At 46.6% G+C, this 531,182-nt stretch overlaps 1 protein-coding gene across 5 annotated transcripts; it reads left to right on the top strand.

Moving 5' to 3' along the window:
* Positions 1-4,653: 4,653 nt before the first annotated feature.
* Positions 4,654-472,556, top strand: LOC143808872 (T-cell differentiation antigen CD6-like). 5 transcript variants are annotated; one of them, XM_077292011.1, is made up of 14 exons: positions 4,654-4,747; positions 5,825-6,121; positions 79,761-80,069; positions 80,159-80,452; positions 105,379-105,438; positions 132,125-132,247; positions 159,842-159,913; positions 173,653-173,712; positions 280,775-280,879; positions 322,247-322,327; positions 325,374-325,442; positions 346,223-346,297; positions 427,543-427,636; positions 472,340-472,556. In XM_077292011.1, exons 1-13 carry the CDS (start codon positions 4,675-4,677, stop codon positions 427,623-427,625), a joined length of 1,701 nt encoding a protein of 566 aa, XP_077148126.1. In that variant the 5' UTR covers positions 4,654-4,674; the 3' UTR covers positions 427,626-427,636; positions 472,340-472,556. The 5 variants fall into 5 exon arrangements, with proteins under 5 accessions (XP_077148126.1, XP_077148127.1, XP_077148128.1 ...); XM_077292014.1 differs by lacking the exon at positions 4,654-4,747 and adding an exon at positions 5,641-5,739; XM_077292012.1 differs by lacking the exon at positions 346,223-346,297.
* The last annotated feature ends 58,626 nt before the right edge of the window (positions 472,557-531,182 follow it).

Raw genomic sequence — 531,182 nt, forward strand, 5'->3', positions numbered from 1 at the left:
GAGACCACAAAATCAAAACGGGAGAAAAACAGGGACCATCGAGCCTGTCTAGGGTTCAGCCGCTTGGCCGACTCGAGGTAAATCAGATTCTTATGATCGGTCAAGACCACAACGCGGTGCTTGGCTCCCTCAAGCCAATGTCGCCACTCCTCAAATGCCCACTTCATAGCCAACAACTCCCGATTGCCAACGTCATAATTGCGCTCCGCAGGAGAAAACTTTCTGGAAAAAAAGGCACACGGTTTCATCAAAGAACCATCAGAATTCCTCTGAGACAAAACGGCCCCTGCCCCAATCTCAGAAGCGTCAACCTCAACCTGAAAAGGAAGAGAAACATCCGGCTGACGCAACACAGGGGCAGAAGTAAATCGGCGTTTAAGCTCCTGAAAGGCCTCAACAGCCGCAGAGGACCAATTCGTCACATCAGCGCCTTTCTTCGTCAAATCGGTCAGGGGCTTAACCACACTGGAAAAGTTGGCAATGAAACGGCGATAAAAATTAGCAAAGCCCAAAAATTTCTGAAGGCTCTTCACCGATGTGGGTTGAATCCAGTCATGAATGGCTTGGACCTTAACAGGATCCATTTCTATAGACGAGGGAGAAAAAATAAACTCCAAAAAAGAGACCTTCTGAACTCCAAATAGGCACTTAGACCCCTTCACAAATAAAGCATTATCACGAAGGATCTGGAATACCATCCTGACCTGCTTCACATGAGACTCCCAATCATCGGGAAAAATCAAAATATCATCCAAATACACAATCATGAATTTATCAAGATAAATGCGGAAAATATCATGCATGAAGGACTGAAATACAGAAGGAGCATTAGAAAGCCCGAAAGGCATCACAAGGTATTCAAAATGGCCTTCGGGCGTATTAAATGCAGTTTTCCATTCGTCACCCTGTTTAATACGAACAAGATTATATGCCTCTCGAAGGTCAATCTTAGTAAACCAACTAGCCCCCTTAATCCGAGCAAATAAATCAGAAAGCAAAGGTAAAGGGTATTGGAATTTGACCGTGATCTTATTAAGAAGGCGATAATCAATGCAGGGTCTCAAGGAGCCATCCTTCTTGGCAACAAAAAAGAATCCCGCTCCCAATGGTGACGAAGATGGCCGAATATGCCCCTTCTCCAAAGACTCCTTAACTTAACTCCGCATGGCGGCATGCTCTGGCACAGACAGATTGAAAAGTCGGCCCTTAGGGAACTTACTGCCAGGAATCAAGTTAATAGCACAATCACAGTCCCTATGTGGAGGAAGGGAACTGGACTTGGGCTCATCAAATACATCCTGGAAATCCGACAAAAACTCAGGGACTTCAGAAGAGGGGGAAGAGGAAATTGACATCAACGGAACGTCACAATGTACCCCTTGACAACCCCAACTAGTCACAGACATAGATTTCCAATCCAGCACCGGATTATGTTCCTGTAACCATGGAAAACCCACCTGTGCATTTGCTATTTTTTTTGGGTCCGCTGCACCCTGCTTCTGCATTTGTATTGAGGCCTATTCAGACAGGTAAGCATCTCTGCCTGTTTTTGGTGTGTTTTCTTGAATTTTTCCTTTTTTGGTGTTAACCATGGAAAACCCAGTACAACAACATCATGCAAGTTATGCAACACCAGAAAACGGCAATCTTCCTGATGTGCTGGAGCCATGCACATGTTCAGCTGAGTCCAATACTGAGGTTTATTCTTGGCCAACGGTGTAGCATCAATGCCCCTAAAAGGAATAGGGCTCTGCAAAGGCTGCAAGGAAAAACCACAGCGCCTGGCGAATTCCAAGTCCATTAAGTTCAGGGCAGCGCCTGAATCCACAAATGCCATGACAGAAAAGGACAATAATGAGCAAATCAGGGTCACAGATAAGAGAAATTTAGGCTGTACAGTACTGATGGTAACAGACCTAGCGACCCTCTTAGTATGCTTAGGGCAATCAGAAATAACATGAGCAGAATCACCACAGTAAAAACACAGCCTATTCTGATGTCAAAATCCTATCACATTGCATAGGCTCAGGACTCTGCTCAGAGGACACTGCCATATGGTGCACCTAAGGTGCCGATCATTCTGAATGGCTAGAGACATAGATTCGCTCAAACCAGCAGGCGTGGGGAACCCCACCATAACATCTTTAAGGGCTTCAGAAAGACTCTTTCTGAAAATTGCTGCCAGAGCATCCTCATTCCATTTAGTGAGCACAGACCATTTTCTAAATTTCTGGCAGTATAATTCTGCCGCTTCCTGACCCTGACATAGGGCCAACAAGGTTTTTTCTGCATGATCCACAGAATTAGGTTCGTCATACAATAATCCGAGCGCTTGAAAAAATGCGTCAACATTAAGCAGTGCCGGATCCCCTGATTCAAGGAAGAATGCCCAGTCCTGAGGGTCACCACGCAGCAGAGAGATGACAATTTTAACCTGCTGAATGGAATCACCAGAGGAACGGGGTTTCAAGGCAAAAAACAATTTGCAGTTATTTTTGAAGTTCAAAAACTTGGATCTATCCCCAAAAAACAAATCAGGAGTAGGAATTTTAGGCTCTAAAGCCGGAGTCTGGACAACATAATCTTGGATACTCTGTACTCTTGCAGCAAGTTGATCCAAACGAGAAAACAAACCCTGAACATCCATGCCAGCGCCAAAATCCTGAACCACCCAGAGATTAAGAGGAAAAAAAAGACAAAAGACTACAGAAAAAAAATGGTTCAGAACTTTTTTTTCCTTCTTTTGAGATGCATTTAATTCATTTTTGGCCAGTTGTACTGTTATGAGCTGGTGGTTTAGGAGCAACATGGGACGAGCTCTGGAGGAGGTGGTACCTGTACTAACCGCAGTTCCTGAGCTTAGCACAACACTAGAAGTAGCCGTGGGATGTTCCTGTCACTCCCTAGACACCTCGTCACAGCCGGAGGACTAACTACCCCTAAAGATGGAAACAGGAAAGCTATCTTGCCTCAGAGAAAATTCCCAAAGGATAGGCAGCCCCCCACAAATATTGACTGTGAGTGGAGAGGGAAATGACATACGCAGAATGAAACCAGGATGTAGCAAAGGAGGCCAATCTAGCTAGATAGAACAGGACAGAATACTGTGTGGTCAGTATTAAAAACTAGAAAAATCCACCACAGAGTTTACAAAAATCTCCACACCTGACTAAAGGTGTGGAGGGTAAATCTGCTACCCAGAGCTTCCAGCTTAACTGAATAAATCCATAGTGACAAGCTGGACAAGAAAAAACAGAATGTGCAGAACGATTAAGTCCACAATATGTGGACAACAAAGAACAAGCAAGGACTTATCTTTGCTGAACTGGTCAGAATATCAGGGAAAGCCAAGCAGAGATGTAAATCCAAGCAGGAACCATTGACAACTGGCACTGGCTGAAGGACAGAGCCAGGATAAATAGCCAAGCCAGAATAGACGATCAGTGGAAGCCGCTGCTGACTGCTAAATCCAAGAAGCAGCAGTTCCACTTAAATCCACCGGAGGGAGCCCAAGAGCAGAACTCACAAAAGTGTCACTTACAACCACCGGAGGGAGCCAAAGAGCGGAATTCACAACAGGATCCACACAGTCTCCTATAGCCCAGTATCAGGGGGCTGTATATATTCCTTGTACATAGGTTGTATGTGGCGTCCAATGCAATCCAGTACTACCGAGCTATAGACGTCCCTTGTATCTGAGGCTGTAATTGGGTACACAATCTTCTACTGCCGAGTACTATTGGTCACATCTGTACAAGGAATGTCCGTAGCTCCAAAGTTTTGATACTGAAGCTGCAAAATATAAAAATAAACTTGTGTCAGTATCTTTTGGTCTTAGAAAATTTTTGTCGGATGTTTCTATGATTTATGTCAGTAAACATTTCAGAACATTTCAGATCCTGACTGATGGCCACCCCTTCTTTTCTCATCAGAACCCATAGTTATCACAATTTCTGTTTGTCGCTTTTTGAGGATTGACCACAGGTTCAATACGGGACTGATGTATGGGATATTTCCAACTGTGGACCCAAAACGTCAATGTATTGTTCCTCGAGGCATTTAGTTCTCAATTTTGCCTTATGACACGATCTCCATCATGGGGGAAAAAGCATCACCGCATTATTCTGGGTGATGGGAGAATTTGTTCTCAGAGGAGGTTTGGATCCTGGTCTTTATTCAGTGGATGTGTTCTTACTCATAATTGTGAGTGAGCCCCCTCTATAGATGAGAAGCCCCCGCACATTGTGAGTGAGCCCTGACCATATTTACTGCTGGCAGACGCAGGACTCATGGCAGTGCTTTCTTCTCTGGGACATCTAGTAGAATGATTAGACTGGACAGGGGGCTTCATCACAGAAACTCCATGCGGGCTGCCGATGGCATAGCAGCTGTGCTACAGCATGTTATAGAGTGTGTGCTACTTTTTGTACCGGTTCTAATCTACAGATCAAGGTCACTATGACTTTGTAGCAATCACCTCAGATCATGGAGTGTAGATCATACAAAACACTTCTCTCCACCTACATCTTTGCTGAGACAAATGGTGCACTTCCTTTATGAAATATACCACAAAGTCATCATCCTCCTGTTACATTTATTGGCATGTGTCAGGTGCAAGTGCTTCCTGCACGGTAACCACTTAAGAAGCAGAGAGAAGGAGCTATCAGCAGAAGAATGATGGCTAAGACCTTGCGCGCATTCTGCATTTATATGCTTTGTTTCTCCTCAGCGGTCCCTGAAGATATCGGTAAGTAATATTCACATTAACGAAAGCTACAAATGAGGAGTATAACTAGAATTATTTTTTGTACTGGACACATTCTGTGTACCGCAAAACTGCCTATGTCACAGCCATATAAATCTGGCTCAATTTTTTGTTACAAAACAATTATTATACATACTTTTGTATACATTGTCCTCACTTCTATAAATTTAAAACTAATTAAACCCCCGAGACAAAAACACAAAGAGGTCTGTTTGAGGGCAGAAAGGTCTGTAGGAAATTGTAAGGATCTGTAAGAGGACAGAGGGGTCTGTAGGAGGGTGGAGGAGTTTGTAGGAGGGCACAATCATCTATAGGAGGGCAGAAGGTTCTGTAGGAGTGGAAGAAAGATGGGTTTCTAGGAAGGCAGAATGGTCTTTAGGAGGGCAGAAGGGTCTATAGTAAAACAGATGTGTCTGTAGAAGGGCAGAAGAGTCTGTAGGAGAGTGGAGGAGTTTGTAAGAGGGAAGAATAATCTATAGGAGGGCAGAAGGTTATGTAGGAGTGGAAGACAGATGGGTTTCTAGGAAGGCAGAATGGTCTTTAGGAGGGCAGAAGAGTCTGTAGGAGGGCAGAAGGTTCCATAGGAGAGTGGAGGAGTTTGTAGGAGGGCACAATGATCTATAGGAGGGCAGAAGGTTCTGTAGGAGGACAGAGGAGTCTGTAGGGAGGCATTGTTGTCTGGAGGAGAAAGAGTAATCTGTGCAGGAGAAGACTTCAGAAAAAAATAGGTTCGGAGAACAGAGAATTTGAGATAATATGGACCCCAGAGCACTAGCTCAGACTGGAAAATATTACATTTCATTGTTTTCTGAGACCCTGTAGAGTGTCTGCGCTGTGATTTGTTGGATTTTCCTACGTCAGTTCATACCCTGGAATTGGAATTTTCCATTAACATCTTACATAAATGGATTACACAGCCATTGACTAATCTCACAAGGGTAGAAATCATTGAAGCGAATGCAATGGGCATGTAGGTTAGTTTCTTAGTGATCCTTTCCAGATCCTCAGGAAGTGTCGCTGCTTGGTATCACTTTATTAATACTTTACTTGCTCCAGCAGATCCTCCGTTATTCCGTTTGGCCGGATTAAACAGCAAATGCCAGGGAGTGGTGCAAATGTGGATAGAAAAGACGTGGCATTCCTTATGTGACGCTGCTCTAAACATCGACTTATCTGTGCACATATGTAGAATGCAAAAATGTGGAAAACCAAACCTACAGGTGACTGAGCAAGAAGGGAATGCCTCATCTTCATTCCTAAATTTTACCTGTGGACTAATGGAGAATTGGAGGAACTGCAGCTTCTCTCACGTGGCAGAAGATGGATGTAGTAATGCTGCTTTCCTAAACTGCACAGGTAAGAACCTGAACATATCTCATCTTCTAAGAGTAGGGATTAAATGCATTCAGTCTTTTCTATAGGACTTCAAACAAAAGAGGAACCAGAAACAACCCAATTAATAGCACAGGATCATGAGAGCCATAATCTGCAGTGATGGGGGAAGCAGGATGCTGCTCATCTCCTCATATCCCACTCAGGATTCCATAGTCTCAGGACAGCAGCCACTCTGCTGGGGTACAGCGTGAGTTATTGCAGGAGTCAGGACGACTGAAATCTGCATCAAAGATCAATCAGTGCGGAAAGTTCAGTTCAGTGCAATAAATCACACAGAGTCCCAGCAGAGACCACAGACCTCACCATTAGGGTACTTTGCATGGTCAGGATTGGCTCAGTGTTTGCTCAGGATTTGACGCAGTTGAAATCTGCATCTGAGGTCACTGGCAGGTCACTTGTGTTTTTGAAGCATTCAAGAAATCCCATCTCCACTATGCGTTCAGAGATGCAGGCGGCAGATCTGCGTAACCGGACATGCGTCGCATCTTTCCAGACCGCAGCATGTCTATTTAGGATGCGGAGATGCTCCATCCCCGCAGCGTAAATTTCACATAGAATATCATTAGGGTATATTTCCACGTTCAGTATTTGCTGCGGATTGGATGCTGCGTACATCCGCTCCGTCCAGATGTTACAGCATAGTGGAGGAGATTTTATGAAATCCCATCTCCACTATGCGTGTACGGATGCGTCCGGCTTCCCTGCATATATGCACATGCGGCGCATCATTAAAGACACTACTCTGTCCTCCTCTTGGACCTATCCTCTGCCTTTGACACAGTGGACCATTCCCTATTATTACAGACCCTTTCATCCCTTGGTATTACAGACTTGGCCCTATCCTGGAGCTCATCATACCTAACAGACCAGACTTTCAGCGACTCCCACTTACACACCACCTCACCCCCTATCTGTCGGAGTCCCGCAAGGTTCAGTTCTAGGGCCCTGCTCTTCCCCATTTACACCTTTGGCCTGGGACAGCTCATAGAATCTCACGGTTTTCAGTATCACCTCTATGCTGATGACACACAGATCTACATCTCTGGGCCAGATATCACCACCCTACTAACCAGAATCCTTCAATGTCTGTCCGCTATTTCATCCTTCTTCTCCGCTAGATTTCTGAAACTTAGCATGGACAAAACCATACCTCACAACTTTTGAAGATGGGAAAGAGGGATAAAGAGGGCAAATTTTAGGCCACACCTCTGACCACACCCATTCATAATTAGTCACACCCATATGCACGTCCCAACCACACCCATTTAGCACTGCTGATCACACTGTTTCACATACAATAATTATAAACAAAAATATATGGCCACACAGTGCTCCATACTGTATAATGGCCACACATGATGCTCCATACTGTATAATGGCCACACATGACGCTCCATACTGTATAATGGCCACACATGATGCTCCATACTGTATACTGGCTGCACATGATGCTCCATACTGTATAATGACCGCACATGATGCTCCATACTGTATAATGACAGCACATGATGCTCCATACTGTATAATGACCGCACATGATGCTCCATACTGTATACTGGCAGCACATGATGCTCCATACTGTATAATGACAGCACATGATGCTCCATACTGTATAATGACCACACATGATGCTCCATACTGTATAATGACCGCACATGATGCTCCATACTGTATAATGACCGCACATGATGCTCAATACTGTATAATGACAGCACATGATACTATGGTACAAAGTAATGATGGCCACACATAGCTACTCCTACACACGCGGCTGCGCTCCGTACACTTTGCACACACGGCTCCGCTCCGTACACACGCGCTCCGCTCCATACACCTCGTACACATTTAGCTCCGCTCCGTACACATTTAGCTCCGCTCCATACACCTTGCACACACACGGCTCCGTACACCTCGCACACACACGGCTCCGTACACCTCGCACACACACGGCTCCGTACACCTCGTACACACACGGCTCCGTACACCTCGTACACACACGGCTCCGTACACCTTGTACACACACGGCTCCGTACACCTCGTACACACATGGCTCCGTACACATCGTACACACACGGCTCCGTACACCTCGTACACACACGGCTCCGTACACACACGGCTCCGCACACCTCGTACACACACGGCTCCGTACACCTCGTACACACACGGCTCCGTACACATCGTACACACACGGCTCCGCACACCTCGTACACACACGGCTCCGTACACCTCGTACACACACGGCTCCGTACACATCGTACACACACGGCTCCGCACACCTCGTACACACACGGCTCCGTACACATCGTACACACACGGCTCCGCACACCTCGTACACACACGGCTCCGCACACCTCGTACACACACGGCTCCGCACACATCGTACACACACGGCTCCACACACTTCGTACACACACGGCTCCGTACACATCGTACACACACGGCTCCGCACACCTCATACACACGGCTCCGCACACCTCGTACACACACGGCTCCGCACACATCGTACACACACGGCTCCGCACACTTCGTACACACACGGCTCCGTACACATCGTACACACATGGCTCCGCACACCTCGTACACACACGGCTCCGCACACATCGTACACACACGGCTCCGCACACCTCGTACACACACGGCTCCGTACACATCGTACACACACGGCTCCGCACACATCGTACACACACGGCTCCGCACACATCGTACACACACGGCTCCGCACACCTCGTACACACACGGCTCCGCACACATCGTACACACACGGCTCCGCACACATCGTACACACACGGCTCCGCACATATCGTACACACACGGCTCCGCACACCTCGTACACACACGGCTCTGCTACATCCACACTGTACACCTCCTGACCCCACACACAGCATTACTTACCTCAACCTGCAGCGGCAAGTTGGCAACCAGCACAACTTCGGAGGTCCCGACTCCCGATCATGTGACCTCTGACTCCTCCCCTCCTGTGACCTCATCACAGGCCCTGTGTGCAGAAAGCAGGTAGCCATACGGGAAGGGTAAGGGCCCGGGGCATGGCTTGAGACAAGGGGGCGTGTCGGTCCTGCTGTCTGCGGGTGCGGGATCAGCGCGTCCTGCGCTGGACAGCGGGGCACAGGCTCCAAACCAAGACAGTCCCGCACAATGCGGGACGGTTGGGAGCTATGACAAAACAGAATTCATCATCTTTCCCCCATCTCACGCGACCCCCCCCAACGAACCTATCCATTACAGTAAACGGCAGCCCACTCTCCCCAGTCCCACAAGCTCGCTGCCTCAGGGTAATCCTTGGACACTGATATCTCCTTCAAACCACATATCCAAGCCCTTTCCACTTCCTGTCGCCTTCAACTCAAGAATATTTCACGGATCCGTGCATTCCTAAACCAAGAATCTGTAAAAGCCCTCATCATCTCCCACCTCGACTACTGTAACCTCCTGCTCTGTGGCCTCCCCTCTAACACTCTCGCACCACTCCAATCTATTCTAAACTCAGCTGCCCGACTGATCCACCTGTCCCCCCGCTATTCCCCGGCCTCTCCCCTCTGTCAATCCCTTCACTGGCTCCCCATTGCCCAGAGACTCCAGTACAAAACCCTAACCATGACATACAAAGCCATCCACAGCCTGTCTCCTCCATACATCTGTGACCTCGTCTCCCAGTACTTTCCAGCACGCAACCTCCTATCCTCACAAGATCTCCTTCTCTACTCCCCTCTTATCTCCTCTTCCCACAATGGCATACAAGATTTCTCTCGCGTATCACCCCTACTCTGGAACTCTCTACCACAACATATCAGACTCTCACCTACCATCAAAACCTTCAAAAAGAGCCTGAAAAGACCCACCTCTTCTGACAAGCCTACAACCTGCAGTAACCACCGATCGACCAAACCGCTGCACGACCAGCTCTACCCTCACCTACTGTATTCTCACCCATCCCTTGTAGATTGTGAGCCTTCGCGGTCAGGGTCCTCTCTCCTCCTATACCAGTTGTGACTTGTATTGTTTAAGATTATTGTACCTGTTTTTATTATGTATACCCCTCCTCACACGTAAAGCGCCATGGAATAAATGGCGCTATAATAATAAATAATAATAATATTTATCTTGCGGAGACGCTCAGTCTCCACAAGATAAATATCACCGTCCTATGTATAGGATGTGGTGATTCCACAAGTGTTCAATGAACACATGCGGAATCACCATGCAAACAAAAGCCGACAGCGCTTTGAACGGAGCGGGTATCTGCTGTGTTCAAAGTGCTGCCATTCTGGACCGTGGAGACATACATGCGGTAAAACCGCATCTAATTATTAGTCACATGCGTATTAACTGTGGAAACGCTTACTATGCATGTGTACTAATTTACATATGTTGAATCTTGTGTCACATCCGGAAGTACGTGACAGGCTGAGGTCACAGTTGTGAATGTGATGCGAGAAACTTTCGCGAGTCTCTCGCATCAACATCTGGCATTTTGACCGGCATGTGCGGCTGCATAGAAATACATGCAACCGCACACTCCGGTCCCAAACGCCGGCGTCAGTGCCGGGTGTTGATGCAAGAGACTCGCGAGTTTCTCGCATCACACTTGCAAGTGTAACACCAGTCACACAAGAAGTTCATGAAAGCAGAGAGGTCAGTAATATGTAATGTCCTTGCCTTTTTTTTTTTTACAAAATAATTTAAAAAAAAACATAGCATGGGGTACCCCTTTATTTGTTAACCAGCCAGATTAAAGCAGATTACTGGGACTGGTATTTCAGGCTGGTAGGGATCCAATATCCATGAACCTTACCAGTCGGATAATACCAGGCGGCAGCAGTCTGTTTACCTTGGGTGGTTAGCAAAAATAGAGGGATCCCCTCCAAAAAAAATAGCGTGGGGTCCCCTGTATTTTTGTTTACCAGCCAAGAAAAAAGCAGACAGCTGTGTTCTGGTATTCTCAGACTGGCGAGGCCCATGGATTTTGGCCCTCATCAGCCTACCTAAAAATAACAGCCCACAGCCGCCCCACAATTGTGGCAATTTACCCGGCTCTTCCCACTTGCCTTGTAGCAGTGGCAAGCGGGGTAATAGTTGTGGGGTTGATGTGACCTGTGTATTGTCAGGTGACATCAAGCCCGGCTTAGTAATGGAGAAGCATCAATAAGATACCTATCCATTACTAATCCTGTAGTTGTTACAGGTTAAATAAAGACACAAAAGAGCACAGTAAGACCAAAAACACTCTGTTGCAAAACAAAATCACAGTAATAAGCAAGTGCTAGTAAAAAGATGAAAAAAACAGGGTATTTGGTTGATATGTTTTTTGCAAAAAATGTATACTAAGCTGCTCCACCAAACGTCAAGGTATACCCATATATAGCAGTGCTAACTGATGTATGCAATCCCTAACTGATGTATTTAAAAACCTGATCATCTGTATATTACCTTTATAAGCAGGGTTCAGAGAGGGAATGTCCATGTGGACACACTGAATGGAACAGCTTTTGTGAAAATGGTCCACAGGGAGTGGTACATAACTCCCCAGTCTTATAGACACAAGAGAACAATTATGGAAACAGAAACACATGGGCTACTTGCACAAGGAACAAGTCTGTAGGAACATGTTCACACACCACCAAGAAACTTGAAGACACAAAAGAGCACAGTAAGACCAAAAATCACAGTAATAAGCAAGTGCTAGTAAAAAGATGGAAAAAAAAGGGTATTTGATTGAGACGTTTTTTGCAAAAAATGTATACTAAGCTGCTCCACCAAACATCAAGGTATACCTAAATAGAGCAGTCCTAACTAGTGTTGAGCGATACCTTCCGATATCGGAAAGTATCGGTATCGGAAAGTATCGGCCGATACCGTCAAAGTATCGGATCTCGCCGATTCCGATACCCGATACCAATGCAAGTCAATGGGACGAAAATATCGGAATTAAAATAAACCCTTTCTTTCCTTGTAGGTTCATTCTACATGAAGGACAACAACTAAGAATAATGTAGGATGTATTGGGGGAGGTGGCGGAGACATTAAAGGCATAGAGGTTTAGCCCAATCAAATAGAATAGCAGGAATTTTAAAAAAAATTTAAGACGTTCGGAGTTACAAAGATATTGACTATGTTAAGATTTTTTTATTTTGTCAGATATTGATGTTTCACTACTTCCACGCCCTTCACCCTCTTTTTTACTTCTCCCACACTTTCTTCTTCATCATCATCAGCATCTTTGACATCAAGTTCTTCTTCACCTTATTCATCTTCTTCTTCATCTTCTACCTATAATTGTTTTTTGTTACATTGTTCATATTCTTTTTATTTAACTATTATTCTTCTTCATATTCAAGTTCTTCATCATATTCTTATTTGTGACAGGCATTCCCGTAATTGTTATCTATAAAAGTTTGAAGATTACACCTTCCGTTCTGCCTGTCACAAAAGAGTTACATTTGTCTGCGTTCAGTTTGGCCTGCAGCATCAGGCTTTATCCAGGGGCACCACGAGGAGGAACGGGCTCACCCCCATACACTGCTTAGTCTTCTTCTGCTTATAATTTAGATAATATCTTTTGCTCTGATATTTTGTGTTATGCTTAATGTTCTTCTGCTCTTTGTTCTGCAGCCTCTTGTTCTTCTGCTTCTCGGTCTCCCATGTCGTTGTCGTCGTCTCCAGGGTCGTCGTCTCCGGGGTCGTCGTCATCGGGGTGGTCTTCAGGGTCATCGTCTCCAGGGTCGTCGTCATCTCAGTGGTTGTCGTCTCTGGTGTCGTCGTCATCTTAGGGGTGGTCTTCCGGGTCATCGTCTTTAGGGTCTTGAACTTGGAAATGTAGCAGAAGATACTAGAAGGCTGAGAAAATTCCGAGAAACAGCTGATGGAACTGGAACTCAGATGGCTACCCGAAGGTCCAAGAGCCAATGGAACTACCGAAGACCAGCTGACGTTACTGGAACCCGGTTACTAAGCGGGAGGAACCCGTGCCTGAAAGCACTACCAAGGACCACCTGACGTTGGTGGAACTCGGATACCCAGAGGGAGGCACCTAAGCCAAAGGCTCTGCCCAGAACCAGCTGACGGTACTGGAACCAGGATGGGGAGCAGAAGGTACAAGAGCAAAAGACACTGCCGAGAACCAGCTGACGGTACTGGAACCCAGATGGGTAGCCGAAGGTCCAAGAGCCAATGGAACTACCGAGGACCAGCTGACGTTACTGGAACCCGGTTACTAAGCAGGAGGTACCCGTGCCTGAAAGCACTACCAAGGACCACCTGACGTTGGTGGAACTCGGATACCCAGAGGGAGGCACCTAAGCCAAAGGCTCTGCCCGGAACCAGCTGACGGTACTGGAACCCGGATGGGTAGCCGAAGGTCCAAGAGCCAATGGAACTACCGAGGACCAGCTGACGTTACTGGAACCCGGTTACTAAGCAGGAGGTACCCGTGCCTGAAAGCACTACCAAGGATCACCTGACGTTGGTGGAACTCGGATACCCAGAGGGAGGCACCTAAGCCAAAGGCTCTGCCCGGAACCAGCTGACGGTACCGGAACCAGGATGGGGACCTATTCAAGCTTGTCTTCTTACAGCCCCAACTAGTGGGTGTTGGAGCAAAGGGTCAGCAGGGGGAGCAGAGTGTAGGCCGAAGCCTGCACTGGAGGCATTTGGAGGTCTGTTGTGTCTGCGTGGCATTTGCAGGACACGTTGCCAGCTACACAGCAGGGGAACAGCTGGCGGTGCTGAACCCCACTGACACATTGGCGGGTGTTTTGCTCTGTGCAGCTAGCACTTCTGGTGCCAACTGGCGGTGTTAGAGCCCAGGCTCTGCAGGAGGAGCAGAGTGTAGGCCGAAGCCTAATTGAACCAATTTTAAAGGAAACCTTTAACCCCCCCTCAGGTGTTTCAAACTAGAAGAGCCACGCCTTATGCAGCAGTAGTGCTGCACAAGTCAAAGGTTGCTCTTTTAATTTTGTTCCTTGCACAAGCTGAATGAAACACGTACAACATTTTGGCCCTTATACAGTCAATCTGTCTTGGAGGCGGGAGTTCCCTTCGTAATGAGACGCAGCACAGCTGGCAAAAATACCAACTTGGTGCTTGGCGCGGCCTCCTGAGCATCGCATTTTGCTGTACAAGAGTCTGCGCTGTTGCGTTATACCTTGGCCATGCGCTGCCCGTCTTCTGACATAATTTCATGTCGGCTGGTGCAGTTCACGATGCCCATGAATCCCAGCCCAGCAGTGTCTTTACATTGTTTCACACTGCGGGGCTGGGATTCATGGCCTTGCGCAGTACATATGTTCGCCTCTCACTCGGGTCCTTACACCTGCTTCAGACTGTGCGGCGTCAGCTGATCCCTTATCGCATGCCACGGCCATGAAGCCGCACAGTCTGAAGAAGGCGGAAGGAGATAAGTGCCAGGCGAAGATAGGCACTGCTCATGCCCATCAATCACACCCTCGCAGTCAAAATAAATAAGACACCGAGGGGCGTTGTGTCAGGCAGGGCGGCCGCAGAGGCGCAGCCAGCCAAACAATGATGTCAGAAGACGGGCAGCGCTACCAAGGGGGGTGCAGCGTGTCATTACAAAGGAAAGTCACACCTCAGGGACGGTTTAATGGTCTCAGGGGACACATTTTAGACGTGTTGCGTTCGGCGTGTGCTAGGAGAATAACTTAGTGAGCTACCTTGTACAAATGCAGCATTACTGCTGTACAAGGTGGCTGTTATACATACAAACGCCTGGGGGGGGCAGGTTCCCTTTAATTTCAGTTCTTGTGTCTGCGTGGCTTTTGCATGACACGATGCCGGCTACACAGCAGGGGAACAGCTGGCGGTGCTGAACCCCACTGACACATTGGCGGGTGTTTTTCTCTGTGCAGCCAGCACTTCCGGGCACCAACTGGCATTGTTAGAGCCCAGGGTCAGCAGGAGCAGAGTGTAGGCCGAAGCCTGCACTGGCGGCAGCTTTGTGTCTGCGTGGTGTTTGCAGGACACGTTGCCAGCTACACAGCAGGGGAACAGCTGGCGGTGCTGAACCCCACTGACACATTGGCGGGTGTTTTTCTCTGTGCAGCCAGCATTTCCGGGCACCAACTGGCATTGTTAGAGCCCAGGGTCAGCAGGAGCAGAGTGTAGGACGAAGCCTAATTGAACCAATTTTAAAGGTAACCTTTAACCCCCCCTCAGGTGTTACAAACTAGAAGAGCCACACCTTATGCAGCAGCAGTGCTGCACAAGTCAAAGGTTGCTCTTTTAATTTTGTTCCTTGCACAAGCTGAATGAAACACGTACAACATTTTGGCCCTTATACAGTCAATCTGTCTTGGAGGCGGGAGTTCCCTTCGTAATGAGACACAGCACAGCTGGCAAAAATACCAACTTGGTGCTTGGCGCGGCCTCCTGAGCATCACATCTTGCTGTACAGGAGTCTGCGCTGTTGCGTTATCCCTTGGCCATGCGCTGCCCGTCTTCTGACATCATTTCATGTCAGCTGGTGCGGTTCGCGATGCCCATGAATCCCAGCCCAGCAGTGTCTTTACATTGTTTCACACTGCGGGGCTATGATTCATGGCCTTGCGCAGTACATATGTTCGCCTCTCACTCGGGTCCTTACACCTGCTTCAGACTGTGCGGCGTCAGCTGATCCCTTATCGCATGCCACGGCCATGAAGCCGCACAATCTGAAGAAGGCGGAAGGAGATGAGGGACTGGCGAAGATATGCACTGCTCATGCCCATCAATCACACCCTCGCAGTCAAAATAAATAAGACACCGAGGGGCGTTGTGTCGGGCAGGGCGGCAGCAGAGGCGCAGCCAGCCAACCAAGGATGCCAGAAGACAGGCAGCGCTACCAAGGGGGTTGCAGCGTGTCATTACAAAGGAAAGTCACACCTCAGGGACGGTTTAATGGTATCAGAGGACACATTTTAGACGTGTTTCGTTCGGCGTGTGCAAGGAGAGTAACTTAATGAGCCACGTTGTACAAATGCAGCATTACTGCTGTACAAGGTGGCTGTTATACTGTACATACAAACGCCTGGGGGGGGGGACAGGTTACCTTAAATTTCAGTTCTTGTGTCTGTGTGGCTGTTGCAGGACACGATGCCGGCTACACAGCAGGGGAACAGCTGGCGTTGCTGAACCCCACTGACACATTGGCGGGTGTTTTTCTCTGTGCAGCTAGCACTTCCGGGCGCCAACTGGCGGTGTTAGAGCCCAGGGTCAGCAGGAGGAGCAGAGTGTAGGCCGAAGCCTGCACTGGAGGCAGCTTTGTGTCTGCGTGGTTTTGCAGGACACGATGCCGGCTACACAGCAGGGGAACAGCTGGCGTTGCTGAACCCCACTGACACATTGGCGGGTGTTTTTCTCTGTGCAGCTAGCACTTCCGGGTGCCAACTGGCGGTGTTAGAGCCCAGGGTCAGCAGGAGGAGCAGAGTGTAGGCCGAAGCCTGTACTGGAGCAAGTTGAAAGGGAACCTTTAACCCCCCCCCCAAGGCGTTTGTAGCTGGAAGAGCCATCTTGTACAGCACTAATGCTGGAAAAGGTAAACTTAGCTCTTTTAATTATGGTCCTTGCAAACGCTGAACTTGACACTTATGAAATGTGTCCCCTCACACCGCTAAACCGTCCGGTAGGTGGAACTTTCATTTGTCATGTGACGCAGCACAGCCGTCATTCTTACCCCCTTGGCGCCGTGCCCCGCCTCCTCAGCGTTGTTTGAATCTGTCCAGGAGCCTGCGCTGTTAAGTTAGCCCTTGGCCATGCACACATTTTGCGCTGCCCGTCTTCTGACATCATTTGGTGTCAGGCTGGCTGCGCCTGTGCGGCCGCGCTGGCCAAGATCCCGCCTCGCTGTGTCATCTAATGTAATCACTCTGCGGACCTGTGATCCATAGGCATGAGCAGTGCATATCCTCGCCTCTCACTCCCCTCCCTACGGCTTCTTCAGACTGTGCGGCGTAACGGCCGTGGCATGCTATTAGGGATCAGCTGACGTTGCACAGTCTGAAGAAAGCGTAGGGAGATGAGTGAGAGGCGGAGGTTAAGATATGCACTGCGCATGTCCATGGATCACAGGCCCGCAGTGGGATTAAATCAGAAGACACTACGAGGCGGGATCTCGGCCAGCGCGGCCGCACAGGCGCAGCCAGCCTGACACCAAATAATGTCAGAAGACGGGCAGCGCTAAGTGTGCATGGCCAAGGGCTAACATAACAGCGCAGGCTCCGGGACAGATTCAAACAACGCTGAGGAGGCGGCGCACGGCGCCAAGGGGGTAAGAATGACGGCTGTGCTGCGTCACATGACAAATGAAAGTTCCACCTACCGGACGGTTGAACGGTGGGAGGGGACACATTTCATAAGTGTTAGGTTCAGCATGTGCAAAGAGCACCACGAAAAGAGGCACTTTTTCCTTTTGCATCATTACTGCTGCACAAGGTGGCTCTTTCAGTAACAAACGCCTGGGGGGGGACAGGTTCCCTTAAATTTAAGTTGTTGTGCCTGCGTGGAGGTCGCATGACACGTTGCCGTATACACAGCAGGGGAGCAGCAGGCATTACTGAACCCCACTAACACATTGGCGAGGTGTTTGGCTCTGTGCGGACAGCACTTCCGGACAACAACTAGCGGTGTTGGAGCCCAGGGACAGCAGGAGGAGGAGGTGGAGGAGATAGGAGGGATTGCCACACACACAGCTGGGGAACAGCTGACGTTACTGAACCCCAATAACAGAGGAGCGACTGTTGACTGTGCGGACAGCACTTCCAGGCAACAACTAGCGGTGTTGGAGCCCAGGGACAGCAGGAGGAGGTGGAGGAGATAGGAGAGATTGCCACACACACAGCTGGGGAACAGCTGACGTTACTGAACCCCAATAACAGAGGAGCGACTGTTGACTGTGCGGACAGCACTTCCAGGCAACAACTAGCGGTGTTGGAGCCCAGGGACAGCAGGAGGAGGAGGTGGAGGAGATAGGAGGGATTGCCACACACACAGCTGGGGAACAGCTGACGTTACTGAATCCCAATAACAGAGGAGCGACTGTTGACTGTGTGGACAGCACTTCCAGGCAACAACTAGCGGTGTTGGAGCCCAGGGACAGCAGGAGGAGGAGGTGGAGGAGATTGGAGGGATTGCCATACACACAGCTGGGGAACAGCTGACGTTACTGAACCCCAATAACAGAGGAGCAACTGTTGACTGTGCGGACAGCACTTCCAGGCAACAACTAGCGGTGTTGGAGCCCAGGGACAGCAGGAGGAGGAGGTGGAGGAGATAGGAGGGATTGCCACACACACAGCTGGGGAACAGCTGACGTTACTGAACCCCAATAACAGAGGAGTGACTGTTGACTGTGCGGACAGCAATTCCAGGCAACAACTAGTGGTGTTGGAGCCCAGGGACAGCAGGAGGAGGAGGTGGAGGAGATAGGAGGGATTGCCACACACACAGCTGGGGAACAGCTGACATTACTGAACCCCAGTAACAGAGGAGCGACTGTTGACTGTGCGGACAGCACTTCCAGGCAACAACTAGCGGTGTTGGAGCCCAGGGACAGCAGGAGGAGGAGGTGGAGGAGATAGGAGTGATTGCCACACACACAGCTGGGGAACAGCTGACGTTACTGAACCCCAATAACAGAGGAGCGACTGTTGACTGTGCGGACAGCACTTCCAGGCAACAACTAGCGGTGTTGGAGCCTAGGGACAGCAGGAGGAGCAGAGGAACACAGTGTAGGCCGAAGCCTGATTGGAGAAAGTCGAAAGGGAACCTTTAAACCCCCCCCAAGGCGTTTGTAGCTGAAAGAGCCAGCTTGTGCAGCACAAAGGATGCAAAAGGAAAAGGTGGCTGTTTTCATTATGCTCCTTGCAAACACAGAACTAAACACTTATAAAATGTGTCCCCTGATACCGTGAGACCGTCCCGGAGGTGGGACTTTCCTCCGTAATATGACGCAGCCCAGCCGTCATTCCTACCCCCTTGGCGCCGTGCCTCGGCTCCTCAGCGTTGTTTGATTCCGTCCCGGAGCCTGCGCTGTTATGTTATCCCTTGGCCAGGCACACTTAGCGCTGCCCATCTTCTGACATCATTTGGTGTCAGTCTGGCTGCGCCTGTGCGGCCATGCTGGCCAAGAGCCCGCCTCGCAGTGTCGTCTAATGTAATCCCACCGTGGGCCTGGGATCCGTGGCCATGCGCAGTGCATATCCTCGCATCTCACTCCCCTCCCTCCGGCTTCTTCAGACTGTGCGGTGTCACGGCCGTGGCATGCTATTAGGGATCAGCTTATGGCGCACAGTCTGAAGAAGGCGAAGGGAGATGAGTGAGAGGCGGAGGTGAAGATATGCACTGTGTAGCGCCCCCACTGCCGCAGGGCCGAGGGGTAACCGGTACCGGGCCTCTGAGTCTCTGCTCTGGGGTTGTCACGGTGGCTAGACCCGGTCCGTGACCCTGCTGAGGGGCGTACAGTGATAGATGTGGATAGTGGTGGTGGTGCGGTGCAGTAAATAACGAGGACACCAGGTTGCAGTCTCTTTACCTCTTTACTGAAGGTCTCTGGGTCCTCAGTCCGGAATACGGTTCACCAGGCTGCGCAAGTCTGGCCGGTCCGATGGCGCCTCCAGAGTTCCCTTTGCAGGTGGAAATATGTGCCTTCCTGCTAGCGCTATGTGTTGTGGTCCTCCCCTGCTGTGCTTAAGGGATAGTCCCCACAACTGTTGTGTCTGTTTCTCGTGTTCCCTCACAACTACTCGATTAGATGATGTTCTGCTAATCCTCCGTCCCTCCCGGTGTTATGGTTGGGACGCACACGTATGATGGGTAGGCTCGGAGCTCTTCTGGGACCCTAGAGTCGCCCCTCTCCACAGGTTGCCCCCTATGTCTGCATAGGTGATTTAGGTGAGACAGCCCGCCTGTGACTGACTGTCCTGCCGTTGGTTTGAAGTATTGCTTGGAGCTAGATATATGAATACTTCCTCGGCGTTCCGGCCGCCGGTTGTGCGCCTCAGTAGGATGTTGCCTCGGTCTTACAGCACGACTCCTACTGGTATTCTCCTTCTTGCTTTGATCTCGTTTCTCACTCAGCACAATATATCTCGCTTCTGATCCTTTCTTAGGGCACCGCCGCTATGCTGAGCAGGCACGGTCCCGTGACGTTCTTTCTTGTTGCCAGGCCACTGTCAGGGTCCCAAACCTGACAGGGACCCTACCAAATCTTCCCCCACAACACCCTCTGCCACCAGGTGTTGCTTGGTTCCAACCCAGTCAGCTTTCTGTCTAACTTCCTGCCTGACCCCCAGTTTACCCACATGGTGAGGAGTGGCCTAATAAATAGCACCCTTAGCTCCCCTGGAGGCCCGACTGTGAAATGTATTGGTGTATGTGATACCTGGTCAGATGAACTCCTTCAGTGCCATCAGACGTACCATAGCCCCCCTTAGAGGCGGAGCCACAGTACTGCAATGACCAGGACACTGGGGCGCTGCACACTGCGCATGCCCATGGATCCCAGGCCCGCAGTGTGATTAAATCAGAAGACACTGCGAGGCGGGATCTCAGCCAGCGAGGACACACAGACGCAGCCAGCCTGACACCAAATGATGTCAGAAGAGGGGCAGCGCTAAGTGTGCCTGGCCAAGGGATAACATAACAGCGCAGGCTTCGGGACAGAATCAAACAACGCTGAGGAGCCGGCGCACGGCGCCAAGGGGGTAAGAATGACGGCTGTGCTGCGTCACTTTACGAAGGAAAGTCCCACCTCCGGGACGGTTTTACGGTATCAGTGGACACATTTTATAAGTGTTAAGTTCTGCGTGCGCAAGGAGCTAAACAAAAATAGCTACCTTTTCCTTGTGCTGCATTACTGCTGCACAAGGTGGCTCTTTCAGTAACAAACGCCTGGGGGGGGGGACAGGTTCCCTTACATTTCAGTTGTTGTGTCAGCGTGGCGGTCGCAGGACACATTGCCGGCTACACAGCTGGGGATCAGCCGACGTTACTGACACCCAATAACACTGGGTCGTATGTTTTGACTGTGCAGACGGCACTTCTGAACCTCAACTGGCGGTGTTGGAGCCCAGGAATTAAAGTTCAGGTGGTAGAAAGATGAACACAACAGGAGACCTGGATACTGTAGACAGTGACCTAATTATTTAATCAGGAAGAGGAGTGGCAAATTCCTGCGAGATCTAGGCCTGCTTCATTTTCAGGAAAGTAAGCCGGTCAACGTTATCGGAGGATAGTCGCATGCGACGGTCAGTTAGTACACCACCTGCAGCACTAAAGACGCATTCCGATAATACACTAGCCGCAGGGCAAGCCAGCACCTCCAATGCATACTGGCTTAGCTCTGGCCATGTATCCAGCTTTGAGACCCAAAACTTGAAAGGGCAAGAGCCGTCTGGGAGTACAGCAAGAGGGCAAGACATGTAGTCTGTCACCATGTGACGGAACCGTTGCCTCCTGCTGACTGTAGCTGTCTGTGATGGTGTAGACTTTTGTGGCGGGCACACAAAACTGTGCCACAGTTGGGCCATACTGGTCTTGCCTTGGGCAGAGGCACTGCTTCTGCTCCCTCTTTATGCAGAGCCTCCTCCACTGCCTGGACGCACTGAGCTGCTTTGTAATGCACTATCAGCACTTCTCTCAGTTGGACTGGAGAAGATGATGGAATTCACCAGTGTGTCTTGGTACTCCCGCATTTTTCGCTCCCGGTTCAACGGTGTGATGAGTCTTTCTACGTTGTCCCGGTAGCGAGGATCGAGGAGGGTGAACACCCAATAATCAGACATGTTGAGAATGTGGGCGATGCGGCGGTCGTTTCTCAGGCACTGCAGCATGTAATCCACCATGTGCTGCAGACTGCCAACTGCCCAAGAAACGCTGTCCCCTGCTTGAGGCGTGATCTCTGCCCGCTCGTCATCACCCCACCCTCGCTGTACACACTGACTACTGGACAATTGTGTAACTCCCTCCTCTGGACGGATGTCTTCCTCCTCCATTGACTCCTCCTCATCCTCCTCACAAAGTGTCCCCTGCCTATGCGTTTGTGAGGAACCACGTGGCGCTGACTGTCCAGAAGATGATGGAAATGGTGAATCCTCATCCTCCACCTCTTCCACAACATCATCCCTTAGCGCTTGCAGTGATTTTTCAAGCAGGCAGATAAGGGGGACAGTCATGCTGACTAGTGCATCATCTGCACTCGCCATCCGCGTGGAATAATCGAAGGGACGCAAAACCTGGCAGACGTCCTTCATAGTGGCCCACTCTGTGGTTGTGAAGTCTGAACGGCGCGGAGTGCGACTTCTTTGCGCCTCATGCAGCTGGTACTCCATTACTGCTTGCTGCTGCTCACACAACCGCTCCAACATATGTAACGTGGAATTCCACCTGGTAGGTAGGTCACATATGATGCGATGTTCCGGAAGGCGGAATCGGCGCTGCAGAGCTGTAGTGCGCGATTTTGCCGTGCTGGAACGCCGCAAGTGAGCACACTCTAGGCGGGCCTTGTGCAGCAGTGCATCAAGATCCGGATAGTCCCTCAAAAAACTCTGCACGACCAAATTGAGCACATGTGCCAGACATGGGATGTGAGTGAGGTTGCCGAGGCCCAGAGCTGCCACCAGATTTCGGCCATTATCACACACTACCATGCCTGGCTGGAGATTCACTGCCACAAACCACACATCGCTCTCCTGCTTGATGGCATTCCAGAGCTCCTGCGCTGTGTGGCTTCGATTCCCCAAAGAAATTAATTTCAAAACGGCCTGTTGACGTTTGGCCACGGCTGTGCTCATGTCGGTCGTAACAGGTAAACGTTCACGGGTCCATGTGGAGGTGGACTGTGAGGGCTCCTGCAGCGATGATTCTGAGGAACTTGTGTAAGAGGAGGAGTCAATGCGTACAGACTGGATTCCTGCAATCCTTGGAGTGGGCAGGATACGTCCTGCACCACTCGCACGATCTGTACCCGGCTCAATAACATTAACCCAATGGGCAGTGAGGGAAAGGTATCGCCCCTGTCCATGTTGACTGGTCCATGCATCGGTGGTGAGGTGGACCTTGCTACTGACGGCGTTCAGTAGCACATGTTTTATGTGTCCCTCCACATGCTTGTGCAGGGCAGGAACGGCTTGCCTGCTGAAATAAAAGCGGCTGGGCACATTGTACTGTGGGACTGCCAATGACATCAAGTCACGGAAGCTGTCAGTCTGCACCAGCCTGAATGACAGCATTTCCAGTGACAGAAGTTTGGCAATGCCTGCAGTCAGAGCCTGTGCTCATGGGTGGTTTGCCGAGAAAGGCCGCCTTTTCTCCCATGCCTGTACTACCGATGGCTGTAGAATGGCCTGGGAGTGTGAGGATAACTGGGAACGTGGTGCTGCGGGTGGAATTACAGTGGGTCTCTGGACAACAGTGCCAGAGGTTCTTCCACGGCAATCCTGGGAGGAAGCCGAACCAGCTGTGTGTGAGCTGGAGGAAGAGGCAACACGAGCTGAAGAGTTGGTAGCTGCCGCTGTTGGTTGGCCTAGCTCTTCAGTGTGTTTTTGTAACTCCGCCGCGTGCCTGGTCCGCACATGTTTCCACATGTTGGAGGTATTGAGGTTGCTGACATTTCTCCCTCTTTTGACTTTGTGATGACACACCTTGCATTTGACATAGCAAATGTCATCTGCAACTGTGTCAAAAAAGGACCAGGCACTGCAAGTCTTGGGAGCGCCCTTTTTGGCTTTTGGAAGAGACACGCTCCTAACGGGTGCCAAAGTGGAGGCTGCAGGATCCGCAGTCTTCCCCCTCCCTCTCCCTCTTTGGCCCGTTCGGGGAATCTCTTACTCAGAGCTGCTCCCACCACCTTCCTGTCCCTCACGCCAAGATGGGTCAAGGACCTCATCATCTACACTACCCTCTGCCACCAACTGCTCCTCCTGGGTACTCTCAGCAGCAGAGCACGCACCAGAAAGTGGCACCTGAGTGTCATCAGCGGATGCGTCCTGCGATGTTGTGACCGGAGGCACTGGCCCACTCGCCTCTTCAGACTCAGAGAGAAAAAGCTGTTGGGCATCACTGCACACTGCCTCTTCTTCCATTTCTCCAATGCTGCTTGGCTGGCCCCCTGTTTCCAAGCCAAGAGATTCAGAGAACAGAAGTAGAGACAGCTCCTGTCCTGGGCTCTCTGTCTGCCTGGGCAATTTGGCAGGTGGTGAAGAGACAGATGGGTGCTCTCCAGTGCTCTGTGTCTGAGAGGATGTGGCACTAATTGAAGTCGATGCTTTAGCTGCCATCCATCCGACAACGACTCCAATTTGGTCTTCACGCAGCAGCGGTGTACGGCGCTCTACGACAAAGCTGCGCATGAAGGACTGTTCCCTGGTGAAACTGGGTGATGATGAGTCACCGGTGCCCGCAGCAGGCACAGAATCCCCACGTCCTCTCCCTGCTCTGCGCCCATGCCCACGTGCCTTACTCCCTGCCTTCTTCATCTTGGTTGACTGATAAAGATAAGCAGAAAAGTACTAACGGCTTTGTGTGCTTATTCCTGAACAGCTCCTAACAGGTATAAGAAACACTAATTTTCTAAAGTGTGGACTAGACTTTAATATGAGCTAATGTGGCCTACACAACTGTAAAGTGGTGTGTTTTGTGAACTTTATTATTTATTTATTTTGTGGGGGCTGAACTGACAACAGGGAGAGCTGCAGTCACACGGAGACCGTGCAGACAGCCGTAAACGGCGCTGCAAGGCCCAAAAACACTCCTCTACGTTATCCTATGTAGTGTTTTTCCACAATTTAGCTGGATACGGGTGGAAAGACACTAATAGGAATTTTTTGAAAAAATGTGCAGCAGCCTGCACTACTTAAAAAAAAGGAAAATGGATTTTACGATATGACGCAGTGACGCACCCTGAGCTGGATACAACCGGCTATGGCTGCTGTTGTGAACTCTGTGTTCAGGCTCCCCCTTGTGGTCACTGGTGGTATGGTGTGACTTTTGCTTTGGGCTCCCCCTGGTGGCTTTGTCTGTTATCCTGCTGGTCTCTGGCTATCAGCTGGTTCGTTATCCTCTGGGAGGTTCCTATATAGCTCTGTTTTACTTCCACTTGTTGCCGGCTGTCGATGTAATCAATGCTACTCAGATTCCTTCTGACTACCTTGCTCCCAGTCCAGCCAGGATAAGCTAAGTTTTGTTTGCTCATTTTTTGATCAGCAGTGTTTATCATGTTTTCTGTTCCAGCTTGCTAAAATGTAATTCCCTCGCTTGCTGGTTGCTCTAGTGGGCTGAGTTTCTCCCCACACACCGTTAGTTGGTGTGTGGGTTCTTGAAATCTCAGGATGGATATTTTGTAAGGGTTTTTTATTGATCGCATAGACCCCTGCTCTATTTTCTGCTTTCTAGTACTAGTGGGCCTCTTTTGCTGAGTCTGATTTCATCCCTGTGTATTTGCCTTCTTCTTACTTCACCGTTAATATTTGTTGGGGGCTTCTGTATCTTTGGGGATTATTTCTCTGGAGGCAAGCGAGGTCTATCTTTCTCTTTAGGGGTAGCTAGTTCCTCAGGCTGGCTTGAGACGTCTAGGAATTTTTTAGGCACATTCACCGGCTACCTCTAGTTGTGTTGGATAGGTTCAGATTTGCGATCAGTCCAGTTACCATCTCCCTAGAGCTTGTCCTTAGTTTAATCACTTGCTGATCTATTTGTGATCCTCAGCCACTAGGGATCATAACAGGCTGCACACAGACTACAGGGCGAGCTGCAGTCACACGGAGACCGTGCAGACAGCCGTAAATGGCGCTGCAAGGCCCCAAAAACACTCCTCTACGTTATCCTATGTAGTGTTTTTCCACAATTTAGCTGGATACAGGTGGAAAGACACTAATAGGAATTTTTTGAAAAAATGTGCAGCAGCCTGCACTACTTAAAGAAAAGGAAAATGGATTTTACGGTATGACGCAGTGACGCAGTGACGCACCCTGAGCTGGATACAACTGGCTATGGCTGCACACAGACTACAGGGCGAGCTGCAGTCACACGGAGACCGTGCAGACAGCCGTAAATGGCGCTGCAAGGCCCCAAAAACACTCCTCTACGTTATCCTATGTAGTGTTTTTCCACAATTTAGCTGGATACGGGTGGAAAGACACTAATAGGAATTTTTTGAAAAAATGTGCAGCAGCCTGCACTACATAAAGAAAAGGAAAATGGATTTTACGGTATGACGCAGTGACGCACCCTGAGCTGGATACAACCGGCTATGGCTGCACACAGACTACAGGGCGAGCTGCAGTCACACGGAGACCGTGCAGACAGCCGTAAACGGCGCTGTAAGGCCCAAAAACACTCCTCTACGTTATCCTATCTAGTGTTTTTCCACAATTTAGCTGGATATGGGTGGAAAGTCACTAATAGGAATTATTAGAAAAAATGTGCAGCAGCCTGCACTACTTGAAAAAAAAAAAAAAAAGAAAATAGAACAGTATGAGGCAGTGAACCACCCTCCCTGAACTGAATACAACCAGCTATGGCCTATGGCTGCACACAGACTAGAGAGTGGGCTGCACACACACACACACACACACACACACAGACCTTGCAGATCGCTGTGAAAACAGCGCTGCAAGGCAAAAGCAAGGTGATTAGTAGGTGAACACAGCGGTTGCTAAATTAGCCTTGGAAAAGAACAATGAAGCAAATCGCTATCTCAACTGGCCCTCAGTCAGCACACAGCGTCCTGTCACTAACTGAATTCACAGCAGAGTGAGCGCAAAATGGCGCCAGCGACTTTTAAACTGCAGCATGACATCATTTCAGCAGCCAATCACAGCCTTGCCAGTAGTTTCATGCCCACCATGCTGAACAGGATGTGCCCACACTCAGAATCATTCCTCATTGGCTGAATTCGTGCAGTTTGAATCCTGGGAACTTCCGATTCCGGTGTCCAATATGCGGCAAGTATCGGATCTCGGTATCGGAATTCCGATACCGCAAGTATCGGCTGATACCCGATACTTGAGGTATCGGAATGCTCAACACTAGTCCTAACTGATGTATGCAATCCCTAACTGATGTATTTAAAAACCTGATCATCTGACGTTTGGTGGAGCAGCTTAGTATACATTTTTTGCAAAAAAAAGTATCAACCAAATACCCTGTTTTTTCCATCTTTTTACTAGCACTTGCTTGGTCTTACTGTGCTCTTTGTGTCAAGAGTGCTTACTGTGCTCTCTTGTGTCAAGTTTCTTGGTGGTGTGTGAACATGTTCCTACAGACTTGTTCACTGTGCAAGTAGCCCATGTGTTTCTGTTTCCATAAATAAAGACACAGCCAGAATAAAGTATTTTATTGAAATATAACACAACACCGTTTCCCATCTTCGATCTCCTGTAATAAACATAAAATAATGAACCAACACAAATACTCCCTGTTCCGACATAGTCCTAGAGATAATGAGTGTCCCACGACGAGTGCAGCTCTTCTACATCTGAATGCCTGACATCCAGGCATAGCAGAGCTTGTAGAAGACCACCGGAGATAGCTCTCTGGCGGTCACCTGCACTGCAGGTCTCACGATCAGCTGATCAGCTGACTGTGAGAACTTACTTGCCTAGTGACCAGAGATAACCCCGGCAGTCACGTGCACAGCAGTTCTTGTGGTTAGCTCACTCATCGCGAGAACTGCAATGGATGCAAACTTCTGGCGGTGTCACAAGGTAAGACATTATTTAAATTAGTACACATGCGTAATAAGTTGCTACCACATCTAATGATCATTTATGGGAAATTTACACTGCAAGGACGGAGCATCTCCGCATCGTAAATAGACATGCTGCAGTCTATAAAGACGCGCCGCATGTGCGTGTACTCAGGTCTACCACCTGCATCTCTGAACGCATAGGGGAGATGGGATTTCATGAAATCCCCTCCACTATGCTGTAACATCTGGACGCTGTGGGTTTGACGCTGTAGATGAACGCAGCGTCAAACCTGCAGCGTATACTGATCGTGGAAACATACCCTTAGTGATGGGCATGCACAAAAATGCTCGGGTCGAGCATATTGGAATTCTTGGGTGCTCTATATAGAGTGACTATAAACTGCGGAAATCAATGGGAACAGTGCTCAAATGACATGGGAACAGCATGCAGCAAGCCCCTGAATGCATTTCTGACTTCACAGCTGTAAGCAATGTTGTCAGAGTTTCATGCCACTTTTACAGACTCACAATAAAACATACAAAAACTAAACCAAAATGGATTTTCCTGGGAAATATGTTAAGGAACATCCTTTCCAGAGTAATGATTTGAATATAATGCAAAATAAATAACCAAAAACAAAAATTCTCCTCCACCACTTGGGCTATGTTCACACGTAGCGTTTTTGATGCGTTTTTGAACTTTAGCATTGCTTTCAACCAAGACAAATGCATTCACTGGGAAATATCATTTTACAACCTTATCTGGCCATGTGGTGTAGGACACATCATCAGACACCTGCTTCATTTATGAAGGAGGACTCTGAAAGTCACAAAGCCTATTTTTATAGGGCGAGCAGTCAGCTCTCGCTATTCTTAGAGAGCCATCAGCCGGCTATGCTTTGTTGTTCCCTTTATTAAACAGTGGGTCTCCTATACTGTAGTTGTGTATGCAGTGAGCGGCAGGGCTGCTCAAAATTTCGACACACACCAGTACCCCTTTAAAGAAACGTACAGGAGGACCTCATGAAATCAATGTTCCCATTATTAGGAATTTGGTACTGCCATAGTGTTTCTATATGCATTGAATGCAAGGCCTGCCCTGTACCAAATTTAGACACACCCCAATAACCCTTTAAACAGACGTACAGGATGGCCACCTGAAAGCAATGATCACATTATCAGGAATTTGGTACTCCCATACTGTTTACCCATGAAGTGAATGCAAGGCCTTCCCCAAATGTGGACGCACCCCAATAAACCTTTGAACAGATATACAGGATGGCCATCTGAAAGCAATGTTCCCATTATTACAAAGTTGGTCCTCCCATACTGTTTGCCCATTAAGTGAATACAAGGCTTGCCCTGCCCCAAGTTTTAACGTACCCCAATAACCCTTTGAATAGACGTACAGGAGGGCCACCTTGAAAGCAATGTTCCCATTATTACTAAGTTGGTACTCCCATACTGTTTGCCCATTAACTGAATGCAAGGCCTGCCCCAAATGTGGACGAACCCCAATAACCCTTTGAATAGACGTACAGGAGGGCCACCTGAAAGCAATGTTCCCTTTATTATGAAGTTGGTATTCTCATACTGTTTGCCTATGCAGTGAATTGCAGTGTTGACGCTGAAGAATTGGCAGCAGAGAATTGCAGTGTTGAGGCTGAAGACCCAGCAGCGGAGAATTGCAATGTTGAAGCTGAAGAACCTGCAGTCAATTGATGTGTTGAGGCTGAAGACTCTGCAGTGAAGAATTGCAATATTGAAGCTGAAGAAGCTGCAGTGGAGAATTGCATTGTTGAAGCTGAAGAATCTACAATGGAGAAATGCAATGTTGATGCTTTTCTGAAGGTGTTTGAAAGGGTTGCCGAGAGGGCGAAACTCCAGCCAGAGCAGTGGACACAGGTAGTGGTGCCATACTTGACAGGGAACCCCAGAAAGCATTCTATGATTTAGCTTTGCAGGGCGCTAATGAGTATGGCAAGCTAAAAATGGACATTTTTGCATGCTAGGGGGTAACAATGACTCATAGTGCCTAGCGGGTTCACTGTTGGGCGTATCACCGCGACAAACCATCACACTCCCAAATGTTTGACCTGTTACACCTAGTCCAGAAGTGGCTGCAGACAGAGTCCTCTACGCTTGTGCAGATTGTAGAACGGGTGGTGATGGACCGGTTTGTGCACTCCCTGCCGAGGCCCGTACAGACTTGGGTTGCCCAGGGTGATCCCAGAATGCCGCTGAACTAGTCAGACTGGTTGAGAGATAACAGGGGATGGAAGGTTCCGTGGGAAAGCATCCCACTCCATACTGGGGGTCCCAACAGGGGGTGGAGGCCCAAAAGGGTGTGGGTCTCCCATAATGTTTGCCTATGCAGTGAAAGCTTGAGCTGGCCCAAATTTGGACGCACCCCAATATCCCTTGGAAGAGACGTGGAGGAGGGCAATGTGGCGCCCCTAGGGGTACTTGCCACAAAAATAGTTATTGACACCAAATACAAATATTAAAATAGCAAGACTGCACTACCATCTCTGGCCAGAAGGGGGAGCTCCAGAGACTCCCCTTGATCTATTCTGGTCTGAGAAAAGGACTGGCAGTTGGGTTGAGGAGTTGAAAGTGAGAGGTCGTATAACTGAACTAACAGCCCTATGACGGATTATAGGCCCGTGATACCCATAGTAGGAAAAGAGGAATAGAGAAAAAGGACATTGTGAGAACCGGGTAGCAATAACCTCTACCCAGAATAGGCGCAGAGACGGATACCGGATCCGTGGCTATATTCATTATATATAATACAGCAACCGGAAGAAAGTGAGGTGATATCAGCTTCACCAGGGTAATCCTGGAAATCCTGACAGGGTCAAAGTAATTCAGAGTTCTTAAACAGACTCCGGTGACAGTATTGGTTGCAAATCCCTTTTTGTTGAAGTAAACTGGTTAAACGTTTCAGCGCCTCAGTCTTTCATTTGGACAATAGCCATCGATCCAGGATCGGGGTCATCACAGCTGAGAGGACCTGCTGCTGATCAAGTAAGTGTCTGTTCCTTCATGATATCCCTTACATTGTGCATCGCCTGAGGCCACAGCACCGGGTCAAGCCACTAGTGACATCCCCCTCAAGAGACGGACCTCATTGATCTGGTGCTGGGTACCTCGGTCTCCCGGGCGTCTCAACTGGAGTCACGAACAGGATTGGGCCAGCCCATACACCGGGTATTGTGTGCTGTAATTGGAGTCTGAAACTGTGAAAATTTGGATGAAAAATCTTGGAGATTGACTTTGTTAAAGAAAATCCCGTTCCCCATTGAAAACTATTGAAAGTGACTTTTCTCCATTGGTTATAATGGGGTAAAAATGGCCGCCATTCCCTGATGTGATCATCTCATAACCGTTAGGCACAAAACTATTAATCGAGCTACGTCATTACCCAAGCCCCAGTCTAACTGAAAAACTTCAAAATCCACCATCACAGAGCGTTCGGCAGTTAGAGGCAGCAGGGGGCCGTGTCATTGTCATCCTGCTGCACAGAGGAACGAATCTACATTATCTAGACGGAAGCTGGGACCGGAGGGGTCTGGATTAACTAAGGGGGTACAGTATGTCGCAGCACGGAGACACCGCAGCACCCGGCGACGCTAATGCAGCTGAAAGACAGAGTGTCGATAGAGAGCCTGGCAGCGCAGCAGTGCAAGGAGTGCCCATCATGCCAGTGTTGATGCCATATACCCCGGGTGGCCCGTGGCTTCCAATGTATGAAGGTGAACCTAATACCCTTGACGGTTTCAGGGAAAAGATGCTGGCTCACTTTGATATGTTCCCCGTGGGTGAAGCTCAGCGTGTTAGTCTCCTGATGATGCAGTTAAGTGGCCATGCTAAGCGAGAAGTCACGGCATGGGCAACTGATCTAAAAGGTACTGTTGAAGGCATATTTGCTGGATTAAAAGCTACTTTTGAAACCACTGCCAGCAGCAAAGCTAAAGTGCGATTCTTTAATTGCAAACAAAAAGCTAATGAGGGCGTGAGAGATTTTGCCTTAAACCTGCAGGAAGCCCTTAAATCACTTATACTGGCTGAACCCATTTTTAACACAGGAGCCGATAAACTGCTAAGAGATCAATTTATTGAGGGACTCTACACCCCTTCTCACCGGGGGCATGTGAGCATGCTTGTTTTTAAGAACCCTGAATTGACATTTGCCCAATTAAAGGAGAGCGCTATACGTCTCCAGCTGGCAGAGGCACCTCGGGATCAGGATCTCACACAACCCATGGCAGATGCACTTCAGCAACGGGGAATGCCAGTGACATCAGCTACGTCCGGTGCCAGTGCTAAGTCCCTGGGGCCCATTACTAATGAGGCTCTTCAGCAAAAGCTTGACTCTTTAACTGATGTTGTTGCTTCAATGGCTAAAACCATGCAGGAGATGAGAGAACCCAAGATGGAGTTGGCAAACCGTAGAGAGGATGTTCTATGGATGAGGTCCCGGAGATACCCGACATGGAGAGGACGACCCAGTGACCGCTACCAACCGGATGGACAGCCCATTTGCCGCCGTTGCCAGCAGCCAGGCCACTTTGCACGAAATTGTGATTTAAACAGGAATCCCCTGGGAATGCGGGCCGCTTCGCAGGAATGAATTTTCAAGGCCCAACACCCTGGCACGACAGGTACATCGGAGGACGACCCATCATCCCTATCGTGCTGGACGGAATTCCCCTCAACGCTTTGCTGGATACAGGTTCCCAGATTTCGTCTATACCATATATCCTTTATAAGAGGTACTGGGCTGAGGTAGATATTGATAAAGGACCCTCTGATGTTGAACTAGATATATGGGCCAGTAATGGTAAGTTGGTACCGAAACTAGGATTCAGGGAGATGACCATAAAGATTGGTAAAGCAGAATTGAAGAAACAGGGTATAATTGTCATTGATGTTGACCGACAGAACTGTGAACCAACTGTATTGATAGGAATGAATGTGTTAGAGAACTGCTTTTCCGAAGTTATTTCTGTCTTACAACAAATTGCTGAAACTGCCAGATCCTGCCAGCAGAGAGTTCTCCGGAGGGAAATAAAAGTATTAATGTTAAGGCAACAGATAGAAGTTGCAGGTGGAGAAATCGGCAGTGTGAGGGTGAGTGATCCAACGTCTATTGTAATCCCACCAAAAACAGAAATGCTGGTATGGTGTAGAGCGGCCATTCGTACTAAAGGACGAGACTATCAAGCCTTAATAGAACCAGCGTACAGCGACAGCAGGCCCACTATACTCACGGCACGAGGGGTGGTCGAGGTACACCGGGGACGGGTGCCGGTACGACTTTTGAACTGTGGAGAGGAAGAGGTCACTTTGCCAAGGTACGCTACAGTGGCAAAGTTATATACTGTTGACAACAATGCCATCACAACCGTTGAGCCCTTAGAATCGACCTGTCAGGTGGAAAATAACGGCTCAGATGGAAAATTGGAGGATTGGTGCCAACAGCTAGACGTAGGTGTAGATTCAACACCTACCCATCAAAGACAAGGGGTGTATAGATTAGTGACGGAATATGAACAGGTCTTCAGTAAACACCCATTGGACTTCGGACGGATAGAAGGGGTGGAACATACAATCCCCACCGGTGACCATCCCCCGATAAAAGAAAGATATAGACCCATACCGCCCGCTCACTATCAATGCGCGAAGGACATGCTGAGAGAGATGAAACAGGCCGGGGTAATAAGATATAGTTGTAGCCCTTGGGCGGCCCCTCTGGTGATTGTCAAAAAAAAGGACGGAACCATGAGAATGTGCGTAGACTACCGGCGGATTAATAACATCACCCATAAAGACGCCTATCCCTTGCCTAGGATAGAAGAGTCCTTGACTGCTTTGAAATCTGCTAATTATTTTTCCACCTTAGACTTAACAAGCGGTTATTGGCAAGTCCCTGTGGCTGAGAGAGATAAAGAAAAAACGGCATTCACCACACCAATGGGTCTAAGTGAATTTAATCGCATGCAGTTCGGACTCTGCAACGCATCCGGTACTTTCCAGCGACTGATGGAATGTTGCCTCGGACACAAGAACTTCGAGACCGTCCTCCTGTACCTAGATGATGTGATCGTCTACTCAAAGACTTACGAACAGCACTTAACAGACCTGGCAGAGGTGTTCGAAGCCTTATCCAAGTATGGTATGAAAATCAAACCATCCAAATGTCACCTTCTCAAGACAAAGGTACAATACTTAGGGCACATCGTGAGTTCGGAGGGAGTAGCACCGGATCCTGAGAAAATAACTGCCATAAGGGATTGGCCAAGACCTACCAACGCAAAAGAAGTGAGGCAATTCTTGGGATTAGTGGGTTACTATCGTAGATTTATAAAAGGATTTACCAAATTGGCAGCGCCCTTGCAAGATGCTTTGATAGGGCAGACGAAGAAACCTTCAAACCGAAACCCTCCTTTTCAGTGGAACGACGAAAAAGAAGACTCCTTTGAACAACTAAAGAAGGCACTAACCGGAGAAGAAGTTCTGGCGTACCCGGATTACCATCAACCTTTCATCCTCTACACCGATGCCAGTAATGTGGGATTGGGAGCAGTGCTGTCACAAAAGCAAGAAGGTCGGGAGAAAGTCATCACCTTTGCAAGTAGAAAACTCCGGCCTACTGAAAGAAATTCTGAAAATTATAGCTCCTTCAAATTGGAGCTACTGGCAGTAGTTTGGGCTGTGACTGAACATTTCAAACACTATTTGACCGGTGCAGAATTTATTGTCTATACTGACAACAATCCATTGACCCACCTAGACACGGCTAAATTAGGTGCGTTAGAACAGCGATGGATAGCCCGGTTATCTAATTACAACTTCGTGATCAAGTATCGAGCAGGTCGCAAGAATGGAAATGCCGATGCCCTATCCCGGATGCCACACTTGAGAGATGTAGAAGAAGAAACGGGGGAGCTTGAAGAAATTGAACTACCAGCCTATCATCAGCCCAAGGTAAAACATCGTCAGTCAAATACCTATCAGAAACAACAAGAAGTAAATTTTAATACGTTAGCACACCATAGATGGGCTGACACCCAAGATAGCAATCCGGCTGTGAAGCTAGTGAAGGAACTATTGACTGAGCAAAGTGCATATCCCGATGAGGATGCCCCAGAAGAGACACATCAACTCTGGAAAGAGAGAGGCAAAATGTTCCTGTATCAAGGGAAACTCTGTAGAAGATACACCAATCCGAAAACACATGAATTGGTTTGGCAGATTATCGTGCCTAAACAAGATGTGAGGATGGTCCTCGAGGCTTACCACAATGGTGCTGGTCACTTTGGTTGGAAAAAGCTAGAAGTACTTCTGAGAGAAAGATTTTATTGGGTCGAGATGAGAAAATCAATCGAACAGTGGTGTAGAAACTGTGGCCCGTGCAACCTCAGAAGGAATGATCAAAAGAGCCAAAGAGCACCACTGCAGCCCATAATCACCAAACAACCACTTGAACTGGTACCCATGGACCACGTGAAGTTGACACCGAGCCGGTCCGGTTACGTCTATGCCTTGACCATCGTGGATCATTATTCACGCTTCTTGGTAGTAGTACCTGTAAAAGATCTGACTGCAAAAACAGCAGCCAAAGCGTTCCAAACGTACTTTTGTAGACCCCATGGATATCCGGAACAGGTTCTCACTGACCAGGGTACAGCCTTTGAATCAGAGATCTTCAGAGAATTCTGTAATATGTATGGTTGCAAAAAGATCCGGACGACGGCCTATCATCCGCAAACAAACGGCTTATGTGAGAAGATGAACCATATTGTGATAGACCTACTAAAGACTTTACCTGAAACGGAAAGGAATCAATGGCCAGAGAAATTGCCTGACTTGGTGGATCTGTATAATCATGTCCCGGTGAGCTCTACCAACTGCACCCCAGCTTATCTTATGCGTGCAAGACCCGGCCAATTGCCAATCGATCTAGAAATGGGAATTTTGAAACCAGACGCAGAAGTTCAAGACTCCAATTGGGATGTCGTACGGCAAAAGCAGTATCGCCAAGTGCAAGAGAGTGTGGAAAGAAGCCTCCAGCAAACCAGAGAAAGACAAGAGCGAACTTTCAACCAGAATGCTCTAGCAACTCCATTAAGACCGGGTGATCAAGTACTCAAGAGGAATCGTCGAACCAATAAACTGGATAATCAATGGGAAGCCGTACCCTACACAGTTTTACCAACAAGAATGGATAATCCTAAAATGTGTCTCATTAGCAAAAACGGAGGTTTAACATCTGTACTAGTGTCAAGAGACAATGTGAAATTATGTCCGGAAACGTTGAAAGAGCCAGAAGTTGTCCAGCCAGAATCAGAAGTTATTCAACCTATACAGGTTCAACCAGTAAAGGAAAAAGAGGAGGAAATGTATCACACCTGTATAGGAGACTTTCCCAAAACCCTACTAACATACCATGGTGCAGTAGTGGTTCCCATGGTGGCCTTTTATCCAACACCGAATCCAATATTAGAAGTCCCAAGACAGGAAGAGGTTAACCCCGTATTACAAGAGGTTCCAGGTCAGGAAGAACAGATTCCTGATCAGAGTGATCCCATTCACGGTGGACTTGACAACCCCTTAGTGGTGGAATTATCTTTAGCAGAGAAGGCAGATACTATATCCGCAGTAGACAGAAGTACACCACATAAAGAGACACCGCTATTACGTAGATCCCAGCGTAGTACCCAGGGTCAATTACCGGCCAGGTATGCGGATTACCAACTATAAGACTATAGTCATTGTTATCGTTCTGTAACGTTTAAGCCCAGTACCTACAGAGACTTACCTGTATGAACTTTTTGCATATTCTTGAACTTTTTATCAGCCCGGAAACACTAAATCAAAGCTCCGGAAAGACTGCTTTGTGAACTTTGCTTCCTAGTACCTTCAAGGATAGAGCTGTATTAATGGACGCTATTTGAAGTGACTCTTTACAGAATTCCATTTTTTTTTGTTTCTTTGAGTGGTTTTTGTAACTTTTCATTTTTAAGACTCTGTACATATCAATTGTTATTTCAAAATGTTATCATCCCACAGTCCCGGAGTACTGTTCTTAACTAAGGGGGAATGTGGCGCCCCTAGGGGTATTTGCCACAAAAATAGTTATTGACACCAAATACAAATATTAAAATAGCAAGACTGCACTACCATCTCCGGCCAGAAGGGGGAGCTCCAGAGACTCCCCTTGATCTATTCTGGTCTGAGAAAAGGACTGGCAGTTGGGTTGAGGAGTTGAAAGTGAGAGGTCATATAACTGAACTCCTAACAGCCCTATGACGGATTATAGGCCCGTGATACCCATAGTAGGAAAAGAGGAATAGAGAAAAAGGACATTGTGAGAACCGGGTAGCAATAACCTCTACCCAGAATAGGTGCAGAGACGGATACCGGATCCGTGGCTATATTCATTATATATAATACAGCAACCGGAAGAAAGTGAGGTGATATCAGCTTCACCAGGGTAAGATGCAGCAACAGACGCAGAGTTCAGCGGTACTCCCAGAGGGGGGTAAGCCGACAAAAAGGACTCGGGTTGTCCGTCGAACCAGCGCACAGAAGAGACAGATTGGGTCGGCAGCCAGTTCACAAACAGCAGCAGGGCCATACAGAAACTGCGCATAATAAGAGGTGGAAATCCTGACAGGGTCAAAGTAATTCAGAGTTCTTAAACAGACTCCGGTGACAGTATTGGTTGCAAATCCCTTTTTGTTGAAGTAAACTGGTTAAACGTTTCAGCGCCTCAGTCTTTCATTTGGACAATAGCCATCGATCCAGGATCGGGGTCATCACAGCTGAGAGGACCTGCTGCTGATCAAGTAAGTGTCTGTTCCTTCATGATATCCCTTACATTGTGCATCGCCTGAGGCCACAGCACCGGGTCAAGCCACTAGGGACATCCCCCTCAAGAGATGGACCTCATTGATCTGGTGCTGGGTACCTCGGTCTCCCGGGCGTCTCAGCCGCATAAAACAAGTTTCCCATTATTAGGAAGTGGGTCTCCCATACTGTTTGCCTATTCAGTGAATGAAAGGGCTGACGTGGATGAGGGCCTCAAAAAAAATGTTCCCATTACAAAGGAGCTGGTCCTCTATACTTGTAATTCCTATACACTTATTGTATGGGCTGACAAACATTTACCCTTGGGGGGTATACATGAACTTACGTTATAACCATTTTTTTTGGTATGGGCATCATAAACACCCTTTAAAAAAATTATGTGGGTGTTGCATCACGGACCACGGTCACTTTGGTGACCTAATGATGTAGGATAAGGATGAGGAGAAGGAGGAGAAGGACAACAGCAAATAGCCAAAATCAGGAAGCGTATACCCATGTGTGGGTGTGAAGAGTTGCATGGGAATAGACCTCCCAAAAAAGACATTGAATTTGATTTTGTTACGCTGCTATCATTCGGTGGTGTTGAGAAGTCTGGCCCAATCCAGCCCTTGTTCTTTTTTTATAAGAGTCAGCCTGTCAGCATTTTCAGTTGTCAGGCTAATCAGTTATAATTCCACCAGCGGCACTAAAAACCCACTCTGACAAAACACTAGTGGGAGGGCAGGCAAGGACCTCCAAGGCATACAGAGCCAGTTAATGCCACGTGTCCAGCTTGGATACCCAATAATTATGCGATGGGAGGGTCTGAGAAAACTCTCCCAGAACTTTGCCAGTGTTCCCCTGCCTCTGCTGGATTGGAGTTGTGTCTCTCTTGCCTGTACTCCTTGGTTGTCCAATGTACTGTGACGTCTGCCACCAGCGTTTTCAGGGAATTTTTTAATAGTTCCGCAACAAGGGCCCTCTGGTACTGCACCATTTTAGTAGACCTGTCTGCCTCTGGAATAGGAGTTACAAAGTTCAAATTCAAATTGCAAATATCAATATTTTACTGTGTAAACCTTCTACCAGATCATTAATGAATATGTTGAAGAGAACAGGCCCCAATACCGACCCCTGCGGTCCCCACTGGTCACAGCGACCCAGTTAGAGACTATACCATTTATAACCACCCTCTGCTTTCTATCACTAAGCCAGTTACTAACCCATTTACACACATTTTCCCCCAGACCCATCATTCTCATTTTGTGTACCAACCTCTTGTGTGGCACGGTATCAAACGCTTTGGAAAAATCGAGATATACCACGTCCAATGACTCACCGTGGTCCAGCCTATAGCTTACCTCTTCATAAAAACTGATTAGATTGGTTTGACAGGAGCGATTTCTCATAAACCCATGCTGATATGGAGTTAAACAGTTATTCTCATTGAGATAATCCAGAATAACATCCTTCAGAAACCCTTCAAATATTTTACCAACAGTAGAGGTTAGACTTACTGGCCTATAATTTCCAGGTTTACTTTTAGAGCCCTTTATGAATATTGGAACCACATTTGCTATGCGCCAGTCCTGCGGAACAGACCCCGTCGCTATAGAGTCCCTAAAAATAAGAAATAATGGTTTATCTATTACATTACATGGGGTTTTTTTGCCTTCCCCTGGATCAACATGTTAGGGCATGTTAGGTTAGGCTATGGGTTGAACTAGATGGACTTAAAGTCTTCCTTCAACCTTAATAACTATGTAACTATGTAATTACTTAGTTCTCTTAGTACTCGTGGGTGTATGCCATCCGGACCCGGAGATTTATCTATTTTTATCTTATTTAGCCGGTTTCGCACCTCTCCTTGGGTTAGATTGGTGACCCTTAATATAGGGTTTTCATTGTTTCTTGGGATTTCACCTAGCATTTCATTTTCCACCGTGAATACCGTGGAGAAGAAGGTGTTTAATATGTTAGCCTTTTCCTCGTCATCTACAACCATTCTTTCCTCACTATTTTTTAAGGGGCCTACATTTTCAGTTTTTATTCTTTTACTATTGATATAGTTGAAGAACAGTTTGGGATTAGTTTTACTCTCCTTAGCAATGTGCTTCTCTGTTTCCTTTTTGGCAGCTTTAATTAGTTTTTTAGATAAAGTATTTTTCTCCCTATAGTTTTTTAGAGCTTCAATGGTGCCATCCTGCTTTAGTAGTGCAAATGCTTTCTTTTTACTGTTAATTGCCTGTCTTACTTCTTTGTTTAGCCACATTGGGTTTTTACTATTTCTAGTCATTTTATTCCCACAAGGTATAAACCGCTTACAGTGCCTATTTAGGATGTTCTTAAACATTTTCCATTTATTATCTGTATTCTTATTTCTGAGGATATTGTCCCAGTCTACCAGATTATGAAATTGTGAAAGATAATTTTTCTTGGTTATTAGCAGAAACCTGTTGCCTTTATGGGTTTCACAGGTTTCTGTTTCCCAGTTAATATCCGGGTAGTTAAAGTCCCCCATAACCAGGACCTCATTATGGGTTGCAGCTTCATCTATCTGCTTTAGTAGTAGACTTTCCATGATTTCTGTTATATTTGGGGGTTTGTAACAGACCCCAATGAGAATTTTGTTACCATTTTTCCCTCCATGAATTTCGACCCATATGGACTCGACATCCTCATTCCCTTCACTAATATCCTCCCTTAAAGTGGACTTTAGACAAGACTTTACATAGAGACAAACCCCTCCTCCTCTCCGATTTTTATGATCCTTTCTAAACAGACTGTAATCCTGTAAGTTGACTGCCCAGTCATAGCTTTCATCTAACCATGTCTCGGTTATTCCCACTATGTCAAAGTTACCTGTAGATATTTCTGCTTCTAGTTCTTCCATCTTGTTTGTCAGGCTTCTGGCGTTTGCGAGCATGCAGTTTAGAGGATTTTGTTTTGTTCCAATCTCCTCGCTGTGGATTGTTTTAGAAATGTTCTTACCTCCCTTCTGAGTATGTTTTCCTGGGTCTTCTTTGTCCGAGTCTAATATTTTTCTTCCCGTCCCCTCTTCTTCTAGTTTAACGCCCTCCTGATGAGTGTAGCGAGTCTTCTGGCGAATGTGTGTTTCCCAGGTTTTTTGAGGTGTAGTCTGTCTCTGGCGAGGAGTCCATCATACAAGTAATTCACACCGTGGTCCAGGAATCCGAATCCTTGTTGTCTGCACCATCGTCTTAGCCAGTTGTTCGCATCAAGGATCCTGTTCCATCTCCTGGTGCCATGCCCGTCTACTGGAAGGATAGAAGAAAAAACTACCTGTGCATCCAGTTCCTTTACTTTCTTCCCCAGCTCTTCAAAGTCCTTGCAGATTGTCGGTAGGTCCTTCCTTGCCGTGTCATTGGTGCCAACATGAATCAGAAGAAATGGGTGGACGTCCTTGGAGCTGAAGAGCTTTAGTATCCTATCGGTCACATCCTTGATCATCGCACCTGGAAGGCAGAATACTTCTCTTGCGGTTATGTCCGGTCTGCAGATGGCTGCTTCTGTGCCTCTCAGTAGTGAGTCTCCTGTCATGATTCTCAATGGCGAGAGAACATAGCCCAGCATATATGAGAACTAGCTCTTGGAAGATGGAAACTATACTGACCATGAACTAAACCTGCCGCACAACTAGAAGTGGCCGGGTAGCATGCCTACGTTTTTTTATCCCTAGATGCCCAGCGCCAGCCGGAGAACTACCTAATCCTAGCAGAGGAAAAGACAGTCCTGGCTCACCTCTAGAGAAATTTTCCCAAAAGGCAGACAGAGGCCCCCACATATATTGGCGGTGATTTTAGATGAAATGACAAACGTAGTATGAATATAGGTTTAGCAAAATCGAGGTCCGCTTACTAGATAGCAGGAAGACAGAAAGGGCACTTTCATGGTCAGCAGAAAACCCTATCAAAACTCCATCCAGAAATTACTTTAAGACTCTAGCATTAACTCATAACACCAGAGTGGCAATTTCCGATCACAAGAGCTTTCCAGACACAGTAACGAAACAGCAGCTGTGAACAGGAACAAAATGCAAAAACACACAAGGACAAAAGTCCAACTTAGCTGGGGGTTGTCTAGTAGCAGGAACAAGCACAGAAGGCTTCTGATTACATTGTTGACCGGCATGAAACTGACAGAGGAGCAAGGTTATATAGCGACTCCCACATCCTGATAGGAGCAGGTGAACAGAGGGGATGATGCACACAAGTTCAATTCCACAAGTGGCCACCGGGGGAGCCCAGAATCCAATTTCACAACAGTACCCCCCCCTCAAGGAGGGGGCACCGAACCCTCACCAGAACCACCAGGGCGATCAGGATGAGCCCTATGAAAGGCACGGACAAGATCGGAGGCATGAACATCAGAGGCAGTGACCCAAGAATTATCCTCCTGACCGTATCCCTTCCATTTGACCAGATACTGGAGTTTCCGTCTGGAAACACGAGAGTCTAAGATCTTTTCCACAACGTACTCCAACTCACCCTCAACCAACACCGGAGCAGGAGGCTCAACGGAAGGCACAGCCGGTACCTCATACCTGCGCAACAATGACCGATGAAAAACATTATGAATCGAAAAGGATGCAGGGAGGTCCAAACGGAAGGACACAGGGTTAAGAATCTCCAATATCTTGTACGGGCCGATGAACCGAGGCTTAAATTTAGGAGAAGAAACCCTCATAGGGACAAAACGAGAAGACAACCACACCAAGTCCCCAACACAAAGCCGAGGACCAACACGACGACGGCGGTTGGCAAAAAGCTGAGTCTTCTCCTGGGACAACTTCAAATTGTCCACCACCTGCCCCCAAATCTGATGCAACCTCTCCACCACAGCATCCACTCCAGGACAATCCGAAGATTCCACTTGACCGGAGGAAAATCGAGGATGAAACCCCGAATTACAGAAAAACGGGGACACCAAGGTGGCAGAGCTGGCCCGATTATTGAGGGCGAACTCCGCCAAAGGCAAAAAAGCAACCCAATCATCCTGATCCGCAGACACAAAACACCTCAAATATGTCTCCAAGGTCTGATTAGTCCGCTCGGTCTGGCCATTAGTCTGAGGATGGAAAGCAGACGAAAAAGACAAATCTATGCCCATCCTAGCACAGAATGCCCGCCAAAATCTAGACACGAATTGGGTCCCTCTGTCAGAAATGATATTCTCCGGAATACCATGCAAACGAACAACATTTTGAAAAAACAGAGGAACCAACTCGGAAGAAGAAGGCAACTTAGGCAAGGGAACCAGATGGACCATCTTAGAGAAACGGTCACACACCACCCAGATGACAGACATCTTCTGAGAAACAGGCAGATCCGAAATAAAATCCATCGAGATGTGCGTCCAAGGCCTCTTCGGGATAGGCAAGGGTAACAACAATCCACTAGCCCGAGAGCAACAAGGCTTGGCCCGAGCACAAACGTCACAAGACTGCACAAAGCCTCGCACATCTCGTGACAGGGAAGGCCACCAGAAGGACCTTGCCACCAAATCCCTGGTACCAAAGATTCCAGGATGACCTGCCAACGCAGAAGAATGAACCTCAGAGATGACTCTACTGGTCCAATCATCAGGAACAAACAGTCTACCAGGTGGGCAACGATCAGGTCTATCCGCCTGAAACTCCTGCAAGGCCCGCCGCAGGTCTGGAGAAACGACAGACAATATCACTCCATCTTTAAGGATACCTGTGGGCTCAGAATTACCAGGGGAGTCAGGCTCAAAACTCCTAGAAAGGGCATCCGCCTTAACATTCTTAGAACCCGGTAGGTAAGACACCACAAAATTAAACCGAGAGAAAAACAACGACCAGCGCGCCTGTCTAGGATTCAGGCGCCTGGCAGACTCAAGGTAAATTAAATTTTTGTGGTCAGTCAATACCACCACCTGATGTCTGGCCCCCTCAAGCCAGTGACGCCACTCCTCAAAAGCCCACTTCATGGCCAAAAGCTCCCGATTCCCAATATCATAATTCCGCTCGGCGGGCGAAAATTTACGGGAAAAAAAAGCACAAGGTCTCATCACGGAGCAGTCGGAACTTCTCTGCGACAACACCGCCCCAGCTCCGATTTCAGAAGCGTCGACCTCAACCTGAAAAGGAAGAGCAACATCAGGCTGACGCAACACTGGGGCGGAAGAAAAGCGGCGCTTGAGCTCCCGAAAGGCCTCCACAGCATCAGGGGACCAATCAGCAACATCAGCACCCTTCTTAGTCAAATCAGTCAATGGTTTTACAACATCAGAAAAACCAGCAATAAATCGACGATAAAAGTTAGCAAAGCCCAAAAATTTCTGAAGACTCTTAAGAGAAGAGGGTTGCGTCCAATCACCAATAGCCTGAACCTTGACAGGATCCATCTCGATGGAAGAGGGGGAAAAAATGTATCCCAAGAAGGAAATCTTCTGAACCCCAAAAACACACTTAGAACCCTTCACACACAAGGAATTAGACCGCAAAACCTGAAAAACCCTCCTGACCTGCTGGACATGAGAGTCCCAGTCATCCGAAAAAATCAGAATATCATCCAGATACACAATCATAAATTTATCCAAATAATCGCGGAAAATGTCATGCATAAAGGACTGGAAGACTGAAGGGGCATTTGAAAGACCAAAAGGCATCACCAAATACTCAAAATGGCCCTCGGGCGTATTAAATGCGGTTTTCCACTCATCCCCCTGCTTGATTCGCACCAAATTATACGCCCCACGGAGATCAATCTTAGAGAACCACTTGGCCCCCTTTATACGAGCAAACAAATCAGTAAGCAGTGGTAACGGATATTGATATTTAACCGTGATTTTATTCAAAAGTCGATAATCAATACACGGCCTCAAAGAGCCGTCTTTCTTAGACACAAAGAAAAAACCGGCTCCTAAGGGAGATGACGAAGGACGAATATGTCCCTTTTCCAAGGACTCCTTTATATATTCTCGCATAGCAGCGTGTTCAGGCACAGACAGATTAAATAAACGCCCCTTAGGGTATTTACTACCCGGGATCAAGTCTATGGCACAATCGCACTCCCGGTGCGGAGGTAGTGAACCAACCTTGGGTTCTTCAAAAACGTCACGAAAGTCAGACAAGAATTCAGGAATCTCAGAGGGAATAGATGATGAAATGGAAACCAAAGGTACGTCCCCATGAGTTCCTTTACATCCCCAGCTTAACACAGACATAGCTCTCCAGCCGAGGACTGGGTTATGAGATTGCAGCCATGGCAATCCCAGCACCAAAACATCATGTAGATTATACAGCACCAGAAAGCGAATAACCTCCTGGTGATCCGGATTAACACGCATAGTCACTTGTGTCCAGTATTGTGGTTTATTACTAGCCAATGGGGTGGAGTCAATCCCTTTCAGAGGTATCGGAGCCTCCAATGGCTCCAAATCATACCCACAGCGTTTGGCAAAGGACCAATCCATAAGACTCAAAGCAGCGCCAGAGTCGACATAGGCGTCCGCGGTAATAGATGACAAAGAACAAATCAGGGTCACAGATAGAATAAACTTAGACTGTAAAGTGCTAATTGAAACAGACTTGTCAGGCTTCTTAGTACGCTTAAAGCATGCTGATATAACATGAGTTGAATCACCACAATAGAAGCACAACCCATTTTTTCGTCTAAAATTCTGCCGCTCGCTTCTGGACAGAATTCTATCACATTGCATATTTTCTGGCGTTTTCTCAGTAGACACCGCCAAATGGTGCACAGGTTTGCGCTCCCGCAGACGCCTATCGATCTGAATAGCCATCGTCATGGACTCATTCAGACTTGCAGGCACAGGGAACCCCACCATAACATCCTTAATGGCATCAGAGAGACCTTCTCTGAAAATCGCCGCCAGGGCGCACTCATTCCACTGAGTAAGCACAGACCATTTGCGGAATTTTTGGCAGTATATTTCAGCTTCATCTTGCCCCTGAGACAAGGACATCAAGGCCTTTTCCGCCTGAAGCTCTAAATGAGGTTCCTCATAAAGCAACCCCAAGGCCAGAAAAAACGCATCCACATTGAGCAACGCAGGATCCCCTGGTGCCAATGCAAAAGCCCAGTCTTGAGGGTCGCCCCGGAGCAAGGAAATTACAATCCTGACCTGCTGTGCAGGGTCTCCGGCAGAGCGAGACTTCAGGGACAAAAACAATTTGCAATTATTTTTAAAATTTTGAAAGTGAGATCTATTCCCCGAGAAGAACTCAGGCAAAGGAATTCTAGGCTCAGACATAGGTGCATGAACAACAAAATCTTGCAAATTTTGTACCTTTGTGGCGAGATTATTCAAACCTGTAGCTACACTCTGAAGATCCATTTGAAACAGGTGAACACAGAGCCATTCAAGGATTAGAAGGAGAGAAAGAGAGGAAGGCTGCAGTATAGGCAGACTAGCAAGTGATTCAATTAAGAGCACACTCAGAACTAGAGGAGAAAAAAAAAAAAAAAAAAAAAAAATTGTAGCAGACTTCTTTTTTCTCTCCTTTCTCAGCCAGTAATTTAACCCTTTTTTGGGCCGGTCAAACTGTCATGATTCTCAATGGCGAGAGAACATAGCCCAGCATATATGAGAACTAGCTCTTGGAAGATGGAAACTATACTGACCATGAACTAAACCTGCCGCACAACTAGAAGTGGCCGGGTAGCATGCCTACGTTTTTTTATCCCTAGATGCCCAGCGCCAGCCGGAGAACTACCTAATCCTAGCAGAGGAAAAGACAGTCCTGGCTCACCTCTAGAGAAATTTTCCCAAAAGGCAGACAGAGGCCCCCACATATATTGGCGGTGATTTTAGATGAAATGACAAACGTAGTATGAATATAGGTTTAGCAAAATCGAGGTCCGCTTACTAGATAGCAGGAAGACAGAAAGGGCACTTTCATGGTCAGCAGAAAACCCTATCAAAACACCATCCAGAAATTACTTTAAGACTCTAGCATTAACTCATAACACCAGAGTGGCAATTTCCGCTCACAAGAGCTTTCCAGACACAGTAACGAAACAGCAGCTGTGAACAGGAACAAAATGCAAAAACACACAAGGACAAAAGTCCAACTTAGCTGGGGGTTGTCTAGTAGCAGGAACAAGCACAGAAGGCTTCTGATTACATTGTTGACCGGCATGAAACTGACAGAGGAGCAAGGTTATATAGCGACTCCCACATCCTGATAGGAGCAGGTGAACAGAGGGGATGATGCACACAAGTTCAATTCCACAAGTGGCCACCGGGGGAGCCCAGAATCCAATTTCACAACAGTCTCCCACCACCACCACCACTCTTCGTTGCTTCTTGGCTGTACTGTTTGCTGTCACTTGTTGCTGTGTGCCCTGTTCTTTTTTGCTTGCTGGTATTGCTTCATCCTTAGGTGTGCCATCTTCATCCTCTACAAAGATTTGATATCGGTTCTTCAGTTGTGTGGTTGGTGATTTCTCCATGGTCTTCTTGCTTCTTTTGGTCACATGCTTCCACTCATCTGCTTTTGGAGGTTCTCTGACACTTTTTTCACCTTCTGTGACCAGTAGAGATGCTTCTGTTCTGTCTAGGAAGTCTTCATTCTCTTTGATGAGTTTCAAAGTTGCTATTCTTTCTTCCAGACCCCACACCTTTTCTTCTAAAAGGGCCACTAGTCTACACTTCTGACAGGTGAAATTGGATTCTTCTTCCGGTCGATCTGTGAACATGTAGCACATGCTGCAGCTCACCATGTAGGTTGTCACATCTGCCATGTTGCTCCTAGATCCTGCTGACTTGCTGTGTGTTTTCCTTCTTCTGTAATCTATCTACTCAGCCAAGCTTTCTTGCAATAATGTCCTACAGGCAAAAATTCGGTTTGGTGATGCTTTCCAAGCAGCTGGTCCCGGCTGTACCCAACGATCTTCTTGCTGAGGGAGACTCTTCGCTTTTCCCAGAAGGCACCTGGAATATGCAAATTATCCTCCTCAAGCTTGAATCCCTGGTTTGGTGATGCTTTCCAAGCAGCTGGTCCCGGCTGTACCCAACGATCTTCTTGCTGAGGGAGACTCTTCGCTTTTCCCAGAAGGCACCTGGAATATGCAAATTATCCGCCTCAAGCTAGAATCCCTGGTTTGGTGATTCTTTCCATGCAGCTGGTCCCAGCTGTACCCAACAATCTTCTTGCTGAGGGAGACTCTTCGCTTTTCCCAGAAGGCACCTGGAATATGCAAATTATCCGCCTCAAGCTTGAATCCCTGGTTTGGTGATGCTTTCCAAGCAGCTGGTCCCGGCTGTACCCAACGATCTTCTTGCTGAGGGAGACTCTTCGCTTTTCCCAGAAGGCACCTGGAATATGCAAATTATCCTCCTCAAGCTTGAATCCCTGGTTTGGTGATGCTTTCCAAGCAGCTGGTCCTGGCTGTACCCAACGATCTTCTTGCTGAGGGAGACTCTTCGCTTTTCCCAGAAGGCACCTGGAATATGCAAATTATCCTCCTCAAGCTTGAATCCCTGGTTTGGTGATGCTTTCCAAGCAGTTGGTCCCGGCTGTACCCAATGATCTTCTTGCTGAGGGAGACTCTTCGCTTTTCCCAGAAGGCACCTGGAATATGCAAATTATCCTCATCAAGCTTGAATCCCTGGTTTGGTGATGCTTTCCAAGCAGCTGGACCCGGCTGTACCCAACGATCTTCTTGCTGAGAGAGACACTTCGCTTTTCCCAGAAGGCACCTGGAATATGCAAATTATCCTCCTAAAGCTTGAATCCCTTTGTGTTCTGAAACGCTCTCTGCTCACAATCAGAGAAGCGGGATGGTGATGCTAATTATGGTGTCATGGACGCTCACAATCTTTGTGGAGTACTCAAAGTTTTGGAGGATTTTTACATATGTCTGACATCCATGTCCACTCCTGATGTCTTATGTGTGGAGTCTGAACTGAATACTGAAGGCCTTGTTGATGCTGGTAGTCAACAACTGCCCTCTTCTGCTCACAAATCCTTTCCAACATCTGCAGTGTAGAGTTCCAGCACATGAGGACATCACACAACAGTCATTGAGCCGTAAGCTGCAAATGCTGCTGAAGCACGGCAAGGGTGGCAGACTGTAGCTCACTTTCTAAAATGAACAAAAAAAGAAGAGAAAAGATATGCACACTAGTGGGATCAATCGCACATAATAATCTTTATTAGAAATAAATGTACAACAACAAGAGCAAAGTAAAGTACACAGTGTTAAAAACATTTAAAAAGGCCAAAAGGGCCATACAGAGCAACTAGGATCCCCCAGGACAGAACAGCTTAGACATAAAGCATACACATAGAAATAAGTAAACATATCTGGACACATAACACTGAGCGTGGTTAGATGTGGAGTAAGCTGACATACACAAAAATCAAAAAGTCCACATGTGTAAATAACAATAGCCTGTGCTGCCAGCTGACCTCAAAGAAATACCATCAGCCCTAAAATGAGCCAATAACGCGTTAGTGATATGTAACAATAAACAAAATATCAAAATGTCAATTAGTAAGCTAATGCACCGTTGCCTAAATTCTGCCACAACCGGATGAACCCATAATACAGTGTGGCCCACCAAACAGGCTATATCCAGAAAGGCACTATAATGTGTTTAGTCAGGTAAAAGGGTTGTCTATCAGCATTACCCTGGGCAATCACCACCCAGTAAGTGCCTGGTCCGTATTCAAGGTGCTAAACGTGCAGAGTAGAGTTGGTAACAAGTCCTGGGGGAGGAATAGAGGCCCCACGCGTATCGACGCTGCTAGAGCGTCTTCATCAGGGGAAGTCGATACAATCAGTCCCAACAATGCCCTATTATATACAAGTAGTAATACATGATATAAATCACCTGTGACTCTGTGAGAATGCCGCGGCGTGTGAAATCACCTCATGGGATGGAAAGCCGGATGGGTATCCGGCTCAAGATCAGAGAGGGTTTTGCGCCTGCGCACAAAGGTATCCAGCGTCAGCCAAGCCCGACTGCGCCGGCGCCTAGGTAACCATAGTGATGCGCTGTCTGCGCACGCGCTGAACTGTCGCTCGACCCCCTGATGTTAAAAAGATTGCTAAGTCTCCAAAACAGTGCAGCGTAATGTGCCGACACTGCAGCACTCTTAGTGCGCCTATGAACATGCCTGCCCTGCCAAAAAGGCCTGGCCTCACGTAGATACTAAAAGTCACAACAAACAAGCTGTGTATACCTCTGAAACTCTTTTATTCAATAGGCCATGATTGTAGAAAAGGATGTGCAAAGCGTAAGAACATATGTACATAAATAACCAATATCCGCTGCATCAAACTGCTCAGGCACTAAAAGTAGCCAAAGTGATGGAACTAAAAAAGTTACTGCATGTGCATGCGCCAACAAATAAAGCAGCCCCTCAACGTCAAAGTGGCTTTAAGAGAAGACTTATCCCTTTGATACAATTTTATAATTTGGCGATACGGCGCTGGTATAGATGGCAAGTATATGCCTGCACATATGAGCACCCAGAGAACTGGTCAGACCTCATTACATAAAACGCAAAAGAATTTTTATCAAATGATACGAAATACAAGTGGTTTATACGAATCTACAGTTTGCATACCCGCAAAATTGTTATAAAAGACAGTCTAGGGAGCCCAGATACTACAAATGCGCCGGTAGTCGCTATCCCAAGTGGTTTGCAGTAAAAGCTGCAATGTACTGCATGTGAGCGCACCGCGACAAACCTGTCCCAGACGCTATAGCTAAATAGATTAGGTATGCAGCTACTTTCAGTAATAGCATGCACACCAAAATGAGAGAAAGTTACACAAAATACCTAGAGGAGAATGATATGGGAGTCACAGTAAGTTCTAAGGGGTATATTGGATGCAGCCGATTCAAAAAAAAAAAAATAAAAAATATATATATATATACTAGCTATTGAACCCGTTCTACGCCCGGGTGGCGAGCATTTATATTGGTATATGGTCACCATCCTGGTATGTGCTGCTCCCATCTTGCTCTCCCATCCTGTCATGTGCTGCTCCATCCTGCGGCCCCATCCTGTCATGTGCTGCTCCATCCTGCGGCCCCATCCTGTCATGTGCTGCTCCATCCTGCGCCCCCATCCTGTCATGTGTGTGCCCCCATTCTGTCATGTGCTGCTCCCATCCTGTCATGTGCTCCCATCCTGCGCCCCATCCTGTCATGTGCTCCCATCCTGCACCCCCATCCTGTCATCTGTGTGCCCCCATTCTGTCATGTGCTGCTCCCATCGTGCGCAATCATTCTGTCATGTGCTGCTCCCATCCCGCGCCCCCATTCTGCCTGTTCCTGTTTCCATTCTGCCATATGTTGCTCCCATCTTTCTCTCTCCGGCTCTACTGCCCGAGTGCAGCTGTGCTGAGTGCGGGCGGCTGTGGTGAGTGTGGGCGGCTGTGCGTGGCTGTGGTGAGTGCGGGCGGCTGTGCGTGGCTGTGCTGAGTGCGGGCGGCTGTGCGTGGCTGTGCTGAGTGCGGGCGGCTGTGCGTGACTCTGGTGAGTGCGGGCGGCTGTGCGTGGCTCTGGTGAGTGCGGGCGGCTGTGCGTGGCTGTGCTGAGTGCGGGCGGCTGTGCGTGGCCGTGCTGAGTGCGGGCGGCTGTGCTGAGTGTGGGCGGCTGTGCGTGGCTGTGCTGAGTGCGGGTGGCTGTGCGTGGCTGTGCTGAGTGCGGGCGGCTCTGCGTGGCTCTGGTGAGTGCGGGCGGCTGTGCGTGGCTCTGGTGAGTGCGGGCGGCTGTGCGTGGCTCTGGTGAGTGCGGGCGGCTGTGCGTGGCTGTGCTGAGTGCGGGCGGCTGTGCGTGGCCGTGCTGAGTGCGGGCGGCTGTGCTGAGTGTGGGCGGCTGTGCGTGGCTCTGGTGAGTGCGGGTGGCTGTGCGTGGCTGTGCTGAGTGCGGGCGGCTCTGCGTGGCTCTGGTGAGTGCGGGCGGCTGTGCGTGGCTCTGGTGAGTGCGGGCGGCTGTGCGTGGCTCTGGTGAGTGCGGGCGGCTGTGCGTGGCTGTGCTGAGTGCGGGCGGCTGTGCGTGGCCGTGCTGAGTGCGGGCGGCTGTGCGTGGCTGTGCTGAGTGTTGGCGGCTGTGCGTGGCTGTGCTGAGTGCGGGTGGCTGTGCGTGGCTGTGCTGAGTGCGGGCGGCTGTGCATGGCTCTGCTGAGTGCGGGCGGCTGTGCGTGGCTCTGGTGAGTGCGGGCGGCTGTGCGTGACTCTGGTGAGTGCGGGCGGCTGTGCGTGGCTCTGGTGAGTGCGGACGGCTGTGCATGGCTCTGGTGAGTGCGGGCGGCTGTGCGTGGCTCTGGTGAGTGCGGGCGGCTGTGCGTGGCTCTGGTGAGTGCGGGCGGCTGTGCGTGGCTCTGGTGAGTGCGGGCGGCTGTGTGGCTCTGGTGAGTGCGGGCGGCTGTGCGTGGCTCTGGTGAGTGCGGGCGGCTGTGCGTGGCTCTGGTGAGTGCGGGCGGCTGTGCGAGGCTGTGCTGAGTGCGGGCGGCTGTGCGTGGCTGTGCTGAGTGCGGGCGGCTGTGCATGGCTCTGCTGAGTGCGGGCGGCTGTGCTGAGTGCGGGCGGCTGTGCGTGGCTGTGCTGAGTGCGGGCGGCTGTGCGTGGCTGTGCTGAGTGCGGGCGGCTGTGCGTGGCTGTGCTGAGTGTGGGCGGCTGTGCTGAGTGTGGGCGGGCGGCTGTGCGTGGCTGTGCTGGGCGCCGAGTGCTGGGGGCCTGAGCAGGCGGGGTCACCGGCGCGCTGTGGGGGTCAGGTGCCGGAGTCGCCGCTAGCTCAGGCCCCCGGCACTTGCTATATTTACCTGTCCCCCCGTTCCACTGCTGCGCGCGGCTCCATCTTCCGGGTCCTGTCCTCTGGCTGTGACTGTTCAGTCAGAGGGCGGCGCGCATTAAGCGCGTCATCGTGCCCTCTGAACTGAACGTCTCAGGCAGAGGATGTGGAGGACGGAGGCTCGCGCAGCGGTGGAACGGAGGACAGGTAAATATGCTCACCCTCCTGGCTCCGTAGCTCGTCCCTGCTTCTCCGTTGGAGATCGCGGTGTGCGTTCAGTGCTTACGCATACCACGATCTCCTGGGAGCGTCACTCTGTGGGGTCCAGACTGCGCCGGCGCTTGCGCAGTCTATAAAGGCTTCGGACAGAGTGACGCTCCCAGCGTTATATTATAGATATATATACTGTATATATATACATACATTTGTCCAAGCAATCCTCAAAAGGAAACCAGAGAAACAGCCCCGACCCAAAGGTCAAACGGTACTCGGACTCAAGGTCAAATATCTAGATCTATGACGTCTCATAAGGAGCGGGAGAGAGAACGAATAGTCCAGCTGAAGTCTGGGAATGCCTATATTTATTAAGGCACAGAAGACATGTTACCCAAAGGGGGGGGGGGGGGAAAGAATAAATTTCACCCCAGGACTTGGAAAAATGGGGGGGAGCTACCAACCGGGGCCCAATGGATATGGCACTACAGTCAAAGGGGATGTACCAATGTGCACCACAGGAGGGTATGTATGTGTCTTGACACTAAGTCAACCCGGACTCTATATAGGGGAGCATAATACAGTTATTACATTCTATAATCTTGACACAAAAATGGGTGCAGCTGGCAGCAAACAGGCAATATACAAGATGTCCTTAATGATGGTCCAGGGGGTCCAAGAGGGGTTATCCATTAATTCAAATAATGTTTCTGTAGAGGAGAGTTTGATATGGTCACGTCTAGCAGGCCTGAAAGAACAAAATGACATAAACATAGATTAAACATGCCATCATTAGATCTGCTTGTAAAAGCCCGTATAGAGGAGCTCCTCATTGATCCCTACCGGAGCCCGACTATTAAGGTTATAGATCCATTTGGATTCCATCCTTAGTAAGTCCAAGGTGATGTTACCACCCCTAATACTAGGCTTGACCCCCTCAAGGCCTATAACTCTAAGTCCCCTCACAGAACCCCCATGTACCTGTGAAAAGTGTGCTGCCACTGAGGAGATCTTCTTTCCCCTCTCCAAATCCTTCTGGGCCGTGTTGATGTTAGATACATGTTGCTGCACCCGGCGTCGCAGCTCCTGTGTAGTATAGCCTATATAGAGTTTCGGGCAATCACACACCAAGGCATATACCAAGTTTCTAGTGCGACAATTAAAGTATGCTGTTGGTTGGATCTTCCTAGCCAAATGCGGAAGGGAGATCCCCTGTTCCGAAATCGTAAATCCACAGACATTACATCCCCCACAGGGGTAAGATCCATAAATACGACTCCCGGTTCCACTCCCTGTGGCAGCCCTTTTGAAGTGGCTGGATACCAGTTCATCCTTTAAATTACGAGATCTTCTGGCTATCATCCTAGGAGTAGTAGAAAGCCAAGGCAAAAGCTTGGGTTCTGTTAATAGGATATTCCAATTTTTCTTCAGGATCTCATGGACATCCCCCCACTGATTATGGTAGGTAGTAATTAGATCAATTGATCTTGCAGAGTTCTTCAGTCTTGGTCTTAGTGTGTCCTCCCGTTCACACTGCTGGGAGTATTGGAATCATGGCCTATTGAATAAAAGAGTTTCAGAGGTATACACAGCTTGTTTGTTGTGACTTTTAGTATCTACGTGAGGCCAGGCCTTTTTGGCAGGGCAGGCATGTTCATAGGCGCACTAAGAGTGCTGCAGTGTCGGCACATTACGCTGCACTGTTTTGGAGACTTAGCAATCTTTTTAACATCAGGGGGTCGAGCGACAGTTCAGCGCGTGCGCAGACAGCGCATCACTATGGTTACCTAGGCGACGGCGCAGTCGGGCTTGGCTGACGCTGGATACCTTTGTGCGCAGGCGCATAACCCTCTCTGATCTTGAGCCGGATACCCATCCGGCTTTCCATCCCATGAGGTGATTTCACACGCCGCGGCATTCTCACAGAGTCACAGGTGATTTATATCATGTATTACTACTTGTATATAATAGGGCATTGTTGGGACTGATTGTATCTACTTCCCCTGATGAAGACGCTCTAGCAGCGTCGATACGCGTGGGGCCTCTATTCCTCCCCCAGGACTTGTTACCAACTCTACTCTGCACGTTTAGCACCTTGAATACGGACCAGGCACTTACTGGGTGGTGATTGCCCAGGGTAATGCTGATAGACAACCCTTTTACCTGACTAAACACATTATAGTGCCTTTCTGGATATAGCCTGTTTGGTGGGCCACACTGTATTATGTGTTCATCCGGTTGTGGCAGAATTTAGGCAACGGTGCATTAGTTTACTAATTGACATTTTGATATTTTGTTTATTGTTACATATCACTAACGCGTTGTTGGCTCATTTTAGGGCTGATGGTATTTCTTTGAGGTCAGCTGGCAGCACAGGCTATTGTTATTTACACATGTGGACTTTTTGATTTTTGTGTATGTCAGCTTACTCCACATCTAACCACGCTCAGTGTTATGTGTCCAGATATGTTTACTTATTTCTATGTGTATGCTTTATGTCTAAGCTGTTCTGTCCTGGGGGATCCTAGTTGCTCTGTATGGCCCTTTTGGCCTTTTTAAATGTTTTTAACACTGTGTCCTTTTCTTTGCTCTTGTTGTTGTACATTTATTTCTAATAAAGATTATTATATGCGGTTGATCCCACTAGTGTGCATATCTTTTCTCTTCTTTTTTTGTTTATGATGTTCTATATGCACGTGGTTGATCCCCTTTAAATTGATCAGCTGCGGTGCCCGCTCTTTCTGTGTTTATATGCTTTGACTTTCTAAAATGGGCACACAGGTGGCATACTTTGACAAGCAGATCTCGCAGCTCCGGGTAGGTTTTGAGAAACCGCTGAACCACGAAATTAAGCACATGGGCCAGGCATGGTACGTTTGTGAGCTTGCCTTGCCTGAGAGCCGCCACCAGGTTCTGGCCATTGTCACACACGACCAATCCTGGCTTCAGTGGTGTCAGCCACAGATCTGCCTGCTCTTTCAGAGCTGTCCACAATTCTTCAGCATTGTGCGGTTTGTCATCTAAGCATATTAGCTTCAGCACAGCTTGGTGCTGCTTGGCTGAAGCAGTGCTGCAGTGCTTCCAGCTTGTGACTGATGTGGTCATTTTGGAGCTGGAGGCTGAAGAGTTGGAAATGCAGGAGCTGTAGACTGTGTGGGCAATCCTGACTGACGTAGGGTCCGCAATCCTTGGCGTTGGGAGGACATGTTCCATGCCAAGGTCCGACTGGGTCCCGGCTTCCACTATGTTAGCCCAGTGCTCTGTCAGCGAGATGTATTGTCCCTGCCCACAAGCACTTGTCCAAGTGTCCATAGATAGGTGCACTTTCCCAGTAACTGCATTGTTGAGGGCACGGCTAATGTTGTGGGACATGTGCTTGTGTAATGGGGGGACGGCACACCGGGAGAAATAGTGGTGGCTGGGAACCGAGTATCGAGGAATGGCCGCCGCCATCAGGTTGCGGAAAGCTTCCATCTCCACAAGCCTAAAGGTACCGTTACACTTAAAGATTTACCAACGATCACGACCAGCGATACGACCTGGCCGTGATCGTTGGTAAGTCGTTGTGTGGTCGCTGGAGAGCTGTCACACAGACCGCTCTCCAGCGACCAACGATGTCGAAGTCCCCGGGTAACCATGGTAAACATCGGGTTACTAAGCGCAGGGCCGCGCTTAGTAACCCGATGTTTACCCTGGTTACCATTGTAAATGTAAAAAAAAAAACCACTACATACTTACATTCCTGTGTCTGTCACGTCCCTCGCCGTCAGCTTCCCGCACTGACTGTGTCAGCGCCGGCCGTAAAGCACAGCACAGCAGTGACGTCACCGCTGTGCTTTACGGCCGGCGCTCACAGTCAGTGCGGGAAGCTGACGGCGAGGGACGTGACAGACACAGGAATGTAAGTATGTAGTGTTTTGGTTTTTTACATTTACAATGGTAATCAGGGTAAACATCGGGTTACTAAGCGCAGCCCTGCGCTTAGTAACCCGATATTTACCCTGGTTACCAGTGAAGACATCGCTGGATCGGCGTCACACACGCCGATGCAGCGATGACAGCGGGTGATCAGCGACCAAAAAAAGGTCCTGATCATTCGCAGTGACCAACGATCTCCCAGCAGGGGCCTGATCGTTGGTCGCTGTCACGCATAACGATTTCGTTAATGATATCGTTGCTACATCACAAAAAGCAACTATATCGTTAACGAAATCATTATGTGTGACGGTACCTTAAAAGGCAACATTTTGAGCGCAAGCAGTCGAGAAATGTGTGGCCTGTAGGGGCGTTGGATGAGTATTTGCACTTGCATTACAAGGACTGGGGTATGGACAATTGAATGCTGCGCAGGGACAAAGACGTTTATGTGATTGCTGATGGTGCTAGTTGAGTGTGTGCAACAGGTGCAGGGCAGGAGGCATCTTTGCATGCACCATGAATAGGGGATTGGCTTGCATGCACAACAGCAGAAGAAGCAGTGGTGTCACCCGCAGACACTCTTACTGGACCATGAGGTTCGGCCCACAAAGTCGGGTGCTTTGCTGACGTGCCTGATCATACTGTTGGTGGTCAGGCTGGTAGTTTTGCTACCCCTGCTGATTCTGGCCTGGCATGTGGTGCAAATGGCCTTTTTGGGGTTATCAGCAGACTCTTTAAAAAACAGCCAGACTTAGGAAGACCTAACAGTTGTACTGGCAACTTCCGTCGTATTGGTGTTATGGGGAACGGTTTCCTGCCTTCTGTCTGCGGCCACCACACTGCTTCTTCCTGCCTGTTGGGGTGCTACACCTCTCTCCCCCTGTTTGCTCCTGTCCTCATTCTGCATGTCCTGCCAGGCCGGGTCAGTTATTAGATCATCCACTACCTCATCTTCCACTTCCGCACCCTGGTCCTCCTCCTGACTTTTTGGCAATAGTCTCATCATCGTCCACCTCTTGTGACACCATCCCACCGTCGCCTTCGTGTGACCGTGGCTGCTCAAATATTTGGGCATCACTACATGCAATTTCCATAAATGGAAAAGTGAACAGCTCTTCGGAGTGTCCAAGTGTGGGATCAGTTGTCTCCGGGCACTCGGCATGTTGAGAGGAAGGAGGGTCAGGGTGAGGAATATGCGTCCAGAATCACGGCTACTGAGACTTGACCGTGTGGAAGACAGTGTGGTGATGGTGGTGGCAAAGTGGCTGGAAGCATTTTCCGCTATCCAACCAACAACCATTTCACACTGCTCTGGGTTCAATAGTGGTGTGCTGTGGTCTCCTAGTAATTGGGACAGGGAGGTCGGGCAAGAAGATGTGGGTGTTTGTTGTGGCACAATTTCAGTTTGCCCACGACCTCGGCCTCTGCATGCACCATCACCATCACGTCCATTTCCTCGTCCCTTGACATGCGCCTTGCCCATTTTAAATGGAGGACAATAATTTCCACGTTCACTGCAAATGGCTGAATTTAGAGCGAACTTATATGTGATCCATGTGACGGAAAACCACTATTTTAAATAGTTACCTACAGACCAGCTATTTAAAACAGCACACTGGTGTCAATAACTTCGCTAATACACTGCAACAAAATTGAAATGGAAGGCAGAAAGGGCAGAATTTTGAGCGCAGTTATATGTGATCCGTGCGATGGACAATCCACAGTTTTAAATAGTTGGCCTGTAGGTAACTATTTTAACAGCAATCTGGTGTCAATAACTTGGCTGACACACTGCAACAAAATTGAATTGGAGGGCAGAAATGGCAGAATTTTGGACGGATAGATTTTTAGTGCTGTAATATGGAAAGGATCTGGCTGTATTCTGCAGTGCCAACAAGCAAGTAGAACAGAAAAACGGTGTTCTCTGGATTGCTTTTAATTTTTAAGCAAATAATCAGGATTAAGATAATAAAAAAAAATATTCCTGGCCCCTGATACCTGGGGCTATGTCTAGAGTATCTGTAAAAGCAGCAGCAGACGGAACTGGAATGGACCCTCTTGTTATATGCACTGCAGTCTGCCACATACACTGCGTACCTAGCACTGATATCTATGCAATATATTATACACATATCCATCTCATCTAAGTAAGAACTAAGAAAATCTCTCCCTAGCTCAGCAGCACCTCTTCCTACACTGCCTGATTCCAGAGTAGACTGTGACGAGCATGGTGGCGCCCGGTCTGATATAGACCTGATGATGCTGTGCGGCCAGCCAATCACTGTAATACCACAACCAACATGGCTGCGGCATTACAGTGTGTGGCAGACAATCCCTACAGATTTATTGGCTCTCTAAACATGCAGGGTGGGGACCCGAGCTCCCGCTGAGCAACCCCGGAAATACTCATCGAGCTCTGAGCATTTCGAGCAGTGAGATGCTCGGGCGAGTACCAAGTAATGGTGAGCATGCTCGCTCATCACTATTCAGCACTTCAGTAATATTGTTTTTCGAGAATTCTTGGATCAATTTATTGTTGTTTCGACCATGATTAAGGTACTCTGTCTGTGACCTCCTTTTTTGTTAATACAGGTCCTTCTCAAAAAATTAGCATATAGTGTTAAATTTCATTATTTACCATAATGTAATGATTACAATTAAACTTTCATATATTATGGATTCATTATCCACCAACTGAAATTTGTCAGGTCTTTTATTGTTTTAATACTGATGATTTTGGCATACAACTCCTGATAACCCAAAAAACCTGTCTCAATAAATTAGCATATTTCACCCGTCCAATCAAATAAAAGTGTTTTTTAATAACAAACAAAAAAACCATCAAATAATAATGTTCAGTTATGCACTCAATACTTTGTCGGGAATCCTTTGGCAGAAATGACTGCTTCAATGCGGCGTGGCATGGAGGCAATCAGCCTGTGACACTGCTGAGATGTTATGGAGGCCCAGGATGCTTCAATAGCGGCCTTAAGCTCATCCAGAGTGTTGGGTCTTGCGTCTCTCAACTTTCTCTTCACAATATCCCACAGATTCTCTATGGGGTTCAGGTCAGGAGAGTTGGCAGGCCAATTGAGCACAGTAATACCATGGTCAGTAAACCATTTACCAGTGGTTTTGGCACTGTGAGCAGGTGCCAGGTCGTGCTGAAAAATGAAATCTTCATCTCCATAAAGCATTTCAGCCGATGGAAGCATGAAGTGCTCCAAAATCTCCTGATAGCTAGCTGCATTGACCCTGCCCTTGATGAAACACAGTGGACCAACACCAGCAGCTGACATGGCACCCCACACCATCACTGACTGTGGGTACTTGACACTGGACTTCAGGCATTTTGGCATTTCCTTCTCCCCAGTCTTCCTCCAGACTCTGGCACCTTGATTTCCGAATGACATGCAAAATTTGCTTTCATCAGAAAAAAGTACTTGGGACCACTTAGCAACAGTCCAGTGCTGCTTCTCTGTAGCCCAGGTCAGGCGCTTCTGCCGCTGTTTATGGTTCAAAAGTGGCTTTACCTGGGGAATGCGGCACCTGTAGCCCATTTCCTGCACACGCCTGTGCACGGTGGCTCTGGATGTTTCCACACCAGACTCAGTCCACTGCTTCCTCAGGTTCCGGTCACCTCTTCTCGTTGTACAGCGTTTTCTGCCACATTGTTTCCTTCCAACAGACTTACCATTGAGGTGCCTTGATACAGCACTCTGGGAACAGCCTATTTGTTGAGAAATTTCTTTCTGGGTCTTACCCTCTTGCTTGAGGGTGTCAATGATGGCCTTCTTGACATCTGTCAGGTCGCTAGTCTTACCCATGATGGGGGTTTTGAGTAATGAACCAGGCAGGGAGTTTTTAAAAGCCTCAGGTATCTTTTGCATGTGTTTAGAGTTAATTAGTTGATTCAGAAGATTAGGGTAATAGGTCATTTAGAGAACCTTTTCTTGATATGCTAATTTATTGAGACAGGTTTTTTGGGTTATCAGGAGTTGTATGCCAAAATCATCAGTATTAAAACAATAAAAGACCTGACAAATTTCAGTTGGTGGATAATGAATCTATAGTATATGAAAGTTTAATTGTAATCATTACATTATGGTAAATAATGAAATTTAACACTATATGCTAATTTTTTGAGAAGGACCTGTAGTCTACTGGTTCTTAAACGGAGCTTTTATATGGCTTAATTAAAAGCTAAGTTGTAAATATTTTAAAAAGTGTCCTCTCTGAATTCTTCCTTTCTTTTTCTTATCTGGATATTTGTTGAAAAACTTTCTCAGGCAAAAGTACTGGGTCCAGAAAATGCTTATCTTATCTTTATGACAACTTTATCTTTCAAAAGGAAGAAAAAAGAACAAGCGGATCTGCAATTTGGACCTAATTCTTACCGACAGGAGGAAATGGTTGAGGAAGTAAAGTTGTCTTGGAATTTAGGGGGCAGCAATCATGAATTTTGGATTAGAAGAGGAGGAAGATCAGCGAGGACTCAGACTTTAAGGTTGGACTTCAGAAAAGCAGATTTTAATGGACTCAGAAAGAGGGTAGGAAAAGTCAAATGGCTGGATTTTCTAAAGGACAAAAATGTCCAAGAAGATGGTAGATTTTGCTAAATGAAATTCTCACTACACAATCTGTAACAATTGCAAAAAGAAGGAAGAATTGGAAGCATTTAAAGAGACCAGGATGGTAATGTAAACTAATCAATTGTTAAAAAGGAAAAAAGAAATGTACAATAAATGGAAAGAGGTCGGCATATCTAAAGAAGAATATAATGGTGTCTGCAGGGAATGCAGGGCAAGAGTTAGAAGTGCTAAAGCCAGTAATGAAGTGAGGCTTGCAAGTTAGACCAAAAGCAGCAAAAAAAGGATTTTGGAGGAATGTCAAAAGCAAAAGAAAAGTCAAATATGCTTTAGGATTTTTACATGATGAAAAGGGTGAAGTGGTCAATAATGATGTTGAGAAAACGAACCTTTAAATTCCTAATTTGCATCTATGTTCTCTAAGAAAGCAAATGTAACATCAACTGATCTTCACAGGGCCATCGAAGGAATAAAAGAATCCACTCTATCCAAAAATAGTGAGATGGTGAGGGAACACTTATATTCATTTAGATTAGCTAAATCACCTGGTCCAGATGAATTACATCCTAGGGTATCGCAAGAGTTAGCAGAGGAAATTGCAGAACCATTAGCCCGAATCTTTGAAAAATCCTGGAAAACAGGAGAAGTCCCAGAAGATTGGAGAAGGGCAAATGTTGTCCCTATCTTCAAAAAAGGAAGCCAGGAAATTACAGGCCAGTGAGTTTTACTTCTATACCAGGAAAGATCTGTGAACAAATTATTAAACAGCATGTATGTAAGTACTTGGATGAGAATACGGTAATTAACCAGAGCCAGCATGGGTTAGTAGCAAATAAGTCATCCCAGACTCATCTAATTTCCTTCTATGATGGAATCACTGACTGGGTGGATCAGGGAAATGCAGTAGATGTAGTATATCTTGACTTCAGCAAAGCATTTGATAAAGTATGTCATACTATCTGTAGCGCCCACATCTGTGTCTGCAGTCCCTCTCTCCCTGCAAAGAAACTAGCATACTCACCGCCGAGACTCCCGTCCTGCTCCTTCCGAGCTTGCTATTGTCCAGGGTGGGTGCACTCCTAGCAGGTCTGCAGGCACTGTGCATGCACCCTTCCTCTTTCTTAAAGGGGCCACACGTGTTCCTCTAAAGTGTCCCCAGCCAATAGCTGGAGATCTCTTACAATTTAAAGCGCCTCCAACATGGAGGTGCCTGTGCAATGTTGTGCATTTGTTCCTAAAACGCTCGTCAGTTATCAGGTCACTGTACTTGCATCTCAGCCTGCTGCACCAGCCAGTGCTCACCTCAACGGCAGCCAAGACAACTGCACCCGCCAGTGCTTACCTCAACGGCATCTGAGCCAGCTGCACCCGCCAGTGCTCATCTCAACTGCAGCCGAGCCAGCTGCACCTACCAGTGCTCACCTCAAAGGCAGCTGAGCCAGCTGGATCCCTCAGTGTTCATCTCTCCGCCAGACTGTCCTGTCATCTTCCTGCATCTGTTGGACATTCCCCGGGCCATCCCAGCTATCCTTTCCTAGGGGTCAGCAGCCATCTTCCCAAGGTCAGTCCTGGAGTAGCACCTGGATCACCTCCCTTGTCTCTCCTCTGACCGCAGTGTCATTAGCTGCTGCATGTCCGTGGTCAAATTGGGTGAGGCTCCTAGTCACGCCCCTCCATGTCTTCCTTGGGCTTTGAAACAGTGGTTCCACCACCCAGCCTATTACACAATCCTTATTGAGAAAATGACCAAGTATGGGATTGAAAACGCTACGGTTAGGTGAATTCATAACTGGCTCAGTGATCATACTCAAAGAGTGGTAATAAATGGTTGCACATCCAATTGAAAAAGTGTTTTAAGTGGGGTACCACAAGGCTCTGTCCTGGCCCCAGTGCGGTTCAACATTTTTATAAATGACTAAGGCTAGGTTCACATTGCGTTAACAGAAGCCCATTCACCACATGCGTTAACCGGCTGTTGTTAACACAAGTGCCAATTTGTCATCGCTCTAGCGCAGATAGAGCATCTGCTAGCTCTATCTGCGCTAGCAGTAACGGACCCGGAAATGCTGCAGCCCGCGTCTTAGGGTCCGTCACTCAATGACGGCACATAGCTAGCGCACACCCATTGTGGGCGTGCGCTAGCGATGCGTCTGTCATAGGAATTAATGGCGGCGTTAACGGACTACGTTCCACCAAAGTTATGCCGCGGTGTAACGTAGTCCGTCTAACGAACGCCTATAACGCAGTGTGAACCCAGCCTTAGATTAGTTTACCTTCAGTTTTATGATCTGGTGGCCTAGGAGCAGCATGGGACGTACTCTGGAGAAGGTGGTACTTGTACTGACCGCAGACCCTGAACTTAACACCGCAACTAGAAGTAGCCGTGGAATGTACCTAGCGCTCCCTGGACATCTCGACACAGCCGGAGGACTAATTACCCCTAGAGATAGAAAAGGGAAAACTATCTTGCCTCAGAGAAAATTCCCAAAGGATAGGCAGCCCCCACAAATATTGACTGTGAGAGGAGAGGGAAATAACATACGCAGACTGAAAACAGATTTTAGCAAAGGAGGCCACTTCTAGCTAAATAGAAAGGATAGGACAGAGTACTATGCGGTCAGTATAAAAAACACTAGAAAATCCACCACAGAAAATACAAAATCTCCACAGCTAACTAAAGATATGGAGGGTATATCTGCATCTCCAGAGATACCAGCTGGCTAATCAAATCCATATACAGACCAAGCTGGACAAGACAAAAACATGGAAAAGAACTGAACAATAGACCACAGCATGTGGACAGCAAAATAGGCCAGAACTTAACTTTGTTGAAAAGAACAGCAAAGCAGGAGAGACCAGGAAAGGATGTGAATCCTCCAGGAACAATGGACAACTGGCACTGACTAAAGGGTCAAGCAAGACTAAATAGCCCAGTCCGAATTGCAGAAAGTGAACACACCTGATAACTGCTGTGATTCAGAGACAGCAGCGCTACCACTTACAACCACCGGAGGGAGCCCAAGAGCAGAATTCACAACAGTACCCCCCCTTGAAGAGGGGTCACCGAACCCTCACCAGAGCCCCCAGGCCGATCCGGACGAGCCAAATGAAAGGCACGAACCAAATGCTCAGCATGAACATTGGAGGCAACAACCCAAGAATTATCCTCCTGGCCATAACCCTTCCATTTGACAAGATACTGAAGCTTCCGCCTCGAAAAACGAGAATCCAAAATCTTCTCAACCACATACCCCAACTCCCCATCAATCAACACCGGGGCAGGAGGATCAACAGAGGGAACAACGGGCACCACATATTTCCGCAACAAAAATCTATGAAAAACATTATGGATGGAAAAAGAGGCTGGAAGGGCCAAACGAAAAGACACTGGATTGATAATCTCAGAAATCCTATAAGGGCCAATAAACCGAGGCTTAAACTTAGGGCAAGAAACCTTCATAGGAACATGACGGGAAGACAACCAGACCAAATCCCCAACCCGAAGCCGGGAACCAACACACCGACGACGGTTAGCAAAACTCTGAGCCCCCTCCTGAGACAACACCAAATTGTCAACAACATGAGCCCAAATTTGCTGCAACCTATCAACCACAGAGTCCACCCCAGGACAATCAGAAGGCTCAACCTGCCCCGAAGAAAAACGAGGATGAAAACCAGAGTTACAAAAGAAGGGTGAAACCAAGGTAGCAGAACTAGCCCGATTATTAAGGGCAAACTCGGCCAATGGCAAGAAAGCCACCCAATCATCCTGATCAGCAGACACAAAGCATCTCAAATAAGTTTCCAAAGTCTGATTAGTTCGCTCGGTTTGGCCATTTGTCTGAGGATGAAATGCGGAAGAAAAAGACAAATCAATGCCCAGCCTAGCACAAAAGGCCCGCCAAAACCTAGAAACAAACTGGGAACATCTATCAGACACAATATTCTCTGGAATGCCTTGCAAACGAACCACATGCTGAAAAAACAACGGAACCAAATCGGAAGAGGAAGGCAACTTAGGCAAAGGTACCAAATGAACCATCTTAGAAAACCGGTCACAAACCACCCAGATAACTGACATCCTCTGGGAAACCGGAAGATCCGAAATAAAATCCATAGAAATATGCATCCAAGGCCTCTCAGGGACAGGCAAAGGCAAAAGCAACCCACTAGCGCGGGAACAGCAAGGCTTGGCCCGCGCACAAGTCCCACAGGACTGCACAAAAGAACGCACATCCCGTGACAAAGAAGGCCACCAAAAGGACCTACCAACCAAATCTCTGGTACCAAAAATCCCAGGATGACCAGCCAACACAGAACAATGAACCTCCGAAATCACTTTACTAGTCCATCTGTGAGGAACAAACAGTTTCCCCACTGGACAGCGGTCAGGTTTTTCAGCCTGAAATTCCTGAAGAACCCGTCGTAAATCAGGGGAGATGGCAGAAAGAATCACCTCATCCTTCAGAATACCGACCGGCTCAAGGACCCCAGGAGAATCAGGCAAAAAGCTCCTAGAGAGGGCATCAGCCTTAACATTCTAAGAACCCGGAAGATACGAGACCACAAAATCAAAACGGGAGAAAAACAGGGACCATCGGGCCTGTCTAGGATTCAGCCGTTTGGCAGACTCGAGGTAAATCAGATTCTTATGATCGGTCAAGACCACAATACAGTGCTTGGCCCCCTCAAGCCAATGTCGCCACTCCTCAAATGCCCACTTCATAGCCAACAACTCACGATTGCCAACATCATAATTGCGTTCCGCAGGGGAAAACTTTCGATAAAAGAAGGCACATGGTTTCATCAAGGAACCATCAGAATTCCTCTGAGACAAAACGGCCCCTGCCCCAATCTCAGAAGCGTCAACCTCAACCTGAAAAGGAAGAGAAACATCTGGCTGACGCAACACAGGGGCAGAAGTAAATTGGCGTTTAAGCTCCTGAAAGGCAGAAACAGCCGCAAAGGACCAATTCGTCACATCAGCGCCCTTCTTCGTCAAATCGGTCAGGGGTTTAACCACACTGGAGAAGTTGGCAATGAAACGGCGATAAAAATTAGCAAAACCCAAAAATTTCTGAAGGCTCTTCACGGATGTGGGCTGGATCCAATCATGAATGGCCTGAACCTTAACCGGATCCATCTCTATAGATGAAGGAGAGAAAATGAAGCCCAAAAAAGAAATCTTCTGTACTCCAAAGAGGCACTTAGACCCCTTCACAAACAAGGCATTATCACAAAGGATCTGAAATACCATCCTGACTTGTTTCACATGAGACTCCCAATCATCTGAAAAAATCAAAATATCATCCAAATATACAATCATGAATTTATCAAGATAATTCCGAAATATATCATGCATGAAGGACTGAAACACAGATGGAGCATTAGAGAGTCCAAATGGCATCACAAGGTATTCAAAATGGCCTTCGGGCGTATTAAACGCAGTTTTCCATTCGTCACCCTGCTTAATACGAACAAGATTATATGCCCCTCGAAGGTCAATTTTAGTAAACCAACTAGCCCCCTTAATCCTAGCAAACAAATCAGAAAGCAAAGGCAAAGGGTATTGGAATTTGACCGTGATCTTATTCAAGAGGCGATAATCAATACAGGGTCTCAAAGAGCCATCTTTTTTGGCAACAAAGAAAAAACCTGCTCCCAATGGTGAAGAAGATGGCCGAATATGCCCCTTCTCCAAGGACTCCTTAACATAGCTCTGCATGGCGGTATGTTCTGGCACAGACAGGTTGAAAAGTCGGCCTTTAGGGAACTTACAGCCTGGAATCAAGTCAATAGCACAATCACAGTCCCTATGCGGTGGAAGGGAACTGGATTTGGGCTCATTGAATACATCCTGGAAATCTGACAAAAACTCAGGAATTTCAGAAGAGGGGGAGGAGGCAATTGACATCAAGGGAACGTCACCATGAACCCCCTGACAACCCCAACTAGTCACAGACATAGATTTCCAATCCAACACCGGATTATGCACCTGTAACCATGGGAAACCCAGCACAATAGCATCATGCAAATTATGCAACACCAGAAAACGATAATCTTCCTGATGGGCTGGTGCCATGCACATGGTCAGCTGTGTCCAAAACTGAGGTTTATTTTTAGCCAACGGTGTAGCATCAATGCCCCTCAAAGGAATAGGACTCTGCAAAGGCTGCAAGGGGAAACCACAATGTCTGACAAATTCTAAGTTCATTAAGTTTAGAGCGGCGCCTGAATCCACAAATGCCATGACAGAAAATGACGATAATGAGCAGATCAGGGTCACAGATAAGAGAAATTTAGGTTGTACAGTACTGATAGTAACTGAACTAGCGATTCTCTTGGTACACTTAGGGCAATCAGAAATAACATGAGCAGAATCGCCGCAGTAAAAACACAACCTATTCTGACGTCTAAATCCTTGTCGTTCAGCTCTAGACACAATCCTATCACACTGCATAGGCTCAGGACTCCGCTCGGAAGACAATGTCATATTGTGCACAATTCTGCGCTCGCGCAAGCGCCGATCAATCTGAATAGCCTGAGACATAGAATCACTCAGACCAGCAGGCGTGGGGAACCCCACCATAACATCTTTAACGGATTCAGAAATACCCTTTCTGAAAATTGCAGCCAAGGCATCCTCATTCCATTTAGTCAGTACAGACCATTTTCTAAACCTCTGGCAATATGACTCTGCCGCTTCTTGACCTTGACACAGGGCCAACAAGGTCTTCTCAGCATGATCCACTGAATTAGGTTCGTCATACAATAACCCAAGCACCTGAAAAAAGGTGTCAACATTAAGCAACGCCGGATTCCCAGGTTCCAGGGTAAATGCCCAATCCTGGGGGTCACCACGCAGCAGAGATATAACAATTTTAACCTGCTGGATGGGATCACCAGAGGAACGGGTTTCAGAGCAAAAAACAGTTTACAGTTATTTTTAAAGCTCAAAAATTTGGACCTATCCCCAAAAAACAAATCAGGAGTTGGAATTCTAGGCTCTAAAACTGGAGTCTGAACGATATAATCGGAAATACCCTGTACTCTAGCAGCAAGTTGATCCACACGAGAAGTTAATCCCTGAACATCCATACCAGCGCCGAACTCCTGAGCCACCCAGAGGTGAAGAGGGAAGGAAAAAAAAAAAAACACAACAGACTACAGAAAAAAAATGGCTCAGCACTTTCCTTCCCTTCTTCTGAGATGCGGTTAACTCATTGTGGCCAGTTGTACTGTTATGATCTGGTGGCCTAGGAGCAGCATGGGACGTACTCTGGAGAAGGTGGTACCTGTACTGACCGCAGACCCTGAACTTAACACCGCAACTAGAAGTAGCCGTGGAATGTACCTAGCGCTCCCTAGCCATCTCGACACAGCCGGAGGACTAATTACCCCTAGAGATAGAAAAGGGAAAACTATCTTGCCTCAGAGAAAATCCCCAAAGGATAGACAGCCTCCCACAAATATTGACTGTGAGAGGAGAGGGAAATAACATACGCAGACTGAAAACAAATTTTAGCAAAGGAGGCCACTTCTAGCTAAATAGAAAGGATAGGACAGAGTACTATGCGGTCAGTATAAAAACACTAGAAAATCCACCACAGAAAATACAAAATCTCCACAGCTAACTAAAGATATGGAGGGTATATCTGCATCTCCAGAGATACCAGCTGGCTAAACAAATCCATATACAGACCAAGCTGGACAAGACAAAAACATGGAAAAGAACTGAACAATAGACCACAGCATGTGGACAGCAAAATAGGCCAGAACTTAACTTTGTTGAAAAGAACAGCACAGCAGGAGAGACCAGGAAAGGATGTGAATCCTCCAGGAACAATGGACAACTGGCACTGACTAAAGGGTCAAGCAAGACTAAATAGCCCAGTCCGAATTGCAGAAAGTGAACACACCTGATAACTGCTGTGATTCAGAGACAGCAGCGCTACCACTTACAACAACCGGAGGGAGCCCAAGAGCAGAATTCACAACACTTCAGTTCCCTTATCAAATTTGTAGATGATGCAAAGCTAGGAGGCATAGCTAACACTAGAGAATGCAGAGAGAGGATTCAGAAGGATCTAGATAAGCTTAAACAATGGCTAGTGACTAATAAATACTAGTCTAACAGGGAGAAATGCAAGATTCTACATCTGAGCAAGAAAAACAAAAATTACATTTTCAATGGAATATGCAAATTGCCTCTTCAGAGAAAAAGAGGACTTGAACTTTATAGCACCACCTGTTGGAAGTAGCGATCCTACAAGTCACAACCAACCCTTTAACGAGTCGTGCAATATGACTTAGGATAAAAAGCCAAATCAGCATCTCAATTCGCAGACACTGTGTTTCGGGCTGTTGGCCCTCATCAGTGTGAAGCATGAGAACTAATTTGGCTAGGTGAGAGGCTAGTTCTCATGCTTCGCACTGATGAGGGCCAACAGCCCGAAACACAGTGTCTGCGAATTGTCATAGAGCAGAGCACCCTGTCACAGCTGCAGCCGGCATTCATCTTGATGTGCATCATCACCAGGGTTGGCTCAAGTTTTCGTGGGCCTCGGGCGAAAGATTATTAGTGTGCCCCTTTAACACATGCCACTTGCCTTGCCATCGGCAAGGTTTCAAAGGAGCTCTGTAAGGACAAGCACAGACCTCCGGCTGTCATAGCAACCCATCAACGACCATGTTAGATATACACCAGATGATGGCTGGATAGCCAAAAGAGAGTTGTGTTTTTATAATGTTTTAAGCCTGTTTACATTTTCTAGCTATTCCATTTTTTACATCAATAGAAGATTTTCAGTCTGCCTACACCTTTTGATCCATAGTATCTTCAAGTGTGTGGATGGATGGGTGTGTGAGGATGGATAAGTGTGTGGATGTGTGAATGGATGGATGCCTGTGCGTGTGTGGATGGATGGATGTGTGTGCGTGTGGATGGATGGAAGTGTGTGCCTGTGTGGATGGATGGATGTGTGTGTGAGTATGGATGGATGCGTGTGTGGATGGATGGATGCGTGTGGATGGATGGATGCGTGTGTGGATGGATACAGGTAATACAATGATCTCTGGTGACATTATACACAGTAGCACCATATATAGTGTATGGTGTACAGGTCAATAGTGATCACCAGTGACATTATACTCAGGAGCTCTGTATGTAGTGTCCGTGTACAGGTAATACAGTGATCACCAGTGACATTATACACAGGAGATCTGTATGTAGTGTCAGTGTACAGGTAATACAGTGATCACTAGTGACATTATACTTAGGAGCTCTGTATATATTGTCAGTGTACAGGTAATACAGTGATCACCAGTGACATTATACTCAGGAGCTCTGTATGTAGTGTCCGTGTACAGGTAATACAGTGATCACCGGTGACATTATACACAGGAGATCTGTATGTAGTGTCAGTGTACAGGTAATACAGTGATCATCAGTGACATTATACTCAGGAGCTCTGTATATATTGTCAGTGTACATGTAATACAATGATCTCCAGTGACATTATACTGTACACAGTAGGTCTGTATATAGTGTATGGTGTACAGGTCAATACAGTGATCACCAGTGACATTATACACAGGAGCTCTGTATATAGTGTCAGGGTTCAGGTAATACAGTGATCATCAGTGACATTATACTCAGGAGCTCTGTATATAGTGTCAGTGTACAGGTAATACAGTGATCACCGGTGACATTATACTCAGGAGCTCTATATATAGTGTCAGGGTACAGGTAATACAGTGATCACCAGTGACAACATACACAGGAGCTCTGTACACAGTATACAATATATAGTGTAAGTGTGCAAATAATATGCAAATTGCCTCTTCAGAGAAAAAGAGGACTTAAACTCTATAGCGCCACCTGTTCGAAGTAGCGATCCTACTTCCATCTCCAATGGAAGTCTTCAAACAGAGGCTGGACAGACATCTATCTGGGATGGTTTAGTGAATCTTGGCCTGCATTGAGCAGGGGGTTGGACATGATGACCCTTGAGGTCCCTTCAAACTCATACAGACATAGAATCATAGAATGTTAGTTATAGGAAATGTGTGAGGAGGAGGAGGAGATGTATGTATGTTTAGGAGTGATAAAGATTATTATTATATTTATATAGCGCCAACATATTCCACAGCGCTCTACAATTCAACGGTTCATATAATAATAATAATAATAATAATTTTTATTTATAGAGCGCCAACATATTCCGCAGCGCTTTACAACTTATGGAGGGGACTTGTACAGACAATAGACATTACAGCATAACAGAAATCACAGTTCAAAACAGATACCAGGAGAAATGAGGGCCCTGCTGCTCGCAAGCTTACAAACTATAGGAAAAGGGGAGACACGAGAGGTGGATGGTAACAATTGCTTTAGTTATTTGGACCAGCCATAGTGTAAGGATCGAGTGTTCATGTAAAGCTGCATGAACCAGTTATCAGCCTAAGTATGTAACAGTACAGACACAGAGGGCTATTAACTGCATAAAGGGTATGAGAACATGATACGAGGAACCTGATTATGTTTTTTTTAAAACATTTTTTATGATAGGCCACACAGGGATCGTTAGGTTAATGCATTGAGGCGGTAGGCCAATCTGAACAAATGAGTTTTTAGGGCACGCTTAAAACTGTGGGGATTGGGGATTAATCGTATTAACTTAGGTAGTGCATTCCAAAGAATCGGCGCTACACGTGTAAAGTCTTGGAGACGGGAGTGGGAGGTTCTGATTATTGAGGATGCTAACCTGAGGTCATTAGCGGAGCGGAGGACACGGGTAGGGTGGTAGACTGAGACCAGAGAGGAGATGTAGGGTGGTGCTGAGCCATGGAGTGCTTTGTGGATGAGGGTAGTAGTTTTGTACTGGATTCTGGAGTGGATGGGTAGCCAGTGTAATGACTGGCACAAGGTAGAGGCATCGGTGTAACGGTTGGTGAGGAATATGATCCTGGCTGCAGCATTCAGGACAGATTGGAGCGGGGAGAGTTTGGTAAGAGGGAGGCCGATTAGTAGAGAGTTACAATAGTCCAGACGAGAATGAATAAGTGAAACAGTAAGAGTTTTTGCAGAGTCGAAAGTAAGAAAAGGGCGAATTCTAGAAATGTTTTTGAGATGCAGATAAGAGCGAGCCAGTGAACGGATGTGGGGCGTGAATGAAAGCTCGGAATCAAGGATGATCCCAAGGCAGCGGGCATGTTGCTTTGGACTAATGGTGGAACCGCACACGGAGATGGCAATGTCAGGCAAAGGTAGATTAGTAGAGGGAGAGAACACGAGGAGTTCAGTTTTTGACAGGTTCAGTTTCAGATAGAGGGAGGACATGGTGTTAGAGACAGTGGTAAGACAATCACTGGTAATTGGTAACCAATAGGGGCAGTATACAAAGAGAAGAGGAGGGGGCCTAGGACTGATCCTTGAGGAACCCCAACAGTAAGGGGAAGGTAAGAGGAGGAACCAGCAAAACATACAGTGAAGGATCGGTCAGAGAGATAGGAGGAGAACCAGGAGAGAATGGTGTCCTTGAGGCCGATGGAGCGGAGCATATTGAGGAGGAGCTGATGATCCACAGTATTGAATGCTATGGAGAGATCCAAGAGAATTAGCATGGAGTAGTGACCATTAGATTTAGCTGTTAGTAGGTCATTAGAGACTTCAGTGAGGGCAGTTTCAGTAGAGTGTAAAGAGCGGAAACCAGATTGAAGAGGGTCGGGAAGAGAGTTATCTGAGAGATAGCGGGTAAGACGGGAGTGCACCAGGCATTCGAGGAGTTTAGAGATGAAGGGAAGATTAGAGACAGGTCTATAATTAGCGGCACAGTTTTGGTCGAGGGATGGTTTTTTAAGTAATGCATGTATGATGGCATGCTTAAATGAGGAGGGAAAAATACCGGAAGTGAGAGAAAGGTTGAATATTTTTGTTAGGTGAGAGGTGACAGCTGGGGAAAGGGACTGGAGGAGATGTGACAGAATGGGGTCACTGGTGCAAGTGGTCGGGCGAGAAGATGCAAGGAGCCTGATTACTTCTTCTGTAACTGGCTCAAAGTCAGAGATTGAACTAGATGCAGTGAGGGAGGGAGGACAGTGCATGGTATGAAGAGATTGGGAGATGATTTCCTGTCGAATAAGGTCAATTTTTTCTATGAAGTAATTGGCCAGATCGTCAGCGCGGAGATCCGTGGTTGGGGCCTGCTCTCTTGGGTTGAGTAGGGACTGGAAAGTGTCAAAGAGACGTTTAGGGTTATTTGACAGTGAGGTGATCAGGGTGTTGAAATAGGTTTGCTTGGAGAGGTGAAGGGCAGAGTTGTATGTTTTAAGAATGAACTTATAATGGATGAAATCTTCAGGTAGATTAGATTTTCTCCACAGACGTTCGGCGCACCTGGAGCACCGCTGCAGGAAACGTGTTTGCAGCGTGTGCCACGGTTGTCGCCGTCTGTGCCGAGTTGTTCTATGTATAGGAGGTGCAGCTTCATCCAGGGCACTTTGCAGGGTTTCATTGTAATGCTTCAGAGCAGAATCAGGACATGAGATGGAGGAAATTGGGGCCAATGAGGACTGCAAGTTCTTCATAAGTTTCTGGGTGTTAATGGCCTGTATGTTTCTATAAGTGTGGAAAGTGGGGGTGACCTGAGAGGGATGACAGTTCTTGATAGAGAATGAAAGAAGGTTGTGGTCAGAGAGCGGGAGAGGGGAGTTTGTGAACTCGTCCATTGAGCAAAGCCGGGAGAAGACCAAGTCAAGGGAGTTTCCATCTTCATGCGTTGGAGAGTTAGTATGCTGCGAGAGGCCGAAAGAGGAGGTTAGAGATAAAAGGTGAGAAGCAGATGGGGAAAGGGGAGAAGCAATGGGGATGTTGAAATCACCCATGATAAGGGTGGGGGTGTCACAAGAGAGAAAGTGTGGAAGCCAGGTGGCAAAGTGATCCAGGAACTGATGAGAGGGGCCGGGAGGACGATACACCACCGCCACTCGCATGGAGAAGGGGACGTAGAGTCCGACAGCATGGACCTCAAAGGAAGGGAATACAAGTGAGGGTACTTGGTGGATAATTTGGAAGGTACATTTTGGTGAAAGGAGCAGACCAACGCCTCCACCTGCTCTGTTGTCTGATCTTGGGGTATGAGAAAAGTGTAGTCCACCATATGAAAGAGCAGCAGCAGCGGTGGTGTCTGACTGCTGGATCCAGGTTTCAGTAAGAGCCAGGAGATTAAGAGAGTTAGAAAGGAAGAAGTCATGAATGAAGGAGAGTTTATTACACACAGAGCGAGAATTCCAAAGGGCACAATTGAAAGAGACAGAAGGCATGCAGGGGATATTAATAAGGTTAGAGGGGTTTCTGATTGTAGCAATTGGGAGGTTTGACTGGCTATCACAAGGGGGGCTGGGGTTGGGAGAGATGTCTCCAGCAACTAGGAGAAGGAGGATAGAAAGAGTGAGCAGATGGTTAAGTGATTTTGTGTGAGCGTCTCTTTTGTTGGATGGTGGGACTGAATGGATCAGCGCTGTTAAGCAATGTGAACAGAGCATGAGTGCTATACATAGGAGAGGCAAGGACAGAGGGGCCGATATGGATGGAGTGTAGAGAGTTAGTGCAAGGGCGGTGAATGTGAGTGAATGCAGCAGCCAGGATATAGATTATACAAATACATATGGTGAGTATTTGTTCTGTTTCAAATGAATAGGGAATAGATTTAGTTTTTCTTACCTGTCTCCTGCCCTGTCTAACTGCCATGTTATAACTGCCGAGTACTTAGAAAAAAGTACTTTAAATAAATGTACACGAATAATAGTGCATGAATGCACCCCTGCACGAATGCATCCCCAAAGTATGTCTACATTTATAGAAGGCTAGCTCTTAGATCTCACTTTTTTTCCCCCTCTCGTTACCAATCAATCTAACCCAGTTGAGACAGCAGGACACAATAAATGTAGTGATCAGATAAACAAATGTCCAGGTCTACATGGATCATAAACCGCTTTGAAACAGTGATGTGATCTCTCTGCATAAAGGACAAGCAGAAGTGAGTTAAATATCTATAAACAAAAACTAAGATGGCTAACATATATAGATATATGCAGGATTCAATGCCAAAGATAGAATGACTCAGATACCATTCAGGCTGCTTGCTGTCAGGGAGTGGAGCAATAGACATACAGGATATTTCAGTTCAGAGAATGAATGATAAGTTTACCTGGATGAAGAGAAAAGAGATGCTTGTTATATTCTGCCATGTTATAACTGCCAAGTACTTAGAAAAAAGTACTTTGAATAAATGTACACGAATAATAGTGCACGAATGCACCCCTGCACGAATGCATCCCCAAAGTATGTCTACATTTATAGAAGGCTAGCTCTTAGATCTCCTTTTTTTTCTCGTTACCAATCAATCTACCTCAGTTGAGACAGCAGGACACAATAAATGTAGTGATCAGATAAACAAATGTCCAGGTCTACATGGATCATAAACCGCTTTGAAACAGTTATGTGATCTCTGCATAAGGACAAGCAGAAGTGAGTTAAATATCTATAAACAAAAACAATTGCATAATAAGATGGCTAACATATATAGATATATGCAGGATTCAATGCCGAAGATAGAATGACTCAGATACCATTCAGGCTGCTTGCTGTCAGGGAATGGAGCAATAGACATGCAGGATATTTCAGTTCAGAGAATGAATGATAAGTTTACCATTCAGGCTGCTTGCTGTCAGGGAATGGAGCAGTAGACATGAGTACAACTCATAACTAACAATGTTAAAGATAATTCAATAATTAGAGCAAAATAATGACTCTAACCCCACTAACCCTAAACCTAAGAGCTTACAATCTACAATAAGGTGGGGGAGACACAAAGTACAGGGGCTTAGTTACAATAATGGTCCGTCATTGGGGGATAGATGTATTTGTGGTGCTGTTGGCAGGGCTGCCACTAGAAATTTCGGGGCCCCATACTGGCAAAATTTTTGGGGCCCCCTTGAGACTCCGCCCAGGCTCCACCCCAGCCCCGCCTCCACGCTCCACCCCTCAAACTGTCCACAGTCCCACCGCTCTCTCTTGGAAAAACTCCACTTCTCACCAATCACACATTGAGGGTACGTGTCCACCTTCAGGATGGCCGGCGGTTGCGTCGGACGGCAAACCCGCTCTGCGCTAAGCCCCGCCCCCTACTGTGACGTGATGATGCCGGATGTGTTCATTGCACACATTCGGGATCATCGCACCCCACACATAGGGCCCTGTGTTATAGCTTGCGGCGGCGCAGCTGCCGCAAGGAACACGGACATGCTGCGATCTTAAAAGACGCGGCGCATGTCCGGAGTCGCAGAGCCGCCGGGTGCGTGTTACCACGCATAGTGGAGACGGGATTTCATAAAATCCCCTTCACTATGCTGGAACATCTGGACGCTGCGTGTTTGACGCTGTGCCCCCACGCAGCGTCAAACACGCAGCGTTTACTTAACGTGGACACATACCCTAACAGTTCCCATCACCAGATCACACATATAGCCGGCAGCTTTTGTTTTTGGCCAAAAGATTTTGTAAGCCGCCACCATAACACGGTAGACACTTTTGGCCGGGCCCTACTCTGCTGTAACCTATTAAATATTTGTTAAAATATGCAAAACAATTTACGTATATTTTTATTTATTTTTCAATTTTTAAAATGACCAATAATATCACATACAAAGAACAAATACCACCGCACCATGACCAGACCACATATTACCACCACAGTGATCGAATAATATCACATACAAGGGACAAATACCGCAACACCATGTCCAGACCACATATTACCACCACATAGTGACTGAATACTACAATTCTGATCAGTAATAAAAAAAGCACCACACTATCACCATAAGTGCCATTATACACAGGAGCTCTGTATATAGTATACAGTGTATAGTTTCAGTGTATAGGTAACACACTGACTCACCAGTGACGTCTCTAGGTGAAGTCCTTCATCTTTCATCCAGCACAGACCACCATCATGTCTTCCAGCCAGGACTCGTCTCTGCAGGAAATAACAGAGTTATCTCGAGCTCCGCTTGCAGAACACATTACTTAATTTTTCCCAACTTCTACATTACACAACATGGAGAAAAAAAGGCGACATAGTGTCACTCTACATAGTAACAGGACCACCCCCTCATTTAAAACAGTGTACTCAAAAAATAAAATAAATACATTACTGCAGTAATAATATCCCTAAATTAGTCCCTATGGTAATAATATTCCCCATCCTGGCCCCCGTGTGTCTCATTCCTGGCATCAGCCATATGTTCTCCCATCCTGCCCTCATGAGTCTCCTTTCTGCACCATATGATCTCCCCATCCTGCCCCATCAGTCTCCATCATATCCATCCAGCCCCATGATCCGATTCCTGCACGATCTGTCTCCAATCATGCCCCCATGTCGTTCATCATACCCCATATCTCCATTCTGCCCCCGTGCCCAGCATTCTGCCCCCGTGCCCAGCATACTGCCCCCTGTGTCCAGCATACTGCCCGTGTCCAGCGTTCTGCCCCTGTGTCCAGCATTCTGCCAGTGTCCAGCATACTGCCCCTGTGTCCAGCATACTGCCCCTTTGTCCAGCATACTGCCCCTTTGTCCAGCATACTGCCCCTTTGTCCAGCATACTGCCCCCTGTGTCCAGCATTCTGCCCCCTGTGTCCAGCATTCTGCCCCGTGTGCAGCATTCTGCCCCCTTTGTCCAGCATACTGCCCCCGTGCCCAGCATTCTGCCCCGTGTCCAGCATTCTGCCCCCTTTGTCCAGCATACTGCCCCCGTGCCCAGCATTCTGCCCCGTGTCCAGCATACTGCCCCCTTTGTCCAGCATACTGCCCCCGTGCCCAGCATTCTGCCTGTGTCCAGCATTCTGCCCCGTGTCCAGCATTCTGCCCCCTTTGTCCAGCATACTGCCCCCGTGCCTAGCATTCTGCCCCATGTCCAGCATTCTGCCCCGTGTCCACCATCTCTGCCCCCTGTGTCCAGCATACTGCCCCTTTGTCCAGCATTCTGCCCCCTGTGTCCAGCATTCTGCCCCCTGTGTCCAGCATTTTGCCCCCTGTGTCCAGCATTCTGCCCCCTGTGTCCAGCATTCTGCCCCCTGTGTCCAGCATTCTGCCCCCTTTGTCCAGCATTCTGCCCCGTGTCCAGCATCTCTGCCCCCTGTGTCCAGCATCTCTGCCCCGTGTCCAGCATCTCTGCCCCCTGTGTCCAGCATACTGCCCCTTTGTCCAGCATACTGCCCCTTTGTCCAGCATTCTGCCCCCGTGCCCAGCATTCTGCCCCATGTCCAGCATTCTGCCCCGTGTCCAGCATTCTGCCCCCTTTGTCCAGCATACTGCCCCCGTGCCCAGCATTCTGCCCCTGTGTCCAGCATTCTGCCCCCTTTGTCCAGCATTCTGCCCCCTTTGTCCAGCATACTGCCCCCGTGCCCAGCATACTGCCCCCGTGCCCAGCATTCTGCCCCCTTTGTCCAGCATTCTGCCCCCTTTGTCCAGCATACTGCCCCCGTGCCCAGCATTCTGCCTGTGTCCAGCATTCTGCCCCCGTGCCCAGCATTCTGCCCCCTTTGTCCAGCATACTGCCCCCGTGCCCAGCATTCTGCCCCGTGTCCAGAATTCTGCCCCATGTCCAGCATTCTGCCCCCGTGCCCAGCATTCTGCCCCCGTATCCAGCATTCTGCCCCATGTCCAGCATTCTGCCCCGTGTCCAGCATCTCTGCCCCCTGTGTCCAGCATCTCTGCCCCGTGTCCACCCCAAGAATACCATCCCTACAGTCAAGCATGGTGGTGGCAGCATCATGCTGTGGGGCTGTTTCTCAGCCAAGGGGCCTGGCCATCTGGTCCGCATCCATGGGAAGATGGATAGCACGGCCTACCTGGAGATTTTGGCCAAGAACCTCCGCTCCTCCATCAAGGATCTTAAGATGGGTCGTCATTTCATCTTCCAACAAGACAACGACCCAAAGCACACAGCCAAGAAAACCAAGGCCTGGTTCAAGAGGCAAAAAATCAAGGTGTTGCAGTGGCCTAGTCAGTCTCCTGACCTTAACCCAATTGAAAACTTGTGGAAGGAGCTCAAGATTAAAGTCCACATGAGACACCCAAAGAACCTAGATAACTTGGAGAAGATCTGCATGGAGGAGTGGGCCAAGATAACTCCAGAGACCTGTGCCGGCCTGATCAGGTCTTATAAAAGATGATTATTAGCTGTAATTGCAAACAAAGGTTATTCCACAAAATATTAAACCTAGGGGTTGATTAATAATTGACCCACACTTTTATGTTTAAAATTTATAAAATTTAACTGAGCAACAAAACTTTTTGGTTTGTAAGATTTATGCATCTGTTAATAAATCCTGCTCTTGTTTGAAGGCTCTAACTTATTTGCATCTTATTAAACCTGCTAAATCTGCAGGGGGTTGAATACTACTTGTAGGCATTGTATGTGTAAGAAACGTATCTTGTAATTCCACCAATTCCCTACATTATTATGGTCATTAGTGTTATCATCTTTGTATCGTCCACAGAACAACCTGTCTTGCGTCTCTCGGGAACCCGTGATCCATGTGCTGGCCGTGTGGAGATTTTCAAGGATGGATTCTGGGGCTCTGTGTGTCACGATGGGTGGGACGCCATGGATGCAGAGATTACATGTAAACAGATGAAGTGCGGCTCAGCTTTATCAGCACTAGGAGCATCACATTTTGGAAGTGGACACCCACAAATCCATCTAAATGAGGTGAACTGCACAGGCAGTGAGAACTCTTTATGGGAATGTCCAGCAAATGGTACACGAGAGTGTTCAACAAAAGAACATGCGGGGGTTGTCTGTTCAGGTGAGGGACCACACAAACGCGTATTGTCTTTTTTGTATTATACGTTTTGGCATTCATAACATGTCTCTTTTTTGTTTCCGATTCTGTAGAACATCGGGATGTAAGACTATCTGGAGGTGCAAACAACTGTTCAGGTCGTGTAGAAGTCTATCTCAGTGGTGTGTGGGCCACAGTGTGTGATAGTCACTGGTATACGGAAGACTCGGTAATGCTCTGCAATTATCTTGGATGTGGACCCTTCCAGCAAGAAACGAAGCATGAACACTCCCTAAGTACATACGCAGCTTTTCTGTGCCATAAAGCAAAGTCTCTCTGGAACTGCACCGTGTATAAGAAGGCTCATATGTGCCCCCAATCAAAGGCTCTTGGGCTAATATGTCAAGGTAAGGACTATCTAAGACTTCATAAAGGGGACCTCTCACTGTTCGTAGTCACCAAGCCACCAGCTCATTATTAGTTTTAGTCATAGCTTGACACTCTGGCATTAGGTAGTGAAGGATTTGTACATTACCTAGGAGTTGAGCCCTTTATCTGTGGCAGATGAGGACCACGGCAGTATACCATATATCACTGTTGATGGACTCATCTCCTGGATACAACTTACACGTGTGAGTGGTTTCGTGGCACTGAACATAGGGTTAGCTATCTAAAGAATATATTATTTCTTTCCTCAAGATATCACTAACTCATGAATTACAAGTGGTAGGACAATGGAATGAAACTGAAAGGGAGACGATACAGATTAGATATTAGAAAAAAGCTTTTTGACAATGAGGGCGATCAATGATTGGAACAGGCTGCCACAAGAGGTACCGAGTTCTCCTTCAATGGAAGTCTTCAAACAGAGACTGGACAGACATCTGTCTGAGATGGTTTAGTGAGTCCTACATTGAGCAGGGGGTTGGACACGATGACCCTTGAGGTACCTTCCAACTATAACATTCTTTGATTTCTATTTCCCCCCTTACATAAGACAGTGGTTGTTTTGGGGGTCTGTATTTTCTAAATGGGCAGAATGTGATTCTACAAGTGGAGGTTTGTTTTACATTTTTTATTTGTTAGTCACTGGGAAGATGACTCTTGTGAAGGAGCAGCATACCGGAAAGATGTGTTGTGTTTGTTGAGCTCTCCATGGGAGTTTCCATACCTGGGCTTCCCGACACACTACCTGCAGTTACCTGAGTAATTTGTCCATGACAGTGATGTATTATCCACATCAATAGGCCCTGCTATCAGGGTTATAGGTGAAGGACACCTTGCTAAAGTGAACCTGTACCAGGAAACCTTTGTTTTGCTTGCTTCCTTCGGGGCGCTGCCCTCTGTGGTGCTCCACACTGAGTTTTGCAAGTTGCCCAGCATGGCTCTGTCCTCATTGCCCTTGGATCTTATAGCCTACTGAGATACACACCTGTGTTTTAGGATTGAGATTCTAGAGTCTTGTTTTTGGTGTTGCGGACAAAGAAATGAAAAAATGTGGCACTCACCCAGTTGTTGCTGTGTAATTTCGTGATATTTATTGAAGACAAGCTTTAAAATCCATCAGGACTGCAGGTACATAGGGAGGGTGCGGTAAATGGAGTACGGACTACGGCCGTTTCGCACAACAAGTGCTTCGACGGGTCCAGATCGATTGTTTTTGGTGTGCTTCTACTTGTAAAACCTTCAGTAATCCTGCATACCTTCAGCTTCGCTGTTTACCCTCACTCTAACTTCTCTTTTTATTACTGGACTTTGTTTATATTGCATTTATCTTTGCTGGGTTTCATTTTAACTGATTTTGTTAACTGATGTGAGTCACCCACCAAGGCAATGGGGATACTCGGCACCGAGTCCGGTCACACTTAAAGGGGATGTCACGGTGGCTGCGACCCGGTCCGTGGCTCTGGGACTCAATTGAAAGGGGAAGGTCTTTTAAGGGGAATTGTAAGTAAAGTCTATTGTTCGTGACGCTACCTGTGGGGTGATGGTATGGCGGCTGGATGGTGACGCTTCCCACAGGTGAAGCGGGGTCCCCAGGGCTCCCAAGGTGTAAGGCAGGGATGTTGTGTTGCAGGTCAATAGCGCAAGACACAGGGTTGCAGTCTTTACCTGGTTTACTGGTGGTAGCAGGCCACAGTCCAGGGTACTGGTAACAGGTACAGAAGGGGTCCAGACAGCCCGGAAACACATGTAAATCCCATTGGCAGGTCAGGTTGGGAGCCTTCCACTATGCGCAGCTTTTCTGGTCCCTTGGTCCCTGAAGTTTAATGGCAAGGTACTCCTTTCTCTCCTGTCCTGGGACAGTACCTGCACGGTCGGCAGCTTTAGCCATTCTCTTGGGGTCTCAGGCATGGTGACTCCAGGCTCTGACTGCTGCTGTACCTCAGGTGTTGTACGGGCAGTTTGCATATAGTTATATGCCCTCCGGTTCTGCTGTGTGGCTTGCAGCTCCCCACAGCCTATGGCTCCCGGTGCCCGGTTTCTGTGCTCTTCCTCCTAGGAGGCCCACTCGCAGCCTCTCTGAGCTCTCAATCGCTCCTCTGCTCCTTTCCTGTCTCATGTCTCTCTCAGACTAAACTGAACTAACTCCTCCACCAGACTAGGATCTATATAGGGAAGTTCCCCTAAAACCGGGTTTTGAGCTCCCTCTCCTGGCCTGGAGTCAGAATGTGTTGTGTGTGGGATAACCTGCCAAAGGGATCCCTCTTGTTTCCAGGCATAGCACTACCCTCCCTGAGAAGAAGGCAGCACTACACTGGTACCCGAACCCCTGGGGTGCCACAGATGCACCGTGCACAGCTCCAAAGTGACATAGGTTTTTTATTTGTGGGAAGATTCCTTGGCATGGGCTGCGCCATTGTGGGAGTGCAACGACGTAATGTTCCATGCCCTACCATTCTTCCTGACTGTCCTTAGTCAAGTATTTGATGAACATGGTCACGTTCATTAAAGGAAATCTATCACCACATTTGACTTATCTAATCTACTATTATAGGCATACAGGTTATAGAATGCTGCAAAAAGTCATCCCTGTATAACTCATAAGAATAGATTTGAGCTATCTAATGTGGTGACAGATTTCCTTAAAGCTCTTAGTCCCTCATATTACGTGCGGCATGGAATTCACTCTGTGGAACATTATGCCATCCAGTTCCACACCCTATCTGATAATTTTGCCTGGAACAATGACTCTCTCCTGGCTGTCTTCTATGCCTACCTGTCTAATCAGGTCAAGGAATAACTAACTAGATTACCCAGTGGGTAACATCTTGGTTTTGTAATTACCACAAAGCTCTACTGCAACTACCTTCTCTGACACTATTGGGGGGTGTCACGATCATGGACCAGACCTCAATCACAGGACAATAAAACTCTCACACTCCTTATCTATGAACTGTTCCAATATTTACAGCCACAACTGTTTCTCCCCATCCCACATTGATAGTTCTGCTTCAAGTCACTTTTCTTCTCTATTGCATTATTCCTATGTCCTCTTGTGCATAAATATTTTGTGTTATTCTGCGCCTGATGAAGAGCCCTGAGTAGTCTCAAAAGCTTCAATTAGTTGACATCTTTTCAGTTACCTTTTAATGGCTATCAACCACTGAGAACTCTTAAGCGTTATTTAAAGAAATTTTCCGGTTCCATGGTCTTTCAGCTCCTATACTTTCTGACCATGGTGTGCAATTTGTTTCCACCTTCTGGAAGATGCTCTGCAAGAACTTAAACATTTCCATGAACTTTCCTCAGCTCGTCGCCTCCAAAAGGTAATGGGCAACCTGAAACAGTCAGTCAAGCAATAGTTACGAATATTCTCAATGCTCATTAAGATAATCGGCCAGATCTGCTTCCTTGAGCAAAATTCTCCAGTCACAATTCTTCCTCAGAATCTTGTGGAAAACCTCCATTTGTTACAATATACAGCTGAGAACCTTGTCTTCCATTCAAAATCCTATACCCTGTTGGGAAACAGTATCTCTCAAGACACCCTCCCTTATCCTCCCTTCTTTCGAGGTTCACTCTGTCCGTATCTACGCTCCCTCCAATCTCCAAATGGCTGTCATATACCGACCACCGGACTCAGCCACTCCCTTCATCGACCAATTCTCCACCTGGCTCCTTCACTTTCTCTCTGCCGACATCCCCACCATCATCATGGGCGACTTTAATATCCCTACTGACACCCACCAGCCAGCAGCCTCCAAACTACTGGCCCTTACTTCATCCTTTGGACTCACCCAGTGGTCCTCCACAGCCACCCACACAGACGGACATACACTAGACCTCATCTTCACCCGCCTCTGTTCCTTTTCTAACCTCACAACCTCTCCCTTCCCCCTATCTGACCACCATCTACTCACCTTCTCATCCTTGTCCTCCTCACCTGCCCCCCATGTCCAGCCATTACCACATCCTCGCAGAAACCTCGCACATATAGACACTCACAGACTCTCAGACTCTCTCCTACCCCTGTCCTCCATATCTTCACTGCATGACACGGACAGCGCCACCGCTTTCTATAACTCGACCCTCACATCAGCCATAGACTCAGTCGCCCCTCTCATGCATGGCACAGTGCGACAAACCAATAGGCAACCTTGGCATAACAATGTCACAAAAAAACTTCGACAATTATCCAGGGTTGCGGAGCGGCGATGGAAGAAAACACGCCTGCCAGACGACTTCACTGCCTTCAAACAAGCTACATTTCACTTCAAATCAGCCCTCACCTCTGCTAAACAGACCTATTTCACTAACCTTGTATCTTCACTATCCTACAACCCAAAACAACTGTTCTGCACATTTAACTCTCTCCTCCGCCCACCACTGCCACCTCCAACTCCCTTCATCTCTTCCGAGGACTTTGCCACCTACTTCAAAAACAAGATCGACCAAACAAGGCAAACCTTTACTTGTCCACCACCCCAACCACTCCATACACCAGACCTCTGCCCTTCCCTAATAACCTCCCTCTCCAACATCACTGAAGGAGAGCTTACTTGCCTCTTTTCCAAATCACACCTCACAACCTGTGCACTTGACCCCATGCCTTCCCACCTGCTCCCCAACCTCACTAACACGCTTATTCCAGCCCTAACCCATCTCTTCAACCTATCGCTCTCCTCTGGTACCTTCCCCTCTGCCTTCAAACATGCCACCATCACACCTATCCTCAAAAAAACTAACCTTGACCCAACTGCTATGCCCAGCTATCGCCCCATATCGCTGCTCCCATTTGCTTCAAAACTCCTTGAGCAGCATGTCCATGGTCAACTTTCCTCCCACCTCTCATCTAACTCTCTCCTTGACAACCTCCAATCTGGCTTCCGCCCCCACCACTCCACCGAAACTGCCCTGACAAAAATTACTAATGACCTAGTCACAGCCAAAGCTAACAGACAGTTCTCCATCCTCCTCCTTCTTGACCTGTCCTCTGCTTTCGACACAGTCGATCACTGCCTACTGCTACAGATTCTTTCTTCCCTTGGCATCAAAGACCTCGCCCTGTCCTGGATTGCCTCATACCTATCCAACCGCACATTTAGCGTTTCCCACTCCCACACTACCTCCTCATCCCGCCCTCTCTCTGTTGGAGTCCCTCAAGGCTCTGTCCTAGGACCCCTACTTTTTTCCATCTATACCCTTCGCCTAGGACAACTCATAAAGTCCCATGGCTTCCAGTACCATCTGTATGCAGACGACACTCAGATCTATCTCTCTGGCCCAGATGTCACCTCCCTGCTGTCCAGAATCCCAAGTGTCTGTCAGCCATATCCTCCTTCTTCACCTCTCGCTTCCTAAAACTCAATGTAGACAAAACCGAACTCGTCATCTTTCCCCCACCTCACGTATCCCACCTACCCAATCTATTTATTATGGTAAACGGCATCACGCTCTCTCCCGCTCCTGAAATCCGCTGCCTCGGGGTAACTCTTGACTCTGCCCTGTCCTTCAAACCTCACGTCCAAGCTCTTGCCACATCCTGTCGCCTCCAACTCAAAAATATTGCCAGAATCCGTCCCTTCCTCAGCCCACAATCTACCAAAACTCTTGTACATGCTCTCATCATCTCCCGCCTCGATTACTGCAACACCCTCCTCTGTGGCCTCCCCGCTAACTCTCTTGCACCACTCCAGTCTGTCCTCAACTCTGCTGCCCGCCTAATCCACCTCTCTCCTCGCTACTCCTCTGCTTCTCCCCTCTGCAAATCCCTCCACTGGCTCCCAATCCCTCAACGAATCCAGTTCAAACTACTAACACTGATCTACAAAGCCATCCACAACCTATCCCCTCCCTATATCTCTGAACTAATCTCCCAATATCTTCCTTCACGTAATCTTCGTTCATCTCAAGACCTCCTACTCTCCTCCGCACTTATTCGTTCCTCACACAACTGCCTCCAAGATTTCTCCCGAATATCCCCCATCCTCTGGAATTCCATGCCTCAACACGTCCGATTATCCACCACCCTCGGATCCTTCAGACGGAACCTGAAAACCCATCTCTTCAGGAAAGCCTACAGCCTACAATAACCGAGCCGCCGTCTCACCACCGCCAGAGCCGCCGCCGCCCACCCCTACCTTCTGTATCTTCCCCACTATCCCATTGTCATGAATCCCAATGGCTAGGGATAGCAGGGGACAAGCAAAGTAATACAAAATATCGGACGAGCTCTAGGGTGATGGAACCTGGGCTGACCGCTGCCCTACGCCTGACAAACGCAACTAGAGATAGCCAGGGAGCGTGCCTACGTTGGTTCTAGACGCCACGCACCAGCCTAAGAGCTAACTAGTACTGCAGAGAAAATAAAGACCTCACTTGCCTCCAGAGGAATGAACCCCAAAAGGTATAGTTGCCCCCCACATGTATTGACGGTGAAATGAGAGGAAGGCACACACATAGAGATGATATATATAGGTTCAGCAAATTGAGGCCCGCTGTAAACTAGAAAGCAGAACGATACAAAAGGGGTCTGAGCGGTCAGCAAAAAACCCTAATCAAAAAAACCATCCTGAGATTACAAGAACCCATGTGCCAACTCATGTCACATGGGGAGAACCTCAGTCCACTAGAGCTACCAGCTAGCATAGAGACATAATAAGCAAGCTGGACAAAAAACCAAACAACTGAAAATCAGCACTTAGCTTATCCTGAAAGATCTGGGAGCAGGTAGGCAGGAACCAAACAGAGCACATCTGAATACATTGATAGCCGGCAAGGGAATGACAGACAGGCCAGGTAAAATAGGAAACACCCAGCCTCTGATGGACAGGTGGAAACCAAAGGCCGCAACCCACCACCATAGTCACCCAGTACCAGCAGTAACCACCAGAGGGAGCCCACAAACAGAATCCACAACAGTACCCCCCCCTTGAGGAGGGGTCACCGAACCCTCACGAGAACCCCCAGGGCGATCAGGGTGAGCTCTATGGAAGGCGCGGACCAAATCAGTCGCATGAACATCGGAGGCGACCACCCAGGAATTATCCTCCTGACCATAACCCTTCCACTTAACCAAATACTGGAGTTTGCGTCTGGAAACACGAGAATCCAAGATCTTCTCAACAACATACTCCAATTCTCCCTCCACCAGCACCGGAGCAGGAGGCTCAACCGAAGGAACAACGGGCACCTCATACCTCCGCAACAACGACCGATGGAACACATTATGAATAGCAAACGATGCTGGGAGATCCAAACGAAAAGATACAGGGTTAAGAATCTCCGAGATCCTATAAGGACCGATGAACCGAGGCTTGAACTTAGGAGAAGAGACCTTCATAGGGACAAAACGAGAAGACAACCACACCAAATCCCCAACAAGAAGTCGGGGACCCACGCGGCGACGGCGATTAGCAAACTGCTGAGTCTTCTCCTGAGATAACTTCAAATTGTCCACCACCTGATTCCAAATCTGATGTAGCCTGTCCACCACCACGTCCACTCCAGGACAATCCGAAGACTCCACCTGACCAGAGGAAAAACGAGGATGAAACCCCGAATTACAAAAAAAAGGAGAGACCAACGTGGCAGAACTAGCCCGATTATTAAGAGCAAATTCGGCCAGTGGCAAAAAAGCAACCCAGTCATCTTGATCAGCAGAAACAAAACACCTCAAATAAGTTTCCAAGGTCTGATTAGTTCGCTCCGTCTGGCCATTCGTCTGAGGATGGAATGCAGACGAGAAAGACAAATCAATGCCCATCTTGGCACAAAACGTCCGCCAAAATCTAGACACAAACTGGGATCCCCTGTCAGAAACGATATTCTCCGGAATCCCATGCAAACGAACCACGTTCTGAAAAAATAAAGGGACCAACTCAGAGGAGGAAGGCAACTTAGGCAAGGGCACCAAATGAACCATCTTAGAAAAGCGGTCACACACAACCCAGATAACGGACATTTTCTGTGAAACCGGGAGATCAGAAATAAAATCCATGGAAATGTGCGTCCAAGGCCTCTTCGGGATGGGCAAGGATAACAACAACCCACTGGCCTGAGAACAGCAAGGCTTAGCTCGAGCACACACTTCACAAGACTGCACAAAGGTACGCACATCCCTAGACAAGGAAGGCCACCAAAAAGACCTGGCCACCAAGTCTCTAGTACCAAATATTCCAGGATGACCAGCCAACACAGAAGAATGGACCTCGGAGATGACTCTACTGGTCCAATCATCCGGAACAAACAGTCTTTCTGGTGGACAACGATCCGGTTTATCCACCTGAAACTCCTGCAATGCACGTCGCAAGTCTGGGGATACGGCGGACAATATTACCCCATCCCTAAGGATACCAGTAGGCCCAGAGTCTCCAGGAGAGTCAGGCACAAAACTCCTGGAAAGAGCATCTGCCTTCACATTCTTTGAACCTGGCAGGTATGAAACCACGAAATTGAAACGAGAAAAAAACAACGACCAACGAGCCTGTCTAGGATTCAAACGCCTGGCAGACTCAAGGTAAATGAGATTCTTGTGATCAGTCAAGACCACCACACGATGTTTAGCACCCTCAAGCCAATGACGCCACTCCTCAAATGCCCACTTCATGGCCAAAAGCTCCCGATTACCCACATCATAATTGCGCTCGGCGGGCGAGAATTTTCTAGAGAAGAATGCACATGGCTTCATCACCGAGCCATTAGAACTTCTCTGTGACAAAACCGCCCCCGCTCCAATCTCGGAAGCATCAACCTCAACCTGAAAAGGAAGTGAAACATCTGGTTGACACAACACAGGAGCAGAAGAAAACCGGCGCTTAAGTTCCTGAAAGGCCTCCACGGCCGCAGGAGACCAATCAGCAACATCAGCACCCTTTTTAGTCAAATCAGTCAAAGGTTTAACAATACTGGAAAAATTAGCAATGAACCGACGATAAAAATTAGCAAACCCCAAGAACTTCTGAAGGCTCTTAACAGATGTAGGTTGTGTCCAGTCACAAATCGCCTGAACCTTGACGGGATCCATCTCAATAGTAGAAGGAGAAAAAATGTACCCCAAAAAAGAAATCTTCTGGACTCCGAAGAGACACTTTGAGCCCTTCACAAACAGAGAATTGGCCCGCAGAACCTGAAACACCTTCCTGACCTGTAAAACATGAGACTCCCAGTCATCAGAAAACACCAAAATATCATCCAAATACACAATCATAAACTTATCCAGATATTCACGGAAAATATTGTGCATAAAGGACTGAAAGACTGACGGAGCATTGGAGAGTCCAAAAGGCATTACCAAATACTCAAAATGGCCCTCAGGCGTATTAAATGCGGTTTTCCACTCGTCACCCTGTTTTATCCGCACCAGATTATACGCACCGCGAAGATCTATCTTAGTGAACCACCTAGCCCCCTTAATGCGAGCAAACAAATCAGTCAATAATGGCAGTGGATACTGATATTTGACTGTAATCTTATTCAGAAGGCGATAATCTATACAAGGCCTCAGGGAACCATCTTTTTTTGCCACGAAAAAAAAACCTGCTCCCAGAGGGGACGAAGATGGACGAATATGTCCCTTTTCCAAGGACTCCTTAATATAATTCCGCATAGCAGTATGCTCTGGCAGTGACAGATTGAATAAACGACCCTTAGGGAACTTACTGCCAGGAATCAATTCTATAGCACAGTCACAATCTCTATGAGGAGGGAGCGAATTGAGCTTAGGCTCCTCAAAAACATCCCTATAGTCAGACAAAAACGCAGGGATCTCAGAAGGAGTAGATGAAGCGATTGAAATCGGAGGTGCATCATCATGAACCCCCTGACATCCCCAGCTTAACCCCTTCCCGACATGTGACGGAATAGTACGTCACATGTCGGGACCCCCGCTTTGATGTGCGCTCCGGCGGTGAGCGCACATCAAAGTCGCGACATGTCAGCTGTTTTTTACAGCTGACATGTGCGCGCAATAGCGGCGGGTGAAATCGCGATCACCCGCCGCTATTAACTAGTTAAATGCCGCTGTCAAACGCAGACAGCGGCATTTAACTACCGCATCCGGCCGTGCGGCCGGATATGAGCGCATCGCCGACCCCCGTCACATGATCGGGGGTCGGCGATGCTTGTACATTGTAACCATAGAGGTCCTGGAGACCTCTATGGTTACTGATCGCCTGTGGCTGTGAGCGCCACCCTGTGGTCGGCGCTCACAGCACACCTGCATTTTAGCTACATAACAGCGATCTGATGATCGCTGTTATGTAGCAGAGCCGATCGGGCTGTGCCTGCTTCTAGCCTCCCATGGAGGCTATAGAAGCATGGTAAAAGTTAAAAAAAAAGTAAAAAAAAATGTGAAAAAAATAAAAAAAATATAAAAGTTTAAATCACCCCCCTTTCGCCCCAATCAAAATAAATCAATAAAAAAAAACCCCAACCTACACATATTTGGTATCGCCGCGTTCAGAATCGCCCGATCTATCAATAAAAAAAAAGCATTAACGTGATCGCTAAACGGCGTAATGAGAAAAAAAATCGAAACGCCAGATTTACGTTTTTTTGGTCGCCACGACATTGCATTAAAATGCAATAACGGGCGATCAAAAGAACGTATCTGCACCAAAATGCTATCATTAAAAATGCCAGCTCGGCACGCAAAAAATAAGCCCTCACCCGACCCCAGATCACGAAAAATAGAGACGCTACGGGTATCGGAAAATGGCGCAATTTTATTTTTATTTTTTTTTGCAAAGTTTGGAATTTTTTTTCACCACTTAGATGAAAAATAACCTAGTCATGTTAGGTGTCTATGAACTCGTACTGACCTGGAGAATCATAATGGCAGGTCAGTTTTAGCATTTAGTGAACCTAGCAAAATAGGCAAGCAAAAAATAAGTGTGGGATTGCACTTTTTTTGCAATTTCACTGCACTTGGAATTTTTTTCCCGTTTTCTAGTACACGACATGGTAAAACCAATGATGTCGTTCAAAAGTACAACTCGTCCCGCAAAAAATATGCCCTCACATGGCCAAATTGACAGAAAAATAAAAAAGTTATGGCTCTGGGAAGGAGGGGAGCGAAAAACGAAAACGGAAAAACGGAAAAAGCTCCGGGGGTGAAGGGGTTAACACATACATTGTTTTCCAGTCCAGGACAGGATTATGAGTTTGTAACCATGGCAGACCAAGCACTAGTACATCATGTAAATTATACAGTACAAGGAAGCGAATCACCTCCTGATGAACGGGAGTCATGCGCATGGTCACTTGTGTCCAGTACTGCGGTTTATTCATAGCCAATGGTGTAGAGTCAATTCCCTTCAGAGGAATAGGAACTTCCAGAGGCTCCAGACTAAAACCGCAGCGTTTAGCAAATGACCAATCCATAAGACTCAGGGCAGCGCCTGAATCCACATAGGCATCGACGGAAATGGAAGACAGTGAAAAAATCAGAGTCACAGACAAAATGAACTTAGGCTGCAGAGTACCAATGGCAAAAGATTTATCAACCCCTTTTGTGCGTTTAGAGCATGCTGATATAACATGAGCTCAATCACCACAATAAAAACACAATCCATTTTTCCGCCTATAATTTTGCCGTTCACTTCTGGACTGAATTCTATCACATTGCATAGTCTCAGGTGCCTGTTCAGAAGACACCGCCAACTGGTGCACGGGTTTGCGCTCCCGTAAACGCCGATCAATCTGAATGGCCATAGCCATCGACTCATTCAGACCTGTAGGCGTAGGGAACCCCACCATAATATCCTTAATGGCCTCGGAAAGACCATTTCTGAAGTTTGCAGCCAGGGCGCACTCATTCCACTGAGTAAGCACCGACCATTTCCGAAATTTTTGACAATATATTTCCGCTTCATCATGCCCCTGAGAGAGGGCTAATAAAGCCTTTTCAGCCTGAATCTCCAGGTTGGGTTCCTCATAGAGCAATCCCAATGCCAGAAAAAACGCATCCACATTGAGCAATGCAGGATCCCCTGGTGCCAATGCAAATGCCCAATTCTGAGGGTCGCCCCGCAGGAAAGATATTACAATCTTGACCTGTTGAGCAGGGTCTCCAGAGGAGCGAGATTTTAAAGCAAGAAACAATTTACAATTGTTCCTGAAATTCAGGAAGGTAGATCTATCTCCAGAAAAGAACTCTGGAATAGGAATTCTAGGTTCAGACATGGGAGTGTGAACAACAAAATCCTGTATGTTTTGAACTTTTGCCGCGAGATTACTCAGGCTGGAAGCCAAACTCTGGACATCCATGTTAAACAGCTAATATCAGAGCCATTCAAGGGTTAAGAGGAGGTAAGAAGCAGCTAGACAGCAATTAAGGGCTAGGCAGCAAAACTCTGAAGGAAAAAAAAAAAAAAAAAAAAAATTCCCTTAAACACTTCTTTTTCTCCTGCTTCAGCCCAAACAATTAACACTTTGTGGGCCGGCTATACTGTCATGAATCCCAATGGCTAGGGATAGCAGGGGACAAGCAAAGTAATACAAAATATCGGACGAGCTCTAGGGTGATGGAACCTGGGCTGACCGCTGCCCTACGCCTGACAAACGCAACTAGAGATAGCCAGGGAGCGTGCCTACGTTGGTTCTAGACGCCACGCACCAGCCTAAGAGCTAACTAGTACTGCAGAGAAAATAAAGACCTCACTTGCCTCCAGAGGAATGAACCCCAAAAGGTATAGTTGCCCCCCACATGTATTGACGGTGAAATGAGAGGAAGGCACACACATAGAGATGATATATATAGGTTCAGCAAATTGAGGCCCGCTGTAAACTAGAAAGCAGAACGATACAAAAGGGGTCTGAGCGGTCAGCAAAAAACCCTAATCAAAAAAACCATCCTGAGATTACAAGAACCCATGTGCCAACTCATGGCACATGGGGAGAACCTCAGTCCACTAGAGCTACCAGCTAGCATAGAGACATAATAAGCAATCTGGACAAAAAACCAAACAACTGAAAATCAGCACTTAGCTTATCCTGAAAGATCTGGGAGCAGGTAGGCAGGAACCAAACAGAGCACATCTGAATACATTGATAGCCGGCAAGGGAATGACAGAAAGGCCAGGTAAAATAGGAAACACCCAGTCTCTGATGGACAGGTGGAAACCAAAGGCCGCAACCCACCACCATAGTCACCCAGTACCAGCAGTAACCACCAGAGGGAGCCCACAAACAGAATCCACAACACCCATAGAATGTAAGTCCGCAAGGACAGGGTTCTCTCCCCTCTGTACCAGTGTGTCACTGTAAACCTGTTTACTGTAAATGATGGCTATAACCCTGTATGTAACCCCTTTCTCATGTACAGCACCATGGAATTAATGGTGCTATATAAATAAATAATAATAATAATAATAATAATAATAAATAAGACACATATAACAGCTCATATGTTTCAAAGAGAAAATTTGGGTAACCAAAAAGGACATTAATGCTCCGATCTTGCTCAAGAGATTTCAAGGCAATATCGTCTTTCTTCTACCACTGACTCTTCTTGGAGGGGTCCTAAGAGGGGAGGAGTATTGTTACGCATCTGTCCTGGGTATCTCAGACGTTGTTCCCTTTCATTGGGGCTACTGCACACTGTCGTGCTCCACACCGGTTTTGCAAGTTGCCCAGCATCACTCTGACATTCTCTCCCAGGGATCTTAAGGCCTACTAAAAACACTCATCAGTGTCTTCAGGATGGACATCTAGAGTCTTGGTGTGCTCCACCATCAGTGTTTATTGTTCTCTTTACTGACAGTCTTGCAGTCTTGCTTCAGGTGACCCTCATTCTGCCTACTCTTGGATTAATTCACTGGTTGCAGGAAACAAAAATCACTGCTGGACCTTGTCCATGTTACCCTCATCCCTGCTTTATCTGCACCTTCATCTGTACTACTGACTCTTGATTCCTGATTGTCCAAGTCTTTGCTCCTCCTCATGCCCTCCAGCCAGCTGCGTCAACACCCTGGGTCTGTGTGCCCACAAATGTCTTGTTTTGAGATTGTACAGAACATGAATTAGCTACTGTGAGGGATTGGGGAGTGTGAGTATGTAATGACCAGAGGTCCGAATAAGATCCAGTGAGTCACAAACCAAGACTAAGGCAGAAATCTCCAAACGGTATTTACTCAAAGGCAAAATAATAAAGGTAATATGGAGAATATTAAAGTAGATGCACCCCAAAGATACACCAGCTCAGCATCAGCTGAAATCACTGTGCCACTCCAAGGTCTCCTGAGAACTGTATGCTACAAAAGACTAGTAAGAAATTTACCTAACAAGGAAACTAAAACAGGAACAAGTGTAAATTGATTGTAATGTTATAAAGGGAGTCCCTGGAACGGCACACTGAGTATAACTTACACAACTCTAATATTAGATACACCTCTAAAGTAACAATTAAACACTCTGCGCAGGGATACCCGGGTATCTATGACTATTGGTACCGTATCCTGAGATAGCTCTCCTCTCAGGTAAGAATCCGCACAGGCTGCAGCCCAGTCTATATCTTCAGCGCCAATAAGTTACAGCAAGCTCCTCTTGTCTGATCGGCGGATGCCGAGCCCAAACGCCGGGGACTTAGTTAGTGGCCTCACGATATTGTCTCTTCTTCTGTAGCTCCTAGGAATGCTTCCACGACAACCCGTCAGTCTCTGTATCAGCAATCGGTCAGACTTGTTTCTCCAATCAATGCACAGGGAATCACAGACTCTCAAACACGTAGTGGGTCTTTAGTCAAGTCTCAGTCTTTTTAGATAATGGATTAGCTCTTCTTCAGAATACGCTGGCAACGAAGTCTCTCAAAGGTTAACAAAAGATTGGCTCTTCTCCAGGGGAACGTTAGCAGGACTAAGTCTCTCCACAGCTTCTTTTCTCTACACACTCGCAGTAAAGTCCACACACTGACTCCTTGCAATATCACCGCAGCTTCTGTCTTCTCTTCCCGCACTTTTTCTCTCACTTCCTTGTTTCATTTTTACACAGAAGACACCAGACCCCACCCACCAGCCCAGATTGTCTCCGGGATTCTGGCAGTATCAGAATTTGTCTCTTGCTGCAGCAGGCAGAAACCACAGGGTCCTAGTGCTCTCTCAGTGTGACTACAGTTCACCCTCTTACATGCCACCCCACTAGAGGTTGGCGTCCTCAACACACCTTCCCACTCAAATTCATCCTGAGCATATCGCTGAGGCGGTATTCCTGCCGTAGATCGTGTAGTTCTCCTGAGTCCTACATCAACAGGTGCAACCCTAGAGGGAGCTAAAGTCTCTTCCATGATCGTGTTAGTGGGCGCAAGTGGAGTTGCCTCCTTCCGCGGCTCGATGTTCCGCGATACAGCGTCAGGACCAAGCAGTTGACCTGATGCGCTCTCCTCAACAGCATCCGCCACATTCTCAACATTCTCATCACACGAGGCAAGATTGGTCACAGGGGGCAAATAAGCAGGCGCAGGAATAAGCACACCATCAAACTCAAGATCATTCAGAGTTCCCGCCCCTTGGGACATGGCCTCTGGCTCTGGGGGAATAGGCGCCGAATCTTCAAACCAGCACCGTTGTAGCATGTTACGGTGCAAATTACGGGTTGGCCCCCCTGTCCCCACCGGTTCAACTTCGTACACTGGAATCTCAGGATTCACTTGTTTTTTTATCAGATACGGTATCGCCTCCCATCGGTCACTCAGCTTTCCTGACCGTCGCTTTGTCCTCACCAACACTCTGTCTCCCGGAGAGAACAATTCTGTTTGCACGGGTCGCGTGTCCCTATGAACCACCTGGCGAAGACGGTCGCCCACCACCTGATGCACCACCCTTAACCGTCGCCGATGTTCTCGTACCCACTCGGATGCAGTCCGGGGGGGAACGGAGGAGGGATCTGGCATGTTCAAATCCTCAATGTCTCGGCCAGGTCTACCAAACATCAACATGTGTGGCGAGTAACCAGTAGTACTGTGCACCCTGTTATTGTAAGCCCACATCAATTCGGGGAGATACTCAGGCCAGCATGTCTGTTGCTGACTCTCTAAGGACCGCAACATTTGCAACAAGGTCCGATTAAAACGCTCACATGCCCCGTTACCCTGAGGGTGGTAAGGCGTTGTTCTCGACTGCTCGATACCATAGAGCTGGTGCAACTCTTTCATCAGCGTCCCCTGAAAGCAGGCCCCTTGATCTGAATGTATTCTCTACGGACACCCGAACACTTGGAAGAAATGTCGGCACACTGCCTCAGCCGCCGACTTGGCCGTCTGATCTCTTGTCGGCACCGCTACAGCATACTTGGTAAAGTGATCTGTCATCACCAGGGAATAGGAGTACCCTGACGTAGAGTACCCTATCAACACGTAGTCAATCATGAGTAGCTCCAGCGGAGCTGAAGTTTTAATAGATTGTGTGGGAGCCCGCTGCTCAGGGCTTTTGTTGAGCCCACAAATTCGGCACTGCCGACACGCGTCGGCCACCATCCCTCCCAACTCAGGGCAGTAGAGGACTCGCTGCAACCACTGGAGTGTCTTTTCACTTCCAAAATGGGCCCCCTTCTCATACGCCTCACGAGCGACCACTGGACCCATCCCCACAGGGATTATCAGTTGGTACCGATGCTGCAGCTCCGATGGCAGGTACACCTTACGATACAAAAGACCTTGTTCCACACACAATTTATCCCATTGTCGAAGGAGTTTCATTCCTTCCATGGACAACTGAGCCTTGTCCTCTGCACTGGGCCAGGCCTTGTTTTGTACCCAACGGCGCACAAGTGCAACGTCCGGACACTCATCCTGGACTCTTATCCAATCTGAGCATGTTTTACCCAGGACACAGGGCATCCCGGTGGCCACCCCACTTGAGTGTACCACACTTTGGAAGATAGGTATCTGCCCCAAAACTGGAGTTTCAGTGTCCTCCAGTTGTTCGTCAACATCTTCCCCTGATGACCCAAGGGGCACTCTTGACAATGCATCTGCATTGCCGTTTTCTCGACCAGAACGAAATTTAATGCGGTAATTGAACTTGGCTAGTCTGGCGACCCACCGCTGCTCCAACGCCCCAAGTTTTGCATTCTCTAAGTGAGCTAGCGGGTTGTTATCTGTCATGACTAGCACCTCCGCTCCTGTTAGATACTCGGCGAAGCGTTCTGTCATTGCCCACACCAGGGCCAGCAATTCCAGCCGGAATGAGCTGTAGTTAGCCGGATTTCGCTCGGAGTCTCTTAAAGATCTGCTACCATAAGAAATCACTCGCTCTCGGCCGTCCTGCACCTGCGCTAGCACTGCCCCCAACCCATGAAGACTACCATCGGTATACAACAAAAAAGGGGTGTCAAACCGGGCGTAGGCCAGCAATGGGGCACTCGTTAGGGCGGTTTTCACTTCATCAAATGCCTTTTTCTGTAGGGGCCCCCATGGGATGGGACGATTTCGAGGACCCAGCGCTGTCCCTCTCAAAAGTTCATTCAAGGGACTCACCACTTGTGAGAATTTAGGCACAAACCGCCGATAGTATCCTGCTAGAACCAGGAAGGCCCGCACTTCTCGCAAGTCACAAGGAGGTGGCCACTCTTGTACCGCCTTGATCTTACTGTCTAAAGGTAGTACCCCGTCCGGGGTCACCAGATGCCCCAAATATTCAATCTGGTTTCGTAACAGTTGACATTTTTTTTGCTTTATTTTCAGGCCGTAGCTCTTGAGCCGCCGGAGAACTTGACGCAGCTTCTCCAGATGATCTTCAAATGAGGTTCCGAACACCACAATGTCGTCTAGATATATCAAGACTGATTCAAAATTTAGATCGCCCAAGCAATGTTCCATCAGGCGTTGGAAGGTTCCCGGGGCGGTAGCGAGGCCAAAGGGCATCCGGTTGAACTCGAAGAGCCCCATTGGCAAGACAAACGCCGTCTTGGCCCGATCTTTTTCAGCCATTGGGATCTGCCAGTACCCGCTTGCCAAATCCAACGTTGAGAAATACTTGGCCCGACCCAGGGCCGACAGGGATTCTTCAATACGGGGTAAAGGATATGCGTCCCGTACGGTGTGGGCGTTCAATTTTCGATAGTCCACACAAAATCGGAGTGTCCCATCCTTCTTGCGGACCAAGACTACAGGAGCCGCCCAGGGACTCCGGCTCTCTCGGATCACTTGGTTGTCCAGCATACTGGCCACCATGCTCTTCACCTCTTGATAAAGCGCTGGAGGAATTTGCCGATATCTTTCTCTAATGGGTGGAGTATCCCCCGTTGGAATCTCATGCTCAATCATCTGGGTACACCCGAAATCCTCTCCATGTCGGGAAAAGGTCTCTTGATGTTCCCACAAAACTCTCTCCAACTGCTCCAACTGCGCGGGAGTCAGCTTCTCCCGATCCACTCCCATCTGTTCCATGATCACATGACCATTCCATTCCTCCGTAGGAGGCTCAGCCCGGCCTACCTCGACCGCAAAGGTCCAGGATGACTGTTGGTCTGGTCGCAGTTCGAATCCGGCATTTTCCGGCACCTTTTCTGCCGGCACGAACAGTTCAGCCAGTATGGTTCCAGCAGGAATTGCAACAGCTTCATCTAAAACATTGATGCATCGGACCGGCACTCGTCTATTCTTCACAATCGCCAGAGACCGGGCCACATGTACCTTGGCGAATGAGGAACCCTCTCGGACGGGCTCAAGTAGCACTTCAAGCCCATTCAATCTCTGTGCAGCTCCCACAGGCAGCATTAAGAGTTCCTCTTGTCTTGGTCCCAGCAGGATTGGGGCCCTCGATGGCACTCGGACCCGGCCCACCCGGCCGCCTGGGACCGCACTTTTCAGCAAGTCGCAACTCAGCACTAGACGGTGTAGAATTCTCTGTGTGGGTCGGTGTCTTGTCGCACGGGCCCAGTATCGGGGTCCTTCACTGGCATACATCTGGTGATTCAAGTCTCGCAGCACGTTCATTCCGAGCGTCACTTCCATCCCTCTTCTAGGGGGGTGATCCACCAGTACTACCCCTTTCTGCCCCAGCTCTTGACCAAACATTTTTAGTTGCATCCACACGATTCCCTTGACTGACAGTTGACCATTATTTGCGGCGGTCAGTCGTATCACTCGGCCATCCTCTGGAATCACTAGTCGACTGAAGTATCTCTCATATATTTCTAGTGGCATTATAGTACATTCGGATCCCGTGTCAACCAAGCACCTCATCTTCCGCCCTTCAAATTCTGCTTCTATCACTGGACTACATGCAAACAAATCTTGCTCATTCCGTCGAGGGCTTTGTGTGAGTGGGGCCGCTGTTATGGTTCTCAATGGCAAGAGAACATAGCCCAGCAAACATAAGAACTAGCTCTTGGAAGGATGGAAACTAAACTGACCATGAACTACACCTGCCGCACAACTAACAGTAGCCGGGTAGCGTTGCCTGCGTTTTATCCCTAGACGCCCAGCGCCGGCCGGAGGACTAACTAATCCTGGCAGAGGAAAATACAGTCCTGGCTCACCTCTAGAGAAATTTCCCCGAAAGGCAGACAGAGGCCCCCACATATATTGGCGGTGATTTTAGATGAAATGACAAACGTAGTATGAAAATAGGTTTAGCAAAATTGAGGTCCGCTTACTAGATAGCAGGAAGACAGAAAGGGCACTTTCATGGTCAGCTGAAAACCCTATCAAAATACCATCCTGAAATTACTTTAAGAATCTAGTATTAACTCATAACATCAGAGTGGCAATTTCAGATCACAAGAGCTTTCCAGACACAGAAACGAAACTACAGCTGTGAACTGGAACAAAATGCAAAAACAAACGAGGACTAAAGTCCAACTTAGCTGGAAGTTGTCTAGCAGCAGGAACATGCACAGAAAGGCTTCTGATTACAATGTTGACCGGCATGGAAGTGACAGAGGAGCAAGGCTAAATAGCGACTCCCACATCCTGATGGGAACAGGTGAACAGAGGGGATGATGCACACCAGTTCAATTCCACCAGTGGCCACCGGGGGAGCCCAAAATCCAATTTCACAACAGGCCGCTGCTGCTTGCCCTCTCATGGCAGCGGCCGGAAGTTTAAAGCTGGCGACGGAGTTTCTGGGGCTGCAAGCGTCCGGCAGTAACGAGAGATGTGTCCCTGGCGTCCACACTTCCAGCAGGTGATTGCTCCTTGTGGACGAGGGCTTGACTCATTCTGATAGGACGACCTGGCCGTCCGTGGGGTCACCGTTCCAGGGGGTGGGGCAGGAGGCCCCCGTGAGGGGGTAGAGGCGGGATCAACTGTCAGTTGAGACAATTTCAGCCTCAACTCCTTCACCTCAGCACGCAAAGCTTGTACCACGCTCACCAGCCCCTCTCCCCCTGACCCTGATGACCCACCTTCTTCCAGCTGGGCACTGTTCACTGACCCCTCGGGCACATGGGCAGATTTCTCTTCCCTTTCCACTGCAGCTCGGTAAATCTGCCAGAAGGATAATTCTGGTGCAGCCCGGGCCATTTCCAACAGTTTGTCCCGGAGAAGTCTATTAGCTAAACCGGTGATGAATTGATCCCGGAGCAAGCGGTCTACCTCCCGGAACGCTCCCATGGCCCCCTGGTCTAGTCGCTGCATCTCATTCAGCGTCTCTTGCAAGATATTAGAGTACTGCATTAGGGACTCACACTCTCTCTGGGGGCGATTAAAGAATAGGGACCGAAGCTGGGCCACACGCGCTCGGCCCCCCAAACTCCCCTCTAACAGTTCCAAAATCTTTTCTAACGTATCCCTCTCTGATTCTGGGCGCACCATCACCATACGTCTAATATCGCCCTCCAGTGCATTTAATGCCAGCTCAGCGCGTAACGCGGGGGTCAAATTACACATGCGCAGAATACTCCGGATTCTCTCAGCCCAATCTTGCAACGCCATATTGCGCCCGTCGTATTTCGGCATGTGCTGAAGTAAAGCTCCTACAGGCACATACCCTCCCGAAATCGCCGCGGCTGCCAGGGGAACCCCAACCCCCGAGGAGGATGCGGATACAGCGGGGTCATTTCTACCCTCGCCCTCGTCCATGACAAACACTGGATCCTGCCGACTACGCCAAAAATGTAATGACCAGAGGTCCGAATAAGATCCAGTGAGTCACAAACCAAGACTAAGGCAGAAATCTCCAAACGGTATTTACTCAAAGGCAAAATAATAAAGGTAATATGGAGAATATTAAAGTAGATGCACCCCAAAGATACACCAGCTCAGCAGCAGCTGAAATCACTGTGCCACTCCAAGGTCTCCTGAGAACTGTATGCTACAAAAGACTAGTAAGAAATTTACCTAACAAGGAAACTAAAACAGGAACAAGTGTAAATTGATTGTAATGTTATAAAGGGAGTCCCTGGAACGGCACACTGAGTATAACTTACACAACTCTAATATTAGATACACCTCTAAAGTAACAATTAAACACTCTGCGCAGGGATACCCGGGTATCTATGACTATTGGTACCGTATCCTGAGATAGCTCTCCTCTCAGGTAAGAATCCGCACAGGCTGCAGCCCAGTCTATATCTTCAGTCTCCAGTCTGATCGGCGGATGCCGAGCCCAAACGCCGGGGACTTAGTTAGTGGCCTCACGATATTGTCTCTTCTTCTGTAGCTCCTAGGAATGCTTCCACGACAACCCGTCAGTCTCTGTATCAGCAATCGGTCAGACTTGTTTCTCCAATCAATGCACAGGGAATCACAGACTCTCAAACACGTAGTGGGTCTTTAGTCAAGTCTCAGTCTTTTAAGATAATGGATTAGCTCTTCTTCAGAATACGCTGGCAACGAAGTCTCTCAAAGGTTAACAAAAGATTGGCTCTTCTCCAGGGGAACGTTAGCAGGACTAAGTCTCTCCACAGCTTCTTTTCTCTACACACTCGCAGTAAAGTCCACACACTGACTCCTTGCAATATCACCGCAGCTTCTGTCTTCTCTTCCCGCACTTTTTCTCTCACTTCCTTGTTTCATTTTTACACAGAAGACACCAGACCCCACCCACCAGCCCAGATTGTCTCCGGGATTCTGGCAGTATCAGAATTTGTCCCTTGCTGCAGCAGGCAGAAACCACAGGGTCCTAGTGCTCTCTCAGTGTGACTACAGTTCACCCTCTTACAAGTATCTTTTATCTTGTTTGAGCTGGATTCCTAACCCCTAGAATATCTCAGAGCACACACTCGGGAGCAGAGGGGATTGTGCCAGCAATAAAGACAAATGACAAGTGAATGCTCTACACAGGGCAAGAATTCCTGCAAAATTTGATGGCATCACTTCTGAGGAAATGGAAGCGGAATGATCTCTGCATTGCCAGAATTTGTAATGACAGCAGAAAACCTTGTGTCACTTAGAGGCAGCCCACGTGGCCGCTATGTGGCCTGTGATTCGAAGGAAGCCTGACATCGCTCGATAGCGGGCCCCCTCCCCGTCGTCACAATTTCAGCACTACCCAGGTCCTCAGGATGTGAAGACTGATGACGAGAATGGTGGATCAGGGAGTCTGTGCATGTGAGTCCGAGACTGCAGGCGTGATAACGTCACTACATCGTGTCTGCTGTGCTGAAGCCTCAGTGCTCACACTGCGCAGAGGAAATGGGATGAGGTGTGAAGTAAGTAATTGTGGGGGCCATAATACTGAATAGGGGCTGCTAGGGGCCAGTTATACTGATTGGGGGGTTGGTAGGGGCAATTATACTGAGCCGAGGGTGCTATCATACTGAATAATGGGCCATTATACTGTATGAGGGCTATAAGGGACTGTGAGGGCCTTCATATTGAGATGGAGACTATTTGGGCCCCTATACTAAGTGGGGGCCCTCATACTGAGTGTCTTGTTAAGGGAGTCCTCAATCTGTGTGGGGTTCTCAGCCTGTGTAAGTTGCTGTGGGCGCCCTAATATTGTATGAGGAGTTGTGGGGGCAATTATACTGAGTAGGGTACAGTATAGTACCTATGTGTAGTGTGAAAGTGTGTGGGGGACTCACTGTGGTGATCCCATACTCAGTGTGTTGGGTGGGGGTTATGGCCATAAAGGGGGTAATACTGGTGTGAACACTGACGTGTTTCATTAGGAATAAATATATTTTTTTGGGGGGAGAGTTGCAGGGAACAAGTAAGACTTTTGGTATGCAGCCGTGCGACTTCTATGTAGGCAATGATTATGGCATGTTGTTTACCATAGAGGATGGAGATGCCCAAGTACCTGCAGCCGCCGTTGTTTTTGCTCCATCTGTGATGCAGATAAAATCACCCCTCTCCTACAAGAATAGGAGTCAATCTCTCGGGAAGTGAAGGAGTAACGCCAAAATGGCTGTATGTTTAGAAAACTCCACCATCCATCACAAAGTTTCCGTGGTATTGCACAGGGGGTATAATCCCGGAAGTATACAGTATATCACCTGATAGGATGGATGGCATTTATTACAGAGGTGGCCAGGCTTCTTAACTGTAAGAGCGCAGCCGATCAGTACAGAAACTGAGGATGGATGTATAACACAGGTCAACAAAAAAAATTTTTTTTTCTGGTGTCCAAAATATTTTAATGAATTTGGGGTATTTTTGGGGTGCTGATTCTGAATATGCTATCAGTTTTGCCAGATTGGCTCAAGTTTTTGAGATTTTTGGTATCTTATTTATAGCACTTGTTGGTAAATGCGACGCATCATCTCATTAATTTATTTGGATTAGTACTTGAACTGATTTTTGCACTAACTTTATGTTGTTGTCTGTTTTCCAGTGAAAAGCATGAACTCATCAAGAAGAAGTTGTCTTAACGATCCAGACTCATTCTGTTACATTTGTGGTGAATACACACTGCCAAAACATAGAAGAAACATAACAGACTTCGTAAAAAAAGTGTATTTTGCCTATTTTGGGGTTATGCTTGGGGACCAAGACAAGTTTTGGGCACCACACATAGTGTGCAAAGCATGTATCGAATTATTACGAAAATGGAGCAAAGGACAAAGAAAAAGCTTCAAATTTGGTGTTCCAATGGTGTGGAGAGAGCCAAAAAATCATCATGATGACTGTTATTTCTGTGCAGTGCAAGTGCAAGGATTCAATAAGCATAAGAAACGAAAATGGGAGTAACATGGAATCTGCAAGAAGGCCTGTCCCTCATTGTGAAGATGTGCCTGTACCTGTGTTTACCAGAAATAACAGTCATCATGATGATTTTTTGGCTCTCTCCACACCATTGGAACACCAAATTTGAAGCTTTTTCTTTGTCCTTTGCTCCATTTTCGTAATAATTCGATACATGCTTTGCACACTATGTGTGGTGCCCAAAACTTGTCTTGGTCCCCAAGCATAACCCCAAAATAGGCAAAATACACTTTTTTTACGAAGTCTGTTATGTTTCTTCTATGTTTTGGCAGTGTGTATTCACCACAAATGTAACAGAATGAGTCTGGATCGTTAAGACAACTTCTTCTTGATGAGTTCATGCTTTTCACTGGAATACAGACAACAACATAAAGTTAGTGCAAAAATCAAGCTATGAACAAACTTTTAGAACACTAATTAACACAAAACTATATTGAGAACTGCTCAGTTCAAGTACTAATCCAAAGAAATTAATGAGATGATGCGTCGCATTTACCAACAAGTGCTATAAATAAGATACCAAAAATCTCAAAAACTTGAGCCAATCTGGCAAAACTGATGACATATTCAGAATCAGCATCCCAAAAATACCCTAAATTCGATGAAATATCTTTGGCACCAAAAATGCTGTTGACCAGTGTAATCATCAGCCACAGTTCATAGATGGACACTACTGTGGAGGGGGCACTTACTTCTCGGTGCTTAGGCCCTGTAGCTCTCCTCATATGATGACTGCAGTCCTGACGCTGGCTGTTATTCTGCTGTTATCCATCTGATTATTGCTTCCTTCATATTTATCAGGTGCTGATAATGACTCCAGTGTGATCGAATCACGGACAATCACGGACAAGATGACTCCAGGTCAGTGACCAGAAGTATGGACCACACGGACAAGAGTCAAGAATGGGGGGATTGTAGGCAATGGCTGTGACTGTGGTGGTTGTGATGACGAAGGCACCTTGATGGTGATGACTGCGGTGACGACGACAGTGGTGGTGGTGATGGTTGTGATTAATCTACTGCTTTAAGAGAATCTGTCAGCAGGGTTTTACTCCCCCGTCTGAAATCACCATGATATTTAGGGCAGAGACCCTGTTTCCAGTGATGGGACACCTACTGGGCTCCTTTATGCAGTTTTGATGTAAATCTGCAGCAGATCAAACAGTGATTCTAAGTTCTCTGAATGCTGACCTGTGTATAACCCCACCCACACCACTGATTGGCAGCTCTCTGTGTACACTGTGCATAGGCAGAAAGCTGCCAATCAGTGGTGTGAGAGAGGGTATAACTAGCTCATGAATAAGGAAGATACATGGCAGCAGGTTTACTAGTCCTCTAGTAATAATCTCCACCGGATACAACTACAGAAAGCAACTCAGTAAGTGACACATCGCTGGGATCAGTATATTTGTCTCTACAGGTTTCTGTTCTCAGATTCGGGGCTAATATCCCTTTAATAATAAATTAGAAGCTCCGTTAGAGATTGGCAAGCCTGAATGGTAAAGTTTGGGCACCTAGTGTCTGTGCATGGACACTGAACATGGACTTCTCCCAGAAGTCAGTCTTAGGCTGCCGTCACACTAGCAGTATTTGGTCAGTATTTTACATCAGTATTTGTAGCCAAAACCAGGAGTGGAAGAATTAGAGGAAAAGTATAATAGAAACATATGCACCACTTCTGCATTTATCACCCCCTCCTGGCTACAAATACTGAGGTAAAATACTGACCAAATACTGCTAGAGTGACGGCAGCCTTAGGGCTCATCCCCATGTGTGAAAAAAAACGTTCTGATATCAGGACCGAAAAAATGGACGAGGGCCATGCAAGTACAATCCCATATTTAACACCTAGCATCCGATTTACATCCGAACGCAGTACGATTGCAATGTGATTTTAACATGATCTCTAACATAGAGAATCGCTCTGTCATTTACACATCGTTTTCAAAGGAAATATTCTTCAACACACACATCTAATCTATTTACATGTATAGAAATATATATACATCTACAGTATAAAAAGTGAGACTGGAGCAGCACAATGCTCACCGGTGGGTGCCTGGCCTCCTGGGTCGAGTGGTCCACTCCTCCACCCAAATGTATACAAAAAGAGCCAAAGAAGGCAGCACTCCAAATACTTTTCAAGGTGAAAAAAGTGAGGTTTATTCAGCCCACATCTCTGTGCGACGTTTCGGCTCACACTGAGCCTTTTTCAAGCAGTGAGTGGTACCAACAACTGTGATTTTATACACATAATCTACAATCATTTGCATAATTGTTCATAAAACATTATTACATACATAATTACATTGTGTGCATATATATTATCTGTGCCATCATTAAAGTGCATTGTGCTAACGTGCTAGTATAATTATATATCCTCATATCCATTTTCCTAACTCTCTTCCTTTGTACATACTTCTATATTATAGAATATAATATTATATTAATATTATTCATATTTTCTACTTATTATGCTTTCTTACCCTGCCGCCCACAGAGCACACCACATGGAGGACGCTGACCGCTATTCTCGGCGTTCCCTTGTCCCTACTGCGCATGTCTCAGCGTCATAGCATCAGCCATAACCTGTCAGCCAATCCAGAGCCTCCTGCGGAGAATATCACCTGCGCATGCGCACTTGGCCTCCATCCGTGCCGCGACACCATCTTGGATGTGGCTCATTATTAGTTCATACATGATACCTCTAAATAGCCTGTATATATACAGCAGTACTCATAATAATGAAGAATCCTCTTATATTTTAGATATCCCGCTGTGTTTTCTACTTATAGACACTGTATGGCTTAATGGCTAAACTCTGCACTCTGGCACAACGGACGGCACCTTCCTCAGGTTGTCTCCGCTTACCAATGCCCCTTCAACTAGTTTTATAGCCCATAACGGCCACAAAACATCGTAAAAGGATACCTAAAAGCGCTTTTGTACTGCCAAATGTCTATATATGTATAACAGGCTTTTTACACAACTCCACTGTATTTTATAATGCATTTTCTTTATTGTATACATAGGGCTTTGCTACTGGCCAACAGTAATGACAGAAAAAAAAGAAAGAAATATATAAAAAATAAAAATAATTTTAAACGGAACAAGAAAAAAATAATAAAAGAGAACTTGATAGAAAAAAATATAAATCTCAGCCTCCATGTGGTTATGCTCCATATGCCGCTGGGCTGACTGTACTGTATATCTTCATAGACTCGAGGATATATCTAAAAAACAATTAAAATAACATTAAAATTGGAATGACGTTTTAAGATAATGTTTCTACAACACATTCCAAATATTTAACTAGGAACCCATATACATCTAATTCCTAGGCAGGGGCTGACTGGCCCAGGTGGCAAAGAGGCAAATGCCCCCCGGGCCGCTCCCCCAGCTGCTGTTCAGGGCCGGCTGCCTGGTGGTGGCTACAGCCACACAGCAAATTGTGCGCAGCCATGTCTGCTGTACTGTGACGCGGCCGGCAGCAGACACAGCCGCATCACAGTCAGCGCACGCGTCTGCGCTGGGGCCAGGAGCTATGCTTGGCTGTCACCTTGACGGCTGCACAGCTACTGCTCCCTTCATGTTCTCTATACTTCCAGGTTAGGTGTTGGGCATGCGCGATGGCGTCCTCACGCACGCGCCGACATGACCCGGATGCTTGAAGCAGAGAGGCACTGCAGGGGAGCGACTGGTGAGGTAAGTATGAAGAACTTTTTTGTTTTCTTTATAAAATAAATTTAATGGTGGGTAACTGCAAGTGATGAAGTGGGAGGTGTAAGGAGACTGCACATGATGGAATTTGTGGAATTTGGGGGTTAAAGGAGACTGCACGTGATGGAGTGAGGGGGTAAGTGGGGCTGCACATGATGAAGGTTGAGTGGGGCTGTACATGATGGAGTGGGGCTGCACATGATAGTTTAGTGGATAAAGGAGACTGCACATGATGAAGTTGGGAGAGTGGGGCTGTATGATGGAATGGGGCTGCACATGATGATGTGGGGGTAAGGGGGATTGTGCATGATGAAGGGGGAGTGGGGCTGCACATGAAGTGGGGGGTAAGGGGGACTGCACATGATGAAGTGGGGGGTAAGGGGGACTGCACATGATGAAGTGGGGGTTAAAGGGGACTGCACATGATGAAGTGGGGGTAAGGTGATCTGCACATGAAGTGGGGGGTAATGGGGACTGCACATGATAAAGGGAGTGTAAGATGGACTGCACATGAAGTGGGGGGTAAGGGTGACTGCACATGATGAAGTGGGGGGTAAGGGGACTGCACATGATGAAGTGGGAGAACGAGACTGCAGGACTGCACATGATGAAGTGTTTGTCTGATGTGGGACTGCCCATGATGAAATGGAAGGGGGATAGGGGGCTGCAAATGATGAAGGGGCACTGCAGATGAAGTGAGGGGGTGATAGGGGACTGCAATGAATGAAGTAAGGGGACTTCAAATTAAAGTGGGGGGACTGCAAAATGATAAATTCAGTGTGAGGGACAGGGGACAGCAATTTAATTGAAGGTGGGGGTGGGGAGAGCAAATGATCAATTGAAGAGGGGGTGGGGAGAGCAAATGATGATCTAGGGGAAGAACAAATAATGAATTTTAAGGGTGGGGGAGTAAATGATGTATTAAATGTGGGGTAGAGCAGTTGATAATGAATAGAGGGTGAGAGAGAAAGACATGACAATGAATTGGGGTGGGAGGGGCATGTAACTATAATGAATCGGAGTTAGGGTTAGAGTGGTAGGTACATAGTGGGGGGCGTTGAGGATGAAGTGACTGGTAATGAATTGGGGGAAAGAGTACAGGTGCTAATAAATTTATATATTAAATGAGGAAAGTGGCTATTTAAAGTTAGTGGGTGCACAGTGGTGGATTATAATTTATATTTGGAATGGTCGGTTAATAATAATAATTATAATAATTTTATTTCTATAGTGCCAACACTTTACATTTTAGAGGGGACTTGTACAGACAATGGACATTAAGCATAACAATAAGCACATAGATCAACAGATACCAAAAAGAATGAGGGCCCTGCTCGCAAGCTTACAATCTATGAGGTTGCATAATAACCAATTATATATTGTTTGTGGGTGCAGCTCTGTATTCAGATGTCTAGTGTACACCATGTTCCAAACTATAATGCAAATTGGATTTAAGTGTCATAAAGATTTAATTGTTTTGTTTTTCAAATAAACTCGTGGATGGTATTGTGTCTCAGGGCTCAATGGATCACTAAAATCAATCTTAAACACATGTGATCATTAGTTTTCCAGGTGATTCTAATTAAAGGAAAACTACTTAAAAATGATGTTCCACATTATTAAGCAGACCACAGGTTTCAAGCAATATGGGAAATAAAAAGGATCTCTCTGCTGCTGAAAAGCATTAAATAGTGCAATGCCTTGGTCAAGGTATGAAAACATTAGATATTTCACGAAAACTTAAGAGTGATCATCATACTGTGAAGAGATTTGTGACTGAAACAGAGCACAGACAGAGTTCATGCAGATAAAGGCATAATGAGGAAGGTTTCTGCCAGACAAATTCTTTGGATAAAGAGAGCAGCTGCCAAAATACCATTACAAAGCAGCAAACAGTTATTTGAAGCTGCTGGTGCCTCTGGAGTCCCTCGAACCTCAAGGTGTAGGATCCTTCAAAGGCTTGCTGTGGTGCATAAGCCTACTATTCGGCCACCCCTAAACAGTGTTCACAAGCAGAAACGGTTGCAGTGGGCCCAGACACACATGAAGACTGATTTCCAAACAGTCTTGTTTACTGATGAGTGTCGAGCAACCCTGGGTGGTCCAGATGGATGGAGTAGTGGATGGTTGGTGGATAGCCACCATGTCCCAACAAGGCTGCAACGTCAGCAAGGAGATGGAGGAGTCATGTTTTGGGCCAGAATCATGGGGAAACAGCTTGTAGGGCCCTTTAAGGTTCCCGAAGGTGTGAAAATGACCTCGGCAAAGTATATAGAGTTTCTGACTGACAACTTTCTTCCAGGGTATAAAAATCAGAATTGTGCCTTCAGGAGCAAAATCATCTTCATGCATGTCAATGCACCATCTCATGCTGCAAAGAATATCTCTGAGTCATTGGCTGCTATGGGTATAAAAGGAGATAAACTCATGGTATTGCCACCATCTTCCCCTGACCTCAACCCTATACAGAACCTTTGGAGTATCATCAAGCAAAAGAGCTATGAGGGTGGGAGGCAGTTCACATCAAAACAGCAGCTCTGGGAGGCTATTCTGACTTCATGCAAAGAAATACAAGCAGAAACTCTCCAAATACTCACAAGTTCAATGGAGGCGAGAACTGTGAAGGTGATAACAAAGAAGGGTTCCTATGGTAACATGTGACTTGGCCTGTTAGGATGTTTTGGCGTTAAATAGCTTTTTTGTTCAGTGAATGTGACCTCCTAATGCTGCAAATTCCACAAATGAGCATTTTCAGTTCTTTAAAACAGATCAAATGTTTAGAAATTCTACTGTGCCTAATAATTTGGAACAGTGCATTTTGAGTTTTTATTCATTTTGGAGATTATACTGTTATCATTGGGAGGTTTCTTCAATAAAATTTGATGTATGATCTAACGGTGATGACTTTTATTAGACTGACTGTCATTTGCACCGACCATTTAGGAAAATCCGAGAAAAATATAATTTGCATAATAATTTGGAACATGGTGTAGAAGAAAGGGAAAAAGTGGGGAATGTGGTCTGGAGGCCTAGGTAACTGTGTTATTTTATGCAGAGATGAGTCCTGGCTGGAAGAAGTGACGGCAGTCTGTGCTGGATGAAAATGAAAAGCAAAGATGAAGGACTTCAGCTAGAGACGTCACTAGTGAGTCAGTGTATTACCTGTACACTGACACTATACACTGTATACTATATACAAAGCTCTGTGTATAATGTCACTGGCAGTGGTGATCACTGTATTACCTGTACACTGACACCTTATACAGATCTCTATCTTTACCCTGACCGTAAATACAGAGTTCCTGTATACAATGGCACTTAGTATTGTGCATTTTTAAAATTAATGATCAGTATTGTAGTATACAAGTAGTGAAAGGTGTACACTCCCTGACAGAAGTAATGTCGCTTATCCATGTTATGTAAATAAAAGCTTATAACCTGATGTTAAATTCATCCATTGGTTGTATAAATTATTCTTTTGAAAGCTGAAACCTTCCAAAATATGGTTTAGGTTAAGAAAATAAATTGACATCAATGCAGAAATATTGATTAGTTAATGGACACAGAATGGTCAGATTTTAGCAAGACAAAAGTTTTGTGGCCTGGTCATATAATGCACCCAATCCTAGTTTACATCCTCACCTGTGCTCAGTAAATGATCGGTTATTTAGTGTGTGTGTATAAAAAGAAACCCCGCTCCCCAGACCTTCACTTGAACTGCAACTTAAGCTCTGACAACATGCCAAAAATCCACCCTGCGACCAAAGCCTGGATTATCAAGAGGCTGAAGACCAGATCCACTGCAGAGGTGGCGGGCACCTTTAATGTGTCTCAGCGTCAAGTACAAAGAATTAAAAAAAAGATTTGAAGAGACTGGAGATGTGTTTGACTAGCCCAGGTCCGGCAGACCCCGCAAGACAACTGCTCAGGAGGAACGTTTGTTGGTTAGAAAATCCAAAGCAAGCTCCTCTTCCACAGCAGCAGAGCTCCAACAGGTCTGGTCACCTCAAGTCCCTGTGTCAACTAGAACAGTTTCTAGGATTCTGTCTCAAAATGGCCTCCATGGTCGAATCAGTGCCCAGAAGCCAGCACTAAACAAAAGGCAAATAAAAAACCGTGTGGCATCTACAAACTCCCACAGCCTGCTAAATAGATGGACACTGGAAAAGTGGCAGAAGGTGGATTTCTCTTCAGTAGAATTACACCACAGCTGCCACAAACACTGCAGGAGACCTACTGGAGCCCGTATGGATCCAAAATACACCCAGAAGACAGTTACATTTGGTGGTGGAAAGATCATGGTCTGGGGTTACATTCCGTATAGGGGTGTGCGAAACATTTGCAAGGTGGAAGGCAATATCAATAGCCTAAAATATCAAGAAGTATTAGCTACCTCTTATATTCCAAATCATAAAAGAGGTCATTCTGCAGCAGGATGGTGCTCCATCTCATACATCCATCTCTACAACAAAGTTCCTCCAGGCAAAAAAGATCAAGGTGTTCAAGGACTGGCCAGCCCAGTCACCAGACATGAACATCATTGAGCATGTTTGGGGTAGGATGAAAGAGGAAGCTTGGAAGACAAAACCAAAGAATCTAGAGGAGCACCACAACTTCATTCACCAATGTTATGCAACATATATTTGTATTTTAAGTTAATTATTTGTCTGTGGGCAACAAAAATTTTGTCTTGCCAAAATCTGACCATTCTGTGTCCATTAACTGATCAATATTTCTGCTTTAATAACAATTTATTTTCTTAACCTAAACCACATTTTGGAGGGTTTCAGCTTTCAAAAGAATAACTTATACAACCAATGGATGAATTTAACATCAGGTTATAAGCTTTTATTTACATAACATGAATAAGCGACATAACTTGTGTCAGGGAGTGTATGGTGTATGGCATCATTGGTCTTTGTATAGAGTGTAGTTTCATGTAGAGGTAATGGTGATATTATAATATTATGTATTCTCTGTGTAGTGGTGATAGTACTAGGCACTGTGTAGCTGTATTGTTGTGTGTATGTTTGTAAGTAAGCTCTGTTATGGCACCATATCTAAGCAGTAAGCTTGGTTCTGGTACTCTATCAATGTAGTAATCTAGATTATGGTACTGTATGTATGTCGTAATCTCAGTTCTGCTCCAGTTTCTATGTAGCAGACTTGGTTCCATGTAGTAGACATATTAAGCTCGGTTCTGCTCCCTTATCTCTGTAGTAAGCTCGGTTCTGCTCCCATATCTCTGCAGTAAGCTCGGTTCTGCTCCCATATCTCTGTATTAAGCTCAGTTCTGATCCCTTATCTCTCTAGTAAGCTCGGTTCTGCTCACTTATCTCTGTAGTATGCTAGGTTCTGCTCCCATATCTCTGTAGTAAGTTTGGTTCTGCTCCCATATCTCTGTAGTAAGCTCGATTCTGTTCCCATATCTCTGCAGCAAGCTCGGTTCTGCTCCCATTTCTCTGCACTAAGCTCGGTTCTGCTCCCATATCTCTGTAGTAAGCTTGGTTCTGCTCCCATATCTTTGCAGTAAGCTAGGTTCTGCTCCCATATCTCTGTAGTAAGCTCGGTTCTGTTCCCCTATCTCTGTAGTAAGCTTGGTTCTGCTCCCTTATCTCTGTAGTAAGCTCATTTCTGCTGCCATATCTCTGTAGTAAGCCCTGTTCTGCTCCCATATCTCTGCAGTAAGCTCGGTTCTGCTCCCATATCCTTGCAGTAAGCTCGGTTCTGCTCCCATATCTCTGTAGTAAGCTCGGTTCGGCTCCCATATCTCTGAATCTAGTAAGTTCGGTTCTGCTCCCATATCTCTATAGTAAGCTCTGTTCTGCTCCCATATCTCTGTAGTAAGCTCTGTTCTGCTCACATATCTCTGTAGTAAGCTCTGTTCTGTTCCCATATCTCTGGAGTAAGCTCGATTCTGCTCCTATATCTATGCAGCAAGCTCTGTTCAGTTTCCATATCTGTGTACCAGCTTGTTTTTAAAGCCTGTTATCTCTGCTACTTTAATGCCATGTGCACACGTTCAGTATTTTTCACGTTTTTTCTCGTTTTTTCGCTATAAAAACGTGATAAAAACGCGAAAAAAACGCTAACATATGCCTCCCATTATTTACAGTGTATTCCGCATTTTTTGTGCAAATGTTGCATTTTTTTCCGCGAAAAAATAGCATTGCGGACAAAAAAGCAACATGTTCATTAAAAATGCGGAATTGCGGGGATTCCGCACACCTAGGAGTGCATTGATCTGCTTACTTCCCGCACGGGGCTGTGCACACCATGCGGGAAGTAAGCAGATTATATGCGGTTGGTACCCAGGGTGGAGGAGAGGAGACTCTCCTCCACGGACTGGGCACCATATAATTGGTCAAAAAAAAAGAATTAAAATAAAAAATAGTCATATACTCACCTTCGATGGCCCCCGGAGTGTTCCCGCCTCTCACCGCTGCATGCTGCCGCTTTGGGTCCTATAGATGGTGTGGTTCAGGACCTGCGATGACGTCGCTGTCTTGTGATTGGTCGCGAGACCGGTCATGTGACCGCTCACGTGACCGCGACGTCATCGAAGGTCCTGAACCACACCATCTAGGAACGGACGCCGCTGAGGATATCGGCTGTCTGCAGAGGGTAAGTATAAGCATTTTTTTATTATTTTTATTATTTTTAAACATTCTATCTTTTACTATAGATGCTGCATAAGCAGCATCTATAGTAAAAAGTTGGTCACACTTGTCAAACACTATGTTTGACAAGTGTGACCAACCTGTCAGTCAGTTTTCCAAGCGATGCTACAGATCGCTTGGAAAACTTTGGCATTCTGCAAGCTAATTACGCTTGCAAAATGCTAAAAAAGACGCGAAAAAAACCGGAAAACAACGCAAAAAAAAAATGCGGATTTCTTGCAGAAAATTTCCGGTTTTCTTCAGGAAATTTCTGCAAGAAATCCTGACGTGTGCACATACCCTAATGCAGTGGCCAGATATAAGCAGGGAAAAGGAGGGCCACCGCAACTCGAGGGCCACTGCCTTGTGATTGCCCCCCAGGCTGAAAATTGCCAGCCAGCCCCTGTTCCTAGGCATACTTTAATGGGGCTAATACATATTAGGATTAATTTTAAATTCCACATTGAGTCCTTTCGGTTTTAAAGTATTCAATTCATAAATCCATCTCAGTTCTTGTTTTTTCAGGAGGGATACTCTGTCCCCCCCTCTCCTCTGTATGGGAACCTTATCTATTATTCTAAATTTGAGATTCTTCTCCATGTGGCCCAATTCCGTGAAGTGTTTTGAGACCGGGAGGTCAAGCCGCTTTTTTCTGATTGAATGTCGGTGGTTATTGATACGTACTTTTAACTCACACGGGGGGCAGCAGTGAGTGGGATTGCACTGGGAGGCAGAAAAATGTCCCTACCCGGCTTCAGGAATCAGTGCTGGGGAAACCACATTGTCGCGAACATTAAAGTGCAGTGAATATTCATTAGTTGCTTCCCCGCCCACCTGTCAGCTGAGCCAGGAGCAGCAAATGAATAGTCCTTCATAGGGACACACATGGTTTCGCCAGTGCTGGATTCCTGCAGCAGCTGGGGAGATCTGTGTGTCTGGTGGAGGAGGGGGCAGCAGCAGGGGCCGGAGGAGACAATCGCTGCATACCTGCCTTCCCGGGCTGTGCTGGGTGCAGAGTGCTCCAGCACAAGGACCTGTGTGATGTCAGGAGTGGGCGGGCTGGAGCATCACATGGCAGCACAGAGCCCTCCCTCTTCTGATGTCATCACAGGTCCTGCCGACACCACACTACAATCTGTAAGCTTCCTCCTGTGCTGTGGATAGGCAACAAGAGGGAGCGCTTTGTGGTGTCATGGGATGGGAGGCTCCAGCATTTTACCTCACCACAGCTGGCTGGCTGCCACAATTAAAAGGTTAGTCTTTACAACACACAATAAAGCACTCTGTTACTTCTGTGGTGAACTATAACTCCCAGCATGCCATAGGATCTGCAGGACATGCTGGGAGTTATAGTTCTCCCATTGGTTCTTAAAGCAGCGCTCCAGTGTTATTTTTCAGTGCTGGAGTGGTGCTTTAAATATAGGCCCTGTGCCCCCATTCTTATACTCACCCTCCAGCGTCTTCATATAGTACTTTACAGCCACCACACTGGTCCCGTAGCTTCCAACATAATAGCTATTACTATTATATATAATAACAACACATATAATAGTATGTTATTAAATATTTTACCACCTTTTTTGCTTCAAATATTTTTTTCCACCTCTAAAACCTGGGTGCGTCTTATAGTCCGAAAAATACGGTATAGCCTCGTACTGTAAAATCACAGCAGGAGCCTACAGGATAGAGGAGAAGGATTACATACAGTACATACACATAGAATAGATAGATATACAGATGCCAGTGACATATACAATTAGTACAGTGTGTTCCGCTTACTGTACATGTATTTAATAATTAAAGATTATTTTTCTGAAAAACTAGCGTGGGCTTCTGCATACATTTCTGAACCAGCAGAGGGAAAGTTGACAGCTGGGGCAGATGTTTATAGCCTGGGAAGGGGGTTGTACCCATGGAGCTTCCCAGGTGATTAATATCAGCTCACAGCTGTATACTTAACCAGTAAAGGCTATTCAAATGGGGAACCCTAAAAAAATAATGTAGGGTCCCCCTATAATTAATAACCAGCAAAGACTATGCAGACAGCTACGGGCTGATATTATTAGCCTAGGAAGGGGCCATGGATACTGGCCCCCCAGGCTAAAAACCATCAGCTCTCAGCCACCCCAGTAAAGGCGCATCTATAAGATGTGCCAATTCTGGCCTTGCTCTTCCTGCTTGTCCTGTAGTGGTGGCAAGTGGGGTGATAGTTGGGGCTTGATGTCACCTTTGTATTGTCAAGTGACATCAAGCGCACGGTTACTAATGGAGAGGCATCTATAAGACATCCATCCATTACTAATCCTATAGTTATATTGTAATTAATTACCCAGCAAGTATACAGTCTGTTATTTGAAATAAAAAAGCACAGTTTTCCATTTTAATTTCAAAATAACAAACACAGTTATACTCGCCTAACACCTAATTCCACTGAATCCCTCATCTCCTGTATTAAACCAAAAATAAAAAACAATAATATCCCTCACCTTTCCGCAGAGAAGATAATCGATTTGTCCCATGATGGGTCTAGCTCTGCTACATGTAGATGGCAGGCTGCATGGTTGCATGATGCGGCCATACAGCCTGCCATCTAGCAGAGACACTGAACAACATGTGCTATGTGTCTCCATGTGAACTCGTATTACCTCTCTGATGGCACCTCAAGCAGGAGAACTTTCTCACACTCGCGGGGCCATCAGAGAGGTCCTGACAGTTCACAGCCAACTAACTCACGTCACCTTTCTGACGTTAGCCTGAGTGCGGTGGGGAATCATTTCAATTAAAGGACTTTTCTGGGTGTCTATGCTTTTATACAATATGACTATGAGGTTAGTTATGGGGGTGTCTTATTGATGCCTCTCCATTAATAACCTCGGGGCTTGATGTCACTTGACAATACAAAGGTGACATCAACCCCCCCAACTATCACCCCACTTGCCACCATTACAGGGCAAGTAAGAAAAGTGAGGCTAAGTGCCAGAATTGGCGCTTCTTATAGGAGGCGCCTTTTCTGGGGTGGCTGAGAGCTGTGTTCTTTTTAGCCTGGGGGGCTAGTATCCATGGCCCCTTCCTAGGCTATTAATATCAGCCCTTAGCTGTCTGCATAACCTTTGCTGGTTATTAAATATAGGGGGTACTCTACATACTTTTTTGGGGGGGTCCCTCATTTTAATAGCCAGCAATGGCTAAGTACAGTTAGGTTTATATATATTTGGACAGAGACAATATTTTTCTAATTTTGGTTATAGACATTACCACAATGAATTTTAAACAAAACAATTCAGATGCAGTTGAAGTTCAGACTTTCAGCTTTCATTTGAGGGTATCCACATTAAAATTGGATGAAGGGTTTAGGAGTTTCAGCTCCTTAACATGTGCCACCCTGTTTTTAAAGGGATCAAAAGTAATTGGACAGATTCAATAATTTTAAATTAAATGTTCATTTTTAGTACTTGGTTGAAAACCCTTTGTTGGCAATGACTGCCTGAAGTCTTGAACTCATGGACATCACCAGACGCTGCGTTTCCTCCTTTTTGATGCTCTGCCAGGCCTTCACTGCGGTGGTTTTCAGTCGCTGTTTGTTTGTGGCCTTTCTGTCTGAAGTTTAGTCTTTAACAAGTGAAATGCTGCTCAATTGGGTTGAGATCAGGTGACTGACTTGGCCATTCCAGAATCTTCCACTTCTTTGCTTTAATAAACTCCTGAGTTGCTTTGGCTTTAGGTTTTGGGTCATTGTCCATCTGTAGTATGAAACGACGACCAATCAGTTTGGCTGCATTTGGCTGGATCTGAGCACACAGTATGGCGGCTCTGAAGACCTCAGAATTCATTCCTGTGTCACATCATCCATAAACACTAGTGACCCAGTGCCACTGGCAGCCATGCATGCCCAAGCCATCACACTGCCTCCGCCGTGTTTTACAGATGATGTGATATGCTTTGGTTCATGAGCTGTACCACGCCTTCGCCATACTTTTCTCTTTCCATCATTCTGGTAGAGTGTTGGTCACTTGGTTGGCTGTTGTGAAGGGGTTTCTCTTCACCATGGAGATTATTCTGCGATCATCCACCACTGTTGTCTTCCGTGGGCGCCCAGGTCTTTTTGCATTGATGAGTTCACCAGTGCTTTCTTTCTTTCTCAGGATGTACCAAACTGTAGATTTTGTCACTCCTAATATTGTAGAAATTTCTCGGATGTTTTTTTTCTGTTTTTGCAGCTTAAGGATGGCTTGTTTCACCTGCATGGAGAGCTCCTTTGACCGCATGTTTACTTCACAGCAAAACCTTCCAAATGCAAGCACCACACCTCAAATCAACTCCAGGCCTTTTATCTGCTTAATTGGGAATGACATAACGAAGGATTGCCCACACCTGTCCAAGACATAGCCTTGGAGTCAATTGTCCAATTACTTTTGGTCCCTTTAAAAACAGGGTGGCACATGTTCAGGAGCTGAAACTCCTAAACCCCTCATTCAATTTTATTGTGGATACCCTCAACTGAAAGCTGAAAGTCTGAACTTCAACTGCATCTGAATTGTTTTGTTTAAAATTCATTGTGGTAATGTCTATAACCAAAATTAGAAAAATGTTGTCTCTGTCCAAATATATTTGGACCTAACTGTATATAGCTGTGAGCTGATTTTAATAGCCTAGGAAGCTCCATGGCTATTACCCCCTTCCTAGGCTATAAACATCTACCCCCAGCCATCGGCTTTCCCTCTGCTGGTCCACAAAATTGCACGGGACTGCCAGCCTTTTTTTCAGACATTAAAAGATTATTTAATTAAATACATGTACAGTAAGCTGCACACACTGCACTAATTGTATAAGTCACTGACATCAGTATAAGTATCTATTCTATGTGTATGTACTGTATGTAATCATTCTCTTCTATCCTGTAGGCTCCTGCTGTGATTTTATTGTATGGCTGCTGAATTGCCAGCTATTATTCTATCTATACTAATACTGTACTAATTATATATATATATAAAGTTGACAGTATATCTATATTCTATTCTAACCTGTCATGCTGTGGTTTTACAGTATGCAAAATGGCTCACAAAAAACTACACCTTTAAAATGTAACCTTTAATCCTTATCCTTTAAAAAAATACCCAAAAATTAAACCTAGAAATACACCTTGCCAAGCCAAGAGGTTGGTGCTAATTAGATAAGTAGACTGCCTCACCCTATGAAGCCCTAATAAACTCCTTCCTACCAGCGGAGGTTGGCCCCTTAGCTTGGTCGCAATGTGCCGCCCCCACTCAATGAGGACTCTCCCTTATAAACCCTGCTGGCCCCTAGCTAGTTACAGACAAAATCTGGTTAAACCAGCAAAAAACAAGCCAAAAACAAGCCAGAAAAACAATACTAGAGAATTCAAGGTACAAAACCTGGGGAATAAGGTGAGAAAAAGAAGAGAAAAAGAAAAAAAAAACCTCTTTGAAGGGGGATTTATTAGAAGAATGGAGGAGATAAATTAAGTCCAAATACTGGACTCCTGTTTAAGGGTTCATCACAGTCAAAGACAATACAAAACAGTACCAACACTTTATATGACCACAGGCAACAGACAATAGCTTACTGCCACAAAAAATACAAAACCTATGGAAAACAGAGACGTCTTTTTAAAGGTTTGTCCCTGAACCCACAGTCTGCACTAACTTACCCTCCAAAACCCTACTTTGTTGTCCCTTCCATGGCACCCTAGCTTGTACGCAAAATGGTGCCCCCACTCACCGTCGGCTCACCCTCACTTTCCCTAACAACTCTCCTAATAGGAGGGCAGTGTGGAAAGACAGGAGGGGAGAGGGAGGGACAATATAATCGAGTTTCTTGGTGAACAGGAGGATAGTGCTTAAAGGGAACCTGTCACCCCCCCCCCCCCCCAGTCGTTTCAAACTAAAAAAGACAGGGTATTTCTGACAAATTATAAAACAGATTATTTCTCTAGTTACAGCACCCAGAACTAAAAGAGCCACCTTGTCAGAATGCAGCAATGCTGCTGCACAAGGTGGCTCTTTTAGCTTGAAACGACTGGGGGGGGGGGGGGGTGACAGGTTCCCTTAATATCTGCAAAGATTATCAAAGATTCATAGAAAATAAGCTTGGTGTGTCACCCTGTAAAGAGATTTTCCCAGTGGTGATAGCAGTAAAAGCTGCTAGGTGCATCTGAGAATCCAGCAGCCATAGCTCTCTGACATGTGGTACCACACTGATCACTCACAGGCCACACAGAAGTTCATTGCCACATTAAGTCCCACATCATTCAATGATCAAAGATTACACATTAGGCTGCTTTCACACTAGCGTTTTTCTGCAGATGCGTCACAAATAGTGAAAAATGGACGCAACGCATACAGTATTTCGACGGATCCGTTGTAGATCCGCTAGACGTCGAAGATCCGCTAGTTCCGTCGAAAAACTGGATCCGTTTCATCCTTTCTGTCCGTTTTTACAATCCGTTTCATCCATTTTTATGACGGATCCGTTTTCCCTGCCTAAAAATGGGAGTCTCCTTATGTGATTGGCTACTGGAAAATAGGGAAAACTATTGGAGCGCCCCCACTGCCGCAGGGCCGAGGGGTACCCGGTACCGGGCCTCTGAGTCTCTGCTCTGGGGTTGTCACGGTGGCTAGACCCGGTCCGTGACCCTGCTGAGGGGCGTCCAATGAAAAGTGGTGGTAAATGGTGGTGATGTTGCGGTGCAGTGTAGGTCGTAGTAAATAACGAGGACACCAGGTTGCAGTCTCTTTACCTCTTTACTGAAGGTTTTAGAGTCCTCACTCCAGAGCGCTGTCAACAGGGCTGTCAGAGACCGGCCGGTCCAAAGGCACATCAGGAGTTCCCTTTACAGGTGGGAATCAGTGTCTACCTTCTAGCGCTGGGTGTTGTAGTTCTTCCCTGCTGAGCTCCCGGGATAGTCCTCACAACTGATTCTGTCTGCCTCTGTTGTTCGTTCTCTCTCCGTCCCCCAGATGATATGGTAGGACGCACCCGTATGACGGGGTAGGCCTGGAGGTCTTCCGGAACTCTAGAGTCGCCCCTCTCCCACAGCTGCCTCCGTTGTCTGCTTAGGTGATTTGTGTGAGACAGCCAACCTATAATTGGCTGTCCGGCCGTGGTTTGCAGTAGTACTTAAAGTCTCTTACTTGCTCGGCGTTCCGGCCACCGACTGTTTGCGCCTCAGAAGGATGTTGCCTCGGTCTAACAGCACGACTCCTTCTGGTCCTAATTCCTCTTTACTGTATTCCCGTTGTTCACTGGTTAGTTCTGCTCTTAGGAGTCTGCCAGGATCCCATCCCTGACAGGTCCTCTCACTAGCTCTTCCCAGTTACTTCTCACTGTCTTCCTGTCCAACCCCCAGTTTTACCAGAGTGTGAGGAGTGGCCTACTAGATAGAACCACCCCCCCTGGTGGCCGGAGTGTGAAGTCTAGTGTGAGTGTTACCTGGTCAGAGAAACTCCTTTAGTGCAATCAGACGTAATATCACTCCCCTTAGTGGCAGAGTGACATTACTGCAACGACCAGGACTCTGGGGCGCTGCACTCCCCCCCAGTTAAATCCAGTACTCCCGGACTGGGAAAACAAGAACAACATTACATGTTAACAGAAAACACACAAAATTTTGAAATATCATAAACAATTAAGCATAGCAGTGCTTCCCTTTATGGGAGGTGAGGACTCTTGAATGTTGCGAAAGTTAGGTCATGCACAGTTTATGACTCTCAGTTCAGTGGTTGAAACAGCGGGGACCCCAGATAAACAAAGGGGTCCCCTTTTAGAAGTTTTTGGAGCAATTCACCGTCCATTACTCTATTGTCCATTTTAAAACCTGTAACAAAAGATATATACACAAACATTTTCAACTAAATAACAGCCCTTATTAGTATCTCTAAGTTTTGTAGCGGAGGGGAATTTGATTCTGAGTGCTGCGTGTGGACCTTCGCAGCACAGGGGTTGCTACTGGCCTAACAGGGCCCACTATACTTGCTACCCCTGGTGTAGTGTACTGCCTTCTAGCTACACTTTCAGTGAGTCTGGGTAGCACTGGCAGGCTGAAGCTCTCAGGGCTGCTGCTGTTGGCAACAGTAGGTACGGCAGGCTCACCGATAGCAGAGGGAGGATTTGCCGGTTCAACGGTTGGCATGGCATCTTCAGGTAGGGCTTGTTGAGGTTGCGGGGCCGGATGATCTGGTATCACCATTGTTTCTGGTGGGTCCGGCTGTTGAAACGTTAGAACAGGTACCACGATGGCCTGATTTATCTGAGTCCAGGACTGGGGAAAGTCACCAAGGACGGTATGGATCATCTTCTCCTTTTCCACCGGCGGGGAGATTCCTGGGGCCGTGTCCCTCTCTCTCAACTTATCGGGGCAGACCTTAAGGTGATCCCTGGATACCGCTGTCGAGGTCTCCCCTCTGTCCTTGCTGATGAGACAGACCTTCGTGTTGTCGAAATCGGATGGCAGGATGGTATACGGTTCCGCTTCCCATTGGTCATCGAGCTTGTGTAGTCTCCTCTTTCATTTAAGTACTTGCTCACCAGGTGACAGGGGAATCGCAGGAGCGTGCTGGTTGTAGTCCCTTTCTTGTTTTTGCCTAGCCTGGGCGAGACTTCTTTCCACGCACTCCTGTACTTTGCGGTACCTTCGCTGCCTTTCTGCATCCCAATCTGCATCCGGCGAGGTATCTTCGGGGACTAGGACCCCCATGTCCAGATCAACGGGTAACTGGCTAGGCCTTCCCCTCATTAGGTACGCTGGAGTACAGTTGGTGGAATTTACTGGGATGTGATTGTAGATATCCACCAAGTCAGGCAACTTTGTCGGCCACAGGTTCCGTTCCTCTAAGGGCAAGGTCTTCAATAAGTCGATCACCACCTGGTTCATCTTTTCGCACATCCCATTGGTTTGAGGATGGTACGGCGTGGTTCGGATCTTCTTACACCCGTACAGTTGGCAGAACTCTTGGAACACTTCTGCTTCGAATGCTGGTCCCTGATCAGTCAGTACCTTCTCCGGGTAGCCATGGGGCCTACAAAAGTACTGCTGGAAGGCCTTGGCGGCAGTCCTGGCCGTTAGATCCTTGACAGGTACAACCACCAGAAATCTGGAGTAGTGATCTACGATGGTAAGAGCGTAGATATAGCCGGACCGGCTAGGTGTCAACTTCACATGATCCAGCGCGACCAGTTTGAGCGGCCGTTTGGTGATGATAGGCTGCAGGGGAGCCCGTTGGCTGCCACGGTCCTTCCTGCGCAGGCTACATGGACCGCACTCCCGACACCACTTCTCAATGGCTCTCTTCATGCCAATCCAATAGAACCTCCCTCGGAGTAGCCTCTCTAGCTTCCTCCATCCGAAGTGTCCGGCTCCATCGTGGTAGGCTCCCAGAACCATGGGCGCATCTCGCCTTGGCACCACTATCTGCCACACCAATTCATGAGTACGTGGGTCGATGCTCCTCCTGCACAGCTTGCCATCATGGATAAACAGTTTGCTTCTCCCCTTCCACAGCTGTTGGGTTTCCTGTGGATCATCTGGGCCGGGATGCAACCCTGCCTGCGTCAAGAGCTCTTTCACCCGACGGACCGCGGGGTCACCATCCTGAGTTTCCGCCCATCCGTGATGGGGCAGGGGATTCAGCGTGGCATCCGGTTGGTTCCTGTGCCTGTTCTTCACATGATGAGAGTTCTGAGTGGCTTTGGGGCAATGGAATGCAGGCAGCTCCACCTCTTCAAGTGCCTCCGGGTCTTCCCCCGTTTCTGGCAAATTGGGCATTCGGGACAAGGCATCGGCATTGGCATTCTTGTGTCCTGCCCGGTACTTGATGGTGAAATCGTAGTTGGACAGCCGGGCCATCCACCGCTGTTCCAAGGCCCTGAGTTTGGCAGTATCCAGATGCGTTAGCGGATTGTTATCCGTGAAGACGGTGAATTTCGCGGAGGCCAGGTAGTGTTTGAACCTCTCTGTCACTGCCCAGACGATGGCAAGGAATTCCAGCTTAAAGGAACTGTAGTTATCAGGGTTTCTTTCCGTGGGACGGAGTTTCCTGCTGGCGTAAGCGATCACCCTTTCTTTGCCTTTCTGGACCTGGGACAGCACGGCTCCTAATCCCACATTGCTGGCATCTGTGTACAGCACAAACGGTTGGTCGTATTCGGGGTAAGCCAGTACCTCTTCTCCCGTCAGTGCCGACTTCAAACAAGTGAAGCATCCCTCCAGCTCCTCGTTCCAATCAAAGGGGGTGTTCCTCCCCTTGGTCCTCTTTGGTTGGCCCACCAACAGGTTTTGCAAGGGTGCAGCCTTCTTGGTAAAGTCCTTAATGAACCTCCGGTAATAGCCTACCAGCCCGAGGAACTGCCGGACTTCGTGAAGGTCACTGGGCTTTGGCCAGTCCCTGATCACCGTGACCTTGTCGGGGTCTGGGGCCACTCCTTCAGCGCTCACCACATGGCCCAGGTACTGCACTTTAGGTTTCAGCAGATGACACTTGGACGGTTTCACCTTTAAGTCAAAGTTGGACAGGGCTTCAAACACCTCGGCCAGGTGCTTCAGATGGTCTTCGTAGGTCTTAGAGAAGACAATGACATCATCCAAATACAGCAGCATGGTTTCGAAGTTCATGTGTCCCAGGCAGCACTCCATCATCCTCTGGAACGTCCCGGGAGCATTGCACAATCCGAAGGGCATGTAATTGAATTCGCAGAGACCCATTGGTGTCGTGAAGGCCGTCTTCTCTTTGTCCGCCTCCGCTACAGGAACCTGCCAGTACCCACTGGTGAGATCTAAGGTAGAGAAGTAGTTAGCAGATTTTAAGGCAGCCAGAGACTCCTCTATCCTGGGCAGTGGGTATGCATCCTTATGTGTAATGCGATTCAACTGCCTGTAATCAACACACATTCTCATTGTACCATCTTTCTTTTTAACAAGGACTAACGGAGCTGCCCAGGGGCTACAGCTGTCTCTCACCACCCCAGCCTCCTTCATTTCCCGCAACATGTCCTTGGCACACTGGTAATGAGCTGGGGGTACAGGGCGATATCTCTCTTTTATGGGTCGGTGATCTCCCGTGGGGATATGGTGTTGGATCCCTTTCACCTGTCCAAAATCTAAGGGGTGTTTGCTGAATACCTGCTCGTACTCGTGTACCACCCTGTAGGCCCCCTGCTTTTGATGGGATGGGGTAGAGTCAGTGCCCACATGTAATTCCCGACACCAGTCTTTCGAGTGCTCTGCAGAACCGTTGTCCTCCGCCACGTTTGACGGGACCAAGGGTTCAGGTGTCTGTATCACACTATTATTAACAGTGAACAATTTGGCAAGCGTGGCATACTTGGAGAGGTGAACCTCTTCCTCCCCACAATTGAGGACACGTACGGGCACTCTCCCCTGGCGAACGTCGACCACCCCCCGGGCTGTCAGAATAGTAGGCCTATTGTCTGAATATACGGGTTCTACCAAGGCCTGGTAGTCCTTTCCCCTGAGGCCTATGGCTGCCCGACACCATATTAACATTTCACTCCTGGGGGGTATCGCGATGGGGTTTGAATCACTCACAGTGACACGACCAATCTCACCACCAGTCAGCTCTACCTGCTGTCTCAGCATCAGAGCTCTGATTTCCTTCTGCAGGGCAAGTTGCTCACTGTGGCCAGCGGTTTCTGCCACCTGTTGCAATAAAACAATAACTTCTGCAAGACAATTTTCTAGGCTATTAATATCTGCCCTCAGTCACTGGCTTTACCACTCTGGCGGAGAAAATTGTGCGGGAGCCCACGCCAATTTTTTCCGCCATTTAACCCTTTATTTTACAAGCTAAAGGGCCCACATTTTGCACATACACACTACTAACATTACACACTACTAACACACTACTAACATTAGTAGTGTGGAATATGCAAAAAAAAAAAGGGATATGAGATGGTTTACTGTATGTAATCATGTCTCATATCCTGTCGGGTTTGGGAAGGAGAAATGAAAAGCCGGCAATTGAATTACCGGCTTTTCTATAGAACACCGCTGCGTATTTCACGCAAGTCACACTGCTGGTCCGTGTGTAATCCGTATTTTTCTCGCCCCCATAGACTTTGGCGATTTTTTTTGCGCAATATGGTGACAAACACAGCATGCTGCGATTTTGTACGGCCGTAGATAGCCGTATATTACGGATCAGTAAAATACGGCTGATAGGAGCTGGGACATAGAGAATCATTGGGCCGTGTGTTATGCGTATTTTACGGGTGTATTTTCTGCGCTCATACGTCCGTAAAACTCGCCAGTGTGACGCCGGCCTTAGGGTATGTGTCCACGTTCAGGAAACGCTGCGTTTTTGACGCAGCGTTGAGCCGCAGTGTCAAAAACGCAGTGTCCAGATGTTACAGCATAGTGGAGGGGATTTCATGAAATCCCGTCTCCACTGTGCATTAAAAAACGCATGCGGCATTCCCGCAAAAACGCACATGCGTTGCGTTTTTCAGAACGCAGCATGTTGCTACAAAGAGCAAAACACGCAGGAACACCGCAGGTGACCTGCCAGTGACCTCAGGGGCATTTTTGGTCAGGATTTTACCTGCATAAAATCCTGACCAAAGCCTGAAGCAAACCTGAACGTGGACACATAGAGCACAATAACTCAGGAGAAAGGAAGTTGTCGATTAACCCCATGAGAGCTGGATCCAGCACTGAGGATGTGCTGCTACAGCATGATAAAAGGTATTATTGCTAAAATAAACACAGTGGATGTTTTCAGTGGCACATAATAGCAAGATTTATGAAAGAAAAAAAAATTATTGTAGTGGACAACTCCTTTAAGACACCATATCATAGAAAAACTGGAAAAAGCTTCTCTGTTTCATCGGAGATGCTTATCACAGCCTCCACGCCTTTCCCTCCCATCAGTGGCTCCTGGGGGGCAGAGGGGTCCGTTGCCCCAGGCCCTGTCACATGAAGGGGCCCACTGGGAGCCAGAGCGGGGTCACTTCTCCCGCCTCCTGTGTCTGACCCGATGATGATGATGATGATGATGATGATGAAGCTTTTCCCGGCTGCAGGTCATCTTCACTCCCTGCAGTGTGCACACTGGGTCCTAGTGCCCACTGCCCACACCTTCCATTTCACTGACACTTCCTGGTCCTGCCTGCAAACTTCATCATCAGTAATGAGTGGGGATGGAACTTGTTAGGGTTACTGAATTCAGGCATGTCACTGTGTGGTGAATGTGAGGCCATTGGGGTATTGTGGGGGAGGGGAGACAGGGCACTGGGGGGTGAATGTGAGGCCATGGGTGTATTGTGGGGGAGGGGAGACAGGGCACTGGGGGGTGAATGTGAGGCCATGGGTGTATTGTGGGGGAGGGGAGACAGGGCACTGGGGGGTGAATGTGAGGCCATGGGTGTATTGTGGGGGAGGGGAGACAGGGCACTGGAGGGGGAATGTGAGGCCATGGGTGTATTGTGGGGGAGGGGAGACAGGGCACTGGGGGGTGAATGTGAGGCCATGGGTGTATTGTGGGGGAGGGGAGACAGGGCACTGGGGGGTGAATGTGAGGCCATGGGTGTATTGTGGGGGAGGGGAGACAGGGCACTGTGTGGTGAATGTGAGGCCATTGGGGTATTGTGGGGGAGGGGAGACAGGGCACTGGGGGGTGAATGTGAGGCCATGGGTGTATTGTGGGGGAGGGGAGACAGGGCACTGGGGGGTGAATGTGAGGCCATTGGGGTATTGTGGGGGAGGGGAGACAGGGCACTGGGGGGTGAATGTGAGGCCATGGGTGTATTGTGGGGGAGGGGAGACAGGGCACTGGGGGGTGAATGTGAGACCATGGGTGTATTGTGGGGGAGGGTTGACAGGGCACGGGGGGGTGAATGTGAGGCCATTGGGGTATTGTGGGGGAGGGGAGACAGGGCACTGGGGGGTGAATGTGAGACCATGGGTGTAGTGTGGGGGAGGGGGGACAGGCACTGGGGGGTGAATGTGAGACCATGGGTGTAGTGTGGGGGAGGGGGGACAGGCACTGGGGGGTGAATGTGAGACCATGGGTGTATTGTGGGGGAGGGGAGACAGGGCACTGGGGGAGGGGAGACAGGGCACTGGGGGGTGAATGTGAGACCATGGGTGTATTGTGGGGGAGGGGGGACAGGCACTGGGGGGTGAATGTGAGACCATGGGTGTATTGTGGGGGAGGGGAGACAGGGCACTGGGGGGTGAATGTGAGGCCATGGGTGTGTTGTGGGGGAGGGGAGACGGCACTGTGGGGGTGAATGTGAGACCATGGGTGTATTGTGGGGGAGGGGAGACAGGGCACTGAGGGGTGAATGTGAGACCATGGGTGTAGTGTGGGGGAGGGGAGACAGGGCACTGGGGGATGAATGTGAGGCCATGGGTGCATTGTGGGGGAGGGGAGACGGCACTGGGGGGTGAATGTGAGACCATGGGTGTATTGTGGGGGAGGGGGGAGACAGGGCACTGGGGGGGTGAATGTGAGGCCATGGGTGTATTGTGGGGGAGGGGGGAGACAGGGCACTGGGGGGTTAATGTGAGGGCATGGGTGTATTGTGGGGGAGGAGAGACAGGGCGGCACTGGGGGGGTGAATGTGAGGCCATGGGGGTGTTGTGGGGGAGGGAAGACAGGGCACTGGGGGGGGTGAATGTGAGACCATGGGGATGTTGTGGGGGTTGAAGGTGGGTGAGGTGGGACAGGGCACTAAGGGGGTGGATGTGAGATGATGGGGGTATTGTTGAGGCTGGCGGGGGGAGGGCACTGGGGGCTGAATATTATAATGTTTTGTTATGTTATTATATGTACTCCATCACATGTAACTTGCTGTCTGGGGAGGCTGGAGATGGGGGGGTTTGGGGGGGGGGGGAGGTAGGGGGCTTTTGATACGTAGGGTTAGCCTCCCCCTCCTGTGATCCTCACTGACACTGATGGATCATATCCCCCCTCCTGTAACCCTCACTGTCATTGGTGGAGCATATTATACCTAACCTGTGATCCTCACTGACATTGGTGCAGTATAATCTACCCCTTCTGTAATCCTCACTGACATTGAGGATTGCAGGAGAGGTAGGATATGCTCCACCAATGTCAGTGAGGGTTACAGGTTAGGTATAATATGCTCCACCAATGACAGCGAGGGTTACAGGAGGGGGGATATGCTCCACCAATGACAGTGAGGGTTACAGGTTAGGTATAATATGCTCCACCAATGATAGCGAGGGTTACAGGAGGGGGGATATGCTCCACCAATGTCAGTGAGGATCACAGGTTAGGTATAATATGCTCCACCAATGACAGTGAGGGTTACAGGAGGGGGGATATGCTCCACCAATGTCAGTGAGGATCACAGGTTAGGTAAAATATGCTCCACCAATGACAGTGAGGGTTACAGGAGGGGGAGGATATGCTCCACCAATGTCAGTGAGGATCACAGGTTAGGTAAAATATGCTCCACCAATGACAGTGAGAGTTACAGGAGGGGGAGGATATGCTCCACCAATATCAGTGAGGATCACAGGTTAGGTATAATATGCTCCGCCAATGACAGTGAGGGTTACAGGAGGGGGAGGATATGCTCCACCAATGATAGTGAGGATCACAGGTTAGGTATAATATGCTCCACCAATGACAGTGAGGGTTACAGGAGGGGGAGGATATGCTCCACCAATGTCAGTGAGGATCACAGGTTAGGTATAATATGCTCCGCCAATGACAGTGAGGGTTACAGGAGGGGGAGGATATGCTCCACCAATATCAGTGAGGATCACAGGTTAGGTAAAATATGCTCCGCCAATGACAGTGAGGGTTACAGGAGGGGGGATATGCTCCACCAATGTCAGTGAGGATCACAGGTTAGGTAAAATATGCTCCACCAATGACAGTGAGGGTTACAGGAGGGGGAGGATATGCTCCACCAATGTCAGTGAGGATCACAGGTTAGGTAAAATATGCTCCACCAATGACAGTGAGCGTTACAGGAGGGGGAGGATATGCTCCACCAATATCAATGAGGATCACAGGTTAGGTATAATATGCTCCGCCAATGACAGTGAGGGTTACAGGAGAGGGAGGATATGCTCCACCAATGATAGTGAGGATCACAGGTTAGGTATAATATGCTCCACCAATGACAGTGAGGGTTACAGGAGGGGGAGGATATGCTCCACCAATGTCAGTGAGGATCACAGGTTAGGTATAATATGCTCCGCCAATGACAGTGAGGGTTACAGGAGGGGGAGGATATGCTCCACCAATATCAGTGAGGATCACAGGTTAGGTAAAATATGCTCCGCCAATGACAGTGAGGGTTACAGGAGGGGGGATATGCTCCACCAATGTCAGTGAGGATCACAGGTTAGGTATAATATGCTCCGCCAATGACAGTGAGGGTTACAGGAGGGGGAGGATATGCTCCACCAATATCAGTGAGGATCACAGGTTAGGTAAAATATGCTCCGCCAATGACAGTGAGGGTTACAGGAGGGGGGATATGCTCCACCAATGTCAGTGAGGATCACAGGTTAGGTAAAATATGCTCCACCAATGACAGTGAGGGTTACAGGAGGGGGAGGATATGCTCCACCAATGTCTGTGAGGATCACAGGTTAGATATAATATGATCCACCAATGACAGTGAGGGTTACAGGAGGGGGGATATGCTCCACCAATGTCAGTGAGGATCACAGGTTAGGTATAATATGCTCCGCCAATGACAGTGAGGGTTACAGGAGGGGGGATATGCTCCACCAATGACAGTGAGGGTTTCAGGAGGGGGGATATGCTCCACCAATGACAGTGAGGGTTACAGGAGGGGGGATATGCTCCACCAATGACTGTGAGGGTTACAGGAGGGGGAGGATATGCTCCACCAATGTCAGTGAGGATCACAGGTTAGGTATAATATGCTCCACCAATGACAGTGAGGGTTACAGGAGGGGGGATATGCTCCACCAATGACCGTGAGGGTTACAGGAGGGGGAGGATATGCTCCACCAATGTCAGTGAGGATCACAGGTTAGGTATAATATGCTCCACCAATGACAGTGAGGGTTACAGGAGGGGAGGATATTTTGATATTTTTCCCCAATGTCAATGAGGATTACATGTTGGATAGGTGTTTGACGCAAAACCTTTTTTTGGAATTAACCCTTTGTTTTTTCCTTGTAGGTCTCCCCCAGGTTCATGCTGAGGTGCAGTACTTGATCGTTGCATGTGCTGTTCTCGGTGCTCTTCTCCTTGCCACCATCTTCATCTTTTCAGTGATCGTCTTGAGATTACAGAAACAAAAGAGTAAGTTTAATTGATGGGACTGGTGTATCTTGGTTTCAGTATGTACGCCATTACTATTGGGAAGGGGGATAGATTAAATATTGGTCTAAGGGGCGCAGCGGACTTGCTGGAGGGGAGACGCAAGTTAAATGTATGGATTCAGTGAAAGGTAAAATACCTTATACATCTGAGCTAATATGACAAAAATGGAAATTTCCCAATCCCAACAAGTGATCTTACCAATGATGTTTTACTAAAGAAATCTACTAAGTCAAATGATTGGATCCTGAGGAAGGAGAAATCTGGTATTCAATACATCCACATAGGTGCATCAGCTCCTCCTTACTGTAGTGATTGACTGCTGTGGTAACACAGATTCACAGCTCTTACAGTAAAGCACCCTGGTCACCCCTGGAGATTGAACCTTCCGATGGAGGTGTCCCTCACGTATATTGAACATCCACAACAGAGTTTGAGAATTCTCAGCTCCTGTAGTAATGATCTGTGGCGTAGTCACTTCAGGAACCTCACTGCTCTTATAGTAAAGAACCCTGGTCACCTCTGGAGAATGAACCTTCAGATGGAGGTGTCCCTCATGTATATTGAACATCCACAACAGAGTTTGAGAATTCTCAGCACCTGTAGTAATGATCTGTGGCGTAGTCACTTCAGGAACCTCACTGCTCTTACAGTAAAGAACCCTGGTCACCTCTGGAGAATGAACCTTCAGATGGAGGTGTCCCTCATGTATATTGAACATCCACAACAGAGTTTGAGAATTCTCAGTACCTGTAGAGATAATCTGTGGTGTAGCCACTTCAGCAGAAGCTGCCAAGGCAAACAGGATCATGGGGTGCATTAAAAGAGGTCTGGATACACATGATGAGAGCATTATACTGCCTCTGTACAAATCACTAGTTAGACCGCACATGGAGTACTGTGTCCAGTTTTGGGCACCGGTGCCCAGGAAGGATATAATGGAACTAGAGAGAGTACAAAGGAGGGCAACAAAATTAATAAAGGGGATGGGAGAACTACAATACCCAGATAGATTAGCGAAATTAGGATTATTTAGTCTAGAAAAAAGACGACTGAGGGGCGATCTAATAACCATGTATAAGTATATAAGGGGACAATACAAATATCTCGCTGAGGATCTGTTTATACCAAGGAAGGTGACGGGCACAAGGGGGCATTCTTTGCGTCTGGAGGAGAGAAGGTTTTTCCACCAACATAGAAGAGGATTCTTTACTGTTAGGGCAGTGAGAATCTGGAATTGCTTGCCTGAGGAGGTGGTGATGGCGAACTCAGTCGAGGGGTTCAAGAGAGGCCTGGATGTCTTCCTGGAGCAGAACAATATTGTATCATACACTTATTAGGTTCTGTAGAAGGACGTAGATCTGGGGATTTATTATGATGGAATATAGGCTGAACTGGATGGACAAATGTCTTTTTTTGGCCTTACTATGTTATTATGTTACCTCACAGCTCTTACAGTAAAGAACCCTGGTCACCTCTGGAGAATGAACCTTCAGATGGAGGTGTCCCTCATGTATATTGTACATCCACAACAGAGTTTGAGAATTCTCAGCACCTGTAGAGATAATCTGTGGTGTAGCCACTTCAGGTACCTCACAGCTCGTACAGTAAAGAACCCTGGTCACCTCTGGAGAATGAACCTTCAGATGGAGGTGTCCCTCATGTATATTGTACATCCACAACAGAGTTTGAGAATTCTCAGCACCTGTAGTGATAATCTGTGGAGTAGTCACTTCAGGTACCTCACAGCTCTTACAGTAAAGAACCCTGGTCACCTCTGGTGAATGAACCTTCAGATGGAGGTGTCCCTCATGTATATTGTACATCCACAACAGAGTTTGGGAATTCTCAGCACCTGTAGTGATAATCTATGGAGTAGCCACTTCAGGTACCTCACAGCTCTTACAGTAAAGAACCCTGGTCACCTCTGGTGAATGAACCTTCAGATGGAGGTGTCCCTCATGTATATTGTACATCCACAACAGAGTTTGGGAATTCTCAGCACCTGTAGTGATAATCTGTGGAGTAGCCACTTCAGGTACCTCACTGCTCTTAGAGTAATGAACCCTGGTCACCTCTGGTGAATGAACCTTCAGATGGAGGTGACCCTCATGTATATTGTACATCTACAACAGAGTTTGGGAATTCTCAGCACCTGTAGAGATAATCTGTGGCGTAGTCACTTCAGGAACCTCACTGCTCTTACAGTAAAGAACCCTGGTCACCTCTGGAGAATGAACCTTCAGATGGAGGAGTCTGAGAGATTTTCACTCCTGTAAATATGTTTCTGAAGTAACTATTCGATAGACTCAAAGCTCTTTCGGTACAGAACCTTGGTCACCACTGGAGAATGAACCTTCAGCAAGGTGGCTTGTTGTTGAAGGGAAATAGAGGAAAAAAAAATAATCTTTAAATCTTCAGCATAGCGAGTGTGAGCGAGCTGAGTGTGACCTGAGCGTAAGTGTGGACGGCGGTAAGTGTGACTTGTGACTCAGTGACTTTGGAATCAGGGAGTTTCCAAGGGAGGAATTGCTGTTCCAAGTGTTAATTAATACTTTGTATTTAATTTTTATTTAACATTTCTGTGTGGTGCAATCCCCATTAGGAAATGTGCTCCACAATTGTTAATGCCTCCAGTGCACATCTTGCCACATGTATGCAGTCCTTGACCAGCCGGTCGAGGGTGCATACTGCTGTGCGAGATGTGAGCACGTTGTGCATTTGGAAACCCAGATACTGGATCTAAATGTGCAGCTGGCAACACTGAGATCCATAGACAATATGGAGAGGAGTCTTCTGCTCACAGAGCAGACGCTCAATGGGATAGATGAGGGGGGGATGGTAGGATGGAGCTGCAGGACAGTGAAGCAGCAAGCTGGGTGACATTCAGAAAGCGGGGTAGAGGGAAGAGTGCCAGGGAGGCTAGCCCTGATCTTTCACACCCCAATAAGTTTGCTAAGTTGGCAGATGAGGGGGGTGCCAGTACAGGGGTAGCACTGCTGCAGCCAGGCATGTCCTCTGAAAGCCGGAGGAGTGACTGCTCCAGTAAGGAGGGAAATAGGAGAGCAGGGCAGGCCAGACAGGTGCTGGTAGTGGGGGACTCAATTATTAGGGGAACAGATAGGGCAATCTGTCACAAAGACAGGGATCGTCGAATGGTGTGCTGCCTACCTGACGCTCGAGTCCGACACATCGCTGATCGGGTGGACAGATTACTGGGAGGGGCTGGTGAGGACCCTGCGGTCATGGTGCACATTGGCACAAAAGTTAGAGGTAGGTGGAAGGTCCTTAAAGATGATTTCAGGGAATTAGGCTGCAAGCTGAAAGCAAGGACCTCCAACGTGGTATTTTCCGAAATACTGCCTGTACCACGTGCCACGCCAGAGAGGCAACGGGAGATTAGGGAGGTTAATAAGTGGCTCAAGAATTGGTGTAGGAAGGAGGGGTTTGGGTTCCTGCAGAACTGGGCCGACTTCTCAGTTGGCTACAGGCTCTACGCTAGGGACGGGCTGCACCTCAATGGGGAAGGTGCAGCTGTGCTGGGGGAGAAAATGGCTAGAAGGTTGGAGGAGTGTTTAAACTAGGGAATGGGGGGGAGGGTATTCATTTTATAGGAGGGGAAGATAGTGCAGATAGAGACCTGGGCACAAATAAGGAAGTTGGGGGTGGCGGTGGCATGGGGGGTGGGGTTAGAACAGTTAGTAATTTAAGAAAGAATAGAGGTACAGAGAGGAACATCAAGTGCATGTATACTAATGCCAGAAGCCTCGCCAACAAAATGGATGAATTAGAACTAATGTTGTTGGAACATAATTATGACATGGTGGGGATATCTGAGACGTGGCTGGATGAGAGCCATGACTGGGCTGTTAACTTGCAGGGCTATAGCCTGTTCAGAAATGACCGTACAGATAAGCGAGGGGGAGGGGTGTGTCTATATGTAAAATCTTCCTTAAAACCCATCCGGTGTGATAATATAGGTGAATTTAATGAAAATGTAGAGTCCCTGTGGGTGGAGATAAGGGGAGGGGGAAAAAGAATAAATTACTGATAGGGGTTTGTTATAAATCTCCAAAAATAATGGAAGCAATGGAGAATATCCTTGTAAAGCAAATAGATGAAGCTGCGACTCAAGGAGAAGTCATTATTATGGGGGACTTCAACTACCCTGAAATAGATTGGGGAACAGAAACCTGCAGTTCCAGTAAAGGTAATCAGGGTCTGACAACTATGAGAGACAATTACCTTTCACAACTGGTTCAGGACCCAACAAGGAGGGGGGCACTGCTAGACCTAATATTAACCAACAGGCCAGACCGCATAGCAAATATAAGGGTTGGGGGTCACTTGGGGAATAGTGATCACAAAATAATAAGTTTTCATGTCTCCTTTAATAAGATGTGTAGTAGAGGGGTGACAAGGACACTAAACTTCAGGAGGGCAAATTTCCAACGGATGAGAGAGGATCTTGGTGCAATTAACTGGGACGATATCCTGAGACACAAAAATACACAAAGAAAATGGGAGACATTTATTAGCCTCCTGGATAGGACCTGTGCACAGTATATACCGTATGGGAATAAACATACTAGAAATAGGAGGAAACCAATATGGCTAAATAGAGCTGTAAGGGGCGCAATAAGGGACAAAAAGAAAGCATTTAGAGAATTAAAGGAAGTAGGTAGTGAGGAGGCATTAAATAAATACAGAAAATTAAATAAATTCTGTAAAAAGCAAATCAAGGCAGCAAAAATTGAGACAGAGAGACTCGTTGCTAGAGAGAGCAAAAATAACCCCAAAATATTCTTTAACTACATAAATAGTAAGAAACTAAAAAATGAGAGTGTTGGCCCCCTTAACCCCTTCCCGACCTTTGACGCATACGCTGCGTCATGAAAGTCTGTGCCTTCCCGACCTATGACGCAGCGTATGCGTCATGGAATGATCGCATCCCTGCAGATCGGGTGAAAGGGTTAATTCCTATTTTACCCGATCTGCAGGGAGAGGGGGAGTTGTACTTCAGCCTAGGGGGGGTGGCTTTGCCCCCACGTGGCTACGTTCGCTCTGATTGGCTGTTGAAAGTGCAACAGCCAATCAGAGCAATTTGCAATATTTCACCTATGAAAATGGTGAAATATTGCAAATCCAGCCATGGCCGATGCTGCAATAGCATCTGCCATGGCTGAAAATCATGTTCTGGCCCCCCCCACCGCCCCCGATCTCCTCCCCAGTCGTCCGTTATGTGCCCCGGTCCTCTCCGTCCTCCTGTCCGCTTCCCCGTCCTCCTGCCCGCTCCCCCGTGCTCCTGTCCGCTCCCCCCGTCCTCCGATCCCCCCCCCTGTGCTCCGATCCACCCCCCCACCACCCCCTCATACTTACCGATCCTCCCGAAGTCGGTCCGTCTTCTCCCTGGGCGCCGCCATCTTCCAAAATGGCGGGCGCATGCTCAGTGCGCCCGCCGAATCTGCAGGCTGGCAGATTCGTTACAGGTACATTTTGATCGCTGTGGTAGGTTCTACCACAGCGATCAAAATAAAAAAATAATAAATAAACCCCCCCCTTTATCACCCCCATAGGTAGGGACAATAATAAAATAAAGAAAATATTTTTTTTTCTTTTTCCACTAGGGTTAGGGTTAGAACTAGGGTTAGAACTAGGGGTAGGGTTAGGGGTAGGGTTAGGGTTACGGGTAGGGTTAGGGTTAGGGGTAGGGTTATGGCATGTGCACACAGAGCGGATCGGCCGCGGATCCGCAGCGGATCGGCCGCGGATCCGCAGCGGATCGGCAGCGGATCGGCCGCGGATCGGCCGCGGATCGGCAGCGGATCCGCAGTGGATGGGCCGCGGATCCGCAGCGGATCCGCACCGGATGGGCCGCGGATCCGCAGCGGATCGGCAGCGGATCCGCAGCGGATGGGCCGCGGATCCGCAGCGGATCGCCCGCGGATGGGCCGCGGATCCGCAGCGGATCGGCCGCGGATCCGCAGCGGATCGGCAGCGGATCCACACCGGATGGGCCGCGGATCCGCAGCGGATCGGCCGCGGATCCGCAGCGGATCGGCCGCGGATCGGCAGCGGATCCGCAGCGGATGGGCCGCGGATCCGCAGCGGATCGGCCGCGGATGGGCCGCGGATCCGCAGCGGATCGGCCGCGGATGGGCCGCGGATCCGCAGCGGATCGGCCGCGGATCCGCAGCGGATCGGCAGCGGATCGGCAGCGGATGGGCCGCGGATCGGCCGCGGATCCGCAGCGGATCGGCAGCGGATCCGCAGCGGATTGGCCGCGGATCTGCAGCGGATTGGCAGCGGATTGGCCGCGGATCGGCAGCGGATCGGCAGCGGATGGGCCGCGGATTGGCCGCGGATCTGCAGCGGATTGGCAGCGGATTGGCCGCGGATCCGCAGCGGTTCGGTAGCGGATTGGCAGCGGATTGGCAGCGGATCCGCAGCGGATTGGCCGCGGATCCGCAGCGGATTGGCCGCGGATCCGCAGCAGATCGGCAGCGGATCGGCAGCGGATGGGCCGCGGATCAGCCGCGGATCCGCAGCGGATCGGCAGCGGATCCGCAGCGGATTGGCCGCGGATCTGCAGCGGATTGGCAGCGGATTGGCCGCGGATCCGCAGCGGATCCGCAGCGGATCCGCAGCGGATTGGCCGCGGATCTGCAGCGGATTGGCAGCGGATTGGCCGCGGATCCGCAGCGGTTCGGTAGCGGATTGGCAGCGGATCCGCAGCGGATTGGCCGCGGATCCGCAGCGGATTGGCCGCTGCGAATTCGAAGCAGTTTTCCATCAGGTTTACAGTACCATGTACACCTAAGGAAAACCAAATCCGCTGTGCCCATGGTGCGGAAAATTCCGTGCAGAAACGCTGCATTGTATTTTCCGCAGCATGTCAATTCTTTGTGCGGATTCCGCAGCGTTTTACACCTGTTCCTCAATAGGAATCCGCAGGTGAAATCCGCACAAAAAAACACTGGAAATCTGCTGTAAATCCGCAGGCAAAACGCAGTGCCTTTTACCTGCAGATTTTTCAAAAATCGTGCGGAAAAATCTCACACGAATCCGCAACGTGGGCACATAGCCTTAGGGTTAGGGTTGGAATTAGAGTTAGGGTTGGAATTAGGGCTAGGGTTTGAAATAGAGTTAAGATTAGGCTTGTGGTTAGGGTTACGGATAGGGTTAGGGGTGTGTTGGGGTTACAGTTGTGGTTAGGGTTGGGATTAGGGTTACGGTTGGGATTAGGGTTAGGATTAGGGTTGGAATTAGGGTTACGGTTGTGTTGCGGTTAGGGTTGTGGTTAGGGGTGTGTTGGGGTTAGGGTTGTGATTAGGGTTATGGCTACAGTTGGGATTAGGATTAGGGGTGTGTTGGGGTTAGTGTTGAAGTTAGAATTGAGGGGTTTCCACTGTTTAGGCACATCAGGGGTCTCCAAACGCAACATGGCGCCACCATTGATTCCAGCCAATCTTGCGTTCAAAAAGTCAAATAGTGCTCCCGCCCTTCCAAGCCCCGACGTGCGCCCAAACAGTGGTTTACCCCCACATTTGGGGTACCAGCGTACTCAGGACAAACTGGGCAACAACTGTTGGGGTCCAATTTCTCCTGTTACCCTTGCAAAAATAAAAAATTACTTGCTAAAACATAATTTTTGAGGAAAGAACAATTATTTTTTATTTTCACGGCTCTGCGTTGTAAACTTCTGTGAAGCACTTGGGGGTTGAACGTGCTCACCACACATCTATATAAGTTCCTTGGGGGGTCTAGTTTCCAAAATGGGGTCACTTGTGGGGTGTTTCTACTGTTTAGGCACATCAGGGGCTCTGCAAATGCAATGTGACGCCCGCAGACCATTCCATCAAAGTCTGCATTTCAAATGTCACTACTTCCCTTCTGAGCCCTGACGTGTGCCCAAACAGTGGTTTACCCCCACATATGGGGTATCAGCGTACTCACAACAAACTGGGCAACAAATATTGGGGTCCAAATTCTCCTGTTACCCTTGTGAAAATAAAAAATTGCTTGCTAAAACATCTTTTTTGAGGAAAGAAAAATGATTTTTTATTTTCACGGCTCTGCGTTGTAAACTTCTGTGAAGCACTTGGGGGTTGAACGTGCTCACCACACATCTATATAAGTTCATTGGAGGGTCTAGTTTCCAAAATGGGGTCACTTGTGGGGTGTTTCCACTGTTTAGGCACATCAGGGGCTCTGCAAATGCAATGTGACGCCCGCAGACCATTCCATCAAAGTCTGCATTCCAAAACGTCACTACTTCCCTTCCGAGCCCCGGCATGTACCCAAACAGTGGTTTACCCCCACATATGGGGTATCATCGTACTCAGGAGAAACTGGAAAACAACTTTTGGGGTCCAATTTCTCCTATTACCCTTGGGAAAATAAAAAATTGTGGGCTAAAAAATCATTTTTGAGAAAAGAAAAATTATTTTTTATTTTCATGGCTCTGCGTTATAAACGTCTGTGAAGCACTTGGGGGTTCAAAGTGCTCACCACACATCTAGATTAGTTCCTTGGGAGGTCTAGTTTCCAAAATGGGGTCACTTGTGCGGGAGCTCCAATGTTTAGGCACACAGGGGCTCTCCAAACGCGACATGGTGTCCGCTAATGATTGGAGCTAATTTTCCATTCAAAAAGCCAAATGGCGTGCCTTCCCTTCCGAGCCCTGCCGTGCGCCCAAACAGTGGTTTACCCCCACATATGGGGTATCATCGTACTCAGGACAAACTGGACAACAACATTTGGGGTCCAATTTCTCCTATTACCCTTGGGAAAATAAAAAATTCTGGGCTAAAAATCATTTTTGAGGAAAGAAAAATTATTTTTTTATTTTCACGGCTCTGCGTTATAAACTTCTGTGAAGCACCTGGGGGTTATAAGTGCTCACTATGCATCTAGATAAGTTCCTTGGGGGGTCTAGTTTCCAAAATGGGGTCACTTGTAGGGGAGCTCCAATGTTTAGGCACACAGGGGCTCTCCAAACGCGACATGGTGTCCGCTAACGATTGGAGCTAATTTTCCATTCAAAAAGTCAAATGGCACGCCTCCCCTTCCGAGCCTTGCCGTGCACCCAAACAGTGGTTTACCCCCACATATGAGGTATCGGCATACTCAGGAGAAATTGCCCAACAAATTTTAGGATCCATTTTATCCTGTTGCCCATGTGAAAATGAAAGAATTGAGGCTAAAAGAAATTTTGTGTGAAAAAAAAAGTACTTTTTCATTTTTGCGGATCAATTTGTGAAGCACCTGGGGGTTTAAAGTGCTCACTATGCCTCTAGATGAGTTCCTTGGGGGGTCTAGTTTCCAAAATGGGGTCACTTGTGGAGGAGCTCCAATGTTTAGGCACACAGGGGCTTTCCAAACGTGACATGGTGTCCGCTAACGATGGAGATAATTTTTCATTCAAAAAGTCAAATGGCGCTCCTTCCCTTCCGAGCCTTACCATGTGCCCAAACAGTGCTTTACCCTCACATGTGAGGTATTGGTGTACTCAGGAGAAATTGCCCAACAAAATTTAGGATCCATTTTATCCTGTTGCCCATGTGAAAATGAAAAAATTGAGGCTAAAATAATTTTTTTGTGAAAAAAAAAGTACTTTTTCATTTTTATGGATCAATTTGTGAAGCACCTGGGGGTTTAAAGTGCTCACTATTCTTCTAGATAAGTTCCTTGGGGGGTCTAGTTTCCAAAATGGGGTCACTTGTGGGGAAGCTCCAATGTTTAGGCACACGGGGGCTCTCCAAACGCGACATGGTGTCCGCTAAAGATTGGAGCCAATTTTTCATTGAAAAAGTCAAATGGCGCTCCTTCCCTTCCGAGCCCTGCCGTGCGCCCAAACAGTGGTTTACCCCCACATATGAGGTATCAGCGTACTCAGGACAAATTGGACAACAACGTCCGTGGTCCAGTTTCTCTTTTTACCCTTGGGAAAATAAAAAAAAATTCGCTAAAATATCATTTTTGTGACTAAAAAGTTAAATGTTCATTTTTTACTTCCATGTTGCTTCTGCTGCTGTGAAACACCTGAAGGGTTAATAAACTTCTTGAATGTGGTTTTGAGCACCTTGAGGGGTGCAGTTTTTAGAATGGTGTCACTTTTGGGTATTTTCAGCCATATAGAACCCTCAAACTGACTTCAAATGTGAGGTGGTCCCTAAAAAAAATGGTTTTGTAAATTTTGTTGTAAAAATGAGAAATCACTGGTCAAATTTTAACCCTTATAACTTCCTAGCAAAAAAAAAAATTTGTTTCCAAAATTGTGCTGATGTAAAGTAGACATGTGGGAAATGTTATTTATTAACTATTTTGTGTCACATAACTCTCTGGTTTAAGAGAATAAAAATTCAAAATGTGAAAATTGCGAAATTTTCAAAATTTTTGCCAAATTTCCGTTTTTTTCACAAATAAACTCAGAAATTATCGACCTAAATTTACCACTACCATGAAGCCCAATATGTCACGAAAAAACAATCTCAGAATCGCTAGGATCCGTTGAAGCGTTCCTGAGTTATTACCTCATAAAGGGACACTGGTCAGAATTGCAAAAAACGGCAAGGTCATTAAGGCCAAAATAGGCTGGGTCATGAAGGGGTTAAAAATAGTCTGGGTGAAATGGTGGATGAGGATGAGGATGAGGAAAAAGCCAATATGCTAAATGACTTTTTTTCATCAGTATTTACAAAAGAAAATCCCATGGCAGCCAATATGACTAGTGATAAAAATTCCCAATTAAATTTTACCTGCTTAACCCAGCAGGAAGTACAGCGGCGTCTAAAAATAACTAAAATTGACAAATCTCCGGGCCCAGATGGGATCCACCCCCGAGTACTGCAGGAACTAAGTACAGTCATTGATAGACCATTATTATTAATCTTTAAAGACTCCATAATAACAGGGTCTGTACCACAGGACTGGCGTATAGCAAATGTGGGGCCAATATTCAAAAAGGGGACAAAAACTGAACTCGGTAATTATAGGCCAGTAAGTTTAACCTCTACTGTGGGTAAAATCCTGGAGGGCATTCTAAGGGATACTATACTGGAGTATCTGAAGAGGAATAGCCTCATGACCCAGTATCAGCACGGGTTTACTAGGGACCGGTCCTGTCAGACTAATCTGATCAGCTTCTATGAAGAGGTAAGTTCCGGACTGGACCAAGGGAACCCAGTGGACGTAGTGTATATGGACTTTTCCAAAGCTTTTGATACGGTGCCACACAAAAGGTTGATACATAAAATGAGAATAATGGGGATAGGGGAAAATATGTGCAAGTGGGTTGAGAGCTGGCTCAGGGATAGGAAACAAAGGGTGGTTATTAATGGAGCACACTCGGACTGGGTTGCTGTTAGCAGTGGGGTACCACAGGGGTCAGTATTGGGCCCTCTTCTTTTTAACATTTATTAATGACCTTGTAGGGGGCATTCAGAGTAGAATTTCAATATTTGCAGATGACACTAAACTCTGCAGGGTAATCAATACAGAGGAGGACAATTTTATATTACAGGATGATTTATGTAAACTAGAAGCTTGGGCTGATAAATGGCAAATGAGCTTTAATGGGGATAAATGTAAGGTCATGCACTTGGGTAGAAGTAATAAGATGTATAACTATGTGCTTAATTCTAAAACTCTGGGCAAAACCGTCAATGAAAAAGACCTGGGTGTATGGGTGGACGACAAACTCATATTCAGTGGTCAGGGTCAGGCAGCTGCTACAAAGGCAAATAAAATAATGGGATGCATTAAAAGAGGCATAGATGCTCATGAGGAGAACATAATTTTACCTCTATACAAGTCACTAGTGCGACCACACTTAGAATACTGTGCACAGTTCTGGTCTCCGGTGTATAAGAAAGACATAGCTGAACTGGAGCGGGTGCAGAGAAGAGCGACCAAGGTTATTAGAGGACTGGGGGGTCTGCAATACCAAGATAGGTTATTACTAGGGTTGAGCGACTTTCATTTTTTTAAGATCGAGTAGGGTTTTGGGAAACCCGATTTTGTCCAGAGTCGAGTCGAGTGCAGTCGGCCGATTATCGCTAAAAATCGGGGATCGACCGAAACACGAAACCCAATGCAAGTCAATGGGGAAGCATAGTCGGCAGTGAGTGGAGGCCAGGAAAACACCTACAGTGCCCATTTTAATGCCAAAAACATCCATTCTTGTTTCTGAAGCTTGCCAATCTTAATTAACTGTATAATAATAGTTGGGCATAGGGAATTGGGGGAAAGTTGTGGGGGGAGTAGGGCTGGCTCAAGTTTTTCGTGGGCCCAGGAAATGCGGACTACGTCACGGCGGTGTTGCAGGGAAAGGTAAGTATTTAAAAGTTGCAAGTGCTGTGATCCTGAGCAAGCAGGGGGGGCCCACTCGTTCGCATTGCCACTGGCACAGGGCCCCTCAAAGTACGGCGGTGTGTTTGCATGGCGGGGGCGCCTCCCACCAGCAGCGACACTTTTGCGTACTCTGAGGGGCCCTGTGCCAGTGACGTCGCCAACGAGTATGCCCCCCCACCTGATGAAGGAACCTGCACTTTCATCTGCACCTTCCTCTTTGTCCCTGTGTAAGGTGGTATAACATGCGGGAAGGGGAACCTTACTTTCAGCAGGGACAGATTCTGGCTGTGTAGAGTACAAGGGGAATGTAGTGGTCTAGGTCAATGTACCAGCAGACTCATTTAGCAGTGGCTGGGCAATGGGCAGGATGAGGAGGAAACAGATATAGGGCCAAAGAATAAAGTAGGCTACATGCAGTTCAAAATTGGTAACAGGACTAAACAGGCGGCATTGCTTTGTTCAGTGGAGTAGCAAACCCAAGAGCAGCAGACACTGTTTCAAGGGCCTAACCACACTAGTAGGCCAAATGCAGTTTAATATCTGATAGTATAGGGCGAAAGCCAGAATGTGGAAGCTCAGCTTTGTTCAGTTGAGGACAACACCAGGGAGGGGCAGACACCTTTAGTAGGCCGGAAAAGCCTATTGCATTTTTTAAAATGGTAATTTGGAGCAGAAGGTTGAAGCTCAGCTTTATTTAGTTGAGGGCAACACCAGGGAGGGGCAGAAGCCGTTAGTAGGCCCTAACCACCATTTTTTTTTTTTTTAAAACCACTTAATGAGAGCCGGAAGGTTGAAGCTCAGCTTTATTTAGTTGAGGACAACACCAGGGAGGGGCAGAAGCCGTTAGTAGGCCCTAACCACCATTTTTTTTTTAAAACCACTTAATGAGAGCCGGAAGGTTGAAGCTCAGCTTTATTTAGTTGAGGACAACACCAGGGAGGGGCAGAAGCCGTTAGTAGGCCCTAACCACCATTTTTTTTTTTTAAACCACATAATGAGAGCCGGAAGGTTGAAGCTCAGCTTTATTTAGTTGAGGACAACACCAGGGAGGGGCAGAAGCCGTTAGTAGGCCCTAACCACCATTTTTTTTTTTTTTAAAACCACTTAATGAGAGCCGGAAGGTTGAAGCTCAGCTTTATTTAGTTGAGGACAACACCAGGGAGGGGCAGAAGCCGTTAGTAGGCCCTAACCACCATTTTTTTTTTTTTTAAAACCACTTAATGAGAGCCGGAAGGTTGAAGCTCAGCTTTATTTAGTTGAGGACAACACCAGGGAGGGGCAGAAGCCGTTAGTAGGCCCTAACCACCATTTTTTTTTTAAAACCACTTAATGAGAGCCGGAAGGTTGAAGCTCAGCTTTATTTAGTTGAGGACAACACCAGGGAGGGGCAGAAGCCGTTAGTAGGCCCTAACCACCATTTTTTTTTTTTAAACCACATAATGAGAGCCGGAAGGTTGAAGCTCAGCTTTATTTAGTTGAGGACAACACCAGGGAGGGGCAGAAGCCGTTAGTAGGCCCTAACCACCATTTTTTTTTTTTAAACCACATAATGAGAGCCGGAAGGTTGAAGCTCAGCTTTATTTAGTTGAGGACAACACCAGGGAGGGGCAGAAGCCGTTAGTAGGCCCTAACCACCATTTTTTTTTTTTTTAAAACCACTTAATGAGAGCCGGAAGGTTGAAGCTCAGCTTTATTTAGTTGAGGACAACACCAGGGAGGGGCAGAAGCCGTTAGTAGGCCCTAACCACCATTTTTTTTTTTTTTAAAACCACTTAATGAGAGCCGGAAGGTTGAAGCTCAGCTTTATTTAGTTGAGGACAACACCAGGGAGGGGCAGAAGCCGTTAGTAGGCCCTAACCACCATTTTTTTTTTAAAACCACTTAATGAGAGCCGGAAGGTTGAAGCTCAGCTTTATTTAGTTGAGGACAACACCAGGGAGGGGCAGAAGCCGTTAGTAGGCCCTAACCACCATTTTTTTTTTAAAACCACTTAATGAGAGCCGGAAGGTTGAAGCTCAGCTTTATTTAGTTGAGGACAACACCAGGGAGGGGCAGAAGCCGTTAGTAGGCCCTAACCACCATTTTTTTTTTAAAACCACTTAATGAGAGCCGGAAGGTTGAAGCTCAGCTTTATTTAGTTGAGGACAACACCAGGGAGGGGCAGAAGCCGTTAGTAGGCCCTAACCACCATTTTTTTTTTTTAAACCACATAATGAGAGCCGGAAGGTTGAAGCTCAGCTTTATTTAGTTGAGGACAACACCAGGGAGGGGCAGAAGCCGTTAGTAGGCCCTAACCACCATTTTTTTTTTTTAAACCACATAATGAGAGCCGGAAGGTTGAAGCTCAGCTTTATTTAGTTGAGGACAACACCAGGGAGGGGCAGAAGCCGTTAGTAGGCCCTAACCACCATTTTTTTTTTTTTTAAAACCACTTAATGAGAGCCGGAAGGTTGAAGCTCAGCTTTATTTAGTTGAGGACAACACCAGGGAGGGGCAGAAGCCGTTAGTAGGCCCTAACCACCATTTTTTTTTTTTTTAAAACCACTTAATGAGAGCCGGAAGGTTGAAGCTCAGCTTTATTTAGTTGAGGACAACACCAGGGAGGGGCAGAAGCCGTTAGTAGGCCCTAACCACCATTTTTTTTTTAAAACCACTTAATGAGAGCCGGAAGGTTGAAGCTCAGCTTTATTTAGTTGAGGACAACACCAGGGAGGGGCAGAAGCCGTTAGTAGGCCCTAACCAAAGTTGAAGGCCAAATGCAGTTTAATTTCTGATACTATAGGCCGAAAGCCAGAAGGTGGAAGTTCCGATTTAGACAGTGGAGGACAATTTGAATTAGGGACTGCAGACAGACTTAGTAGGCTGTCCCCTGTGGACCATGCATCCACCACATTAACCCATTGCGCCGTAATGGACACGTAATCTTCCGTGGCCATGCCTACAGGTCCATGCGTCTGTTGTCAGGTGCACCTTTGTACTCACAGATTGCCAGAGTGCATGGACAATGCGGTCTTCTACATGCTGGTGGAGGGTTGGGATGGCTTTTCTCGCAAAAGAAGTGTCGACTGGTTAGCTTGTAGCGTGGTACAGCGTAGTCCATCATGGCCTTATTAATAGTAAATAAAATATATAACTAGGCTCTATGAACTTTTAAATAGGTTCCAGGGGTACACGGGCAGCATTGGTGTGGTCAGTGGAGGAGTATTGCAAGTAGGGGCTGCAGACAGGCTATCAAAGGCCTAAAATAACAAACAGTAGGCAGTCATGGCAGTTTTACATCGGTTACATGGATACACAGGCAGGCACTCCAGGCAGCATTGTGCTCAGTGGAGGAGTATTGCAAGTAGGGGCCGCAGACAGGCTATCAAAGGCCTAAAATAACAAACAGTAGGCAGTCATGGCAGTTTTACATCGGTTACATGGATACACAGGCAGGCACTCCAGGCAGCATTGTGGTCAGTGGAGGAGTATTGCAAGTAGGGGCCGCAGACAGGCTATCAAAGGCCTAAAATAACAAACAGTAGGCAGTCATGGCAGTTTTACATCGGTTACATGGATACACGGGCAGGCAGCTGGTGATGAGTGGAGGAGTATTTAAAGTAGGGACCGCAGACAGGCTATCAAAGGCCTAAAATAACAAACAGTAGGCTCATGGCAGTTTTACAGCGGTTACATGGATACACAGGCAGCTTGGTGGTGAGTGGAGGAGTATTTAAAGTAGGGACCGCAGACAGGCTATCAAAGGCCTAAAATAACAAACAATAGGCTCATGGCAGTTTTACAGCGGTTACATGGATACACAGGCAGCTTGGTGGTGAGTGGAGGAGTATTTAAAGTAGGGACCGCAGACAGGCTATCAAAGGCCTAAAATAACAAACAATAGGCTCATGGCAGTTTTACAGCGGTTACATGGATACACAGGCAGCTTGGTGGTGAGTGGAGGAGTATTTAAAGTAGGGACCACAGACAGGCTATCAAAGGCCTAAAATAACAAACAATAGGCTCATGGCAGTTTTACAGCGGTTACATGGATACACGGGCAGGCAGCTGGTGATGAGTGGAGGAGTATTTAAAGTAGGGACCGCAGACAGGCTATCAAAGGCCTAAAATAACAAACAGTAGGCTCATGGCAGTTTTACAGCGGTTACATGGATACACAGGCAGCTTGGTGGTGAGTGGAGGAGTATTTAAAGTAGGGACCGCAGACAGGCTATCAAAGGCCTAAAATAACAAACAATAGGCTCATGGCAGTTTTACAGCGGTTACATGGATACACGGGCAGGCAGCTTGGTGGTGGTGAGTGGAGGAGTATTTAAAGTAGGGACCGCAGACAGGCTATCAAAGGCCTAACATAAAAAAACAATAGGCTCATGGCAGTTTCACAGCGGTTACATGGATACACGGGCAGGCAGCTTGGTGGTGGTGAGTGGAGGAGTATTTAAAGTAGGGACCGCAGACAGGCTATCAAAGGCCTAACATAACAAACAATAGGCTCATGGCAGTTTTACAGCGGTTACATGGATACACGGGCAGGCAGCTGGTGATGAGTGGAGGAGTATTTAAAGTAGGGACCGCAGACAGGCTATCAAAGGCCTAAAATAACAAACAATAGGCTCATGGCAGTTTTACAGCGGTTACATGGATACACAGGCAGCTTGGTGGTGAGTGGAGGAGTATTTAAAGTAGGGACCGCAGACAGGCTATCAAAGGCCTAAAATAACAAACAATAGGCTCATGGCAGTTTTACAGCGGTTACATGGATACACAGGCAGCTTGGTGGTGAGTGGAGGAGTATTTAAAGTAGGGACCGCAGACAGGCTATCAAAGGCCTAAAATAACAAACAATAGGCTCATGGCAGTTTTACAGCGGTTACATGGATACACAGGCAGCTTGGTGGTGAGTGGAGGAGTATTTAAAGTAGGGACCACAGACAGGCTATCAAAGGCCTAAAATAACAAACAATAGGCTCATGGCAGTTTTACAGCGGTTACATGGATACACGGGCAGGCAGCTGGTGATGAGTGGAGGAGTATTTAAAGTAGGGACCGCAGACAGGCTATCAAAGGCCTAAAATAACAAACAGTAGGCTCATGGCAGTTTTACAGCGGTTACATGGATACACAGGCAGCTTGGTGGTGAGTGGAGGAGTATTTAAAGTAGGGACCGCAGACAGGCTATCAAAGGCCTAAAATAACAAACAATAGGCTCATGGCAGTTTTACAGCGGTTACATGGATACACAGGCAGCTTGGTGGTGAGTGGAGGAGTATTTAAAGTAGGGACCGCAGACAGGCTATCAAAGGCCTAAAATAACAAACAATAGGCTCATGGCAGTTTTACAGCGGTTACATGGATACACAGGCAGCTTGGTGGTGAGTGGAGGAGTATTTAAAGTAGGGACCACAGACAGGCTATCAAAGGCCTAAAATAACAAACAATAGGCTCATGGCAGTTTTACAGCGGTTACATGGATACACGGGCAGGCAGCTGGTGATGAGTGGAGGAGTATTTAAAGTAGGGACCGCAGACAGGCTATCAAAGGCCTAAAATAACAAACAGTAGGCTCATGGCAGTTTTACAGCGGTTACATGGATACACAGGCAGCTTGGTGGTGAGTGGAGGAGTATTTAAAGTAGGGACCGCAGACAGGCTATCAAAGGCCTAAAATAACAAACAATAGGCTCATGGCAGTTTTACAGCGGTTACATGGATACACGGGCAGGCAGCTTGGTGGTGGTGAGTGGAGGAGTATTTAAAGTAGGGACCGCAGACAGGCTATCAAAGGCCTAACATAAAAAAACAATAGGCTCATGGCAGTTTCACAGCGGTTACATGGATACACGGGCAGGCAGCTTGGTGGTGGTGAGTGGAGGAGTATTTAAAGTAGGGACCGCAGACAGGCTATCAAAGGCCTAACATAACAAACAATAGGCTCATGGCAGTTTTACAGCGGTTACATGGATACACGGGCAGGCAGCTTGGTGGTGAGTGGAGGAGTATTTAAAGTATGGACCGCAGACAGGCTTCGAAGGCCTAACACAATAAAATGGGCTGGCTGTAGGCACTTTAAAATTGGTTCCAGGGGTACACGGGCAGCAGTGGTCTGGTCAGTGGAGGACTAGTGGAAGTATGGACCGCAGACAGGCTTCGAAGGCCTAACACAATAAAATGGGCTGGCTGTAGGCACTTTAAAATTGGTTCCAGGGGTACACGGGCAGCAGTGGTCTGGTCAGTGGAGGACTAGTGGAAGGAGGGAGCGCAGAAAGGCTTCAAAGGCCTAAAATAACAAACAATAGGCTCATGGCAGTTTTACAGCGGTTACATGGATACACGGGCAGGCAGCTTGGTGGTCAGTGGAGGAGTAGGGACCGCAGACAGGCTATCAAAGGCCTAAAATAACAAACAATAGGCTCATGGCAGTTTTACAGCGGTTACATGGATACACGGGCAGGCAGCTTGGTGCTGAGTGGAGGAGTAGTGCAAGGAGTGTCTGTCCCAGTACTCCCAAAATATAAATAGATGTTAATGTCTCGCAAAACAACCAAAACAAAAAAAAAGATGGCATACTTAGGTACAGGGGTGGGCTCATCTGCTGTGTTTCTGACATAGTAATTTGGCAGTAACTATTTAATGGTGCCAATATAGGACACAGACACAGACTACTTTAAGTTGCATCATAGATGTCTACAAATTTGTATTGTCAGTGCCAGACATTGAATGATGTCAGCGAATAGACTAAAGATTGGTGGAGCTGTGCGACATAATTTTGCACGTAGTAGAGCCCAGTTTGAGCTGGGGTAGGGGGGAACTCTCTTGAGGCCGGCGGGACCGCCCCAGGGCCACTCATGTTACAACGGTGTGTCTGACGTTGGGTGCGCACCACCACCGCCAGAGACACTACATTGTACTATGAGGGACCCAGTAGCAATGCCGTCAACCAAAAGCGAGCACACCCACCTCTTCAGACAAACAGCAGTCTCACGGGTGCTTGCGCCAAGTCGCGATACCACGGCCCCGTGTGGGGAGTTTGGCCATTTAGGGAGGTGTAAACATGTCGTATGCTGTACAATCTGCAGCAGCAAATTAGACATTAGAAAAGTAATTCACAGGCAAGAGCTTTTCATAGGAAAGCTAGGTGTCGGCCGGGCAAGGTGGGGCAAAAGATTTTGAAATCCAGTTGTGGTTCATTTTAATGAATGTTAGATCGTCAACATTTTGGGTAGCCAGACGAGTCCTTTTTTCGGTTAATATTGACCCTGCAGCACTGAATACTCTTTCTGATAGGACACTTGCTGCCGGGCAAGCAAGCTCCTGCAATGCATATTCTGCCAATTCTGGCCAGGTGTCTAATTTGGAGGCCCAGTAATCAAATGGGAATGACGGTTGAGGGAGAACATCGATAAGGGATGAAAAATAGTTAGTAACCATACTGGACAAATGTTGTCTCCTGTCACTTTCAATTGATGCAGCAGTACCTGTCCTGTCTGCGGTCATAGCAAAATCACTCCACAACCTGGTCAGAAAACCCCTCTGTCCAACGCCACTTCTGATGTGTGCACCCCTAACACTCCTAGTCTGCTGCCCCCTGGAGCTCGTGTGAGAACGATCACGTGCGCTGTGTGCTGGGAATGCCTGAAGCAAACGGTCAACAAGAGTTGATTGTTTGGTTGCTAATATTAGTTCCAAGTTCTCATGTGGCATAATATTTTGCAATTTGCCTTTATAGCGTGGATCAAGGAGGCAGGCCAACCAGTAATCGTCATCGTTCATCATTTTCGTAATGCGTGTGTCCCTTTTTAGGATACGTAAGGCATAATCCGCCATGTGGGCCAAAGTTCCAGTTGTCAAATCTCCGGTTGTGATTGGTTGAGGGGCAGTTGCAGGCAAATCTACGTCACTTGTGTCCCTCAAAAAACCAGAACCCGGCCGTGACACGCAACCAATTTCCTGTGCCCCCGTGAAAGTTTCCGCATTAAAAATATACTCATCCCCATCATCCTCCTCGTCCTCCACCTCCTCTTCGCCCGCTACCTCGTCCTGTACACTGCCCTGACCAGACAATGGCTGACTGTCATCAAGGCTTCCCTCTTCCTCTGGTGCAGACGCCTGCTCCTTTATGTGCGTCAAACTTTGCATCAGCAGACGCATTAGGGGGATGCTCATGCTTATTACGGCGTTGTCTGCACTAACCAGCCGTGTGCATTCCTCAAAACACTGAAGGACTTGACACATGTCTTGTATCTTCGACCACTGCACACCTGACAACTCCATGTCTGCCATCCTACTGCCTGCCCGTGTATCCTCCCACAAATAAATAACAGCACGCCTCTGTTCGCACAGTCTCTGAAGCATGTGCAGTGTTGAGTTCCACCTTGTTGCAACGTCTATGATTAGGCGATGCTGGGGAAGGTTCAAAGACCGCTGATAGGTTTGCATACGGCTGGCGTGTACAGGCGAACGTCGGATATGTGAGCAAAGTGCACGCACTTTGAGGAGCAGGTCGGAGAACCCAGGATAAGTTTTCAATAAGCACTGCACCACCAGGTTTAAGGTGTGAGCCAGGCAAGGAATGTGTTTCAGTTGGGAAAGGGAGATGGCAGCCATGAAATTCCTTCCGTTATCACTCACTACCTTGCCTGCCTCAAGATCTACTGTGCCCAGCCACGACTGCGTTTCTTGTTGCAAGAACTCGGACAGAACTTCCGCGGTGTGTCTGTTGTCGCCCAAACACTTCATAGCCAATACAGCCTGCTGACGCTTGGCAGTAGCTGGCCCATAATGGGACAACTGGTGTGCAACAGTGTCATCTGCCGATGGAGTGGTTGGCCGACTGCGTTCTGTGGAAGAGCTGTAGCTTCTGCAGGAGGACGAGGAGGAGGAGGAGGGGGTGCGAACGCCTACAGCCAACTGTTTCCTAGACCGTGGGCTAGGCACAACTGTCCCTAAATTGATGTCGCCTGTGGACCCTGCATCCACCACATTCACCCAGTGTGCCGTGATGGACACATAACGTCCCTGGCCATGCCTACTGGTCCATGCATCTGTAGTCAGGTGCACCTTTGTACTCACAGATTGCCTGAGTGCATGGACGATGCGCTGTTTAACATGCTGGTGCAGGGCTGGGATGGCTTTTCTGGAAAAAAAGTGTCGACTGGGTAGCTCGTATCGTGGTTCAGCGTACTCCATCAGGGCTTTGAAAGCTTCGCTTTCAACTAACCGGTAGGGCATCATCTCTAACGAGATTAGTCTAGCTATGTGGGCGTTAAAACCCTGTGTACGCGGATGCGAGGATAAGTACTTCCTTTTTCTAACCAGAGTCTCATGTAGGGTGAGCTGGACTGGAGAGCTGTAGATCGTGGAACTTTCGGGTGTGCCGGTGGACATGGCAGACTGAGAGACGGTTGGAGACGGTATTGTTTCCGCCGGTGCCCTACATGCAATATTTCCTCCTACAAAACTGGTGATTCCCTGACCCTGACTGCTTTTGGCTGGCAAAGAAACCTGCACAGATACTGCCGGTGGTGCGGAAAATGGTGGCCTTACAGTGACGGAAGGGATGTTGCGTTGCTGACTAGCTTCATTGGCCGAGGGTGCTACAACCTTGAGGGACGTTTGGTAGTTAGTCCAGGCTTGAGAATGCATGGTGGTTAAGTGTCTATGCATGCAACTAGTATTTAGACTTTTCAGATTCTGACCTCTGCTTAAGCTAGTTGAACATTTTTGACAGATGACTTTGCGCTGATCAGTTGGATGTTGTTTAAAAAAATGCCAGACTGCACTCTTCCTAGACTCTGATCCCTTTTCAGGGATTGCAGACTGAGCTTTAACCGGATGGCAACGCTGTGCTCCAACAGGTTTTGGCTTTGACACGCGTTTTGGTCCAGATACGGGCCCGGCAGATGGAACCTGTTGCGATGTTGATGCCTGCTGCGGCCCCTCCTCCACCTCCGCTTCTGAACTACTGCCGCCTGCACCCTGTTCCCCCAATGGCTGCCAATCGGGGTCAATAACTGGGTCATCTATTACCTCCTCTTCGAGCTCGTGTGCAACTTCGTCTGTGTCACTGTGTCGGTCGGTGGTATAGCGTTCGTGGCGGGGCAACATAGTCTCATCAGGGTCTGATTGTGGATCTGTACCCTGAGAGGGCAATGTGGTGGTCTGAGTCAAAGGAGCAGCATAGTACTCTGGCTGTGGCTGTGCATCAGTGCACTCCATGTCAGAATATACTTGTAATGGGCATGGCCTGTTAAATGTTTCACTTTCTAAGCCAGGGACGGTATGTGTAAAGAGCTCCATGGAGTGACCCGTTGTGTCGCCTGCTGCATCCTTCTCTCTTGTTGTAGTTTTTGCTGAGGAGGACAAGGAAGCGACTTGTCCCTGACCGTGAACATCCACAAGCGACGCGCTGCTTTTACATTTACCAGTTTCGGAAGAGGAGGCAAAAGAGCTAGAGGCTGAGTCTGCAATGTAAGCCAAAACTTGCTGTTGCTGCTCCGCCTTTAAAAGCGGTTTTCCTACTCCCAGAAAAGAGAGCGTTCGAGGCCTTGTGTAGCCTGACGACGAAACTGGCTCCACAGCTCCAGACTTAGGTGGAATATTTTTATCCCCACGACCACCTGATGCTCCACTACCACTACCATCATTACCAGCTGACAATGAACGCCCACGACGACCTCTTGCACCAGACTTCCTCATTGTTTTAAAATCTTAACCAAAGTAACTTTATTTGTTGCTATCAAACAACTTACACGGTGAGCTATAACTTCAGTATGATTTCAATATCCCTTAACAGGTTGGTGAGACCACAAGGAAAATCAGGCACAATGTTACACACTCTGTTTTCTGTGGCACAAAATCACAGAGATGACACACACGCAGGACTGTCACTCAAGCACTAATGTCAATATTAATCTCCCACCTAATTTATTTATTTTTTTTTCTCAGGGAGACTTTAGAAACCAAATAATATTAAAAAAAAAAAAAAAAAAGGCTTTCTATGGCCCACAATTAGAGAGAGAGAGGTGGCACAACCAGGAGTCAAGACTGGCGCACAAGCTGAAAGGGCAATATTACTCTCCCACTGTTTTTTATGTTTTTTTTGTTTTTTTCAGGGAGACTTTAGAAACCAAATAATATTAAAAAAACCAAAAAAAAAAAAGGCTTTCTATGGCCCACTGAATGAGAGGGAGAGAGGTGGCACACCCAGGAGTCAAGACTGGCACACAAGCTGAAAGGGCAATATTACTCTCCCACTGTTTTTTTAGGTTTTTTTTTTTTTTTCAGGGAGAATTAGAAACCAAATAATATTAAAAAAAAAAAAAATAGGCTTTCTATGGCCCACTGAATGAAAGGGAGAGAGGTGGCACACCCAGGAGTCAAGACTGGCACACAAGCTGAAAGGGCAATATTACTCTCCCACTGTTTTTTTATGTTTTTTTTGTTTTTTTCAGGGAGACTTTAGAAACCAAATAATATTAAAAAAACCAAAAAAAAAAAAGGCTTTCTATGGCCCACTGAATGAGAGGGAGAGAGGTGGCACACCCAGGAGTCAAGACTGGCACACAAGCTGAAAGGGCAATATTACTCTCCCACTGTTTTTTTAGGTTTTTTTTTTTTTTTCAGGGAGAATTAGAAACCAAATAATATTAAAAAAAAAAAAAATAGGCTTTCTATGGCCCACTGAATGAAAGGGAGAGAGGTGGCACACCCAGGAGTCAAGACTGGCACACAAGCTGAAAGGGCAATATTACTCTCCCACTGTTTTTTTATGTATTTTTTGTTTTTTCAGGGAGACTTTAGAAACCCAATAATATTTAAAAAAAAAAATAAATAGGCTTTCTATGGCCCACTGAATGAGAGGGAGAGAGGTGGCACACCCAGGAGTCAAGACTGGCACACAAGCTGAAAGGGCAATATTACTCTCCCACTGTTTTTTTAGGTTTTTTTTTTTTTTTCAGGGAGAATTAGAAACCAAATAATATTAAAAAAAAAAAAAATAGGCTTTCTATGGCCCACTGAATGAAAGGGAGAGAGGTGGCACACCCAGGAGTCAAGACTGGCACACAAGCTGAAAGGGCAATATTACTCTCCCACTGTTTTTTTATGTATTTTTTGTTTTTTCAGGGAGACTTTAGAAACCCAATAATATTTAAAAAAAAAAATAAATAGGCTTTCTATGGCCCACTGAATGAGAGGGAGAGAGGTGGCACACCCAGGAGTCAAGACTGGCACACAAGCTGAAAGGGCAATATTACTCTCCCACTGTTTTTTTAGGTTTTTTTTTTTTTTCAGGGAGACTTTAGAAACCAAATAATATTAAAAAAAAAAAAAAAAAAAAAAAAATAGGCTTGCTATAGCCCACTGAATGAGAGATAGCACACACAGCAGTGGCACACAAGCCCTGACTGAGGCCAATATTTTTCTCCCACTGATTGATGTAGTGTTTTTGTGTTGAGGTAGAATTTAGAACACAAATCACGGAAAAAATAAATAGGCTTTCTATGGCCCACTGAATGAAAGGGAGAGAGGTGGCACACCCAGGAGTCAAGACTGGCACACAAGCTGAAAGGGCAATATTACTCTCCCACTGTTTTTTTATGTATTTTTTGTTTTTTTCAGGGAGACTTTAGAAACCCAATAATATTTAAAAAAAAAAATAAATAGGCTTTCTATGGCCCACTGAATGAGAGGGAGAGAGGTGGCACACCCAGGAGTCAAGACTGGCACACAAGCTGAAAGGGCAATATTACTCTCCCACTGTTTTTTTAGGTTTTTTTTTTTTTTCAGGGAGACTTTAGAAACCAAATAATATTAAAAAAAAAAAAAAAAAAAAAAAAATAGGCTTGCTATAGCCCACTGAATGAGAGATAGCACACACAGCAGTGGCACACAAGCCCTGACTGAGGCCAATATTTTTCTCCCACTGATTGATGTAGTGTTTTTGTGTTGAGGTAGAATTTAGAACACAAATCACGGAAAAAATAAATAGGCTTTCTATGGCCCACTGAATGAAAGGGAGAGAGGTGGCACACCCAGGAGTCAAGACTGGCACACAAGCTGAAAGGGCAATATTACTCTCCCACTGTTTTTTTATGTATTTTTTGTTTTTTTCAGGGAGACTTTAGAAACCCAATAATATTTAAAAAAAAAAATAAATAGGCTTTCTATGGCCCACTGAATGAGAGGGAGAGAGGTGGCACACCCAGGAGTCAAGACTGGCACACAAGCTGAAAGGGCAATATTACTCTCCCACTGTTTTTTTAGGTTTTTTTTTTTTTTCAGGGAGACTTTTGAAACCAAATAATATTAAAAAAAAAAAAAAAAAAAAAATATAGGCTTGCTATAGCCCACTGAATGAGAGATAGCGCACACACAGCAGTGGCACACAAGCCCTGACTGAGGCCAATATTTTTCTCCCACTGATTGATGTAGTGTTTCTGTGTTGAGGTAGATTTTAGAACACAAATCACGGAAAAAATAAATAGGCTTTCTATGGCCCACTCAGTGAGAGATGGCACACACAGGGATGGCACTGTAGCAGAAATGCCAATCTTAATCTCCCACAAAAAAAAAAAAAAAAAAAAAAAAAAACTGTCCTACAATTACTATCTCCCTGCAGTAATGTAAGCCAGGTATGGCAGGCAGCAATAGGAGTGGACTGATGCACAAATTAAATAAAAAGTGTGGACAAACAAAAAAGATAGCTGTGCAGAAAGGAAGGAACAAGAGGATATGTGCTTTGAAAAAAGCAGTTGGTTTCCACAGTGGCGTACACACAGCAATACAGCTATCACGGAGCCTTCTAGGGCAGCCCAATGAGCTACAGCGCTGAGGGGAAAAAAAAAAAAAAATAGCTTCCACTGTTCCTGCACACCGAAGGTGGTGTTGGACAGTGGAAATCGCTGCAGCACAAGCGGTTTGGTGGTTAGTGGACCCTGCCTAACGCTCTCCCTGCTTCTGATGAAGCGGCAGCAACCTGTCCCTAAGCTCAGATCAGCAGCAGTAAGATGGCGGTCGGCGGGAACGCCCCTTTATAGCCCCTGTGACGCCGCAGACAGCAAGCCAATCACTGCAATGCCCTTCTCTAAGATGGTGGGGACCAGGATCTATGTCATCACGCTGCCCACACTCTGCGTTCACCTTCATTGGCTGAGAAATGGCGCTTTTCGCGTCATTGAAACGCGACTTTGGCGCGAAAGTCGCGTACCGCATGGCCGACAAGCACAGGGGTCGGATCGGGTTTCATGAGACGCCGACTTAGCCAAAAGTCGGCGACTTTTGAAAATGATCGACCCGTTTCGCTCAACCCTAGTTATTACACTTGGGGCTATTTAGTTTGGAAAAACGAAGGCTAAGGGGTATATGAGGGGACAGTACAAAGACCTTTCTGATGATCTTTTTAATCATAGACCTGAGACAGGGACAAGGGGGCATCCTCTACGTCTGGAGGAAAGAAGGTTTAAGCATAATAACAGACGCGGATTCTTTACTGTAAGAGCAGTGAGACTATGGAACTCTCTGCCGTATGATGTTGTAATGAGTGATTCATTGCTTCAATTTAAGTGGGGACTGGATACCTTTCTGGAAAAGTATAATATTACAGGGTATATATATTAGATTCTTTGATAGGGCGTTGATCCAGGGAACTAGTCTGATTGCCGTATGTGGGGTCGGGAAGGAATTTTTTTCCCCATGGTGGAGCTTATTCTTACCACATGGGTTTTTTTTGCCTTCCCCTGGATCAACATGTTAGGGCATGCTAGGTTAGGCTATGGGTTGAACTAGATGGACTTAAAGTCTTCCTTCAACCTTAATAACTATGTAACTATGTAACTATGTAATATGCTTTTGTATCCATAGTGTAAACCTTCAGGAAATATGTATCATACTTTCACAGTAATGCAATCAAAAATATAGGTAGAGCATAGGTAATTGTCAAAGCTAATGACTGCCATAAAACGTTTCCAAGTATTGAATTCCAAATTAGTTTGTTCCAATGTTTATATCTGATTGTATAAATCTGAGTTATTCCTTTGTTCCTTTCCTTTTCCTCTTTTTACCTAGTTCTTGCCATAATAAATATTTCCTTAACCCCATTCCTAATTTTTCCTTTCCCCTCTCCTTACGCATGTATATACGGATTTAAAAAAACCAGTAGAAATGATTGAAAACCATAGTGTAAACCTTAACACCATATATCACTTTTCCTGTCTTAAAATACAGAAATCTCTTTACAAATTGCGTCACTTCCCAGGAACAACAATCGCTGGATGTCAAGAGAAACCAAGACACCAGGTAAAGAAATTCACTCATCTATTCATATTTTGTAACACGTCCTTCACCAGTTGGTAGCCCACCAAAGTGCAAAAACTGCTCCACAGTGTAATAACGTGCCTGGCTCCATGGTGTAATAACGTGCCTGGCTCCATGGTGTAATAACGTGCCTGGCTCCATGGTGTAATAACGTGCCTGGCTCCATGGTGTAATAACGTGCCTGGCTCCACGGTGTAATAATGTATCTGGCTCCTTAGTGTAATAACGTATCTGGCTCCACAGTTTAATAATGTCTGGCTCCACAGTGTAATAACATGCCTGGCTCCATGGTGTAATAACGTGCCTGGATCCACGGTGTAATAACATATCTGGATCCACGGTGTAATAACGTATCTGGATCCACGGTGTAATAACGTGCCTGGCTCCATGGTGTAATAACGTGCCTGGCTCCATGGTGTAATAACGTGCCTGGCTCCATGGTGTAATAACGTGCCTGGCTCCATGGTGTAATAATGTATCTGGCTCCTTGGTGTAATAACGTATCTGGCTCCACAGTTTAATAATGTCTGGCTTCACGGTGTAATAACCTGCCAGGCTCCATGGTGTAATAACGTGCCTGGCTCCATGGTGTAATAACGTGCCTGGCTCCATGGTGTAATAACGTGCCTGGCTCCATGGTGTAATAATATATCTGGCTCCTTAGTGTAATAACGTATCTGGCTCCACAGTTTAATAATGTCTGGCTCCACAGTGTAATAACATGCCTGGCTCCATGGTGTAATAACGTGCCTGGCTCCATGGTGTAATAACGTGCCTGGATCCATGGTGTAATAACATATCTGGATCCACGGTGTAATAACGTATCTGGATCCACGGTGTAATAACGTGCCTGGCTCCATGGTGTAATAACGTGCCTGGCTCCATGGTGTAATAACGTGCCTGGCTCCATGGTGTAATAACGTGCCTGGCTCCATGGTGTAATAATGTATCTGGCTCCTTAGTGTAATAACGTATCTGGCTCCACAGTTTAATAATGTCTGGCTTCACGGTGTAATAACCTGCCAGGCTCCATGGTGTAATAACGTGCCTGGCTCCATGGTGTAATAACGTGCCTGGCTCCATGGTGTAATAACGTGCCTGGCTCCATGGTGTAATAACGTGCCTGGCTCCATGGTGTAATAACGTGCCTGGCTCCATGGTGTAATAATGTATCTGGCTCCTTAGTGTAATAACGTATCTGGCTCCACAGTTTAATAATGTCTGGCTCCACAGTGTAATAACATGCCTGGCTCCATGGTGTAATAACGTGCCTGGCTCCATGGTGTAATAACGTGCCTGGCTCCATGGTGTAATAACGTGCCTGGCTCCATGGTGTAATAATGTATCTGGCTCCTTAGTGTAATAACGTATCTGGCTCCACAGTTTAATAATGTCTGGCTCCACAGTGTAATAACATGCCTGGCTCCATGGTGTAATAACGTGCCTGGCTCCATGGTGTAATAACGTGCCTGGATCCACGGTGTAATAACATATCTGGATCCACGGTGTAACAACGTATCTGGATCCACGGTGTAATAACGTATCTGGATCCACGGTGTAATAACGTATCTGCCTCCTTAGTGTAAGAACGTCTGGCTCTACAGTGTAATAACGTATCTGGCTCCACAGTGTAATAACATCTGGCTCCACAGTGTAATAACGTACCTGGCTCTACAGTGTAATAACGTGCTGGGCTCCACAGTTTAATAACGTACCTGGCTCTACAGTGTAATAACGTGCCTGGCTCCACAGTGTAATAACGTGCCTGGCTCCACAGTGTAATAACCTGCCAGGCTCCACAGTGTAATAACGTATCTGGCTCCACAGTGTAATAACGTGCCTTGCTCCATGGTGTAATAACGTGCCTGGCTCCACAGTGTAATAACGTATCTGGCTCCACAGTGTAATAACGTGCTGGGCTCCACAGTGTAATAACGTGCCTGGCTCCATGGTGTAATAACCTATCTGGCTCCTTAGTGTAATAATGTATCTGGCTCCACAGTGTAATAACGTGCCAAGCTCCACAGTGTAATAACATATTTGGCTCCACAGTGTAATAACGTGCTGGGCTCCACAGTGTAATAATGTGCCAGGCTCCACAGTATAATAACATATTTGGCTCCACAGTGTAATAACATGCCAGGCTCCATGGTGTAATAACATATCTGGCTCCACGGTGTAATAACGTATCTGGCTCCATGGTGTAATAACATATCTGGCTCCATGGTGTAATAACATATCTGGCTCCATGGTGTAATAACGTATCTGGCTCCATGGTGTAATAACATATCTGGCTCCATGGTGTAATAACATATCTGGATCCACGGTGTAATATCGTATCTGGATCCACGGTGTAATAACGTATCTGGCTCCTTAGTGTAAGAACGTCTGGTTCTACAGTGTAATAACGTCTGGCTCCACAGTGTAATAACGTGCTGGGCTCCACAGTTTAATAACGTACCTGGCTCTACAGTGTAATAACGTGCCTGGCTCCATGGTGTAATAATGTATCTGGCTCCTTAGTGTAATAACGTATCTGGCTCCACAGTTTAATAATGTCTGGTGTCATGATTCTCAATGGCAAGAGAACGTAGTAAAGCATGCAAAAGGACTAGCTCTTGGAAGATGGGAACTCGAGCTGACCGTGAGCTAAACCTACCGCACAACTAACAGTGGCCGGGTAGCGTGCCTACGTTTTATCCCTAGACGCCCAGCGCCAGCCGGAGGACTGACTGACCCTAGCAGAGGAAAATACAGACCTGGCTTACCTCTAGAGAAATTTTCCCCAAAAGGCAGACAGTAGCCCCCACATATATTGGCGGTGATTTGAGAGGAAATTAACATACGAAGTATGAAGATAGGTTTAGCAAATTGAGGTCCGCTTACTAGATAGTAGGAAGACAGAAAAGGGAACTGCACGGTCAGCTGAAAACCCTTTCAAAATACCATCCTGAAATTACTTTAAGACTCTAATATCAACTCATGACACCAGAGTGGCAATTTCAGCTCACAAGAGCTTCCAGCCTCAGAAATATTCAATAACAGAGAACTGGAACAAAAATGCAAAACAAACTTAGGACTACAAGTCCAACTTAGCTGATAGTAGTCTAGGAGCAGGAACATGCAACAGAAAGGCTTCTGGTAACATTGTTGGCCGGCATAGAAATGACTGAGGAGCAAGGCTAAATAGAAAACTCCCACATCCTGATGGAAACAGGTGAACAGAGGAGATGAAGCACACAAGTGCAGTACCACCAGAAACCACCGGGGGAGCCCAGAAACCAAATTCACAACAGTACCCCCCCCCTCAAGGAGGGGGCACCGAACCCTCACCAGAACCACCAGGGCGATCAGGATGAGCCCTATGAAAGGCACGGACCAAATCGGAGGCATGAACATCAGAGGCAGTGTCATGATCTCAATGGCAAGAGAACATAGCATCAGCATATATAGGAACTAGCTCTTGGAAGATGGGAACTGAGCTGACCATGAACTAAACCTACCGCACAACTAGCAGTGGCCGGGTAGCATTCCTACGTTTTATCCCTAGATGCCCAGCGCCAGCCGGAGGACTAAATAATGCTAGCAGAGGAAAATATTAGTCCTAGCTCACCTCTAGAGAAATACCCCGAAAGGAGACAGAGGCCCCCCACATGTATTGGCGGTGAATTAAGATGAAATAACAAACGTAGTATGAAAATAGGTTTAGCAAATTTGAGGTCCACTTACTAAATAGCAGAAGACAGAAAGGACACTTTCATGGTCAGCTGAAAACCCTATCAAAACACCATCCAGAAATTACTTTAAGACTCTGGCATTAACTCATAACACCAGAGTGGCAATTCCTGTTCACAAGAGCTTTCCAGACACAGTAACAAAACTACAGCTGTGAACTGGAACAAAAATGCAAAAACAAACAAGGACAAGAGTCCAACTTATCTAGTAGTTGTCTAGGAGCAGGAACAAGCACAGAGAGGCTTCTGATAACATTGTTGACCGGCAAGCAACTAACAGAGAAGCAGGGTTATATAGCGACTCCCACATCTTGATGGGAACAGGTGAACAGAGAAGATGAAAACACCAGTTCAATTCCACCAGTAGCCACCGGGGGAGCCCAGAATCCAAATTCACAACAGGCAGTCACCCAAGAGTTATCCTCCTGACTGTAGCCCTTCCACTTGACCAGATACTGAAGTCTCCGTCTGGAAACACGGGAGTCCAAGATCTTCTCGACAACGTACTCCAACTCACCCTCAACCAACACCGGAGCAGGAGGCTCAACGGAAGGCACAACCGGTACCTCATACCTGCGCAACAATGACCGATGGAAGACATTATGAATAGAAAAAGATGCAGGGAGGTCCAAACGAAAGGACACAGGGTTAAGAATCTCCAATATCTTGTACGGGCCGATGAACCGAGGCTTAAACTTAGGAGAAGAAACCTTCATAGGGACAAAACGAGAAGACAACCACACCAAGTCCCCAACACAAAGACGAGGACCAACACGACGACGGCGGTTGGCAAAATGCTGAGTCTTCTCCTGGGACAACCTCAAATTGTCCACCACATGCCCCCAAATCTGATGCAACCTCTCCACCACAGCATCCACTCCAGGACAATCCGAAGACTCCATCTGACCAGAAGAGAAACGAGGATGAAACCCCGAATTACAGAAAAAAGGAGAAACCAAGGTGGCAGAACTAGCCCGATTATTGAGGGCAAACTCCGCCAAGGGCAAAAAGGCAACCCAATCATCCTGATCCGCAGACACAAAACACCTCAAATAAGTCTCCAAGGTCTGATTAGTTCGCTCGGTCTGGCCATTAGTCTGAGGATGGAAAGCAGACGAAAAAGACAAATCAATGCCCATCCTAGCACAGAACGCTCGCCAAAATCTAGACACGAATTGGGTTCCCCTGTCAGAAACGATATTCTCCGGAATACCATGCAAGCGCACCACATTTTGAAAAAACAGAGGAACCAGCTCGGATGAGGAAGGCAATTTGGGCAAGGGAACCAAATGGACCATCTTAGAGAAACGGTCACACACCACCCAGATGACAGACATCTTCTGAGAAACAGGGAGATCAGAAATAAAATCCATGGAGATGTGAGTCCAAGGCCTCTTCGGAATAGGCAAGGATAACAACAATCCACTAGCCCGAGAACAACAAGGCTTGGCCCGAGCACAAACATCACAAGACTGCACAAAACCTCGCACATCTCGCGACAGGGAAGGCCACCAGAAGGACCTAGCCACCAAATCCCTGGTACCAAAGATTCCAGGATGACCTGCTAACGCAGAAGAATGGACCTCCGAGATGACTCTACTGGTCCAATCATCAGGAACAAACATTCTACCAGGCGGGCAACGATCAGGTCTATTCGCCTGAAACTCCTGCAAGACCCGTCGCAAGTCTGGGGAAACAGCAGATAATATCACTCCATCCTTAAGGATACCTGTAGGTTCAGAATTACCAGGGGAATCAGGCTCAAAACTCCTAGAAAGGGCATCCGCCTTCACATTTTTAGAACCTGGTAGGTAAGAAACCACAAAATTAAACCGAGAGAAAAATAACGACCAGCGCGCCTGTCTAGGATTCAGGCGCCTGGCAGACTCAAGATAAATCAAATTCTTGTGGTCGGTCAATACCACCACCTGATGTCTAGCCCCCTCAAGCCAATGACGCCACTCCTCAAAAGCCCACTTCATAGCCAAGAGCTCCCGATTACCAATATCATAATTTCGCTCAGGGGGCGAAAATTTACGAGAAAAGAACGCACAAGGTCTCATCACGGAGCAGTCGGAACTTTTCTGCGACAAAACCGCCCCAGCTCCGATTTCTGAAGCGTCAACCTCAACCTGCAAAGGAAGAGTAACATCAGGCTGACGCAATACAGGGGCGGAAGAAAAGCGGCGCTTAAGCTCCCGAAAGGCCTCCACAGCAGCAGGGGACCAATCAGCAACATCAGCACCCTTCTTAGTCAAATCAGTCAACGGTTTAGCAACATCAGAAAAACCAGTTATAAATCGACGATAAAAATTAGCAAAGCCCAAAAACTTCTGAAGGCTCTTAAGAGAAGAGGGTTGCGTCCAATCACAAATAGCCTGAACCTTGACAGGGTCCATCTCAATGGAAGAGGGGGAAAAAATGTACCCCAAAAACGAAATCTTTTGAACCCCAAAAACGCACTTAGAACCCTTTACACACAAGGAATTAGAGCGCAAAACCTGAAAAACCCTCCTGACCTGTTGGACATGAGAGTCCCAGTCATCCGAAAAAATCAAAATATCATCAAGATACACAATCAAAAATTTATCCAAATAATCACGGAAAATGTCATGCATAAAGGACTGAAAGACTGAAGGGGCATTTGAAAGACCAAAAGGCATTACTAAATACTCAAAATGGCCCTCAGGCGTATTAAATGCGGTTTTCCACTCATCCCCCTGCTTAATTCGCACCAAATTATACGCCCCACGAAGATCAATCTTAGAGAACCACTTGGCCCTCTTTATTCGAGCAAACAAATCAGTAAGCAGTGGCAAAGGATACTGATATTTAACCGTGATTTTATTCAAAAGCCGATAATCAATACACGGCCTCAAAGAGCCATCTTTTTTAGATACAAAGAAAAAACCGGCTCCTAAGGGAGATGACGAAGGACGAATATGTCCCTTTTCCAAGGACTCCTTAATATATTCCCGCATAGCAGCATGTTCAGGCACAGATAGATTAAATAAACGACCCTTTGGAAACTTACTGCCCGGAATCAGATCTATAGTACAATCGCAATCTCTGTGCGGAGGTAGTGAACCAAGTTTAGGCTCCTCAAAAACGTCACGATAATCAGATAAAAATTCCGGGATCTCAGAGGGAATAGATGACGAAATGGAAACCAAAGGTACGTCCCCATGAGTCCCCTGACATCCCCAGCTTAACACAGACATTGCTTTCCAGTCGAGGACTGGGTTATGAGATTGCAGCCATGGCAATCCAAGCACCAACACATCATGTAGATTATACAACACAAGGAAGCGAATAATCTCCTGGTGATCCGGATTAATACGCATAGTTACTTGTGTCCAGTATTGTGGTTTATTACTAGCCAATGGCGTGGAGTCAATACCCTTCAGAGGTATAGGAACTTCCAGAGGCTCTAAATCAAACCCACAGCGTTTGGCAAAGGACCAATCCATAAGACTCAAAGCGGCGCCAGAGTCGACATAGGCGTCCGCGGTAATAGACGATAAAGAGCAAATCAGGGTCACAGATAGAATAAACTTAGACTGTAAAGTGCCAATTGAAACAGACTTATCAACCTTCTTAGTACGTTTAGAGCATGCTGATATAACATGAGTTGAATCACCACAATAGAAGCATAACCCATTCTTTCGCCTAAAATTCTGTCGTTCGCTTCTGGACAGAATTCTATCACATTGCATAATCTCTGGCGCCTTCTCAGTAGACACCGCCAAATGGTGCACAGGTTTGCGCTCCCGCAAACGCCGATCAATCTGAATAGCCATTGTCATGGACTCATTCAGACCTGTAGGCACAGGGAACCCCACCATAACATCTTTAATGGCATCAGAGAGACCCTCTCTGAATTTCGCTGCCAGGGCGCACTCATTCCACTGAGTAAGCACAGACCACTTACGAAATTTTTGGCAGTATATTTCAGCCTCATCTTGCCCTTGAGACAGGGCCATTAAGGCTTTTTCAGCCTGAATCTCTAAATGAGGTTCCTCATAAAGCAACCCCAAAGCCAGGAAAAACGCATCCACATTGAGCAACGCAGGATCCCCTGGTGCCAAAGCAAATGCCCAATCCTGAGGGTCGCCCCGGAGCAAGGAAATTACAATCCTGACCTGCTGTGCAGGATCTCCAGCGGAGCGAGATCTCAGAGACAAAAATAATTTACAATTATGTTTGAAATTCTGGAAGCGAGATCTATCCCCAGAGAAAAATTCAGGTAAAGGAATTCTAGGTTCAGATGTAGGAGCATGAATAACGAAATCCTGTAAGCTTTGAACCTTCATAGCGAGATTATTCAAACCTGTAGCTAAACTCTGAGGATCCATTTTAATCAGGTGAAATCAGAACCATTCAAGGATGAGAAGGAGAGAGAGACGAAGGCTGCAGTAAGCAGAGATGCTAATGAATCAACTAATGAGCAAACTCAGGAAAAAAAAAAAAATTCTCTGCAGACTTCTTTTCTCTCCTTTCTTCTGCCAATTATTTTAACCCTTGGCCGGCCAAACTGTCATGATTCTCAATGGCAAGAGAACGTAGTAAAGCATGCAAAAGGACTAGCTCTTGGAAGATGGGAACTCGAGCTGACCGTGAGCTAAACCTACCGCACAACTAACAGTGGCCGGGTAGCGTGCCTACGTTTTATCCCTAGACGCCCAGCGCCAGCCGGAGGACTGACTGACCCTAGCAGAGGAAAATACAGACCTGGCTTACCTCTAGAGAAATTTTCCCCAAAAGGCAGACAGTAGCCCCCACATATATTGGCGGTGATTTGAGAGGAAATTAACATACGAAGTATGAAGATAGGTTTAGCAAATTGAGGTCCGCTTACTAGATAGTAGGAAGACAGAAAAGGGAACTGCACGGTCAGCTGAAAACCCTTTCAAAATACCATCCTGAAATTACTTTAAGACTCTAATATCAACTCATGACACCAGAGTGGCAATTTCAGCTCACAAGAGCTTCCAGCCTCAGAAATATTCAATAACAGAGAACTGGAACAAAAATGCAAAACAAACTTAGGACTACAAGTCCAACTTAGCTGATAGTAGTCTAGGAGCAGGAACATGCAACAGAAAGGCTTCTGGTAACATTGTTGGCCGGCATAGAAATGACTGAGGAGCAAGGCTAAATAGAAAACTCCCACATCCTGATGGAAACAGGTGAACAGAGGAGATGAAGCACACAAGTGCAGTACCACCAGAAACCACCGGGGGAGCCCAGAAACCAAATTCACAACAGTCTGGCTTCACGGTGTAATAACCTGCCAGGCTCCATGGTGTAATAAAGTGCCTGGCTCCATGGTGTAATAACGTGCCTGGCTCCATGGTGTAATAACGTGCCTGGCTCCATGGTGTAATAACGTGCCTGGCTCCATGGTGTAATAACGTGCCTGGCTCCATGGTGTAATAATGTATCTGGCTCCTTGGTGTAATAACGTATCTGGCTCCACAGTTTAATAATGTCTGGCTCCACAGTGTAATAACATGCCTGGTTCCATGGTGTAATAACGTGCCTGGCTCCATGGTGTAATAACGTGCCTGGATCCACGGTGTAATAACATATCTGGATCCACGGTGTAACAACGTATCTGGATCCACGGTGTAATAACGTATCTGGATCCACGGTGTAATAACGTATCTGCCTCCTTAGTGTAAGAACGTCTGGCTCTACAGTGTAATAACGTATCTGGCTCCACAGTGTAATAACATCTGGCTCCACAGTGTAATAACGTACCTGGCTCTACAGTGTAATAACGTGCTGGGCTCCACAGTTTAATAACGTACCTGGCTCTACAGTGTAATAACGTGCCTGGCTCCACAGTGTAATAACGTGCCTGGCTCCACAGTGTAATAACCTGCCAGGCTCCACAGTGTAATAACATATCTGGCTCCACAGTGTAATAACGTGCCTTGCTCCATGGTGTAATAACTTGCCTGGCTCCACAGTGTAATAACGTATCTGGCTCCACAGTGTAATAACGTGCTGGGCTCCACAGTGTAATAACGTGCCTGGCTCCATGGTGTAATAACCTATCTGGCTCCTTAGTGTAATAATGTATCTGGCTCCACAGTGTAATAACGTGCCAGGCTCCACAGTGTAATAACATATTTGGCTCCACAGTGTAATAACGTGCTGGGCTCCACAGTGTAATAATGTGCCAGGCTCCACAGTATAATAACATATTTGGCTCCACAGTGTAATAACATGCCAGGCTCCATGGTGTAATAACATATCTGGCTCCACGGTGTAATAACGTATCTGGCTCCATGGTGTAATAACATATCTGGCTCCATGGTGTAATAACATATCTGGCTCCATGGTGTAATAACGTATCTGGCTCCATGGTGTAATAACATATCTGGCTCCATGGTGTAATAACATATCTGGATCCACGGTGTAATATCGTATCTGGATCCACAGTGTAAGAACGTCTGGTTCTACAGTGTAATAACGTCTGGCTCCACAGTGTAATAACATCTGGCTCCACAGTGTAATAACGTGCTGGGCTCCACAGTTTAATAACGTACCTGGCTCTACAGTGTAATAACGTGCCTGGCTCCATGGTGTAATAACATGCTTGACTCCACAGTGTAATAACATATCTGGCTCCACAGTGTAATAACATGCCAGGCTCCATGGTGTAATAACGTATCTGGCTCCACAGTGTAATAACCTGCCAGGCTCCACGGTGTAATAACCTATCTGGCTCCACAGTGTAATAACGTACCTGGCTCCATGGTGTAATAACATGCTTGACTCCACAGTGTAATAACATATCTGGCTCCACAGTGTAATAACATGCCAGGCTCCATGGTGTAATAACGTATCTGGCTCCACAGTGTAATAACCTGCCAGGCTCCACGGTGTAATAACCTATCTGGCTCCACAGTGTAATAACGTATCTGGCTCCACAGTGTAATAACGTACCTGGCTCCACAGTGTAATAACGTGTCTGGCTCCACAGTGTAATAACGTATCTGGCTCCACAGTGTAATAACGTGCCTTGCTCCATGGTGTAATAACGTGCCAGGCTCCACAGTGTAATAACATATCTGGCTCCACAGTTTGATAACGTACCTGGCTCCATGGTGTAATAACGTGCCTGACTCCACAGTGTAACAACGTGCCAGACTACACTGTGTAATAACGTACCTGGCTCCACAGTGTAATAGCGTGCCGGGCTCCACATAATAATAGCATGCCGGGCTCCACAGTGTAATGACGTGCCAGGCTCCACAGCGTAATAACGTACCGGGCTCCACATAATAATAGCATGCCGGGCTCCACAGTGTAATAACGTGCCTGACTCCATAGCATAATAGCGTTTGGGGCTCCGCAGTGTAAAAATGTGCCGGGCTCCACAGTGTAATAACGTGCCTGACTCCATAGCATAATAGCGTTTGGGGCTCCGCAGTGTAAAAATGTGCCAGGCTCCGCAGTATGTTGGATCCAATTTATAATTTGTCAGGTCTGGTGTATTATAAAATATCATATAAGTGTTACTCCATAATAATCAGAAATCAAAAAAATGTGTATAAACAATAAATGTTTTATGGCCGGACACAACTACACAGTAAAAATAAAAATGAAAAGTTAATAATTAAAATTAAGAAGCTTTGAAAGCAACGAGAGACACACAATAATGATATTCAGAAGACAATACAAAGGGCGGCCACCAGGAGGCAGAATTCTGCCAAGGAATGATGACAACAGGCATGGACATGCAGACATGTATATCCACAAAGATTATTACTATGTAATTCTGACAGATCTATAGAGATATGGAGCAATGTAATGCACAAAACGATATCAATGGTAAAGAGTTAAAGATGCAAAATTAGAATATGTGATCACATCGTCTCCCCTACAGACCCCGACATGCATTTCGACCCTACTTCATCTGTGGGCCAGAGGTGGAGGGCATGAGGTATCTTAAATAGTATTAAAGATGTACAGATAGGTCAAAGCAAATTGAATAATTAACTAGCAGCAGTTGTATGCCGTATCAGAGCACATGAAACGCACAAGGTCAGACGATCACACGGTCAGACGATCACACGGTCAGACGATCACACGGTCAGACGATTACACGGTCAGACGGTCACACGGTCAGACGGTCACACGGTCAGACGATCACACGGTCAGACGACCACACGGTCAGACGAACACATGGTCAGATGATCACACGGTTAGACGAACACATGGTCAGATGATCACATGGTCAGATGATAACACTGTCAGACGGTCACACTGTCAGACGATCACACAGACGACCACACGGTCAGACGGTCAGACGATCAGACGGTCAGACGACCACACGGTCAGACGAACACATGGTCAGATGATCACACGGTCAGACGAACACATGGTGAGACGAACACATGGTCAGATGATCACATGGTCAGACAGTCACACTGTCAGACGATCACACAGACGACCACACGGTCAGACGACCACACGGTCAGAAGATCATACGGTCAGACGAACACACGGTCAGACGAACACATGGTCAGATGATCACACGGTCAGACGAACACATGGTCAGATGATCACATGGCCAGATGATCACACGGTCAGACGATCACACGGTCAGACGGTCACACGGTCAGACGACCATACGGTCAGACGAACACATGGTCAGATGGGGCAGCCCCCGGGATCACTCCACACAGCGTGACGGACCGGACGTCTATGAGTGCCATATGCAGCGGCGGATACACGCCCTCCTTCTCCCTTTAAGGATCTGAGACGCTCCAGGTGCGCTTTCCATCCCGGGTTGCCTAGGCTCATATACCTCATTGTCCTATGCTTCCAGTTTTGTTAAAGATATTTCTGATGAAGGTCTTGTGATTTGACCGAAAACGTTTAAATAATCTTTGAACTGGATGCACAAATAAATGGGATGTTCACTTTTTTCATCTGAAAGAAACCATTTGAGTGCCAAGTGACTTATTATTATTGGATTGACGGGCTGGAAACCTGACTTGGGCACCACACAGGATCCTTGAGTGCCGTGTGTTTTGTCTTTATCAGATGATCACACGGTCAGACGAACACATGGTGAGACGAACACATGGTCAGATGATCACATGGTCAGACGGTCACACTGTCAGACGATCACACAGACGACCACACGGTCAGACGATCACACGGTCAGACGACCACACGGTCAGACGAACACATGGTCAGATGATCACACGGTCAGACGAACACATGGTCAGATGATCACATGGTCAGACGGTCACACTGTCAGACGATCACACAGACGACCACACGGTCAGACGATCACACGGTCAGACGATCACACGGTCAGACGGTCAGACGACCACACGGTCAGACGAACACATGGTCAGATGATCACACGGTCAGACGAACACACGGTGAGACAAACACATGGTCACATGATCACATGGTCAGACGGTCACACTGTCAGACGATCACACAGATGACCACACGGTCAGACGACCACACGGTCAGACGAACACACGGTCAGATGATCACACGGTCAGACGATCACATGGTCAGGCGATCACACGCATCAGGTGATGATGGACATCCCCACGAATTGAAGCAAGCTTTCAGGGAAGGTGCCATGCTCAAAAAGGGAAAAATGTGCATAGAAGATAGTGGATAAAGGAGAAGCAAGTAAGATGATTGGTACATATAGGAGAGGCTAGGAGGAGGCAAATAAAATGATCGAAAAAGAGGTAGAAATAAAGTTAATAATAGGAGTATAATAAGGTGGATCAGGCATATAATGTGTTGGGTACAGTACAGGGGCGGACACAGACAGCTGCACAGGCGGTATTTTCACCCCTGGTCCAGTATATATACTCTGGGACCCTATATGTTATACAGTATATTTTAATACATTGGGTCTGGTATGTTAGAGGTGACTCTGGTTTAGGATGCATCTTACATACTGTAGTAATTTTTTTAATTTGACTTTTTTTGTAGATTTTTCACTGCAGATTTCCACATTTAGCCCAAGTCCTCGACTCCAGAGCAAAGATCCAGGTGACAAAAATATTACTCTTATCCTCTTATTGCACAGATCATGGAAGGCTCCATAGTCTCCATGGAACCAGTGGGTGGAGTGCTCCATATTCTCCATGGTATCTGGGGTAGAAGAGTCCCTGGTCTCCATGGTATCGATGGGTGGTAAGTTCCATAGTTTCCATGATATCAGTGGGTGGTAAGTTCCATATTCTCCATGATATCAGTGGGTGGAGTGCTCGATATTCTCCATGCTATCTGTTGGTGGAAGGATCCATAGTCTCCATGGAATTGGTAGGTGGCAAGTTCCATAGTCTCCATGATATCAGTGGGTGGTAAGTTCCATATTCTCCATGATATCAGTGGGTGGAGTGCTCGATATTCTCCATGCTAACTGTTGGTGGAAGGTTCCATAGTCTCCATGGAATTGGTAGGTGGTAAGTTCCATAGTCTCCATGATATCAGTGGGTGGTAAGTTCCATAGTCTCCATGATATCAGTGGGTGGTAAGTTCCATATTCTCCATGATATCAGTGGGTGGAGTTCTCGATATTCTCCATGCTATCTGTTGGTGGAAGGTTCCATAGTCTCCATGGAATTGGTAGGTGGTAAGTTCCATAGTCTCCATGATATCAGTGGGTGGTAAGTTCCATAGTCTCCATGATATCAGTGGGTGGTAAGTTCCATATTCTCCATGATATCAGTGGGTGGAGTGCTCGATATTCTCCATGCTAACTGTTGGTGGAAGGTTCCATAGTCTCCATGGAATTGGTAGGTGGTAAGTTCCATAGTCTCCATGATATCAGTGGGTGGTAAGTTCCATAGTCTCCATGATATCAGTGGGTGGTAAGTTCAATATTCTCTATGATATCAGTGGGTGGAGTTCTCGATATTCTCCATGCTATCTGTTGGTGGAAGGTTCCATAGTCTCCATTGAATTGGTAGGTGGAAGGATCCATATTCTCCATGGTGTCAATGGGTGTAAGTCTCCATGGTATCAGTGGGTGGTAGCAGTGGTGTAACTAGAGTTTAATGGGCGCTGATGCAGAATTTGGACCGTCATGCCGGTCAGATGTATGGGTCCCTGTAGCATTTTAGATTTTACGAAGACATGTTCAAAATATATCAATCTCATAAAAAACTCAGCAATAATCATTTTGTAAGTAATACCAAATAACACATATCACCATATTGTTACTGAACAAGTCCCTGTACTTTAACTAATGCACCAATAATAAATCAATAAATCAAATACCACCACATAGTGCCTGAGTATAACCACCACATAGCATCACCAACATAAGGTGTCTGTGTAACCACCATCCTGTTATTGAAAAAGTCAGTTTTGCAAACACCAATAATACCACATGCAAGGGAGAAATACTGCCACACCATGACCAAACCACATATTACTGCCACATAGTAACTTAATAATACCACATACAAGGGAGAAATACCACCACACCATGACCAGACCACATATTACCACTTCATAGTGACTGAATAATACCACAAACAAAGGGTAAATACCATCACACCATTGCCAGACCACATATTACCACCATATAGTGATCGAATAATGCCACATACAAGGAACAAATATCTCCACAGTAACCAGATCACATATTACCACCACATAGTGATAAGACCATATACATAGGATGAATACCGCCATACCATGACCATACCACATATTTCCACCACATAGTGACTGAATAATACCACATACATGGCCAGGCCACATATTAACACCACAAAATGGCCAAATATTGACACATACAAGGAACAAATACCTCCACACCATGACCAGACCACATATTACCACTACACAGTGATCGAATAATACCACATACAAGGGAAAAATAAAGCCACAATAGAATCATAGTACCATAGAATGTTAAAGTTGAAAGGGACCTCCAGGGTCATTGTGACTAGTGATGAGCGAATTTGCTCGGAAAACAATTGGCAAACATTAATTCGGCACAAATATGGCACATTCGGATTCGTGATCGGAAACACGAGCAAAATTTTATAAAATCGGTAAAAATCGATAACGTTTAGTAAAACTGCGGAAAATTATTTGCGCTGGCACATACTTATTTTCATCACTTTTGCAACGATAATGATGGTGTATCATGAGCGTTTTTGCATGTGTTTGATGAGGGGAGGGGGTTTGCCGAGGCGCGGCGTTCTTGTACACAGTAATTTTTTTTCCCAAACTTTACGTATGCACATTTCCGCCACAATGGATACAATAATTGAAAGAAATGGATGGCACTCACCGGTTATAAAAACTTCTTTATTTGAATACTTTAAAACATGGGCGTTTGGAGGATGGGAGCAGGAGTGGAATGGACGACAGCGTTATCGCGCTGCAGTAGCGCTTCTACTGGTCACACAGGTGAGTGAGACTGACATCACCTCTTAGCATACGTATTGGGGCCCCCATGCTTACTTTTTTGCTATTATCTGCAAAATTACTTAAGTTAGAATTTTGAAACTCCAGGTAATCCTCAAGTATGTCGTTGTTGGTAATATCCAGTTGTTCATATAATTTTTTTCGTTGGCATTTCGGTTTAACAATGCTTTTTTGGTGAAAACCACATCTGTAAGGATTGGGGGCCTTTTAGGCCCCCATGTATTTTTTATCATGTTCTTAGTAGTGTTTGTGTCTCAAGTTACTTTATTTGTACTCAGTAATGCTGGTGGAGGGGCCAGGGTGTGTATAATAACATGTGAGGATGTCATGTGATGTTTGGAGGGACAGATAAGGCCATGACATCATCTTGGGTCCTTCTGAACACAGTAATGAGCTGTGTAGAGAGTAATGAGGACAGTATACACTGTGAGCTAATTGTGAAGGACCTGAGGTAAGATGTTGATTCAGTTTCTCTGATTCTAAGAAGCTATTGAGCTACAGATATCCAGAGAATTGTACACCACCTAAAAGAAAGTATAAAAGGTAAGAGCTGCTGAGGGTGAGAGGAGGGAGGGGGCACTTTACACTTAAGCCCCCATCACACTAAGCAAGGTCGCTAGCGAGATCGCTGCTGAGTCACAAGTTTTGTGACGCAACAACGACCTCAGTAGCGATCTCACTATGTTTGACACATAGCAGCGACCAGGCCTCTGCTGTGAGATCGCTGGTCGTGTCGGAATGGCCTGGACCTTTTCTTGATCGTTGAGGTCCCGCTGGGTAGCACACATCGCTGTGTTTGACACCTTACCAACGACCTCATTGACTACAATGTCTCACAGGACGTCCCTCATCGAGGTCTGAATCGTCATAATAGCTGCCATGTGACATCGTTGTACAGATCGCTACAGGTCGCCGCATCGCTGCTGCGTCGTTGGGAAGATCTCACTGTTTGACATCTCACCAGCGACCACATAGCGACGCAGCAACGATCCCTGACAGGTCGTATCGTTGTCGGGATCGCTTTAGCATCGCTAAGTGTGACTGGGCCTTTGCAGTGTGTCACACACAAGCAAAGAGTGGACAACCCTGATTATGTTCATTGTTTTTTCTTTTAGTTTGCTAACATCTAGTCAGCAATGGCACAGTCTTCCTCCAAGCCTCTGAGTGACCAAGAGATTGAAGCAATTGTGTTTCAAAGTGATGATGAAAGTGAACTATCTTTGTCCGATGACGAGTACCTGCCACCAGAGAATCAAACATCCTCAAGTGATTCTTCTTCTGATGATGAAGAAGTGAATCTAGTGGATCCTCAAGAAGTGATAAGCAGAACATCCAAAACGAATGTTTTTTGGGACAGTAATCCTACATTAGTCGGACGTACTGCAATCCATAATATTGTGAGACAGGCTCAAGGAGCTGTGGGAAGTCCCAGTTATTTTTCCCCTAAAGACGTATTCTGTACTTTTTTTTCTGACAATATTGCAGAAGAGGTCCTTTTATGTTCAAACCTAGAAGGAAGACGTATCGCTTCTGCAAAAAATAAGTCCTGGAAAAATATCTCAAAAGAGGAACTTTATGCATATATTGGACTTTTACTGCTGGCAGGGAGTCAAAAATCGTATGATGTTCCAATACGAGAATTATTTCTGGACCCACTTTCTGATCCACACGATAAGGCGACAATGTCAGTGGACAGATATGAGGAAATTAGAAGACACATTCGATTTGATGATAAGCGAACACGTGCATTGAGGTTTGAAACAGACAAATTAGCCCCTATCAGTTATATCTGGAACATATGTATCAAAAATTGCACCAAACTTTACAATCCTAGTACTAATGTTACTGTAGATGAGCAACTTGTACCGTTCAGAGGACGCTGCAAGTTCATACAATACATGCCCAGCAAGCCAGCCAAGTACGGAATCAAAATCTTCTGGATGTGTGATTCTGCAAATTATTATGGCATAAATGGCGTCATCTACTGTGGCAAAGAGGTTGGTACACCAGTACAGAAGGATCTGGGGTCTGAAGTTGTCAAAACTCTTGCTGTACCAATATTCAATTCAGTTAGAAACATTACCATGGACAATTATTTCACCAATGTTGAACTAGGCAATTTTCTGCTTCAAAAAACTATTACACTTGTTGGTACTATCAAGCCAAACCGACGAGAAATTCCAGAAGCACTGAAACACAATCGTCAGCGAGCACTTTATGAGAGTGTCTTTGGATTCAATAACAAAGCGACTTTGGTATCTTACAAAGCGAAGAAGGAGAAATCAGTGATTTTACTCAGTACCATGCATCACAATTGCAGAATTGACAGCAATGACAGAAAATTAAAACCAGAAATCATCCTGCATTACAAAAAAACAAAAGGAGGTGTAGACAAAATGGATGAGATGGTGGGAGAAGATCTGTGCTGAAATAATGCCAATCTTTTTTTTTTTTTTTTTCTTTTCTGCATTTACAGTAGGGCGGTGCAGGCGGTGCAGTCTCTCAGCCTATCAGCAGCGCACACACACACACACACACAGCATTGTGCATGTGATGCACACAAGCAAGGGCATGTGTCATTGGCTGTGTATGTCACATGTCCTTGCCCTATAAGAACCAGCCATTTGCCCCGTCGCCACCATTTCCTCACTGCTGCAGCTTAGTGTTAGACGGCACCGCTGCTGCTGTGGGCGCTATACAGACTAAGAGTCTTTTTTGGGAGCAAATTTTCAGAGAGATAGGTTTAGGGAGTCGGGACTAGTTGTAATATCAGCCCTTTTCAGGGTAGGTTACAGCAGTTCCTAGCACTTTTTGCCAGGCAGGTCTGTGCCAGTGCTGTGCAAGTGTTAGTCACAGCATTTGGTGTAATCTAGCTCAGCCAATCCTTTTGGGCTAGTAGCATTGTCTGATAGTCATCTGAGTACCCCGCCTGTGAAGCTAGCTACACCTCCTGTGTATCTAAATTTATACTGCATCTAACCCAGTAAATAGTTTTGGGCCTAGGAGCAGTGTCTGCACTCCTGTGTATCTAAATTTTTACTGCATCTAACCCAGTAAATCTTTTTGGGCTTAGTAGGAGTGTCTGCACATCAACAGAGTAGCCCGCCTGTGAAGCTAGCTACACCGCCTGTGTATCTAAATTTTTACTGCGTCTAACCCAGTAAATAGTTTTGGGCCTAGGAGCAGTGTCTGCATGCCTGTGTATCTAAATTTTTACTCCATCTAACCCAGTAAATAGTTTTTGGCCTAGGAGCAGTGTCTGCACGCCTGTGTATCTACATTTTTACTGCATCTAACCCAGTAAATCTTTTTTGGGCTTAGTAGCAGTGTCTACACGTCAGCGGAGTAGCCCGCCTGTGAAGCTAGCTACACCGCCTGTGTATCTAAATTTTTACTGCGTCTAACCCAGTAAATAGTTTTGGGCCTAGGAGCAGTGTCTGCAGGTCAGCGGAGTAGCCCGCCTGTGAAGCTAACTACACCGCCTGTGTATCTACATTTTTACTGCATCTAACCCAGTAAATCTTTTTTGGGCTTAGTAGCAGTGTCTGCACGTCTGCGGAGTACCCCGCCTGTGAAGCTAACTACACCTCCTGTGTATCTAAATTTTTACTGCATCTAACCCAGTAAATAGTTTTGGGCCTAGGAGCAGTGTCTGCACTCCTGTGTATCTAAATTTTTATTGCATCTAACCCAGTAAATCTTTTTTGGGCTTAGTAGCAGTGTCTGCACGTCTGCGGAGTACCCCGCCTGTGAAGCTAACTACACCTCCTGTGTATCTAAATTTATACTGCATCTAACCCAGTAAATAGTTTTGGGCCTAGGAGCAGTGTCTGCACTCCTGTGTATCTAAATTTTTATTGCATCTAACCCAGTAAATCTTTTTGGGCTTAGTAGGAGTGTCTGCACATCAACAGAGTAGCCCGCCTGTGAAGCTAGCTACACCGCCTGTGTATCTAAATTTTTACTGCGTCTAACCCAGTAAATAGTTTTGGGCCTAGGAGCAGTGTCTGCATGCCTGTGTATCTAAATTTTTACTCCATCTAACCCAGTAAATAGTTTTTGGCCTAGGAGCAGTGTCTGCACGCCTGTGTATCTACATTTTTACTGCATCTAACCCAGTAAATCTTTTTTGGGCTTAGTAGCAGTGTCTACTAGTGTTGAGCGATACTTTCCGATATCGGAAAGTATCGGTATCGGAAAGTATCGGCCGATACCGTCAAAATATCGGATCCAATCCGATACCGATACCCGATCCCAATGCAAGTCAATGGGACGAAAATATCGGAATTAAAATAAACCCTTTATAAACTTGTAGGTTCATTCTACATGAAGGAAAACAACTAAGAATAATGTAGGATGTATTGGGGGACGTGGCGGAGATATTAAAGGGACAGAGGTTTAGCCCAATGTAATAGAATAGCAGGATTTTTAATTTTTTTTTATGAAGTTCGGCGTTAGAAAGAATTTGACTATGTTATTTTTTTTTTTTTTTATGTCAGATATTGATGTTTCACTACTTCCACGCCCTTCACCTTCTTTTTTACTTCTCCCACGCTTTCTTCTTAATTATCCTCATCATCAGCTTCTTTGACATCAACTTCTTCACCTTATTCATCTTCTTCTTCATCTTCTACCTATTATTTTTTGGGTTACATTGTTCATATTCTTTTTATTTTACTATTATCTTCATCATATTCAACTTCTTCATCATATTCTTATTTGTGACAGGCATTCCCGTAGTTGTTATCTATAAAAGTTTGAAGATTACACCTTCCGTTCTGCCTGTCACAAACCAGTTACATTTGTCCGCGTTCAGTTTGGCCTGCAGCATCAGGCTTTATCCAGGGGCACCACGAGGAGGAACGGACTCACCCCCATACACTGCTTAGTCTTCTTCTGCTTATAATTTACATAATATTTTTTTGCTCTGATATTTTGTGTTATGCTTAATGTCCTTCTGCTCTTTGTTCTGCAGCCTCTTGTTCTTCTGCTTCTCGGTCTTCCAGGTCGTCGTCGTCTCCAGGGTCGTCGTCTCCGGGGTCGTCGTCATCGGGGTGGTCTCCGGGGTCGTCGTCATCGGGGTGGTCTTCAGGGTCATCGTCTCCAGGGTCGTCGTCATCACGGTGGTTGTCGTCTCTGGTGTCGTCGTCATCTTAGGGGTGTTCTTCCGGGTCATCGTGTTTAGTCTCTTGAACTTGGAAATGTAGCAGAAGGTACAAGAAGGCTGAGAAAATGCCGAGAACCAGCTGATGGAACTGGAACTCGGATGGCTACCCGAAGGTCCAAGAGCCAATGGAACTACCGAGGACCAGCTGACGTTACTGGAACCCGGTTACTAAGCAGGAGGTACCCGTGCCTGAAAGCACTACCAAGGACCACCTGACGTTGGTGGAACTCGGATACCCAGAGGGAGGCACCTAAGCCAAAGGCTCTGCCCGGAACCAGCTGACGGTACTGGAACCAGGATGGGGAGCAGAAGGTACAAGAGCAAAAGACACTGCCGAGAACCAGCTGACGGTGCTGGAACCCGGATGGGTAGCCGAAGGTCCAAGAGCCAATGGAACTACCGAGGACCAGCTGACGTTACTGGAACCCGGTTACTAAGCAGGAGGTACCCGTGCCTGAAAGCACTACCAAGGACCACCTGACGTTGGTGGAACTCGGATACCCAGAGGGAGGCACCTAAGCCAAAGGCTCTGCCCGGAACCAGCTGACGGTACTGGAACCAGGATGTGGAGCAGAAGGTACAAGAGCAAGTGTCTGCGTGGCTTTTGCAGGACACGTTGCCGGCTGCACAGCAGGGGAACAGCTGGCGGTGCTGGACCCCACTGACACATTGGCGAGGTGTTTGGCTCTGTGCAGCCAGCACTTCCGGACAGCAACGAGCGGTGTTGTAGCCCGGGCTCTGCAGGGGGAGCAGAGTGTAGGCCGAAGCCTACTTGAACCAATTTCAAAGGTAACCTTTAACCCCCCCTCAGGGGTTAGAAAGTAGAAGAGCCACAGCTTATGCAGCAGTAGTGCTGCACAAGTCAAAGGTTGCTCTTTTAATTTCGCTCCTTGCACACGCTGAATGAAACACGTATAACATTTAGCCCTTTATACAGTCAAACTGTGTTGGAGGCGCGAGTTCCCTTTGTAATGAGACGCAGCACAGATGTCAAGAATCCCACCTTGGTGCTGGGTGCAGCCTCCTGAGCGTTGTTATTTGCTGTACAGGAGTCTGCGCTGTCGTGTTATCCCCTGGCCTAGCGCTGTTAGCGCTGCCCATCTTCTGACCTCATTTAATGTTGGCCGGTGCGGTTCGCGATGCCCATGAATCACAGCCCCGCAGTGTATTGACATAGTTTAAACACTGCGGGGCTGGGATTCATGGCCTGGCGCAGTACATATGTTCGCCTCTCGCTTGGGTTCTTACACCTGCTTCAGACTATGTGGCGTCAGCTGATCCCTTATCGCATGCCACGGCCATGAAGCCGCACAGTCCGAAGAAGGCGGAAGGAGAGGAGGGACAGGCGAACTGATGCACTGATCCTGCCCATCAATCACACCCTCGCAGTCCCAATAAATAAGACACCGAGGGGCGTTGTGTGGGTCAGGGCGGCCGCAGAGGCGCAGGCAGCCAAACAATGATGCCAGAAGACGGGCAGCGCTACCAAGGGGGTTGCAGCGTGTCATTACAAAGGAAAGTCACACCACCGGGACGGTTAAATGGTCACACAGAGGACACATTGCAGACGTGTTTTCAGTTCCACATGTGCGAGGAGAATACGTTTCTGAGCCACCTTGCACACATGCAGCATTACCGCTGTACAAGGTGGCTGGATAACGTAAAAACGCCTGGGGGAGGGGGGACAGGTTCCCTTCAATTTCAGTTCTTGTGTCTGCGTGGCTTTTGCAGGACACGTTGCCGGCTGCACAGCAGGGGAACAGCTGGCGGTGCTGGACCCCACTGACACATTGGCTGGTGTTTTTCTCTGTGCAGCTAGCACATCTGGGCAAAAACTGGCGGTGTGTTAGAGCCCAGGGACAGCAGGAGGAGGAGCAGGAGGAGGAGGAGCAGGGGGAGGGGAGTGTAGGCCGAAGCCTGCACAGGCGGCAGCTTTGGGTGTGTTGTGTCTGCGTGGCTTTTGCAGGACACGTTGCCGGCTACACAGCAGGGGAACAGCTGGCGGTGCTGGACCCCACTGACACATTGGCGAGGTGTTTGGCTCTGTGCAGCCAGCACTTCCGGACAGCAACTAGCGTTGTTGGAGCCCGGGCTCTGCAGGTGGAGCAGAGTGTAGGCCGAAGCCTAATTGAACCGATTTCAAAAGTCACCTTTAACCCCCCCTCAGGGGTTACAAAGTAGAAGAGCCACAGCTTATGCAGCAGCAGTGCTGCGCAAGTCAAAGGTTGCTCTTGTAATTTTTCTCCTTGCACACGCTGAATGGAACACGTATAACATTTAGCCCTTTATACAGTCAAACTGTGTAATGGAGGCGAGAGTTCCCTTTGTAATGAGACGCAGCACAGGTGTCAAGAATCCCACCTTGGTGCTGGGTGCAGCCTCCCGAGCGTTGTTATTTGCTGTACAGGAGTCTGCGCTGTCGTGTTATCCCCTGGCCTAGCGCCGTTAGCGCTGCCCATCTTCTGGCATCATGTAATGTCGGCCGGTGCGGTTCGCGATGACCATGAATCCCAGCCCCGCAGTGTCTTAACATTGTTAAAACACTGCGGGGCTGGGATTCAGGGCCTGGCGCAGCACATATGTTCGCCTCTCACACTCGGGTCCTTACACCCGCTTCAGACTGTGCGGCGTCATCTGATCCCTTATCGCATGCCACGGCCATGAAGCCGCACAGTCCGAAGAAGGCGGAAGGAGAGGAGGGACAGGCGAACTGATGCACTGATCCTGCCCATCAATCACACCCTCGCAGTCCCAATAAATAAGACACCGAGGGGCGTTGTGTGGGTCAGGGCGGCCGCAGAGGCGCAGGCAGCCAAACAATGATGCCAGAAGACGGGCAGCGCTACCAAGGGGGTTGCAGCGTGTCATTACAAAGGAAAGTCACACCACCGGGACGGTTAAATGGTCACACAGAGGACACATTGCAGACGTGTTTTCAGTTCCACATGTGCGAGGAGAATACGTTTCTGAGCCACCTTGCACACATGCAGCATTACCGCTGTACAAGGTGGCTGGATAACGTAAAAACGCCTGGGGGAGGGGGGACAGGTTCCCTTCAATTTCAGTTCTTGTGTCTGCGTGGCTTTTGCAGGACACGTTGCCGGCTGCACAGCAGGGGAACAGCTGGCGGTGCTGGACCCCACTGACACATTGGCTGGTGTTTTTCTCTGTGCAGCTAGCACATCTGGGCAAAAACTGGCGGTGTGTTAGAGCCCAGGGACAGCAGGAGGAGGAGCAGGAGGAGGAGGAGCAGGGGGAGGGGAGTGTAGGCCGAAGCCTGCACAGGCGGCAGCTTTGGGTGTGTTGTGTCTGCGTGGCTTTTGCAGGACACGTTGCCGGCTACACAGCAGGGGAACAGCTGGCGGTGCTGGACCCCACTGACACATTGGCGAGGTGTTTGGCTCTGTGCAGCCAGCACTTCCGGACAGCAACTAGCGTTGTTGGAGCCCGGGCTCTGCAGGTGGAGCAGAGTGTAGGCCGAAGCCTAATTGAACCGATTTCAAAAGTCACCTTTAACCCCCCCTCAGGGGTTACAAAGTAGAAGAGCCACAGCTTATGCAGCAGCAGTGCTGCGCAAGTCAAAGGTTGCTCTTGTAATTTTTCTCCTTGCACACGCTGAATGGAACACGTATAACATTTAGCCCTTTATACAGTCAAACTGTGTAATGGAGGCGAGAGTTCCCTTTGTAATGAGACGCAGCACAGGTGTCAAGAATCCCACCTTGGTGCTGGGTGCAGCCTCCCGAGCGTTGTTATTTGCTGTACAGGAGTCTGCGCTGTCGTGTTATCCCCTGGCCTAGCGCCGTTAGCGCTGCCCATCTTCTGGCATCATGTAATGTCGGCCGGTGCGGTTCGCGATGACCATGAATCCCAGCCCCGCAGTGTCTTAACATTGTTAAAACACTGCGGGGCTGGGATTCAGGGCCTGGCGCAGCACATATGTTCGCCTCTCACACTCGGGTCCTTACACCCGCTTCAGACTGTGCGGCGTCATCTGATCCCTTATCGCATGCCACGGCCATGAAGCCGCACAGTCCGAAGAAGGCGGAAGGAGAGGAGGGACAGGCGAACTGATGCACTGATCCTGCCCATCAATCACACCCTCGCAGTCCCATTAAATAAGACAACGAGGGCTGTTGTGTGGGTCAGGGCGGCCGCAGAAGCGCAGCCAGCCAAACAATGATGCCAGAAGACGGGCAGCGTTACCAAGGAGCTTGTTGCGTGTGTCAATACAAAGTCAAATCACACCTGAGGGACGTTTTAATGGTCACAGAGGACACATTTTAGACGTGTTCACTTCAACATGGGCAAGGAGAATAAGTTTCTGAGCCACCTTGAACACATGCAGCATTACTGCTGTTCAAGGTAGCTGTAAAACATAGAAACACCTGGGGGAGGGGGGACAGGTTCCCTTCAATTTCAGTTCTTGTGTCTGCGTGGCGGTCGCAGGACACGTTGCCGGCTACACAGCAGGGGAACAGCTGGCGGTGCTGGACCCCACTGACACATTGGCTGGTGTTTTTCTCTGTGCAGCTAGCACATCTGGGCAAAAACTGGCGGTGTTAGAGCCCAGGGTCAGCAGGAGGAGCAGGGGGAGCGGAGTGTAGGCCGAAGCCTGCACTCGAGCAAGTTGAAAGGAAACCTTTAACCCCCCCCCCCCCCAGGCGTTTGTAGCTGAAAGAGCCATTGTGTACAGCACTAATGCTGGAAAAGGTAAACTTAGCTCTTTTAATTATGGTCCTTGTACATGCGGAACCTAACATTTATGAAATGTGTCCCCACACAGCGTTAAACCGTCCGGTAGGTGGAACTTTCCTTTGTCGTGTGACGCAGCACAGCCATCATTTTTACCCCCTTGTCGCCGTTCGCCCCCTCCTCAGCGTTGTTTGAATCTGTCCCGGAGCCTGCGCTGTTAGGTTAGCCCATGGCCATGCACACATGTTGCGCTGCCCGTCTTCTGACCTCATTTGGTGTCAGGCTGGCTGCGCCTGTGCGGGTGCGCTGGCCGAGATCCCGCCTCGCAGTGTCGTCTCATGTAATCCCACCGCGGGCCTGTGATCCGTGCCCGTGCGCAGTGCATATCCTCTCCTCTCACTCCCCTCCCTACGGCTTTTTCAGACTGTGCGGTGTCACGGCCGTGGCATGCTATTAGGGACCAGCTGACATCGCACAGTCTGAAGAAGCCATAGGGAGGGGAGTGAGAGGAGAGGATATGCACTGCGCACGGGCACGGATCACAGGCCCACGGTGGGATTACATTAGACGACACTGCGAGGCGGGATCTCGGCCAGCGCACCCGCACAGGCGCAGCCAGCCTGACACCAAATGAGGTCAGAAGACGGGCAGCGCAACATGTGTGCATGGCCAAGGGCTAACCTAACAGCGCAGGCTCCGGGACAGATTCAAACAACGCTGAGGAGGGGGCGCACGGCGCCAAGGGGGTAAAAATGATGGCTGTGCTGCGTCACACGACAAAGGAAAGTTCCACCTACCGGACGGTGTAACGCTGTGTGGGGACACATTTCATAAGTGTTTGGTTCAGCATGTGCAAGGAGCATCACGAAAAGAGGCACTTTTTCCCTTTGCATCATTACTGCTGCACAAGGTGGCTCCTTCAGTAACAAACGCCTGGGGGGGGGGGGGGTCAGGTTCCCTTACATTTAACTTGTTGTGCCTGCGTGGCGGTCGCAGTACACGTTGCCGTATACACAGCAGGGGAACAGCTGACGTTACTGAACCCCAATAACAGAGGAGGGACTGTTGACTGTGCGTACAGCACTTCTGGACGGCAACTGGCGGTGTTGGAGCCCAGGGACAGGTGGAGGAGGAGGAGGTAGGAGGAGGTAGGAGGGATTGCCACACACACAGCAGGGGAACAGCTGACGTTACTGAACCCCAATAACAGAGGAGGGACTGTTGACTGTGCGTACAGCACTTCTGGACGGCAACTGGCGGTGTTGGAGCCCAGGGACAGGTGGAGGAGGAGGAGGTTGGAGGAGGTAGGAGGAGGTAGGAGGGATTGCCACACACACAGCAGGGGAACAGCTGACGTTACTGAACCCCAATAACAGAGGAGCGACTGTTGACTGTGCGTACAGCACTTCTGGACGGCAACTGGCGGTGTTGGAGCCCAGGGACAGGTGGAGGAGGAGGAGGTTGGAGGAGGTAGGAGGAGGTAGGAGGGATTGCCACACACACAGCAGGGGAACAGCTGACGTTACTGAACCCCAATAACAGAGGAGGGACTGTTGACTGTGCGTACAGCACTTCTGGACGGCAACTGGCGGTGTTGGAGCCCAGGGACAGGTGGAGGAGGAGGAGGTAGGAGGAGGTAGGAGGGATTGCCACACACACAGCAGGGGAACAGCTGACGTTACTGAACCCCAATAACAGAGGAGGGACTGTTGACTGTGCGTACAGCACTTCTGGACGGCAACTGGCGGTGTTGGAGCCCAGGGACAGGTGGAGGAGGAGGAGGTTGGAGGAGGTAGGAGGGATTGCCACACACACAGCAGGGGAACAGCTGACGTTACTGAACCCCAATAACAGAGGAGCGACTGTTGACTGTGCGTACAGCACTTCTGGACGGCAACTGGCGGTGTTGGAGCCCAGGGACAGGTGGAGGAGGAGGAGGTTGGAGGAGGTAGGAGGGATTGCCACACACACAGCAGGGGAACAGCTGACGTTACTGAACCCCAATAACAGAGGAGCGACTGTTGACTGTGCGTACAGCACTTCTGGACGGCAACTGGCGGTGTTGGAGCCCAGGGACAGGTGGAGGAGGAGGAGGTTGGAGGAGGTAGGAGGAGGTAGGAGGGATTGCCACACACACAGCAGGGGAACAGCTGACGTTACTGAACCCCAATAACAGAGGAGGGACTGTTGACTGTGCGTACAGCACTTCTGGACGGCAACTGGCGGTGTTGGAGCCCAGGGACAGGTGGAGGAGGAGGAGGTAGGAGGAGGTAGGAGGGATTGCCACACACACAGCAGGGGAACAGCTGACGTTACTGAACCCCAATAACAGAGGAGGGACTGTTGACTGTGCGTACAGCACTTCTGGACGGCAACTGGCGGTGTTGGAGCCCAGGGACAGGTGGAGGAGGAGGAGGTTGGAGGAGGTAGGAGGGATTGCCACACACACAGCAGGGGAACAGCTGACGTTACTGAACCCCAATAACAGAGGAGCGACTGTTGACTGTGCGTACAGCACTTCTGGACGGCAACTGGCGGTGTTGGAGCCCAGGGACAGGTGGAGGAGGAGGAGGTTGGAGGAGGTAGGAGGGATTGCCACACACACAGCAGGGGAACAGCTGACGTTACTGAACCCCAATAACAGAGGAGCGACTGTTGACTGTGCGTACAGCACCTCTGGACGGCAACTGGCGGTGTTGGAGCCCAGGGACAGGTGGAGGAGGAGGAGGTTGGAGGAGGTAGGAGGGATTGCCACACACACAGCAGGGGAACAGCTGACGTTACTGAACCCCAATAACAGAGGAGCGACTGTTGGGACTGTGCGTACAGCACTACCAGGCAACAACTAGCGGTGTTGGAGCCCAGGGACAGGTGGAAAAGCAGAGGAACACAATGTAGGCCGAAGCCTGAGAAAGTCGAAAGGGAACCTTTAACCCCCCCCCAAGGCGTTTGTAGCTGAAAGAGCCAGCTTGTGCAGCACAAAAGATGCAAAAGGAAAAGGTGGCTCTTTTCATCATGCTCCTTGCAAACACAGAACTAAACACTTATAAAATGTGTCCCCTGCAACCGTAAAACCGTCCCGGAGGTGGGACTTTCCTTCGTAATGTGACGCAGCCCAGCCGTCATTCCTACCCCCCCGGCGCCGCGCACCGGCTCCTCAGCGTTGTTTTATTCCGTCCAGGAGCCTGCGCTGTTATGTTATCCCGTGGCCAGGCACACTTAGCGCTGCCCGTCTTCTGGCATCATTTGGTGTCTGGATGGCTGCGCCTGTGCGGCCGCGCTGGCAGAGAGCCCGCCTCGCAGTGTCTTCTGATTTAATCCCACTGGGGGCCTGGGATCCATGGACATGCGCAGTGCATATCTGAACCTCCACCTCTCACTCATCTCCCTATGGCTTCTTCAGACTGTGCGGTGTCACGGCCGTGGCATGCTGTTAGGGACCAGCTGACACCGAACAGTCTGAAGAAGCCATAGGGAAATGAGTGAGAGGTGGAGGTTCAGATATGCACTGCGCATGTCCATGGATCCCAGGCCCCCAGTGGGATTAAATCAGAAGACACTGCGAGGCGGGCTCTCTGCCAGCGCGGCCGCACAGGCGCAGCCATCCAGACACCAAATGATGCCAGAAGACGGGCAGCGCTAAGTGTGCCTGGCCACGGGATAACATAACAGCGCAGGCTCCTGGACGGAATAAAACAACGCTGAGGAGCCGGTGCGCGGCGCCGGGGGGGTAGGAATGACGGCTGGGCTGCGTCACATTACGAAGGAAAGTCCCACCTCCGGGACGGTTTTACGGTATCAGTGGACACATTTTATAAGTGTTAAGTTCTGCGTGTGCAAGGAGCTAAACAAAAATAGCTACCTTTTCCTTGGGCAGCATTACTGCTGCACAAGGTGGCTCTTTCAGTAACAAACGCCTTGGGGGGGGGGGGACAGATTCCCTTACATTTCAGTTGTTGTGTCAGCGTGGCGGTCGCATGACACATTGCCGGCTACACAGCTGGGGATCAGCTGACGTTACTGAAACCCAATAACACTGGGTCGTATGTTTTGACTGTGCAGACGGCACGTCTGAGCCTCAACTGGCGGTGTTGGAGCCCAGGAATTTAAGTTCAGGTGGTAGAAAGATGAACACAACAGGAGACCTGGATAACGTATACAGTGACCTAATTATTCAATCAGGAGGAGGAGTGGCAAATTCCGGCGAGATCCAGGCCTTGTTCATTTTCAGGAAAGTAAGCCGGTCAACGTTATCGGAGGATAGTCGCATGCGACGGTCAGTTAGTACACCACCTGCAGCACTAAAGACACGTTCCGATAATACACTGGCCGCAGGGCAAGACAGCACCTCCAATGCATACTGGCTTAGCTCTGGCCATGTATCCAGCTTTGAGACCCAAAACTTGAAAGGGGAAGAGCCGTCTGGGAGTACAGCAAGAGGGCAAGACATGTAGTCTGTCACCATCTGACGGAACCGTTGCCTCCTGCTGACTGGAGCCGTCTGTGATGGTGTAGACTTTTGTGGCGGGCACAGAAAACTGTGCCACAGTTCGGCCATACTGGTCTTGCCTTGGGCAGAGGCACTGCTTCTGCTCCCTCTTTGTGCAGAGCCTCCACCACGGCCTGGACGCACTGAGCTGCTTTGGAATGCACTAGCAGCACTTCTCTCAGTTGGAATGGAGAAGATGATGGAATTGACCAGTGTGTCTTGGTACTCCCGCATTTTTCGCTCCCGGTTCAACGGTGTGATGAGGCTTTCTACGTTGTCCCGGTAGCGAGGATCGAGGAGGGTGAACACCCAATAATCAGACATGTTGAGAATGTGGGCGATGCGGCGGTCGTTTCTCAGGCACTGCAGCATGTAATCCACCATGTGCTGCAGACTGCCAACTGCCCAAGAAACGCTGTCCCCTGCTGGAGGCGTGATCTCTGCCCGCTCGTCATCACCCCACCCTCGCTGTACACACTGAGTACTGGACAATTGTGTAACTCCCTCCTCTGGACGGATGTCTTCCTCCTCCATTGACTCCTCCTCATCCTCCTCACAAACGGTCCCCTGCCTACGCGTTTGTGAGGAACCACGTGGCGCTGACTGTCCAGAAGATGATGGAAATGGTGAATCCTCATCCTCCACCTCTTCCACAACATCATCCCTTAGCGCTTGCAGTGATTTTTCAAGCAGGCAGATAAGGGGGACAGTCATGCTGACTAGTGCATCATCTGCACTCGCCATCCGCGTGGAATAATCAAAGGGACGCAAAACCTGGCAGACGTCATTCATAGTGGCCCACTCTGTGGTTGTGAAGTCTGTACGGCGCTGACTGCGACTTTTTTGCGCCTGAAGCAGCTGGTACTCCATTACAGCTTGCTGCTGCTCACACAACCGCTCCAACATATGTAACGTGGAATTCCACCTGGTAGGTAGGTCACATATGATGCGATGTTCCGGCAGGCGGTGTCGGCGCTGCAGAGCCGCAATGCGCGCTTTTGCCGTGCTGGAACGCCGCAAGTGAGCACACTCTAGGCGGACCTTGTGCAGCAGTGCATCAAGATCCGGATAGTCCCTCAAAAAGCTCTGCACGACCAAATTGAGCACATGTGCCAGACATGGGATGTGAGTGAGGTTGCCGAGGCCCAGAGCTGCCACCAGATTTCGGCCATTATCACACACTACCATGCCTGGCTGGAGATTCGCTGGCACAAACCACACATCGCTCTCCTGCTTGATGGCATTCCAGAGCTCCTGCGCTGTGTGGCTACGATTCCCCAAGAAAATTAATTTCAAGACGGCCTGTTGACGTTTGGCCACGGCTGTGCTCATGTCGGTCGTAACAGGTACACGTTCATCACGGGTCCATGTGGAGGTGGACTGTGACGGCTCCTGCAGCGATGATTCTGAGGAACTGGTGTAAGAGGAGGAGTCAATGCGTACAGAATGGATTCCTGCAATCCTTGGAGTGGGCAGGACACGTCCTGCGCCACTCGCACGGTCTGTACCCGGCTCAACGACATTAACCCAATGGGCAGTGAGGGAAAGGTATCGCCCCTGTCCATGTTGACTGGTCCACGCATCGGTGGTGAGGTGGACCTTGCTACTGACGGCGTTCAGTAGCGCGTGTTTTATGTGTCCCTCCACATGCTTCTGCAGGGCAGGGACGGCTTGCCTGCTGAAGTAAAAGCGGCTGGGCACATTGTACTGTGGGACTGCCAATGACATCAAGTCACGGAAGCTGTCAGTCTCCACCAGCCTGAATGACAGCATTTCCAGTGACAGAAGTTTGGCAATGCCTGCAGTCAGAGCCTGTGCTCGTGGGTGGTTTGACGAGAAAGGCCGCCTTTTCTCCCATGCCTGTACTACCGATGGCTGTAGACTGGGCTGGGAGTGTGTGGATGACTGGGAAAGTGGCGCTGCGGGTGGAATTACAGCGGGTCTCTGGACAACAGGGGCAGAGGTTCTTCCACGGCGATCCTGGGAGGACGCCGAACCAGCTGCGTGTGAGGTAGAGGAAGAGGCAACACGAGCTGAAGAGGTGGTAGCTGCCGCTGTTGGTTGGCCTACCTCTTCAGTGTGTTTTTCTAACTCCGCCGGGTGCCTGTTGCGCACATGTTTCCACATGTTGGAGGTATTGAGGTTGCTGACATTTTTCCCTCTTTTGACTTTTTGATGACACACGTTGCATCTGACATAGCAAATGTCATCTGCAACTGTGTCAAAAAAGGACCAGGCACTGCAAGTCTTGGGAGCGCCCTTTTTGGCTTTTGGAAGAGACATGCTCCTAACGGGTGCCAAAGCGGAGGCTGCAGGATCCGCAGTCTTCCCCCTCCCTCTCCCTCTTTGGGCCGTACGGGGAATCTCTTCCTCAGAGCTGCTCCCACCACCTTCCTGTCCCTCACGCCAAGATGGGTCGAGGACCTCATCATCTACACTACCCTCTGCCCCCAACTGCTCCTCCTGGGTAGTCTCAGCAGCAGAGCACGCACCAGTAAGTGGCACCTGAGTGTCATCATCAGCTGATGCGGCCTGCGATGTGGTGACCGGAGCCACTGGCCCACCCGCCTCTTCAGAGGAAGACAGAAAAAGCTGTTGGGCATCACTGCACCCTGCCTCTTCTTCCATTTCTCCAATGCTGCTTGGCTGGCCCCCTGTTTCCAAGCCAAGAGATTCAGAGAACAGAAGTAGAGACGGCTCCTGTCCTGGGCTCTCTGTCTGCCTGGGCAATTTGGCAGGTGGTGAAGAGACAGATGGCTGCTCTCCAGTGCTCTGTGTCTGAGAGGATGTGGCACTAATGGAAGTTGATGCATTAGCTGCCATCCATCCGACAACAGCTTCAATTTGTTCTTCACGCAGCAGCGGTGTACGGCGCTCGGACACAAAGCTTCGCATGAACGACTGTTGCCTGGTGAAAGTGGGTGCTGATGAGTCACCGGTGCCCGCAACAGGCACAGAATCCCCACGTCCCCTCCCTGCTCCGCGACGGCTCCCACGCCCCCGTGCCTTACTCACTGCCTTCTTCATCTTGGTTGACTGATAAAGATAAGCAGAAAAGTACTAACGGATTTGTGTGCTTATTCCTGAGCAACTCCTCCTAACAGGTATAAGAAGCACTAATTATCTAAAGTGTGGACTAGACTTTAATATGAGCTAATGTGGCCTACAGAAATGTAAAGTGGTGTAACTGGTGTGTTTGGTGAACTTTATTATTTATTTATTTTTTGGGGGCTGAACTGACAACAGATAGAGCTGCAGTCACACGGAGACCGTGCAGACAGACGTAAACGGCGCTACAAGGCCCAAAAACCCTCCTCTACTTTATCCTATGTAGTGTTTTTCCACAAATTAGCTGGAGACGGGTGGAAAGACACTAATAGGATTTTTTTGAATAAATTAGCAGCAGACTACACTATTTGGAAAAAAAAGAAAATTGATTTGGCGGTATGACGCAGTGAAAAACCCTGAGCTGGAGACAACCAGGCTATAGCTGCTCACAGATTACAGGGCGAGCTGCAGTCACACGGAGACCGTGCAGACAGCCGTAAACGGCGCTGCAAGGCCCAAAAACCCTCCTCTACTTTATCCTATGTAGTGTTTTTCCACAAATTAGCTGGAGACGGGTGGAAAGACACTAATAGGATTTTTTTAAATTAATTAGCAGCAGACTACACTACTTTGAAAAAAAAGAAAATTGATTTGGCAGTATGACGCAGTGAAAAACCCTGAGCTGGAGACAACCAGGCTATAGCTGCTCACAGATTACAGGGCGAGCTGCAGTCACACGGAGACCGTGCAGACAGCCGTAAACGGCGCTGCAAGGCCCAAAAACCCTCCTCTACTTTATCCTATGTAGTGTTTTTCCACAAATTAGCTGGAGACGGGTGGAAAGACACTAATAGGATTTTTTTAAATTAATTAGCAGCAGACTACACTACTTTGAAAAAAAAGAAAATTGATTTGGCGGTATGACGCAGTGAAAAACCCTGAGCTGGAGACAACCAGGCTACAGCTGCTCACAGATTACAGGGCGAGCTGCAGTCACACGGAGACCGTGCAGACAGCCGTAAACGGCGCTGCAAGGCCCAAAAACCCTCCTCTACTTTATCCTATGTAGTGTTTTTCCACAAATTAGCTGGAGACGGGTGGAAAGACACTAATAGGATTTTTTTAAATTAATTAGCAGCAGACTACACTACTTTGAAAAAAAAGAAAATTGATTTGGCGGTATGACGCAGTGAAAAACCCTGAGCTGGAGACAACCAGGCTACAGCTGCTCACAGATTACAGGGCGAGCTGCAGTCACACGGACACCGTGCAGACAGCCGTAAACGGCGCTGCAAGGCCCAAAAACCCTCCTCTACTTTATCCTATGTAGTGTTTTTCCACAAATTAGCTGGAGACGGGTGGAAAGACACTAATAGGATTTTTTTGAATAAATTAGCAGCAGACTACACTACTTGGGAAAAAAAAAAAAAAAAGGAACAGTATGAGGCAATGAACCACCCTCCCTGAACTGAATACAACCAACTATGGATGGCCTATGTGGCTGCACTCAGACTGGAGACTGGGCTGCACTCACACACACACACACACAGACCCTGCAGATCGCTGTGAAAACAGCGCTACAAGGCAAAAGCAAGGTGAATAGTAGGTGAACACAGCGGTTGCTAAATTAGCCTTTGGAAAGCACAAAGAAGCAAATCGCTATCTCTAAACTGTCCCTCAGTCAGCAAACAGCGTCCTGTCACTAACTGAATTCACAGCAGAGTGATCGCAAAATGGCGCCAGCGACTTTTAAACTGCATCATGACATCATTACACCAGCCAATCACAGCCTTGCCAGTAGTTTCATGCCCTCCATGCTAAACAGGATGTGCCCACACTTGGAATCAATCTCATTGGCTGAATTTCTGCTTTTTGAATCTTAGAACTTCCGATTCCGGTATCCGATACGCGGCAAGTATCGGAATCCCGGTATCGGAATTCCGATACCGCTAGTATCGGCCGATACCCGATACTTGCGGTATCGGAATGCTCAACACTAGTGTCTACACGTCAGCGGAGTAGCCCGCCTGTGAAGCTAGCTACACCGCCTGTGTATCTAAATTTTTACTGCGTCTAACCCAGTAAATAGTTTTGGGCCTAGGAGCAGTGTCTGCAGGTCAGCGGAGTAGCCCGCCTGTGAAGCTAACTACACCGCCTGTGTATCTACATTTTTACTGCATCTAACCCAGTAAATCTTTTTTGGGCTTAGTAGCAGTGTCTACACGTCAGCGGAGTAGCCCGCCTGTGAAGCTAGCCACACCGCCTGTGTATCTAAATTTTTACTGCATCTAACCCAGTAAATAGTTTTGGGCCTAGGAGCAGTGTCTGCACGTCAGCGGAGTAGCCCGCCTGTGAAGCTAACTACACCGCCTGTGTATCTAAATTTTTACTGCATCTAACCCAGTAAATCCTTTTGGGCTTAGTACCACAGTTTGGCCACTCAGTTCTGCTCGGTTTTCATCCATCGGTTTTTGTGCCAATAACTACAGATACAGAGTTGCCAATTAGTTAAGCACCAAAATGAGTGGCAAAAGGCCTGCTGCTGGTGGAAAGGGGAATAGGCGTGTTGGAAAGGGAAAAAAAGGTTGTGTCCGTGGGGTAGGTGGTAAAGCAACAGTAACATCTGCAGAAGAAAGACCATCTTCCAGCCAAAGTAAGATGTCTACTTCTTTTCGTGGACAATCTGATATGATCCCTTTCTTACGAGCATCGCTACGAGCATCGCCAAAAATTCCAGATGAGGCACAAAAACAGCAGGTGCTTAAACAGATATCAAGTGCTCGTTCAAGTGGGCTTTCCCCCATATCAACTTCAACATCACAACTACTCCAGTCCTCAGAGTTGTCACCCCAATCGCACTTCCTTCCTCACAGCTCCCAAGTCTCCAGCCGCCTGTCTGAGCATGGGGTAACACAGATGGTTGAATCTGCAGAGCTGTTTACTCATACTATAGCCTGGCAATCAGAGGTCTGCTCCAGAGCTTCTGTGAATCCAGACGAGGAAATGATCTGCACTGATGCCCAGAATCTTTGTGAGTCGGATCCAGGCCCAGATGAAGAAGGTTCTGAGCATAATGTAGACCCTTGTTCCCAAACTGTAACTCCAGTTGGTGGAGACAATGAGGAAGATGATGATGAGACTGAGATACCTGATTGGGACGAAAACTTGACTTTTCGGTTAGGGCAGGAAGAGGTTGGCTCTGAGGACGACGGGTGCCAGAACACACAGGATGATGATGATGAGGTTGGAGACCCCACTTACTGTCAGTCCACAGTCTGCCAGTCCATGAGGTCAGCAGAGGAGGTGGAGGAGGATGCTAGTAACGAGTCTGACGATGAGGTTAGGTCGCGCCTTCCTGGACAGAGACAGAGTACTGGAAGCATGTCAACAACTGCATCCTCAACCCCAACCATGCCTCTGAGCAGAAGTCGTGGTGGCTCTTCAGGTTGCACGGGGTCTAAGCCTTGCATAGCCTGGGCATTTTTTGAGATCGCAAAGGATGACCCAACTCATGTTGTCTGTAAGATCTGTCACCAAAATCTCAGTAGAGGCCAAAGGCCAAAAAATGACTAGATTGAGTACTTCATGCATGAACCGTCACATTGATATGAGGCATAAGTTGCAGTGGGAAGCTCACTGTGCTACAATGCGGCCTAGTGGGCCGGGTCAACCACCGTCTGCCCCATCAAGTGCATCCGTGTCCTCTTCAACCTCTGTGACTGTGGGGACAGCAGTCACACATGGTTTTGGACGCAGACCTTCCACCTCTTTACCTGTAACAGCCAGTGTGATTGGCAGGTCGTTAGGACATTTGCAAGTGGAAACACCTGCTGGTGATGAGCGCTCTCCGACATAGAGACCACATTTTGATCAAGGCAACATAACATCTCCGCCTGCACCTTCCTCACAGACCAGCAGTTTGCATGGGACACCCTACTCAACTCCGTCTAAGCACGGCAGCCAGCCCTCAGTCCCTCAGATGTGGACAAGTAAAAGACCATTTCTTTCTAGCCATGACAAAGCTAAGAGGTTGAATTTCACCATCTGCAAGCTGTTAGCTACAGAAATGCTGCCTTTCTGCCTGGTGGACACAGAGGATTTTCGAGATCTTATGTCCGTCGCAGTGCCCCAGTACCAGATGCCCAGTCGACACTACTTCTCAAAGAAAGCTGTGCCTGCGCTACACCAGCATGTCGCACACAACATCACCGCTTCCTTGAGAAACTCTGTGTGTGACAGGGTGCATTTCACCACAGACACTTGGACTAGTAGACAAGGACAGGGGCGTTACATGTCAGTGACTGGGCACTGGGTAACTATGGCGACATCAGGAGAAGGGGCTGCTGTCCAAGTCTTGCCATCCCCACGAGTTGCTCGTCGATCCTCTGTATCTAGAAGTTCCTCCACTGCTTCTGCCTCCTCAACCTCTTCTCGGTCCTCCTCCTGCACCCAAAGCCTGTCTGGTAATGCCACCCACGTTCTAACTGCACAGAAGGAATCCTGCACACCTCCTTACTATGCTGTCACCAGGGCTCAACGGCATCAGGCGGTGTTTACATTGAAATGTCTGGGAAATGTGAGTCACACAGCTGAGAAGTTGTGGTCAGCTCTGGAGACCGAGTTCCATCAATGGTTGTCTCCACTCAACCTGCAGCCAGGGAAGGCCGTGTGCGACAATGCTGCAAACCTGGGTGCGGCCCTTCGCCGGGGCAATGTCACACACATGCCTTGTATGGCTCACGTTTTGAACCTGGTTGTCCAGCAATTTTTATCCAACTATCCCAGACCAGATGGGCTTCTGCAGAGGGCACAGTTGCTGTGTGCTCACTTCCGCCGTTCGCATCCCGCAGATCAACGACTTACATCTCTACTGAAGTCGTTGGGCCTGCCAGTTCACCGGCTGAAATGCGATGTGCCCACATGGTGGAATTCAACTCTGCACATGTTGCAGCGACTGTGGCAGCACCGACGAGCCCTGGTGCAATACGTTATGACGTATAACCTGGGCCAACGAGATCCAGAGGTGGGGCAAATCCCGCTGCAGGAGTGATCTCAGATCAAGGACCTATGCACCCTTCTGCACAGTTTTGAAATAGCGACAAAGATGTTTAGTGCTGACGATGCCATTATCAGCATGACTATTCCGGTGATTTACATGCTAGAGCACACCTTAAACAGTCTTCGGAGTCAGGTGGTGGAACAAGAAGAGGAGGAGGAGGAACAGGAGATGTCGTATGCGGAAGGGATAATATCTCCAAGGTCCAGACGGTCGGCAGCACCAAGGCGGCTGGCATTAGAGGCTGGGGGAGAGGGATTACCGAGGGTGCATGGTACAGCCAAACTGTTGAGGAAGGTGCAGGAGGCGAGAAAGAAGTGGAGGACGGACTGGCACTGGGCATGGAAGACTCATCAGATGAGGGAGACCTTGATCAAATTTATGTTGTGCAAGGTTGGGGGAGAGGGCAGAGGAAGGAAGCATGATTCTCACCTCGCCGACACCAAGACAATAAGGACTTGGTCCTCCTGGATGCGCAAGACACATGAGTGCCTTCTTGCTGCACTACCTGCAACATGACCCTTGGATTGTCAGAATCCGAAGTAATGCCGACTACTGGGTTGCCACACTCTTAGATCCCCTGTACAAAAGTAAATTTGGCAAAATAATTCCTGCCATAGAAAGGGATTCACGCATGCAGGAGTATCAGCAGAGACTGTTACAGAATCTTACATCTGCTTTTCCACAAAACACCAGTGGTGCACGTAGTGAATCTCTGAGTTCTAACTTGCCAACTGTGGGACTATCAAGTCATTACTCAAACCGTAACAGTAACATCGTATCTGGTGGTAACAGCAATTTTTTCCAATCGTTTCAACCTTTTTTTTAGACCATCCTTTGCAAGGCCACAGGAGACAAGAAGTCTGACGCACAGCCAACGCCTAGAGAGGATGGTACAAGAGTATCTCCAAGTTAACATCGATGCCATGACTGAGGACCTGGACCCTTGCTCATTTTGGGCTTCCAATCTTGAAAAATGGCCTGAGCTTGCCACTCACGCCTTGCAGATCTTGTCGTGCCCCACAGCCAGCGTTCTCTCTGAACGTGTGTTCAGCGCTGCTGGTGGTGTGCTGACAGATAAGCGCATGCAACTGTCCAGTGACAATGTAGACAGACTTAACGTTCATCAAGATGAACAAATCCTGGATCCGCAAGGACTTTTCTACCCCTGTGTCATCCTGGGGAGACTAAAAGCTTGATGATTTTTGAAAATCACCTCACTCACCGTTCTAAAAAACTCTGGCGAAATTGATGCCACTTAAGTGGTGTCTGTGGCCGAATTTTTGGAAAAAATGGAGACTCTTTATTGAGTCCCCTTGCTGTGTTTTACATGACATTGCCATCATCAATTCCAGGTGGGTGGGGTCGTCTGCAGAGTTGTTTACTCATACTATGGCCTGGGATTCAGAGGTCTGCTCCAAAGCTTCAGTGTCTGCTAGTCAGCAGAGTAGCCCACCCACCCATCGCCTGTTTATCTAAGTAATAATTTTTCACTGCATCTAGCCCAGGAAATCCTTTTGGGCCTAGTAGCAATTTCTGCTACTCAGCAGCGTACCCCACCCATGAAGCAAGCTACACCGCCTGTTTACCTAAGTACTATTTTTTAATGGCATCTAGCCCAGGAAATCCTTTTGAGCCTAGTAGAATTTTGTGGTAGTCAGCAGAGTACCCCACCCATGAAGCAAGCTACATTGCCTGTTGATCTAATTACTAAATTTTAACTGCATCTAGCCCAGGCAATACTTTGGGCCTAGTAGCAATTTCTGCTACTCAGCAGAGTACCCCACCCATGAAGCAAGCTACACCACCTTCTTCCTTTCTCAATCTAACCCCTCGGCTCTGGGGTGTCCACTCTCCCTCCAGCTCTCTCCTTCTCACAGGTGGACTACCTCGTGTATTCACACTGTGGCGAATCTTTTGGGCCCAGGCATAAGAAGTCGTCGAGGTAATGGATAATATGTGCCGCCTTAGAACCGTCCATGAGGACCCATTTGAGGAAGCAACTAAACGCCTCAAATAGTGAGCAGGATATGGAGCACCCCATGGGCAAACAGCGATCTATGTAGTATGCTCCTTCACAGAAGCAGCCTAATGGAAGAACACTATTCGGAGGCACAGGTAGTAACCGGAACGCCCCCTCAATGTCTGTTTTGGCCATTAGGGTGCCCCTATCCAACTTCTTGACCCGCCTGATTGCCTCGTCAAAGGAGGTACAGTACATAGTACTGTACTTGGTTCCGCGTCGATGTTGTCGTTTACTGACCTGCCCCTTGGATATGACAAATGGTGGATTAGTCTGAATGTATTGGGTTCCTTTTTTGGCACAACTCCCAACTGGGGTACCACTACGTCTTCTAATGAAAGTGTTCTGAATGGACCCTCCGCCATTCTACCTAAAGATATTTCTTTTTTATCTATTTTTTTGTCACGACGTCTGGGTGTTCGTAGGCTGATTTTAGATTTTTACTCCAGCCTTTCTTGATTTTAGAAGGGCATGACATGCCTATATCTGTGTCTCCTCCTCCTTTTACTCCTCCACCTCTTTTTTTTCCGCATGACTATATGTAGTTGTGACTTTTCCATGTGTTTGTTGTCTTCTGAGCAGTTGTCAGCTTTTGGACACCTTTTAAGGTGTTTTCTATGTTTTTGTATGTGTTTGTGTTTGCCTGCCATTGGTTTCAATGGGGTTCGATGGTGTTCGACGAACATTCGTCGAACACGCCCCAGTTCGGCGAACCGAACTCGAACACTAGGGGGGGTGGCTCAACACTACTTGTAATGCCTCACATGATACAGCAAAGCGACGTGAAAGGCTTGCTAAAGCCAACTAAAGAAGCAATGAAACAGTGTGGGGTACAGTTTCAGATTATTACAGATGATTACAGAGCCAGGAGAAAGAAAAAGAAAGCGCTGTTTCATGTGTCCAAGAAACATAGAAAGGAAAACTGAGAGATTTAGTTCAATTTGTAAGGAAAATGTCTGCAAAGCACATTTTTCCAAAAAAATTACTTGTCAAAATTGTTTGGAAGACTAATATAATAGAAAAGAAACAATACAAATGTAGCTTCAGCTAGTTTGGTATAGATTTCTATGTGTTTTTGTGCATTTTTGGTATGTTGGTGTGAAATTTTAAAAAAAAATTGGGGGGGTGTTTTCGGTGAAAAATTATAATTAAGGTTTTGTTTACTAATCATATTTTATTTAGCAGTTTTAAAATAAACTTGTAAAAGTTATATAACTTTGTATTTCCATATGATTTGCATGGGGGCCTAAAAGTCCCCCAATACGTTAATATGAAGATTTCTGATGTCACGCATACTAGGGCAGAGGGATGGCAGCTAAACCCCTCACCCCCGGCGCTTGAACACATGTACAGACAATAGAGAAACCGCGTGGTCTGTTGCACTCCATGTGCGCGGACACACTCAGGATTCCTCTTCGCATCCAGGCTTTTTTGAAAACTCTGCTGGAACCAGTTTTGACAGGATATGCATATTTCCCAGTATACTACACTATGTTCCAAATTATTATGCAAATGACATTTTTCTCAGATTTTCCTAAATGGTCGGTGCAAATGACAGTCAGTCTAATAAAAGTCATCACCCGTTAGATTATACATTGAATTTTATTGAAGAAACCTCCCAATGATAACAGTATAATCTCCAAAATGAATAAAAACTCAAAATGCACTGTTCCACAGTATTAGGCACAGTAGAATTTCTAAACATTTGATATGTTTTAAAGAACTGAAAATGCTCATTTGTGGAATTTACAGCATTAGGAGTAGGGTTGAGCGAAACGGGTCGGCCATTTTCAGAAGTCGCCGACTTTTGGCAAAGTCGGGTTTCATGTTTGGGGTCGGCCATGAGGTCGGCGATCTTCTGAATCTGGTATCGGAATCCATTCCGATACCATGTTCCGCTATGTTTGCGATATCGGAAATCGGTATCGGAATCCACATTTAAGTGTAAAATAAAGAATTAAAATAAAAAATATTGATATACTCACCTCTCCGACGCAGCCTGGACATCGCCGCTGGTAACCGGCATCTTCCGTTCCTAAGAATGGCGCTTGAAAGACCTTTCGATGACGTCACGGCTTGTGATTGGTCGTGGCCGCCCATGTGACCGCTCAGCGACCAATCACAAAGCCGTGACGTAATTTTCAGGTCCTAAATTCCTCATTCTAGGAATTTAGGACATGAGAATAACGTCACGGCTTTTGATTGGTCGCTGAGCGGTCACGTGGGCCGCCGCGACCAATCACAAGCCGTGACGTCATCGAAAGGTCCTTCACGCGCTCATTCTTAAGAAGGAAGGCTGCCGGAAAGAAGCAGGGCGCGTCCGAGGGTGAGTATATACCTAATAGGAATATACTCACCCTCGGCTTCTTTCCGGCAGCCTTCCTTCTTAAGAATGAGCGCGTGAAGGACCTTTCGATGACGTCACGGCTTGTGATTGGTCGCGGCAGCCCACGTGACCGCTCAGCGACCAATCAAAAGCCGTGACATTATTCTCATGTCCTAAATTCCTAGAATGAGGAATTTAGGACCTGAAAATTACGTCACGGCTTTGTGATTGGTCGCTGAGCGGTCACGTGGGCCGCCGCGACCAATCACAAGCTGTGACGTCATCGAAAGGTCTTTCAAGCGCCATTCTTAGGAACGGAAGATGCCGGTTACCAGCGGCGATGTCCAGGCTGCGTCGGAGAGGTGAGTATATCAATATTTTTTATTTTAATTCTTTATTTTACACTTAAATATGGATCCCAGGGCCTGAAGGAGAGTTTCCTCTCCATCAGACCCTGGGAACCATAGTATCCCATTGCACTGCATTGGGTTTCGTGTTTCGGCCGACCCCGACCCCGACTTTTTTATAGGATCGGCCGATTTCACTCGACCCGACTTTTGAGAAAGTCGGGTTTCGTGAAACCCGACCCGATCCTATAAAAATAAGTCGCTCAACCCTAATTAGGAGGTCACATTCACTGAACAAAAAAGCTATTTAACGCCAAAACATCCCAACAGGCCAAGTTACATGTTAACATAGGACCCTTCTTTGATGTCACCTTCACAATTCTTGCATCCATTGAACTTGTGAGTTTTTGGAGAGTTTCTGCTTGTATTTCTTTGCATGAAGTCGGAATAGCCTCCCAGAGCTGCTGTTTGGATGTGAACTGCCTCCCACCCTCATAGATCTTTTGCTTGATAATACTCCAAAGGTTCTCTATAGGGTTGAGGTCAGGGGAAGATGGTGGCCACACCATGAGTTTATCTCCTTTTATGCCCATAGCAGCTAATGACTCAGAGGTATTCTTTGCAGCATGAGATGGTGCATTGTCAGCATGAAGATGATTTTGCTCCTGAAGGCACGTTTCTGCTTTTTATACCATGGAGGAAAGTTGTCAGTCAGAAACTCTATATACTTTGCAGAGGTCATTTTCACATATTCAGGAACCTTAAAGGGCCCCACCAGCTGTTTCCCCATGATTCCGGCCCAAAACATGACTCCTCCACCTCCTTGCTGACGTTGCAGCCTTGTTGGAACATGGTGGCCATCCACCAACCATCCACTACTCCATCCATCTGGACCGTCCAGGGTTGCTCAACACTTATCAGTAAACAAGACTGTTTGGAAATTAGTCTTCATGTATGTGTGGGCCCAATACAACCATTTCTGCTTGTGAACACTGTTTAAGGGTGGCCGAATAGTAGGTTTATGCACCACAGCAAGCCTTTGAAGGAGCCTACACCTTGAGGTTCGAGGGACTCCAGAGGCACCAGCAGCATCAAATATCTGTTTGCTGCTTTGTAATGGCTTTTTAGCAGCTGCTCTCTTAATCCGATGAACTTGCCTGGCAGAAATCTTCCTCATTATGCCTTTATCAGCACAAACACATTTGTGCTCAGATACAGCCACAAATCTCTTAACAGTACGATGATCACGCTTAAGTTTTCGGGAAATTTCTAATGTTTTCATCCCTTCACCAAGGCATTGCACTATTTGATGCTTTTCAGCAGCAGAGAGATCCTTTTTCTTTCCCATGTTACTTGAAAACTGTGACCTGCTTAATAATGTGGAACATCATTTTTAAGTAGTTTTCCTTTAATTAGAATCACCTGGAAAACCAATTATCACATGTGTTTAAGATTGATTTCAGTGATCCATTGAGCCCTGAGACACAATACCATCCACGAGTTTATTTGAAAAGCAAAACAATTAAATCTTTATGACACTTAAATCCAATTTGCATAATAATTTGGAATACGGTGTAGTATAATTGTTCTGATGAAGGTCCGGATGTGGACCGAAAACGTTCAACTTTTATCTCTATGGATGCACATTGAATAAATAACTATCCACTATACACGCTAAAGTACTTTTTGAGTGCCAAGTTTCTCTATTGTCTGGATGCCCTACTTGAGCACCTAACTCGCATGATAGTACGAGTGCCGTGTTGTACCACTACAAATTTGAACACATATACAGCAGCTATACATAACGCTTCTACTGGTCACACAGGTGAGTGAGACTGACATCACCGCTTAAAGTGACGGCAGCTAAACCCCTCACCCCCGATGCTTGAACACATGTACAGCAGCTATACATAACAATTACAATGCATTTAGAAAACAAATGAAAAGAATACAAAAACACAATAAAATCGGCTTATTACAGGAAAATGGACGTATCCAATCGTTCATTCAAACAGCAGATTCCTGCGCTCCAGTGCGCATAATCCATATGGCCTCTCTGTAGTAGAAGCTTCTGCAGATCTCCTCCTGGCACTGGAAGAGACTCCCTTTCTAAGCCAGCAAAAGAAAGCCCCTCTGGGGTTCCTCCATGGAATTCCCTGACATGTATGATCAGATGCGGAGCCCCCTTGCCTGAACCAATGAGTTGTAATGCTCTGACCCTCACATAGAGGGGTGAATGGTCTGACCAATATAGAAGGACTTACAGCAACATAAATCCACATAAACCACATGGGTCGTTCTGCATGTGATGAAATCTTTGACAGTATGAGACACTCCGATGCATGACCGCGTATCGCCAATGAAGGATCCTTTCCGTTATAAATCCTCCTCCCAACTACCTTGCTCCCTTTCAACCATACCCATTAACTACCCAATAAATTGACACGAATACATAAATTTCTTTTGGATAATTTGGCCACAGCGGCCATTTTATTAACAAACAAATACATAAATAACAACATGTAAACATTGTAAATATAAAGACCTCGAGGGGAGGGTTCTTGGAGCTACAAAAAATCTGGCTCATAATAGGCCGAAAGCCTACCACAACATTTTTAACCCAAAAAACACGTATTTACCCTCAGCCGTAACCACCAGCTCGAGGGCACCATGTAACCCATTTCGGGCAAACCAACCACAAAGCTCCCGAGGTAAACACCCCGTCCAGAGCCCGTAACAAAAGCCAGATCAACCCTATAAGCATCATCACCAACTCCAAGAACCCCACCCCCCGCCACACACGAACAGCCCTGACCACCTCAGGCTCGTGAGTGCCCCACCACCACCAAAGCTCTTTCCACTCCTTCTTGTAGACCGAGCGCCCATAAGTCCATACCAATCTCGTTAAGATGCACTCCGTCATCCCTCCAAAAATTTCCAATCCCTGCCTCTAGTTCGAAATGCCTCACAGCAATACCCCCGTTCCGAGACACAAAGCTCGCCACCGCCCTATTCAATTTCACCCTGGCCCTATTGATCCCCTTAAGGGAACGAGCCTCCCGCCACGTCCGCCGTGGCACAATGTCTGACCACATCGTCAGTATACCAGGAAAAGAAACCCACAATCGCAACAAATCGAAACGGATGTCCCGAATGAGTTCTCTCACTGGCTTAGCCCCCAAGTCATTACCCCCCAAGTGAACCACTAAGATATCCGGGGGGCGATCCAAACGGGCGGCCCGGGAGAATTCTGACAAAAAATTACGCCACAACATACCACGACGACTGTTGTGAACTCTGTTTTCAGGCTCCCTCTTGTGGTCACTGGTGGTATGGTGTGACTTTTGCTTTGGGCTCCCCCTGGTGGCTTTGTTTGTTATCCTGCTGGTCTCTGGCTATCAGCTGGTTCGTTATCCTCTGGGAGGTTCCTATGTAGCTCTGTTTTACTTCCACTTGTTGCCGGCTGTCGATGTAATCAGTGCTACTCAGATTCCTTCTGACTACCTCGCTCCCAGTCCATCCAGGACAAGCTAAGTTTTGTTTGCTCATTTTTTGATCAGCAGTGTTTATCATGTTTTCTTGTCCAGCTTGCTAAAATGTGATTCCCTCGCTTGCTGGATGCTCTAGTGGACTGAGTTTCTCCCCACACACCATTAGTTGGTGCGTGGGTTATTGAAATCTCAGGATGGATATTTTGTAAGGGTTTTTTATTGATCGCATAGACCCCTGCGCTATTTTCTGCTTTCTAGTACTAGTGGGCCTCTTTTGCTGAATCTGATTTCATCCCTACGTATGTGCCTTCTTCTTACTTCACCGTTAATATTTGTTGGGGGCTTCTATATCTTTGGGGATTATTTCTCTGGAGGCAAGCGAGGTCTTTCTTTCTCTTTAGGGGTAGCTAGTTCCTCAGGCTGGCTCGAGACGTCTAGGAATTTTTTAGGCACGTTCACCGGCTACCTCTAGTTGTGTTTGATAGGTTCAGATTTGCGATCAGTCCAGTTACCATCTCCCTAGAGCTTGTCCTTAGTTTATTCACTTGCTGGTCTATTCGTGATCCTCAGCCACTAAGGATCATAACAGTACAGCCGGCCATAAAGTGTTAATTGCATGGCAGAAGCAGGAGAAAAGAAGCCTTGAGAATTTTTTTTTTTTTTTTTTTTGCCGTGTGTCTAGCTGCTGTGGCTAGCTTCTCTCCTCCTCTTAATCTTGGTGTGGCTCTGAGTTCAGCTGCTGACATGGATGTCCAGAGCTTGGCTTCCAGTCTGGATCATCTTGCTGCTAGGGTTCAAAGTATTCAATATTTTGTTGTTCACAGTCCTATGTCAGAGCCTAGAATACCTATTCCGGAGTTGTTTTCTGGAGATAGATTTAGGTTCCTGAATTTTAGGAACAATTGTAAGTTGTTTCTTTCGTTGAAACCTCGTTCCTCTGGTGATGCCGTTCAGCAAGTTAAGATTATCATTTCCTTTTTGCGTGGTGACCCTCAAGATTGGGCCTTCGCATTGGCGCCAGGGGATCCTGCATTGCTTAGTGTAGATGCGTTTTTTCTAGCCCTTGGATTGCTCTATGAGGAACCTAATCTTGAGAACCAGGCTGAAAAAACGTTATTGGCCCTCTCGCAGGGGCAAGATGAAGCAGAGGTGTACTGCCAGAAATTTCGGAAATGGTCGGTGCTTACTCAGTGGAATGAGTGTGCCCTGGCTGCAAATTTCAGAGAAGGTCTTTCTGAAGCCATTAAGAATGTCATGGTGGGGTTCCCTACGCCTGCAGGTCTGAATGAGTCAATGACTCTGGCCATTCAGATTGATCGGCGTTTGCGGGAGCGCAAACCTGTGCACCATTTGGTGGTGTCGTCTGAGCAGACACCTGTATCTATGCAATGTGACAGAATTCTGACCAGAAGTGAACGTCAAAATTATAGACGGCAAAATGGGTTGTGCTTTTACTGTGGTGACTCAGCTCATGTTATCTCAGCATGCTCTAAGCGCAAAAATAAGGTTGATAAATCTGTCACCATTGGTACTTTACAGCCTAAGTTCATTTTGTCTGTTACCCTGATTTGTTCCCTGTCATCTTACCCGGTTAATGCTTTTGTAGATTCAGGTGCCGCCCTGAGTCTGATGGATTGGTCATTTGCCAGGCGCTGTGGTTTTGATTTGGAGCCTTTAAAATTCCCTATTCCACTAAGGGGAATTGATTCTACACCATTGGCTACGAATAGACCTCAGTACTGGACACAAGTGACCATGTGCATGACTCCTGTTATTCAGGAGGTGATTCGCTTTCTTGTACTGCATAATTTGCATGATGTCGTCGTGTTGGGTATGCCATGGTTGCAGACTCATAATCCAGCCCTGGATTGGAAAGCTATGTCGGTGTCAAGTTGGGGTTGTCAGGGAATTCATGGTGACGCTCCTATGGTGTCAATTGCTTCGTCCACTCCTTCTGAAGTCCCTACGTTTTTGTCAGACTACCAGGATGTATTTGAGGAGCCCAAACTCAATTCTCTACCTCCTCATAGGGACTGTGATTGTGCTATAAATTTGATTCCTGGTAGTAAGTTTCCTAAGGGATGACTTTTCAATTTATCTGTGCCGGAGCATGCTGCCATGCGGAGTTATATAAAGGAGTCTTTAGAGAAGGGACATATTCGCCCGTCCTCATCCCCTCTTGGTGCAGGATTCTTTTTTGTGGCTAAAAAGGATGGTTCCCTGAGACCCTGTATTGATTATCGCCTTTTGAATAAAATCACGGTCAAATTTCAGTATCCTTTGCCATTGTTAACTGATTTGTTTGCTCGCATTAGGGGGTCTAGTTGGTTCACCAAGATAGATCTTCGTGGTGCGTATAACCTTGTGCGTATAAAACAGGGTGATGAATGGAAAACTGCATTTAATGCGCCTGAAGGCCATTTTGAGTACTTGGTGATGCCTTTTGGACTTTCTAATGCTCCTTCAGTCTTTCAGTCCTTTATGCATGACATCTTCCGTGAATATCTGGATAAGTTTATGATTGTGTATCTGGATGATATTCTGGTTTTTTCGGATGATTGGGAGTCTCATGTTAAGCAGGTCAGGATGGTCTTTCAGGTCCTGCGTGACAATGCTTTATTTGTGAAGGGCTCAAAATGTCTTTTTGGAGTCCAGAAGATTTCTTTTTTGGGTTTCATTTTTTCTCCTTCTACTCTTGAGATGGACCCAGTCAAGGTTCAGGCTATTCATGACTGGACGCAGCCTATATCTGTTAAGAGTCTTCAGAAGTTCTTGGGTTTTGCTAATTTTTACCCTCGCTTCATAGCTAATTTTTCTGGCATTGTTAAGCCTTTGACGGATTTGACCAAGAAGGGTTCTGATGTGACTAATTGGTCTTCTGCGGCTGTGGAGGCCTTTCGGGAGCTGAAGCGTCGGTTTTCTTCGGCTCCGGTCTTATGTCAGCCAGATGTCTCACTTCCCTTCCAGGTGGAGGTTGATGCTTCCGAGATTGGAGCGGGGGCTGTTTTGTCGCAGAGAAGCCCCGATGGCTCTGTGATGAAGCCATGTGCTTTCTTTTCAAGAAAGTTTTCGCCTGCCGAGCGGAATTATGATGTCGGTAATCGGGAGCTGCTGGCTATGAAGTGGACATTTGAGGAGTGGCGACATTGGCTCGAGGGAGCTAAACATCGTGTGGTGGTCTTGACTGATCACAAGAATTTGATTTATCTCGAGTCGGCCAAGCGGCTGAATCCCAGACAGGCTCGTTGGTCGTTGTTTTTCTCTCGTTTTGATTTCATGGTCTCGTACCTGCCGGGTTCGAAGAATGTGAAGGCTGATGCTCTTTCTAGGAGTTTTGTGCCTGACTCTCCTGGAGATTCAGAGCCGGCTGGTATCCTTAGAGAAGGGGTGATTTTGTCTGCCATCTCCCCAGATTTGCGACGTGTGCTGCAAGAGTTTCAGGCGGATAGACCTGACCGCTGTCCACCGGAGAGACTGTTTGTCCCGGATAGATGGACCAACAGAGTCATCTCTGAGGTTCATTCTTCGGTGTTGGCGGGCCATCCTGGAATATTTGGTACCAGAGACTTGGTGGCCAGGTCTTTTTGGTGGCCTTCCTTGTCGCGGGATGTGCGTTTCTTTGTGCAGTCTTGTGGAATTTGTGCTCGGGCTAAGCCTTGCTGTTCTCGTGCCAGTGGTTTGCTGTTACCTTTGCCTGTCCCGAAGAGGCCTTGGATGCACATTTCCATGGATTTTATTTCAGATCTCCCTGTCTCTCAGAGAATGTCTGTCATCTGGGTGGTGTGTGATCGTTTTTCTAAGATGGTCCATTTGGTGCCCTTGCCTAAGTTGCCTTCCTCCTCCGAGTTGGTTCCACTGTTTTTTCAAAATGTGGTTCGTTTGCACGGGATTCCTGAGAACATTGTTTCTGACAGAGGATCCCAGTTTGTGTCTAGATTTTGGCGGACCTTTTGTGCTAAGATGGGCATTGAATTGTCTTTTTCGTCGGCCTTCCATCCTCAGACGAATGGCCAAACCGAGCGAACTAATCAGACCTTGGAGACTTATTTAAGATGTTTTGTTTCTGCTGACCAGGACGACTGGGTTACTTTTTTGCCGTTGGCCGAGTTTGCCCTTAATAATCGGGCTAGTTCTGCTACTTTGGTTTCTCCTTTTTTTTGTAATTCGGGGTTTCATCCTCGTTTTTCCTCGGGTCAGGTGGAGCCTTCTGACTGTCCTGGAGTGGATGTTGTGGTGGATAGGTTGTATCAGATTTGGAATCATGTGGTGGACAATTTGAAGTTGTCACAAGAGAAGGCTCAGCTCTTTGCCAACCGCCGTCGCTGTGTGGGTCCCCGACTTTGTGTTGGGGACTTGGTGTGGTTGTCTTCTCGCTTCGTTCCTATGAAGGTCTCCTCTCCTAAGTTCAAGCCTCGGTTTATCGGTCCTTATAAGATTCTGGAAGTCCTTGGCCCTGTGTCATTCCGTCTGGACCTCCCGGCATCATTTGCTATTCATAATGTGTTCCATCGCTCGTTGTTGCGGAGGTATGTGGTACCTGTGGTTCCTCCGGTTGAGCCTCCTGCCCCGGTGCTGGTTGAGGGAGAATTGGAATACGTGGTGGAGAAGATCTTGGATTCTCGTGTTTCTAGACAGAGGCTCCAGTATTTGGTCAAGTGGAAGGGCTATGGTCAGGAGGATAATTCTTGGGTTGTCGCCTCTGATGTTCATGCGGCCGATTTGGTTCGTGCCTTCCATGTGGCTCATCCTGATCGCCCTGGGGGTTTTCATGAGGGTTCGGTGACCCCTCCTTAAGGGGGGGGTACTGTTGTGAACTCTGTTTTCAGGCTCCCTCTTGTGGTCACTGGTGGTATGGTGTGACTTTTGCTTTGGGCTCCCCCTGGTGGCTTTGTTTGTTATCCTGCTGGTCTCTGGCTATCACCTGGTTCGTTATCCTCTGGGAGGTTCCTATATAGCTCTGTTTTACTTCCACTTGTTGCCGGCTGTCGATGTAATCAGTGCTACTCAGATTCCTTCTGACTACCTCGCTCTCAGTCCATCCAGGACAAGCTAAGTTTTGTTTGCTCATTTTTTGATCAGCAGTGTTTATCATGTTTTCTTGTCCAGCTTGCTAAAATGTGATTCCCTCGCTTGCTGGATGCTCTAGTGGACTGAGTTTCTCCCCACACACCATTAGTTGGTGCGTGGGTTATTTAAATCTCAGGATGGATATTTTGTAAGGGTTTTTTATTGATCGCATAGACCCCTGCGCTATTTTCTGCTTTCTAGTACTAGTGGGCCTCTTTTGCTGAATCTGATTTCATCCCTACGTATGTGCCTTCTTCTTACTTCACCGTTAATATTTGTTGGGGGCTTCTATATCTTTGGGGATTATTTCTCTGGAGGCAAGCGAGGTCTTTCTTTCTCTTTAGGGGTAGCTAGTTCCTCAGGCTGGCTCGAGACGTCTAGGAATTTTTTAGGCACGTTCACCGGCTACCTCTAGTTGTGTTTGATAGGTTCAGATTTGCGATCAGTCCAGTTACCATCTCCCTAGAGCTTGTCCTTAGTTTATTCACTTGCTGGTCTATTCGTGATCCTCAGCCACTAAGGATCATAACAGACGACCCATCCAGCGAATAACCACTGCCTCCCGGCCAAAACCCAGTTGCCTACCATTCGACCTAGCGTCAGCCCGAAGGGCACCCCAGTAAACGAAAGAATGTCCAACAATCCACGCCAAAGAGGGAGGCCAACCTGAAAAACATAACCACAATTAACAAACGCCAGAAACACACACCCCAGCAACCCCGAATCAATGTCGCACGTAAGACAGGTAACGATTAGAGCTCCATCTGCCTATTTTCTTAATCACGTCCGGCCCCAAGCCCAAACCATCGGCCTCGGACGAGGCGCCAATCCTAAAAGAGTGCGAACCAAAATTATCCGAATCAACACCCAGGTAATCCAAGCCCTTCTTCAAAATAGCCACAAACTGGAAGCGAGACAAAAAGTCCCCATCTTGATGCTGTAACAAAGGGCCCGACCTAACCAGGCACAAACCCCAATATGTTGCCAAACAGTGCTGCGGGCACATCCCGCTCCCATCCACCCTTCCTAGCACTACTTTCTTCCCCCTGCCCAATTGGTCCGTCTTTGACCGCCTAATCCAAAAAGAGATACCCCCATCCCAAAAAACCACATCCTCCGCTAAAAGACCCGACCTGCCCCTGCTCGGGGAAACCAATTCTCCCAAACGCAAAGCACCAAAAAATGCTAAAGAAAAAGCCAACCGAAACAATACCGCTTCAAACTGAGAAGAGCAAACAAAAACCAAGGCCTCACCTAATCGCTGCAACATCTCAAAAGAAATGGGCCTACGCTTATCAAAAGTCACATTACCTTTGCGAAAACCTTTCAACGCCTGCCGTATTACAAAATCCTTTGTAACGTCCCTAGACCCTTGCAGCTGAAAACCGAAAACCAAACCCGCTATGAACTTATTTAACCTAGACACAGACCAACCCCATTCCACTACCTTACCAATCAGGGCCAGTAACGCCATGGTCCTATCACCATTGGACTCCGCCGGGCCACATTGAGCTAACCAACCTTCCCACATAGCCCACGATGCCGTATAATCTAACCAAGTCCTACTGGACACTGAAGCTTGAATCAGGCGGTGTCCCCTTCCGTAACAACCTGCCACAGATGCAAAGGACATGCCGCTCCTGTCTCCTCCGAATCTGGAGCCAATTCCGGGAAACGGTCCCACTGCAAACGAGACAAAGCGTCAGCTATATTGTTATGAACGCCTGGGACGTGCACCGCCGAAATCCATGCATTCAATTCTAGGCATCTCAACACCAATTCCCTGACCAGCCTGATTACCGGGGGGGAAGAAGAAGATAAGCTGTTAATCACTGACACCACGCTCAAGTTGTCGCAATGAAAACGACCCCGCCGGTCCCTGAAATTGTCGCCCCAAATGAACACTGATACCACAATTGGGAACAATTCCAACAATGTCAAGTTCTTGGTAAGCCCCTTCCTTCGCCAATCTTCAGGCCAAACCTCCACACTCCATTTTCCGCCACAATAGGCCCCATAGCCAACTCCACCCGCTGCGTCCGTGTAGATCTCGCAGTCAAAGGCATTGAGGTCCTCACGCTGAATAAGCGACCTGCCGTTATAACCGTCCAAAAAACGCTGCCAAAACCAGAAGGTCATCCTTATGTTCCCTATGCAAACGGATAAAATGATGGGCCGACCGGACTCCCGCCGTCGCCCTGGACAGTCTGCGGCAAAAAATCCTGCCCATCGGCATGATCCGGCAAGCAAAATTCAGGCGGCCCAGCAACGACTGCAACTCTTTCAGGGTTGCTTTCCACAATTTTCCGATCCTGCCCACCTCCTGCTTAAGCAACAGCAACTTATCATCCGGCAACCTACATTCCATACGCTCCGAATCAATAAGGATCCCTAAAAAACTCAAGACCGTACAAGGACCCTCCGTTTTATCCTGCGCCAGAGGAACACAAAAATGTCTGGCCACCCATTCCATGGTAGCAAGTAAAGTACCACACACCGCAGAATCCGGTGGACCCACAAACAAAAAGTCATCTAAATAGTGAATGACCGAGGGAACAGCCGAAACGTCTCTCACTACCCATTCCAGAAAGGTACTGAAAGTCTCAAACAATGCGCAAGAGATCGAACACCCCATAGGCAAACACCTATCCAAGTAAAAAAAACCCTCCCACCAACAACCTAACAAAGGAATGCTCTGCGGGTGTACGGGTAAAAGCCGAAAAGCCGATTTGATGTCTGTTTTTGCCAACAAGGCCCCAGGCCCGTACTTGCGGACCCACTGGACAGCCGCATCGAAAGAGGTATAAACAACGGAGCACAACTCTTCCGCAATCCCATCATTAACCGAGGCTCCCTTAGGATAAGACAGGTGCTGAATTAGCCGAAACTTATTCGGCTCCTTCTTAGGCACCACCCCAAGCGGGGAAACGATTACGTCAGCCATAGGGAGCGAACTAAACGGCCCCGCCATTCTACCCAATTCGACCTCCTTCGCCAATTTAGCCGAAACAACCTCTGAATGCAAACTAGCCGATCTCAAGTTCTTTGTAGAAAAGGGAACAACATGGGTCGGGTGAGGGATCTTAAACCCCTCACGAAAACCATCCCTAATAACCTCCGCCTTTTCATAATCCGGGTATCTATTTAGATAGGGGGCCATCTTTTGAAGACTCACCGGAGTCTCCCCCTTGACCGCCACCCACGGATGGCTTCCCGCGTGATTTCTTGAAACACTTAGCAGCCCCATGTGAGGCCCCACTGCAATGGGAGCACACGTGTTTAAACTTACAGGTGGCGCCATACTTACACTGGCCATCGTTAAACTGCCAGCATGTCCCCGTTCTATCTTTTGCCCCCTGTGACCCTTGTCCTGCTCCCCCTTGTCCTGATTGCTGATTGCTACCCCACCCCACCCCCTTGAAAGGACTGCCCATATTGCACTTTTGCTCCCATCTTATCTCGGGCCTCACCGCTTTGCGCTGCCTAAACTGTTCATCGTATCTCAGCCAAGCCTGGCCCCCGTAGGTGCGATGTGCTTCCCCTATTGCGTCAAAATAGCAAAACAATCCTGAGCAATTCTCCGGGAATTTCTCTCCAATAACACTCGCCAGAATGGCAAATGCCTGCTGCCAGTTAACGAACGTCTGAGGAATAAGGCGCCAACGCCTCTTTTCCTCCTCCTCCTTTTTACTATCATCTTTCTTTCCCTTGTCTAAATTAAATTTTTCTAAGGGAAGGAGAGAGAAAATCTCTACGTATTCGTCTTTCCAAATCTTATCCTCCACCTCCTTCTTCAAATGGGCCCCCAGCGGGCCCTCAAAACACACGTAAACCTCTCCTTTTGCCCTATCGTCTAGCTTAACGGTATCCCCCTTTTCCGTTTCCGTTTGCACCGACACCGACACCCCAGCTGTAGAAGACATCGGACCGCTACCAGAACTCGCCAACTCGCTCGCAACCCCCACTCCACGACCAGCCCCCGACACCCAAGCCCCAGCGGGCGACGCTCCCACACTATCCGCAACACCGCCATCCAATCTCCTCAAAATCTGCAACATACCCGCTAAAAGCTCTCTAACCCCCGGAACCTCACCACCACCCCCACTCCGCTCAACTAACCCCGAACCCCCCGGCACCGGAAAAAGACTGGACGCATACTCACGTGGCTGCGCAGGTGCTGTGTCCCCACCAGCCGTGCTTCCTGAATCCTGCCGGTCCCCGTCAGCATGATCCTCATTCCCGGAGTCGTCGCTGCCACTCGTATGCCCCAGGCCCGCGCCCCTGGCCTCCACGTCACCAGGGGGGACCGAGACTGGCGACGGCGACCGTTCCCTTGACCTCCTGCAGGACCTGGATCTGGCAGCTTGTACCGGTCCCCTGGATGCCGCAGCCGAAACGCCTCCTCTGGATGCCGCTCCTGCGGCGCGACTTGGTCCCTGCCGCCCTGAAGCCGCTGGCCTGGCTGACCCCCTGCTGGGCCGTCCCGTCCAGAGCCAGGTGCACCGTGCGGCTGAGGTCCCGGTGCACCCGCCGCAGTATTCCCCGGCTCCCGGTAGCTGCAGCTGCTGTTGCACGCCGTCCGCGCTCAGTCCCTGGTGTCACCGCCGCCGCTGGAGCAGCTCCCCGGCGGGTCTGCGCTGAAGGTATCGGTGCTGCGGCGCTCCCGCGCCCTCTGCTAGGCCGGACCGGAAGTGCGGCCATAGCATGCTGTGCAGCGCCGGAGTCCTCACGCGCCTGCACAGCTCCCGCAGCACCTCGTCGCCTCGCGCCGGCAGGGCCGCCGGGTGGATTCCTGCCGGAGGGGGGGGGCGGGCGGTGTGGCTGCGCCGCGTCCCCCAGCCCCCGCAGGGTCCCCGGAGGGGCTCCGCGGCCTGCGACTGCCGCGCGGTGTGGTATCCGGGGACAGCCTCTCAGGCGGCTCGATCTCCTGGAGCTCCTGCCCTGGCTCCCGCTGTCCTGGCTCCCGCTGCCTCCCAGCAGCCCAGTAAGCTGCTCTTCTAGCCATCCGGCCCTCCTGGATCTCGCCTGCCCGCGAAGTTGAGCTATTAATCTGTCCACGGTGGCCATGGTGAGTAGTCCGTGACAGCAGGTACACTCACTTCGCCTGTCTCTGCGTGACTGACCCCTTTCCCGCACTTTTCCCCAAGCCCCCACCTCCCATTCCCAGGAATACCCGCCCCAATTCCTATCCTACCAATCCTGAGCCCCTAGTTTAATTTTCAAAAGATTCTGCACTGCTCCCCATGGCAACGCAGTCATGTGGGGGCTTCCTTTTAGCTGCGCGCAATACAGCCCCCCCTCTTGATAATTACAAAAAGGACAATGGCCACACTTACAATTACCAGGAGGACACTTTTACAATTACCAGGAGGACACTTTTACTTCACCAATTACTTTGTTGCTTCCCCATCCGTTTTTTCACTATTATGTCACCCAGAGTGGCGCTGCATCTATTAGAAATAATGGGACCCCTCGCTGCCACCTCCGCAATATCTTTATCACGGTCTAGAATGTGCCAATTCCTGAGAATAGCCGACCATATAATACCGTCCATGGGGCCAAATCTAAAACAAAAAACAAATCTCTTATCGCGTTTGTGGGCAGAACCACAATTATTGTCTCTTGCCTGATTAACCCTATTGTTAGCCTCATTCAAGAGTTCGTTGGGATGACCCCTACAGCGGAACCTGTCACACAACTCTTCTGCCTGCTGAGTGCAGCTCTCCTGAGTATTATTAATCCTCTTCAATCTTAGTAATTGGCTATAAGGGAGGGAGCGTTTTACATGATCCGGATGGAAACTATCAAAATGTAGGACAGAAGACAGAATTCATAGCTGACGGTTTTTGAAACACTCTGGTACAGATCGCACCATCCGCAACGTTAATTTGTACGTCTAAAAAATCCAAGTCAAGGCCTCCATATCGCGATGTGAACGACATATTCATTCGATTAGACTCATTGAGATACTGGACAAAATCGTCAAACGATTCACGAGGTCCATCCCATACGATGAGAATGTCGTCCACATAGCGAACATAAAGTCTGATGTGCCTCGAAAAATTATCTCCCATATTGTACACACAATCCTCCTCCAACAAAGCCAGAAAAAGGTTAGGAAAAGTGCACGCCACCGGAGTTCCCATCGCAGTCCCAGTGCACTGCAAAAACCAGGAATCCGTAAATTTAAACGCATTGTGTCATAAAATGAAATCCATGCCCTCACACACAAAGTTGACAAAACCATCACTTCTTTTTAATGACCCCAAAATGCAGCGTGAAACGGCTGTCGTCCATTCCACCCTGCTTCCATCCTCCCGACGCCGATGTTTTAAAGTATTGGAATAAAGACGTTTTTTAACTGGTGAGCGCCATCCGTTCCTTTCAATTTTTGTATCCATTGTGGCTATTTTCTTTGGAGCGGCACCCCGGCTCACGGAGCACTTACTGCTGTATATATGCCTGCAGTATACCCCGCCTCACGGAGCACTTACTGCTGTATATATGCCTGCAGTATACCCCGGCTCACGGAGCACTTACTGCTGTATACATGCCTGCAGTATACCCCAGCTCACGGAGCACTTACTGCTGTATATATGCCTGCAGTATACCCCAGCTCACGGAGCACTTACTGCTGTATATATGCCTGCAGTATACCCCGGCTCACGGATCACTTACTGCTGTATATATGCCTGCAGTATACCCCGGCTCACGGAGCACTTACTGCTGTATACATGCCTGCAGTATACCCCGGCTCACGGAGCACTTACCGCTGTATATATGCCTGCAGTATACCCCGGCTCACGGAGCACTTACTGCTGTATACATGCCTGCAGTATACCCCGGCTCACGGAGCACTTACTGCTGTATACATGCCTGCAGTATACCCCGGCTCACGGAGCACTTACTGCTGTATATATGCCTGCAGTATACCCCGCCTCACGGAGCACTTACTGCTGTATATATGCCTGCAGTATACCCCGGCTCACGGAGCACTTACTGCTGTATACATGCCTGCAGTATACCCCAGCTCACGGAGCACTTACTGCTGTATATATGCCTGCAGTATACCCCAGCTCACGGAGCACTTACTGCTGTATATATGCCTGCAGTATACCCCGGCTCACGGATCACTTACTGCTGTATATATGCCTGCAGTATACCCCGGCTCACGGAGCACTTACTGCTGTATACATGCCTGCAGTATACCCCGGCTCACGGAGCACTTACCGCTGTATATATGCCTGCAGTATACCCCGGCTCACGGAGCACTTACTGCTGTATACATGCCTGCAGTATACCCCGCCTCACGGAGCACTTAGTGCTGTATACATGCCTGCAGTATACCCCGGCTCACGGAGCACTTACTGCTGTATATATGCCTGCAGTATACCCCGGCTCACGGAGCACTTACTGCTGTATACATGCCTGCAGTATACCCCAGCTCACGGAGCACTTACTGCTGTATATATGCCTGCAGTATACCCCAGCTCACGGAGCACTTACTGCTGTATATATGCCTGCAGTATACCCCGGCTCACGGATCACTTACTGCTGTATATATGCCTGCAGTATACCCCGGCTCACGGAGCACTTACTGCTGTATATATGCCTGCAGTATACCCCGGCTCACGGAGCACTTACTGCTGTATACATGCCTGCAGTATACCCCGGCTCACGGAGCACTTACTGCTGTATATATGCCTGCAGTATACCCCGGCTCACGGAGCACTTACTGCTGTATATATGCCTGCAGTATACCCCGGCTCACGGAGCACTTACTGCTGTATACATGCCTGCAGTATACCCCGGCTCACGGAGCACTTACTGCTGTATACATGCCTGCAGTATACCCCGGCTCACGGAGCACTTACTGCTGTATACATGCCTGCAGTATACCCCGGCTCACGGAGCACTTACTGCTGTATATATGCCTGCAGTATACCCCGGCTCACGGAGCACTTACTGCTGTATATATGCCTGCAGTATACCCCGGCTCACGGAGCACTTACTGCTGTATATATGCCTGCAGTATACCCCGGCTCACGGAGCACTTACTGCTGTATATATGCCTGCAGTATACCCCGGCTCACGGAGCACTTACTGCTGTACACATGCCTGCAGTATACCCCGGCTCACGGAGCACTTACTGCTGTATATATGCCTGCAGTATACCCCGCCTCACGGAGCACTTACTGCTGTATATATGCCTGCAGTATACCCCGGCTCACGGAGCACTTACTGCTGTATATATGCCTGCAGTATACCCCGGCTCACGGAGCACTTACTGCTGTATATATGCCTGCAGTATACCCTGGCTCACGGAGCACTTACTGCTGTATACATGCCTGCAGTATACCCCGGCTCACGGAGCACTTACTGCTGTATATATGCCTGCTGTATACCCCGGCTCACGGAGCACTTACTGCTGTATACATGCCTGCAGTATACCCCGGCTCACGGAGCACTTACTGCTGTATATATGCCTGCAGTATACCCCGGCTCACGGAGCACTTACTGCTGTATACATGCCTGCAGTATACCCCGGCTCACGGAGCACTTACTGCTGTATATATGCCTGCAGTATACCCCGGCTCACGGAGCACTTACTGCTGTATATATGCCTGCAGTATACCCCGGCTCACGGAGCACTTACTGCTGTATACATGCCTGCAGTATACCCCGGCTCACGGAGCACTTACTGCTGTATATATGCCTGCAGTATACCCCGGCTCACGGAGCACTTACTGCTGTATACATGCCTGCAGTATACCCCGGCTCACGGATCACTTACTGCTGTATACATGCCTGCAGTATACCCCGGCTCACGGAGCACTTACTGCTGTATATATGCCTGCAGTATACCCCAGCTCACGGAGCACTTACTGCTGTATATATGCCTGCAGTATACCCCGGCTCACGGATCACTTACTGCTGTATACATGCCTGCAGTATACCCCGGCTCACGGATCACTTACTGCTGTATACATGCCTGCAGTATACCCCGGCTCACGCATCACTTACTGCAGTATATATGCCTGCAGTATACCCCGGCTCACGGAGCACTTACTGCTGTATACATGCCTGCAGTATACCCCGGCTCACGGAGCACTTACTGCTGTATATATGCCTGCAGTATACCCCAGCTCACGGAGCACTTACTGCTGTATACATGCCTGCAGTATACCCCGGCTCACGGAGCACTTACTGCTGTATATATGCCTGCAGTATACCCCGGCTCACGGAGCACTTACTGCTGTATACATGCCTGCAGTATACCCCGGCTCACGGAGCACTTACTGCTGTATATATGCCTGCAGTATACCCCGCCTCACGGAGCACTTACTGCTGTATATATGCCTGCAGTATACCCCGGCTCACGGAGCACTTACTGCTGTATACATGCCTGCAGTATACCCCAGCTCACGGAGCACTTACTGCTGTATATATGCCTGCAGTATACCCCGGCTCACGGATCACTTACTGCTGTATACATGCCTGCAGTATACCCCGGCTCACGGATCACTTACTGCTGTATACATGCCTGCAGTATACCCCGGCTCACGGATCACTTACTGCAGTATATATGCCTGCAGTATACCCCGGCTCACGGAGCACTTACTGCTGTATATATGCCTGCAGTATACCCCGGCTCACGGAGCACTTACTGCTGTATACATGCCTGCAGTATACCCCGGCTCACGGAGCACTTACTGCTGTATATATGCCTGCAGTATACCCCGCCTCACGGAGCACTTACTGCTGTATATATGCCTGCAGTATACCCCGGCTCACGGAGCACTTACTGCTGTATACATGCCTGCAGTATACCCCGGCTCACGGAGCACTTACCGCTGTATACATGCCTGCAGTATACCCCGGCTCACGGAGCACTTACTGCTGTATACATGCCTGCAGTATACCCCGGCTCACGGAGCACTTACTGCTGTATACATGCCTGCAGTATACCCCGGCTCACGGAGCACTTACTGCTGTATATATGCCTGCAGTATACCCCGGCTCACGGAGCACTTACTGCTGTATATATGCCTGCAGTATACCCCGGCTCACGGAGCACTTACTGCTGTATACATGCCTGCAGTATACCCCGGCTCACGGAGCACTTACTGCTGTATATATGTCTGCAGTATACCCCGGCTCACGGATCACTTACTGCTGTATATATGCCAGCAGTATACCCCGGCTCACGGAGCACTTACTGCTGTATATATGCCTGCAGTATACCCCGGCTCACGGAGCACTTACTGCTGTATACATGCCTGCAGTATACCCCGGCTCACGGAGCACTTACTGCTGTATATATGCCTGCAGTATACCCCGGCTCACGGAGCACTTACTGCTGTATACATGCCTGCAGTATACCCCGCCTCACGGAGCACTTACTGCTGTATATATGCCTGCAGTATACCCCGGCTCACGGAGCACTTACTGCTGTATACATGCCTGCAGTATACCCCGGCTCACGGAGCACTTACTGCTGTATACATGCCTGCAGTATACCCCGGCTCACGGAGCACTTACTGCTGTATACATGCCTGCAGTATACCCCGGCTCACGGAGCACTTACTGCTGTATATATGCCTGCAGTATACCCCGGCTCACGGATCACTTACTGCTGTATATATGCCAGCAGTATACCCCGGCTCACGGAGCACTTACTGCTGTATACATGCCTGCAGTATACCCCGGCTCACGGAGCACTTACTGCTGTATATATGTCTGCAGTATACCCCGGCTCACGGATCACTTACTGCTGTATATATGCCAGCAGTATACCCCGGCTCACGGAGCACTTACTGCTGTATATATGCCTGCAGTATACCCCGGCTCACGGAGCACTTACTGCTGTATACATGCCTGCAGTATACCCCGGCTCACGGAGCACTTACTGCTGTATATATGCCTGCAGTATACCCCGGCTCACGGAGCACTTACTGCTGTATACATGCCTGCAGTATACCCCGCCTCACGGAGCACTTACTGCTGTATATATGCCTGCAGTATACCCCGGCTCACGGAGCACTTACTGCTGTATACATGCCTGCAGTATACCCCGGCTCACGGAGCACTTACTGCTGTATACATGCCTGCAGTATACCCCGGCTCACGGAGCACTTACTGCTGTATACATGCCTGCAGTATACCCCGGCTCACGGAGCACTTACTGCTGTATATATGCCTGCAGTATACCCCGGCTCACGGAGCACTTACTGCTGTATATATGCCTGCAGTATACCCCGGCTCACGGAGCACTTACTGCTGTATATATGCCTGCAGTATACCCCGGCTCACGGAGCACTTACTGCTGTATATATGCCTGCAGTATACCCCGGCTCACGGAGCACTTACTGCTGTACACATGCCTGCAGTATACCCCGGCTCACGGAGCACTTACTGCTGTATATATGCCTGCAGTATACCCCGCCTCACGGAGCACTTACTGCTGTATATATGCCTGCAGTATACCCCGGCTCACGGAGCACTTACTGCTGTATATATGCCTGCAGTATACCCCGGCTCACGGAGCACTTACTGCTGTATATATGCCTGCAGTATACCCTGGCTCACGGAGCACTTACTGCTGTATACATGCCTGCAGTATACCCCGGCTCACGGAGCACTTACTGCTGTATATATGCCTGCTGTATACCCCGGCTCACGGAGCACTTACTGCTGTATACATGCCTGCAGTATACCCCGGCTCACGGAGCACTTACTGCTGTATATATGCCTGCAGTATACCCCGGCTCACGGAGCACTTACTGCTGTATACATGCCTGCAGTATACCCCGGCTCACGGAGCACTTACTGCTGTATATATGCCTGCAGTATACCCCGGCTCACGGAGCACTTACTGCTGTATATATGCCTGCAGTATACCCCGGCTCACGGAGCACTTACTGCTGTATACATGCCTGCAGTATACCCCGGCTCACGGAGCACTTACTGCTGTATATATGCCTGCAGTATACCCCGGCTCACGGAGCACTTACTGCTGTATACATGCCTGCAGTATACCCCGGCTCACGGATCACTTACTGCTGTATACATGCCTGCAGTATACCCCGGCTCACGGAGCACTTACTGCTGTATATATGCCTGCAGTATACCCCAGCTCACGGAGCACTTACTGCTGTATATATGCCTGCAGTATACCCCGGCTCACGGATCACTTACTGCTGTATACATGCCTGCAGTATACCCCGGCTCACGGATCACTTACTGCTGTATACATGCCTGCAGTATACCCCGGCTCACGCATCACTTACTGCAGTATATATGCCTGCAGTATACCCCGGCTCACGGAGCACTTACTGCTGTATACATGCCTGCAGTATACCCCGGCTCACGGAGCACTTACTGCTGTATATATGCCTGCAGTATACCCCAGCTCACGGAGCACTTACTGCTGTATACATGCCTGCAGTATACCCCGGCTCACGGAGCACTTACTGCTGTATATATGCCTGCAGTATACCCCGGCTCACGGAGCACTTACTGCTGTATACATGCCTGCAGTATACCCCGGCTCACGGAGCACTTACTGCTGTATATATGCCTGCAGTATACCCCGCCTCACGGAGCACTTACTGCTGTATATATGCCTGCAGTATACCCCGGCTCACGGAGCACTTACTGCTGTATACATGCCTGCAGTATACCCCAGCTCACGGAGCACTTACTGCTGTATATATGCCTGCAGTATACCCCGGCTCACGGATCACTTACTGCTGTATACATGCCTGCAGTATACCCCGGCTCACGGATCACTTACTGCTGTATACATGCCTGCAGTATACCCCGGCTCACGGATCACTTACTGCAGTATATATGCCTGCAGTATACCCCGGCTCACGGAGCACTTACTGCTGTATATATGCCTGCAGTATACCCCGGCTCACGGAGCACTTACTGCTGTATACATGCCTGCAGTATACCCCGGCTCACGGAGCACTTACTGCTGTATATATGCCTGCAGTATACCCCGCCTCACGGAGCACTTACTGCTGTATATATGCCTGCAGTATACCCCGGCTCACGGAGCACTTACTGCTGTATACATGCCTGCAGTATACCCCGGCTCACGGAGCACTTACCGCTGTATACATGCCTGCAGTATACCCCGGCTCACGGAGCACTTACTGCTGTATACATGCCTGCAGTATACCCCGGCTCACGGAGCACTTACTGCTGTATACATGCCTGCAGTATACCCCGGCTCACGGAGCACTTACTGCTGTATATATGCCTGCAGTATACCCCGGCTCACGGAGCACTTACTGCTGTATATATGCCTGCAGTATACCCCGGCTCACGGAGCACTTACTGCTGTATACATGCCTGCAGTATACCCCGGCTCACGGAGCACTTACTGCTGTATATATGTCTGCAGTATACCCCGGCTCACGAATCACTTACTGCTGTATATATGCCAGCAGTATACCCCGGCTCACGGAGCACTTACTGCTGTATATATGCCTGCAGTATACCCCGGCTCACGGAGCACTTACTGCTGTATACATGCCTGCAGTATACCCCGGCTCACGGAGCACTTACTGCTGTATATATGCCTGCAGTATACCCCGGCTCACGGAGCACTTACTGCTGTATACATGCCTGCAGTATACCCCGCCTCACGGAGCACTTACTGCTGTATATATGCCTGCAGTATACCCCGGCTCACGGAGCACTTACTGCTGTATACATGCCTGCAGTATACCCCGGCTCACGGAGCACTTACTGCTGTATATATGCCTGCAGTATACCCCGGCTCACGGAGCACTTACTGCTGTATATATGCCTGCTGTATACCCCGGCTCACGGAGCACTTACTGCTGTATACATGCCTGCAGTATACCCCGGCTCACGGAGCACTTACTGCTGTATACATGCCTGCAGTATACCCCAGCTCCCGGATCACTTACTGCTGTATACATGCCTGCAGTATACCCCGGCTCACGGAGCACTTACTGCTGTATATATGCCTGCAGTATACCCCGGCTCACGGAGCACTTACTGCTGTATACATGCCTGCAGTATACCCCGGCTCACGGAGCACTTACTGCTGTATACATGCCTGCAGTATACCCCAGCTCCCGGATCACTTACTGCTGTATACATGCCTGCAGTATACCCCGGCTCACGGAGCACTTACTGCTGTATATATGCCTGCAGTATACCCCGGCTCACGGAGCACTTACTGCTGTATATATGCCTGCAGTATACCCCGGCTCACGGAGCACTTACTGCTGTATATATGCCTGCAGTATAACCCGGCTCACGGATCACTTACTGCTGTATATATGCCTGCAGTATACCCCGGCTCACGGAGCACTTACCGCTGTATACATGCCTGCAGTATACCCCGGCTCACGGAGCACTTACTGCTGTATATATGCCTGCAGTATACCCCGGCTCACGGAGCACTTACCGCTGTATACATGCCTGCTGTATACCCCGGCTCACGGAGCACTTACCGCTGTATATATGCCTGCAGCATACCCCGGCTCACGGAGCACTTACTGCTGTATACATGCCTGCAGTATACCCCGGCTCACGGAGCACTTACTGCTGTATACATGCCTGCAGTATACCCCGGCTCACGGAGCACTTACTGCTGTATACATGCCTGCTGTATACCCCGGCTCACGGAGCACTTACTGCTGTATACATGCCTGCAGTATACCCCGGCTCACGGAGCACTTACTGCTATATATATGCCTGCAGTATACCCCGGCTCACGGAGCACTTACTGCTGTATATATGCCTGCAGTATACCCCGGCTCACGGAGCACTTACTGCTGTATACATGCCTGCAGTATACCCCGGCTCACGGATCACTTACTGCTGTATACATGCCTGCAGTATACCCCGGCTCACGGAGCACTTACTGCTGTATACATGCCTGCAGTATACCCCGGCTCACGGAGCACTTACTGCTATATATATGCCTGCAGTATACCCCGGCTCACGGAGCACTTACTGCTGTATACATGCCTGCAGTATACCCCGGCTCACGGATCACTTACTGCTGTATACATGCCTGCAGTATACCCCGGCTCACGGAGCACTTACTGCTGTATACATGCCTGCAGTATACCCCGGCTCACGGATCACTTACTGCTGTATACATGCCTGCAGTATACCCCGGCTCACGGAGCACTTACTGCTGTATACATGCCTGCAGTATACCCCGGCTCACGGAGCACTTACTGCTGTATACATGCCTGCAGTATACCCCGGCTCACGGAGCACTTACTGCTGTATATATGCCTGCAGTATACCCCGGCTCACGGAGCACTTACCACTGTATATATGCCTGCAGTATACCCCGGCTCACGGAGCACTTACCGCTGTATATATGCCTGCAGTATACACCGGCTCACGGAGCACTTACTGCTGTATATATGCCTGCAGTATACCCCGGCTCACGGAGCACTTACTGCTGTATATATGCCTGCAGTATACCCCGGCTCACGGAGCACTTACTGCTGTATATATGCCTGCAGTATACCCCGGCTCACGGAGCACTTACTGCTGTATATATGCCTGTAGTATACCCCGGCTCACGGAGCACTTACTGCTGTATATATGCCTGCAGTATACCCCGGCTCACGGAGCACTTACCGCTGTATATATGCCTGCAGTATACCCCGGCTCACGGAGCACTTACTGCTGTATATATGCCTGCAGTATACCCCGGCTCACGGAGCACTTACTGCTGTATATATGCCTGCAGTATACCCCGGCTCACGGAGCACTTACTGCTGTATATATGCCTGCAGTATACCCCGGCTCACGGAGCACTTACTGCTGTATACATGCCTGCAGTATACCCCGGCTCACGGAGCACTTACTGCTGTATATATGCCTGCAGTATACCCCGGCTCACGGAGCACTTACTGCTGTATACATGCCTGCAGTATACCCCGGCTCACGGAGCACTTACCGCTGTATATATGCCTGCAGTATACCCCGGCTCACGGAGCACTTACCGCTGTATATATGCCTGCAGTATACCCCGGCTCACGGAGCACTTACTGCTGTATACATTCCTGCAGTATACCCCGGCTCACGGAGCACTTACTGCTGTATACATGCCTGCAGTATACCCCGGCTCACGGAGCACTTACTGCTGTATATATGCCTGCAGTACACCCCGGCTCACGGAGCACTTACTGCAGTATACAGTATATGCCTGCAGTATACCCCGGGTCACGGAGCACTTACTGCTGTATACATGCCTGCAGTATACCCCGGCTCACGGAGCACTTACTGCTGTATATATGCCTGCAGTATACCCCGGCTCACGGAGCACTTACTGCTGTATACATGCCTGCAGTATACCCCGGCTCACGGAGCACTTACTGCTGTATACATGCCTGCAGTATACCCCGGCTCACGGAGCACTTACTGCTGTATGCATGCCTGCAGTATACCCCGGCTCACGGAGCACTTACTGCTGTATATATGCCTGCAGTATACCCCGGCTCACGGAGCACTTACTGCTGTATATATGCCTGCAGTATACCCCGGCTCACGGATCACTTACTGCTGTATACATGCCTGCAGTATACCCCGGCTCACGGAGCAGTTACTGCTGTATATATGCCTGCAGTATACCCCGGCTCACGGAGCACTTACTGCTGTATATATGCCTGCAGTATACCCCGGCTCACGGAGCACTTACCGCTGTATACATGCCTGCTGTATACCCCGGCTCACGGAGCACTTACTGCTGTATATATGCCTGCAGTATACCCCGGCTCACGGAGCAATTACTGCTGTATACATGCCTGCAGTATACCCCGGCTCACGGAGCACTTACTGCTGTATACATGCCTGCAGTATACCCCGGCTCACGGAGCACTTACTGCTGTATACATGCCTGCAGTATACCCCGGCTCACGGAGCACTTACCGCTGTATATATGCCTGCAGTATACCCCGGCTCACGGAGCACTTACTGCTGTATATATGCCTGCAGTATACCCCGGCTCACGGAGCATTAATGCTGTATACATGCCTGCAGTATACCGCGGCTCACGGAGCACTTACTGCTGTATATATGCCTGCAGTATACCCCGGCTCACGGAGCACTTACTGCTGTATATATGCCTGCAGTATACCCCGGGTCACGGAGCACTTACCGCTGTATACATGCCTGCAGTATACCCCGGCTCACGGAGCACTTACTGCTGTATACATGCCTGCAGTATACCCCGGCTCACGGAGCACTTACTGCTGTATATATGCCTGCAGTATACCCCGGGTCACGGAGCACTTACCGCTGTATACATGCCTGCAGTATACCCCGGCTCACGGAGCACTTACTGCTGTATATATGCCAGCAGTATACCCCGGCTCACGGAGCACTTACTGCTGTATACATGCCTGCAGTATACCTCGGCTCACGGAGCACTTACTGCTGTATACATGCCTGCAGTATACCCCGGCTCACGGAGCACTTACTGCTGTATATATGCCTGCAGTATACCCCGGCTCACGGAGCACTTACTGCTGTATACATGCCTGCAGTATACCCCGGCTCACGGAGCACTTACTGCTGTATACATGCCTGCAGTATACCCCGGCTCACGGGGCACTTACTGCTGTATATATGCCTGCAGTATACCCCGGCTCACGGGGCACTTACTGCTGTATACATGCCTGCAGTATACCCCGGCTCACGGAGCACTTACTGCTGTATACATGCCTGCAGTATACCCCGGCTCACGGAGCACTTTCTGCTGTATACATGCCTGCAGTATACCCCGGCTCACGGAGCACTTACTGCTGTATATATGCCTGCAGTATACCCCGGCTCACGGAGCACTTACTGCTGTATACATGCCTGCAGTATACCCCGGCTCACGGAGCACTTACTGCTGTATATATGCCTGTAGTATACCCCGGCTCACGGAGCACTTACTGCTGTATACATGCCTGCAGTATACCCCGGCTCACGGAGCACTTACTGCTGTATATATGCCTGCAGTATACCCCGGCTCACGGAGCACTTACTGCTGTATATATGCCTGCTGTATACCCCGGCTCACGGAGCACTTACTGCTGTATATATGCCTGCAGTATACCCCGGCTCACGGAGCACTTACTGCTGTATACATGCCTGCAGTATACCTCGGCTCACGGAGCACTTACTGCTGTATACATGCCTGCAGTATACCCCGGCTCACGGAGCACTTACTGCTGTATATATGCCTGTAGTATGCCCCGGCTCACGGAGCACTTACTGCTGTATACATGCCTGCAGTATACCCCGGCTCACGGAGCAGTTACTGCTGTATACATGCCTGCAGTATACCCCGGCTCACAGATCACTTACTGCTGTATACATGCCTGCAGTATACCCCGGCTCACGGAGCACTTACTGCTGTATATATGCCTGCAGTATACCCCGGCTCACGGAGCACTTACTACTGTATATATGCCTGCAGTATACCCCGGCTCACGGAGCACTTACTGCTGTATACATGCCTGCAGTATACCCCGGCTCACGGAGCAGTTACTGCTGTATACATGCCTGCAGTATACCCCGGCTCACAGATCACTTACTGCTGTATACATGCCTGCAGTATACCCCGGCTCACGGAGCACTTACTGCTGTATATATGCCTGCAGTATACCCCGGCTCACGGAGCACTTACTGCTGTATACATGCCTGCAGTATACCCCGGCTCACGGAGCACTTACCGCTGTATACATGCCTGCAGTATACCCCGGCTCACGGAGCACTTACTGCTGTATATATGCCTGTAGTATGCCCCGGCTCACGGAGCACTTACTGCTGTATACATGCCTGCAGTATACCCCGGCTCACGGAGCAGTTACTGCTGTATACATGCCTGCAGTATACCCCGGCTCACAGATCACTTACTGCTGTATACATGCCTGCAGTATACCCCGGCTCACGGAGCACTTACTGCTGTATATATGCCTGCAGTATACCCCGGCTCACGGAGCACTTACTGCTGTATATATGCCTGCTGTATACCCCAGCTCACGGAGCACTTACTGCTGTATACATGCCTGCAGTATACCCCGGCTCACGGAGCACTTACTGCTGTATACATGCCTGCAGTATACCCCGGCTCACGGAGCACTTACTGCTGTATACATGCCTGCTGTATACCCCGGCTCACAGATCACTTACTGCTGTATACATGCCTGCAGTATACCCCGGCTCACGGAGCACTTACTGCTGTATATATGCCTGTAGTATACCCCGGCTCACGGAGCACTTACTGCTGTATACATGCCTGCAGTATACCCCGGCTCACGGAGCACTTACTGCTGTATACATGCCTGCAGTATACCCCGGCTCACGGAGCACTTACTGCTGTATACATGCCTGCAGTATACCCCGGCTCACGGAGCACTTACTGCTGTATATATGCCTGCAGTATACCCCGGCTCACGGAGCACTTACTGCTGTATATATGCCTGCAGTATACCCCGGCTCACGGAGCACTTACTGCTGTATACATGCCTGCAGTATACCCCGGCTCACAGATCACTTACTGCTGTATATATGCCTGCAGTATACCCCGGCTCACGGAGCACTTACTGCTGTATATATGCCTGCAGTATACCCCGGCTCACGGAGCACTTACTGCTGTATACATGCCTGCAGTATACCCCGGCTCACAGATCACTTACTGCTGTATATATGCCTGCAGTATACCCCGGCTCACGGAGCACTTACTGCTGTATACATGCCTGCAGTATACCCCGGCTCACGGAGCACTTACTGCTGTATACATGGCTGCAGTATACCCCGGCTCACAGATCACTTACCGCTGTATATATGCCTGCAGTATACCCCGGCTCACGGAGCACTTACTGCTGTATACATGCCTGCAGTATACCCCGGCTCACGGAGCACTTACTGCTGTATATATGCCTGCAGTATACCCTGGCTCACGGAGCACTTACTGCTGTATATATGCCTGCAGTATACCCCGGCTCACGGAGCACTTACCGCTGTATATATGCCTGCAGTATACCCCGGCTCACGGAGCACTTACTGCTGTATACATGCCTGCAGTATACCCCGGCTCACGGAGCACTTACTGCTGTATATATGCCTGCAGTATACCCCGGCTCACGGAGCACTTACTGCTGTATACATGCCTGCAGTATACCCCGGCTCACGGAGCACTTACTGCTGTATATATGCCTGCAGTATACCCCGGCTCACGGAGCACTTACTGCTGTATACATGCCTGCAGTATACCCCGGCTCACGGAGCACTTACTGCTGTATATATGCCTGCAGTATACCCCGGCTCACGGAGCACTTACTGCTGTATATATGCCAGCAGTATACTCCGGCTCACGGATCACTTACTGCTGTATACATGCCTGCAGTATACCCCGGCTCACGGAGCACTTACTGCTGTATATATGCCTGCAGTATACCCCGGCTCACGGATCACTTACTGCTGTATATATGCCTGCAGTATACCCCGGCTCACGGAGCACTTACTGCTGTATATATGCCAGCAGTACACCCCAGCTCACGGAGCACTTACTGCTGTATATATGCCTGCAGTATACCCCGGCTCATGGAGCACTTACTGCTGTATACATGCCTGCAGTATACCCCGGCTCACGGAGCACTTACTGCTGTATATATGCCTGCAGTATACCCCGGCTCACGGAGCACTTACTGCTGTATATATGTCTGCAGTATACCCCGGCTCACGGAGCACTTACTGCTGTATATATGCCTGCAGTATACCCCGGCTCACGGAGCACTTACTGCTGTATACATGCCTGCAGTATACCCCGGCTCACGGATCACTTACTGCAGTATATATGCCTGCAGTATACCCCGGCTCACGGAGCACTTACTGCTGTATATATGCCTGCAGTATACCCCGGCTCACGGAGCACTTACTGCTGTATATATGCCTGCTGTATACCCTGGCTCACGGAGCACTTACTGCTGTATACATGCCTGCAGTATACCCCGGCTCACGGAGCACTTACTGCTGTATATATGCCTGTAGTATACCCCGGCTCACGGAGCACTTACTGCTGTATATATGCCTGCAGTATACCCCGGCTCACGGAGCACTTACTGCTGTATACATGCCTGCAGTATACCCCGGCTCACAGATCACTTACCGCTGTATATATGCCTGCAGTATACCCCGGCTCACGGAGCACTTACCGCTGTATATATGCCTGCAGTATACCCCGGCCCACGGAGCACTTACTGCTGTATACATGCCTGCAGTATACCCCGGCTCACGGAGCACTTACTGCTGTATACATGCCTGCAGTATACCCCGGCTCACGGAGCACTTACCGCTGTATATATGCCTGCAGTATACCCCGGCTCACGGAGCACTTACTGCTGTATACATGCCTGCAGTATACCCCGGCTCACGGAGCACTTACTGCTGTATACATGCCTGCAGTATACCCCGGCTCACGGAGCACTTACTGCTGTATACATGCCTGCAGTATACCCCGGCTCACGGAGCACTTACTGCTGTATATATGCCTGCAGTATACCCCGGCTCACAGAGCACTTACTGCTGTATATATGCCTGCAGTACACCCCGGCTCACGGAGCACTTACTGCTGTATACATGCCTGCAGTACACCCTGGCTCACGGATCACTTACTGCAGTATATATGCCTGCAGTATACCCCGGCTCACGGAGCACTTACCGCTGTATATATGCCTGCAGTATACCCCGGCTCACGGAGCACTTACTGCTGTATACATGCCTGCAGTATACCCCGGCTCACGGAGCACTTACTGCTGTATACATGCCTGCAGTATACCCCGGCTCACGGAGCACTTACTGCTGTATATATGCCTGCAGTATACCCCGGCTCACGGAGCACTTACTGCTGTATACATGCCTGCAGTATACCCCGGCTCACGGAGCACTTACTGCTGTATATATGCCTGCAGTATACCCCGGCTCACGGAGCACTTACTGCTGTATACATGCCTGCAGTATACCCCGGCTCACGGAGCACTTACTGCTGTATATATGCCTGCAGTATACCCCGGCTCACGGAGCACTTACTGCTGTATACATGCCTGCAGTATACCCCGGCTCACGGAGCACTTACTGCTGTATATATGCCTGCAGTATACCCCGGCTCACGGAGCACTTACTGCTGTATATATGCCAGCAGTATACCCCGGCTCACGGATCACTTACTGCTGTATACATGCCTGCAGTATACCCCGGCTCACGGATCACTTACTGCTGTATATATGCCTGCAGTATACCCCGGCTCACGGAGCACTTACTGCTGTATATATGCCAGCAGTACACCCCAGCTCACGGAGCACTTACTGCTGTATATATGCCTGCAGTATACCCCGGCTCACGGAGCACTTACTGCTGTATACATGCCTGCAGTATACCCCGGCTCACGGAGCACTTACTGCTGTATATATGCCTGCAGTATACCCCGGCTCACGGAGCACTTACTGCTGTATACATGCCTGCAGTATACCCCGGCTCACGGATCACTTACTGCAGTATATATGCCTGCAGTATACCCCGGCTCACGGAGCACTTACTGCTGTATACATGCCTGCAGTATACTGTGCACTGAGTGGGCTTCCCCGCTGTGCGGATTAACACTTTGTTGGAGACATTTGGACTGTTTAACATATCCAGCACGCGTGTGGTTTGCCTGAAGCTTTGCATTTTGTAGCACTGTGCGGATAAAATATCCTGGCTGATGGAGCCAGAAGTTGCTCTGGATATAAATGTCTTAAGAGCGGGCAGGGAGGATGTGGCAGCGTATTTTAGGCCGGTTTCACACGTCAGTGGCTCCGGTACGTGTGGTGACAGTTTCCTCACGTACCGGAGACACTGACTCACGTAGACACATTAAAATCAATGTGTCTCTGCACATGTCAGCGTGTTTTCACAGACCGTGTGTCCGTTTGAAAAACACGGAGACATGTCAGTGTTCGTGGCAGCGCACGTATCACACGGACCCATTAAAGTCAATGGGTCCATGTAAAACACGTACCGAACACGGATTCTGTCCGTGTGCCGTCCGTGTGCCGTGCAGGAGACAGCGCTACAGAAAGCGCTGTCCCCCCAGCTTGTGGTGCTGAAGCCGCCATTAATTTCTTCTCTCCAGCAACGTTCGCTGGAGAGAAGATATGAAAAATATTTTTTTTTTTTTGTGTTTCAAATAAAGATCCCTGTCACCACCCCCCTCCCACCCCCTGTGCGCCCACCCGCTGGAAATAAAATACTCACCCGGCTCCCTCGCTGCTTCCTCTCAGCACCGCAGCTTGTCCTGTATGAGCGGTCACGTGGTGCCGCTCATTACAGTGATGAATATGCGGCTCCACCTCCCATAGGACTCTGTACCAGAGTGTTTTGAAAACCGTCGGCTACGAATTCTGTCCTACATTTTGATAGTTTCCATCCGGATCATGTAAAACGCTCCCTCCCTTATAGCCAATTATTAAGATTGAAGAGGATTAATAATACTCAGGAGAGCTGCACTCAGCAGGCAGAAGAGTTGTGTGACAGGTTCCGCTGTAGAGGTCATCCCAATGAACTCTTGAATGAGGCTAACAATAGGGTTAATCAGGCAAGAGACAATAATTGTGGTTCTGCCCACAAACACGATAAGAGATGTGTTTTTTGGATGGGGAAGCAGGGGGCTCCACGTCTGATTAAACATGTCAGGGAAATCCATGGAGGAACCAGAGAGGGGTTTTCTTTTGCTGGCTTAGAAAGGGAGTCTCTTCCAGTGCAAGGAGGAGATCTGCAGAAGCTTCCACTAAAAAGAGAGGCCATATGGATTATGCGCACTGGAGCGCAGAAATCCGCTGGTTTGAATGAACAATTGGATATGTCTGCAGCGCCCCAGAGTCCTGGTCGTTGCAGTACTGTGGCTCGGCCGCTAAGGGGGGCTATGGTACGTCTGATGGCACTGAAGGAGTTCATCTGACCAGGTATCACATACACCAATACATTTCAGTCGGGCCTCCAGGGGGAGCTAAGGGTGCTATTCATTAGGCCACTCCCCACCATAGTGGGTAAACTGGGGGTCAGGCAGGAAGTTAGATCAGAAAGCTGACTGGGTTGGACCAGACAACACCTGGTGGCAGAGGGTGTTGTGGGGGAAGATTCGGTAGGGTCCCTGTCAGGTTTGGGACCCTGACAGAGGCCTGGCAACAAGAAAGAACGTCACGGGACCGTGCCTGCTCAGCATAGCGGCGGTGCCCTAAGAAAGGATCAGAAGCGAGATATATTGTGCTGAGTGAGAAACGAGATCAAAGCAAGAAGGAGAAATACCAGTAGGAGTCGTGCTGTAAGACCGAGGCAACTTCCTACTGAGGCGCACAACCGGCGGCCGGAACACCGAGGAAGTATTACTATATTCAGCTTCAGGCAATACTTCAAACCAACGGCAGGACAGTCAGTCACAGGCGGGCTGTCTCACCTAAATCACCTATGCAGTCTTGGGGGGCAACTTGTGGAGAGAGGCGACTCTAGGGTCCCGGAAGAGCTCCGAGCCTACCCGTCATACGGGTGCCGTCCTAACCGTAACATCAGGGAGGGACGGAAGATTAGCAGAACATCATCTAATCGAGTTGTGAGGGAACTTAAGAAACAGACACAACAGTTGTGGGGACTTTCCGTAAGCACAGCAGGGAAGGACCACAACACATAGCGCTAGCAGGAAGGCACAGATTTCCACCTGTAAAGGGAACTCTGGAGGTGCCATTGGACCGGCCGGACTTGCGCAGCCTGGTGAACCGTATTCCGGACTGAGGACCCAGAGACCTTCAGTAAAGAGACTGCAACCTGGTGTCCTCATTATTTACTGCACCGCACCACCACCACCATCCACTACGATCATTTATTGTACGCCCCTCAGCAGGGTCACGGACCGGGCCTAGCCACCGTGACAACCCCAGAGCAGAGACTCAGAGGCCCGGTACCGGGTACCCCTCGGCCCTGCAGCAGTGGGGGCGCTACAAAACTTGGCGTCACGAACAGGATCTACTTAAGCCTGAAGAATCAGGTCATGTGTGCCTTGGAACTGTGATTTATTGTGCTTGGACTGTACTTTATTGCAAAGACTGTGTGTTGCCATTTACCGCCAAAAGTTCCCGCCAAAAGTCGCCACCATTGCAGTGTCCCAGGGAGCGCGGAGGAAGAAGAAGGGCGTGCCATGGGAGGAGACTACCAAAGCGGCGCCAGAAGTAGCGACCGCCCCCTCCGACTCCAGCTGCGAGAGGACGACTTACCCAGCAGCCGAGGAGAACCGCCCCCTGACTTGCAACGGCGGGAACGAGGTGAAGAAGGAGCCCGACCTCGGAGAAATGGCGGAGCCAGGTGCATGCGTTGCCGCCGAATGCCCGACAGCGACGATGAGCAGCAAGTGCCCGAGCAACAGCGAGGTGATCCCGGCCTGCCCCTACCCATCAGAGATGGACTCGCGTCCACCGCCGGTGAAGGACCTGAACTCCTTGGAGCCACCAGTGGAGGAGCCGAGCCTACCTATCCCAGCCACGGAACCATGGAGGGCGGAGCCGCATCAAGAGGTGACTCCGGAAGAGCCGCGGTCCGGGTTGCAGCCGATTCCAGCGTCCTCGTCAACGGACCGGAGCGACATCGGTGGAATCACATCAGGCGCAGGTATGGACGGCACCCCTACTCCCCCGGCCGATTCTGCTCTCCCGACCGATCCGGCTCCCCTGACCGATCCCGCTCCTGTGACCGCTCCTCACCCCAGCAACAATAACCGTTTCTTCTCAGTGGAGCGGGTAGTCCTCACCCCCGACGTGATGGGGAAGCTGTTACCTCCACTACCGACCAAGATGGGGGAACCCATAGATGTAGGCCCGGACGGGGTGATCCTCCGGTGGGACACCCCCTGGAACGAGCCGTATGGAGCTCCGGGGGAGAGTCTCACCCTTGCGGTACTTACCTGGGAACAGTATAAGCAATGTCTAATACAACACTGGAAAGATCGAGACGAGACCGAACAACATGATACACAATGTAGGAAGTCTGCGCACGGCAGGAAAGACGTGGTAAAGCGGGGAACTGTGCTGGCCTACCACCCGAAGAGGGGATGGGGCTCCATACAGGAACCGGGGCTACCAACTGATGTCTTTGTTACTAGTTACAATGTAAAAACTCCCTGCTGCAGTCGAGATGGTGACCCATTGCAAAGGGGGGATCAGGTGACCTACACTCGCCACCGGAACGCACAAGGATGGTGCGCTCGGAACGTCCACCGGTGTGAGCCTGAGGGAGCGTCACCTGTTGCCCCGATCATGACTGATCCAGATTTGCCAGATCTTGTTACTGTCACCACCATACGCCTTGTAGCGGCTGCTGAACTTGCAAGCAGGATTAGCCTTCAAATCCAGACACCGGCTGATCTGATGGCATCTGAGAGACCAACTACCAGTACAGGTGCTGCATCGGCCGGGAACCGGAAACCACCTTCTGCTCCACAAGAGTAAGATCTTAAAACTCTGAATATGTACATAGTTCTTCTAACTGTTTGTTTCCCGTTATGTTGCTGCTAGACCCGTCCAGGGTTAACTCTTAAAGGGATCCCTTTGTTGACCCGGGATCCCTATTGTTTCTGCTGTTTGGTTTGTTTTTCTACCTTTTGTTCCGTTACCAAGAACTGCCGCAATCATGAACAGTGCATGATACAAACTGCTTGTAAATAGTTTGCACCTTCTTAAAGGTGCTCCCTACTGGTTTTACTTAAAGAAGGACTCTTTGCGAAGATACCGCACCGGAGCCTTTGCTGAGTACGGACTGGTAGCTTGAGAAGATGTGCTACCTCATACAGACTGGATCCCCTCTTAAAGGGGATGTTCACTTGTTGCACTTAAAGAATGGTATTGCTTTAAGACAGATTGATGGCAATAATGTCTTGACAAAAAGAAAATGATGATGATGCTCACGTGTAAAAGTTATATGTATCCAACTAGTTGATTGTAAGAAATGTTCAATAATGTTAATGGAAGGATGAGGACAGGAAGTGAACCCGTAGGGTGAGTCCTCTTAGGAGCCATATAGAGATGGCTCAGTGATCTCAAACTGGAAGAAAAACATGTCCTATACTGTGTATAATAGTGGAAGGACAGAAGGCTCGGGCAGAAAGGAGCGGTCCTGTGATAGAAAGGAGAGGCAGTAGGTCTGGAGCCGTTAGGACAGGCTTTCCTGCAGATGTAAAGTAGGAGAATGTAGCACAGTTGCTCAAGCCTTATAATGTGTTATAAGAAGGTCTTTAGTGGATTTAGAGTGTACATCCTTAAAGGCAATGTTGAATTAATGTTTAAAAATTTTGCGCTTAGTAGAATACCCGGTTGGGTAAGAAGAGTTATTTATAGAAAAGTTATTTAAAAGTATGTAACCATGTTTGTAACGTTCAAGTGTCCTCACCTCCCATAAAGGGAAGCTCTGTTCAAGTATGCTTATTGTTACTGCACTCACAAAAATTGTATGTCTTTTTGCTGACATGTATTGTTGTTTTCTTCCCAGTCCCGGAGTACTGGATTTAACCGGGGGGGAGTGCAGCGCCCCAGAGTCCTGGTCATTGCAGTACTGTGGCTCCGCCGCTAAGGGGGGTGTTGTGAATTTGGATTCTGGGCTCCCCCGGTGGCCGCTTGTGGAATTGGACTTGTCATCCTCTTTCCTGTTTCACCTGATTCCATCAGTAGTGGGTGTCGCTATTTAAGCTCATTTCTCTGGTGGTTTCTTGCCGGTCAACAATGTTATCTGATGCCTCTCAGTGCTTGTTCCTGCTTCTAGACAACTACTGATAAGTTGGACTTTTGTCCATGTTTTGTTTTGCCTATTTGTTCCAGTTCGCAGCTGAAGTTTTGTTACTGTGTCTGGAAAGCTCTCGTCGATCAGGGATTGCTACTCTGGCGTTATGAGTTAATGCCAGAGTTTAAGGTAATCTCTGGATGGTGTTTTGTTAGTATTTTTCTGCTGACCATGAAAGTATACTATCTGTCTTCTGCTATCTAGTAAGCGGACCTCAAATTTGCTAAGACTATTTTCCTGCTGCGTTTGTTGTTTCATCTGAACTCACCGTCATTATATGTGGGGGGCTACTGTCTTCTTTGGAATATTTCTCTAGAGGTGAGCCAGGTCTTATATTTCCCTCTGCTAGCTATTTAGGTCTTAGGCCAGAGCTGGGCATCTAGCGATAAATAGGAAATGCTACCTGGCTATTTCTAGTTGCGCGGCAGGCTTAGTTCATGGTCAGTATAGTTCCATCTTCCGAGAGCTTGTCCCTCTATAGGCTTGCTATGATCTCTGCCTGCAGAGATCATGACAGTTTGACCGGACAATAAAGTGTTAAAGACCCAGGTTGAGAAAGGAGAGTTATAAGAAGTCTGCTGGAATTTTTTTTTTTTTCCTCCAGTCTGCCTTGCTGCAGTCTTTTTTCTCTCTCTCCTCCTAATCTCTGTATGCTCTGTGTGCACCTGACAATAATGGATCTCCAGAGTGTAACTGCGGGTTTGAATAATCTCATCACGAAAGTACAAAATTTACAAGATTTTGTGGTACATGCTCCGGTATCTGAGCCGAGAATTCCTTTGCCGGAGTTCTTCACAGGGAATAGAGCTAGCTTCCAGAATTTCCGAAATAATTGTAAGCTTTATTTGTCCCTGAAGTCTCGTTCAGCTGGAGACCCTGCTCAGCAGGTTAGGATTGTGATTTCCTTGCTCAGGGGTGACCCTCAAGATTGGGCCTTCTCATTGCCAGCAGGGGATCCTGCGTTACGCGATGTGGATGCGTTTTTTCTGGCCTTGGGCTTGCTTTATGAGGAACCTCATTTGGAACTTCAGGCAGAAAAAACTTTGATGGCACTATCTCAGGGGCAAGACGAAGCTGAAGTTTTCTGCCAAAAATTCCGTAAATGGTCTGTGCTTACTCAGTGGAATGAGTGCGCCTTGGCGGCAACTTTCAGAGAAGGTCTCTCTGATGCCGTTAAGGATGTTATGGTGGGGTTCCCTTTGCCTGCAGGTCTGAATGAGTCCATGACAATGGCTATTCAGATTGATAGGCGTCTGCGGGAGCGCAAACCGATGCACCATCTGGCGGTGTCTATGGAAAAGACGCCAGAAAGTATGCAGTGTGATAGAATTCTGTCCAGGAGCGAGCGACAGAATTTTAGACGGAAGAATGGATTGTGTTTCTATTGTGGGGATTCTACTCATGTTATATCGGCATGCTCTAGGCGTACAAAGAAGCTTGATAAGTCTGTTTCCATTGGCACCATTCAGTCTAAGTTTATTTTGTCTGTAACCCTGATTTGCTCTTTGTCATCCATTGCCACGGACGCCTATGTTGACTCTGGCGCCGCTCTGAGTCTTATGGATTGGTCCTTTGCCAATCGTTGTGGTTTTGATTTAGAGCCTTTGGAGACTCTTATTCCTCTGAAGGGGATTGACTCCACCCCATTGGCTAATAATAAACCACAATACTGGACACAAGTAACCATGCGTATCAATCCGGATCACCAGGAGATTATTCGTTTCCTGGTGCTGTATAATTTACATGACGATTTGGTACTGGGATTGCCATGGTTGCAGTCTCATAACCCAGTCTTGGACTGGAGAGCTATGTCTGTGTTGAGCTGGGGATGTAAGGGTATTCATGGGGACGTACCTTTGGTTTCTATTTCGTCGTCCATTCCCTCTGAAGTCCCTGAGTTCCTCTCTGATTATCAAGACGTCTTTGACGAACCCAAGCTTGGGTCGTTACCTCCGCACCGTGAGTGCGATTGTGCCATAGATTTGATACCGGGTTGTAAATATCCAAAGGGTCGTTTGTTTAATTTGTCTGTGCCGGAACATGCTGCTATGCGGGAATATATAAAGGAGTCTTTGGAAAAGGGACATATTCGTCCATCTTCTTCTCCCTTGGGAGCTGGGTTTTTCTTTGTCTCAAAAAAAGACGGCTCTTTGAGACCATGTATTGATTATCGGCTTCTGAATAAGATCACTGTTAAGTATCAATACCCATTGCCATTGCTTACTGATTTGTTTGCTCGTATAGAGGGTGCTAAGTGGTTCTCTAAAATTGATCTTCGTGGGGCGTATAATTTGGTGCGGATCAGGCAGGGGGATGAGTGGAAGACCGCATTTAATACGCCCGAGGGCCACTTTGAGTATTTGGTCATGCCTTTTGGTCTTTCTAATGCCCCTTCAGTTTTCCAGTCTTTTATGCATGATATTTTCCGCGATTTTCTGGATAAATTTATGATAATATATCTGGATGATATTCTGATTTTTTCTGATGACTGGGACTCTCATGTCCAGCAGGTCAGGAGAGTTTTTCAGGTTCTGCGGTCTAATTCTTTATGTGTGAAGGGGTCTAAGTGCGTTTTTGGGGTCCAGAAAATTTCCTTTTTGGGGTATATTTTTTCTCCCTCTTCCATTGAGATGGATCCCGTCAAGGTGCAAGCTATTTGTGACTGGACTCAGCCCTCCTCTCTTAAGGGTCTTCAGAGATTTTTGGGCTTTGCCAACTTTTACCGCCGATTTATTGCTGGTTTTTCGGATGTCGTTAAACCACTGACTGATTTGACCAGACAAGGCGCTGATGTTGCTAATTGGTCCCCTCATGCTGTAGAGGCCTTTCAGGAGCTTAAGCGCCGTTTTGCCTCTGCCCCTGTGTTGCGTCAGCCTGATGTGAATCTGCCTTTTCAGGTTGAGGTTGACGCTTCGGAGATCGGAGCTGGGGCAGTGTTGTCGCAGAAAGGTTCCGACTGCTCCGTCATTAGGCCTTGTGCCTTCTTTTCTCGCAAATTTTCGCCCGCAGAGCGGAATTATGATGTTGGGAATCGGGAGCTTTTGGCCATGAAGTGGGCGTTTGAGGAGTGGCGCCATTGGCTCGAGGGGGCTAGGCATCAGGTGGTGGTATTGACTGACCACAAAAATTTGATTTATCTTGAGACTGCCAGACGCCTGAATCCTAGACAGGCGCGCTGGTCTTTATTTTTTTCTCGCTTTAATTTTGTGGTGTCATACCTACCGGGTTCTAAGAATGTTAAGGCAGATGCCCTTTCTAGGAGTTTTGACCCGGACTCTCCTGGTAATTCTGAACCCACAGGTATCCTTAGGGAGGGAGTAATTTTGTCGGCCGTTTCTCCTGATCTGCGGCGGTCCTTGCAAGAGTTTCAGGCGGATAGACCGGATCGTTGTCCGCCTGATAGACTGTTTGTTCCGGATGATTGGACCAGCAGAGTCATCTCTGAGGTACATTCTTCTGCATTGGCAGGTCATCCCGGAATTTTTGGTACCAGGGATTTGGTGGCAAGATCCTTCTGGTGGCCTTCTCTGTCACGAGATGTGCGAGTCTTTGTGCAGTCATGTGACGTTTGTGCTCGGGCCAAGTCTTGTAGTTCTCGGGCTAGCGGACTGCTGTTGCCCTTGCCTATTCCTAAGAGGCCTTGGACACACATCTCGATGGATTTTATTTCAGATCTGCCTGTTTCCCAGAAGATGTCTGTCATCTGGGTGGTCTGTAACCGTTTCTCTAAAATGGTCCATTTGGTTCCTCTGCCCAAGTTGCCTTCTTCTTCTGAGTTGGTTCCTCTGTTTTTTCAGAATGTTGTCCGATTGCACGGTATTCCTGAGAATATTGTTTCTGACAGAGGTACCCAATTTGTGTCTAGATTTTGGCGGGCATTCTGTGCTAGGATGGGCATAGATTTGTCTTTTTCATCTGCTTTTCACCCTCAGACTAATGGCCAGACCGAGCGGACTAATCAGACCCTTGAGACATATCTGAGGTGTTTTGTCTCTGCTGACCAGGATGATTGGGTTGCTTTTTTGCCATTGGCAGAGTTCGCCCTCAATAATCGGGCCAGTTCTTCCACCTTGGTGTCCCCGTTTTTCTGTAATTCGGGGTTTCACCCTCGATTTTCCTCCGGTCAGGTGGAATCCTCGGATTGTCCTGGAGTGGATGCGGTGGTGGAGAGATTGCATCACATCTGGGGGCAGGTTATGGACAATTTGAAGTTGTCCCAGGAGAAGACTCAGCGTTTTGCCAACCGTCATCGTCGTGTTGGTTCTCGGCTTTGTGTTGGAGATTTAGTGTGGTTGTCTTCTCGTTTTGTCCCTATGAGGGTCTCTTCTCCTAAGTTTAAACCTCGGTTCATCGGCCCTTATAGAATATTGGAGATTCTTAATCCTGTTTCTTTCCGTTTGGACCTCCCTGCGTCCTTTTCCATTCATAACGTTTTTCATCGGTCGTTATTGCGCAGGTATGAGGTACCTGTTGTACCTTCTGTTGAGCCTCCTGCTCCGGTGTTGGTTGAGGGTGAGTTGGAGTACGTTGTGGAGAAAATTTTGGACTCTCGTGTTTCCAGACGGAAACTCCAGTATCTGGTCAACTGGAAGGGTTACGGCCAGGAGGATAATTCTTGGGTCAATGCATCTGATGTTCATGCTTCTGATCTTGTTCGTGCCTTCCATAGGGCTCATCCTGGTCGCCCTGGTGGATCTGGTGAGGGTTCGGTGCCCCCTCCTTGAGGGGGGGGTACTGTTGTGAATTTGGATTCTGGGCTCCCCCGGTGGCCGCTTGTGGAATTGGACTTGTCATCCTCTTTCCTGTTTCACCTGATTCCATCAGTAGTGGGTGTCGCTATTTAAGCTCATTTCTCTGGTGGTTTCTTGCCGGTCAACAATGTTATCTGATGCCTCTCAGTGCTTGTTCCTGCTTCTAGACAACTACTGATAAGTTGGACTTTTGTCCATGTTTTGTTTTGCCTATTTGTTCCAGTTCGCAGCTGAAGTTTTGTTACTGTGTCTGGAAAGCTCTCGTCGATCAGGGATTGCTACTCTGGCGTTATGAGTTAATGCCAGAGTTTAAGGTAATCTCTGGATGGTGTTTTGTTAGTATTTTTCTGCTGACCATGAAAGTATACTATCTGTCTTCTGCTATCTAGTAAGCGGACCTCAAATTTGCTAAGACTATTTTCCTGCTGCGTTTGTTGTTTCATCTGAACTCACCGTCATTATATGTGGGGGGCTACTGTCTTCTTTGGAATATTTCTCTAGAGGTGAGCCAGGTCTTATATTTCCCTCTGCTAGCTATTTAGGTCTTAGGCCAGAGCTGGGCATCTAGCGATAAATAGGAAATGCTACCTGGCTATTTCTAGTTGCGCGGCAGGCTTAGTTCATGGTCAGTATAGTTCCATCTTCCGAGAGCTTGTCCCTCTATAGGCTTGCTATGATCTCTGCCTGCAGAGATCATGACAGGGGGGCTATGGAACGTCTGATGGCACTGAAGGAGTTCATCTGACCAGGTATCACATACACCAATACATTTCACAGTCGGGCCTCCAGGGGGAGCTAAGGGTGCTATTTATTAGGCCACTCCTCACCACTGTGGGTAAACTGGGGGTCAGGCAGGAAGTTAGAGAGAAGCTGACTGGGTTGGACCAGACAACACCTGGTGGCAGAGGGTGTTGTGGGGGAAGATTCGATAGGGTCCCTGTCAGGTTCGGGACCCTGACAGAGGCCTGGCAACAAGAAAGAACGTCACGGGACCGTGCCTGCTCAGCATAGCGGCGGTGCCCTAAAAAAGGATCAGAAGCGAGATATATTGTGCTGAGTGAGAAACGAGATCAAAGCAAGAAGGAGAAATACCAGTAGGAGTCGTGCTGTAAGACCGAGGCAACATCCTACTGAGGCGCACAACCGGCAGCCGGAACGCCGAGGAAGTATTACTATATTCAGCTTCAGGCAATACTTCAAACCAACGGCAGGACAGTCAGTCATAGGCGGGCTGTCTCACCTAAATCACCTATGCAGTCTTGGGGGGCAACTTGTGGAGAGGGGCGACTCTAGGGTCCCGGAAGAGCTCCGAGCCTACCCGTCATACGGGTGCCGTCCTAACCGTAACATCAGGGAGGGACGGAAGATTAGCAGAACATCATCTAATCGAGTTGTGAGGGAACTTAAGAAACAGACACAACAGTTGTGGGGACTTTCCGTAAGCACAGCAGGGAAGGACCACAACACATAGCGCTAGCAGGAAGGCACAGATTTCCACCTGTAAAGGGAACTCTGGAGGTGCCATTGGACCGGCCGGACTTGCGCAGCCTGGTGAACCGTATTCCGGACTGAGGACCCAGAGACCTTCAGTAAAGAGGTAAAGAGACTGCAACCTGGTGTCCTCGTTATTTACTGCACCGCACCACCACCACCATCCACTACGATCATTTATTGTATGCCCCTCAGCAGGGTCACGGACCGGGCCTAGCCACCGTGACAACCCCAGAGCAGAGACTCAGAGGCCCGGTACCGGGTACCCCTCGGCCCTGCGGCAGTGGGGGCGCTACATGTCCATTTTCCTGTAATAAACCGATTTTATTGTGTTTTTGTATTCTTTTCATTTGTTTTCTAAATGCATTGTAATTGTTATGTATAGCTGCTGTACATGTGTTCAAGCATCGGGGGTGGGGGGTTTAGCTGCCGTCACTTTAAGAGGTGATGTCAGTCTCACTCACCTGTGTGACCAGTAGAAGCGTCACTGCAGAAAACATTGTTTTCTCGTGACATATTGTACTTCATGATAGTGGTAACATTTCTTTGATATTACCTGCGTTTATTTGTGAAAAAAATGGAAATTTGGCAAAAAAATTTAAAATTTATCAATTTTCCAACTTTGAATTTTTATACAATTAAATCACAGAGAGATGTCACACAAAATACTTAATAATTAACATTTCCCATATGTCTACTTTACATCAGCACAATTTTGGAACCAAATTATTTTTTTGTTAGGGAGTTATAAGGGTTAAAAGTTGACCAGCAATTTCTCATTTTTACAACACCATTTTTTTTAGGGACCACATCACATTTGAAGTCATTTTGAGGGGTCTATATGATAGAAAATAACCAAGTGTGACACCATTATAAAAACTACACCCCTCAAGGTGCTCAAAACCACATTTAAGAAGTTTATTAACCCTTCAGGTGTTTCACAGGAATTTTTGGAATGTTTAAATAAAAATGAACATTTAACTTTTTTACAGAAAAAATTTATTTCAGCTCCAATTTGTTTTATTTTACCAAGGATAACAGGAGAAAATGGACCACAAAAGTTGTTTTACAATTTGTCCTGAGTACGCCGATACCCCATATGTGGGGGTAAACCACTGTTTGGGCGCATGGCAGAGCTCGGAAGTGAAGGAGCACCATTTGACTTTTCAATGCAAAATTGACTGGAATTGAGATGGGACGCCATGTTGCGTTTGGAGAGCCCCTGATGTGCCTAAACATTGAAATCCCCCACAAGTGACACCATTTTGGAAAGTAGACCCCCCCCTAAGGAACTTATCTAGATGTGTGGTGAGCACTTTGACTCATTAAGTGATTCATAGAAGTTTATAATGCAGAGCCGTAAAAATAAAAAAATCATATTTTTTCACAAAAGTTATCTTTTCGCCCCCAATTTTTTATTTTCCCAAGGATAAGAGAAGAAATTGGACTCCAAACGTTGTTGTACAATTTGTCCTGAGTACGCTGATACCCCATATGTGGGGGTAAACCACTGTTTGGGCGCAAGGGAGAGCTCGGAAGGGATGGAGCGCTGTTTGACTTTTCAATGCAAAATTGACTGGAATTGAGATGGGACGTCATGTTGTATTTGGAGAGCCCCTGATGTGCCTAAACATTGAAACCCCCAACAAGTGACACCATTTTGGAAAGTAGATCCCCTAAGGAACTTATCTAGATGTGTTATGAGAGCTTTGAACCCCCAAGTGTTTCACTACAGTTTATAACGCAGAGCCGTGAAAATAAAAATTATTTTTTTCCCACAAAAATTATTGTTTAGCCCCCAGTTTTGTATTTTCCCAAGGGTAACAGGAGAAATTGGACCCCAAAAGTTGTTGTCCAATGTGTCCTGAGTACGCTGATACCCCATATGTGGGGGTAAACCACTGTTTGTGCGCACGGGAGAGCTCAGAAGGGAAGGAGCACTATTTTTCAACTCAGAATTGGCTGGAATTGAGATCGGATGCAATGTCGTGTTTGGAGAGCCCCTGATGTGCCTAAACAGTGGAAACCCCCCAATTATAACTGAAATCCTATTCCAAACACACCCCTAACCCTAATCTCAACTGTAACCCTAACCACACCCCTAACCCTAATCCCAACCCTATTCCCAACCGTAAATGTAATCCAAACCCTATCCCTAACTTTAGCCCCAACCCTAACTTTAGCCCCAACCCTAACCCTAGCCCCAACCCTAACCCTAGCCCTAACCCTAACCCTAATGGAAAAATGGAAATAAATACATTTTTTTAATTTTTTAATTTTTCGTAACTAAGGGGGTGATGAAGGGGGTTTGATTTACTATTTATAGCGCGCTTTTTAGCGGATTTTTGATTGGCAGCCCTTACACACTAAAAGCCGCTTTTTATTGCAAAAAATGTTTTTTGCGTTACCACATTTTGAGTGCTATAATTTTTCCATATTTTGGTCCACAGAGTTATGTGAGGTCTTGTTTTTTGCGGGACGAGTTGACGTTTTTATTGGTAACATTTTCGGGCACGTGACATTTTTTGATCGCTTTTTATTCCGATTTTTGTGAGGCAGTATAAACAAAAACCAGCTATTCATGAATTTCTTTTGGGGGAGGCGTTTATACCGTTCCGCGTTTGGTAAAATGGATAAAGCAGTTTTATTCTTCGGGTCAGTACGATTACAGCGATACCTCATTTATATCATTTTTTATGTTTTGGCTCTTTTATACGATAAAAACTATTTTATAGAAAAAATAATTATTTTTGCATCGCTTTATTCTGAGGACTATAACTTTTTTCTTTTTTCTTTGATGACGCTGTATGGTGGCTCGTTTTTTGCAGGACAAGATGCCGTTTTCAGCAGTACCATGGTTATTTATATCCGTCTTTTTGATCGCGTGTTATTCCACTTTTTATTTGGCGGTATGATAATAAAGCATTGTTTTTTGCCTCTTTTTTTTTTTTTTTTTTTTTTTTACTGTGTTTACTGAAGGGATTAACTAGTGGTACAGTTTTATAGGTCGGGTCGTTATGGACGCGGCGATACTAAATGTGTACTTTTATTGTTTTTTTTTTAATTTAGCTACAGGAATGTATTTATTGTAACAATATTTTTTTATTATTATTATTTATTTAGGAATTTTTATTTTTATTTTTTTTTACACATGTTAATTATTTTTTTTTTACATTTTTACTTTGCCCCTGGGGTTGGCATCACACTATATTGACAGATTGACGATCTGACACTTTGCTGTGCACTGTGTCAGATCGGCGATCTGACGTGCACAGCTCCAGGCTTCCCGGCGCCTGCTCTGAGCAGGCGCTGTGAAGCCACCTCCCTGCAGGACCTGGATGCAGCCCCGCGGCCATTTTGGATCCGGGGCTTGCAAGGAGGAGAAGCTCGGTACAAGGTGAGCACATCGCCTTGTACCGATCGTCTCAGGGAAGCACGCAGGGAGCCCCCTCCCTGCGCGATGCTTCCCTATACCGCCAGCACACTGCGATCATGTTTGATCGCAGTGTGCCTGGGGTTAATGTGCCGGGGGCGGTCCGTGGTTAATAGTGCCGGATGTCAGCTGCGATAGTCAGCTGACACTCGGCCGCGCTCCCCTCGTGAGCGTGGCTGATCACGCTGGACGTACTATTCCGTCCTTGGGAAGTAGGGCCCACCCCACATGGACAGAATAGTACGTCCAATGACAGAAAAGGGTTAAAGTATTGGAATAAAGAAGTTTTTTTAACCGGTGAGTGCCTTCCGTTTCTTTCAATTTTTGTATCCATTGTGGTTATTTTCTTTGGAGCGGCACCCCGGCTCACGGAGCACTTACTGCTGTATATATGCCTGCAGTATCGTTTCATGCAATTACCTGTGCAATGAGTGGGCTTCCCCGCTGTGCGGATTAATACTTTGTTGGAGACATTTCCACCACACCATGATCAGACAACATATTACCACCTCATAGTGACTGAATAATACCACATACAGGGGACAAATACCGCCACACCATGACAAGACCACATACAGGTACTTCTCACAAAATTAGAATCTCATCGAAAAGTAAAATTTCAGTTCTTCAATACAAATAGTAAAACTCATTTATTATATAGCGTCATTGCAAACAGAGTGATCTATTTCACGTGTTTATTTCTGCTAATGTTGATGATTATGGCTTACAGCCAATGAAAACCCCAAAGTCAATATCTCAGTAAATTAGAATACTTTATAACACCAGCTTGAAAAATTATTTTAAAATCTGAAATGTTGGCCTACTGAAATGCATGTTCAGTAAATGCACTCAATACTTGGTTGTGGCTCCTATTGCATGAATTACTGCATCAATACGGCGTGGCATGGAGGTGATCAGCCTGTGGCACTGCTGTGGGGTTATGGAAGCCCAGGTTGCTTTGATAGCAGCCTTCAGCTCATCTGCATTGTTTGTTCTGGTGTCTCTCATCTTCCTCTTGACAATACGCCATAGATTCTCTAGGGGGTTGAGGTCAGGACAGTTTGCTGGCCAATCAAGCACAGTGATACTGTTGTTTGCAAACCAGATATTGGTACTTTTGGCAGTGTGGACAGGTACCAAAACCTGCTGGAGAATGAAATTTCCATCTCCAAAAAGCTTGTCGGCAGAGGGAAGCATGAAGTGCTCTTAAATTTTCTGGTAGACGGCTGCGCTGACTTTGGTCTTGATAATACACAGTGGACCAGAATATGACATAGCTCCCCAAACCATCACTGATTGTGGAAACTTCACACTAGACATCAAATATACTACCATAGAACATTTGCGAACAAACACCCAACAAAAAATATATAATATAAATACTTTATTGAATGAAAAATACAATATGATATTAAAAGGCCAGGGAGGGAAGTAGAAAACACTCAGGTCACAATGTGCACCATGAAACGGCCAGGGGAACCAGCATGTGGACCATGTGGATAAAAATAATTCAAGTATGGGATCCAAAAAGGACTCCTAAATAAGCCATCACAGGAACAAGTATGCTAGCATATCTAAATAGCACAACAACAATGGCCGCTATTAAAAATAAGAATGTGATTACCTGCTCAGGCACGAATAACACCACGGTCCACAGCTAGAACCCACCCCAACGCGCGTTTCGGCGTGATGAGCCTTTCTCAAGGGGTAACAAGTAAGGGGAAGTAGCAGGCATAAAATAGGAAACACCCACCAATCACCGCTCAGTGCAGCAGCTGAATAGTAGGATACTAATCCGTATATGTTCAAAAGATGATGTCATACATGTGCCCTTTAGCCATGTTCCCATGGCGATGGATCACGCAAGGCGGCGCCAGCATCAGAAAATGCTAAAACAAACGCCGCACATAGTACAGGAAATCCTATAGCCGCCATTGTTCACGTGCCGTCCACCAGTGATGACGCGTACATCACCGCGGCAACCCAGGACGCCGGGCGGCGCCGGCGTCTGACGCCAGGAGGGAGGGAACAAGTCCCTCCCTCTGCAGCGAAGGAGACGCCGGAGGCCGGACAGCGGACCGAGAGCCACGGCGCGCACGCGTCAAAGTGGGGGGCACTTGACACGGTAGTAACTGCGGCAATAGATAAGATGGTATAATAAGCGTAATCCATTATAGCTGAATTATACAAATATAGGTAACCACATGAATGTGCACATAGATGTACTAAAATTTCATAATCATACACAAACAATTATACAGCAATTAGATATAATATCATATCAAAATATAGAAATAACAAAGTATACACATGATACTCGGAACTGGATTCAAATATTCCAACAGCCACATATGTTGTGCAGAGACGTTAATCAGTCCATCCAATAGTGCATAGAATGTCCAAACGGAATGGCTGGCATGCATTCACCGAACGGAAAGAAAGTGTGTCAAGGTGAAAATATATATCTTTATACTCTTTTTGTACTTTTATATCTAATACTGTGAAACAATAAGTTTTCCCCTGCTAATGCAAATGTAATTGTATTTAAAGATGGTTGCCAGTGTTCAGTTTCGTTTCAGTTTAGTGACCGAAGGGTTAAGATCCATTTCTTTGGAAATCGAAACTTAAGGAATGTGAAGAAAAGGAGGATTCACCAGAAGATGTCCAGCGAATCATGAGGAGATTGAGCACTAGACGCATACTGTTCAAACCCCGCCTAATGCACGCCTTCCCCTAATACTCAATATAGTATTGTGTATTTTAGAATAAAGCCAGTTGCTGTGACCAATACACACATGTGTGTGGATCCACGAGCATGCACTGAGATTGAACCAGCTACCTGTCTGACTCATTCTTACCCGGTACCACATGCTTATAGTTTAATTTGGAATGACTGGTGAATGAGAGTTTATTGTCGTGTACGACCCCAACAAGTGGATGTTTACTAAATAAAAATATATAAAACAAGGGTTAAAAACAAAGAAAACTCCTTTATGTGCACATGGATAGTGGAAACTTTTATAGAGATTGTTATACTGTGGGCCCGGGAGAGAGAGAAAACATACTCATCATACTCATAGGAAAGGAACAAAGCTAATTGTTTCATTTAGCCCTTTGGGCTGGACAGTGTCCAAAGCCCAGATCCACCTTGTCTCACAGCGTGCCAGTTTCTGACTCAGGTTCCCCCCACGAATCCCAGGAATGATGATATCAATTCCCCTGACCCTGAGGAGGGAACTATCACAGTCATGGTGGATTTTGAAATGGCGTGGTATGGTCCTGAGCGTGGCTACGTCCTCCTGGCCGGCCGCCGCCTCAATCCCCAAGACATGCTCACGCACCCGCACCTTTAGTTGGCGAGTGGTCATGCCGATATATATTAAATTGCAGGGACAGATCGCAAAATAAACCACATAGCGTGAATTACACGAAATGTGCTTCCAAATATCATATGTCTTAGTACCTGCAGAATTGAAAAAGGTGCAGGTACGCTCGACATTGGGGCAGGCGACGCACCGGCCACAAGGATTGCAGCCACACGCAGGACGACCCACATCCAAAAAGGTGGATTTAATTTCACCTTGGTAATGGCTGTGTACAAGGTGGTCCCGCAAATTACGTGAGCGTCTAACTGTGACACTGGGGGTAGCGGGCAACAATTGATTCAAGATGGTATCAGTCTGGAGGATCGGCCATGCTTTTTGGAGACAATTCCTCATTCGTGAGAATTGAGCGTGATAGTTCGTGATAAACCTTATTTTTTGATTAAATTTCGGGGTTTTATTTTTGTAGAGCAAAGATTGCCTGGTGGCATATCTTGCTCTATTGTATGCTCTCTTAATGGAGCGTCCACTATAACCCCTATCACGAAATCTCACGCTGAAATCTTGGGCTTTGGATTTGAAATCATCCTCATCGGAACAAATCCTGCGTAAACGCAGGAATTGTCCGATCGGAATAGAATTAATAAGAGGCTTCGGGTGAGCAGAGGAAGCGTGTAGCAACATGTTAGATGCAGTCTCTTTCCTAAAAATAGTGGTCTGCAAAGTATCCTCATGGTCCCTCCATATTTTGACATCCAGAAAGTCAATGCTATGAGCATCATGATGGTAAGTGATGTGAATGTTTTTGTCATTCAAATTGATCAACTCCATGAAAGCAGAAAGTTGTACATAGTTTCCCTGCCAGATCAGGAAAATGTCATCGATGTACCGCACCCAAAACGGCATGCGGTCCATCGAAAGACCCTGATCTGACGGGGAGGTCCCTCTCCCACAGCCCCAGGAACAAATTAGCATATGCAGGGGCAAAGGCCGCACCCATTGCAGTGCCCTGGAGCTGCAGGAAGAAGGACCCCTTAAAAACAAAAAAATTATGTGTAAGGGAGAACCGAAGGAGTTCCAATATTAGGTGGATGATCCCCATAGGTAAACTGGACATATTCAAGAAAAATTTAGTCGCGGCCAGACCATCCTCATGTTTGATGTTTGTATAAAGGGATTCTACATCACCTGTTACAAGTATGGTTTCTGGTCCAATATGGAGACCATCCACCCTCTTGAGGAACTCCCCCGTATCTAACAAAAACGAAGGGAGACTTTCAACCAACGGTTGTAGTTTAGAGTCCAACCATAAATTAACCTTTTCAAGATAATTGCCTGAGCCTGAGATGATCGGACGTCCCGGGGGAGCTTGACGGTTCTTATGTATCTTAGGTAACAAGTACATCGTGGAAATAGTTGGTTCAACCACTTGTAGTGCCGAAGCCAGCTCTTTGGTGATGACCTCCTCATTGACAGCAATTTTGAGGATTTTGTTAAGTTGGTCAGTAAAAGACGACAATGGATTATATGTCAGACGTTTGTAGCATGTCCTATTATCTAACTGACGAAAGGCCTCTTTTTCATATGAGGATTTAGGCCAAATGACAACATTACCGCCTTTATCAGCTGGCTTCAGCACTACATCCGGAAGCTCCCGCAGGACCTCCAATCTCTCACGCTCAGTACGGGTAAGATTGTCTTTACCAACCCCTCTGGGGATGCTGTTGAATTCCCTGGAAACAACCTGCACAAATAGATCTATTGCTGTGCATGTAGCAAGAGGGGGAAAATTTTTAGATTTGACTCTGATGGATGGTGGGATCTTACCTCCTTCACCAGATTGATGTTCCAAAGCCAAATCCTCTAAATCCTGCAAAGCTATTTGTTCCTTCTCTGTGGGAAACAAAGATTGCAGGTGAGGATCAAAAAAATGTCTTTTAAATATCAATGTCCTGGCAAACAGATGTAAGTCCTTGATTGCTGTGAACATATCAAATCTCGATTTGGGTGAGAAGGTAAGCCCCCTACCCAACAGAGTCAAATCAGTGTCAGTAAGTGAATGAGAACTAGGGTTAATTACCTGGTTGTAATTCTTTTTATGTTCAGGTGATCTATTTTGCACCGTTTATATGGATGAAAATCCACATCCCTGGTTCTTTTATTTCTGGGTCCTGAACGTGTCAACATAGAGGAGGTAGAGCATTCGGATGAGTCACTAATATTGGATAGTGAGCTCACAGACGAAGCACCTACTAGATGAGGGGTGTAGGAATTGGCCTTCCTCCAATAGTAAACACCATTGGTTGCAAAATCTCTTGAGTCCCTCTGAAATTTGGAGGCCTGAGAATCATGAATCTTCTTAACACATGCATCCAGGCTTTTCTCGATCTTGGATTCATAACTATTGAGTTTATCACCCGGGGTGTTTCCTATTTTATGCCTGCTACTTCCCCTTACTTGTTACCCCTTGAGAAAGGCTCATCACGCCGAAACGCGCGTTGGGGTGGGTTCTAGCTGTGGACCGTGGTGTTATTCGTGCCTGAGCAGGTAATCACATTCTTATTTTTAATAGCGGCCATTGTTGTTGTGCTATTAGATATGCTAGCATACTTGTTCCTGTGATGGCTTATTTAGGAGTCCTTTTTGGATCCCATACTTGAATTATTTTTATCCACATGGTCCGCATGCTGGTTCCCCTGGCCGTTTCATGGTGCACATTGTGACCTGAGTGTTTTCTACTTCCCTCCCTGGCCTTTTAATATCATATTGTATTTTTCATTCAATAAAGTATTTATATTATATATTTTTTGTTGGGTGTTTGTTCGCAAATGTTCTATGGTAGTATATCTTCAGTTAGCGAGTATCCCATAGATATGTTCATCATGGCCCTTGCTATATGATTGGATTTCATTAATCTACTTATAATTGATATAAGGGCATGGTTCTCATGAAGTTGTGGCTTTCATATTTTGTTGCTGTGTTTTGCACAGGTGTTGTATCCTTCTGGGATATGGACTTCCGAGCCAAAGATAAGACCTGGCTCGGTCAAATCGATCAGGTATTTGGGGCCAGCGGGGTGGATCCTCAGCCACCAGTGGATCAAACAGTGGATAATCAGGCCCGTGAGATAGAGAGACTGCTCATCAAAAGGACAAAGATTTGGTGGAACCGTGTGTTTTTGGAGCGTTATATTTCCAATAAATTGATTCCTAGAGGTCTAAGGGTGCGTGTCATCCCCGCATTCCCTGTGGAGGATGATGATTTTGTCACCAAATGGGAGGAGGCATGTGGCACATGTTCGTCCACTTTCATGCATTTAGTGGTGGAACTGAATACTAAATCAATATCCAGTTTGGACAAAACTATTGATGAGGCTGAGCGTAATTTCAAACTAATATGCCCGGGTGATAAACTCAATAGTTATGAATCCAAGATCGAGAAAAGCCTGGATGCATGTGTTAAGAAGATTCATGATTCTCAGGCCTCCAAATTTCAGAGGGACTCAAGAGATTTTGCAACCAATGGTGTTTACTATTGGAGGAAGGCCAATTCCTACACCCCTCGTCTAGTAGGTGCTTCGTCTGTGAGCTCACTATCCAATATTAGTGACTCATCCGAATGCTCTACCTCCTCTATGTTGACACGTTCAGGACCCAGAAATAAAAGAACCAGGGATGTGGATTTTCATCCATATAAACGGGTGCAAAATAGATCACCTGAACATAAAAAGAATTACAACCAGGTAATTAACCTTAGTTCTCATTCACTTACTGACACTGATTTAACTCTGTTGGGTAGGGGGCTTACCTTCTCACCCAAATCGAGATTTGATATGTTCACAGCAATCAAGGACTTACATCTGTTTGCCAGGACATTGATATTTAAAAGACATTTTTTTGATCCTCACCTGCAATCTTTGTTTCCCACAGAGAAGGAACAAATAGCTTTGCAGGATTTAGAGGATTTGGCTTTGGAACATCAATCCGGTGAAGGAGGTAAGATCCCACCATCCATCAGAGTCAAATCTAAAAAATTTCCCCCTCTTGCTACATGCACAGCAATAGATTTATTTGTGCAGGTTGTTTCCAGGGAATTCAACAGCATCCCCAGAGGGGTTGGTAAAGACAATCTTACCCGTACTGAGCGTGAGAGATTGGAGGTCCTGCGGGAGCTTCCGGATGTAGTGCTGAAGCCAGCTGATAAAGGCGGTAATGTTGTCATTTGGCCTAAATCCTCATATGAAAAAGAGGCCTTTCGTCAGTTAGATAATAGGACATGCTACAAACGTCTGACATATAATCCATTGTCGTCTTTTACTGACCAACTTAACAAAATCCTCAAAATTGCTGTCAATGAGGAGGTCATCACCAAAGAGCTGGCTTCGGCACTACAAGTGGTTGAACCAACTATTTCCACGATGTACTTGTTACCTAAGATACATAAGAACCGTCAAGCTCCCCCGGGACGTCCGATCATCTCAGGCTCAGGCAATTATCTTGAAAAGGTTAATTTATGGTTGGACTCTAAACTACAACCGTTGGTTGAAAGTCTCCCTTCGTTTTTGATAGATACGGGGGAGTTCCTCAAGAGGGTGGATGGTCTCCATATTGGACCAGAAACCATACTTGTAACAGGTGATGTAGAATCCCTTTATACAAACATCAAACATGAGGATGGTCTGGCCGCGACTAAATTTTTCTTGAATATGTCCAGTTTACCTATGGGGATCATCCACCTAATTTTGGAACTCCTTCGGTTCTCCCTTACACATAATTTTTTTGTTTTTAAGGGGTCCTTCTTCCTGCAGCTCCAGGGCACTGCAATGGGTGCGGCCTTTGCCCCTGCATATGCTAATTTGTTCCTGGGGCTGTGGGAGAGGGACCTCCCCCTGTCAGATCAGGGTCTTTCGATGGACCGCATCCCGTTTTGGGTGCGGTACATCGATGACAATTTCCTGATCTGGCAGGGAAACTATGTACAACTTTCTGCTTTCATGGAGTTGATCAATTTGAATGACAAAAACATTCACATCACTTACCATCATGATGCTCATAGCATTGACTTTCTGGATGTCAAAATATGGAGGGACCATGAGGATACTTTGCAGACCACTATTTTCAGGAAAGAGACTGCATCTAACATGTTGCTACACGCTTCCTCTGCTCACCCGAAGCCTCTTATTAATTCTATTCCGATCGGACAATTCCTGCGTTTACGCAGGATTTGTTCCGATGAGGATGATTTCAAATCCAAAGCCCAAGATTTGAGCGTGAGATTTCGTGATAGGGGTTATAGTGGACGCTCCATTAAGAGAGTATACAATAGAGCAAGATATGCCACCAGGCAATCTTTGCTCTTCAAAAATAAAACCCCGAAATTTAATCAAAAAATAAGGTTTATCACGAACTATCACGCTCAATTCTCACGAATGAGGAATTGTCTCCAAAAAGCATGGCCGATCCTCCAGACTGATCCCATCTTGAATCAATTGTTGCCCGCTACCCCCAGTGTCACAGTTAGACGCTCACGTAATTTGCGGGACCACCTTGTACACAGCCATTACCAAGGTGAAATTAAATCCACCTTTTTGGATGTGGGTCGTCCTGCGTGTGGCTGCACTCCTTGTGGCCGGTGCGTCGCCTGCCCCAATGTCGAGCGTACCCACACCTTTTTCAATTCTGCAGGTACTAAGACATATGATATTTGGAGCACATTTCGTGTAATTCACGCTATGTGGTTTATTTTGCGATCTGTCCCTGCAATTTAATATATATCGGCATGACCACTCGCCAACTAAAGGTGCGGGTGCGTGAGCATGTTTTGGGGATTGAGGCGGCGGCCGGCCAGGAGGACGTAGCCACGCTCAGGACCATACCACGCCATTTCAAAATCCACCATGACTGTGATAGTTCCCTCCTCAGGGTCAGGGGAATTGATATCATCATTCCTGGGATTCGTGGGGGGAACCTGAGTCAGAAACTGGCACGCTGTGAGACAAGGTGGATCTGGGCTTTGGACACTGTCCAGCCCAAAGGGCTAAATGAAACAATTAGCTTTGTTCCTTTCCTATGAGTATGATGAGTATGTTTTCTCTCTCTCCCGGGCCCACAGTATAACAATCTCTATAAAAGTTTCCACTATCCATGTGCACATAAAGGCGTTTTCTTTGTTTTTAACCCTTGTTTTATATATTTTTATTTAGTAAACATCCACTTTCTTTCCGTTCGGTGAATGCATGCCAGCCATTCCGTTTGGACATTCTATGCACTATTGGATGGACTGATTAACGTCTCTGCACAACATATGTGGCTGTTGGAATATTTGAATCCAGTTCCGAGTATCATGTGTATACTTTGTTATTTCTATATTTTGATATGATATTATATCTAATTGCTGTATAATTGTTTGTGTATGATTATGAAATTTTAGTACATCTATGTGCACATTCATGTGGTTACCTATATTTGTATAATTCAGCTATAATGGATTACGCTTATTATACCATCTTATCTATTGCCGCAGTTACTACCGTGTCAAGTGCCCCCCACTTTGACGCGTGCGCGCCGTGGCTCTCGGTCCGCTGTCCGGCCTCCGGCGTCTCCTTCGCTGCAGAGGGAGGGACTTGTTCCCTCCCTCCTGGCGTCAGACGCCGGCGCCGCCCGGCGTCCTGGGTTGCCGCGGTGATGTACGCGTCATCACTGGTGGACGGCACGTGAACAATGGCGGCTATAGGATTTCCTGTACTATGTGCGGCGTTTGTTTTAGCATTTTCTGATGCTGGCACCGCCTTGCGTGATCCATCGCCATGGGAACATGGCTAAAGGGCACATGTATGACATCATCTTTTGAACATATACGGATTAGTATCCTACTATTCAGCTGCTGCACTGAGCGGTGATTGGTGGGTGTTTCCTATTTTATGCCTGCTACTTCCCCCTACTTGTCACCCCTTGAGAAAGGCTCATCACGCCGAAACGCGCGTTGGGGTGGGTTCTAGCTGTGGACCGTGGTGTTATTCGTGCCTGAGCAGGTAATCACATTCTTATTTTTAATAGCGGCCATTGTTGTTGTGCTATTAGATATGCTAGCATACTTGTTCCTGTGATGGCTTATTTAGGAGTCCTTTTTGGATCCCATACTTGAATTATTTTTATCCACATGGTCCGCATGCTGGTTCCCCTGGCCGTTTCATGGTGCACATTGTGACCTGAGTGTTTTCTACTTCCCTCCCTGGCCTTTTAATATCATATTGTATTTTTCATTCAATAAAGTATTTATATTATATATTTTTTGTTGGGTGTTTGTTCGCAAATGTTCTATGGTAGTATATCTTCAGTTAGCGAGTATCCCATAGATATGTTCATCATGGCCCTTGCTATATGATTGGATTTCATTAATCTACTTATAATTGATATAAGGGCATGGTTCTCATGAAGTTGTGGCTTTCACACTAGACATCAAGCAGCTTGGATTGTGGCCTCTCCACTCTTCCTCCAGACTCTGGGACCTTGTTTTCCAAATGAAATGCAAAATTTTGTTTCATCTGAAAACACCTTGGACCACTGAGCAACAGTCCAGTTCTTCTTCTCTTTGGCCCAAGTAAGACGCTTCTGGCATTGTCTATTGGTCATGATTGGCCTGACACAAGGAATGTGACACTTGTAGCCCATGTCCTCGATAGGTCTGTGTGTGGTGGCTTTTGAAGCAATTATTCCAGCAGCAGTCCACTCCTTGTGAATCTCCCCCAAATTTTCTCTGTCGCCCATGACGGCACCACGGAGAGGGGATCCGCCCACCAAGGGCAGGAAACCTACAGATAAAAAGCGCGGTACCACTCTCCCGCATCAGTTGGTTTCCTGTCCTTTATGGGAGACCTACAGACTTACCAGAAGGAAGATCATCGTGGGATTCCGGGGCCAATCAGTCCGACTCAGGCAGCGGGGGTCCCCCTGCCTCGGCTGGTGTGGTGACCCGAGGCGCCACCGCTGGGGCTAGTAGGCCTCTAGGGTGTGTGGGGGAGGTGACATGGAGTTCACGGTCACCTCCCCAGGTAAGATGCAGCAGCGGCAACATCCAGGGGGGTCCCTCTGTGGTTGCGGGAGGAGCGGCACGGCTCTCCCTTTGGAAGCATCAGCCTGTACACTGCATAGCCGACCGGCGTACAGGGACTGCACGTTAGGGCAGGCTGCAGGCTGCAAAGAGACCGGGAGCTCCGGTGGGCAGCGGGACATGTGTGGCACCATCTTGAAACTGCACGTTGGAAAGAGTGATAATGGCACACTCTGCAGGCGCCAGCAGACAGCGTTCCTACGCAGGCGCCGGAAGGGGCGCTTCTGCGCAGGCGCATAATTGAATCAAGTGGCGGGAATCGCCACCGCATAAAAAGAGGCTGCTTCAGTAATCCGTCGGTAAAGGAACCGCAGCACGAGCCACAAAAAAAAAAAAAAAAAAAGGATGCCGCAGCAGCGATAAACATAGAGGGGGGTCCCTCTGTGGTTACGGGGAGAGTGGTGCTCTCCCCCCTAAAGCGTAAGCCTGCAATCTGCAAAAGCCGGGGCCCCCGGTGTGCAGGGAAAAAAAAAAAAAAAACGCATGCTGCCTCTCCCAGAATCTTCTCCAGGGAAACACCGGAGCTGAGCCCGGGGCTGAAACTCTCCTGGGGGGAGTCCCTCAGCCACAGAGACCAGTGAAGAGACTCCTGGGTGTAGCGCTTCCGCCCGCAGTGAAGGCACTCTGCGCCAACGCCGGCTGGCAAGCCACCGCTACTTCAGTGCCAGGCCTGGACCTCATGGGAGAGAAAATCATTGACAGCAATGCAGCACTCCTGATGGGACGCCGCTTCCCCTTATGATGGGCTCTCGGCGTCACCAGCTCCCTCTGTTTTTTAGCAGGTATGGAGCCAGCACAGGTAAGTGCATGGTGGAATGTTCTGTTGATAGCTCATGCCTTTGTGCAAAGCTGTGCTAGAGCTTCATATGCGAGGTATGTTTTCACATATACACAGCCAGACCTTGGACCTCTAGGCTATAATAAGGCCATATGTCCAGGCTGCATCTCATGATTTGCCTTAAGTTAGTTGCATGTCTTGTCTGCGCAGAGCCTTATGATTAGACTTCAAAGTGAGGAAGCATGGTTTTCATTTTTTGGGGGGGGGGTCTGATAAACAGGTGTCTCACTTTTCTTTGCAACTTAACTACTCTATGCCTTGGGAGGACATATATAGTGTTAATGGAGCACTTTGTCTCCATGAAGACTGCCCTTCAGCTGCGGCTCATTAGTTAGCTCCTTCGGGTGGGGTCAGTCAGATAAATGAGATATACTATTCAAAGTGGAGGCTTAAACGTATCGCTGAGAGATTGCTCTTTTGCTTGTAACTATGGGCCGGTTTTCAAGCATGACTGTAGCTCTATGCTTTATATTGTGTGTGGCTGAACATCACATGGCATCATGATACTTTTATGCATTATATTGAGTGCAACACGTTGCATCATGGTTCCTCTATACATCGTATTGAGTGCCTCTGTGTGTCATATTGCATCTTAGAGCCTCTATGCACCTTACCAAGTGCCCCTGCGGGTCATGGTGCCTCTATGCATTATATTGCGTGTCTGTGTATCATATTGCTTCTTCGCGTGTCTCTGTATCATGTCGCATCATAGTGCTTCTATGCATTATATTACATGCCTCTACATATCATATTACATCATGGTGCCTCTATGCCTTATATTGCGTGCCTCTGTGCATCATATTGTGGCATGGTGCCTCTATGTATCATACTAAGTGCCTCTGTGCATCATATTGCATCATGGTGCCTCTATGCATTATATGGCATGTCTGTGTATCATATTGCATCATAGTGTTTTTATGCATTATATTGCATGCCTCTGTGTATCATGTTGCATCATGGTACCTCTAGGCATCGTATTGAGTGCCTCTGCGCATTGTATTGCATCATGGTGCCTCTATGCATTGTACTGAGTGCCTCTGGGTGTCATGTTGTATCATAGTGCATCTATGCATCGTATTGAGTACATCTGTGCTTTATATTGCATCAGTGCCTCTATGCATCATATTGAGTGCAGCTGTGCAGCATGTTGCATTATAGTGCCTTTATGCATCATATTGAGTACTTCTGCTTCATATTGCATCATTGTGCATTTATGCATCATATTGAGTGCCTCTGTGCATCATGTTGCATCTTAGTGCCTCGACGCATCATATTGAGTGCCTCTGTGTATCATATTGCATCATAGTGCCTCTGTGCTTCATGTTGTATTATAGTGTTTCATATTGCCTCTGTGCATCATGGTTCACAGTGCCTCTGTGCATCATGTTGCATCGTATTGCATGATGTCGCATCATAGTGCTTCATATTGCCTTTATGCATTGCATTGCATCATATTGCATCGTGGTGCTTCATTGTGCTTTTTTTGCTTCACATTGCATCAATAGCCCCTCCATGCATCAAAATGTGTGCTTACGGGCATCTTATTGCTTCAGTGCCCCTGTTCCCCGGGCGTATCATTAGTATCATAGTACCTCTGTGCTTCCTAGTACTTCGGGCTTGGTGTTTTCTTTTTTGGCTCTGGGTTAGACCTTCTGATTTAGGTTATGCAGCCACGCACAAGGTATATCGTGGGTCTACCATTTCACCTTTTTTGTCTTGGGCCCCAACTCTGGCTTATAGAGTCCTAGTGGTTTTGTACCCAGTTCCAACTTCTGTTGATTCATTCTTTACAACAGGGCTTAGCTGAGCAAGCAGCTTTACTTGAATTGGCTGAGTAAATTAGCAGTTCTTCCGTATGGAACAGTTTTTCTCAACCTATAAAGGGACATACTACTGTCCTGGGAGCAGAAAATACCAAGAGGTGGAAGGAAAAAATCCTTCCCAATTCCACATGTGACAATCAGGCTGGTTTCCTTGATTAACGCCCAGTAGACAGATTCTCGTCTCATAAGTCTATTGTACTATGGTTACCAGGGACGGCATGTCTGCCTTTGGCACCTTGTGGCGAATCAGCACCTCTCTGGTGGGAAGAATCCTGTTTTTCTCTAGCCATAGAGTATGGTTACTCCCTCCATGGCTGATAACACTGACAAGCTTGCCTTTCAGGATATGTATATGTGTGTAATGTCAGTAAAATAGGAGTGATGATCCACGTTTCCCTTTCAGCGTTTCTAATGAGAGGCCAACTCTGGTAATGTTAGGAAATATCACCTGCCGGATTGTGGCACGGTGGCGCAGTGGATAGCACAGCAGCCTTGCAGCGCTGGAGTCCTGGGTTCAAGCCCCACTAAGGACAACATCTGCAAAGAGTTTGTATGTTCTCTCCGTGTTTGCGTGGGTTTCCTCCGGGCACTCCGGTTTCCTCCCACATTCCAAAGACATACTGATAGGGAATTTAGATTGTGAGCCCCAATGGGGACAGTGACGATAAATGCGTGCAAAGCGCTGCGGAATATGTTAGCGCTATATAAAAATAAAGATTATTATTATTATTCCTTAGTTGCAATAATATCCAACCCTTGTTTGGGGTTTAGACACCTAAGGATTCGGAATAGACGTGATCTCCTGGATGAGTAATGTGTGTACATCCTAATGCTCTGCCATTATCCATGTACTAACTGTTAATTGGTTTGATCTTCCCGCAGTCCAGGACCGGAGGCTAGTGGCACGCGCGGGGTGAGAGCGCACCCTTATGACACAAGCAGATGCCGCGGTGCATGACTGGGTAATCCAGTCTGAACAGGCACATGTTGCTTCTCCAAGTCCCCTCCTCGTGGAAATATAGAGCAGGTGGTCGGGGGCCAGTACTCTGAGCCCTAATATGTGGCAATGGTCAAAAGGCTGGTCACCCAGACTTCTCTGGTGCAACTCCTCAGAATATTAGCCATAATATTGATTGTGAATGTTTCCAGGAGTGGAGAAGACCATATAGGTCTGGGGGGGTGTTAAACCTGGAGGAACTTCCTTTCAAGTTCCAAGTTAGAAGAGGGAGTTTCCAATAACAGCTGTCTTAGAGTTTCTGCAAGGAATTGGAACAGGGGCTAGCCACAAATACTTTAAAAGTTCAAGTCTTGGCTTTAAGGGCCCTGTACAATTACGACCCGGCTGGGTATCGGGGATATCCAGGCTCATCAAAGCGTTGGCCAGGTCTAGACCCATCCCCTCTCGGTTTACTCCTCCTTGGAATTTAAACTTGGATCTTATATCCCTATCCAAACCTCCTTTTGAATCCCGGTCAGAGGCTTCTCTGGGAATCTGTCCCTTAAAACATCACTTTATGAATCGGTGGGTTTCCAGGTTCATCAGGGCAGCAGGTAGTTCGAGGCCACTTCCAGTAATAGTTCCCTTCAATGGGATTTATTTTTGGTCCTTAAAACCCTGTCTAAATCGCCCTTCAAACCCTTAGAGGATATCCCATTAAAACTCCTATCCCTCAAAACATCCCTGCTCGTCGCCCTCTCATCTGCTCGTAGAATAAGCAACATACAGGCACTATCTGCTAACCCTCCTTATACACGGTTTTTAGAGGATAGTGTTACTCTCAAAATAGATCCAGCATACCTCCCGAAGGTGGTATCCCGGTTCCACAGAACTCAAGAGATATATCTCCCCTCCTTTTGTCTTAACCCTACAAATAGGGAGGAGGAATCATTGCATACACTAGATGTCAGGAGATGCTTCATGTAGTACTTAGAAGCCACCAGAGAGAGTAGGGAGGATGCCTCTCTTTTTGTGTGCTTTCAGGATCCCTGGAAGGGGAAAAAAGTCTCCAAAGCTACTCTGGCGAGATTGATCACAGATGCTATCAGCCTATCATACTCATCAAGTGGAATGTCTGTTTCAGGGGAGGTCAAGGCTCACTCAACGAGAGCAGTGGCAGCTTCTTGGGCGAGAAGGCCGGAGCTTCGATTGACCAGATATGTAGAGCTGCTACTTGGTCATCACCTTCCACATTCTATAGGCACTATAGATTGGACCTTATCTCCTCTTCGAACCTTACTTTCGGTAAAGGGTTCTGGAAGCGGTGATCCCTCCCTGAATGTACAAATCTATGAAATCTCTCCGTGGTGCCGTCATGGGCGACAGAGAAAAATATAGTTCTTACCGATAACGGTATTTCTCTGAGCCCATGACGGCACCCGTACATTCCCTCCCTTCACTCATGGGTGTGCACGTTAATATAGTGCCATAGTTTATTTTATGATAGGTCACGCGATATCTCAATTAAGTTAAGTAATATTGAAACTAATAAGCTGTTCCATAGTCTCTCATTGTTCTCTAGTAAACAACTGATGCGGGAGAGTGGTACCACCCTTTTTATCTGTAGGTTTCCTGTCCTTGGTGGGCGGATCCCCTCTCCGTGGTGCTGTCATGGGCTCAGAGAAATACCGTTATCGGTAAGAACTATATTTTTTGAATGGCCCTTAGTTAACAATTCTTTCAAGGCTGCGGTCATCCCGGTTGCTTGTGCACCTTTTTCTACCACACTTTTGCCTTCCACTCAACTTTCCATTAACCCCTTTCTGCCATCAGACGTACTATTCCGTCCATGTGACCCGGGCCCTAATTCCCATGGACGGAATAGTACGTCATACGCGATCAGCCATGCTCACAGGGGGAGCTGATTATCACAGCTGACATCACGGACCACTCCCGGCACATTAACCCCCGAAACACTGCGATCAAACATGATCGCAGTGTTCCGGTGGCATAGGGAAGGATCACGCAGGGAGGGGGCTCCCTGCGTACTTCCCTGAGACCCTCAGAATAACGCGATGTGATCGCGTTGTTCAGAGGGTCTCCTACATCCTCCTCTCTGCAGGCCCCAGATCCAAGATGGCCTCGGGGCTCCTTCCGGGTCCTGCAGGGAGGTGGCTTTCCGGCGCCTGCTGAGAGCAGGCTCCAGCAAGCCTGCAGCACTGCCTATCAGATCGCTTGTCTGACACAGTGCTGTGCACAGTGTCAGATCAGCGATCTGACAATATTTAGTGATGTCCTTCCCTGGGACTAAGACATCTAGGACATCATGCCTCACACCATCCACCAACGTCATGTTTGAGGGTGTGCACAGGTGTCTTTTTATACTGATAACAAGTTTAAACAGGTGCCATTACTACAGGTAATGAGTGGAGGAAAGAGGAGACTCTTAAAGAAGAAGTTACAGGTCTGTGAGAGCCAGAAATCTGGATTGTTTGTTTCTGACCAAATACTTATTTTCCACCATAATATGCAAATAAAATGATAAAAAAACAGACAATGTGATTTTCTGGATTTTTTTTTCTCAGTTTGTCTCCCATAGTTGAGGTCTACCTATGATGCAAATTACAGACGCCTCTCATCTTTTTAAGTGGTGGAACTTGCACTATTGCTGACTGACTAAATACTTTTTTGCCCCACTGTATATAGCACAGCCCCCATAGTATATCACTCAGCCCATGCAGTATATCACACTGCCCATGTATTATATAGCACAGCCCACGCAGTATATTACACAGCCCACGCAGTGTGGGCACCATATCCCTGTTAAAAAATAAAAAGAAAAAAATAGTGATAAACTCACCCAACGGGATCCACCGAAGCTCTGGCGATGCGCGTGCGGCTGCCGCCATCTTCCGTTCTCAGGATGTGTTGCGAAATTACCCAGAAGACTTAGCAGTCTCGCGAGACCGCTACGTCTTCTGGGTAATTTAGCAATGCATGTCTGGGAACGGAAGCTGGCGGCAGCCGTTTGCGGCTCGGCGGACTACGGAGGGTGAGAATAGCATGTTTTTTGGGGTTTTTTATTATTATTTTTTTTATTTTTTTAAAAATTATTTTTAACATTACATTTTTTTACTATTGATGCTGCATAGGCAGCATCAATAGTAAAAAGTTGGGGACACACAGGGTTAGCAGCGGTAGCAGTGCGTTACCTGCGGCATAAAGCGGTCTGTTACCGCTGCCATTAACCCTGTGTGAGCGCTGACTGGAGGGGAGTATGGATCTGGCACTGACTGCGGGGAGTAAGGAGCGGCCATTTTGCCGCCGGACTGTGCCCATCGCTGATTGGTCGTGGCCGTTTTGCTTGGATTTCAATGACAGACAGAGGCCGCGACCAATGAATATCCATGACAGACAAACGGAAGTGACCCTTAGACAATTATATAGTAGATATATATTTATATTAAAAGAGAAAGAACCTTTATTACGATTATTATAACACTGATACGTCATGCATGGCTGACAGCGGCTGTGCCATTAGCAAATTTCTACTGTGGATCAATTGATGCCACTTTTCCTTGTGTCTGCCTCTAATTTTGGGAAGCTTTTTGTCACCCCTTGAGGTGTTGTGTAGGTAAGGAGGTGACACAGAGTCTGTCAGGTGTCTTTCCCCCGGTGGTGGATGCTGTACACATGTATCACGTGCGGCACCTTGATGTTTACTAATGTTAGTGTATTGTTGCTCTATTGATTTTGCACTGTAATGTGAAGTATTTAATGTGTGTTATGTATAGAAGGAGGGATAGGATAGAAGATAGTAGAGTAATAGTGGGGCACATTAGAGATAGGAGCATTAGCTTAGGGTTAGTTAGCATGGGGTTTTCCAGTTGGGGGCTACAGAGCAGCATACAGCAGGGGGATATAGGCCGGCATTTCCTGGTTAAGGCTCAGTCAGTGCAGTCAGGGCGCAGCAGTGGGGAAGAGCAGTTCTGCTGAAGTGGTGTGAGGTTTAATAATGGACCCAGTGGAATACAGAGCATTCATCAAGTTCCTTTACTCGAAAGGCCGCACACCAACGGAGACGTTTAAGGAGATGAAAGAGGTTTAGGCACACGTGCACACGTTTCAGATTTGCCTCTGGAATTTTCTGTGCGGATTCTGCATCTCTTGGCAGAAGATGCAGGTCAAAATGTGTGCGTTTTTCCTGCGGATTCTGTGCGGATTTCATGTGTTTTTAGCCCTGTGTTTTTCTATAATGGATTGGGTGCAGAAATGCTGCAGAAGGGGGGGGCGTGGCTAGCAGCTGAAGGAGCAGGACGTGTCTCCATTGAGCTCCTCTGCTAGCTGAAGTTATCCAGCTTAATCTACGGATTTATTAGCCCATCCATCGGATCTGAGGGCTTTGTACATCTCTTTGCGGGCCCAGAGGACTACCCTGCCTCACCTGGCCGACAAATTGGCGTTAGACTGCACTTCCAAACTGAGGCCTGCACACAGACTTGAGGCCTGCTGGAGGAGTACCCTTCCCGCCAGTAGCGGGCTGCATGCAGCGCAAGACTCGGAGACCCGGGCAGACTAATCAGCAGTGGAATCCCCCGCCACCCTTTACAGTGAGATACTGACTCACCACCTGGAAAGTCTTCGGATTCCTGGGGACTGAGACACGGTGCCGGGAGGAGGTAGGGGGACCGACGAGGGACGCTCACTCTGTGGCTTTTCTGGCAGCGCTTCCCACGGAGCCCTCCACCCGCCGAGGCCGCCGCGGTCCTGTCACGCTCCTTGCGGTGGACACGCATTGCAGCGCCCCAACGTGAGCCCTTCCATCTGCGGCGAGACGCACCTAAGCGGTCACGCTTCGTCCCCGGCTGGGTCCCGGCCTCCTGAGTCACCGCCACGGATCGTCCGGAGGCGCCCGCCATAGGCTCTTGCAGTCTTTCCCGTCGCCCACCTCGGCCCTCCAGTGTCGGCGGTTTGGGTGTTTGTGGTGGCCTGCGGGCGGTCTAGAAGCAAGGGGGCGACTTACCTGTGTGGAGCGCGCTGCCTCCCTGGGCCGGAGCTGGATACCGGCTGAAGACGGCCTGGCGGAGACTTGGGGCCACCTTCGTCTCCTCTACTTTTCTCTTTTCCCGCCACTTGCCGCCATCTTGACTCCTTAAAGCAGGATCACTGGAGCTTGTGACTTACGGAAGAGGAGGACTTGTTTCCCAGGATAGAAAGCTTGTCCCCTGCTGTCCCATACCCAAGATAATAACAAGCATAGCATCTACTGTCTGCCTGTACTCCCTGCTGCCTCATACCCAGCATAAACAGATACTCCACCATTCTGCTGTGTGATAGGAGACTGCCTGATGCGCTTATTACATATCTTTAATTGAACACTATTGACGGCATAAGGGATTTTCAGAGGCTTATTCATCTACCTTACTGTTTATTGCAATAATTTGCCTCACATAATATCAAAGGTAAAAATCCCCCTGCTGAACTGACTTAAAACAAAAACAAAAAATAAAGCCATTGTATGGTACTCCTTTGCCACCTAGTGGCAGCATAAGATTCTTACTCTGCCAGAATGTCATTTGGTGGTAGATTCCATTATTAATATGCTCACCTAGCTTTTCTCTTCTTATATGCACGAGTGGTGATCTCATTAGCTCACGCTATAATTATAAATGATGGTTAAAACAAGTAAAGAGGGTGTTAAAAGCCTAGACGCAGCCCTTTACCAAGGCAAACAGAGTGAGATGGACAAGTTTTTGAAACAAAAATCTGCATCGACCCGGGCCACCCCCAAAAATTCTCACTCAAACACAGGCACGGAGGAACGCGACGATGATTCTGACTCGAGCGATGGGGCCTCAGCAGGGCCGGACTGGCCATCTGGCAATTCTGGCAAATGCCAGAAGGGCCTGTCTGGTCATGGGCTGCTTTGTCTGCTATGTTGTTAACAGAATCGGTGCTCTCAAGATACCCATACTGTTAAGAGTTGTGATGGAGCACAAAGTTGCTGACTCCGTCACTTACCCCAGCAGGCCACGAGTATCATTAGAAATATTGGTCTTCCTTTCCTACATCCAGGGTAATATTAGTAATATATCCCATCTGGTTCATGGGGACAGGGACAATATGGGCCTGTGTGATTTCAAATGCCAGCACTGAATTTCAGCCCCAGTCCATACCTGGGCCTCAGGTAGTGACCTAGCCCAATCCGACTCGGGTAAGCTCTCTAGATCTTTCCTGAAGAAATCTTTAACCCAAGCCATGAAACCACTGATCGCAGAAATATCTGGCATGAGAGCAGATATACTACAAATTTGCAACAGGGTGGAGTCACTTGAAACATCCCAGACTTCCCTGATTGCACATTCTAACCACATGAAAGATCACTTAGATTTCCATAGAACACAACTAAATAATTCATTTCTTGCCCTAGAGGACCAGGAGAACCGGAGCCGCAGGAAAAACATAAGAATAAAGGGTCTACCTGAGAGTGTCGCCACGGAAATATTGGAAAAAGCAACAAAAGAGATCTTTGCTTCATTAATTCCACAGGAGAGATGCAATCAGATTGTTATGGAGAGAGTGCACAGGTCCCTCAGACCCAAACCGAAACCCGCCGACCCTCCAAGGGATGTGATATGCGGCTTGTTGAACTACCTTGACACCTCTGCTATCCTATCAGCTTCTAGAGACTCCAAGTCTCTCGCCTATGAGGGGGCACCTATCCAGATATATCAAGATATAGCTCCGTCAACTCTAGCAAAAAGAAGGATTCTCAAACCCCTCCTGGATGTTCTGTGCTCCAATAAAATACTCTATAAATGGCTGTTCCCGTTTGGCCTGACGATACATGGAGGTGGAAAACAGGTTACTGTTAGGAGCCTGGGAGATTTACCCAGAGTGTGGGATACCTTCAACTTAGCTGAAATGGACATCCCCTCGTGGTTGCCCCTAGATATGTTCCAACACTCACTCTCACCTCTTCAAACCTTCACTGGAGGTCAAGGCGATTGGTCACCGGTGAAGAGACACCTGTCCCCAAAACAGGGGAAAAGCGGAATGAAGAAGAAACCGCCTCCCTGAGTTGGTTTAATATCTCTAGGATATGTCACATAACTCATGGCCTTATGAGTTCCTACTTGCCTGAAACATATGATGACTCTGTTCTTTTCAATATGTTATTTGAATGTTTTATATTGCTTGATAATATTTTTTCTTTCCGCAAAATTCACAGACTGCCACTCGTGCATTCATTATGATTCTGCCTATCTGCAATGGGAGGAAGTTCTGACCCCCCGCCTCTGCTGCGGATAGGTATCATTTTTGTATATATAAGTTGTACTGCTTTTTTGGTTACTGTTAATATTACTGTCTTTATTGAATTGTTGGTATGGAAAACATGCAAAAAGCTTTTGACCTTGTTACTTGTACAGCATGAGAAGGGATGACACCCCAGCCACCATAGTAGTGGCTTCTTATAATGTTAAGGGCATCGATAATGTTAACGATCACCATGCAAGAGAGGACAAATCATGAATCTCTTGCATTCTAAAAAATCCCATATAGTCTTCCTACAAGAGACACATTTTAAGAGAGATAGAGTCCTGGACACGTCTAGATCTCGCTACCCAACTTGGTTCCACAGCACAGGGAGTTCAGCTTCTAGAGGAGTGAGCATAGCTATAAAAAAAAATGTACCCTTTACCCCACACGATAGCCTATCAGATTCAGAGGGTAGATATATTATGCTAAAAGGCCTCTTGGCAAACACTAGGGTCACCTTGTGTAATCTTTACGCTCCTAATAAGGATCAGGTCAGCTGGTTATGCAAAACACTAAACACGTTAAAATTGTTCTCTGAAGGTGTTTTAATAGTGGGAGGGGATCTCAACATATCTCTCAACCCATTCTTAGATACATCTTCTGGCAAGTCTACTATCTCCCAAAAAACTCTTAAAAACTACACCTTTCCCTACAAGCTATAAATCTTCTAGATCCCTGGAGAACTCTTTTTCCTTCCCGTAAAGACTATACTTTTTTCTATCACCCACATAACAGTTATCATAGGATTGACTATTTACTAATACAATCACCAAACCTATCATTAGTACAATCTGCAGAGATTGATATCATTTCCCTATCTGACCATGCCCCCATTTTCCTTGAGTTGTCCATCTTAACATTACCACTGCCCGCTAGGTCTTGGACACTAAATGAGACATTGCTCGATTCTAGCTTTCAGCTTACAAAGTTATCTGACACTCTTGACCTCTACTTCCAAGAAAATATACATTCAGGCCCACCCATACCTATGGTGTGGGAGGCGCATAAAGCGGTGATAAGAGGGGAACTCATTGCGCTAAGTTCACATTTAAAGAAAGAAAGGCTGAAACAGACATTATCTATCTTACATCAGATCAATTCTCTTGAAAAGATACATAAAAGGTCTCAGGCGTAAGGGACTCAAGAAGAATTGATAACTCTCAGGAATGACCTGAAAAATCTACTGAACATCCAATCAGCTAAAATCTATATGAGGAGCAAACAGAGGTTCTATCTCCATGGCAATAAAAGCAGCAAGCTTATGTCTTCTTTGCTTAAGGGTACCGTCACACAGTGCCATTTTCATCGCTACGACGGCACGATTCGTGACGTTGCAGCGTCGTATAAGTATCGCTCCAGCGTCGTATACTGCGGTCACACGTTGCAATACACGGCGCTGGAGCGATAATTTCATGACGTATTTGCGATGTAGAAGCCGTTGGTTACTGTGCGCACATCGTATACAACCTGTGTCACACAATGCAATCATGCCGCCACAGCGGGACACTAGACGACGACGAAAGTTTCAAACGATCTGCTACGACGTACGATTCTCAGCGGGGATCCGGATCGCAGTAGCGTGTCAGACACAGCGATATCATAAATGCATCGCTGGAACGTCACGAATCGTGCCGTCGTAGCGATCAAAATTGCACTGTGTGACGGTACCCTAAGAAACGTAAAGACAAGACATTTATCGCACGACTTAAATCCGAGAACGGTTCTTTATTGTCAGAAACTGCTGACATTGCCAGGGAGTTTAGGTCCTTCTATGAGAATCTCTACAACTTAAACCCTCCTGATCCTATACGAGATCCTGAGTCAGCTATTGAGAAAATCAATGAGTTTCTAACTCCTTTAAAACTCCCCAAACTAACTAAAGAAGGTCACCCCCTGTTGACATCCCCCGTTACCTCCAAGGAAATTTTGGACACCCTCTCTACTATCCCCAATGGCAAGGCCCCAGGTCCAGACGGTCTTCCCATCATTTACTATAAAAAACTTATAAAACCTCTACTGCCCCATTTGGTCACCTTATTCAACTCCTATCTTCAAGGCCAACCTATAACTAAACAATCTTTAGAAGCCTTTATCACTGTTCTACCGAAGGAGGGAAAAGACCCAAATCTATGTTCCAGTTATAGGCCAATTTCACTACTCAATGCGGACATTAAACTGTGGGCAAAAATTCTAGCGGGAAGGCTTAGTAACATTCTACCCAAATTGATACACCCAGACCAGGCGGGTTTTGTTAAGGGTAGAGAAGGCAAGGACAACTCGACCAAAATCATACAGGCTACGATGTTTGCTAGGAGCCGTAGTGCCCCCTTGGTTCCCCTGTCAACAGACGCTGAGAAAGCATTTGACAGGGTGAACTGGGGTTATATGGAAAAAGTTCTGATTAAATTTGGCTTACCAGAGCAATACATTTCAGCAATTCTTTCTCTCTATTCCCAACCTACAGCTAGAATTCGAATTAACGGCACCCTGTCTGATAGTTTTGATATTAATAATGGGACTAGACAGGGTTGTCCGTTATCCCCGTCACTGTTCATTCTAGTAATAGAGATGCTGATACAGAGCATTAGACAAGAGGAAGGGATAGAGGGTCTGAAAATTGGCTCTGTGGAACTTAAAATACTAGCTTTCGCAGACGACTTGCTCTTCCTCATCTCTAACCCGCTTCAGGCCTTCCCGATTGTTCTCAAAATATTCCGTCAATTTGGCCTTCTCTCAAATTTTAAAATTAATACGGGGAAATCCGAAGCCCTAAATATCACTCTTTCAAGATCCCAAATAACTTCTCTTAGCACCCAGACCCCTTTCTCATGGGCCAAGTCCTCCATTAAATACTTAGGGATCTTAATAACCAGTAACCCTATAGACCTCTTCCAAGCCAACTATCCCCCATTATTAAAAAGGGTCGAGGCTCTAATGAAGTCCTATGGCTTACCCACGCTATCCTGGATGGGGCGCATTAATGTATTCAAGGCATATATTATGCCAATAATACTATATACTATGAATATGGTTCCTATCCGGATACCTCTGACCTTCTTTAAGGGACTAAAATCATCTATTTCTAAATTCATTTGGAAGTCGAAACCAGCCAGACTACCTTATCAATCAATATCTTATCCCATCTCCTCGGGGGGGCTGGGAGTTCCTGATCCATACCTCTACTATAGAGCTATACATCTTAGCAGATGGCTGAAGATAATATCATGTTGGGAGGGGGGTGATGGAGATAGCTGTTATGATCCGGTGACCTTGGAGCCGCATGAGACTTTCTCAGGAGAGGTGGAACCTGTACTGACCGCAAACCCTAAACTGACACCGCAACTAAAAGTAGCCGTGGGGTGTACCTAACAATCCTAGACACCTCGACACAGCCGGAGGACTAAATACCCCTATAGATGGAAATGGGAATCCTATCTTGCCTCAGAGCAGAACCCCAAAGGATAGGCAGCCCCCACAAATATTGACTGTGAGTATTAGAGGAAAGACACACGCAGGCAGAAAACAAGATTTAGCAAAAGAGGCCACTCTAGCTAAATAGGAACGGATAGGACAGAATGCTAAGCGGTCAGTATTAAAACCCTGAAAATATCCACAGCAGATAATACAAAAATTCCACAATCTAACTAAAGACATGGAACGTATATCTGCATCTCCTGAGAATCCAACTTGACTGAAAAAATCCTGACACAGTTTAAGCTGGACAAGAAAAAACAATGAATAGCACTGATTTGTAAAGCACACAGCATGTGTGCTGAAGAAACAAAACCCAGACACTTATCTTTGCTGATTTGGCAGCAGGGCAAAGGGAACCAGACTGAGATCCATAACCTCCAAGAACAATGGACAACTGGCAAGGACTAATGAATCCTGCAACCTTAAATACCCCAGTCAGAACTGCAATCAGCAGGGACACCTGCCCAGGATTGCAATCCAGAGACAACTGCATTACCACCAACTACCACCGGAGGGAACCCAAGAGCAGAATTCACAACAGATAGCGTCGACCTGGCCCTGCTGGGCTCTCGAGGCATCCCCTATCTTTGGTCTGGAGCAAAACCGCTAGCTGCTTGGGGATTGGATGAGATGACCCTGACAACCTTGAGAATTAAAAGACTTCTGAATAAGGAGCTCCCATTGGACACCTTCCCTTCCACGTTGACACCTATTTGCTCTTTACCATTTTTGATTGATCCAACTTTTAGAGACCCATATAAACTATGGACGAATTTACCTAAAGAAACCCTAAACGGATTTTACAACAAAAAAATCCTCCAGAATGGGACATGGCCTCCAGACACACCGGCCCAACCTAAAAACTTCCTACAGATACTACATGTCAAACGAACCGTCCTGAAATTTATACAGAAATACCCGACCAGGTCAAATTGGTCTTGGATGGATGTGTTAACTAAATTTCCGCTTCCACGATTTAACATTATATCCCGCATATATTCTCATCTCTCCGCTCCTTCCTCACCAAACAAACCCTCATTTATATACTCATGGGAAACGGAACTTGGGATCTCTTTCTCAGAGGATCAAATTTCTAGGATGCTATCTAGTGCTAGGGGGTTTTCTAGGTGTATACTTCTGCAGGAGAATGCATACAAAATCCTGACTAGATGGCACTTAACCCCAGCAAAGCTCTTCCAGAGAGAACTCGCTGATAATGAGGTCTGTAAATTCGTTAGGTCACCACACCCATATATTCTTGGACTGCCCCAAAATAAGACATTTCTGGGAAAGAATTAGCTCTATTCTTAAATTGGATTTAATTAAGTCAAGCCTTCGGGCGGCGGAGGCTCTCCTCTCCTGCCCATCCGCTAACTATTTACCAAGGAAGCATGGCCTGCTTCCTCTCCTGGTGGGTGCTGCTAAACATCTGATTGCGTTACATTGGGGGGACACTTCCCCCCCCACTCTGTCGGAATGGTATACTAAAGTAGATCAAATCTCACGACTCGAAGAGTTGTCAAGTTGGGAAGTCTCTAACCATGACTCACATTTGTCCACATGGGCTCCCTGGAAAAAAATTAGGGAAGATAGTGCTCTTAACTGCCCTTAGCATCTTGTTTTGCTAGAAAGTTATTCATGCAACTTAGTTATACCTAATTTCAACTGTATGTAACCATGCCAATAACTATTTTCTGTTTTTGTATTTATTTGTCTTCTCTCCTCCTTCTTGTCCCCCTCCCTTGACCCTTCCTCTTCCTTTTCTCCTGTCCCATTCATACGCTCTCCAACCCCATCTTCCCCAACCCCTTACCTTCTCTTTTCTCTCAATTTTTTGACTCATTGTCTTTTAGCGCCTGATAAGGCCGTTATCATATGTACAATAGACAAGAGAAAATCTGTTTTATCGTAATGTTTATTGTTACTTTAATAAATAAAGAATTGAAAAAAAAAAGAAATGCTGCAGAAATTCACAAAGAATTGACATGGTCCTTTTTTTAATCCGCAGCATTTTCCGTGCGGAATTTTCCACACCATTAGCACAGCATTTTTTTTCCCATTGATTTACATTGTACTGTAAATCACTTGCGGTACTGCAGCGTTTCTGCATGGAAAAAAAATGCTGCAGATCTGCAGTAAATCCGCAAGGTGTGCACATATCCTTATGGTGAAGATTCCCCATCATATGATGTAGTCAAGAACTGGCATTGTCAGTTCAAATGTGGTCGGCTCCAATTCCAGGGTTACCCCACTCTGCTATTGATGAACACACCATCCAGCAAGTGGAGGTTGCCATTTTGGAAAATTGCAGCATAACCATTCGCCACCTATCCCAAAATGTCAAGATTAGTGTGGGGTCCGTGAAAAAAATCATCCAAGGCCATCTTCACATGCATAAGGTATCTTCTCGCTGGGTTCCCTGGCTGCTCACACCTTTCCAGAAGCAGGAACGAGTCGAATTCTCTCAGGCTCTATTGATAATGTGCCATAGAATCCAGGAGGACTTTTTCAACAGACTGATCACACAGGATGAAAGCTGGGTCCATCACTATGATCCTGAGACTAAAGTCCAGTCTATGCAATGGAAGCATCATGACTCACTACCTCCAAAGAAGGCACGTGCCCAACCCTCGGCAGGCAAGGTCATGCTCACAGTATTTTGGGACCAGCACGGAGTAGTATTGATGGATTTCCTAGGAAAGGGTACCATGATCACTGGAGCATAGTATGTTTCACTGCTGTGGAAAATGCGGGAGGCCATCTGTCAGGAAGTGACTGTCCTAGCGTGACTCGACACAAGTGGTCGATCACCAAATGGCGAAACACACAAGGGTACACTGGGGACACAATAACAATGGTGGTCCCTGACAATAGGGAACGGGGAAATGGACACCTCCTGCACTCACCTGAGGACGTGCCCTGCTCTTACTAGCGCCCCAATACGGGTTCTTTCACCCCGTCGCCAGGCAGGATACCTAATCCCTCACTTGCCCTGCTCTAATCCCTAGGTAGGGAGCTGGCTGGTGAGAGCACTGGTCCCACCGCTGCACTAATACAACACAATTAAAGTTACAGACAACAAAGGGACAAAGCAACAAATAAACTCCACACTTAGCTTTCTCTGCTGTAATGCACCGCACAGCAGAGTAAGGCACCAGATATCAGTATTCAGCTGAAGAACCACTGCACCAGCAACCTCCAGTCTTCAGTATGGTTGGTATCAAAAATGACCTGTATAACCAACAGTCAGCTGATGCATCAGGTGACCTTTTAAAGGAAGGTGGGAGTGGTCACCGCCTGCATAAGCAAACTAGGCAACAATGTAATTACCGCAGCGGCCTCAGGGAAAAACTGCATTAACCCCTGATAGCCTGCAAGGAAAAAAAAATTTAATCTGAGAGGCCAGATCTGCCACTGATCCAAACATGGATCGTGACACCATCAAAACCAAGAGACGTGGCATGCTCACCAAAGGTGTCCGCCTTCTGCAAGACAATGCACCAGTTTACAGCTCACATATTGCCCAAATGGAGGCATGCTCCTGTGGCTTTGAAATTCTCCCGCATCCCCCTTATTCACCCGGTTTCGCACTATCGGGCTTCCACCTCTTTCCAACAATTAAGTTATTTTTAAAGGGCAAGCATTTTCCAGATGATGAGACTCTTATTTCCAAAGTCACAACGTGGCTTTTGGAGCAAGCTGTCGACTTCTACAAGCGAGGTGTTTACAGTTGCTTAAAGGGAATCTGTCACCTCATTTTTTGCATATAAGCTGCGGCCACCGCCATTAGGGGCTTATCTACAGCATTCTGTAATGCTGTAAATAAGCCCCCGATGTACCCTGAAAGATAAAGAAACAAGTTAGATTATACTCACCCAGGGGCGGTCCGGTGCGTTCCGGGTCCGATGGGCGTCGCAGGTCCAGGTCCGGTTCCTCCCATCTTCATATGATGTCGTCATCCTCCTTGCTTCGTGTCACGGCTCCTGCGCAGGCATACTGATTTGCCCCGTTGAGGCCAGAGTAAAGTACTGCAGTGCACAGGCGCCTGGCCTCTCTGAGCTTTCCTGGCGCCTGCGCACTGCAGTACTTTGCTCTTCCCTCAACAGGGCAGAAAATTACACCTGCGCAGGAGCCGCGACAGAAGCAAGGAAGAGGACATCATCACATGAAGATGGGAGGCGCCGGACCCGGACCGCCCCTGTGTGAGTACAATTTAACTTGTTTTTCTTATCTTTCAGGTTACATTGGGGGCTTATTTACAGCATTATAGAATGCTGTAGATAAGCCCCTAATGGCGGTGGCCGATGGGTGACAGATTCCCTATAAAGAGATGGGAGAAGTGTGTGTCCCTAGGTGGCACCTATGTAGAGAAGGACCAAAAACTGTGCCAAGTTTCATTGCTCTCAGTCCACAAGAAGTGGGTCAGGGGAAATCTTTAATGAACGCCTCTTGTATATTTAGTCAAATCTAGTCATATGCAGCTCTATATCCAGTATTTTTCATGCATGTTATTTCATTGGATTCCAGTGCAACTTTTTGACCTAAGTGAGGTCTGCATTGCAAAATGCAGGTTCTAGGAGGTTAGACATTGACTCCACCATGAGCTTTTTCAGCATTCATCACCAATTTTTTGTTTTTTAAATTTTTTTATTTGTGTGTTCAATGTCTGTCTTTTTCTGATTAAGATTGTCAATAAAATCACGGTATTTCAATGTTGATCCTTTCTTTGCATGCTTCTTTTTTTAAACTCTTTATGTTTGGCATGTATGAGGTTAATCCCTTTTATCTAAGGTGGTGCCCTCTGTTTCATACTATTTTACATGGGTAAACCTTTATGATTGTAATTATTATGCCCCAGTCTTCATGATATCATTGTGTGGAAAGCTCGACAGTCTCTATGGTGGCATCATTGTGTGGAAGGTCCATGATCTCCATAGGTAGAAAGGCTCCATAGTCTCCATGATATCAGTGAGTAAAAAGTTTCATAGTCTCCCTGGTATCAGTGCATGAAAGGCTCCATAGTCTCCATGATTTCAATGGATGAAGGTACTATAGTCTTCATGGTCTCAGTGGAAAGTAGGCTCCATAGTCTTTATGGTCTCGATGGGTGTTAAGTTTCATAGTTTCCATGGTATCAGTGGGTGAGTAGCTCCATAGTCTCCATGGTGTCAATGGGTGGTAGGCTCCATATTCTCTGATATTAGTGCATGGAAGGATCTCTAGTCTCCATGGTATCAGTGGGCGGAAGACTTCATAGTCTCCATGATTTCAGTGGATGAAGGTTCTATAGTCTTCATGGTCTCAGTGGAAAGTAGGCTCCATAGTCTTTATGGTCTCGATGGGTGGAAAGTTTCATAGTTTCCATGGTATCAGTGGGTGAGTAGCTCCACAGTCTCCATGGTGTCAATGGGTGGTAGGCTCCATATTCTCTGATATTAGTGCATGGAAGGATCTCTAGTCTCCATGGTATCAGTGGGTGGAAGACTTCATAGTCTGCATGGTATCAGAGGGTATTATATGTTGTACAGAGTTATATGTTTTGCACTGTTATATATTTTATTCTCCTGAATTTTTATGAATCTTTGCAATTTCATTGTTTTAGTACCAGCTTCCATCCCACTAGTGCCTTCCATTACCACCGCTATGGAGGACAAGGAGGATTATGGGTTCAGTGACGCTAACCTAATGCATTTGGTGACATTTCATGGTGAGTACATCCCTTTCATGTTTTCATTCTGGAAAATGTTTCTTTCTGATTAGAGAATGACATCACTATTAATAGCATGTATGACATCAAAAGTCAGCTGAGATGATCCTGGGAGTGTGGGTCTTGTTAAATGTCCTGATAACCTACTCATAAGAGCTCTGCTTAAAGATACAGCTACAGTTGTGCTCAAAAGTTTACATACCACAGCAACATGTTTGCTTTCTTGGCCTTTTTTAGAGAATATGAATGATAACACCAAAACTTTTTTTCCACTCATGGTTAGTGGTTGGGTGAAGCTATTTATTGTCAAACTACTGTGGTTTCTCTTTTTAGATCAAAATGATGACCCAAAACATCCAGATGACCCGGATCAAAAGTTTACATACCCCATTTTTTAATACCGTGTATTACCCCCTCTAACATCAATGACAGCGTCAAGTCTTTTGTGGTAGTTGTGGATGAGGTTCTTTATTTTTTTCAGATGGTAAAGCTGCCCACTCTTCTTGGCAAAAAGACTCCAGTTCCTGTAAATTCCTGGGCTGTCTAGCATGAACTGCGCTCTTGAGATCTCCCCAGAGTGGCTCAATGATATTGAGGTCAGGAGCCTGAGATGGCCACTCCAGAACCTTCACTTTGTTCTGCTGTAGCCAATGGCAGGTCGATTTCTTTGCCTTTGTAGCTCACACATCCCCAAAACATCAGCGATCCACCTCCGTCCTTTACAGTAGGAATGGTGTTCTTTTCATTATAAGTCTTGTTGACCTCTCTCCAAATATATCATTTAAGGTTGTGGCCAAAAAGTTAAATTTTAGTCTCATCACTCCAAATTACCTTGTTTCAAAAGTTTTCAGGCTTGTCTGTGTGCTGTTTTACATATTGTAGGTGAGATACTTTGTGGTATTTGTGCAGTAATGGCTTTCTTCTGGTGACTTGACCTTGCTGCCCATATTTTTTCAAGTGCCTCCTTTTTGTGCATCGTGAAACAGCCACACCACTAGTTTTGAGTCCAGTATTTCAGCTGATGTTATTTGTGGGTTTTTTCTTTGCATTCCGAACAATTTTCCTTGCAGTTATGGACTGTGTTTTGTTGGTCTACCTGACGGTGGTTTTGTTTATACAGAGCCCCTGATTTTCAATTTGTTAATCACAGTTTGAACGCTGCTGACTGGCATTATCAATTCCTTGGATATCTTTTTGTATCCATTTCCTGTTTTATACAGTTCAACTACCTTTTCCTATAGATCCATTGTCAATTCTTTTGCTTTCCCCATAACTCACAATCCAGAAATGTCAGTGGCTGGATGAAAGATGCAAGAGTCTGTCTGGATCCCAGAATCTCACTCAGCTTTTATGCACACACTGATTACAAGCAAACTGGCCACATGTGAGGATGTTACCTTTAGTAGACATTCAAACCCATTTGTATCAAATTCTGTGCATTTTATCAGGCCACAATTACCAGGGTATGTAAACTTTTGATCAGGGTCATTTGGATACTTTGGGTTGTCATTATGATGTTAAAAGAGAAAACAGAAGCCTGACAATAAATGGCTTCACCCAACCACTAACCATGAGTGGAGAAAAAGTTTTGGTGTTATCATTCATACTCTCTGAAAAAAGGCCAAGAAAGCAAAAAATATGTTGGGTTATGTAAACTTTTGAGCTCAAATGTATATAGTAAATGACAGCCCATAGAGAAGAGTGAATGTATGTATGAGTGTGTATGGCCGGCTATACTCATGTGACCGGGGTCGGGGGCCATTTTAAGGTCTATATCACAAAATACATAATTGGGTTGATGTTTCCTCCTGTCTCTCTATCTTTGGGTCTTTGCCATGCCAGCCAGATTTGTTAATAATTTGTCGTTTTTAATTCGTTTTTATCTTTTGTTCTTCATTATCAGTAAATTTCCATGGGCCTTATTCTGTCTCCTTCCACCTTTTATGGATTTTGGCGATCAACATTTCTGCCACCCACCAATGAGTATTTGAACATGAACTGTATGCCTATCAAACGAGCGGATCTGCTTTATATGCACACAGCAACTTTATTTTGTAAACAGTATTACATGTATGTGCATTGTATACCTTCATTGATGTTCTAACAACGTATGAGCATATTGTCCGCTGTGAATATATCTTGGCATCCTGCCCTTTGGTGTGGCCGTGCGCATCGCGCTATGTATGGCTGGCTCTGGCATGTGGGCGGGCGTCTATTCACCGGGTGCGCTTTCTCTGGGATCTATTCCCGGCGCCTGCGCACTTCGGCTGACGCCCTGTCTCTATGCCGGGACCTTGCCGTCATAGTGCGCATGCGCCGCTAGCGCCACCATCATTGGCCGGCTATACTCATGTGACCGGGGTCGGGGGCCATTTTAAGGTCCTGTTCTTCCTTACCTGTCATCCTCTTGAGAAAGCGGCGTTTTAGCGCTGCAAAACGCGCGTCGGGGGTTGCTCTCTGGCTGTGCCCTTCCCTCCTCACCTCTCCTGTGGTAAGCGTAATTGTTTTTCCTGCGAACATGCCCTGAATGCCTACACTACGTGTGATGTTACCCCCATGGTAGAGATGGATGACTCAAGGCACACAGCGCTTGTATGCTCATATGGGTTCACTTATGGTACATTCTTGCAGGGACCTTATGTTACCTGGGCTACTGCCCACCGATTGTGAGGGGTTTGTGGGGAGGTGGTTTTTCCTTCACTCATTTATTGGAAACGTCTGTATTTTGACCTATTACTGATAATTATATTTTAATGTTTGTATCAATAAAATAACTGTTTATATACAATCATACGCCTTGCTCCTTGTTCTCCGGATCTACATATATTGGTGGAGCGGTTCCAATTTTTCTGGGGGTTCACCATTTTCTTGTGTATTCTCCCAGATTGTCGCTATGTTTTTGGGATCTTGTATATTATATGTGGAAGTAGTATAAAAGTAAAATTTGACTTGTTTAAGACTTCAGCTTTAAAACTGAAGATATAAATGAATGCAGACTAAAAGGGACCAGACAGGTTCTGAACCATCAGATTTTGTGTATTATTGGACAGTCATTGAAAAATCTATCTTCCTTCTAAGGTTGCAACTTATTGGTGACCTGGAGTCACCTCTGGTTCCAAGTAAAAAACTGCAGCATTGACATAACTCAGACTGTACTTAGTTCCCCAATGGGAGAGATTGGTGGAAACAAACTTGCAAAAATTGAAAAAAAAATCCAACCATAGGGAAAAAAAGGTAAAATAATCTGCAGATATTCCTTTTTTTAAGGGATATTCCCAATTATTATACAATGGTGTAAATACGCTCAATTATGGGGTCAATTGTCCTTCATAATTTTTACTGTCAAAGTGGCACTGCTGTACAGGGAGCTGCTCCTTTCACATACACAGGGCTGTGCTGCACTTCCCTACACTGCAGATAGATGGCAGTGCTGTTGCGGAGGGGAAAAAAATGCTGCTGCCCCTGTTTTTTAGCAAGGTCCTGACAATCAGACCCCTTCTGATCAGTAAGTAAAATACCATTATGTTTAACCCCTTAAGCCCCGAGGGTGGTTTGCACGTTAATGACAGGGCCAATTTTTACAATTCTGACCACTGTCCCTTTATGAGGTTATAACTCTGGAACACTTCAACGGATCTTGGCGATTCTGACATTGTTTTCTTGTGACATATTGTACTTCATGTTAGTGGTAAAATTTATTTGATATAACTTGCGTTTATTTGTGAAAAAAATGGAAATTTGTCGAAAATTTCGAAAATTTTGCAATTTTCCAACTTTGAATTTTTATGCCCTTAAATCACAGAGATATGTCACGCAAAATACTTAATAAGTAACATTTCTCACATGTCTACTTTACATCAGCACAATTTTGGAACCAAAATTTTTTTTTGTTAGGGAGTTACAGTGCCTACAAGTAGTATTCAACCCCCTGCAGATTTAGCAGGTTTACACATTTGGAATTAACTTGGCATTGTGACATTTGGACTGTAGATCAGCCTGGAAGTGTGAAATGCACTGCAGCAAAAAAGAATGTTATTTCTTTGTTTATTTTTTTTTTAAATTGTGAAAAGTATTTTCAGAGGGTCATTTATTATTTAACCCCTCAACCCACCAGAATTCTGTTTGGTTCCCCTAAAGTATTAAGAAGTAGTTCAGGCACAAAGAACAATGAGCTTCACATGTTTGGATTAATTATCTCTTTTTCCAGCCTTTTCTGACTATTTAAGACCCTCCCCAAACTTGTGAACAGCACTCAAACATGGTCAACATGGGAAAGACAAAGGAGCATTCCAAGGCCATCAGAGACAAGATCGTGGAGGGTCACAAGGCTGGCAAGGGGTACAAAACCCTTTCCAAGGAGTTGGGCCTACCTGTCTCCACTGTTGGGAGCATCATCCGGAAGTGGAAGGCTTATGGAACTACTGTTAGCCTTCCACGGCCTGGACAGCCTTTGAAAGTTTCCTCCCGTGCCGAGGCCAGGCTTGTCCGAAGAGTCAAGGCTAACCCAAGGACAACAAGGAAGGAGCTCCGGGAAGATCTCATGGCAGTGGGGACATTGGTTTCAGTCAATACCATAAGTAACGTACTCCACCGCAATGGTCTCCGTTCCAGACGAGCCCGTAAGGTACCTTTACTTTCAAAGCGTCATGTAAAGGCTCGTCTACAGTTTGCTCATGATCACTTGGAGGACTCTGAGACTGACTGGTTCAAGGTTCTCTGGTCTGATGAGACCAAGATCGAGATCTTTGGTGCCAACCACACACGTGCCGTTTGGAGACTGGATGGCACTGCATACGACCCCAAGAATACCATCCCTACAGTCAAGCATGGTGGTGGCAGCATCATGCTGTGGGGCGATGGATAGCACGGCCTACCTGGAGATTTTGGCCAAGAACCTCCGCTCCTCCATCAAGGATCTTAAGATGGGTCGTCATTTCATCTTCCAACAAGACAACGACCCAAAGCACACAGCCAAGAAAACCAAGGCCTGGTTCAAGAGGCAAAAAATCAAGGTGTTGCAGTGGCCTAGTCAGTCTCCTGACCTTAACCCAATTGAAAACTTGTGGAAGGAGCTCAAGATTAAAGTCCACATGAGACACCCAAAGAACCTAGATAACTTGGAGAAGATCTGCATGGAGGAGTGAGCCAAGATAACTCCAGAGACCTGTGCCGGCCTGATCAGGTCTTATAAAAGACGATTATTAGCTGTAATTGCAAACAAAGGTTATTCCACAAAATATTAAACCTAGGGGTTGAATAATAATTGACCCAAACTTTTATGTTTAAAATTTATAAAAATTTAACTGAGCAACAAAACTTTTTGGTTTGTAAGATTTATGCATCTGTTAATAAATCCTGCTCTTGTTTGAAGTTTGAAGGCTCTAACTTATTTGCATCTTATTAAACCTGCTAAATCTGCAGGGGGTTGAATACTACTTTTAGGCACTGTAAAAGGGTTATTTTACCAAGGGTAACAGGAACAGGAGAAAATGGACCCCAAAAGTTGTTGTACAATTTGTCCTGAGTACGCTGATACCCCATATGTGGGGGTAAACGACTGTTTGGGCGCATGGCAGAGCTCGGAAGGGAAGGAGCGCCGTTTGACTTTTCAATGCAAAATTGACTGTAATTGAGATGGGACACCATGTCGCGTTTGGAGAGCCCCTGATGTGCCTAAACATTAAAACCCCCCACAAGTGACACCATTTTGGAAAATAGACCCCCTAAGGAACTTATCTAGATGTGGTTTGAGAGCTTTGAACCCCCAAGTGTTTCACTACAGTTTATAACGCAGAGCCGTGAAAATAAAAATTATTTTTTTTCACAAAAATGATTTATTAGCCCCCAGTTTTGTATTTTCCCAAGGGTAATTGGAGAAATTGGACCACAAAAGTTGTTGTCCAATTTGTCCTGAGTACGCTGATACTCCGTATGTGGGGGGAACCACTGTTTGGGCGCATGGCAGAGCTCGGAAGGGAAGGAGCGCCATTTGGAATGCAGACTTAGATGGATTGGTCTGCAGGCGTCACGTTGCATTTGTAGAGCCCCTGTTGTACCCAAACAGTAGAAACCTCCACAAGTTACCCCATATTGGAAACTAGACCTCCCAAGGAACTTATCTAGATGTGTTGTGAGAACTTTGAGCCCCCAAGTGTTTCACTACAGTTTACAACGCTGAGCCGTGAAAATAAAAAACTTTTTTTTTCCCACAAAAATGATTTTTAGCCCCCCAAATTTTTATTTTCCCAAGGATAACAAGAGAACTTGGACACCAAAAGTTGTTGTCCAATTTGTCCCGAGTACGCTGATACCCCATATGTTGGGGTAAACCCCTGTTTGGGCGCACGGGAGAGCTCGGAAGGGAAGGAGCACTGTTTTACTTTTTCAACGCAGAATTGGCTGGAATTGAGATCGGACGCCATGTTGCGTTTGGAGAGCCCCTGATGTGCCTGAACAGTGGAAACTCCCTAATTCTACCTGAAACCCTTATCCAAACACACCCCTAACACTAATCCCAACGGTGACCCTAACCACACCCCTAACCCTGACACACCCCTAACCCTAATCCCAACCGTAAATGTAATCCAAACCCTAACCCTAACTTTAGCCCCAACCCTAACCCTAGCCCTAACCCTAGCCCTAAACCTAACCCTAGCCCTAATGGGAAAATGGAAATAAATACATTTTTTTTATTTTTCCCTAACTAAGGGGGTGATATATCGGATTTTTATGATTGGCAGCTGTCACACACTAAAAGACGCTTTTTATAGCAAAAAAGTTTTTGCGTCTCCACATTTTGACACCTATAATTTTTCCATATTTTGGTCCACAGAGTCATGTGAGGTCTTGTTTTTTGCGGGACGAGTTGACGTTTTTATTGGTAACATTTTCGGGCACATGACATTTTTTGATCGCTTTTTATTCCGATTTTTGTGAGGCAGAATGACCAAAAACCAGTTATTCATGAATTTCTTTTGGGGGAGGCGTTTATACCGTTCCACGTTTGGTAAAATTGATAAAGCAGTTTTATTCGTCAGGTCAGTACGATTACAGCGATATCTCATTTATATCATTTTTTTATGTTTTGGCGCTTTTATACGATAAAAGCTATTTTATAGAAAAAATAATTATTTTGGCATCGCTTTATTCTGAGGACTATAACTTTTTTATTTTTTTGCTTATGATGCTGTATGTTGGCTTGTTTTATGCGGGACAAGATGACGTTTTCAGCGGTACCATGGTTATTTATATGCATCTTTTTGATCGCGTGTTATTCTGCTTTTTGTTCAGCGGTATGATAATAAAGCGTTGTTTTTTGGCTCGTTTTTTTTTTTTTTCTTACCGTGTTGACTGAAGGGGTTAACTAGTGGGACAGTTTTATAGGTTGGGTCGTTACGGACGCAGCGATACTAAATATGTGTACTTTTATTGTTTTGTTTTTTTATTTAGATAAAGATATGTATTTATGGGAACAATATATATATATTTTTTCTTTATTTAGGAATTTTTTTTTTTTTTTTAGACATGTGGAATTTTTTTTTAACTTTGTCCCAGGGGGGCCATCACAGATCGCTGATCTGACAGTTTGCACAGCACTCTGTCAGATTAGTGATCTGACTGACAGCGCTGCAGGCTTACCAGCCTGGAAGTACTCCCTGCAGGACCGGATGCAGACCCGTGGCCATTTTTGATCCGGGGACTGCAGGGAGGAGACGCTCGGTACAAGGTGAGTACATCGCCTTGTACCGATCGTCTCAGGGAAGCACGCAGGGAGCCCCCTCCCTGCGCGATGCTTCCCTATACTGCCAGCACACTGCGATCATGTTTGATCGCAGTGTGCCGGGGGTTAATGTGCCGGGGGCGGTCCGTGACCGCTCCTGGCACATAGTGCCAGATGTCAGCTGCGATAGTCAGCTGACACCCGGCCGCGATCGGCCGATCGCATATGGCCCCGTGAGCGCGGCCGATCGCATATGACGTACTATCCCGTCACTGGGAATTAAGTCCCAGGCCACCTTGACGGGATAGTACGTCATATGGGATTAAGGGGTTAATGTTGGGGGATCTCCTTTAGGCTGGAGTCACACACAATTGCAGAAATGTTCCCTGAACAGTGATCCGTATGTCATCCGTGTGCAGTGCGAGGAGGCGATTTTCTCGCATGTAGGCATCTGTGTGACATCCGTATGACATCCGTATGGTGAGATTTTCTTGCCGGCTTGCAAAATGGACATATAATGGATCCATGGGCTCAAATATTCGTGAAAACATATATATATATATATATATATATACACTCACCGGCCACTTTATTAGGTACACCTGTCCAACTTCTTGTTAACACTTAATTTCTAATCAGCCAATCACATGGCGGCAACTCAGTGCATTTAGGCATGTAGACATGGTCAAGACAATCTCCTGCAGTTCAAACCGAGCATCAGTATGGGGAAGAAAGGTGATTTGAGTGCCTTTGAACGTGGCATGGTTGTTGGTGCCAGAAGGGCTGGTCTGAGTATTTCAGAAACTGCTGATCTACTGGGATTTTCACGCACAACCATCTCTAGGGTTTACAGAGAATGGTCCGAAAAAGAAAAAAAATCCAGTGAGCGGCAGTTCTGTGGGCGGAAATGCCTTGTTGATGCCAGAGGTCAGAGGAGAATGGGCAGACTGGTTCGAGCTGATAGAAAGGCAACAGTGACTCAAATAGCCACCCGTTACAACCAAGGTAGGCCTAAGAGCATCTCTGAACGCACAGTGCGTCGAACTTTGAGGCAGATGGGCTACAGCAGCAGAAGACCACACCGGGTACCACTCCTTTCAGCTAAGAACAGGAAACTGAGGCTACAATTTGTACAAGCTCATCGAAATTGGACAGTAGAAGATTGGAAAAACGTTGCTTGGTCTGATGAGTCTCGATTTCTGCTGCGACATTCGGATGGTAGGGTCAGAATTTGGCGTAAACAACATGAAAGCATGGATCCATCCTGCCTTGTATGAAGCATCTTTGGGATGTGCAGCCGACAAATCTGCGGCAACTGTGTGATGCCATCATGTCAATATGGACCAAAATCTCTGAGGAATGCTTCCAGCACCTTGTTGAATCTATGCCACGAAGAATTGAGGCAGTTCTGAAGGCAAAAGGGGGTCCAACCCGTTACTAGCATGGTGTACCTAATAAAGTGGCCGGTGAGTGTATATATATATATATATATATATATATATATATATATATATGTCAGTGACACACATACCTCACTGTGTTCATCATTTCATTACATACACTTACATTTGACCAGCTTAACAACCAATGTGTGAAAATTGCGCAGGGGCCAACTAGTATATGCAGTGTGTATATATATATATATATATATATATATATATATATATATATATATATATATATATATATATATATATTGTAGAGTGGCTAAAGGTTGTATAGTTGACGGGAGGTATGTATCACAGGGATGGATGCTCCCTGCGATGTAACCCGGATTGTTTTTGCACATAAAGCAATAAGGAGTTGCTTAGTATATTTGAGTCCGTGTTACGGGTAGTTATGAGAGATGGGAGGGTCTGGCTACCCATATACCTCACCCCTGGGTAAGGGGCATAACCATGCCTATCTATGTGTGTGTGTCAGGACCTGTGGTGATGTCACAACCACATGTCTAATCATGTGATGGGTTCTGGGTGTGGTTTCAGACTACTTAATGGAGGTGTGTTTGGCACATGGGAGAGTGTGTGGGAATCTGTCATGGTGGACAGAGATCCCTGTGTCCAGGCGGGACACTACAGACAGGAGTCTGTGTGTGTGGAGGAGAAAGCCTCCACAGGACTGAGCCTGAAGGACAGGACATTTGTATTTTCCTTTCCTGAGCTAAAGGCTATTTCTTTTCTGTTTTGCTGTATGGTTTATGGTGCAAATAAACCTGCGAACTTTTAAAGAGAATGTGCCTCCTGTTTCCTCCAACGCACCTGAGCGAGTGAATCCCTACAATTGGTGTTTCGGATGCGGGCAAAGATCCAGGAGCACATGTTGCAGCGCTGGCTGGTCTGAGCCAGAAGATTGGACGGTATTGACAACCGTGAGTAATACAGTACTGATCGGGGTCAGTGAGAACTGCAGTTTGTGGATGCCTCTGAGGAGAAGAGGGATCCGGGAACCTGTGTGGCTGTCACCAACAGGTAACGGTCTGGAGGCCGTGTGATACTGACCAGCGTCAGTGAAAAACTGTGCTTGGGCTGTAAAGCCGGGTGTGAAACAGACCGAAGTCTGCGTGCTGTACTGACTGGGGTCAGTGAAAGACTGTTTTTTTTTCTATAAAGCACGTGTGCAGGTGCTTGCTGTGGACCGGCGAGTCCAGGTATTTCTCTTTTTCCTTCTGTGGTCAGCTTGCTGTGGCTCGGTGAGGTCACGAAATTTGCTGTGGCTCGGTGGGGTCACGAAGGTGACAAGCGGCTTGCTGTGGATCGGCGGGTCCACGAAGGTGAGAAGCGGCTTGCTGTGGATCGGCGGGTCCACGAAGGTGAGAAGCGGCATGCTGTGGATCGGCGGGTCCACGAAGTCTGCGGTTGAGTTGTGCAGCGCGGTTGCAGCAAAGAGAGAAAAGAGTAAAAAAAAAAAAAGACACTGCTGGTTTAGAGTGTGCGAACTGGGGCCAGTGTCACATTGGTGTGCTGTGTGCTGTGCGAACTGGGGCCTGAGAGTGCTGTGGGAAGTCCACGGGGTGTACCCCAGAGTGGGGGGGTGTCCCTAAAAGTGGGGTGGAGTCCCAAAACGGAGCGGTGACCCCAAATAATTATGGTTGGCCAAAAAGGGGCTGCATCGCAAAAGGGGGTAGTTGCCCGGAAGGGGGTGGAGTCCCTAAAAGGGGTGGTGGCCCTAAAGGAGAAAATGGTCCACAAGGGGGCGATAACCCAAAAGGGGGTGGAGTCCAAAAAGGGGGCGGCGACCCAAATAGCGGTGGTGGCCCAAAAAGGGGCGGCGGCAAATGCGCTGTTGAACTGTTGCCGGGTTCAATGTAAGAACAGCGCATGTTCAGAATGTTGTACTGACTTTTCGTCTGACAAGATGTCACAGAGTTGTTCTGTAGAAGTCAATGGAGTGTGTGTGACTGGACTTCTGGACTCAGGGAGCCTGGTGACGCTGGTGAGCGCCACACTCCCTGTCTATCTGATTCCCGGAAGGAAGATGGAAATCCACTGCGTTCATGGGGTCGCTAGGGATTATCCAGTGTCCAGGGTAATCATTGAGATGCCCACTGTTATTGCCAGCCATGATGTACCTGTAGTCTCAGACTTGCCATTCCCTGTTGTAATAGGCCAGGACTTTGAAAGGTTTTGGGACTTGTGGGAGGAAAGGGGAGTGTCTGATTGCTCAGAACGGAGTCTGAGTGACCCTAAGGGAGCCTCACCACAACAGGCGGCTGTAGTGATTCCCAGTGATGTGATGTGTAAAGAGAAAGTAGCGCCACCTAATGTCAATAGTCCAGAGTTACGGGTGACTGGAAGAAAGTGTGGGTCTGACACCTGTTTAAGTGGGGACTTGCTGTTCCAGGATGACAGAGTGAGAGGGGGTGACTCCTATCCAGACTGTGACTCGAGCGGAAAGGGAAAAGAGTTCAGTAAGGAGGAGCCCAGTAAAAATCACAAATCTTCATCTCGTCGCGGGGGACGCAAAAAGACGGGACAGGTTACGCCCTCTGAGAAGAGAGATGATGAGGAAGAGACAGGGTCAGTTACAGATCAGGTTACTGTCTTTGATAAGGAGGTCACTTTACCTCTGACAAAACCCAACACAGAGGTAGGGCTGGAGTTAAAACAGACCTGTAGTAGACCCACATCTGCAATGCCTGGAAAGACTGAACTGGCTCAGTATGATGAAGTACCTGATGCTGAAGAGATGGAGAACTCTGAAGTTACCAAGAGTCCAAAGGTACCTAAGAGTAAACAGACAGAGAGCCTAGGAGAGACCATAGAGGTGGATGCAGAAACAGGTGGAACTCTGAAGAGGCAGAGTGTGGGTGGGCAAGAGCCCCCGTTTGAAAGTTTAATTAAAGAACTGGTGGTGCGACATGTGCTGGCCAAAAGAGAGCAGGACCATAACATAGAGCTTCTTAAAGAAACTGTTGAACAAGAAAGGGTCCTGAGGCAAGCAATTGAGCACAAAGTGGGTGACCTAGAGAAGGAGGTCGTTGAACTCCGAGGTCACCTATCAGCGTGTCAGGCCATGAATAGGGCCATATTGAAAGATATGGATGTGCTCAGAATGGCTCAAGAAAAGCATCAGCAGGAGCTTCTCCAGAGAGAGGAGGAACGTCGCTGCCTGGCAGAGGAGTTGCCAATGCCCATCTTGGCGAAGGCTCAAGCGGAAGAAAAGACTGAGGAAGAGTTCGTGCCAAAACCGGAACAAGAGAGTCACCCGGTCGTGACAGACGTCTTGGTGGAAAGGTCAGAGGCAAAAAGGGAGCCGTCTGTCTATGAAGAGAGTGAGACCCCGCTCTTCAAGACCGTGATTGATGTACCCAAAGAGGTGCAAGAAGCCTGTATCAGTGAAGGTGTGCATGAGGCCTTCAGAAAAGCAGTGGAAGCATGTAGTGTGCACTGGGTACCAGAGACTAAACAGTTGGTGATACTGTCGAATAGGGAAGTCACAGTGAAGCGGGTGGCTGTCCTGAGGGATATGCACCTACACTGCCTCCGTACAAAGCAGAAGATCATTTTGAAGAATGATGATACCGTTCGACGTTTGGAGCGTGAAAGGAAAGCTCTTAGTCAGCTGGGCTTAGTGGAAGACACAGTCCAAGTACCCAAAGGTCTGGGGGCGAAAGTCATTGGGAAACTTGGGAGAGTGATGCAGGAGATGGTGGATAAATCCGGTCTGAAGAGACTGAGGATACCGGCTGATGAAGAGGTCCAGGTCATGGGTGAAGATGGGATGGTTCCGTTCCTGGTTGTCGGATCCAGAGAGAGTCTTAGGAATATCCGCATGCTCCTGGAATATCGCATGGCATACCTAAGGGAGGTAGAACAGCTGAGACTTGAGAGACTGCAAGTTAATAAACAACTGCCAGGGAGGCGAAGAGGTGCTCTAAAGCCTGGAAATCCTCAAGCTGAAGTTAACAGAGGATATAGACGTAAAGAGAAGAGCTGCTCTCCGAAGGAAGACAATAGGAGAGATCAACAACCGAGAGAGAACCGAAGGTGGTCAGTTGGAAGAGCTAGAAATAGTGACTCCTCAGTTAGCTCAGGGCTCAGTGACTTAAGTGAGAGATCCTGTAGCGGACGAGATGACAAGGGGTCACCGTTATCAAAGGATGTGACGGAAAGGGATGACAAATGCCGACGAAAGGGTTCAATAACAGGCCCTGACTTAGACAGACGGTGTGGCTGTCAGGGACGACTGAGGGGTCTCTAGTTGGTTTAGGACAAGTGCCAAGCCCCACGGCTTTAGGCAGAGGGGGGAGGTATGTAGCGTGGCTAAAGGTTGTATAGTCGACGGGAGGTATGTATCACAGGGATGGATGCTCCCTGCGATGTAACCCGGAGTGTTTTTGCACATAAAGCAATAAGGAGTTGCTTAGTATATTTGGGTCCGGGTTATGGGTAGCTATGAGAGATGGGAGGGTCTGGCTACCCATATACCTCACCCCTGGGTAAGGGGCATAACCATGCCTATCTATGTATGTGTGTCAGGACCTGTGGTGATGTCACAACCACATGTCTAATCATGTGATGGGTTCTGGGTGTGGTTTCAGACTACTTAATGGAGGTGTGTTTGGCACATGGGAGAGTGTGTGGGAATCTGTCATGGTGGACAGAGATCCCTGTGTCCAGGCGGGACACTACAGACAGGAGTCTGTGTGTGTGGAGGAGAAAGCCTCCACAGGACTGAGCCTGAAGGACAGGACATTTGTATTTTCCTTTCCTGAGCTAAAGGCTATTTCTTTTCTGTTTTGCTGTATGGTTTATGGTGCAAATAAACCTGTGAACTTTTAAAGAGAATGTGCCTCCTGTTTCCTCCAACGCACCTGAGCGAGTGAATCCCTACAATATATACATATATATACACTGTGTTCCAAATTATTATGCACAAAGAGTTTAGGAGTGATAAGGTTAGAATTTTTTTGTTTGTCATTTAAACTCATTGATGGTGATGTGTGTCAGGGCTATTTATATCACTGAAAGCAATTGCAGATACCTGTGCAAATTAGTTTGGCCGGTGTGTCCAAATAAAGGCAAGACTACTTAAGAAGGCTGTTTCACATTATTAAGCAGCCTACATTTTTTGCCAAAATGGGAAAGAAAAAGGATGTGTCGGCTGCTGAGAAGCAACAAATTGTGGAGTATTTAGATCAAGGCATGACTACAATCAACATTGCCAAGACACTTCATCATGATCATCGCACAATCAAGAAGTATGTAGCTGATTCCCAGCACACACGTGTGCGTGCTAAGGAAAAATTGAGGACTCTTTCCAACAGGCAATTGCGTAAGGTTAAAAGAGCAGCTGCAAAAATGCCTTGTCATAGCAGCAGACAAGTTTTTGAAGCTGCTGGTGCCTCCAACATCCCCAGAACAACAAGATGCAGGGTCCTTTAGAGGTGCGTAAGCCATCCTGTCGACCACTTCTATCCACTGCACACAAGCAGAAACGGCTCCAGTGGGCCAAACGATACATGAAGACTGACTTCCAAACTGTTTTGTTCACCGATGAGTGCCGTGCATCGCTCGATGGTCCAGATGGATGGAGTGGAGGATGGCTGGTTGATGGACACCCCATGAAAACACGGCTAAGGCGCCAACAAGGAGGAGGTGGAGTAATGATTTGGGCTGGAATCATGGGGAGAGAGATTGTCGGCCCCTTTATGATCCCTGAAGGGGTAAAGATGAACTCCATAATCTACATGGAGTTTCTAAAACAACACTTCCTGCCATGGTTCAAGAGGAAGAACCGTGCTTTCCGCAGCAAGATCATTTTCATGCATGATAATGCACCGTCTCATGCTGCAAAAAACACATCTGCATCTCTGGCTGCTATGGGCATAAAAGAGGACAAACTTATGGTGTGGCCACCATCTTCCCCTGACCTCAAACCCATTGAGAACCTCTGAAGCATCATCAAAAGGAGTGTCTATGATGGCGGGAGGCAGTTCACATCTAAGCAACAGCTCTGGGAGGGTATTCTGTCCACATGCAAAACAAATGAAGCAGAAACCATCCAAAAACTGACTAATTCAATGGACGAGAGAGTTCAGAAGCTTCTTTCCAACAAGGGGTCCTATGTGCAAATGTAACATCACCTAGAATAAAGTTTTAACTTGAAAACTGTTTGATTTCATTTTGTAATAAGCTGATAATGCTTATAACTTCACAATTGACCATTTTTTTGTTCAAAATAAAAAAAAAAGTTGAAAACTCTGCTGTGCATAATAATTTGGAACATGCATTTTTAGTGTTTATTTTTTTTAAAAAGATTCTGTTTTCATAGGCAGTTTGTTCCTAAACATTGCAATTATACTAGAATAGTAGATGACTGGAAAATAACAATGACTGCAATTCAGATAGGTAATTTAGAGAAAATATGAGGAAATATTATTTGCATAATAATTTGGGACACAGTGTATATGTATATATATATATATATATATATATATATATATATATATATATATATATATATATATATATATATATATATACTTGTGTGTGTATATACAGCCCTGGCAAAAATTAAGAGACCACTGCAAAATGTTCAGTTTGTCTGATTTTTCTCTTTATAGGTATATTTTTGAGTAAAATGTAAATTGTTCTTTTCTTCTATAAACTTATAAACTGAAGTTCCAAGCAATACATTTTGTATTTATTTTCTGAAAATGAGAAATGGTCAAAATAATAAAAAAAAAAATACATTGCTTGCAGACCTCAAATAATGTAAAAAAAACAAGTTTATAATAATTTAGAAACAACAATACTAATGTTTTAACTCAGGAAGAGTTCAGAAATCAATATTATGTGGAATTGTGGAATAACCATGATTGTTAATCACAGCTTTCATGCGTCTTTGCAGCTTTGCACCAGTCTTTCACACTGCTCCTGCGTGACCTTATGCCACTCCTGATACAATAATGTCAGCCGTTCTTCTTAGTTCGATGGCTTGTGACTATCCATCATCCTCTTGATTACATTCCAGGGTCAATGGAGCTCAGATCTGGAGATTGGGCTGGCCATGACAGGGATTTGATGTGGTGGTCCTTCATCCACACCTTGATTGACCTAGCTGTGTGGCATGGCGCATTGTCCTGCTGGAAAAACCAGTCCTCAGAGTTGGGAAACATTGCCTGAGCAGAAGAAATCAACTGTTTTTCCAGGATAACCTTGTATGCGGCTTGATTCATACATCCTTCACAAAGATTAACCTGCCCAATTCCAGCCTTGCTGAAGCATCCCCAGATCATCACCGATCCTCCACCAAATTTCACATTGGGTGCAAGACACTGTGGCTTGTACCCCTCTCCAGGTCTGCGTCTAACCATTAGACGACCAGGTGTTGGGCAAAGCTGAAAATTAGACTCATCAGAGAAGATTACCTTACTCCAGTCCTCTATGGTCCAATCCTTATGGTCTTTTGCAAACTTCAGCCTGGCTCTCCTTTGCTTCTCATTGATGAAAGGCTTTTTTCTAGCTTAACAAAACTTGGGTCCTGCCTCTAGGAGCCTGTTACGAACTGTTCTTGCCGTGCACTTCACCCCAGCTGCCATTTCCCATTTCTTTTGTAGGTCACTTGATGTCATCCTGCAGTTACTGAGTGACATTTGAATAAAATAATGGTCATCCCGGTCAGTGGAGAGTCATTATCGCCCTCTGCCGGTCTGTAGCTTTGTTTTCCCCAATGTCTGCTGCTTGACCTTGTTGTAATGGACTGATGTCTTAGAAATTTTAAGGATGGAGGCAACATTACGCTCACTGTTAAGCGCCGGGTTTTTCCCTCTGCACAGGATGGATCCCAAGCCTTGTCTTGTCCTGTGGCCCCCCATTGAGTCTCGACCGCAGTAAATGCTGCTGACCAAAGACGCCGGTCTCAGCGTCTTGCTCAGAATCAGGCTGTGCGCTTGGTTACTGCTGCCTCTCTAGGTTTTGCTATACTAACTGGCAATGCTCAGCGGCGAGCAGTCACTCCTGAGACTAAGTCTAGGTTTCGCTCTACTGAGCATGCTTGTGGGTCGACTTCTCGTTGGTGGTCGCCCGTCACATGCTCAAATCCTGGTCCGGCTCCTGATTGGCCAGTGAGCAAGGTCCTGGCTGATTGACAGAAACTGTAAAAGGATCTTTGGAACGCCTGTCGGTGTGCTAAGATCATTCATGTTCTGTGTGTGTGGGGAACCTAACGGTACTGTGGATTTGGTTGAATGTGCTCAGGGCAGGCCTAGTGCCTTTAGAATTCCGGCTCCTCCGGAGAGGAGATTGTGTGTACGGGTTCAGGGCTGGCTTTGAGCCTTTAGAATACCGGCTTCTCCGGAGAGGAGTTCTGTGTATGCTCGCACTGTGTTGGAGTCCACTACCAGTTCCCTTGCCCCAGTGGGGCTTGCGTACACCTGTGACGCTAACAGGGTACGCATTTAGCACCATATTTACTCTGTGGCTGTGTGCCGATAAACACAGTCCTGTTGCAGAGTTCCTTTTCCGTCGCTGTGTGCTATTGGCACAGCCACGCTCTTCTCTTCTCTAGTCTCGCCATTGTCCTCATAGCTGCAGTTTACCATCTCTGCATGGTGGACCCGGGGTGGCGAACGCACTTTACCATCTTATTTTATTTAGTGTGTTACGCCAACCCTAACACTCACTGTGTCCCTCTGCTAGTAAAGCCAGAATTGAGCCCTTCTTTCCCTCACTCAAGACATTTCTTTTCAACTCCTTTGGCATGGTTAAAAGTTATTTTTTCATTCCTCTTACTTTTGGGATATTACTAGCACTTGTTTGGCCATCCAGCTTGTCCTATTGCAAGTGGATTGTGAACACCACAGCAGTGTCTTTTATGCTTTCCTTCATTAACCCCTTTCTGACATCGGACGTACTATCCCGTCGAGGTGGGGTGGGCCCGTATGACCACCGACAGGATAGTACATCCAGCGCGATCGGCCTCGTTCACGGGGGGAGCGCGGCCGATCGCGGCCGATTGCGGCCGGGTGTCAGCTGACTATCGCAGCTGATATCCGGCACTATGTGCCAGGAGCAGTCACGGACCGCCCCCGGCACATTAACCCCGGCACACTGCGATCAAACATGATCGCAGTGTTCCGGTGGTACAGGGAAGCATCGCGCAGGGAGGGGGCTCCCTGCGGGCTTCACTGAGACCCCCGGAGCAACGCGATGTAATCATGTTGGTCCGAGGGTCTCGTACCTCCTCCTCCCTGCAGCAGGCCCGGATCCAAGATAGCCACGGCATCCGGGTCCTGCAGGGAGGTGGCTTCACAGCGCCTGCTCAGAGCAGGCGCCGTGAAGCCTCCAGGAGCTGTGCACGTCAGATCGCCGATCTGACACAGTGCACAGCAAAGTGTCAGATCGGCGATCTTACACTATAACATGATGCCCCCCCCGGGGCAATGTTATAGTGTAAAAAAAAAAAATTCACATGTATAAAAAAAAAAAAAAAAAATCCCCAAAAAATGAAAAAAAAAAAATATATTGTTCCTATAAATACATTTCTTTATCTAAAAAAAACAAACAATAAAATTACACATATTTAGTATCGCCGCATCCGTAGCAACTCGGCCTAGAAAACTGTCCCACTAGTTAACCCCTTCAGTGAACACCGTAAAAAAAAAAAAAAAAAAAAATGAGGCAAAAAACAACACTTTATTATCATACCGCCAAATAAAAAGTGGAATAATACGCAATCAAAAAGACGGATATAAATAACCATGGTACCGCTGAAAATGTCATCTTGTCCCGCAAAAAAACGACATGCCATACAGCATCATCAAAGAAAAAATAAAAAAGTTATAGTCCTCAGAATAAAGCGATGCAAAAATAATTATTTTTTCTATAAAATAGTATTTATCGTATAAAAGCACCAAAACATAAAAAAATTATAAATGAGGTATCGCTGTAATCATACTGACCCGAAGAATAAAACTGCTTTATCCATTTTACCAAACGCGGAACGGAATAGACGCCTCCCCCAAAATAAATTCATGAATAGCTGGTTTTTGGTCATTCTGCCTCACAAAAATCGAAATAAAAAGCGATCCAAAAATGTCACGTGCCCGAAAATGTTACCAATAAAAACGTCAACTCGTCCCGCAAAAAACAAGACCTCACATGACTCTGTGGACCAAAATATGGAAAAATTATAGCTCTCAAAATGTGGTAACGCAAAAAATATTTTTTTGCAATAAAAAACGTCTTTCAGTGTGTGACCGCTGCCAATCATAAAACTCCGGTAAAAAACCCGCTATAAAAGTAAATCAAACCCCCCTTCATCACCCCCTTAGTTAGCAAAAAACTAAAAAATTTTAAAAATGTATTTATTTACATTTTCCCATTAGGGTTAGGGTTAGGGCAAGGTTAGGGTTAGGGTTGGGGCTAGGGTTAAGGCCACAGTTAGGGTTGGGGCTAAAGTTAGGTTTAGAGTTTGGATTACATTTACGGTTGGGAATAGGGTTGGGATTAGGGTTAGGGATGTGTCAGGGTTAGGGGTGTGGTTAGGGTTATCATTGGGATTAGGGTTAGGGATGTGTTTGGATTAGGGTTTCAGTTATAATTGGGGGTTTCCACTGTTTAGGCACATCAGGGGCTCTCTAAACGCGACATGGCATCTGATCTCAATTCCAGCCAATTCTGTGTTGAAAAAGTAAAACAGTGCTCCTTCCCTTCCGAGCTCTCCCGTGCGCCCAAACAGGGGTTTACCCCAACATGTGGGGTATCAGCGTACTCAGGACACATTGGAAAACAACTTTTGGGGTCCAATTTCTCCTGTTACCCTTGGGAAAATACAAAACTGGGGGCTAAAAAATAATTTTTGTGGAAAAAAAAAGATGTTTTATTTTCACGGCTCTGCGTTATAAACTGTAGTGAAACACTTGGGGGTTCAAAGTTCTCACAACACATCTAGATAAGTTCCTTGTGGGGTCTAGTTTCCATTATGGGGTCACTTGTGGGGGGTTTCTACTGTTTAGGTACATTAGGGGCTCTGCAAACGCAATGTGACGCCTGCAGACCAGTCCATCTAAGTCTGCATTCCAAATGGCGCTCCTTCCCTTCCGAGCTCTGCCATGCGCCCAAACAGTGGTTCCCCCCACATACGGAGTATCAGCGTACTCAGGACAAATTGGACAACAACTTTTGTGGTCCAATTTCAACTGTTACCCTTGGGAAAATACAAAACTGGGGGCTAATAAATCATTTTTGTGAAAAAAAATAATTTTTATTTTCACGGCTCTGCGTTATGAACTGTAGTGAAAAACTTGGGGGTTCAAAGCTCTCACAACACATCTAGATGAGTTCCTTAGGGGTCTACTTTCCAAAATGGTGTCACTTGTGGGGGGTTTCAATTTTTAGGCACATCAGGGGCTCTCCAAACGCAACATGGTGTCCCATCTCAATTCCTGTCAATTTTGCATTGAAAAGTCAAATGGCGCTCCTTCGCTTCTGAGCTCTACCATGCGCCCAAACAGTGGTTTAACCCCACATATGGGGTATCGGCGTACTCAGGACAAATTGTACAACAACATTTGCGATCCATTTTCTCCTGTTACCCTTGGTAAACTAAAACAAATTGGAGCTGAAGTACATTTTTTGTGAAAAAAAGTTAAATGTTCATTTTTATTTAAACATTCCAAAAATTCCTGTGAAACACCTGAAGGGTTAATAAACTTCTTGAATGTGGTTTTGAGCACCTTGAGGAGTGCAGTTTTTAGAATGGTGTCACACTTGGGTATTTTCTATCATATAGACCCCTCAAAATGACTTCAAATGAGATGTGGTCCCTAAAAAAAAAATGGTTTTGTAAAAATGAGAAATTGCTGGTCAACTTTTAACCCTTATAACTCCCTAAAATAAAAAAATTTGCGTTCCAAAATTGTGCTGATGTAAAGTAGACATTTGGGAAATGTTACTTATTAAGTATTTTGTGTGACATATCTCTGTGATTTTATTGCATAAAAATTCAAAGTTGGAAAATTGCAAAATTTTCTAAATTTTCGCCAAATTTCCATTTTTTTCACAAATAAACGCAGGTAATATCAAAGACATTTTATCACTATCATGAAGTACAATATGTCACGAGAAAACTATGTCAGAATCACCAGGATCCGTTGAAGCGTTCCAGAGTTATAACCTCATAAAGGGACAGTGGTCAGAATTGTAAAAATTGGCCCGGTCATTAACGTGCAAACCACCCTTGGGGGTAAAGGGGTTAAATAAGATTTGGTCCAGGTGATCACCTAATCAGAAGCACATGAAGTTGAATGAGGTGTCCTCTGGTTGGATTTCAACTGACACTGGAATGGAATGGCACTCGCTCTAGCTCTGCTGCGACCATAAGCCGAGTGTCAGTGCTCTGCACTCCAATCCTATGGCATGAGAGAACTGGGGTACAGGAGCTGAGGAGATGCCAACATTAATTTCTCCATTCTCCATTTCTCCATTGACGGCATCTGCAGGATTCGCACTGCACTCGGGTGACATCCTTGTGCAGTGCAGTGTTTCATACATACCATAGACTTGTATGAGTGCCTGCAATCCAATTATAGCAGCCATTCACATCCTGCTGTTACTGTTTTCGCATACAGAATTGGCATGAGAATATAATCGCAGATGTGCATTGCCCATAGAATAACACTGGACTGAATGCAATTAAAATATTTATCTGAGTGCACTAGCCCGATGTTATTGGGCTAGTGCAAGATCAAGATAATTTCTCAGCCATTGGAAATTCGCCTTCCTGAAGTTCAGTGCCCTTGTAGACAATCTACTAAATATCTTATTACTGATAAACTAAAATGTATTATATTATGGTCACTTTTACTCAAGTGACGCCCAACCCGTAAATTTGATATGCTGTCTGACTTATTGGTCAATATTGGGTCTAGCAGTGTCCCCCTTCTTGTTGGGCCCTGAAACAGTTGTGAAAGGTCATTGTTAGGGATGAGCGAACCCAAACAGTAAAGTTTGGGGTCCATACTGAACACGTAGTGTCCGTGCACAGAGCCCGAACACTGACTACTCCAGGAAGCCTGTGTTACTGTTTGGGTTCGGCACCCCAAACATCAGCTGTTTCCTATGCTGTCATCTGTGTGACAGCACGAGAAACACTGGCGGTTCTGGCTGGCAGTAAGTTAGTTACTGCCAGTCAAAGAGCTGCGGTTCTTATGCTGTAAGATTACAGCATGTGAGCCAGCAACTGTGACAAATGGTAAAAAGGTTACTGCCAGTAAAATAAGTTGGCTGATGAGCAAGTACTAGTCTCATCAGTATACGCCTGCTTTTGCTGAGTGTTCATCAGTTGGCGCCTGTGCTATAAATAAATAAATTAAAAAATGATGTGGGGTCTCTTCTATTTTTTATAATCAGTGCAGGCAAAACTGACTATTGCAGGCTGCAACCCTCAGCTGTCAGCTTTATCATGGCTGATTATCAATAATAGAGGTGTCCCCACACCGTTTTATTTATTTAACCCCATTTTTAACAACCAGCCAAGCTAAAGCAGACAGCTGGGGGCTGGTATTCTCAGACTGGTAAGGGGCCATGGATATTGCCCCCCTCCTACATAAAAATAGTAGCCTGCAGCCACCCCAGAAAAAGCGCATCTATTAGATGCGCCAATTCTGGTGCTTTGCTCGACTCCTTCCACTTGCTGTGGTGCGATGGCAAGTGGGGCAATAGGTTTGGGGTTGATGTCAGCTGTTTTATGGCTGCTGACATCAAGCACAGGGGTTAGTAATGGAGAGACATCGATAAAATGCCCCAAATAACTAACCCCGTAGTTAGACTGCAAAAAAGACACCGCAAGAATAAAGTCCTGTAATTGAAATAAAGACATTGACTCCTTTATTTGAAATAAAAATAAAAAAGCAAAGTTATATTCACTTTTACGTCTAATCAACTGAAGCCCATGTCACCTGAAATAGACAGAAAATAGTAAACCATCATATCCCTCACCTGTTTGATGTGAAGATAATTCTCTGATGCCCATGTCACCTGTAAAAGACAAAAAATAATAAACAACCATATTCCTCACCTATGCGACGAGAAGATAATCCATATCTGTCCAATGAAGATCTAGATGATTTTTATATCGGTCACATCAGTCATGCGACTGCTATGCCCTCTGGCCAGCACACACTGAGGCAGGAGTGTAATCTCATGCAGTATGTAGCGCTGAGCTGCCGTGAAAAAGCTCTCTAGAGTTCATAGCTGATGAACCCCAGTCTCCTCACTTACAGCACTACTTGCTGCATGAGAACTTTCCCATGGCAGCTCAGCGCTACACGGCCGGATCTTCTTGGGACAAATAAAGGAGTCATTGTCTTTATTTCAAATAAAGGATTTTGTTCTTGCTGTGTCTTTATTTCAAAACTTACTATGGGGTTAGTAATGGGGGTGTCTTATAGACGCCTCTCCATTACTAACCCCTGAGCTTGATGTTAGCTGATAATACAAAGCTAGCATCAACCCCACAGCTATTTCCCCATTTGCCACCACATCAGGGCAAGTGGGAAGAACATGGCTACGCGCCAGATTTGGTACACCTTATTAATGCGCTATTTCTGGGGCGGCTGAGGGCTGATGTTCTTATCCTGGGAGAGGGGGCCTATTTCCCTGGCCTCATTCCAGGTGATTGTCTGTATAGCCATTGCTGGTTTGAATTTATAGGGGGACTCCAGGTCAACTGTGAGCTGAAATTAATAGTCTGGATACCTTTAGGGATATTGACCCCTTTCCCAGATTATTAACACCATCCCTTAGAGGTCGGCTTTCCTTCAGCTGCTTCTGAAAATCACAGGGGAACCCACAAGTATTTTCATTTATTTTTTATTTTATTTATTTATTAACAAGTACAGTAAAATACACACCCAAGGTAATCTTCGTTCACAGCCTCCAGGTATTCCAGCAGCTGCAAACTTCAGTAACCTTAAATGTCCCTCAAAGTTTCCCATGAGGTTTTCGGACCTTGCAGCTGCCGAGAGACCAGGTGGCTGTGAACTCTGATAACCTGAGCATTACCTGAGTTAAAGCCACCAGGGGCCTCATGGTAGCTCCAGTCAGTGTCAGACTCCAGAATGTTGAGTGCTGGCCTCGTGGGCGTTTACTAGTTCTGCACTGTCACTTGCAAATCAAGAGAAACAGCTGCTATCAACTCAGATTACCTCATTGTTCTTGTTAATAAAAAAAAAATTGGAAAAAAAACGTGTGGTTCCCCCTTAATTTTCATAAACAGCAGAGGGAAAGCCAATGGCTTGGGATGATGTTAATATTTTGGAAAGGAGACAATATCCATAAAATTTCACAGGCTATTAATATCAGCTCACAGCTGTTTGCTTATCCTTTACTGGTTATTATAGGAGAGATACCCCCAAAAAATGATGTGGGGTCCCCCTGTATTCAATAACCATCAAAGGCTATATTGCTAAATAGACAGCTGCGGGCTGATAATAGCCTAGGAAGGGGTCATGGTTATTGGCCTCCTTCCAGACTAAAAACATGAGCTTCCTGCCACCCCAGAAATGGTGCATTCGTTAAATTCGCCAATTTTATTGCTTAGCCTTCTTCTTCTCACTTACTCTGGTGCGGTTGCAGGTGGTGTTATAGTATTGGGGTTGATGGCAGCTTTGCATTGTCAGCTGGCGTCAATCCCAGGGGTTAATAATGGAGAGGCATCTATATGACATCCCTATTAATAACCCCATAGTTAGATTGTAAAAAAATCTACAGTCAAACATTCAAAAAAACCTTCTTTCAGAACATTTACATTGTATAATTTATATTCTGGCTGCTGCATTAATTCACATCCACCGTCCTTGCACAAACTCTTTACGCTGCGTCCATATCAGCCCCTCTCTCCTCTCCTATGTACAGCACTCATGCTCAATTCACAATCCTAAACTGCACATATCCATTCACTACCAGCATACAAAACAAGAGACTCTCTCACAAATCACCATCTGCTCACTTTCTCTATCCTCCTTCTTCTAGTCGAAGTAGACATCTCTCCCAACACCAGCCCCTTCTTGTAATAATAAGTCAAACCCCTCCCCTGCTACAGAAAGGAACCCTGTAAATCTCATTAATATTCCCTGCATGCCTTCTGTCTCTTTTAACTGTTCCCTCTGGAATTCTCGCTCACTGTGTAATAAACTCCCCTACATCCATGACTTTTTCCTTTCAAATTCCCTTAAACTTCTGGCTCTTACTGAAACCTGTATCCAGCAGTCAGACACAACCATCGTTGATGCTCTTTCGTATGATGGCCTACATTTTTCACATACCCACAGACCTGAGAGCAGACAAGGTGGAGGTGTTGGTCTGCTCTTATTAACCAAATGTACATTTTACATAATCCCCCCCAGTACCCTCATTTATCTTCCCTTCTTTAGAGGTCCACACTGTCAGACTCTACCAGTTGTTATCCCTGCAAGTGGTGGTTGTGTATCGCCCTCTGGGCCCTTCCCGTCAGTTCATGGATTACTTTGTCACCTAGCTTCCACATTTTCTATCCTATGACATCCGCACCCTCATCATGGGGGAATTTAACATCCCAATTGGTGATCCCCACTCACCTTTTATCTCCTCCTCCTCCTCCTTTCACAGCTTACTAACTCTCCTACACATGAAGATGGAAACACACTGGACCTGATCTTCTCCTGGCTCTGCTCAGTGCATGATTTTGATAACTCCGCTCTCTTGATCTCTGACCACAACCTTCTTTCAACCTCTGTCAAGAACTGTCACCCTGCTCAGGACACCCTCACTTTCCAATCTTAAAGATATATATGCACTATTAACAGGCAGAGACTTTTGAAGAATTTGCAGTCATCATTGGCTCCAATCTCCTCCTGACTCTGCACTTAAACATTATAATGATACATAACAGAGTGCCCTGGATGAACCTGCACCTCCCACACACAGAACAACTCAGCACAGACGGCGACAACCCTGACACATGCTGCAAAGATGTTTCCTACAGCGGTGCTTCAGGTGCGCTGAATGTCTATGGAAAAAATCCAATCTGCTATAATGGATGAAATCTTCTAAGTTTATGTTTAAAACATACAACTCTGCCCTTCACCTCTCCAAACATATCTATTTCAACACCCTGATTATCTCACTGTCCAACAATCCTAAATGCCTCTTTGAAACTTTTCATTCTCCCTTCAATCCTAGAGTGTAGACCCCAACCACTGACCTCAGTGCTGACGATCTGGCCATTATTTCAAAGAAAAAAATAGTAGAATGTTAGAGTTGGAAGAGACCTCCAGGGTCATCATGTCCAACCCCCTGCTCAATGCAGGAGTCACTAAACCATCTCAGGCAGATGTCTGTCCAGTCTCTGTTTGAAGACTTCCATTGAAGGAGAACTCACCTCTCATGGCCGCCTGTTCCACTCATTGATCACCCTAAGGCTGCCGTCACACTAGCAGTATTTGGTCAGTATTTTACATCAGTATTTGTAAGCCAAAACCAGGAGTGGGTGATAAATGCAGAAGTTGTGCATATGTTTCTATTATACTTTTCCTCTATTTCTTCCACTCCTGGTTTTGGCTACAAATACTGATGTAAAATACTGACCAAATACTGCTAGTGTGACGGCAGCCTAACTGTCAAAAAGTTTTTCTAATATCTAATGTGTATCTTCTCTCTTTCAGTTTCATTCCATTGCTTCTTGCGTTTCCATGTGCAAATGAGAATAATAATGATCCCTCTACACTGTAAGGGTATGTTTCCATGGGGCATAATCTCTGCACTTTGGATGCAGGGGATATCCCGCTCCGCCCAAAGCGCCACCCCGTTGTACGCTCGGTGATTCCGCATGTGTTCATTGAACACATGCGGAATCACCACATTGTATTCATAGACTGGGTTATTTATCTTGGGGAGACATGCGGTCTGGAATGCACATATAGTGTAGATGGGATTTCATAAAATCCCCTCCACTATGCTGTAACATCTGGACACTGTGGAATGGACTCTGCGGCTGTACGCAGTGTCCAATCTGCAGCAAATCCTGAACGAACTGTGTTTGCCTTTTTTGCTGCTGCAACATACTGTCGACCGTATCTGACAGGAAATTTTCTCCCAATCCCTTAATACCATGCACTGTCCTCCCTCCCCCACTGCATCTATCTCACTTTCTGTCTTTGAACCAGTCACAGAAGAAGAAATGATCAGGCCCCTTGCATTTTCTCACCCTACTACTTACACTCTATTCCCTCACATCTCCTCCAGTCCATCAACCTTTCTCTCCCTTCTGGTATCTTTCCCTCTTCACTTAAACATGCCAACATACATCCTTTATTTTAAAAAACATCCCTTGTCAGGAACTGTGCTGCTAACTATAGAACTGTCTCTAATTTTCACTTCACCTCTACCTGTACCACTTGGCCCACTCCTGTCTAATCCGCTATCTCTCAGATAATTGTCTTCATGACCCTCTACAATCTGGTTTCTGCTCTTTACACTCTACTGAAACTGCCTGCACTATAGTCTCTAATGATCTGCTAACAACTGAATCTAATGGTCACTACCCCATGCCGATTCTCCTGGATCTCTCTTCAGCTTTTAACATTGTGGGTCACCAGCTGCTCCTCTCTACACTCTGCTCTATCGGTGTCAAGGATACCGTTTTCTCATGGTTCTCCTCCTATTTCACTGACCACTCCTTCACTATATCTTTTGCTGGCTCCTCTTCCTCTCCTTTTCCCTTTGCTGTTGGGATTCCTCAAAGATCAGTCCTATGCCCCCTCCTCTTCTCCTTGTATACTGCCCCTATTGGACAAATAATCAGTAGATTCGGAAACTCCCATTCCCGTTTCCAAGACTTCTTGCGAGCTGCACCAATTTTTCGGAATGTATCAGGACACTTCGATCAATCCCCAATATCCATAGTTTTAAGCGTGCCCTAAAAACCCATTTCTTTAGACCAGCTTATCGCCTCAACATACTTCTCTAACTATCCCTGTTTTGCCCATTCAAAATTTTCTTCGAAAACAGGACCCTTGTATCATCTGTTCACACACCCTACATGCACTATATAGCCCTCTGTTTCCATACACATACTGGTTGTTGACCAATTCAAGTAGCATTCCGTGAACACCCTTTTTATTATCTTGATGGCAGGACCATAAAATGCAATCAATTAATACCATCCACCTTTCGTATCTTCTCTATTTCCTCATTGATTGTAAGTTTTCAAGCTGGGCCCTCACTCATCTTGGTATGTGTTGATTTATATGATTATTGTTATTCTGTATTGTCTTTTGTCTGTACAAGTCTCCTCTAAAATGTAAAGTGTTGTGGAATATGTTGGCACTATAGAGCTAAAATTATTATTCTTAGCTTTAGTAAAGTGGCCCCCTGGAGGCACGGTGGGTTGGCGGAGGGTTCCCAGACCTCAGTTTTGGGCAGAGGGTGAGGGTATATAGCAATGCCAGGTAGGCTAAGGTTGAATCCTAGCTCTGCAGGCTCTGATTAGGTGTACTTGGCTAGCTCTGCATATAAACAGGCTCGGTGTTAATCTAACACGATAGCTATTCTCTTTTATAAGACTGAGACTAGCTCATCTGTGTATAAGTAGCCAGGGTAAGTGTTGTTTAGTATTCACGTGGACAAAGTTAGGGGTTTATGTTTATGATTTTGTTTTGGTGCTGTGCAACCTGTGGAAATAATCGTCACATTGTTTTGACAAAAGAATCCATGGCCTGTGTGAATGCTATCTGATGCCTTCACACTAAGCGACGCTGCAGCGATACAGACAACGATACCGATCGCTGCAGCGTCGCTGTTTGGTCGCTGGAGAGCTGTCACACAGACAGCTCTCCAGCGACCAACGATGCCGAGGTCCCCGGGTAACCAGGGTAAACATCGGGTTGCTAAGCGCAGGGCCGCGCTTAGTAACCCGATGTTTACCCTGGTTACCAGTGTAAAATGTAAAAAAACAAACAGTACATACTCACTTTCGCGTCCCCCGGCGTCCGCTTCCTGCACTGACTGTGAGTGCCGGCCCTAACAGCAGAGCGGTGACGTCACCGCTGTGCTGTGCTTTCACTTTACGGCCGGCGCTCAGTCAGTGCAGGAAGCGGACGCCGGGGGACGCGAAGGTGAGTATGTACTGTTTGTTTTTTTTACATTTTACACTGGTAACGAGGGTAAACATCGGGTTACTAAGCGTGGCCCTGCGCTTAGTAACCCGATATTTACCCTGGTTACCACTGTAAAACATCGCTGGCATCGTTGCTTTTGCTGTCAAACACAACGATACACGGCGATCTGACGACCAAATAAAGTTCTGAACTTTAACCAATGACCAGCGATATCACAGCAGGATCCTGATCGCTGCTGCGTGTCAAACACAACGATATCGCTAGCCAGGACGCTGCAACGTCACGGATCGCTAGCGATATCGTTTAGTGTGAAGGTACCTTTAGAGAATGAATTCCTAAAACTTGTATGACCTGGTGACCAGCCAGTGTTTGTATACATACAAGTGTTAGCTGGTCACCAGCTAGTACATGTATGTCTAGGTGTATGAATTGGTCCTAGGCCAATGAGTCTTTATGTACATGTGTGAACTGGAGATTAGCCAGTATCTGTATATGTACATGTACGAACCGGTGATCAACCAATATCTCTATATGTACATACAAAACTACTTGAACACTGAAATTGTAACAGCGTGTCCCTCCCCCGACCTGTGTCCCTGGACTGCCATATAATCAGGCATGAGTCAATAACCAGTGGGGGGAGCCCTCCCCATGGAAGGGTGTATCCCAGCACACCAAACAATAGACTCATGTGTTGGCTGATTCAGTTATGAGGTGACTTGGGAAGGGCTGGGATCTTATGCTGAGGCGAGATCCTGGTGCCAAAGTGTGGAGGGTAAAAAGCTGCCACGTTGAACTGTATTGTGTCCCTCATCTGCTGGAGCCATAGCACTGCAGGAGGATTCCCACAGCAAAGGGAGGAAAGACAGGAGCTGCAGCTAGAAGCTCCAGACAGACTGTAACTACAGCACCCACCATGAGGGAGTTTCCAAGGGTGTCCCGTAAGGACTTTATGCCGTTTAACGAGGCTGCAGGTGACATTGAGGGCTTCTTCCAGGACTTCAAACATCAATGTCGAATAATGGAAGTCCCGGAAAGGGAGCGAGTCAGACATCTAGTGGGGCTCTTAGAGGGTAGAGCTGCTGAAGCCTATAGAGCTATGGACCCTCAGTGGAACTGCGATTATGGGAATATTAAAGACACCATCTTGGAACATTATTCTGTAACTCCAGATACTTACAGAGCGCAATTCCGCTCCTTAGCCTGTGAGGGCGAAATGTCTTTCAAGATATATGCCCACAGGCTCAAACAAGTATGTCACCGCTGGCTGGAGGGAGAGGGGGCCTTAACTTGGCAGGCCTTCCTCCTGGTCATCCTAAAAGAACAGTTCTACACCAAATGCCCCGCTGAGATCCTGGAATGGGTGCATGAGAGGAGTCCAGCGACAGTGGAGCAAGCTGCTGCTCTAACTGATGAGGTTCTCACCATCAAACCTCAGTGGAAAAAACTAATAGTCGGTGAGAAAAATACTAACAGACCCCAGCCTTGGCGGCCTCCAATGTTCACCGTCCCACCAGACTACCAACTCATGGGGAAGCCCATGTGAATGTACCCTCCAGCACTACTGCCTCATCTTTGGGAATACAACGAGGACACAGAATCATAGAACGCAGATGTTGTGGATGTGGGAAACCTGGTCATCTGCAAGCCACCTGTCCAGATGTTCGGAGGCAGAACCACTACAAACCACCTTTGCCTGTCCATTGTCTACAGACACCCTCAACTGGAGAAGAGCTGGATTCACCCCCTGATGATTTGCCAAGTGATTCTGATATAGTGGCTCCCCTACCAGGAGTTTATGGGGTGTGAGCCACCGCCACCTGTTCATCTGATCTTCAGCACAAACACAGGAGGTCATGCTAGATGGGCAAAAAGTGGTTTGTTTTAGTGACACTGGGGCTTTTCTCACTATAGCTGAGCCCCGAGTTATTCAACCAGGAGCAATTCAAAAGGGACCAGGAAGTGCCATTGAATTGGCTGGAGGTACTCAGAGATATATTCCAATAGCAAATGTTGCCCTGGATTATGGCTTTGGGGCCAAACAATGCATGATTGGTGGGATGAGCGGCCTTCCTGCAGACGTTCTTCTAGGAAATGATGTGGGGAATCTCCAATGTCACTTTGTCGGTGCGGTAACTCGAAGTCAAGCCAATAGATGTGGACGTGAATACACCATCAATGGAAGGAATGCCACCAGAACTGCCGTCACAGCCGGTGAGTGACTCGTCTTGTGGGGATCATATGAGTGTCACTTGGGATAAAGTTCGGTTTAGACACGAGGTAGAGACAGACCCTACCCTAGCTAGTATTAGAGCTCGTGCTGAAATAGGGCAGTTAGGGGAAAATAGGGAAAAATTATCAGAGAAAATGGGCTTCTATATCGGGATACCAACCCTGACTCCCTAGATAAACCCTGGACATATAGCAAACAGCTGATTGTTCCTCAGAAATACAGGGTTTCTCTATTGCACCTTGCTCATGACATTCCTACTGCTGGCCATCAAGGGAAAACCCGCACTGAGAAACGATTGACTCAAATTTTCTATTGGCCTGGGATTTCTCAAGCTGTGGCGCATTTCTGTCGAACCTGCGACATCTGTCAGTGTAGAGGGCGACCAGGAGATCACCCAAAGGCACCCTTGCAACCACTCCCTATAATAGAAGAACCCTTTCAAAGAGTAGCTGTCGATATCATTGGACCCCTGGCTAAACCTAGTAAATCTGGAAAGCAGTATATCCTCACTGTTGTGGATTATGCCACCCGATATCCAGAAGCTGTGGCCCTGTCCAGTATTTCTGCAGCCAAGGTGGCCGAGGCCCTGATTACCATTTTCACCAGAGTAGGATTCCCAAGTGAGATCCTGTCAGACCAAGGCTCACAATTCATGTCGGAGCTGGTACAGTGTCTGTGGCACACTTGTGGAGTACGAGCTATCCGAACGACACCTTATCATCCTCAAACAAATGGACTCTGTGAAAGATTCAATGGCAGTTAGCATATTCTTCAAAGAGCCTTCACTGACAGGGATTAAGACTGGGAGAAGTACCTCCCCCATCTCCTGTTCGCCTATCGGGAAGTCCCCCAGGAGTCCACAGGGTTTTCCTCCTTTGAGCTTCTCTATGGAGGAAAGGTCAGAGGACCTTTAAACCTGCTAAAGGAATATTAGGAGAGGCAAATTGAAGATACAGGAACCCCTGTTGTTCCATATGTCCTAAAGCTTCGGGAGACTCTGGCCCAACTTGCTAGTTTTGCTCGGGATCATGTACGGATGGCTCAAACCAGACAGAAGACGTGGTACGACCGCAAAGCACAATATCGGGAGTTCGCAGAAGGACAACAAGTCTTAACGATTGTTCCCCATCGGCGAAATAAACTGCAGACAACATGGGAGGGTCCATTCCGGGTTCTCAGAAAACGTAATGACACCAATTACCTCCTTGCTTTAGATGACCAGAGTTTAAGACAAAAAACTGTCCATGTGAATATGATTAAGGAGTACCATGACCGGTCACTACCAGTGATAGCAAGCTGTCGGCTTGCTTCAGAGGACAGTCAGGAAGAAGAGGACTCACTACGTGATCTTGTGGCAGCAGCGTGGGCCCCATCCACTGTGGAACAGGTTCCTCTGAAAGATCACCTAGATTTCTTACAGAGAAACCAAATGCTGGGAGTGCTCCATCAAAGAAAGGCTGCTTTCTCATCTGGACCAGGTCGAACCACAGTAACCCAACATCATGTAGACACTCCAGGCATACGTCCCATACAGCAGGCCCCTTTCCGAGTACCAGAATCAGTTAGAAACACCATGCAACACAAACTGGAGGAGATGTTACAGCTCGGTGTAATTCAGGCCTCCCATAGCTCTTCGGCCTCTCCTGTGGTGTTAGTACCCAAGAAAGATGGGAGTACTCGATTCTGTGTGGACTACCGGCGACTAAATGACCATACCATTAGTGATCCTTACCCAGTGCCTCGTATTGATGAACTTCTAGACTAGCTAGCTGGGGCCCGATATGTCACCACCTTGGATCTCAGTAAGGAATACTGGCAAATTCCTCTAACGGAGGGAGGGAGAGAAAGGTCAGCATTTATAACCCCTTTGGGCTGTACGAATTTCTAAGCATGCCTTTCGGAATGAAGAATGCCCCTGCAACCTTTCAGAGAATGGTAGACCAGATCCTCCGGGTATGTGATGGCTATGCTTGTGCCTACTTAGATGATATTGCTATCTTCAGCAAGACGTGGGAGGAACATTTGAATCAAGTAGCAGTTGTTCATGACTGGATTCTTGCAGCAGGCCTAACCATTCGACCAGATAAATGCCAAGTGGGGATGGGTGAAGTCCAGTACCTAGGGCATAGAGTAGGAGGGGGAAAGCACTGTCCTGAACCTGCCAAAATCCAGGCTATTAGAGACTGGCCTATACCCCAAACCAAGAAACAGGTTATGGCTATTTTGGGAACTGCTAGTTATTACCGAAAATGTGTTTCTCATTTCAGCACTATGGCCAAGCTTCTTACAGATCTCACCAAGAAAGTGATGCCCCGGGTGGTGACCAGGACTCCAGCCTGTGATGAGGCTTTTAATCTGCTGAAGGACGCTCTGATCGGCGACCCTGTTCTGGCTGCTCCAGATTACAAGAGGGGATTTATTGTGCAGACGTATGCCTCTTCGTATGGACTGGGAGCTGTACTCAGCCAGGTGAATGCTGCTGGGGAGGAGCACCCCTTTGCCTACCTCAGCAGGAAACTGCTGGGCCGGGAAGTGGCCTATGCAACCGTTGAAAAGGAATTCCTGGCTGTAGTATGGGCCCTCAGGAAACTAAAGCCATATCAATATGGGCGAGAATTCACTGTTGTTACTGAATACCATCCCCCTCACCTGGCTGAACAGAGTCTCCGGGGACAATGGACGTTTACTATGATGGAGCCTGGCTCTGCAACCTTATAACTTTACAGTACAATATAGAAGAGGCAGCCAACACCAAAATGCAGATGGGTTATCCAGGCAGGAGGAACCATGAGTCAGGTCAGCTATGATTACGTGTACTTGACAAGCGACCTGTAGAGGTCACTAGTCCGTACACAAATTGAGGGGGGAAGGGGTTGTAACAGCATGTCCCTCCCCCGACCTGTGTCCCTGGACTGCCATATAATCAGACATGAGTCAACAACCAGTGGGGGGAGCCCTCCCCATGGAAGGGTGGATCCCAGGACACCGAACAATAGACTCATGTGTTGGCTGATTCAGTTGTGAGGTGACTTGGGAAGGGCTGGGATCTTATGCTGAGGCGAGATCCTGGTGCCAGAGTGTGGAGGGTAAAAAGCTGCCACGTTCGACTGTGTTGTGTCCCTCATCTGCTGGAGCCATTGAATTCACTAAAGAACTATTTCTATTTCCCTGGCGTCGGATTGCCGGGTGGCGCCCCCGGATCTGCTCCCTTTGTGTGGATTCATCGTGGACTCATTGTGGACTACTTACGGACGCTGCAGAACTACTTTCATTTGTGTTATCCCAGTTCCCTGTTCCAATAAATCTTGTTGGATTGTCTATCGGCCTGGTGTCTCTTTCTGCCCTGTCGCAAACCCCGTCACAGAAATCAATAAGAAAAAAACAATACAAAAAAATCTTAATAATGATAACAATAATGACAAAACTTTATTGGAACACCAATCAAGATACCCCAACAAAAAAGAGAAAAGAAAAAGACTAGACATGATAAAAACATACTAACTTTTACATTTTACTTCTATCTTTCATGGAGATGTTTATAGACCATTAGTTGTACTTTGGCACTTTGCGGTGTTTATAAAAGTATATACACTGTCTTAAATGTATTAAGCATACTTTTACTTTTTCCAATTTATATTTTTTCCAATACCATTTGGATTAAATAAATGCACAGCACTTTATTAATTAATAACACTTTTTTTAAACACAAAATAGCATGAATGCCATCCCACCACGACAAGGTAACTCTGATCGGGAGAGTCCTACACTGTCTAATATTAAAACCTTACCATGTGTCAATGTTGATCTCAGTGTGAATAAGGGCAGACAAAAGGACTGGGCCCAAACAGTGGAACACCAGTCTGGGGAAGCCTTATACAGGTCCTTCTCAAAAAATTAGCATATAGTGTTAAATTTCATTATTTACCATAATGTAATGATTACAATTAAACTTTCATATATTATAGATTCATTATCCACCAACTGAAATTTGTCAGGTCTTTTATTGTTTTAATACTGATGATTTTGGCATACAACTCCTGATAACCCCAAAAACCTGTCTCAATAAATTAGCATATCAAGAAAAGGTCCTCTAAACGACCTATTACCCTAATCTTCTGAATCAACTAATTAACTCTAAACACATGCAAAAGATACCTGAGGCTTTTAAAAACTCCCTGCCTGGTTCATTACTCAAAACCCCCATCATGGGTAAGACTAGCGACCTGACAGATGTCAAGAAGGCCATCATTGACACCCTCAAGCAAGAGGGTAAGACCCAAAAAGAAATTTCTCAACAAATAGGCTGTTCCCAGAGTGCTGTATCAAGGCACCTCAATGGTAAGTCTGTTGGAAGGAAACAATGTGGCAGAAAACGCTGTACAACGAGAAGAGGTGACCGGACCCTGAGGAAGATTGTGGAGAAGGACCGATTCCAGACCTTGGGGAACCTGAGGAAGCAGTGGACTGAGTCTGGTGTGGAAACATCCAGAGCCACCGTGCACAGGCGTGTGCAGGAAATGGGCTACAGGTGCCGCATTCCCCAGGTAAAGCCACTTTTGAACCAGTTGCTAAGTGGTCCCAAGTACTTTTTTCTGATGAAAGCAAATTTTGCATGTCATTCGGAAATCAAGGTGCCAGAGTCTGGAGGAAGACTGGGGAGAAGGAAATGCCAAAGTGCCTGAAGTCCAGTGTCAAGTACCCACAGTCAGTGATGGTGTGGGGTGCCATGTCAGCTGCTGGTGTTGGTCCACTGTGTTTCATCAAGGGCAGGGTCAATGCAGCTAGCTATCAGGAGATTTTATGCTTCCATCAGCTGAAATGCTTTATGGAGATGAAGATTTCATTTTCCAGCACGACCTGGCACCTGCTCACAGTGCCAAAACCACTGGTAAATGGTTTACTGACCATGGTATTACTGTGCTCAATTGGCCTGCCAACTCTCCTGACCTGAACCCCATAGAGAATCTGTGGGATATTGTGAAGAGAAAGTTGAGAGACGCAAGACCCAACACTCTGGATGAGCTTAAGGCCGCTATTGAAGCATCCTGGGCCTCCATAACATCTCAGCAGTGTCACAGGCTGATTGCCTCCGTGCCACACCGCATTGAAGCAGTCATTTCTGCCAAAGGATTCCCGACCAAGTATTGAGTGCATAACTGAACATTATTATTTGATTGTTTTTTTGTTTGTTATTAAAAAACACTTTTATTTGATTGGACGGGTGAAATATGCTAATTTATTGAGACAGGTTTTTTGGGTTATCAGGAGTTGTATGCCAAAATCATCAGTATTAAAACAATAAAAGACCTGACAAATTTCAGTTGGTGGATAATGAATCTATAATATATGAAAGTTTAATTGTAATCATTACATTATGGTAAATAATGAAATTTAACACTATATGCTAATTTTTTGAGAAGGACCTGTATACATTTTCCAGCCCAGGACAGGGAGGCCACACCACAGCTTGCACAGAATGCAATAATACACTAGTTGGGCCCAGTCCTTTTGTCTGCCCATATTCACACTGAGGTCAACATTGACACATGGTAAGGTTTTAATATTAGACAGTGTAGGACTGTCCCGATCAGAGTTACCTTGTCGTGGTGGGATGGTTTTTATGCTATTTTTTTTATTTAAAAAAGTATTACTAAAAACTGTTATTTAAATGCACTTTTTGCTTTTTATTTACTTAGTTGCAGCAGAGTTTTTGTTTACTTTTTCTCTTGTAGGTTTTATATGTTTTGTGGCCAATGTGAACATGCGTTTAAGATTAGCATGCGTACCAACTCAGGTCAAGCTCAATTTTTGTGTTTTTTTCAGTATCTATATATGTATGAACTGGTCACCAGAAAGTATCTGTATATGTATATTTATGATCTGGTCATCAGCCAGTATCTGTATATGTACATGAAGACCAGGCTCTGGGTGCTGACAGAACACCGGGTCCAGAACTGCTGGGGCCGAACCTACTGTTGCAGGGGGGAGGGAGATTGAAGACAGAGCAAACCCATAACCTGGGTAGAAGGGGTGTGGCAAGCCAAGAAGGCATAAAAGAGTTTGGGCGGGAAAAGAACAGGGCTTCCCGCCAGAGAGAGGAGTCAGAGGACCGGCGTTTGGCTGAGGTGAAAGATAGCCCGCATAGTAGTGATCACGGCCGGGTACAGTGAGGGCTCCCTGGTTTTGGCAGGCGTGCGGAGGAACGCACGCAGAGTGGAGGGTTGTTGTGAATATCATCACTTTGCTGAGCTACAGCATAACGGACTAGGGGCTCAGCGAGTAAGACCGGTGACCACTGCCGCCAGAAGTAAGGTCAACTTCTTAGGCGGGGAAGCCGGAAGAAATCAGCACCGGCCTCTCCGTCAACCGACCAACCATCTGACTCAGGAGCTCAGGAGAAGAAATGGACAGCGGAGTCACGCTAAGAGGAATTAATATATAGACTGCCATTCTGAATGACTCTTTCCCTTGTTTACCCCTCATCCTTTATTCGTTTATTTCCTGTGGCTTCATGCAAGGAGGTTACTCCTGTATTGATAAAATAAGTCATTGTTAACCCCTGCTCTGTGCTTCTGTGTCACTGCATCCGAATACCTGTCTTACATATGATCCAGTCTCCGGCCAGTATCTGTATATGTACATGTATGACCCGGTCACCAGCCAGTATCTGTATATGTACATGTATGACCCGGTCACTGGCCAGTATCTGTATATGTACATGTATGACCCGGTCACTGGCCAGTATCTGTATATGTACATGTATGATCCGGTCATCAGCCAGTGTCTGTATATGTGCATGTATGATCCGGTCATCAGCCAGTATCTGTATATGTACATGTATGATCTTGTCACCGGCCAATATCTGTATATGTACATGTATGACCCGGTCACCAGCCAGTATCTGTATATGTACATGCATGATCTAGTCACCAGCCAGTATCTGCATATGTACATGCATGATCCGGTCACCGGCCAGTATTTGTATAAGTACATGTATGATCCAGTCACCGGCCAGTATCTGTATATGTACATGTATGATTCGGTCACCAGCCAGTATCTGTATATGTACATGTATGACCCGGTCATCAGGTAGTGTCTGTATATGTACATGTATGATCTGGACATCGGCCAGTATCTGTATATGTACATGTATGATCCGGTCACCGGCCAGTATTTGTATATGTACATGTATGATCTGGTCACAGGCCAGTATCTGTATATGTACATGTATGATTTGGTCACCAGCCAGTATCTGTATATGTACATGTATGACCCGGTCATCAGCCAGTATTTGTATATGTACATGTATGATCTGGTCATCATCCAGTATCTGTATATGTACATGTATGATCCGGTCACCAGACAGTATCTGTATATGTACATGTATGACCCGGTCATCAGCCAGTATTTGTATATGTACATGTATGATCCGGTCACCAGACAGTATCTGTATATGTACATGTATGATCCGGTCACCAGACAGTATCTGTATATGTACATGTATGATCCGGTCACCAGACAGTATCTGTATATGTACATGTATGATCCGGTCACCAGACAGTATCTGTATATGTGCATGTATGAGTTGGTCACCGACCAGTATCTGTATATGTACATGTATGATCCGGTCATCGGCCAGTATTTGTATATGTGCATGTATGAGTTGGTCATCATCCAGTATCTGTATATGTACATGTATGATCTGGTCATCATCCAGTATCTGTATATGTACATGTATGATCCGGTCATCGGCCAGTATTTGTATATGTGCATGTATGATCTGGTCATCATCCAGTATCTGTATAAGTACATGTATGATCCGGTCATCAGCCAGTATCTGTATATGTACATGTATGATCCGGTCACTGGCCAGTATCTGTATATGTGCATGTATGAGTTGGTCATCAGCCAGTATCTGTATATGTACATGTATGATCTGGTCATCATCCAGTATCTGTATATGTACATGTATGATCTGGTCATCATCCAGTATCTGTATATGTACATGTATGATCCGGTCATCGGCCAGTATTTGTATATGTGCATGTATGATCTGGTCATCATCCAGTATCTGTATAAGTACATGTATGATCCGGTCATCAGCCAGTATCTGTATATGTACATGTATGATCTGGTCATCATCCAGTATCTGTATATGTACATGTATGATCCGGTCATCGGCCAGTATCTGTATATGTGCATGTATGAATTGGTCACCGACCAGTATCTGTATATGTACATGTATGATCCAGGCATCGGCCAGTATTTGTATATGTGCATGTATGATCTGGTCATCATCCAGTATCTGTATAAGTACATGTATGATCCGGTCATCGGCCAGTATTTGTATATGTGCATGTATGAGTTGGTCATCATCCAGTATCTGTATATGTACATGTATGATCTGGTCATCATCCAGTATCTGTATATGTACATGTTTGATCGGTCACCGGCCAGTATCTGTATATGTACATGTATGATCTGGTCATCATCCAGTATCTGTATATGTACATGTATGATCCGGTCATCGGCCAGTATCTGTATATGTGCATGTATGAGTTGGTCACCGACCAGTATCTGTATATGTACATGTATGATCCGGTCATCGGCCAGTATTTGTATATGTGCATGTATGAGTTGGTCATCATCCAGTATCTGTATATGTACATGTATGATCCGGTCATCATCCAGTATCTGTATATGTGCATGTATGATCTGGTCATCATCCAGTATCTGTATATGTGCATGTATGATCCGGTCATCATCCAGTATCTGTATATGTGCATGTATGATCTGGTCATCATCCAGTATCTGTATATGTGCATGTATGATCCGGTCATCGGCCAGTATTTGTATATGTGCATGTATGATCTGGTCATCATCCAGTATCTGTATAAGTACATGTATGATCCGGTCATCAGCCAGTATTTGTATATGTACATGTATGATCTGGTCATCATCCAGTATCTGTATATGTACATGTATGATCCGGTCATCGGCCAGTATCTGTATATGTGCATGTATGAATTGGTCACCGACCAGTATCTGTATATGTACATGTATGATCCAGGCATCGGCCAGTATTTGTATATGTGCATGTATGAGTTGGTCATCATCCAGTATCTGTATATGTACATGTATGATCCGGTCATCATCCAGTATCTGTATATGTGCATGTATGATCTGGTCATCATCCAGTATCTGTATATGTACATGTTTGATCGGTCACCGGCCAGTATCTGTATATGTGCTTGTATGACCCGGTCACCGGCCAGTATCTGTATATGTGCATGTATGAGTTGGTCATCATCCAGTATCTGTATATGTACATGTATGATCTGGTCATCATCCAGTATCTGTATATGTGCATGTATGATCTGGTCATCATCCAGTATCTGTATATGTACATGTTTGATCGGTCACCGGCCAGTATCTGTATATGTGCTTGTATGACCCGGTCACCGGCCAGTATCTGTATATGTGCATGTATGAGTTGGTCACCAGACAGTATCTGTATATGTCTAGATAAAAAGTGCTACTGAGGGCACGGACTGTGTGGAATCAAATGATATAAGGGACCAGATTATGAGGACAATTTAGCAACAGACGTCAGTGGACAGATTCATGAGGTGAGGTGAGTGGCCTTTCGAAAGAGATGTGTTTTCATAGGACACTGAAAACTGATTGGAAGGAAAGAGGTGCTTGATGTTCAGACCTGAGAATCTTTACAAGATTTTTACAATGTTACCCACTATTCAGGTATCGAAAGATTCAATTTTTATGTACTTTGTTTTTTAAAATCTTTTTTTGTAGATTCTGTCCCAAAACAACAAAATGAGATGCAAGCAGCAGTGACAGCCGTACTTTGTGACTCAAACCAGCATAGGAGGCTACGTAAGATTCATTTACATGTCTATGCAGTAGCAATTGTCACCTCATCACTACACAGTGCCATGTTCACCTGCTCCACCTCACTATGCATGGTGGTCACCTGTTTCTGACCTCTCAGCACCATGCTCACCTGCTCCTGACTGTCATGCCGCTGCTGCCGTATTCCCCGCCATGTCATACTTACCTGCCTTCGGCGTCCCGGCGTGCCACACCTTCTGCAGCGTCCTCTCCTCGGCGCTCGCTCCCGTCCTCTGCTGCTTGCGAGCGCGCGCACGCTAGGTTCAAAGCTGCGCGTGCGCACATCTAACCTCCAGCCGGCGCTCCTTATCGTCCTCTCTATGTTTCAGGAGGACTTGTACCCGGAAGTGTGTTCTTTATCCTCCGACATTGGCTTGTCCTTGTTTCCGCAGTTCCTCACCAGTTGCTGTGTCTCTGCTGTACCTCGCCTGTCCCTGTGTCTCTGCAATACCTTGTCAGTCCCTGTACCGCTGCAATACCTTGTCAGTCCCTGTACCGCTGCAATACCTTGTCGGTCCCTGTGCCGCTGCTATATCTCGTCAGTCCTTATGTCTCTGTAGTGTCTCCGTCAGTCTCAGAGTTACTGCAGTGTTCCTGTTAGTCTTTTTGTCTCTGTCATACCCGCCAGTTCCGTTTTTCTACAGTACCCACCTATCCCGAGTTCCTGCCTCCCCTCCAGTCCTTGGTCTTTTTCCCATCCTGGTCCTCCAGCTTCCATGGCGATAGTCCCTCATGGGCCTGCCCCTAACTCTCCCTGTATAGGGGGCAGTCTATCTGGTCAGCTGGTCAGTGGGGGGTTCGTCGTCATGGTCCAGAGGGTCCAGTTTTTGTTTAGAACCATCACACTGACAATTCAGTGCCATGTTCACGTGCTTCTGAACACTCAGCGCCATGTTCATCTGCTCCTGACCACTCAGCACCATGTTCACCTGCTCGGCATCACTATGCGTGGTGGGCGCCTGCTTCTGACCACCCAGCGCTTTGTTCACATTCTCCTGACCACTCCACATCATGCATACCTGCTCCTGACAACTCAGTGCCATGTTCACCTGCTCCTGACCACTCAGCGCCATGTTCATCTGCTCTTGACCACTCAGCACCATGTTCTCCTGCTCCTCACCACTCGCCGCCATGTTCACCTGCTCCACATCACTATGCGTGGTGGGCAACTGCTTCTGACCACTCAGTGCCATGTTCACCTTCTCCTGACCACTCAGCACCAGGCTCACCTGCTCCTGACAACTCAGTGCCATGATCAACTGCCCAAGGACTCAGTGCCATGTTCATCTGTTCCTGACCACTCATTGCCATATTCACCTGCTTCTGACTACTCCACGCGATGTTCACCTGCTCCAGATCAATTTGCATGGTGGTCACATGCTCCTGACCACGCAGCGCCATGTTCATCTCCTCCGTACCAACCAGCATGGTGGCTACCTCATTCTCACCACACAAAGCCATGTTCACCTGTTCCTCACCACTCAGTGCCATGTTTACCTTTTCCTGACCACTCAGTACCATGTTCACCTGCTGCAGATCACTCAGTGCTATGTTCCCCTTCTTTGCATCAACCATCATGATGGTCACCTGCTCCTCACCACTCAGCACCATGTTCACCTGTGCCTGACCATTCAGCTCCATGCTCACCTGCTCCTAACCACTCAGTGCCATGTTCACCTGCTCCTGACCACTCAGCGCCATGTTCAACTGCTCTTGACCACTCAGCACCATGTTCTCCTGCTCCTCACCACTCGCCGCCATGTTCACCTGCTCCACATCACTATGCGTGGTGGGCAACTGCTTCTGACCACTCAGTGCCATGTTCACCTTCTCCTGACCACTCAGCACCAGGCTCACCTGCTCCTGACAACTCAGTGCCATGATCAACTGCCCAAGGACTCAGTGCCATGTTCATCTGTTCCTGACCACTCATTGCCATATTCACCTGCTTCTGACTACTCCACGCGATGTTCACCTGCTCCAGATCAATTTGCATGGTGGTCACATGCTCCTGACCACGCAGCGCCATGTTCATCTCCTCCGTACCAACCAGCATGGTGGCTACCTCATTCTCACCACACAAAGCCATGTTCACCTGTTCCTCACCACTCAGTGCCATGTTTACCTTTTCCTGACCACTCAGTACCATGTTCACCTGCTGCAGATCACTCAGTGCTATGTTCCCCTTCTTTGCATCAACCATCATGATGGTCACCTGCTCCTCACCACTCAGCACCATGTTCACCTGTGCCTGACCATTCAGCTCCATGCTCACCTGCTCCTAACCACTCAGTGCCATGTTCACCTGCTCCTGACCACTCAGCGCCATGTTCAACTGCTCTTGACCACTCGGTGCTATGTTCAACTGCTTTTCACCACTCAGCGCCATGTTCAACTGCTCTTGACCACTTAGTGCCATGTTCAACTGCTCTTGACCACTTAGCACCATGTTCAACTGCTCTTGACCACTTAGCACCATGTCCAACTGCTCTTGACCACTCAGCACCATGTTCAACTGTTTTTGACCACTCAGTGCCATGCCACCTGCTCCTGACCGCTCAGCACCATGTTCACCTGCTCTTGACCACTCAGTGCTATTTTCAACTGCTTTTCACCACTCAGCACCATGTTCAACTGCTTTTCACCACTCAGCACCATGGTCAACTGCATTTCACCACTCAGCACCATGTTGACCTGCTCTTGACCAATCAGTGCGATATTCAACTGCTCTTGACCACTCAGTGCCATGTTCAGCTGCTCCTGACCACTCAGTGCCATGTTCAACTGCTCTTGACCACTCAGCACCATGTTCACCTGCTCTTGACCACTCAGTGCTATGTTCAACTGCTTTTCACCACTCCGCACCATGTTCACCTGCTCTTGACCAATCAGTGCGATATTCAATTGCTCTTGACCACTCAGTGCCATGTTCAACTGCTCTTGACTACACAGTGCCATGTTCACCTGCTTTTCACCACTTAAATGGCGGTCACCTGCCTCTCACCAGTATCCCATCTGTTTTTGTCTCTAGGGTCAGCGACATCATCCAGCACATCTTCAGAGGAGCAGAACTGGTATGAAAATTACAGACAACAAGTTGGTGAGTACCGTATATCATGGCAGTGATCTGAGCTACTCTTGGATAGAGATCGCTGAGGTATTTGATAATGTACAGAGCACAGCACCGAGGGAGGATGCAACGTATGAGGGTGCATATGAAGTGTCACCATGAGACTCCATTTTACTCTGTAGTAGCACTTCCTTATAATCTTCAGTACTGTGGAAATAATGCTGCAAAGTAGTGCTCCATTTACACTGCGTAATTACTGGAAATGCTTGCTTGGTTGCATAGATTGAACTTTTGTGCTGCACAAAAGATCATTGTTCTCCGCAGCACATTGTCCTGTGTGAACAAGAAGAAAGTCCAACTCCATGCACTGATTGATCTATTACAGATCATTCACTGTGCATTATAAAAAGGAACCTGTCACCATGAATATGGCGTCCAATCTGCTGGCATGATGTCCTATAGCAGTTAGAGATGTGGAGTCTGATAAATCTTTTGTGAGATTCACTATAACCTGTGATTTCATCATTTAAACCTCTGCTCTTTCTGGATATATTGGTCCTATCAGTGACTGACAGCTGTCTGTGTATGGACACTTATACAAAGAAAGCTACCGATCATTGATGGGACCATCCACTGGACTGGAAATCTCAGAAAGAGCAGAGATTAAGGCTGCGTTCCCACAATGAAGTTTTGGTGAGCTTTTTATCCTGCATATTTTTTATAAAAATGCAAGTAACCTATTTTTACTTAATGGGTGCAGAAATGGTGCAGAAAATCTGCAACATCAAAAACACAATAAAAACTAATTGCGGGAATGTCACATTAATTGATTATATCACATGTTATGTGTCATGTAGTGTCAAGGGACTGTGGGTCCCTACCCGATCCCTCGAAGTAGGGGCGCCCTAGTCTATCCCTGTCCCCCTGATTACACCTGTTGATGGAGACACCGGCTTTTGTACTTATCTATGCTCCTAACTTAACCCTTATCTGGTCCCTCCCCCAAGGAGGTGAGGAGCTGATGAGTATAGTAAAATGCTAACCATGCAGACAGGATGGACAGGCAGGGGTAAAAGAAAACTATAATCATACAAATACACTCACAAAACAAAAACGGGGGAAACAGAGAATGTATAGGAAGGGGAAACCAAATGTGAGGGTGAGTCGCCCACGGGCCAGGGGTACTCGGTACCGGGTCCTACTGCTTCACAGGGGGATGTCAAGGTGGCTGCGACCCGGTCCGTGGCCCTGGGCGCCCATGTAAAAGGGGAAAGGTCTTTAAAGTGATAGAGTTTATGTTCGTGACGCAACCTGTGGTATTCGGTCAGGGTGACCGACGCTGCTTTAAGGGGTCCACTGGGGTGATGTTATGGCAGCTAGATGGTATACCTTCCCACAGGTGAAGTATGTCCCCAGGGCGTCCCAGTGTGTAGATGGTGGATGGTGAGAGGCGCAGAGAAGAACTAGGACACAGGTTTGCAGTCTCTTTGCCTTTACTGAAGACTTCAGCATCCACAGTCCAGGGCACCAGATCACAGGGCAGGCAGAGTCCGGAGTTCACTTGTTCAGGTGGAAATCAGTAGCCATCCCTTGCGCTGCAGTGGTGTAGTCCCTTCCTGCCTATAGCTTCACATAAGGGTCTCACAGATGTGGTGTTTCGCTCTCTGTCCCCCATATAGGATAGGACAAAACCTGTATGACTGGTGACTTGAGCCTGTTTTTAGAGTCTCTTAGATAACCCGGCTCTGTAGGTGTCACCGTACCTCCTGGGTGTAGGTGCAGACAGGTAACCTGCAATTAGCTGTTTTGCCTGTCTCTGAAATAAGGCGTAGAGGTCCTTACTCCCTCAGTGTTCCGGCTACCGGGATTTTGCGCCTCAGAAGGAGGCAGCCTGAGCGGGGCTGGTCCCCTTCTGGTATCCTCTCCTTTGCTTCGACTTCCTTCACACTCGCTGCAATACAATTCTGCCTTTCAATGTCTCTTTCTAGGAGCTGCAGCTCTGAGGGCATGCACAGCTCCGTTGACCCTCTGTCCTCCTCAGACTACTGTCTGGAACTTTTGCCTAACTTTCCCTACAGACTAACAGTTATATACAGTATAGACCAAAAGTTTGGACACACCTTCTCATGTAAAGATTTTTCTGTATTTTCATGACTATGAAAATTGTACATTCACACTGAAGGCATCAAAACTATGAATTAACACATGTGGAATTATATACTTAACAAAAATGTGTGAAACAACTGAAAATATGTCTTATATTCTAGGTTCTTCAAAGTAGCCACCTTTTGCTTTGATGACTGCTTTGCACACTCTTGGCATTATCTTGATAAGCTTCAAGAGGTAGTCACCGGGAATGGTTTTCACTTCACAGGTGTGCCCTGTCAGGTTTAATAAGTGGGATTTCTTGCCTTATAAATGGGGTTGGGACCATCAGTTGTGTTGTGCAGAAGTCTGGTGGATACACAGCTGATAGTCCTACAGAATAGACTGTTAGAATTTGTATTATGGCAAGAAAAAAGCAGCTAAGTAAAGAAAAACGAGTGGCCATTATTACTTTAAGAAATGAAGGTCAGTCAGTCCGAAAAATTGGGAAAACTTTGATAGTGTCCCCAAGTGCAGTGGCAAAAACCATCAAGCGCTACAAAGAAACTGTCTCATATGAGGACAGCCCCAGGAAAGGAAGACCAAGAGTCACCTCCGCTTCTGAGGATAAGTTTATCCGAGTCACCAGCCTCAGAAATCGCAGGTTAACAGCAGCTCACATTACAGACCAGGTCAATGCCACACAGAGTTCTAGCAGCAGACACATCTCTACAACAACTGTTAGGCTGGGGTCACACTTGGCGTAAGACAATACGCCACGTATTATACGTCCGTACTACGGCCGTAATACGGAGAAATGTTCCCAAAATATTGATCCGTAGTCAGGGTGTGTCAGCGTATTTTGCGCATGGCATCCTCCGTATGTATGTATGTATGGCATCCGTACTGCGAGATTTTCGCGCAGGCTTGCAAAACCGACATCTAATGGATTTATGTGCTCAAATGTTAGGGAAAACATATATACAGTATATATATATATATATGTCATTGAGACACATATATATATATTCTGTATTTAGATTTCATTCAGCGCGATATCTGTGAACAGCCGGTAATTCAATTGCCGGCTTTTCATTTCTCCTGCACAAACCCGACAGGATATGAGACATGGTTTACATACAGTAAACCATCTCATATCCCCTTTTTTTTTGCATATTCCACATTACTAATGTTAGTAGTGTGTATGTGCAAAATTTCAGCGCTGTAGCTGCTGAAATAAAGGGTTAAATTGCGGAAAAAATTGGCGTGGGCTCCCGCGCAATTTTCTCCGCCAGAATGGTAAAGCCAGTGACTGAGGGCAGATATTAATAGCCAGGAGAGGGTCCATGGTTATTGGCCCCCCCGTGGCTAAAAACATCTGCCCCCAGCCACCCCAGAAAAGGCACATCTGGAAGATGCGCCTATTCTGGCACTTGGCCACTCTCTTCCCACTCCCTGTAGCGGTGGGATATGGGGTAATGAAGGGTTAATGCCACCTTGCTATTGGAAGGTGACATTAAGCCAGATTAATAATGGAGAGGCGTCAATTATGACACCTATCCATTATTAATCCAATTGTAGGAAAGGGTTAAAAAACACACACACACATGATTTAAAAGTATTTTAATGAAATAAACACAGCGGTTGTTGTAATAATTTATTGTACTCTCAATCCATCAGGAACACCCTCGCTTGGAAAAATAATAAACGCACAAGATACATACCTTCTGCTGTCAGATCAGGTCCCACGATGTAATCCATCTGAAGGGGTTAACTAATATTACAGACAGGAGCCCTGCTAAATGCAGCAGTGTGCTCCGTGCTTGTAATTCCCCGGCGAATGAATGAAATGTAGGTCATTGACCTACATTTCCTTCAGTCGCGGTGATGCGCCCCCTGGTGGATGTCCTCATATGACCTGGAGCGTGGGAAAAAGTTCCCAGGCTGCAGTTCATGAGAACATCCACCAGAGGGCGCATCACCGCGACTGAAGGAAATGTAGGTCAATGACCTACATTTCATTCATTCGCCGGGGATTACAGGCACGGAGCACACCGCTGCATTTAGCAGGGCTCCTGCCTGTAATATTAGTTAACCCCTTCAGATGGATTACTTCGTGGGACCTGATCTGACAGCAGAAGGTATGTATCTTGTGCGTTTATTATTTTTCCAAGCGAGGGTGTTCCTGATGGACTGAGAGTACAATAAATTATTACAACAACCGCTGTGTTTATTTCATTAAAATACTTTTAAATCATGTGTGTGTGTGTTTTTTAACCCTTTCCTACAATTGGATTAATAATGGATAGGTGTCATAATTGACGCCTCTCCATTATTAATCTGGCTTAATGTCACCGTCCAATAGCAAGGTGGCATTAACCCTTCATTACCCCATATCCCACCGCTACAGGGAGTGGGAAGAGAGTGGCCAAGTGCCAGAATAGGCGCATCTTCCAGATGTGCCTTTTCTGGGGTGGCTGGGGGCAGATGTTTTTAGCCACGGGGGGGCCAATAACCATGGACCCTCTCCTGGCTATTAATATCTGCCGTCAGTCACTGGCTTTACCACTCTGGCGGAGAAAATTGCGCGGGAGCCCACGCCAATTTTTTCCGCCATTTAACCCTTTATTTCAGCAGCTACAGCGCTGAAATTTTGCACATACACACTACTAACATTAGTAATGTGGAATATGCAAAAAAAAAGGGGATATGAGATGGTTTACTGTATGTAAACCATGTCTCATATCCTGTCGGGTTTGTGCAGGAGAAATGAAAAGCCGGCAATTGAATTACCGACTTTTCACTAACACCGCTGCGTATTTCTCGCAAGTCACACTGCTGGTCAGTGTGGAATCCGTATTTTTCACGCCCCCATAGACTTTCATTGGCGATTTTTTTGCGCAGTACGCTGACAAACGCAGCATGCTGCGATTTTGTACGGCCGTAGAAAGCCGTATAATACTGAACCGTAATATACGGCTAATAGGAGCAGCCCCATTGAGAATAATTGTGCCGTATGTTATGCGAGTTTTACGGACGTAGTTTCTGCGCTCTTACGTCCGTAAAACTCGCATGTGTGACCCCGGCCTTAAGAGGAGACTTTGTGCAGCAGGCCTTCATGGTAAAATAGCTGCTAGGAAACCACTGCTAAGGACAGGCAAAATGGCCATCAAGTTCTAAGCATCTCTGGGAACTCCTTCAAGATTGTTGGAAGATCATTTCCGGTGACTACCTCTTGAAACTCATCAAGAGAATGCCAAGAGTGTGTAAAGCACTCATCAAAGCAAAAGGTGGCTACTTTGAAGAAACTAGAATATAAGACATATTTTCAGTTGTTTCACACTTTTATGTTAATATATAATTCCACATGTGTTAATTCATAGTTTTGATGCCTTCAGTGTGAATTTACAATTTTCATAGTCATGAAAATACAGAAAAATCTCTAAATGTCTAAGGGGTACTTCCGTCTTTCTGTCGGCAACTTCCGTAACGTAAATCCCGCGTCGCTGATTGGTCTCGCCAGCTGCCTGTCATGGCTGCCGCGACCAATCAGCGATGGCCACAGTCCGATTAGTCCCTCCCTACTCCCCTGCAGTCAGTGCCCGGCGCCCGCTCCATACTCCCCTTTGGTCGCTGCTCACACAGGGTTAAAGCCAGAGGTAACGGACAGCGTTATGCCGCGGGTAACGCACTCCGTTACCGCTGCTATTAACCCTGTGTGTCCCCAACCTTGTACTATTGATGCTGCCTATGCAGCATCAATAGTAAAAAGATCTAATGTTAAAAATAATAATAAAAAAACCAACTTGCTATTCTCACCCTCCGTAGTCCGACGATGCACTCGAGCCTGCCGCCAGAGATGCATTGCGAAATGACCCAGAAGACTTAGCGGTCTCACGAGACCGCGAAGTCATCTGGGTAATTTCGCAATGCATCCTTGGAATGGAAGATGGCGGCAGCCGCGCGCATGGCCAGAGCTTCCCTGGATCCCGGCGGGCGAGTATATAACTATTTTTTATTTTAATTATTTTTAACAGGGATATGGTGCCCACACTGCTATATACTACGTGGGCTGTGCTATATACTGCGTGGGCTGCGTTGTATACTAAATGGCTGCTATATACTACATGGGCAGTGTGATATACTCCGTGGGCTGTGTTATATACTGCGTGCGCTGTGCTATATACTACGTGCCCTGTGTTATATACTACATGGCTGCTATATACTGCGTGGGCTGTGTTATATAGTATGTGGGCTGTGTTATATACTGTTTGGGCTGTGTTATATACTGCGTGGCCTATATTAACGCATTGGGTATTCTACAATATGTATGTATGTACGTATATAGCAGCCACATAGTATATAGCACAGGCCACGTAGTATTTGTCTGCTATATACTACATGGCTCCTATGTACTACGTGGCCTGTGCTATATACTATGTGGCTGCTATATACGTACATACATATTGTAGAATACCCGATGCGTTAGAATCGGGCCACCATCTAATATATGTGTGTGTATATATATATATATATATATATATATATATATATATACTGTATTTTGCATTGATTTTCTATGGTATGCACTGACTTTCCCCAACTCTCCCTGGATCCTGGATGTCTCTGTATATTGCATTGATTTTCTATGGTATGCACTGACTTTCACCAACTCTCTCTGGATCCTGACTGTCTCTAAATATACGATTGATTTTCTATGGTTTCCCTGGCATCTGAGTGTCCATGTGCAGTGCATATAATCTTTTTCTGGTATGCTTTCTTACCTATCATCTTGTTTCCAATACCTGTTTCATATCTTTGAGTGGTCACTCCAACCCCTTCCTCTCTTTATGACCTTTGCTTAACTCTCTACATCTGGTCTCACCATACCCACCCACCTCCTCATTCACACATAATTGCCCGTAGCTGGGGATATATTCAGACCCAGGAGTCTGATCAAGACTTTAGTCTGATCCATGTATCTTTCAAATTACATCTTCCATTTTACAGATTTCTAATTACTATACTTTACGATACTTTGAATTAGACTTGAATTGGACTGGAATTAACTGTAAGGTAACGAAATAACAAACCACTACAATGTTTCCGTTTCTTTTCTCTTTAACCCCCACACTACTCTATTTTTCCCTATGTCCTGTAATCTCCCCACCTAGTAAGGAATTAGTAATTTCACCCTCCATCCTCCCCAGCCATCTCACCTCCTCCTCACAGCTGTTCCTCCACATACAATCCTCTTTCTCCAGACACACACGGTCCCATCATGTCCTATCCTGCTCCCACCTTCTAACGCTCTGTCTTCTACTCCTCATCTCTGGTGATGCATCCCCAAATCCTGGCCCTCCTCAACACATCCCCACACTCATTTCTAACCCCCTGACATGATCCTCTACACGTTTTCCCAACCATGATAACCTCATATCCATTCATCCAGCCCCCATTCCCCCGGTCCCCTTGGAGAACTATGGAACGCACGCTCCGTCTGCAACAAACTGCCATTTATCCATGACCTCTTCATCACTAACAAGCTCTCCTTCCTCGGCAACACTGAAACCTGGCTCACCCACTCTGACTCAGCCTCTCCAGCTGCACTTTCCTGTGGCAGATTCCACCTCTCTCACACACCTCTCCCCAGCAACAAACGTGTTGGAGGAGTTGGCTTGCTCCTGTCCACCATCTGCTCCTTTACTTCAATCCCATTACCACCCTCCAATACTCTTCCTTCGTTTGAGGTGCACTCTGTCCGCATCTATTTCCCCTCCAACCTCCAGCTGGCTGTCATCTACCGCCCCCCAGAACTATCCATCTCCACCTTTCTCGACCACTTCACCACCTGGCTACTTCATTTCCTCTCTGCTGACATCCCCACTATCATCATGGGTGACTTCAATATCCCCATTGACACTTCCAACTCAGCTGCCTCTAAACTTTTATCGCTTACTCCTCCTTCGGCCTCACTCCTCCTGCTCATGGTTTTCTGGGGCCACTCACAAAGATGGCCACACACTAGACCTTATCTTTACCCGATTCTGTTCCCTTACTAATCTCACTAACTCACCCCTCCCCCTTTCTGACCACAACCTACTGACATTCTCTTCCCTCTCCTCTCCTAGTGCGCAATGCCCACTCCACAAACTCACTCACTCTCATAGAAATCTCAAACACCTCAATTTACAATCACTCTCTGAGTCCCTTCTCCCTCTTATAGACATAGATTCCCTTCATGACACAGATGCTGCTGCCACTTTTTATAACACCACAATAACAGCTACACTCAATTCGGCCGCCCCCCTCATGTATAGCAAAACTCGTACAATCAACAGACAGCGCTGGCTGACCAGCCTGACCAAAAAACTGAGACGGGCTTCCAGGGTCGCTGAGCAGAGAGGGAAGAAATCCCACTCTGCCCAGCACTTCATCGCATACAAGCAGTCCCTCGCCAGCTTTAAGTCCACACTCACTGCCGCAAAACAAACTTATTTCTCATCTCTCATATCCTCCCTGTCTCACAACCTTAAACAGCTTTTCAACACTTTCAATTTACTACATCCCCCAGCACCTCCTCCCTCCCCCCTAATTTCTGCTGAAGGCTTTGCCTCTTTCTTTAAACAGAAGATCGATATGATCAGAGAAAGCTTTGGCCCGAAGCGCCCAATGCCCCTCTTATCTGTTCAACCCTGTTCCTCCAAAACCAGCTTCTCCACCATGACAGAAGATCAGCTCTCCACCATCCTGTCTAGATCACATCTCACCACTTGCATGCTTGATCCGCTCCCGTCCCACCTCATCCCTAACCTCACCACAGTCTTCATCCCAGCCCTAAATACAAAGAACCCGGCACTCAACTTAAATTAAACTTGAGGTTTTTTATTCTGTAGTATGAAAAACGTTTTGGCCTAGTGTGGCCTTCGTCAGTTACGTACTGTAGAGAGACTGAGAATCCACTCAGTATGCTTGTTAAATCCGTGGGTTATCACTGAACGATTTGTCCGTTAAGGGAAAAAAACGACTGTATGCTGGTAGCGATCGGGTCCTGACGCGGTATCCACCGCTGTTGGCGTGAATGCCCCAGGGGGGCAAAAATATTTCTCAGATCTGCGCATTCCTCGACAACGAAACCACAAGAACACTAGTGCACACGCTTATCATCTCCCACCTTAACTACTGCAACCTCCTACTCTCTTGCCTCCCCTCTAGCACTCTGGCACCACTCCAATCCATCCTACACTCTTCTGCCCGACTAAGCTACCTATCTCCCCGCTATCCCCCAGCATCTCCCCTATGCCAAGCCCTTCACTGGCTTCCTATCGTCCAGAGGCTACAGTTCAAAACCCTTACTATGACATACAAAGCCATCCCCAACCAGTCTCCTCCATACATTTGCGACATGGTCTCCCGGTACTTACCTACACGCAACCTTCGATCCTCACAAGATCTCCTTCTCTACTCCCCTCTTATCTCTTCTTCCCACAACCGCATCCAAGACTTCTCCCGTGCTTCCCCCATACTCTGGAACTCTCTACCCCAACACATCAGACTCTCGCCTTCCATAGAAACCTTCAAAAAGAACTTGAAAACTCACCTCTTCCGACAAGCCTACAGTCTGCAGTGATGCTCAACCTACTGAACCGTCACACGACCAGCTCTACCCTCTCCAGGTGTATTCTCACCCATCCCCTGCAGACTGTGAGCCCTCGCGGGCCGGGTCCTCCCTCCTTCTGTACCGGTTAGTGCCTTGTTTTTTGCTCATGTTTATTGTATTTGTCTGTATTTGCCCCCTTTTCACGTGTAAAGCGCCATGGAATAAATGGTGCCATAAAAATGTATATTAATAATAATATAGCGTCATTATTTCCATAGTGCTTTACAGACATTATTGGCACTGTCCCCTCTGGGGCTCACAATCTAGATTCCCTATCAGTATGTCTTTGGAGTGTATATTGAAGAGACCGGTGTTACAAGCAAGAATAGATAACATTTGCTATCTGGAATTCCAGATTCCCACTAACCAAGACTAAGAAAGGTGATGGAGGAGATGTTTCGGAGGAAGCAATATATTTTTTAAGAAGTTATCCATGAAATACATTATGAATCTTGTGGGTGGCAGAGCAAGGCGAAACGTTACATGATTAACGTCAGCAACTATCTTATAAGAGCCGATGAACCTGGGTCTCAGTTTCCTAGATGGAACCTTCAACTTAATGTTCTTCGGGAACAACCAGACCAAATCACCAACACCAAGGTCTGGATCCACCAAATAAAAAAGATTTTTTTATAATCGTTGATTACCATGACCGGATGAGCTACCCCTTCCAAAAAATGATCCCACTCATCAAAGGACCACTCTATTGCCAAAAGTTCCCATTACCAATGTCAAAGTTTCTTTTGGCAGATGACAGGTTCTTGGAAAAGTATGCACACAGATGCCATTTACTTGGAGACGAACCTTGCAACAATACAGCCCCAACCCCCAGCTCTGATGCTTCATCCTCTACAATGAATGGCTGAGTGACATCCGCCTGTATAAGAATTGGGACTGAAGCAAAACATCTCTTTCGAGTAGCAAAGGTCTCACTGGCCAGAATGGAACATTTAGAAAAGTCCATCCCTTTCTTGGTTATATCCGTCAGTAGCTGTTACGGCTAGCGGAACGCACCAAGTAAATATAAATGTTTTATTGAAACAGATGCGTTCGCAGCCCGGGATCCACCGTGCAGGAGAACCTGCTGCTAGGAACGGCGGCACTATATGGCGGTATGAACCACCTCTGTTAGCTTCACAGAGCAGCCGAGAAAGCAAAGCTCTGTGCCCTGTTAACTTTCACAGAGGCACAGGCTAACTACCCAAATTAGAGCAGTCAGTGGTCATGCATGCATACAAAACTCCTCGCCGGAGGTGCCAGCATTCTAGGGGCTTATTTCAGCCGGGGCCCTGAATACATTCAAACACAATCTCCTTGCCGGAGGTGCCAGCATTCTAGGGGCTTATTTCAGCCGGGTCCCTGAACACATACAACCACATGACCACACTGGCGCAAAGCACATAACTTGAAAAGACAGTAGCACATGGCCGTGCGGCCATGCAAGCCTTAAATAGATGCAGCACATACAGGACCTTCCTAGAATGACCAATGAGAGGCTACTACAGAGCCTGCGCACCTACAGGACCTTCCTAGAAGGACAAATAGAATTGACAGCAGTATCTGAACATGTGACCCTTGATCTCCACTGAGAGATCTTACTCTGGGCATGCTCAGAACGAGGAAAGCTGGACTTAGTCCCAGCAGCGTCTGCTTGCCGCTGCCCAACACTGGCCTCAATGGCAGAAGCAGGAAAGGCAGCAGCAACTCTTTGCACAGAGTCAGCATGAGCGAGACGCTGTGACCGACATCTCCGCTGAGCAGGCTCGACTGCGGCAGGAGAAGAATGGGAGACCGCAGCGGAGATGGCCCGAGATTCCCCCTGTGCTGAGGCGGGAACTCGACCCCTAACAGTGGCTTGACCACTACCATAAAGTTCTTCATTATAATAATAATAATTAGCAAACTCGAAAAATCTTTGTAAAACTTTAAGGTCTTTAGGACGATCCCAATCCAGTACCCCCTGGACTTTCGCCGGATCCATGTGAAAACCGGTGGATGATAAGAAATATCCCAGAAAAGGGATATCTTGAACCGAAAACATACATTTCTCTTGTTTGACATATAATTTGTCTTTGAGTATTTGTAAGACCTGCCTGACATGTACCTGATGTGATTCAAGATCCGCAGAATAAATCAATGTGTCATCCAGATAGACTGCTAATCAGGAATTGAAGCTCATGGGAGGTAATTTGCATATTCCTGGTGCATTTGAGAAGAGTGAAGAGTCGCAATGAGTCTGATGATCTTTGCGTGTTTGCGTGTAGCTGGATCGAGTTGCTTGGAGGAAATTGTTAAACTTTAGGGAATCTTTATGGCGAGTCCACAGTAATTCATTTTGTTCAATATGGAGAAGGAGATTACCCATATGGTGTGCTTCAATGTGCTCTACATGTTCACAAACTTGCCAGAGGAAAAGACAAACTTTTACGTGCCAGAAATGTAAGCTTGTGACTTTGTTAGAGAAAAAGGTGCAAAGTCTTCAGAAAAGAAGCTCATCAAAGAAGATGAGGATTTCCTTGACAGAGCAGAATAATCTCTTGAGAATGTTGCAAAACAAGAACAGTTCAGTGTTCATGTAGAAGCTAATGACAGAGAGAAATAACTGTACAGAATGTTCGAAGAGAAGCAACTTTCAATGTACCTGCAGAAAAAAAGAAGTGTAAGCATTTTACCCAAAGAAGCAGGAGGATGAGGAGGTAGTCAGCACCCACACCACTGAAGAACCACTACCAGGCTTTTATGCAGGACAGCTATTAAGATGTACATCAAAAAAGTGCTTTGCCCACAAAGAACACTCCAGTAAGAAATCAGAAGCCTCTTGAAGGGAGAAAAAAAAGTGCTGTGGAGATGAAAAAAAAGGAGAGTTGTGGTTGTGGGAGATTCCCTACTGACAGGAACAGAAGCTGCTATCTGCCAACTCGACATTACATCACAAGAAGGGTGATGTCTTCCAGGTGCCCAAATCAAAGAGGTCTGATAGTGTATCAAGACTCCTCTGTGCTACAGTTGACCACTAGTGTTGAGCGATACCTTCCGATACTCAAAGGTATCGGTATCGGATGGTATCGGCCGATATCCAAAAAATATCGGATATCGCCGATACGATACCCGATACCAATGCAAGTCAATGGGACACAAGTATCGGAAGGTATCCTGGATGGTTCCCAGGGTCTGAAGGAGAGGAAACTCTCCTTCAGGCCCTGGGATCCATATTCATGTAAAAAATAAAGAATTAAAATAAAAAATATGGATATACTCACCCGTCCGGCGGCCCCTGGACCTTACCGATGTAACCGGCAGCCTCCGTTCCTAAGAATGAGGAGCTTAGGACCTTCGATGACGTTGCGGCTTGTGATTGGTCGCATGACCGCTCATGTGACCGCTCACGCGACCAATCTCAAGCCGCGACGTCATCGCATTTCCTAAACTCCTCATTCTTAGGAACGGAGGCTGCCGGTTACATCGGTAAAGTCCAGGGGCCGCCGAACGGGTGAGTATATCCATATTTTTTATTTAAATTCTTTATTTTTTACATGAATATGGATCCCAGGGCCTGAAGGAGAGTCTCCTCTCCTCCAGACCCTGGGAACCATACACTGGGAACTTCCGATTCCGATTTCCGATATCACAAAAATATCGGAACTCGGTATCGGAATTCCGATACAGCAAATATCGTCCGATACCTGTTACTTGCGGTATCGGAATGCTCAACACTATTGACCACACATGTCTACAAATACACGTAGGAACAAATGACACAGCAAAAAAGGACCTGGATATTATATGCAGAGACTTTGAAGACCTAGGCCAGAAATGAAGAAACTGGGAGCACAGGTCATCTTTTATTCCATCCTCCCAGTGGATGGACATGGACGAAAGAGATTGAACAGAATTCTACATGTGAACAACTGGTTACATTGATAGTGCCTGAGCAACGTTTTGGGTTTCTTGACCATGGAGTGAATTACCTGTCTGATTGACTACTTGCTAGGGATGGGTTGCATTTTACGAAAACAGGAAAGCACATATTTGGTAGATGCCTTGCTCCACTCATCAGGAGAGATCAATATGGGATGGAAAGCATATGGCCAGGAAAAAATATGCAGCTAATTATTTTGTAGTAAGGCAAACTGGGAAAAGGAAAAGCGCACAATAGGGCTTTAAATGTTAAAACAACACATAAACCAACATGGACCTTCTCAAGTGGTGGTGTTGCAACAAAGCAACATGTAACAAACACATAGATCAGCTGCTGCAAGACACAAGTCCAAAGGACTTGGAGAAAGAACATATCCGGTGAAGTGTGACTGAATGCACTGCTGATAATAGAATTCCACAAATATTTTCCTTAGATACTTTATTTTAACAGGTTTACAAAGTCAACGCATTTTGAGGTCAACGCAGGACCTCTTAATCAGGGCAAAAATTAATTAATTCTTTTGAGAACCCTAGTATTACAAGTGGAAATAAAGAACAATAACAACAAATTCTGAATGAAAATAGAGGAGTAAGAAAGTCAACTACAAACTAAAACATGTCTATACAAATGCACAGAGCATGGGAAGCAAACAAGAAGAATTGGAACTGCTATCACAGGAAGAGAGATATGATGTCATGGGCATCAATGAAACTTGGTGGGATGATACACATGATTTTAATACAAACCTTGAAGGCTACAACCTATTTATTAGAAACAGGATGAGCAAGAAGGGAGGAGGTGTTGTATTGTATGTTAGGAAAATATATATCTCCAGAGATCCAAGCTTCAGAGACTAGTAGCTCTGTAGAAACAGTTTGGGTAATAATACAAGGAGAGAAGAACAGAAAGGACACTATTGTAGGTGTTTACTATAGGCCACCTGGACAGACTGAAGATATGGATGAACTTTTTATTACATTAGATGTTTCTGTATGACAGTGATCATGTTAGATTTTAACTATCCAGATATTTGTTGGGAATCTCTCTCAGGCAAAGTAATGGGTCCACAAACTTATCTTCTCTTGCTGACAACTTTATTTTTCAAAACGAAGAAGAGAGGACAGGAGGATCTACAATCTTGGACCCAATTCTTACCAACTAGAAGGAAATGGTTGAGGAAGTAAAGGTGGCTGGGAATTTAGGAGGCAGCAATCATGCTATCCTTGAATTTTGGATTACAAGAGGAGGAAGAACAATGAGGACTCAGACTTTAAGGTTGGACTTCAGAAAGGGAGATTTTAATGGACTCAGGAAGAGGGTAGGGCAGGTCCAAAGGCTTGATGTTCTAAAGGACAGAAATGTCCAAGAAGGATGGGAAATTTTGCTAAATTAAATTCTCACTGCAAAATTGGTAACAATCCCGAAAAGAAGGAGGAATTGGAAGCATTTAAAGAGACAAGGATGGATGAACACAGATAAGGAGGATTTGTGGATAATCTGCGCTGCTGGTATCCAATATAATAAATCCATATCCAGACAGAAAGTACATGTGTTATTTCATGATTTAGTCAGGAAAGGAAAAGGATTGTGCTTTTCTTTATTACATGGGCTACCAGCGCAAATTATTTGTAAATCCTCCTTATCTTTGTTTTCCCAGTCTGATAACCCACTGGACCTGCAGCATTTGGATGTATAAGTGATTGAAATATTGTGCAGATACAACTAAATCAGGTTAGTATAACCTTATTTAAACACCTTTATCTTCCTTGGATAAAACCCTATTGTGCTGTCCTTTTCCCCCTAGTTTTATTCAGGATGGATGAACGCAGAACTTAATAATTTGTTAAAAAGGAAAAAAGAAATGTATATCAAATGGAAAGAGGGGGCTTTTCTAAAGAAGAATATAATGCTGTTTGCAGGGAATGCAGGGCAAGTAATGAGCATTAGAAGAGCTAAAGCCAGTAATGAAGTAAGGCTTGCAAGGGGGACCAAAAGCAGTAAAAAAGGATTTTGAATGTATGTCAAAAGCAAAAGAAAAGTCAAAGATGCTATAGGATTTTTACAGGATGAAAAGGGTGAAGTCGTCAAAAATGATGTTGAGAAGGCAGAAATTTTAAAATCCTATTTTGCATCTGTGTTAGTAGTAGAGAAGAGGGATGTCTCGTCAAACTTAATTTGACAGGTGGGCCCGCCCCTAATAAAAGTGTGTAACCCCTCCCCTCCCTGTCTGGCAGCTTTCCCCTTTTGATAGTGTTTGATATTGTTATCACAGTATTTGATACATTGTTTTTATATCATATTAGATTTTCATTTTATATGAAGTTGTTATGAGATTGCTGCTGTAATCAGAGCAATGTATTTTAGAACCAGTGTTTTATAACACACCATGCTGTTTATATAATTTTATATCCTAGTCGTGTATTTATTTGATACTGGGATTCTCATTTTTACACGTGGTTTATAACACCAGTCTCATTATATGGGCATATTATGTATATGGCCATGTTACAACACCAGCAAGTATGAAGCGGTGTGTTTTATACGTTTATAAAAAAAAAAAAGCAATGACACGATATTGTAAAAGTTTAAAAGATTTTATTGTTATAAAATAAATATATTGCAAAGACATTTCAATAATATAAAAATTCTTACAGAATATAAAAAGCAAAAACATTAAATAGTACAATGAACATACATCAACGCACTTCTTACAAAATAAATAAGTAAATAGTATCACAAGTACAATTAACATACATCATTACACTTCTTACAAATAAATAATATAGTGTTACAAGCCAAGTACAGCATTTATCCAGTACATTCTTTACATCGTGAGCCACATGGATTGTAGTATCGGTAGAGACCTTTTTTTAGGTAGCCGAGTTCCGCGTGTGGTGCCTAATGACAGGGAATGTAAAGATTGAATTGTACGGGGCGTCGGGGCTGGCTTCTGTGGTGTAGATACAGCGCGTGTCTCACTGCTGGAATTTTTTAATTCATCTAAAAGCTTCCTAGTAGTGGGATTACCCACAACTGTGGATGGCATATTTAGCTCGGCCATAGCCTGCATAAATGAATCCCAACCCGGAGGTAAATTTCTGCTGGTCAGAGCATGTCTCTGTGTTGTACTACGTACCAAATTCAGTAAGTTAGACCCGGGTATTATGGATCCTTTGAAAATAAATTCAGCTTTATTATTCCAGGCTGTAACATTTTTATTCTGCCGTAACCTGTTTAGTAAAAATTCAGCATTCTTTTTATATCTTTGGTTTATATGGCTGACAATTTCAGCGACCTCTTGATTTTTATCAGAGTCGGTATTTGACAATTGTTGCTGATCAGGATCAGGAGTGCTAATCAGATTTAAAGCCGTTACTTCTTTTGAGCTGTGCCTCGTATGTACCAAGTAGCGCTGTAGCACGGAGCTATACATTTTAATTTTCACATCGGGAATGTCACGACGTTGTAAAATGGCGCTAATTTCACCATCAAGGCGACGAATAACACTGTGGCGTATGTTATCTGTAGTACTGGGTCTTAGTTTGTCTAGCTCCTGTTTGGGGATTAGATACATTTTCTCTGTATGCTCCATTATTTTCCTGTGAGCAGACTTGTTATTATTGGAATTGCAAAAGCTAAAAGAGGGCCGATAAACCCGCCGGCCTGCTTTAGTAGCCGCTTCTTTTTCTTTATGGGCTGAGATCTGTCGCTCAGGGTTCTTATAGCTTTACGCCACTTCTTTAATATGCCCTTTTGACGCTCTTTCAGCGGAATCCTGCCTTTTAAGATGTTTAAAGCAATCTCACCTATGGCTGTAATTAAATCATTGCTTGCATTGCGCAAAATAGACTTTCGGACAGCCGGGGGTGCTTTCACCAGAGTTTTTAAGAGAGCCCAGTTATGCCGGAGTCTCTCAGACATCTTTACATCACAACGCACACAGCTTAGAATGTCTGATACCTGGGTAAAATTAACTTTTTAGAAGTGTTTTTCTTTTGAACATAGACAGCAGGCAACGCTGGTGGAAACTATCCAGTCCTTAAGCGAAGATCCTCAGGGGTATTAGCTCTCAAATCTACCAGCAAATACCCATAAGGCTCCAGCGTGGCATCCTCAAAAGCTTCTAGGAAAAAACGTGTTTTTCTGGGATACATCTGACGAGCTAGAGTTAAAACTTGTAATTTATCTCGGGAGTTATTAAAAAGTACCATGTACTTGGTGTTTAAATTGATCGTGCGGCTTTTCTTACCCTGACAAAATATGTTTTGTACCAGGTAGAAAATGCTGAGATTTCTGTGGTGCACATACTTGGTAAAGGCTTTTTCTATCTCACAATTTTCACTAGCACTCTCCATGAGATAATCAACAATAGCCAAATTCACCTTCTCCGGCGGGAATAATTCGTCATCTACGAATGTATTTGGCAGACCCTCCACAAATCTGGTGTTGGGAAAAGAGAGAGAGATTTCATCATATAGTTTTTGCCAACACGAATAAAACCAAACAATATTATCAGGTTTCTGAGAAAAATTAGTTTCAATATTATATAGCAGTTGTTTTACAAAATAGCTCTTTCCAGAATTAGACGGGCCTGCTAGAATGCATGAGAATGGGTGTTGCAGGCGTGTATCCATCACAATACTCGGCTAATAGCCAAAAGGCAAAGTGGTGAAATCGTCAATTAGGCGCCGCTTTGTGTAAATGCACTTTTTTGTGTTTTGAATAAAGGCCTTGTCTCAAGATCCCAGTACTTTTTATTTCTCACAATGGACGGCTGCTGTACGACAATACGTTTCTGAGTTTGTGTCAGAATTGCGCGGGTAGTCCAGAACTAGATCTTTTAGACTGTTGAAATTAATAGATTGAGAGTTACCAACATTTAGTGTTATCCCCTTAACTTTTAAGACAGTTTTACCGGTGTTGAGTTTGTATCCGTAAGTTTTGGGGCCCGCGGATACAAATTCTGTGATGTGTGTACCATCGGGTATTTCACTGGTCAGTTCCCCCAGGTAATCGCCTAAAGGCGGCTGCCACTCACCATCTCTCTGTACAAAAATAACAGAATCTGTGTCGTGATAAAGGCACCTCTCCTGCAGCCAGTCCAGCAGCGAATAGAGCTCTAGCCGGGCATATGCTGTTGTAAAACACGCTATAAAAATGTTTGTGTTTTTTGTCGTGTTAAAATCATACAGCCATTGCCTCTTTTGTTTAATGATCTGACTGTTCGCTATAGATTTCAAGCGCCTTTTTTACACCACCGTGATTTTTAATGATGGTGATGACTAGCTGTAACGAATTGGATGCTAGACATTCAACGTTACTTTGAAGTGTGCGGGGAACAGCATTTAAAAAAGATTCAGAATTAAAATCTTCCAGGGTTTGTTTTGTAGTGAAAATAGGGTCTAAAGTATCGCCACATTCAAGCCTTAACTGTACAATGTCACCAGGTTCAATGTCCCTGATGATTCTATCCAGTAATGACTGAATGCCGTCATGAACAATATTTACGGCCTCTACAAATGTTTGTACACGCTCCAAATTTACAAATCTAAAATGATCTGTATGTATATGCGCGTTGAAATTGCGGAGCGGCCTTTGATGATGATAAAAATGCTGTAAAACGTCTGAACGATCTACGACCATTTCATTATCATAAACACCATTACCTACAGAGGCTGCATCATGCGCATTTTCAGTATGTGTTTCAAGATGCCCACTGCTCTGAGCATCTGGATCAGCACTGCTGTTGACACCTCCAGGGTTGTCATGGATGTGTAAAACTGTAGTTGAATCATGTAACAGCCTCTGGGGATATTGTGTAGTTATTGCGCTGCAAACTGTCTTTCGCCCGCTTCTAGCTGCTTGCGATCTTCTGGAACTAGCCAACATCTGTAGAGCCTTCTTAATGACTCTTGCTCTATAAGATCTTTGCAGCATTATTTTAGTTAATTTTTTCAACCCATAGCCCAACCAAGCTTAGTCAGGTGGATTTAGATTTATTTAATTTCACAGGGGGTGTATGTACACATGCATGATTTAGTTTAAAATCATATAGTTCAGCGATAATGCCAGGTGTTGGACATGCATTTATCAGTCTTTCATACGTATCACAGAAAGATTTTAGTCTGATCTGCGCGAGCTTGGTATGGGCGTACTGCGCAGACATAGCAATAAACATTTTGACATGTTCATCATCCCACACAGGACTCCCTGTGTAAGATGAATGTTCAGCAACTTTCTGTTTTTTACTTACACGCCGTCGTGATACTGATCGTTTCTTTAGAGGTAATACAATGCCGAAATCGCTAGAAGATCCTGCAAGAGCAATATCTACAGATTGTACAGTTTGACACACCCGTATATTGCCCCGGTTATTACTCTTCTTACCCTCGACGAGCTGCTCAATTTCTCTGTTTTCAGGAGTAACTTGTGGAATGCTGATTGTGCTACTGGCTTCCTGAGTTATGCTGGGACTATCGTTCTGCGATGCAAATCTCTCTCTTGAAACGTTCTTATATTTTTGATGTGAAATCTTTGGGCTTGGATTCCTGGAGTGTTTGGGTGCTGTGTAGCTTTCCTCACGATCCACAACACAGATGGGCAAAAGAGGAGTTGTTCTCACAGCCGCATTAGCTCTTTGGGGGTGATTCTGTGCAGATCCATAATTACGCTGATGCAAAACTCGTGTTTGAAGATCCGGCGTATCTAAAAGAAAAGATACAAGTGTCAGTTATCCGCGAAACCGGTGTACAATTGGGAAAAGCTACACGCCCGTAGTTATCCATGATCCTGTGTAGTATTTGAAAACTTAACTGTGACAGTTATCCATGAAATCATTGTAACAATGTTTGTATAAATCCAGTATAGAGCAGACCAGATATATACTTACAAGTATGAACCGGGAATTGCACCTCCGCAGCTCCTGGTTTAATGGACATCGCATTGTTCGAACTCGTTGAGACGGGAATATTCTCTTTTTCAAATTGAATTTTTCTGACAACTAGTTTAGCAGATGTAAATAAAATATAACTATTAGTTAACACAGAATTGACTTCTACACAAAACTGAGAATCGTATGTATTTCAAGTGAACCGTTACCTTTTCTATTCTTGAGACACCTGCTTAACGAATTTCCACGTCTTTTAGGAGCATCGGGTAGCGGTGAAATTACAGGGTTCTTGACATCTATGATCTCGACGTCTGAATCCAGATTTTCACATGGTTCGTGAGCATACCAGTTTTCCGACATATAGACCGATAAATGCGTGTCAGTATCTGTATGAGAAATTGCATTTAGTGCGTGTTTACATACAAAGGATTAAATCAGCTGACATAGCATAATACAGTTTTAAGGTATAACCCGTGTTTATGGTGTATTTGTTTTAATAATTTAACCGTATATTTATTATGACATAATTTGTGTAATACAATAGTTAATAGCTGTTAATACATCCTAACTACCGTATTCACCGCTTGAGGTATTTAACCGTGTATAAAGACTTATTACATATATTTGCTTAACATAGTCATATTTATACAGTAGGTGCAAATTTAGTTGTGCTGTATAATATAGTTTTACTGTATAAACCATATTTGTGGTGTAAAATTAATATAGCAAGACATACCATATTACCTATGTTTTGCTTAACATAGTCATATTTATGCAGTAGGCACAAATTTACTTTGCGTACTATATAAAACGTGTTTGTCTGTGGTGTAGAATTAACATAGATAATATATATATAGGTTTCTTACATGTGATACAGGAAAGATAAATATCTTGGTACCGTGTTACAACGACATTTTTCCCTATCTAAATGCAAAAAGGAGAATCTAATTACCTGTGATAGGGTGATGAGCAGACTCATTATCTTCTAATGGTTCCGCAGCTACGGATTCAAAGAGTTCATAATTCGGCATGATGAAATTATTGCCATAATCAGGAGACATGCACTCCTCTTAAATAAGAAAGAATGAAAGAATATATAATTAATATAAATTACTTATAATATAATTACTTAATCAGAATGAGCCAATACTCTGTACATTATATTCGGTATAATACCTAATGCTGTGCTTGTAAGAAGGGGACTGTATTGATCGCAGGCATATTGGGATTCCATCTTAAATAAAAAGGGGAAAAGTTTTATCTATATCTATACCGCGGATAAATACAGTTTAAAACTATATTACAAATATATACGCTATAGACAATGATAATATTAGGGCGCAAGTCAGTAAACACTTACTTTTTTCAAAGAGTAGAGCAGAGCAGCTGTTCAGATTTGCAGAAAAACTGTCTTTAAGATTCTGCTTGTCAAACCTGGAGCGCGCTTGTCCTGTATTTAAAGAGAAAACACCACCCACAAGTTCTGGTCGTGTTCAGCCCTTCAGTGATTTCATCCAGGCAGTATAGGATTACACTAATGAGTTGCAGCTGTTGTGTTAAAATTGAATAACTTATCAAGGACTGAAATATATTATCTAGGACTGGAATATTTGGAATAAATACAGCATTTAATATGAAATTTTATACAATTGAGTTTCTGGAAGAGGCATGCGGCTGTTGATCATCGGCACACAAACATTTATTCAATCATGGCTTCTAATTCCTATGAGGAAATATTAGAGAAACAATATTTCACACCTAAGGCTCCAGGATCATTCAGCGGAATTGACAAATTATTTAGAGAGACAAGAGACCGTGGAATTAAGAAATCTGATGTGGCTGAATGGTTGGATAAACAAGATGCCTACACACTACACAGACCTACTAGAAAACGCTTTTTGACAAATAAACCTTTTGTCTCGGACATTGATGCACAGTGGCAAGCAGATCTCGTAAGTTTAATTGACTATTCAAGGGAGAATGATAATGTCAAATACATCCTGACGGTGATTGATACTGTATCGAGATACGCATGGTGCGTGGCCTTATCAAACAAGACTGGTGCATCTGTAGCCAGATTATTCGAATTAATATTTCAAAATGATAAGCGCATACCTGAGAAATTGCAGACGGATCGCGGCAAAGAATTTATAAATTCATCACTCAAGCAACTATGTAATATGCATAATATTCACCACTTTTTTTACCAACAATGCCGTAAAGGCCGCTACGGTGGAGCGCTTTAATCGCACATTAAAAACCCGCATGTGGCGCTATCTTACGAAGCATAATACCTTTAGGTACATTGATATTTTACCGGATTTGGTGCATAGCTACAATCATACATACCACTCAGCTATACGCTGTAGCCCTACTGCTGTGACACAGCAAGTCATGTCAGAATATCGCGCTATAAGGGAACATTTTGCAAGGGGTATGAGAAAACATACAGCGAAGAGATTTTTTTTAATTACCGCCGTCTCCCATAAATTTCATAAACCTCTTTATAAAATTAGTGATTTAGCCGGCGACGCTGTAGAGGGGTCATTTTATAAGGAAGAGCTGCAAAAAATACCTATGGCTGGGGTACCCCGAAAAATTAAATAGTTGGATCCCGACTTCAGAGTTGACAGATATATAACCATGGAAGCTGGCTCATTCTTTATAACACTAGCTTCAAACGCGATATTTTTCCAGAAAATACAATTGCAGAGTATACAAATAAATTGTCTAAGCCGGTTTAGCTTGGATGCCCGTACGAAGTTGCGCTAACGGAAATTCAATATCCGCATACATGGTACACATTTGAACAGAATGACGGGAATTTCTATATAGGAAAACGTGGCGATGTGCTAAAGGAATATTACGTAAAGTCGGGGTTTTATTCAACAATTGCGGACCTCATACGCGTGATTAATGAGAGAATTGATATTTTGAAGATATCCAGTGATGGTTTTAAGCTGCGTTATGATGATGTGAAGAGCGTCACCCTATCGGATTCACCATCAATACATTTTGCCCCCGGCCACAAATTGGGGCACATTTTAGGCCTCCAACCATACATTGAGGCTTCTGTAGGTAATAGCCCGGTTGATCGAATTTATGCAGATATAAAAGAGGGATTTTATACATTGTTTGTGTACTCAGATATAATGCAGCATCAGCTTGTGGGGGACAGCTATGTCCAACTTCTGAGAACCGCTCAGGTAACCGGCAAGAGCGGTGAGATTATCACCCTTCAGTACACAAGACCCGATTACGTGCCCTTATGCTAGCAGCATTTTGATTCTGTGACAATCTCTATCTTATCAGACCAAGGCACACCAGTTAAATTCAAGTATGGAAAAAGTATTGTGCGATTACATTTTAGACCGCGCCAGTATTGACACGATAAAATGGTGTCTCAAAGGGCATATGGCGACCCCGCTGTTTATGCCCGCTACTATACTGCCCAGTTGGGGCACGGGTTAGAGGGGTTCAGCAGCAGTGAGTACATGTATGGTTCTGGCCTGGCCAGGATATGTAAAGGCTTATTTCGCCGCGCTGTACCACTTTTCAGAAAAGGCTTAGAATTAGTAAAGCCACACGTGAAGATGGCTGTCAGAAACATTGCTAAAGACGCTGTCACTACTGTCTCATCGGCCCTTATGAATAGGGCAAATGCACAACCACAGCAAGATGGTTCTGGGATAATTTATGTTGCTAAAAGAGCACAAAAAAGAAAGAGATGCGAGAGCCCGCCTTTACCGCCGATGCTCATGACGAGTAAGACGCTCTGTGGAAAACATCTTCAAATCAATTGTCATGGCTTTCCTGCATGATGCTTCTGTAGAGTGTGCAAAATTTGAACCGGATATTTTTGACATACCACCGACACAAACAAGTATAGAGAAATCTCTTTTTGTAGAGGTACAACCGGTTGCGGCACTGTCAGACAATGGGCCGTTGGAATTTTTCATATCTGGGAGCGGCGATTATTATTATGACCTGAACAACACACTGCTGTACATAAATTGCCGCATCGTCAAGCAAGATAATACGGCTATAGCCGATGGCTCGCGTGTGGCGCTCATAAACTACCCTCTAACCACTCTTTTTAACCAGGTCGATATTACTCTGGGAGACCGACTTATCTCACAATCGTACAATCTCTACAGCTATAGAGCGTACATAGAGACCCTTTTAAATTACAGCTCGCAGACGCTGTCATCACAATTTACAGCCGGTTTGTTCTATAAAGACACTTCAGGCCATCATAATGACCGTGGCTTGGATGGTGCAAATGCAGGATTTATCAAAAGAGCCAATGCAACTTCCCACTCAAAGCCCATCGACCTCTTGGGGCCCATTTTTGGGGATATATTTAACCAACCAAAGTTAATATTGAATGGACTTGACCTTAAGGTTAAGTTAACAAGAAATAAGGATGCTTTCTGCCTCATGTCAGCAGAAGCCGAGCCGCTGAAGGTGCAAATCTCACAAGCGGCTCTCTATGTGAAAAGAGTGCAGGTATCTCCAGCAGTCCGAATCGGTCACAGTCAGGCCCTCTTATCCACAACTGCCAAGTATGCTATTGACCGAACATGCATGAAAGTGTACAGTATCGCCGCAGGGACACGGATCACGAACCACGAGAACCTCTTTCTAGGCCAGATACCAAAAACTGTTATATTGGGCTTTGTAGATAATGAAGCGTTTAGCGGGTCTTACGCAAAAAACCCTTTGCTGTTCTATCACTATCATGTCAGCCATGCGGCTTTATATCTCAATGGGCAGCAGATTCCAGCGAGACCTTATAATCCTAATTTTAATGTTGATTTAGCCATCAGAGAGTATATGGCGCTTGCCCATATATCTGGTAAGCAAAAGGCTGATTGTGCTATGGCAATAGATCGTGAAGAATTTATGGCTGGATTCACGCTATTTGCTTTTGATTTATCGCCTGATCAAGAGCCTGGAGGACATTTCTCGCTCATTAAAACAGGTAACCTGCGTGCTGAAGTCAGATTTGCAGTACCGACACCCCACACGATAAATATGATTGTTTTTGCAGTCAACCACACCATTCTGGAAATTAATAATAGGAGAGAGATCTTGTACGATTTTAATTAAGTAACGATGGACAGCTTACAGCGGTACTGAAGACCGATAATTATACAGATCGCATATTCGCCGGTGTGTTTCCTTGTGATTTGCTTCCGGAAGAAAGAGTGACTCAGAGACCTGCAGCATATATCGTGAATACAGACCCGTCGAATCAAGCTGGTCGCCACTGGGTATTAATCGTACTCTGCGATGATAAGATGGGCATATTTTTTGATAGCTATGGCTTTATTGTCCGGACAATATTATCTTTCCACGCGAATTTGTGACATTCCTGAACAAGAATTGTGAGTCTTATTGTTACCAAAACTCGCAAATCCAGGATACATATAGTACTGTATGCGGTCATTATTGCATATATGTATTACATCATCTAGCGTGCGGATTACCATTCAAAAAGCTTTTACAGTGTTTCACTTCTGACTTGCAGAGAAATGATAGAATCGTGTCAGATTTTGTGTCATCAAAATTTTCAAGTTTAATCCGTTGTTCTGACAGAAATTATCAACTTCATCAAAAATGCGGTTGTCTTTTGGCATCGTCACACTGATAGCTAGCGGCTGCTAGCAATTAGCTAAAGCTGACTTATAATGTGCTTTTTTTTTTACTTTCCTGTAGTTCTTCTGCCAATAAATATTTTAAGCTGCTCTCTGTGTACTTCTACATCTGTTTTGCTGTGTCAGTGCCCCGCTGTGTTGATTGCTCTGTCTGGCCATGTCGGGGTCATGGGGGAGATTGACCTGTCCTGGAAGCCTGCTGGGCATATCAATGTCCCACAGTTGGGGATTGACCTGGCCTGTCTGTATCGACGTGTCAGGGTCATAGGTCTGTTTGATGTTCTGTTGGGTATATCGCTGTCCCACAGTTGGGGATTGCCCTGTTCTGTCTGTATGGAGCTGTCTGGGTCAGCAGAAACTCTGGCTGTCTGTATATCTCCCCCACATCTGTTTTGCTGTGTCGCTGTCCCGCTGTCCTGATTGATCTGTTCGGACTGACTGACCATTTGCTGTATGTCTTGTAGGGACACAGCTGTTTGTGTTTAAGCAAGGAATAGCCCTTGAAACATGGCATCTACTCTGTGTAAAATGAGAATACCTTTCACATAACTGGCTGCAGGTTTGCCGACAGAAACATTGGTTCTAAAATACATTGCTCTGATTACATCAGCAATCTCATATCAACTACATATAAAATGAAAATCTAATATGATATAAAAACAATGTATCAAATACTGTGATAATAATAGCAAACACTATCAAAAGGGGAAAGCAGCCATGAACATTGGGACTAAAGTACATTGCACTGATTACAGCAGCAATCTCATATCAACTACATATAAAATGAAAATCTGATATGATATAAAAACAATGTATCAAATACTGTGATAATAATCACTGTATCAAATACTGTGATAACAATATCAAACACTATCAAAAGGGGAAAGCAGCCAGACCGGGAGGGAAAGCTGCCAGATAGGGAGGGGAGGGGTTACACACTTTTGATACACTTTGATAGGGGCGGGCCCACCTGTCAAATTAAGTTTGACAAGACATGTCTCTTCTCTACTACTTGTGTTCTCTAAAAAAGCAAATGTAACATCAACTGATCTTCACAGTGCCATTGAAGGAATAAAGGAATCTACATTATTGATAAACAGAGAGATGGTGAGGGAACACTTAGCTAATTTAACTGAATTTAAATTTCTTGGTCCAGATGAAGTACATCCTAGGGTACTGAAAGATTTAGCAGAGGAAATTGCAGAACCACTTGGCAAAATCTGTGAAAAATTGTGGAGAACAGGAGAAGTCCCAGAAGATTGGAGAAGGGCAAATGGCCGTATCTTCAAAAAAGGAAAGAAGATTGAGCCAGGAAATTACCAGCCAGTGAGCCTTACTTCTGTACCAGGAAAGATCTTTGAACAAATTATTAAACAGCATGTGAGTAAGTACTTGGATAGGAATACAGTACTTAACCAGAGCCAGATGGATTTGTAGCAAGCAAGTAGTGCCAGACTTAACTAATTTCCTGCCATGATGGAATCAATGACTGGGTAGATCAGGGAAATGCGGTAGATCAAGTACATTTTGACTTCAGCAAAGCATTTGATAAAGTACCTCATATTATCCTTATGGAAAAATGACCAAGTATGGGATTTACAAGGCTATGGTTAGGTTAATTCCTAATTGGCTCAGTGATTTTACTCAAAGAGTAGTAATAAGTGATTGCACATCCAATTGGAAAAGTGTTTCAAGTGGGGTGCCACAAGGCTCTGCCCTGGCCCCAGTGTTGTTCATCAATTTGTAAATGATCTAGATAAGGGAGCTGAAGGTAAACTAATCAAATTTGCAGACGATACAAAGCTAGGAGGGAGAGCTAACACTAGAGAAGACAGAGAAAGGATTCAGAAGGATATAGATAAGCTTGAACAATGGGCAGTGACTAATAGAATATCATTTAACCGGGGAGAAATGCAAGATTCTACATATGGGCAAGAAAAACAAAAATTACATGTACAGAATGGGAGGAATAGAACTAAGCAACAGCACATGTCAAAATGACTTGGGTATACTAAAAGATCACAGACTGCACATGAGTCAACAGTGTAATTCAGCAGCAAAAAAAGGCAAGCGTAGTTCTAGGATGTATTAAGAGAAGCATAGTGTCTAGATCACGTGAAGTAATTACCCCCTCTACTCCTCCTTGGTCAGGCTTCATCTGGAATACCGTGTCCAGTTCTGGGCACCTCATGTTAAAAAGATACTGAAAAATGGGAGCAAGTTCAGAGAAGAGCTACAGGGATGGTGAGTGGACTGCAAAGTATGTCCTACGAGGAACGGTTAAAGAATCTGGGAATGTTTAGCTAGCAAAAAAGAAGGCAAAGATGAGACTTAATAGCTGTCTAGAAATATCTGAAGGGCTGTCACAGTGTAGAGGGATCATCCTTATTCTCATTTGCTTATGGAAACAAGAGAAGCAATGGACAGAAACTGAAAGGGAGAAGACACAGATTAGATATTAGAAAAAACTTTTTGACAGTGAGGGTGATCATTAAGTGGAACAGGCTGCCATGAGAAGTGGTGAGATTTCCTCAGTAGAAGTCTTCAAACAGTGTCTGGACAGATAACTATCTGAGATGGTTTAGTGACTCCTACATTGAGCAGGGGGTTGGACATGATAACCCTTGAGGTCCCTTCCAACTCTGACATTCCATGATTCTATGAAATCTACCTGCCAGACAACAAAAAATATTATTTACAAAGTACTAGAAAACAGCGGGTGCATTTGTCAACCTAAATGGCATAACAAGGTTTTTTAGTGTCCCTTTGTTGTAATAAAAGCAGTCTTCCACTCCTCCCCCTCCTCTGTACAGATGAGATTATATGCCCCCTGAGGTCCATTTTAGAAAACGACTAGATGATCTAGTTAAACAAGTCCAGAATTAAGTTTACAGAAAACTAGGCAGTGGCATAACACCGTTTTTTTTCTTAAAAAGAAAAACAAAAACCCTGCTGCAACTGGAGATGAGGAAGGTCTGATATGACCCTTAGTACGATTTTCTGGGATATAGTCCTTAATGGCCTGCCTTTCTGAACCTGAAATATTATACAATCTGCTCTTAGGCAGTTTGGCACCAAAAACTAAGTTAATGACGCAAGCATAAGGACTATGAGGAGCAAGTTCCTGACTCCTCTGTTCCGAGAACACATCCTCAAAATTGGACAGGTATTCCGGCCGGGATCGAGTATCAACCCTGGCTAAATGGGGCACAAGCAGTGACTTTGACAGCACTCGCTTCCCCTTACTACATCCCGAGTCTGCCAGTCTACCATGGGATTTTGCAATGTTAGCCAAGGTAGTCCAAGAACCACATGAGAGGGCAAGCCCTCAAGCACTTTACAATCGATTGATTCTAAGTGCATGGCCCCTACCTGCAGATGTATCCCTTGAATGAGCTGAGTAAAATACCCATGGCGCAAGGGTGCAGAATCAATAGCGATTATAGGTATGTATCAAGACAATTTGTGAGGTTTGAGACCCTGGTCCTGGATGAATCAGGCAACAATCAGATTGAACCCCACCCTACTATCCAAAAAGGCTCGGTATTGGTATTACTGTTAAACTCAAGAAGAAATGGGAAGAACGGCACTAGATCCAACGGCAAAATAAACGTAAATCCCACGGCAAAGAGTACATAAAGCTAAGTCTGATTTCCAATGAAACAAGTGGTGTTTTTACACGCTCCTTGCGGTGCTCAACATCATATAGTAATCCATAGGCAACGTATAAACAAGAGAAAAAAGGAGATGTGGCACTCACCAAATCGTGTTAGCAATAAAAGTCATTTATTACATCATCATATGGGTTAAGGACATCATTCCATAGGCTGCGGGTACGTGCGAGGGTGCATGGTGAACGAGGACGACAGCCATTTCGCGCCGACTGCGCTTCAATGGGTCCAGGTATCATTTTACAAGGACTTAGGTTTGTTTTATTGCATAATGCGTTTAAGTTTTTGGATAAATGGTACCTTCAAAAAACCGGTACCGCAATGGGTACACCAGTCGCTTGCGTTTTTGCAAACCTTTTCCTTGCATTATTTGAAAAAAAGTATATCAATAATGTGTCTAATCCATTCCTTAAACATATTTGATATTTTTTGAGATTTGTGGATGATGTCTTTGTTATATGGGACGGTTCAAAAAGAGAATTTGACGATTTTGTGGAGTATCTGAATCAGGTTAATCATGAAAATATGCAATTCACAGCATGTTTTGGGTGTCAGAGCTTAGAGTTTTTAGATGTGAAAATTGACATCATTGAGGGAATGATCAACACCCAGGTTCACAGAAAACCTACGGCCACAAACAACATGTTACGGTATGACAGTGCACATCCGTCACATACCAAATGGGGTCTCCCATACAGCCAAATGATGAGGTATCGAAAAATTATTAGTAATCAGGAGCATTATAAAATGCAAATGAACGATTTAAAAACACAGTTCATAGATAGAGGTTATCCAAAGCCATTATTACAACAAGCAGAAAAGCGCGTTGAGAAGTTCACACAAATGGATTTGTTAAAAAGACAAAAACTCAAACAAAATAAAAGATGGATCAAAAAAGAGAATTTGGAACAAAAGTTCATCTTTAGCTTTAAACACAGTCCTATGGACAAAACAATTCACACGATCATAAGAAAGAATTGGCACATGATGGAGGCAGACAGAGACTTGTCTAAAATAAGCATGCTCACTCCACAATTCGCGTATAAGCGCACACAAAATATAGCCGATATTTTAGTGCATAATCGCACGGTACCAGTGGAGAATAATTGGCTGAGAGCCACATTCTCCCCAAGGCAATTACAAGTGTGGTAACTGCAATTTCTGCCAATTCCATATTACTGGAAATACTTTGAACATTGGCCCTTTAAAACATATGTCAGCCATGAAACGAAAAAAAACCTTTAAAAATACCTTTATTATATTCTCATTAAAATATAGTATTTTGAAAAACAAATAAAAACTACCAACACCGCAATACGAAGGTATGGGCGGGGTGAAGAGCTAGCCAAAATACAGCGGGAACTTTTTGGGGAATGTATTCCTGACAAAGTCCCTATTATTACTCCTAGTAGGCTTTAAACCTTCCTGGCAGTGGAGGTTGGCACCCTATATGTCGACATGGCGCCCCCACTCAATGTCGGCTGTCCCTTCGGCCCTAAACGGACCCTCACTTCTACCCACGCCCACACCCCAACACCATGCACACAAAAAACCAAGGTCACACTATGGATAGGTTTTAAGAAAAAAAGCACAAAAAGTTTTAGTGCATCTGCTGTAATGTACACAGGATGTTGCACAACAGAAAAAATCTTCCGCATCCCTATACTCCACATGTAAGGTCAGATATATGACCTGAGCTAGTCTTTTGTGTTATGTACGCCTCTGCAATCTGTAAGCTCTGGACCAAAAAATAAAAATGAGTATAGAGCAAAGGGAAATCTGATCTTTTTAGACTTAATAGTCACAAAAATCAGAATAATATATAAGGTGCTTTAGTGCAATTACTCTGTTTGCCATTAATTAGCTGTATACCAGATTTAACATGACCCGGTCAAAGACAAAGCAGACATGAAAAAGAGGACTTCGTATACATGAGAAAATAAATTAATTTCTCACAACACCGTGCAACACACTGGCACACGTTTTAATAACAAAGAAAAGAAAAACAACTCTGCCAGGGAATACCTAGACACAGGATAATATAATCACTATGAGCTATTTAGCTAGATGTATACAACATAGTGTGTCCCATATCCCCATCCCACTAAAGCAGACATGAACAGAAGCCTCACACAGATTAACAATTTCACTGTCTCACGTGGCTATCGCGCTATAGCCTATTGCGCAAAATAAATAAAGTAGTCCTGCCACGAGATTCCAAACACAGGCTGCTATTGTGACCAATTCATCTATTCTGAAGCCACTGCAGCCTGTTCCCAATTGGTCCCCTGATGAGCCCCTATACCGGGAAGGGGCGAAACGCGTAGGGATGGAAACATGGGACATACTTATGTCACGTTTATTCAGATAAGTAACATCTTTTGACAATAGCAGCCTGTGTTTGGAATCTCATGGCAGGACTATTTTATTTATTTTGCGCAATAGGCTATAGCGCGATAGCCACGTGAGACAGTGAAATTGTTAATCTGTGTGAGGCTTCTGTTCATGTCTGCTTTAGTGGGATGGGGATATGGGACACACTATGTTGTATACATCTAGCTAAATTGCTCATAGTGATTATTAGTGTTGAGCGATACCTTCCGATATCGGAAAGTATCGGTATCGGATTGGATCGGCCGATATCGGCAAAATATCGGATCTCGCCGATACCGATACCCGATACCAATGCAAGTCAATGGGACGAAAATATCGGAATTAAAATAAACCCTTTCTTTCCTTGTAGGTTCATTCTACATGAAGGAAAACAACTAAGAATAATGTAGGATGTATTGGGGGACGTGGCGGAGACATTAAAGGCATAGAGGTTTAGCCCAATCTAATAGAATAGCAGGAATTTTTTTTTTTTTTAAGATGTTCGGAGTTACAAAGATATTGACTATGTTAAGAATTTTTTTATTTTGTCAGATATTGATGTTTCACTACTTCCACGCCCTTCACCTTTTTTTTTACTTCTCCCACACTTTCTTTTTCATCATCATCAGCATCTTCGACATCAACTTCTTCTTCACCTTATTCATCTTCTTCTTCATCTTCTACCTATTATTTTTTTTTGTTACATTCTTCATATTCTTTTTATTCAACTATTATTCTTCTTCATATTCTACTTCTTCATCATATTCTTATTTGTGACAGGCATTCCTGTAGTTGTTATCTATAAAAGTTTGAAGATTACACCTTCCGTTCTGCCTGTCACAAAAGAGTTACATTTGTCCGCGTTCAGTTTGGCCTGCAGCATCAGGCTTTATCCAGGGGCACCACGAGGAGGAACGGACTCACCCCCATACACTGCTTAGTCTTCTTCTGCTGATAATTTAGATAATATCTTTTGCTCTGATATTTAGTGTTATGCTTAATGTTCTTCTGCTCTTTGTTCTGCAGCCTCTTGTTCTTCTGCTTCTCGGTCTTCCATGTCGTCGTCTCCAGGGTCATGGTCGTCGTCATCGGGGTGGTCTTCAGGGTCATCGTCTCCAGGGTCGTCGTCATCTCAGTGGTTGTCGTCTCTGGTGTCGTCGTCATCTTAGGGGTGGTCTTCCGGGTCGTCGTCTTTAGGGTCTTGAACTTGGAAATGTAGCAGAAGGTACAAGAAGGCTGAGAAAATGCCGAGAACCAGCTGATGGAACTGGAACTCGGATGGCTACCCGAAGGTCCAAGAGCCAATGGAACTACCGAGGACCAGCTGACGTTACTGGAACCCGGTTACTAAGCAGGAGGTACCCGTGCCTGAAAGCACTACCAAGGACCACCTGACGTTGGTGGAACTCGGATACCCAGAAGGAGGCACCTAAGCCAAAGGCTCTACCCGGAACCATCTGACAGTACTGGAACCAGGATGGGGACCTATTCAAGATTGTCTTCCTAGAGCCCCAACTAGTGGTGTTGGAGCAAAGGGTCAGCAGGGGGAGCAGAGTGTAGGCCGAAAACTGCACTGGAGGCAGCTTTGTGTCTGCGTGGCGTTTGCAGGACACGATGCCGGCTACACAGCAGGGGAACAGCTGGCGTTGCTGAACCCCTCTGACACATTGGCGGGTGTTTTTCTCTGTGCAGCTAGCACTTCCGGGCACCAACTGGCGGTGTTAGAGCCCAGGGTCAGCAGGAGGAGCAGAGTGTAGGCTGAAGCCTGCACTGGCGGCAGCTTTGTGTCTGCGTGGCGTTTGCAGGACACGTTGCCGGCTACACAGCAGGGGAACAGCTGGCGTTGCTGAACCCCACTGACACATTGGCGGGTGTTTTTCTCTGTGCAGCCAGCACTTCCGGGCACCAACTGGCGGTGTTAGAGCCCAGGGTCTGCAGGAGGAGCAGAGTGTAGGCCGAAGCCTAATTGAACCAATTTTAAAGGTAACCTTTAACCCCCCCTCAGGTGTTACAAACTAGAAGAGCCACCTTGTGCAGCAGTGCAGCAGTAATGCTGCACAAGTCAAAGGTTGCTCTTGTAATTTTGTTCCTTGCACACGCTGAATGAAACACGTTTAAAATTTAGCCCCTTATACAGTCAAACTGTCTTGGAGGCATGACTTTCCTTCTTAATGAGACGCAGCACAGCTGTCAAAACTACCACCTTGGTGCTGGGCGCAGCCTCCTGAGCATCGCTTTTTGCTGTACAGGAGTCTGCGCTGTTGTGTTATCCCTTGGCCCTGCGCTGTTAGCGCTGCCCGTCTTCTGACATCATTTCATGTCGGCCGGTGCAGTTCGTGATGCCCATGAATCCCAGCCCCGCAGTGTCTTTTCATTAATTCACACTGCGGGGCTGGGATTCATGGCCTTGCGCAGTAAATATGGTCACCTCTCACTCATGTCCTTACACCTGCTTCAGACTGTGCGGCGTCAGCTGATCCCTTATCGCATGCCACGGCCATGAAGCCGCACAGTCTGAAGAAGGCGGAAGGAGATGAGTGACAGGCGAACATATGCACTGCTCATGCCCATCAATCACACCCTCGCAGTCAAAATAAATAAGACACCGAGGGGCGTTGTGTCGGGCAGGGCGGCCGCACAGGCGCAGCCAGCCAACCAATGATGTCAGAAGACGGGCAGCGCTACCAAGGGGGTTGCTGCGTGTCATTACAAAGGAAAGTCACACCTCAGGGACGGTTTAATGGTATCAGGGGACACATTTTATATGTGTGGAGTTTGACATGTGCAAGGAGAATAACTTAATGAGCCACCTTGTACAAATGCAGCATTACTGCTGTACAAGGTGGCTGTTATACATACAAACACCTGGGGGGGGACAGGTTCCCTTCAATTTCAGTTGTTGTGTCTGCGTGGCGTTTGCAGGACACGATGCCGGCTACACAGCAGGGGAACAGCTGGCGTTACTGAACCCCACTGACACATTGGCTGGTGTTTTTCTCTGTGCAGCCAGCAGTTCCGGGCACCAACTGGTGGTGTTAGAGCCCAGGGACAGCAGGAGGAGCAGAGGGAGCAGAGTGTAGGCCGAAGCCTGCACTGGAGGCAGTTTTAGGTCTGTTGTGTCTGCGTGGCGTTTGCAGGACACGATGCCGGCTACACAGCAGGGGAACAGCTGGCGTTGCTGAACCCCTCTGACACATTGGCGGGTGTTTTTCTCTGTGCAGCTAGCACTTCCGGGCACCAACTGGCAGTGTTAGAGCCCAGGGACAGCAGAAGGAGCAGAGTGTAGGCCGAAGCCTGCACTGGAACAAGTTGTAAGGGAACCTTAACCCCCCCGTTTGTTGCTGAAAGAGCCATCTTGTACAGCACTAATGCTGCAAAAGGAAAAGGTGGCTCTTTTAATTATGCTCCTTGCAAACGATGAACTAGACACTTATGAAATGTGTCCCCTCACACCGTAAAACTGTCCAGGAGGTGGGACTGTCCTTTGTAATTGGATGCAGCACAGCCGTCATTCCTACCCCCTTGGTGCCGTGTGCCGCCTCCTCAGCGTTGTTTGATTCTGTCCCGGAGCCTGCGCTGTTATGTTATCCCTTGGCCAGGCGCACTTAGCGCTGCCCGTCTTCTGACATCATTTGGTGTCAGGCTGGCTGCGCCTGTGCGGCCGCGCTGCCCGAGATCCCGCCTCGCAGTGTCGTCTAATGTAATCCCACTGCAGGCCTGGTATCCATGGGCATGTGCAGTGCATATCCTCGCCTCTCACTCCCCTCCTTCTGGCTTCTTCAGACTGTGCGGCGTCCCAGCCGTGGCATGCTATTAGGGATCAGCTGATGGCGCACAGTCTGAAGAAGGCGGAGGAAGATGAGTGAGAGCCTGAGGTGAAGATATGCACTGCGCATGCCCATGGATCCCTGGCCCGCAGTGTCATTAAATCAGAAGACACTGCGAGGCGGGATCTTGGCCAGCGCGGCCGCACAGGCGCAGCCAGCCTGACACCAAATGATGTCAGAAGACGGGCAGCGCTAAGTGTGCATGGCCAAGGGATAACATAACAGCGCAGGCTCTGGGACAGAATCAAACAACGCTGAGGAGATTGCGCACGGCGCCAAGGGGGTAGGAATGACGGCTGTGCTGCGTCACATTACAAAGGAAAGTCCCACCTCCGAGACGGTTTAACGGTGTGAGGAGACACATTTCATAAGTGTTAGGTTCAGCGTGTGCAAGGAGCACAACGAAAATAGGCACCTTTTCCTTGTGCAGCATTACTGCTGCACAAGGTGGCTCTTTCAGTAACAAACGCCTGGGGGGGGGACAGGTTCCCTTAAATTTTAGTTGTGCCAGCGTGGCGGTCGCATGACACGTTGCCGGATACACACCAGGGGAGCAGCTGACGTTACTGAACCCCAATAACACATTGGCGAGGTGTTTGGCTCTGTGCAAACAGCACTTCTGGGCAGCAACCAGCAGTGTTGGAGCCCAGGGACAGCAGGAGGAGCAGAGTGTAGGCCAAAGCCTGCACTGGAGGCATGTAAATGTCTGTTAGTGTGCCAGCATGGCGGTCGCATGACACGTTGCCGGATACACAGCAGGGGAGCAGCTGACGTTACTGAACCCCAATAACACAGCAGCAAGTGTTAACTGTGCAGCCAGCACTTCCAGGCACCAACTGGCGGTGTTAGAGCCCAGGGACAGCAGGAGGAGAAGATTGGAGGTATTGCCGCACACACAGCTGGGGAACAGCTGACGTTACTGAACCCCAATAACAGAGGAGCAACTGTTGACTGTGCGGACAGCACTTCCAGGCACCAACTGGCGGTGTTGGAGCCCAGGGACAGCAGGAGGAGCAGATTGGAGGTATTGCCACACACACAGCTGGGGAACAGCTGACGTTACTGAACCCCAATAACAGAGGAGCGACTGTTGACTGTGCGGACAGCACTTCCTGGCACCAACTGGCGGTGTTGGAGCCAGGGACAGCAGGAGGAGCAGATTGGAGGTATTGCCGCACACACAGCTGGGGAACAGCTGACGTTACTGAACCCCAATAACAGAGGAGCGACTTTTGACTGTGCGGACCGCACTTCCAGGCACCAACTAGCGGTGTTGGAGCCCAGGGACAGCAGGAGGAGCAGATTGGAGGTATTGCTGCACACACAGCTGGGGAACAGCTGACGTTACTGAACCCCAATAACAGAGGAGCGACTGTTGACTGTGCGGACAGCACTTCCAGGCACCAACTGGCGGTGTTGGAGCCCAGGGACAGCAGGAGGAGCAGATTGGAGGTATTGCCGCACACACAGCTGGGGAACAGCTGACGTTACTGAACCCCAATAACAGAGGAGTGACTGTTGACTGTGCGGACAGCACTTCCAGGCACCAACTGGCGGTGTTGGAGCCCAGGGACAGCAGGAGGAGCAGAGGAGCACAGTGTAGGCCGAAGCCTGATTGGAGCAAGTCGAAAGGGAACCTTTACCCCCCCAAGGCGTTTGTAGCTGATAGAGCCATCTTGTGCAGCACTAAGGATGCAAAAGGAAAAGGTGGCTCTTTTAATTATGCTCCTTGCAAACACAGAACTAAACACTTATAAAATGTGTCCCCTGATACCGTGAGACCGTCCCGGAGGTGAGACTTTCCTTCGTAATGGGACGCAGCAGAGCCGTCATTCCTACCCCCTTGGTGCCGTGCGCCGCCTCCTCAGCGTTGTTTGATTCTGTCCCGGAGCCTGCGCTGTTATGTTATCCCTTGGCCAGGCGCACTTAGCGCTGCCCATCTTCTGACATCATTTGGTGTCAGGCTGGCTGCGCCTGTGCGGCCGCGCTGCCGGGATCCCACCTCGCAGTGTCGTCTAATGTAATCCCACTGCGGGCCTGGGATCCATGGGCATGCGCAGTGCATATCCTCGCCTCTTACTCCCCTCCCTCCGGCTTCTTCAGACTGTGCGGCGTCACGGCCGTGGCATGCTATTAGGGATCAGCTGACGGCGCACAGTCTGAAGAAGGCGGAGGGAGATGAGTGAGAGCCTGCGGTGAAGATATGCACTGCGCATGCCCATGGATCCCAGGCCTGCAGTGTGATTAAATCAGAAGACACTGCGAGGCGGGATCTCGGGCAGCTCGGCCGCACAGGCGCAGCCAGCCTGACACCAAATTATGTCAGAAGATGGGCAGCGCTAAGTGTGCCTGGCCAAGGGATAACATAACAGCGCAGGCTCTGGGACAGAATCAAACAACGCTGAGGAGGCGGCGCACGGCACCAAGGGGGTAGGAATGACGGCTGTGCTGCGTCACATTACGAAGGAAAGTCCCACCTCCGGGACGGTTTTACGGTATCAGTGGACACATTTTATAAGTGTTAAGTTCTGCGTGTGCAAGGAGCTAACCTAAAAGAGCTACCTTTTCCTTGTGCAGCATTACTGCTGCACAAGGTAGCTCTTTCAGTAACAAACGCCTGGGGGGGGACAGGTTCCCTTAAATTTCAGTTGTTGTGTCAGCGTTGCGGTCGTAGGACACATTGCCGGCTGCACAGCTGAAGATCAGCTGACGTTACTGAAACCCAATAACACTGGGTTGTATGTTTTGACTGTGCAGACGGCACTTCTGAGCCTCAACTGGTGGTGTTGGAGCCCAGGAATTATAGTTCAGGTGGTAGAAAGATGAACACAACAGGAGACCTGGATACTGTAGACAGTCACCCAATTATTTAATCAGGAAGAGGAGTGGCAAATTCCTGCGAGATCCAGGCCTGGTTCATTTTCAGAAAAGTAAGCCGGTCAACGTTATCGGAGGATAGTCGCATGCAACGGTCTGTTAGTACACTGTCATGAATCCCCAATGGCTAGGGATAGCACAGGACAAGCAAAGTACAAATAAATAACGGACGAGCTCTAGGGTGATGGAACCTGGGCTGACCGCTGCCCTACGCCTGACAAACGCAACTAGAGATAGCCAGGGAGCGTGCCTACGTTGGTTCTAGACGCCACGCACCAGCCTAAGAGCTAACTAGTACTGCAGAGAAAATAAAGACCTCACTTGCCTCCAGAGGAATGAACCCCAAAAGGTATAGTTGCCCCCCACATGTATTGACGGTGAAATGAGAGGAAGGCACACACATAGAGATGATATATATAGCTTTAGCAAATTGAGGCCCGCTGTAAACTAGAAAGCAGAACGATACAAAAGGGGTCTGAGCGGTCAGCAAAAAACCCTAATCAAAAAACCATCCTGAGATTACAAGAACCCATGTGCCAACTCATGGCACATGGGGAGAACCTCAGTCCACTAGAGCTACCAGCTAGCATAGAGACATAATAAGCAAGCTGGACAAAAAAACCAAACAACTGAAAATCAGCACTTAGCTTATCCTGAAAGATCTGGGAGCAGGTAGGCAGGAACCAAACAGAGCACATCTGAATACATTGATAGCCGGCAAGGGAATGACAGAAAGGCCAGGTAAAATAGGAAACACCCAGCCTCTGATGGACAGGTGGAAACCAAAGGCCGCAACCCACCAAAGTCACCCAGTACCAGCAGTAACCACCAGAGGGAGCCCACAAACAGAATCCACAACAGTACCCCCCCCTTGAGGAGGGGTCACCGAACCCTCACGAGAACCCCCAGGGCGATCAGGGTGAGCTCTATGGAAGGCGCGGACCAAATCAGTCGCATGAACATCGGAGGCGACCACCCAGGAATTATCCTCCTGACCATAACCCTTCCACTTAACCAAATACTGGAGTTTGCGTCTGGAAACACGAGAATCCAAGATCTTCTCAACAACATACTCCAATTCTCCCTCCACCAGCACCGGAGCAGGAGGCTCAACCGAAGGAACAACGGGCACCTCATACCTCCGCAACAACGACCGATGGAACACATTATGAATAGCAAACGATGCTGGGAGATCCAAACAAAAAGATACAGGGTTAAGAATCTCCGAGATCCTATAAGGACCGATGAACCGAGGCTTGAACTTAGGAGAAGAGACCTTCATAGGGACAAAACGAGAAGACAACCACACCAAATCCCCAACAAGAAGTCGGGGACCCACGCGGCGACGGCGATTAGCAAACTGCTGAGTCTTCTCCTGAGATAACTTCAAATTGTCCACCACCTGATTCCAAATCTGATGTAGCCTGTCCACCACCACGTCCACTCCAGGACAATCCGAAGACTCCACCTGACCAGAGGAAAAACGAGGATGAAACCCCGAATTACAAAAAAAAGGAGAGACCAACGTGGCAGAACTAGCCCGATTATTAAGAGCAAATTCGGCCAGTGGCAAAAAAGCAACCCAGTCATCTTGATCAGCAGAAACAAAACACCTCAAATAAGTTTCCAAGGTCTGATTAGTTCGCTCCGTCTGGCCATTCGTCTGAGGATGGAATGCAGACGAGAAAGACAAATCAATGCCCATCTTGGCACAAAACGTCCGCCAAAATCTAGACACAAACTGGGATCCCCTGTCAGAAACGATATTCTCCGGAATCCCATGCAAACGAACCACGTTCTGAAAAAATAAAGGGACCAACTCAGAGGAGGAAGGCAACTTAGGCAAGGGCACCAAATGAACCATCTTAGAAAAGCGGTCACACACAACCCAGATAACGGACATTTTCTGTGAAACCGGGAGATCAGAAATAAAATCCATGGAAATGTGCGTCCAAGGCCTCTTCGGGATGGGCAAGGATAACAACAACCCACTGGCCCGAGAACAGCAAGGCTTAGCTCGAGCACACACTTCACAAGACTGCACAAAGGTACGCACATCCCTAGACAAGGAAGGCCACCAAAAAGACCTGGCCACCAAGTCTCTGGTACCAAATATTCCAGGATGACCAGCCAACACAGAAGAATGGACCTCGGAGATGACTCTACTGGTCCAATCATCCGGAACAAACAGTCTTTCTGGTGGACAACGATCCGGTTTATCCACCTGAAACTCCTGCAATGCACGTCGCAAGTCTGGGGATACGGCGGACAATATTACCCCATCCCTAAGGATACCAGTAGGCCCAGAGTCTCCAGGAGAGTCAGGCACAAAACTCCTGGAAAGAGCATCTGCCTTCACATTCTTTGAACCTGGCAGGTATGAAACCACAAAATTGAAACGAGAAAAAAAACAACGACCAACGAGCCTGTCTAGGATTCAAACGCCTGGCAGACTCAAGGTAAATGAGATTCTTGTGATCAGTCAAGACCACCACACGATGTTTAGCACCCTCAAGCCAATGACGCCACTCCTCAAACGCCCACTTCATGGCCAAAAGCTCCCGATTACCCACATCATAATTGCGCTCGGCGGGCGAGAATTTTCTAGAGAAGAATGCACATGGCTTCATCACCGAGCCATTAGAACTTCTCTGTGACAAAACCGCCCCCGCTCCAATCTCGGAAGCATCAACCTCAACCTGAAAAGGAAGTGAAACATCTGGTTGACACAACACAGGAGCAGAAGAAAACCGGCGCTTAAGTTCCCGAAAGGCTTCCACGGCCGCAGGAGACCAATCAGCAACATCAGCACCCTTTTTAGTCAAATCAGTCAAAGGTTTAACAATACTGGAAAAATTAGCAATGAACCGACGATAAAAATTAGCAAACCCCAAGAACTTCTGAAGGCTCTTAACAGATGTAGGTTGTGTCCAGTCACAAATAGCCTGAACCTTGACGGGATCCATCTCAATAGTAGAAGGAGAAAAAATGTACCCCAAAAAAGAAATCTTCTGGACTCCGAAGAGACACTTTGAGCCCTTCACAAACAGAGAATTGGCCCACAGAACCTGAAACACCTTCCTGACCTGTAGAACATGAGACTCCCAGTCATCAGAAAACACCAAAATATCATCCAAATACACAATCATAAACTTATCCAGATATTCACGGAAAATATTGTGCATAAAGGACTGAAAGACTGACGGAGCATTGGAGAGTCCAAAAGGCATTACCAAATACTCAAAATGGCCCTCAGGCATATTAAATGCGGTTTTCCACTCATCACCCTGTTTTATCCGCACCAGATTATACGCACCGCGAAGATCTCTCTTAGTGAACCACCTAGCCCCCTTAATGCGAGCAAACAAATCAGTCAATAATGGCAATGGATACTGGTATTTGACTGTAATCTTATTCAGAAGGCGATAATCTATACAAGGCCTCAGGGAACCATCTTTTTTTGCCACGAAAAAAAAACCTGCTCCCAGAGGGGACGAAGATGGACGAATATGTCCCTTTTCCAAGGACTCCTTAATATAATTCCGCATAGCAGTATGCTCTGGCAGTGACAGATTAAATAAACGACCCTTAGGGAACTTACTGCCAGGAATCAATTCTATAGCACAGTCACACTCTCTATGAGGAGGGAGCGAATTGAGCTTAGGCTCCTCAAAAACATCCCTATAGTCAGACAAAAACGCAGGGATCTCAGAAGGAGTAGATGAAGCGATTGAAATCGGAGGTGCATCATCATGAATCCCCTGACATCCCCAGCTTAACACAGACATTGTTTTCCAGTCCAGGACAGGATTATGAGTCTGCAACCATGCAGACCAAGCACTAGTACATCATGTAAATTATACAGTACAAGGAAGCGAATCACCTCCTGATGAACGGGAGTCATGCGCATGGTCACTTGTGTCCAATACTGTGGTTTATTCATAGCCAATGGTGTAGAGTCAATTCCCTTCAGAGGAATAGGAACTTCCAGAGGCTCCAGACTAAAACCGCAGCGTTTAGCAAATGACCAATCCATAAGACTCAGGGCAGCGCCCGAATCCACATAGGCATCGACGGAAATGGAAGACAGTGAAAAAATCAGAGTCACAGACAAAATGAACTTAGGCTGCAGAGTACCAATGGCAAAAGATTTATCAACCCTTTTTGTGCGTTTAGAGCATGCTGATATAACATGAGCTGAATCACCACAATAAAAACACAATCCATTTTTCCGCCTATAATTTTGCCGTTCACTTCTGGACTGAATTCTATCACATTGCATAGTGCCTGTTCAGAAGACACCGCCAACTGGTGCACGGGTTTGCGCTCCCGTAAACGCCGATCAATCTGAATGGCCATAGCCATAGACTCATTCAGACCTGTAGGCGTGGGGAACCCCACCATAATATCCTTAATGGCCTCAGAAAGACCATTTCTGAAGTTTGCAGCCAGGGCGCACTCATTCCACTGAGTAAGCACCGACCATTTCCGAAATTTTTGACAATATATTTCCGCTTCATCATGCCCCTGAGAGAGGGCTAATAAAGCCTTTTCAGCCTGAATCTCCAGGTTAGGTTCCTCATAGAGCAATCCCAATGCCAGAAAAAACGCATCCACACTGAGCAATGCAGGATCCCCTGGTGCCAATGCAAATGCCCAATTCTGAGGGTCGCCCCGCAGGAAAGATATTACAATCTTGACCTGTTGAGCTGTGTCTCCAGAGGAGCGAGATTTTAAAGAAAGAAACAATTTACAATTGTTCCTGAAATTCAGGAAGGTAGATCTATCTCCAGAAAAGAACTCTGGAATAGGAATTCTAGGTTCAGACATGGGAGTGTGAACAACAAAATCCTGTATGTTTTGAACTTTTGCCGCGAGATTACTCAGGCTGGAAGCCAAACTCTGGACATCCATGTTAAACAGCTAAGATCAAAGCCATTCAAGGGTTAAGAGGAGGTAAGAAGCAGCTAGACAGCAATTAAGGGCTAGGCAGCAAAACTCTGAAGGGAAAAAAAAAAAAAATTTTACCTTAAACACTTCTTTTTCTCCTGCTTCAGCCCAAACAATTAACACTTTGTGGGCCGGCTATACTGTCATGAATCCCCAATGGCTAGGGATAGCACAGGACAAGCAAAGTACAAATAAATAACGGACGAGCTCTAGGGTGATGGAACCTGGGCTGACCGCTGCCCTACGCCTGACAAACGCAACTAGAGATAGCCAGGGAGCGTGCCTACGTTGGTTCTAGACGCCACGCACCAGCCTAAGAGCTAACTAGTACTGCAGAGAAAATAAAGACCTCACTTGCCTCCAGAGGAATGGACCCCAAAAGATATAGTTGCCCCCCACATGTATTGACGGTGAAATGAGAGGAAGGCACACACATAGAGATGATATATATAGCTTTAGCAAATTGAGGCCCGCTGTAAACTAGAAAGCAGAACGATACAAAAGGGGTCTGAGCGGTCAGCAAAAAACCCTAATCAAAAAACCATCCTGAGATTACAAGAACCCATGTGCCAACTCATGGCACATGGGGAGAACCTCAGTCCACTAGAGCTACCAGCTAGCATAGAGACATAATAAGCAAGCTGGACAAAAAAACCAAACAACTGAAAATCAGCACTTAGCTTATCCTGAAAGATCTGGGAGCAGGTAGGCAGGAACCAAACAGAGCACATCTGAATACATTGATAGCCGGCAAGGGAATGACAGAAAGGCCAGGTAAAATAGGAAACACCCAGCCTCTGATGGACAGGTGGAAACCAAAGGCCGCAACCCACCAAAGTCACCCAGTAACAGCAGTAACCACCAGAGGGAGCCCACAAACAGAATCCACAACAGTACACCACCTGCAGCGCTAAAGACGCGTTCCGATAATACACTAGCCACAGGGCAAGCCAGCACCTCCAATGCGTACTGGCTTAGCTCTGGCCATGTATCCAGCTTAGAGACCCAAAACTTGAAAGGGGAAGAGCCATCTGGGAGTACAGTAAGAGGGCAAGACATGTAGTCTGTCACCATCTGACGGAACCGTTGGCTTCTGCTGACTGGAGCCACCTGTGATGGTGTAGACATTTGTGGCGGGCACACAAAACTGTGCCACAGTTGGGCCATACTGGTCTTGCCTTGAGCAGAGGCACTTCTTCTGCTCCTTCTTTGGGCAGAGCCTCCTCCACTGCCTTGACGCACTGAGCTGCTTTGCAAAGCACTAGCAGCACTTCTCTCAGTTGGACTGGAGAAGATGATGGAATTCACCAGTGTGTCTTGGTACTCCCGCATTTTTCGCTCCCGGTTCAACGGTGTGATGAGTCTTTCTACGTTGTCCCGGTAGCGAGGATCGAGGAGGGTGAACACCCAATAATCAGACATGTTGAGAATGTGGGCGATGCGGCGGTCGTTTCTCAGGCACTGCAGCATGTAATCCACCATGTGCTGCAGACTGCCAACTGGCCAAGAAACGCTGTCCCCTGCTTGAGGCGTGATCTCTGCGCGCTCTTCATCACCCCACCCTCGCTGTACACACTGACTACTGGACAATTGTGTAACTCCCTCCTCTGGACGGATGTCTTCGCCCTCCATTGACTCCTCCTCATCCTCCTCACAAAGTGTCCCCTGCCTACGCCTTTGTGAGGAACCACCTGGCGCTGACTGTCCAGAAGCTGATGGAAATGGTGACTCCTCATCCTCCACCTCTTCCAGAACATCATCCCTTAGCGCTTGCAGTGTTTGTTGAAGCAGGCAGATAAGGGGGACAGTCATGCTGACTAGTGCATCATCTGCACTCACCATCCGCGTGGAATAATCGAAGAGACGCAAAACCTGGCAGACGTCCTTCATAGTGGCCCACTCTGTGGTTGTGAAGTCTGAACGGCGCGGAGTGCGACTTCTTAGCGCCTGATGCAGCTGGTACTCCATTACTGCTTGCTGCTGCTCACACAACCGCTCCAACATATGTAACGTGGAATTCCCCCTGTTGGTAGGTCACATATGATGCGATGTTCCGGAAGGGGGAATCGGCGCTGCAGAGCTGCAATGCGCGATCTTGCCGTGCTGTAACGCCGCAAGTGACCACACCCTAGGCGGACCTTGTGCAGCAGTGCATCAAGATCCGGATAGTCCCTCAAAAAACTCTGCACGACCAAGTTGAGCACATGTGCCAGACATGAGATGTGAGTGAGGTTGCCGAGGCCCAGAGCTGCCACCAGATTTTGGCCATTGTCACACACTACCATGCCTGGCTGGAGATTCGCTGACACAAACCACACATCGCTCTCCTGCTTGATGGCATTCCAGAGCTCCTGCACTGTGTGGCTTCGATTCCCCAAAGAAATTAATTTCAAGACGGCCTGTTGAGGTTTGGCCACGGCTGTGCTCATGTCGGTTGTAACAGGTAAACGTTCACGGGTCCATGTGGAGGTGGACTGTGACGGCTCCTGCAGTGATGATTCTGAGGAACTTGTGTATGAGGAGGAGTCAATGCGTACAGACTGGATTCCTGCAATCCTTGGAGTGGGCAGGACACGTCCTGCGCCACTCGCACGATCTGTACCCGGCTCAACAACGTTAACCCAATGGGCAGTGAGGGAAAGGTATCGCCCCTGTCCATAGTGACTGGTCCACGCATCGGTGGTGAGGTGGACCTTGCTACTGACGGCGTTCAGTAGCGCGTGTTTTATGTGTCCCTCCACATGCTTGTGCAGGGCAGGGATGGCTTGCCTGCTGAAATAAAAGCGGCTGGGCACTGTGGGACTGCCAATGCCATCAAGTCACGGAAGCTGTCAGTCTCCACCAGCCTGAATGAGAGCATTTCAAGGGACAGTAGTTTTGCAATGCCAGCATTAAGAGCCTGTGCTCGGGGGTGGTTTGCCGAAAATGGCCGCCTTTTCTCCCATGCCTGTACTACCGATGGCTGTAGACTGGGCTGGGAGTGTGAGGATGACTGGGAACGTGGTGCTGTGGGTGGAAATACAGTGGGTCTCTGGACAACAGTGCCAGAGGTTCTTCCATGGCAATCCTGGGAGGAAGCCGAACCAGCTGTGTGTGAGCTGGAGGAAGAGGCAACACGAGCTGAAGAGGTGGTAGCTGCCGCTGTTGGTTGGCCTAGGTCTTCAGTGTGTTTTTGTAACTCCAACGCGTGCCTGGTCCACACATGTTTCCACATATTTGAGGTATTGAGGTTGCTGACATTTCTCCCTCTTTTGATTTTATGATGACACACCTTGCATTTGACAAAGCAAATGTCATCTGCAACTGTGTCAAAAAAGGACCAGGCACTGCAAGTCTTGGGAGCGCCCTTTTTGGCTTTTGGAAGAGGCATGCTCCTAACGGGTGCCGAAATGGAGGCTACAGGCTCCTCAGTCTTCCCCCTCCCTCTCCCTCTTTGGCCCGTTCGGGGAATCTCTTCCTCAGAGCTGCTCCCACCACCTTCCTGTCCCTCACGCCACGATGGGTCAAGGACCTCATCATCTGCACTACCCTCTGCCACCAACTGCTCCTCCTGGGTAGTCTCAGCAGCACAGCAAGCACCAGAAAGTGGCAACTGAGTGTTATCATCGGATGCGTACTGCGGTGTGGTGACCGGAGGCACTGGCCCACCCGCCTTTTTCAGAGTCAGAGAGACAAAGCTGTTGGGCATCACTGCACACTGCCTCTTCTTCCATTTCTCCAATGCTGCTTGGCTGGCCCCGTTTCCCAGCCAAGAGATTCAGAGAACAGAAGTAGAGACGGCTCCTGTCCTGGGCTCTCTGACTGCTTGGGCAATTTGGCAGGTGGTGAAGAGACAGATGGGTGCTCTCCAGTGCTCTGTGCCTGAGAGGATGTGGCACTAATTGAAGTCGATGCATTAGCTGCCATCCATCTGACAACGGCTTCAATTTGGTCTTCATGCAGCAGCGGTGTACGGCGCTCTCCTACAAAGCTGTGCATGAAGGACTGTTCCCTGCTGAAACTGGGTGACGATGAGTCACCGGTGTCCGCAGCAGGCACAGAATCCCCACGTCCTCTCCCTGCTCCGCGACCACGCCCACGTGCCTTACTCCCTGCCTTCTTCATCTTGGTTGACTGATAAAGATAAGCAGAAAAGTACTAAGGGCTTAGTGTGCTTATTCCTGAACAGCTCCTAACAGGTATAAGAAACACTAATTTTCTAAAGTGTGGACTAGACTTTAATAGGAGCTAATGTGGCCTACACAACTGTAAAGTGGTGTGTTTGGTGAACTTTATTATTATTTTTTTTTTTTTGGCAGAACTGACTACAGAGCGAGCTGCACTCACACGGAGACCGTGCAGACAGCCGTAAACGGCGCTGCAAGGCCCAAAAACCTCCTCTACGTTATCCTATGTAGTGTTTTTCCACAATTTAGCTGGATACAGGTGGAAAGCCACTAATAGGAAATATTTGAAAAAATGTGCAGCAGGCTGCACTATTTGAAAAAAAGGACAATGTATTTTACGGTATGAGGCAGTGACGCACCCTGACCTGAATACAACCGGCTGTGGCTGCACACAGACTACAGGGCAAGCTGTACTCACACGGAGACCGTGCAGACAGCCGTAAACAGCACTGCAAGGCCCAAAAAACCTCCTCTACGTTATCCTATGTAGTGTTTTTCCACAATTTAGCTGGATACGGGTGGAAAGCCACTAATAGGAAATATTTGAAAAAATGTGCAGCAGGCTGCACTATTTGAAAAAAAGGACAATGTATTTTACGGTATGAGGTAGTGATGCACCCTGACCTGAATACAACCGGCTGTGGCTGCACACAGACTACAGGGCGAGTTGCACTCACACGGAGACCGTGCAGACAGCCGTAAACGGCGCTGCAAGGCCCAAAAAACCTCCTCTACGTTATCTTATGTAGTGTTTTTCCACAATTTAGCTGAATACAGGTGGAAAGCCACTAATAGGAAATATTTGAAAAAATGTGCAGCAGGCTGCACTATTTGAAAAAAAGGACAATGTATTTTACGGTATGAGGTAGTGATGCACCCTGACCTGAATACAACCGGCTGTGGCTGCACACAGACTACAGGGCGAGTTGCACTCACACGGAGACCATGCAAACAGCTGTAAACGGCACTGCAAGGCCCAAAAAGCCTCCTCTACGTTATCCTATGTAGTGTTTTTCCACAATTTAGCTGGATACAAGTGGAAAGCCACTAATAGGAAATTGTGAGGTACCAAGGGGAGAAGTACTAGAAAACAGATATGTTTCTCCCTGTTTCATTTCATATGTCTTCCAGTATTAATTGTGAAGCTGTTTATTTCACTGTAATCCGGTCCTGGTTTCTTTAGTGATCAGCGTGGAAAGGACTGGTGCTTCCCCTCCACACATGCAGTCCAGGTTTTGGTCTCCTGACTGCTTCAGCTGATATAATCAAGAACTGCTGGGATCTCACTCTCTCATCTGCTGGTCTGGGAGCTGACACAGTAAAGGTACCTTCACACGAAGCGACGCTGCAGCGATAGCGACAACGATGCCGATCGCTGCAGCGTCGCTGTTTGATCGCTGGGGAGCTGTCACACAGACCGCTCTCCAGCGACCAACGATGCCGAGGTCCCCGGGTAACCAGGGTAAACATCGGGTTGCTAAGCGCAGGGCCGCGCTTAGTAACCCGATGTTTACCCTGGTTACCAGCGTAAAAGTCAAAAAAACAAACACTACATGCTCACCTGCGCGTCCCCCAGCGTCTGCTTCCTGACACTGACTGAGCTCCGGCCCTAACAGCAGAGCGGTGACGTCACCGCTGTGCTTTCACTTTCGGGCCGGCGCTCAGTCAGTGTCAGGAAGCTGTCACATATCTGTGTGGAACTCACCAGCCTGCTATTGTCCATTGTGACTCCATAGCCACCTGCTTGAGCCAAAGCAAAGATCCCTGCTGAGCTATATTCCCACAAATGGTGTTTCGAATGCGGGCAATTGTGGCTATTGGACTGTGACTGCAGAGAAAACGCTCTGTGTATGTCCTGGCTGAAAGCTCCTATGCTTTTGAAGAGCCAAGAGTCCAGTATTATGGAGGAACTAGTGAAACAGTTATTGCAGGCAAATGTTCAACAACAGCAGACCAATACGTACTTCCAGCAAGCCCTGGACCAGCAAAACCAGATTCAGCAAGAGCAGTTGAATGCAATAAAGCAGGCTTTGGTTCGACAGCCCCGAGATGAGGGGGATCGTGCACAAAATGTTGCTAGTGCGCGGAAAGCTATACAAAAGACTCTGCTTAAAATGACTGCTGATGATGATGTGGAAGCGTATCTCACTGTATTTGAACTTATTGCAGAACGTGAGCATTTACCGGTGGACAGATGGGCTGAAGTGGTTGCTCCAATTCTGAGCGGAGATCCACAAAAGGCCTATTACGATCTAAGTGGAGTGGATGCTATGGACTATACCAAATTAAAAGGCGAAATCCTGGCAAGGCTGGGAGTAAACACATATGTACGAGCACAGAGGGTACATTTGTGGACTTTTGTGGAGCATCAGCCAGCCCGCTCACAAATGCATGATCTCGTCCATCTAGTAAAAAAATGGCTGCAACCAGAGACTTTGACATCTGCACAGATGGTGGAACGTGTTGTTCTAGACAAGTACCTGCGGTCCTTACCCGCTAAGATACAGAGGTGGGTTGGACAGGGTGACCCATCTACAGCCGACCAGTTGGTGAATATGGTCGAACGCTACAATGCTTCTGAAAGCCTACTCCAAGGGACGTTATCACCTCGCTCGGCTCCCAAGAAATCGGCAGAAAATCCTGCGAAACCTACTTCATCTTCAAAAGAAGAGAATGTTGCAATGAAGGCTAGCAGACCCATAAAGGACTATGTGGGCAGTACGGTCTCACAGCAAGCCAGCAGACCCTATCTGGGGTCCCCGGCGAGGAGGCAAGGACCTATACAGTGTTGGCGATGTCGCGGGCTTGGCCATGTAGCAGCTAACTGCCCAAAGACTACAGAACCAATGGACTGTAACACTATGAGGCGACTTTCGTTATATGTACAGTCGGTCTGTGTTGCAGAGGTCCTCACAGGAAATGAACGACACGTGTGTTGCCTTGAGGTCGACGGCCATAGCGTGAATGCCGTCTTGGATTCCGGCAGTCAAGTAACTCTGGTACATACCAGTTTGGTGGACCCTAGAGCCCTAACGAACTTAACCGTGGGCATTAGTTGCATCCATGGCGATATAAAAAACTACCCCACTGCCTGGGTCACCCTTGCCACGCCAGTAGGAACCAAAAGACATCAAGCGGCAGTCCTAAAGTCTATGGGACATGACGTAATATTAGGGAGAGACTTTCCCTTATTTTGGGACTTGTGGAGCCTTAAAAATGGCATGGACACTCTAGTTGAGGATGGTGCCGTGGGGCTAGCCCCTGAACCATTGCAGCAAGATGAAGGGGGCCCATCTCAGAGGAAACTCCCAGATCTGTAGACTCTCCTCTGGCTGTATATGCAGGCGAGGCAGATGAACTAGAGGAAGCTATAGAAATGCCAGGTCTTGAGGTGGCCCGTGGTAAGTTCGGGACCGCTCAGCACCAAGATCCTACTCTGGCAAGGGCATGGGAAAATGTGAAGGTCTCCGAGGGAAGACCATTGTACCCAGGGGCTCAAAATGAGTTCCCACATGTGGCGGTGCAACAGGATATGCTGTATCACATAGACAAAGTACGAGGAGTGGTGGTAGAGCAACTAGTGGTGCCCAAGTCCTTCCGCCAGGTAGTTTTGGAACTGGCCCATAAACATCCCTTGGGGGGACACCTGGCCGGAGAAAAAACAAAACACCGTATTCTACAACGTTTCTTTTGGCCGGGTCTAGCGGGAGACGTGACCCAGTATTGTCAGTCCTGTCTTACGTGTCAATTGACCGCACCTATGTCACATTTTAGAAGCCCCCTTGTACCCTTACCAATAATAGAGGTGCCCTTCGAGAGGATAACAATGGATATAGTTGGTCCACTAGTTAAATCTGCCAGGGGTCATCAGTACATTTTGGTAGTACTAGATTATGCCACTCGTTACCCTGAAGCAGTACCCCTGCGGAATGCCAATGCGAAAGCAATTTCAAAGGAGCTTGTTAATATGTTTTCTCGCACCGGCATTCCGAAGGAAATACTAACGGATCAAGGGACCCCCTTTATGTCTCGTATACTTAAAGACTTATGTAAACTACTAAAAATCTCCCACTTGCGTACTTCAGTATATCACCCTCAGACTGACGGATTGGTGGAGCGATTTAACCCCTTCATGACCCAGCCTATTTTGGCCTTAATGACCTTGCCGTTTTTTGCAATTCTGACCAGTGTCCCTTTATGAGGTAATAACTCAGGAACGCTTCAACGGATCCTAGCGATTCTGAGATTGTTTTTTCGTGACATATTGGGCTTCATGTTAGTGGTAAATTTAGGTTGATAATTTCTGAGTTTATTTGTGAAAAAAATGGAAATTTGGCAAAAATTTAGAAAATTTCGCAATTTTCACATTTTGAATTTTTATTCTGTTAAACCAGAGAGTTATGTGACACAAAATAGTTAATAAATAACATTTCCCACATGTCTACTTTACATCAGCACAATTTTGGAAACAAATTTTTTTTTGCTAGGAAGTTATAAGGGTTAAAATTTGACCAGTGATTTCTCATTTTTACAACAAAATTTACAAAACCATTTTTTTTAGGGACCACCTCACATTTGAAGTCAGTTTGAGGGTTCTATATGGCTGAAAATACCCAAAAGTGACATCATTCTAAAAACTGCACCCCTCAAGGTGCTCAAAACCACATTCAAGAAGTTTATTAACCCTTCAGGTGTTTCACAGCAGCAGAAGCAACATGGAAGTAAAAAATGAACATTTAACTTTTTAGTCACAAAAATGATCTTTTAGCAACAATTTTTTATTTTCCCAAGGGTAAAAGGAGAAACTGGACCACGGACGTTGTTGTCCAATTTGTCCTGAGTACGCTGATACCTCATATGTGGGAGTAAACCACTGTTTGGGCGCACGGCAGGGCTCGGAAGGGAAGGAGCGCCATTTGACTTTTTCAATGAAAAATTGGCTCCACTCTTTAGCGGACACCATGTCGCGTTTGGAGAGCCCCCGTGTGCCTAAACATTGGAGCTCCCCGACAAGTGACCCCATTTTGGAAACTAGACCCCCCAAGGAACTTATCTAGAAGCATAGTGAGCACTTTAAACCCCCAGGTGCTTCACAAATTGATCCGTAAAAATGAAAAAGTACTTTTTTTTTCACAAAAAAATTATTTTAGCCTCAATTTTTTCATTTTCACATGGGCAACAGGATAAAATGGATCCTAAATTTTGTTGGGCAATTTCTCCTGAGTACACCGATACCTCACATGTGGGGGTAAACCACTGTTTGGGCACATGGTAAGGTAAGGGAAGGAGCGCCATTTGACTTTTTGAATGAAAAATTATCTCCATCGTTAGCGGACACCATGTCGCGTTTGGAAAGCCCCTGTGTGCCTAAACATTGGAGCGCCTCCACAAGTGACCCCATTTTGGAAAATAGACCCCCCAAGGAACTTATCTAGAGGCATAGTGAGCACTTTAAACCCTCAGGTGCTTCACAAATTGATCCGCAAAAATGAAAAAGTACTTTTTTTTCACACAAAATTTCTTTTAGCCTCAATTCTTTCATTTTCACATGGGCAACAGGATAAAATGGATCCTAAAATTTGTTGGGCAATTTCTCCTGAGTACGCCGATACCTCATATGTGGGGGTAAACCACTGTTTGGGTGCACGGCAAGGCTCGGAAGGGGAGGCGTGCCATTTGACTTTTTGAATGGAAAATTAGCTCCAATCATTAGCGGACACCATGTCGCGTTTGGAGAGCTCCTGTGTGCCTAAACATTGGAGCTCCCCTACAAGTGACCCCATTTTGGAAACTAGACCCCCCAAGGAACTTATCTAGATGCATAGTGAGCACTTATAACTCCCAGGTGCTTCACAGAAGTTTATAACGCAGAGCCGTCAAAATAAAAAATAATTTTTCTTTCCTCAAAAATGATTTTTAGCCCAGAATTTTTTATTTTCCCAAGGGTAATAGGAGAAATTGGACCCCAAATGTTGTTGTCCAGTTTGTCCTGAGTACGATGATACCCCATATGTGGGGGTAAACCACTGTTTGGGCGCACCGCAGGGCTCGGAAGGGAAGGCACGCCATTTGGCTTTTTGAATGGAAAATTAGCTCCAATCATTAGCGGACACCATGTCGCGTTTGGAGAGCCCCTGTGTGCCTAAACATTGGAGCTCCCGCACAAGTGACCCCATTTTGGAAACTAGACCTCCCAAGGAACTAATCTAGATGTGTGGTGAGCACTTTGAACCCCCAAGTGCTTCACAGAAGTTTATAACGCACAGCCATGAAAATAAAAAATAATTTTTCTTTTCTCAAAAATGATTTTTTAGCCCACAATTTTTTATTTTCCCAAGGGTAACAGGAGAAATTGGACCCCAAAAGTTGTTGTCCAGTTTCTCCTGAGTACGCTGATACCCCATATGTGGGGATAAACCACTGTTTTGGCACACGTCGGGGTTTGGAAGGGAAGTAGTGACGTTTTGAAATGCAGACTTTGATGGAATGCTCTGCGGGCGTCAGGTTGCGTTTGCAGAGCCCCTGATGTGCCTAAACAGTAGGAACTCCCCACAAGTGACTCCATTTTGGAAACTAGACCCCCAAGGGAACTTATCTAGATGTGTGGTGAGCACTTTGAACCCCCAACTGCTTCACAGAAGTTTATAACGCAGAGCCGTGAAAATAATAAATGTGTTTCCTTTCCTCAAAAATATTTTTTTAGCCCAGAATTTTTTATTTTTGCAAGGGTAACAGGAGAAATTTGACCCCAAAAGTTGTTGGCCAGTTTCTCCTGAGTACGCTGATACCCCATATGTGGGAGTAAACCACTGTTTGGGCACATGCCGGGGCTCGGAAGGGAAGTAGTGACGTTTTGGAATGCAGACTTTGATGGAATGGTCTGCGGGCATCATGCTACGTTTGCAGAGCCCCTGATATGCCTAAACAGTAGAAACCCCCAAAAGTGACCCCATTTTGGAAACTAGACCCCCCAAGGAACTTATCTAGATGTGTGGTGAGCACGTTCAACCCCCAAGAGCTTCACAGAAGTTTACAACGCAGAGCCGTGAAAATAAAAAATCATTTTTCTTTCCTCAAAAAAGATGTTTTAGCAAGCAATTTTTTATTTTCACAAGGGTAACAGGAGAAATTAGACCACAATATTTGTTGCCCAGTTTGTTGTGAGTACGCTGATACCCCATATGTGGGGGTAAACCACTGTTTGGGCACACGTCACGGCTCGGAAGGGAAGTAGTGACATTTGAAATGCAGACTTTGATGGAATGGTCTGCGGGCGTCACATTGCATTTGCAAAGCCCCTGATGTGCCTAAACAGTAGAAACACCCCACAAGTGACCCCATTTTGGAAACTAGACCCCCCAAGGAACTTATCTAGATGTGTGATGAGCACGTTCAACCCCCAAGTGCTTCACAGAAGTTTACAACGCAGAGCCGTGAAAATAAAAAATCATTTTTCTTTCCTCAAAAAAGATGTTTTAGCAAGCAATTTTTTATTTTCACAAGGGTAACAGGAGAAATTGGGCCCCAATATTTGTTGCCCAGTTTGTTGTGAGTGTGCTGGTACCCCATATGTGGGGGTAAACCACTGTTTGGGTGCACGTCAGGGCTCGGAAGGGAAGTAGTGACATTTGAAATGCAGACTTTGATGGAATGATCTGCGGGCATCACGTTGCATTTGCAGAGCCCCTGATGTGCCTAAATAGTAGAAACACCCCACAAGTGACCCCATTTTGGAAACTAGACCCCCGAAGGAACTTATCTAGATGTGTGGTGAGCACTTTCAACCCCCAAGTGCTTCACAGAAGTTAATAACGCAGAGCCATGAAAATAAAAAATAATTGTTCTTTCCTCAAAAATTATGTTTTAGCAAGTAATTTTTTATTTTTGCAAGGGTAACAGGAGAAATTGGACCCCAACAGTTGTTGCCCAGTTTGTCCTGAGTACGCTGGTACCTCAAATGTGGGGGTACACCACTGTTTGGGCGCACGTCGGGGCTTAGAAGTGAGGGAGCACCATTTGACTTTTTGAACGCAAGATTGGCTGGAATCAATGGTGGCGCCATGTTGCGTTTGGAGACCCCTGATGTGCCTAAACAGTGGAAACCCCTCAATTCTAACTTCAACACTAACCCCAACACACCCCTAATCCTAATCCCAACTGTAGCCATAACCCTAATCACAACCCTAACCCCAACACACCCCTAACCACAACCCTAACCCCAACACACCCGTAACCCTAATTCCAACCCTAACCCTAATCCTAACCCTAATCCCAACCCTAACCCTAATCCCAACCCTAACCACAACTGTAACCCCAACACACCCCTAACCCTATCCGTAACCCTAACCACAAGCCTAATCTTAACCCTATTTCCAACCCTAGCCCTAATTCCAACCCTAACTCTAATTCCAACCCTAACCCTAATGCTATGTGCCCACGTTGCGGATTCGTGTGAGATTTTTCCGCACGATTTTTGAAAAATCTGCAGGTAAAAGGCACTGCGTTTTACCTGCGGATTTACAGCGGATTTCCAGTGTTTTTTTGTGCGGATTTCACCTGCGGATACCTATTGAGGAACAGGTGTAAAACGCTGCGGAATCCGCACAAAGAATTGACATGCTGCGGAAAATACAACGCAGCGTTTCTGCACGGAATTTTCCTTACCATGGGCACAGCGGATTTGGTTTTCCATAGGTGTACATGGTACTGTAAACCTGATGGAAAACTGCTACGAATTCGCAGCGGCCAATCCGCTGTGGATCCGCTGCGGATCCGCGGCCAATCCGCTGCGGATCCGCGGCCAATCCGCTGCGGATCCGCGGCCAATCCGCTGCGGATCCGCGGCCAATCCGCAGCCAAATCCGCACTGTGTGCACATGCCATAACCCTAACCCTACCCCTAACCCTACCCCTAGTTCTAGTTCTAACCCTAGTTCTAACCCTAACCCTAGTGGAAAAAAAATATATATATATATTTTCTTTATTTTATTATTGTCCCTACCTATGGGGGTGATAAAGGGGGGGTTATTTATTATTTTTTTATTTTGATCGCTGTGATAGAACCTACCACAGCGATCAAAATGTACTTTGCCGGCCGGCAGATTCGGAAGATTTTGGAAGATGGCGGCGCCCAGGGAGAAGACGAACCGACTTCGGGAGGCTCGGTAAGTATGAGGGGGTGGTGGGGGGGTGGATCGGAGCACAGGGGGGGGGATCGGAGGACCGGGGGAGCAGACAGGAGCTCGGGGGAGCGGACAGGAGCACGGGGGAGCGGACAGGGGGACGGAGGGGGGTACCGGACAGAACGGAGGACTGGGGAGGAGATCGGGGGCGGTGGGGGGGGGGCAGAACATGATTTCCAGCCATGGCAGATGCTATTGCAGCATCGGCCATGGCTGGATTGCAATATTTCACCATTTTCATAGGTGAAATATTGCAAATTGCTCTGATTGGCTGTTGCACTTTCAACAGCCAATCAGAGCGATCGTAGCCACGTGGGGGCAAAGCCACCCCCCCTGGGCTGAAGTACAACTCCCCCTCTCCCTGCAGATCGGGTAAAATAGGAGTTAACCCTTTCACCCGATCTGCAGGGACGCGATCATTCCATGACGCCACATAGGCGTCATGGGTCGGATTGGCACCGACTTTCATGACGCCTACGTGGCGTCAAAGGTCGGGAAGGGGTTAATAAAACCCTGAAGGGAATGTTGAAAAGGGTGGTAGATAAGGACGGGAGGGATTGGGATGCTCTCCTACCATATCTCCTGTTTGCTATACGTGAAGTACCCCAATCCTCCACAGGCTTTTCGCCTTTTGAGTTAGGGTACCGTCACACAGTGCCATTTTCATCGCTACGACGGCACGATTCGTGACGTTCTAGCGATATCGTTACGATATTGTAGTGTCTGACATGCTACTGCGATCCGGAACCCCGCTGAGAATCGTACGTCGTAGCAGATCGTTTGAAACTTTCTTTCGTCGTCTAGTGTCCCGCTGTGGCGGCATGATTGCATCGTGTGACACAGGTTGTATACGATGTGCTCACAGTAACCAACGGCTTCTACATCGCAAATACGTCATGAAATTATCGCTCCAGCACCGTGTATTGCAGCGTGTGACCGCAGTCTACGACGCTGGAGCGATAATCATACGACGCTGCAACGTCACGAATCTGGCCGTCGTAGCGATGAAAATGGCACTGTGTGACGGTACCCTTAGTTTATGGGCGATGTCCTAGAGGCCTGTTAGATATTGCTAAAGAGACTTGGGAACAAGAGGTGACTCCTTATCGCAGTGTAATTGAACACGTAATGCTTATGCAAGATAGAATTGAGGCAGTCATGCCAATAGTTAAGGAATGTTTAGAACGTGCGCAACAGGCCCAAAGCACGGTATGCAACCGAGCGGCTAAAACACGAGTCTTTCAACCTGGAGACAGGGTGTTAGTATTAGTACCTACTGTAGAAAATAAATTTCTTGCGAAGTGGCAGGGCCCATACGAGGTGTTGGACAGAATAGGTGAAGTGAATTATAAGATACATCAACCAGACAAGAGAAAAACCGAGCAAATCTACCACATAAACTTGCTTAAGGCCTGGCGGGACAGGGAGAGTCTAATGGCAGGAGCTGCCCTTGATGACAGACCTCGAAGGGCACCACCATCTTTGGTAAATGTTCCCCAGGTAACACTGCCAGAAGTGGGTATTGCAGAGACACTGTCCGAAAGTCAAAAACGAGAGACCAAGGAATTCATACAGAAAAACGCAGAGGTTTTCTCAGAACTTCCTGGCCGTACTCACTTAATTAAACATGACATTGTTACTGATCCACAGGCGCGGGTACGGCTAAAACCATATCGAATTCCGGAGGCTCGGAGACAAGCCATTGCCCAGGAAGTGGAGAAAATGTTGGAGCTTGGAGTCATTGAGGAGTCCCGGAGTGGTTTGGCTAGCCCAATCGTGTTGGTGCCCAAACCTGATGGAACTATTCGATTTTGTAATGATTTTCAGAAATTAAATGAGGTATCGAAATTCGATGCCTACCCGATGCCGAGGGTTGATGAACTTATAGAGAGACTGGGTTCGGCCAGGTACATATCCACTATTGACTTAACAAAAGGTTACTGGCAGATTCCCCTCACGGATTCAGCCAAAGAAAAAACTGCCTTTGTCACGCCCCAGGGACTGTTCCAGTACCGTGATATGCCATTTGGGTTGCATGGTGCCGCAGCCACCTTCCAACGCCTAATGGATATTGTCCTAAAACCCCATGTCCAGTATGCGTCCGCATACTTGGACGATATCATTGTCTTTAGTGATGACTGGGACACACATTTACCAAAAGTACAAGCCGTCTTAGATTCGGTTAAAACTGCTGGCTTGACTGCCAATCCCAAGAAATGTACCTTGGGATTGGAAGAGGCTCGCTATCTGGGATATAGCATAGGGCGAGGAGTCGTAAAGCCACAGACCAATAAGGTGACCGCTATTCGGAATTGGCCACGACCGGTCACCAAAAAACAAGTTGGAGCTTTTTTAGGGATCGTCGGTTATTATAGACGGTTCATCAAACATTTTGCCACCATCGCGGCCCCTCTCACAGATCTTACCAAGGGGTCGAAATCTGTCACAATAAAGTGGAACTCAGAAGCAGAGGAGGCCTTTCAACATTTGAAAACGGTCCTCTGTGACCAACCAGTGTTGGTTGCCCCTGACTTTAAACGGAAGTTTATTGTCCAAACGGACGCCTCTGGTGTTGGCCTCGGTGCAGTGTTGTCACAGGAAGTGAATGGCGAAGAAGACCCAGTGGGCTATCTAAGCAGAAAGCTTACGAGGGCAGAAAAGAATTACAGTGTGGTTGAGCGGGAAGCCCTGGCTGTAAAATGGGCCCTATACACCTTACTCTATTATTTGCTAGGTCGCCAATTTAGGCTAGTGACGGATCATTCACCCCTAACGTGGATGTCCCGGGCAAAAGAGGGCAATTCGAGGGTGACATGCTGGTTCTTAGCATTGCAACCTTTTAAATTTTCCGTTGAGCACAGGGCAGGCGCAGCACACGGGAATGCAGATGCGTTGTCTAGAACGCACTGCTTAGTGACTCGTCGTGTCCGACCCTACGGACTTGAACAGAGGAAGGGGGTGTGTGAGGTATCAAGGGGAGAAGTACTAGAAAACAGATATGTTTCTCCCCGTTTCATTTCATATGTCTCCCAGTATTAATTGTGAAGCTGTTTATTTCACTGTAATCCGTGTTGTGAACTCTGTTCTCGAACTCCCTCCTGTGGTCAGGAATGGTATTTCTGTGAGTTCTGTCCGTGGGTTCCCTCTGGTGGCTGAAAGTGGAGCTGCTGGTCTGGAGGTGGCTTCCTCAGCTGCATCGTTTAGGACTGGGCTGGGTCCCCTATTTAACTCTGCTCAGATCCTTACCTGATGCCAGTTGTCAATCTATCTGTACTGGTTCAGATCTCTCTTGGATCTCCTGATGACCTGTCTACTTCAGCAGAAGCTAAGTCCCTGTTAAGCTCATTTCTTGTTCATTTGTGTGCTGAATATATTTCTGAGTACCTGCTAAGTTTTGTCCAGCTGGCTATCATGATATTGTCTCGCTAGCTGGAAGCTCTGGGTTGCAGAGTGGCACCTACCCCGCCGTGAGTCGGCGCGGGGGGTTTCTTGCTCACTCTGCGTGGCTTTTTGTAGTTTTTTGTGCTGACCGCAAAGATCCCTTTATCTATCTTCTGTCTATTTAGTAAGTCGGGCCTCCTTTGCTGAAACCTGTCTCATTCCTATGTTTGTGCCTTCCTCTTAACTCACAGTCAATACATGTGGGGGGCTGCTCTTTTCCTTTGGGGAATTTCTCTGAGGCAAGGTGAGGCTATATTTCTCTTTAGGGGGTAGTTACCTCTCAGGCTGTGAAGAGTCGTCTAGGCAGAGTCAGGTACGATCCACGGCTAATTCTAGTGTGTGTGATAATAGATTAGGGCTGCGGTCAGCAGAGCTCCCACTTCCCAGAGCTCGCTCTATTTTTCAGTTTTGACTATCAGGTCATTCCAGGTGCTCCTAACCACTAGGTCCAGCCATAACAAATCCGGTCCTGGTTTCTTTAGTGATCAGCGTGGAAAGGACTGGTGCTTCCCCTCCACACATGCAGTCCAGGTTTTGGTCTCCTGACTGCTTCAGCTGATATAATCAAGAACTGCTGGGATCTCACTCTCTCATCTGCTGGTCTGGGAGCTGACACAGTAAGACTGCATGATCTTCTTTGTTATTATGTAGGTTTATTTTGTAGTTAGAACCTTGTTGTTAGTTAGCGGCCAGACGGCCTTAGAGATTTTATTTCATGTTTTGTATGACAAGTGTGCACAATAAATACGCCTGTCACATATCTGTGTGGAACTCACCAGCCTGCTATTGTCCATTGTGACTCCATAGCCACCTGCTTGAGCCAAAGCAAAGATCCCTGCTTAGCTATATTCCCACAAAATATTTGAAAAAAATGCAGCAGGCTGCACTAATAGCAAAAAAGGACAATGGATAGAACAGTATGAGGCAGTGAACCACCCTGAGCTGAATACAACCGGCTGTGGCTGCACACAGACTACAGAGTGAGCTGCACTCACACACACACACACACACACACACACAGAGACCTTGCAGATCGCTGTGAAAACAGCGCTGCAAGGCAAAAGCAAGGTTCTCACGCAGCGGTTGCTAAATTAGCCTGGGAAAAGCACAATGAAGCAAATCGCTATCTCAACTGGCCCTCAGTCAGAACACAGCGTCCTATGCCTAACCGAATTCACAGCAGAGTGAGCCCGAAATGGCGGCAGCGTTTTTTATAGTGCATCATGACATCATTTCAGCAGCCAATCACAGCCTTGCCAGTAGTTACATGCCCTCCATGCTGAACAGGATGTGCCCACACTTGTAATCATTCCTCATTGGCTGAATTCGTGCAGTTTGAATTCTGGCAACTTCCGATTCCGGTATCCGATATGCGGTAAATATCGGAACTCGGTATCGGAATTCCGATACCGCAAGTATCGGCCGTTACCCGATACTTTCGGTATCGGAATGCTCAACACTAGTGATTATATTATCCTGTGTCTAGGTATTCCCTGGCAGAGTTGTTTTTCTTTTTCTTTGTTATTAAAACGTGTGCTAGTGTGTTGCACGGTGTTGTGAGAAATTAATTTATTTTCTCATGTATACGAAGTCCTCTTTTTCATGTCTGCTTTGTCTTTGACCGGGTCATGTTAAATCTGGTATACAGCTAATTAATGGCAAACAGAGTAATTGCACTAAAGCACCTTATATATTATTCTGATTTTTGTGACTATTAAGTCTAAAAAGATCAGATTTCCCTTTGCTCTATACTCATTTTTATTTTTTGGTCCAGAGCTTACAGATTGCAGAGGCGTACATAACACAAAAGACTAGCTCAGGTCATATATCTGACCTTACATGTGGAGTATAGGGATGCGGAAGATTTTTTCTGTTGTGCAACATCCTGTGTACATTACAGCAGATGCACTAAAACTTTTTGTGCTTTTTTTCTTAAAACCTATCCATAGTGTGACCTTGGTTTTTTGTGTGCATGGTGTTGGGGTGTGGGCGTGGGTAGAAGTGAGGGTCCGTTTAGGGCCGAAGGGACAGCCGACATTGAGTGGGGGCGCCATGTCGACATATAGGGTGCCAACCTCCACTGCCAGGAAGGTTTAAAGCCTACTAGGAGTAATAATAGGGACTTTGTCAGGAATACAAAAAAGTTCCCGCTGTATTCTGGCTAGCTCTTCACCCTGCCCATACCTTCGTATTGCGGTGTTGGTAGTTTTTATTTGTTTTTCAAAATACTATATTTTAATGAGAATATAATAAAGGCATTTTTAAAGGGTTTTTTTTCGTTTCATGGTTGACATATTGAGTACACCCTTTCATTATTTGTGTTCTTGGTTTCCCCTTTAAAACATAGAACTAAAGATTTCATCTCTTGTAAAAGTAAATACGTGGTTTATATTCTTTTCTGCCCCTGCCTATTTTATTATATAGGAAAGACGATTTGTCCCATGTTCATTAGATTCAGAGAACATTTTAACTCAATAACCTCTGGAAAAGGCTCATTGAGACTCATTAGGCATATGCAGGAGGTACATAATGGGATTTGCTAGATTAGAAATCGTAAAATACCCGTCACAGGGGGGGAACCATAATAAAATTCTTTTACAACATGAAGCTAAATGGAATATGCTCACAAATGCCCAAGGTCCAATTGGTCTGAACTGGACATGTCGGTCTTCCTCTAAGATAATCGTGAAAAAATTGCTCTGTATTGATAATGTGATCATATGTTTTTAATTTTGTATAATTTTTATCTAATATGGTAAGTTGCTTGTTGCCCTGGAGATGATTGAGATGCCCTATAAAGGAAATAACATCATTTTCGATCACATACCTGGACCCGTTGAAGCGCAGTCAGTGCGAAACGGCCGTCGTCCTCGTTTACCATGCACCCTCGCACGTACCCGCAGCCTATGGAATGATGTCCTTAACCCATATGATGGTGTAATAAAGGACTTTTAGTGGTATTACTGTGATTGGCTGGCTGTATTACATTATTAGGGGTTATAAAAGGACAGTTGCGGACAGGCTCAGCTGTCATGATTCTCAATGGCGAGAGAACATAGCCCAGCATATATGAGAACGAGCTCTTGGAAGATGGAAACTATACTGACCATGAACTAAACCTGCCGCACAACTAGAAGTGGCCGGGTAGCATGCCTACGTTTTTTTATCCCTAGATGCCCAGCGCCAGCCGGAGAACTACCTAATCCTAGCAGAGGAAAAGACAGTCCTGGCTCACCTCTAGAGAAATTTTCCCAAAAGGCAGACAGAGGCCCCCACATATATTGGCGGTGATTTAGATGAAATGACAAACGTAGTATGAAAATAGGTTTAGCAAAATCGAGGTCCGCTTACTAGATAGCTGGAAGACAGAAAGGGCACTTTCATGGTCAGCAGAAAACCCTATCAAAACACCATCCAGAAATTACTTTAAGACTCTAGCATTAACTCATAACACCAGAGTGGCAATTTCCGCTCACAAGAGCTTTCCAGACACAGTAACGAAACAGCAGCTGTGAACAGGAACAAAATGCAAAAACACACAAGGACAAAAGTCCAACTTAGCTGGGAGTTGTCTAGTAGCAGGAAAATGCACAGAAAGGCTTCTGATTACATTGTTGACCGGCATGAAACTGACAGAGGAGCAAGATTATATAGCGACTCCCACATCCTGATAGGAGCAGGTGAACAGAGGGGATGATGCACACAAGTTCAATTCCACAAGTGGCCACCGGGGGAGCCCAGAATCCAATTTCACAACAGTACCCCCCCCTCAAGGAGGGGGCACCGAACCCTCACCAGAACCACCAGGGCGATCAGGATGAGCCCTATGAAAGGCACGGACAAGATCGGAGGCATGAACATCAGAGGCAGTGACCCAAGAATTATCCTCCTGACCGTATCCCTTCCATTTGACCAGATACTGGAGTTTCCGTCTGGAAACACGAGAGTCTAAGATCTTTTCCACAACGTACTCCAACTCACCCTCAACCAACACCGGAGCAGGAGGCTCAACGGAAGGCACAGCCGGTACCTCATACCTGCGCAACAATGACCGATGAAAAACATTATGAATCGAAAAGGATGCAGGGAGGTCCAAACGGAAGGACACAGGGTTAAGAATCTCCAATATCTTGTACGGGCCGATGAACCGAGGCTTAAACTTAGGAGAAGAAACCCTCATAGGGACAAAACGAGAAGACAACCACACCAAGTCCCCAACACAAAGCCAAGGACCAACACGACGACGGCGGTTGGCAAAAAGCTGAGTCTTCTCCTGGGACAACTTCAAATTGTCCACCTCCTGCCCCCAAATCTGATGCAACCTCTCCACCACAGCATCCACTCCAGGACAATCCGAAGATTCCACTTGACCGGAGGAAAATCGAGGATGAAACCCCGAATTACAGAAAAACGGGGACACCAAGGTGGCAGAGCTGGCCCGATTATTGAGGGCGAACTCCGCCAAAGGCAAAAAAGCAACCCAATCATCCTGATCCGCAGACACAAAACACCTCAAATATGTCTCCAAGGTCTGATTAGTCCGCTCGGTCTGGCCATTAGTCTGAGGATGGAAAGCAGACGAAAAAGACAAATCTATGCCCATCCTAGCACAGAATGCCCGCCAAAATCTAGACACGAATTGGGTCCCTCTGTCAGAAACGATATTCTCCGGAATACCATGCAAACGAACAACATTTTGAAAAAACAGAGGAACCAACTCGGAAGAAGAAGGCAACTTAGGCAAGGGAACCAGATGGACCATCTTAGAGAAACGGTCACACACCACCCAGATGACAGACATCTTCTGAGAAACAGGCAGATCCGAAATAAAATCCATCGAGATGTGCGTCCAAGGCCTCTTCGGGATAGGCAAGGGTAACAACAATCCACTAGCCCGAGAACAACAAGGCTTGGCCCGAGCACAAACGTCACAAGACTGCACAAAGCCTCGCACATCTCGTGACAGGGAAGGCCACCAGAAGGACCTTGCCACCAAATCCCTGGTACCAAAGATTCCAGGATGACCTGCCAACGCAGAAGAATGAACCTCAGAGATGACTCTACTGGTCCAATCATCAGGAACAAACAGTCTACCAGGTGGGCAACGATCAGGTCTATCCGCCTGAAACTCCTGCAAGGCCCGCCGCAGGTATGGAGAAACGGCAGACAATATCACTCCATCTTTAAGGATACCTGTGGGCTCAGAATTACCAGGGGAGTCAGGCTCAAAACTCCTAGAAAGGGCATCCGCCTTAACATTCTTAGAACCCGGTAGGTAAGACACCACAAAATTAAACCGAGAGAAAAACAACGACCAGCGCGCCTGTCTAGGATTCAGGCGCCTGGCAGACTCAAGGTAAATTAAATTTTTGTGGTCAGTCAATACCACCACCTGATGTCTGGCCCCCTCAAGCCAGTGACGCCACTCCTCAAAAGCCCACTTCATGGCCAAAAGCTCCCGATTCCCAATATCATAATTCCGCTCGGCGGGCGAAAATTTACGGGAAAAAAAAGCACAAAGTCTCATCACGGAGCAGTCGGGACTTCTCTGCGACAACACCGCCCCAGCTCCGATTTCAGAAGCGTCGACCTCAACCTGAAAAGGAAGAGCAACATCAGGCTGACGCAACACTGGGGCGGAAGAAAAGCGGCGCTTGAGCTCCCGAAAGGCCTCCACAGCATCAGGGGACCAATCAGCAACATCAGCACCCTTCTTAGTCAAATCAGTCAATGGTTTTACAACATCAGAAAAACCAGCAATAAATCGACGATAAAAGTTAGCAAAGCCCAAAAATTTCTGAAGACTCTTAAGAGAAGAGGGTTGCGTCCAATCACCAATAGCCTGAACCTTGACAGGATCCATCTCGATGGAAGAGGGGGAAAAAATGTATCCCAAGAAGGAAATCTTTTGAACCCCAAAAACACACTTAGAACCCTTCACACACAAGGAATTAGACCGCAAAACCTGAAAAACCCTCCTGACCTGCTGGACATGAGAGTCCCAGTCATCCGAAAAAATCAGAATATCATCCAGATACACAATCATAAATTTATCCAAATAATCGCGGAAAATGTCATGCATAAAGGACTGGAAGACTGAAGGGGCATTTGAAAGACCAAAAGGCATCACCAAATACTCAAAATGGCCCTCGGGCGTATTAAATGCGGTTTTCCACTCATCCCCCTGCTTGATTCGCACCAAATTATACGCCCCACGGAGATCAATCTTAGAGAACCACTTGGCCCCCTTTATACGAGCAAACAAATCAGTAAGCAGTGGTAACGGATATTGATATTTAACCGTGATTTTATTCAAAAGTCGATAATCAATACACGGCCTCAAAGAGCCGTCTTTCTTAGACACAAAGAAAAAACCGGCTCCTAAGGGAGATGACGAAGGACGAATATGTCCCTTTTCCAAGGACTCCTTTATATATTCTCGCATAGCAGCGTGTTCAGGCACAGACAGATTAAATAAACGACCCTTAGGGTATTTACTACCCGGGATCAAGTCTATGGCACAATCGCACTCCCGGTGCGGAGGTAGTGAACCACCCTTGGGTTCTTCAAAAACGTCACGAAAGTCAGACAAGAATTCAGGAATCTCAGAGGGAATAGATGATGAAATGGAAACCAAAGGTACGTCCCCATGAGTTCCTTTACATCCCCAGCTTAACACAGACATAGCTCTCCAGTCGAGGACTGGGTTATGAGATTGCAGCCATGGCAATCCCAGCACCAAAACATCATGTAGATTATACAGCACCAGAAAGCGAATAACCTCCTGGTGATCCGGATTAACACGCATAGTCACTTGTGTCCAGTATTGTGGTTTATTACTAGCCAATGGGGTGGAGTCAATCCCTTTCAGAGGTATCGGAGCCTCCAATGGCTCCAAATCATACCCACAGCATTGGGCAAAGGACCAATCCATAAGACTCAAAGCAGCGCCAGAGTCGACATAGGCGTCCGCGGTAATAGATGACAAAGAACAAATCAGGGTCACAGATAGAATAAACTTAGACTGTAAAGTGCTAATTGAAACAGACTTGTCAGGCTTCTTAGTACGCTTAAAGCATGCTGATATAACATGAGTTGAATCACCACAATAGAAACACAACCCATTTTTTCGTCTAAAATTCTGCCGCTCGCTTCTGGACAGAATTCTATCACATTGCATATTTTCTGGCGTTTTCTCAGTAGACACCGCCAAATGGTGCACAGGTTTGCGCTCCCGCAGACGCCTATCGATCTGAATAGCCATCGTCATGGACTCATTCAGACTCGCAGGCACAGGGAACCCCACCATAACATCCTTAATGGCATCAGAGAGACCTTCTCTGAAAATCGCCGCCAGGGCGCACTCATTCCACTGAGTAAGCACAGACCATTTGCGGAATTTTTGGCAGTATATTTCAGCTTCATCTTGCCCCTGAGACAAGGACATCAAGGCCTTTTCCGCCTGAAGCTCTAAATGAGGTTCCTCATAAAGCAACCCCAAGGCCAGAAAAAACGCATCCACATTGAGCAACGCAGGATCCCCTGGTGCCAATGCAAAAGCCCAGTCTTGAGGGTCGCCCCGGAGCAAGGAAATTACAATCCTGACCTGCTGTGCAGGGTCTCCGGCAGAGCGAGACTTCAGGGACAAAAAACAATTTGCAATTATTTTTAAAATTTTGAAAGTGAGATCTATTCCCCGAGAAGAATTCAGGCAAAGGAATTCTAGGCTCAGACATAGGTGCATGAACAACAAAATCTTGCAAATTTTGTACCTTTGTGGCGAGATTATTCAAACCTGTAGCTACACTCTGAAGATCCATTTGAAACAGGTTAACACAGAGCCATTCAAGGATTAGAAGGAGAGAAAGAGAGGAAGGCTGCAGTATAGGCAGACTAGCAAGTGATTCAATTAAGAGCACACTCAGAACTAGAGAAAAAAAAAAAAAAAAAATTGTAGCAGACTTCTTTTTTCTCTCCTTTCTCAGCCAGTAATTTAACCCTTTTTTGCGGCCGGTCAAACTGTCATGATTCTCAATGGCGAGAGAACATAGCCCAGCATATATGAGAACGAGCTCTTGGAAGATGGAAACTATACTGACCATGAACTAAACCTGCCGCACAACTAGAAGTGGCCGGGTAGCATGCCTACGTTTTTTTATCCCTAGATGCCCAGCGCCAGCCGGAGAACTACCTAATCCTAGCAGAGGAAAAGACAGTCCTGGCTCACCTCTAGAGAAATTTTCCCAAAAGGCAGACAGAGGCCCCCACATATATTGGCGGTGATTTAGATGAAATGACAAACGTAGTATGAAAATAGGTTTAGCAAAATCGAGGTCCGCTTACTAGATAGCTGGAAGACAGAAAGGGCACTTTCATGGTCAGCAGAAAACCCTATCAAAACACCATCCAGAAATTACTTTAAGACTCTAGCATTAACTCATAACACCAGAGTGGCAATTTCCGCTCACAAGAGCTTTCCAGACACAGTAACGAAACAGCAGCTGTGAACAGGAACAAAATGCAAAAACACACAAGGACAAAAGTCCAACTTAGCTGGGAGTTGTCTAGTAGCAGGAAAATGCACAGAAAGGCTTCTGATTACATTGTTGACCGGCATGAAACTGACAGAGGAGCAAGATTATATAGCGACTCCCACATCCTGATAGGAGCAGGTGAACAGAGGGGATGATGCACACAAGTTCAATTCCACAAGTGGCCACCGGGGGAGCCCAGAATCCAATTTCACAACACTCAGCATACTGATGCCATTGCACAGCTCTGTGACAATTGATATTAGAGGGCGAAAGTGCTTTTCCATGCATGTGTGTGCACAGTTTAACAAATTAGATTCCTGTAGTGCTGATACTTGTGCTAAAGTGTTATAGTGTTAACAGGAATCCAGTTGTTACAGTGGTGTTGCCTTCCTTTCGGGGAGGGTGATGCCATGCCTGGAAGCGAGGAGGATCCCTTTAACAGATGGCATATACATTCAACACATTCTGACTCCAGGCCAGAAGGGGGAGCTCTGAACCTGGTTTCAGGGGAGTTTCCCTAGATATATATTCTGGCTAGGAGGAGGAGTTAGATGGTGTGAGACAGTGAAGGAGAGAGGAGGGTGAGCAGGAAAGCTGGAGACGTGCAGACAGGTGGTTCTGCAGCTCCAGGCCAGAGTGGAGGAGTCAGACAGTGTGGTGTCTTTAGCACGTGCAAGAGGAAGAGAAGCACACGAGAAGTAAGGAGCTGGAGGAGAGCTGCGACTGGGCTCCCTCCACGCTGAAGCGCAGGAACTGGACACCGGGAGTCCGAGGCTGTGTGGGACTGTATGCCCCACAGCAGAAACCGAAGGGCAGAAGACTTCAGGTTGGAGTCACGATAGATACACCTGTAAAAGGCTCGCGTTGCCTACCATGTGGGTACTGTCTTAGGATAGAGAGAGAGAGGACCTTGTGAGGAGCCATAGGCAGCAAGGGACTCACCTTACAGCTCAAGAAGGAAGGCTTATAACCTCACCTGAAAGGGGGATCCATAAACGCTTCCAGGCCGACCGGACCTTACCAACACCTGTTACCAGTACCCTGGACTGTGGCCATAAACCACCGGTAAACAGGTAAAGAGACTGCAACTGTGTGTCCTCTGATTCTTTCTGGCACCACACCATCTTTGCCAAATACACTGGGAGCCCTGGGGACCCAGCTTCACCTGTGGAAAACCATACCATCCTTGCTGCAGTGCCATCACCTCCAGAGGACCCCTTTAAGCAGCGTCAGTCATCCCTGACAGAATACCACAGGTGGCATCATGAACATTCTTATTCCTAAAAACCCATTTGAAGACCTTCCCTTTAATTTGGATGCCCAGGGCCACGGACTGGGTCGCTGCCACTGTGACTTCCTCTGGCTGGCGCTCCAAAAGCATCATGCTGACAGTCCTTCTAAAAGCTAATTGTGTGCTTTGCTGTTTGTATCCCATACAATCTGCATTTAGCCTGGGGGAGAGATAGTTGCAGGAGCAGGAAGGGTGGCTGAATACAATCTTTAGGCAGGGATTAGGGCTTCGCAGTCTGCTGCTAAATATGTACAGTGGGGAAAAGAAGTATTTGATACATTTACGATTTTTTGCATATTTTTCCACCTACAAAGAATGGAGAGGGCTGTGATTTGTATCATAGGTACACTTCAACTGTGAGAGACAGAATCTAAAAATTAAAAATAGAAAATCACATTGTATGATTTTTACATAATTAATTTGCATTTTATTGTATGAAATAAGTTCTTGATAACCTACCAACCAGCCAGAATTCTGGCTCTCACAGACCTGTTAGTTTTTCTTTAAGAAGCCCTCTTACTCTGCACTCATTACCTGTATTAATTGTATTTTGGTTCAACTCGTTACCTGTTGTAGTGCAGCGGGGTTGGTGCAGTGCAACAGATAGGCGGGGACCACATAAAAGTTCAAAGCAAATGTCTTTAAAGGGAACCTGTCAACCCCAAAATCGATGGTGAGGTAAGCTCACCGTCATCAGGGGCTTATCTACAGCATTCTGTAATGCTGTAGATAAGCCCCTGATGTTACCTGAAAGAGGAGAAAAAGAAGTTATAATATACTCACCTGGGCGGTCCTGCTGCGGTCCATGGTCAAATGGGCGTCTCAGGTCCGCTCCGGCGCCTCCTATCTTCATTCCATGACGCACTCTTCTGGTCTCCACACCACAGCTTTGGCGCAGGCGTACTTTGTCTGCCCTGTTGAGGGCAGAGCAAAGTACTGCAGTGCGCAGGCGCCGGGCCCCTCTGACCTTACCGGCGCCTGCGCACTGCAGTACTTTGCTCTGCCCTCAACAGGGCAGACAAAGTACGCCTGCGCCGAAGCCGTGAAGACCAGAAGAGGACGTCATGGAATGAAGATGGGAGGCGCTGTACCGGACCTGAGACGCCCATCGGAGCGGGACCGCCCCTGGGTGAGTATAATCTAACGTCTTTTTCTCCTCTTTCAGGTAACATCGGCGGCTTATTTACAGCATTACAGAATGCTGTAGATAAGCCCCTGATGCTGGTGAGCTTACCTCACCATCGATTTTGGGGGTGACAGGTTCGCTTTAATGTCCAAAGAAACTTACAAATGGAAAGCAAATGGTGTCCTCCGGATCGCAGCCGGGGCATCAAGACAGTCCATTTCCGAGACTGGTTGCCGTTGGCAACTGCACCACCTTGTCACTTTGAGGGGGTGCCAGGCCTATGCCGGGTTTTCTTAAATCTGCCTTTGGCAAATAGCTTCTCCAAGACCAAACTTACTTTTATTCTGCACTGCAGCCACAGCTATACAGTATCTGTGACTGCTTTCCAGCGGCTTTAATAAGACTCCGTTCACATCCTGGAGGACAAATATCAACCCTCGCATATGATCCTCCTCACTGAATCACATATACCCCCCTCTGTTCAAACTTGTGGGGTTGAACAATTATCACCATACAGGTGCCAGGTACAGGGCATTCACTTTCACTTGCGCCTTCCCTGCTCGATATTCCTCTGTGAAAATTGAAATTTTGCAAGGACAGGAACCATCTGGCGACCAGAGCATTCCTCTCCTTGGCACTTCATATCCAGACCAAGGGTGAATGATCTGTCACCAAGCAAAATGGTCGACCGAGCAAATAATAGCATAGGGACTCCAAGGTCCACTTAATGGCCAGGCACTCCTCCACTACACTCTTATGTGGCATTGGTTCCTGCTCCCACGTATCTTTGGCTATGTCCAGCAAACCCCCTAGGATGCCTGCCATACAGTAGCTCAAAGGGTGAAAATCAAGCATTTGCGATAACTTGCAATTAATCTGTTACAACACTCTGGAGAAATTTTGTCCCACTCACCTTTGTAGAATTGTTGTAATTCAGCCACATTGGAGGGTTTCCAAGCATCAACTGCCTTTTTAAAGTCATGACACAGCAAATCAATCGGATTAAGGCCTGGACTTTTATTAGTCCAATCCAAAGAATATCAACTTTGAAACTCATCAAAGAGAATGAAGACTTCCTAGACAGAACAGAAGCTTCTCTACTGGTCACAGAAGGTGAAAAAAGTGTCAGAGAACCTCCAAAAGCAGATGAGTGGAAGCATGTGACCAAAAGAAGCAAGAAGACCATGGAGAAATCACCAACCACACAACTGAAGAACCGATATCAAATCTTTGTAGAGGTTGAAGATGGCACACCTAAGGATGAAGCACTACCAGCAAGCAAAAAAGAAAAGGGTACGCAGCAACAAGTGACAGCAAAAACTACAGCCAAGAAGCAACGAAGAGTGGTGGTGGTGGGAGACTCACTACTGAGAGGCACAGAAGCAGCCATCTGCAGACCGGACATAACCGCAAGAGAAGTATGCTGCCTTCCAGGTGCGATGATCAAGGATGTGACTGATAGGATACCAAAGCTCTTCAGCTCCAAGGACGTCCACCCATTTCTTCTGATACATGTTGGCACCAATGACACCGCAAGGAAGGACCTACCGACAATCTGCAAGGACTTTGAAGAGCTGGGGAAGAAAGTAAAGGAACTGGATGCACAGGTAGTTTTTTCTTCTATCCTTCCAGTAGACGGGCATGGCACCAGGAGATGGAACAGGATCCTTGATGCGAACAACTGGCTAAGACGATGGTGCAGACAACAAGGATTCGGATTCCTGGACCACGGTGTGAATTACTTGTACGATGGACTCCTCGCCAGAGATGGACTACACCTCAACAAACCTGGGAAACACACATTCGCCAGAAGACTCGCTACACTCATCAGGAGGGCGTTAAACTAGAAGAAGAGGGGACGGGAAGAAAAACATTAGACTCGAACAAAGAAGACCCAGGAAAACATACTCAGAAGGGAGGTAAGAACATTTCTAAAACAATCCACAGCGAGGAGATTGGAACAAAACAAAATCCTCTAAACTGCATGCTCGCAAATGCCAGAAGCCTGACAAACAAGATGGAAGAACTAGAAGCAGAAATATCTACAGGTAACTTTGACATAGTGGGAATAACCGAGACATGGTTAGATGAAAGCTATGACTGGGCAGTTAACTTACAGGGTTACAGTCTGTTTAGAAAGGATCGTAAAAATCGGAGAGGAGGAGGGGTTTGTCTCTATGTAAAGTCTTGTCTAAAGTCTACTTTAAGGGAGGATATTAGCGAAGGTAATGAGGATGTCGAGTCCATATGGGTCGAAATTCATGGAGGGAAAAATGGTAACAAAATTCTCATTGGGGTCTGTTACAAACCCCCAAATATAACAGAAATCATGGAAAGTCTACTTCTAAAGCAGATAGATGAAGCTGCAACCCATAATGAGGTCCTGGTTATGGGGGACTTTAACTACCCGGATATTAACTGGGAAACAGAAACCTGTGAAACCCATAAAGGCAACAGGTTTCTGCTAATAACCAAGAAAAATTATCTTTCACAATTGGTGCAGAATCCAACCAGAGGAGCAGCACTTTTAGACCTAATACTATCTAATAGACCTGACAGAATAACAAATCTGCAGGTGGTCGGGCATCTAGGAAATAGCGACCACAATATTGTACAGTTTCACCTGTCTTTCACTAGGGGGACTTGTCAGGGAGTCACAAAAACACTGAACTTTAGGAAGGCAAAGTTTGACCAGCTTAGAGATGCCCTTAATCTGGTAGACTGGGACAATATCCTCAGAAATAAGAATACAGATAATAAATGGAAAATGTTTAAGAACATCCTAAATAGGCACTGTAAGCGGTTTATACCTTGTGGGAATAAAAGGACTAGAAATAGGAAAAACCCAATGTGGCTAAACAAAGAAAAAAGAGGGGCAATTAACAGTAAAAAGAAAGCATTTGCACTACTAAAGCAGGATGGCACCATTGAAGCTCTAAAAAACTATAGGGAGAAAAATACTTTATCTAAAAAACTAATTAAAGCTGCCAAAAAGGAAACAGAGAAGCACATTGCTAAGGAGAGTAAAACTAATCCCAAACTGTTCTTCAACTATATCAATAGTAAAAGAATAAAAACTGAAAATGTAGGCCCCTTAAAAAATAGTGAGGAAAGAATGGTTGTAGATGATGAGGAAAAGGCTAACATATTAAACACCTTCTTCTCCACGGTATTCACGGTGGAAAATGAAATGCTAGGGGAAATCCCAAGAAACAATGAAAACCCTATATTAAGGGTCACCAATCTAACACAAGAAGAGGTGCGAAACCGGCTAAATAAGATTAAAATAGATAAATCTCCGGGTCCGGATGGCATACACCCACGAGTACTAAGAGAACTAAGTAATGTAATAGATAAACCATTATTTCTTATTTTTAGGGACTCTATAGCGACGGGGTCTGTTCCGCAGGACTGGCGCATAGCAAATGTGGTGCCAATATTCAAAAAGGGCTCTAAAAGTGAACCTGGAAATTATAGGCCAGTAAGGCTAACCTCTACTGTTGGTAAAATATTTGAAGGGTTTCTGAAGGATGTTATTCTGGATTATCTCAATGAGAATAACTGTTTAACTCCATATCAGCATGGGTTTATGAGAAATCGCTCATGTCAAACCAATCTAATCAGTTTTTATGAAGAGGTAAGCTATAGGCTAGACCACGGTGAGTCATTGGACGTGGTATATCTCGATTTTTCCAAAGCGTTTGATACCGTGCCGCACAAGAGGTTGGTACACAAAATGAGAATGCTTGGTCTGGGGGAAAATGTGTGTAAATGGGTTAGTAACTGGCTTAGTGATAGAAAGCAGAGGGTGGTTATAAATGGTATAGTCTCTAACTGGGTCGCTGTGACCAGTGGGGTACCGCAGGGGTCGGTATTGGGACCTGTTCTCTTCAACATATTCATTAATGATCTGGTAGAAGGTTTACACAGTAAAATATTGATATTTGCAGATGATACAAAACTATGTAAAGCAGTTAATACAAGAGAAGATAGTATTCTGCTACAGATGGATCTGGATAAGTTGGAAACTTGGGCTGAAAGGTGGCAGATGAGGTTTAACAATGATAAATGTAAGGTTATACACATGGGAAGAAGGAATCAATATCACCATTACACACTGAACGGGAAACCACTGGGTAAATCTGACAGGGAGAAGGACTTGGGGATCCTAGTTAATGATAAACTTACCTGGAGCAGCCAGTGCCAGGCAGCAGCTTCCAAGGCAAACAGGATCATGGGGTGCATTAAAAGAGGTCTGGATACACATGATGAGAGCATTATACTGCCTCTGTACAAATCCCTAGTTAGACCGCACATGGAGTACTGTGTCCAGTTTTGGGCACCGGTGCTCAGGAAGGATATAATGGAACTAGAGAGAGTACAAAGGAGGGCAACAAAGTTAATAAAGGGGATGGGAGAACTACAATACCCAGATAGATTAGCGAAATTAGGATTATTTAGTCTAGAAAAAAGACGACTGAGGGGCGATCTAATAACCATGTATAAGTATATAAGGGGACAATACAAATATCTCGCTGAGGATCTGTTTATACCAAGGAAGGTGACGGGCACAAGGGGGCATTCTTTGCGTCTGGAGGAGAGAAGGTTTTTCCACCAACATAGAAGAGGATTCTTTACTGTTAGGGCAGTGAGAATCTGGAATTGCTTGCCTGAGGAGGTGGTGATGGCGAACTCAGTCGAGGGGTTCAAGAGAGGACTGGATGTCTTCCTGGAGCAGAACAATATTGTATCATACAATTATTAGGTTCTGTAGAAGGACGTAGATCTGGGGATTTATTATGATGGAATATAGGCTGAACTGGATGGACAAATGTCTTTTTTCGGCCTTACTAACTATGTTACTATGTTACTATGTTACTATGTAAAGTCTTAAATTTGGTTTTCTTAAGTCATTCAGAGGTGGACTTGCTGGCGTGTTTTGGATCATTGTCCTGATGCATAACCAAAGTGCGCTTCAGCTTGAGGTCACGAACAGATGGCCGGACATTCTACTTCAGGATTTTTTAGTAGACAGCAGAAGCAAGTCTTCCAGGTCCTGAAGCAGCAAAACAGACCCAGACCATCACACTACCACCACCATATTTTACTGTTGGTTTGATGTTCCTTTTCTGAAATGCTGTGTTACTTCTACTCCAGATGTAATGGGACATACACCTTCCCAAAAAGTCCGACTTTTGTCTCGTCAGTTCACAGAGTATTCTCCCAAAAGTCTTGGGGATCATCAAGATGTTTTCTGGCAAAACTGAGATTAGCCTTTGTTTTTATTTCTCAGCAGTGGTTTTCGTCTTGGAAGACTGCCTTGCAGGTCGTTTTAGCCCACTCTCTTTCTTATAGTGGAGTCATGAACACTGACCTGAACAGAGGCAAATGAGGCCTGCAGGTCTTTGGATGTTGTTGTGGGGTCAGTATCTGGTGACCACTTGGATGAGTTATCACTGTGCTCTTGGGGTAGTTTTGGTCATCCAGCTACTCCTGGAAAGGTTCACCACTGTTCCATGTTTTCGCCATTTGTGGATAATGGCTCTCACTATGGTTCGCTAAAGTTCCAAGGCTGTAGAAATGGCTTTATAACCTTTTCCAGACTGATAGAGCTCAATTACTTTGTTTCTCATTTGTTCCAGAATTTCTTTGGATCACAGCACGATGTCTAGCTTTTGAGGATCTTTTTGTCTATCTCACTTTGGGTCAGGCAGTTCATATTTAAGTGATTTCTTGGTTGAGAACACGTATGGCAGTAATCAGACCTGGGGACGGCTAGGGAAATTTCAAACAGGGCCCTGTAGGTTTGGATTTCTTTTTTCCTTAATAAAAAAAAAACTTTGTTTAAAAACTACATTTTGTGGTTACTTGTGTTATCTTTGTCTAATATTTACATTTGTTTTGTGATCTGAAATAATGAAATGTGACAAACATGCAAAAGAATAGGAAATCAGGAAGGGAGCAAACACTTTTTCACACAACTATATGTCAACCCATTTGGTCCTGGAGACTTACCCAGTAGTGATGAGCGAGTATACTCGTTGCTCGTGTTTTCCCGAGCACGCTCGGGTGGTCTCCGAGTATTTGTAAGTGCTCAGAGATTTAGTTTTCGTTGCCTCAGCTGCATGATTTACAGATGATAGACAGCTTGATTACATGTGGGGATTCCCTAGCAACCAGGCAACCACCACATGTACTCAGGCTGGCTAGCAGCGATAAATCATGCAGCTGCATCAACAAAAACTTAATCTCTGAGCAGTTACAAATATTCGGAGACCACCCATTTACAAATTCTCGGAGACCACCCAAGTGTGCTTGGGAAAACCCGAGCAACGAGTACACTCGCTCATCACTATTACCCAGGGGTAGATCTTTCAAAATGTCTCATATCTCTTTCTTAGTAACTACTTTGTTAAGGGCATTTGTTGCTTCTGAAGAAAGGTAGTTTGAGCTTAGATAAATAATTTTTCAGTATTGTCTCCCCTTGGATTCAAAGGAAGTGTCTCCTTGAAAATATTAAATTTTTGATAAAAGTTATAAAACACTGTATATTCAATATTTCAGAGGGATTGTAATGGATTTTGCCATCCTCACCCTTAAGAGCCTGAGGACTCTAGGACATGGAGCGATCCTGCAGTTGGTGGACCAGTAATGTGTGGGTCTTGTGACCTTTTTCACAATATTTTTGTTTGGAGTATAGGAGCAGTCTTTTGAATTTTCGGATAGATGTATCATTCAGTTTATCTCTGATCTCTAAGACCTTTCTCAAGGTTCTCATAGAAGGAGATGTGGCTAATTTATGTTCCATTTTTTTAAAGTTAGGAAGTTAGTTTTTTATATAAGAGTTTAACATTTTTCTTATCTAGATCACACCTTGATATATTGACCCCTCATCACTGCCTTGTGTGCTTCCCATAGGGTAGAGGGGGGACCGATTCTTCATTGAGTTGAAAAAAATCATAAAGATGATCGGATGGTGTTGGGGTATTTGACCAAGAATTCATTCAAACGCCAATGACAAGCCAAAGATGAAGAATGGGAAGATTTTAGGTCTAACAATATTGGGGCATGGTCAGACCAGATAATTGGGCCCATTTCCGCTTTCTTAAGCAACCTAAGAGTTAAAATATTAGCAAAGAAGAAATCTATTCTTGGCTCTAATTAATTTCCTAAACTCCCAACTCCTGGCCAGATTTGGTGAGGGAGTGATAGCCCCATTGAATGCCTTTCACAAATTTCCGAAAAAGGGACATTAAAGTAGCCTCTGGGGTACAATTTCTTAAGTAAGGAAAATACCCTTTGCAAAAAACGAATTTCCCCTGTGTTTAGTGCATAAATATTCCATAAGATTATTGGTTTTCCCTTCAGAAGTGCCTCTAAAATAACAAACCTACCCCCCCATCACTATGTGAATTTGTCACATGTAGTGAGCAGTTTGATAACACTAAGATCGTTACCCCTCCTCTCTTGTTGTTATTAACCCCTTTCAATGTTGGTCATAATAGTATGCCCATGTAGGACTCCACCTGTTTGATGTGGGCTCCAGCTGAGCTCACACCTTTCTGGGCACATGTCAGCTGTTATCTAGTTAAATGCCGCTGTCAATATCTGACAGCGGCGTTTAACTCGGGCTAACCGGAAGAGCGTCCGAATCGGCATTACTTTGCTTGTGGTGTAAAACATTTTTTTTCAAGAATTAAATGATTCACTTTGCATCCACTTGAGTGCGGCTGATTAACTACTTTTGCTCACTGACAAAGACATGAACAGTCTATAATTTTAAGGGTAGGCTAATTTTATCTTTGAGAGATAGAATATCAAAAATAACATCCAGAAAATCACATTGTATAAATTATATAAATTTATTTGCATTTTGCAGTGAGAAATAATTGTTTGATCCCTCTGGCAAACAAGACTTAATACTTGGTGGCAACACCCTTGTTGGCAAGCCCAGCAGTCAGATGTTTTTTGAAGTTCGTAGAATCATAGAATTATAGAGTGTAAGGCCGGGATCACCCACGCGAGAAATACGTCCGAGTCTCGCATGGTAATACCCGACATTGCCGCCGTCACTCAGGAGCGGAGAGTGCGGCCGCATAGCAATACATGCGGCCGCACGCTCCGCTCCTGAGTGACGGCGGCAATGCCGGGTATTACCATGTGAGACTTGGATGTATTTCTTGCATGTGTGATCCCGGCCTAAGAGTTGGAAGGGACCTCCTGGGTCATCTGGTCCAATCCCCTGCTCAAAGCAGGATTCACTTCATCCCAGACAGATGACTGTCCAGCCTCTGTTTGAAGACTTCCATTGAAGGAGACCTCACCACGTCTCGTGGCAGCCTGTTCCACTCATTGATCACCCTGTCAAAATGTTTTTTCTAATATCTAATCTGAGTCTCCTCCCATTCAGTTTCATCCCATTGCTTCTAGTCTTTCCTTGTGCAAATGAGAATAAAGATGATCCTTCTACAATGTGACAGCCATTGAGATGTTTGTAGACAGCTATTAAGTCTCCTCTCAGTCTTCTTTTTTGCAAGCTAAACATTCTCAAATCCTGTAACCGTTCCTCATAGGACATAGTTTGCACACTGGTCACCATTTTAGTCGCTCTTCTCTGAACTTGCTCGAGTTTGTTGATGTCTTTTTTAAAATTTGGAGCCCAGAACTGGGCACAGTATTCCTGATGAGGTCTGACCAAAGAGGAGTAGAGGGCAATAATGACTTCACGTGATCTAGACTGTATGCTTCTGTTAATACATCCCAGAATTGTATTTGCCTTTTTGCTGCTGCATCACACTGTTGACTCATATTCAGTCTGTGATCTATTAGTATACCCAAGTCTTTTTCACATGTGCTGCTGCTTAGCCCTATTCCTCCCATTCTGTATATGCTTTTTTCATTTTTATTGCCCAGATGTAGTGCTTTACATTTTAACCTGTTAAAAACCATTCTGTTAGTTGCTGCCCACAGCTCCAAATATTTATATCCTTTTGAATCCTCTCTCTCTCTTCTCTAGTATTAGCTATCCCTGCTAGCTTTGTGTCATCAGCAAATTTAATCAGTTTACCCTCAATTCCTTCATCTAAATCATTGATAAAGATGTTGAACAATACAGGACCCAGGATGGAACCCTGTGGTACACCACTTGAGACCTTCTTCCAACCGGATGTGCAGCCATTTACGACCACTCTTTGGGTCTGATCACTAAGCCAGTTATGAATCCACCTAACAGTTGCCTTGTCCATTCCATACTTAGTCATTTTTCAATAAGGATGGTGTGAGATACTTTGTCAAATGCTTTGCTGAAGTCGAGATATACTATATCTACAGCATTTCCCTGATCCACCCAGTCAGTGATTCTGTCATAGAAGGAAATTAAGTTAGTCTGACATGACTCATTAGTTACAAACCCATGCTGACTCTGGTTAATCACTTCATTCTTATCCAGGTACTTACATACATGTTGTTTAATAATTTGTTCAAAGATCTTTCCTGGTATAGAAGGCAAACTCACCGGCCTATAGTTCCTTGGGTCCACCTTCTTCCCCTTTTTTGAAGATAGGAACAAAATTTCCTCTTTTCCAATCTTCTGGGACTTCTCCAAGAATTTTCAAAGATAATGGAGAGTAGGGTTGAGCAAAACGGATCAGACATTTTCAAAAATCGCCGACTTTCGGCAAAGTCGGGTTTTGTGAAACCCAACCCAATCCCAGCGTGGGATCAGCCATGCTGTTGGCGATCTTCGCGCCAAAGTTGCATTTCGTATGATGCTTTCAGCGCCATTTCTCAGCCAATGAAGGTGGATTCAGAGTGTGGGCAGCGTGATGACATAGGTCTTGGTCCCCACAATGTTAGAGAAGGGCAGGACAGTGATTGGCTTGCTTTCTGTGGCGTCACAGGGGCTATAAAGGGGTGTGCACGCCGACCGCCATCTTACTTCTGCCGATCTGAGCATAGGGAGAGGTTGCTGCAGCTTCGTCAAAAGCAGGGATATTATTAGGGAGGAAATATTAACCCCCAAACCGATTGTGCTGTAGCGATTTCCACTGTCCACCACCACCTTTTCTTTGCAGGGACAGTGGAGGCTAGATTTCTGTGCATCAGCTCTGTAGCTTATAAGGCTCCCTGAAAGCTGCATTGCTGTTTGTACGCCGCTGTGCAAACCAACTGCTTTTTTAAAAGCAAAAGTCCTGTTGCTCCTTTCTGCACAGTTCTATTGTTTATTTGTCCACACTGTTGTGTGCAGCAGTCCTTTTTATTGCTGGCTGCCATACCTGTCCGGAGATCATTGTAGGGAGATTGTTATTGTAGTACAGTCCCTTTTTTAATATATATTTCCAGCCACTTTCTGCCACTTATACTGTGTAGTGTAATACAGTGGGCCTGATTTTTGCAGCAGTCTCCCACACATATAGAAAGGGAGATTTAAATTCACAACAAGTTTACATACACCTTCTACCTTGTTTTACAGTACCATATAACGGTTGTTAGTTTGGTTACATTTTCCCAAGAATGAGGAAGTCTGGTGGAAGAGGTCGTGGCCGTGGGCGGTCATTGCCAGCTGGTTATGATGGTGGTGGTGGTGGTGGAGCATCTGGTGGTAGTGGGAAAAGCAAAATAGCACCTAATGTTCGAGTTGTTGAGCCAGCGTCATCGTCTGGTTACACAAGGCCTCGAACGCTCCCTTTTCTGGGAGTAGGAAAACCGCTTTTAAAGCCGGAGCAGCAGGAAAAAGTTTTGGCTTTCCTTGCTGACTCAGCCTCTAGCTCTTTCGCCTCCTCTTCGGAAAGTTCAAAATTAAAAAAAATCGAGTCGTCAGTGGATGCTCCCGGTCAGGAACAAGTCGCTTCCTTGTGTCCTTCACCCAGAACAACAGTGAAGGATGCGTCAGACGACACAACAGGTTACTCCATGGAGCTCTTTACACATGCCGTGCCTTGGTTAGAAAGGGAAATTGTTATCAGGCCATTACAAGATGAATCGGACATGGAGTGCACAGCCACAGCTAGATTATTGTGCTGTTCCATTGACTCAGATCACAACATTGTCCTCGCAGTGTACTGAGCCAGAATCTGACCCTGATGAGACTATGGTGCCCCGTCCCGAACGCTATAGCACTTTACACGGTGACACAGAGGAAGGTGCACAGGACATTGAAGAGGAGGTGATAGATGACCCAGTTGTTGACCCCGATTGGCAGCCATTGGGGGAACAGGGTGCCGCTGGCAGTAGCTCTGAAGCAGAGGAGTATGAGCTGCAGCAGGCATCAACATCGCAACAGCTTTCATCTGGCAGGCCCGTATCTGGCCCAAACCGTGTGTCAAAACCAAAATCAGTTTTAGGACAGCGTGGTCATCCGATGAAAGTAGCACAGTGTGCAATGCCTGAAAAGGTATTCGATAGTAGGAAGAGTGCAGTATGGCAATTTTTTAACCAAGATCCGAATGATCAGTGCAAAGTTATCTGTAAGAAATGCTCAAGGACCTTTAGCAGAGGGTAGAATGTCAAAAATTTAAATACGACGTGCATGCGTAGACATTTAACCAGCATGCACTTGCAAGCCTGGACTAACTACCAAACGTCCCGTAACGTAGGTGCACCCGCTCAGAATGAAGCTAGTCGGCAACGCTACATTGCTTCCCTCACTGTAAGCCCACTGTTTAGAACACCACCTGCAGCAAATGTGGAGGTAACATCGCAAGGCCAAAGCAGTCAGGGAATCACCAGGTTGTTGATAGGAATCACTGTATGTAGGCCAACAGCAAGAATACCCTCACCAACCCTCTCTCAATCTGCCATGTCCACCACCACCCCCGCTAGTTCCACCATATGCAGCTCTCCAGTCCAGCTCACCCTACAAGAGACTCTCATTAGGAAAAGGAAGTACTCATCCTCTCATCCGCGTACACAGGGTTTGAACGCCCACATTGCTAGACTAATCTCGTTAGAGATGATGCCCTACCGGTTGGTTGAAAGCGAAGCTTTCAAAGCCCTGATGGCCTACACAGTACCACGCTATGACCTACCCAGTCAACAATTCTTTGCGAGAAAAGCCATCCCAGCCCTTCACAAGCATGTCAAAGACCGCATTGTCCATGCACTCAGGCAATCAGTCAGTAGAAAGGTGCACTTCACAACAGATGCATGGACCAGTAGGCATGGCCAGGGACGTTACGTGTCCATCACGGCACACTGGGTTAATGTGGTGGGTGCAGGGTCCACAGGGGACAGCCATAGTGGGACAGTTCTGCCTAGCCCATGGTCTAGGAAACAGTTGGCTGTAGGCGTTCGCCACCCCTCCTCCTCCTCCAGCAGAAGCGAAAGCTCGTCCACAGAGCGCAGTCGCACGACCACTCCATCCGCTGCTGCCAGTGTTGCACACGAGGTGTCCCATTATGGAACAGCTAGTGGTAAGCGTCAGCAGGCTGTGTTGGAAATGAAGTGTTTGGGCGACAACAGACACACCGCGGAAGTTCTGGCCAAGTTCTTGCAGCAAGAAACTCAGTCATGGCTGGGCAGTGTACATCTTGAGGCAGGCAAGATAGTCAGTGATAACGGAAGGAATTTTATAGCTGCCATAGCCCTTTCACAACTGAAACACATACCTTGCCTGGCTCACACCTTGAACTTGGTGGTGCAGTGCTTCCTGAAAAGTTATCCGGGGTTACCAGCCCTGCTCCTGAAGGTGCGAAGACTTTGCTCGCACATCCCCCGGTCGCCCGTACACTCCAGCCGTATGCAGAACCATCAGCGATCGTTGAAGCTTCCCCAGCACCGCCTAATAACCTTGCAACAAGGTGGAACTCCACACTGCACATGCTTCAGAGGCTGTGCGAACAGAGGCGTGCTGTAATTATTATTATTATTATTATTTATTGTTATAGCGCCATTTATTCCATGGCGCTTTACAAGTGAGGAGGGGTATACATAATAAAAACAAGTACAATAATCTTGAACAATACAAGTCATAACTGGTACAGTAGGAGAGAGGACCCTGCCCGCGAAGGCTCACAATCTACAAGGGATGGGTGAGAATACAGTAGGTGAGGGTAGAGCTGGTCATGCAGCGGTTTGGTCGATCGGTGGTTACTGCAGGTTGTAGTCTTGTCGGAAGAGGTGGGTCTTCAGATTCTTTTTGAAGGTTTCGATGGTGGGCGAGAGTCTGATGTGTTGTGGTAGAGGGTTCCAGAGTAGGGGTGATACGCGAGAGAAATCTTGTATACGATTGTGGGAAGAGGAGATTAGAGGGGAGTAGAGAAGGAGATCTTGTGAGGATCGGAGGTTGCGTGTAGGAAAGTACCGGGAGATGAGGTCACAGATGTAAGGAGGAGACAGGTTTGTGGATGGCTTTGTATGTCATGGTTAGGGTTTTGTACTGGAGTCTCTGGGCAATGGGGAGCCAGTGAAGGGATTGACAGAGGGGAGAGGCTGGAGAATAGCGGGGGGACAGGTGGATTAGTCGGGCAGCAGAGTTTAGAATAGATTGGAGGGGTGCGAGAGTGTTTGAGGGGAGGCCACAGAGCAATGTATTGTAATGTATTTGTGGGAGGATACACATACACGGGCAGGCAGTTGGATGGCAGACATGGAGTTGTCAGGTGTGCAGTGGTTGAAGCTACAAGACCCCTGTCAAGTCCTTCAGTGTTTTGAGGAATGCACACGGCTGGTAAGTGCAGACGACGCCATCATAAGCATGAGCATCTCACTAAAGCGTCTGCTGATGCAAAGTTTGACGCACATTAAGGAGCAGGCGTCTGCAGCCGAGGATGAGGGAAGCCTTGATGACAGTCAGCCATTGTCTTCTCAGGGAACTCTCCTGGATGAGGTGGCGGACGAAGAGGAGGAGGAGGATGATGGGGATGAATATTTATGGGAGGAGGAAGCTTCTCAGGGGGCAATAGAAACTGGTGGCGTTGCAAGGTCAGGTACAGGGTTTTTGCGGGAGACAAGTGATGTTGATTTGCCAGAAAGTGCTCCTCAACCCAGCACAAGCAGTGATTTGACACCTGGAACATTGGCCCACATGGCTGATTATGCCTTGCGTATCCTAAAAAGGGACCCCCGCATTATCAAAATGATGACCGATGACGATTACTGGTTGGCCTGCCTCCTGGATCCACGCTATAAAGGGAAATTGCAAAATATCATGCCACATGAGAACCTTGAACAAATATTGGCTACCAAACAAGCAACTCTTGTAGACCGTTTGGTTCAGGCATTCCCAGCACACTGCGGCGGTGATGGTTCTCACACGAGCTGCAGGGGGCAACATGGCAGAGGTGTTAGAGGTGCACAAATCAGAAGTGGCGTTGGACAGAGGGGTTTTATGACCAGGTTGTGGAGTGATTTTGCAATGACCGCAGACACAACAGGTACTGCTGCATCAATTCAAAGTGACAGGAGACAACATTTGTCCAGTATGGTTACAAACTATTTTTCCTCCCTTATCGATGTTCTCCCTCACACGTCATTCCCCTTTGATTGCTGGGCATCTAAAATAGACACCTGGCCTGAATTGGCAGAATATGCATTACAGGAGCTCGCTTGCCCAGCTGCTAGTGTGCTATCAGAAAGAGTCTTCAGTGCTGCTGGTTCAATACTGACCGAAAAAAGGACTCGTCTGGCTACCCAAAATGTTGATGATCTAACCTTCATTAGAATGAACCAATCATGGATTTCTAATTATTTTGCCCCACCTTCCCCTGCTGACACGTAGCTTTCCTGTAAAAAGGTCTTGCTTTTGGACTCCTCTTACTGACTGCTCAAATTCCTCCACTTGTAGCTGCTGAATGTCCACCATAGGCCATTTTTACACCTCCCTAAATGGGCTGACTCCCCCCACAGGGCCGTGGTCACCACTTGGCGCAAACACCCGTGCGAGTGCCGTTTGCCTGGACAGGTGGGTGTGCCCACTTTTGGCTGACGGCACTGGCACAGGGTCCCTCATAGTACAATGAAGTGTCTCTGGCGGTGGTGGTGCACACCCAATGTCAGACACACCGTCGTAATATGAGGGACCCTGGCCCAGAACCGCCACCCACGAGAGTGTCCCCCCCAGCTCAAACAGTGCTCTACCACTTGCAAAACTTACCTCTCACTGCTCCACCACTGTTTAGTCTGTGCTGTTAAATCCTTCAATGGCACTGCCAATACAAATTTGTTGAAATGGTAGATGATAGTAAAAATGTACAGGAGCCCTGCCCTCCATTTAGACCTGTGAATACTGTGCGCGAACTACCACTGTCTGCTACTCAGCAGAGGAACCCTCCCCTGTACCTAGCTTTGCCACCTGTTTATTTAGGAACATTTTTTTTGCAGACATTTAGCCCACTTTACTATTTTGGCCAACTTACTGTGTCAGCCACTTCTTCCAGTTGTCCTCCACCGAACAAAGCAGTGCCGCCAGTTTACTCCTGTTACCAGTTTAGAACTGCATAGAGCCTACTTTTTTATTTTAGGCCTAGTAAGTCTGCGCCACTGCTTGCAATCGTCCTTCGCTGACCAAACCAATGCTGCCTGTGTACCCCTCTAACCCATTTTAAACTGCATTGAGCCTACTTTTTTATTTTAGGCCTAGTAAGTCTGCGCCACTCCTTGCAATCGTCCTCCGCTGAGCAAACCAATGCTGCCTGTGTACCCCTGTAACCTATTTTAAACTGCATTGAGCCTACTTTTCTATTTTAGGCCTAGTAAGTCTGCGCCACTCCTTGCAATCGTCCTCCGCTGACCAAACCAATGCTGCCTGTGTACCCCTGTAACCCATTTTATACTGCATTGAGCCTACTTTTTTATTTTAGGCCTACTACCTGTGTTTGTCTGCGCCACTCAATACACCTGTCCTCCACTGAACAAAGCTGAGCTTCAATCTTCAGGCTTTCGGCCTATATTTTGAATATGAAACTGCATTTGGCCTACTAGTTTGGTTGGGCCCTGCTAACGGTGTCTGCCGCGGCTTGTTGTTGTCCTCCACTGAAAAAAGCTGAGCTTCAATTTTCAGGCTTTCGGCCTAGATCAGATATTAAGAGAACAAAGAGTCAATTCTAATGTATAGCAAAGTGAAAAACTTTATTATTGTTAATAAATCACACATTTGTAAAATATTAAAAACAAGGAGCACCTAGAACAATATAGCGCGTATAAAAGTGTATTAACGCAAGGTAATTCATAGATAAATCCAAGCTAAGTGCCGATGCAAAAATATCAGCATAAACAAAGGGTACTATATAGCAAGTATGTAGTGTGTCAAATATCTACTGCCAACCAAAAGTATGGAGCTAGAGTGAATGACTCAATATAGTCCCAGGTTAGTATACGTCCACAAATGTGTGATTTATTAACAATAATAAAGTTTTTCACTTTGCTATACATCAGAATTGACTCTTTGTTCTCCATGGTTCAATATGCTATTGAGCCGCTTTTTCTGCCCTCACAACATGCAATGTAGCATGTGTAAGCAAACTCTTGCTAGGTAATGTATTTACCCCTTTTTTGATATATAAAAATGCATTTGGGACTAATTTTGCAATTTAGATCAGATATTAAACTGCATTTGGCCTACTTGTTTGGTTGGGCCCTACTAACGGTGTCTGCCGCTCCTTGCTTTTCTCCTCCACTGAACAAAGCTGAGCTTCAATCTGCAAGCTTTCGGCCTATAGGAAATTTTAAACTTCATTTGGCCTACTAGTTTGGTTGGGCCTACTAACGGTGTCTGCCGCTCCTTGGTGTTCTCCTCCACTGAACAAAGCTGAGCTTCAATCTTTCGCCCTATATTTTGAATATGAAACTGCATTTGACCTACTAGTTTGGTTGGGCCTACTAACAGTGTCTGCTGCTCCTTGTTGTTGTCCTCCACTGAGCAAAGCTGAGCTTCAATCTTCAGGCTTTCGGCCTATAGGAAAATTTAAACTGCATTTGGCCTACTAGTTTGGTTGGGCCCTACTAACGGTGTCTGCCGCTGCTTGTTGTTGTCCTCCACTGAAAAAAGCTGAGCTTCAATTTTCAGGCTTTCGGCCTAGATCAGATATTAAACTGCATTTGGCCTACTTGTTTGGTTGGGCCCTACTATCGGTGTCTGCCGCTCCTTGCTTTTCTCCTCCACTGAACAAAGCAGTGCCGCCTGTTTACTCCTGTTACCAATTTTGAACTTCATTTGGCCCACTTTATTATTTGGGCCTACTAACTGTGTCTTCCACTTATTACAGTTGTCCTCCACTGAACAAAGCAATGCTGCCTGGTTTGTCCTGTTACCAATTTTGAACTGCATTTAGCCTAGTTACTTATTTGGGACTACTCACTGTGTCAGCCTCTCATTACAGTTGTCCACCACTGAACAAAGCAATGCCGCTTGGTTAGTCCTGTTACCAATTTTGATCTGCATTTAGCCTACTTTATTCTTTGAGCCTATATCTGTTTCCTCCTCATCCTGCCCATTGCCCAGCCACTGCTAGATGAGTCTGCTGGTACATTGACCCAGACCACTACATTCCCCTTGCACTCTACACAGCCAGTATCTGACCCTGCTGAAAGTCTGGTTCCCCTTCCCGCATACTATACCACCTTACACGGGGACAAAGAGGAAGGTGCAGATGAAAGTGCAGGTTCCTTCATCAGGTGGGGGGGCATACTCGTTGGCTACGTCACTGGCACAGGGCCCCTCATAGTACGCAAAAGTGTATCTGCCGGTGGGAGGCGCCCCCACCGTCAAACACACACTTTAGCCAAATGACCCTCAATTTTTAATGCCTAACTATTATTATAAGGTAAATTAAGATTGACAAGATTAAGTAACAAGAATTGATGTTTTTGGCATTAAAATGGGCACTGTAGGTGTTTTCCTGTCCTCCTCTCACTGCCGACTTTGCTTCCCCATTGACTTGCATTAGGTTTCGTGTTTCAGTCGGATCCCCGACTTTTCGAAATAATCGGCCGATTTCACCCGACCTGACTTTTGACAAAGTCGGGTTTCGCGAAACCCGACTCGATCCTAAAAAAGTAAAAGTCGCTCAACTCTAATGGAGAGTGGTTAAAAAAATTCTTCTGCTATCTCCTTCAGTACTCTGGGGTGTAATTCATATGGACCTAGTTGATGATGAGGTTTGCGCACATGTCAGGAGGAATTTTGGTCCACTCCTCTTTGCAGATCATCTCTTAATCATTAAGATTTTGAGGCTGTCGCTTGGTAATGGAGCTTCAACTCCCTCCTTAAGTTTTCTATGGGATTAAGGTCTGGAGACTGGCTAGACCACTCCATGACCTTAACCCCTTTCTGACCTCGGACGGGATAGTACATCCGAGGTCAGAAGCCTCGCTTTGATGCAGAGCTCGCATCAAAGCCGGGACATGTCAGCTGTTTTGAACAGCTGACATGTGCCCGCAATAGCGGCGGGTGAAATCGCGATACACCCGCCGCTATTAACTAGTTAAATGCCGCTGTCGAACTCAGACAGCGGCATTTAACCGGCGCTTCCGGCTGGGCGGACGGAAATGAGCGCATCGCCGACCCCCATCACATGATCGGGGGTCAGCGATGCTTCTGCATTGTAACCATAGAGGTCCTTGAGACCTCCATGGTTACTGATCGCCGGCAGCTGTGAGCGCCACCCTGTAGTCAGCGCTCACAGCACACCTGCAATTCTGCTGCATAGCAGCGATCATCAGATCACGTTGTTCTTCATGCTATTGAAGCATGGCAAAAGTAAAAAAAAATGTGAAAAAAAAAAAATATATAAAAGTTTTAATCACCCCCCCTTTCGCCCCAATCAAAATAAATCAATAAAAAAAAAATAAAACCTACCCATATTTGGTATCGCCGCGTTCAGAATCGCCTGATCTATCAATAAAAGAAAAGCATTAACCTGATCATTAAAATGCAATAACGGGCGATCAAAAGAACGTATCTGCACCAAAATGGTATCATTAAAAACGCCAGCTCGGCACGCAAAAAATAAGCCCCCAACCGACCCCAGATCATGAAAAATGGAGACACTACGAGTATCGGAAAATGGCGCAATTTTTTTTTTAAAAAAAATTTTATTTAGCAAAGTTTGGAATTTTTTTTCACCACTTAGATAAAAAATAACCTAGTCATGTTAGGTGTCTATGAACTCATACTGATCTGGAGAATCATAATGGCAGGTCAGTTTCAGCATTTAGTGAACCTAGCAAAAAAGCCAAACAAAAAACAAGTGTGGGACTGCACTTTTTTTGCAATTTCACCGCACTTGGAATTTTTTTCCCGTTTTCTAGTACACGACATGGTAAAACTAATTATGTCGTTCAAAAGTACAACTCGTCCCGCAAAAAAATAAGCCCTCACATGGCCAAATTGATGGAAAAATAAAAAAGTTATGGCTCTGGGAATGAGGGGAGCGAAAAACGAACACGGAAAAATGGAAAATCCCAAGGTCATGAAGGGGTTAATGTGCTGCTTTTTGAGCCACTCTTTTGTTACCTTGGCTGTAGGTTTTGAATCATTGTCTTGCTGGAAGACCCAGCCATGATCCATTTTTAATGTCCTGGCGAAGAGAAGGCGCTTGTCACTCAGGATTTTACGGTACATGGCTCCATCCATTCTCCCATTGATGCGGTGAAGTGGTCTTGTGCCCTTAGCAGATAAACACCCTAAAACATAATATTTCCACCTCCATGCATGACAGTGGGGACGGTATTATTTGGGTCATAGGCAGCATTTCTCTTTCTCCAAACACGGCGAGTTAATTCCAAAAACCTCAATGTTTGTCTCATCTGACCACAGCACCTTCTCCCAATCAGTCACATAATCATCCAGGTGTTCATTGGTAAACTTCAGACTGGCCTGCACATGTGCCTTTTTGAGCATGGGGACCTTGCGGGTACTGAAGGATTTTAAACCTTTACGGCATAATGTGATACCAGTGGTTTTCTTGGTGACTGTGGTCCCAGCTGCCTTGAGATCATTAACAGGTTTCCCCCATGTAGTTTTAGGCTGATCTCTCACCTTCCTCATGATCAAGGATACCCCACGAGGTGAGATTTTGCATGATGCCCCAGATCGATGTTGATTAACATTCATTTTGTATTTCTTCCATTTTCTTACTATTGCACCAACAGTTGTCTTCTTCTCACCCAGCGTCTTACTTATGGTTTTGTAGTCCATTCCAGCTTTGTGCAGGTCTATGATCTTGTCCCTGACATCCTTAGAAAGCTGTTTGGTCTTGCCCATGTTGTAGAGGTTAGAGTCTGACTGATTGAGTCTGTGGACAGGAGTCTTTTAGGGTATGTGCACACGTTGCGGATTTGTCTGCAGATTTTTCCGCACAGAATCCACATCTCTCAGCAGAAAACACAGGTAAACATCCATGCGTTTTTAATACTTTTTTTTGTGCGTTTTTGATGCGTTTTTGGAAGCTAAATAAAGAATTGTGATGTCATTTCTTGTCCAACCTCTTCATGTACATACTCCATTGTAGAATAATGTTTACACACAGAAAGATAGATAGATAGATAGTGTGATGCAGCGGTATGTCCATACACAGTGAAACGGCAGTGACCCAAACAAGTTCAAACAAAACGTTCTTTTATTGTGTTACTTCACACAGTCTATATAATATATGGCTTCTTCATACAGTCCATTAATAATGCATGGCTATATGACACAGTCAATACACAGGCCGAACTTCCCTCTGTCCAGTTTCCCTGGGTGACCGCACGCCGGTAACAAGTCTCTGTACTCACTCAGCGCACTGCACTCTTTATCCTCTGGAGTGCAGCCGGGTACAAATAAGAGAGCCCAAGACGCTCTGCAGACAACTGCCCTGTCTGCTTCCAAGAACACACTGACACACCTCCCCCACTACTACAGGGCTTTTTAATCAGTCACAGCTTCATCATTCTAGTTACAGCCACACCCGTGTCTGTAGTACGGCCTCATGGCCTCACTACGCTTCCATGCACATTCTGCAGAGCACATACAGCGCCCCCTAGCTGTAACAGGGGTCACTGCCTTGCAATAGCTAGATAGATAGATAGCTAGACAGATAGATAGAGCATGCTCGTGTGATCTCCGAGTATTTGTTAGTGCTCGGAGATTTAGTTTTCGTCGCCGCAGCTGCATGATTTACGGCTGCTGGACAGCCTGAATACATGTGGGAATTCCCTAACAAACAGTCATTACTCACATGTATTCAGCCTGTCTAGCAGCCATAAATCATGCAGCTGTAGCGACAAAAACTAAATCTCCGAGCACTAACAAATACTCGGAGACCACCCGAACGTGCTCGGGAAAACCAAAATCACTACTATCTATCTTTTAGATATATCTGTCTATCCATCTATCTGCCCCTCTAGATCTATCTATCTATGTATAGATCTATCTATCTATAGATATATCTATCCATCTATCTATAGATATATCTGTAGATAGATGGATAGATAGATGGATAGATCTATCTATAGATAGATAAATGTATCTATAGATAGATAGATCTATAAATAGATACAGTTACGTCCATATATATTTGGACAGAGACAACATGTGAGGACTGGCGGAACGCACCGAGTTAATATGGATGTTACAAATGGTGCGTTCGCAGCCTGGGGTCCACCGTGCAGGAAACAACCTGCTGCTAGAAAATGACAGCACTATATGGCGGTATAAGTGAACTCAGATACTTCACTGAGTCACACAGAAAAGAACACGCTGTGCCCTGTTAGCGTTACAGGGGAACACAGCTAACTGCTGAGCTGATGGCAGTCAGTGGTCACGCACACAGAGAAGCACACAAAAACTCGTCACCGGAGGTGCCGGTATTCTAGGGGCTTATTTCAGCCGGGTCCCTGAATACAATCCTACAGGCGCGACGACAATTAGCAAGCTCATAACATGAAGTGATACTAGCTCATGGCCATGCAAACCTTTTATAGCTGCAGCAGCTTCAGGACCTTCCTAGAGGACCAATGGAAGCTGCAGCAGTACCTGAGCATGTGATCCCCGACCTCCAATGAGAGGTCTTACCTTGGGCATGGTCAGAAGGGAAAAAACAGGACTTAGTCCCAAAGACATCTGCTTGCCGCTAACCAGTACTGGCTACAATGGCTGAGCCTGGGAAAGCAGCAGAAACTATCCACACAGTATCAGGCTGAGCCAGACGCTGGGACCGACGTCTCCACTGTGGCTGGAGAAGAATGGGAGACCGCAGAGGAGATGGCTCGAGATTCCCCCTGTGCAGAGGCGAGAACTCGACCCCTAACACAACATTTTTCTAATTTTGGTTATAAACATTACCACAATGAATTTTAAACAGAACAATTCAGATGCAGTTGAAGTTCAGACTTCCAGCTTTCATTTGTGGGTATCCATATTAAAATTGAATGAAGGGTTTAGGAGATTCAGCTCCTTAACATGTGCCACCCTGTTTTTAAAAGGACCAAAAGTAATTGGACAGATTAAATAATTTTAAATAAAATGTTCATTGTTAGTACTTGGTTGAAAACCCTTTGTTGGCAATGACTGCCTGAAGTCTTGAACTCATGGACATCACCAGACGCTGTGTTTCCTCCTTTTTGATGCTCGGCCAGGCCTTCACTGCGGTGGTTTTCAGTTGCTGTTTGTTTGTGGCCTTTCTGTCTGAAGTTTAGTCTTTAACAAGTGAAATGCTGCTCAATTGGGTTGAGATCAGGTGACTGACTTGGCCATTCAAGAATATTCCACTTCTTTTCTTTAATAAACTCCTGGGTTGCTTTGGCTTTATGTTTTGGGTCATTGTCCATCTGTAGTATGAAACAACGACCAATCAGTTTGGCTGCATTTGGCTGGATCTGGGCACACAGTATGGCGGCTCTGAAGACCTCAGAATTCATTCCTGTGTCCCATCATCAATAAACACTAGTGACCCAGTGCCACTGGCAGCCATGCATGCCCAAGCCATCACACTGCCTCCGCCGTGTTTTACAGATGATGTGGTATGCTTTTGATCATGAGCTGGACCACGCCTTCACCATACTTTTCTCTTTCCATCATTCTGGTAGAGGTTCATCTTGGGTTCATCTGTCCAAAGAATGTTCTTCCAGAACTGTGCTGGCTTTTTTAGATGTTTTTTAGCCTTTTTCTTCTTGATGCTTATGAGTGGCTTGCACCGTGCAGTGAACCCTCTGTACTTTCATGCAGTCTTCTCTTTATGGTAGATTTGGATATTGATACGCCGACCTCCGGGAGAGTGTTGGTCACTTGGTTGGCTGTTGTGAAGGTGTTTCTCTTCACCATGGAGATTATTCTGCGATCATCCATCACTGTTGTCTTCCGTGGGTGCCCAGGTCTTTTTGCATTGATGAGATCACCAGTGCTTTCTTTCTTTCTCAGGATGTACCAAACTGTAGATTTTGCCACTCCTAATATTGTAGCAATTTCTCAGATGTTTTTTTTCTGTTTTTGCAGCTAAGGTTGGCTTGTTTCACCTGCATGGAGAGCTCCTTTGACCGCATGTTTACTTCACAACAAATCCTTCCAAATGCAAACACCACACCTCAAATCAACTCCAGGCCCTTTATCTGCTTAATTGAGATTGACATAATAAAGGGATTGCCCACACCTGTCCATGAAATAGCCGTGGAGTCAATTGTCCAATTACTTTTGGTCCCTTTAAAAACAGGGTGGCACATGTTAAGGAGCTGAAACTCCTAAACCCTTCATCCAATTTTAATGTGGATACCCTCAAATGAAAGCTGAAAGTCTGAACTTCAACTGCATCTGAATTGTTTTGTTTAAAATTCATTGTGGTAATGTCTATAACCAAAATTAGAAAAATGTTGTCTCTGTCCAAATATGTATGGACGTAACTGTACTTATTTCCCCCACTGTATATGAAATACCATATTTTGCAGGATAACTCCTGGTGTAGGGTTACTCCTATGGTACAAAGTGAGCCCACTAGGAAATTAGATGGAAAAAAATAGCCCCAAGACCATTTTTAATGGGGTGGAGCCCAGGACTATTCTTATGTGGACAAGAAAAAAGAAGCTTCCCAAAAGTCAGTCAGTGTTCCCCCTAGGCATACAGTATAACTCGTATAACCTGTGCTGACACAACGTAACTTAATAACAGCTCTAAACACAGTAATATTCAGAATAAAAGTCCTGAAAAATATTAGTAATGTCCAACGCCAATTAGAATGTTCTCAGTGAGGTCTGTTGCTCTGACCCCTCTGATTCCTTCTTCCTTTTTGATTCCGAAAAGTGGTAGGTGCCTCTTTAGGTGAAGGAGCCTCCCAGTCTACAATATTGGTGCTGGGGTGTGCAGTCCCAAAGCTTCACAGAATGCTGGTAGATCCTCAAAGGAATGCAATTTCGCAGATATTCCTTCTCGACGGCCATCATCTTTAGAGAATTCGCTGATCCATCAGGATTTTTAGTAGGGGCTTAAGGTGTCTCCTCTTCTGAAGACTTGTAAGTGATAAATCGGAAAACAGCTGTATTTCGGTACACAAATCTACTACATAATTGTCTAAGGGTTACTTCCGTCCTTTCTGTCCTTCTGTCTGTTTCGGATATTCATTGGTCGCAGCCTCCGTCTGTCATGGAATCCAAGTCGCTGATTAGTCTCGCCAGCTGCCTGTCATGGCTGCCGCGACCAATCAGCGACGGGCACAGTCCGATTAGTCCCTCCCTACTCCCCTACATTCAGTGCCCGGCGCCCGCTCCATACTCCCCACAGTCACGGCTCACACAGGGTTAATGCCAGCGGTAACGGACCGCGTTATGCCGCGGGTAACTCACTCCGTTGCCACCGCTATTAACCCTGTGTGACCAAGTTTTTACTATTGATGGGAACTAACTGGGAAACAGAAACCTGTGAAACCCATAAAGGCAACAGGTTTCTGCTAATAACCAAGAAAAATTATCTTTCACAATTGGTGCAGAATCCAACCAGAGGAGCAGCACTTTTAGACCTAATCCTATCTAATAGACCTGACAGAATAACAAATCTGCAGGTGGTCGGGCATCTAGGAAATAGCGACCACAATATTGTACAGTTTCACCTGTCTTTCACTAGGGGGACTTGTCAGGGAGTCACAAAAACACTGAACTTTAGGAAGGCAAAGTTTGACCAGCTTAGAGATGCCCTTAATCTGGTAGACTGGGACAATATCCTCAGAAATAAGAATACAGATAATAAATGGGAAATGTTTAAGAACATCCTAAATAGGCACTGTAAGCGGTTTATACCTTGTGGGAATAAAAGGACTAGAAATAGGAAAAACCCAATGTGGCTAAACAAAGAAGTAAGACAGGCAATTAACAGTAAAAAGAAAGCATTTGCACTACTAAAGCAGGATGGCACCATTGAAGCTCTAAAAAACTATAGGGATAAAAATACTTTATCTAAAAAACTAACTAAAGCTGCCAAAAAGGAAACAGAGAAGCACATTGCTAAGGAGAGTAAAACTAATCCCAAACTGTTCTTCAACTATATCAATAGTAAAAGAATAAAAACTGAAAATGTAGGCCCCTTAAAAAATAGTGAGGAGAGAATGGTTGTAGATGATGAGGAAAAGGCTAACATATTAAACACCTTCTTCTCCACGGTATTCACGGTGGAAAATGAAATGCTAGGTGAAATCCCAAGAAACAATGAAAACCCTATATTAAGGGTCACCAATCTAACCCAAGAAGAGGTGCGAAACCGGCTAAATAAGATTAAAATAGATAAATCTCCGGGTCCGGATGGCATACACCCACGAGTACTAAGAGAACTAAGTAATGTAATAGATAAACCATTATTTCTTATTTTTAGGGACTCTATAGCGACGGGGTCTGTTCCGCAGGACTGGCGCATAGCAAATGTGGTGCCAATATTCAAAAAGGGCTCTAAAAGTGAACCTGGAAATTATAGGCCAGTAAGTCTAACCTCTACTGTTGGCAAAATATTCGAAGGGTTTCTGAAGGATGTTATTCTGGATTATCTCAATGAGAATAACTGTGTAACTCCATATCAGCATGGGTTTATGAGAAATCGCTCATGTCAAACCAATCTAATCAGTTTTTATGAAGAGGTAAGCTATAGGCTAGACCACGGTGAGTCATTGGACGTGGTATATCTCGATTTTTCCAAAGCGTTTGATACCGTGCCGCACAAGAGGTTGGTACACAAAATGAGAATGCTTGGTCTGGGGGAAAATGTGTGTAAATGGGTTAGTAACTGGCTTAGTGATAGAAAGCAGAGGGTGGTTATAAATGGTATAGTCTCTAACTGGGTCGCTGTGACCAGTGGGGTACCGCAGGGGTCGGTATTGGGACCTGTTCTCTTCAACATATTCATTAATGATCTGGTAGAAGGTTTACACAGTAAAATATTGATATTTGCAGATGATACAAAACTATGTAAAGCAGTTAATACAAGAGAAGATAGTATTCTGCTACAGATGGATCTGGATAAGTTGGAAACTTGGGCTGAAAGGTGGCAGATGAGGTTTAACAATGATAAATGTAAGGTTATACACATGGGAAGAAGGAATCAATATCACCATTACACACTGAACGGGAAACCACTGGGTAAATCTGACAGGGAGAAGGACTTGGGGATCCTAGTTAATGATAAACTTACCTGGAGCAGCCAGTGCCAGGCAGCAGCTGCCAAGGCAAACAGGATCATGGGGTGCATTAAAAGAGGTCTGGATACACATGATGAGAGCATTATACTGCCTCTGTACAAATCCCTAGTTAGACCGCACATGGAGTACTGTGTCCAGTTTTGGGCACCGGTGCTCAGGAAGGATATAATGGAACTAGAGAGAGTACAAAGGAGGGCAACAAAGTTAATAAAGGGGATGGGAGAACTACAATACCCAGATAGATTAGCGAAATTAGGATTATTTAGTCTAGAAAAAAGACGACTGAGGGGCGATCTAATAACCATGTATAAGTATATAATGGGACAATACAAATATCTCGCTGAGGATCTGTTTATACCAAGGAAGGTGACGGGCACAAGGGGGCATTCTTTGCGTCTGGAGGAGAGAAGGTTTTTCCACCAACATAGAAGAGGATTCTTTACTGTTAGGGCAGTGAGAATCTGGAATTGCTTGCCTGAGGAGGTGGTGATGGCGAACTCAGTCGAGGGGTTCAAGAGAGGCCCGGATATCTTCCTGGAGCAGAACAATATTGTATCATACAATTATTAGGTTCTGTAGAAGGATGTAGATCTGGGGATTTATTATGATGGAATATAGGAATATAGGCTGAACTGGATGGACAAATGTCTTTTTTCGGCCTTACTAACTATGTTACTATGTTACTATGATGCTGCCTATGCAGCCTCAATAGTAAAAACATCTAATGTTAAAAATAATTAAAAAAATAAAAAATCATTATATACTCACCTTCCGCCGCCTTTCCCGCTCCTCGCGACGCTCCGGTGACCGGTCCATGCAAGCAGCAGGTTCCGGTGCTAAGGATGGTATGCGACAAGGACCTGCCATGATGTCACGGTCATGTGACCGTGACGTCATCACAGGGCCTGCGCGAGAAGGACCTGCCATGACGTCACGGTCATGTGACCGCGACGTCATCGCAGGCCCTGCGCGAGAAGGACCTGCCATGACGTCACGGTCATGTGACCGCGACGTCATCACACCCTGGGACCGGAAGCTGCTGCCTGCACCGCACACAGGCGACAGAACTACAAGGGTACCCTCGGAAGGTGAGTATATGTTTATTTTTAATTTTTTAACCTGTGACATACGTGGCTGGGCAATATACTACGTAGCTGGGCAATATACTACGTGACTGGCCAATATACTACGTGGCTGGGCAATATACTACATGGCTCTGTGCTGTATACTACGTCGCTGTGCAATATACTACGTGGCTCTGTGCTGTATACTACGTAACTGGGCAATATACTACATCGCTGGGCAATATACTACGTCACTGGGCAATATACTACGTCACTGGGCAATATACTACGTCACTGGGCAATATACTACATAACTGGGCAATATACTATGTCACTGGGCAATATACTACGTCACTGGGCAATATACTACGTGGCTGGGCAATATACTACGTGGACATGCATATTCTAGAATATCCGATGCGTTAGAATCAGGCCACCATCTAGTAGAATATATTCCTCTGAGACCTGGCGTTTGCCATCTTTTATTTAGTCTCTTAAATCATGTAGGCAGCAGATAAAGTCATAAGGGTGAACTGTAGAACCTTTAGGCTGCAGGGCTTGATGTGCTTGGTTGAACTGTAGAACCTTTAGGCTGCAGGGCTCGATGTGCTTGGTCAAACTTAATTGGCGTAAAGGCTTGGTCTCCTAGGATTGAACTAAAGATCTTTTGAAGCATTAGTTTAGGATTTTCCTGACCACTTGACTCTAGTATGCCCCTTACCCTTGGATGTCACATCTCCTGCCTGTTATCAAGATCCTATAAATGGGCATGAAGGTCTTTTACAGTTTTTTGTTGTGAAAGCACTAGTTGGTGAAGGTCTTCTACATAAAATATAATGGTGTTGTGCTTCCCTTTCTAGAGTATCGATATGACCCGCAAGGTGCCGCATATCCTGTTTTACACATGCTATTTCCATTCTGCAAGCATCTTTGACCTCATTTATTAAGATTTTAAAATGCTCCTAAGAAGGAAAGTGTGCAAGGAGATTGTTTCATGATGCTGGAGAGGGTTCATGTGTTAGCCATTCATCCTCCCCAGAGGTCCATTCCATGTCCCCCTAAAGTTGGTGGGATTAGGTGCTTGGAAGTGACTCCTTTGAGTAGAGAGGTCTCCTGTATCCCAGTCACTCTGAACCCTATGTGAAGGGGTTCTCCCTGTCCTAGGTGGGAGTTAAGGTCGAGGGATTTGATGCGAGTTCTAGGTGGAGGGACCCTCCCCTCAAACAGTGGCTGGACAGACATTTGTCTGGGTGAATCCTGCATTGAGCAGGGGCTTAGACCAGATGACCCAGGAGGTCCCTACCAACTCTACCATTCTATGATTCTATGCTGAAGGATGGGGTATGGGAAGCTTGATTTCTGTTTCCATCAGCCGCCGTTCTTGCACACTGTTCTGTGTGGAGGGGCCTAATGTGTTTGACCCATCTTGTGGCTGTGACTGCAGGAAATCAATGTCCAAGTGCTGGTCTGAATTGTCCTTTCCAGGCTTACTCTACCCACCAGTAGGGGTTAAAAAGTCCCCTGCCTCAAGTCCTCCTGTCTCTCTGTCCTCCTCATGTGATACTGCTATTTCAGCACTGGGCCAAGATGGTGTCGGAACAGTAGAACCCATTGGTTCTCTAAGCAGGAAGGCTTCCAAGAATTTCACGGGAGCGACTGCCGCTGAATCCACGTGTGCAGGAGTTTTAACACTCCTGGAACCCATCTGGTAAGGTTGTATATATGAGGTGGAGCCATTTAATAGATGGTGCCTTGCGAATGCTCTCCCAATGTGTTTTTCCTCAGCTCAGCATCTGGGACAACCCCCCACTCTCTGTTTTTCAAATACATATGAAGAGGTTATGACAATAAAAAAAAAAAGAGAAAATAATCATCTTACCCTTGACAAGTTATAACAATTTCTCTAACCATGTGAAAACCCTTGTGCCTTACTTATAACACTGATCCTTTCAGGTCGTCCTCACACCACAGACTCTATTATAGTGCACGATTCAGACTGACAGACATCTATACATCAATATTAATAATTATCAGGAGGACAATGAGTAAATAATATACCAAACCAAATAATTCAAATTCAACAATTGTTTTTATTGGATAACATAAATTTTAACCATCATAAATAAGTACATAGGTCTTAATTAAGATCATGTGAATCACACCAAAGTGTTAGATATGACACAGAGAGGAGCGTGTCGGACTAAGATAAATAAGTATTAGGGGATCATTATAATAATACATGCTGGGTAGCAATGTGTCCACTCAATTAGGTATATCACCGATTGCAATTGCAATCCCTCCTACTCGCAACACAATACACACACCATATACTGCAGATGACTAATCCCTCATTTGTATGCATTAGTAACAGCAATAATTACCCATGATAAGGTCCAAAGTCCTGCTCCAATCTGTGTCAGGTAACCCCAACGTGCGTTTCGCGTATAAATAATGTCGCTTCCTCAGGGGGCGTGCATTATTTATACGCGAAACGTGCGTTGGTGTGATTCACATGATCTTAATTAAGACCTATGTACTTATTTATGATGGTTAAAATTTATGTTATCCAATAAAAACAATTGTTGAATTTGAATTATTTGGTTTGGTATATTATTTACTCATTGTCCTCCTGATAATTGATATATTGATGAGTTATTGTACCTACATGGGTCCGCAGTAATTTCTGGTGCCGTATAGAATAATCAATATTAACAAGTTTTCTGCTCTTTGTACACCAGCAGCTATCCTGATGATCATAGTGCTTGACTTTTTCACTTAGCCCATCACAGAGGATTCTTCTATTCAAGCTGTGATCCTGTCACTTCTCTTTCAGGTCAACAGAATTCGCTGTTCCCGCCACAGCCCTATGAAGCATCCTCTGAATACGATGATGTCAGTTCTGTCACTTCTGTTTGATAAGACGTGTGGTAAGCAATTAAGATAATAATAATAATAATAATTTTATTTATATAGCGCCAACATATTCCGCAGCGCTTTACAACTTATAGAGGGGACTTGTACAGACAATAGACATTACAGCATAACAGAAATCACAGTTCAAAACAGATACCAGGAGGAATGAGGGCCCTGCTGCTCGCAAGCTACAAACTATGAGGAAAAGGGGAGACACGAGAGGTGGATGGTAACAATCGCTTTAGTTATTTGGACCAACCATAGTATAAGGCTCGGGTGTTCATGTAAAGCTGCATGAACCAGTTATCAGCCTAAGTATGTAGCCGTACAGACTCAGAGGGCTATTAACTGCATAAAGTGTATGAGAACATGATGAGAGGAACCTGATTATGTTTTTTTTTTTTTCCGAATGGGCCACCCAGGGATGGTTAGGTAAATGCATTGAGGCGGTAGGCCAGTCTGAACAAATGAGTTTTTAGGGCTCGCTTAAAACTGTGGGGATTGGGGATTAATCGTATTAACCTGGGTAGTGCATTCCAAAGAATCGGCGCAGCACGTGTAAAGTCTTGGAGACGGGAGTGGGAGGTTCTGATTATTGAAGATGCTAACCTGAGGTCATTAGTGGAGCGGAGGGTACGGGTAGGGTGGTAGACTGAGACCAGCGAGGAGATGTAGGGTGGTGCTGAGCCATGGAGTGCTTTGTGGAGGAGGGTAGTAGTTTTGTACGGGATTCTGGAGTGGATGGGTAGCCTGTCTAATGACTGGCACAAGGTAGAGGCATCGTTGTAACGGTTGGTGAGGAATATGATCCTGGCAGCAGCATTCAGGACAGATTGGAGTGGGGAGAGTTTGGTAAGAGGGAGGCCGATTAGTAGAGAGTTACAATAGTCCAGACGAGAATGAATAAGTGAGACAGTAAGAGTTTTTGCAGAGTCGAAAGCAAGAAAAGGGCGAATTCTAGAAATGTTTTTGAGATGCAGATAAGAAGAGCGAGCCAGTGATCGGATGTGGGGGGTGAATGAAAGCTCGGAATCAAGGATGACCCCAAGACAGCGGGCATGTTGCTTTGGAGTAATGATGGAACTGCACACGGAGATGGCAATGTCGGGCAAAGGTAGGTTAGTAGAGGGAGAGAACACGAGGAGTTCAGTTTTTGACAGGTTCAGTTTCAGATAGAGGGAGGACATGATGTTAGAGACAGCGGTAAGACAATCACTGGTGTTTTCTAAAAAGGTCGGCGTGATAGCAGGAGAAGAGGTGTATAATTGGGTGTCGTCAGCATAGAGATGGTACTGGAAACCAAATCTACTGTTTGTCCAATAGGGGCAGTATACAAAGAGAAGAGGAGGGGGCCTAGGACTGATCCTTGAGAAACCCCAACAGTAAGGGGAAGTTGAGAGGAGGAGGAACCAGCAAAACATACAGTGAAGGAGCGGTCAGAGAGATAGGAGGAGAACCAAGAGAGAACGGTGTCCTTGAGGCCGATGGAGCGGAGCATAGTGAGAAGGAGCTGATGATCCACAGTATCAAATGCTGCAGAGAGATCCAAGAGAATTAGCATGGAGTGGTGACCATTAGATTTAGCTGTTAGTAGGTCATGAGAGACTTTAGTGAGGGCAGTTTCAGTAGAGTGTAAAGAGCGGAAGCCAGATTGAAGAGGGTCGAGAAGAGAGTTATCTGAGAGATAGCGGGTAAGACGGGAGTGGACCAGGCGTTCGAGGAGTTTAGAGATGAAGGGAAGATTAGAGACAGGTCTATAATTAGCGGCACAATTTTGGTCGAGGGAGGGTTTTTTAAGTAATGGATGTATGATGGCATGCTTAAATGAGGAGGGAAAAATACCGGAAGTGAGAGAAAGGTTGAATATTTTTGTTAGATGAGAGGTGACAGCTGGGGAAAGGGACTGGAGGAGATGTGACGGAATGGGGTCACTGGTGCAAGTGGTCAGGCGAGAAGATGCAAGGAGCCTGACTACTTCTTCTTCTGTATCTGGCTCAAAGTCAGAGAGTGAACTGGATGCAGTGGGGGAGGGAGGACATTGCATGGTATGAGGAGATTGGGAGATGATTTCCTGTCGAATATGGTCAATTTTTTCTTTGAAGTAATTGGCCAGATCGTCAGTGCGGAGATCCATGGTTGGGGCCTGCTCTCTTGGGTTGAGTAGGGACTGGAAAGTGTCAAAGAGACGTTTAGGGTTATTTGACAGTGAGGTGATCAGGGTGTTAAAATAGGTTTGTTTGGAGAGGTGAAGGGCAGAGTTGTATGTTTTTAGCATGAACTTATAATGGATGAAATCTTCGGGTAGATTAGATTCTCTCCACAGACGTTCCGCGTGTGCCACGGTTGTCGCCGTCTGTGCTGAGTTGTTCTATGTATAGGAGGTGCAGCTTCATCCAGGGCACTTTGCAGGGTTTCATTGTAATGCTTCAGAGCAGAATCAGGACATGAGATGGAAGAGATTGGGGCCAATGAGGACTGCAAGTTCTTCATAAGTTTCTGGGTGTTAATGGCCTGTATGTTTCTATAAGTGTGGAAAGTGGGCGTGACCTGGGTGGGATGGCAGTTCTTGATAGAGAATGAAAGAAGGTTGTGGTCAGAGAGCGGGAGAGGGGAGTTTGTGAAATCGTCCACTGAGCAAAGCCGGGAGAAGACCAAGTCAAGGGAGTTTCCATCTTCATGTGTTGGAGAGTTAGTATGCTGCGAGAGGCCGAAAGAGGAGGTTAGAGATAAAAGGTGAGAAGCAGATGGGGAGAGGGAAGAAGCAATGGGGATGTTGAAATCACCCATGATAAGGGTGGGGGTGTTACAGGAGAGAAAGTGTGGAAGCCAGGTGGCAAAGTGATCCAGGAACTGATGAGAGGGACCGGGAGGATGATACACCACTGCCACTCGCATGGAGAAGGGGACGTAGAGTCTGACAGCATGGACCTCAAAGGAAGGGAATACAAGGAGGGTACTTGGGGGATAACTTGGAAGGTACATTTGGGTGAAAGGAGCAGACCAACGCCTCCACCTGCTCTGTTGTCTGATCTTGGGGTATGAGAAAAGTGTAGTCCACCATATGAAAGAGCAGCAGCAGCGGTGGTGTCTGACTGCTGGATCCAGGTTTCAGTGAGAGCCAGGAGATTAAGAGAGTTAGAAAGGAAGAGGTCATGAATGAAGGAGAGTTTATTACACACAGAGCGAGAATTCCAAAGGGCACAATTGAAAGAGACAGAAGGCATGCGTGGAGTATTAATAAGGTTAGAGGGGTTTCTGGGTGTAGCAATTGGGAGGTTTGACTGGCTATAACAAGGGGGGCCGGGGTTGGGAGAGATGTCTCCAGCGACTAGGAGTAGGAGAATAGAAAGAGTGAGCAGATGGTTAAGCGACTTGTGAGAGCGTCTCTTGTGTTGGATGGTGGGACTGAATGGATCAGCGCTGTTAAGCAATGTGAACAGAGCATGAGTGCTATACATAGGAGAGGCAAGGACAGAGGGGCCGATATGGATGGAGTGTAAAGAGTTTATGCAAGGGCGGTGAATGTGAGTGACTGCAGCAGCCAGGATATAGATTATACAAATACATATGGTGAGTATTTGTTCTGTTTCAAATGAATAGGGAATTGTTGTGAAATTGGATTCTGGGCTCCCCCGGTGGCCACTGGTGGAATTGAACTTGTGTGCATCATCCCCTCTGTTCACCTGCTCCTATCAGGATGTGGGAGTCGCTATATAACCTTGCTCCTCTGTCAGTTTCATGCCGGTCAACAATGTTATCAGAAGCCTTTCTGTGCATGTTCCTGCTACTAGACAACTCCCAGCTAAGTTGGACTTTTGTCCTTGTGTGTTTTTGCATTTTGTTCCTGTTCACAGCTGCTGTTTCGTTACTGTGTCTGGAAAGCTCTTGTGAGCGGAAATTGCCACTCTGGTGTTATGAGTTAATGCTAGAGTCTTAAAGTAATTTCTGGATGGTGTTTTGATAGGGTTTTCTGCTGACCATGAAAGTGCCCTTTCTGTCTTCCTGCTATCTAGTAAGCGGACCTCGATTTTGCTAAACCTATTTTCATACTACGTTTGTCATTTCATCTAAAATCACCGCCAATATATGTGGGGGCCTCTGTCTGCCTTTTGGGAAAATTTCTCTAGAGGTGAGCCAGGACTGTCTTTTCCTCTGCTAGGATTAGGTAGTTCTCCGGCTGGCGCTGGGCATCTAGGGATAAAAAAAACGTAGGCATGCTACCCGGCCACTTCTAGTTGTGCGGCAGGTTTAGTTCATGGTCAGTATAGTTTCCATCTTCCAAGAGCTAGTTCTCATATATGCTGGGCTATGTTCTCTCGCCATTGAGAATCATGACAGTTTGACCGGCCCAAAAAAGGGTTAAATTACTGGCTGAGAAAGGAGAGAAAAAAGAAGTCTGCTACAATATTTTTTTTTTTTTTTTTTTTTCCTCTAGTTCTGAGTGTGCTCTTAATTGAATCACTTGCTAGTCTACCTATACTGCAGCCTTCCTCTCTTTCTCTCCTTCTAATCCTTGAATGGCTCTGTGTTCACCTGTTTCAAATGGATCTTCAGAGTGTAGCTACAGGTTTGAATAATCTCGCCACAAAGGTACAAAATTTGCAAGATTTTGTTGTTCATGCACCTATGTCTGAGCCTAGAATTCCTTTGCCTGAATTCTTCTCGGGGAATAGATCTCACTTTCAAAATTTTAAAAATAATTGCAAATTGTTTTTGTCCCTGAAGTCTCGCTCTGCCGGAGACCCTGCACAGCAGGTCAGGATTGTAATTTCCTTGCTCCGGGGCGACCCTCAAGACTGGGCTTTTGCATTGGCACCAGGGGATCCTGCGTTGCTCAATGTGGATGCGTTTTTTCTGGCCTTGGGGTTGCTTTATGAGGAACCTCATTTAGAGCTTCAGGCGGAAAAGGCCTTGATGTCCTTGTCTCAGGGGCAAGATGAAGCTGAAATATACTGCCAAAAATTCCGCAAATGGTCTGTGCTTACTCAGTGGAATGAGTGCGCCCTGGCGGCGATTTTCAGAGAAGGTCTCTCTGATGCCATTAAGGATGTTATGGTGGGGTTCCCTGTGCCTGCGAGTCTGAATGAGTCCATGACGATGGCTATTCAGATCGATAGGCGTCTGCGGGAGCGCAAACCTGTGCACCATTTGGCGGTGTCTACTGAGAAAACGCCAGAAAATATGCAATGTGATAGAATTCTGTCCAGAAGCGAGCGGCAGAATTTTAGACGAAAAAATGGGTTGTGCTTCTATTGTGGTGATTCAACTCATGTTATATCAGCATGCTTTAAGCGTACTAAGAAGCCTGACAAGTCTGTTTCAATTAGCACTTTACAGTCTAAGTTTATTCTATCTGTGACCCTGATTTGTTCTTTGTCATCTATTACCGCGGACGCCTATGTCGACTCTGGCGCTGCTTTGAGTCTTATGGATTGGTCCTTTGCCAAACGCTGTGGGTATGATTTGGAGCCATTGGAGGCTCCGATACCTCTGAATGGGATTGACTCCACCCCATTGGCTAGTAATAAACCACAATACTGGACACAAGTGACTATGCGTGTTAATCCGGATCACCAGGAGGTTATTCGCTTTCTGGTGCTGTATAATCTACATGATGTTTTGGTGCTGGGATTGCCATGGCTGCAATCTCATAACCCAGTCCTCGACTGGAGAGCTATGTCTGTGTTAAGCTGGGGATGTAAAGGAACTCATGGGGACGTACCTTTGGTTTCCATTTCATCATCTATTCCCTCTGAGATTCCTGAATTCTTGTCTGACTTTCGTGACGTTTTTGAAGAACCCAAGGTTGGTTCACTACCTCCGCACCGGGAGTGCGATTGTGCCATAGACTTGTTCCCGGGTAGTAAATACCCTAAGGGTCGTTTATTTAATCTGTCTGTGCCTGAACACGCTGCTATGCGAGAATATATAAAGGAGTCCTTGGAAAAGGGACATATTCGTCCTTCGTCATCTCCCTTAGGAGCCGGTTTTTTCTTTGTGTCTAAGAAAGACGGCTCTTTGAGGCCGTGTATTGATTATCGACTTTTGAATAAAATCACGGTTAAATATCAATATCCGTTACCACTGCTTACTGATTTGTTTGCTCGTATAAAGGGGGCCAAGTGGTTCTCTAAGATTGATCTCCGTGGGGCGTATAATTTGGTGCGAATCAAGCAGGGGGATGAGTGGAAAACCGCATTTAATACGCCCGAGGGCCATTTTGAGTATTTGGTGATGCCTTTTGGTCTTTCAAATGCCCCTTCAGTCTTCCAGTCCTTTATGCATGACATTTTCCGCGATTATTTGGATAAATTTATGATTGTGTATCTGGATGATATTCTGATTTTTTCGGATGACTGGGACTCTCATGTCCAGCAGGTCAGGAGGGTTTTTCAGGTTTTGCGGTCTAATTCCTTGTGTGTGAAGGGTTCTAAGTGTGTTTTTGGGGTTCAAAAGATTTCCTTCTTGGGATACATTTTTTCCCCCTCTTCCATCGAGATGGATCCTGTCAAGGTTCAGGCTATTGGTGATTGGACGCAACCCTCTTCTCTTAAGAGTCTTCAGAAATTTTTGGGCTTTGCTAACTTTTATCGTCGATTTATTGCTGGTTTTTCTGATGTTGTAAAACCATTGACTGATTTGACTAAGAAGGGTGCTGATGTTGCTGATTGGTCCCCTGATGCTGTGGAGGCCTTTCGGGAGCTCAAGCGCCGCTTTTCTTCCGCCCCAGTGTTGCGTCAGCCTGATGTTGCTCTTCCTTTTCAGGTTGAGGTCGACGCTTCTGAAATCGGAGCTGGGGCGGTGTTGTCGCAGAGAAGTTCCGACTGCTCCGTGATGAGACCTTGTGCTTTTTTTTCCCGTAAATTTTCGCCCGCCGAGCGGAATTATGATATTGGGAATCGGGAGCTTTTGGCCATGAAGTGGGCTTTTGAGGAGTGGCGTCACTGGCTTGAGGGGGCCAGACATCAGGTGGTGGTATTGACTGACCACAAAAATTTAATTTACCTTGAGTCTGCCAGGCGCCTGAATCCTAGACAGGCGCGCTGGTCGTTGTTTTTCTCTCGGTTTAATTTTGTGGTGTCTTGCCTACCGGGTTCTAAGAATGTTAAGGCGGATGCCCTTTCTAGGAGTTTTGAGCCTGACTCCCCTGGTAATTCTGAGCCCACAGGTATCCTTAAAGATGGAGTGATATTGTCTGCCGTTTCTCCAGACCTGCGGCGGGCCTTGCAGGAGTTTCAGGCGGATAGACCTGATCGTTGCCCACCTGGTAGACTGTTTGTTCCTGATGATTGGACCAGTAGAGTCATCTCTGAGGTTCATTCTTCTGCGTTGGCAGGTCATCCTGGAATCTTTGGTACCAGGGATTTGGTGGCAAGGTCCTTCTGGTGGCCTTCCCTGTCACGAGATGTGCGAGGCTTTGTGCAGTCTTGTGACGTTTGTGCTCGGGCCAAGCCTTGTTGTTCTCGGGCTAGTGGATTGTTGTTACCCTTGCCTATCCCGAAGAGGCCTTGGACGCACATCTCGATGGATTTTATTTCGAATCTGCCTGTTTCTCAGAAGATGTCTGTCATCTGGGTGGTGTGTGACCGTTTCTCTAAGATGGTCCACCTGGTTCCCTTGCCTAAGTTGCCTTCTTCTTCCGAGTTGGTTCCTCTGTTTTTTCAAAATGTTGTTCGTTTGCATGGTATTCCGGAGAATATCGTTTCTGACAGAGGGACCCAATTCGTGTCTAGATTTTGGCGGGCTTTCTGTGCTAGGATGGGCATAGATTTGTCTTTTTCGTCTGCTTTCCATCCTCAGACTAATGGCCAGACCGAGCGGACTAATCAGACCTTGGAGACATATTTGAGGTGTTTTGTGTCTGCGGATCAGGATGATTGGGTTGCTTTTTTGCCTTTGGCGGAGTTCGCCCTCAATAATCGGGCCAGCTCTGCCACCTTGGTGTCCCCGTTTTTCTGTAATTCGGGGTTTCATCCTCGATTTTCCTCCGGTCAAGTGGAATCTTCGGATTGTCCTGGAGTGGATGCTGTGGTGGAGAGGTTGCATCAGATTTGGGGGCAGGTGGTGGACAATTTGAAGTTGTCCCAGGAGAAGACTCAGCTTTTTGCCAACCGCCGTCGTCGTGTTGGTCCTCGGCTTTGTGTCGGGGACTTGGTGTGGTTGTCTTCTCGTTTTGTCCCTATGAGGGTTTCTTCTCCTAAGTTTAAGCCTCGGTTCATCGGCCCGTACAAGATATTGGAGATTCTTAACCCTGTGTCCTTCCGTTTGGACCTCCCTGCATCCTTTTCGATTCATAATGTTTTTCATCGGTCATTGTTGCGCAGGTATGAGGTACCGGCTGTGCCTTCCGTTGAGCCTCCTGCTCCGGTGTTGGTTGAGGGTGAGTTGGAGTACGTTGTGGAAAAGATCTTAGACTCTCGTGTTTCCAGACGGAAACTCCAGTATCTGGTCAAATGGAAGGGATACGGTCAGGAGGATAATTCTTGGGTCACTGCCTCTGATGTTCATGCCTCCGATCTTGTCCGTGCCTTTCATAGGGCTCATCCTGATCGCCCTGGTGGTTCTGGTGAGGGTTCGGTGCCCCCTCCTTGAGGGGGGGGTACTGTTGTGAAATTGGATTCTGGGCTCCCCCGGTGGCCACTGGTGGAATTGAACTTGTGTGCATCATCCCCTCTGTTCACCTGCTCCTATCAGGATGTGGGAGTCGCTATATAACCTTGCTCCTCTGTCAGTTTCATGCCGGTCAACAATGTTATCAGAAGCCTTTCTGTGCATGTTCCTGCTACTAGACAACTCCCAGCTAAGTTGGACTTTTGTCCTTGTGTGTTTTTGCATTTTGTTCCTGTTCACAGCTGCTGTTTCGTTACTGTGTCTGGAAAGCTCTTGTGAGCGGAAATTGCCACTCTGGTGTTATGAGTTAATGCTAGAGTCTTAAAGTAATTTCTGGATGGTGTTTTGATAGGGTTTTCTGCTGACCATGAAAGTGCCCTTTCTGTCTTCCTGCTATCTAGTAAGCGGACCTCGATTTTGCTAAACCTATTTTCATACTACGTTTGTCATTTCATCTAAAATCACCGCCAATATATGTGGGGGCCTCTGTCTGCCTTGCCTTTTGGGAAAATTTCTCTAGAGGTGAGCCAGGACTGTCTTTTCCTCTGCTAGGATTAGGTAGTTCTCCGGCTGGCGCTGGGCATCTAGGGATAAAAAAAACGTAGGCATGCTACCCGGCCACTTCTAGTTGTGCGGCAGGTTTAGTTCATGGTCAGTATAGTTTCCATCTTCCAAGAGCTAGTTCTCATATATGCTGGGCTATGTTCTCTCGCCATTGAGAATCATGACAGGGAATAGATAGTTTTTCTTACCTGTCTCCTGCCCTGTCTAACTGCCAAGTTATAACTGCCGAGTACTTAGAAAAAAGTACTTTGAATAAATGTACACGAATAATAGTGCATGAATGCACCCCTGCACTAATGCATCCCCAAAGTATGTCTACATTTATAGAAGGCTAGCTCTTAGATCTCCCTTTTTTCCCCTCTCATTACCAATCAATCTAACTCAGTTGAGACAGCAGGACACAATAAATGTAGTGATCAGATAAACAAATGTCCAGGTCTACATGGATCATAAACCGCTTTGAAACAGTTATGTGATCTCTCTGCATAAGGACAAGCAGAAGTGAGTTAAATATCTATAAACAAAAACAAATGCATAATAAGATGGCTAACATATATAGATATATGCAGGATTCAATGCCGAAGATAGAATGACTCAGATACCATTCAGGCTGCTTGCTGTCAGGGAGTGGAGCAATAGACATACAGGATATTTCAGTTCAGAGAATGAATGATAAGTTTACCTGGATGAAGAGAAAAGAGATGCTTGTTATATTCTGCCATGTTATAACTGCCGAGTACTTAGAAAAAAGTACTTTGAATAAATGTACACGAATAATAGTGCACGAATGCACCCCTGCATGAATGCATCCCCAAAGTATGTCTACATTTATAGAAGGCTAGCTCTTAGATCTCACTTTTTTTTTCCCTCTCGTTACCAATCAATCTAACCCAGTTGACACAGCAGGACACAATAAATGTAGTGATCAGATAAACAAATGTCCAGGTCTACATGGATCATAAACCGCTTTGAAACAGTTATGTGATCTCTGCATAAGGACAAGCAGAAGTCAGTTAAATATCTATAAACAAAAACAATTGCATAATAAGATGGCTAACATATATAGATATATGCAGGATTCAATGCCAAAGATAGAATGACTCAGATACCATTCAGGCTGCTTGCTGTCATATAGTGGAGCAATAGACATGCAGGATATTTCAGTTCAGAGAATGAATGATAAGTTTACCATTCAGGCTGCTTGCTGTCAGGGAGTGGAGCAATAGACATGCAGGATATTTCAGTTCAGAGAATGAATGATAAGTTTACCTGGATGAAGAGAAAAGAGATGCTTGTTATATTCTGCCATGTTATAACTGCCGAGTACTTAGAAAAAAGAACTTTGAATAAATGTACACGAATAATAGAGCATGAATGCACCCCTGCACCAGTTTTAACATCAGACAGAGATGTGTTTTCCTTGCTCGGACATTATGTGGACTACAGACGAATGTCTCTACTGGGTGAGCTGAAAAGTTTTTCAACTTACATCTCTACAGAAGTCGTTGGGCCTGCCAGTTCACCGGCTGAAATGCGATGTGCCCACATGGTGGAATTCAACTCTGCACATGTTGCAGCGACTGTGGCAGCACCGATGAGCCCTGGTGCAATACGTTATGACATATAGCCTGGGCCAATGAGATCCAGAAGTGGGGCAAATCACGCTGCAGGAGTGGTCTCAGATCAGGGACCTATGCACCCTTCTGCACAGTTTTGAAATAGCGACAAAGATGTTTAGTGCTGACGATGCCATTATCAGCATGACTATTTCGGTGATTTACATGCTGGAGAACACCTTAAACAGTATTCGGAGTCAAGTGGTGGAACAAGAGGAGGAGGAGGAGGAACAGGAGGATTCGTATGCGGAAGGGATAATATCCTCAAGGTCCAGACGGTCGGCAGCACCAAGGCGGCTGACATTGGAGGCTGGGGGAGAGGGATTACCGAGGGTGCATGGTAGCTGCCAAACTGTTGAGGAAGCTGCAGGAGGCGAGGAAGAAGTGGAGGACGAACTGGTGCTGGGCATGGAAGACTCATCAGATGAAGGAGACCTTGATCAAATTTCTGTTGTGCGAGGTTGGGGGGAGAGGGCAGAGGAAGGAACCATGATTCTCACCTCACCGCCACCAAGACAACAGGGACTTGATCCTCCTGGATGCGCAAGACACTTGAGTGCCTACTTGCTGCACTACTTGCAACATGACCGTCGGATTGTAAGAATCCGAAGTAATGCCGACTACTGGGTTGCCACACTCTTAGATCCCCGGTACAAAAGTAAATTTGCCGAAATAATTCCAGCTATAGAAAGGGATTCACGCATGCAGCAGTATCAGCAGAGACTGTTGCAGAATCTTGCATCTGCTTTTCCACAAAATACCAGTGGTGCACGTAGTGAATCTCTGAGTTCTAACTTGCCAACCATGGGACTATCGAGTCATCACTCAAACCGTAACAGTAACATTGTATCTGGTGGTAACAGCAATTTTTTCCAATCGTTTCAAGATTTTTTTGGACCATCCTTTGCAAGGCCGCAGGAGACAAGAAGTCTGACGCTTAGCCAACACCTAGAGAGGATGGTAAAGGAGTATCTCCAAGTTAACATCAATGCCATGACTGTGGAACTGGACCCTTGCTCATTTTGGGCTTCTAATCTTGAAAAATGGCCTGAGCTCGCCACTCTTGCCTTGGAGATCTTGTCGTGCCCTGCAGCTAACGTTCTCTCTGAACGTGTGTTCAGCGCTGCTGGTGGTGTGCTGACAGATAAGCGCACGTGGCTGTCCAGTGACAATGTAGACAGACTAGTGCAGCGCCCCAGAGTCCTGGTTGTGCAGTATTGTCGCTCTCCCACCAGGGGGAGTGATGGTACATCTGATTGTACTAAAAGAGTTCACCTGACCAGGTATCACAGTCACACACTACACTTCACACTCCAACCACCAGGGGGAGCAAAGGGTTCTATGTATTAGGCCTTTCCTCACACTCGGGTAAAACTGGGGGTTGGATAGGAAGTTAGACAGAAAGCTGACTGGGGAAGACCCAGGGAGGACCTGTCAGGGGTGGGATCCTGACAGCGGCCTAGCACGAGATAGAACGTTACGGAGCTGCTCCTGCACTACATTAAGGTAGCATCCTAAGAAAGGACACGAAGCGAAGTATATTGTGGAGAAGTGAGAAACGAGATCACAGCACAAGGAGATAACACCAGGAGGAGTCCTGCCTTGAGATCGGCAACATCCTTCTGAGGCACGTAGCCGGCGGCTGGAACGCCGAGGGAGTGATTGGCTCTATGTATTACTCTGAACTACGGCAGGGCAGTTAATTCCAAGTTGGCTGTCCAACCTTTACACCTAATGAAGACAACGGGGCATCTCTAGGGTCCCTATAAAATAGCTCCAGGCCTACCCCGTCATACGGGTCGTCCTATCCATATCATCTGGGGGACGGAGAGAGAAACAGAAACATACACGACAGTTGTGAGGACTATCCCGTGGTGCTCAGCAGGGAAGTACTACAACACACAGGCGCTAGTAGGAAGGCTACTGATTTCCACCTGCAAAGGGAACTCTGGATGTGCCTTCGGACCAGCCGGATTCAGCCAGTCCTGTTAGCAGTGCTCTGGATTGTGGACGCTGAAGTCTACAGTAAAAGGTAAAGAGACTGCAACCTTGTGTCCTCGTTATTTACTGTGACTTACACCATCACCATCTATCTTACTGGGAAGCCCTGGGGACATACTTCACTTGTGGGAAGGTATACCATCTAGCTGCCATAACATCACCCCAGCGGACCCCTAAGCAGCGTCGGTCACCCTGACCGAACACCACAGGTGGCGTCACGAACACTTGACAATCAACACCTTTAATTGGGCGCCCCTTAGCAGGGCCACGGACCGGGTCGGGCCACCGTGACATCCCCAGAACCGAGGGATCCGGTACCGAGTACCCCACTGCCCTGCGCCTGGGGGGCGGTCCACTAACGTTCATCAAGATGAACAAATCCTGGATCCGCAAGGACTTTTCTACCCCTGTGTCATCCTGGGAAGACTAAAAGCTTGATGATTTTTGAAAATCACCTCACTTACCATTTTAAAAACCTCTGGCGAAATTGATGCCACTTAAGTGGTGTCTGTGGCCGAATTTTTGGAAAAGATGGAGATTTTTTTTTGGATTCCCCTTGCTATATTTTACATGACGTTGCCATCGTCAATTCCAGGTGGGTGGGGTCGTCTGCAGAGTTGTTTACTCATACTATGGCCTGGGATTCAGAGGTCTGCTCCAAAGCTTCAGTGTCTGCTAGTCAGCAGAGTAGCCCACCCATGAAGCAAGCTACACCGCCTGTTTACCTAAGTACTATTTTTTAATGGCATCTAGCCCAGGAAATCCTTTTGGGCCTAGTAGCAATTTCTGCTACTCAGCAGAGTACCCTACCCATGAAGCAAGCTACACCGCCTGTTTATCTAATTACTAATTTTTAACTGCATCTAGCCCAGGAAATCCTTTTGGGCCTAGTAGAATTTTGTGCTACTCAGCAGAGTACCCCACCCATGAAGCAAGCTACACCACCTGTTTATCTAATTACTAATTTTTAACTGCATCTAGTTTAGGAAATCCTTTTGGGCCTAGTAGAATTTTGTGGTAGTCAGCAGAGTACGCCACCCATGAAGCAAGCTACACCACCTGTTTATCTAATGACTAATTTTTAACTGCATCTAACCCATGCAATACTTTCGGCCTAGTAGCAATTTCTGCTACTTAGCAGAGTACCCCACCCATGAAGCAAGCTACACTGCCTTCTTCCTTTCTCAATCTAACCCCTCGGCTCTGGGGGTGTCCACTCTCCCTCGAGCTCTCTCCTTCTCACAGGTGGACTACTGCGTGTATTCACACTGTGACGAATATTTTGGGCCCAGGCATAAGAAGTCGTCGAGGTAATGGATAATATGTGCCCCCTTAGAAACGTCCATGATGACCCATTCGAGGAAGCAACTAAACGCCTCAAATAGTGAGCAGGATATGGAGCACCCCATGGGCAAACAGCGATCTATGTAGTATGCTCCTTCACAGAAGCAGCCCGATGGGAGGACACTATTCAGAGGCACAGGTAGTAACCGGAACGCCCCCTCAATGTCTGTTTTGGCCATTAGGGTGCCCCTTCCCAACTTCTTGACTCGCATGATTGCCTCGTCAAAGGAGGTACAGTACATAGTACTGTACTTGGTTCCGCGTCGATGTTGTCATTTACTGACCTGCCCCTTGGATATGACAAATGGTGGATTAGTCTGAATGTATTGGGTTCCTTTTTTGGCACAACTCCCAACGGGGATACCACTACGTCTTCTAAGGAAAGTGTTCTGAATGGACCCGCTGCCATTCTACCTAATGATATTTCTTTTTTTAATTTTTTTGTCACGACGTCTAGGTGTTGGTAGGGTGATTTTAGATTTTTACTCCAGCCTTTCTTGATTTTAGAAGGGCATGACATGCCTATATCTGTGTCTCCTCCTCCTTTTACTTCTCCACCTCTTTTCTTTTCGCATGACTATATGTAGTTGTGACTTTTCCATGTGTTTGTTGTGTCTTCTAAGCAGTTTGTCACCTTTTGGACACCTTTTAAGGTGTTTTGTATGTGCTTGTATGTGTTTGCCTCTAGTCATATAGGTTTGAGGGGGCACCACGGTACAGGCAGTGGGATCATAGCCCTGACCAACAGAAATGTATAGCAAAAAACAAACAGAAAAGGAAGGTCATAAATGCGGATCACCACACTCTGGATTTGGACAAAGTATGAACGCAGCTTTATTAATACATATTCACAAACATGAAACAAGCATAAAGAAAAAACACACACAATTAAAAACAATTAAAAAAGGTAACATACTAGTTCCTTTGAAACACAGCCTCTAATAAGACTAGTTTCAAAGGAACTAGTATGTTACCTTTTTTAATTGTTTTTAATCGTGTGTTTTTTCTTTATGCTTGTTTCATGTTTGTGAATATGTATTAATAAAGCTGCGTTCATACTTTGTCCAAATCCAGAGTGTGGTGATCCCCATTTATGACCTTCCTTTTCTGTTTGTTTTTTACTGTATGTGTTTGCCTGCCATTGGTTTCAATGGGGTTCGACAGTGTTCGTCAAACGTTCGACGAACATTCGTCGAACATGCCCCAATTCGACGAACTGAACCGAACTCGAACACTAGGGGGTGGCTCAACACTACTCATGCCGACATGACAGCAGCCGAGAGGCCTCTGGCAATAACCGTTAGTGTTGCTGCATATGCAGCACAAAGGACTTTACATTTCATCTGTGGGGTGCCAGCGTGTGGAAACCGTACAGCCCGTTGCCACGGCTACAACCCTGGCTGCCTTACATATACATGAGACCCTATAGATGACCCCTTCACTTCTGCAATTGATAAAGGATCTGCGCTCATATTTTTTATCATTCTCAGTGGCAAATAAGAATTTTCCTACTTCAATGTTTTTACAAGATACACATCCACTCCATAAGTATCAGCCAGTTAGTTTTGATGATAGCCATGTGGTTCATGGGGGTTGGGAAAAATGGCTATGTACTAACTGACATGCAAATTTCTGTGTTAAGTAAAGGACTAAGTTTCAGCCCATGTTCACATATAGATTGGTTCGAACTACAACTAGATCTTGAACGGTTCTTTAGACAGATAAAATTAAGAGAGTGGTTTAATGACAAAGACAAAAATAAGAAAGCTAAATTAAGTGAATTTGATTTGAGTGGGGTACAATTGAGAAAAGGGAGCAACTTTATACCACCAATAAGCCTGGCTGTGATTGAGGCCTTTGAAAGAGCGGTAAGGGTTGACATCGATCAGTTGAGAAATAAGGCAGTAAAAGAGTATTCACATCCAAATATCCGTAAAGAGGATTTTGAGGCATTGCAGGAACTTGTCCATGATGACGACATAGTGGTGAAACCCGCTGATAAAGGGGGAGCAGTCGTCGTCATGGACAAGGAAATGTATATCACTGAAATATTGAGACAATTAAGGAATGAGGATGTGTATCTGAGAATGGATGGTGATCCTAAGTTTACCATTATGAAAGATATTAAGGCTTGTCTTAAGGAGGCACTGGATTCAGGTGTGATTGACCAGCATCTCTATGAATTCCTATTAGAAGAAAACCCACGCACTCCGGTGCTATATATAACACCGAAGATACATAAGACCCTAACTAATCCCCCGGGACGTCCCATGTCATGATTCTCAATGGCAAGAGAACGTAGTAAAGCATACAAAAGGACTAGCTCTTGGAAGATGGGAACTCGAGCTGACCGTGAGCTAAACCTACCGCACAACTAACAGTGGCCGGGTAGCGTGCCTACGTTTTATCCCTAGACGCCCAGCGCCAGCCGGAGGACTGACTGACCCTAGCAGAGGAAAATACAGACCTGGCTTACCTCTAGAGAAATTTTCCCCAAAAGGCAGACAGTAGCCCCCACATATATTGGCGGTGATTGAGAGGAAATTAACATACGAAGTATGAAGATAGGTTTAGCAAATTGAGGTCCGCTTACTAGATAGTAGGAAGACAGAAAAGGGAACTGCACGGTCAGCTGAAAACCCTTTCAAAATACCATCCTGAAATTACTTTAAGACTCTAATATCAACTCATGACACCAGAGTGGCAATTTCAGCTCACAAGAGCTTCCAGCCTCAGAAATATTCAATAACAGAGAACTGGAACAAAAATGCAAAACAAACTTAGGACTACAAGTCCAACTTAGCTGATAGTAGTCTAGGAGCAGGAACATGCAACAGAAAGGCTTCTGGTAACATTGTTGGCCGGCATAGAAATGACTGAGGAGCAAGGCTAAATAGAAAACTCCCACATCCTGATGGAAACAGGTGAACAGAGGAGATGAAGCACACAAGTGCAGTACCACCAGAAACCACCGGGGGAGCCCAGAAACCAAATTCACAACAGTACCCCCCCCTCAAGGAGGGGGCACCGAACCCTCACCAGAACCACCAGGGCGATCAGGATGAGCCCTATGAAAGGCACGGACCAAATCGGAGGCATGAACATCAGAGGCAGTCACCCAAGAGTTATCCTCCTGACCGTAGCCCTTCCACTTGACCAGATACTGAAGTCTCCGTCTGGAAACACGGGAGTCCAAGATCTTCTCGACAACATACTCCAACTCACCCTCAACCAACACCGGAGCAGGAGGCTCAACGGAAGGCACAACCGGTACCTCATACCTGCGCAACAATGACCGATGGAAGACATTATGAATAGAAAAAGATGCAGGGAGGTCCAAACGAAAGGACACAGGGTTAAGAATCTCCAATATCTTGTACGGGCCGATGAACCGAGGCTTAAACTTAGGAGAAGAAACCTTCATAGGGACAAAACGAGAAGACAACCACACCAAGTCCCCAACACAAAGACGAGGACCAACACGACGACGGCGGTTGGCAAAATGCTGAGTCTTCTCCTGGGACAACCTCAAATTGTCCACCACATGCCCCCAAATCTGATGCAACCTCTCCACCACAGCATCCACTCCAGGACAATCCGAAGACTCCATCTGACCGGAAGAGAAACGAGGATGAAACCCCGAATTACAGAAAAAAGGAGAAACCAAGGTGGCAGAACTAGCCCGATTATTGAGGGCAAACTCCGCCAAGGGCAAAAAGGCAACCCAATCATCCTGATCCGCAGACACAAAACACCTCAAATAAGTCTCCAAGGTCTGATTAGTTCGCTCGGTCTGGCCATTAGTCTGAGGATGGAAAGCAGACGAAAAAGACAAATCAATGCCCATCCTAGCACAGAACGCTCGCCAAAATCTAGACACGAATTGGGTTCCCCTGTCAGAAACGATATTCTCCGGAATACCATGCAAGCGCACCACATTTTGAAAAAACAGAGGAACCAGCTCGGATGAGGAAGGCAATTTGGGCAAGGGAACCAAATGGACCATCTTAGAGAAACGGTCACACACCACCCAGATGACAGACATCTTCTGAGAAACAGGGAGATCAGAAATAAAATCCATGGAGATGTGAGTCCAAGGCCTCTTCGGAATAGGCAAGGATAACAACAATCCACTAGCCCGAGAACAACAAGGCTTGGCCCGAGCACAAACATCACAAGACTGCACAAAACCTCGCACATCTCGCGACAGGGAAGGCCACCAGAAGGACCTAGCCACCAAATCCCTGGTACCAAAGATTCCAGGATGACCTGCTAACGCAGAAGAATGGACCTCCGAGATGACTCTACTGGTCCAATCATCAGGAACAAACATTCTACCAGGCGGGCAACGATCAGGTCTATTCGCCTGAAACTCCTGCAAGACCCGTCGCAAGTCTGGGGAAACAGCAGATAATATCACTCCATCCTTAAGGATACCTGTAGGTTCAGAATTACCAGGGGAATCAGGCTCAAAACTCCTAGAAAGGGCATCCGCCTTCACATTTTTAGAACCTGGTAGGTAAGAAACCACAAAATTAAACCGAGAGAAAAATAACGACCAGCGCGCCTGTCTAGGATTCAGGCGCCTGGCAGACTCAAGATAAATCAAATTCTTGTGGTCGGTCAATACCACCACCTGATGTCTAGCCCCCTCAAGCCAATGACGCCACTCCTCAAAAGCCCACTTCATAGCCAAGAGCTCCCGATTACCAATATCATAATTTCGCTCAGCGGGCGAAAATTTACGAGAAAAGAACGCACAAGGTCTCATCACGGAGCAGTCGGAACTTTTCTGCGACAAAACCGCCCCAGCTCCGATTTCTGAAGCGTCATCTCAACCTGAAAAGGAAGAGTAACATCAGGCTGACGCAATACAGGGGCGGAAGAAAAGCGGCGCTTAAGCTCCCGAAAGGCCTCCACAGCAGCAGGGGACCAATCAGCAACATCAGCACCCTTCTTAGTCAAATCAGTCAACGGTTTAGCAACATCAGAAAAACCAGTTATAAATCGACGATAAAAATTAGCAAAGCCCAAAAACTTCTGAAGGCTCTTAAGAGAAGAGGGTTGCGTCCAATCACAAATAGCCTGAACCTTGACAGGGTCCATCTCAATGGAAGAGGGGGAAAAAATGTACCCCAAAAACGAAATCTTTTGAACCCCAAAAACGCACTTAGAACCCTTTACACACAAGGAATTAGAGCGCAAAACCTGAAAAACCCTCCTGACCTGTTGGACATGAGAGTCCCAGTCATCCGAAAAAATCAAAATATCATCAAGATACACAATCAAAAATTTATCCAAATAATCACGGAAAATGTCATGCATAAAGGACTGAAAGACTGAAGGGGCATTTGAAAGACCAAAAGGCATTACTAAATACTCAAAATGGCCCTCAGGCGTATTAAATGCGGTTTTCCACTCATCCCCCTGCTTAATTCGCACCAAATTATACGCCCCACGAAGATCAATCTTAGAGAACCACTTGGCCCCCTTTATTCGAGCAAACAAATCAGTAAGCAGTGGCAAAGGATACTGATATTTAACCGTGATTTTATTCAAAAGCCGATAATCAATACACGGCCTCAAAGAGCCATCTTTTTTAGATACAAAGAAAAAACCGGCTCCTAAGGGAGATGACGAAGGACGAATATGTCCCTTTTCCAAGGACTCCTTAATATATTCCCGCATAGCAGCATGTTCAGGCACAGATAGATTAAATAAACGACCCTTTGGAAACTTACTGCCCGGAATCAGATCTATAGTACAATCGCAATCTCTGTGCGGAGGTAGTGAACCAAGTTTAGGCTCCTCAAAAACGTCACGATAATCAGATAAAAATTCCGGAATCTCAGAGGGAATAGATGACGAGATGGAAACCAAAGGTACGTCCCCATGAGTCCCCTGACATCCCCAGCTTAACACAGACATTGCTTTCCAGTCGAGGACTGGGTTATGAGATTGCAGCCATGGCAATCCAAGCACCAACACATCATGTAGATTATACAACACAAGGAAGCGAATAATCTCCTGGTGATCCGGATTAATACGCATAGTTACTTGTGTCCAGTATTGTGGTTTGTTACTAGCCAATGGCGTGGAGTCAATACCCTTCAGAGGTATAGGAACTTCCAGAGGCTCTAAATCAAACCCACAGCGTTTGGCAAAGGACGAATCCATAAGACTCAAAGCGGCGCCAGAGTCGACATAGGCATCCGCGGTAATAGACGATAAAGAGCAAATCAGGGTCACAGATAGAATAAACTTAGACTGTAAAGTGCCAATTGAAACAGACTTATCAACCCTCTTAGTACGTTTAGAGCATGCTGATATAACATGAGTTGAATCACCACAATAGAAGCATAACCCATTTTTTCGCCTAAAATTCTGTCGTTCGCTTCTGGACAGAATTCTATCACATTGCATAATCTCTGGCGCCTTCTCAGTAGACACCGCCAAATGGTGCACAGGTTTGCGCTCCCGCAAACGCCGATCAATCTGAATAGCCATTGTCATGGACTCATTCAGACCTGTAGGCACAGGGAACCCCACCATAACATCTTTAATGGCATCAGAGAGACCCTCTCTGAATTTCGCCGCCAGGGCGCACTCATTCCACTGAGCAAGCACAGACCACCTACGAAATCCTTGGCAGTATATTTCAGCCTCATCTTGCCCTTGAGACAGGGCCATTAAGGCTTTTTCAGCCTGAATCTCTAAATGAGGTTCCTCATAAAGCAACCCCAAAGCCAGGAAAAACGCATCCACATTGAGCAACGCAGGATCCCCTGGTGCCAAAGCAAATGCCCAATCCTGAGGGTCGCCCCGGAGCAAGGAAATTACAATCCTGACCTGCTGTGCAGGATCTCCAGCGGAGCGAGATCTCAGAGACAAAAATAATTTACAATTATGTTTGAAATTCTGGAAGCGAGATCTATCCCCAGAGAAAAATTCAGGTAAAGGAATTCTAGGTTCAGATGTAGGAGCATGAATAACGAAATCCTGTAAGCTTTGAACCTTCATAGCGAGATTATTCAAACCTGTAGCTAAACTCTGAGGATCCATTTTAATCAGGTGAAATCAGAACCATTCAAGGATGAGAAGGAGAGAGAGACGAAGGCTGCAGTAAGCAGAGATGCTAATGAATCAACTAATGAGCAAACTCAGGAAAAAAAAAAAAAAAAAATTCTCTGCAGACTTCTTTTCTCTCCTTTCTTCTGCCAATTATTTTAACCCTTGGCCGGCCAAACTGTCATGATTCTCAATGGCAAGAGAACGTAGTAAAGCATACAAAAGGGACTAGCTCTTGGAAGATGGGAACTCGAGCTGACCGTGAGCTAAACCTACCGCACAACTAACAGTGGCCGGGTAGCGTGCCTACGTTTTATCCCTAGACGCCCAGCGCCAGCCGGAGGACTGACTGACCCTAGCAGAGGAAAATACAGACCTGGCTTACCTCTAGAGAAATTTTCCCCAAAAGGCAGACAGTAGCCCCCACATATATTGGCGGTGATTGAGAGGAAATTAACATACGAAGTATGAAGATAGGTTTAGCAAATTGAGGTCCGCTTACTAGATAGTAGGAAGACAGAAAAGGGAACTGCACGGTCAGCTGAAAACCCTTTCAAAATACCATCCTGAAATTACTTTAAGACTCTAATATCAACTCATGACACCAGAGTGGCAATTTCAGCTCACAAGAGCTTCCAGCCCCAGAAATATTCAATAACAGAGAACTGGAACAAAAATGCAAAACAAACTTAGGACTACAAGTCCAACTTAGCTGATAGTAGTCTAGGAGCAGGAACATGCAACAGAAAGGCTTCTGGTAACATTGTTGGCCGGCATAGAAATGACTGAGGAGCAAGGCTAAATAGAAAACTCCCACATCCTGATGGAAACAGGTGAACAGAGGAGATGAAGCACACAAGTGCAGTACCACCAGAAACCACCGGGGGAGCCCAGAAACCAAATTCACAACAGTCCCATAGTCTCAGGGGTGGGGTCAATTTTCAATAAAATGGGCATCTTCTTGGATAGGATACTTAATCCGATGGTCAGGGAATGCAAATCATACATCAGAGATATGACTGATTTTTTAAGTAAATTAGAGGCACTGCAGGTTGAGGGGGATGTTATTTTAGCATCCTTCGATGTAGTGTCGCTTTATATTTCGATAGACCATGAACAGGGCCTAAAGGCAGTGGGCAATAAACTGGACCCAAGTAAGTGCACATCTGAGGGCAGAGCCTTTCTATTAAAAATGTTGGAGATCATTTTAAAACGAAATTATTTTTTGTTCGGTGACGCATTTTATACGCAAAAGCGGGGAACAGCCATGGGGGCCAATATGGCCCCCGCATACGCTAATTTGGTCATGGAAGTCCTGGAGGAGGACCTCATCTATGTATCCCACCACTTCCGACATGTTTTGACGTGGTGGAGGTACATAGATGATGTCTTCCTCCTTTGGACGGGTACTCAGGGCGAAATGGAAGAATTCTTTCAATATTTAAACACCATTGATAATACAATCAAATTCACACTGTTAATGTAAAAAAAGGAAATTCAATTCCTTGATGTACTTGTCAGTCTAAAGGAGGGGCAGCTTAGTACCACACTTCTTGTGAAAAACACTGATAGAAACAATCTGCTACTATATGACAGTCAACATCCACGGTCTATGGTAAAGTCCATTCCACTGAGCCAATTACTCAGGGTTAGGTGGATAGTCAAAGAAGAAGAGGATATAGATGTAGTGGTGGATTTACTAGTTAAAAAATTCCTGGATAGGGGATATCCTATGAGTTTATTGCCTTCCTCCACGTAGGATGCTGTGTGGATTCCAACTTACGGCTAAACCTTCATCCACATCCCAGTAAACAGACTGTGTTGATGCTTAAGTCTTATTTATTAGGGTGATGATAACATAAACTATAAAGTTGAACAACAATGGTGGGTAGTATTCATAGTAGATGATCGAATAGTGAATGATGTTGATGTACAAAGTAGATGTTCAGTGAATAATCATAGTGGATGACTGGTGAAAAACTAAAGAATAACAGCATATCAGTATATGCACATACAGGGTGCAATCACATAAATAACTGGGACATTACAGCAAGAATTATACAGAGTGCATTGCACAGTAATTCTAACAGCACTGCCCTATTCTATACAAAGATGCCTCTATCTACATGCAGAGTAAACTGTTATGGACTGGTAATTTAGGAGCGACATGAGACTAGCTCTGGGCAGGTGGTAACTATACAGACCGCAGTCCCTGATCTTAACACAACACTAGTAGTAGCCGTGGAATGTTCCTGTCACTCCCTGAACATCTCGTCACAGCCGGAGAACTAGCTACCCCTAAAGGTAGAAACAGGAAAGCTATCTTGCACAGAAAAAATCCCCAAAGGATAGGACAGCCCCCCACATATATTGGCTGTGAGAGGAGAAGGAAATGACATACGTAGTATGAAACAAGATTAAGCAAAGGAGGCCAATTCTAGCTAGATAGACAGTAAGGAAAGAAACACTGTGCGGTCAGTAATAAAAACTAGAAAAAGTCCACCGCAGAGATATGCAAAAATCTCCACACCTGACTAAAGGTGTGGAGGGCAAAATCTGCAGCCCAGAGCTTCCAGCTTAGCTAAATAGATACATACTGATAAGCTGGACAAATGAACAAAACATAAATGTGCTGAACAATAAGTCCACAACAAGTGGACTGCAAAAGGACAAGCAAGGACTTAACTTAGCTGAACGGGTCAGAGTGTCAGGGAAATACAAGAGCCGTGCCTCCAGGCAAGAACAATTGGCAACTGGCATTGATTGAGGGATAAAGCCAGACTAAAATAGCTGAGCAGAAAGAAGATCAGTGGAAGCAACTGCTGATACTAAATCCAAGAAGCAGCTATACCACTCAAAACCACAGGAGGGAGCCCAAGAGCAGAATTCACAAAAGTGCTACTTACAACCACCGGAGGGAGCCCAAGAGCGGAATTCACAACAGTACCCCCCCTTGAGGAGGGGTCACCGAACCCTCACCAGAGCCCCCAGGCCGATCAGGACGAGCCAAGTGAAAAGCACGAACCAAATCGGCGGCATGGACATCGGAGGCAACCACCCAAGAATTATCCTCCTGGCCATAACCCTTCCACTTGACAAGATACTGAAGCCTCCGCCTCGAAAAACGAGAATCCAAAATTTTTTCAACCACATATTTCAATTCCCCCTCAACCAACAACGGGGCAGGAGGATCAACAGAGGGAACCACAGGTACCACATATCTCCGCAACAACGATCTATGGAAAACATTGTGGATGGCAAAAGAGGCTGGAAGGGCCAAACGAAAAGATACTGGATTGATAATCTCAGAAATCTTATAAGGACTGATAAACCGAGGCTTGAACTTAGGGGAAGAAACCTTCATAGGAACATGACGAGAAGATAACCAGACTAAATCCCCCACACGAAGCCGAGGACCAACACACCGACGGCGGTTAGCAAAACGCTGAGCCTTTTCCTGAGACAACGTCAAATTGTCTACCACATGAGTCCAAATCTGCTGTAACCTGTCCATCACGGAATCAACACCAGGACAATCAAAAGGCTCAACCTGCCCTGAAGAAAAACGAGGATGGAAACCAAAATTACAAAAAAAAGGCAAAACCAAAGTAGCCGAACTGGCCCGATTATTAAGGGCAAACTCAGCCAACGGCAAGAAAGCCACCCAATCATCCTGATCAGCAGACACAAAGCATCTCAAATAGGTTTCCAAGGTTTGATTAGTTCGCTCAGTTTGGCCATTTGTCTGAGGATGGAACGCCGAAGAAAAAGACAAATTAATGCCCATCCTAGCACAAAAGGAACGCCAAAACCTGGAGACAAACTGGGAACCTCTGTCAGACACAATATTCTCCGGAATGCCATGCAAACGAACCACATGCTGAAAAAACAATGGAACCAAATCAGAGGAGGAAGGCAATTTAGACAAAGGTACCAAATGGACCATTTTAGGGAACCGGTCACAAACCACCCAGATAACAGACATCCTCTGAGACACAGGAAGATACGAAATAAAATCCATGGAAATATGCGTCCAGGGCCTCTCAGGGACAGGCAAAGGCAAAAGCAACCCACTAGCGCGGGAACAGCAAGGCTTAGCCCAGGCACAAGTCCCACAGGACTGCACAAAAGAACGCACATCCCGCGACAAGGAAGGCCACCAAAAGGACCTAGCAACCAAATCCCTGGTACCAAAAATCCCAGGATGACCGGCCAACACAGAACAATGGACCTCAGAAATTACCTTACTTACATAGTTACATAGTTACATAGTTATTAAGGTTGAAGGAAGACTGTAAGTCCATCTAGTTCAACCCATAGCCTAACCTAACATGCCCTAACATGTTGATCCAGGGGAAGGCAAAAAAACCCCATGTGGCAAAGAGTAACTCCACCATGGGGAAAAAAATTCCTTCCCGACTCCACATACGGCAATCAGACTAGTTCCCTGGATCAACGCCTTATCAAGGAATCTAGTGTATATACCCTGTAACATTATACTTTTCCAGAAAGGTATCCAGTCCCCTCTTAAATTTAATTAATGAATCACTCATTACAACATCATACGGCAGAGAGTTCCATAGTCTCACTGCTCTTACAGTAAAGAATCCGTGTCTGTTATTATGCTTAAACCTTCTTTCCTCCAGACGTAGAGGATGCCCCCTTGTCCCTGTCTCAGGTCTATGATTAAAAAGATCATCAGAAAGGTCTTTGTACTGTCCCCTCATATATTTATACATTAACATAAGATCACCCCTTAGTCTTCGTTTTTCCAAACTAAATAGCCCCAAGTGTAATAACCTATCTTGGTATTGCAGACCCCTCAGTCCTCTAATAACCTTGGTCGCTCTTCTCTGCACCCGCTCCAGTTCAGCTATGTCTTTCTTATACACCGGAGACCAGAACTGTGCACAGTATTCTAAGTGTGGTCGAACTAGTGACTTGTATAGAGGTAAAATTATGTTCTCCTCATGAGCATCTATGCCTTGTCCATCTATCAGGAACAAACAGCTTCCCCACAGGACAGTGGTCAGGTTTATCAGCCTGAAATTCCTGAAGCACCCGCCGTAAATCAGGGGAGATGGCAGAAAGAATCACCCCTTCTCTAAGAATGCCAACCGGCTCAAGAATTCCAGGAGAATTAGGCAAAAAACTCCTAGAGAGGGCATCCGCCTTAACATTCTTAGATCCCGGAAGATACGAGACCACAAAATCGAAACGGGAGAAAAACAGGGACCATCGAGCCTGTCTAGGGTTCAGCCGACTCGAGGTAAATCAGATTCTTATGATCGGTCAAGACCACAACGCGGTGCTTGGCTCCCTCAAGCCAATGTCGCCACTCCTCAAATGCCCACTTCATAGCCAACAACTCCCGATTGCCGACATCATAATTACGTTCCGCAGGCGAAAACTTTCGGGAGAAAAAGGCACATGGTTTCATCAAGGAACCATCAGAATTCCTCTGTGACAAAACGGCCCCAATCTCAGAAGCGTCAACCTCAACCTGAAAAGGAAGAGACACATCAGGCTGACGCAAGACCGGGGCAGAAGTAAATCGGCGCTTAAGCTCCTGAAAGGCCTCCAGAGCCTCAGAGGACCAATTTGCCACATCAGCGCCCTTCTTCGTCAAATCGGTCAGGGCCCGGGGCTTAACCACACTAGAGAAGTTGGCAGTGAAACAGCGATAAAAATTAGCAAAGCCCAAAAATTTCAGAAGGGTCTTCACAGATGTGGGTTGAACCCAGTCATGAATGGCTTGGACCTTAACAGGATCCATTTCTATAGACAAAGGAGAAAAAATAAACCCCAAAAAAGAGACCTTCTGGACCCCAAATAGGCACTTAGACCCCTTCACAAATAGAGCATTATCACGAAGGATCTGGAATACCATCCTGACCTGCTTCACGTGAGACTCCCAATCATTGGAAAAAATCAAAATATCATCCAAATATACAATCAAGAATTTATCAAGATAATTGCGAAAAATATCATGCATGAAGGACTGAAATACAGAAGGAGCATTAGAAAGCCCAAAAGGCATCACCAGGTATTCAAAGTGGCCTTCGGGCGTATTAAATGCAGTTTTCCATTCGTCACCCTGTTTAATACGAACAAGATTATACGCCCCTCGAAGGTCAATCTTGGTAAACCAACTAGCCCCCTTAATCCGAGCAAACAAATCAGAGAGCAAAGGTAAAGGGTATTGGAATTTGACCGTGATCTTATTAAGAAGGCGATAATCAATACAGGGTCTCAAGGAGCCATCCTTCTTGGCAACAAAAAAGAATCCTGCTCCCAATGGTGACGAAGACGGCCGAATATGCCCCTTCTCTAAAGACTCTTTAACATAGCTCCGCATAGCGGCATGCTCTGGCACAGACAGATTGAAGAGTCGGCCCTTAGGGAACTTACAGCCAGGAACCAAGTCGATAGCACAATCACAGTCCCTATGAGGAGGAAGGGAACTGGACTTGGGCTCATCGAATACATCCTGGAAATCTGACAAAAATTCAGGAACATCAGAAGAGGGGGAAGAGGAAATTGACATTAAAGGAACATCACTATGTACCCCTTGACAACCCCAACTAGTCACAGACATCGATTTCCAATCCAACACTGGATTGTGTACTTGTAACCATGGAAAACCCAGTACAACAACATCATGTAAATTATGCAACACCAGAAAACGACAATCTTCCTGATGTGCTGGAGCCATGCACATAGTCAGCTGAGTCCAATACTGAGGTTTATTCTTGGCCAACGGTGTAGCATCAATACCCCTCAAGGGAATAGGACTCTAGAAAGGGTGCAAAGAAAAGCCACAGTGCCTGGCGAAATCTAAGTCCATTAAATTCAGGGCAGCGCCTGAATCCACAAATGCCATGACAGAGAAAGATGACAATGAGCAAATCAGGGTCATAGACAGGAGAAACTTAGGCTGTACAGTACTAATGGTAACAGATCTAGCGACCCTCTTAATACGCTTAGGGCAATCAGAAATAGTATGAGCAGAATCACCACAGTAAAAACACAGCCCATTCTGACATCTGTATCCCCTCTGTTCCGCTCTAGTCAGAATCCTATCACATTGCATAGGCTCAGGATTCTGTTCAGAGGACGCTGCCATATGGTGCACCACTTTACGCTTGCGCAGGCGCCGATCAATCTGAATGGCTAGGGACATAGATTCGCTCAAACCAACAGGCGTGGGGAACCCCACCATAACATCTTTAAGGGCTTCTGAAAGACCCTTTCTGAAAATTGCTGCCAGAGCATCCTCATTCCATTTAGTGAGCACAGACCATTTTCTAAATTTCTGGCAGTACAATTCTGCCACTTCCTGACCCTGACACAGGGCCAAAAGTGTTTTCTCAGCATGCTCTACCGAGTTAGGTTCATCATACAATAATCCGAGCGATTGAAAAAATGCATCTACATTAAGCAATGCCGGATCCCCTGACTCAAGGGAGAATGCCCAGTCCTGAGGGTCACCACGCAGCAGAGAAATAACTATTTTAACTTGCTGAGTGGGGTCACCAGAGGAACGGGGTTTCAGAGCAAAAAACAATTTGCAGTTATTTTTAAAGTTCAAAAACTTAGATCTATCCCCGTAAAACAAATCTGGAGTAGGAATTCTAAGCTCTAAGGCTGGAGTCTGAACAACATAATCTTGGATACACTGAACTCTTGCAGCAAGCTGATCCACACGAGAAAACAAACCCTGAACATCCATGTCTGCACCCAAATCCACCCAGAGATTAAGAGGAAGGAAAAAGACAAAACAGACTAAAGAAAAAAAAATGGCTCAGAACTCTTTTTCTTTTCCTTCTTTTAAGATGCATTCTGGACCAGATATCACCTCCCTACTAACCAGAATCCCTCAATGTCTGTCCACTATTTCATCCTTCTTCTCTGCTAGATTTCTGAAACTTAACATGGACAAAACAGAATTCATCATCTTTCCCCCATCTCACGTGACCCCCCCAACGAACCTATCCATTACAGTAAATGGCTGCCCACTCTCCCCAGTCCCACAAGCTCGCTGCCTCGGGGTTATCCTTGACGCTGATCTCTCCTTCAAACCACATATCCAAGCCCTTTCCACTTCCTGCCGACTTCAACTCAAAAATATTGCACGAATCCGTTCATTTCTCAACCAAGAATCTGCAAAAACCCTAGTCCATGCCCTCATCATCTCTCGCCTTGACTACTGCAACCTCCTGCTCTGTGGCCTCCCCTCGAACACTCCCGCACCCCTCCAATCTATTCTAAACTCTGCTGCCCGACTAATCCACCTGTCCCCCCGCTATTCTCCGGCCTCTCCCCTCTGTCAATCCCTTCACTGGCTCCCCATTGCCCAAAGACTCCAGTACAAAACCCTAACCATGACGTACAAAGCCATCCATAACCTGTCTCCTCCTTACATCTGTGACCTCGTCTCCCGGTACTTACCTACACGCAACCTCCGATCCTCACAAGATCTCCTTCTCTACTCCCCTCTTATCTCCTCTTCCCACAATCGTATACAAGATTTCTCTCGCGTATCACCCCTACTCTGGAACCCTCTACCACAACACATCAGACTCTCGCCCACCATCTAAACCTTCAAAAAGAATCTGAAGACCCACCTCTTCCGACAAGCCTACAACCTGCAGTAACCATCGATCAACCAACCGCTGCATGACCAGCTCTTTCCTCGCCTACTGTATTCTCACCCATCCCTTGTAGATTGTGAGCCTTCGCGGGCAGGGTCCTCTCTCCTCCTGTACCAGTTATGACTTGTATTGTTTAAGATTATTGTACTTGTTTTTATTATGTATACCCCTCCTCACTTGTAAAGCGCCATGGAATAAATGGCGCTATAACAATAAATAATAATAATAATAATAATTACAGCACGCCTCTGTTCGCACAGCCTCTGAAGCATGTGCAGTGTGGAGTTCTTCTTCTTCCTGGTCCTTTTCCCGCTCTCTCCTTCGTGGGCGGTTTCGTTTTCTCTGTCTCTGCCCACCATTGAGGATCAGGAGGTGGATCTCGGCTGCTGACGGACACGTCCTCAAGGGGCCGAGATATTTAGACTGGGCGGCCATTGTCTTTCGCGCTCTTCAGCTTGTTCACGCCCACTTGCACGCCCTTCTTCTTCTCCTGCGCTCTCCTTAGCGCTGTAATGGCGGTGGGTTTGGCACGAACTTTTGGCGGCAAGTGACAATCCACAGTCTTTGCAATAAAGTACAGTCCAAGCACAGTAAATCACAATTCCAAGGCACACATGACCTGACTCTTCAGGCTTAAGTAGATCCTGTTCGTGACGCCAAGTTTTGCAGCGCCCCCACTGCCGCAGGGCCGAGGGGTACCCGGTACCGGGCCTCTGAGTCTCTGCTCTGGGGTTGTCACGGTGGCTAGGCCCCGGTCCGTGACCCTGCCGAGGGGCGCACAGTGAATGATAGATGTGGATGGTGGTGGTGGTGCGGTGCAGTAAATAACGAGGACACCAGGTTGCAGTCTCTTTACCTCTTTACTGAAGATCTCTGGGTCCTCAGTCCGGAATACGGTTCACCAGGCGGCGCAAGTCCGGCCGGTCCAATGGCACCTCCAGAGTTCCCTTTGCAGGTGGAAATCTGTGCCTTCCTGCTAGCGCTATGTGTTGTGGTCCTCCCCTGCTGTGCTTACGGGATAGTACCCCACAACTGTTGTGTCTGTTTCTGATGTTCCCTCACAACTCGTTCGGATGATGTTATTCTCCTCCGTCCCTCCCTGATGTTCTGGTTAGGACGGCACCCGTATGACGAGTAGGCTCGGAGCTCTTCCGGGACCCTAGAGTCGCCCCTCTCCTAGTGCGCCCCCATGTCTTCATAGGTGATGTATGTGAGACAGCCCGCCTTAGACTGACTGTCCTGCCGTGGTTTGAAGTATTGCTTGGAGCTAGATATGTAAATACTTCCTCGGTGTTCCGGCCGCCGGTTGTGCGCCTCAGTAGGATGTTGCCTCGGTCTTACAGCACGACTCCTACCGGTATTTCTCCTCTTGCTTTGATCTCGTTTCTCACTCAGCACAATATATCTCGCTTCTAGTCCTTTCTTTGGGCACCGCCGCTATGCTGAGGAGGCACGGTCCCGTGACGTTCTTTCTTGTAGCCAGGCCTCTGTCAGGGTCCCAAACCTGACAGGGACCCTACCGAATCTTCCCCCACAACACCCTCTGCCACAAGGTGTTGCCTGGTCCAACCCAGTCAGCTTTCTGTCCTAACTTCCTGCCTGACCCCCAGTTTACCCACTGTGGTGAGGAGTGGCCTAATAAATAGCACCCTTAGCTCCCCCTGGAGGCCCGACTGTGAAATGTATTGGTGTATGTGATACCTGGTCAGATGAACTCCTTCAGTGCCATCAGACGTACCATAGCTCCCCTTAGTGACGGAGCCACTGAAGCATGTGCAGTGTGGAGTTCTTCTTCTTCCTGGTCCTTTTCCCGCTCTCTCCTTCGTGGGCGGTTTCGTTTTCTCTGTCTCTGCCCACCATTGAGGATCAGGAGGTGGATCTCGGCTGCTGACGGACACGTCCTCAAGGGGCCGAGATATTTAGACTGGGCGGCCATTGTCTTTCGCGCTCTTCAGCTTGTTCACGCCCACTTGCACGCCCTTCTTCTTCTCCTGCGCTCTCCTTAGCGCTGTAATGGCGGTGGGTTTGGCACGAACTTTTGGCGGCAAGTGACAATCCACAGTCTTTGCAATAAAGTACAGTCCAAGCACAGTAAATCACAATTCCAAGGCACACATGACCTGACTCTTCAGGCTTAAGTAGATCCTGTTCGTGACGCCAAGTTTTGCAGCGCCCCCACTGCCGCAGGGCCGAGGGGTACCCGGTACCGGGCCTCTGAGTCTCTGCTCTGGGGTTGTCACGGTGGCTAGGCCCCGGTCCGTGACCCTGCCGAGGGGCGCACAGTGAATGATAGATGTGGATGGTGGTGGTGGTGCGGTGCAGTAAATAACGAGGACACCAGGTTGCAGTCTCTTTACCTCTTTACTGAAGATCTCTGGGTCCTCAGTCCGGAATACGGTTCACCAGGCGGCGCAAGTCCGGCCGGTCCAATGGCACCTCCAGAGTTCCCTTTGCAGGTGGAAATCTGTGCCTTCCTGCTAGCGCTATGTGTTGTGGTCCTCCCCTGCTGTGCTTACGGGATAGTACCCCACAACTGTTGTGTCTGTTTCTGATGTTCCCTCACAACTCGTTCGGATGATGTTATTCTCCTCCGTCCCTCCCTGATGTTCTGGTTAGGACGGCACCCGTATGACGAGTAGGCTCGGAGCTCTTCCGGGACCCTAGAGTCGCCCCTCTCCTAGTGCGCCCCCATGTCTTCATAGGTGATGTATGTGAGACAGCCCGCCTTAGACTGACTGTCCTGCCGTGGTTTGAAGTATTGCTTGGAGCTAGATATGTAAATACTTCCTCGGTGTTCCGGCCGCCGGTTGTGCGCCTCAGTAGGATGTTGCCTCGGTCTTACAGCACGACTCCTACCGGTATTTCTCCTCTTGCTTTGATCTCGTTTCTCACTCAGCACAATATATCTCGCTTCTAGTCCTTTCTTTGGGCACCGCCGCTATGCTGAGGAGGCACGGTCCCGTGACGTTCTTTCTTGTAGCCAGGCCTCTGTCAGGGTCCCAAACCTGACAGGGACCCTACCGAATCTTCCCCCACAACACCCTCTGCCACAAGGTGTTGCCTGGTCCAACCCAGTCAGCTTTCTGTCCTAACTTCCTGCCTGACCCCCAGTTTACCCACTGTGGTGAGGAGTGGCCTAATAAATAGCACCCTTAGCTCCCCCTGGAGGCCCGACTGTGAAATGTATTGGTGTATGTGATACCTGGTCAGATGAACTCCTTCAGTGCCATCAGACGTACCATAGCTCCCCTTAGTGACGGAGCCACAGTACTGCAACGACCAGGACTCTGGGGCGCTGCACTCCCCCCCGGTTAAATCCAGTACTCCGGGACTGGGAAGAAAACAACAATACAGGTTAGCAAAAAGACATACAATTTTTGTGAGTGCAATAACAGTAAGCATATTTAAACAGGCTTCCCTTTATGGGAGGTGAGGACACTTGAACGTTACAAAACATGGTTAAATATTATAGCAACATGCTATAACTAACTTTCTTTTACCCAACCGGGTATTCTACTAAGTGCAAAATTGTTGAACAATAATTTAACATTGCCTTTAAGGATGTACACTCTAAATCCACTAAAGACCTTCTTATAACACACTATAAGGCAATTAACTTCATACTCCTTGAAATCTGCAGGACCGCCTGTCCTAGATGCTCCAGACCTGCTGCCTCTCCTTTCTTTACAGGACCGCCCCGTTCAGCCCGGGCCTACTGCCCTTCCACCACTATACACAGTATAGAACATATCATTTTTCCTTCAGTTTAGGATCAACAGGCCATCTCTCTATGGCTCCTAGGAGGACTCACCACTAACCCCTACGGGTTCACTTCCTGTCCTCATTCTTTAACACATCATACATTTTCTTAAAACATTAAACTTCCATCATTACTTTCTTACTGACAAATATGCAGGACGCTATGTCTACCCCTACGGGTCTGCTGCATCTTTCTTCTAACTTTCACTTATGCAGGACTTCATGTCTACCCCTACGGGTCTACTGCACCTTTCCAATAATTACTTTATTTCAGAGTGCATTATCAACATTTCTTATAATTGTCTAGCTGACTACATATAACTCACTATATCAAAACATTATCATTACTCATTTAAGGCAACATTATGCGTTAAGTATGACAAGTCAACATTCCCTTTAAGAGGGAGCCAAGTCTCTTTGAGGTAGTGCAACTTCTCAAGTTGCAAGTCCGTTTTCCGCAGAAACTCTTGGACGGTTTCCAGGAACGGTTTCTTCACAAAATGTCTTTGATAACCCAGTAGGGAGCACCTTTAAGAAGGTGCAAACTATATACAAGGAGTTTGTATCATGCATTGTTCATGATCCAGCAGTTCTTTGTAAACTTGGGTAAACAAGGAGCAAAAGGAAAATAAAAACAAAAATAAAAGCAATAGGGATCCCGGGTAAACTAAGGGATCCCTTTAAGAATAACCCAGGTCGGGTATTAGTAGCAAAAAGCAGGGAAACAAGCAGTTAACTATGTCCAGTTTCAGGTTTCCGAGGTTTAGTTGGACGGCTTCCAGGTCTGCACCTGGCACTTAACCCTCTTGGCCTGGGAAAGGTGAGGTCCAGGGTTACACCCAGTGCTGGACAAACGCCGTTAATCCGTCTTGCATGTATGGTTAAATCGGGCGCAGCGATGGAGGTCTGCGCAGCTTGAGTAGGGGCATTTGCTGCAGCAGAGGTAGCGGCTGCTGCAAGATCAGTCACTGGAACGGAGTCAGCAGCTGTGGCACTAGCAGTCACTGGAGTGATGTCGGTCGTCAGGGCAGGGTCATCTTTCATACCTGCTTCAGATGCGGTCCCTCCGGTGCCGGTCTGCTCTGCCTCCGCTGGGGTCTGGAATGCTGGCTGCAGGGCCTCGTGCTGCGACGTTGTCATCTCTGCTTGCAGCATCTCGCTTTCCGGCAGGGCCTTGCTTTCTGGCTTCGGAGCGCTGGAACTTCTTTCCTGCTCCGGACCAGACGAGGCTGCCGACAGATGTCTGGTGAGGCTCCCGATGATGGTCTTCTTCCACCCGGCCTCAGTGCTCAGCTGCGTCTGCAGGAGTTGGTGGGTCAGCTCGTCCGCTCCGATCTGCAGGAGGTCAGCGCCAGCTGCGGAGGTCTGGCTGCGTTGCCTCTCCGGGTAGCTGGGGGAGTCCTCGGCTCCGACCCCACGCTCCGGCTCCAGGCGGCTGGCCATGGCGTCCTCTATGTCGCTGACTTCTTCTTCCTGGTCCTTTTCCCGCTCTCTCCTTCGTGGGCGGTTTCGTTTTCTCTGTCTCTGCCCACCATTGAGGATCAGGAGGTGGATCTCGGCTGCTGACGGACACGTCCTCAAGGGGCCGAGATATTTAGACTGGGCGGCCATTGTCTTTCGCGCTCTTCAGCTTGTTCACGCCCACTTCCACGCCCTTCTTCTTCTCCTGCGCTCTCCTTAGCGCTGTAATGGCGGTGGTTTTGGCACGAACTTTTGGCGGCAAGTGACAATCCACAGTCTTTGCAATAAAGTACAGTCCAAGCACAGTAAATCACAATTCCAAGGCACACATGACCTGACTCTTCAGGCTTAAGTAGATCCTGTTCGTGATGCCAAGTTTTGCAGCGCCCCCACTGCCGCAGGGCCGAGGGGTACCCGGTACCGGGCCTCTGAGTCTCTGCTCTGGGGTTGTCACGGTGGCTAGGCCCCGGTCCGTGACCCTGCCGAGGGGCGCACAGTGAATGATAGATGTGGATGGTGGTGGTGGTGCGGTGCAGTAAATAACAAGGACACCAGGTTGCAGTCTCTTTACCTCTTTACTGAAGATCTCTGGGTCCTCAGTCCGGAATACGGTTCACCAGGCGGCGCAAGTCCGGCCGGTCCAATGGCACCTCCAGAGTTCCCTTTGCAGGTGGAAATCTGTGCCTTCCTGCTAGCGCTATGTGTTGTGGTCCTCCCCTGCTGTGCTTACGGGATAGTACCCCACAACTGTTGTGTCTGTTTCTGATGTTCCCTCACAACTCGTTCGGATGATGTTCTTCTCCTCCGTCCCTCCCTGATGTTCTGGTTAGGATGGCACCCGTATGACGAGTAGGCTCGGAGCTCTTCCGGGACCCTAGAGTCGCCCCTCTCCTAGTGCGCCCCCCATGTCTTCATAGGTGATGTATGTGAGACAGCCCGCCTTAGACTGACTGTCCTGCCGTGGTTTGAAGTATTGCTTGGAGCTAGATATGTAAATACTTCCTCGGCGTTCCGGCCGCCGGTTGTGCGCCTCAGTAGGATGTTGCCTCGGTCTTACAGCACGACTCCTACCGGTATTTCTCCTCTTGCTTTGATCTCGTTTCTCACTCAGCACAATATATCTCGCTTCTAGTCCTTTCTTTGGGCACCGCCGCTATGCTGAGCAGGCACGGTCCCGTGACGTTCTTTCTTGTAGCCAGGCCTCTGTCAGGGTCCCAAACCTGACAGGGACCCTACCGAATCTTCCCCCACAACACCCTCTGCCACAAGGTGTTGCCTGGTCCAACCCAGTCAGCTTTCTGTCCTAACTTCCTGCCTGACCCCCAGTTTACCCACTGTGGTGAGGAGTGGCCTAATAAATAGCACCCTTAGCTCCCCCTGGAGGCCCGACTGTGAAATGTATTGGTGTATGTGATACCTGGTCAGATGAACTCCTTCAGTGCCATCAGACGTACCATAGCTCCCCTTAGTGGCGGAGCCACAGTACTGCAATGACCAGGACTCTGGGGCGCTGCACTAATTCAACTCATTCTTGGCCAGTTGCACTGTTATGGACTGGTAATTTAGGAGCGACATGAGACTAGCTCTGGGCAGGTGGTAACTATACAGACCGCAGTCCCTGATCTTAACACAACACTAGCAGTAGCCATGGAATGTTCCTGTCACTCCCTGGACATCTCGTCACAGCCGGAGAACTAGCTACCCCTAAAGGTAGAAACAGGAAAGCTATCTTGCCTCAGAGAAAATCCCCAAAGGATAGGACAGCCCCCCACAAATATTGGCTGTGAGAGGAGAAGGAAATGACATACGTAGTATGAAACAAGATTAAGCAAAGGAGGCCAATTCTAGCTAGATAGACATTAAGGAAAGAAACACTGTGCGGTCAGTAATAAAAACTAGAAAAAGTCCACCGCAGAGATATGCAAAAATCTCCACACCTGACTAAAGGTGTGGAGGGCAAAATCTGCAGCCCAGAGCTTCCAGCTTAGCTAAATAGATACATACTGATAAGCTGGACAAATGAACAAAACATAAATGTGCTGAACAATAAGTCCACAACAAGTGGACTGCAAAAGGACAAGCAAGGACTTAACTTAGCTGAACGGGTCAGAGTGTCAGGGAAATCCAAGAGCCGTGCCTCCAGGCAAGAACAATTGGCAACCGGCATTGATTGAGGGATAAAGCCAGACTAAAATAGCCGAGCAGAAAGAAGATCAGTGGAAGCAGCTGCTGATACTAAATCCAAGAAGCAGCTATACCACTCAAAACCACAGGAGGGAGCCCAAGAGCAGAATTCACAAAAGTGCTACTTACAACCACCGGAGGGAGCCCAAGAGCAGAATTCACAACAGTAAACATTAACCTAACTGCAAGCTGCCGAGCACAACCTGCCTAACTATATGAGACTACAGGAGCTGCATAAGGCTGAAATACTAACACAAACATAAGATGCATTCAACCCTTTATAAACGTACCGAGATCCGTTAGGACAGGGATAGGAAAGTAAGTGAGACAGGAGCACGTGTGCCTCTCTTCAGACCTGAGGAAAAATGGCTACTCGAGCTTGTCTTCCACAAGAAGAATGAGGTCGGAACTCACCCAGAAGACCTTGCTCTTCTGAGGGAAGAGTAAACAACATGAAAAGTAGGTAACTGATGACCTCCAGTGGCCACAAGTTGAATAACATGATAATTAACTTTCTGCACATTAAGATGGGCAGAACACTCCCCGCTTGGCGTCAACAGATGCCACAATTAGGTTCTTTTGGGGAAAATAATAATACAAGCTTGATAACGGGCCTGAGGAACAGTTTGTTCTCCCCAAGCTTGCACACTCTGACCTCTACTTTCCGCACCTTCCCATCTTTGCTGGGAAGGGTCTTGATGACTAGGCCGAGTGGCCGCTCGTTCCGATGTGACTGACTGTCTTTGACGAGTACAACATCGCCAGATTGAATATTTGGGGGGTCTTTCTGCCACTTTGTCCTGGTTTTCAGAGTGGAGAGATACTGTTTCCTCCATCTATCCCACAAGACGTTGGACACGCTTTGTACTTGCCTCCATTGTCGTCTGTAGAGGTCTTTGTCATTGAATTCTCCGAGTGGAGCTTTCGGGACACAGGTTTTCTGTGTGAGTAACATTGCAGGAGTAAGGATGGATGGATCTCCAGAATCACTAGAAAGTGCTGTCAGTGGCCTGGCATTCATGATGGCCGAGACCTCTGCCAAGAACGTGGATAAACTCTCTTGTGTGAGTCTGGTGTTAGCTTGCAAGAAGATAGAGTCTAGTATTTTGCGTGCTATCCCTATCATCCTTTCCCACGCACCTCCCTTGTGCGAAGAGTGTGGTAGATTGAAAGTCCAGGTACATCCTTGCTCGCCTAGATACCTTTCCACATTAGCGATGTCCAGATTGGAAGGGATTTGGAGTTTTCTTGCCGCTCCGACGAAATTCGTACAGGTCTCGGTCAGAACGAATATGCTTCACAGGGCCTCTGATTGCGATGAAGCATCGAAGTGCGTTTATAAAACTTGATGTGTCCATCGATTCGATTACTTCGATATGAACGGCTCTGATGGATAGACACGTGAATAGAACTGCCCAACACTTTGCTTCTGTAAGTATTTTTGTAGTCCGTCATGTAGCCACAGACCAAGGATCGAATACATCTAGTCCAACGTTGGTGAAGGGGGGTTCAGTACTAAGCCTGTCGGGTGGAAGATTGGCCATCTTCGGATTTTGGAATGTGCCCCGGAGTTTGCGACACGTAACACAGTCGAAGATGAGTTTGCTCACTCTTCTCTTTGCTCCAACTATCCATAGTCCAGCCGCCCCTAGGTTTTCTTCAGTGAACAAACGGCCTTGGTGTCTCACTAAGACATGATGATGTTGAATCAGCAGGGTTGTTACTTGATGATGTCCAGGAATTATCACCGGTTTCTTCTCTGAAAGTTCTACGTCAGCTTCTTGAAGATGGCCACCGACTCTCAGCAGCCCATCTTGGTCGACAATCGGATCGAGCTTCCTCAGCCCACTGACTTCAGGAATGGGTTGTCCCTTGTTGAGGTTGTCTACTTCTCTGCCATAGGTTTCTCTTTGTACGACATGAAGTATTATAACCTTGGCTCTTTCCAGGTCCGGAGCAGTAAACGCAAGCCTGCAGTGATGCCAACCTTTACAAGGTCTCTGGCTATCAGGTAGTGCTGACTTGTATGACTGGGTTACATGAAATAGACAAGCTATAGCTCGAACAAGTGACTTCCAGGTGGAGAACCTGCTGAACCGGTGAGATTCGAGGTGGAAGCTTGAAATCTCTGTATGTAGAGCAGACACTTGAGGTTGGATCTCTTCATCTGTGTCTGGACTCACTAGTTCGAAAGTTTCAGGCCTGCTGATGTGGGGCATCGAACGGTACAAAGAGGTAGGACCTGTGAACCATGTAGTATCCTTCAGATAACTGGGTGCAACGGATCTAGTCGCGTGGTCCGCAGGATTGTGGTGAGTAGGTACGTAGTGCCACTGATTAGGGCCGGTGGATCTTCTTATCTGAAGTACCCGGTTGCTGACGTAGACGCGTCGTGTCTCGTTACAGATGTACCCCAGTACCACCTTGCTATCGGTGTAGAACTCTGCATCCTTGATCTTCAGACTCATCGCATCCGAGATCAGTTCGGCCAACTCAACTGCAAGGACAGCAGCACAGAGTTCCAGTCTGGGTATCGTGTGTTCACGAAGTGGCGCCAATTTAGTCCGGCTCATAACGAACCCGATATGGCATTGTCCGCTTACGTCTATGGTTTTGAGGTACGCTACTGCTGCAATCGCTTTGACTGACGCATCACAGAAAATACAAAGTCTTTGCGTTTTGACCTCTGTGGATGGCACAGGAGCATACGGTCATTTCACACGAAGGTTGGTCAGGGCTTCAAGAGACTTCCTCCACTCTGCCCACAGGTCAGCCTTTTCTGCTGGAAGTGGATCATCCCAATCAGTAGTGTCTTGGGTGAAGTCCCTGAGCATCAGCTTTCCTTGGATGGTAAAGAAATGTTCCCTCGTCTCAGGTGACTTCTGAAGCTTGTGTCTTAGGGAGATGAATCTGCTGAAGACCAATTCCCTGTTGTTGGGTAGGCGTCTCCTCTGAGGTCGAAATGGTAGAGGTGCGACCCAACTATTTGACGTATCCTTGACTATTTGTTCATCCATGATGTCCAAGAACATCCTGTCTTCTATAGACATCGCTACCTTGTTGTCTCCCTTCGTCCTGTGGAAGACTGTACATCCTATGTGGTCTTGTTCGCCTTCACAGGCGTGGTCTTCATTGATAGGAACTGAGAAAGGGCAAGGTAGGGGAGAGTGCTGCTCGGTAGTTCCTTTACCAGCAGACTATTGTGACACGGCTGGAAGAGAGATGGATGTCCATTTTCTAGTGTGCTGGTAAGCATACTGTTGACTGAGACCGGCTTGTGTGCTCCTCCTAGACAGACATCTCCTACAATGACCCATCCAAGGTCTTGCCTCTGAGCGTATGGAGCATTCCGGGAGCCGTTGATATATTCTCTAGTCTTGTGGACTCGTAGTATATCTCTTCCCAGAAGTAAAGCTATTGGGGCTTCTGGTTCCAACTCAGGTATCAGGTGGGCTATACGCTTTAGGTGGGGGTGATACGTTGCCACCTGTGGTGAAGGTATCTCAGACCTGTTGTCAGGAATCTAGTTGCACTCCAGGATGGTCGGTAGTGACAGGCAGGTCTGGCCATCTATGGACTCAACTTTGTATCCGGTTGCTTTCCTCCCCGCCGTCTCGACAGTACCTGAACATGTCCTAAGGGAGTAGGGAGAACCGGGGCCTACAATGTTGAAGTTGTCAAAGAAGATGGACCTGGCTAAAGACCTATTACTTTGGCCATCCAGGATTGCATATATCTTGAGCGCTTTGTCTCTGTGCCTGCTGGATAGACTCGGACAAGGCAGATTTTTGAACAGGATCTTCCTCCTGTGAGTCCCTTACAGATCTCCGTACATTGAGAGATGACCGCAGGGGTGTCTTCATCGGTGTTCTTCTGCTTCTCATCGTGCTCCTCTACCTGTGACAACACTCCTGGAGGTGGTCCAGGGTGCAAGGCTGTATTGTGATCCGTGCTGCTGCATTCTGCACATTTCACGCTAGCTCCACAGTTCCTGGCGAAGTGAGAGGTTGTAGCACAGCATTTGAAGCAGATGTTGTTTTCCTTGAGGAAATCTTTGCGATCCTCTAAAGTCTTCTCCCTGAAGGCTCTGCACTTTAGTAGAGGATGTGGTTTCCTGTGTAGAGGACACTGCTTACTGATATCCTGAGGTTTGCTCTCTTCCGTAGGGGGCTTAGTTGTCTTGTGAGGAGGACCTGTGGAATCAATATTAGTTTTATGGACTGCCACGGGTGTCTTACTGGGTTTGACACCAGGGGTAGTGGAACATGACAGAGTGAAATCAAAACTAGGGTCATTTATGATCTTGGCTTGCTGGGTGACAAACTCAACAAATACAGTAAAAGGAGGGAATGGTACATTATGAATTTGTTTATACCATGAACCATGTATAATCCACCTTTCTTGAAGATTGTAAGGAAGTTTTTGTACTATTGGATTGACACCCCTAGCAGTGTCTAAGAATGCCAATCCAGGCAAGTGACCTTACTTCTGGGCGACCTGTAACTCTATCAATAAATCACTCAATTCTCTAAGCCTTTGATAACCTTTGGGCCCTATCTTAGGGAAATCATCAATTCTTTTGAATAAAGCATTCTCTATTACTTCTATGGACCCATAGCATTCGTCAAGTCTTTCCCACACTTTACGTAGACCTATGTGTGGGTATTCTATGTTAATGTCTCTTAGTCTTTTAGCATGCTCGACCGATTCAGTTCCAAGCCACTTTACCAGGAGATCTAACTCCTCACTACTAGAAAGGTCCAGTCCCTGAATGGCGTTCTGGAACGAAGCTCACCATGACCTATAGTTTTCGGCTTTGTCAGTGAACTTTACAAGTCCTTTTGTTACCAGTTCTCGGCGGGCAAAGAACTTTGCCAAGTCTACGGTGGCTTGATCAGTGTTGGTACGAGCCGGTATGTTATAGTCATGTCTAGTGTGTGGTGTATCACCATACTTGTGAGACGCTCTTGGCTTTGGACAGTCTGCATAGTACCTTTCTGGTGAAGATGTCTCTTTAAGGTGAGGTGGGAGCTGTACCTTCTTCTCAGTGGAACGGTAGCTGTAGTCGACTCCTCTGTGTTGGACGTCTTCTTGTTTGTAGTAGCGAAGTTCGGGGTTGGATCGATGATAATCGGCGTAGGCTGATCGATGTAGTCTGTCGAGGGTGTTGTCCATGCTGGAGTGTCGATGGACGTACTCTGCAACGCGCTGAGCTGGATCTTGCTGCTCTAGATCTGTTCCAAGAACGTTGCTGCGTCCCTCATAATCAGAATCCTTCATGGCTTCCAAATACTCTGCCTTAGCTATTGCAGCTGCTGCCTCTTTGTCTGCCATAAGTCTTTCTAGAGACACTTGCAGGCGCGCACTTTCTGCCTCTTGCTCTGCCCGCAAACGTGCGGTTTCGGCTTGCAGGCGTGCAGTTTGTTCTGCCTGCAAACGTGCATTTTCTGCTTCATGTTCTGCTTGTCTCAGCTTTAGATGCATTTCTTTCTCGGCGAAGGAGGACCTCGCTTTGGCTGCTTCAGCTTCAGCACGAGCGACAGCAGCCAGCTCTGCTAATGATGACCTGCTAGAGCTTGCTCGTGACCTCGTCTTGAGTGAGGATGTGCTGTTTCGAGACATTGTGCGCTTAGCTGCGTACTGCTGAGTGTTTTGGCGGGAAACTGAGTCTATGTGCGGTGAGCTTCCGCGTGGCGGGAATGATGTAGCTCTTCTTGGCGGGCTGCAGTATAGTTCTGCGGCTGTATGGCGGCTGCTGTGGTACCCGAATGCGGAGCAGTGTGGGTGTTAGCAGTTCCGTACAGTCTGATCAACTACAGCCTGCGACCGGCTATCAGTTTCACTGAAGGCAGCTAATCTGTTCTTACTTTACATTCACCGCCTGCGACTGGCGGTCTCATTTTTCACTGTTCTGCCTTCCTCCACGTAGGATGCTGTGTGGATTCCAACATACGGCTAAACCTTCATCCACATCACAGTAAACAGACTGTGTTGATGCTTAAGTCTTATTTATTAGGGTGATGATAACATAAACTATAACGTTGAACAACAATGGTGGGTAGTATTCATAGTAGATGATCGAATAGTGAATGATGTTGATGTACAAAGTAGATGTTCAGTGAATAATCATAGTGGATGACTGGTGAAAAACTGTAAAGAATAACAGCATATCAGCATATGCACATACAATCACATAAATAACTGGGACATTACAGCAAGAATTATACAGAGTGCATTGCACAGTAATTCTAACAGCACTGCCCTATTCTATACAAAGATGCCTCTATCTACATGCAGAGTAAACATTAACCTAACTGCAAGCTGCCGAGCACAATCTGCCTAACTATATGAGACTACAGGAGCTGCATAAGGCTGAAATACTAACACAAACATAAGATGCATTCAACCCTTTATAAACATACCGAGATCCGTTAGGACAGGGATAGGAAAGTAAGTGAGACAGGAGCACGTGTGCCTCTCTTCAGACCTGAGGAGAAATGGCTACTGAAGCTTGTCTTCCACAAAAAGAATGAGGGCGGAACTCACCCAGAAGACCTTGCTCTTCTGAGGGAAGAGTTGGTAAACAACATGCAAAGTAGGTAACTGATGACCTCCAGTGGCCACAACTTGAATAACATGATAATTAACTTTCTGCACATTAAGATGGGCAGAACAGTCCCATTTGTCACCACATATGGTGAGGAGAGTAGGGAAGTCGCTAACGTGATTAGTAAACATTGGGGGATGCTGGGTAGATGTTTGCCTGGTACAAAGGAACTGCAATTACCGCTGCTATATTCTTATAGACGGAATAAAAATATTAAAGATTATTTGATTAAGTCTGATATTGGCCCAAGAAAAAAGAGCAAGCAAATTATCCTTAACAGGCTCAGGTAAAACTGGTTGTTTCCCGTGTTTAAACTGTGTGAACTGCACCTATATGGCCAAGGGAGCAACGTTTGAACATCCAAAAACAGGGAAAATATATGGTATTAAACATTATCTGACATGCAGCTCGGATTATGTTGTGTATCTCCTGATGTGTCCTTGCAGGTTGTGGTACGTCGGGGAAACGACGTGTGAGTTTAAAGTACGAATGAACCAACTCTATCAGAAAAAGGAGGACTGATCTCCCGGTCCCTAAACATTTTGTGGAATGTAATCATTTGGAGAAGGATTTAAAATTTAAAATAATTGATAGGGTACCTGTTGATAGGAGGGGGGGTGACAGAGAGCTGGTCCTCCGCAAAAGAGAACTTACAGTATGTGGATTTATAAATTGAACACGCTCAGGCCTATGGGCCTTAATGTAGACTTCAAATTGCATACAGTTATATGAGATAACGTTTCTGCATCGGAACCTTGTAGTTAAAAGTTTGGTATCTTTTTTTATATTTGGGAATACTTTGTCTTTATGAGTATGTTCCTAATTTTATTCTGTATATTCTTTGTCCAGGTACTGTTGCTGTCAAATGTAACAGAAGATCCTAACTGGAGAGACATAAGATTTGGAGGAACAAATTAATTCTTGCAAGATTTCTGTTATGTCATTATAATTTTCTGTAACCAAAAACATACAATTGACTCAAATATATAAAAAAAACATTTTTTCTTTGGTAATACCTTGTATCATGCACGTGGATGGTGGGAGGCCAATTAATAAATAATCTTTGTTCTAATATTTTTTCTGTTATTATTGATAGTGTGGCCATAAAGGGCTAGTTGCAATATGTTCACTGGTGAATTTCAGAAAATCAAACCACATCTGTTCATATTAGCCAGGACTAGGGTTGAGCGAAACGGATCGTTCATTTTCATAAGTTGCCGACTTTTGGCAAAGTCGGCGTCTCATGAAACCGAGCCGATCCCTGTGTGGGGTCTGCCATGCGGTACGCGACTTTCGCGCCAAAGTCGCGTTTCAATGATGCTAAAAGCGCCATTTCTCAGCCAATGAAGGTGGACGCAGAGTGTGGGCAGCGTGATGACATAGATCTCAGTCCCCACCATCTTAGAGAAGGGCATTGCAGTGATTGGCTTGCTTTCTGCGGCGTCACAGGGGCTATAAAGGGGCGTTCCCGCCGACCGCCATCTTACTGCTGCTGATCTGAGCGTAGGGAGAGGTTGCTGCCGCTTCTTCAGAAGCAGGGATAGTGATAGGCAGGGTACATAAAGCTGCAAACCGCTTGTGCTGTAGCGATTTCCACTGTCCAACACCACCTTTTGTTTGCAGGGACAGTGGAAGCTACATTTTTTTTTCCTCAGCGCTGTAGCTCATTGGGCTGCACTAGTAGGCTCCCTGACCCTGATAGCTGCGTTGCTGTGCCTGTGTGTACGCCGCTGTGCAAACCAACTGCTTTTTTCAAAGCACAAATCCTGTTTTTCCTTCCTTTCTGCACAGCTATCTTGTGTGTTTAATAATAATAATAATCTTTATTTATATAGCGCCAACATATTCCGCAGCGCTTTACAGTTTAACAGTTTCAAACACAACAGTCATAGGTAACAATGTTAACAATACAGCAATAAAGCAAAATAAGACGACCCTGCTCGTGAGAGCTTACAATCTACAATGAGGTGGGGAGATACAAAGTACAGGTGTGTATTTACAATGATGGTCCAGCCATCTTCAGGGGGTGGGGGGTAGATGAGATAGTGAATGGGCTACACACACACACAAACATAAAATGACTGATTAGGGAACGTGATAGGCCGCTCTGAACAAATGAGTTTTGAGTGAGCGCCTAAAGCTATGCAAGTTGTGGATGGTCCTAATATCTTGGGGTAGAGCATTCCAGAGGATTGGCGCAGCACGGGAGAAGTCTTGGAGTCGGGAGTGGGAGGTACGAATTAGTGCAGAGGTTAGTCGAAAGTCGTTTGCAGAGCGCAGCGGTCGGCTAGGCCGATAGACAGTTTGTCCACACTTTTGTGTGCAGCAGTCCTTTTTATAGCTGCCTGCCATACTTTTCTGAGATAACTGCAGGGAGATAAATATTGGCAAGTCTGCCTCCGTGCCATTGCTGTGTGTGGCATCTGTCTCTCATTGTGTGCCACCGAAAACCACTGTGTAATACTTGGCCATTTTTTTTTTTGGGGGGTACATTCTCCCTTTTCAAAAAAAAAAATTAGAGGGAGATAAATATTGGCAAGTCTGCCTCCGTGCCATTGCTGTGTGTGGCATCTGTCTCTCATTGTGTGGCACCGAAAACCACTGTGTAATACTTGGCCATTTTTTTTTTTTGTGGGTACATTCTCCCTTTTCAAAAAAGAATAATTAGTGGGAGATAAATATTGGCAACTCTGCCTCTGTGCCATTGCTGTGTGTGGCATCTGTCTCTCATTGTATGCCACCGAAAACCACTGTGTAATACTTGGCCACTTTTTTTTTTTTGGGTACATTCTCCCTTTAAAAAAAAAAAAAAATTAGTGGGAGATAAATATTGGCAAGTCTGCCTCCGTGCCATTGCTGTGGGTGGCATCTGTCTCTCATTGTGTGGCACCAAAAACCACTGTGTAATACTTGGCCATTTTTTTTTTTTGGGTACATTCTCCCTTTTCAAAAAAAAATAATTAGTGGGAGATAAATATTGGCAAGTCTGCCTCCGTGCCATTGCTGTGGGTGGCATCTGTCTCTCATTGTGTGGCACCGAAAACCACTGTGTAATACTTGGCCATTTTTTTTTTTGTGGGTACATTCTCCCTTTTCAAAAAAAAATAATTAGTGGGAGATAAATATTGGCAACTCTGCCTCTGTGCCAGTCCTGTGTGTGGCATCTGTCTCTCATTGTGTGCCACCAAAAACCACTGTGTAATACTTGGCCATTTTTTGGGGGGAATACATTCTCCCTTTTCAAAAAAAAATAATAGTGGGAGATTAAGATTGGCATTTCTGCTTGAGTGCTGGTCCTGTGTGTGCCATCTGTCTCAAATTATTGGGGCACAGAAAACCTAGTGTGTAACATTGGGCCTGATTTTCCTTTCAGTGTCAGGCACCTATAAAGGTATATATAAATCCTACAGAAGTTTGAGTTCACCTTTTAAGTTGTTTTACAGTAACAAATAGCGTTACTTTGGTTACGTTTTGCAAACAATGAGGAAGTCTAGTGGAAGAGGTCGTGGCCGTGGGCTGTCATTGTCAGCTGGTAATGATGGTAGTGGTGGTGGAGCATCAGGTGGTCGTGGTAAAAGCAGTACAGCACCTAAGTCTCAAGTTGTTGAGCCAGGTTCGTTGTCTGGCTACACAAGGCCTCGAACGCTCTCTTTTCTGGGAGTAGGAAAACCACTTTTGAAGCCGGAGCAGGAGGAACAAGTATTGGCTTTCATTGCTGACTCTGCCTCTAGCTCTTTCGCCTCCTCCTCGGAAAGTGCCAAATGTCAGAGCAGTGCATCGTCAGTGGATGCTCCCGGTCAGGAACAAGTCGCTTCCTTGTGTCCTCCACTAAAAACAACAGTGAAGGATGCGTCAGTCGACACAACAGGTTACTCCATGGAGCTCTTTACACATACCGTTCCTGGGTTAGGCTGGTTTCACACTTGCGTTTTTATCTGCATGCGTTTTTTAAAAAAACGCATGTGTGAAAAACGCATGTAAACGCGGTAAAATGCATGCGTTTTTTAGACGCATGCGTTTTTATAGAAAAACACAAGAAAACACAAGAAAACACAAGAAAAAACAAGAAAACCCTAACCCTACCCCTACCCCTAACCCTAACCCTAAACGTGACTGAAATACGTGGCACTGAAATACGTGCAACTGAAATACGTGGTACTTAAATACGTGGCACTTAAATACGTGGCACGTGGCACTTAAATACGTGGCACGTGGCACTTAAATACGTGGCACTTAAATACGTGGCACGTGGCACTTAAATATGTGGTACTTAAATACGTGGCACTTAAATACGTGGCACTTTAATACGTGGCACGTGGCACTTAAATATGTGGCACGTGGCACTTAAATACGTGGCACGTGGCATACGTGGCACTGAAATACGTGATATGTGGCACTTAAATACGTGGCAATATGACTGTCAGAAAATGTTCATTAAACGGTTAGGGGTGAGGTTAGGGGTAGAGTTAGGGTTAGGGTTTGGATCCCTTTATCACCTTGATGGTGGTGGGTGGCTTTTCAGTGTGTTTTCTGTTTTTTTTCTATAAAAACGCATGCGTTTTTAGCGCAAACAAACGCATGTGCTTAAAAACGCATGCGTTTACATAGACAGCAATGCATTTTTTTGCCGCGAAAAAACGCATGCGTTTTTTCGCGGCAAAAAAACGCGCAAGAAAATACTGCAGGTAGCATTTTTGAAAATGAACGCATGCAGACAAAAAACGCATGCGTTTGAAAACGCGACCAAACGCATGTGCAAAAAAACGCATGCGTTTTCAATGTTAAATATAGGAAAAAAAACGCATGCGTTTTTTGTGCAAAAAACGCTGCAGACAAAAACGCAAGTGTGAAACCAGCCTTAGACAGTGAAACAGTTAACAGGCCATGCCCATTAGAAGTTGAATCGGACATGGAGTGCACAGATGCACAGCCACAGCCAGATTACTATGCTGTTCCTTTGACTCAGACCAGAACATTGCCCTCGCAGTGTACTGAGGCAGAATCAAAACCAGCGGAGACTATGGTGCCCCGTCACGAACGCAATACCCCCGGCTTACACGGTGACACAGACGAAGTTGCACACAACATAGAAGAGGAGGTCATAGATGACCCAGTTGTGGACCCCGATTGGCAGCCATTGGGGGAACAGGGTGCAGGCGGCAGTAGTACTGAAGCGGAGGAGGAGGAGCCGCAGCAGGCATCAACATCACAACAGGTTCCATCTACCGGGCCCGTATCTGGCCAAAAACGCGTGGCAAAACCAAAACCATTTAGAGGACAGCGTGGCCATCCGGTTAAAGAAGCTCAGTCTGCAATGCCTGAAATGGTATCCGATAGTAGAAAGAGTGCAGTCTGGCATTTTTTTAATCAACATCCAAATGATCAGCGCAAAGTCATCTGTCAAAAATGTTCAACTACCCTAAGCAGAGGTCAGAATCTTAAAAGTCTAAATACAAGTTGCATGCATAGACATTTATCCACCATGCATTTGCAAGCCTGGACTAACTACCAAACGTCCCTAAAGGTTGCAGCACCCTCGGCCAATGAAGCTAGTCAGCAACGCTACATCCCTTCCCTCCCTGTAAGCCGACCATTTCCCACACCACCTGCAGTATATGTGCAGCTTTTGTCGCCAGGCCAAAGCAGTCAGGGAATCACCAGGTTAGTAGTAGGAAACACTGCATGTAGGGCACCAGCAAGAATACCATCTCCAACCCTCTCTCAGTCACCCATGTCCACCGGCACCACCGCTAGTTCCACGATCTCCAGCTCTCCAGTCCAGCTCACCCTACATGAGACTCTTGTTAGGAAAAGGAAGTACTCATCCTCGCATCCGCGTACACAGGGTTTGAACGCCCACATTGCTAGACTAATCTCATTAGAGATGATGCCCTACCGGTTAGTTGAAAGCGAAGCTTTCAAAGCGCTGATGGACTACGCTGTACCACGCTACGAGCTACCCAGTCGGCACTTCTTTTCTAGAAAAGCCATCCCAGCCCTCCAACAGCATGTTAAAGACCGCATCGTCCATGCACTCAGGCAGTCTGTGACTACAAAGGTGCACCTGACAACAGATGCATGGACCAGTAGGCATGGCCAGGGACGTTACGTGTCCATCACGGCACACTGGGTGAATGTGGTGGATGCAGGCTCCACAGGGGACAGCAATATTGGGACAGTTCTGCCTAGCCCACGGTCAAGGAAAGAGTTGGCTGTAGGCGTTCGCCCCCCCTCCTCCTCTTCCTCCTCCTCATGCAGAAGCGAGAGCTCGTCCACAGACCGCAGTCGCACATCCACTCCATCCGCAGCTGCCACTGTTGCACACCAGGTGTGCCATTATGGGACAGCTAGTGGCAAGCGTCAGCAGGCTGTATTGGCAATGAAGTGTTTGGGCAACAACAGACACACCGCGGAAGTTCTGTCCGAGTTCTTGCAGAATGAAACTCAGTCATGGCTGGGCACTGTACATCTTGAGGCAGGCAAGGTAGTGAGTGATAACGGAAGGAATTTCATGGCTGCCATAGCCCTTTCCCAACTGAAACACATTCCTTGCCTGGCTCACACCTTAAACCTGGTGGTGCAGTGCTTCCTGAAAAGTTACCCGGGGTTACCCGACCTGCTCCTCAAAGTGCGCAGACTTTGCTCGCATATCCGCCGTTCGCCCGTACACTCCAGCCGTATGCAGAACTATCAGCGGTCTTTGAACCTTCCCCAGCATCGCCTAATCATCGACGTTGCAACAAGGTGGAACTCCACACTGCACTTGCTTCAGAGACTGTGCGAACAGAGGCGTGCTGTTATGTTTTTGTGGGAGGATACACATACACGGGCAGGCAGTTGGATGGCAGACATGGAGTTGTCAGGTGTGCAGTGGTTGAAGCTACAAGACCTGTGTCAAGTCCTTCAGTGTTTTGAGGAATGCACACGGCTGGTTAGTGCAGACAACGCCATAATAAGCATGAGCATCCCCCTAATGCCTCTGCTGATGCAAAGTTTGACGCACATAAAGGATCAGGTGTCTGCAGCCGAGGAAGAGGAAAGCCTTGATGACAGTCAGCCATTGTCTGGTCAGGGCCGTGTAGAGGACGCGGTAGCGGGCGAAGAGGAGGACGAGGACGAGGAGGATGATGGGGATGAGTACTTTTTGAATGAGGAAGCTTCTCCTGGGCCAACAGAAATTAGTGGCATTGCAAGGCCGGGTTCTGTTTTTTTAAGGGAGACAAGTGACGTAGATTTGCCTGTAACTGCCCCTCCAACCAGCACAACCGCAGATTTGACAACTGGAACTTTGGCCCACATGGCGGATTATGCCTTACGTATCCTCAAAAGGGACACACGCATTATTAAAATGATGAGCGATGATGATTACTGGTTGGCCTGCATCCTTGACCCTCGCTATAAAGGCAAATTGCTAAATATTATGCCACATGAGAACCTCGAACAAATATTAGCAACCAAACAAGCTACTCTTGTAGACCGTTTGATTCAGGCATTCCCAGCACACAGCGCCGGTGATGGTTCTCACACAAGCTGCAGGGGGCTACATGGCAGAGGTGTTAGAGGTGCACAGATCAGAAGTGGCGTTGGACAGAGGGGTTTTCTGACCAGGTTGTGGAGTGATTTCGCAATGACCGCAGACAGGACAGGTACTGCAGCATCTATTCAAAGTGACAGGAGACAACATTTGTCCAGTATGGTTACTAACTATTTTTCATCCCTTATCGATGTTCTCCCTCAACCGTCATTCCCATTTTATTACTGGGCATCCAAATTAGACACCTGGCCTGAATTGGCAGAATATGCATTGCAGGAGCTTGCTTGCCCAGCAGCTAGTGTGCTATCAGAAAGAGTATTCAGTGCTGCTGGTTCAATATTAACCGAAAAAAGGACTCGTCTGGCTACCCAAAATGTGGATGATCTCACCTTCATTAAAATGAACCCCTCCTGGATTTCAAATTATTTTGCCCCACCTTTCCTGGCTGACACCTAGCTTTCCTATAAAAATTGCTTGCTTGTGGACTGGTCTTACTGAGTGTTCCAATCTCTTAATTTGCAGCAGCTGTTTGTCCAGCATACGACATGTTTACACCTCCCCCAATGGGAAAACTCCCCCCACGGGGCCGTGGTCTCGCCACTTGGCGCAAGCACCCGTTACAGTGCTGTTTGTCTGAAGAGGTGGGTGTGCCCGCTTTTGGTCGACGGCACTGCCACTGGGTCCCTCATAGTACAATCTAGTGTTTCTGGCGGTGGTGGTGCGCACCCAACATCAGACACACCGTTGTAACATGAGGGGCCCTGGAGCGGTACCGCCGGCCACAAGAGAGTTCCCCCCCCCAGCTCAAACTGTGCTCTACCACGTTCAAAATTATCTCGCACAGCTCCACCACTGTTTAGTCTATGCGCTGACATCATTCAATGCCTGGCCCTGACAAACAATACCAATTTGTTGACATCTATGATGCTAGTTAAAGTAGTCTGGGTCAGTGTCCTATATTGACACCAGTAAATAGTAATTTACTGCCAAATTACTTTGTCATAAACTCTGCAGATGAGCCCACCCCTGTACCTAAGCATGCCACCCTTTTTTAATTTATTGTTGTTTTGCGAGACATTAACATCTATTTATTTTTTGGGAGTACTAACTGTGTCAGACACTCCTTGCAATACTCCTCCACTGACCACAATGCTGCCTGTGTATCCATGTAACCGATTTAAAACTGCCATGAGCCTATTGTTTGTTATGTTAGGCCTTTGATAGCCTGTCTGCGGTCCCTACTTGCAATACTCCTCCACTGACCACAATGCTGCCTGGAGTGCCTGCCTGTGTATCCATGTAACCGATTTAAAACTGCCATGAGCCTATTGTTTGTTATGTTAGGCCTTCGTTAGCCTGTCTGCGGTCCCTACTTGCAATACTCCTCCACTGACCACAATGCTGCCTGGAGTGCCTGCCTGTGTATCCATGTAACCGATTTAAAACTGCCATGAGCCTATTGTTTGTTATGTTAGGCCTTCGTTAGCCTGTCTGCGGTCCCTTCTTGCAATACTCCTCCACTGACCACACCAATGCTGCCCGTGTACCCCTGGAACCTATTTAAAAGTTCATAGAGCCTAGTTATATATTTTATTTACTATTAATAAGGCCATGATGGACTACGCTGTACCATGCTACAAGCTAACCAGTCGACACTTCTTTTGCGAGAAAAGCCATCCCAACCCTCCACCAGCATGTAAAAGACCGCATTGTCCATGCACTCTGGCAATCTATGAGTACAAAGGTGCACCTGACAACAGACGCATGGACCTGTAGGCATGGCCACGGAAGATTACGTGTCCATTACGGTGCAATGGGTTAATGTGGTGGATGCATGGTCCACAGGGGACAGCCTACTAAGTCTGTCTGCAGTCCCTAATTCAAATTGTCCTCCACTGTCTAAATCTGAGCTTCAACCTTCTGGCTTTCGGCCTATAGTATCAGATATTAAACTGCATTTGGCCTTCAACTTTGGTGACGGCCTACTAACGGTGTCTGCCGCTCCCTGGTGTTGTTCTCCACTGTATAAAGTTGAGCTTCAACCTTCTGGCTCTAATTTTTTTTTTTTTTTTTAAGTGCTGGTTGGGGCATAATACCTCTGTTTTCTCCTCCCTGGTGTTGACCTCAACTGAATAAAGCTGAGCTTCAACCTTCTGGCTCTCATTAAGTGCTGTTTTTTAAAAACTTGGTGGTTAGGGCCTACTAACGGTGTCTGCCGCTCCCTGGTGTTTGTCCTCAACTGAATAAAGCTGAGCTTCAACCTTCTGGCTTTCGGCCTATAGTATCAGATATTAAACTGCATTTGGCCTTCAACTTTGGTTACGGCCTACTAACGGTGTCTGCCGCTCCCTGGTGTTGATCTCCACTGTATAAAGCTGAGCTTCAACCTTCTGGCTCTAATTTTTTTTTTTTTTTTAAGTGCTGGTTGGGGCATAATACCTCTGTTTGCTGCTCCCTGGTGTTGACCTCAACTGAATAAAGCTGAGCTTCAACCTTCTGGCTCTCATTAAGTGCTGTTTTTTAAAAACTTGGTAGTTAGGGCCTACTAACGGTGTCTGCCGCTCCCTGGTGTTTGTCCTCAACTGAATAAAGCTGAGCTTCAACCTTCTGGCTTTTGGCCTATAGTATCAGATATTAAACTGCATTTGGCCTTCAACTTTGGTTACGGCCTATGTCATGATTTCCATGGCCAGAGAACTAGCATAAGCCTCAATAGGAACAAGCTCTTGGAAGATGTAACTATACTGACCATGAACTAAACCTACCGCATCATCTAGAAGTAGCCAGGTAGCATGTCCTACTTTTTATCCCTATATGCCCAGCGCCGGCCGGAGAACTAAATAATGCTAGCAGAGGGAAATATAAGACCTGACTCACCTCTAGAGAAATGCCCAAAAAGGAGACAGAGGCCCCCCACATATATTGGCGGTGATATGAGATGAAACAACAAACGCAGCAGGAAAATAGTTTTAGCAAATTTGAGGTCCGCTTTCTAGATAGCAGAAGACAGAAAGCATACTTTCATGGTCAGTAGAAAACCCTAACAAAACACATCCAGAAATTACTTTAGGACTCTGGCATTAACTCATAATACCAGAGTGGCAATTCCTGATCAACAAGAGCTTTCCAGACACAGTAACGAAACTGCAGCTGTGAACTGGAACCAAAATACAAAAACAAAACATGGACGAATGTCCAACTTATCTAGTAGATGTCTGGGAGCAGGAACAAGCACAGAGAGGCTTCTGATAACATTGTTGACCGGCAAGCATCTAACAGAGAAGCCAGGTTATATAGCGACACCCAGATCTAATCAGAACAGGTGAACAGGGAAGATGATGTCACAAGTTCAATTCCACCAGTAGCCACCGGGGGAGCCCAGAATCCAAATTCACAACAGTACCCCCCCCTCAAGGAGGGGGCACCGAACCCTCACCAGAACCACCAGGGCGATCAGGATGGGCCCTATGAAAGGCACGAACCAGATCAGAGGCATGAACATCAGATGCAGTGACCCAAGAATTATCCTCCTGGCCGTATCCCTTCCACTTGACCAGATACTGGAGTCTCCGTCTGGAAACACGGGAGTCTAGGATTTTTTCCACAACGTACTCCAACTCACCCTCAACCAACACCGGAGCAGGAGGCTCAACGGAAGGCACAACCGGTGCCTCATACCTGCGCAATAACGACCGATGAAAAACGTTATGAATAGAAAAGGATGCAGGGAGGTCCAAACGGAAGGAAACAGGGTTAAGAATCTCCAATATTTTATACGGACCGATGAACCGAGGCTTAAACTTAGGAGATGAGACCCTCATAGGGACAAAACGAGAAGACAACCACACCAAATCTCCAACACAAAGCCGAGGACCAACACGACGGTGACGGTTGGCAAAAAGCTGAGTCTTCTCCTGGGACAACTTTAAATTGTCCATCACCTGCCCCCAGATATGATGCAATCTCTCCACCACCGCATCCACTCCAGGACAATCCGAGGCTTCCATCTGACCGGAGGAAAATCGAGGGTGGAACCCCGAATTACAGAAAAACGGGGACACCAAAGTGGCAGAGCTGGCCCGATTATTGAGGGCGAACTCCGCCAATGGCAAAAAAGCAACCCAATCATCCTGGTCAGCAGACACAAAACACCTCAGATATGTCTCCAGGGTCTGATTAGTCCGCTCGGTCTGGCCATTAGTCTGAGGGTGAAAAGCAGACGAAAAAGACAAATCTATGCCCATCCTAGCACAGAATGCCCGCCAAAATCTAGACACAAATTGGGTTCCTCTGTCAGAAACGATATTCTCAGGAATACCATGCAAACGAACAACATTTTGAAAAAACAGGGGCACCAACTCGGAAGAAGAAGGCAATTTGGGCAGGGGAACCAAATGGACCATCTTAGAAAAACGGTCACACACCACCCAGATGACAGACATCTTCTGAGAAACAGGCAGATCTGAAATAAAATCCATCGAGATGTGTGTCCAAGGCCTCCTAGGAATAGGCAAGGGCAACAATAATCCACTAGCCCGAGAACAACAAGGCTTGGCCCGAGCACAAACGTCACAAGACTGCACAAAGCCTCGCACATCTCGTGACAGGGAAGGCCACCAGAAGGATCTTGCCACCAAATCCCTGGTACCAAAAATTCCAGGATGACCTGCCAATGCAGAAGAATGTACCTCAGAGATGACTCTACTGGTCCAATCATCAGGAACAAACAACCTATCAGGCGGACAACGATCCGGTCTATCCGCCTGAAACTCCTGCAAGGCCCGCCGCAGGTCTGGAGAAACGGCTGACAAGATAACTCCCTCCTTAAGAATACCTGTGGGGTCAGAGTTGCCGGGTGAATCAGGCTCAAAACTCCTAGAAAGGGCATCCGCCTTAACATTCTTAGAACCCGGTAGGTACGATACCACAAAATTAAACCGAGAGAAAAATAATGACCAGCGCGCCTGTCTAGGATTCAGGCGCCTGGCGGTCTCAAGATAGATCAAATTTTTGTGGTCAGTCAATACCACCACCTGATGTCTGGCCCCCTCGAGCCAGTGGCGCCACTCCTCAAACGCCCACTTCATGGCCAAAAGCTCCCGATTCCCAACATCATAATTCCGCTCAGCGGGCGAAAATTTACGGGAAAAGAAGGCACAAGGCCTCATCACGGCGCAGTCAGAACTTTTCTGCGACAACACTGCCCCAGCCCCGATCTCAGAAGCGTCGACCTCAACCTGAAAAGGAAGAGTCACATCAGGCTGACGCAACACAGGGGCAGAAGAAAAACGGCGCTTAAGCTCCTGAAAGGCCTCCACAGCATCAGGGGACCAATTAGCAACATCAGCACCCTGTCTAGTCAAATCGGTCAATGGCTTAACGACATCCGAAAAACCAGAAATAAATCGACGATAAAAGTTGGCAAAGCCCAAAAATTTCTGAAGACTTTTAAGAGAAGAGGGCTGCGTCCAATCACAAATAGCTTGAACCTTGACAGGATCCATCTCAATGGAAGAGGGAGAAAAAATATATCCCAAAAAGGAAATTCTCTGAACCCCAAAAACGCACTTAGAACCCTTGACACACAGAGAATTAGACCGCAAAACCTGAAAAACCCTCTTAACTTGCCGGACATGAGAGTCCCAATCATCCGAAAAAATCAGAATATCATCCAGATACACTATCATAAATTTATCCAAAAAATCGCGGAAAATATCATGCATTAAGGACTGGAAGACTGAAGGGGCATTAGAAAGACCAAAAGGCATCACCAAATACTCAAAGTGGCCCTCGGGCGTATTAAATGCGGTTTTCCACTCATCCCCCTGCCTGATCCGCACCAAATTATACGCCCCACGGAGATCAATCTTAGAGAACCACTTGGCCCCCTTTATGCGAGCAAACAAATCAGTCAGCAACGGCAATGGGTATTGATATTTAACCGTGATTTTATTCAAAAGCCGATAATCAATACATGGTCTCAAAGAGCCGTCTTTTTTTGACACAAAGAAAAAACCGGCTCCTAAGGGAGATGACGATGGACGAATATGTCCCTTTTCCAAGGACTCCTTTATATATTCTCGCATAGCAGTATGTTCAGGCACAGACAGATTAAATAAACGACCCTTTGGGTATTTACTACCCGGAATTAAATCTATAGCACAATCGCACTCACGGTGCGGAGGTAGTGAACCCAGCTTGGGTTCTTCAAAGACGTCACGATAATCAGACAGGAACTCAGGGATTTCAGAGGGAATAGATGATGAAATGGACACCAAAGGTACGTCCCCATGAGTCCCCTTACATCCCCAGCTCAACACAGACATAGCTCTCCAGTCAAGGACTGGGTTGTGAGACTGCAGCCATGGCAATCCCAGCACCAAATCCTCATGTAGATTATACAGCACTAGAAAACGAATAGTCTCCTGGTGATCCGGATTAATACACATAGTCACTTGTGTCCAGTATTGTGGTTTATTATTAGCCAATGGGGTGGAGTCAATCCCCTTCAGAGGAATAAGAGTCTCCAAAGGCTCTAAATCATACCCACAACGATTGGCAAAGGACCAATCCATAAGACTCAAAGCGGCGCCAGAGTCGATATAGGCGTCCGTAGTAATAGATGACAAAGAGCAAATCAGGGTCACAGACAAAATAAATTTAGACTGTAAAGTGCCAATGGGAACGGATTTATCAAGCTTTTTAGTACGCTTAAAGCATGCTGATATAACATGAGTAGAATCCCCACAATAGAAACACAACCCATTTTTCCGTCTAAAATTCTGCCGCTCGCTTCTGGACAGAATTCTATCACACTGCATGTTTTCTGGCGTCTTCTCAGTGGACACCGCCAGATGGTGCACTGGTTTGCGCTCCCGCAGACGCCTATCGATCTGAATGGCCATTGTCATGGACTCATTCAGACTTGCAGGCACAGGGAACCCCACCATAACATCCTTAATGGCATCAGAAAGACCCTCTCTGAAAGTAGCCGCCAAGGCACACTCATTCCACTGAGTAAGCACAGACCATTTACGGAATTTTTGGCAGTAAATTTCAGCTTCATCTTGCCCCTGCGATAGGGACATCAAAGTTTTTTCTGCCTGAAGTTCCAAATGAGGTTCCTCATACAGCAAGCCCAAGGCCAGAAAAAACGTATCCACATTGCGCAACGCAGGATCCCCTGGTGCCAATGCAAAAGCCCAATCTTGAGGGTCGCCGCGGAGCAAGGAAATCACAATCCCAACCTGCTGTGCAGGGTCTCCAGCAGAACGAGATTTCAGGGACAAAAATAACTTACAATTATTTCTAAAATTCTGAAAGCTAGATCTATTCCCTGAGAAGAATTCCGGCAAAGGAATTCTCGGCTCCGATACCGGAGCATGAACAACAAAATCTTGCAAACTTTGTACTTTCGTGGCGAGATTATTCAAACCTGCAGTTACACTCTGTAGATCCATTATAGACAGGTGAACATAGAGCCATTCAAAGATTAGAAGGAGAGAGAAAAAAAAGAAAGACTGCAGCATAGACAGACTGGCAAGTGATCCAATTAAGAGCACACTAACTACTAGAGAAAAAAAAAAAAAAAAAAAAAAAAATTTTCAGCAGACTTCTTATTTCTCTCCTTTCTCAGCCAAGGATTTTAACCCTTTAGTGGTCCGGTCAAACTGTCATGATTTCCATGGCCAGAGAACTAGCATAAGCCTCAATAGGAACAAGCTCTTGGAAGATGTAACTATACTGACCATGAACTAAACCTACCGCATCATCTAGAAGTAGCCAGGTAGCATGTCCTACTTTTTATCCCTATATGCCCAGCGCCGGCCGGAGAACTAAATAATGCTAGCAGAGGGAAATATAAGACCTGACTCACCTCTAGAGAAATGCCCAAAAAGGAGACAGAGGCCCCCCACATATATTGGCGGTGATATGAGATGAAACAACAAACGCAGCAGGAAAATAGTTTTAGCAAATTTGAGGTCCGCTTTCTAGATAGCAGAAGACAGAAAGCATACTTTCATGGTCAGTAGAAAACCCTAACAAAACACATCCAGAAATTACTTTAGGACTCTGGCATTAACTCATAATACCAGAGTGGCAATTCCTGATCAACAAGAGCTTTCCAGACACAGTAACGAAACTGCAGCTGTGAACTGGAACCAAAATACAAAAACAAAACATGGACGAATGTCCAACTTATCTAGTAGATGTCTGGGAGCAGGAACAAGCACAGAGAGGCTTCTGATAACATTGTTGACCGGCAAGCATCTAACAGAGAAGCCAGGTTATATAGCGACACCCAGATCTAATCAGAACAGGTGAACAGGGAAGATGATGTCACAAGTTCAATTCCACCAGTAGCCACCGGGGGAGCCCAGAATCCAAATTCACAACAGGCCTACTAACGGTAGAGTACAGAGAGTAACATCAAGTGCATGTATACTAATGCCAGAAGCCTCGCCAACAAAATGGATGAATTAGAACTAATGTTGTTGGAGCATAATTATGACATGGTGGGGATATCTGAGACGTGGCTGGATGAGAGCCATGACTGGGCTGTTAACTTGCAGGGCTATAGCCTGTTCAGAAATGACCGTACAGATAAGCGAGGGGGAGGGGTGTGTCTATATGTAAAATCTTCCTTAAAACCCATCCTGCGTGATAATATAGGTGAATCTAATGAAAATGTAGAGTCCCTGTGGGTGGAGATAAGGGGAGGGGGAAAAAATAATAAATTACTGATAGGGATTTGTTATAAATCTCCAAAAATAATGGAAGCAATGGAGAATATCCTCGTAAAGCAAATAGATGAAGCTGCGACTCAAGGAGAAGTCATTATTATGGGGGACTTCAGCTACCCTGAAATAGATTGGGGAACAGAAACCTGCAGTTCCAGCAAAGGTAATCGGTTTTTGACAACTATGAGAGACAATTACCTTTCACAACTGGTTCAGGACCCAACAAGGAGGGGGGCACTGCTAGACCTAATATTAACCAACAGGCCAGACCGCATATCAAATATAAGGGTTGGGGGTCACTTGGGGAATAGTGATCACAAAATAATAAGTTTTCATGTAACCTTTAATAAGATGGGTAGTAGGGGGTGACAAGGACACTAAACTTCAGGAGGGCAAATTTCCAACGGATGAGAGAGGATCTTGGTGCAATTAACTGCGACGATATCCTGAGACACAAAAATACACAAAGAAAATGGGAGACGTTTATTAGCATCCTGGATAGGACCTGTGCACAGTATATACCGTATGGGAATAAACATACTAGAAATAGGAGGAAACCAATATGGCTAAATAGAGCTGTAAGGGGCGCAATAAGGGACAAAAAGAAAGCATTTAGAGAATTAAAGGAAGTAGGTAGTGAGGAGGCATTAAATAAATACAGAAAATTAAATAAATTCTGTAAAAAGCAAATCAAGGCAGCAAAGATTGAGACAGAGAGACTCATTGCCAGAGAGAGTAAAAATAATCCCAAAATATTCTTTAACTATATAAATAGTAAGAAACTAAAAAATGAGTGTTGGCCCCCTTAAAAATAATCTGGGGGAAATGGTGGATGAGGATGAGGAAAAAGCCAATATGCTAAATGACTTTTTTTCATCAGTATTTACAAAAGAAAATCCCATGGCAGACAAAATGACTAGTGATAAAAATTCCCCATTAAATGTCACCTGCTTAACCCAGCAGGAAGTACAGCGGCGTCTAAAAATAACTAAAATAGACAAATCTCCGGGCCCGGATGGGATCCACCCCCGAGTACTGCAGGAACTAAGTACAGTCATTGATAGACCATTATTTTTAATCTTTAAAGACTCCATAATAACAGGGTCTGTACCACAGGACTGGCGTATAGCAAATGTGGTGCCAATATTCAAAAAAGGGGCAAAAACTGAACTCGGTAATTATAGGCCAGTAAGCTTAACCTCTACTGTGGGTAAAATCCTGGAGGGCATTCTAAGGGATGCTATACTGGAGTATCTGAAGAGGAATAACCTTATGACCCAGTATCAGCACGGGTTTACTAGGGACCGTTCATGTCAGACTAATTTGATCAGCTTCTATGAAGAGGTAAGTTCCGGACTGGACCAAGGGAACCCAGTGGACGTAGTGTATATGGACTTTTCCAAAGCTTTTGATACTGTGCCACACAAAAGGTTGTTACATAAAATGAGAGTAATGGGGATAGGGGAAAATATGTGTAAGTGGGTTGAGAGCTGGCTCAGGGATAGGAAACAAAGGGTGGTTATTAATGGAGCACACTCGGACTGGGTCGCGGTTAGCAGTGGGGTACCACAGGGGTCAGTATTGGGCCCTCTTCTTTTTAACATATTTATTAATGACCTTGTAGGGGGCATTCAGAGTAGAATTTCAATATTTGCAGATGACACTAAACTCTGCAGGGTAATCAATACAGGGGAGGACAATTTTATATTACAGGATGATTTATGTAAACTAGAAGCTTGGGCTGATAAATGGCAAATGATCTTTAATGGGGATAAATGTAAGGTCATGCACTTGGGTAGAAGTAATAAGCTGTATAACTATGTGCTTAATTCTAAAACTCTGGGCAAAACCGTCAATGAAAAAGACCTGGGTATATGGGTGGATGACAAACTCATATTCAGTGGCCAGTGTCAGGCAGCTGCTACAAAGGCAAACAAAATAATGGGATGTATTAAAAGAGGCATAGATGCTCATGAGGAGAACATAATTTTACCTCTATACAAGTCACTAGTGCGACCACACTTAGAATACTGTGCACAGTTCTGGTCTCCGGTGTATAAGAAAGACATAGCTGAACTGGAGCGGGTGCAGAGAAGAGCGACCAAGGTTATTAGAGGACTGGGGGGGTCTGCAATACCAAGATAGGTTATTACACTTGGGGCTATTTAGTTTGGAAAAACGAAGACTAAGGGGTGATCTTATTTTAATGTATAAATATATGAGGGGACAGTACAAAGACCTTTCTGATGATCTTTTTAATCATAGACCTGAGACAGGGACAAGGGGGCATCCTCTACATCTGGAGGAAAGAAGGTTTAAGCATAATAACAGACGCGGATTCTTTACTGTAAGAGCAGTGAGACTATGGAACTCTCTGCCGTATGATGTTGTAATGAGTGATTCATTAATTAAATTTAAGAGGGGACTGGATACCTTTCTGGAAAAGTATAATGTTACAGGGTATATACACTAGATTCCTTGATAAGGCGTTGATCCAGGGAACTAGTCTGATTGCCGTATGTGGAGTCGGGAAGGAATTTTTTTTCCCATGGTGGAGTTACTCTTTGCCACATGTTTTTTTTTTGCCTTCCTCTGGATCAACATGTTAGGGCATGTTAGGTTAGGCTATGGGTTGAACTAGATGGACTTACAGTCTTCCTTCAACCCTAATAACTATGTAACTATGTAACTATGTAAGGTAGGAGTGTGTGAAAAATGTCCTAGTATGTGTAGATCTCTTCTCTGGTTGGCTGGAAGCCTATCTGGTAAAATGTGCAAATTGTAAAGCGACTGCAGGCAAACTGATGAAAGAACTGATCTGCAGGTATGGTGTCCCAGAATCCATAGAAAGCAATAGGGGTACACACTCCATGGGAGAAATAATGAGGGAAGGCATGCAGGACCTGGGAGCACAGCAAGCATATCATGCACCATATAGACCACAAAGTAGTGGGAAAGTGGAAAGACTAAACCGGACACTTAAACTGAAAATTCAAAGGCCATGGCAGACACATGAAAGAACTGGGTAGAGTGCTTGCCTCTTGCACTCTTGTCAGTCAGACACACTCTAAATAGAAAGACAGGCTTGTCTCCTTTTGAAGTCCTGTTTGGCAGTTTGCCAAAGACTGGTCTGTACTTCCCACAGGTGCTACAAATGCAACACGGTGCTATGACAGCCCATGTCCAGGCCTTGCAGAAAAGACTTAATGTGGTGCATAAACATGTGTTTTCATCCATTCCAGATCCTAATGCCAGTGCAGACGTGCATCAGCTGAATCCAGGTGATTGGTGGTCATACACAGACACGTGAGAAGGAGCCTAGACCCACGGTTTGACGGCCCGTTTTAAAGTCCAGCTGACCACATTCACCTCAGGGAAACTTGAGGGAAAGCTCACCTGGATCCATGCCAGTCACTGCAAAAAGATCTTTTCACTAGCAGAAAGACTGTTGTTCTAATCACCTTGCTGGCAGTGGTAGGATGTTTGCAGCTTACAGAGACACTGGATAAACTTTTAAATGTTGACAAGGACAACAAACTTATTCAACATCTTGCTTTTTTTTATAAAAGACGCGGAAGGACAAAAACTGCTGGAATGTTGGATCTGTATACATAGCCCAGTATCTGCAAGGACTATGCTGTACTTGGCCTTACCCCTGGAGCCAAGGAAGGTATTAACACCACACTGCATGCACAATGAGACTTGGACTCAGATTTTATAGGTTCCTTAAGGCTCTTAATGAGACTAATACAATATAGAGACTCCTTTTTAAATCCAGCCAATTGGCTTAGCGGCCTAGAGGGATGGATTATTTTTGGTATTTTACAGACTTGTATGCAAATCTTGTTGCTTTGCTTATTGTTTAATGTAGCCGTAAAAGCGCTAATATATGTATTATCTAAGGCTGAACCTTCTGTAGTGTATCATAGGCCCCGTATAGCCACTGCTGACGGGGGAAGTGAGTGTCCACACTGAGGGTGGATAGGCGAAGCAGGTAGAAAACCCCCTTGTGGGTACTAGACCCATGAGACAACAGCTCCTTTGTGGACATCAGCTGACCCTGTAGCAAAGGTTATACCATTTACAAAAGGGGGAAATTGATATAGAAGGGTTAATAGTTTGCCTTTAAGTGCCTTTTGCCTTTAAGTGTTAGAATTACTAGAATCTGTTGACGCAGTAGTCTGATGGTCTCCTCTTCAAGGAGACTATACTTCTTATCATGTATGTTCTCAATAGTCAACCACAACATGTTCTGGGTGCGGGTAAATAAAGTATGACCCTGGGTGATGGTGGGGGCTACATGACTTACATTGAAATGCATTTGTTGTAAATGGTATAAAACATTGTCTTGTTTTTTGATATATCAGATAAAAGTGACTTGCTCACAGAAATATGTGTGCGGTGTCCTTTGTCTCCAAGCGCGCTTGTAAAATGACAGCCATTATTCCACAATTTGGCCTCACTGGTGATCTGGCGTACTGACATCGGGTCAGAAGTAGTGTTGAGCATTCCGATACCGCAAGTATCGGGTATCGGCCGATACTTGCGGGTATCGGAATTCCGATACCGAGATCCGATACTTTTGTGGTATCGGGTATCGGTATCGAAACAACATTAATGTGTAAAATTAAGAATTAAAATAAAAATATTGCTATACTCACCTCTCCGACGCAGCCTGGACCTCACCGAGGGAACCGGCAGCGTTTTTTGCTTAAAATGCGCGCTTTTACTTCCTTCCGTGACGTCACGGCTTGTGATTGGTCGCGTGCCGCCCATGTGGCCGCGACGCGACCAATCACAGCAAGCCGTGACATAATTTTTAGGTCCTCAATGCCTAATTCTAGGCATTCAGGAATTTAAAATTACGTTCCGGCTTGTGATTGGTCGCGTCGCGGTCACATGGGCGACGCGACCAATCACAAGCCGTGACGCCATGGGAGGCAGGAGATGCGCGCATTTTTAAAATTACGTCACGGCTTGTGATTGGTTGCGTGCCGCCCATGTGACCGCGACGCGACCAATCACAGCGAGCCGTGACGTAATTTCAGGTCCTCAATGCAGAAATAGGCATCAGGACCTGAAATTACGTCACGGCTTGCTGTGATTGGTCGCATCGCGGTCACATGGGCGGCACGCAACCAATCACAAGCCGTGACGTAATTTTAAAAAAGTGCGCGTCTCCTGCCTCCCGTGACGTCACGGCTTGTGATTGGTCGCATCGCCCATGTGACCACGACGCGACCAATCACAAGCCGGAACGTAATTTTAAATTCCTGAATGCCTAGAATTAGGCATTGAGGACCTGAAAATTACGTCACGGCTTGCTGTGATTGGTCGCGTCGCGGCCACATGGGCGGCACGCGACCAATCACAAGCCGTGACGTCACGGAAGGAAGTAAAAGCGCGCATTTTAAGCAAAGAACGCTGCCGGTTCCCTCGGTGAGGTCCAGGCTGCGTCGGAGAGGTGAGTATAGCAATATTTTTTATTTTAATTCTTTATTTTACACATTAATATGGATCCCAGGGCCTGAAGGAGAGTTTCCTCTCCTTCAGACCCTGGGAACCATCAGGAATACCGTCCGATACTTGAGTCCCATTGACTTGTATCGGTATCGGGTATCGGTATCGGATTAGATCCGATACTTTGCCGGTATCGGCCGATACTTTCCGATACCGATACTTTCAAGTATCGGACGGTATCGCTCAACACTAGTCAGAAGCAAACAGCTACGACACCCATGACTGTGGTCACTCTAGATCAGAGGTGTCAAACTGCATTCCTCGAGGGCCGCCAACAGGTCATGTTTTCAGGATTTCCTTAGCATTCCACAAGGTGCTGGAATCATTCTGTGCAGATGATTAAATTATCACCTGTGCAATACAAGGAAATCCTGAAAACATGACCTGTTGGCGGCCCTCGAGGAATGCAGTTTGACACCTCTGCTCTAGATATTATCTGGTGGAAGGTGTTGTAGCATATAGATGTTGCCAGCCACAATGGGTTTGATCATTTAATCACCCCCTAGTGTGCTGCCCCAGCTGACAAATTATCCCCAACCAGTGCCCACAATCCATCTCTTCAGACCCAGCATTCTGGATTATAAATTTAGAAACATCCTTAGGGGTGCACGCATGTGGGGGTGTTAGGGCTGGCGAAACGCACCGAGTAAATATAGAGATGTTATTTGGTGCGTTCGCAGCCCGGGGTCCACCGTGCAGGAAAAGAACCTGCTGCTGGCAAACGGCAGCACTATATGGCGGTAGAAGCGATCTCTGTCGCTATAAAGAAAGGACTGTGTCCTGTTAAACTCCACAGGAATACACAGTAACTGCTGAGCAGATAGCAGCTTGTGGTCACGCAGTCAAGGAGGCAAACATACAATCTCCTCACCGGAGGAGCCGGTATTCTAGGTGGCTTATTTCAGCCAGGGCCCTGAAACCATACACACAATCTCCTCACTGGAGGTGCCGGTATTCTAAGTGGCTTATTTCAGCCGGGTCCCTGAATCCACACAAGCGTGAGCACATTGGCGCAAAACTCATGACATGCATTGATACTAGCGCATGGCCGTGCGGCCATACGAACCTTATATAGCTGCAGCATGTACAAGATCTTCCTAGAAGGACCAATGAGAGGCTGCCACAGAGCCTGAGCACCTTCAGGACCTTCCTGGAGAACCAATGGGCTTTGCTGCAGTATCCAAGCATGTGACCCTTGATCTCCAATGAGAGATCTTACCCTGGGCATGCTCAGAAGGAGAAATGCAGGACTTAGTCCCAAAAGCATCTGCTCGCCGCTGCCCAGCACTGGCTTTAATGGCAGAAGCTGGAAAAGCAGCAGTAACCCTTTGCACAGAGTCAGACTGAGCGAGACACTGGGACCGACGTCTCCGCTGAGCAGGCTCCACTGCGGCAGGAGAAGAATGGGAGACCGCAGTGGGGATGGCCCGAGATTCCCCTTGTGCAGTGGCGGGAACTCGAACCCCAACATGGCCCCCCCTCCTTGTACCTCGCTACGCTCGAAGGCAGCAATGAGCTGCGGAGCCTGAATGTGCTCAGCAGGCTCCCAGGACCTGTCCTCAGGACCATAACCCTTCCAGTCCACCAAATAAATTTTTTTGCCACTTACCAGCTTGCACCCCAAAATAGCGTTCACCTCGTAATCGTCCGTAGACAAACCCGATGTCCCGGAAGATGACTCGGAAAACCGAGACATGTATACGGGTTTCAAGAGGGACACATGAAAGGTGTCGGTGATACCCAGGCGTGGTGGAAGGGCTAAACGGTAGACCACAGGGTTAACCTGTTCGAGGACCTTGAAACTGCCCAAGTAGCGAGGTGCAAACTTAGTGGACTCAACTCGCAGCCTGATGTTATGGGCGGAGAGCCACACCAAGTCGCCAGGAGCAAAGGTCGGAGCGGGGCGCTGATGTGCATCGGCGGAGTACCTCATTCTCTCCTTGGAGGCCTGAATGGCATCCTGAGTGCGGTCCCAAATATCCCATGCCTCCACAGCACAGTCTGCCACCCTGGAGTCAGCGGAAGACACGGGCATAGGCACAGGTACCCACGGATGCTGACCATAGTTAAGGAGGAATGGGGTTTGTCCAGTGGAGTCGGCTACGGTGTTGTTCAGCGCAACCTCTGCCCACTGTAGCAGGGAAGCCAAGTCATCCTGCCTGGCTGAGACAAAATGTCGCAGATATGTGACCAAGGTTTGGTTGGCCCTCTCTACCAACCCATTCGTCTCGGGATGATATGTGGAAGAGAGATTCGACTCAATGCTGAGAAGACGACAAAGCTCTCTCCAGAACCGAGATGCAAACTGGGGACCCCGCTCACTGACAATTTTGTCCGGCATATCGTGTAGGCGGAAGATGTGTTTTATGAACAACGCTGCCAAGGCCCGTGCAAAAGGTAACCGTGGAAGCGGCACCAAATGCACCATTTTAGAAAAATGATCGGTGATAACCCAAATGATGGTACAGCCACGAGACTTGGGCAAAACACCACAAAGTCCATCCCGACCATCTCCCAGGGCCTGTCTGCCACCGGCAAGGGATAGAGTAACCCAGCTGGCCATTGTCGAGGAGACTTATTTTTGGAGCAGGAGACACGCCCGAATATAATCTCCGACATCACGGACCATATGTGGCCACCAGTACGTCCTCGCCAGCAGCTCAGATGTCCTCTTTGTCCCAAAGTGTCCACCCACCCTGGACAAATGAGCCCAAGAGAGAACCTCCGGTCGCAAATTATTGGGTACAAAAGTCTTGCCCGGAGGCACAGACTCTAGCGAAACTGGAGCTACGGTTCTCAGGCTCTCAGAAGAGACAATAAGCCGAGGCTCCCCTTCCTCCTCCTCAGATGACACAACGGAGCGAGAGAGGGCGTCAGCACGAATGTTCTTCTCCCCAGTGAGATAATGGAGGGTGAAGTGGAACCAGGAGAAGAACAAGGATAGTAACATAGTAACATAGTTAGTAAGGCCGAAAAAAGACATTTGTCCATCCAGTTCAGCCTATATTCCTATATTCCATCATAATAAATCCCCAGATCTACATCTTTCTACAGAACCTAATAATTGTATGATACAATATTGTTCTGCTCCAGGAAGACATCCAGGCCTCTCTTGAACCCCTCGACTGAGTTCGCCATCACCACCTCCTCAGGCAAGCAATTCCAGATTCTCACTGCCCTAACAGTAAAGAATCCTCTTCTATGTTGGTGGAAAAACCTTCTCTCCTCCAGACGCAAAGAATGCCCCCTTGTGCCCGTCACCTTCCTTGGTATAAACAGATCCTCAGCGAGATATTTGTATTGTCCCCTTATATACTTATACATGGTTATTAGATCGCCCCTCAGTCGTCTTTTTTCTAGACTAAATAATCCTAATTTCGCTAATCTATCTGGGTATTGTAGTTCTCCCATCCCCTTTATTAACTTTGTTGCCCTCCTTTGTACTCTCTCTAGTTCCATTATATCCTTCCTGAGCACCGGTGCCCAAAACTGGACACAGTACTCCATGTGCGGTCTAACTAGGGATTTGTACAGAGGCAGTATAATGCTCTCATCATGTGTATCCAGACCTCTTTTAATGCACCCCATGATCCTGTTTGCCTTGGCAGCTGCTGCCTGGCACTGGCTGCTCCAGGTAAGTTTATCATTAACTAGGATCCCCAAGTCCTTCTCCCTGTCAGATTTACCCAGTGGTTTCCCGTTCAGTGTGTAATGGTAATATTGATTCCTTCTTCCCATGTGTATAACCTTACATTTATCATTGCTAAACCTCATCTGCCACCTTTCAGCCCAAGTTTCCAACTTATCCAGATCCATCTGTAGCAGAATACTATCTTCTCTTGTATTAATGTAGGATGATCTGGCCGCTGGGCTGTTTGTAAATAAAGAACATTTTTGTGGTCCGTGAAGACTTGGAAGGGAAAGTGAGCCCCTTCCAAAAGATATCTCCACTCTGAGAAGGCTAACTTCATTGCTAGCAACTCCCTGTCCCCGATGGAATAATTCCTCTCCGCTGGTGTGAAGGTCTTGGAGAAGAAGAAGCAAGGATGCTTCCGACCTTGAGCATACTTTTGGAAGAGGACTACTCCTGCACCAATGGATGAGGCATCCACCTCCATTATAAACGGCTTATCAACATCGGGACGATGTAGTATGGGAGCGCTAGCAAAATGAGACTTAATAGAAGAAAACGCCTTGGAGACCTCTTCAGACCACAATTTGGGATTTGCTCCCTTCTTGGTGAGGGCTACCAAGGGAGCTACCAAAGTTGAGAAGTGGGGAATGAACTGACAATAGTAATTTATGAACCCCATAAAGCGCTGCACCGCTTTAAGAGAATGGGGTTCTTACCAGTCCATCACAGCCTGTAGTTTGGCAGGATCCATAGCCAATCCCTGGGCGGAGATGATATAGCCCAGGAAAGGTAAAGACTCCTGCTCAAACATACACTTCTCCAACTTTGCATAGAGGGAGTTTGCCCGTAAGAGGTCGAAGACTCTGCCAACATCTCTCTGGTGGGAGTCAATATCTGGAGAGAAGATGAGAATATCATCCAGATAGACTATGACCGAGGTGGAGAGCATATCCCGGAAGATATCGTTGACAAAGTCTTGGAAAACGGCTGGGGCATTACAGAGCCTGAAGGGCATCAGCAGATACTCATAGTGCCCATCCCTGGTATTAAACACCGTCTTCCATTCGTCCCCCTCACGGATGTGAATCAGGTTATAAGCACCCCACAGATCTAATTTGGTAAATACCCTTGCTCCCCGTAGTCTATCAAAGAGCTCAGAAATCAGGGGCAACGGGTATTTATTCTTAACGGTGATGGCGTTAAGACCCCTGTAATCTATGCAAGGACGTAATTCTCCGTTCTTCTTCTGCACGAAGAAGAACCACGCCCCTGCAGGTGACACTGACTTCCTAATGAACCCTCTTGCCAAATTCTCCTGGATTTTGGGACATAGCCTCCGTTTCCGGGAGAGAGAGGGGATAGACCCGTCTCCGAGGAGGTTCTGCTCCAGGCAAGAGATCAATAGGACAGTCATAGGGACGGTGAGGCGGAAGGGTCTCCGCAGCCTTTTTGGAGAAGACGTCTGCATAGGACCAATAGCACTTGGGAAGGGAAGAGAGATCTGCGGGTATCCCAGTAGAGGAAACCTGAACACACTCCCTCACACATCTGCCCTTACATGAATCACTCCAACCCAATATCCTCCCAGAGGTCCACTCAATATGTGGGGAGTGGAAATGGAGCCAGGGTATTCCCATCAGAATCTCGTCCATTTCCTCGGGAAGAACAAGAAGGGAAATAATCTCCTGGTGGGAAGGGGACATAGATAACGTGAAAGGGACAGTCTGGTGTGTGATTTGTGAGGGAAGTGTCGACCCATTCACTACTCTAACAGTCACCGGTTAGGCGAGCATCACCAGAGGTATTGCATGGCGCAGAGCAAAAGCAGAGGACATGAAATTCCCCTCTGCTCCAGAGTCCACACAAAGCTCTACTGTTAGAGTGGATGAGCCTAACATGATTGTTCCTTTGAAGGACAACTTGGAGGAAAATGCCACTGTGTCTAGTGAACCTCCTCCAACGGTTACTAGACGAGATCGTTTACCCGAACGCCATGGACATTTATTTGCATAATGTCCTTGTTGTTGGCAATTTCTACAAACCATGGGTACTCGAGCGGTCCGAGACTTAGGTCCCGCTCGAGAAACCTCCATGGCCTCATTGGAGTCAGACGCCTGAACTGTAGATTCTAGAGGTCTGGCGAAGGTGGGAGCCAGCTGAAACCTCTGCCTACACTGGGTCCGCTCTAACCTCTGCTCGATAAAATGGAGGTCGATGTGGGTAGATATAGTTATGAGCTCCTCCAGTGTGGCGGGAATCTCCCTGGTGGCCAAGGCATCCTTCACATGGTCTGCCAGTCCTTTCCAGAACACCAGAATAAGGACTTTATCCGGCCACTCCAGCTCAGAGACCAGAGTCCGGAATTTTACGGCGAACTGGCTGACCATGGACGAACCCTGTGCTATTGCCAACAATTGGAGCGCGGTATCGTTGGTGACACGAGGTCCCAAAAAGACCTGTTTCAGAGTGTCCAGGAAGAGAGGAGCACTCTGCACCACACGATCATTACGCTCCCATAGCGGCGTTGCCCACTCCAACGCCCTGCCCGACAAAAGGGTTAAAATAAATCCCACTTTCGCCCGTTCCGTAGGAAAACGTGCAGCCAGATGCTCAAGATGTATGGAGCACTGACTCACGAATCCCCGACATAGCTTACTGTCACCAGCAAACTTGTCTGGAAGCGGGAGATGGGATAAAGTCGGAGCAGGGGTGGCAGAGGACAAACTGGCTGCAGCTACACTGGCAGCCTGAGCAGCGACTGCGGTAACATCCACAGCTGAGGTTGTGCGCTCAAGAGCTGCAAACCTACCCTCCAGCTGCTGGATGTACCGCTGTAGATGCTGATCGTCCGCCATTTACCAGCCGGACCCTAGCGCTAGTATACTGTTAGGCTGGCGGAACGCACCGAGTAAATATAGAGATGTTACTTGGTGCGTTCGCAGCCCGGGGTCCACCGTGCAGGAAAAGAACCTGCTGCTGGCAAACGGCGGCACTATATGGCGGTAGAAGTGATCTCTGTTTCTTCACAGAGTCGCTATAAAGAAAGGACTGTGTCCTGTTAAGCTCCACAGGAATACACAGCAACTGCTGAGCAGATAGCAGCTTGTGGTCACGCAGTCAAGGAGGCAATCATACAATCTCCTCACCGGAGGAGCCGGTATTCTAGGTGGCTTATTTCAGCCGGGGCCCTGTCACCATACACACAATTTCCTCACCGGAGGTGCCGGTATTCTAAGTGGCTTATTTCAGCCGGGTCCCTGAATCCACACAAGCGTGAACACATTCGCGCAAAACTCATGACATGCATTGATACTAGCGCATGGCTGTGTGGCCATGCGAACCTTATATAGCTGCAGCATGTACAAGACCTTCCTAGAAGGACCAATGAGAGGCTGCCACAGAGCCTGAGCACCTTCAGGACCTTCTTGGAGAACCAATGGGCTTTGCTGCAGTATCCAAGCATGTGACCCTCGATCTCCAATGAGAGATCTTACCCTGGGCATGCTCAGAAGGAGAAATGCAGGACTTAGTCCCAAAAGCGTCTGCTCGCCGCTGCCCAGCACTGGCTTCAATGGCAGAAGCTGGAAAAGCAGCAGTAACCCTTTGCACAGAGTCAGACTGAGCGAGACGCTGGGACCGATGTATGGGAGACCGCATCGGAGATGGCCCGAGATTCCCCCTGTGCAGAGGCGGGAACTCAACCCCTAACAGGGGGTGCACGCAAGCATCCCGAAGCAAAGCATCACGAAGATAAGCGTCACGATACAGCAGTTATTACATGGCAGTTAGTCAGGGCAGGAGTCAGGTAACCCACATTCTGCTCTCCCTTCTATCCATGTGCTTTATTCCTATCCTTCTATGCTCCCTTGCAAAACACCATTCACCACACAATACTCCCTCCATCACAACACCATAACCCCTATTGCATATTAATCAAATGAGGTAGAGTTTTTTACCAAAATATCAATATTTTATTATACAAAAAGATTTGTTTACATAGAATTAGAGTACCACAAACCAAGCAGGTTTAAAGGAGAAGTATAACCAGGTATGTTTACAAGTAACATTTACACCATTAACAAAATGTAGATATAAAAACTACCATAGCAGATGCCATATACACTCACCGGCCACTTTATTAGGTACACCTGTCCAACTTCTTGTTAACACTTAATTTCTAATCAGCCAATCACATGGCGGCAACTCAGTGCATTTAGGCATGTAGACATGGTCAAGACAATCTCCTGCAGTTCAAACCGAGCATCAGTATGGGGAAGAAAGGTGATTTGAGTGCCTTTGAACGTGGCATGGTTGTTGGTGCCAGAAGGGCTGGTCTGAGTATTTCAGAAACTGCTGATCTACTGGGATTTTCACGCACAACCATCTCTAGGGTTTACAGAGAATGGCAGTGAGCGGCAGTGAGCGGCAGTTCTGTGGGCGGAAATGCCTTGTTGATGCCAGAGGTCAGAGGAGAATGGGCAGACTGGTTCGAGCTGATAGAAAGGCAACAGTGACTCAAATCGCCACCCGTTACAACCAAGGTAGGCCTAAGAGCATCTCTGAACGCACAGTGCGTCGAACTTTGAGGCAGATGGGCTACAGCAGCAGAAGACCACATCGGGTACCACTCCTTTCAGCTAAGAACAGGAAACTGAGGCTACAATTTGTACAAGCTCATCGAAATTGGACAGTAGAAGATTGGAAAAACGTTGCTTGGTCTGATGAGTCTCGATTTCTGCTGCGACATTCGGATGGTAGGGTCAGAATTTGGCGTAAACAACATGAAAGCATGGATCCATCCTGCCTTGTATGGAGCATCTTTGGGATGTGCAGCCGACAAATCTGCGGCAACTGTGTGATGCCATCATGTCAATATGGACCAAAATCTCTGAGGAATGCTTCCAGCACCTTGTTGAATCTATGCCACGAAGAATTGAGGCAGTTCTGAAGGCAAAAGGGGGTCCAACCCGTTACTAGCATGGTGTACCTAATAAAGTGGCCGGTGAGTGTATATCCTTATATTGTATTTTTTTCATGCCAAATTACTGTGTATGGTAAAACAAAAGAATATCCGACCTTCTAGGCAGAAAGCAAGTGAAAACTGACTAGGGCCTACTCAAATATAGGAAAGTAGTTTGTCCTGGATAGTCATTAGGACTGATATGAGGATATATTAAAAATCCGCAAGTGCCGTACATAACAATCCTACCAGGGGCATAAATGCTGTATTTAAGCCTAAATTAGGAGACCCATGTCCGAAGTAACTTACTTAAAAGATGGAAGCCTGGTATCCCCACCTGCCGCCCCGACGCGCGTTTCGCTGTTTTCTCTTCTTCAGGAGGCATGGCTAAACACTGAACTCATATCCGTATATATATAGGGACTGACCAATAGAGGGAGAGCAATACAGATGATGTCAGCCAATATTCGGCGCATGCGTCGGCACTATCCCGCCCCATATGGATACTTCCTCCTACGCTCCTGAAACGCAAGCAATCCACCCAGCGGGGGACGCTCGCGCATCACATGAGCGCATCAGGAAGATCCGGGCACGGAAGTGTCCGGGCATGCGCACTGGCTGCATAGATGTCAGAAAAGGAGAAATCTATTAACAACCACATTAAGGTGTAACAAGAAAAAAATGTGCGTAAGTACTTAGACATATCTAGCAGTGGGGGACATTCAAACATCACATAAGCGCATAGGGAAACACTGGCACAGAAATATCCAGGCATGCATACTGGCTGAATAAATACCAGGGAACATAAAAGCCCTGAGCATGCGTAATCACGACTGAGAGCTATTAGCAGCCACCATATGATGTAACAAAATAACATGTACATAAGTACTTGAACATGCACTTAGAGGCCATTATCGGGCATTATTTAAAAAATAATACGAGCCCAACTAGCAAAAGATAAATCACTAAACCCAACAATCATAATTTAAATATTACCAATATCATGAATATAATAACCCATAAAAACATGCACATGCATATAAACATTTATATATGACACTTACACTACAATTATGCATAAAAAAGTGAATATATAATATTGTGCATAATATTGATAGAAAATAAGCCATTATGTGTCAATATCCTAATAAATAAGCTATAAATATTAACAATATAGTGCTATATAAAATATAACCATATGTGCCATATATTAAATGTGCGTGTAATATTGATAGAAAATAAGCCGTTATATGTCAATATACTGATGAATAAGCTATAAATATTAACAATACAATGCTATATAATAATATAGCCATATGTGCCATATATCAAGTGGAAATAGCTGTATCAATAATGTGATGATATAGTGCCAAAACATATAACATGTGATAGTGTCACAACATAAAAATAACTAAATATCAATATGAATATGTAGTAAATATATATAATACTAAGACAAGGAATTTTTAAATAAATATATATAAATAATTTTCATCTTGTGCTTAGTGATTTTTCATAAAGTCCACAAAAGTGCATCTTCTTCCCCACGAATTAACTCTCGATCTCCATATTCAAATACTAGTCACCCGAACATATAAATAAACATATCTAGAAAATACAAATAAAAATATCAACATACATGTTAAAAACAGTTAAAACTAAACTTGAAACGAACATGAATTAAAATTGAATTATCCATAATGAACAATAATTCAGAGGAAAGATCTAAACCCATGACTCTCATTTAATCCAAATGGGACTAAAGTATTCAGCCTAAAAATCCAGCGGCTTTCTATTTGTGATAGAACCCTGAACAGATTCCCTCCCCTGATACCCAATGTTACCTGATCAATTGCCATGAATCGAAGGTTACTGGCATCAGAATTATGTACGGCTTGAAAGTGTCTGGCAAGCGTTTTTAGATGTTCATTCTCCTTTGCTTCTTTTGACTTTTCTATATCGCGTATATGCTCGCGTATCCTAATGCGAAGCTCTCGAGTGGTCATGCCCACATAAAATTTATTACAAGGGCAAGAGGCCACATAAATTACTCCCTCTGATGTACAAGTGAGGTATTTCCTAATAGAAAAAGTATGTGTTTTATCAGAGTTATGAAATTCCTTACTCTTGACTGTGTTCGCACGCACAGGCTTTGCATTTTTTGCAAAGAAAAAAACCTTGTACTTCACCAAAGACATTCGTCTGAATAGACTTTTTTGGGGCGTAGTGGCTCCTTACAAGTAAGTCCGACAAATTTTTAGATCTTTTAGCCGTTATAAGAGGTTTAGATGTCAGAGTTCTCTTCAGAATTGGATCTGCTAATAAAATGGCCCAACGATTATGTATGATTTTAGTCAGTTCATTCCATTGGCCATTATACGTAGTGATCAGCCGCACTTGGTCCGATTTTGAATTCTTATCCCTGTTAGTATAAAGAAGCTGATTTCTTGTAGTTTTCTGTGCTCTATTGTAAGCATGACGAATGGGTCGATGTCCATATCCCCTTTCTCGAAACCTAGAATAGAGATCAGCTGCTTGATATATATATATATATGCTCAAATATAGGAAACTAGTTTGTCCTGGATAGTCATTAGGACTGAGTCAGGTAACCCACATTCTGCTCTCCCTTCTATCCATGTGCTTTATTCCTATCCTCCTATGCTCCCTTGCAAAACACCATTCACCACTAGTGTTGAGCGATACCGTCCGATACTTGAAAGTATCGGTATCGGAAAGTATCGGCCAATACCGGCAAAGTATCGGATCTAATCCGATACCGATACCCGATACCAATACAAGTCAATGGGACTCAAGTATCGGACGGTATCCCTGATGGTTCCCAGGGTCTGAAGGAGAGGAAACTCTCCTTCAGGCCCTGGGATCCATATTAATGTGTAAAAGAAAGAATTAAAATAAAAAATATTGCTATACTCACCTCTCCGACGCAGCCTGCACCTTACCGAGGGAACCGGCAGCGTTCTTTGCTTAAAATGCGCGCGTTTACTTCCTTCCGTGACGTCACGGCTTGTGATTGGTCGCGTGCCGCCCATGTGGCCGCGACGCGACCAATCACAGCAAGCCGTGACGTAATTTTCAGGTCCTGAATGCGTAATTCTAGGCATTCAGGATTTTAAAATTACGTTCCGGCTTGTGATTGGTCGCGTCGCGGTCACATGGGCGGCGCGCAACCAATCACAAGCCGTGACGTAATTTTAAAATGCGCGCGTTTCCTGCCTCCCGTGACGTCACGGCTTGTGATTGGTCGCGTGCCGCCCATGTGACCGCGACGCGACCAATCACAAGCCGGAACGTAATTTTAAAATCCTGAATGCCTAGAATTAGGCATTCAGGACCTGAAAATTACGTCACGGCTTGCTGTGATTGGTCGCGTCGCGGCCACATGGGCGGCACGCGACCAATCACAAGCCGTGACGTCACGGAAGGAAGTAAACGCGCGCATTTTAAGCAAAGAACGCTGCCGGTTCCCTCGGTGAGGTCCAGGCTGCGTCGGAGAGGTGAGTATAGCAATATTTTTTATTTAAATTTTTTATTTTACACATTAATGTTGTTTCGATACCGATACCCGATACCACAAAAGTATCGGATCTCGGTATCGGAATTCCAATACCCGCAAGTATCGGCCGATACCCGATACTTGCGGTATCGGAATGCTCAACACTATTCACCACACAATACTCCCTCCATCACGACTCATATTCATCAGCTCCTCACTCCTTCCCTCTCCCATGTACAGCTCCCATGCACTTCTCACCTTCCTGAAAAGCTTCAGCCCATCTTGCCCAAACACACTGCACAAAAAACTTCACACAATTCCAAAAACTACTTGCTCTTTATCTTCCTACTCCTACTGATTTCAGGAGACATCTCCCCCAACCCTGGTCCACCATCCCCAACCTCAATCCCTACCCTACAACACATCGAAACCTTAATAATCTTACTATTATTATTTGCACTCCTTCATCTCCTTCTTTTAATTGTGCCCATTGGAATCCACAGTCTGTATGTAACAAGCTTTCTTTTGTACACAATTACTTTCTGAAAAACTCTCTTAATCTGTTGGCCCTCACGGAAACCTGGATTCAGGATTCCGACACTGTCTCTCCTGCTGCTATTTCCCATGGTGGCTTACAATTCTCACATTCCCCAAGACCCACAAACAGACCTGGTGGTGGAGTTGGCATACTCATGTCCCCACAATGCACTTTCCAGGTCATCCACCTGAGCTCCATCACTCTCATTCCCTTCTTTTGAGGTCCACACCATCAGGCTCTTTAGTCCCCTCCCCCTCAGAGTAGCAGTCATATACCGGCCCCCAGGCTCACCCACCCACTTCCTGGACCATTTCTCTGCCTGGCTGCCGCACTTCATGTCCTCAGAACTCCCAACCCTTATCCTGGGAGACTGCAACATCCCCATAAACAGCCCCACTTCCACATCTGCATCCCAGAATCTATCATTAACCACTTCCCTAGGCCTCTCACAGCTCTCAACCTCTCAAACACACAAAGACGGTAACACCCTTGACCTGGTCTTCGTCCGGCTCTGTTCAATCTCCTACCTAGATAACTCACCGCTTCCCCTCTCTGACCACAACTTTCTCTGGTTCACTCTCCACATTCGATCCCATCACAGAAGAAGTCTCCAGGCTCATCTCTTCTTCTCTTCCGACTACATGCACTACCGACCTCATTCCCTCACATCTCCTCCAGTCTCTCTCTCCAGTCGTCACAACTCACCTAACTACAATCTTTAATCTCTCCCTCTCCTCTGGCATTTTCCCCTCCTCCTTCAAACACTCTATCATTACGCCATTACTAAAGAAACCCGCCCTCGACCCATCCTGCAAAAACAACTACACTGTGTTCCAAATTATTATGCACAAAGAGTTTAGGAGTGATAAAGTTAGAAATTTTTTGTTTGTCATTTAAACTCATTGATGGTGATGTGTGTCAGGGCTCTTTATATCACTGAAAGCAATTGCAGATACCTGTGCAAATTAGTTTGGCAGGTGTGTCCAAATAAAGTCAAGACTAGGGTTGAGCGACTTTTACTTTTTGGGGGTCGAGTCGGGTTTTGCGAAACCCGACTTTGTCAAAAGTCGAGTCGAGTGAAATCGGCCAATCTTCTTGAAAAGTCGGGGTCGTTGTTCAGCCGAAACACGAAACCCAATGCAAGTCAATGGGGAAGCATAGTCGGCAGTGAGTGGAGGCCAGGAAAACACCTACAGTGCCCATTTTAATGCCAAAAACATCAATTCTTGTTACTTAAGCTTGTCAATCTTAATTTACCTTACAATAATAGGTAGCCATTGAAAATTGGGGGGTCATTTGGCTAAAGTTGTGGGGGGTAGGGCAGGTTCAAGTTTTTAGTGGGCCCAGGAAACGTGGACTATGTCACGGCGGTGGAGCAGGTAGAGGTAAGTATTGCAACGTTGCAAGTGCTGTGATACTAAGCAAGCAGGGGGTCCCACTCGTTCGCATTGGCACTGGCACAGGGCCCCTCACAGTACGGCGGTGTGTTTGCACGGCGGGGGCGCCTCCCACCGGCAGCGACACTTTTGCGTACTATGAGGGGCCCTGTGCCAGTGACGTCGCCAACGAGTGGGCCTCCACACCTGATGAAGGAACCTGCACTTTCACCTGCACCTTCCTCTTTGTCCCCGTGTAAGGTGGTATAGTATGCGGGAAGAGGAACCAGACTTTCAGCAGGGTCAGATTCAGGCTGTGTAGAGTGCAAGGGGAATGTAGTGGTCTGGGTCAATGTACCAGTGGGCTAATCTAGCAGTGGCTGGGCAATGGGCAGGATGAGGCGGAAACACAGATCTAGGCCCAAATAATAAAGTGGCCTAAATGTAGTTCAAAATTGGTAACAGGACTAACCAGGCGGCATTGCTTTGTTCAGTGGAGGACAACTGTAATGAGAGGCTGACACAGTGAGTAGGACCAAATAAGTAACTAGGCTAAATGCAGTTCTAAATTGCTAACAGTAGGAAACAGGCGGCACTGCTTTGTTCAGTGGAGGAGAACACCAAGCAGCGGCAGACACCGTTACTAGGCCCAAACCCAAGTAGTAGGGCAACTGCAGTGTTACATTTAAAAATACTTAATGAGAGCCTGAAGGTTGAAGCTCAGACAAGGAAACCTGGAGGAGAACACCAAGGAGGAGGAGAACACCAAGGAGCGGCAGACACCGTTACTAGGCCCAAACCCAAGTAGTAGGGCAACTGCAGTGTTACATTTAAAAATACTTAATGAGAGCCTGAAGGTTGAAGCTCAGACAAGGAAACCTGGAGGAGAACACCAAGGAGGAGGAGAACACCAAGGAGCGGCAGACACCGTTACTAGGCACCAATCCAAGTACTAGGGCAATTGCAGTGTTACATTTTAAAATACTTAATGAGAGCCTGAAGGTTGAAGCTCAGACAAGGAAACCTGGAGGAGAACACCAAGGAGGAGGAGAACACCAAGGGGCGGCAGACACCGTTACTAGGCACCAACCCAAGTACTAGGGCAATTGCAGTGTTACATTTTAAAATACTTAATGAGAGCCTGAAGGTTGAAGCTCAGACAAGGAAACCTGGAGGAGAACACCAAGGAGGAGGAGAACACCAAGGAGCGGCAGACACCGTTACTAGGCCCAAACCCAAGTAGTATGGCAACTGCAGTGTTACATTTAAAAATACTTAATGAGAGCCTGAAGGTTGAAGCTCAGACAAGGAAACCTGGAGGAGAACACCAAGGAGGAGGAGAACACCAAGGAGCGGCAGACACCGTTACTAGGCCCAAACCCAAGTAGTATGGCAACTGCAGTGTTACATTTAAAAATACTTAATGAGAGCCTGAAGGTTGAAGCTCAGACAAGGAAACCTGGAGGAGAACACCAAGGAGGAGGAGAACACCAAGGAGCGGCAGACGCCGTTACTAGGCCCCGACCCAAGTAGTAGGGCAACAAAAGTGTTACATTTAAAAATACTTAATGAGAGCCTGAAGGTTGAAGCTCAGCTTTTTCAGTGGAGGACAGCGTGATTCAGTGGCGCATACAGACAGACGTAGTATGTGTTAACTAAAAAAGTTGGCTCTATGCAGTTTTAAATTGGTTACAGGGGTACACAGGCAGCATTGGTGTGGTCAGTGGAGGACAATTGGAAGGAGGGACCGCAGACAGACTTCCTAGGCCTAAAATAATAAAATAGGCTCTATGCAGCTTAAATTTGGCAACAGGGGTACACAGGCAGCATTGGTGTGGTCAGTGGAGGACAATTGGAAGGAGGGACCGCAGACAGACTTCCTAGGCCTAAAGTAATAAAATAGGCTCTATGCCGTTTTAAATTGGTTACAGGGGTACACAGGCAGCATTGGTGTGGTCAGTGGAGGACAATTAGAAGGAGGGACCGCAGACAGACTTCCTAGGCCTAAAATAATAAAATAGGCTCCATGCAGTTTAAATTTGGCAACAGGGGTACACAGGCAGCATTGGTGTGGTCAGTGGAAGACAATTGGAAGGAGGGACCGCAGACAGACTTCCTAGGCCTAAAATAATAAAATAGGCTCTATGCAGCTTAAATTTGGCAACAGGGGTACACAGGCAGCATTGGTGTGGTCAGTGGAGGACAATTGGAAGGAGGGACCGCAGACAGACGTCCTAGGCCTAAAATAATAAAATAGGCTCTATGCAGTTTTACATTGGTTACAGGGGTACACAGGCAGCATTGGTGTGGTCAGTGGAGGACAATTGGAAGGAGGGACCGCAGACAGACTTCCTAGGCCTAAAATAATAAAATAAGCTCCATGCAGTTTTACATTGGTTACAGGGGTACACAGGCAGCATTGGTGTGGTGAGTGGAGGACAATTGGAAGGAGGGACCGCAGACAGACTTCCTAGGCCTAAAATAATAAAATAGGCTCTATGCAGCTTAAATTTGGCAACAGGGGTACACAGGCAGCATTGGTGTGGTCAGTGGAGGACAATTGTAAGGAGTGTCTGACACAGTAAGTACTCCCAAAAACAAACTAGATGTTAATGTCTCCCCAAAAAAAACCAACCCCCCCCCCCAAAAAAAAAGGGTGGCATACTTAGGTACAGGGGTGTGCTCCTATGCTGACTTTCAAACATTTTAATTTTGCGCAAAGTATTTACTAGTGTAAATGTGGGACAGGGCCCCTGAGTATTTTAACTAGCATCATACATGTCAACAAATTGTTATTGTCTGTGCCAGGCATGGAAGGATTTCAGCGCATAGACTAAACAGTGGTGGAGCAGCGACAGATAATTTTGCAAGTGGTAGAGCACTGTTTTACCTTGGGGGGGACACTCTCTCCTGGCCGGCGGTACAAGCCCAGGGCCCCTCATGTTACAAGTTCGGTGCGTCTGACGTTGGGTGCGTGCCACCACCGCCAGAGACACTTCATTGTACTATGAGGGACCCAGTGCCAGTGCCGTCGACCAAAAGTGGGCACACCCACCTCTTCAGACAAACGGCACTCTGACGGGTGCTTGCCACAAGTGGCGAGACCACGGCCCCGTGGGGGGAGTTAGGGCATTTAGGGAGGTGTAAAGATGTCGTATGCTGGGCAAACAGCAGCTGCAAATTACGAGATTGGAACAGTCAGTAACACCAGTCCCAAAGCAAGACCTTTTTACAGGAAAGCTAGGTGTCAGCCGGGAAAGGTGGGGCAAAATAATTTGAAATCCATGAGTGGTTCATTTTAATGAAGGTTAGATCATCAACATTTTGGGTAGCCAGACGAGTCCTTTTTTCGGTCAGTATTGAATCAGCAGCACTGAATACTCTTTCTGACAGCACACTAGCTGCTGGGCAAGCGAGCTCCTGCAATGCATATTCAGCCAATTCAGGCCAGGTGTCTATTTTGGATGCCCAGTAATCAAAGGGGAATGACGGTTGAGGGAGAACATCGGTAATGGAGGAAAAATAGTTAGTAACCATACTGGACAAATGTTGTCTCCTGTCACTTTGAATGGATGCTGCTGTACCTGTCGTGTCTGCGGTCATTGCGAAATCACTCCACAACCTGGTCAGAAAACCCCTCTGTCCTACGCCACTTCTGATTTGTGCACCTCTAACACCTCTGCCCTGTTGCCCCCTGCAGCTTGTGTGAGAACCATCACCGGCGCTGTGTGCTGGGAATGCCTGAATCAAACGGTCTACAGGAGTAGCTTGTTTGGTTGCCAATATCTGTTCGAGGTTCTCATGTGGCATGATATTTTGCAATTTGCCTTTATAGCGAGGATCAAGGAGGCAGGCCAACCAGTAATCGTCATCTGTCATCATTTTTATAATGCGTGGGTCCCTTTTGAGGATGCGCAAGGCATAATCCGCCATGTGGGCCAATGTTCCAGTTGTCAAGTTAGTGCATATGCTGGGTTGAGGAGCACTTTCTGGCAAATCAACGTCACTTGTCTCCTTCAAAAACCCTGAACCCGGCCATGCACCGCCAGCAGTTTCTATTGCCCCCTGAGAAGCTTCCTCATCCAAAAAATACTCATCCCCATCATCCTCCTCTTCACCCGCCACCTCGTCCTGTAGACTTCCCTGAGCAGACAATGGCTGACTGTCATCAAGGCTTCCCTCCTCCTCGGCTGCAGACGCCTGTTCCTTTATGTGCGTCAAACTTTGCATCAGCAGACGCATTAGGGGGATGCTCATGCTTATTACGGCGTTGTCTGCACTAACCAGCCGTGTGCATTCCTCAAAACACTGAAGGACTTGACACAGGTCTTGGAGCTTCGACCACTGCACAGCTGACAACTCCATGTCTGCCATCCAACTGCCTGCCCGTGTATGCGTATCCTCCCACAAATACATAACAGCAGGCCTCTGTTCGCACAGTCTATGAAGCATGTGTAGTGTGGAGTTCCACCTTGTTGCTACGTCAATGATTAGGCGATGCTGGGGAAGGATCAAAGACCGCTGATGGTTCTGCATACGGCTGGAGTGTACGGGCAAACGGCGGATGTGAGAGCAAAGTCTGCGCACTTTCAGCAGCAGGTCGGGTAACCCCGGATAACTTTTCAGAAAGCACTGCACCACCAGGTTTAAGGTGTGAGCCAGGCAAGGAATGTGTTTCAGTTGTGAAAGGGCTATGGCAGCCATAAAATTCCTTCCGTTATCACTCACTACCTTGCCTGCCTCAAGATGTACAGTGCCCAGCCATGACCGAGTTTCTTGCTGCAAGAACTCGGACAGAACTTCCGCGGTGTGTCTGTTGTTGCCCAAACACTTCATTGCCAATACAGCCTGCTGACGCTTGCCACTAGCTGTTCCATAATTGGACACCTCTTGTGCTACAGTGGCAACTGCGGATGGAGTGGTCGTGCGACTGTGGTCTGTGGACGAGCTCTCGCTTCTGCTGGAGGACGAGGAGGAGGAGGGGTGACGAACGCCTACAGCCAACTGTTTCCTAGACCGTGGGCTAGACAGAACTGTCCCAATATTACTGTCCCCTGTGGACCCTGCATCCACCACATTAGCCCAGTGTGCCGTGATGGAGACGTAACGCCCCTGGCCATGCCTACTGGTCCATGCATCTGTTGTCAGGTGCACCTTTCTACTCACAGATTGCCTGAGCGCATGGACAATGCGGTCTTTTACATGCTGGTGGAGGGCTGGGATGGCTTTTCTCGAAAAGAAGTGTTGACTGGGTAGCTCGTAGCGTGGTACAGCGTAGTTCATCAGGGCTTTGAAAGCTTCGGTTTCAACTAACCAGTAGGGCATCATCTCTAACGAGATTAGTCTAGCAATGTGGGCGTTCAAACCCTGTGTACGCGGATGCGAGGATGAGTACTTCCTTTTCCTAACGAGAGTCTCATGTAGGGTGAGCTGGACTGGAGAGCTGCATAGGGTGGAACTAGCGGGGGTGCCGGTGGACATGGGTGACTGAGAGAGGGTTGGTGATGGTATTCTTGCTGTTGCCCTACATACAGTTTTTCCGACCACAAACCTGGTGATTCCCTGACTGCTTTGGCCTTGCGACGAAAGCGCCACATTACCTGCAGGTGGTGTGGTAAACGGTGGGCTTACAGTGAGGGAAGGGATGAAGCGTTGCTGACTAGCTTCATTGTGAGAGGGTGCTACAACGTTAAGGGACGTTTGGTAGTTTGTCCAGGCTTGCAAGTGCATGGTGGTTAAATGTCTATGCATGCAACTTGTTTTTACATTTTTAACATTCTGACCTCTGCTGAAGGTCCTTGAGCATTTCTTACAGATGACTTTGCGCTGATCATTGGGATCTTGGTTAAAAAAATTCCAGACTGCACTCTTCCTATCGGATACCTTTTCAGGCATTGCACATTGAGCTACTTGAACCTGATGGCCACGCTGTCCTACAACTGGTTTTGGTTTTGCCTCACGTTTTTGGCCAGATATGGGCCTGCCAGATGGAACCTGTTGCGATGTTGATGCCTGCTGCGGCTCCTCCTCCTCCGCTTCAGAGCTACTGCCGCCTGCACCTTGTTCCCCCAATGGCTGCCAATCGGGGTCAACAACTGGGTCATCTATGACCTCCTCTTCTATGTTCTGTGCACCTTCCTCTGGGTCACCATGTAAGCTGGTGCTGTCAAGGTGAAAATATATATATCTTTATACTCTTTTTGTACTTTTATACTTTTATACTGTGAAACAATAAGTTTTTCCTATCTGCTAGCTAATGCATATGTAATTGTATTTAAAGATGGTCGCCAGAGTTCAGTTTCGTTTCAGGTTAGTGACCGAAGGGTTAAGCCATTTCCTCAGAAATGAAACTTAAGGAATGTGAAGAAAAGGAGGAATCCACCAGAAGACGTCAGAACAAATCAGAAAGACTGGATGCTAACTTAAACCCCGCCTAATGCACGCCTTCCCCTAACACTCAATATAGTATTGTGTATTTTAGAATAAAGCCAGTTGGTGTGACCGCTGCAGACATGTGTGGATGCACGGGGCATTAACTAAGTTTGAACCAGCTACCTGTCTGATTTATTCTTATCCGGTACCAGATGCCCTGCACACATATTAATTGGGAATGACTGGTGAAGGAAGGGTAATTGTCGTTTTACGACCCCGACAATTTTGGCGCGACCAACGGGGGGCGTGGCCAGCTATCCAAGACCCTCTGGACCCATGCCTGGATGTCTGTGGATGATACCCGTAGTGGCTGACCTCGAGGACTGATCACCCTCTGCACGCGGTAAGTGGCGAACATATACATTGTATGTGTCACACTTGCTAGTGTCTCAGCCGTTATTGGTTTGTCTGTAGTCTCCTTGGGTCCGGGAGGTGAATGATCGAGTGGTGAGATCAAACGTGATCCTGTGCCACGCTCTGAACCAGCAACTGAGAGACGTTGCATCCTGTGCGACCTCTGTACACCACACCTCCCCCACCGGTCATTGTGCTCCGTTCAACCACCCTACCCGTGACTATTGTCTAGTAGTGAAGTGGAGTGAAAGATTGAGCTAGTTGTAGATTGTGGGGCAGCTTAGAGAAAGGGATAGGAGACGCAGCCTCTGTGATATTGTACTAACCGGTAATTAAGACGTCCCAAGTCAGGGACCACCAGAATTTTGAGTACAAATAGGTAATTAAGACGCCCCGTATGGAGCCACCAGAAATAGGTAATTAAGACGTCCCGGAACGGGACCACCAGAAACAGGTAATTAAGACGCTCCATACGGGACCACCAGAACTTCTGTGGAGGGCTCTCACTAGGAGACCACCTCCCGACTGTTTGGGATATCGTGGCAGGATAGTCTGTTAATCACTGTTGTTCAGGTTAGGGATGGAAATATTGAGCGCGAGGCTCTTTTCCTAGTACGTCGAACGTGAGGCTCCGTACTGTGGAACACAGTGTTGAATATCGCTGCCAGTGGTTTTACTGCAGGAGGCCATAGTATCCTGGGAGCAAAGCTGCGTATCTTAAAGTAGAAGTCCGTGCCCCACAAGTTAGATGAGGATGCTGTGGAAGTCAAGACAATGGTCACGGGAGGGCAAGAGACAGTCAAGAAGCTTATCTGCGAGTTGCGCGAAGCTTAAAGAATAAAGGATGAAAATAGGTTGAGAGGAAGGATCAGACAATACAGAACCCGTGTTTGGTTATAAAATGCCTTTGAACTGTGATCTTATAGATTGTAAAATGGCCGCCGTGCCACTGATGATGAAAATGCAGTCTCAGCCAGCGCCATGTAATGGCGGCGGAAAGAGATCTCCAGAAGTGTAGGTGTGTCCTGTTTGTGTTGTGCAGAATCCAACCTGGGTGGAGACCTGCCTTGTGTGTGCGTACGGACCGTCCTTGGGGCTCCGCCCAGACTACGGAGGATTATAGGAAAGTTTTGTAGAAATTAGGTCTGAAAACTGCTGTAATTTGTGACTGTAGAGGATACGGAGCTTTGTATCAGTGCTGTGCACTGTAGGGGAGGGGCTGAGCAGACCGCTGCGAGATTTCTTTGTCAGTTCTTCTTCTTTCTCCTTATCTGCGCTACGTGCTGGAGAAGGGGGGTATGGAGTTGGGCTCTTGCTCTCCCTTCAGCGCTGTGGAATGCAGTGATTTTTTCTTATCTCCGCGTTACTAGATGGGAGGGGGTGAGTGAATCCCTGCGCGACCTGCTTGCAATTTTTCCCCTCGGCGCTGCGGGCTAGAGGGACGGGAAACCATGTATTGCATTCCAAAGTTTTCTCTGTCCTTGGTTTAATACACACTGAGAGATTTGTATTTAAAGCAATAAGTACTGTATGTAATTGAAAGATTGGTAATTACCTGTATCAAGTTGAGTGGTTGATATATAGCAAATTGAAGATCAACAGGGGGGGCTCCCTGTTAGATAATATGGTCCCTCCCCAGGAAATTAAGCCTCTACTCCCGACTGTAAACCCTGTGCCCCTTACAGCAATATATATCCTCGATTGCCGAGAAGTTCTATGGGCGTCTTATGGTAGTGTTTGAAGATCTGGGATTCTCACTGTAACAAAAAGCCCATTCATACCTTTTTTGTAGTAGACCCATTATTGAGATTTCCACTCCGGATGATATATTGAAAATAGTAAAGAGTTTTTTCAAAAGAATTTAGCCCAGCAAGAAAGGCAGGGGTTAAATCACTAGCCGTAGTGATTCTTGCTCGCTCACTGGCCCCCATCGCTGCAGCTGCGAGATCAGTGTTTCTTATCTCCATGTAACAGACTCCAGTTTCTGCCCCCCTCCTATTGTACATGCAAGTCCAGCTTCACACTCCCAATACGCCTTTAACCCTGTCTGGGAATCTCTCTCCCCAGCCCCACCATGCAAATTCTCAGATCAAGAGCTTGTTTTAATTAGAGTAGATGACGGACCCAATAAATATACTCTTATAAAACCTATCCCTGTGGGACCTTTCCCTGAAGTTACTGCTCAGTTCGTAATCCCTTCTATATGTTTGGTAAATTTACTGGGGGCAGATTTATTATTACAGTTCTGCTCCAGGATATAATTCCAAGATGGTCAGAGGGTCCTTGCGTTATATAACTCCTATGCAGATGAATATAAAGAGATGTGTATCCTACTTGCCCTTCCTACGGTTATGATGGTCCTGATAGACCCAGATTCTCCCCCAATAATGCCTGTAGAACCAGTAAAAGTGTTTCTCAAACCTGGTGCCCCTTTTTCTAAAGTCCATCAATATCCTTGGAAATATGATCAGGAGCAGTGTCTCAAGGGGCAAATACAAATGTTATTCGATAATGGTGCCCTGATACCCTGTGTTTCCCCATGTAACACACCCTTGTTTCCCGTTAAGAAAAAGACCCCACCCAGCCAATCCCCTGTGTACCGGCTGGTACAAGATCTACAGGCATTTAATGCAGTTTCTGTTCCAGAAACTCCGGTGGTGCCTAAGCCACATACTCTTTTGTCCCAGATATCTCAGGATGCCGCTTGGTTCATAGTTATCGATCTTGCCAATGTCTTCTTTAGCACTCCATTATACCCAGATTGCCAGTTCTGTTTGCATTAATTTTTCAGGGATGACAATTGACGTGGACAGTTATGCCAAAGGGGGGCCAGTCATAGCCCAAGAGTGTCAGGCCTACCTTGTCACTTATGGCCCCTTGCATCCAGGAGACGCTATGTCCACCCAAAGAGGGAATCTGCCCTGTGATATAGTGTTACACACTGCAGGCCCTATATATGATTACAAGACACCCGAGCACTGCTGTACAGTATTGCAGACTGCCTTGCAGACAGAGCTCACCTATGCAGGACATGCTACAGGTGTGCTGACTCAGCTTCATGGAGACAAATAGAGACCTGTTGCTTATTACAGCGGCCGCCTGGATACGGTGGCAAGAGGAAGTCCCTCCTGTATTTGGACTGTGTTGTCTGTCCAGCTATTGCTACACAAATCTTCAGAGATTGTTTTGGATTATCCACTGATGGTCCACACCCCACACGATGTACATAGTATCTTTAACCAAGTACAACCTAGCCACATGTCCATGGCTGGACAGCTGCGACTTCAGTGTGTTATTCTCATGCCTACTAATGTGACTTTGAAAAGGTGCGCTGTCCTGAACCCCGCTACTCTTCTTCTAGTTCCCCTGGATCCAAAGGGGGGAGGAGTAGGTGACATATAGGTGACATGAAAAAAAAAAAAGGACACTCTTTTTCTTTTTCTTTCTAGAATGGATCCAGAGGAACAAGATTAGGTTTCCAAACCATATGATTGTCTAGAATTGATGTTTCTTGAAACGGCTGGTCTCTAGTGTGCCTATTCTAATGCTGATTTTGAGCTTTTTGTAGATGGATCCCGTCACCAAGATGACCGAGGATGCTACTGTACCAGATATGCTGTGGTCTCAGAACATGAGGTAATCAAGGCAGAGTCAATGCCAGCTCATATGTCTGCACAAGAAGCAGAGCTCAAGGCGCTCACAGAAGCGTGCAAACTAGCAGAAGGTAAGACTGTAAACATCTACACTGATTCCAGGTATGCTTTTGGCATTACACACGGTTATGGGCCTATCTGGAGAGCCAGGGCTTTCCTGACAGCAAATGGCCACCCCTTTAAACGTGCTGAGGCAGTCCAGCAACTTATGAATGCACTACAGCTTCCCACCCAAACAGGCATCATAAAGGTAAAGGCACATACTAAAGGCACTGATGGACGGACAAAGGGTAAGCACTGGTAGACCAGGCTGCCAAGAAAGCAGCAAGCACTCCTGTAGCCTCTCAAGTACATCACCTAGACACCCCACCATCTCCATTTGTGTTGAAAGACATCTTAGCCCGGTTACAAGAACAGGCAAGTAAGGAGGAGACAAATAGGTGGCAAAAGATAGGGGCTTGCTCTGATACCGTTACCGGACTATGGGGGAGGGGTGAAAAGGTCTGCCTACCACAGGTACTGTACCCAATGATGGCACAGGTTCTGCACGGGAATGTGCACCACTCGAAGACGGCCATGTGTGACACCCTACAGAAACAATGGATTGCCCCTGGGTTTTCCACCTGCGCAGAAAGGCAGGTACAGAGCTGCATGATATGTGCCACACATAATCAGAGTAGGACAGTGAAAACCCCATCCAAACACACTCCCCGGCCCTTTAACCAATTTCAGAGACTGCAGAATGATTATATTCAGTTACCCAGGGTAGGGACGTATGAGTATGTGTTGGTCTGCATTGATTTATTTTCAGGTTGGCCAGAAGCCTACCCAGTTGCCAAAGCTACGGCTAAGACAACGGCGAAGACACTGATGGCTGAGATCATATGCAGGTATGGAGTTCCTGAAGTCATTGAGAGCGATCAGGGTTCCCATTTTACTGGAGAGATCATGTCAGAGGTAATGGCAGCACTGGGGGTAAGTCAAGCATTGCATACTCCATCCACAGAGCAGTGGAAAAGTGGAGAGACTAAATGGAACTCTTAAGCCTAAAGTCCAGAAGGCAATGACAGAGACTGGTAAACCATGGACAGAATGCTTTCCTCTGGCTTTGTTTTCAGTAGGATATACCCCAAACAGGAAGACAGGACTGTCACCGTATGAGATTCTGTTTGGCAGGAGCCCCAATCTTGAATGTTTCTTTCCACAACAGTTGTAGCCCAAGTACCAGGACTTGACTAGCTATGTGTAGGCCTTACATGGACACCTTGCCAAAGTGCATTTAACTGTCTTCAGTTCTCTTCCAGACCCAGACAAGGTTCCTGGACACCATCCTTTTGTGCCAGGAGACCTGGTGTATGTGAAAAAGTTTGTGCGCAGAGATTGTCTCCAGACAAGATTTGATGGACTTCACACGGTGATCCTGGTTACCCCCACTGCAGTAAAATTTGAAGGAAAGAGCACCTGGATCCACGTCTCACACTGTAAAAGAGACCGAACCAGTGTTTAGTCACAGAAGTGACTGAAGGGAAATGTTGCTGTTGTTTTTGATCCTGGAACTGAGGGCCATCCTCGCCCCTACCTCTTCGGCCCCTATTGTAAATAAGAATTCTGGTCCCATTATTCTCTGGGTAAACCTGACAGCCCCGGCGAATATCTGGCGATTTGATTTCTGTGATGTAGTCAAGTGCCTTGAGACTGAACGGGTGGTAAAGGGGATCATCCAGTTTTATATGTGTGTTACCAGAAATGACAACAATAACTGTTATTATTGGTCAGATGCTGCCTGGAATACGGGAGATGATTGGGGATATAAACCTAGCGAAGCCATGTTCCCAAGGATGGGACGGGTAGGAGTCTTCGTGGGAGAATGCATCTAACAGCCCTTCTGCAACCACTTAGAGGCTGTAAATGGGGTAAAAGTTGTCACCCCCTCCTCCTGAATCTTGAAAGCCCCCAATCTGCTGATCTGCAGACGTTTGTACTGGGAAGATATTATAATTATGTATTTAGTAGTGGATACCATGGGAATTTAGGCCCAGGTGAGCGTTTGAAAAATGTAGTCAATGAAGTGATACCCATTCCAGGTCTCAGTTGGCGAGAGGTTTTCTCCATAGAAACACAAACAGCCCCAAGGAAAAATCTATGGTTAGAATGGGTGAGATACAATGTAAGAGTCCAGAATATCTCTGTAGGATGTATTGCTTGTGCTGCTGCGAATACACACCTATACACACATGCATTGCTTTTTCCTGATGACACCACTGCCTGTGTCATGAATCTGTTGAAAGGTTTGAAGTCCACTGATTGCCCAGATTACGTCCCACTGATTCATAAGGAACCCAAACTAAAGGTTCCAGGAGAAAGTAACCGTATTAGCTGACAATTACACCTGCTATAGTTTCCACGACACCACAGGTACACCAGTAGGGATCTTCGAGACAAGTTTCTGCGAAGAGAACAGTTCTCTAGATACTGATTTGCTAATTAAACATACACAATATATGTACACCAAAGATACCTGATGAACCTACCAGAAAGAGGAGAAGTCTCGATCAGCTCCATATGAGTTATGAAGAAGATCCATTAGTATATATCGATGCCATTGGAGTGCCAAGGGGGGTGCCTGACCAGTTTAAAGCCCAGAACCAGATTTATGCCGGCATTGCTTCTATAGTACCACAGATGCAGATTAATAAAAATGTTGAATGGATCAAATATATATATTACAGTGAACAAAGATTTGTCAATTATAGCTGTGATGCCTTCCAGGGTATAGTTGAGGATTTGGGCCCTAACACTTGTATGACCCGTGCTACAACCCGACCTAAGAGAATTACACTGAATCCTGTCCAGACAAGATCACATGTAGTGACATAAGAAGCTGACACAGGATTGTGGTTGGTGGATAGTGGGGACATTAACTTTTAGGAGTAGGCTGACAGTAATCCTTTTGGGAAGGAGCTGTAGACCAGCATGTCATGTCACTCCCCACCACCAGAGAACCAACCACATCAGGTAGGGTAAGACAGATACAGGAGTATTATCCCTGGAGGCCCTCTGACTAGCTAGCTATGCAAAAACAATTGGCTGACCCTGAAAACCAACCTTTCCCATTTTTCAGATAAAGACCATATGATGGACGTATTAAGTGCACCTAGGCAGGCCTAGGTAGTTAGTGAGTACAAAAACAGGTGACGTGCTAGGACGCAAATTTAGATTTTCTACAAATGTGACAAAGGAGAGAGTGTAGAGCTATACTTTGGACGGTTACAGTTGAAATGGGAAAACAGTCCCATAAACCCACTTGATGTTAGAGTATTGGTAAATACATTCATTGACGGTATGACCAAAGACATACGAGACGTATTATAGACAGCCAGACCTGAATGGCGAAATGTAGATCCGAAAGACCTGAAGGTTTCTAAAGAAGTTGAACAAATTAGGACAATAAGACGACGTGTCATGTATGCTGGAGCAGACACATCTTTCTTCTCCAGTTGGTTAGGTGGGATCAAGAGATTCCTTCAATAAGTTTGTTTAGTACTAATTGCCCTCCTTATAATTGGATCGATAATTTTCTGTTGTGTTATTCTTTGTATAAAAAGGTTATTGCCAAAGCAACTCCGACTGACACCTTCCTCAATCAAGAAGTAGATCCACCAGAGTACAATGGTACTGATCCAGGGGAGATCCCTAAGTATATTCCCCTCAAGAGAGTAGACAGAACCCCCCATTCTCAGATGATGCTAAGAGATTTAGTTTAGGGACAGTGGGAGAACTCCATGTGAGGTTAGTGAAGGGTTCAGCTGCCTGGAGGCCTCTCGCTAGGGGAGAGTTTCTGAGGTGTCTGGATGAAGAAATCCACCTCCCCTTTTCCCATCACATGGACAGTCTCGAAGGATCTTTCTTTAAGGGAAAAACTTAGTGTTTAGGGGGGATTGTCAAGGTGAAAATATATATATCTTTATACTCTTTTTGTACTTTTATACTTTTATACTGTGAAACAATAAGTTTTTCCTATCTGCTAGCTAATGCATATGTAATTGTATTTAAAGATGGTCGCCAGAGTTCAGTTTCGTTTCAGGTTAGTGACCGAAGGGTTAAGCCATTTCCTCAGAAACGAAACTTAAGGAATGTGAAGAAAAGGAGGAATCCACCAGAAGACGTCAGAACAAATCAGAAAGACTGGATGCTAGCTTAAACCCCGCCTAATGCACGCCTTCCCCTAACACTCAATATAGTATTGTGTATTTTAGAATAAAGCCAGTTGGTGTGACCGCTGCAGACATGTGTGGATGCACGGGGCATTAACTAAGTTTGAACCAGCTACCTGTCTGATTTATTCTTATCCGGTACCAGATGCCCTGCACACATATTAATTGGGAATGACTGGTGAAGGAAGGGTAATTGTCGTTTTACGACCCCGACAGTGCTATAGCGTTCGTGACGGGGCTCCATAGTCTCATCGGGGTCAGATTCTGGATCACTACACTGCGAGGGCAATGTTCTGATCTGAGTCAAAGGAACAGCATAATAATCTGGCTGTGCATCTGTGCACTCCATGTCCGATTCATCTTGTAATGGGCATGGCCTGTTAACAATTTCCCTTTCTAACCCAGGCACGGAATGTGTAAAGAGCTCCATGGAGTAACCAGTTGTGTCGCCTGACGCAGCCTTCACTGTTGTTCTGGGTGAAGGACACAAGGAAGCGACTTGTTCCTGACTGGGAGCATCCACTGACGACGCACTGCTCTGACATTTGGCACTTTCCGAGGAGGAGGCGAAAGAGCTAGAGGCAGAGTCAGCAATGAAAGCCAATACTTGTTCCTGCTGCTCCAGCTTCAAAAGCGGTTTTCCTACTCCCAGAAAAGGGAGCCTTCGAGGCCTTGTGCACCCAGACAATGACGCTGGCTCAACAACTCGAGACAGGGGCTATACTGCTTTTCCCACGACCACCTGATGCTCCACGACCACCACTACCATCATTACCAGCTGACACTGACCGCCCAGGGCCATGACCTCTTCCGCCAGACTTCCTCATTCTTGGAAAAATGTTACCAAACTAACAACCGTTATGTGGTCCTGTAAAACCAGGTACAAGGTGTGCGTGAACTTGTTGGGAATGTAAATCTCTCTTTTTTATGTTTGGGAGAATGCAGTGAAAAATGAGGCCCACTGTATTACACTAGACAGTTTGATTAACAGAAAGAGGCTGGCAGATATGGCACTAACAGGAGTGACGCAGATAAAAACACTGGCAATAGAAATGTCCCTCTTTGTGTGTGGGAGAATGCAGTGAAAAATCAGGGCCACTGTATTACACAACAACACAGTTTGATTGGCAGAAAGAGGCTGGCAGATATGGCAGTAACAGGAGTGACGCAGATGCACACACTGGCAATAGAAATGTCCCTCTTTATGTGTGGGAGAATCCAGGGAAAAATCAGGCCCACTGTATTACACAACAACACAGTTTGATTAGCAGAAAAGGCTGGCAGATATGGCACTAACAGGAGTGACGCAGATCAAAACTCTGCCAATAGAAATGTCCCTCTTTATGTGTGGGAGAATGCAGGGAAAAATCAGGGCCACTGTATTACACAACACAGTTTGATTAGCAGAAAGAGGCTGGCAGATATGGCACTAACAGGACTGACACAGATGCACACACTGGCAATAGAAATGTCCCTCTTTTTTTTGATATGGGAGACAAGGGATTGAATCAGGCCCACTATATCACGGTATAGTTCCTGTGGCACAAAATGACTGACAGATACCACAGACAGCACTCGCACACATGCACAGGTTTGGCAAGATTATTCTCCCTTTATTTTAATTTTTTTGGGGGATATGTGAGACAAGTGATTTAATCTGGCCCACTGTTACACAGTAGGTTTTCTGTGGCAGAAAAAAAAAGACAGAAGCCACACACAGGACTGGCACTAATGCAGATTTGCCAGTCTTAATCTCCCACTTTTTTTTTTGTTTTTATGGGAGAATTGTGAAGAAATCAGGCCCACTGCTACACAGTAGGTTATCTGTGGCAGAAAAAAAAGACAGATGCCACACACAGGACTGGCACTACTGCAGATTTGCCAGTCTTAATCTCCCACTTTCTTTTTGTTTTATGGGAGAATTGTGAAGAAATCAGGCACACTGTTATACAGTAGGTTTTCTGTGGCAGAAAAAAAAGACAGAAGCCACACACAGGACTGGCACTAATGCAGATTGGCCAGTCTTAATCTCCCACTTTTTTTTTTTTTTTTATGGGAGAATTAGGAAGAAATCAGGCACACTGTTATACAGTAGGTTTTCTGTGGCAGAAAGTGGCTTGAAGAGATATAACAAAAAAAAAAGTACTACAATTACTATCTCCCTACAGTAATCTCACAAAAGTGTGGCAGGCAGCAATAAAAAGGAGTGCTGCACACAAAAGTCAAAAGTGTGGACAAACAAACAAGATAGCTGTGCAGAAAGGAAGGAGCAACAGGATTTGTGCTTTGAAAAAAGCAGTTGGTTTGCACAGTGGCGTACACACAGCAACGCAGCTATCAGGGAACCTTATAACCCACAGAGCTGTTGCACAGAAATTGAGCCTCCACTGTCCCAAAAATCGCTACAGCACAAGCGGTTTGGGGCTTAATTTACCCTGCCTAACGCTATCCCTGCTTCTGACGAAGCGGCAGCAACCGCTCCCTATGCTCAGATCAGCAGCAGTAACATGGCGGTCGGTGGGAACGCCCCTTTATAGCCCCTGTGATGCCGCAGAAAGCAAGCCAATCACTGCCATGCCCTTCTCTAAGATGGTGGGGACCAGGACCTATGTCATCACGCTGCCCACACTCTGCGTGCACCTTCATTGGCTGAAAAATGGCGCTTTAAGCGTCATGTGAAACATGACTTTGGCGCGAAGATCGTGTACCGCATGGCCGATCCCACGCTGGGATCGGGTCGGGTTTCATGAAACCCGACTTTGCCAAAAGTCGGCGACTTATGAAAATGACCGATCTGTTTCGCTCAACCCTAGGCAAGACTACTTAAGAAGGCTGTTCCACGTTATTAAGCAGCCTGCATTTTTTGCCAAAATGGGAAAGAAAAAGGATGTGTCGGCTGCTGAGAAGCAACAAATTGTGGAGTATTTAGGTCAAGGCATGACTACAATCAACATTGCCAAGACACTTCATCATGATCATTGCACAATCAAGAAGTATGTAGCTGATTCCCAGCACACACGTGTGCGTGCTGATAAGGAAAAATTGAGGACTCTTTCCAACAGGCAATTGCGTAAGGTTAAAAGAGCAGCTGCAAAAATGCCTTGTCATAGCAGCAGACAAGTTTTTGAAGCTGCTGGTGTCTCCAACATCCCCAGAACAACAAGATGCAGGGTCCTTCAGAGGTGCGTAAGCCATCCTGTCGACTACCTCTATCCACTGCACACAAGCAGAAACGGCTCCAGTGGGCCAAACGATACATGAAGACTGACTTCCAAACTGTTTTGTTCATCGATGAGTGCCGTGCAACGCTTGATGGTCCAGATGGATGGAGTGGAGGATGGCTGTTTGATGGACACCCCATGAAAACACGGCTAAGGCGCCAACAAGGAGGAGGTGGAGTAATGTTTTGGACTGGAATCATGGGGAGAGAGATTGTTGCCCCCTTTATGATCCCTGAAGGGATAAAGATGAACTCCATAATCTATGTGGAGTTTCTAAAACAACACTTCCTGCCATGGTTCAAGAGGAAGAACCGTGCTTTCCGCAGCAAGATCATTTTCATGCATGATAATGCACCGTCTCATGCTGCAAAAAAACACATCTGCATCTCTGGCTGCTATGGGCATAAAAGAGGACAAACTTATGGTGTGGCCACCATCTTCCCCTGACCTCAACCCCATTGAGAACCTCTGGAGCATCATCAAAAGGAGTGTCTATGATGGCGGGAGGCAGTTCAAATCTAAGCAACAGCTCTGGGAGGGTATTGTGTCCACATGCAAAACAATTGAAGCAGAAACCATCCAAAAACTGACAAATTCAATGGACGAGAGAGTTCAGAACCTTCTTTCGAACAAGGGGTCCTATGTGCAAATGTAACATCACCTAGAATAAAGTTTTCACTTGAAAACTGTTTGATTTCATTTTATAATAAGCTGATAATGCTTATAACTTCACAATTGACCATTTTTTTGTTCAAAATTAAAAAAAAGGTTAAAACTCTGCTGTGCATAATAATTTGGAACATGAATTTTGAGTGTTTATTTTTTTAAAAAAAGATCCTGTTTTCATAGGCAGTTTGTTCCAAAACATTGCAATTATACTAGAATAGTGGATGGCTGGAAAATAACAATGACTGCAATTTAGATAGGTAATTTAGAGAAAATATGAGGAAATATTATTTGCATAATAATTTGGAACACAGTGTACAGACCGGTCTCCAATCTCCCCTTCATATCTAAACACTTGGAGCACCTGATCTACTCCCGCCTTACCCGTTAGCTCTCCACTCATTCCCTCTTAGACCCTTCACAGTTTGGTTTCCGCCCCCTACATTCGACAGAAACGGCACTCATCAAGGTGACCAATGACCTTCTGACAGCAAAATGTAACGGTGACCACTCTCTGCTCATTTTTCTCAACCTTTCTGCAGCTTTCGACACTGTTGACCACCCTCTCCTACTCTCTAGGCTCCAGTCACTAAGCATTAAGGACACTGCTCTCTCCTGGTTCTCCTCCTATCTTTCTGAACGCTCCTTCAGTGTTCTGTTTTCTGGCTCCACTTCATCTCCTCTTCCTCTCACTGTCGGGGTACCGCAGGGCTCAGTCCTTGGCCCCCTTCTCTTGTCCCTCTACACGGCCCCAATTGGACAGACCATCAGCAGATTTGGCTTTCAGTACCATCTTTATGCTGATGACACACAACTATACACATCATCCCCTGACCTTACTTCCGCTGTACTACAGAACGCCAGTGACTGTCCGCAGTCTCTAACATCATGTCCGCTCTCTATCTGAAACTCAACCTCTCCAAAACTGAACTTCTTCTGCTCCCGCCATCTACTAACCTCCCTAAATCTGACATTTCCCTCTCTGTGGGTGCCACCATAATAACACCCCGGCAGCAGGTGCTCTGACTGGGTGTTAAGTTTGACTCCGATCTCTCCTTCACATCCCATATACAATCTCTTGCCCACTCGTGCCACTTACACCTAAAGAAAATCTCTAGAATCCGTCCTTTTCTCACCATGGAAAAAACAAAAACCCTCACTGTCGCCTTAATCCACTCACGCCTGGACTACTTCAATGCTCTATTAATTGGCCTCCCCCTTACTCGGCCTTCCCCTCTCCAGTCTATCCTTAATGCAGCAGTCAGGGTTGTCCATCTAGCTAATCGTTACTCGGACGTGTCCGCTCTTCGCCAGTCATTACACTGGCTGCCCATTCATTGCAGGATACAATTAAAACACTTGTTCTCACCCACAAAGCTCTCCACAGTGCGGCACCCCCCTACATCTCCTACCTCATTTCTGTCTATCTGCCTAACCGACCACTGCGCTCTGCAAACGACTTTCGACTAAACTCTGCACTTATCCGTACCTCCCACTCCCGACTCCAAGACTTCTCCGGTGCTGCGCCAATCCTCTGGAATGTTCTACCCCAAGATATTAGGACCATCCACAATTTGCATAGTTTTAGGCGCTCCCTCAAAACACATTTGTTCAGAGCGGCATATCACGTTCACTAATTAATTATTATTATTTATTTATATAGCACCATTGATTCCATGGTGCTGTACATGAGAAGGGGTTACATACAAGTTACAGATATCACTTACAGTAAACAAACTAACAATGACAAACTGATACAGAGGGGCGAGGACCCTGCCCTTGCGGGCTTACATTCTACAGGATTATGGGGAAGGAGACAATAGGTTGAGGGTTGCTGCAGCTCCGGTGTTGGTGAGGCGGTAGCTTCAGTAGTGATGAGGAGGCAGCGGGTCAGTGCAGGCTGTAGGCTTTCCTGAAAAGATGGGTTTGATGACTAATCAGTCATTTTATGTTTGTGTGTGTAGCCCATTCACTATCTTCATCTATCCCCCACCCCCTGAAGATGGCTGCACCATCATTGTAAATACATAATTGTAAATACACACCTGTACTTTGTATCTCCCCCACCTCATTGTAGATTGTAAGCTCTCACGAGCAGGGTCGTCTTATTTTGCTTTAATTATTGTATTGCCAACGTTGCTACTTATGACTGTTGTGTTTGAAACTGCTAAGCTGTAAAGCGCTGCGGAATATGTTGGCGCTATATAAATAAAGATTATTATTATAGTAAAATGTTGCCATTTATGCCTGTCTCACCAAAGACTATGGCTTCCTCCTACCAGCCCAGGAGCAAATTTGCATACGATGGGGCACAAGGACTCCCCATCGCAGTGCTCCTGAGCTGGTGGAATTACTTTTCATCAAAGTTGAAGGCATTCCTTGTCAAAAGAAAATACAGACAGTTGAGAATAAAGTCATTATGATTTATCGGATGGTGTCCCCTGCTCCTAAGGTAGTGACCCATCGCTTCAAGACCTTTTGAATGAGGGATCAAGGAGTACAAAGCCTACACATCAATACTCGCAAGAACATGTGCATTACTATGCTCTAGTTTCTTACAAGAGCCTAGGGCACAATAGAAGTAGGTTAAAACCAATTACACTAACTTGTACCGCTGTTCAGGCCCTCTTCAGTCTCTTCATCACCAGACCATCTTCGGCACCTCCTGTACTGTAATGTCATGTTTATTGTACTCTGGGTCATGAATAGAGATGAGCGAACTCATTTAAAACAATTTAACAATCTCAAATTCGGCATGAATGTAGCACATTCGGATTCGTGTTGTTTCCTGAGCATTTTTCCTCAAGATCGACAAAATTCGGTCACAATGACAATGAAAAGTGACATTTGTTATGTATAGTCTCCGTACCTGTTTCCCTCTTGCAGTCTTCCCTATTCATATTTGCTTTCCAGTCCTCTTCCATCCAAGATGGCTGTCACACTGGTAACTTGCACGCTTTCTTAGCGCTGTCCTACTCACTGTGCTCACCGCTCTGCTCCTCTTAGGGTACCGTCACACAGTGCAATTTTGATCGCTACAACGGCACGATTCGTGACGTTCCAGCGATGCATTTACGATATCGCTGTGTCTGACACGCTACTGCGATCCGGATCCCCGCTGAGAATCATACGTCGTAGCAGATCGTTTGAATCTTTCTTTCGTCGTCTAGTGTCCCGCTGTGGCGGCATGATTGCATTGTGTGACACAGGTTGTATACGATGTGCGCACAGTAACCAACGGCTTCTACATCGCAAATACGTCATGAAATTATCGCTCCAGCGCCGTGTATTGCAACGTGTGACCGCAGTATACGACGCTGGAGCGATACTTATACGACGCTGCAAAAGTCACGAATCGTGCCGTCGTAGCGATGAAAATGGCACTGTGTGACGGTACCCTAAGTCTCAGTCCATCACGTTGTACTACCCCTCTTGCAGCATTCCAGCACTGCTGCTTCCTCATCTTGCTGGAGAATCTCCACCTAGCTATAGGGAGTCTTGGCTAGACTTTGCAGGAATTTAACCCCTGTGTGTCCTGCAGAGTTTAACTTCCCTGACATATGTTCTGCCAGCAGGGGATATATTAGGCAGCTCCTCCCTCCTCAGATTGCCTGAACTTAATCTAGCAGCAGTCTGTCCCTAGTGTTCTGTCTAAATGCATGTTTGTATTGACTCTTCTGTTACCGAACAAAATTGTATACCCAATCTCTCTGATGACCTCTCCTCTACTGACCCTGGCTTCGTATTCTGAACCTTTGCTGTCTGCCTCCTACTTCCTGACCACGTCTCTGCTTACTCCCTTGGTGCTTCATATGCCTGTCATGACCCCTAGGTCAGCTGCTGCAGGTCCGGGCACTGCACTGGAGTGGCACCTTGTGGCTACCCTAACGGGCCAACCTATTTTCATCATCAGAGGCACTAGTGAAGACAAGGTAGCCACTTAGTTATGCCCCTCCAGGGTAAGCCCACCCAGTGGCACGATGGATCCACACTCACCACCAACACAATGGCCACTGCAGAAAAATGAGGAGTGGAATGTCGGGTTAAGACTGCACCATTCCACCATAACAGTGGAATAGATCACTGCTCCTTATGAAATTGTGGTGGTCATGTCAGAGCCAGAAGGCCACATGCCAGTCTCATTGGAGGAAGCAGGGGAAGGCAAATTGTGATCACCAGGTGGGGTGACCAAATATGATAAATGTATACACTGTGTTCCAAATGATTCTGCACAAAGAGTTTAGGAGTGATAAGGTTAGAATTTTTTTGTTTGTCATTTAAACTCATTGATGGTGATGTGTGTCAGGGCTCTTTATATCACTGAAAGCAATTGCAGATACCTATGCAAATTAGTTTGGCAGGTGTGTCCAAATAAAGGCAAGACTACTCAACAAGGCTGTTCCACATTATTAAGCAGCCTACATTTTTTACCAAAATGGGAAAGAAAAAGGATGTGTCGGCTGCTGAGAAGCAACAAATTGTGGAGTATTTAGGTCAAGGCATGACTACAATCAACATTGCGAAGACACTTCATCGTTATCATCGCACAATCAAGAAGTATGTAGCTGATTCCCAGCACACACGTGTGCGTGCTGATAAGGAAAAATTGAGGACTCTTTACAACAGGCAATTGCGTAAGGTTAAAAGAGCAGCTGCAAAAATGCCTTGTCATAGCAGCAGACAAGTTTTTGAAGCTCCTGGTGCCTCCAACGTCCTCAGAACAACAAGATGCAAGGTCCTTCAGAGGTGCGTAAGCCATCCTGTTGACCACCTCTATCCACTGCACACAAGCAGAAACAGCTCCAGTGGGCCAAACGATACATGAAAACTGACTTCCAAACTGTTTTGTTTACCAATGAGTGCCGTGCAACGCTCGATGGTCCAGATGGATGGAGTATTTGATGGACACCCCATGAAAACACGGCTAAGGCGCCAACAAGGAGGAGGTGGAGTAATGATTTGGGCTGGAATCATGGGGAGAGAGATTGTCGGCCCCTTTATGATCCCTGAAGGGGTAAAGATGAACTCCATAATCTACGTGTAGTTTCTAAAACAACACTTCCTGCCATGGTTCAAGAGGAAGAACCGTGCTTTCCGCAGCAAGATCATTTTCAGGCATGATAATGCACCGTCTCATGCTGCAAAAAACACATCTGCATCTCTGGCTGCTATGGGCATAAAAGAGGACAAACTTATGGTGTGGCCACCATCTTCCCCTGACCTCAAACCCATTGAGAACCTCTGAAGCATCATCAAAAGGAGTGTCTATGATGGCGGGAGGCAGTTCACATCTAAGCAACAGCTCTGGGAGGGTATTCTGTCCACATGCAAAAC

Source organism: Ranitomeya variabilis, chromosome 2 (genome assembly GCF_051348905.1).
Source record: "Ranitomeya variabilis isolate aRanVar5 chromosome 2, aRanVar5.hap1, whole genome shotgun sequence".
Classification (NCBI taxonomy): Eukaryota; Metazoa; Chordata; class Amphibia; order Anura; family Dendrobatidae; genus Ranitomeya; species Ranitomeya variabilis.

What these genes read in the sequence shown, in the direction of transcription:
- LOC143808872 (XM_077292011.1), top strand. Translation starts at nt 4,675, where the DNA reads ATGATGGCTAAGACCTTGCGCGCATTCTGCATTTATATGCTTTGTTTC. An exon ending in TCTTGGGCTAATATGTCAAG is followed by an intron (nt 80,453 to 105,378) that starts GTAAGGACTATC and finishes CATATTTATCAG; the next exon opens with GTGCTGATAATGACTCCAGT. An exon ending in GAGATTACAGAAACAAAAGA is followed by an intron (nt 132,248 to 159,841) that starts GTAAGTTTAATT and finishes CTTAAAATACAG; the next exon opens with AAATCTCTTTACAAATTGCG.